Source organism: Sorex fumeus, unplaced genomic scaffold (assembly GCF_029834395.1).
Source record: "Sorex fumeus unplaced genomic scaffold, SorFum_2.1 ptg000131l, whole genome shotgun sequence".
Classification (NCBI taxonomy): Eukaryota; Metazoa; Chordata; class Mammalia; order Eulipotyphla; family Soricidae; genus Sorex; species Sorex fumeus.
Genome location: NW_026606188.1, coordinates 12,803,432 through 13,380,147, shown reverse-complemented (window position 1 = coordinate 13,380,147; position 576,716 = coordinate 12,803,432). Strand labels below are relative to the sequence as shown.

The following is a 576,716-nucleotide window of genomic DNA, read 5'->3' as shown; positions in this document are numbered from 1 at the left end:
ATGATTCTTATTGCAATAATCTTTTTTTTTTTAATTAGAGCATCCTGCAAGTCTGTTGGATTCAATATTATGAATATTTAGCTTAGGAAAGTATGTGGGTAATCTTATGTGTGTAAATAATTGTTTTGTTTTGGGCTGAGGTAAAGGACATCGATGATTTTATCTAAATTCATTTATCTATAGTCACTCATGTGACTCAAAAGTGGCCTGTTGTTATGTAAAAGACACCATGCCAGATCCAGAGAATTGATTCTCTTATATGCAACTATTTTTTTGACAATATGTGCTGAACAATACATGATGTCAGGAATTGAACCCAGGTCAGCCATATAACAGGCAAACATCTTTCCTGTTCACATGAGCTCTCTCTGAGTCTATGGAATCTGCTGTATTCTGTTGGTGAGAGGCAGCTCAGGAAGGTAAACGAAGCACTTATGAAAGATTTACACCAGGAGGCCAGAATCAATCCCCCTGCCTCTGTATGCACTGCCTAATGCTTTTCCTAGAAAAGATTTGGCCCGTGCTTTAGGCACATGGGGGAGATGCCCTCAGGAGGCAAAGCCAGTGGTCTTTACTTGGGTTCCTCCAGAAGCCAAATCTGAAAGATTTAAGTGCAAGTAGGCTGTGTCGTGGCTGCTGTGAACAGTGCTGGGGGAAGTGGGATGTGAGACAGGAAGAAGGAAGTCAGTATAGAGGTGTCACCAGGACTGACTGGACTCATACCTGCCGGGAATTTCAGGGACAGTCATTCTAAGTTTGTCGTGGTGGCCAAAAGCTGGGATACGTGCCATGCTTCCCACCTCTCACTGACTCACGACTGTTTTCACAAACATTAATTCAAAGCGACTTCTGGCCTCCTGCTGCACAGAGTTCTTAAACAAGAAAGAAGAGACAGACAGGCAGAGTGGCAGGTAATGGATTTCAAGCAGCCTTGATGTGCTGAGGTGAGGAAGACACAGATGAAGGCTCCATCTGCATCCTGGTCCCCAACTGGATAGGAGCCTGGTTCATAAGTAAGAGAAAAGACCCTGGTTTTGTCCATAAACTAGTTTGCTTAGAAGCAAGCAATCAAGTCTTCCTTCAAGTTCTGAGTCGGAAGTAAGGATCACAGCACTGCCATTGTTGGGTTCCAGCAACAGCCCCCATGTAGGCTGTAATCTGCCCACTTCTTGCTGTGTCTTCACACTGAAAAGAGCTAATTGTGTTCTGTGGGGTTCAATAAGACATGGGCTGGGCAGTCAAGATATGCATGCAAAAAAATGAAAGTGAAAAGTCCAAGGTCATGGCCAGAGGAATAGTACTTTTTGTAGGGCACTTGCCAGAACCACACATATCTGGTATTCCAAGACCACCAGGAGTGGTCTTAGAGCACAAAGCTGGGAGTAAGCCCTGAGCACCTCTTGGTGTGTCCTCCCGCTTCCTCCCCCCAGCAAAAAAGTCCATGAATACTTCCTAGGCCACATTTGGTGGGATATGGATGATCTGAGAATGCTTCAGGTACTATGGCCGATACAGGGGCAGATGGCCACTATCCTCCAGACAGCAGAAGCCAGAAATCCTGCTTTTAGAACTGATGCACAGAGTAGCAATGGGGTGTGGGAGCATACTTCCAGACCCAGGGTTCCAAAGTCTAGAGATTGTGGCAGAAGCATCCTGAGCTCTGTGTGGGGTGGTGACACTTACCACTCTCTGGAACCAAGGGCTCAGACTCCCTCTTTGCTCTCCCACAGTCTTGCAACATCTGTTCAGGGATGGAGTTCCCAGGGCAAGTAAAAAGAAAACTGACACAATGGAGCAATAAAATTAATAACCCAAAAAGTGCAAAAAGATGTGAAGACATACTTCACAAAAGAAGATAGCAGCAAGTTAGTACACAAAGAGATGCTCAGCAACATTATTTAGAAGAAAATGCAAAATAAGCCAACAACAGGATAACATTATACTAGCCCACTGAGGTGGCTAAATATTTTTTGGAGGGTGTGGTGGGGGGGATACAATTTTCCCCTCAGGGATTATTCCTGGCTCTGAGGTCAGGGATTACTCCTAGAGGGCTCAGAGGACCATATGGGATTCTGCGGATTGAACCTGGTTTATCTACGTGCAAAACAAAAGCTGTACCTACTGTACTAACTTTGTGGACACCGATAACTAAAATATTTTAAACAGACAATTCAGGTATGTGAAGCGATAGAACTATCTTTGTTTTTTTTGTTGGCATGAGGGAAGACCCAGGTATGTTCAAGGCTTCCTCCTCTCTCTGCACTCAGGGATCACTCCTAGGGATGAGATGCTGGGGATTAAACTGTGGTCAGCCACATGCAAGGAAGTGCCCTCACCTCTGTACTATCACTCAAACCCCAAGTATAGCCACTTTGGAAGTCAGTTAGCAAGGTTCTAAATAATTACCATAAGACTTTAAAATTCTACTCTTAAATATTATCTAGGAAAAAAATAACTAAAAAGATAATGAAATAGGTCCTCACCGGAGCCCCTTGGAGGGAGGTGGGTTGAGTTTCCCTCCCCACCTTGCAGAGCCCCAGCAGCCGAAGACCTCCAGAACCAGCCACAGCCATGCTGAGACCACTCCCTCCACACGTCCAGACAAGCCTCATGCATGAAGGAACTGGCAGAGGAACCCAGGCATGCAGGTCCCAGGGCTGAGATCTCCAAACCTGCTTGGATTGGGACTGGGCCTTCTCTACCCAGATCCCCCATCTTCCAGTAGGTAGGCATCACACCCACCAGCTGACACCAGCGCCAGGTTGGTCCCATCAACTGCCAAGACACAGAGACTATATAACCCATTTATAGTCTCATTTGCAGTCATGCGATGTCTTATTTCCTCAATTTTCCTTTGGAGAACCCGGCAGGCTACCAAAAGTATCCTGTCCGCACAGCAGAGTCTGGCAAACTTCCTGTGTCGTACTCAATATGCCAAATACCAGTAACAATGATGGGTCTCATTCTCCTAACCCTGAAAGAGCATTGAATATGACTCTTTTAAAATCTCAGGGCTAGGAAGAAGGAAACGTTACTGGTGCCTGCTCAGGGCAATCGAGGAACAACAAGATGATCGTGATTGTGATAGTTGAATGAAGTAGGTCAGAAGGTAAAGCTTTAAGTTTGTGAAAGTCACAGCATGAATACTTTAGTTAATAGGTGGTATTAGAAAGCTGATAAGAGAGTAAGCCTAAAAAGCCTTCTTAAAAAGGAAAAAAATTTGTAATTGTATGAGGATAGTTATTAACAATATCTTTTAATAAAGAAAGGTAGAAAAATATATATCCACAAAAAGGCAATTTCTTCAGTCATAATCTCCCCGAATAAGGAAGAACCAACATGTTAATTAACTGCAATGGACAAATTGTGGAACATCTAAACTTAGCAAGAAGGAAGAAGGGGAGACAAATGTGTGTGAGAGCATGGATTAATGTTGGAGGTGTCCTGCTATATAAAAGAGGTCAGCTACACAGAGCACTTCAGAGGACTCCTTCCATGTGGCATTGAGAAAGTGTTCAATGTCAGGAAAGAGACCAGGAAAAAAAACTAAAGAGAAAAAAGTCAGAAGGTCAGAAGGTAAAACTTTAAGGTTATGAAAGTCACAAAGATTTCTGAGCAGCATGAATACTCTAGTTAATAAGGTGGTGAGGATGCAGGGTGAAACGATCACAGATGAACAGGAAGTTTCTGTGGAGGAGGAGGGTCACAAGTCTCCATCTGTTACTATGCTGATCACACAACTGTGTTTATGTCTGTGCACGTAGAATCAGTGAATTTTACCATGTACAACTGTACCTCAATAAACGTGTTGCCTGAATGGAATTGAGGACGGGAGGAACTGAGGGGCGGGGGGTGGGGGCAGGGGAGAGCTGGACAGTAGCAGATATCTGCTTAGGTCTCTTCTCTGCTAGGAATCATAGAAGACACAGGAAGGGCTTCTTACAGGAGGGGGTGGAGAGGAGCACGGCCTTCAGAGATATTCCCCTCATGCCTCTAGTTAATCTCCCACCTTTACCTGGGATGCAATGAGCATGTCTATGTCTCAGGAGATCCACAGGTCCGCCTGTGTCCAGAAACCTCTGACAGTACTGCTTCGTTGGCCCAGGGAAGGGGCAGAGGCGAGGGTGATGACTCACTCAATTGGAGGCCCTGTACCCCAGAGCTCCTGAGTCGACAGTGTGGAGCTCTTGTACCACTTGACATTAAACGAAGTGCTGTCAAGGGGATTCCTGGTTGACCAAGGGCATAATAATGATTGACTTGTTTTGGTTTCTTTGTGGTGATTACAGCTTTCTCATGGCGGTTCATGTCATAGAATGAAAAACCTGGGAAAACAAAAAATAAATAGAAGTGAGAATATCTGGCCAAATGTAGAGGGTCATTTTTTAAGGTCACATGTATTCTTACCTTGCCATCAGCCAGAAAATCAGAAATTTCTGTCTTGAATGGATATGTCATTTATTTCCATCCTGTCTTTGACTGGACTTGAATTGAGGGAGAAAAACATAATATTCTATGACAGTGATTGCCGACAGGGAGATGTCAGGAGGAGCAAGGAGCACACATATAAAGAGCAACATCGTTTTGTCAAAAAGAAGATAATTTGGGAAAATTCCAAAGGAATGAATGGGTGTCAACATATACATGGCCCTGAGTGCTGCCATTCTTACCTATACCTTTGTGCTCTCTTCTCAAAACATGCAGAGAATGTAACTGTAATCTAATGCATTCATATTCCATAATTTGTACCCTCTGTTAGCTGTTGCATCTTATTCTTTAACCTAAATTCAGTGTTGCTAGCTGTATTTGTGGGTGGCATGCTATTGAAATGCAAAGAAGCTTTTCCAAATATATAACCCTCTACAATGGCTTTCATTTGCTTCTTGATTTGATGGAAATGGAGTTTGTTTTCTATGGAATTTAGGATTTATTTTTTCTTTATATTTTTTCTGTGTCTTTCATGAAGGTGAGAGTGCCAAGATATTTAAGTCAGTGCGCATTGAAAATTCAGGATCACGGGTCTAACTACCCTCTGATGGCTTATTGTATTCACACATTTGACAATTATCTCACTTTGTGAATTTAAAAGTTAGAGGGTGTCATCCTGACTTATTTAAATAGGAATAAGAGAGGAGAGAAAGAAAAGGAGAGCAAATGAGCATATTTTAGGTGAGTTGAGACTCAATCAAGTATCTAATGTATGCCTGCAAGTGAAGTTTATTTGTATAATTTTTGTTTGGTTACAGTTTTAAAGAGTAGAATTCTTCTCATTATAGTCTTCTGTGCTTGAATATATCCACTACAATATTCTCCAAAATGTGTTTCATGTGTTGACTTAAAAAAAATTACCCCAAATTACCAGTCTCTTAACTCATCACTGAAGAGAATTAAAAGTTTCTGTTAAGATCCACTGTGGTGCTAGTTCTTCAGAGAAGAGCAGTACTGACCTCAGAGTTGAATACTGAAATAAAAATTGAAATCAAGAGATTTAAAATGATTCAGAGGTTGCAAAGTATGGGCACTGAAGAATTTGTGAAGACCAATGATTTGTGGAAGCAGAGGGCTAGATAAGGATAAGTTGTTGGCTCACGTTTGTCTATTTTATAATGAAAACAGAGCCACACTCACAAAATGTTGAGTAATTTCAAAGAAAGAAACAGACGCCCATGTTTGCAGTTTTAAGCACCCAAACCTGCAAAGTTCCCTCAAAGAAGAAAATTGTTTTGTTTTCTAGAGAAGATGACTCCCAAATGATGGTGCAGTGAATGTGCTAAACTTCATAGAAAGGCTGCAACTCACATAACCATTACACCGAGCAGGCAGATACAAGTCTCATTGTGTTCAAACAATAAATTCTGTTTCTATTTAAATTCATTTTGTGGAGCCAGTTCCTTCTTTAGAAAAGCAACAAGAAATCATGTGAATTTCCAGGTCAGTCTTAGGTCATTACACTGGTGATGGATATGGTGTTGGAATTATGACCACGAGAAACTATAAATAGTATTGAAAACCAAAAAATTAAAGATAATATTTTTTTAATTATGGGGCTGGAGAGATAGAACAGTGCATAGGGGGCACTTACCTTGCATGCAGCTGACCTGGATTCAATACCCGGCATCCCATATAGTCCCCAGAACACTGCACAGACTGATTCCGGAATGCAGATCCAGCAGTAACCCCTGAGATCATTGAGTACGGCTCCAAATCAAAAACCCCAGAAATTTAAAAAGTCTTCCTCCGGAAAAAAAATCCTCATTATGAAAATTTTAGCCATCTTGATTCATTAACTATTAGCTCAGTCAACTGTAATCATCAAAATGATAAATTTGATTTAAGCGTGAGCCATTTCTCCTTATAAAGCTTGGACAAACACTCAAGAGCAAAGAGGATGAAATCATGGTTGGCTTCTCCCTTCCCTCAATCTTTGTGTACATCGACTCTTACTACAGCCTGTGACTGCATTTAGCTGTGTGGCCTTGTACAAGGGCCATTATTTTATACATAGCCCAGAAGGTATTGCTGGAGGCAAGGTGGGGGTGAGGGTTATAGTTTTACTTCCTGAGCCCTTTGAAGCTGGTCCTTGCAGGTAAAAGATTCACTATTATGATTTCTCCTCTGTAGCTTATCAGAGCTTCTTTATTAGAAAGAACTTGGGCCTCTAGGCAGCCCTTTGGAATAGGATCCAATGCACCTTTACCCACTGGTCCACAGCTGCACACGGTCAGCCTTCCTGCTCTGCCCTAAAAGCAGGAAAACTGAGATTTCTGTCCGTCTGCCCCTCAGTTTGGTTCCACCAGCAGACCAATATTCCTTTGCCATTTAAATTTTGTACAGGAGAGTCCTGTGCCAGTTCTCTGCCCAGAATGTGGAGGGAAAGTATTAAACTCCCTGTACCACCTTGTCCTCCAGGCGAACAGTGGAGGAGGAAGCAGCCAACATGCCTGCTTCTTGGAGCTGACCTGGGCTGATAGCTAGTAGGAAGCAAGGATATATTGCAAACTCTTCTCTTGAGCTCTTCGTCCAACTTTCACCACAGGTAAGGAAAGTTCTTGTTGTGCGGCTCTTATATGAGTTGTTACCCTATATACAACTTTCTTTAAATACAAACTTTGAGATTTTCAAAGATGGCAGAAAAGTACTGGTGCTGGGTTCACTAACTCCCCAATATACCCCAAAATAGCATAGATTAAAAAGTAACAGCAGTTCTAGAAAAGAACTCCACAAGGGGGATCAACATTTTCACAAGAAAAGTTCAGGAAAAGATAAGAAAGAAGAAGCAAACGTTTTTGTGGGGAGGTATAAGTTTAAGTATATGATCTAAGCATAAGGTAATACCCAGTGGTGCCTGGGGCTTACTCTTGGCTCTCTGCTGAGGGGTCACTCCTGGTGATGCAGGAGAATCATATGCAGAGTCAGAGGGTGAATCCGGGGTCTGTCTATGAAAGTCAAGCGCCTCACTTTCTGTGCTGTTTCTCCACCCTAACGGGAACAGAATCTCAGGCACAAGGTCACTGGGACCCCAGGGCCCAGTGAAAAAGGGACAAAACTGTAATATGGAGGCTTCGTGTATTAGCTGTGAAGTGCACCCAGCCAAATGTGGATTAAATGAGGCTTCCTCTGGGGAGCAACAGGGTATGGTGGGCAGGGGGCTGACATGGATGGGCATTGTCTGTCATTCTGCCAGAAGTCAACCAAGGAACCAATGCGATGGGATACACCTAGTACCCCTGCCCTTGTGGGTGTTGTTGAATAATCCTTATGATGACTAGCACAGAACTGGAGTCTATGCCTCTCTATCCCAGGCGGGGACAGGCTGGAGTTTGAGCTTTTGGTGCAGGCTGGTTTGATAAGAGATGAAGATTTACCTGTGACCTTCCAAGCTCACTCTTCACTCAAGAGAGGCTTCTCTCTTACAACAAATGGATTTCTATGATTTGCAAAACACTCTCCTCACCCCTATCTGTAACACCTTGAGATCATATTCGCCTAGGATGTTTGCATGGGTACTTCAGTGGTAGAATTCACGCTTGCCTCTAGGATGTTTGATTCCCTGTGTGAGCTCAAAGTACCGCTGCCATGGTGGCAGGAGTGCACACCTGTGAGGATAGCTCGGATCATGAAAGTTGTTGGGAGCAGACCCGGGTGATCTGAGCTTCATCCTGGTGCCACAATGCCCAGAAAGGATCGGGTGAGGCCTGTAAAGAAGGCAATGTATGGTACCCAGGGATCCCCAGGGAAATCACGACCCACCAACATGTGACTGTCTGGGACGGAGCCTGGATGTGATGCTAGTCCAGATCTCAGACCAGTCTGCCTCTTCCACATCTGTTGTGTGAAAGCAGGATGGAGAGCTGGAGAGCTGGACCTTGGCAGAGGCGTTAGCCATGGCTCTTGACAAAGACCTGACTAGTAGATGTCCTACAGGAAAGGGTGAGTTTTAGGTCTTCCCCTTGTCTTGAGCACCAACAGAACCTGTTCAGGAAGAATTGTAGTCGTTCAAATAGTCAAAGAGGCATCAGTTTATAAAGCAACGCATATGTCAGTATTGTGGACAAAAATCTTAAGGTTAATATCCTATATGTGTAATAGTAATATAAGTTCATTTATGGTATACTCCTTTTTTGTTTATCTACTTGTGGCATTATTTTTCCATTAATTTATTTGAACGTGTTAATTTCTATTGTTTAAATTAGTAAAAATATTTCTTGACCTGTTATTTTTACTAGCTTAAACAATAGAAATTAATATGTTCAAATAAATTAATGGACAGAATATTGCCACAAATAGGAGTAAACCATAAATGATGAAACAAAACAAAATTCTAGGGGGAAACAAATGCAGCAGAACTAGATAACATATCTGAAAAATAGTTTAAAGTGACATCCTTCAGATCACATGGCTGCTTCTCCTGGAAGGGAGCATAACATGAGGTCCCCATAGCCATGCCACTGAAATCCACGCCAGGCTTCTTTACCCTGGACTCCCCTGACGGGGACAGGTGAGAGCCCTCCCCGCCGCAAGGGACCCAGCTCTGGCAGCCAAACACCTCCACCACCCAACCGCCACCACACTCAAGGCCACTCCCCACATGCTCAGGCCAAGCCTCACATACGAGTGAACATATTCCTGGACACATCATAAGACACTCCCTACCCATTCTCCAAAACTACCACACCATATTTTATGGGGTTCAGATAGTAGGCAGAAAATCACAGAGTGAAATATATATACATATATTCATATTTTCAGATATATATGCCAATGCTCACATCACCTAACCTTTAACAACATGTTAGTGATATCCTATACAATGTCATAATGTCTCCTGCCAAAATAGAACAATCTTCACACTATTTCCATTATGAACACTTTTTTGTAAGCATGTTCAGCAGTTCTTCATAATAGACAATACAATATATATATGTATTATTTCGGTTATGTTTTGGGACAGGGATTGGGGCTCAGGATGGAAACAGCACAAATTTGGTGGTGGGAAGGTGTAATGTTGGTGGAATTGGTGTTTGAATATTAAATTAACCAAATATTGTGAACTAACTTATAAAATAAAAAAATAATAAAAAATAAGTGACAGCCTTAATGATACTTATTAAAATATAAAAATATGAAAGTGAGAACTATAAAGTTAGAAAATATAAAAATTTTCAAACAGAAATATTAGAAATAATGATAAACTAAAAATACATAGATGAACTAAAATATAATAGAGAGATTCAACAGTAGACAACAAGTAGCAGCTCCATAATCAGTAAGCCAAACACAAGACAGTGAAGAATATCTATTAAAAAAATTAAACAGGTTCTGAAGAGATAATACAGTGGGTAGGGTGCTTGTCTTGTACACAGTGACCCAGGCTCAATCCCTAGACATCTATATGGTACCCAGAACCTTGCCAGGAGTGATCCTTGAATGCAGACCCAGGAATAATCTGAGTATCCCCAGATGTAGCCCAAAAATAAAAAATTAAATAAATAAATAAATGAAAAACTAGTGTGTCTTCTGGGATACCATCAAGAGGAGGAAAACACCTCTTTTAGAGATTCCAAAAGGACAGGGAGGGAGGGAGAGAGAGAGAGAGAGAGAGAGAGAGAGAGAGAGAGAGAGAGAGAGAGAGAGAGAGGAGGCAGTGGGGTGGCGGTGGAGAAATGTTATTTCAAGAGGCTAGTGCTAAAAAAAATGTTTTCCCTAATGTGGGAAAAGTTACAGATATCCAGATTTTAAAAAAATTCTCTAACACATATGCCAATAAATACTCATTTTACAATGATAACAACTAAAGATAAAAAAGAATACTAAAAGCATCTAGTGGCTGGAGCGATAGCACAGCGGGTAGGGCATCCGCCTTACAAGCGGCCAACATGGCCGACCCGAGTTCGATTCCTCCGCCCCTCTCGGAGAGCCCGGCAAGCTACCGAGAGTGTTCGATATGCCAGACACAGTAACAACAAAGTCTCCAATGGAGACGTTACTGGGCCCGCTCGAGCAAATCGACGATCAACGGGAGGGCCTTTACCTTTTCGGAGAGCCCGGCAAGCTACCGAGAGTATTCGATATGCCAGACACAGTAACAACAAAGTCTCCAATGGAGACGTTACTGGGCCCGCTTGAGCAAATCGACGATCAACGGGAGGGCCTTTACCTTTACCTTAAAAGCATCTAGATAAAAATAAACCACATACAGGGGAACCTCTATAAGATTATCTGTGAATTTCTAAGCATAGAATTTGCAGGCCAGATTAGACTGGCATGATATATTTAAATTGGAGAAAGAAAATACTTTTCATTTGAGAACAACCTGGTGGACTATCATTTAGAATTGAAGGGGGAATAGAAAAAAATATAAAAAAATTAAAGCTATTTATCACCATTAAATTGGTCATTTAATAAATATCAAAGGAACTACTATGAAAGGAAAAGAAATCCCACCTTACAAGCAGCACAACACAATTTACACACCTAAGATAAGAGGTTGGAAATAAGAAGAGTAAAAATGTGGACCACTAGAATGTGATGGGCTCTAAAGAACACCAAACACACTGTAAATACAGAACTTTATAGGTAAATCTCACAATAACTAGTAAAGAAAAAGCCATAAAAGAAACCACCAAAATTGAAAACACATGACACCAAAGAATGATGACAACACATAAAAGAAAAAGAGAAAGAAACAAAAATTAAAAAAAAACCGCAGAACACTTCCGAATAATACTAATAAAATGTTAATTAAAATTATATTCCAATAATCACTTTAAATATGAATGAACTGAAGAAATGGTGTAGAGCATGTAAAAGTATTAAATAATAAATCCCACAACATTTTTGTGGCTACAGGAAGCCTAGATTAGCTCAAGAGATAAATACAGGCTAAAAGTAAAAGTATAGGACAATTATAGGAGCAAATGTAGCCTAAAAGTCATAGGTCAACCAAACTTATTTCAGATAAATACACTTAAGTCTTTTAAAAATGTTATTTGAAAAGATATGAACATTATAATGAAGGACTTAGTACAGTAAAAGGATTTAATACTTATTACTAGATAAGTACCAAATGATTGAACATCAAAATATGTAAAGCAGTGTTTAATATTATTTTACATTTTCATTTTTGTTGATAAGTTTTGTTTTATCTTTAAGTTTCCTGATAGTGGTTTTCAACATTTAGACTCATGTTATTGGGACTTGTTATTGCATTCTTTAACCACTTTAATTCCATTTATATTAATTCTTTATTGTTCTGGGTCAATTTTTCTTTAAGCTGCTAGAATTTCTCTTCCAGCACTTTCTTAATTTCCAGTGTCATTATGTAGTGTTGCTTTGAAATCCTCCTCAGCGAGGATCCAGTGTTTTGATGTACTTGGGGACTTAATCTGGACTTCTGTCTGCCTGGCAGCTAAATTTTTTTTTGTTTTCGCATTTTTTTTTTTTTAACATATCCTGGCTGCTGACTATACTGAAGAATTTGGTTTGCTTACTCCTTACATCAAAATCCGTTGCACTTTTCGAAGATTCAAGTGTTCTCTGAAAAAGAGTTAGTTGAATCTTATACCCAATCATACAGATCAGTTCCTGGAACTGTCCTAGAAGCGAGATTTTCCACCTTTTTTCTTCTGTGGCTGAGGAGACGGAAAGCAACAAAAGCATAAAAACCTATGTGTAGGCCTGAGCGATAGTACAGCAGATAAGGCATTTGCCTTGTGCTTGGCAGCCCTCAGTTCTATCCCTGTTATGCCACAAGGTCCCCTGAGCACCACCAGGACTGATTCCTGAGTACTGAGCCAGGAGTAAGCCCTGAGCATTGCTGGGTGTGACCTCAAAAGTCAAACAAAAAAATCCTAAAAACCAAATATTTGTCATCGTCAACACTGAGATCTTTCATTTTTTTGTTTTTATTTTTTTATTTTTTATTAGTGAAACACCATGAGGTACAGTTGCAGACTTATAAATTTTTGTGCTTGGGTTTCAGTCATACAATGATTGAGTATCCATCCCTCCACCAGTGCCCATTCCCCACCTCCAAGGTTCCCGGAATCCCTCCTACCCCCACCTCCCCATCCCACCTCTCCCCGTGGCAGGGCATTCCCTTTTGTTCTCTCTCTCCTTTTGGGTGCTGTGGTTTGCAAAAGAGGCATTGAATGGCAATCATGTTTGGTCTATAGTCTACTTTCCGCATGCATCTCTCATCCTGGGAGGACCCTCCCAACACTCTTTATTTGGTACTCCCTTCGCTATCTGAGTGTCCTTTTCCCCCAGTATGTGCGTCTGGCCTCCAAGCCATGAAGTGAACCTCCTGGTACTTATCTTGGCTATTCTTGGCTGTTAGTCTCCCAATTTGTTACTTTATATTACCCAGATAAATGCAATCTTTGATGTCTGTCTCTCTCTTTCTGTCTCATTTCACTTAGCTTGATACTTTCCATGTAGTACCACTTGTATGTAAATTTCGTGACTTCATCTTTTCCAACAGCTGCATAGTACTCCATTGTGTAGATGTTTTTTTAACCAGTCGTCTGTTCTCGGGCACTGGGTTTTTTTTTTTTTCCAGATTTTGGATTGTGAATAGTGCAGCAATGAACATAGAAGTGCAGATATCATTTTGACTGTACTTTTTTGCCTCTCCAGGATATATTCGCAGGAGTGGTATTGCTGGGTCAAATGGAAGCTCAATTTCTAATTTTTTGAGAATCGTCCATACTGTTTTCCAAAAGCTCTGAACCAGTTGGCATTCCCACCAGCACTAAAGGAAAGTCCCTTTCTCATCACATCCATGCCAACACTGGTTGCTTTTGTTCTTTTGGATGTGAGCCAGTCTCTCTGGTGTGAGATGATATCTCATTGTCATTTTGATCTGCATGATCTGCATCTCCCTGATGAATAGTGATGCAGAGCATTTTCTCATGTGCCTTTTAGCCATTCGGATTTCTTCTTTGGGAAAGTTTCTGTTCATTTCATCACCCCATTTTTTATGGGGTTAGATGTTTTCTTCTTGTAGTTCAACCAGTGCTTTTTATGTCCTTGATATCAACCCTTGATCAGATGGGTATTGGGTAAATATCCTTTCCCTTTCTGTAGGTTGTCTTTGTATTCTGGTTATTGTATCTTTTGAGGTGAGGTAGTTTCTTAATTTAAGATAGTTCCATTTGTTTATCTCTGTTTTCTCTTGGTTGGTCAGTGGAGTGTCGTCTTTGAAGATACTATTAGCCTCAATATCGTGGAAGGTTTTGATGACCTTGTCTTCAATGTTATCTTATTGATTTTGGCCTGATGTTGAGATCTTTAATCCATTTTGATCTGACTTTTGTGCATGGTGTTAGGTCGAGGTCTAAGCCCACTTTTTTGCATGTGGTTGTCCAGTTATGCCAGCACCATTTGTTGAAGAGGCTTTCCTTGTTCCACTTCACATTTCTTGCTACCTTATCAAAGATAAGATATTCATACATTTGGGGTTGTATGCATGGATATTCCACCCTGTTCCATTGGTCTGTGGCCCTGCCTTTTTTCCAGTACCATGCTGTTTCAATTATTACCGCTTTGTAGTAGTTTGAGGTTGGGGAGGGAAATGCCTCCCTACGTCTTTTCCCCAAGAATTGCTTTAGCTATTCATGGGCGTTTGTTGTTCCATATGAATTTCAGGAGTGCTTGATCTATTTCTTTGAAGAATTTCCTGGGTATCCTTATAGGGATTGCGTTGAATCTGTATAATGCTTTCGGGAGTATTGCCATTTTGACAATGTTGATTCTTCCTATCCATGAGCAGGGGATATGTTTCCATTTCCTCGTGTCCTCTTTTATTTCATGGAGTAGTGTTTTGTAGTTTTCATTGTAGAGATCCTTTACCTCTTTAGTTAGGCTGATTCCAAGGTATTTGATTTTCTGGGGCACAATTGTGAACGGGATTATTTTTTCATGTTGCTTTCCTCTCTCTCATTATTTGCATAGGAAGGCCATGGATTTTTGTGCAGTGATTTTATAGTCTGCAACTTTACTGTACAAGATTATTGTATCTAGGCGGTTCTTGGTACAGAATAGGATTCTCGAGATATAGTATCATAACATCTGAGAATAGTGAGAGCTTGATTTCTTCCTTTCCTATCTGGATATCTTTAATGTCATTTTCTTCCCTAATCACTATTGGAAGTACTTCCAGTACTATGTTAAATAGAAGTGGTTATAGTGGCATCCTTGTCTTGTCCCTGATCTTGGAGGAAAGGCCCTTAGTTTTTCCCCACTGAGGATTTAATGTTTGTCATGGGTTTGTTGTAGATGGCTTTGACTTGTCTTGAGGAGAGTTTCTCCAAAACCCATTTTGGTGAGAGTTTTCATCATAAACGGGTGCTGGATCTTGTCAAAAGCTTTCTCTGCATCTATTGATATGATCATATGGTTTTTATCTTTACTTTTGTTGATGTGATGGATTATGTTGATTGTTTCTGAATGTTAAACCATCCTTGCATCCCCAGGATGAATCCCACTTGGTCTTGGTGTATGATCTTTTTGATGAGTTGTAGGATTCTATTTGCTAATATTTTGTTGAGTATCTTTGCATCTGTATTCATCAAAGATATTGGCCTATCGTTTTCTTTGTTGATGGTTTCTTTGTTTGCTTTAGGTATTAAGGAGATATGTGCCTCATAGAAGCTGTTTAGGAGAGTTCCTGTTTTTTCAATTTCCTGGAAAAGCTTGAGGAGAATTGGCAAAAGGTCTTCTTTGAATGTTCGGAATAATTCAGTACTGAACCCGTATGGGCCTGGACTTTTGTTTTTGGGAAGACTCTTGATTACCCCTTCAATTTCCTTGATATGAATGAGTCTATTCAGGTATCCCAAGTCTTCCCGATTCAGTCTTGAGAGATTATAGGAACCCAGGAATTTTTCCATTTCTTCTAGTTTCTCTTGTTTTATGGCATACAAATGCTCAGATTAGTATTGGTTTCTGTTGTAATGTCCCCCTTTTCATTTCTGATTCAGTTTATTAGGGCTCTCTCTCTTTCTTTCTTTCTTTGTGAGTCTTGCTAGTGGTTTATCAATCTTATTTATTTTCTCAAAGAACCAGCTCTTGGTTCCATTCACCTTTCAGATTGTTTTTTTGGTTTTCATGTCATTAATTTATGCTCTAAGTTTTATTATTTCTTTCCTTCGACCGGGCTTAAGTTCCTTTTGTTGGTTTTTTTCTAAGATCTTAAGCTGCGTGGTTAGGTATCTATGTAGGCCCTTTCTTCTTTCCTTAGGAATGCTTGCAACGCTATAAATTTTCATCTTAGCATGGCTTTAGCTGAGTCCCACAGGTTTTGGTAGCCTGTATGTTCATTCTAGTTTGTTTCCAGGTATCCTTTGATTTCGTCTTTGACTTCCCTCCTGACCCACTGATTGTTCAACATTGAGTTGTTTAATTTCCAGGTGTTTGATTTGTTTTTCGATGCCTTTGTGTGATTTGCTTTGATATTTAGTGCACCGTGGTCTGAAAAGATTGTTGATACTACTTCTATCTTCTTGATTCTATTGAGGTATTTTTTGTGGCCTAGCACATGGTCTATTTTGGAGAATGTTCCATGTGCACTGGAGAAGAATGTGTATTCTTTCTTTTCGAGATGTAAAGCCCTAAATAGGTCTATTGGCCCTCTCTCTTCTATTTCTTCCTTCAAAGCCAACGTTTCCTTGGTGAGTTTTGTTCTTGTTGGCCTATCAAGAGGTAATAAGGTGATGTGACGTCTCCAACTACTATTGTGTTGCTAGCAATGTCCTTCATAAAATCGGTTAGCAGTTGTTTTAAGTATTTAGCTGGTCCCTCATTAGGTGCTTATACATTTAAGAGTGTGATTTCTTCCTGTTTTATGTATCCCTTGATAAATAGAAAACAGCCTTGACTGTCCATTCTAATATTTTTCAACCTGAAATTTATGTTGTCAGATACTAGTTTGGCCACCCCAGCTTTTTTGAGGGAGCTGTTTGCTTGCAGGATTGTTTTCCATCCTTTAACTTTGAGTCTGTGTTTGCTCTGATTGTTCGGATGTTCTTTTAGACAGCAAAAAGTTGGTTTCAGTTTCTGGATCCATTTTGCCACTCTGTGTCTCTTGATTGGTGCATTTAGACCATTGACATTGAAAGAGATTATTGTCATGGGGTTTTGTGGCATCTTTCTGTAGGGTTTGGTTTCGTTCATAAGTGTTTTCCTTCTTATCTTAAGGAGCCCCTTTAATCCTTCTTTTAGATTTGTTTTTGAGTCTATGAAGTTCCTGAGCTTCTGTTTATCTAAAAAACAGTGTATTGTTCCATTGAGTTTGAGTGAGAATTTAGCTGGATAAAGTATTCTTGGCAAAGAGTTCATTTCATTGAGTTTTTTCACTGTATCTCACCATTGCCTTCGGGCTTGGAGGGTTTCTTCTGATAGGTCTGCTGTAAATTTAAGGAGTGCTCCTTTGTATGTGATTTCTTTCTTTGACCTTGTTTCTTGTAGTATTGTGTATCTGTCCACAGCATCCATCGTTCTGACTATGATATGCCTTGGAGTGTTTTTATTAGGGTCTCTTTTAGCTGGCACTCTTCTGACTCCTTGGATCTGGATGTCTGCCTTCTTCAACTCTGGGAACTTTTCAGCAATGATTTCTTTGACTGTGGCTTTTTCATTGGGGCTGCCTCCCTGTCTTTCTGGTACTTCGATGATTCTAATGTTGTCCCTCTTCACGTCATCCCCTAGGTCTCTGATTCTTCTTAGAGCTATTTTGAGGTCTTTTCTCATTGTTTGTTCTCTATGTGATTTCTGTTGCTCTTCTTCAAGCTCACTGATCTTGTCTTCAGCTGTATTCATCCTTCTGCTAAGGGAATGTACTGAGTTTTTAATTTCATCTACCAAATCCTTTATTTGTGACACTTCTTTTTGTAGTTTTTTTATTTCTGCTCTTATTTCTTCCTATATTTTCTCGACTATCGGTTCTACTTTCTCTCATTTCTTCCTTTAGCTTTCTGAATATCTCCTCCATTGATTCTTTGAGTAGATCCTTGAACATCCTCTGCATTTCGTCTCGGAATTCTTTATCAGAGAGAGCATATTTGTGGATTACCACAGTTGAGGATTCAGGACTTTTTTCTCCATCTTCTCCTTGTAGTGGAGATTTTCACTGTTTCTTCATTTTGTTTTGGTTATCTGGTGATAAAACCCTGAAATTCACTAGTACTATTCTCTCTTATCATGGGAAAGGATTGTGGATAAGGTCGGTTGATGGTGGTCACCTTTCTCCCTTTCTAGAGTCTGACCTTCTTCTCAGGCATTATTCTTTGGCTTATGACAGGCATCTAGTGAAGCTTTGGAGGAGGTGCTCTTTAGTATTGAGCTTGTAGAACATTTTTGTGTACTGGTCTTTTGTTAGAATTGGAGTAGGCGAGTGGATTATTGTTGTATTGTAGTTGAGATGGCCAGGATTTTTTCCACAGAATTAGGTGATAAAGACTGGTATGAAAGTCCAGTGTGCTGGGAGTGGGATATATAACCTCAGCCGCGTGTGCGGTCACCTGCCCAGGAAAAGGCCACGCCCACTTTTGGGGAAGCCATGCCCCCTAAATGGTGGTCATGCCCAAGCCCAGTCCAGATGCTAGTCCACAGACCTGGATGAGTGAGTAGATGGAGGTGGACCGGCTCAGCTTTGGGCTCACTAGGTGTGCCTCAATTCCCGTCCTGCACAGACAAGGGGTGAAAACCGGCTCTTCTCAGGGGATCTAGTTAGACGTGAGCCCCAGGAAGGGTCCCCTGCTACCAACCGGGTACCTGGGTGAGTGAGTAGAAGGAGGCAGAACCGGCCTTGAGCTTGTGTGGTGTGCCTCAATTCTCGTCCCCGCAAACCAAGGATGAAAACTAGCTGTTCTCAGGGTATCAGTTAGATGCACACCCAGGGAAGGGACCCTACCACTGGACGGGTACATGGGTGAGTCCAACACTGAGATCTTTTGGAACCTTAAATTCCGTGTCTCCACTGCATTGTGAAGATCTTCTAGTCAGGGAGTCAGAGTGGGCCCAGGTCCTTGTTCCTGACAGGCAGGGACTGTCGTAGGGCTAGCACAGCTGTGAGGCCCCATTGGCTCCAAGTAGCCCCAAGAGTTTGTAAGGTGATAAAAGACAGCTGTGATGTGGCCACGTCTGTGGCAGAACAGTTCTTGATTGCTGCACAGTGGGGCACGGAGCTCCCCTTGGTCCTGGCTGAGGGGGTGCATCAGGCAAAAGACCACCCAAAAGCGAAGACCACCAAGAGGGTGGTGGGAATGGAGCTTTTTCTTATTTCTCCATGTAGTCCTGCATTTTAATTTTTTTCAGGGGAGAGTGTAAACATAGTCCCCCACTATAACAAAATATGCAGTTGAGTTATCAACATTTGGGGAAATCGCAAGGGTCAGCATATGAGGAGTGCAATGTATAAGCCTCTCCCTGGGAAAACCACTTTCACAATCACGGCATCTCCCTGCCAGGTCAGTATACAGAATGTTCCCTGTGACATGGGAAAATGTTAAGTTCTTCTGCTTGGGGATAGGATGTTCTGTAAACAGTCCTATTCCTAGGACCATATGACCTAGCTTGTCATTTAAGGCTGCTTCCTTAGTGTCTGGATGATTTGCTCATGATTGTAAATGTGGATGTTAAAATTCTATATTATTATTGAGTTGCAGTCAATTTCACCCTTACGTTCTATTTTTAAAATGGGGGAAAAGGTAAGATACTTAATGCACAAAAGCAGAAAGTGTAATCTCTAAGTTGGGGGACACAGGAGAGGAAAAAGAGAAAGGGAAGAACAACTGGTTAAAGAGATAAGAGCTCAAAACATTTCCAGTCTCTGGGGGGAAAGTTTTGCACAGATTCAAAATACCCAAATAGTACCAAGCAAAAATAGGTGCAAACAAAACAATACTAAGCACACTGAATAACAGAAAAGCAGAAATCCTAGACACACTAGTTAAAAATAAGGAAATTGAAACAGTAATTAAAAGTCTCTTCATGAATAAAATCCTGGGTCCAGATGGGTCCACTAGTGTGTTAGCTCTATCAAATCTTCAAAGAAGGTTAGCTACTTATCTATTGAAGGGCATTTGGATTGATAAAAGGTTTTGCTAATTGTGAATAAAGCTTGTCTAAACCATTTATAAAAATAATCTCCAAAAAAATGTTTAAACTATCATTTTTTTCATTCAAAGGTCACAAAAAATTTGAAAATCCTCGAAACTCTTGTCATTCACATCTCAAGGAGTGGCAGTCAGTTAATTCCACTTAAAATATAGACTAGTTTTAATATATACATATTTTATCTTATTTCTTGAAAGTTTATCTTTTTCTTAATTTAAATTATAAAATTACCTATTATAAAGATCTCTTATTTATGTATATATATTATATTTGTTTAACAAATTGTTGACAATGACAGAAGAAATGTAAAAAAATCCGAATTCAGAATTGTGTGAATTTTCTTCTCAGCACAAGATTAGCTCTTTGTTTTGAGTTTCAGATTGGAGACCATATTTTATCTCACTACCCAACTTGTTATAACCACAAACTTTATGACTGGCAGAACGGTTCTTACTTTTAAATACATCAGATGAACGATAATCCAGTGACTTTTCTGCTAGTGAATCATTGTTTATAGCCTTTTAGAAATCACAAATAAGACCTTCTCTGCAGGTAAAGACAAAGTATCTAATGTTTATATTGGGAAACAATTAACAAAACAATCAGAATCATTAGCAATTTATTACTGCTAATACATAACTGCTTCTGTAAGAAAAAAAAAATCCCTGTATTAGATTTTGAACAATATATTTTTGTTCCTTTTTCACCCAGAAGAAGCAGCAAATATATCCAGGCTTCAGGAGCAGAATGCTTTGCTATTATTTTCTCTCTCACTTTGGACAAATTAATTTATCTTTCTAATTTCCTGTTTCCATGCCTGTAAAATGGACATTATTAGTATATCAATCCACAGACTTACTAAATAATCAGTTTATCAGAGAAACAGAATGTGTAAAAAACATGCTTTTATATGACTTTTTATTTACGCAATTCTCCGGGATGGTTCAGCAATTTGGAATCCACAAGACAGTCTTAAACTGCAATTTCTTGCCCTGCTTCCCCCCATCTACACACACATAGAGTCATAGAAGAGTTTACTGTTAAATCCATACAGATTATCTGGGCAATCTTCTTTACGTCAAGCTAACTGACTGTGGAAATGACCTATATAAAACATTTTTATATTTTATACAACAATTAACATTTGACCATTTGTGTAACTGGTAACTGTAACCTAAACAAATGATACGTCCCAAGTACCTATATCACAGGTGCCTTATAAGAATAAAGAAATATGTGTAAATCATTTTAGCAATGTCAGGCACATAGTATCTACTGAAGAGTTAATTACTTGCCAGTGGTATGCAAATCATATAATTGAGGAAATCATATAATTTGGTAGATCCTTAATTTCTTCATGAATAAAATAAAAGTACTCAAGAAAAAAATCACTAAAGCTTCTTTCTTAAAAGTTGTGCTTTCTAGAAGCATTAAAGAAAAGTGTTTGGGCCCAACATGCTTCCTTTGGAGAGGAAAAACTCCTGACAAGACAGACATACCCCTTTTCCTGGGGAGTAGAGTGGAGTCCTGGATTTCAAATACTATGGGCCTATATTCCCACTCTAGCACAATATGACCCTCTGAGCACTGCCAAGGGTGGCCCTAGTGGAACCAAAGCACTACTAATATTTCTCCCAAATTTCAAGAAAATAAACCTCAAAATATTTAAAAACTGGGCCAGAAATGGTATGCAAAACACTAGAGAAACTTTAATAATCAACCTTCTGGGAGTATGGTGCCGCCAGCAGGTCAATCTGTACCTGTGAGGCGAGTGCATCAGCAGCCTCATGGCGCCTTCAGACTTCCAGATACCCCAAAATTGCTGCTGTGCCTTTGGCCAGACCCCAAAAACTTGGGGCAAAGTTTACCAAGAAAATAAACGGCCAAAAGTTAGGTATGTGGGAAACACACCCACAAACCACCTCCGGCTCAGCTATATAATTGGAAGCAAGGCCTCTTTGGTTCCTGATTGAACTGCTTAATGGCCATGATCCCAGAGACTCAGAAATTAATCTCAGAATCCAGTGGCTTTAGGTAGAAATGCGTCTGGTCTCTGCAGTAGGCTACCGGTGCTGGGCCAACCCAGGTGGGAATAGGTTTCATGCCTTGGCCTATTGCCCCTGGCAGCCCAGTGGCCACCATCCATCTGAGGCCACTGGAGAGTCACATTTGGGGCCCCAGTGACGAGACACGCAGGGCCTCACGGGATGAGGGTGGAGCTGGGCTTGTCCTCCCCACCCCAACGAGACCCCAAGTCATCGCCCACGAATGTCCTCTCTGGCTTCTGATCAAGCTGCTTAACGGCCATGATCCCAGAGACTCAGAAACAAATCTCAAAACCCAGTGGCGTTTGGCAGAAATGCATCCGGTCTCCACAGTACGTTACTGTCGCTGGGCCACCCCAGGGAGGAAAGGGTGTTGTCCCTCCGCCTGCTCCCTCTTGGCGACTTGGTGGCTGTCATCCTCCAGAGGCCATTGGACAGTCAGGCTTGGGTCCGCAGTGACAAAACTTGTTGGGTCTCACGGGATGGGAGGGGGGAGGTGGAGCCGGGCCTGTCCTCCCCACCCTAACGAGACCCCAAGTCATTGCCCACAAACGGCCTCTCTGGCTCCTCATCAAGCTGCTCAACGGCCTTGATCCCAGAGACTCAGAAGCAAATCTCGAAACTCAGCGGCTTTTGTCAGAAATGTGTCCGGACCCCGCAGTAGGTTACTGTCGCCGGGCCACCTCAGGGGGGAATGGGTGCTGTCCCTCTGCCTGCTCCCTCTTGGCAACTTGGTGGCTGTCATCCTCCAGAGGCCATTGGACAGTCAGGCTTGGGTCCGCAGTGACGAAACTTGTTGGGTCTCACGGGATGGGGTGGGGAGGTGGAGCCGGGCCTGTCCTCCCCACCCTAACGAGACCCCAAATTATCGCCCACGAATGGCCTCTTTGGCTCCTCATCAAGTTGCTCAATGTCCATGATCCCAGAGACTCAGGAGCAGATCTCTAAACCCAGTGGCTTTTGGCAGAAATCCCTCCAGATTTAAGTGTTAAAATTTGAGAATTTCAAAACCACATGGCCCTACTGCAGCCACACAACATCATATGTTATTCATAACCAGCAATAGAACACAAATTGTCTATTGTTGCCTTTTCAGCAGATCTGAGTGTTGGGGTAAAATCTTAAATAATGGTGGGTCTGATGTTGAAATAGTGAATGTGATCAAAGTAGAGAGAGAGAGTAATGTAGAAATCAAGGCAGGGGGAGGGTGTGGGATGGGGGTATACTGGGATTTTTGGTGGTGGAGAATGGGCACTGGTGAAGGTACGGGTGTTTCATTGTATGACTGAGACTTAGACCCAAAAACTTTGTAACTGCTCTCACGGTGATTCAATAAATAAAATTATTAAAAATGGAAAAAGAAAAAAAAAGTAAGGTGGAGTTCATGCACAATTCAATCAGCAAGTCAGTGGCTGAATAAATAGCAGTACTCCTACAAAAAAAGAAAAAAAAAATCAACCTTCTTTAAGTGGTGCTAGGAAAACTGAATGGCTACTTGTAAAAATGAACTTAGACCTCTAATGCTATGCACAAAGGTAAAAGGTAAAGGTAAAGACCCTCCCGTTGATCATCCATTTGCTCGAGCGGGCCCAGTAACGTCTCCATTGGAGACTTTGTTGTTACTGTGTCTGGCATATCGAATACTCTCGGTAGCTTGCCGGGCTCTCCGAGAGGGGCGGAGGAATCGAACTCGGGTCGGCCATGTTGGCCACGTGCAAGGCAAATGCCCTACCTGCTGTGCTATCGCTCCAGCCCAAAGGTCAGGTCAAAATGGATTAAAGACCTCAACATCAAACCTGAATCCATATAGTACATGGAGGAAAATATCGACAAAACCCTCCATGACATTGAAGTTAAAGGCACCTTCAAAGATAAAACACCCCTGATAACACAAATAGAAGCAAAGATAAATAAATGGGACTATATTGAACTAAGAAGCTTCTGCACCTCCAAAGAAACAGTGACTAAGATAAAAACATAGACCATGGAATGGTAAAAATTATTCACCCATGTGGCAAGGAGTTAATATCAAAGATTACAAGGCACTGGTAGAATTTTACAATAAAAAAATACCCATCCCCATCAAAAATTGGGGAGGATAAATGAATAGAAATTTTCTCAAAGAATAAATTTAAATGTCCAAAGTCACATAAAAAAATGCTCTTCATTACTAATCATCAGTGATGCTCAGGGGTTATTCCTGGCAGTTAGGAATTACTCCTAGCAGTGCTTGGGATGCCTGAATTGAACCTACGTCAGCCAAATAAGTGCCCTTCTCAACCAAGTATACTGTCACTTTCACACCACTTTTAAGGTTTTAGCCAGTACCACCGGATGCATAAACTTGTTGTACAAAATGCAACTCATTTGACTACTAAATATTGAATAAAGATCTTATCTAAGAGGCAAGGAAAAAAATCTTAGTGGGTCAGTTGTCTATTTCTTTGCTTTGGGACCACACCCACCTCAGGGCTCAGGGGCTGCTCCCAGAGGATTATAGACTGTCCCTCAGGGAGCAACCCCCGAGCACCAAGCCAGGTGTGGCCCCAAAACAAAAAGAAATAGATGATCCACTAAGATCTAACTAAAGGCCAAGTGAAAAATCAGCTTTGATCAGCTGAGATTCCACAATCAAGGATTTGTGGAGACATGCATGACGAACCATCACTCACTTCTGGGAACAGGTTATCAGCCGGCACAGCTTGCTTAATTTCTGATTTTGAGGTGGAAGTTCCACTCTCCATTTCTTATTTCACATCATTCTCTACTTCACAGAGCGGGGAGAAAGGGCTACAAAGTTCAAAAAGAGAACTCCCAGAATGACCACCAACTGGGAACTCTTTGGTACTATTGCGGCAACATGGGAAGATGCCATTGTTGACAACATTGACGAGGAATACGATCGACTGGTTCAGCACCTCCATGAATGTGCGAGGAACGCCAAGAGAGAGATAGCCACAAAAAGTCGCCTATCTTCGAAAACTCTTGAGCTAATTCGCCAGCGTGGTTTGGCGCATGCCTCAGGCAACCGCAAGCTAACGTCCGAGCTTGCAAAGCAGTGCAGAGATGCGATCAAGGAAGACCTCAAAGAGAGAAGAGCAGAAGTACTGGTAGATGCGGCAGAAGCCGGGAAAAGTATTCATAAGGCCCGCCTGTCCTTCGCCAACTATAAGACCAAGATGACTGCCCTCCGACGTCCTGATGGATCCATCACATCCTCCAGAACGGCAATGGAGAAGATTATCCATGACTTCTACTCAAATCTCTTCGATAGCCATGTCCACTTGCCAACATACCAAATTCCACAGGATGGGTATGTTGTTCCCAACGTTCTCCCCTCCGAAATCCGACACGCCATTTCATTGGTAAAGAAACAAACAGCACCCGGCCCAGACAAGGTCAGACCTGAACACCTGAAGAACCTGCCGTCAGTACTCATCAATACACTGGCTCGGCTCTTCACTCACTACCTGTCTGAATGCAAGGTTCCATCCCACTGGAAAACCAGCAGGACCGTACTACTGTTCAAGAAGGGAGACATCCATGACATTGGCAACTATCGCCCGATCTGTCTATTGTCTGTCATCTACAAGTTGTTCACTCGAGTCATCCTGAATAGGATTGGCAGAACATTAGATGAAGGACAACCATGCGAGCAAGCAGGGTTCCGCAAAGGATTCAGCACCATCGACCATATCCACACGATAACCAAGCTCATTGAGGTTTCTCGGGAGTTCAAGATGCCGCTCTACTTAACGTTCATTGATTTAAAGAAGGCCTTTGATTCTGTTGAGACGGAAGCGGTCATTGAAGCCCTAGCCAATCAGGGCATTCAAGCCCAATACATCAGGATCCTCCGTGAGCTCTTTTGTGGATTCACTACCAGGATCTCACCATTCTACAAAGAAGTGATTGTTGATGTCAAGAGAGGGGTGCGGCAGGGTGATACCATTTCACCGAAACTCTTCAGTGCCACCCTCGAGAACATCATGCGACGACTGAAATGGGAAGGAATGGGAGTGAAGATAGATGGTCGGCAATTACACCACCTCCGCTTTGCTGATGACATTGTTTTAATAACACCAAACATCAGCCAAGCGGCACAAATGCTGGCCGACTTTGACCGTGAGTGTGGAAAGGTAGGACTACAGCTGAATCTTACGAAGACAATGTTTATGAGAAACAGCCTTGTTCCTGACGCCCCATTCGCTCTCAATGGAACGACCATCTCCGAATGCAACAGCTATGTCTACCTAGGTCGAGAGGTCACCATGACAAATGACCTGGCACCCGAGCTGCGCAGTAGGAAGAGAGCGGCTTGGAACGCCTTCAAGAACGTCGAAGAAATAGCTAAGAGGACGAAGAACCTCCGGCTCCGGGCACATCTCTTTGATTCCACTGTTCTTCCTGCATTAACATATGCCTCAGAGACCTGGGCCCTACGCAAACAAGATGAGAATGCTATTCAGGTCTCCCAAAGAAGAATAGAAAGGGCTATGCTTGGAATATCACGTTTCACTCAAATGAGAGAACGAATCCAGAGTTCTGACATCCGTCGACGATCAAGGATCAGGGACGCTGTCTCATTTGCCAAGGTGTCGAAAATCAGATGGGCTGGTCACGTAATGAGATTTAAAGACGACCGTTGTACTAGAGCTGTTACTGATTGGATTCCACGGGATGTCAAAAGACCGCGTGGCCGCCCACCTACCAGATGGTCAGACTTCTTCGTCAAGATCATGAACGATCGGTTTGAGGCCCTTCATGTTCCCGGAGCGAACAGATGCCATTGGGCTACACTAGCATGGGACAGGGACAAATGGAGACGTTACTGGCGCCCGCTCGAGCAAATCGACGACTAACGGGAAGTTAAGTGATTAAGTGACTAATCATCAGGGAGATTCAAATCAAAACAACAATGAGATATCATCTCACATCACAGTGTCTAACAAAAGGAGAAGAATAACCAGTGCTAGCAAGGATGCAGGGAGAAAGGGACTCTCATTCATTGCTGATAAGAATACTGACTGGTTCAGCCTTTTTGGAAAACAATATGGACATCCATCAAAAACTGAGATCCCATTTGATCCAGCAATACTACTTGTGGGAACATACACTGGGGGACCAAAAACACACAGCAGAAATACCATCTATACTTCTATGTTCATTGCAGCACAATAGCCAGAGTCTGGAAACAACCTGAGTACCTGAGAATAGACAAATGGATCAAGAAACTATGAGACATCTACACAATGGAATACCATCCAGCTATAAGGAAAAACGAAGCATGGAATTTTCCTATAAATGAATGAATATGGACAGTATCATGCTGAATGAAATGAGTAAGAAGGAGAGAGACAGATATAGAATGACTACATTCATTTGTGGGATATAATAATAAAATAGCATGAGACTAATATATCCAGGGCCAAGTAAACCAGGGGCCATGAGGATTGGTCAATGGTTAAAATCTACCACAAGTATTTGGGTGGGGGGGGGGAGGTGGGCAGAGGTAAGTAAGATAGAGAGGGGACCACCATGACAATAATAGTTGAAAATGATCATGTTGTATAAGAATTGTGTGATGAAAGTAGGTAGAGGTATATTCATGATAACATTTCATTGTATGTATTGCAAACCACAGTGCCCAAAAGGAAAGAGAGAGAGAAAAAGAGATAGGGTAGGAGAGGGAGAGGAAGAAAGAGAAATAAAGAGAGAGACAAAGAGAGAGACAGACAAAGAGAGAGGGAGAGAGAGAGAAGATAAGTGCGTGCCATAGAAGCAGGCTGGGAGGAGGAATTGGGGCATTGTGGGAGGGAAACAGGGAACATTGGTGCTGGGAAATGTATACTCATGGAGGGATAGGTGTTGAAATACTCTATGACTGAAACCCAATCATGAAAAGCTTCATAATAGTCTATCTTATGATGATTCAATTAAAAAAATTTTGTTGTGACCTAAAATGAATTGTAAATGTTTGATTGGCAGAAAGGTTAAATAAAAGGTAAATAAAGAAGTAGACTATTGGAATAATAGGATCAGTGTGCTACAGTAACATAGCACCTAAAGCATTAATATTAATTGCACTGTAAATCATGATAATTCTATTTTTTAAATTTATCTTTTTAGTTTCCTCAAATAATTCTATTTGAATAAGATAAAAAGCAGGTTCTTAGTGTTCATTTCTTAAAATGTATTTGTGGGTCAAATGACAGATTGCTAATGTACCTGATTCATGAAGATAATTTAACCCAGAAATTATCTCCCCCACTTTCCTTTTTCACATTTTTCTTTCCCCTTTTTCTTCTTCCCCTTAGCTATACCATCAGTAATTTTAAAAACCTAATATAGATAGTAAAGTTGTATTTTATCATAAACTGAGGCAAGTCAGCATTAAAAGAAAATGTACTGAGAAACTTGAGGTTATAACAAAAAGCATGCTGGACCGAGAAATAGAATAAGGTTATGAGTGAGGAGAAAGAATGCAAGGGGCAAGAAAATTCCTCCGTCCCACTGACCGACTTGCCTACAAAGGTCTGTTCCCATTGTTTCTGAGAAAATAAGCTAAGTGTTTACTATTTTTGGCATATCAAATATGCTACAGATAGCTCTCAGGCTCTGCGGTGCGGGCGGGATACTCTCGGTAGCTTGCCAGGCTCTTCGAGAGGGATAGAGGCTTTTAGGGTGGCCTCTAATCACCCTCGTAGGTGAACCATATTTGAATCCTATCACATATGCTACGGTAATCTTGGAAGATGGGTATTAAGTAACTTATGATGTGTTGTGTGGCCTTTTTGCAACCGCAGAGTACAGAAAGCGGCCTGGAGCATGGTGGTGGTTGGGTAGTGGAGGTAATAGAGGTGGTGGAGATATGCCAATAGATATTTATTTGGTACCGGCAGGATGGGGATTCTGGGTGTGATCCCTGGGTCACTGGAGATTGGTGGGAACAGGTAGAGGATCTCTGTTTTCGGGTCACATTGAGCGTGGAGTCCAAGGTCACAAAGTTCCGCTTACCTGGTTCTGTGGGACTTCACTCATGCGTGAGTCTCAGCCTGAGTGTCCAGAAAGCAGTGTGGAGCATGGCTGAGGCTGGGTAGTGGAGGAAGTGTAAATACAATGGGTCTCAATCCCCTGACACTAGAAGAGCCACCAATACAGCAACGTTAAGAAGGATGAGGAGGGAGAGGCTGATAAAACCTCAAGGCCTAACCAGGCTGCCAAAACAAAGGACTAAAATGACTGTCTGTACTTTCAATGCACATACGCTAGCATTGGATGCATCCATCGAGGACCTGATGGTGCAGGTGCGAAAAATCAAGAACGACATCATTGGTCTGACCAAGACGAGAAGGCATCAACCACATCACGCCGTTTTTGACACTGGAGAAGAACTGTTCCTCGGAACATGCGACAAAAGAGGAATCAGTGGTGTTGGTGTCCTTGTCAACACGATCTTGGCCATGAACATTGATTCATTCGAATGCCTGGCAGCCTGAATTGGATGATTACACTTGAATAGATGTGGTTCACTGCCAATAGTTACTATCTTCGTTGTCTATGCACCAACATCCAACTACGATAAAGAAATTGAGGAGCTCTACATGGATCTGGAGAAGTTCTATAAAGAATACCACACCTTCTACAAGATCATTGTCTGTAATTTTAATGCCAAGATAGGGGCAAAAATATCAACTGAAAAATTCCACATTGGGACCCATGGTCTAGAATGGAACGAACAGGGTAAGAGACTGTCTGAGTTCATCATGTCGATCAAGACCATCCATGGTAACTCACAGTTCCAGAAGGCCAAGTCTAAACGTTGGACATGGGAGTCTCCTGGTGGATGGTTACACAACAAAATTGACCACATCATATTCAATTGACAGTTTTGCCTGATCGGTATCACTGTTGTCCCAAAATTCCAAAGAGAATTGGAACACCATCTCCTTCATGCAAAATTCTACTTCATGGAGCAGGAGAAAGGGCTGCAAAGTTTAAGAAGAGAATTCTCAGAATGACCATCAATTGGGAGCTCTTTAGCACTATTGCTGCAACATGGGAAGATGCCATCATTGACAACATTGAAGAAGAATACAATTGACTGGTTCAGCACCTCCATGATTGTGCAAGAAACACACAGAGAGAGAGAGAGAGAGAGAGAGAGAGAGAGAGAGAGAGAGAGACCAAATGACGCCTGTCTTTGAAAACCCTCGAGCTCATTCGCCAACATGGCTGGGCACGAGCCTCAGGCAAATGCAAGCAAACATCTGAGCTCACAAGCACGAACAAGTAGCAATAAAGGAAGACCTCAAAGAGAGAAGAGCAGCAGTGCTGGCCAATTCGGCAGAAGCCGGGAAAAGCATTCCCAACACCTGCCGGTCCTTTCCAACTAGAAGACCAAGAAGACTGCCCTCCGACATGCTGATGGATCTATCACATCTTTCAGAATGGCAATGTAGAAGTTTATCTATGACTTGTACTCGGATCTCTTTGATAGCCACTTCCACCTGCCCACATACCAAATTCTGCAGGATGGATATGTCGTTCCCAACTTTCTCCCTTCTAAAATCCGACACACCATTTTGTAGGTAAAGAAGTAAATAGCACCCGGCCCAGACAAGGTCAGACCCGAACACCTGAAGAATCTGCTGCCAGTACTCATCAATACACTGGCTCAACTCTTCACACTCTACCTGTCTGAATTCAAGGTTCCATCCCAGTGAAAAACCAGCGGTCTGTTCTACTGTACAATAAGGGAGACATTCACAACATTGGCAACTATCGTCCTATCTGCCTGTTGTCTGTCGTCTACAAGCTGTTCACTTGAGTCATTATGAATAGGATTGACAGAACACTAGATGAAGGACAACCATGCGAGCAAGCCGGGTTTCAAAAAGGATAAGGCACAATTGACCATATCCACATGGTAACCGAGATCATTGAGGTTTCTCAGGCGTTCAAGATGCCTCTCTTTCTAATGTTCATTGATTTAGAGAAGGTCTTTGATTCTGTTGAGATGGAAGTGGTCATCGAAGCCCTAGCCAAACAAGGCATTCAAACTCAATACATCAGGATCCTCCGTGAGCTGTATTATGGATTCACTACCAGGATCTCACCATTCTACAAGAAAGTCATCATCCAAGTCAAGAAAGGGGTTCAGTAAGGTGATATCATTTCACCAAAACTCTTCAATGCCACCATCGAGAATGTCATGTGACAACTGGAATGCGAAGGAATGGGAGTGACAACAGATGGTTGGCAACTACACTACCTCTGCTATGCTGATGACAACATTCTAATTACACCACAAATTAGCCAATTGGCACAAATGCTGGCCAGATTTGACTGTGAGTTTGGATAGGTCGGACTAAAGCTGAATCTCACAAAGACAATGTTCATGAGAAACATTCTCATCCCTGACATTCCATTTGCTCTCAATGGAATGAACATCTCTGAAGGCAACAGTTATGTGTACCTCAATCGAGAATTCAACATGACGAGTCACCTGGCACCTGAGTTGCACAGGAGGAAAAAAAAGTGGCTTGAAACACCTTCAAGAGCATAGAAGAAATAGCTGAGAGGATGAAGAACCTCTGGCTCTGGACACATCTCTTCATTTCCACTGTTCTTCCTGCATTAACATATGCCTCAGAGACTTGAGCCCTACGAAAACAGGATGAGAACGCTATTCGGGTCTCCCAAAGAGGAATCAAAAGAGCTATGCTTGGATGCTTGGAGTATCACTCTTCACTCAACTGAGAGAAAGATTCTGGAGTTCGGACTTATGTTGACGATGGAGAATCAGGGACAATGTCTTGTGTGCCAAGGTGTCGAAAATCAGATGAGGTGGACACGTAATGAGATTTGGAGACAACCACTGGACTAGAGTCATTACCAACTGGATTCCATGGGACATCAAAAGATCACATGGCTGCACATTTACGAAATGGTCAGACTTCTTCGTCAAGATCCTGAATGATCAGTTTGAGGCTCTTTGTGTTCCTGGAGCGAGCAGATGCCATTGGCCTACACTAGCACTCGACAGAGATGAATGGAAACGTTACTGGTGCCCGCGCTAGCAAATCAATGAGTAACAGGATGTCAAATGATCAAGTGATCAAGTGCAGTTAAGTATTATGGACACAACCAACTCCATAGTGTTACAGATTGATGTTCAGGAATTCTTATCTCTGATAAGGGTGATAAAAATATGACTCTTGAACATCAGACGCAATCAGCCAATGCCCCTGAAGTACCTACTGGATGCCATGACAAATTTGGGAGATCTTGACTGCAGTTCCTCATTACTAAATAGCACTTGTACAATTACCTGAACTTTGCTCACTGTCTTCTCAACAAAAATGTCCTCTTTCCATTTAATGGCTCCAGATCAAGTCCGAGGGGGCAGTTCTGGGGACACAGTATCTAGTGTTTCCAATCCCTGCTCACAGATTCTGGCTTCTTTGAAAGATAGCACCACTGAGTATTTTGAAACAGACATAGTTTTTGACATTTCCTTAGAATAAAGGATTGAGCTATTCTGGTACCTCAGGAAGCAAGTGAGACACTCAAGTGCCTGCCTTGGTAATGGCAACTGGTGTATCCAACCCCTTTCACGTGGTTAAATGAATGATAGAGAAGCAGCTCGCTTGGGAAATTCTAGGAAATTTGATTTAAGACAGTTCCATTCCAGAATCCAAGAGAACAGTGGCCCATAAGGTCACAAATTGGATTTAGTTTAGCCCACCTGGGTAGAATGGGGTAATTATAGCCCCAGCAATGAGATTATTTCCCAGTTATGATCCTGTGCTGTGAAGTCCAGCTATTAATATCAGTTGTTTCAAAGGTAACTTTTTTTTTCAGAGCAGTCTGACTAATTTAAAAGAGTATAATTGGGAAATTTCATGAATAACATCCTTTCATAAAAAACTTTGAAGGGAGCGATAGCACAGCGGGTAGGGCATTTACCTTGCACGTGGCCGACCTGGGTTCGATCTTTGGCATCACATATGGTCCCCCAAGAATCACCAGGAGTAATTCCTGACTGAGAGCCAGGAGTAGCCCCTAAGCATCTCTTCGTAACCCCTCAGCATCTCTGACCCAAAAAGCACTTGATCACTTGATACCCCGTCACTCATCGATTTGCTCGAGCGGGCACCAGTAACATCTCCATTCATCCCGGTTGCGTGCTAGTGTAGCCCAAGGCATCTGCTCCTTCTGGGAACACGAAATGCCTTAAACCGATCGTTCAGAGTCTTGATGAAATCTGACCATCTCGTAGGTGGGTGGCCACGCGGTCTTTTGACATCCCATGGAATCCAGCCAGTAATGGCTCTAGTCCAGCAGTCGTCTCCAAATCTCATTACGAGTCCAGCCCATCTGATTTTAGATGACTTGGCAAACGAGACAATGTCTCTGATTCTTGAGCATTGACAGAGGTCGGAACTCTGGATTCTTTCTCTCATTTAAGTGAAGCGTGATACTCCAAGCATAGCTCTTTCAATTCCTCTTTGAGAGACCCGAATAGCATTCTCATCCTGTTTGCATAGGGCTCAGGTCTCTGAGGCGTATGTTAATGCAAGAAAAACAGTGGAATCGAAGAGATGTGCCCAGAGCCGGAGATTCTTAATCCTCTTAGCTATTTCTTCGATGATCTTGAAAACATTCCAAGCTGCTCTCTTCCTCCTGCGCAACTCAAGTGCCAGGCCATTCGTCATGTTGACTTCTCTACCTAGTTACACATAAATGTTGTATTCGGAGATGTTCATTCCATCGAGAGTGAATGGAACATCAGGAATGAGACCGTTTCTCATGAACATTGTCTTTGTGAGATTCAGCAGTAATCTGACCTTACCACACTCACGATCAAAGTTGGCCAGCATTTGTGCTGCTTGGCTGATGTTTGATGTTATTAGAACAATGTCATCAGCAAAGCGGAGGTTGGTGTAGTTGCCGACCATCTATCTTCACTCCCATTCCTTCCCATTCCCGTTGTCACATGACGTTCTTGAGGGGCACACTGAAGAGTTTCAATGAAATAGTATCACCCTGCCTAACCCCTCTCTTGACTTGGATGATGACTTCCTTGTAGAATGGTGAGATTCTGGTAGTGAATCCGTAATACAGCTCACGAAGGATCCTGATGAATTGAGTTTGAACGCCCTCATTGGCTAGGATTTCGATGACCGCTTCTGTCTCAACAGAATCAAAGGCCTTCTTAAAACAATGAACATTAGACAGAGTGACATCTTGAACTCCTGAGAAACCTCAATGAGCTTGGTTATCATGTGGATATGGTCGATGGTGCTGAATCCTTTGCGGAACCTGGCTTGCTCGCATGGTTGTCCTTCATCTAGTGTTCTGCCAATCCTATTTAGGATGACTCGAGTGAACAGCTTGTAGGTTACAGACAATAGGCAGATTGGGCAATAGCTGCCAATGTCGTGGATGTCTCCCTTCTTGCATAGTAGTACAGTCCTGCTGGTTTTCCATTGGGACGGAACCTTGCATTCAGACAGGTAGCGTGTAAAGAGCTGAGCCAGTGTATTGATGAGTACTAATGGTAGGTTCTTCAGTTGTTCAGGTCTGACCTTGTCTGGGCCAGGTGCTCTTTGTTTCTTTACCGACGAGATGGTGTGTCAAATTTCGGAAGAGAGAACGTTGGGAATGACATATCCATCCTGTGGAATTTGGTATGTGGGCAGGGGGATGTGGCTATCAAAGAGATCTGAGTAGAAGTCATGAATAGTCTCCATTGCCCTTCTGGAATATGTGATAGATTCATCAGGACGTTGGAGAGCAGTCATCTTGGTCTTGTAGTTAGTGAAGGACAGGCGGGCATTACGGGCTTTTCCTGTCTTCAGCCACATCTACCAGCACTGCTGCACTTCTCTCTTTGAGGGCTTCCTTGATCACTTCTCTGCACTGCTTTGCGAGCTCAGATGTTCGCTTGCGGTTTCCTGAGGCATGCGCCAAGCCATGTTGGTGAATAAGCTCAAGGGTTTTCGAAGACAGGCATTTTGTTTTGTGGTTATCTTTCTTTTGGCGTTCTTCACACAATCATGGAGGTGTTGAACCAGTAAATTGTATTCCTCATCAATGTTGTTAATGACGGCATCTTCCCATGTTGCTGTAACAGAGCCAAATAGCTCCCAGTTGGTGGTCATTCTTCTTCTTAAACTTATTCCTTTCTCCCTGCTCCGTGAAGTAGAATTTTGCATGAAGGAGACGGTGGTCCGATCCCGTTTGGAATTTTGGAATAACAGTCACATCAGTCAGGCAAAACTGTCGATTGAATATGATGTGGTCAATTTCGTTGTGGAACCATCCACCGGGAGACTCCCATGCCCAACGTTTAGATTCGGGCTTAGAGAAGGACACCGACATCACCAATGCCTCTTTTGTCACATGTCCCAAGGAACAGTTCTTCTCCAGTGTCAAAAATGGCATGATGTGATTGATGCCTTCTCATCTAGGTCAGACCAATGATGTCGTACTTGATCTTTCACGCTTGTAGCAACAGGTCCTCGATGGATGCATCAGATGTTAGCATACATGCTTTTAAAGTACAGATAGTCATTTTTGGTTTTCTTCATTTTGGCAGCCTAGTTCGGCCTTGAGATTTTATCAGCCTCTCCTTCCACATCCTTCTCAATGTTGCCATATTCAGGGTCAGGGGAATGAGACCCATTGTATTTACTGGATTCGGCATATTGAATACAATGGAACATGAAGAAACCGGCAGAGGAACCCAGGTGTGTGGTACCCGGGGCTGAAATCTCCAAGCCTGCTCGGTTCGTGACTGGGCCTTCCAGTAGCTAGACAGTTATACCCACCAACTGTCGTGTAACCCCATCAATGGCCAAGATCTGGAGACTATAACACCAAGCTCCTGGAAGAGAACAAAACAGAGTCTCCTACCCCCCCAAAAAATGCTAAAGGGAAAAACAGAATTTTGACAAACCAATTTTGATATATGTATTCTTTTCCTTAAATTGCAGTTTCCAAGAATCTATTGATGACAGCAAGGACTTACGGTATCCCTTGTATCTCTTGCCTTTATGTTTGCCTCCACCTTATTTACAGTTCTGACTTAAAGAAAAGAGTCATCTGTTTTGCTATGCAAATGCACTTTTAATATAAACTCATTACTATTGTTTTTATTGTGGTTTAAATGCAGCAGCTAAGGTAGGTGATCTCAATACAATTCTAACATCCAAACAAAATGATAACAGTATTGCTTCATAAAAAGTCTTTCTTTAGGTGTTTGATCACCAGACTTGTGGTGTGAGCCCTTTTGTACATTTTTTTTTTTTAGATAATGCATATGGAGTCAAGTAGGAATTCTGACAGTAACTCCTCCTCCCCCTGTGGCTCTAAAGCCTGAGACTCTGAGTCCCCTTGGTTCATATTTGCATTACAGTGGACAGGAGTTATAGTTTCTCTGCTGCAAAACTAATACAACCCATTTATAAATAATTTGTTTTTATACCACTTATGCACTATGAAATGTTGTATATATTTTGATTTTCTACTTACAATTTCAGAATTGTAATTGCAAATAAATTAATTGCATTTCATCCTTTTGCAAGGCTGAGGTAAAAACTAATGACATAGATAGCAGTTAGAATTTTCTCCATGGTAATTAAAAAGCCTTTAGTTTCATTATTTAATCCCCAAGGACAGGGTGACTAATTATTCTTTATGAGAAAGTTGCAGCTTACAGCTCATTTTAATTAAAAATTCAAAATATGAGAATTTTACCAACTAAATTTTAACAATATGTGTGCTTGATGACATAGTACAGTGTTGAAAAGATCTCTAAAATTATTACTACATCCACAGTGTTTATCACTAAGTGTATTTTTTAATTATTTTATTAATTCCATTCACAACGAAAGCACTGTTTCCCTCTAATTTAATGATGGTGACATTAACATCGTGATTTGCTGCTGTTATCTTGCAGCTAGTGGACAGCACATAGTTTAAGGAGTCACCTCATGTTCTTGAGAAGTTTCATCCAAGAAATTATTTTAGGGGGTGAGCATAAGGCGTTTGTGATACAGATTTATCCTGCTGTTCATTTGGATTGGTGAGGATTGGTGAATATATATATATATATATATATATATATATATATATATATATCCAGTTTCTGTCCCCACTCCCCATGCTGAACTTTGTTGTGCTATGATAACTGTAAAATGTGATGCACTTACATCTGGCACTGATTCTAGTGAAGTGTTTTAATAAAATTCAGGGCAGATTTGATCTGTTCTTCAAGAGAATGGATACCAATTAGGTGTTACCAGATCAATGAAACAAGCTGCATATTTAAATGGTATGGAGGCTGTAATTAGACAGCAGGAATTGGGTGGCTTCATGAGCAGGACAAGTTAGCTACTTGTCCAGCTAGGAAGGAAGAGTCTGAGTTCATTAATACACCATCATAGCATCAACAAACTCATGACTGGTTTTAAAATAGAATTCTGCTGCTTTTCTTCAAAAGAAATCCAAACTAGGCACAAGCAGTGTGTGCCCCTTAAACATTAGAGTCCATTTCAAGACAGTTTGTTCTGAAGCCACAGCAATAGACTCATGATTCATTCAGCTCTGAGATAATTTCTAAAAACAAATATATTTTTTTAATCTAAAGGCCTCTGACTTGTGTCCTGTCCCAGAGAACTCTCAAAACAGTTTCTCTATGATATGTTAGACTCAGGCACCTCAATGGGAAGTAGACAAGATGACATTCTGGGAATTCTCTGACAACCCTGGGCCATGCGTCCTATTCCTTGAAGAGAGACTGTCTCACCAGAGAATGTGTAAAATGCACCTGAAAATCCCCTTTCTGTACCTTGGGATTAAAAATCATGAGTAGAGTTGAACATCATGAGATTGAATGACATGGGTTTCTTTAAACCCAGAATTTTTTTTCTTTTGTTGGGTTAAGAACTCATGGAGCCAACAAATCATGAATATCTGTTTGCTGAATCCCTGAATGCAGACCCCTCCACATTGTGGGGACTTGATTGTGATATGGGTGAGTCTAGATGTCCTTAACTCCCCACATTGGTCAAGTGTCAAAATTTAAGATATAAGGGGAAATCCTGCATTCAGTTGTCCCGAAGAAAGTTAGATCAGTGTTGTGGAGATGGCCCAGAGGCCTGGAGATCACTCTCTGCATGGGGAGCTGGGGGTGGTCACAGTATTAAACGGTCCCCAAGCACCACTGGGATTGACCTCAGAGCACCCTGCTATAAGTACTACCCAACCATGGTTAGGTGTTGTCCCCAAACAAACCAAAAAAATTGAATTGATATTGGATATGGCCCAAAGAAATGAAAATCTGTCTTTGTTTTCCCACTTCTTGCTATAGAGCATCCTCAAACCTGCAGTGAGCTACTGGACCTTTCCAGGCAGCCCCTTTGGGTGATCCCTCCACTGCCTACCTGCAGGGAAAATAATTCCATTTTAAGGTTTTCCTCGAAACAGTTGTACTGAAGTGACTCAGCATGCTTATGTGGTCACAAAATTGCATACTCATGCAACTCAACGAAGGAGGAATCCTTGGGCACAGGCATACATTACCGTCTGCATGTCTGGGAATCCAGGGAGTGAGTTCTTGGTCACCTTTCTGGCATTTCCTGCTCTCTATGAAAAAGCACTCTTCCAGACTGGGTAGAACAGTGTAATGATGACTCAGCTAAAATAAATCATGACATAATTTACAACTGCTTCTCGACTCCTTTGGGCTACCTGAAATCCTGGATTGAGTCGGGTGTCTGACAAGTGTAGATGCCCTACAAGTGGCATATTCAGCATAACCAGGTGCTCCACACTAAGCATTATTGAAGTATCACTAGCCCCAGGATTAAGGAGCTTGAATAATCACTGCTAAGTCTTGTCTAAGTGGCATGTTTGCCAGGAATTCAATCCAGGGCTTCCCATATGAGATACTACTCTGCCACTGAACTGTTTTCCTTGCCCATCGATGTGCCTTTGAGTGTTTTGTGGCAGAATCTCTGTTCTCTATGGGTTTGGCCTGCACAATATAAACCAATAAGTATATTCAGTGAATGTATACAAGCTGTGCAATTCACAGAAAATTTCTTTTCCTTGTTGGGTTGTTTCTATTTTGCTTCTGGTATATTCAAGATACTTGCAGCGTGAGACATAAAATTTCTTAGGAAGAAGGTATGTTTAAGGTAAAGGTAAAGGTAAAGGCCCTCCCGTTGATCATCGATTTGCTCGAGTGCGTCCTGTAACGTCTCCATTGGAGACTTTGTTGTTACTGTGTCTGGCATATCGAATACATCACGGGGAGCTTGCCAGGCTCTGCCATGCGGGCGAGATACTCTCAGTAGCTTGCCGGGCTCTCCGAGAGGAGCGGAGGAATTGAACTCGGGTCGGCCATGTTGGCTGCGTGCAAGGCAAACGCCCTACTGCTGTAGCACTGCATGCCTTGCACGCAGCCAACATGGCCGACCCGAGTTCGATTCCTCCACCCCTCTCGGAGAGCCCGGCAAGCTACCGAGAGTATCTCACCTGCACGGCAGAGCCTGGCAAGCTCCCCGTGATGTATTCGATATGCCAAACACAGTAACAACAAAGTCTCCAATGGAGACGTTACTGGGCCCGCTCAAGCAAATCGATGATCAATGGGAGGGCCTTTACCTTTTTATGTTTAGGCAGGAAAATATAAATCATTAAGTTCACATAAGTTTTCATTATAAAATCTAATGGTCGTATCTTTTCTGTCCCAGGACAATATATTTGTCTTCTTACATAAATACTTTTCCATGTCTTACAAGCGACATGAATGACTGATAGCTGTTGTCAGATGCCCATGGTACTTGGTACACTGGTACTTCCAGAATTGGTACTTCCACTGGTGCTTCCAGAATTGTTTGGGGGAGTGATTTGTTCTGAAGCTCACAAGACATGTCAGGAAGTGGATGGCCAATAGCAGCAGAGGAGAGCGAAGGGCAGACACAGTCCGATGGTTGGTAGGAACCCCCTGGATAAAAACACCTCCTCAGGAAGTGAGGAAGCCCTGTGAAATAATGAGAAGGTGCTTAAGGGCATCAAGTCAGAAGCTCAGAACCAGAAGTGCTGTTTCAAGAGAGTCCTCAAGAAGCTATGGGCCAGGTGCAGCACCATCTCATGGTCTGCAGAGCCAGAGAGACAACTGTGAAGGTGAGGGTGCACTGGGCCAGTGTTTTGCTGTTTTGTTGATATAAAAGAAAGATCAATTCTACATCTTTTTATGGTTAATTTATATCACCATGGCATTGTGCTCTGATAAGATACTTGGTATGATTTTTAGGTTTTTGGATTTATGTAAGTTAGACTTAAGTCCTAAAATGTGATTAATCCTAGAGAATATTCTGTGTTCACTAGAAAAGAATGTGTATTTGGCTTTTTGAGCATGGAAGGCCCTATATAAGGGAATCAGCTCAAATCTTCTAGTTCCTTATTTAGGGCTCTTGTGACTTTATTGATACCCTGTCTTGTGGATCTATCTACTGATGACAGTTGAATGTTGAAGTCTCCCATTACTATTGTGTTTCCATCAGGTGTTTCTTTAGGTTTGTGAGTAAAAGCCTTAGAAACTTTTCTGATTCAATATTTGGTGTACATATGTTGATTAGTTAGTACTTCTTGGTGTATTATTCCCTTAATCAATAAACTGTGTTAATCCCTATCTCTAATTACTTTCTTTAGATTAAATGCAATCTGGTCTGATCTAAGTATGGATGTCTTATCTCTTACTTTTTACTGTTGTTTTTCCATCAACTTGTATAATTGTTATACATCCTTTTTCTCTGAGCCGGTGTCTATACTGTGATTTTTAGATGTTTTTCCTATAAACAGCAAATGGATGGATTTTGTTTCCTAATCCATCCTGCCACTCTGTGCCTTTTGATAGAAGAGTTTTGTGCATTAATATTCAAGGATATTGCTAATGTATATGGCTGTGCTGATATTTTACTGTGTACAATTGCAGCTTCTATAATTGGTTATTTTGTTTATATAAGTGGCCTTTTAGTAGTTCATTCAGGGCTGGTTTTGTTATCAAAAATGTCTCCAGCTCTTGTTTGTCTGGGAATTTTTATATTCCTCACTTCCATCTAAATAAAAGAGAGCTTTGCTAGGTAGTGGACTCTAGGTTGCAAGTTTTTTTATTCAATTATTTGAATATGTCACTTCACTCTTTTCTCACCTGTTTCATTTCATATGGGAGATAATTGTGATTCTAGTTATATTTAATGTTTTCTTCTTTCTTACTAGTTTAAGATGTCAGTTTTTTACTTTTTGCCATTTTGATTACTCTGTCATGATGTTGTTCTGTTTGGGTCTATTTTGCTTGATACTCTTCGGCTTCTTGAATTTGTGCAGCTGCCTCCCTGCAGAGAGTGAGGGAATTCTCAACTATGATCTCTCTAATCAATCTTTCCTTACCTTCTGGTTCCTCTAATTTGGAGATAACTCTTCTTGCCTTTGTTCATTAAGTACTTTACATTATTTACATTTATTTTCCATTCTTATGTTTCCTTCTTTTACTTCCTTACTAATGCTGGCCTGTAATTTGTCTTCAAGTTCATTTAAAAATATAGTTCTCCCACTGTGAGATTCTGCTACTATGGCTTGCTATTGTGTTCTTTAGCTCTTTAAATTCCATTTATATGGAATTTCTTATCCTCTGAAAAAGTTCTTTGAGTTGGTTAAATCTCATCTAGTGATTACTTAAATTAACTGTCAAGTGCATTCTTGGAACTGGAAGCATCATGTTAAATGAAGTAGGCCAGAAAAGAAGGATAAACGCAGGATGATATCACTTATCTATGATATTTAGAACAACTGGGTGAGGGAATGCAATAATTTAAAGGGGGAAATGCTCAATTCACTGTTGGTTCTTGTCCCCAGAGTACAGGGAGGGGAGGAAAGAAATTGAGTGGCATGGGGGGTGGTGTATGGTGGGGAGAAGAGCCAGGTGAGAAGCAGCGGAGGTCAGGAGTCAAGGTAAATCAGATCGGTTGGTGTGTTAAGGAAGAATAGAGCTAAATATCCACACCACAGAGCCAACAAAATTGAAATCATGAGACTCAAACTTCAACAACCCAACTTCAAAAGGTGCCTGTGAAGACAACAAGTGGTGGTGGGGGATGGTTTTTGGAGAGAACCTGGGAATATTGGTGTTGGGAAGTTGATCAGTGCTGGAATATTGTGTCTAAAACCTAACTATGAAAGCTTTGTAAATCATGGTACTTTAATCACTTGATCACTTGACATCTCATTACTCATTGATTTGCTTGAGCGGGTGCCAGTAACGTCTCCACTCATCCCTGTCACGTTCTACTGTAGCTCAATGGTGTCTACTCATTCTAGGAGCACGAAGAACCTCAAATTGATCATTCAGGGTCTTGACAAAGAAGTCTGACCATCTCATAGGTCACACAGCCATGCGATCTTTGACATCCCAAGGAATCCAGACAATAATAACTCTAGTCCAGCGGACGTCTACAAATCTCATTACGCGTCCAGTCCATCTGATTTTTGATGCCTTGGCAAACGAGACAGCATTCCTGATTCTGGATCATTGATGGAGGTCAGAACTCCGATTCTTTCTCTCTTTTGAGTGAAGGCTGATACTCCAAGCATAGCTTTTTTGATTCCTCTTTGGGAGAACCGAATAGCGTTCTCATCTTGTTTTCATAGGGCCCAGGTCTCTGAGGCGTATGTTAATGCAGGAAGAACAGTGGAATCAAAGAGATGTGCCCGGAGCCGGAGGTTCTTCATACTCTTAGCTATTTCTTCTATGCTCTTGAAAGTGTTCCAAGCTGCTCTCTTCCTCGTGTACCTCAGGTGTCAGGTGACTTGTCATGTTGAGTTCTCGAGTGAGGTACACATAACTGTTGCATTCGGAAATGTTCAATTCCATTGAGAGTGAATGGAATGTCAGAAACAAGACCATTTTTCATAAACATTGTCTTCGTGAGATTCAAATGTAGTCCAACCTTTCCACACTCAAGGTCAAAGTCAGCCAGCATTTGTGCCGCTTGGCTAATGTTTGGTGTTATTAGAACAATGTCATTAGTGAAGCAGAGGTGGTGTAGTTGCCGACCATCTATCTTCACTCCCATTCCTTCCCATTCCAGTCTTCGCTTGACATTCTCGTGGGTGGCACTGAAGAGTTTTAGTGAAATAGTATCACCCTGCCGAATGCTTCTCTTGACTTGGATGATTACTTCTTGTAGAATGGTGAGATCCTGGTAGTGAATCCATAATATAGCTCAATGAGGATCCTGATGTATTAATTGAGTTTGAATGCCGTGTTTGGCTAGGGCTTCAGTGACCGCTTCAGCCTTAACAGAATCAAAGGCCTTTTTTAAATCAATGAATGTTGGACAGAAAGGCTTCTTGAACTCCTGAGAAACCTCAATGAGCTTGGTTACCCTGTGGATATGGTTGATAATAACGAATCCTTTTCGGATTCTGGATTTCTTGCATGGTTATCCTTCATCTAGTGTTCTGCCAATCCTATTCAGGATGACTCGAGTGAACAGCTTGTAGACTATGGACAACAGGCAGATTGGGTGATAGTTGCCGATGTCGTGAATGTGTCCCTTCTTGTACAGTAAAACAAACCTGCTGGTTTTCCATTGGGATGGAATCTTGAATTCTGAAAGGTAGTGTGTGAAGAGTTGAGCCAGTGTATTGATGAGTACTGGTGGCAGGTTCTTCAGATGTTCAAGTCTGACCTTGTCTGAGCTGGGTGCTGTTTGCTTCTTTACTGATGAAAAGGCATGTTGGATTTTGGAAGGGAGAATGTTAGGAACAACATATTCATCCCTTGGAATTTGGTATGTGGGCAGGTGAACGTGGCTATTGAAGAGATCTGAGTACAAGTCATGGATAATCTTCTCCATTGGCCTTCTGGAAGATGTGATAGATCCATCAGCATGTCAGAGGGCAGTCGTCTTGGTCTTGTAGTTGGCAAAGGACAGGCAGGCATTGCAAATGCTTTTCCCGGCTTCTTCTGCATCTGCCAGCACAGCTGCTCTTCTCTCTTTAATGTCTTCCTTGATCACTTCTCTACACTGCTTTGCATGCTCATACGTTCGCTTGCAATTGCCTGAGGCTAATGCCAAGCCACAATGGCAAATGAGCTTGTTTTCAAAGATAGGCATCTTTTAATCCTCTCTCTCTCTCTCTCTCTGTGTGTGTGTGTGTGTTCCTTGCACAATCCTGGAGGTGCTGAATCAGTCGATCGTATTCATTATCATTGGTGTCAACGACGGCATTTCCCATATGCAATATTGCAATAGTGCAATAGTGCCAAAGAGCTCCCAGTTGGTGGTCGGTCTGGGAGTTCTCTTCTTAAATTTTGCAGCCCTTTCTCCCCACTTTGTGAAGTAGAATTTTGCATGAAGCAGATATTGTTCCAATCCTGTTTGGAAATTTTGGGACAACAGTGACATCGGTCAGGCCAAACCATTGATTGAATATGATGTGGTCAATTTCGTTGTGGAACCGTCCACCGGGAGACTCCCATGTCCAACATTTAGATTTGGCCTTCTGGAACTCTTGAGTTACCACGGATGGTCTTAGTCAACATGATGAACTCAGAGAGTCTCTCACCCTGTTCTTTCCAATCTAGGCCATAGGTCCCAATGTGGAGTTTTTCAGTTGATCTTTTCTATCCTATCTTGGCATTAAAATCACCAACAATGATCTTATAGAAAGTGTGGTCTTCTTTATAGAACTCCTCCAGCTCCATGTAGAACTTCTCAATTTCTCCTTCATCATAATTGGATGTTGGTGCATAGACAACAAAGATAGAAATTGTCAGCAGTGAGCCACATCTATTCAAGAGCAATCGTCTGATTCAGGTTGTTAGGCATTCGAATGAATCAATGCTCATGGCCAAGTTCATGTTGACAAGGACACTGACACCACTGACTCCTATTTTTTCGCATGTTCTGAGGAGCAGTTCTTCTCCAGCGTCGCAAATGGCATGATGTGATTGATGCCTTCTTGTCTCAGTCAGACCAGTGATGTCGTAAGTGATATTTTGCACTTGTACGGCACGACACATCATAAGACACTTAATACCCACCAACCAAGATTACCACACCATATTTGATAGGATTAAAATATGGTTTGAAATATGGGAATACCTGCAAGGGCGATTAGAACCTGCCCTAAAAGCCTCTATCTCTCACAGAGAGCCTGGAAAGCTACTCAGAATATCCTACCCTCACTGCAGAGCCTGACAAGCTATCTGTGGCATATTCAATATGTCAAAACCAGTAAATACAATGGGTCTCATTCCTCTGACCCTGAAAGAGCCACCAATACGGCAGCCTTAAGAAAAATGAGGAAGGAGAGGCTGACAAAATTTCAAGCCAAACTAGGCTGTCAAAACGAAGAAGGACAAAAATGACTGTGTGTACTTTCATAGCATGTATGCTGGCATTGGATGCAACCATCAAGGACCTGCGGCACAAGCGTGCAAGGTCAAGTACGATGCTTTAATAAATTTAAAAACTAAAACAAAGGTTAACTTCTATTCTTGATGGAAGTATACTCTTTGGATGAAAGAGTAAAATCAAGAAAACAAAAGTAAATTGTTTTAAGGGAGCAGGGGACTCACTTCAGAGAGAACCTACCTCTGTGATTTCCCTTACTCACATGACTGTCCTATGTACCCCTCTACATGACCACCTCTACCCCACGCCTCCTAACAGAAGAGAAATCCCAAGTCCCTTTTAACCCTGTCTGTGGCTTATGTAGTCTGCTCTGGTGTGCTAGAAACCACACAGCTTAAGTCACAAGGAGTGATGGTCAAAACCATAGTTTTGTGATGATAATCAGCCACTAGAAAACATTTCCAAGGTCCCTCATGAATTTCTGTGCTCCAGGTCACAGGATTTGAAAGTTTGGCTGTTATGTCCTGAGCAGAGAAACACATCTTCTGCCTCGTCTTTCTTCCTGGGCAAGGGTATCAGCACCTTAGAAGACAATATCCTTGGAGGTTCTCCCTTAGAAACTTACATTTGGGGCAAAGGATTCTTTATCCCACTCACAAGAGAAGATGGTCCCTAGAAGAGGCTGATCAAGTTCTAATAGGGCTACTGAGCTCAGAATTCTTTCTTATACTTTCAGTAATTCAGGTAAAAGTGCTAAGTAACTCTACAGAATTCTGTAACAGAGGAAGGAAAAGCCTTAGATATGGGCCCAGGTCATAGTCCATTGTTGAGTTGTAAGTTACTTGCCTAATTTCTTTAATTTTTTAAGTTTCAGCACCCTATCTGTAAAATGGCACGATACTACTTCATTTTCTTTACTCAAGACTCATCAAATAGGAATTGACATGATGATGATGATGATGGTGTTGATTATGAAGATGATGAATACCAGGTTTTGCTTACATAGCTCTTACCAAGTTCTGGGCACTTTTCAAAATCCAAGGCATCTGCTAGTTCATTTAATTCTCATCTCATTATTATGAGGTCAGTTTCAGAAAAATTTTTGTTTTATGAAGGAAATAACAGAAATCAAGAGACTTGCTTGACCAAAGATAGCAGTGGTAGCAGAGTGAAACAGATTCTGGGTAGCCTCCTCTAATCTTCAGGAGTAACTTCTCTGAGATGATCTACCTTGAAAATCTTCTCCCTCCAGATTAGATGTTTGTACATATTTCATCAGGGAAAGAATGGCACCTATAATGAATGCTTACAGTTACTAAACACATGCAAGCAGGATTACCTTTACTACAACTAGAAGTTACACTTTTCAATAAAATACCAGATCTGAATACTGTTCAGTTACCTAATCCTTGAGATGGATATTATCTGCTTGGTCTAGAGTTCCTATGCAGGACTATGCTATGTGTGGTGTGTGTGTATGTGTTGGTGTGTGTGTGTGTGTGTGTGTGTGTGTGTGTGTGTGTGTGTTTTAGAATGGGACCATGTAAGCAGAGGGCAGGCAAGGGGCTGGGAGGCAACGGCCTACTCCTGGGGTGGGAGTGTATTGGTGAACTACAAGCAGCAAAGGAGAGTGCCCAGGCCCGAAACCTTTCCTTTAACTGGCTGGAAAGGGGAATTTTTCTTTCCAACAGACCACTGGTTCTGATTGATGAAGAGAATAGCTTCTGCTAGGAGAGGTTGACAAAGGCAATTTACAAAGAGTCTGGGGAAGGAGGAATTGAGCCGTGAGCTGCCATACCGACATCTGCAACAGAGTCCCATGGGCCTGCAGACACGTGTCAGGGCTCGATGTAAATGCAGTGGCCACCACTGTTTTACTCTTCGGTGACGACCAGATCAATTGGCAGCTGCGCAGATGCCATCCATCATGCTGAGAGCAGCCTGTGAATTATGAGGCTAAAATCCTAGCCCTGACTCTGGCGATAGGTTCCTCCCAGAGGTGGTTATTGGCTGGAAGACACAGCAGCCGAGCCTGCAGGTGCTTCCGAGGACTGCAGTCAAAGCCTTACCTAAGTCCTGCTGAAAGCCTAGAAGCCCCATACTGCCTTTGAAGTGGGAAGTGCTGCCCCGTCCCTGTATCCTTTCCCACCAGGAGGACTCTTGCAGGAGCACCAAGTCCTCTCTCCATGGCTATGCACAGCGTATATTATGCCCCCTGAAATGATAAGGGATCATTTGCTTCTTTAGTTTTATAGACATCACACTGAATCCTGGCCCTCCTCATTCCTTCCCAGACGCAAAGTGCTCTGGCAGTGTCTGTTTATTTCTTTTTTCCCTAAAGCTACTCTAATCAAGTCTAGTTAGACTTAATTCCCAGTGAGGAACTACTTTGACTCAGACAGACTCCAGCTTGCCCCTGGCTCAAAAGTAACATGGCAGCCTGAGTCCACTCACTACCAGAGACTATAAAAGTGCGCCCATTCGCTAACTCCTGATTCAAAAAACAAACACCTGCTCACTGATCTTGCCTGTCCACCCTGTTCTTTACTTATCAATGATAAGGAAGAACTAGGATGACTCCCTTCCAATCACAGTGTTTGAAGATTCCTGTTAACCAGCCTCACGTCTCAGAAAAGTGGCCTAAGCAGTAATCCCCTTCAAACTCTGACCCCTCTCGTATGTGGGAGAGAAAGAAACAGTAAGGGCATAGCAAGTGACCAAAGGCAACAGAACTTGAGATCCGATCTTCAGAATAACAGAAGATTGAGGGATTGAGCAGGGGACTTGGATAATGGTGGGTGAAGGCAGACACTGACTGAGGCTGTGGTGTTGAAACGTTGTATACATAAAGCCAGAGGGTTTATTATGACACCTGAAATGACATTGTGGACTGAAAGTCACAATACCTCAAATAATTTTTAAAAGAAGAGCAAAAGAAGGGAAAATTACTTTCTAAACTTTGAAAAATTGAAGCAGAACTACCTTCAGTTGTTGACCCAGATGTTGACCCAGATGACCCAGAACTTTATTCTCAAATATGTATTTTCTTCATTACATTAGGACCTGATTTATTTCTTAGTTGACATGGTCCAGAACTTCATTTGAAAGGAATCTCTTGAATCTACTCCCTTCTCTTTATCACTCTTACTATCTACTAAGTCCATCTTCCTTCTGTTCTTAGCCTTCTGACTCTTTATCCTTTGCTTATTCTTTTTTTTCTTTGAAGTCTTATTCAAAAGTGTCTTTTTTATTTTTATTAGTGAAACACCATGAGGTGCAATTGTAGACTTACAAATTTTTGTGCCTGGGTTTCAGTTATACAGTGATCGAATACCCATCCCTCCACCAGTGCCCATTCTCCACCACCACCAGTCCCAGTATCCCTCCCTCCCCCCCCCATTCCACCCTACCACTGTGGCAGGGCATTCCCTTTTGTTATCTTTCTCATTTTGAGTGCTGTGGTTTGCAAAAGAGACATTGAGTGGCAATCTTGTTCGGTCTATAGTCTACTCTCATCACGCATTTCCCATCCTGAGAGGAACCTCCCATCACCCTTTATTTGGTGCTCTCTTCTCTATCTGAGCTGCCTTTCCCCCTAGCGTGTGCGGCTGACCTCAAAGCAATGGAGTAATCCTCCTGGTACTTATCTCAGCTATTCTAGGTGTTAGTCTCCTATTTTGTTACTTTATGTTCCCCAGATGAATGCAATCTTTCTATGTCTGTCCCTTTCTTTATGACTCATTTCGCTTAGCATGATACTTCCCATGTAGTACCACTTGTATATGAATTTCATTAACATCAAGGAAATTGAAACTGTAATCAAAAGCCTTCCCAAAAACAAAAGCCTAGGTCCAGATGGATTTACTAGCGAATTTTTCCAAACATTTAAAGAGGACCTACTGCCAGTCCTTCTCACGCTTTTCCAGGAAACTGAAAAAAAAAGAAACTCTCCCAAACAGTTTCTATGAAGCCCATATCTCTCTAATACCAAAAGGAAACAAAGACACCACGAGAAAAGAAAACTACAGGCCTATATCCCTGATGAACATGGATGCGAAGATTATCAACAAAATACTAGCAAATAGAATTCAACAACTCATCAAAAAGATCATATACCATGACCAAGTGGAATTCATTCTGGGGATGCAAGGATGGTTTAACATTCAGAAATCAATCAACATAATCCATCATATCAACAAAAGAAAAGATAAAAACCATATGGTCATATCAATAGATGCAGAGAAAGCATTTGACAAGATCCGGCACCCGTTTATGATGAAAACCCTCTCCTTTGCTTATTCTTAATCTCATCTGGTCTTCTCCCTGTCTTAACACATGGCCAAAGAGACATTTTTGGAGGTCAAAGTGTGTCGCTGCTGTTCACGGATATAACCCATATTGCTTCTCTGTGAGATCCAACTCCTTAACTAGGGACTCGGCCTGCATGCTCTGGCTTCCTTCATTCTCCAGCTTGTCTTTACTTTGGTCAAGGAAGTCTTCTTTAATGGATGATATTGGGAAAACTGGATTGACTCCAAAAATGAAACTGGAACCACATCTCACACTGTTCACAAAGGATATTTCAAAGTGAATTAAATACTTTGAGATTAAATTAGAATCTATAAAAATCCATTGAGGAAAACATTGCAGTACTTTCAAGAATATGGCCCCCAGAGGGGTTTTCAATGATCTGACACCACTGGCAAACATAATAAAGATAAAGATTTTCAAAGATGGTCCTGCATAACATTGAAATTGAAACTGGAAACATTGAAACTGGGATATTTCAATTTCAAAATTGAGTAATTAAAAGATGTCTTATTGAACAGGAGAAAATATTTATACACCACACGTCAGACAAAGGGCTAATATTCAAAGTTCATAAAGCACTCACAAAGCTATCATCAAAAAGCCAATCATTCCATCAAAAATTGGGAAAGGAGTTGAGCTGATACTTTCCTGAAGAGTATACTTGGCAGCCAAGAGGCATATCAAAACCTGTTCATCATCACTTATTATTAGGGTAATACAAATCAAAACAACAATGAGATATTACCAGATATACTAGTAAGGCCTTACCACTGGGCCTTTGCTTTGAATATGGCCTGTGTGGCTGACCCAGGTTCATTCCTCTGTTCCTCTCGGAGAGCCTGGCAAGCTACCGAGAGTATCTCTCCTGCTCAGCAAAGCCTGGCAAGCTCCCCGTGACATATTCAACATGCCAAACACGTAACAACAAGTCTTACAATGGAGATGTTACTGGGCCCACTCAAGCAAATCAATGAGTAATGGGAGGACAGTGCTACAATGCTACACCAGTAAGAATGGCATATATTTCACTCTCACTGTCACTGTCCTCCCATTGTTCATCGATTTGCTCGAGCGGGCCCAGTAACGTCATCTTTGTGAGACTTTTTGTTACTGTGTTTGGCATATTGAATACATCATGGGTAGTTTGCCAGGCTTTGCTGTGTGGGTGAGATACTCTTGGTAGCTTGCTGGGCTCTCTGAGAGAGGTGGAAGAATTGAACCCAGGTCATATATTTAAAAGCTGAAAAATAACTAGTGTTAAAGTGGTTGTGGTGAATTACAAAGTCACACCAATATTTATGATTGTTTCAAGTGTATAATGTTCTAACACAAACCCCTTCAATGCCTTCCACCAATCTTCCAAGTTTCCCTCTCAAACCCCATCCTGCCTCTATAGCAGGAACGTTCTCCCTCCCCTTTGACCTAGTGTTCCCTTGACAAACTTATCACTCCATCTCAGACCCAGTAGCAATTTTTCTTCAATTGATCACTTGACATCCTGTCACTCATTGATTTGCTTGAACGGGCACCAGTAGCGTCTCCATTTGTCCTCGTCGCGTGCTAGTGTAGCCCAATGGCATCTGCTCGTTCTAGGAACATGAAGAGCCTCAAACTGATCAGTCAGGGTCTTGACAAAGAAGTCTGGCCATCTCACAGGTGGGCAGCCACGCAATCTTTTGATGTCCCATGTAATCCAGTTGGTAACAGCTCTACTCCAGTGGTCATCTCCAAATCTCATTATGTGTCCAGCCCATCTAATTTTCTATGCCTTGGCAAATGAGACAGCGTCCCTGATTCTTGATCATAGATGGAGGTCAGAACTCTAGACAGAGCGGCATCTTGACAAAATGGCATGTCAGATATCGGAAGGGAGAACGTTGGGAATGACATATTCATCCTGTGGAATTTGGTATGTGGGCAGGTGGATGTGGCTATTGAAGAGATCCGAGTAAAAGTCATAAATAATACTCTCCATTGCCCTTCTGGAAGATGTGGTAGATAGATCCCTAAGAAGGCAAATTTTCTACTGAAGAAAATTCTCCCACTCTGTTTCTATTGACTTTGGGGATTATATATTCCCCTCTGAAGTTTCTTTTTGTGGGAAGCCAAGAGCCCTCTCATAGACCCTGGCCGTGGTTCCCATGTTAGGAACTGCTTGGGACAGACATTGGTGACAGTCTCCCAGGACTTCCTGACCTCAGCGGATGCCTGATCTATAGTCACATAACATCAGGCTGACAGTTATCTTATCTGGCCTTATCGATAGTAACCTCCAGGATGCATCTACTGCCCTAAGACCCTTTGATATGCAAATGTAAAGCTCAGGATGCACCTACTGTCATAAGACCCTTTGATGTGCAAATGTTTACCTTGAATGTTAGGTAAAGCTCTTGTTGCTGACCTTACCATGTATGGTTATATTGCTTCTGCTTGTGACTGAGCTATCCCAGACCCTATATAAACAGCCTGTATCCCTCAATAAAGCCTGTTCCTTTTTCTCTCTATTTCTAAACTGTACTCTGTCTCTTGTGTCTTGTGTTCATTTGGTCAGTCCTTCCCTGCACCTACGGATCCTAAGGCCACCTCCGCGGGCCGGAGAGTGGTTTTGCGGGCCCTCCGCACTTTTTATCCCACATTTGAAAGAGATCCTCATGGGTCTGTGTCTCTCTCTCTGACTGGCTTTACTTACTCTCCAGATCCACCCACATAGCAGCAAATTGCATGGCTTCATTTTTTATTACAGCTGAGTATTCTGCGATGTACCATAACTTCTTTTTCTAGTCATCTGTTCTTAGCCACTCAGGTTGTTTCCATATTTTGGCTACTGTGAATAGTGCTACAGTGAACATAGGAGTGCAGATGTCTTTTTTAAATTGAGCTTTTGGACCTTTGGGGTAAATTTCCAGAGTTGCTAGGTTATTTAGAAAATCAATTCCTAGTATTTTGAAGAACATCCATATTATTTTCCAAAAGAATTTGACACCAAAAACGTTGTACACCACAACCAAGTGGGCTGTACCCTGTGGACACAGGGAATGTTTAATATAAGCATGTGAATCAATGTAATGTGCTATATTAATACAAGGAAGAGTGAAAACCATAGACGCAGATAATGAATTTGACAAAATCCAATAATCATTTAATGATAAAAATGTTCAATAAAATGGGAATGGAAGGAACTTTCCCCAACATAGTCAAATACATTAACCACAAGCTATCGTAAGCATCATACTCAAGGCAAAAATCTCAAAGCCTTTCCTCTAAGCTCAGGAACAAGACAAGGTTGTCCACTCTCACCACTAGTATTCAATATTGTATTGAAAATCCTTGCCATAGCAGTAGGGAGAAAATTACATTCAGATCAGAAAGAAGAAGCTAGACTCTCACTTTATGAAGATGACATGATACTATACTTAGAAAATATCAGGGGCTGGAGTGATAGCACAGTGGGCAGGGCATTTTCCTTGCATGTGGCTGACCCAGGTTCAATACCCAGCATACCATATGGTCCCCTGAGCACCACCAGAAGTAATTCCTGAGTGCATGAGCCAGGAGTAACCCTTGTGCATAGCTGAGTGTGACCCAAAAAGAAAAAAAAAATAAAATATCAAAGATTCCACAAAAAAAGCTCCTAGAAACAATAGACCTGTACAGCAGAGTAAAGCGGCAGCCACCAGAATCAACATAGAAATTCATGGCTTTTCTACATGCATATAGTGCAATAGGAGAGAGAGAGAAATTTAAAAATTCATTACCATCACAGTTTTCCTTAGAAAAATCAAGTATTCATAAATCAGCTTCTTAAAAAGAGTTAAAACATTTATTAGAAAAAGTGATAAAATATTACAAAAACAAATAAAATAGAACAAAAGGAAATGGAAACAATCCCCTGTTCAAAGATTGGAAGGATTAATATAGTCAAAATGACAATATTTCCCAAAGTACTATACAGACTTAATGCAATCCCTATAAAAATATCCATGAAATTTTTAAAGACATAGATCAAATACCCTTAAATTTTCTTAATTCTCTTTACTCTTACTAAATTTTATTTTTATAGGACTTATCTATTTCATGTAAACTGTAAAATGTATTATCATGGAATTATACATAATTATATTTACACAACATTACATACATGCCCACAGGGTAAATCCCAGTTGGTTGTGGTGAACAACGTTTTTGGTGTCAAATTCTTTTGGAAAATAATATGGATATTCTTCAAAATACTAGAAATTGAGTTTCTATATAACCCAGCAACTCTGGAAATATGCCCCAAAGGTCCAATAGATTTTAATAGAAAAATGTTTTTCAGTTTATAATTTTGTGGAATTTTAGGAGTTTAGCTCTATTTATCTATATGTGTGTAAGTATTGCTACCTCTAAAAACAAAGATATCTTTCCTACTGGGGGAGGTGGTAAAATATATTAAGAGAACAACAAATGGTCAGTCACTGAAACTAAAGATTTTTTTCCTGTCAAACTGAGCTTACATTGAGGAGTCTTAGGTAAGGGTCATTGGGACAGTAGACTCTGGTGTTGGATGATCTATGCAATATAGATGTGATTGATGGCATTGTAAATTAAAGTACCTCAATAAAAATGGTTGGGGGGATAAAAACAGACCATGTGAAGGTGGAGCAAGAAGGTTGTTACCCACATGCCAGGTTTAGATCCACCATCAGAAAGCAAATCGTCCAAAACCTTAATCCTGAACTTCCAGCCTTGAGAACCGTTTCTTAGTTCTCATGCCTATCATTATGTTATGGCAGCTGTGCACACTCAGATGCTTTCCTGAGCTCAGCCTGGAGCATCCTCTGTACATGAGTGGTGTTTGGTCAGAGGGACTGGTTGTGTGTCAACCCTCAGAAGACATTTTGTTAAGTACTTTATTTCTGATTAGATTTCTGGGAAGAGTGGTATTGAGGATTTTTTCTGTGATAAAGTATAACTATGAAAAATTGTATTCTGTACTTACTTTCAGCTTAAAGACAGCTTTTAAGGATGTGATGAATTGTGATCTAATCTTCACTCATTCATATTTAATACATACTGATTCAATTAGTCAGAACCCTCCCCTTTTATCTTGCTAAACATTTACATTTATATTAGAAAAACAGGAGATGTCATAAAAGGAATAAAAATCCACAGAGAACCTGAGACCCTCTTCACTTATTTATTTTTATATACCATTTGTAAAATGATGTGAAAGTACTTTCTTTTTGTATCTGATTTCTTTGAATTTTAAAATACTGCAGTTAAGAAAAGGCCTGTCTGCAGTGGTTTGGCAAGCTAGCATTCATGCTCCAAATCAAAACTCAGCCTGGGCTCTAGGATGCTCCTCTTCCTGCCCAAGTCTGACAGCCCTTAGATTGTACTTATTCTTCGTCCTAAATAGCTACTCAGGGTGATGTTTCTTCTCCAGTCCGTACACCTCCCATTCCTGAAATTTCACAACTTACCCACTATTCTTCAAGCTCCTGTTCTCTCTCTCCCAGCTCTTTCCACACTGTTGGCAGCAACCGTCATTCTGAAACCCCTTCTGAGATGCTCCTCCCCAGGAAGAAATATACCCCTTAGTCTCTCAGCGTCTCCCACCCATTCCAGTTTAGGATGCCTGCACCTCCCTGCTGAGGGCTTCAGACGTGTTCAGACAAGCCCTCAGAACTAACCCAAAATTCCTGGAGAAATTTTCTGGAGCTATAAGGAAAACTGTCTACATCATTCATCTTCAATGATAGGCCACTGGAGTGTTTGCTACCTGAGAATGACCAAGATCAAGGAAATCTGCACTGAGAAATGAGAGGGAGGGAAAATTGTGGGTAAAAGAATAAAGGAGAGGGAAGCAGATGGTTGAGCTGTCGTCGGAACCTATGCAGTTGGTTGTTTAGGAACTTTTCCCTGACAGTGGAAGGCCCTCAAATGGTCTTATCTTGCGTCCTCATTCATGTACCTTCATGCGGCCATTCCTGAAGTCTCCCTGCGTGATGTTTGATTTCAGGCTCCATGTATGTGCGATGCTACTTGTGTATTCAATAAAAATTTGTGCTTTCCCCTACCATGTGTTTGGTGGCCATGAACTTCTTCCCCACCCTAGCCTGCAGCTGCTTTCAACAGACGTATGGAGGGAACAGGGTCACCAGGCTGGTTGGTGATCAGTCGCTGTTTATTTCATTCTCCCCACGTGCCTGTTCCAGTCTCACTGTGCACCCAATTCCAGTCTCACACTGCCCCTCATTCCTGTCTCCTCCTTTCCCAGATGCTATTCTCCAGGCACCCAGTCTCGAAGCCTTAGTAAGTCCTTCTCTTCCTTCCTGAGAAGCTCTTCTAAGACAAAGATCTCCTGCTGGGACAGTCTCTCAAGGTCAGAATTTCATCCAAGGGCATACTTCTCCTTTTCTTTCATAAACAGTCATCTTAGATTTACTTCTTTTTTTTTTTTTTGCTTTTTGGGCCACACCTGGCAATGCACAGGGGTTACTCCTGACTCTGCATTCAGGAATTACCCCTGGCAGTGCTCAGGGGACCATATGAGATGCTGGAAATCGAACCCGGGTCCACCATGTGCAAGGCAAATGCCCTACCAGCTGTGCTCCAGCCTTTAGATTTACTTCTTAATAATATTTCTAATCATTTTGTATGGACACAGTCAGAGAAGTGTTTAGCTTATAGAGTGACTCTTGTGGGGACATCTTGCTCAGGTCATATTAGCCCTTCCTAATACCTGCAGGGTCATTGTCCAGTCACTTTTCTTTGGGTCATGATAGAATTTGTCCATGACAATGTTCTTAACTTTTTAAATTTTGTGGCAGTTGGTCTTTCCCGTTTTGATGCCAGGGTAGCTTACAGCTTGGGTCCATCCAACCCCTTCATCAGGACCCTGCTTTTGGGGTGCTAGGAACAAAAGGCAACTGAGGCTAAGTCGAGTTAACATGACAGATGCCCAGGAGTAAATTTTATTCAGAGTCAATTAACTTGAAGTTACAAAGGCATAGCATTAGTTGTCTTCCTGTGTCTATACAAAAAGGACATTGCTTTAAAGTAAACTATGCAAAGAACATAAGGGAAAGAGAAAAGCAATATTTCACTTACAAATATAAATCCAGAGTCCTCCGAAAGATCTGACTTTACAAGTCACAAGTTCTGGTTAGGGGAAATGAGTGATTACCAGATAGAGAAAGCAGAGCACAGAGACGTTAAAGAAGAACACTGAGGAAATGGGAATTCTTCAGGATCGCTGTGATGGGTCTTACTCACTAAACTAAGCTCCTTGCTGTGGAGGAGAAAAGACAAACCAACGTTATCCTACACTGTTCATCTCTCCAGTAACGTGGGTCCTCCCTGTCTGTAAAGCTCCCACTTTCTCATTTATCCTTATGTCTGCATTTCTCTTTTATCAACTTATTTCCTTATGGTTGCATAATAAATGATGAGTATATTGAAAACCCTATTAAATGAATGTATTTGTTCCTGAGGTACATTTTCTCACCCTATAAGAAATGCAGATGTTAACTTTTTTATGAAATTTTATGAGATTCAGAACACCTCAGAGAGTTACTTAAACTCTTGTACTCTTCAAAATCAATCACCCTTCTCCATGGGTAACTACTTTATGGCTTATGTCACTAGTTTTATTTTGCCTGACCTTGAAATTTATACAAATGAAATAATGTAGTTTTTTATTTTTTCTTAGTTTTTTATTTTTTTGTTCAAAAAATGTTGAAAATATCTAAACACACATACTGTTGCATATATCTTTGTTTCATTATTTGCTGAATATTATTCTATCTTATGAAACTACCTCCAATTTGCTTTTTTCTTTACTTTTCTATAGGCATTCGGAGTTGTTTCCAGCTTTTGACAATTAATAATCAGTTTGCCAAGAGCCTTTTTACACAGATCTCAAGGAGGGAAAAAAATGAGTCTCCTTACACAGTCTTTTTTTAAAAAAAATTTATTTTATGAGGTAGTTCACAATATTTGATTACATTTAATATTCAAACACCAATCTTTCTACTGTTACACCTTCCCACCACCATATTTGGGATGTTTCCATACCAAGCCCTAATACCTGGCCCAAAGAACAACCAAAACAATATATTTTGTACTGTTTGTTATGAAAAACCACTGAAAATGCTACAGAAAGATATCCATAGAGGAAACAGTGTGAAGATTGTTCTATTTTTGCAGGGGCCATTAAGACATTCTTTAGGATATCAATAACATGTTGTTAAAGGTTGAGTGATGTGAACTTTTGTATATATATCAGAAAATATGTATATATGCATATATATGTATATATTTCCCTCTATGATTGGTTGCCTACTACTTGAACCCCAACAAATGTGCTATTCTTGGAGAATGGATATGGAGTTTTTTATGATGTGTCACATGGCCGCAAATGTGTCTGTGATGTACAGGAATACGTTCACTCAAGTGTGAGGCTCAGCCCGAGCATGTGGGGAGCAACCTTGAGCATGGTGGCAGTTGGGTTTTAGAGGTTGTCAGCTGCTGGGGCTAGATCCCTTGGGGCAGGGAAGACTCTCATCCGCCCCCCTCTGGGGCACCCCGAGTGAAACAGCCTGGTGTGAGGTCTGCTGGCATGGACACATAAGTCGTTGTGGAAGCTTTCGCTCTGCAGAATAAGATGCAGAGGTGGACTTAGAGGGACAGAACACCGCTGAAGAAAGAGCATATTGAACCAATGAAGAACTTAATTCACAAGGGCCAGGAGGATTATGTATTGAGCCCATATAATCCACTTGGCCCCATTGGAGTGTCACCCACAAAAGTGGTCAGAAATTGGTCGGCTTTGCAACTCCTGCCTTATTCATACACTAGGTGAAGGTTCCCCTCAGAGTTTAGACCTTGGCCTAGAGTGCTCTCTACAGATAAGGCAAATGCCGTAGATTCTACATCTGGAGCATCACAGTGCCCATAACTGGGCAGTAGGTCCTCATCAGCACAAACTCCTCCTTCAATTATTGAAATCTCTAAATTTGAAAACCAGATCATTTAGGAGACCCTAGTTGGTCTCTCTCTCTCTCTCTCTCTCTCTCTCTTTTATTTTTGTGTCACACCCGGTGATGCTCAGGCATTACTCTTGGCTCTGCATTCAAGAATTATTCCTGGTGGTGCTTGGGGAACCATATGGGATGCTGGGAATCAAACTTGGGTCAGCTGCGTGCAAGGCAAACACCCTACCCTCTGTATTATCGCTCCACCCCCTAGTTGGTCTCTTTTTGAAAAGAAAAAGAAATGAGGGAGGACAGAGCTGGGCACTGTGGGAGGCCAACATCCTCGGAGAGTACCCATTCTTCACACTCCCTCATGCACTAGAAACCCTCTGCTCAGATCAGAGTTGTCAAGCCTGAATTGACACTTAATCACTTGATCACTTGATAACCCATTACTCATTGATTTGCTTGAGTCTGAGCCAGTAACATCTCCACTCATTTCTGTTGCATGCTAGTGTAGTCCAATGGCATCTGCTCGCTCCAGGACACGAAGAGCCTCAAACCGTTCATTCACCTCTGCATCTTATTTTGTAGAGCCAAAGCTTCCCTGACAAAGAAGTATGACGAATTTGTAAGTGGGCAGTCACACGATCTTTTGATGTCCCGTAGAATCCAGTCAGTAATGGCTCTAGTCCAGTGATCATCTTCAAATTGCATTACGTGTCCAGCCCATCTGATTTTGAACGCCTTGGCAAATGAGACAGTATCCCTGATTCTCGATTATTGACAGAAATCGGAACTCCAGATTCCTTTTCTCACTTGAGTGAAGCATGATACTCCATCATAGCTCTTTCAATTCCTCTTTGGGAGATCCAAATAACATTCTCATCCTGTTTTCGTAGGGCCCAGGTCTCTGAGGCGTATGTTAATGCAGGAAGAATGGTGGAGTTGAAGAGATGTGACTGGAGCCAGAGGTTCTTCGTCCTCTTAGCTATTTCTTCGATGCTCTTGAAGGCATTCCAAGCCTCTCTCTTCCTCCTGTGCAACTCAGGTGCCAAGTCATTCATCATGTTGACTTCTCTACCTAAGTACACATAACTGCTGCATTCAGAGATGTTCGTTCCATCGAGAGTGAATGGAACGTCAAGAATGAGACTGTTTCTCATAAACATTGTCTTCGTGAGATTCAGCTGTAGTCTGACATTTCCACACTCATGGTCAAAGTCGGCCAGCATTTGTGCCACTGGGCTAATGTTTGGTGTTATTAGAACAATGTTATCAGTGAAGCTGAGGTGCTGTAGTTGCCAACCATCTATCTTCACTCCCATTCCTTCCCATTCCAGTCTACACATAACTTTCTTGGGGGTGGCACTGAAGAGTTTCGGTGAAATGATATCACCCTGCCAAACCCCTCTCTTACTTGGATGATGACTTTCTTGTAGAATGGTGAGATCCTGGTAGTCAATCCATAATACAGCTCATGGAGGATCCTGATGTATTGAGTTTGAACACCCAGTATGGCTTGTGCTTCGATGACCACATCAGTCTCAATAGAATCAAAGGTCTTCTTTAAATCAATGAATGTTAGACAGAGTGGCATCTTAAACTCCTGAGAAACCTCAATGATCTTCGTTATCATGTGGATATGGTCGATTGTGCTGAATCTTTCTCGGAAACCAGCTTGCTCGCATGGCTGTCCTACATCTAGTGTTCTGAGAATCCTAATCATGATGACTCGAGTGAACAACTTGTAGATGACAGACAACAGGCAGATGGGGCAATAGTTGCCAATGTCGTGGATCTCTCCCTTCTTGTACAGTAAAACTGTCCTGCTTGTTTTCCACTGGGATGGAATCTTGCATTCAGACAGGTAGCGAGTGAAGAGCCGAGCCAGTGTATTGATGAGTACTGACGGCAGGTTCTTCAGGTGTTTCGGGTTTGACCTTGTCTGGGCTGGTTGCTATTTTCTTCTTTACTGATTAAATGGTATGTTGGATTTCGGAAGGGAGAAAGTTGGGAAAGACATCCATCCTGCGAAATTTGGTATGTGGGCAGGTGGACATGGCTATTGAAGAGATCTGAGTACAAGTCATGGATAATCTTCTCCATTGGCCTTCTGGAAGATTTGATAGATCCATCAGCATGTCAGAGAGCAGTCATCTTGGTCTTGTTGTTGGTGAAGGACAGGTGAGCATCGCGAATGCTTTTCCCGGCTTTTGTCGCATTGATCAGCACTGCTGCTCTTCTCTCTTTAATGTCTTCCTTATCGCTTCTCTGCACCGCTTTGCATGCTTGGACATCCGCTCATCGTTGTCTGAGACTCATGCCCAGCCATGTTGGCAAATTAGCTCAAGAGTTTTTGAAGACAGGCGTCTTTTTGTCTTTTTGTCTTTTTGACACGTTCTTAGAAATATTTAGGTGGAGAACAGCAAAGGTATACCCAGGAGGAGAAACTGGTCCCATAGCAGTTGGGACCAGTTCTTTCTGGGCCCCTTATATTATGAGCCATGCCCCTGCTAATAAAGCTAAAGAATTCTGGTGATGTTTCATTAATTTAATAATTCCTTATGCTGATACTGGACACAAGGTACATAAAGAACTCAACTGAGAGCTTTAGATAATATTTCAATTGGATTTTTCCTGTGTTCTCTGGAGCGTTTGTGCCCCTCTGGAAGCCAAAATATATAATCCCACAGAACCTAGGGATTCAGGGATGGGAAGTACAACATTTCACTGGAACTGACAATAAATGGTCCTACCCTTATTTTCACTTTTTAACTATCTGACACACAGGATATTTCAGTTGCAGACACAGCACAACATGGTCATGATTCCAAGCACAAGCTATATGCTATATCCCAGGTCCCTATATGCAGATAAACCCGTACAAATGATCATCCCTGCAGTAACTTCCTCAGTTTGTTCTAATGACTTAACAGACCAATAGCTTGTGGGGTCTTTATGGAAATGGCGCGTGTGGAGGGTTGGTGAATGAAGAACACAGCCATAGCATCTGTGGCTCTGGGCTCTATGGGCTCCTACTGCTGTCAAAACAAATATTTACAAACTGCGTTTGGAACAACACAAATATGCTGAAGTCTAAAATATATTTCTTCTGGAGTCTCCATGGGCAGTCTTTGTCCTTACATGTTTCAAACCCTAATTCCTCCCTTTATCTCTGTCTCTGTCTCATTCTCACTCTCTCTTTCACTTTCTCTCTCACCCTCTCTGTCGCTACATTGTCTTTGCATATAAGGACTCTTATGAGTATAGGGAATGGGGTCCTATACACCAAATATTCATTTCTCAACATTTTCTCACCATCACCAAGTTTTTTGTACAATATAGGGTGACATTCTTGGAAATCACAAAGATTAGGATGTCAAGAATTTCAGGAGGGGCATTATTCAGCCTGACACACACATTCCTTCTCCCCCTTTAATGTAAAGCACTGGTTCTAAATTGAGCACTATTACACTCTCTACGGGAATTTTTGACAGTTTTTGAGGACAGTATTTTTGGTTTGTTAAACTTACATCTGATGGTTTGATGCCATGAATGCTGTTAAACTCCCTACAGATATAGGGCAAACTCCTCAATTAACAATCATTGGGCCCCAAAATCTCAATAATACTGAGATTGAGTAGTCCTTTTCTCAAGTGAGGTTCCTGCATTCTAAGGAAAAAGCATCAAATTGATGTTACATGAGCATTTTCAACCATGTCCCAGTGTTATATTTGCTTTACAGTACTGATTCCCATATCCTGAGAGAAAAGAGTTAGCCCTAGAGTTGTGTGCAAAGCCTAATGTCAATCAGTTTATGTAGGTAGTTAGGACAATTTAAAAGCACACACAAGGGTTATCTTGCCACCCACATATTCATTTGAAAGTGTATTTCAGGAGATACACCAGAAAAGCACAAATAAAGAGTACAGAAGATTAACAGCATCATAAATAAGATGCAGAGATATCAATGTATAAGCCAAAACTAATGTGAAAAAAATTAAGTGAAAGTAAATGCATTAAGCTTAATGTTCATTGAAGCCAAAAACCTAACTCAAGAGGACAATATGAGTTCAAATGCCAACCACTCATAGATGTGGATATCTGAAGCCACATCAATATTGTTTAAAATTATGATAGAAAATAATTAGAGGAAGAAACATGCAAACATAACATTAGGAATTGGGCTAGTTTCAAGCATGGGGAGAGATTATTTTACTCTCTAGCTTACTTAAAAAGAAAAAGAATAGGTAAGTGTATTATTTATGTATTAAATATAAGTCAGTTTTATAGTATGTATTTTGAAAGATAAAATTCTGGATCCCTGTGATTCCCAATATGTAATTAACATTTATAAGAAATCCTATTGTTTATTATCTCAGGGAAAGAATGAGAACTGGGTGCAACATGTATGCCAGCTACAGAAAGCCATTACATAAATGATGATGCATCTACTCAATTATGCATTTCTTAAAATAATGGGCTTATTGAAAACTAATATAGAAATATGAAAAATGTCAGGAAATAATGTCAGATAAATATGCATGTATATACTTTATAAAATTATGTCCATTTGAAAAAAGGCTGGAAGGAAATTATCCCCATAAAAGCAATGCTTGTGCAAGAATAATAGTTATACGTATTTTTTTAACCATATCTCTACAGTCTAACAATAATGTTACTTTTATCATTAGAGAGAAGTTTCTCTTGAACAAGAAGGTGCTGAGTTTAGAAGCTCCACAGAGGCCAAAGCACATAGTTCTGCTAATTCTTGTTTGCAAGAAGACTATCATTTCTTTGAAATTTGGAAAATTGCTTCCTATAAGTTAAAAAAGAAAGTCCCAGGGGTTTTATCAGTCAGTAACATATGTGTTAAAATTTGTTCCTGAACAGATGTGAAAATAAGGCAAACAGAAGTGCCTGTGTGTAAGTGCTTTTTGTACAGGTCAAAGAGTTAAGAATTAAGATGCTACTACTTATCTCATGATTAAGAAAGACCAGTGATTCTTCAGCAGGAAATGCAAGCTCATCACTGGGAGACAGTTCAAAGATTTTGATCCAAATTAGCATGAAAAATTAGAATCTGTCTGCAGCTTCTGGGATGGATTCGAGTACAAAATTAGATTAAAGGTAATTTCATGTGGTGTAAAACTACATGTGTTGAGAACAGTGGAAGAGAGACAATGAGACAGATATTACTGGTTGTTCTCATAATGATCCCTCCTCTGTAATAGTAATGACTCCCACTGTGTAGATATGCATAGGATTTCCCCCAAATAAAAAAAAGGTCAATGAGGTATGAGCAGGAATAGCTTGTGCTGTTTGTGAAACATGTATTTACAAGAAAATAGCATGTCTGACCCTTACTTCCTTTGTTCTTACTAAGTATTCAGATGCAAACAACAGGAAAAAGGCAGATACTCACACCTGCAGATGTCACAGAAATGCCAGTCACATGTACCTCAGCAGTCAGTGGAGGAGTTGTGTCCTGCTACACTGAGGTATTTTGCAAGCCCAGATCCATCTCATTCTATACTTAAGTATGAGAAAGAAATGAACTAGTGGCATGATTAAGTGCCATACAAGGGAGATGTCAGGGAGATCACTAAAGTGACTTGGGTGAGCATGATTGACTCAAGGTTGAAAGCCTCTTTGAGCTCAGATCACAATCAAGAAGTTGCGTTAAAAACAAAAGCAAAGTGTATGGAGATATTGATCAATGGTCTGGAGCTCATACCTCACATGCAGGGCCTTTGGGTTATTCCTGGCACTGCGTGGTTCCCCATGGCACTAATGGGGATTTCCCACAAGCAATGTGCCCCTGAGCAACACCAGCTGTGGCTCCTAAATCAATATAAACAAAAATAACAAACTTCAAGACAAGACCCTACCAAAGTCAAGCTCTTCAGAACACGGACTCTTCTCACAACATGAGCCCAGAGAAAAAGAAGCACTGGAGCAGCTATGGTGTTGGTTGGGTGGAACATCCATACCTGACCAAATCCTGAAAGCTGGAAAAATGCATGTACACAAAACCTCAGTACACTTAGTAATGGAAAGACTCCAGTGCATTTGAGTCAGCGCTCCAGTGCATCTAACATTTGTGAGGACCTAGGGCCAATCCCATCACCCAGAAGCCTCTTGGGACACATCAGAGATATAAAAGAGGAAGGGGAACTAAAGTAAAGTGAGACTTAGAGAGCCTCTTGGATGAGCTTCTTGCCTTTTCTTTGCTTTAAAGAAATAGTGGTTAGGACAACCTGTATCAGTGTTATTCACAAGTTGTGTGTAGAGTGTTTGTGTATATACGTTGGAACATGAGTAACCCTTGCTCCCAAGTTCCTCTGAAGGAAATGTCCTGTATCTGACTATTGCAGGATTCAGAATAAATATACAAGCAATTTTCTTTAGAAACTGCCATTTCCTCAAGGAGTGCTGCAGAGGGGCCCTCAGTATCCTATGAAATTTCAGATCATGTTTTGTCCTAAGTGGAAAAAAATAGCATTAGAATCAGTAAAGTGTGAAATTCAGTTATCAGATCAAAAACACATTTGTTGTTTCCTAATGTCTAAGAAACTTAAAGGGTTAGAATGGAAAGAAAATGGAAAGAAACAACGGAAAGAACAAATTACAGTGATACCTGGAAAAATAAAGTCATCTATTTCATGCTAATATTCTCTGGAAACCTAAGAAAGCTGTGTTGAGTTACATGTAGAAGCACTAGACCGTAACCCCTTGCTTTCCCTGGAAAGGCTTCAAATTTGTCAGGAGAAATCAGCTACTGGTGAAGAGAAGGAGGCTATAATAAATGTTTTGGAATGTCCTGCAAGTTTGTCATGATGTTTGCTTCCTCCTTCAGTTTTTAGTTGAGTGAGAGATCTACTACTGTACTTAAAACTTACTCTCATCTCTTTGTCTCTATTTGATACTTATTTGGTGGCTGTGAAACTATCCCAGAGGTGCTGAACCAGCATTTAGGGAACAGAAAGAAGAGGGTGTGTAAATGAATCTCCAGAGAGTTGAATTTGACTAGTTTTCCTTCTCAGCTTTCCTTCCTTTCCTTCCCACCACCCACAGTCAACATTGAAAAGAAAGGGAAGAGGTGGAGAATTGGGGCTGGGGGAAGCAAAGGGAAACGAAACAACTCATGGACCATAATGCCAGCAACACATTAAACCCAGTCCTCTGCCACTACTCAAAGTTGCTCTTACACAAAGAATCTTCATAGCATGCCCAGGGAGAGTAACTCCAGTAGGCTGCAGATTGGGACTTTGGAACTAGAACTAAATCAGTGTAGTGCCCTGAGGCTTGATGCTGGCAGGTGTTCCAAACAGGCAGGATGCTTGGCAAGTCCAACATTTCCTGATTGACTGTGAGAAACTAGCACAACCCACTGCTCAATTGGTTGAGTTGTTCCCAAACATTTTGGAACCAATTCCTTGAGTTCTGCCAAATTGACTAGCAAGACCAACTCTTTCAGTGATCTTGTTTCTTGTGGCCTATGCCCTTCCCTTGTCTGAAATTTTGTACAATCAGAAGGAACTTGCAACAGTGGTTTAAAGAAAAAAAACTTAACTTATGTGTACATTTTCAGAAGCATGTTTGTCTGGTTTAAGAAAAATCTCTCCCCCTTCATTGTTTATTTCAGCTCTGCTGGCTGTGAGTTTGCTGTCACAGAGCAGGGCCTCTTGTGGGCTGAGGAGCAGAGAGACAGCTCATCTCTGTGATGGATGAAGGTCTCACAGAATTTTTTTTCCTTTTCATTTTTTATTAATATTTTTAAATTTTATTTATTGAATCACTGTGAGAACAGTCACAAAGCCTTTCAGTTTAAGTCTTGGTCGGTCATACAATGGCCAAACACCCCTCCCTTCACCAGTAAACATTTTCTACCAAAAAGAACCCCAGCATACCCCCCTCCCACCCACCCCCTGCCTGCGTGGCAGATTTCCACTTTACTCTCTCTACATTGATCACACTCAATATTACGACAAAAGACCCAACATTATTATTTGGAATTTTCCCCAACATTCAGCCCTGCCAAAAAGACATAATTAGATCATTTGTTTTCTATTGCTGATTATGAAGAGCATATGATGTCATGTGGCTGCAATAGCGGCCACGTGAATTTGAATTTCTGGCATTTTAGTAATAAGCCTAGAGGGATTACTGCCAAAAGCCCCTGGGTTCTGAGATTGGTTTGTGTGCCTCTGGGATCATGGTCTTTCAGAAGCTGGAGGAGGCGTTTGTGGGTGGCAACCCAAGGCATTGTCATGGTGAAGAGCATGGCCTATTCCGCCCCCCATTCCACGAGGCCCCACGTGCCCCATCAATGCAGTCTCATACCTGGCTATTCATTAGGCTCTAAAAGATGCAGGCCACCATGCTGCCACTGCAAGAGGGGACAGGCAGGGGGACAGACACCCTTCCACTCCCAGGGTGACATAGCACCATAGTTAAATGCACAGTCCAGGTGCATTTTGGTTGGGTCATTATATTTTGCTCAAAATTTCCCACCAACATTCAAGCCTATCTTTCAGGGACAAACACTAGATAATTTACTTTCCATTGATCACTTTGCATATCAGGAAATGTTGCACTGCCACTTATGTGGCCACTTATGTGGCCACATGGTTCAAAAAATAGTCCTGGTACCCATATACAGAGCCATGCTTGTATCTCATGGTCGCTGAGATTCCATCTGGAGAAGGCGGGGAGACAGCACCTACCCCATCTGGGATCTCCCGGTGATAATAGCTCAGTATGGGGCCAGGAGAATTCTCCGGGAGCTGTGGAGCCCGCCAGCCAGTTTTCTTCGCTGCTGTGTTTTGTAAGATGGCGCTGGTGGTGGGTTGTGGGCGTGACTTCCTGGATCAGAGGCTGCTGGGAACTGGGGCAGAACTGCCTGACCCAGCATCTCCATCACTTAACTTAATCACTTAACTTCCCGTTAGTCGTTGATTTGCTCGAGCGGGCGCCAGTAACATCTCCATTTGTCCCTGTCGCGTGCTAGTGTAGCCCAATGGCATCTGTTCGCTCCGGGAACATGAAGGGCCTCAAACCGATCGTTCATGATCTTGACGAAGAAGTCTGACCATCTGGTAGGTGGGCGGCCACGCGGTCTTTTGACATCCCGTGGAATCCAGTCGGTAACAGCTCTAGTCCAGCGGTCGTCTTTAAATCTCATTACGTGACCAGCCCATCTGATTTTTGACAGCTTGGCAAATGAGACAGCGTCCCTGATTCTTGATCATCGATGGATGTCAGAACTCCGGATTCTTTCTCTCATTTGAGTGAAACGTGATATTCCAAGCATAGCTCTTTCTATTCTTCTATTCTCCATGCGGTTTGGAAAAATAGTCCTGGTACCCGCGTACAAAGCCATGCTTGCAGAAGCTCATGGTCGCCAGGATTTCATCTGTGGAAGGCGGCCTCACAGAAATTTTAACCTTTCTACTTCCTAGATGCTTATTTCCAGCTCTGCTCACAACCCACTTCCTTCACAGCCTTTCAAAGAGATGCGACTATTTTCAGGAGAAGCAACTTGACTTTGGGAAAGAAAAACTACCAACTTCTGAATGCTTGAGTGAAGAGACAAGCCAGCATGACTCACAGATGTCTTGATTCCTCTCCGACTAACACTGTAGTACCATGTTTCAAAGGGTCAGGAACAATTTTCCATGAAATGTTGTTGTGATCACCTTGGGTGAGGAACCCATCACCAGCATCTAGACACCCAAAGAGTTGGTATGGAAAGGACTTCACATGGAGAAAGAAAAAGTATGACGTAACCAAAATCTTGACTTTATGCATTTTGGCAAAAAATAATACTAAAAATTCCAGATGCTGAGAGCCAGAGAGATAGTACTGCGAGTGAGACATTGTTCTTACATGCAGCTAACCTGGGTTTGATTCTTGGCATCACATATGAGCCCCAGGCATGAGTGGAATAAGCCTGAGTCCAGAGCCAGGAGTAAGCCCTGAGCATGATCAGGTGTGCCCTCTGTCCCTCACTACCCCACACCAAAACAAACAAACTCTAGTGGTGAGTCTATTTTTCTAAGGGAGTTCAAGCACTGTAAAACAAAATATTATCAAAGAGAACTTATTTAAATGGTCTCTGAGGGGGGTGACTTCTAACTGGGAGCAAAAGTATCAACAAACTCAAAGTCAAAATGCTGAAAAAATCCTGACTCTCTTTTCCACTTCCAAAAGTGTCTGGTTCCCTGGATGCTTTTGAGAGGAAGGTGAACATTTTTAAAAAGTAAGAAAGAGAATTGTCGGGTTGAAATGTTCAGATTCTTTCTCTGGGTTCAACAATCTCCTGGTTAGTTTACGACCAACACAGAACAGATATTCTGTGTAAACATTCTCAGCGGATCTTAGCACTGAATTTGTGGAGTTTGGGTGTCCATACCCAAGGCTATAAGGTTCGCAGGACTGATACTCATGTTCCTGTGCCCAAATATGATAACTAGCTATTGGAATTCCACCATATCTCCCCAAATCTGTGTTTGTTGACTAGTATGGTAATAATGTCTGTGACTTCTGTGAAATGGGGGAAAACAGAGGTAGCGTTTTTGATAGGAATGTCCACAACTTTCCTCTCTAGCATTCTCAGTTTCCTGGGGAAATTAAAGAGTAAATAAAAATGTAATGAACACACTTTTGTTCATTACAAAAGCATGGTACGAACCTTACCTTTCACCATGAGCTGGTTGTCAAACAACATTTGTACTCAATTTATTCTAATCCCCCAGTTTTTCTGGGAGCTATGGATCTCAGGCTGGAGTGAGGAATTGCTCTTTCCAGGAAAGGAAAATCAGTCCTAAATTTTACCCAGTTTTTTCAGGAATGTCACCTTTTCTCAAGAAAGTGAATTTCGGAGGAGATGAGAAGGAAGTTAAATAGTTTTAGAAATTATGAGCAAGGAAGGAGAAAGAGAGAGAAGAGAGAGAGGGAGGGAGGAGAAAAAAGAGAGAGGAGAGAGAGAGAAACAGGTTCAAGAGAGAATGTGGCCTTCTCCAGAGGGGAGAGCTGCAAGCATACGTTTCAGATGAGAGTCCCACACTTCTGCAGAACAGGAAGCTTTCCCTTGGAGAGTTGGCTTAATAGATTTTCTCCCAGACTGGCCCCACGGGGGGGCTTTGCTATGACTTTGTCATGGAAATGAGCTTGGAACTTTTGGTGGTCCTCCTTGTTCTTATCATACCCTTTTCTGGCTAAAGCTTTTATCAGAGAAAGGTCCAGCTCTCTCTGGTCTGTGATAGTCCCAGTTAGTCTTTTTGGGTCTCAGTTCTTTTTGGGTCTCAGTGCTGTTTTACAACTTGTGACAGTAATTTCTCCAAATCACATCTCGAGGGGCCAGAGCAATAGGACAGTGGGCAGGGTTTTTGCCTTGCATGTGGCTGACCCAGGTTTGATCCCTGGCACACATTATGGTTCCCAATGCCTACCAGGAGTTATCCTTTAGTCTAAAATCAGGAGTAAGCCTTGAGCACTGGGTGTGGCTAAACAAATAAAAAAATAAATTCACACCTTGACTCTAGCGCTTCCTGAGAACTCATCACCAGAGGTTCTTATTTAGCTACCTGACTTCTTCAGCAAAACCAATTGAATCCTGTTTGTATCTACCCTGGGTCTGGAGCAAAGGGTTTCAGCTGCTGGTGAAAAGGCTGTTTTGTGGGAGATTCAGCAGCTCCTCAGCACATGCATACATTGTTGCTTCTACACAGGACCTGGTCCAAGAGACCCCGAGTCTCTCCATGCCCCTTTACGTCAGACTTTCAGTAACTCCTGTCCTCGTCAGGTAGCAAACAGGGTGGCATTTTCCAAAACTGAGGCATGAGATTGGGACTGAATTCACTGATATTGAACTAGCCCCTTTTGGGTAGAAAGAATTTTATTTCCTTCCCTGACCATCAGTTACAGTCTCAGCTGTGGCTGGGATATGGTGTGGCAGATGACAGGGGACACCATCAAGTGGTTTCTAAGGGTGGGCAGGTGGGCAGCATGGACACTCACTCTGGCCAAGTCCAGCTTGGAAAGGCCCAGAAGCCCTGAAAGAAATCCCAGTTAATAGTGAACTTTCCAGGGAAGTATCACCTGCTCTCACATCCTTCTGTGATCTTCCAGAAGTACATCAGTTCTCATCTCTGGCATTTGGAGCAAGATCTAGGTGCCCAGCTCTTGTGGGTAGCTACCTAGTGGTTTAGCTAAGCATGGAATCCAGGCTCTGGCCCCCAGTTCAGTGCTGTAAAATATGGAAACTATGTAAGTGCCAGCATAAACCCACAAAACAAATGACATGGCATATGGGAAAACCCTTTATAAACTGTAGAGCTCTATATAAACTGCCGGCTCTCTGATTTCTAATTCACCATGTCAGTGTCTTCTGGTGGATCATATGTTTCCTCAGATGGAGGCGAATATTCAAGATTGCTCACCTCCTACTCCCATTTCTTCTGGGATAAATGCTGCCTCTTTGGCACCTGGTTATGTCATCAACTAGGAATCCATACTAGGCTTAAAGCCCAATTTGGAAGATTTGCTGAATATAATGCAATTCTTGAATAATAATCTTCCAAGAAATTAATTTAGTCTCAAATTTCGAACCTGTGCTCTACACCAAGCTCAAGTGTCAGCATCTCAGAAGTCATGGAGAATTCTTAAGTGAACATATTGGATTCACAAATGAAGTCTTTGAGAAGAGGAGCTCTGGTCAGGGCAGACCAGAGCATCGCTCTGGGCAAGCCTGCAGAGACCAAACAAGGTTTTGTTCTCCAGCTAACAATTAATTGGATTGTGACTTCATTTTAAAGGAGGCCAAATGACATTAACAAGCTGATGAACTCAGCAAAAACACTTGGGTCTCATTCCTCTTGAAATGGGTATCTTTCCTCCGTATTTTGTTTTGATTTATTTGGGGGCCCACAGAAGAACTTGAACCCAGAATTTAGTGGTAATTATACGAGGATGGTCAAGTCAGAACAGCTGGAGGCAAACACCAGGGGCAGATGAGAGAAGAATGCCCTGGCTATTCTGTGCAGTGTTGTAAACCTGCACAGAAATCCAGGGACGTCCACGCAGAGCAGAAGCACAAAGGGTAAGAGGGAGAAAACGGGCAGCCGTTGGTAATAGGAAACGCAGATTAGAGAATTAAATAGTGTTTGATCTGGAAAAAAGTTGATCTGGGAGGGTCTTGGGGAAGGCTCTGAATCCACATAGCTGCTAGATATTGGTATTGGGTCATGTGGGTTGGATATTATTGGAATCAAATATTAAACAAAATCAAGTAGTTTGGGGGTGATCTGGAGAAACGCTACAGAGATAGTATTTGCTTTCCTTATGGCAAACTTGGATTTTATTTCTGGGACCCAAATAACGCCCCCTACCACTACCACCAAGCTCCACAGGAGTAATCCCTGAGTGCAGAGCCAGGAGTAAGCCCTGAGCACCTCTGAGTGTGGCTTGGAAAAACAAAACCATTTTATTCATTGTAGTAACTATCCACTCCATCCCTACTTCCTCTAATCCAATTCAGATAGCAGCTGGATTACCTCTATTCGGCTTCTGAAAAGATTTTTTAATTATAGCAGATATGTGGGAACGAATTTTAGAAATTTCAACAACTTGAAGGTGAACAAGAGATTTTTAATGTGTGAAATGAAAGCCCTTTGCTTTCCAGCCCTGAGCCTGTGGAGGAGCAGCGGTGGGAAGCTGCTGGTGGGCGTGTCTGCAGCCTGCAGAGCCGCAGCGCTCCTGGAGAGCAGAAAATACAAGCCAGCCCACTGCAGCGCTGGTGGCTTTGTGTGACCCAGCAGGGGCATCAACTAGGAGTAGGGGTGGAGTCAGAAAGGACTGAGGAACCTGCAGGCCCCCTTCAGGACGGAGGGAGAGGCACAGGGCAGCATCCGTGGTGGAACTCTTTGTGAAGGGAAAGTCTGTGTTCATGGCTCAGAAGATTCAGTGTTGTCAAGGGTTTCTGACCTAGCTTTGACTCTGCTGCAGTTTCTCACTCCAGTACCGACTCATGAGCCTGACCTGACTCTGTTAGTTTGTAAGGTCAGATCCTTCTAGGACACTGAACTTCTATTGTAAATTGATATTGCCTTTCTCCTTTCCTTATGCCTTATGAATAGTTTACTTTAATGCAATGTCCTTTTTGTATAGATACAGGAAGACAGTTAATATTATGCTTTGTAACTTATGATTTAATTGGCTTTGAATATTATTCACTCCCGGGCATCTGCTTTCTCGAGAATCAGAGGAGACTGGAGATGGGAATGGAATAAACTGCAATTAAGACCAACCAGCTCGACCCTCTTTTCCTTCCTTCGCCTGCCCATCGCCATCACCTCCCTGGGGTGGGGGAAGAGGTGTGAGACTACCGAATCGGTGGGAAAGATAGACCGCTGCTGCTGTCTTTTTGAGTTTACATATCTGGCGTCTCTAAGTGGGCACGAACCACCAACCTTTCAGTTAAGGGAGTATGATACTTCCAGCTTTGTTCTTCTTTTACAGAATGTCTTTTGTTGTTTGAGCTCTTTTGTGGTTCTATACAGAGTATTATTCTATGTCTGTGAAAGATGTCTTTGTAATTTTGGTAGAAAAAGCTTTAATATGTACTGATTTTGTGTAGAGGTAAAGGTAAAGGTAAAGGCCCTCCCGTTGATCGTCAATTTGCTCAAGCGGGCCCAGTAACGTCTCCATTGGAGACTTTGTTGTTACTGTGTTTGGCATATCGAATACTCTCAGTAGCTTGCCGGGCTCTCCGAGAGGGGCGGAGGAATCGAACTCGGGTCGGCCATGTTGGCCGCTTGTAAGGCAAACGCCCTACCGCTGTGAGTGTGAACTTTTAACAATATTAATTTAATGATATTAATTCTTCGATCTGTGAGCACAAACTATATTTTTCAATTTATTTTATTAATATTTTTAAGTTTTTAGTGAATAGTTTTAACCTTCGTGGTTAAATTTATTCCTTTTGATATACTAAAATAATTGGGGTTTCTTTCTTAACTTATTTTTATTACTTTTGATATAATAAAATAATTGGGGCTTCTTTCTTAACTTCTTTGATAGTTAATTTCCAGTATATAGAAATGTGTAAATGTTACAGTTTTTTATATTATTAGTTCTAACACTTTTTCAATGACATTCTTTTCTTAATTCTTTATGTAAATTATATCATCAGTTGTAACAGTTGTACTTCTCCAGTTTAAATGCCTTATATTTATTTGTTGTGCCTAATTTCTCCAAGTAGTACTCCAATAAATAAAAATGGCAAGGGTAGGCACCTGTAGAGGAAGAGCTTTCAGCTTCTCATCAAGTATGGTGTTATCTTTGGTATAGTCATGTAGGGCCTTGATCACTGTATCACTGCAAGTATCACTGTCTTCCCGTTGTTCATTGATTTGCTCGAGTGGGTCCAGTAACATTGTGAGACTTGTTACTGTGTTTGGCATATTGAATACATTACGGGTAGCTTGCCAGGCTTTGCTGTGGAGGCGAAATTCTCTCAATAGCTTGCCGGGCTCTCTGAAAGGGGTGAAGGAATCGAACTCGGGTCGGCCATATTGGCTGAGTAAAGACAAACGCCCTACCTGCTGTGCTATGGCTCCAGCCCAGGGCCTTGATATTGAGATATATTGTTGCTGTACACACTTTGCCAAGAGTTTTCCTTATAGCTGCACAATGAATTAAATTTTTTATATATGGTTATGAGGGTCAAATTAGGGGCCTCAACATGGAAGACATAAATTCAATCACTGAGTTATGAATGTTAAATTTTCCCAAATATATTTCTATATCTCTTGAGATTATAATATATTTTCAACATTTTATTTTGTTTATGTTCTATATTGGACTGGAGCGATAGCACAGTGGGTAGGGCATTTGCCTTGCACGTGATCAACCTGGGTACTGTTCGTCTGTCTCTCTCAGAGACCCCAGCAAGCTACTGAGAGTATCCTGCCCTCATGGCAGAGCCTGGCAGGCTCCCCATGGCATATTTGATATGCCAAAAACAGTAACAAAAAGTCTCACAATGGAGATGTTACTGGTGCCCGATCTGATGTACAAAGACTTATGAGATAATGGAAGTAGTTTACAATAAAATATTGCTGTATTTCAGCAGAGTTATATTTATGAATTAACCAAAATTATTTTGCCAATTCTTTCCTAGCTCAATTCCAATAAGGAATACGTTTTCTTGCATATGTATACATATTTTTGTATACATACAAATACATATGTAAACTCAAACAAAATAACTTTATTTTAAATTAGTGTAAGCACCCTTAGAGCAACTTCTTTTGTCTATGTCTCACTCTCAGAGAACCCAGCAGGCTACCAAGAGTATCTTGCCTGCATATATACCTGACTATATATATATATATATATATATATATATATAAACACCTGTAAAGGTTATTAGAGGCTGCCCCAAAAGCCTCCATCCCTCTCGGAGAGCCTGGAAAGCTACTGAGAGTATCCTACCCACACAGCAGAGCCTGGCAAGCTACCCGTGGCATACTTGATATGCCAAAGACAGTAACAATGATGGTTCTTATTCCCCTGATCCTGAGAGAGCCCCTAATATGCCATAGGCTACACTAGAACATGACAGGGACAAATGGAGACGTTACTAGTGCCTGCTCGAGAAAATCGATGAGCAATGAGGTGATAGTGATAGTGATTATATAATATTGTTTAATTTACAACATTTTAGAATTATTTAGTTTCACATCACTATAATTGCAGAGTTCTTAGCGTTCCCAATAAAGCTGCAGTGCCATGGTACCAACCAAAGATTCCTTTATTTATTTAACTCCCCTCTCTTCCTGCCTGGAAACCACCATAGTTTTCATTATATTAATTTAAGTGAACCTCAATTTGTTCAGCATCACAAAGTAAGTTTTTTCAGAAAAGGAGCTCTGGATGGGCCACGTGGAGAAAGAGGTTAGCAGAGTCCTTACACCTGCGAATTAGAGACGGCATCTCCTACCTGTCTGGAAGAACTCTGGTCCCCTCTGAATTCCCATGAAAATCCCCTTTTGCTCTCAAGCCCATCACATCAACTTTGCCCTTTCAAGTTCCCAGTCCTGCCTTGGTATCTGTCAGCTGAAAGTATTGTTTCACTCTTTGGGGCTGGAACCTGGTTCGATTTGCGTTCCCTCTGTGAACAGGACTTCCTTCTAGATGTCCTGTTTTAGAGTTGCTTGGGGCAACAGATATAACAACTCCGTGAAGTTTAGCACAAGTTACACTGATGCAACATTGCTGTAATTGTCATGCCTGACATGTGTATAGGGTAAATATGGTCCCCAACAATGCTAGAAATGAAAAAAAAACAGGTTTTTTCAGGCAAAAAAGATGTGTCAGTTGCTTCATTCTTCAATCCTTCCACTCTCCCTCCTTCTAGCACTTGAAGACTATCTCCTGAGTGAATTACAGCACACCTCTTAGCACCTCAAGGGTTGTGGAAAACATGGGCAGAGGAGGAGATGGGAAGGGGCGGGGGTTCTGTGTGCTAGATTAGATTGGAGGTTGATCTTAAGTTGCTTTTAGGACTGAGGAAAGAGGAGAGAAAAGGTACGGGACTTGCTAGCATGACTTTCACCAGGCAAAGAGGTAAACTTGTTCCAAATCTTTGCTAAGGGAGATGGCTTTCCTGTAATCCATTCTGCTTTTCTCAAACCCAGGAGCATACTTAGCTTTGCTGTAAATAAGCCAATGTCAATTGTCACTATCCTGTAAGCCATTATTGGTGCTGTTGCTTTTCTGCAAGGCAAATGTCTCTCTTGCTCTTATTTTTCACAGAGGTTAAGATTGACCTGTTTAGACTTAATCTGTCTCTTCTTCACACCCCTCCTGCTTCTTAGATGGGTGTATATAACAGAGGTCTCCCCTAGGGGACACTTTGCCTCTGCTGGTTTATTTCAGGCAATCACTCTTCCTTATCTCCCAGGAAAATTCAAGATTTGAAGCAAAATTTATTCTAGACCCCACCATCTGGGTTTCTGAAAAGTGTTTTTAAATTATTATAGATTGGGAGAAAGTATTATAAGGTAGATGAAATAACAACCTTCCTCCCTTTAAGAATCATGCTTCAGAGGAATATCATGAGTACAGATTAATCACGAGTGTGTGCTGTGGGTCTCGGCCCACAGTGCAGAGTCAGGGAGGATGGGAGGCACTTGAGTGCTGGCTGGGAGCTCTCCGCCTGCTGGTAATCTTCAGCATCCAGGCACTTAGTTGGCACTTTTTGTAGTCAACTTCTTGACGGAAAAATGCTGGGAAGTTAAAAAGAAGTAAAAACTGCAAAGCAATTTTTCATTCTGCATCCCAAAGTGTCTCCAGAGGGAGGGTCAAGATGAGATGTGGCCACAAACAGCTACAGTTTCTGATGTGCGTCTGAGAGAAATAGTCTCTGGTGACTAGTGAGACAAGATCATTTTTTAAATTTCCAGACAAACTATTCCTGATTGTTGTCATGTTTTGATGTACAGTTGATACTTGAAAACAAATTATAGGCATGAGAAAGCTAGAGCTCTTATAAATGGCTCATCAGCAATTCAAAGCATAGAAATAAGATTGCCGGTTAGGCCATCCTGCTGCTCAGAGCTGGCATGTTTTGTTTTTGTTTGTGAAATGTGTAATAGCCTTATTCATTGCAGAATTTCTAAGCAGAATCAGGGTGACGTGAGCATGGTGTAGAAGAATGATGGCTGGAAAGAGACTACGAGTTCTTGCAGCAGGGCAGAAAACAGGGTGAAGGGTCTTTGGGGGTAGGGAAGCATGGTGGCATGATTTCCCCAAAGTCAGTCATTTACGTATGGCCCTTGACAGGTTACTACAATTATACATTCCCTGGATTGGTATTTACTTACTCTGTAAATTTTTTTATTCAGTTTCTTTTAAATGGATATTATCTCATTGCTTTGATGGGATAGCTGTAACTTTTTATTATAGCATATTAAAATAAATACATACCTATAAAAATGATGTATCACCTAAATCTCCTCCAGGACTATCGGGCGTGTGTGGAAGGCCATAGAATAGCTTTAGGTTTCTAAACGCTTGCATTTACTTCTTCCAAGCCCCCCAGCTGTCTGGGTCTGCCAAAGACATTAACTTTCTGTGTTTGATTTGAGTGATATCAATGCAGGTGAGCCTGCTGATTTCACAGGAAAAACAATTCACTATTTTTTAATGTGTGCAGCTGATTCAGATAGATAGAATATTTCAAAAAGTGTTTAGGGAATAATAAAAAATAGGGTTTAGTATAGGAAAAATACAGTATTCTTTGGTCAGAGTACTCCTCTTGGAAATGGAAGGAAGTCAGTTTGTAGCGCTGGAATGGAGAGAGGTCTGGCACCAATCTCATGCCCAGCTGTGTCCTTCCCTCTGTGTCACACACCTCTGCCAATTTCCTCTCTCGCCTGGGTCAATAGCTCTTTCTCTTATTGTTTTCAATGGATGTTTGTAGCTTTTGTCAGATAACAGAAACTCCCTGAGTTTCAAGAAATTACAAGGCTACCAGCCATGTGAAAGGTACCATTTGAGTGGATTCGACAATTGAAAACATTGAATCAGCCGATGTAGGTAGTTGGGAATTGATGTAGAGAGACCATGAGGGTCTTCTAGAGAAAACCAGAGTCTAGATATTACTCATTAAGAAGGTTGAATAATGAGTGAAAGGATGATTAAATTAACAGAAATGAAATGTGCCTGTACTGTGTCATCTGCACTCCTCAGGGAGTTCTTATAGAGAAATCCAGGGTTGTTCTCACTTTTACAGCACATGTACTAAAAATGGAATGATAGAGAGAAAGTTAGTATGTCCTCTGCAAAGGGAATCACACTAATTTGTGAAGTATTCCTTAAATTTCTGTTATGAAAAGAAGTACATAGATTCATTTAAAAATTATAAGTACTACAAAGTATAGTTGTCTCACTTCCAGTCTTTATGTGAAAAATTAGAAACACTAATTTGAAGAGAAATAGGTAGCACTATGTTTACTGTAGCATTATTTATAATAGCCAAGAACTGTTAACAATCTAAGTGTCTCTTGAAAGATAATTGGATAAAGAAGATGTGATATATAGATATGCGTACATTCAAAGGAATTTTTCTCAACTATTGAAAAATAAAATCCTATTATTTCAACAACATAAATGAACCTAGAGGATATTATGCTCAGTAAAATAAGTCAGATGGGAAAAGAGGAACACCAATTGATTTCATTCCTATATGATACATAAAGAAATCAAACAGACAAACTAAATAAGAAAAAATGTTTTGCCAGAAGAAATAAGATAAATTGGGGGTGAAAATAGCATGGTGAAGAATGGAATTTAATTTTACATAGTGAACAGTTTTTGTGGGGTTGGGGGCTACCAAAGATTCTTAGTATATCTGGGGCCTGCACCAGTGATTTTTCAGTGTAGTTGGTTCTGTGGATCAATGCAGGATTTGAGGATATGACAGCTAATCTAGCGGGTTTCTGGGACCTCCATGGCTCTTCCTGGAAATGTTTGAGGGGACCATATGGTCTTGGGGATCAAAACAGGACTGATTTGAATATCATATTCTCTCCTAGCTCCTACATAGTGAAGTTAAGGTAGTAAATAGTCTGATTACTTATGAGGCATACCTGAAACTTACATTTTTTCATTCATTCATCATCCTGTTATTCGTCGATTGCCTCGAGCAGGCCCCAGTAATGTCTCTTTCATCCTAGCCCTGAGATTATATTCAAGGCTCTTTAGGAGAATGAGACCCATCATTGTTATTGGTATTTGGCATATTTGGTACGCCACGGGGAGTTTGCCAGACTCTGCCCTGTGGGCAGGCTACATTCGCTAGCCTGCAAGTTTGTCCAAAGTAGGAATGCGATAATAAGATGTCATAAAAAGATGTCCTGATAAGAGGTCACGCGGCCACAACATATGTTATAATCAAATGCTGTGTCAATTAAAAATATTTAGTAAATTGAAAAAATATTTAAAAAATCCTAAGGATAAAGAAACCCAAGAAGCAAATTTAGTGTTGTATCCTGTTCCTCATTTAAAGGCAAACTCTTTTAATATCACAGAATAAGACTTCTTAAACTCTTACTAGTTATGACCCCTTGACATCCCCCAAATTTTTATATGGCCCTGGGTATTTACTTATAAAATAGATATGAAAATCATTCATTGATAATAAATCATAAAGAATCTTATTTTAAAGTGACTCCCATATGCAGCTAGTAAGATATCTCAACAGGCGAGGGTCCAGGTTTGGTCCCTGACACCACATGGTCCTCTGAGGTCCAGGTTTGGTCCCTGATATCACATGGTCCTCTGAGGTCAAGGTTTGGTTTCTGGAAGTACAGGTGTGACTTCTAAGCACAGAACTGGAAGTATCCCCAATTATTGTTAGGTGTGTTCCTCAAAATGACAGATAAGTAAGTAAGATAAAAGAACTCTCATACTTAGTTTCATGACCCTACAAGGGAGGGTCTTGACCAAGAGTTTCAGAAACTAGGTCACAGTGATCCATAAGGCCCCTAAGTTTCTTTCCCACTCTTCTCCTTTGGTTTGCTTTTCAGTTATGTTACGGGGGACCCAGTCACCAACTGCTGGATCTGGTAACCACCTTTATCCAAGCCCCCACACCAGGTGAATAAACACCCTCTGAGGATATGCCGTTGCTGAATTTCTGTACTGTCATCCCAACAGCCTACCAAAGCTGTGGCTTTTGCTCTGGGGCCAAGAGGAGCATCCGACTCCCTCAGTTGAAGTTGCAATGAGACTTAACCTCGCTTTCTTGCCAGCTTCCAAGAGGAAGCAAGAGCCAGCCTATCTTCTGACTGGAAAATGTGCCCTCCACTTGTGAACCCTCGGCTAATTCTCTAGAGGAGTCAAATGTGGAACCACAAGTGGTGTGGGGAAGTCATGTGCAATCTGGATACTTCAGTGAGAAGTTTGTCTCAGAGCAGCCTGCTCCTGGTGTTATATGTGGAATGAAACCCAGAATCTCCCTGGGGAGTTCTGTTTGGTTCTGTGATTTCATTCTTTCTTTCTTTCCAGGAACTTCTCTCTAGATGTCCCCCTCAGAGACTGAGCACTCAGATCTGAGGCTCAATTCCAGGAATGAGAAGCGAAAGATCAGGGGTAGTTCCAGCAAGGCTCACTGATAAATTTTAAATATCTTTATTCTCCCAGGATGTTCGTTTCTCAAGCCAACCTCTTTCTATTTCTGTATTATCCTGCTTTCCTCGGAGATTCAGATTTCATTAGTGATGTGAGTTGATAAAGACAGACAAGTCATCTTGGATTCTATCTCCGATGTAAAACTTGCTGCTCTAATTTAATCTCTCCTTTGATGTTTCTCTTTGAGAGGCTATGTAATCAGTTGGGTTTTCTTGGCTGCTGTTCATAGCTCTAATATTTAGCTATGGGGTCACTATCCTTGCCCTTCCCCAGACTTTCCCGAGAGTTATTAATCTTAACAAGCATTCCATCTACCTGAGAAAAATGGTTTCCTTCTTATTTTTATTGCTGCATAAATTCTGATTCCTCTGGTACCAGCATGTGGTAGACTAGAAGTCCCTGCATGTACGCTGGCTGCCCATATTGGTTGCTGGGATGTAATTGTCTTATTGGGGTTCTTGGTGGTGAAAAATGAGTATTGGTGAAGGGAGAGGTGTTTGATCATTGTATGACTGACACTTAAACCTGAAAGCTTAGTAACTTTTCCCACAGTGATTCAATAAATAAATATAAGAAAAATAAAGAAATAAATTTAAAAAATCATGGAAAAAAAGACAAGAGGGATGATATATATATATACATACATATATATATGGGTGGTGTCAAACAGAAATATCACTACTTCAAGATTATATGGAAAGCTATGGAGAAACTAATCCATCTGTCTTTTATCTCTCACACTTTAGCATGTTATTGGTCAAGCAACTGGAGACAAAGATAAATGAATAGAACATCAAATGAGGAAGCTTCTGACTATAAAAGAAATGATGACTGGAGTAAAAGCATCCTATTGACTTGGAAAAAACACAATGGGATTCTGCTAAATTAGAAGAGAAAAATGAAATAATGCAATTTACTGTTACATGGATACAACTATGGGAACTTCAGTGAAGTCAGTAAGATGGAGAAGGGCAGATACACAGTGATTTTTCTGATATGTGGGCTCTAAAGAAACATATAGGGCTGGAGAGATAGCACAGAGATAGCTGTGCTTGAGTTCGATTCCCCAAACACAGCCAGGTGTGATTCCTGAGAAGATAGTCATAAGTAATTCCTGAGTATCCCAAGAGTATGGCCCTTAAAACTATCAAATAACAAAACAAACAAATATAGCAATGCAACAAATGGCTAAATGCAACAGAACTGAAGAGTTAGTTCACAGAACTGAGCTTACTGGTAATTGTGGGAAGGGTCTTTGTGAAACTAGCAGAGGAACGGGCACCTTGGTAGTGGTTGTGTTTTTGGAACAATGTGCGCATGAAATGATGAATAACAGTATTGTAAAAACAATAAAATCCACAGGCAGTATAAAATAGCTATGCCTACTCTGACTCTTACTTATTTTGTAACTGGAAGACTACTTTTCTTATGTATTTCTATCTCTTCTCTTTTTAAGATACTATTTGCTTATAGGATTGTTTTCTAGTCTTTTTATCTTGTTTTGTTGTCTTTTGTTTTGTTTGGGGGTCATTCCCAGTGGTACTCGTAGGGAGCTACTCTTGGCTCAGTGCTAGGGAGTCATTCCTCTAAGTATACAAAAGACATGCAGTGACAGGGCCTACCTTGTACCCCAGGCCTACCTTATGCCAAGAATGCGCTCTAAGTCTTTGATTCATCTCCATGGCTCTCTTTCCTAATCTTTTACTTTAAGCCTATGTTCACCTTTGGGCATTAACCGAGTTTCCTGGGGACTTCAGAATACTGGGGTTTATCTTATCATTAAGTCATTCTGTGCTTCTTATTAATGAGTTCCTTCTGTTGACAGAGATATTATTTGTATAAAATTATTACCTTTTGTGCAATTATTGGGTCTATTCCCCTGTTTTTTTCTTTGTTATGAGGTTACTTTGAAGTTTACAGATAAATTTCTAAATTTAGACCATATTTTATGAAATTGGAAACAAGTTACTTTCAAGCTAATCCTAAGAGTACTCATTATTGTTCTCCTCTCCTGAATCTTCTATTTTGACTCTGTTGTTCTTTCTAGCAGGTAGAATTTCTTTTAATTTAGAAGTTCGTTTGACTTTTTTTCAAGGACAGTTTAGTAGAGATGAATGCTTTTTATTGGTGCTTATAAAGTTTATAATCATTCTTTAAATTAGAGTGTAACTAGCTCTTCTTGGTTGGAGTTCTTTGCACATGTCATTTTCTTCAGGCCTACAAAATTTCTGTTGAGATATTCACTGATAAAGCCTATTAATGTTACTTTTCATGTTACTCATTTCTTGCTACTTTTTTTAATCGAATCACTGTGAGATACACAGTTAATAAGTTGTTTATGATGGATTCTCAGTCCTGTAATGTTTCAACACCTGTCCCTTCACCCTTCACCAAAGCACAGTTACCACCACCAATATCCCCAGTGTCCCAGCACCTGCGTGCCTATGCCCTGCCTCCGCAGCCTGCCTCTATGACAGAAACTTCTCTCTTTCTCTCTCTCTTTCTCTCTCTCTCTCTCTGTGTATGTGTGTCCTCTCTAATTTTACTTTTAGACATTGTGATTTGCAATAGTGTTACTGAAATTCATCATGAATATCATTTTACCTCCTTTCAGCATTCAGTTCTTGTCCAGAGTCATCATTTCCAACTATCATTGTTATATGGTCTAAATGCACCGCCCCTCCCTGTGGTGGCAAGCTTCCTATCACTAGCAATACTCACAAGAAACACAGAGAGAACACTAATAAGCTGAATCATAAATGGAAGGGGAGGGGGACATTACAACAGAAACCACAAAAATTCAAAGAATCATCAGAGATAACTTTGAGAATCTTTATGTTATGAAATGAGAGAACCTGGAAGAAATGAATAAATTTCTAGACTTTTATAACTTCTCAAGGCTGAACCAAGATGATTTGGAATACCTGAACAGACCTATCACTATTGAAGACATCCAAATGGTAATAAAACGTCTTGTCTAAAAACAAAAGGCCAGGCTCTGATGAATTCACCAGTTAATTCTTTCAAACTGCCAAACCTTTCCAGGCTCTTCCAGGAAATTGAAGAAAAAACACTCTCCAACAATTTCTATGGAGCAAACATTACCTTGCTACCAAAAATAGACAGAGTTAGCCACAAAAATATATAATTATAGGACAATATCCTAGATGAATGCAGATGCAAAGATCCTTAACAACAACTCAACAAAATGATCATGCACCATAATCAAGTAGGATTCTTCCTGAGGATGCAAGGATGGTTTAACATTTGCAAGTCAATCAGCATAATACACAGTATCAATAAAAGAAAAATAAAAACCATATGATCCTATCAATAGATGCAAAGAAACATATGACAAGATCCAGAACCCCTTCAAGATAAAAATTCTCAACAAAATGAGAATTGAAAGAGCTTTCCTCAAAATGGTCCAAGTCTCTTACCACAAGCTCACAGAAAGCATTATACTTGATAAGGAAAAACTAAAGCCTTTCCTCTAAGATTAGGCAAAGACAAAGTTGCCAACTCTCACCACTCATGTTCGTTATAATACTGGAAGTATTTGCCTTAACAATAAAGCATCAGAGTGGCTGATTTATGCCATCATTGCCTCAGTGTTCCCTCTCACCACACCTCCAAGTGATCTCAGCTCTATAGGCCAGTTCTGTTGACTTTCTTTGATCATTTGCTGCTCTCTTACTTTGTTTCTTTCTATCTGACATATGAGGCAGATCATTCTGTACCTATCTCTTCCGTTCTGACTGATTTCACTCAGCATGATATTCTCCAGTATCACCCACTTAGTGGCAAATACAAATTGCATGATTTAATATTTTTTAAATAGTCAGTCAGTATTGCCCATATATACCACATTCTTTACAGTCATCTGGTCTCAGACACTCAGCATGTTGTTTGATCAATACTAATTTTTAAAAAAAATTTCTTTAAATTTTATTTGCATAGAGTTGTTCACAATAATTAATTACATTCAATATTTCAACACCTATCCACCACCATTATACCTTCCAACCACCATTATTTCAAAGCTTCCCACCACAACCCAAGCCTGCCCCACAGGCAGATTCAAGATAATTTATTTTGTATTGCTTGTTATGAATAGTATAACATGTGTGCAAGAGTCTATCTCACAGTGATTAAGTAAAAAAGCAAACAGAAAAAAAGTATGAGACATTGTGCAGCTGCAAAAGTGGATACATGCTCCTGGAATAAAAATTAAAATAACTGGGATCCGGAGCCATCTCTGCAGTGAGTTGCTCAGTTCTGAAATTCACTTGTGAGTCTCTGGATCATGACCATTAATGTGTTTAAATGGCACCTGGAGGCAGTTCATGGGTGTGGCAGTCAGGACTCCAGAGAGGGGGGAGGAGATGGAAAGGGATGGCCCAGTCCTGACCCCATGAGGCTTGGTGTTTTCAATCACTGGTCCCGAATATCTGGGTTTTTCAGTGGATTCATCTCTTGCATGGGGGCCCAGTATAAGCCTGTGGAGATCAGTTGTGAGGGTGGCCGCGATTGGGTTCTAGAGTTTTGGGGCTTCCAGGTTTCATCTGGTGCATGTGGAGACAGAGGATGCCTGTTCCCATCTGAGGCGCCCTGGTGAAATCAGCCTGTAGCTGGTCTGGAGCCATCCCTACAGCAAACTGCTCAGTTAGTTCCAAGATTCATTTGTGAGTCTAATGCTAATTCTTAACTCTGTGATTTATGTTGGGACTTTTCAGCATTCTTGTTGAAGTTCTCAGTTAGTCAAAAGAATCAATTCTTGTCTTTGTAAATACCCTAGATTTTTTAAAATGCAGGAGTATTGCTATTTGTTCAGTCACTGATTAAGCTGACTGAAGCTGTCATGAAATTCACATTATTTTTATTTATTTATTTACGATTTTATTTTATTTTTATAAAGTTGATCACAATAGAGGCCCCACCTTTCTTCTGCACAGGCGGAACTCTCTGTGCGTCCCCAGTTCCGCCCCACCCCTCAGTCCCTATCGCGAGCCACCTGGACAGATCCCTGAGGGGGGCCGCCAGAGTTCCACCAAGCGCATCTGCCCACTTAGCCCCTGCCTTTCTTCTGCACAAGCCCTTGGGCCCCGGTACCAACATCCAGAGAGGTTGGGGGTGTGACCTCTACTGCAGGGGGCGTGGCCTCTGCAAAAGTGGGCGTGGCCTTCTGCGTGGCCTGTGGCCACTTTCACAGCCACAGTCATTTTCCCTATAACCAACACTCTCAACTCATATCCTAACCTATATCACCTAATTCTGTGCAAAATGTCCTGGCCACCTTGAACACAATATGACAACAATTCACTGGCCTACACCTACTCCATTAAAAGACCAGTGTACCCAAAAAACTGTACAAGCCTTATATAGAACACATCCTCCAAAGCTTCACTAGATGCCTACCATAAGTCACAGAATAATGTTTGGGAGGAAGGACGTATTCTAGAAGGGGAGAAGAGTGACCATCATCGACCCAGCTCATTCAGAACCCTTTTCCGCAATAAGAGGGAACAGTGCTAGTGAACTTGAAGGTTCTACCTCTATACAACCACCACAACATGAGGAAACAGAGCAAATCTCCACTAGGAGGAGAGGATGAAGCAGAGAGTCCCGAATTCTCAAAGGGGTTACCCACAAATATGATCTCTCCTATAAAGAATTCTGAGATGAAATATTGAAGATGTTCAAGGAACTCAAAGAATCAATGGAGCAGACATCCAGAAAATTAAAAGAAGAAATGAAAGAAACAGTGGACTGGATAGTCGAGAAAATGCAGGAAGAACTGAGAGTAGGACTAAAAAATCTACCAAAAGAACTGTCAAAAATAAAGGATTCAGTAGATGAACTTAAAAACTCAGTGGGTGCCCTCAACAGTAGAATGACTACAGCCGAAGACAGGATCAGTGAGCTTGGAGATGAGTAGCAGAAATTGTATAAGGAACAACAAACAATGGGAAAAGACCAGACCTCAAAATAGCTCTAAGGTGAATCAGAGACCTAGAGGATGATGTCAAGAGGAACAACATTTAATCGTCGGGGTACCAGAAGGGCAGGGAAACAATACCAACGAAAAAGCCACAGTGAAAGAAATCATTGCTAAAAAGTTCTCAGAGTTAAAGAATGCAGACATCCAGATCCAAGGAGAAGGGTGCCATCTAAAAGAGACCCTAATAAAAACACTCCAAGGCATATCGTAGTCAGAATGATGGATGCTGTGGACAGAGACACAATACTGCAAGCAGCGAGGTCAAAGAAGGAAATCACATACAAAGGAGCACCCCTTAGATTTCCAGCATACCTATCAAAGGAAACCTTCCAAGCCTGAAGACAATGGTGGAATATAGTGAAAAAAACTCAATGAATGCCTCACCAAGAAAACTGAAACAAACATTCTGCTGCCTGCAAGAAACATATATGAACAGTTAGAGCAAACACAGACTCAAAGTTAAAGGATGGAAAACAATCCTGCAAGCAAACAGCTTCCTCTAAAAAGCTGGGGTGGCCATACTAGTATCCGACAACATGATTTCAGGTTGAAAAATATTAGAAGGGACAGCCAAGGCCATGTTCTATTTATCAAGGATATGTACAACAGGTAGAAATAACAGTCTTAAATGTATACACACCTAATGAGAGACCAACTAAATACTTAAAACAATTGCTAACAGATTTTAAGAAGGACATTGCTAGCAATACAATAGTAATCAGAGACGTCAACACCGCCTTATCACCTCTTGATAGATCAACATGAAGAAAACTCAGCAAGAAAACATTGGCTTTGAAGGAAGAAATTGAAGAAAGAGGGCTAATGGACCTATACAGGGCTTTATGCCCCCAAAAGAAAGAATACACATTCTTTTCCAGTGCATATGGAACATTTTACAAAATAGACCACGTGCTAGGTCACAAAACATACCTCAATAGAATCAAGAAGATAGAAATACTATGAACAATTTTTTCATACCATGATGCACTGAAGATAGAAGCTAATTACACACAGACACGGAGAACCAAATCAACCACCTGGAAATTAAACAATTCCATGGTGAAAAACGAGTGGGTCAGGAAGAAAGTCAAGGACAAAATAAAAAGATACTTGGAAACAAATGAGAATGAAGATATGAGCTAACAAAACCTGTGGGATGCAGCTAAAGTCATGTTAAGAGGAAAATTTATAGCTTTGCAAGCATTCCTCAGGAAGGAAGAAAGGGCATCACAGCTGTAGAACTTAGAAAAAGACCAACCAAAGGAATCAAGTACAACCGAAGGAAAGAAACAAGAAAACTTAAAGCAGAAATTAACGACATGGAAACTCAAAAATCAATCCAAAAGGTCGACGAAATCAAGAACTGGTTCTTTGAGAAAATAAACAATATTGATAAACTACTAGCAAGACTCACAAAGAAAGAGAGAAAAAATCCTAATAAACCAAATCAGAAATGAAAAGGGAGACATCACAACAGAAACCGAAGAAATTCAAAAGATCATCAGAGACTACTTTGAAAGTCTGTATGCCACGAAATAAGATAACCTAGAAGAAATGGATAAGTTCCTGGATTCCTATAATCTCCCAAGATTAAACCAAGAAGACTTGGAATACCTGAATAGACCCATTCATATCAAGGAAATTGGAACTGTAATCAAAAGTGTTCCCAAAAACAAAAGCTCGGGCCCAGATGGATTTACCAGCGAATTCTTCCAAACATTTAAAGAGGATCTGTTACCAGTTCTCCTCAAGCTGTTCCAGGAAATTGAAAAAACAGGATCCTTCCCAAACAATTTCTATGAGGCACATATCTCCCTAATACCAGAAGCAAACAGAGGTACCACCAACAAAGAAATCTACAGGCCAATATCCCTGATGAACACAGGTGCAAAGATCCTCAACAAAATATTAGCTAATAGATTCCAACAATTCATCTAAAAGATCATACACCACGACCAAATGGGATTCATCCTGGGGATGCAAGGATCGTTTAAAATTCGGAAATCAATCAACATAACCCATCATATCAACAAAAGTAAAGATAAAAACTATATGATCATATCAATAGACACAGAGAAAGCTTTTGACAAGATCCAGCACCCGTTTATGATGAAAACTTTTACCTAAATGGGTTTTGAAGGAACTTTCTTCAAGATAGTCAAAACCATCTATGACAAACCCATGGCAAGCATTATCTTCAATGTGAAAAAAATAAGGGTCTTTCCTCTAAGATCAGGGACAAGACAGGATGCCCACTTTTGCCACTTCTGTTCAATATAGTACTGAAAGTACTTGAAATAACAGTTAGGCAAAAAAAAAAAAAAGATATTAAGGGCATCCAGATAGGAATGGAAGAAATCAAGCTGTCACTATTCGCAGGAGAGATGATACTATATCTAGAGAATCCTAAATCCTCTACCAAGAAACTCCTAGAAAAAATAGACTTGCACAGTAAAGTTGCAGGCTATAAAATTAATACCCCAAATCCATGACCTTCCTATACGCAAATAATGAGACAAAGGAAAGTGATATGAAAAAAACTATCCCATTCACAATTGTGTCCCAGAAAATCAAGTGCCTTGGAATCAGCCTAACTAAAGAGGTAAAGGACCTCTACAGTGAAAACTATAAAACGCTACTCCATGAAATAAAAGAGGACACGAGGAAATGGAAACATATCCCCTGCTCTTGGATAGGAAGAATTAACATTGTCAAAATGCTATACCTCCAAATCATTATACAGATTCAATGTGATCCCTATGTGGATACCCATGAAATTCTTCAAAGAAATGGATCAAGCACTTCGGAAATTCATATGGAACAACAAATCCCCATAAATAGCTAAAGCATTTCTTGGGAAAAAGACGTTGGGAGGCATTACTCTCCCCAACCTCAAACTCTATTACAAAGTGGTAATAATTAAAACAGCATGGTACTAAAAAAATGCATAGCCGCAGACCAATGAATCAGGGTGGAATATCCTTACCACAACCCCAAATGTATGAATATCTAATTTTTTATGAGGGAGCAAGAAATGTGAAGTGGAGAAAGGAAAGCCTCTTTAACAAATGGTGCTGGTATAACTGGACAACCGCATACAAAAAAATGGGCTTAGACCTTGACCTAACACCATGCACAAAAGTAAGATCAAAATGGATTAAAGATCTCAACATCAGGCCAAAATCCATACGATACATTGAAGACAAGGTCGGTAAAACTCTCCACAATATTGAAGCTAACGGTTTAGTCAAAGGTGACAGTCCACTGACCAACCAAGTGAAAACAGAGATAAACAAATGGGACTACTTAAACTAAGAAGCTTCTGCACTGTAAAAGATACAGTTACCAAAATTCAAAGACAACCTAAATAATGGGAGAATATATTCATCCAATACCCATTGGAGAAGGTGTCAGTATCAAGGATATAAAAGGCACTGGTTGAACTCTGTAAGAAGAAAACATCCAACCCCATCAGAAAGTGGGGTTATGATATGAATAAAAACTTTCTCAAGGAAGAAATATGAATGGCAAAAAGGCACATGAAAAAATGTTCTTCATCACTAATTATCAGGGAGATGCAGGTCAAAACAACTATGAGATACTACCTCACACCACAGAGACTAGCACACATCCAAAAGAACAAAAGCAATTGGTTTTTGCGTGGATGTGGGGAGAAAGGGACCCTCCTACACTGCTGGTGGGAAAGCAGACTGGTTCAGCACTTCTGGAAAACAGTATGGACGCTTCTCAAAAAATTAAAAATTGAGCTCCCATTTGACCCAGCATTACCACTCCTGGAATATATCCCAGAGATGCAAAACTGTATAGTCGAAATGACATCTGCACATGTTTGTTCATTGCAGCACTGTTTACAATAGCCAGAATCTGGAAAAAACTGATTTCCCAAGAATAGATGACTGGTTAAAGAAACTTGGTACATGTACACAATGGAATATTATGCAGCTGTTAGAAAAGATGGAGTCATAAAATTTACATACAAGTGGTTCTACATGGAAAATATCATGCTAAGTGAAATGAGTCAGAAAGAGAGGGACAGACATAGAAATATTGCACTCATCTGTGGAATATAAAGTAAAAGAATAGGAGACTAACACCCAAGAATAGCTGAGATAAGTACCAGGAAGTTCGCTCCATTTCTTGGAGGCCAGGTGCACATGCTGGGGGAAAAGGCAGCTCAGATAGAGAAGGGAGAACCAAATAAAGGGTGTTGGGAGGATCCGCCCAGGATGGGAGGTGCATTCTGAAAGTAGACTATAGAACATGATTGCCACTCAATACCTCTATTGCAAATCACAACACCCAAAAGGAGAGAGAGAACTAAAGGAAATGTCCTGCCACCGAGATGGGGTGGGATGGGGTGTATGGGGGTGGGTGGGAAGGATACTTGGATCATTGGTGGTGGAGAATGGGCACTGCTGGAGGGATGGGTACCCAAGCATTGTATAACTGAAACCCAAGCACAAAAATTTCTAAGTCTACAACTGTACCTCATGGTCTTTCACTAATAAAAATTAAAAAAAATAAATTTGTTCACAATAATTGATTGCATTTAATATTCAAACACCAATCCCACCACCTTTACACTGTTCCACCACCATATTTCGAATATTTTCTTCCCGATCCCCAAACTCTGACCCCAAAGCAGAACTGATGCAATTTGTTTTGTATTGCTTGTTATAAAAATTCTGCTAAAAATTATCTAAAATGTATATCCCTTTCTTTCTGAGTCATTTCGCTTAACATGATACTTTCCATGTAGTACCACTTGTATGTAAATTTCGTGGCTTCCTCTTTTCTAACAGCTACACAGTACTCCATTGTGTAAATGTACCAAAGTTTCTTTAACCAGTTACCTGTTCTCGGGCACTCAGGTTTTTTCCAGATTGCATTCATCTGGGGAACATAAAGTAACAAAATAGGAGACTAACACCCAAGAATGGCCAAGATTAGTACCAGGAATTTTACTCCATGGCTTGGAGGCCAATCACACATACTAGGGGAAAAGGGAGCTCAGATATAGAAGGGAACACCAAATAAAGGTGTTGGGAGGATCCTCCCAGGATGGGAGAAGCATGCGGAAAGTAGACTATAGACTAAACATAGTTGTCACCCATTGCCTCTTTTGCAAACCACAACACCCAATAAGAGAGAGAGAACAAAAGGGAATGCCCTGCCACAGAGGCAGGGTGGGTTGGGGGGATGGGGGGTGGGAGGGTTACTGGGATCCGTGGTGGTGGGAAATGGGCACTGGTGGAGGGCTGGGTATTTGACCATTGTATAATTGAAACCCAAGCACAAAAATGTGTAAGTCTGCAACTGTACCTCATGATGTCTCACTATTAACCTTTTTTTTAATAAAAAAAAAAAGGAACCTTGTTGAAAAAAATTATCTAAAATGGTTTTCTTAGAAGTGAGTGAAGATTGTTTTATTTCATCCAAGAATTATTGGGGCTGGAGAGATAGCACAGCGGGTAGGGCGTCTTGCATGCAAGCGACCCAGGTTCGATTCCCAGCATCCCATATGGTCCCCTGAGCACCGCCAGGAGTAACTCCTGAGTGCAGAGCCAGGAGTAACCCATGTGCATTGCCAGGTGTGACCCAAAAAGCAAGAAAAGAAAAAAAGAATTATTAAGCTATCCTATAAGAGTTTAGTAACATGTTGTTGAAGGTTGAGTCTTGTGTGCTTATATATATATATATATCTTTATTAATATATTTCCCCCTAAGATTTGTTGCTTTCTACTTTAAACCCCATCAAATATGGTGTACTACTCTTGGTATATCATTGGTAAAAAGTATGAGATATTGCACAGTCTAAAATGCAGCCACGCAGTCCAGGAATAGATTCACTCTTGGGTGAGGCTCGTCTGAGTGTGTGGATAGTGGCCGTGAGCATTGCAGCAATTGAGTTCTGGAAGTTTTTGCCTGTTGGGGATGGCTCTGTTGGGGTGGGGAGGGACCTCACCCATCCGCCTCCAAGTTGCCCTGAATGAAACAGCTGGAACGGGGTCTGGAGGCATCTTTATGGCGTATCCATCACATTACTAAAAAAAATGGAATAACCCAACAAATTATATATTTGTACATTCAAAAAATTTTAAATTTTTTATTATTGTGGTTTTAATGAACAGATGACCTTACAAAGTTGTTCATGATTGGGTTTCAGTCATACAATGATCTAACACCCACCTCTCCACTAGTGTACATTCCCCATCACCACTGTCCCCTTTTCCCTCCCACCATCCTCCAACACCCCACTCCTATACCCCAGTCTCCCTCAATAACAGGAACTTAACTTCTCTCTCTCTCTCTCTCACTTTCTTTCTCTCCCTCTCCTTTTCCTTTGTGCATTATGGTTTGTGGTTTGCAATACAGGTAATAAGAGGTCATAGTATTTAGGGCATTTAGTATTTTCATTGGGACGGTAAGACTAGAGTACCTTTTTTAACTGGGTGGCCGATTTGAGGTGTGGACATGACTGCTGAGGTTTCCAGAAGTACAGGGAGGTGGGGGAAGGTAGCCCATCCCGACCCTGAGAAACCCTGGAGATTTCAGTCACAGAACCCACATACCTGGATTTTCAGCAAATTGTATCTCCGTGAGGTCCATCCGGAGACAGTGGAGCCTGGTTGGGGTCATTGAGGCCCCAGATTGTGGAAGCAAGTGGCTGCCAGGAGTTCTGCTCAGGTGGGCACCAGGCTAACCCGACCAACCCCCTCTGATTTGCCCCGATCTGTTCAGCCTTGCAAGGGTATGAGATTAACTGTGGCTGTTTCGAGATTTATTTGGGTCTGTGAAGCAAGGCTGATAAATGGGCTTGTATAGCTGAGTCAGAGATGATTTGTGGATGTGGCTCCCACACACCTAACTTTTGGCCACTTAATTTCTTAAAGACTTAGTCCAGAGTTGTTGGGATTTGGCCAGAGGCACATCGACAATTTGACAGTATCAGAAGCCTCAAGTACCCAATATTTTTAAAATGTAAATAGTATATAAAAATGTAAGTTTAGGGAAATAAATAAAAGTATTTATTTTTCATTTTCCATTGCTCCTTTTATATTTTTCCAGTAACACAAAATCTTCCAATGTCTAAACAAGATCTGTAACTCAGGTAGTTTTGAACCATTTGCACCATTGCTAATAAAATTTGTTTATGTTAGGGTTAGGGCGTTTGCCTTGCATGCAGCCAACATGGCCGACCCAAGTTCAATTCCTCCACCCCTCTCGGAGAGCCTGGCAAGCTATTCGTGATGTATTCGATATGCCAAACACAGTAACAATAAAGTCTCCAATGGAAACATTACTGGGCCCGCTCGAGCAAATCGCTGAACAACGGGAGGACAGTGATACAGTGGACAGTGATATGTAAGGGTTGATGCTGTGCATTGAAAGATGGTTAGAAGCTCCTGATCGCTACCTATGAAATTTTAGTAGCATTTACCAGATGTGGCTCAAAACATCTGCATACATTGTTGACAGTTGCTGAAGGGCCAAAGTGGCTCCCAATTGTGAATCACCGCAATGACTTTTATGTTCAATTTTAGACAACATAAAATTCTAGAATGTATTGTTTTCTACTCTTCAGTAGAATGCTTAACTCATTAATGTTTAGTCATTTAATTTTGTACATATGTAGTCCATTTTCTTTGTTCTGTTTTGCTTGTAAAGGAATACAGTGAAATTTATTGGCGAATTGCTGTTATTAACATGTTTTAGATACTTGAATTCCCTTCTTTGCTCTTCATAAAATCATAAGGAAGGTGTGAGAGAAAAGAAGGGTGGGACAGCAATGAAGAAAAGGCAGGGCTAGTGCTTTTATTTTTATTTATTTATTTTTTTATTAGTGAAACACCATGAGGTACAGTTGTAGACTTACAAATTTTCGTGCTTGGGTTATACAATGATCAAGTACCTATCCCTCCATCAGTGCCCATTTTCCACCACCAATGATCCCAGTAGCCCTCCTATCCCCCCACCCCATCCCGCCTGTGTGGCAGGGCATAGGGACAGTGCTTTTAATCTGTTGGTTTCCATTTCTATCTTCTATGTGCATCGGATCTTCATAGGAGAGAAGTCAAATTTAACTTGACACAGAAATAAATTTTGAAGCAGATGCCTGTCCCCTTACTATATTGAAATTGTAAATAATAAGGAACCAGAGAGATAGTAAAGGAGTTGAGGTACTTGCCTTGCCTGTGGCCACCTCTGGTTGGACCCCTGGCACCTTGTGGTCCCCTGAGCACAACCAGATGTAACTCTGGAGGTCCCTGAGTAATACCCATGTGACCTGGGTAATCAATCCCTGGCTTTGCAATGTTTGAAAAACTGAATAACCCCAAGTCATTGATTTGAATTTCTAGTCCTGTTGGCCAAGACCACTGTGAGAGACCCCATGGTCTCCTGAGCACAGTTTAGGAGATTCCCCGGTGTAAGTAAGTAAGTAAGTAAAGGCCCTCCCGTTGTTCGTCAATTTTCTCGAGCGGGCCCAGGAAACGTCTCCATTGGAGACTTTGTTGTTACTGCGTTTGGCATATCGAATACGTCACGGGGACCTTGCCAGGCTCTGCCGTGCGGGCGAGATACTCTCGGTAGCTTGCCGGGCTCTCCGAGAGGGGCGGAGGAATCGAACTCGGGTCGGCCATGTTGGCTGCGTGCAAGGCAAACACCCTACCGCTGTGCTATCGCTCCAGCCTCCCCCTGTGTAATAAATAGATATTTCCATCTCTGACTTTTTCCCTGAAAGTCTAAATAAGGGAGCAGTCTGGGAAAAAATTGCCTGAGCTTAGGTAAACGATGGGGCTTCATAGTTTTGTGTCCAGAAGATATGGATACTGATGGGACACCTCACCCCCTTCCCCTGATCTTTCACAAGACTCAGTCATGATGGTATGTTTCTTAGAGACTCATGGTACAAGAATCATTCCTTTTTATTTGACAGGGAATAGGGAAGAACTGCTGGCAGAGGGAAGGCCTTTGGGAACTGTTGGGGGAAACCAACTTGGCATGAAAACCCAACAAGCTTAGTCTTTGGCTTTTCCTCAATTATAGAAGGAGGTGTGTGTGTGTGTGTGTGTGTGTGTGTGTGTGTGTGTGTGTGTGTGTGTGTGTGTGTCTGTGAAATGACGTTTATGTATATGGAATAGGACCAAGCTCTACTGAGAGCTGAAAGAAGGAAGCCAGAAGAGAATAACTTCTTAACTTGTCAATACCTCAGTTGTCTCTGACATTTATTTTTCTATTAATTACTGGCATTTATATTGCTGTGATAGATCAATTAGCCTCCCACAATGTTCTAGTCCATTGACCTTATCATTTAGTTATCCTATGGCGCCACTGTCACCACAGGGAGACTGCAAAAGAAACATTTATAATTTTGAATTACCTAAGTCCAGAGCTGGGCAAACATTAAAAGGCTTAGTTTGGATAATCAGCAGCACATTAGATCACTGAACCTTTGGGAAGTTTTCTTTTTTCTCATCACTCTTGAATTCTGACAGCTATATTGTAAAAGGCAAAAGAACGGAATCCATTCTACACAAGTTAAGGGATTCCAGCTCACTAGTCAATCACAGAACCTCAGCACAGACTCAGTAAAGATTGTTGCACCAGGCTCCTTACTGCAGCCACAGAACTGAATTGTGAATGATTCAGGGAGATAAGAGTTAGCTAAAACTTATCAATCAGGCACTCCATGGTAGAAGGCTAGGAATAAAGCTGGAGATTTGAGGGAAGGAAGTACAGTTTGGGAGTCTGGTGACATTGCTCTAGGGCAGGGTGGCAACCTCTTACTTCCAAGGGTCATTGGAAATTTATTATATCATTTGTGGGCCATAGGATTTAAGCAATGGGTTGCAGAGAGCCTATGAGAAACACACGTGCATGTCTGTCCATCTGTATCAGGTACAGACCACCATGTTACTGCTCTTAGAGAACCAGGTGTTGCTCACTCCTTCCTGAAGAGGATGCTCTCCAGGGCTCCCCTCTGGGCTTTTACACTCAGTCCTGGCAGAGCAAAGTCAATTGGGTGAATAAAGGCCAGATCCTCTGGCCTCTGTGGTGGGTCACTTGGAATTAATTTGCCAGCAAGACCTTAACAAATCCTGAAAATTTTGGGGATCAGGATCTCTATAGAAAGCAAAGGAACAAAGTTTCTTGATGATGGGAAATAAAGGTGAAAATGCAAAAAGAAAAAATAGAGGGAGGCTAAGAGAAGAAAAGAGTTCCAGCAGATTCCTGGCTCTTGTGAACTGCGTGTAAGATTAGCACCCTGACTGCCAGCCATTCTGTGTTGCAGCTCTTTATAGCTCCTGTAGGTACATTTCTGCAAATTGTTTCTGAAGTTGATTCCCAGCCAGAGACAGTAACCTCTGTGCCTTTCTTTGTCCTCCGACTCTCTTCACCACTCGGCCATCTCACCACTTGCCCTATGCCATCTCATTAGTGACTGTATGCATCTATAAACCATCCACCCTTTGCTGTTTCTGTGTTTGGTTGTTTATGGCCTATTCAAGTGAGTTTTTGTGAAATGGCCAATTGGATTGTGTATGCCCTACACAAATGAAGTTCTGTAAGAGGGTCAATGGAAAATCTTGATTATTCAGCCCTGCTTCTCACTTGCTCCACATAAAGAGAAGGAAAGGAAGAATTTCAAACTGAGAAATTACTTAGTTCCACTGCATTTTAAGGTGATAAAACTGTGGTATGGACAAGGATGGGATCATCCAGGGATCATCTGCCCAGGGATCATCTTCTGGTGTCTTGGTTTGTTTGTTTATGCCAGATGTCTTTATTTATTTATGCCAGATGTCTTTGAAACCCATACAACATCTATCCTTGATCACAGTCTCAAGAGTTTGGCCTAAATGTGCTGCTGTATCAGATTTAGGGGATTTGAAAACATTTCACTTTAGTTGAGTCTAAATGAAGTGTTTCCAACCCACTTTTCCTTGGTATTTGCAGTTACTGTTGCGATCCCCGACTGGTAGAGAGGTGCTCCAGAGGCTACATTTGTTGTGTAAGTCTCCTGACCGTGCTGGGGACTGCATGGAACAATACTGTTCGATGCTGGGAATGAACTCCAAGCCTAATGCATGCACAGCATGGGGCCTAGCACTGTTTTGACTGAAGGAAGCATCCATGCCTTTAAGAGAAATTAGAGAATGGGGAGGTCGTAAGCAGGTTGGAGGCTTGCCTTCTGGATTCTATCCCTGGTATTCCATATGGTCCTTGGAGCACTGTCATGAGTGATCCCTGTGTGCAGAGCCAGAAGGCCTGTGAACTGTTGGGTATAACTCCGAAAATAAAAATAAAATAAAATAAAAATAAACTAGTTCTTACACACACACACACACACACACACACACACACACACACACACACACACACACTCTTTTTTCTTTTCTCTTTTTTTTTCTTTTTACAAGCAACATCACCAGTAGTTTACTGAAGAAACCAGCTAAAGGGGAGTGGATAGTGAAGTGGAGGACTTTAAAGAGCCAGATAACAGCAGGGAGGGTCAGAGGTGCTATTCCTCCCTTCTGGGGAATGTGACTTCAGTGAGATGACACACTCTCTTGGTGATGATGCCTTGGTCCTAATGTAGTAAAAGCACAGGTTTTCTGGAATGCTATGTTAGAAATTAAACTACTGCTACAGATGAGGATGCAACACAGACAAGCAACTAAGAATTGTAGGTAAAATAAATTCCCATGGGCCCAGACACACACTCTCGTGGTAAGCATGCATGGCAATGGGAAGGAAGAAGACAGTGGTGGTGTCAGGATGCTGAGAAGAATGGGGGAAGCCTACAGACATGGACCACATGCTCTTTGAGGAGTGGGTTTGACTCTTTAATCCAAGATCAGGTTCAAGGGAAGGCTGTAGTCTCAGAATCCACAGGCTCTTTAGGAAGGTTGTTTGTTGATGGCTGACACTGCTTGGTGATCATGCAGGTGAGCTTGCACACAGTACCTACCGTGCACCATCTTCTCTTTCCAAACATCCCCTCTCAGTCCTGGCCCTCCTTAGGCCTCCTGTTGTCTAAACAACAGGGAGATGGGACTTGAACTACTTTTCAGTCTTGATTTCTAAGTAGATGAAGCAGTTATTGGACCTTAAGTAATACACCCATTATCATCAGAACTCATAAGCTTAATTACAGAGAATCTGGAAGCTAGTTTTTTTTTTTTTATGCAGTGTTCCATCCCGCCCTAGGAGGCCAGTTTCAAGGGAAACCTCTCCTTTCTTCCTTTCCACCTTGGACACAATTTTATGAAAAAGGAAGAGAAATGTAAACACAATGGAAAGATAAAATAAGACAAGACACAATTTGCTACATTTTACATTTATTAGAAGAATACAATAAAAAAAGATTCTGCAGACCAGTGGTAACTGGTCTATTGGAAGAGAAAGAAGCTATCTGAGAAATGGCCTACATTTACAAAAATGATGAAATGTTTTAAAAGAGTAAAAAACAATTAAAAAACTTCTTACAATGCTAGCCAAAGTTCAAAGTGTATTTATTCTGACTATAACAGCTAACAAATAAATAAGTGTTAAATACAGATGAGTTAACATGGCAAAAGACAGACAAATGTTTTACAAACTTACTCATTTGTTTTCAGACTTGTTCACAAAGCTAGATGAACTCACCAAAGGCCTTACTTGTATGTTTTACACTTGACCTTTTCAGTAGAAGCAGCCTATTTCCAGTGTTTCTTTTGTCTAATTCACAAATATATTATTTTCAAACAACAACACGAAAGATTAAAGGTGCTTAACCTGACATTAAACTGTCCATATATTGGCACAAAAAGGAAATTTTTTAAGCCATGGGAATTCCTTGATCAAGATAATGTTTACAAATCGGTCAACCATACCATGGAGGGCTGCCTGGGGACAGGCTGCATTTCTGTGCCATCTTCCCAAACTCATCTTTTCTCAATGGAAGAGGAATACTTATAACTACTTGTGGTGGTGCTGGGCCTGAGAAGCAGCAGTGCTCACAGCAGGGGCTGCTGCAGTCAAAAGAGCACCTACTGGCTGTGTGTTTTGCCTTTGCTCTCCATAAGATTGGTTTTTTGAAGAAGCACTATTCTGGGAAATTGGACAGTTAACTTTCATTCTCCAAAATTCATTTGGCTGTTTCTATGTGACTGTATGGCCACAACTACAAGAGTTCCAATTTTGTGGTTGTTGTTGTTTTGGGGCCACATCCAGCTGGGTTCAGGGTTTGCTCCTGGCTCTGTGCTCAGGGATTACTCCTGGCTGGCTCGGAAACCATGTGGGATGCTGGGGATCAAACCCAAGTTAGATGTGTATACAGCAAGTACCCTACCCACTGTACTATGTCTACAGCCCTGAGTTCCAATCTCTGAGATCAAAACAAGTAGAACATACAAAAAGAAAACCATCATCATACAAAGTCAGCAGAATTTGCAACACCACCAACCTTCCAATAATACTCAGATTGCTTAATGGGCTAGTTAATTGGAACATAAAATCTATAGATACCTTACCAATAAAGTCATTTTCAATGAGAAACTTTAATATTAGATGATAGAACACGATGGAGAGAAATTCCTCATGGGAAGTACACGCCTGACTACTAGACCATGCTGAGATCATGTGACAGAATGGTATTGGGTATAGGGTAGATACTTCCTATGATGAGTGAAACATACAAGTGAGTCCTGTCTTGGGCACTTTGATCATAAATTTGAAAAAACCAAGATCCCCAATAGACCATCTCTTCTTTGTCTTTTGATTTTGACTTGATGCTTACAATATATACCTAGCATTGGATTTAGAAACATAGTTACAAAATATATTTGCTATAGGAAATCTGGTGAACTTATGAAAATTTTCTGCTTGACAGCAAAATGGAAAGATAAGTTAAAACATTTTTAATACATCATGAATATGAATGTCCTCTAGAATCACAGGAAAATTCATGGGAAATTATTGCTTTCCTGCATGTAATGGAAATAAAGCAATTCAGACAGGCAAGAAATGGACTTCCATAGCAACCCGTAGTCTAAATATAAGGACCACTGTTCTTCAGGTCAGAATGCATTCTCAGTCATATTGAGCATGGTTCTGGGCACCATGCCCTTTGCATTTGCTTGAAACAGGCTTTAAACAGGCTCTTTAAAAGTAGAAAGCAAGTTTATTTCTTCCAAGTTAAATTATTTGTAAATGAAGCATTTTTCACATAATGATGTTTTTCCTGTTCCCCTCCTCCCCTTCTGTATTTAAGTACTAACAAAAGCACAGACTGGTGAGCCCTTAAAGCCTGCTGGAATGGTTCGTTTGCAGAGAGCCTAATAATAACATGTGCCAGACTCAGTCACTACAGCTTTGAAATCAAGGGCACTGAGAAATTTCAGTCCCAACATTAGGAGGGAGTTTTTTCTTCATAAAGAATTTCTCAGGCAGTATAAAAGACCACAAGGTTAAACAACTTTACAAGAACTGTATGAATAAAATATTAATACTGAGAGTTTGGAATCACATACAACTTAACTTCTTATACTCAGTATTTTGCTGTTCCACTGTGGAACTAGGATTTGTTTACTAACATCTTACACTTGTTCTGTGTTCGTTAGAACACTGATATTTCCGATTGACATCTGTCCCATGTTTTCAAAATAAAGTATTACCTCCTGTGAAAAGATGAATTGCTTAGACACTATAATTTTAGAAAGGATGTTTTAACTGAACACATTGGGGTGAAGAGGGTGAAGTGTTGGCTTTGGTGCCCCAAATCTGCTTCCTAGTTTGACTAGCATCTAGAATATGGTATTCCATTCTGATTCTGAAGACATTCTTAGTGAAAGGTTGACTTGCTAAAGGCTGGGAAATGTAGGGTAAAATTGATAATTTAATACTGTGGTCTGTGGGGTTTGTATATCTCTATAGACTGGTGGAGTTTAGTCCTCTTTTCTGAAGCTATGGAGTAACTCTTTTAACATTGCACAACTGAAATACCTTTACTTTTAGACATTTATGAACAAAATAAGTGTGGAAGAAGTAAAACACCTTACTGACATAGAAAAGTAGAGTCTGTTCAAGTGTTTAAGGTAAGCTTTCTGAATGTCAGGGTTTCTTTGTAGCCAATTAAGGATTTTACTAACCTAAGTCAAGCGGTTACTTCCTTGGATACTCTCCTCAAAGTGCTTTTTCTGTCCTGTGAAAATGTCCCAGAAGCCTTCACTGTTAAATATTAACTGTTAGCTGAGTAGTGCCAATTGTCCTATTTCCAATGCAAGGGTGACAGCTCAGCTTCCTTTCTATGGTAAGCTGCTTCCTGGAATGGGCCTGAAGCTGACCTTAAGGAGCTGAGCGGCGGGAGAGTCCCTAATGGCAGTTTCTCCTGGAACTTGAGGAAAAACTTATGTGTTCAGGTCTGTTAATATCCATGAAGTACTTTGGACATTGTCTAAGAAAAGCTCATGATAAAGTCTTATTCCGCTTTGGTAAAGCAGAGATCAAGAACTGAACATGAGAAAAGGAAATGCTAAAATCAAACATAAACGGAAAAATAAACAAAAAAATTCCCCAACAAGTGGCACCCAGCATGACTTTTTGCACCTGTCATGGCAGATGTTCAAGGAAAACTGCCTGTACAAATAAAACCGAGGGAAAGCACATCACAAAAGTATTAAACAGTCCTGCTACCTGACAGGGTCATAGCATAGAACATTTTGTAACTTTCTGGAATAGTTCACCTGTTGGCTTGTGTGGTAATGCTTGGGGAAATAGCTTACAAATGTGAGATCTGAATGCTTAGAATGAGTCCTGAATATGTTTCAAGGCTAGTATGAGTTATCTGGCAGGGAAGCTAATTCTGTCTTTATGTTTACAAGCAGAGACACCTGCAAGATATTTTTTTCTTTAACAAAATAAAAAACCAGAGCTTTCTCCACAGTTTCCCTCCAGCGCTGGCTTCCTGATGCGTGGTGTCCCCTCTCAGCCTTCTGCTGCAGGGAATGATGAGCCCACCTGCACCCACATATAGCCCCCCAGGTAAACAGAGCAAGACCCACTCATTCCCTGCCAGCTAACTGCTGAGGCCCCAGGGAGCATCAAAAAACCCCTACGATCAATATTGATTTTAAGACATGTTTCAGGGACTCAAGAAGCAGATAGCATTTAACACCATGGCGCAGGAAATCCACCACCCCTTTGCAGCATTAGCCTCCCCTCACAGATGCTGTCTTCCTGCTTCGGCTGGCCAGCCTTTGAATCACTTTGTATTCTCACTTTGCAATGTCTTTAATCTCTTCGAATGATCCCTTCCCCAGCTCTTTTCTGCCTTCTGTGTCTGATCCTAGCTGAAAGGAGTGAGGAGCAGCTTTGGGCCTTCCTAAGACTCCTTTTTTGTCAGATGTCTCAGGGTTGGGAACAAAGCTATTCAATTGCTATTTTCTTACACCCCCTGCTGAATTCTCTTTTCTAGTATATTAAGGTCCTTCTGAAGGCAGCTATTATCTGTGGGTGACTAATGTCATTAATCAGTGATTGAGTGAAAAGGTAAAGCAAGGCTGCTTGAAGTATGTGATCAGTAGGGGACTAGCTTGGGTTAAGCATCATTGTAAATATTTCTAATAAAGTCTGAATCATCAATGATCTGAGCTTAGGAAAAAATTCAATAAATCAAATGGAAAAAAGAGACACTGAGTCATCTCTTAAAAGTCCATACATAGATCTGAAAATCATGAATAAGTTGGGAACTGTAAGTCACAGTAATTCAATAAAAGAGAAAAAAGAAAACCAAAAACTTCAAAGAAGCCTGTTCAGACTGGGTATTGCCAAAGGCTGTAACCCATGGCTGCAGTACCCCTGAATGAGGGGATAAGGAAGTTCCTAATGCAAGCGGGAATGTTTAGTTTGCTGACAAGGCCCCCACACTTGCAGGCCATCTCCCTTTATGCATTGTTTTTGGTTCCAATAGTTTTCAAATTTGCAATAGGAAAGAATCTGACCTCATGGCATTCTTCTCAGACTCTTTAGGGATATGGCCTAAGCTTTGTTGCACAGTGGGGACACCACTGTGATCACACCCCTTTGTTGGGGATCTGCCATCTGACCTCAGTGCCATGGGTGCTTCCCTCTGCTTGGAGCTGTTGGTCGTAAGATCTTCCCGGGTGATTGATAAGCTGCAGTGTCTACTTGTTACTCTCTGTGGTGTGATGCACTAGATTTAGTACACTAGGAGTCTCTGTCCTGGACTAGGCAGCTAAATGAGCCTTGGTGCCTTGACTAAGGAATTCAGAATTTAGTTTTGGAATTTATGGGAGGCAGTAAGATGGCTTTCAGGAGGTAATAAATATTTTCTTACATGAATTATGGCTCAAATAGATCGCCTGCACATGTTCTCTACTATTGCATTATTTTTTTGCATTAACTTTGAATGAACAATTTTGTGGGACCCTAAGAATACACCAATATCTCCTTCAAATAGTCTTTCAGTACATTAAATCTTGAAAAATAAATTAATATCTAGTTCTGGATTCTAAATAATAATAAGCATTGTAATAAAACTAATCAAAAATATTTCATAAATTCTAGTAGGTATAAGCAAATAAGAGAAATGAAAGAGGTAACATTTTATTTTAATGGTAAACTTTCATGCTGACTATAACAGTATAATGGAAATGTAACATAAACTCATTTTTATATAAATTTGTTTCCATTTAAGATATCAATACACACAGAAAACATGTCCTTTCAACACCTGTCCCTTGGTTGTCCTTTTACCTTTATCATTCTGTTTTATGCTTGGGCCATGACCTAAATTGGAACACAAACTTTATATCAGAACTTTCCAAACTTATTTGTCCTGCCAGCCCCTTTCCAGAAAAAAACATTTCTTAGTACCCAGAGATCCCCTGGAAACCTACCTTATTTAAATGCAACAGCAGAAAGTGCTCCGCAAATGCAGCGAGTTGTCCTAATGCTCCCTGAGGGGTGGCTCTGTCCCCATGGAAAGCACAGCTTAATAACATGAGTTAGAGCAGTGCTCAAGAAAATGAATTCTGTTGGTAAGAAGCATCTGAACTACTGATGGTGTGATCAAGACACTATGTGTAAAAAGAAAGGGATCTCAGACTATGCCTCATAAAATAGTAGTTACAACACTGAAACCTCACTTTAAGAGACACATGGCTATAAAATCACATCCATAAAGTATAGAAGTATGGTTTTCAGGGGCTTAAGACATTGAATCATAAAAATGAATCTTAAGTGGAGTGGTTGAAATAGCTTTATGGTGACAGGTGGCCTAGACATGTATTTCTCCCCGCTAACATCTGCTTATCTCATGACAAATTCCTCAATGTGTGGCATATATTATAATCAAAACACTGAACACAATCTTGAATCAGTATTGTAATGTCATAGTTATTTTATTTTAATTTGGTTTGGGGGCCCACCTAATGGTTCTCTGGGCTTACTCCTGCTTCTGTGCTCAGGAATCACTCCTATAGGGCTTGGGGGACCATATGGGTGCTGGGGATTAAATCTGGGTGGGTCACATGCAAAGCATGTGCCCTACCCATTGTACTATCTCTCTGGTCCCATAGCTATTTTAGTGGTGGTAGCAAACACACACACATACACACAGACATCTGAGTAGCAAGATTGAAGTGTGAATATGGCACAGGCAAGGAAACCATATATATATACATATATATATACATATATACATACAGATATATGTATAATATAGTGGTTCTTAGAGAACATTAAAATAATTTTAATACGTAAACTTTTTGTTTTCTTTTAAAAATAGCCCTCAAATAAAAAATAACTATGGTATGTGCAAGGACTAGAGGATAGAGTTAGGCCCATGCTCTGTACTGATAGCTACGAAGATGCTCAGTAATACTGTGTCTGTGTAACATGGGATCATATGGAAAAAACTGGCACTGCCTACATTAAGTATAGGAAATAAAAAGAAATGATTACATGAAACCTTTCATAAGACCTAGGGAGAGGAATGGGCTGACATAAAGCTTCTGGTTTTGAACATTTAAACAGAACCTGCTAATCTTTCATTATTATTTTCTTAGAAGACAAATAAAATATTGGATTTGTCTGAAGGAAACTTAGATAACACAGAATAAAAAATTAATTTTAGGTTTCTCTTGTGAGAACAAATGTTAACTTGACATTGAAGCCTTTCTTTCCTTGAAGAATGATGAGCTACCTAAATATATCCCATAAAGCTCTTTGGTAACCAAAACAGAAAAATGAAGGTAAGAATCATCCTATGTAGGCTCATACACTCTACTCTATTCACAAATTTACGCCATTATAAGAGGAATTATATCAGTATGTTGTATACAACTCTTGGAAACTCCAGCAACACAAAGATTGTGGGCTGACTTCAGGCTTATTTAGATTCAGGCCAGTGGTAACTTGAGTTACAAGTGTTTTCATATTGAACAAGTTAATTTTACTTGGATTCTGTGCATTTCTGAGAACTTGAGAATTAACTTGAGAATTCAGAAGAATATTTCTATGTGTACTTTTGGGGATGGATTAACCTCATAAAGTACATAATTCTAATAATTATCAGTGACAGAAGGGATGAATAAATTATGCTTCAGGCACAGCAAAATTAACAGTAAAAATGGCTTGCATAACTGTTTCTTAATGCATGTGCCTATGTAAATTTTAATATTCTGTACAACTGATATGATCTTGAAAGACTCCCTCTGAGTTATTAATCCTGAACTATACCAATGCCTGCTTTGGGACAAAGAATAAAATAGAATTTAAATGCTGCAGATGTCATGATGTTTTGAAAAGCTTCTTTAATTTAAGCAGAGAGTTATGATGTGAATTGCAAATTGTAACAGCTTGGATGAGTGAGAAATATCAATGCCAGGTTCAGACTTTACACCAGAATGCAAAGAGTAAGCTTCGGATTCATGAAATTAAAGCCAAAGTGATCTCATTCTCTCTCCTCGTTGTGAGCATAGCATTGAGGCTGCTTAGTGATGAGGTGTTTGCTTTAAACAAATAATATTACAGAAAGATTGGCTTGGAAATTCTAATAAAGGGTAGACAGTCCACATCTTATACCATTCCTTTTGGAGTCTAACAAGTTCCTGAAAATCACAGCCCTTAACTTCCTTTCATGAGTTAGTACTCTAATTTATCATAGTATAGACCATCAAAAGAAGTTTCTATTTACTTAGAATATTTTACTGAAGGGGAAAACATTTTTTTAAAGCTCTCTATATTGAAATGTATGTTTGAGAACAAGTTTATTACATCTTTTCACTTTAGCCTGAATGTAGGACTCATTAAGTGTGAATAAAATTTGCCAGGAGATGGAAATGACAGACGCAAGGATAATCTCTTCGGTATTATCTTTTATCCTCCCTAAAGTATTGGGCATGTGTTCTGCACAATGAATTTATAGTTATCAAATTGTTGGAAAGGGCAGGGGGGAATTTCTATCTCATAAACTCTTCCCATAAATGTAGACCAAAAAACCACACAGTGCTATTTATCTGGGCACAGGCCTGAGTGCTCACAGAAAGCTCCTATTTACCCCTGAGTATGACCATCTCCTAACACATATTTATCCTGAGAAATGACTATATACAAAACATGGGGCAAGTTCCTTCAATATGATTGATTTAGGTGAACAGATCCTACCTTTGACTGTGTCACACAGTTTTCATATGAAAATCTTCAGAACTGTATTCACAAACATGACAGCTAATGTTCAGAGTTTTCAGGTAGCAGTATAAGGGTAAATTGAGGAAAAAAGTGGAAATAGTAGGGCTGCCCTTACATCTTTTCCCTCAATAATGTTCATTTGACTTCTTTACTATTCATCATTAACACCTGCATTTCATGGTAGTTTGTATATACGTGTGAGTATGACAGTGTATCCACACATGAGTGTGTCTAAGACCTAGGGTCATGGAATTCTGATAGCTAGCACAAATGAAGGAACTTCAATTCTGGGTGCCTCATATGAGGTGAAGGTACTGAATTAAAAGTCTACTGCTATTTCTATGCACCTGCATGTTTTATAGTTTCTCTAGGACATTTTTTGTTGTTGCTTTATCGACCATTTCCTGAAAACATTTCACAGATTCTTTCCATGAAGTTAGGGCATAACATTAGTGTTATCTCTGTGTGTGTGTTTGTATTTATAAGGCATTGCTCTGGTAAGAGGCAGATTTTGTACTTTCGTTTCTTCTTTGAACACTATCCCAGGTGCTCTCTGCTAGACCATCACCTGCTTGCTCTTACGGCTCTCTTGAATATCCCTCCAAAGCTCCTGTCTTCACTTCTAGCAAGTTCTTTCTAAGAATGTTTGGTGCACCATTTTTCTGATGCTTAGACAAGAAGAAGGAAATTACCACTTTACTACTAACATAGGAACATAATGATTCATACGTTATGCACAAAAAAAGTGAAGAAACCTCAGGAGATCCGAACAATTCCCAGCATAAACTGATGTTCACAAATATAGTCTTATCTAACTTTGGTTGGAATGTGCTCTGCAAACATGATGCTGCCAACGCAGCCTGTAGCACCGACGGAATATGGTCTGCAGCACTGGACAGCAGCCCATCAACTGTCTGACGTGGGAAACTCTTGAGAAGCATCAGTCGTCCTAGTGTGAGAGAAAGGCCCTGGCAGCCTGTGTTTTCACACTATTTACATGGGCCAGAGGCCAAGCAGAAAGCTGCCTAGGACTTGAATGCATCTGCCTTACTTTTTTGTCTCCAAGTGGCACATATTTCTTTAAAAAACAGTTAATAAAAAATAATCTTAGCAGACTGCTGCAGGTAATGTGGAACAGTCTCATTGTGAATGAGAAGAGTATCCCTGTCTGGGGGACAGAGTGGGAGGCCGTGGCAGGGGCTGCTCTATCTCTAGGAGAACTTCTTCCTGATGCCAGCCAGTTCTCTCTGAAGTTCCATGAACTTGGGACGGTTTTCAGGGTTATAATCCCAACACCTTAACATAATTTTAAAAATTTCATCTGGACAATTCTGTGGGGCTGACATTCGGTAACCTGAAGACCCAAAAGAAGAAGAGGAAATAATCAGAATGGAGAAGAGAAATACATGATCACAAAAGACATTATGACAGCTGTGGATTTTAGTGCCTTAAGTGCAGATATACTAGAAACCAAAATCCCCAAATTCCATTACAGGGCCAACTGTTTTTTGTTTTTATCCCTCTCTACAAGTGAATCAGAATTCAAAATTATAAGGTCATAGAATTACATTTTAATTCACAGATCCCATTTTATGTTTGTTCATTTCTCAGAAAAATGAAGGTCAGATTCAGCACAGGAATGTGCTTATTTTAGTGGCCCTAAATACTGACTTTTAGAGTTTCGTTTTAGAGGCTGTGGGCAATTTGAAAAGTCATCTCTATAGCCTAGGCTATGAATTGTGGAATCAAATTATATAGACACTATTTCAAAGGTGAAATAAAAATAAATGCATCAAACTCCCTTACAATCCAGAAAAAATTCTGAAGTTTCCATTTTCTAGTGATGTGGCAGCTGTGTGCTGGAAGAGGGTATGGGCCTGGCTGCCTCAGGTTGTACAAAATCTGGAGGTACAAGGGAAGCAAGATATTTATCCTCCTTAATCTTGTCCTAGGCCAGGCCCCCTCAGAAACCCACTACAAGGGCACTGTCATGTGGGAAAAGCACGTTGTTCTTTTGGCAGCTGAGATGCTGCACGTGCAAGCGATACCTTCCCAGCTCTGAGGTGGGGCTGCACTCAGGTTTCCTTACAATGTTACACAGTTGGCAAAAAATTAACTGTCTTTTCTTTAAATTGTCTTCCCTTGAAGTTCCAACAGTCCTGAAGTGGCTGTTTCACAATTGTGGCGCTGGCACCCCAACCCCTCCCACATGGCGCCAAGACTCCGCACCACTGCCATGCTCCCAGGGTCCATTCCCACCCCAGACTCCTCAGCTCCCAGTACTGCGGGCTATTTCTCAGGGTTGTTCCCAGTACCGGTTTCCCGGTCCTGTTCTCTGTTTCTGTATACTCTGAGCATCAATGAGGTCATCTGGCATTTCTCTTTACGCTCTCAGCACTTCTCTCAGTGTGATGCCCTCCAATTCCATCCAGCACGAGTTCCTCCCGAGGACTACACTGCACTTTATAATGGTGTTAATGCTGTATGTCATACTACTCAAGACTGGAGTAGTATTCCTCACCCTCCTACTTTCCTTGAAGGTGGTGAAGAACAGAACCTTGCACCTGTCCTGTCAGGCAGCAGGTGTGGAAGAAAAGTTAGTGGCTTCCTATTTTAAAGTGTTGGATTCCAGCCTGTAAGCGCTTTTGTCTAACACGAGAGTCATGCCATCCACGGGCTCTGGGGAGATTCATCAACACCTCAGCTCTATCCATGCACTAAATAGGAAGTGCCTTCTACCCCACAAACAGCGAACGCCTCTGCAGTTGGACGTCAGTGCGGCAGATACTCGTTTGGAGCTCACCTCTTTCCACTTGCTCCCGGGCTTGCTGGTTTGTCATTCCAGGGTATGGGCAGACCCCGAGGCTGAACGTCTCCCAGAGGAGGATGCCAAAGCTCCACACATCACTCTCAGAACTGTATCTCCCTGCGAGGCGGACAAAATCATTACCACGTGAGTGGGGACACAGAAAACCATGTCCAGTTTGAATGTCCATCAGTTGCATACAAACACATTTAAATTTACCAAGGAACTCAGTAACTAGTGATTTTACTCCCTTTGCTGGCCTCTAGGACTTCCAATATTATCCATTCAACGAAAAATTTCTAGGACTCTAGTTTATGCAGATCTGCTTCTAGATCACTTTCCTCCATGCAGAACTAATCTTCAGTCAGCATGGTGGAAGCTCACTTTTCTGTGGTATCTTAATGAGATGGATGGTTAATAAAAAGAAGATGCAAGTTTGTATCAAAGCCTATGAGATTAAATAAGTTGAATTTCTGTAATTTTGTCTTCTTGTATCATTTTCTTTCTTTCAATTTACAAACACGCTTAAAGCAATAAGAAAAGTTTCTTAACTTCAACTTCTCTTTTTTTACCCATTACTCTTTACAGATATTCTTAAATGTTCAAAGGTCTCACTTTCTCCACTTATGGCTTCATTTATGGATATTATATTTTTCCCCGTGTGTTTAGAATAGGGTTGAAACTAGCATAGTTGGCTGATGAAAACATTTTACATCTTTATTAAAAAATTATCTGGTGTCTCTTTTTTTTTTCTTGTGAAAACATCTTGGTTGCATATGCCTCATGGAGCTGGATGAGCTAAGTTCTTGAAATCCTTTTCGGAAGTCTAGAGAAACACAGAGACCAACACACAATTCCTTTTGATCAATGTGAAATTGACAAAGGGAAGCAGAAAAACACCTTCCATTTCCAAGAGACCAAGAAATTCCATGATTAATTTCCTCAACGTGCTTGTTTTTGTTTAATTATGCCTCTGACTTGTACAGTTTAACTGCTGGAGCGATAGCACAGCGGTAGGGTGTTCGCCTTACAAGCGGCCAACATGGCCGACCCGAGTTTGATTCCTCCGAGTTCGATTCCTCTGCCCCTCTCGGAGAGCCCGGCAAGCTACCGAGAGTATTCGATATGCCAGACACAGTAACAACCAAGTCTCCAATGGAGACGTTACTGGGCCCGCTCGAGCAAATCGACGATCAATGGGAGGGCCTTTACCTTTACCTTTACCTTTTTTGGTGTGGTGTTAGAGGCTTCTGGAATGATTCCATTTTCTATCTTCCATGGAGGTTCCTGCCTTAATTGCAGTTCCAGAAGCCATGAAGAGTCCTGTGAGAGGACTTTCTCTCTCTCTCACTGCACCTGTGTGTGTGTGTGTGTGGGGGGGGTCCTCATGCCAGCTACGAGCACACTCACTGAGCACCTTCAGCTGCGAATCATGCTTTCTCTGCAGACAGTATTTATGACATTCACTATGCTTTTCACTGGAGGGTTTGTTCTTCTTGTCCCCATATTAACTCTTTGAATGTTTATCATCTAATAATTTAATACCTTTCAGGTGAATTCTTTGTGAAAGTACAAAATATACGGAATCTATTCCACCTCCCATACTTTTTTTTGGTAAGATGCTGTCTAAGAGATCAAGTAGGCATAAGCCAACCTAATTCCCTAACACTGACATCTGATCTTGGTTCTGCTGACTAAATTTAATGAGCTAAGAATAACTAAGGTATAGACAGCACCTTGCTACTTTTCCACTTTACATTTCATCTTCGCAATATCCTTGAGACATTATGAATTAGAATATATAGGTATAGAGAGAAAAGTAGATGAATTTGCCAAGGTGATGCAAGTAATAAAATAACAGATTAGGAAGGATGGTCCTGATGAAGAATGAGGACTCTTTTCAGCATAAATCCTGTCTTTCTCAATTTTCAGAAGACTAATTACATCATACTAATTAAATCAGTCTACATCAGCCCAAAATTCTCAAGTGACAAATGAAAAATTTACTTTAATAACTGATACATTATTTTACCCTTTACAAAGTACTCTAGGTGACAGCATTGCTGGGGAAGTGGCAGTCCATGCTGATGAGGTTACAGGGCGAGCAAGCATTCTATTTCAGGAAGCAGGGGAGCAGGTGATATACACATGTGACTGAGTACTCTCTCCGAAGATATGAGTATGCGTGTATGTGTTTGGGCCAGGAAAGCGGCACAGAGTCAGGGCACATGCTCTGCATGTGTGGGGCCCAGTTAATCCCCAGCATGGCACAGTTTATCAGTACTGCGCTCACAGTGGGTCATTAACCTGGTTGGCAGTGTCACTGGAAGTGGCTCCTGAGTTCTCTAAGCACTTTCTGGAAGCCCCATCACTCCAACCACCCAGCCACTGATTAAGGAGTATTTGTCTCTGGAAAGGGGAGTTATATGACTAGAATCAGGAAAAGAGAGGGGATTCCATTTTATTGAAGGCCTTTTGCTACCACTTGATTTAAAAAAGATCCAAGCAGAGCGCTTGAGAACAAGCCTAGTGGGTTGGAGAGATTTACAAGTAGGCGCCTGTCCCATTCTGGCACCGAGCTGGGAGTAGCCTGCAGATTGCCGGAGAAGGGCTCCGAACCCAAACAAACAAACCCAAATGTGTATTAGCTGTTAAACTAGTAACCTGTTGTCATTAAACTGGCTTATAAACTAATATAATAGAATAAATACTGTTTAAAAGAGGTTCTTAGAATGTAGGCTGTTTTTTTCTATCTTCCTAGATTGCACACTTCAGAGAGACCTGGGCAATATTTCATCTTTTCTGGGCCAGGACTGAAGAATCAGTGGGAAAGAGAAGACCCTTGGTAAAATCTTACTGTCAATCATAAAAAAAGCTTTTCTATAAAATATAAAAGAAATGTAACATGAAACTTTTTATTAGTTACAGCCTGTGAGAACCAAGAAAAACTTTTCAAAGATGCCCTGAGCCTTGTAAGCTCTCAGGAATGCCCTTATCAGATGGGTAATAAATATTCAAACTTCTTCCTCACCTACCACTAAGTTCTCCCACTTTGTCACCTAAATTGTTTTGTATTATGTTAGGTTAATTATTAAAGACTGTACAAAACTGCCAAAGATCCTTATAGCTGTTCTTTAGTTCTGGCTCTTACAAGTATTTGGAATTAAAATTTGAATTGTAAATACTTTTGTCAGCTTCAGATTTAACTAAAATACCTGTATTAAAATACAGTTTTTGCCCTGGCTTAATATCTCAACAGCAAGATTAAAAGCAAATCATAAAGATAATCTGGCCAACATGGTTATGAGAAATTTTAGAGAGCTGACTTTTACTGGTAAGACATTTGGTCTCCCAATCCAGTTGCAACACCCCTTGCATAATTCTACAATAACAATAACACCATCACCACTATCACCATCACTGTCACCAATGTCCCTAACAGTGCTCTGTCATCCAAAGGATACCACTGTGCAAATCCAGTGCTACAATTCTGCCTTCTAATACTTGTTTGTCCTTGCCATAGGTATTATATCAAGGCATTTATAAATACTTATTATTTTTTAAATGATGAGGCAACTTTTCATTACACAGAATATATTTTATGATTTATTTTAATTAAAATATTATACTGATTTACCAACCCATATCTCATATTGCTTTTTCTTTTTTGTTTTTGCTTTTTTGGGTCACACCCAGAGGTGCTCAGGGGTTACTTCTGGCTCTGCACTCAGGAATTAATCCTGGCGGTACCTGATGGATCACATGGAATGCCAGAGATTGAACCCGGGTCAACCGCGTGCAAGGCAAATGCCCCACCTGCTGTACTATAGCTCTGGCCCCTCATCCCCTCATACTGCTATCCTTATTGAAAATATTTCCTTACTGAAAATATAATTTTATAAAAAATAATTTTTATTAAATTTAAAGCACAATTTGACTTATAATTTATTTCTGATTACAATAGCATACAAATTTCTGTGAAAAAATTCCTGCTATTTAACAATGTTACTCCCATCTCCCTCTCCTGATAAGATTTACACAAGTTCCAAAGGCTAAGATGCTAACAAACCATACTGGTTTGCAGAATGAGTAACTACTAAAATTGATAGACTTGATTGTTAGGACCTACCACTACATAAGATTACTGAACCAATTACTGGGGATGATGGGTGAGGGAGGAGGGTAAACCAGTGATGGGTATGGTGTTGGAATTAAATACAGTGAAATCATTATTAACAATACTGTCTATTGTACTATTTCAACCAATAAAAAAGCAAAAAAGACTCAAAATTAAAAACAAATAAAATAAATAATGAAGAGCAACCCCAATCATTCCTCAAAAATACATTTTTAGTGGAAAAATAAAAAGAGATCAGAGTATAGACAATCCTGTGCTTACGGAATTTTGTTCATGAGTTTGACATCAAGCCTGAAGATCTATTAGATTCTAGGCATGCCAAGGAATAAAAATAGACATACTCTAATTTATGGCTATAGGCGGCTTGCATCATAGAGGGGCCTAGCAAATCAAATAATGGGGTATGATTCAGGGACAAAGTATTCTGGTTTTCCAGGTAGCTGTGTGTGTTCCATGAGTTAGGAGTTTTTCATAATAATCCTCTAGAAATTACTTTTTTTAAATTTAATATTTTGAGCATTTTCTCATCACTAACTTTAAAACATAACTTCAAAGATAATATTGTGTTTATAAACAACAAGTATGTACTTTATAATCACCTGTTGTTCAGAATTTGTTTTTCTCAGTCTTTCAACATCATAAATTCACTTTTTATAGATCTAAAATAAAGATGAAGAAATGGACCAGAGTTAAAGCAACACTTTTGCTCTCTGTATGACTATTAAAATCAATCAATTTGTGACTAAAAGGAAACTCTCTCTTATCTGCATAGTCATATCTAAAAGTGCAGATAAGTGTAAACATATTTTAGATACAGGAATATTAAGTACAGGAATCTGATCAATAGGGTCAATGAATGAAGTTTGTGCTCACATGTACTTACTAAACATGAACAATTACACATCATTTGTGTTGATCCTCAAATTAAAAAAAAATCAACTCTACTCTCTTTAATTTTGCCTCTAAATATTTTGTGCTGATAGTCATTTTTAAAAAATGACTGAAACCCAATCATGATCAACTTTGTAACTGCAAATCTCATAATTCAATTAAAAAAAAAAGGAAAAGAAAAAGAAAAAAAATCCCTTGGGCTGGAGTGACAGCACAGTGAATAGGGTGCTTGCCTTACAACTGACCCAGGTTTGATCCTCAGCATCCCATATGGTCCCCTGAGCACTGCCAGAAGTAATTCCTGAGTGCCGAGCCAGGAATTACCCTAAGCATCACTGGGTGTAGTCTAAAATCAAAATAACATTTTTTAACTACCAAAAGAAAAATAGATGATTCTTACCATAATTAAGAGCTTCTGGTGCTGTCCATTTAATGGGAATCTGCTTTAAGCCAGAAGATGAATACACACCACCATCCTCCTGACGAGACATTCCAAAGTCACTGATTTTCAGAACATTATTTTCACCTACCAGGCAGTTTCTTGCAGCAAGATCCCTAGGTTACAAAAAGACATAGAAAACACCCATTAAAGCAAATTGAAAGCTGCTTTCACATTTATGACTTCCACACTTTGCATTTTCACATTTGCAATGTATTTATAATGAGGTTAAAAATGCCTATGATTTACCAGTCCTTCCCATCTTTCCTATCATAGGTAAAAGTCACCCACAAGAACATTTGCATATTGAGCAGGCCACATGCTAATTTCCTAGGAACCACATAGATTTCCATTTAAATAGAAAAATACTGATTCTGGGGTGAGGAGAAAAATTCACAGCATCCCTGCTGCCAGCATGGCTTTCCTAGAGCAGTACTTCCAAGATGCAGGTGTATTCTCCCTCTGTGCTGTCCTGTCCAAGGAATCACAGGTCTTATGTGGGTACTGAACACTCACACATAGCCGTGTCCCAAGAAAACAATTTTCAACGTTTGGTTTACTGAAATAGCTGCACGCACCCACTAACCACTGCAGAGTCTGGCAGTAAAGTCCTAGAGCTCACAGGCCAGAGAGATTGGCAACTGTTGCACTGGAGACAGACAAAACTCTATGTAATGCTATGGCTCTGGTTCCCCTCCAACCTGATCCCTTGCATGTATCTATAATTTTGTAAATTCCAGGGAATACCAAGGAAGTCAGCAGAGCCACAATGGAATGGAGGGAGAGACTAGTAAATTAACTCAGGGGAAACCAATGAGTAAGTGATAGATGGCTTTGAATTGATAAACTGAATTTTATTCGAAGTGTGCTGAGAGCATCTGAAGAGTTCTGCCTGGAGGAGTGGCACGGCCTGAGTCAGATCTGGGAGCACTAGAGAGCACCAAGTGGAAAATGGACAGGCAGAACAGGGACCCCTCAGAAGATTATTATTAAGTCCAGGAGAGCCTGCACTAAAAGGACAGTGGTCAGCTGTCAGATTTAGAGAATATTTTAGGTGTACAATCAACAGGATTTCCTGATAGAATAATTATGGAATAGGAGAGAAAAAAGAATTGTAGATGACCTCCAGGATATTTTGAACCTAAGCAACTGAAACAATACTAAAATGAGACAGGGGAGGTCAATAACTTAAGTCTCGAATATAAAGGCTATGGTATTTATGCATATTTATGCATGTGGTAAAAATATTATACAGAATGGTAAGATTTCAGGTATGAAAAAACAGAAGAGTTAATAGAATCCTTCCCTGTCTTCAGAGCTGCATTAGTATTTGGGAGCTAGTAGATGCTCAGTAAATACTGTTCAGTGAATATATACATATAAACATAGGTCCACATGAATACCTTCCTTTTTCTAGAGAGATCCATGCTGGAAGCAGACTGTCTGGTTTATGCCCCTACTTCTAAATTATTTCCTTAAAATGGAGGAACATCAACCAGTTTTACTTTCAACTTTGAAAGACATTTCTGACCATAAAACATGACTCAGGACTTCCAAAAACTTAAAAGTCTAATTATCTGATTGATTTATCACATAGGAGGTAGCCTGCGAAACTGACTTAAATCAACAGTTGACTGGTGACAATAGTATTAACCTTGAAATTGCTGAATATAATTGATACTAGAGAAATTGTATTGTATTTAAGTAGGAAACTTGGAAGGCACTAGTAATGTAATAATGCTCTCTTACAAATCTGCGAAGATCAATTTTTTTTCACAAGGAAAATGATCCAAGGCTAATATTTTATCTGTAACTGATTTTCAGTCTTCATATGTAACACAGACATCCACTGAAAGAGTGAGATGAGGGTCTTATTGCCAGACAAAGTGAGTGGCAGTGATAAGCTTCCTCATTTACCTACTTAACTTTATCTGCTAGAAGGAAATAACATATTGGCACAGGAACTCTATGTCCCACTCACAGCACAACTGGCCACAATAAATCCTAACTCTGACACTTACTGTTTGTATAACTTTGATTTATTAAGCCTCCTTTTATTCATCTACAGAAACATAACCTAGGCCAAAGTAGATAGTCCAAGGGCTATAGTGCATGCCTATTATGAAGATAGCCCAAGTTTGATCCCTTGTGTCACATGGTACCCAGAGCACCACTGGGTGATCTTGGTAGTCCCCGAGTACAACCAGGATGGTCCTGGTGGTCACAGCACTATTAGACCTGAACAGAATCTGTCAGCAAGTCCCAGCATTATGACATTTAGCCAGCAGAGCTGTGAAAACTATCACTCCTGAGCACTGAAGAGTAACTTCTTGGGGCAGAGGGGCTAACCTAGGATTATATGAGTGAATGTTTGTAGAGTACTAGCATAGAATATATGACTTAAAAGAAGTCTTGAGTGATAGCTTGATTGTCATCAGTGTTTCCAGTTGTGTTGATTATTGCCACCCTCGCAATTGCTGCAAGAGGCCCCGGAATAGCATGTATAAATGTCTTTAAAAATAATTTCTAAGACTGTCATGACTGCACAGGTGGCACCTGGAAACTCTTGGCTACAAAGGAGGTCTGTAAAATATGCTTCCAAAGAGGGGAGTTGAAACTCTTCACATTTAAAAAAATTCAAAGTTTAAGTAACAGAGAAGTAGCTGAAACATAATGGCTTCTACATTATTTTCTTAATTTATCAGCAGAATAAAAACTTAGTTGTCATTATCTGTATTGAAATTGGGGTCATTGGTTTTGGAGCAAATGACTTTATATGCTAAGCTTGCTAATGTTTTTCAGCAGGTTATTTCTTTTCTATTATTTTGTTATAATCCATAATACCCACAATGCAGTTTATTGTTTAGAAGGTATCAATGCTTATTGGATGTTTAACTAATATTAGATTACATGTTACTTTTGATCTATATTTAGGGACTTCCTTTCCTTTACTTGCCATCCTATCCCAGAATTGGAGGAGAAAAATCTATTTTCTTTTGGTGTTTGGACCACACCTGATGGTGTTCGGAACTTACTCCAGACTCTGTGCTCAGGACTCACTCCTGATGGTGCTCAAGTGACCATAAAGAAGAGTTAGAGATTGAACCTAGGGTGGAAACATATAAGTAAAATGCCCTACCTTTTGTACTATGTCTCTGGCCTGAAAAACACTGTTTAATACTTTACTGAATGTTATTAAACATTAAATGCACTGATAGTACAGAAAATTAAGAACAATCCGTTGGAGGTAATTTTGGCAGGCTCTGGTTGCATTTGACTTAGTGAGATCTATCTATCTATCACATTTAACTAATGTTAAATATAGTAAAAGAGATTTTTTTGAATGATGAGAATAAGCATATTAAATTTCAGATTCAGATTATCTGTCTTCAGAAATCTACCTTTTGAGTTTTCATTCTGGAATGATACTTCAAGTTCATAATTCATGACTACTGATGATTATAACTAAGATATCAGGATGAAAAATAAAAATTAATTCCCCCAAGACTCCCCAAAGTAAGAAACACAGGTGGATTCTTTAGACAATGTTAAGTGGCAAAGGCAACTGTATGGAAATGAGCTTCCTATTTTAAAGTTCTGTACCTCATTTCCCCTAAAGCCTTTCTCTGAATATAAATAATGGCTTTCAGTGACACAGTAATGGGAGGGGGGTGTGTGAGGGAGGGAGCAGGAGAGCCAGGATCTTCAATATGAAGGAGGCCCTTTTGGGGAGAGTGAGTCATGGCATGAAAAAGCTCACTTGCTTGTGTGCTCGAACTTGCATGTGTTTTGGCTTAAGCCCACGAGTGGGGCAGAAACTAAATAAACTTTTCATTTTTAAAGATGATAATGCTTCCCAAATTGATCTGCAGATTGAAGGAATTCCCAATAAGGATTCTTGCAGGTGTCTTTGTCTATGGTCACTAAAAGTATCTTCCAAGGAGTGAAGGCTGAAAAAGGCATTGTTTGGTGAAGAAAAACTAAGGATAATTTAAGTGCAGAAATATTATTTAAAAAAAGCAATGTATATGACATTTGAAGGGATATACGAGAAATAAGTCTGGTATATCGGAACAGAAAGAAGAACAACATGAGGCCAGAGATATAGTACAAATGGGTAAGGCGCTTGCCTTAAACGCAGCTGAATTAGGTTTGACCCCTGGCATTTCATTTGGTCGCCTAAGCCTCCCTAGGAGTTATTCCTGACCAGAGAGCCAGAAGTAAGCCCCGAGGACTTCCAGATGTACCCTCCATCCCCTTGCTGCCAAAAGGAAAAAAAAGAAACAAGAAAAAAGAACAACGGAAATGATAATTAAGTGAATGTAAAATACTACTCTTCTTAAGTTATTCAAAGGATGACTGGCACAAAAAATACTGTATCTAATTGCTTTTTGATGTATATAAATATTACACACTGGACAACTACAGTATAAAGTTTGGGTGTGAGTAAAGGGGCCTAGTTGTTTGCAAGTTTCTTGAATTTTAGCATAAAATGGTACATCACAACTCTAAACAGTATATGAAAGGGTGGATAATCTATTTTTGTAATCTTTAGAAAAACCACTAAAATGATATAGAAAAATATTCAGAGTCAAGAGATAAAATAAAATTCTAAAATTATCCAGTATCAGATAAGAATCAAATATCTCATTTATGAGTTACAAGAATTAAAAGAAGTCATTACTACTGATTATACATATCTTGAAAGGGTATAGATGGTGAAAAATAATGTTGCAAATTTTAACAGCTTAGATAAAATATATATATATTTTGAAAGTATAACTTTCAAATAACTCAAGAAGAAAACCAAAAAGCTAGATATCTACTACAAGTTAGTGTTAAAATTCATACTTCAAACCCAAATTGTTTCACTAGTAAGTAGTATTATTTAGAGAAGAAATAACATTATACAAACACTTTCAGAAAAATATCATAATTACCCAACTCATAAGAAACCTGTAGAAGTCTAATGCAAAGCCTGAAAAAGAACACTATTTGACAATAAAAGAAAAATACCCTCATAAAGAGTATTAATTCTGTCTAACAATATATACGTCATGATTAAATGTGGTTTATTCTAGCCATGCAAGGTTGGTTAATATCTTAAAGGTAACATAACTCAACTTACTGAAAGAGTGTACTGGGGAAAAAGAATAAAATCATTTTATTGATGAAGAAAAAAACATGACAATATTCAATACGTACTTAAGATAATATGCTCAACAAACTAAAAATATTCAGGAATTTACTTAACCTGGAAAGGGTATCTCCCCCAAATTTAACTTCTAACATCACACTCAAAGGTGAAAGAAAAACCTACTCATAGCACAGTACTCTTTAACTACTTCTATTCCAAAGGACTCTTATTTAAGCCAGTTCTTACTAGACATGCAGCTTAAAAAAATTAAGCACAATTTGAAAGAACATTTGCATCCAATATACAAAGGAGCAACTATTCATAGCAGCCCAAAACATGGAATCAATGTAAGTGCCCATCAACAAATGACACGAGAAAATGAGTATGGTATATAAACTTAATAGAATGCTACTCTAAAACTAAAAAAAAAAAATCTATTGTGTCATTTGGGAAAAATTGATCGATCTTGAGATGATTATGCTAAAGGAAATAAGAGTTAAAGACAATTATCCAATGATTTCCCTTATTTATGAAATATGAACTCAAAAACAAACTAAAAAAAACAGTAAAACTAATTCCTAGAGTCAGTGAAATCTATAGTGGTTACTAGTGGCAAAGGAAGGGAGGTGGAGGAAAGATATGGGAAGAAGTATCTTTTTGTGTGGGAATAGTGACAATTATAACTAAACCCTTGAAATTCCTCAAGACTGTAAGTCAGTAATAAGACATTAAAAATATAAATTAATAAACAAGATGTTCTGTGCTTATAGAAACTTTCCAAATACTATTATGATGGAAATTGTTATCAAATTAATAGATTTAACACACTTACAATTTATTCAATCAGAAATATCTGTAATATTAGAAAAACCAACTCTAAAATGGGCACGAGAATTCAAAGTTCTAAAATAACTGAAATAATTTTCATAAAGGAGAACAGGGTTGAAGGATTTAAACTAACTTGATTTAAAAATCTTACAGCAACTTTTGCTATTATTAATACACAGTTTAATGGAACATAGTTTCAGAAACATATCTACTAATGCATGGAGACTAATTTTGACAGTGGCCTAATAGAAGCCCAGTGCACACCTAATCTCCCTTCCAACTCACCCACAAGCTCTGATCTACCGATTCACAACTAAATCTCTGAGTAAACACAAACCAAGCGGCTAAAATTTATGGACTCACCAGTCGCTCAGCTGAAAACTCTGGGGTGCCCTCAGTAGTGGATCAGGCCACTTACAAGCCCTGCTAAAGCCTTGGCAGTTGAACCCACCACACCCCACTGGTGTGGCATGCCAATGGCTCAACTCCACTGTCCACCAATACTCTCTCTAGAGATGACAAACTGCAAGAACTTTCAGGTATTCTGGTGCCCAGGCTGAGAACTTTGGAGTTTTCTTGGAATGGGGGTGGGCAGCCTCCCCCCATGCCCTTCCAGAAGCCCTGGCAGCCATGTCCACCACCCATATCTGCCGCCATGCCAACTCATTGGCCCCATTCACAGATCCTGTTGCTTGACCCTTCCTAATTCCTCACTACTGAAATCCCAATAGGAGAACACCAAGTTAGATGGGAAAGTAACACAGAAGAAACTAAACTCAACAAATAAAGATTAACACAGTGGGCGCAATTAGCAACAAACAGAGACTTAACAATCTTTTGTTAAGATATAACAATTTCACATAAAAATAAATTTTTAAACTTATTGATTTTATTATTGGAACTTTGTTTTCTAAAAAAAATTCAACTCTAGAATTGTTTCAACAGTTGTGGCTTTGTCAACGTTAAAGAGTTAATTGAAAAAGTTTTACTTCTTTTTAAATTGTGGTCATTTACAAAATGTTAGTGTTAGTACTTTCCTCAGAACAAGATCTCTGCTTTATAACTAACAGTATGTCCCTTGTCATCTCTTTTCAGAGGTTCACCTTCTCAAATGAGGATTACAGTTCCAGAAGGAAACAATATACAACTAACATACACAGAGATACCTCCAATACCATGTAAATAATACTCCAACCACATTGACAGAAAACTTTACTGCTTTGGCTTGCAGTAAGATTGAGTGAATGAAAATGGGGTCTTTGGAGCCTGAATTATGAATTAAAATAAAACCTTAAAGCCTCAGGCAATAAATGTGCACTGCATGATTTGTTTGCCTAATATTCCAACAGGCATGAAAGGAGGCAGAGACAGCAGATAGAATCTCTGGCTGGGAACTGACTATAGAAACTGGGAGATAAGGCAGACAAACATCTCTCCCCTCTTACAACGTCTGTTCCTGTCTTTGTTCAGCTCTGCCCAGGAGACAGAAGCACATGCTAGAGAAATTCAGGTGGAAATTTCTGATGAGGCTGGTGCTGTCCCTCCACAGGTGTGGGTGGGGGAGACAGAGATGGCTGCATCTACCACCTGCTGAGGAATAGAACAGCAAAGGCTGCTGGCTGCTGAAAGGAGATAGAAATAGTCCTCTATGTCTTCCGGGTGATCTTATGTAAAGATTCAAAGTGAACATCCTGAATGCGTAGCAGAGGTGTCTTCTAAGTCATGCCTTCTGTAAGGCAGCCTAATTAAGGTTAAAAGGAGACCAGAGAGAAGTTACCAGAAACCCGTCGCCAGCAAGCAATGATGTGCAGACATTTGCTTTGCTCAGTACCCCATCGGGCATCATTATTGTGATCATAACATCTCTCAGAGGAAACAGCACGGCACACCAAGAGCTGTGAGGACAAGCTAGTGTTTTTCTTTGCTAGGCTTCTTTACCAGACATCACTTACTACCTGTGGCTATGATGCCACAAAGTCAGGACTCATGTGGTGCATAAGAAAGGTCTTTATTTTTTGGCAAGGGAACTATTCCTCCTGGGTTTGGCTAATACTCCGCTATCAGTAAGTAACAATGCTTGAGACGAAAACTTATAAGGCCCCCAAATTCCTCACTCTAACTGACCTAGACACAAACCAGTATCCCAGAGGTTGGGGATAAGTGAAGCTGATTTTATATGTCTTATTTCAAGTTCTGACAAAACAAGAACAATTGCATTGCACTATTGTATGGCTCGAGTGGGCCCAGTAACGTCTCCATTGGAGACTTTGTTGTTACTGTGTCTGGCATATCGAATACTCTCGGTAGCTTGCCGGGCTCTCCGAGAGGTGCGGAGGAATCGAACTCGGGTCGGCCATGTTGGCCGCTTGTAAGGCGAACGCCCTACCGCTGTGCTATCGCTCCAGCCCTAAAACAACCTAAAAAAAAAAAAAGAGTGTCATGGAATGGGGTCAACATTATCTGCCCAGCATTAAGTGATCACAATGCAGTTATCACTCAAGTTCAGTAACATGAGTTACAACCAAAAAATACTTTTTTCTTTCAGTGATGTCAGAATAATAGTATGTGTCAGGTATGATACCAGGAGTTTTCCATTATATTTAATTCCTATTTGTATGCCTCTAAAGAAACAGAGATTAAATAACTTGTCCAGATAAGTGGCTGCGTTAGGAGTGGTCTCTATCTTTCTCTAAAGTTCTGTTCTGGCAGCATCCTCTAGTGCTGTGTTCTTTTGGTTTCTTTGAAATAGTGTTCATTTTATCTTGTCAAAAGTTATACTTTGTAATCCTTAAGGAAATAGATTTTTGCCATTTTGTTCCCAAGACTTGGATTCTTTCCCAATATAATTTTCATTAAACAGAGCAACTGACTCAGTATTTAGGTTATAGAAGATAGAATATATTGAGAGGACTAGAATATGCAGTGTTTTCTATTTCACTTTTTGCTTTAGTTTTCTATTTCCGTACAGAGACACATAAACAATTTCTCAAAATCATTTGTTATCACTTATACTTCTATGGTGTGACATACATTACTCACACTGGGACTGAAATTAAGATATAAAAGGTCCATAAACGGAGAGAGCAACTGTGTAGTCTGTGCTGCACGTGGTGCCAGAATGAGCTCCAGGAGCATTTACATTTTTATAGTCTGCAGAATGTTCAGGTACTAATGAGCAAACACACTGATGATGATGGGATGCATCTAGACTGAGATACTATACTGGATCATCAGCAGGTGGTTAACTCTTTATAAGATTATCTTCTTTGTGCTGGGGAAGCCACCAACTCTGAACACTGCTAAGAGGCCCATTTATGGACTATGCTCTGCTTCTCCCATTTTCACAGTGAGAAACAGCTGCATGGACACTTGCATTCTGTCCTGTTTAATGTCCCTAGTAGACCTGTGCTACCTATCAGGCAGCTGGGAAGGGGCCTCACCTTTTCACACAAACACAGAAAGCATACTTAGAACAACCTGTGCCCTGTGCACAAAGGGAAACCACAAGACACAAGTATCCTGTTAACAGAAAACACTTTTCAATATTTATATGAATTCAAGAAAAGTTATGGCTCCTTTTTTCTATATCTCAACAAGTCTTTTTTTGCATACATTTATATTCTTTTGAAATAAAATTTTCATTACTTGCATTTCAATTTCTAATGTTTTATATTTTTATGAAATGATGTCCCAGGTGACCTTATAATAAATTTCCTTCAGTCCTATGATTGCTTCCCATGTATGAAATTGAAATAAGAGCATCTAAATTATGAATGTAGGTCTATTTTATAATAGTTCATTTTTATCTTGAAACAAAGATCTGAAATTCAATTGCTTTTCTGTCTCTCTATATTTTCTTTCCATAATCAGGAGAGCTTGCTTTATCTTTGTCCAATTTTAATTCATATTATGTTTGATAAGAACTTATTTTTATGGTACTACATTAAGACTTGAGTTCATATATGCAGTTATTATTCTCTTCATGTAGTTCTATTAAACTTCTAAAAATATTCAATAAATGTCTTTTTAGAATAGCTTTTATTTGTTCTGTGATTGTTTGATATGATTGATACAAAATCCATTTTGATTCATAAGAGACTACATACCTAAGCAAATATTAATTTTGCATAAACATGAGTACTTTTGACTACTTAATGAAATCTATGTTCCCAACTTACAGGCCAGAGTTACTTCAGATTAAAGTGTCTGAAAAACTCAAGATGAACAAAGTGAGACTTACTCAACATTTAATACCTATCTGATCAGAGACTTCTGGTAAATTTACAGTAATCTTGAAATCACAAGAAAAAAATTGACAACTGCTTAATAACATTCAGCGAAGTGTACAGCAAGTGAGGTAATGCAAGTGTTTACCACTGTACCTTGGTGAAGTTATATGTGGAATAAGCACCTAACTGGACCTTAGGAAGGGTATAGAATTTTACAATTTCATGATATAGCAAATATTTTAATATCAACAATATAATTTTAGGTGATATTAGGTAATAGTTGTGCCTTTCTGGTACTATAGTCTATTTTTTAATTATTGACCTATCATTGGCTTACAATGCTGTAAGATTTTGGGGAGAACATCTTCATCCCTCTCTATGTGTTCAACTCTCCCTACCAGTATCATCAAATACCCATTACAGTGTTCAAAATAATCCCGTCTACCCATTCCCTACTTTCTTACCCCTATGTGTCATGCTTTTCACAGAATCTATGGGTTACTTCTGTTGTAATTTTGTCTTACTGTATCACTGTCATCCCACTGTTCATCGATTTCCTTGAGCAGGCTACCAGTAAAGTCTCCATTTGTCCTAGCCCTGAGATTTTAGCAAGTGCCATATTGCAGGCTCTTTCAGGGTCAGGTGAATAAGACCCATCACTGTCACTGAGTTTTGGCATATCAAATACGCCACAGAGAGCTTGCCAGACTCTGCTGTGCGGGCAGGATACTCTTGGTAGCCAGCCAGGTTCTCTGAGAGTGAGTATAGACAATAAGAGGTCATGTGGCCACAAATGCAGCTGTGCGCTTCTGGGAGCTTGGTTTTATAGTCTCTGGATCTTGGTTGTTGATGGGATTACATGGCGCCGGTGCAATTGGTGGATGTAACTGTCTAGCTACTGGAAAATGAGGGATCTGGGTGGAGGAGGCCCAGTCCCGATCTGAGCAGGCTTGGAGATCTCAGCCTCAGATCCCACACACCTGGGCTCCTCTGCTGGTTCCTTCATGTGTGAGGCTCGTCTGTGCATGTGGAGAGTGGTCTTAAGCATGGCTGTGGCTGGGTTCCGGAGGTCTTCAGCTACCAGGGCTCTGCTCGGGGTGGGGAGGGAAACTCAACCCGACCCCCTCCAAGGGGCCCCAGTGAGGACAGCCAGGCATGAGGGCAGGAGATTTTGCTTTGGCTATCTATATTTATATAAGCTAATACCACCTAGGAACTATTTTAATGACTTACTTCGCTTAGCATAATCACTTCAACTTCCATCCAAGGTATCTTCAGAGGCATGCCTTCATCTTTTTTAGTAGTTTTTCATTTAGTATGCACACTAAATTTTCTTTTCTAATATGGATGTTTCTGTCCTTTCTTCTACAATAAAGGCTTTAATACCTTGTTCTAGCTTTTTATTATAATCTGTTTTGTATTTTTTAATTATTTATTATATTTTACAATACTTACTAGAGATGGATTGTACTTCCTCCCCTGCCCCCATCCAGCCACTGTGCCATTTGATCAAGGAGCCCAGATCATTCCTATTTTGAGATATTGCCAACATATGGGGCTTTATTATTATACCAAAAACATGAGATGTTTTACAGTTTTTGTATTTCTTTCTCCATGATTTTTTATTGCGCATTTTTTATTTTTAGAAAGTTTTTCACGATGATTTATACATTCAATAGTCCAACACCAATTCCATCACCATTATACCTTCCCACCATTATATCTCCAATTTTTCCAACCACCACACATGCATGCCCCAATAGCAGGCCCTAAATAATTTATTTTGTATTGCTTGTTATGTTTGTTATGAATAATTTGTTAAACATGATTAAAAAAGATTTCCTTAGAAGAAACTGTGTGAAGATTATCTTTCCTCACCCTGGAGCCATTAAGCCCTTGTATAAAAGATTACTGACATGTTGTTACAGGTCAAGCCTTGTGTGTTAATATTTTCTTATTCAAGATTTGTTGCCTTCTACTTTACATCCCATTCAGCGTGGTGTGCTAGTCCTGGTAGTGTAGAGTATGAAATGTCCTGTTGGAATGAGTTTATGTCTACCAATTTTTCTCTGGATGTTTTCTCTTCTTGAGTTCTTCAATTATTTTTCCAAGTTTCTGTTTCAGACTGTGGTCACTATGAAATCTGAATTGATCTCTCTGTATCTGAGATAGTTTTATTTTTCCCTTTTCACATTGATCCATCTATAGTCTAAACAGTGTCTGTCCACGTCTTCTATAAACTCTGTCAAGGTGGCTCTAGATTTCTTCCCCCATCTGACCCAAACTATGGGCTATTGAATTACTTAAAAAAAAAAGAGGTTCTCAATATCTTTTTATTTTGCATATGTAGAAATGACCTGTATGTTCATTGCAGCACTGTTCACAATAGCCAGAATCTGGAAACAACCCGAGTGCCCAAGAACAGATGCCTGGTTGAAGAAACTATGGTACATCTACATAATGGAATACTATGCAGCTGTTAGGAAAGATGAAATCGTGAAATTTGCTTATATATAGATGGACATGGAGTCCATCTGTGCTAAGTGAACTGAGTCTGAAAGAGAGAGACAGACATAGAATGCCTGCACTCATTTGTGGAATACAAAATAATCAGTCAGAAGGAAAGAGAGATATATAGAATGATCTCACTCATAATGAGGAACTTTAAAGAGATACAGCAAGATAGAAACAATGGGACAAAGGCAATACAATTCAAGAGCTGATCCACATAACTGAATTGGCTGGAGGTTAAAAGGAAGAGGCATTGTGGTTCTTGGGGTAGGGAGGTACAGTAGTGAGAGGTGTGGTAATGGAATTATGTTCACAAAGAACTGCCATTAGCAGAACTATAAACAACAGAACCCAGTTAAAATTTTTTTATTTTTATAAAAAAAAAAGTGGTGGTTATTTTAAATCTTTATGGACTGTAATGTTATAGATAATTGGCAACCAATATTTATGAACAACAGAAAGATCTCTAATGCAACAATGAGAAGGACGCTGCTGGCAAAAGAGAAGCAAAAAACTTTTTATCACCATTCATAGGTCTGAAGCTATGACTTCATCCATTCCTAAGAGAAAACGACTGTAACACCTTCTTCCTAGAGCTCAAATTTACTGGCTTGGCTTCTGAACTTCAGCTTGGAACCTATTTCCTTAACTACCCTTCATGGCACTGCAAAGTTAAATTTTTCCTCTTTCATGCTTTTAGGCACTAATAACTGCCAGATTTGACCGGTATGTTTTCTAGACACTGCTTTTTCGCATCTTTGCTTCCTGAAAACAACAATGTTCCCAGTCCCAAGATTCTAACTTTTAACTTGATGAGGAGAAAAATAAATTGCTGCACCTGACATGTTGAAGTCAGTTAATGTAGAGGTAAACTTCTCCAAGATATTTTTAGAGAAAGTCGTGTCAGATTAGAACAAGTCACAGTAAATTAGATGAATAATGACCTGAGTCATCAATACATGAACTATCTCAGGGTTTATGTGGTAGTGAAAAAACATGGAACTGTTATGGAAAATGTATTTTCACAAAGATGATTTAAAATTGAAGGGAGGCCAAAGAGATAAAATGATTTGATTCCTTCAAAAACATGTATTTAATATGATTTTCTTGGTACTATTGTAGGCAAAGCGGTGGTAATAAGAATTCATGTCTATAGGGATTTGGCATTCTTCTAATAAACCATGCATTGGTAGACAGGACACATCTAAAATAATTAGTAAATGTTCCATATAATTTGAAAACAGAATACTGGCTTGAAACTATATTTGAGCTTTCTTTGCATATGGGAGGTTGTGTTTAATTCCTAGTAATGCATAGGATCCTGAGCAGTGCTGGGAGTAAACCATGAACAAAGAGCTGGGAGCAGCCCCCAAGAAACATCAGATATAGCCCAAATCCCTGCCCCCACCCCAAAGGGATACTATATAAGGGAAAGAGGTAGAAAGCAAGAGATAGTAGGGCTAAATCAATGTGTGATATGATTCTGTCAAAATAGTTGATTTATTTTGTTTTCTTTTTTAAAAAGGAATAAAAATCTTATTAAAATCTCAGAAGTGGGAGGAGTAAGAAAAAAGAGAACCCACAGAATGGAAAATATTATTTACCCAACACTCATCTGAAAAGAGGTTAATATCCAAGCATATAAAGCACTTGTAGAACTTAAAAGAAATAAAAACATCTAACCCATCAAAAAATGGAGAGAAGGGATGTACAGAAACTTTCTTATGGAGGAAATATGAAGGGCCAAAAGGCACACTGAAAAATGCTCTACATCACTACTCATCAGGGAAATGCAAATCAAGATAACAATGAGATATCTTCTCATGCCACAGACACTGGCACACACAAATGAACAAATAACTGGTACTGACACAGAAAGGAGGAAAAAGCACTCTCCTTCATTGTTGGTGGGAGTGTCAACTGGATCAGCCTTTCTGGAAAACAATATGGATAGTCCTCAAAACACTAGAAACTGAGCTTCCGTATAACCCAGCAATACTGTTCCTAGGAATACCCTAGGGGCTCCAAAAAACACAGAGCAGAAAAGTCATCTGCACTCTTATGTTCATTAAAGCACTTCATTAAAGCACTATTCACAATATCCAGAATCTGGAAATACTCCTAAGTGCCTGAGAACAGACAACTGGATAAAGGAACTATGGTACATCCACAGTGAAGTACTATGCAGCGATTAGGAAACAGGAAGTCATGAAATTTGCTTATACATCGATGGACATGAAGAGTATCATGGTGAGTGAAATCAGCAAAGGGAGAAGGAAAAACATAGAATGAGAATGATACCCAGAGGAAGTAGAAACAAGAGAAAAAAGGGACAGGAGAAGTAGTCCATGGTAGGAAGTTTGCCACAAGTTGTGTGGGAGTGCATTTAGGACAGAGAAGGGACCACTAGACAATCATAATTGGAAATGATCATTCCGGACAAGAACTGAGTGCTGAAAGGAGGTAAAGGTATAATATTTCAGTAGTAGTATCACAAACCACATTGCTTATAAGGAGAGGAGCAGAGGAGGGAGGAAGGGATGGGGGGGGGACAGAGAGAGAGAGAGAACTGTCTGACAGAGAGGCAGGCTGCGGGAGAGAGTGGAGGGGAGGAAAACAAACTGTAACTGTGTATCTCAATAGTGGTTCAATTTAAAAAAGGGGAAAATACACTGAAGTCATAATATTGCTCACACCAGAACAAGATTAGGATATAAACATATCCAATGTAATCAGTTTCAGAGACATCCTTGCAGATTCATTTCCAATGGCAAGGGGAACAAAAGCATAAATAAGTGTGACTATATCAAACTAAAAAGCGTCTGCACAGTACAAGAATAATTAATATGAAAAGGCGAAATACTGAATGGAAAAGATCTCTGCAAATCACAAGGCATTAATGTCCAAATACTCATGCAAATCATACATTTCAGCAATTAAAAAAAAACACCCCAATTAAAAAGTGAACACTGGATTTATTTAAATAGACATTTCACCAAAAAAAGACATACAGATGGCCAATAGACACATGAAAAGATGCTCACTTTCTTATTAGGGAAATGCAAATGGAAAACCACAATGAACAAACACCTCACACCTGTTAAGCTATAATGAAAAGGACAAGAATGTAACTGCTGCTAAGGATGTGGAGAAAGGGAACCCTCATACACTGTTGTGAGGAATGCAAATTGGTGCAGGCATTCTGGAAAGCAATATGGAGGCTCTTCAGAAAAATAGAACTCCCACATGACACAGCAATTCCACTTCTAGTGACTTACCTGAGAAACATATAAACACTAATCCAAGCATATATAAGTACCCTAATACTCACTGCCAACTACATACACTACTGAAGATAGGGTGATAACATAATGCTCATGAACAAATGAGAGGGTAAAGGAGATGTGACATACATACACAATGGAATATTGATCAGATGTGAAAATCACCATCTTGCTGTTTGTAACAACATGGATGGGTCATGAGGATATCATGTTAAGTGAAATAAATCATCCCAAGAAAGACAAATATTTCACTTCATACAGAAACAAAGCAAATGAACAAAAGCAAGCCAAATGAAATTTTAGATTCTGAGAATAGAATGATAGCTACAAGAAGTGAAGAAATGGAGGTGAGAGGATGAATCAAGTCAATGACTACTGGGTGGTGGGAGACAGAAACTAGACCTCTGGTGGTGGGTCTAGTGTGCTGAGGTCAAGGTTTGAAACTACAAAGCTAAAACTCACAGCGTTGCAAAAACAGTGTAATCGTTTGGAAAAATAATCTGATGTATCAAGTGTATGTTACAAGTCAAACACAGGAATGGCATATTTCCATCAGTAAGTATAATTCAGGAAAAAGATCAATACATTCTATAACAAAATGAACTATCCTGTATGTATAAAAAGTAGATCCCATCTACAAGGTGATTTAGGTAAGGATACTAAATGGAAGGTGTAGCAGAGAGAGGAGGCAATGTGAACCACGATTCAGTGCTGACATAGAGTGATTCAGAAAGGGGCAGCATATGGGAAACAACGGTAGGATCAGCACAGAGGGCATGTGAGGGCAGCAGAAGCAATCTCACACCAAAGGAGCTGTGTCTTCTAAGCAAACAACGACTTAACTAAGAGTAACAAAGAAAAATGGAGGCCACCTGTGGTTTTTTGCTAATACTATCACTAAAGGAAGAGAGGGTCATTCAAATTCCATTTGTTGGAAACAATCAGAATAATTATGGAATCCTATGCTGGACTGTGCGCTTTGATTATTAAGTAGGTGATGACTCATTCCGTGTCGAAGGTTTGCCTGTATCACTGCCTAGTGATTTGAAGTGAAGCTGATTAGGGATTGAGAGCAGGTGTTTTTGTTTGTTTGGTTTTGGGGCCATGCCTGGAATCATGTTGGTGGCATTCTGGGGACTATATGTGGTGTCCTAGATTGAACCCAGTTTGGACACATGCAGGCAAGCACCTTATCTGCTGTACTATTACTCCAGGCAAGCAAATGTATTTCTGAAAAAAAAAAATGGACAAGGGAGCTGGAGTGCAGAGATTCAAATGCCTGAGTTGCATGTAGTTTAGCCTGGTTAGCTAGTTAGATGCCTGACACTGCATATGTTCCCTTGAACACCACCAAGAAATGATTCCTGAGTACAGAGTCAGGAGTAAGCCCTCCCAATGCCATATGTGGTCCAAAAATCAAAGGAAAAATGAGCAAGTCCACTAGATCGTTCCTGCTGTAATTTCAGAACAAATTATTTATTTATTTTTTGAGATAACTAGGTTTTCTGCTATTTAGTTATTTTGGTGAGTGAATTCTATTAATAGAACATTAGGCACAACCACTATTATGTACACAAGGAATCTGTTCTATAACTGAAATTTTTCTATATAATCCATTACATTACTTAAAGACTAGACATTACAATATCATCAAATAGCCAAGTTGTGAACAATAAAGTTATTTTAAAAAGCCATACTAGGATACATACTCTCCTTATATTCTGGATCACAGTTAAGTTCCATAATAAAAAAAAACACTAAGCAGTGCTGCTTTAAAGTGTTCAACCGTTTCTTTAAAATGAAACTGAATGATAGGTAATAAAATGATCTTATTCTTTTTTCTGATAGCAGTAGATGAGTGCAAACTTATTTTTATAACAATATCCATTTTCCGGCAAAATTGTCTTACCAGCACTCTTTTCAGCAATAATAAGAAGAATTTCACTCATGCTGAACTAATAATAGTTCAGGAAGATGACTTCAGGGGAAAAAGATGTCTTCCTGTCCCTCAGGATATGCAGTGAGATAAAACCCACACCTTAAAAAAGGCTCATTGTTCACTAAAGACACAAGAGGATCTCTTTGTTTACCAAACTGCCAAGAACTCTCAACAAGGTGTTAGTCAGTGGAGAACTGATAATGTGGTTACAAAAAAATAAGACAAGTCTAGAGAAAGTAGGTCTATGTTTTATAGCAGATGAAACAGCAAACTTCCTGCACACAGAAATTTTTGGATATTAGCTTATAGGCAGATGACAGAACCTCTTTCTTTGGGAAAGTTAAAGAAAGGGTATGATATTGATCCAACAAATCTTTCCTAGGCACCTAATATATAGCAAGCATCATGGAATGCTAGAAAAGAAGAGGCTACTGCCTCTAAGGGGCTTTTACAATAACAAAGAACAATCATGAAGAACAAAGGGAGAGAATGTAATCAGAAACTTCAGTTGTTTAATGTGTTCAGAAGCTTCAGTGTTTAAGGCTCAATGATCATCTATTTGCTTGAGCTATTACCCAGATATGGAAACCATATATGACACAATCTAGGAAAAATCTTTCTTGGCCAATTAGGCCTGAGGGTTCAGTGTAGGACTAAAGGTATGGTGCTGCTGGGTAAGAACCGCAAGGGTTGACTAAAATCCCTCCCAGCAGTGCTTAAGACCATGTGTGTTATGGGGGCCATCTGGTGCTGGGGATCAAACTAGGAATCTTACAGATACAAGTCATTTCCTCCCAATCCCTGAGCAATCTATACACACCCTGGGTAGACTTAGGAATATTTTTCCATGTACTCTAATCATTAGTTTGTAAACATTTACCCATTCAAAAATATAGTCATGATAACTGACAGATAAATATTTATAATGCTTTTGTTTTTAATAGACCCAAACTATAAATAATCTATACACACATCAACTGGAGTTTGGAAAAAGATAACAGTACATCTGTACAATGAACAACTACTCAGTTAAGAGGCTTACATTATTAATATATGTAATAATACAGATTATGAAGCATTATTTTTTAGTGGAAAGACTGCAATAGCACAATAATTAAAAAATGTTACAAAAATATTGTAAAGAAATTATTAGAAAAGGATAAAACACCTTTAACAAAGAATGAACCTGGAATTATATTAAAACTCAGTGTTACTGAAAATGTGAGATGCAAATGGCAAGATCTAAACTTAAAACTGTGACTGTCAAGGCAGGCTCTGGGGCGGCAACCTGGGGCAATGGCAGAGGGAAGTGGGCAAAGGTGGCAGGAAGTGGATATTGGCAGAGGGAAGTGGATACTGATGGTGGGATTAGTAGAATATTATTGTCTAAAACTCAGCTATTAGTAACATGGTAAGTCACAGTTATTTAAATTAAAAATTAAAATAAAAAATCTATGTGAAACATTGAATAAAGGAATTGTATTTATTTTTTCCTAATTTTAGCCTTTACACACACACTTTGCTTAATTTTTGTTCAAACTTGTATGTTTGCTTATGACAATTCCCCCTACCCCAAGCCTTTCATTAAGTTTTAAGAGAAAGAAAGTTATTATGTAATTATGCTCAAAGTAAAAAAAAGTGGGGGCTAGAGAGATAATACAGTGGGCTGGATGCTTGCCTGGTAATATATGGTCCTCCCAGCCCTGCTAGGAGTGATCCCTGAGCATAGGAGCCAGAGTAAGCCCTGAGCACCCCTGGGTGTGCCCCCAAAAGAAAACAATGTAAAAGGATGGTCTTTCCACATCCCCTCGCCCCCCCAGCCCCACGCGCCCTGCCAAAAAGCTCTCTGACTTTGCTGACTCCATTTGTCTATCAGATTTACAAGAAAAAGTTTTGGTATTAGATGTCTATTTTTAGCTTAAGTGTAGGCTCTAGATAGAAATATTCACAGTACGTTTTTTAGAGTCAATTGTCTGTGTCCAAAGGTTTGTCTCTGATCCTTTATTCATGACTCAGACGACTGACATTCTGCTGAGAAAAGATCCAGAAAAGCACAAGGACACTGCACAGAGGCTGCCAAATACGGTCTATTTTTCATCTTACAAACAAAGAAAATAAAAATGAAAGTACCATTAAGACAGAAGAAAGTGGGTTGGATCAGGATTTTCATGAATTAAATTATTAATACAGATAGTTATTTAGCAGCTGATATGCAGGCTAGAATATCCTGAAGGAAGAAGTATCTTTTACATGATGGGCTTTTATTTTATGGAATTTCCACGCCGATGCTTCCAGAATAGAATTCTTCTCATGAAACATTTGAAAAGAATATTTACAATGATGTATGTAAGTATTCCTCCAAGGAAGGTTATTAAGATAGCAATATGGAAAGGATAGGAGAGAAAACAAATGGAACCAGCTCTGCATTTAGCAGTGACAGGCCTCCTGGTATGCAGAATGCCTTGACTCTCTCCTGATTTCTGTCGTTTGATTCATCACTCTGTGCTCTTATGCGGTCTGAAGAGAAAGCAATCAGGATCATTGAATCTGGAATCTGAATGAATCCCCAAGAGATATCTGTATAGTTCAACAGACGATTTTTTAATTTTTGGTTGAAAACTCTACAGGCAAGATGTCTTTTCTTAGTGCATACCTGAATATTAAGCATGACTGCCATTCCAATTTACCACAAAATGTTTATTTGATCTAAGAAAGAAGAGTGCTGGGGTTTGTTTTCTTTCCTCCCAGCAGATACTTTTATAATATTCAAGTTAGAACAACAACAAAAAGAGGCAGTCATATTCCTTGTTGCTTGAATAATCATCACTAGGAAAAGAAAATTTCAATAGGCAGGTAAATTAAAACTGGCCAATGGCCTATTATCAGCACACATGATCTGCTTTGTAGATGACTGCCGCCCCGTTCTGTTTTTGTACAGAATCAGGCTGAGAAGCTGACAAGAGTGGGCTGGGACTATTCACAGACTCGAGCTCATGACTCTGCATTCATAATTTGACCTTCAAATGCCACTGAACTATGTTTCCAAGTAAAAGTGTTCTCTTTTGTCTATCTATCTAGGCTACAATTCTTAAAAGGCTTTTGGGAAATGAGATGGTTTTGACACTGTTTATAGAATCCTCTTACCACTAACTATATCACATTCTAGATTTTACGTTTTGGGGTGATTAGCATACCACTGTCTTATAAATTGTTATAGGACAGTGGTATAAATCATATGTTTTTATAAATCATGTTTTATACATCATATGTTTTATAAATCATGTTTTTCTTGACTACACATACTGTTTCCTAGTAACATTTTAAGTTTTTCAAAGAGCAATTCTCCTTTGAATTCTCATAAGCACTACTTCATCCATCTGTCATTTTGTTTAACTGTGGGACTGGTAGCACATAATTAAAATATAAAATAGAATATGTTATGATGTTATAAGAGAAGGATAAAGATATGCAATGGCTGCTGAGAAAAAGCCAAGATTATGTCTGACTGGTGGATGATAGAACTGAAGAGAGAGATGGGGAGATTATCTTACGTTAACTGGACAGGCCCAGTATAGTAACAAAGGCTTTATAAACAATTTCTGAAAGTTGAAAAGAAAACATACAATTTTATTTTCTAAAGCACTCATGTATACTTTTAGGGAAAAAGAAAATACAGAGTAGGTTGAAAATAGGAGGGGGGAAGGAGAGAGCAGCCGTGATTCAGCTAGCCACAGTCTGCTGTGCTGTGGCTCCCAAGGGACACGGTCACTGAGACCATGCTGAATATGCTTATTTATAGCCTGCAGATACGTTTATTTTTAAAATATGACTACATTAAGCATATTTATTGCATCCTTTTAAAACACATTGATAGATTAAAATATCTAATAAGAATTTTTCATACCATAATATTATTTTGATGATCTGAAATTATGACAATTATTTGAATTTTCTTGGCATGGGACATGTTTTTTCCCCAGATTTCCAGGACAAGTAATGTTTTAATGAAGTAAAATATGAAAGGCAAGAGCAAGAGAGAAGGACAAAAGATTAAGCACGCAAAGGGTGTAGAGAGGGGGAAGGCCCTGTGTCCCAAGGGTGTACCAGGGGTGCAGCCTGTGTCCAGAGGGTGTGGAGGTGGGTTGTGGCTTGTGTTCAGGAGCACTGAGAATTCCCACTTCTCAGGAGAGTTAGTGGGCCCTAAGGTCATGAAAATCAGTTTTAGATCCTGCATGTCATCAAAAGGAAATTTTAAGTCACTGAAGATTTCTTGAGAGAGGGATTACAAAGAGAGCTGAGATTCAATCATTGAAAATGATTGAAACAGAAGTAGATTTACTGAAGGGACCATAATTTTAGGAGACTGGTGTTCTTAGCAGTCTTCTATGTCCCATAATTTTTTTTACAATTCATTTTTTTTTCATAAACTCCCTGGTTTCTTTATAGAAAATACAGCCTACTCTTAAAGTAGCATTATTTCCCTTCTAACTCAGATCTTCCTGCCATTATTCATCCACCTAAATCCTAGTCATTCTTCAAAATCCAAATCAAGCATCATTACCTTGAGAGATTGTTTCTGATTGTGTTACCAGAGCGCAAATCGGCATGTAACTGACTGAACAGTAATCACAGTTTGTCTGATTTCATCCTAAATGTCAGCTCTGTAAAGAACAATCTATGAGACCTGGGTAACCTGAACACCCAGGAAATGCCAATAGCAGTCCTCAACACACCTCTGCTGAATAAATGAAAGCTCCCAAGTCCCTGATGTTCAAATGTTACTTAAACTGAAGCTAAATTTGTACCAAATTCTGAATAGGCAAACTAAAATCTACAACTTTAGAAAGAATAAAATTCCATAAAATAAAGAATCATGAAGGAAAATAAGTCTATTTTTGGAAGCTTATTCTCACAATAGGAAATCTATCAAAGTTAATAGCACTGAAGCACAGAGGCAGACTCATTAGGGAACTATTTGAAATGCTCAATATTAGCAAAAAATATCAGAACTCACTGCCAGTGATCAAATAAAATCACTAGCAATGTACACTCTAGCAGAAAAGTCCAATAAGATAAATGCTTAAAAAAATTATAGTCCAGACACAGCAGATCAAGGGGAATAGAATTTAGAACAGTAGAGATTTTACAGCCTTCTATTGCTGATCACAGCAGTAAATTGCATTTTAAAGTGTTTTGGTAGAAACAGTCACTAAGAAAATCTGTGTAACACTGAACTGCTGGCACATTTAAAAACACAATAGTGTGTCTCAGAAGATAATAAAGACTTGATTCAATCTAATTGTGTATATATTTTCAATTCATTGAAAAATAGTAAGTACACAAGCTTGACTGGTTTGTGGAGATAAAAGGCAAGTCTGCACAACTTCATCACAATGTAACCAGCATGGAATTCATATAGCTTAGCAGTTTCCAAAAATAGCTGGTCTTGAGTGAAATGACCTATGAGAAATAAGTGGTTGGTTTGTACTCTTGTCAACCATAAAACTATACTAACATAATTACAAAGTGTGCTCTACCTCCTACTCTATAGGAGGAGGAGGAGGAGGATCTTTTCTATGATCCCATAAACAAAAGAATTTGCCCTTAATCCAATTTCCATCTCAGACGACAACTGCTTCTCTTCTGGGTTTCCACTTATTCATCTCTTTTTTTTTTTATCTTGTTCTTGGACCACGCTGGTGGTGCTCAGGGGCTACTCCTGGCTCTGAGTTCAGGGATCACTCCGGGTGGACTCAGGGAAGCATAGAGGGTACCAGGGATCAAACCTGTGTCAGACTCATTCAAGGCGAAAGTTCTACTTTCTGTACCATCTCTAGTCCCCTCATCTCCTTCCTGAATCCACTGTAATTTAATTCTCCATTAGTGATATCTATACCAAAAGTTTCACTATTTAAATGCCCTCTCTGCCATATACAAAATAGTTATCATCACACCATCAGTTGCTCAGGTTTCACTTTACTTCTACCTTTACTTTCTGTTCACGAAAAACCCTGCTCATCCTGGCAACTTTAATTCTTACAAATTTGTCTATTACTGTGTATAATGCAATTCACTTAGTTTCATCCACATCACCCCAACCTCTAGCTTGTCTCTGATATCTGTTTCCTTCTGTCCTCTACATCCAAAGTAATTCTTCTATAAGATGAATCGATCATTTCATCACTTTATATTATGATCACAAATTGATCTTAACCATAAGCTCAAATTGCAATAGCTTACAAGAATTTTCATGATTTAGTTATAGTTTTTTCATTTTTAATTTTGCTAGTCTATTTTATTAGGCAGTTATTATGAACTTATTTTACTATACTGTCAGAACTGTTTCTTTACCTGATCAAAAGGAATAGCACAAGAGTAATATCTTGGTAAAATACAGATATAATCACATGCCCCAAATCAACCAGCAGAGTCACTGTCAAAGAAGGAAGAAGAGTTCACGCTGACTCCTGTTGCCCACCACTTTCCATCCACATATCTACAATCTAAATACTTAATAATTTATTTTAGAATTTTGTAAAAGAGCATCATCAAGGTCACACGAATTTGTTTTCATTCTTGTGGGAAATCAAGACAATAGTTTCTGACTGCTGCTCCTGCTCTTCTATTCTGAAAGACTCTTTAGATCACTTGGACTGTTTACTGACTTTGCTGACAGGATTTCGTGTGCCTAGGGCTACAACTCATCAGCAAATTCTATTCCAAGCAGTTACACTTTTCATATCACTCCACAAGTACAGAATCTCTCAGAATGTTTGTTGTACAGTTTTCTTGAGTTTTTTGGGAGTTGGGGCATATCTGGCAGTGCTCAGAGGCTACTCCCTGCTCCCTGCTAGGGATACATGTGATTTCCCCTTACTTGGTTTATCTCTTGCTAAAATGAAAAAAAAAATTCAAAATACTGACTTTACTCTTTCGAGTTTGAACATAAGCCCCCCAACCCCCATCAATCTTCCTTTCCAATTTTGAGAACTTTGTATTTTCCAATGGGCTCTGCTCACATTGACCTTTAACCTGCATATGCTGCTTTTACAGTTTCTCACTCAGCACATCTTCAGCAGTGACGCCAGTTCTGAAGATACACCAATACCTTTAATTCCTGAGCACATGGCAGACTGTATTTGTTAGCCTTCTTAGAATTATGTAGACCATATAACAAGAGAATGTGTGACAAGTGTCACTTTTGAGTTTTGGAGTGAAAAGTTCTGTGCAGCCTTCTAGCTCTCTCTTGCAGGACACAGTGAGATGGTACAGTCCAAGATGAAGTCTCCCTGGTCTCTCAGGAACTGCTTGGAAGGAAGCTGCTCTGCAGAATTACAGACCTTGCAGCAGACTTTCCATTAGCCAGGGTGCAATGTATATTACTGACCATATACTATATATTTTCCTTAGCTCAACAAAGGAACTCTTACCATTATTACAGTTTTGAAGGGCTCACATTTTAATGCTTTTTCATTTTTAGGTCTTTAAAATGCTACTGGGTTGAGTTCTTATGTCATCCCTTATTCTCAAAGATGTCTATGTCTTAATCCACAAAAAGTCTGAATAGATATCTATGTCATCAGGGATTTGGAATTTTGAGATGGGGAGACTATCCTGGATAATCTACGTATTTTTCAATGTAGTAACAAGCATTCTTATAAGAAGGTAGAGTAGGGAAGTAGTAAATAGGTTCAATCAAAAAAATATGACAAGGGCCATATTGGATCACATCAAGATACACTTGATGTGTATCTTTCACTTTTTAACAAATTAAAGATGATTCCTTTTTAGTAGGTGATTTTTGTACTTTTTCTAAACATATCTGGAAAGTGACTGCTCTACTGGCTTCTCCAGCCCTGGAGACACTAGGAAACAATGATAGAGTTAAAGTCATTAAGTTACCGAAAAGAAAAGGATCATGCACAGCATCCCAACCTTGTAATTCTTTTTACTATATCCAGGCAAAGTCTATAATGTGTTGGAGCCAATTCACTAATTTTTGCAGTGAGTTCACAAAGCCTGAGAGCTTAAGTGATGTCCAAAGAGAGAGCCAACATAGAGCTAAGGCATAGGCCAGACCCAGATTCAGATGCCAAGCCAGACGCCACTGCTTACCACCTGGACAGTCTTGGGTCTTGGTCTACTTCTCTATAAAACTGGGACAATGATGTGACCCACTTTGTAGTGGGGATAAAGTGAGCACAATTCAAAACACAGTTAGTACTATACAAATGCTTGAGACTATTTGTTAGGCAGCAGTAAATAACAAAATGTGTATTATAAGTGAATCTGGTGGTGTTGACACTACCCCCCATAGATCCCTAAGGCCAGATATTAAATACTTATTTGGCAGAATGCTTTAATAGTAAAAGCATAATCACAAGTCAATTGAAAAATTTAAATTTGTCTTTGGGTGTTGTGTGTATGTGTGTGAGAGAGAGAGGGCAAGAGAGACAGGGTGAGAAAGTGAAAGAGAGAGAGTGAGAGAGAGAGCGAGAGTGTGAGAGAGCGAGAGAGAGAGAGAGAGAGAGAGAGAGAGAGAGAGAGAGAGAGAGAACCAACTAAGCCAGGTTACTCCTGGCTCTGCACTCAGGAATTAGTCCTTGTGGAGCTTGGAGGAACCATATGGGATGCCAGTGATCAAATCAGGGTCAGCTGAACACAAGGCAAGCTCCTTACCACTGTATTAGGTCTCCAGTCCAAGAAAATTTTCTTTGTCAGGTTTAAAAAATAAGAAACAACAATTATAGAAAATTGCAAAAAAAAATCATCTCAAGCTCCTTCACTTGAAATACCTCCCCATTTACTTCCAGAGAAGGAACTAAATCAATAGAAAGGTAATTTTATTAGTTATATTGTGATGCTGCTATTTCATAGAAACTCAAATAAGTGTCTGATTAGTTTTTCTTTTAACATAAATTACTAGGCGAATAGTTCAATTCAGGAACAGCATCAACATAGTATAATGGAATTTTATTTGCTTCATTACGTCATAAAAGAAGATTTCATGCACAATTTCACTTCGACCCTCTTGCTAGCTAATGAATTCGGCTAATTCTAAAAATGTGTCACAGTGGTACAGTTCTTTCCCCCTGTAGCTTTGTTACTGTTTTTAACCTTTATTTAGTTAAGCCACCCTTAGTCTCTTTTTAAAGAGAAATAACTTTAAAGCTCAAAAACATAAAACAAAACTCCAAAATAGCATCATTGTGGTTTAACTTACAATGCAAATTAAATAAAATGATAATAATAAAATAAAACCATAGATTTCATGTATCTTTGACACTGTCCTAAATGCTCATTGAAAGGGCTCTGTTTACCTAAATGAGACACTTCATTAGGAAAGGCAGCCATAAGTAAAATGAAGACACACATTAAGTAAATAATTTCTCTGAAGTTACTTTAGAAGTTCTTGAATTTCAATATGTATATTTTATACAGATATATATCAGAGATATATGTTGCCCTTTTTCTGATGGGAACCATAATTCAATCCTTTTCTAGGATACAATGTGAATCTTAAAGCAAACATTTATATTTATTGCAGGCTTCCATGAGCTATCCCAAAGTATCTCACTTTCATTTTGTATGAGTTGATAGGTTATTTTTTTCTGGGGTGGGGGTGGGGGGTTTGCAAAAGTTAAAAAATGTTCTACCCAAATCAGTTTCAATTCTGAAAAATAATCTACTGCATAATGTCAAATGAGAATCTGTTTTTTGACAGCAAGAGAAGAGAAGCTAGTAATTATTATTGCATTGTACAACCCTAATAAACTTATGATATTGGGAGTTCTTTAGTCAAAGTGCTTTGTGGAAAAAAATAAAAGGATATCCTCCCTGAAAACAAGTGAACTGCAGCCTGAATTTGTCACTCACTGTTAAATGTAAGGCACAAGTTAAAGAAAGATATACATAACTCTATTAGGTAGACAGAGATGAAAGATTTAAACAATTTATAGAGCAGGGACAGAGAGAGTATAGGGATTAAGGGCAGCCTTGCATGGTAGACAGTCTCATCCTTTGTACCATATAAGGTCCCCAGTACTTTCAAGAATGATCCCAGAGCACAGCACCAGGAATAGGCCCTGAGTATCACCAGGTATGGCCCCCAAAGAAAAAAATATATATATACATACTGTCTTAAATAAAAGGAGCTGATGATTTAGCACATTTATCTCAACCAGGCACTTATTTTAACACTGCACGTTGGCAGCTAAAGCAGTTTAAATAATATATGGGGTTATATAGAATCATGAATAGTAGAAAATAATCTGTTTAAGAAAATTTTTCCTGAATCTAATCTCATATGAAAGCATTTTTCTAAAATAAAAATTTTTGACTCTTGATTCTGGCTGCCTCAGTCACAGAAATGTTGCACACACTGATGACGCTTGCATTTTCCCTCTCTGAGAAGGAGGCGCAACACTGAAAATAACTCTCTGAAGATAATTTTGTTTCTTAGAGGCCATTTTTACCCATGCAGGGGCTTAAAAACATTTTTTTAAGGAGCTGAAATTAAAATTGTTGTTTGCATTCAGATTTTGAAAGCTAATTATGGAGACTTGGGATATCCTATTGGATTGTTGTAAAAATGTCCACTGGACTGTCATGAAAATATCTGAAATACAAGATGTATTGTGAAAAATGCCAGAAATATGAAACATATTTGACAGCTCATGGCAGATTATACTTTCACCACAGTGAATGTGATTTACCTCTGAGATAGTGACAATTGCTAAAGGATTAACAATAAAACATCTTTTTGAAAGTTTTATTGCTAGGGCATTCTCTTCTATGGTCAAGTTTGCTAGTAATTTCTATTATAGATAATTTCTAACTTATAAATAAAGAAAAATATAGCTTACTAGCAAAGCAAAAGAGATCAGACTCACCAGATAAGCTTTTTAATTTTTTTACTTCATTTTTCTCTGGGTAAATATATGTCTGTAGCCTGCTTTTAGTTTGTAAATTTAGGAACTTCTGTATCTTCTTTTTAAACAGGTTTCTCGATTTTACCTTTTGGATTAACAATTCAGTATATTCCACAAAAAGCAGAATATTTATCTAGTTATTTATTTATTGCTTTTGTGGGCCATACCCATCTGTGCTCAGGGATCTGTGCGCAGGGATCACTTCAGGCAGGCTCAAGGGACTATCTGTGATGCTGGGGATGCAGCCATGGCTGGCTGTATGCAGAGCAAGCACCTGGCCAGCTGTACTATCTCTCTGGACTTCCTTTTCCCCCTTTTTTTGAGTTTTTTAAAAAAATTTTTGGGCCACGCCTGGCTGTGCTCAGGAATTATTCCTAGCTCTGAACTCAGGAATTACTCCTAGTAGTGCTTGGGGGATTGAACCCAGGTTGGCTGCATGCAAGGCAAGTGCCCTTCTGTACTATAACTCTGGCCCTCTAGAGAATTCTTTACTTATTAAGACATTAATTACCTGAATGATCTTAAATTATTGCCCAAAAAATTCAATAGGTTCCACACCCACCAATAGCATATGCTTGTCTGCTTTCCCTACCCTTATATATCCTACCTCATATTTTTTTCTAATACTACTAATAGATATACCTGAGAAAATAATACACCATTAATTATACTTGAATTAAATCTACAACCATTATTCAACACTTTTCAAATATGGTAAATATTTGCTTAAAAACACATACACAAAATTCAAAATTTTTCCTTTGCGGGGAGGATACTTTTGTGCGATCATTTTCCTGTGAATTGTTTTTTATACCATTTTTTATCGATTTTCTTCCACTATGTTGAAAGGTTGATTTTTATTTACTGATATCAAAAATCATTATTCTTGAAGACTGTCATTTGTTATATCTACTTCCTACACTTTGTCCTTTCATTTTGTTTTCAATCTTTTTTTTTAAAATCCCCTTTGGATTACCTCCCAATCCATTAGTTCTTAAATAGTGACACAACATGACAAGTGAAATTTTGCCAATGCCATACTTGCCATATGGGTGACATTTAAAATCCTGCCATTCCTGATCAAGTACTTCATCTATGACCTATAAATTTGAAAAGATTTTGTCTTTTGTGAAGCACACATAAATAAGTGATGTATGTAATATTTTATAATTATAGGGAGTTGAATATGTGAATATTGTCACAGATTCTGGAAGTGAGTAAATGTCACAAAATCATAATTTGGAATTTCTGACATAAGAGGATAAGATGCTACACAGAAAAAAAGAACAAGCCACATTAGATAATTATAATAGTGAAAGAAAATGTAAGGGAGAGATAAATATTGTTATAGACATAAAAACTTAATTGTCTCTAGGATTACTTAAGTCAGTAATCTTGGCAGCCACATATTTAATTTCTCTTTGCTCTCAGGTAAATTAGATTAAGAGTTTTCTTCTACTTGTGTTTCTGGGATATAAGGGGTTGGACCTGAATTTCTACTTTATAGTTAAATAATAGAGTCATGGTCATGATCCTCCGTTGTTTATTGATTTGCTCGAGCGGGCCCAGTAACGTCTCCATCGTGAGGCTTGTTGTTACTGTGTTTGGCATATTGAATACGTCATGGGTAGCTTGCCGGGCTTTGCTGTGCAGGTGAGATACTCTTGGTAGCTTGCCGGGCTCTCCGAGAGGGGTGGAGGAACCGAAACTGGCTGTGCTGGGCTGGCTGCGCACAAGGCAAAAGCCCTACCGCTGTCCTATTGCTCTAGCCCAGTTAAATAATAATAGAAAAAAACCTAAAATAGAACTGAAAATGAACAATAATATTGCTATAAAATTCCATTAGTCTATCATTCTTAGAATTTAACATACCAAGTTAAATAATGCAGTACTGAGAGTAGACATTCTTGACTTGTGCCTGATTTTAGAGGAAAAGTTTTCAGATTTTTCATCATTAGGTATGGTACTAGTTGTGGGTTTGTTTTATACAAACTTTACTACATAAAGTTCCCTCTGTACCCATTTTGTAGACTTTTTAAAAAAATCACATATATTTTTTAAAAAATCATAAATCTTGTGAAGAGTTTACTCTGTATTTACTGATATGATAATTATTGTTTATATTATGATATTATTTTCTTGTTTTGGGGCCACACTCTACATTGTTCAGGGCTTACTCCTGGCTCTGTGCTCAGGAATCACTCCTGGTAGGCTCAGCGGACCATATAGTGTGTCAGGGATCTGATCCGGGTTGGCTGCATGAAAGGCAAGTGCTCTGCCCCTGTACCATCTATCCAGCCCCACAGATTTAAGCTACACTCTGTGGTGCTCAGTCAGGGCTTAATCATGGCTCTACGGTCAGGGATCACTCCTGGCATTGCTTGCGGGAACATATGTGGTACTAGGGTCTGAACCTAGCTCAGCCATAGGCAAGTCAAGCACCTTATCCACTGTATTATCACTCTGACCCCATATGATCATATAGTTTTTACCTTTCCTGATGTTGTTCTAGTATATTGCATCACTCAGCTTATGTATATTGAACCATGTAACATCCCTCAAATAATTCCACTTGGTCATGATACATGCTCAGATATTCTCACTTTAAAGGACATAAGTGAGAGTGACAAAAGTTACCTAGATGGAGACAAACATATTCACATGACTGGAGTGGGAGACCCTGAAAAAATTCACTTTATTTAATTTTTATTTGAGAAGACTTGGTACCCCCAGGAGGCAGTAGCTGGTGAGGGCCAGAATGCATGCTACCTGATTTAAAGAGATTTGCCCCTCAACACAGTCTTAAGACACAAGGACTCAATATCCCATTTGTTAAATTATCAATAATTAATAATGTCTATGTCTACATTAATATTTTTAGTGAATATGCCAGGAAGAATAATATCAGGAAAAATATAACAATAAAGAAGGGATTCTGAGTCCAGAGGGCTAATTTTACCTCATATACAGCATGCTTAAGCCAGAAAAAATGTGTTCTCCACATGTAAATCATGCTTTTGTGATGAGCAAAGGTTCGGAGAATTAATTAAAAAATACTTAGATTCAGCAAGAAACCGAATATCTTTCCTCTTGGTGCTGACAAGTTAATTGGATGAAAACAATAAGTAATCCAGTTGGTGATGGCTTCTGTGTTACTAGGAGGGGCAGAGTGTAAGGGACATGAGATAAAGACTGGCTCATAAACAAGTGGACAGCAAAGGCTGAGGGGCAGTATCTGAGCAGAGGGTCATGTCTTAAAATCCGTGTGAGCTGAAAGTGTTGAGTGAAAAATAAGGTCAATTTAAGGAAAAGTTTATCACTCAAACTAGACTTTCAGTGGCTGTGACAGGGGAAGGGGAACAGGGAGGCTGGGGGGTTAACTGAAGGGGGTTAATTGCTAGCATGATAATGGATAGAAACTAGATTTTATAGTGAGATTATAATGTGGTATGTAGATGTGTTCTCCACATATAAATCATACTTTTGTGATGAGCAAAGGTTCTGAGAATTAATTAAAAAATACTTAGATTCCTCTTGGTGCTGACAAGCACCAATGTCATATTCTAATGTCTTATAGACCTGTGGGCTGGAGCGATAGCACAGCGGGTAGGGCGTTTGCTTTGCACATGGACGACCCGGGTTCGATTCCTCCACCCTTCTCGGAGAGCCCAGCAAGCTACCGAGAATATTCCATCTGCCTAGCAAGCTACCTGTGACGTATTCAATATGCCAAAAACAGTAACAAGTCTCACAATGGAGACAATACTGGTGCCTGCTTAAGCAAATCGATGAACAATGGGAGGACAGTGCTACAATTCTATATACCTATAACATATTATTGCAAGTCAAAGTATTTCCAGCTGGGGCTGTTTCCCACCTCTACCCCTCCAATCCAACAAATGTTTGTATTGGTTCTTTCTTTAACTCAATACTCACATGATTTATTAGGCAATATATCTTTTAGGTTGGCAAGAAGACAACTGAATTTATGTGTGTACAGTCAAGCACTTTATTGTATACAAGTTATTTTCTTTGTATCCCGCAAGTAAATTTGACTTGAGTGGTACCATGTCCTGTTCCCAGATATAATTCTTCCTGATGCTCAAGATTGCTGCAAATGCTGACTCGGGCTGTCCAAGTTATTTAATGGGATGACAGAGCTGCTAGCATTTTGCATTGACCCTGAACTCCCTCTTAATGAAACAGGAACAGATCACTCAACATAGATGAGTTCTTGACAAAATTAGATTGGCCAGAAGTAATGTGAGGCTGCTGCTTTTGTCATAAAATAATTACATTCCATATTTAGTGACAGAAAACACACACACACACACACACACACACACACACACACACACACGTACAGCAACCCATTTGTTATTGTCTGGCTCCAAATTTCCTTAACAGTGAAAAAGCCAAAACTTTGGGTTAACTTAGTATCAGATATTAGAATACAATTTTATTTATTGATTTATTTATTGATCGGACCTTACTGTTTTCAGGGCTTACTCCTGGTTCTGTGCTCAGGATGACTCTCAGCAGGCTTGGGGAACCATAAAGGGTGCCAGGGATTGAACCCAGGTTGGTTGTGTAAAAGGCAACCTACCTAATATAATACTGCTTCAGCCCAATATACAATTTTAAAGCTCTGTATTTGCCATTCTTTGTATGAAAAATTATATGCATTATAATATTATATTTAAATTAAGGCAAACTTACCATGACCTCCATATTCAGTTATGTGATGCTCTAAGGGTTCAGTTAGAATTTGAGCTAGGATTAGGTCTACATGTGCTTCACTTACTAGCTGAATATATCTTTTGGTGTCATTGGATAAAAGTGCCTCTGACTTCCACTGAAATAATACTGTAATATACTGAATATGTGCTTTGTAACTATTTCAAGGGAAGATTTTTCTTTGTTTTTGGGTTACTTCCAGTGGTGTAATTCAAAAACTTTCTCCTGGTTCTATGATCAGGGATCATTCCTGGTGTGGTTTGGAGGACCACATGGGATGCTGGGGATCGAACCCAGGTTGACTGTGTATAACACAAGTGCCCTAGTCACTGTACTATTGCTCTGGCCCCAAGGGAAGATTATTCCTTAATACATGAACCAAGAAGCATGCAATTCTTATTTTTTTCTGAAGTATAGTTCACATTCCATAGTCCTTAAAGTTCTCTGTCTTCTGTGAAGGCTCTTTGTATAACATTTCCACATCTAGTCAGTAGCTCACCTTCAAACAAGGTAACCAACGTCCTTATTGTAATTTATAAAATACGGACGGTAGAAAAGGATGTTGGGTCAGACACAAACAATGAAGGAGGAGAACGTAAGCTTTCCAATGCTCTGATATGGGTTAGCAGTAACATACTTTTACATTTTGTTGGCAGCTTATGGAAAAAGCAGTTATCAGAGAAAACTTCATTAACTATATGATAGAAAGTAAACAAGACTTTGTAATATTCTCTTTATAATCTTCAGTTTCCTAACACAAAAGATTTTTTCCCCTGCTCAAAGCTACTCTTTGCAATCCAAGAGAAGTGGATAATTTTTCAAGAGTAATTCATGGATGCTATTTGGAGTCTTATTTTCTAGAATAATTCACAGGTGCTATTTGAAATTTACATGGTAGAAGCCATACCGAGAAAAGTGAAGTGAAGTGCAAGGTGTCTCCTACATGGGGTGCCTCTTCTGAACCAAGGACTCTATTCTGGTTCACTGGAACAGCGGATGAAACTGCTGTGTGTTAACTAGACGCCCAGGCACAAATATATAGAGCATCTGCCTATAGGAAAATTATAATTAGACATCCTTCCCATGTGGAGCCCAAACATGACTATGTGACTTAACTTTGTAATATCTGAGCAAAAGTGATGATTATAATGTCTAAGAAGTTCACCCTAGAGAGTTCACCTTAAGAGCTGGTACATGCTATGGCAAGTTTTCTGTCTCTGTGACAGTAGAAGCAACAGATTTTCCTCCTGTACTCGTAAGAGAGCAGAACTAAATTTCTGACCATAATGGACTGTACGGAGCAAAAATTTGCCCCTCTAAAGTTTCTAGACCCTCAACTTGTCATTGCTGGTGCATAAGTGGTACTTGTACTTAGTTGTTCTGCAGTACCTCCATGACCCTTTAGTTTCACAAACCTTCTGTCAGGTCCAGTGCAGTGAAAGCACAGAGATGATGTTTATTTCTTTAACTTTTTTACCATCACTTGAAACCCTTCAGTTTTTCTCATTCCTAACAAATATTTCAGATACTTCTGATGAAACAGGATGATGTTAATATGGCTTTTGGGAAAATGAAGACAGACAGCTAAAGCTATATTTTAAAAGTACTGAATTTTTGTTTCCCCTGTAGTGACATGCATAGCACATCAATTTAGGTATACATAGGCTGGGTGGTGGGTACTCCTGTGATTCCTGGAGACACTGACCTAATTAGGCTCCCATACCTCTTATGCAGAACCATACTGCTGCTCTTAACAAGTTACGAGTTGTACAATGTCCCAAATTCTCTAAATATAATGTTCTCAGAAAAGTGGTGAAAGTGGAACTGTCCTGAAGTATGATTCCTGAGTTCCACCCTAGATTTCTCAGTGGACTAAGAATGAGCTGAAGGACAGTAATGAGCTAAGAAGACTGCTCTGCTCTCAAATTCTCCAATCACAGAAATGATCAACACTTTTATATTAATAAGACAAACCTTGCTCCCAGTTTGTTATGATTTAAGTACACTGTATCACTGTCATCACTGTCATCCCGTTGCTCTTCGAGTTACTTGAGTGGGTGCCAGTAACATCTCCAATTGTCCCAGCCCTGAGATTTTAACATCCTCTCCTTACTCGTCTTTCCCAACATATTGGGGGCTCTTGCAGGGTCAGAGGAATGAGACCCATTATGTTATTAGCATACTAAAATCTGGAAGGAATTTTCTGGGGATCCCCAAATGTCTCCAGGTATAACACACTGAAGTGATTTCTGGTAGAAAACAGAGTTTTCTTCTTGTGAAGTTCCTAGATGGAGTAAAAAACAACATAACATGAGGCTGACAACTAAGGATACTAGATACATGGGACAGATAGATTGTTCCATAGCTGGAAGCATGCCTCATAAGCAAAGGGGAGAAGGCAGCTGGAATAGAGAAGGGTTCGCTAAGAAAAAGATGGCTGGAGAAATCAGTCGGGATGGGAGATGTGTGCAGAAAGTGGATAAAGGATCAAACATGGTAATATCTAAGGGTCTGTATTGCAAACCATAATGCCCAAAAGTAGAGAGAGATTATGGGGAATCATGTCTGCCATGGAGGCACGGGGAATGTGGGAGAGGGAGGTATACTGGGGATATTGGTGGTGGGGAATGTGCACTGGTGGAAGGATGGGTGATCATTGTGTGATTGTAACCTAAACACGAAAGCTTGTACCTATCTCACGGTGATTCAATAAAATTTAAAAAAGTTAAAAAAATAAAGAGAATCTCCTAGAAACTTGTATAGAAAAGTTGCAGGCAACAAAATCAAAACCCAAAACTCCATGGATTTCCTATATGCAAATGAGAGAGAAGAAAGTGATCTGAAAAAAGCAATACTGTTCACAATCATGCCTCAGAAAATCAAGTACCACAGAATCAGCTTAACTAAGGAGGTAAAGTACCTGTACAAAGAACACCACAAAACACTATTTCAAGGAATAAAAGAGGGCACAAGGAAATGGAAATACATCTCCTGCTCACGGACTGGGAGAATTAATATTGTCAAAATGGCAATACTCCCCAAAGCATTATACAGATTCAATGTGATAAGGGCACCCATGACATTCTTCAAAGAAATGGATCAAACACTCCTGAAATTCATATGGAACAACCAGCCCTCATGAAGAGCTAAAGCAATTCTTGGTATCTTACCCAACCTGAAACTACTACAAAGTGTAGTAATTAAAACAGCATGGTATTGGGCCAGAAACAGACCCGCAGACCAATGGAATAGGGTTGAATGTCCTCACACACAACCTCAAATATTTGATCATCTAATCTTTGAGAAGGAAGCCAGAAATATAAAATGGAGCAAGGAAAGCCTCTTTAACAAATGGTGCTGGCAAAAGTGGACAGGTATATGCAAGGGGAAAAAAAAGGGCTCAGACCTCTACCTAACTCTATGCACAAAGGTCAGATCAAAATGATTAAAAAACCTCAACACCCGACCAGAATCTATAAGGTACACTGAAGAAAAGGTCGGTAAAACCTTCCCCAACATAGAAGCTAATGGTATCTTCAAGGACAAAACACCACTGGCCAAGCAAGTAGAAACAGAGATAAACAAATGGGACTATCTTAACCTAACAAGCTTCTGTACCTCAAAAGAAACAGTGATCAGAATACAAAGACAGTCTACAGAATGGGAAAGGATATTCACCCAGTACCCTTCTGATAAGTGGTTAATATCAAGGATATACAAGGCACTGGTTGAACTCTACAAGAGGAAAGCATCCAATCCCCTCAGAAAATAGGGTAATGAAATGAACAGAACCTTTCTCAAAGAATAAATTTGAAAGGCCAAAGGGTACATGAAAAAATGCTCTTTATCACCAATCATCAGGGAGATGCAGATCAAAACAACAATGAGATACCATCTCACACTACAGAGACTGGCTCACATCCAAAGAATAAAAGCAACAGGTGTTGGCATGGTTGTGAGGAGAAGGGGACTCTCCTTCACTGCTGTTGGGAATGCCGACTGATTCATCCCTTTTAGAAAACAGTATGAACGTTTCTCAAAAAATGAGAAATTGAGCATCCATTTGATCCAGCAATACCACTTCTGAAATATATCCTGGAGATGCAAAAAAAAAAAAAAGAAAAAAAGTAGAAATGACATCTGCATTTGTATGTTTATTGCAGCACTATTTACAATAGCCAGAATCTGGAAAAAACCTGAGTGCACAAGAACAGATGACTGGTTCTTTGATACATCTACACAATGGAATATGCAGCTTTCAGAAAAGATAAAATAATGAAATTTGCATATAAGTGGATCGACATGGAGAGTATCATGCTAAGGGAAATGAGTCAGAGAGAGGGACAGACATAGAAGGACTGCACTCATTTGTGGAATATAAAGTAACATAATGGGAGACTACTTCAGCCACTTTTGGTATTTATTAGTTTTCCTCTTGTGCTCCCTCAAAAGCAACCAATAGCTTTTGATGACATTTCTGACAAGTTTTCTCTCCTATATTTTTAATTTTTTAAAATTTTTTTGCTTTTTTTGGTCACACCCGGCGATGCACAGGGGTTACTCCTGGCTCATGAACTCAGGAATCACTCCTAGCGTTGCTCGGTGGACCATATGGGATGCTCCAGCCCCTCTCCTATATTTTTAATACTGTTTTTCTATGTTTTTGGACTCTTAGGAAAAACTCCACTGACATACATAGTCTTTTCTCAGAGATTTAGATAAAATTTTGCCCAATATAGGCAGAAATGGACCAACCTTAAGAATTATGGTCTGATAAGTTTAATATGGTTTTATTAATATGCCATAAAGATGTGTTATACTAATAATTTATATGGCTATCTAATAACCTTAAATGAAAATATAACTTCATTAAAATTATTCTAATATAACCCACATTTTTCTTTCTAAAGCATTATTTGAATCACTACTAAACTCTAATACAATGTATGCCTTTATATATTAATATAGCTTTGGGGTTCACAGAATAATCGGTTTAAATTATGAGCAACAAAAACAAAATTATTTTATTACCTATAACAATATTTCATGTTACATAAGTAGCTCTGTTTTGCTTACTAGGCATAAAAGATTCAAGCTTTTGAGGGAAGTCAGGGAAAAAAGTTTTAGTTTCTATTTCTGATATGATTCAATAATACAGTCACCAGTCAGCTGGTAATTTATAGCTATGCTCTCTTTAATTCAATTTTTTTTATTACAATTCATCTAGCACTGTGTAGATCCTGTCAACTAATTGACTGTCCATCTTCCTACCTAATACTTCAGCTATTGTAAAACTGAGAAATTTCTGATCAATTCTTATCCTCAGGTCAATTTATCAAATGCTAAGCTTCAGAACATGTCAGCAAAATGTGTGTTCCTAAATCACCCCATCATATTCAGAAAAAAAGTGGGGCTTGCTCATAACACGGCATACAGTTACAGCAATTTTTATGCTGATTTAAGCAGAAAACCTCTAAATCTTAGTGGGGAAAAATGAAATAAAAACCAGTTCTGACATCTGAAAATGAAATAGGAATCAAGCTATATTTCCTTAAAATGTTTCCTTGGTAATATTCAATAGGAAAAATTTTCCTGTCTTTTACCAGACCCTAAGTTATGAAGAGTGAGAGTAAAGGCAGTAGCTGTCCCTTAGGGACACAGGAGGCAGGGGAGATATTTGGGGGAACTCCTACAGGCAGATTCAGAGAGGTCTGTGGGAGACTCCTTTCGTAATGACGCACAATATGAAAGAAAACACCTAAAGTTCATCTATGCATGTCCTGATCCACTGGTCTCTCATGCTCCCTTTGCATCTCTCCACTGGCTCCTTCTCTTCCTTAAATGCTGCTCGAGGCTACTCCCACTTCTCATCACACTTTGTGGGCAATCTTATTCTCTCCTTTGGGGTTTTGGAGGTCATGGAGGCCACAGCAGAACAGAGTTTTATATCTTTCAACTCCACTATTTAAACTATAGAGTATCAGATATTTCTTCTCAGGTGGCCCATGCATTTCACACTCAACTTCCAAACAAATGTCAACAACAACCCCCAACCCCCGCCTCGCGCCAAAAAAAAAACACCTCAAAATGCTAAAACATATTTTGTTTGTTTGGGGGCCAAACCAGTAATGCTCAAGGCTTACTTCTGTATAATCTTGGCTCGGTGCTCACTCCTGAGTGTGCTTAGAGTACCATAAGTTTAGGGTACCATGGTTTGGAGTTGGTGGTATGCAAGGCAACACCTTACCTCTACTCTCTCACCTGCTTACAACTGTCTTTTCCTTCCTTATGAATCTACTTTTGAATCGTTCCCTATTCAGTTCCTTGTATTGCCTCAGGCCCGTTCTCATGTAGGAAATCTACTCTCACTTTTCTCTCTCCTTCATGCTATCACAATTAGTAATTTATAATCATTCTGCTTCAGAATAATTGAATCCAAGTCTTCCTTGGCACTTTTATTGCATGTGTCATTGCGGGCCCTCATTTCTTGCTGGGGCAGCTGTGATAGTCTAACTACTCAGTAAGTGACTTCACAGCTTCAAATCCGTGAAACATCAGATGGGAACCCAGTTGACTAAAAGCAAGTGGGAGTAAGTGAAGAAATGAAGGGAAAAAAAAGTTGAGGCAGTAACATTGTTTTAAACAAACAAACAAAATTATCAAAAATTCTGGTGGAAAATAGGGTGCTAAGCTGATATTAATTTTAAATACCTTTTTAAAAATAATTTTATTTATTGAATCACCGTGAGAGCAGTTACAAAGCTTTTGGGTCTAAGTCTCGATCGTACAATGAAACACCCATACCTTCACCAGTGCCCATTCTTTACCCCCAATAGCCCCAGTATACCCTCATCCCATACCCTCCCCCTACCTGTGGGGCAGATGATTTCCACATTACTCTCTCTCTACTTTGATCACATTCAATATTTTGACACCAGACCCACCATTATTATTTGAGATTTTACCCCAACACTCAGATCTGCTGAAAAGGCAACAGTAGACAATTTGTTTTCTATTGCTGGTTATGAATAATATATGATGTCGCGTGGCTGCAGTGGTGGCCGCGCGATTTTGAAATTCTGAAATTTTAACATTTAAATATGGAGGGATTTCTGCCCAAACTTGCAGGGTTCCGAGAATTGCTCCTGAGTCTCTGGGATCATGGCCGTTTAGCAGCTTGATCAGGAGCCAGAGAGGCCGTTCATGGGTGATAATTTGGGATCTCATTGGGGTGGGGAGGACAGGACTGACTCCACTCCCATCCCGTGAGGCCCAACAAGTTTCGTCACTGCACACCCAAGCCTGATTGTCCAATGGCATCTGGAGGATGACAGCCACTGAGACACCGAGGGGGAGCAGGCGGAGGGGCAGCACCCTTTCCCCCCTGGGGTGACCCGGCGACAGTAACCTACTGCGGGGTCTGGACACATTTCTGTGAAAAGCCACTGGACTTTGAGATTTGTTTCTGAGTCTCTGGGATCATGGCTGTTAAGCAGCTTGATCAGGAGAGGCTGTTCGTGGGCGATGACTTGGGATCTCGTTGGGGTGGGGAGGACAGGACTGGCTCTGCCCCCATCCCGTGAGGTCCAAAATGTCACATCACTGCAGGCCCAAACCTGACTGTCCAGTGGCCTCTAGAGGATGGTGGCCACCGGGCTGCCAGGGGGAACAGACCAAGGCATAAAACCTATTCCCACCTGGGTTGGCCCAGCACCGGTAACCTACTGCAGGGACCGGACGCATTTCTGCCAAAAGTGGCTGGGTTTTGAGATTTGTTTCTGAGTCTCTGGGATCATGGCCATGAAGCAGTTCAATCAGGAACCAGAGAGGCCATGCCTCCAATTATATAGCTGAGCCATAGGTGGTTTGTGGTGTGTTTCCCACATACCTCACTTTTGGCTGTTTACTTTCTTGGTAAACTTTGCCCCAAGTTTTTGGGGTCTGGCCAAAGGCACAGCAGCAATTTTGGGGTATCTGGAAGTCTGAAGGCGTCATCAGGCTGCTCATGCACTTGCCTCACAGGTACAGGTTAACCTGCTGGCAGCACCATGCCCCCTTAAATACCTTTTTGATAATACTATAAGAAACATTTGAGATAACAGTGACTGGTAAGAAATGATAAAATAATTCAAAGAACTGAATGTATTTCATGGAAATAAGATTTTATTTTGGGGTGGGTGGGGGGAAGCATGGTGCACAGGGCTTACTTCTGGTTCAGTACTCTGGGGTCACTCCCTGTAGGGATCAAGAGACCATATGTAGTGTCAGGGATGGAACGTGGGTGGGGTGTGTTCAAGGCAAGTGCCTTGCCTTCCATACTATCTCTCTAGCCCCATGGTGCTGAAGTGCGAGGAGATGAAGGAAATGAACACCACCTTTGATTAGCCTGAGAGACAGAGCAACTGTTCCTTCCTATCACTCTTTGTTTCCTCTATACGTCTTAGTCCAGCCCTATCCAGCTCATCTGACAAAAGTCTTTTGGCTTGAGGAGTTATGCAGGTAACTTGGAAGTCCTAACCAGTCTATCTGATTAAGGGAACAGAGCTGTTTGGCAGACCCACTATAACTTCAGAAGAAAGTAGGAAGAGATCTCCTTCCGATAACTGAATCAACACATTGGGTAGTGGGTCAAGTTTATAAGGAAATGTCTAGAATCAAACCTGACTAACATGCCAAGCCCCAAAGACTGAAGTGGAAGTGAAAATCAGTTCTCAGTCTTTTCTCCCGGTGCTCAGAGTCACTGGTGTGCCACAAGAGGTGCAGATTTCTTACGGACCTTTGACTATTACCCAACCTCTCTATCTCTGCTGACTCTTCTATCAGATATTAGTTACCTCTCCCTCTAATGTTTCAGAATGGGAAAAATATCACAAACTTTCTTCTTAATGAGCTGGATTTCACCTGAGATTCTGTCCTGGGATTCCTCCATGGTTCTACTCCATTGAAATCAGGTTTGCTCAACAATTCTATTAAGCCAAGTTCCTAAAAGTCTGACCAAATCTGCTTATGTTTACATACACACACACACACACACACACACACACACATACACACACATACATCTGAAATGAGAATGTGCGGACAAATATGGCAGGCAAACCTCTACAGCGTCAGTGAATCCTAAGGGATAATCAATGACTACATAATACACAATAGTGCAATTTCAAAGAAGATATAAAAATGCCTCTGGCGAATCTTGTTTTTATTTTCTGGAATCCTTAAGCAAAGTCTTAAATGTTTTAAGTTACAGCATTAGATAAGCCAGTCAAAATGTATGGCCTCTAATTATTTTAATGTCTCATTAGAATACAATTTATTATCTTCATATTTATAATATTAAATGTATTTTTATGACCATGAAATACTATAGGTTACAATTTAACAATTATGATAGAGTTAAATAGGTGATTTTGCTTAGACAAGTGAGAGAGATAATTAAGTTTGTACTAGTGAACCATGTTTCTAATCTCAGATAGTACTAAACATACTATTTGACTTCTTGAATTGGTAAACATGGATATGTTCTTTGGGGGATGGCAGATATAAGCTTAGGAAAGTAGTACTGAAAGACTGTAATATTGAAAATATAGGTATACTCACAAAATAATTTTCTTTCACCTATTAAAATGGTGATAATTTTCACCCTTCATTACAATGAAGAGCAAATGAGATAGTTTGTGAAACTAATTTCCAAGCTAAATAAATGTTAATGCTGCCATTAAATAAATGTTAATGCTGGACTCTGCGCCAGGCTGTGGGGAGGGTGACAGCCTTCCCCACCCCAAGGGACCCAGCCTCGGCAGCCAACCTCCACTGCCCAATCACCGCCATGCTCCAGCTACTTTCTGGACCGAACGGCTGCTTTACGATCGCTGAATACATTATAAGACACTTCCTACCCATTTATGTCTCTCGGAGAGCCCAGCAAGCTACTGAAAGTATCATGCCTGCACGGGCAGAGTCTGGCAAACTCCCCGTGGCATATTTGGGAAAAGACAAGTAAGAAGAGGCTGCTAAAATCTCAGGGCTGGGAGGAATAGAGACATTACTGGCGCCCACTTGAGTAATTCGACAACCAAGGGGATGACAGTGATACAGTACTCTCATCAGCTTCAAAGTGTCCTTAAAACAGTATATCTTAGAGGATAATTCATAAGAAACATTTAAAAATTATATATATGTGTGTGTGTGTGTGTGTGTGTGTGTGTGTGTGTGTGTGTTATGCACAGGTCAAAATACAAAACCAGAGAAAAACCAACTAAAGTGCTTATTTTTATAATGTATTCTAAGTTTTTACATCTCTTAATGATTGAAGTTATCTCCTATTCAGTCTTACAGTAAATTGCTTCATGGGTGGACCTGGGATGGAACAGGTTAAGGAAATCAGGTTGCACAAAATAACTTTACAATTTTCCTTACTTTTCTCTTTTTAAGGGTCATTATAACTTCACCCTGCTGTGACAAAGGTCACCAGAAATAGCCAGGTGTAAGCCAAAGTGGACCCCAAAGGAGTGAGGACAGTGGGTGAAGAATCAGGACAAGTTACAAAATGAAGGGAATAAATAAGAACTGGAGTGCGAGAATCCTAGATAATTCTGTTGGCTAAATCTCATGTGTTCTCTGTTGAGGGCATATTACGTCAAGGAATCCATAGTGCTGAAAATCTCATCTCATTTCCTTTGCTCAATGCCTGCAAAAATTTTAGTCTATAGCTAAAATATCCAAACACCTCTGCATGACAGTCAGTAGAACCATTTGAAATTACTTATCATATTATGAAGTATATAAAAATACCAAATACATATGTCTAACTAAATATAGAAACCAACAGCATAAAGAGTATAGACTTAGAGTCAGGCTGTTCTGAACTAAAAATTAGTTATACACATCATGTACAATAGCCAAGATATAAAAACAACCCAAGTGTCCGATGACAGATGAGTGGATAAAGAAACTAACAGAATACTACTCAGATATGAAATAAAGACACAATTTTGCGCTCGGGGACAATGTGGACAGGACTACCAGGTGTTAAGCTAAAACAAATAAGTGAGAAAGAGAAAAAAATACCTGAGATAATATCACTCATCAGTGGTATGTAAAGAAAATAAGAGAAAAGCCAAATCCAATGAAAACAAACAAAACACACATTTATACTCTTGCAAACTCATGCTATCTCAGTAAATAAAAAAGTAAAATCTAGAATACAAAAATTAGCCATAGAATCTGAGGTAAGTCTTAAGTTCCCCGAGCCTGCTTCCTCATGGGTAAAAATAGGGCTAAAAATACTTCATTCTTCAAGCACTTTTGTGAAGATTAAATGAGTTTATATACTTATGGCACTTAAAAATAGTGTGCAGTACCATAAGCATTACATAGGCATTATCCATCCCTGTTATTTTCCCTCAGCTTTACCCACCCATTTCCAAACTATTTTCCCATCTAGCTTGACTTTATGTTTCAGGCTCCAACAACTTAATAGTTTTCTGAATATCTAATGCAGATAACAACCTTTCTTGCTGGTACTCATGGTATACTGAGCAACTTCTTTCAGTAATGCCTTCCTGAGACTGACCACTGTGCTAGGCTCAGAAGAAAGAGTGATACATAAACTACATGTGATCTCTGCTCTTAGCAATTTCATAATCTAATGAGAGAAATATTTGCTATTTAAATACAGCTGGTAAGATTCCTGCTGGATATTAAGACTGTGCATTTATCAAAAATGTCCTAATGTCTCAAAGACAGTATGAATCATTCTTCCCGGATTTTTATCTTATTTCTAGAAACATACCATTAGAGAGCGACTATTTGTTTTTTAATTCATGTGTGATTATGTAGTTCTTTCTAGAATAGATTGAACTATCAGAACAGAGACTGTAGGTGCTTCTTGGCAATTACAGAACTAGAGATTCCTTCATTCAACTACCATTAATGGAAACAGCATTAATCACTAGTACCTGATAGTACTAGTCAAGCAATCAAGGTTAATTCTGCATGAGTCAACTTTAAAACTTAAAAACAAAAATATAAATTGAGCTAACTTATTTACTACTGACCTCTTAGTGAGTAGACTGTATAATGGGAACACTGTATAATCATAAAGCACTTTATGTAAAATTACTTTTTATATGACAAGAAAAAAAATTACAAGAAAGTATTTATAATTGTAAAAGCTCTTCTTGATGTTACATTTCTATTTTTACCAAATAAAATATATATAAATATTATAAAATAATTCAATTTAATTTTAATTTTCTTGATATATTTTATTAGAATATGGCTACCTTCATTTTTAAAATATAAAGGTCAACATTGACTTATTTGGGTACATCATTATCCTATATTTAATTCTGAAGATTAATAAAATAAGAAAATACTACATCATGTAAAATTTTTCTTTGGGTATCAAACACTGTTTTTTATTATAGCAATACAATGTAATGTTTAAAATGCTTTTTATCTTTTGTGTTTAATAAAGCGCTTCATTCGCACCATCACACCCATCACCAGGATACCTACATCCCTCTCCCAAGGACTCCAACACCCCTCCCTATCAATACACCCCACTCTAACTCAATTCTGTGGATCAGTTCTCCCATATGTTGCCTTTGACCTCTGTGGCTCGATTGCCATGCATCTCCAGGTCCCTCATATGAGGATATCACTCTGGACCTATTTCTCTCCTTCTGAACTGACTTCACGCAGCATGGCATCACCTAGTTCCATTCATGTTGCTGTGAACTGCGAGATTTTATTCTTCTTAGAGCAATTAAGTATTTCATGGTATACCACTACTTGATCCATTTCATCCATAGTTGGGCATTTGGGCTGTTTCTGTATCTTGGCTATTGTACTAAGTATGGTGATGAACATAAAGTGTCCGGTCACGGTCACGGTCCTCCTGTTGTTCATCGATTTGCTCGAGCGGGCCCAGTAACGTCTCCATCTTGAGTCTTGTTGTTAACTGTGTTTGGCATATCGAATACGTCATGGGTAGCTTGCCAGGCTCTGCTGTGCGGGCGAGATACTCTCGGTAGCTTGCCGGGCTCTCTGAGAGGGGCGGAGGAATTGAACTCGGGTCGGCCATGTTGGCTGCTTGTAAGGCAAACGCCCTACTGCTGTGTACATATATTTTTTCAAATCAATGTTTTTGTGTTTGCGGCACAGATGCCAAGAAGTGGTATCACTGGGTCATATGATAGTTCTTAGTTTTTTGGATCTCCGTATTGCTTTCGCTGAAGTCTGGACCACATTTCCTACCAACAGTGGATGAGGGTACCTTTCTTACAACAACCCTGCCAACACTGGCTGTTTTTAGACTTTCTGAAATGTGCCATTCTTTCAGGTATCACATGATATTTCATTGTTGTTTTGATATGCATTTCCTTAATTATGAGTGACAATGAGCACTTTTTTTAATATACCCTTTGCTCACTCATGTCTTCTGTGGGGAAGTGTCTGTTCATTTCCTTGTCCCATTTTTGGATGGGGTCACTGGATTTTTTGTTGTTGAGTTTTGTATTTTATAGATCTTGGATCACTGTTACTGTCCTCCCATTGTTCATCGATTTGCTTGAGCGGGCCCAATAACGTCTCCATTGTGAAACTTGTTATTGTGTTTGGCATATCGAATATGTCAGAGGTAGCTTGCCAGGCTTTGCCATGTGGGCGAGATACTCTCGGTAGCTAGATCTTGGATATCAATCGTTTATCTTATGTATTGTGTGCAAATACTTTTCTTCTGTTCAGTAGGGTACTTTATTAGAGCTTGAGTTTCTTTTCTATTCATAGGCACATATGTTGTTAAGAGTTAAGTTTGCATGATCTCAGGGACTGGAGCGATAGCACAACGGGTAGGGTGTTTGCCTTGCATGCGGCTTACCCGGATTTGATTCCCAACATCCCATATGGTCCCCGAGCACCTCCAGGAGTAATTCCTGAGTGCAGTGCCAGAAGTAACGTCTAAGCATCGCTGGGTGTGATCCAAAAAGAAAAAAAAAGTCTGTATGATCTATTGATGCCTTATCAAGTATGTAATATCCTTCCCTATCTCTGATCATCTCCTTTAGTCTGAATGCTATTCTTTCTGAAACCAGTATGGTTATCCCTGCTTTCTTCCCATCTGCCTGTATAATTACCCTGTATAATTGTCTTCCAGTCACTGAGCTTGAATCAGTGGTTACCAAGGGAGGTTAAGTGCATCTCCTGTAAGCAACAAAATGTTGGCTATTGTTTTCTGATCCATCTGCTACTCATGATCATTTTCTGGTGAGTTCAAACCAGTGCAATTTAGGGAAATTATTGATAAGGAGGTGTTTGTTGCCATACCTATATGTGGCATCTTGTTGTTTGTGTAATGGATCATTACCATTTTATACGTGTTTTTTGCCAGGGCTGAATTAGGTTCCAAATATGTCCTCAACCATTGTTTAGTTGAGAATTTCTTTTATTCCTTCTTTCAATCTGAGTGTCATCTTGCTGCTTAGAAGATTAGTGGTTGGAAGTTCCCTCCTCCTCCTCCTCCTCCTCCTCCTCCTCCTCCTCCTCCTCCTCCTCCTCCTCCTCCTCCTCCTCCTCCTCCTCCTCCTCCTCCTCCTCCTCCTCCTCCTCCTCCTCCTCCTCCTCCTCCTCCTCCTCCTCCTCCTCCTCCTCCTCCTCCTCCTCCTCCTCCTCCTCCTCCTCCTCCTCCTCCTCCTCCTCCTCCTCCTCCTCCTCCTCCTCCTCCTCCTCCTCCTCCTCCTCCTCCTCCTCCTCCTCCTCCTCCTCCTCCTCCTCCTCCTCCTCCTCCTCCTCCTCCTCCTCCTCCTCCTCCTCCTCCTCCTCCTCCTCCTCCTCCTCCTCCTCCTCCTCCTCCTCCTCCTCCTCCTCCTCCTCCTCCTCCTCCTCCTCCTCCTCCTCCTCCTCCTCCTCCTCCTCCTCCTCCTCCTCCTCCTCCTCCTCCTCCTCCTCCTCCTCCTCCTCCTCCTCCTCCTCCTCCTCCTCCTCCTCCTCCTCCTCCTCCTCCTCCTCCTCCTCCTCCTCCTCCTCCTCCTCCTCCTCCTCCTCCTCCTCCTCCTCCTCCTCCTCCTCCTCCTCCTCCTCCTCCTCCTCCTCCTCCTCCTCCTCCTCCTCCTCCTCCTCCTCCTCCTCCTCCTCCTCCTCCTCCTCCTCCTCCTCCTCCTCCTCCTCCTCCTCCTCCTCCTCCTCCTCCTCCTCCTCCTCCTCCTCCTCCTCCTCCTCCTCCTCCTCCTCCTCCTCCTCCTCCTCCTCCTCCTCCTCCTCCTCCTCCTCCTCCTCCTCCTCCTCCTCCTCCTCCTCCTCCTCCTCCTCCTCCTCCTCCTCCTCCTCCTCCTCCTCCTCCTCCTCCTCCTCCTCCTCCTCCTCCTCCTCCTCCTCCTCCTCCTCCTCCTCCTCCTCCTCCTCCTCCTCCTCCTCCTCCTCCTCCTCCTCCTCCTCCTCCTCCTCCTCCTCCTCCTCCTCCTCCTCCTCCTCCTCCTCCTCCTCCTCCTCCTCCTCCTCCTCCTCCTCCTCCTCCTCCTCCTCCTCCTCCTCCTCCTCCTCCTCCTCCTCCTCCTCCTCCTCCTCCTCCTCCTCCTCCTCCTCCTCCTCCTCCTCCTCCTCCTCCTCCTCCTCCTCCTCCTCCTCCTCCTCCTCCTCCTCCTGTTTCCCTAATCCCTTGCATGTGAGGTTTTGCTTCTGCTTGCAGCTGTAAGGGCTCTGTAGCTGTCTTTTCTTCTTGCCATCAGGCTCACACATATCTTGGTGGAGTGTTGTTGGGGTTTACTCTAGTTGGTACTCTTAGTATCTGTGCCCCCCCATCTTGCTCCTTAGATTAGGAAAATTTTCCCCAATTACTTTTCCACTAGTCTTCCTTGTCCTTTTCCACATTTTTCTCCTTCTGGGATTCCTATCATTCAGAAATTCTTCCTCTTGTCATTGTCCATAATTTCCTTTATGCTATCTTTATTTTTCCCTTGATCTCTTTTCTGGTTTTTCTTTCTTTGTATATTTGTTCACAGTATCTTTGAGTGTACTGATCTGCTTTTCAGCTTCACCCATACTGCATGTAAGGCTTCCTACTGCATTGTTAACTTCTGTTACTTCTACTTGGATTATATATTTCTTTTTTTCTACAACAAGCACTCTTTAAGTTTACTGATTCTTTGCTTGCATGTCAATTCCAAATCCTGGAGCATTGTTATAATTGTTGTCCTAGAAGCCTTTATCAGTCGAATTATAGAGTTCTGATGGTACTAGTGACCACCCTAGTTTTTGTTGTCTTCCGTCAGAATCTGCAGGTTCCTACACTTTCCACTGTCTTAGATGTTATGTTTAGCCTCCAGAAGAGTTAGACCAGAATGGTGCTGCTTAATGATGTTGTTTATGTTCCTTGATTTGAATCTGGTAATGAGTAGATGTATGGAATATCTTGGTATCTTTGCTCTCATGGATTTTCTGGCTGTGGGGGCTGGAGCTTTTCACTCCGCAGACCACAGAAATACAAGTCTATTTCCAGACTTAAATCTCATGGAGCCAAGGAGATTGGGATCAGAGGTTAGCATGTGAAAACAGTTTTCTACCTGGGGGTACCTGGGAAATGATTCCAGGGATTTTCACTCCTGCAGCCCAAGAGAACAACAAAAACGTCTTTCTGAATCTACAGCACTTAGTCTGTAAGTAACACTTAGTCAATGGGGGTGGGGCCAGGAGGTGGTTTGGTGCATGTCCATAATTTTTTATACTTTGGTAATTTTCTATATGATTTTTTTTATGCTTCGGTAATTTTCCATATATGAACTTCACAAGGGTTGGAGGAATAGCACAGCGGGTAGGGTGTTTGCCTTGCACGTGGCCAACCTGACCGACCCAGGTTCAATTGCTCCGCCCCTCTCGGAGAGCCCGGCAAGCTACCGAGAGTATCTCACCCACATGGTAAAAGCCTGGCAAGCTACCTGTGACATATTCGATATGCCAAACACAGTAACAATTGTCACAATGGAGACGTTACTGGGCCTGCTTGAGCAAATTGATGAACAACGGGAGGATAGTGACAGTGACAGTGAACTTCACAAAAAACTGAAATCATTGTAGAAAATAGTACTTTGTTTACAAACAAAAGAAATGAGCTGATAGAATTCCTTAACATAGAATATTAGAACTTAGGAACGGAGAAAAATTATTTCTAATGTAGTCAAAATTATTTAGTTATCAGTATTAATTAAAGCTCTAATTATTAATCAGAAGAAAATTAAGATCCATGATTAAAACACTCTTCTTTAAAATAGAGTAGAAATGTATTTTAAGAATGATTAGAAGCTACATTTCATGCAATACTGTCCAAAATTTTTCCATGTAATACCTGCAACAAAAAATACTGATAAGATTGAGAGACACTGGACAAACAGCAAGCAAAGATCTGAACAGTTCTCATGTCTGGCTACTCCAATAAGCAGTATGCATGATATTAACTACTTCAATAATGACTTGGAGGTCCCGAGTCAAAATAAAATAAGTACCTGTGAGCACACCAGAAAGCAAAAACAGGTTATTTCTTGGTTTTATTAACAAACACGATATTGGCATACTATAGCTGCTCAGTTTTTATTACTGACAACAAGTACTCACAATAAAAATTTCATTAATACAATGAAAGATATTTTACAAACTCAATAAATACACCATCTTTCATATTAGATAGAAAAAATTATTCCATGATGTACAGGATTTTTTTGTGACTGATTAGTTTTTGTACTACAATTGGCCAGTTCAAGGACTACCCCAGCCTTGATGCTCCAGGGTCACTTCCGGTAGTGCATGGGAGATCACGAAATACCAGTGACCTAACCCCGGGCTTCTGCATACACTCCAATTCTTTGACCTATCACAACCTATTTTTTAAAAAATCAGTGTTCTACATTTGTAGAAGAAAACTGAAGGAACACATAATAAGTAGCATCACTAATGTCAAAATACTAACCAACTCTTTCCTATTGCTTTATAGATTACAGGGGGAAAAGCCATGTTATTGCATGAGATTATTAGGATTGCTGGGAAAGAACTCTGTAGTTGTCAAAATGTATTCAGCATGGAACAAGATAATATTAAATAACGTTTATGAATCTCTGACCCTTGGTGATCTTTAAAAACAATAAAACTAACTAAATTTTGGATGGCTTAATCTAAAACACAAATGAAGAGTTGAGGGCCTTCAATTTCTATCACTAACTGGCAGATAAGTCTATAAATTTGGTCTCTGCATATTTAACATTCAGCACAAACTATTACATAACATAATATATGGCTATATATTTAATAAATTTAAAAGAGCTACGAAGTAAGCATTAGTTTTCTTCTGCAACTTCCTCCAAAATAAAAGTACTGGAATTGGAAAATCTGTACAAGAACATAAAATACTTAATTAAAATATATTAATTACATGATCAAATAATAAATGTCCCGTGAAGAGGTAATATATTTATAGTATTCACTATATACTGGCAGACTGCTATGGAGAAGTACATGCAAATGAGTCTCTGAAATCCAAGAGGGTAAACAAACTTATGGATAATAGAAGCATATAACCTATCACTTTTAGGAATAACAAGAATAAATATTTACGACTGTATATATAGATATTGAAGGTTTTAGTAGAGTCAATCAGCAATGTACATATTTTTGACATTGCACTGTCTACACTGCACTGTCCTCCCATTGTTCACTGATTTGCTCAAGTGGGCCCAGTAATGTCTCCATCGTGAGACTTGTTGTTATTGTGTTTGGCATATCCAACACATTACGGGTAGCTGCCAGGCTTTGCCATGTGGGCAAGATACTTTTGGTAGCTTGCTGGGCTCTCCGAGATGGGCGGAGGAATCAAACTCGGGTCGGTCACATGGGCTGTGTAGAAGGCAAACGCCCTACCCACTCTTAACATTCTAAAATGTAAAAAATTTTCCATACTTCCAATAATTATTTATCCCTAACAAATAAGTTACTAATATATTCCATTTCTTAATTTCAGTACAGTTATATGGGAAAACTGTTCATAAAACAATCACTGTCACTGTCACTGTCCTCCTGTTGTTCATCAATTTGCTCGAGCGGGCCCAGTAACGTCTCCATTGGAGACTTTGTTGTTACTGTGTTTGGCATATCGAATACATCACAGGTAGCTTGCCAGGCTCTCCTGTGAGGGTGAGATACTCTTGGTAGCTTGTCGGGCTCTCCAAGAGGGGTGGAGGAATCGAACTCGGGTTGGCCATGTTGGCTGCGTGCAAGGCAAACGCCCTACCGCTGTGCTATCGCTCCAGCCCCCTAAAACAATAATACTTAAAAATAAAAATAAAAACATTTTAAACATTCTTTGTATGGATTAACACTATTATTAATAACTTATTCTCATTTTAGTTATGATCGGCATATCTCTATGTACAAACATGCTCTCAATTCTGCATTATGTGTTCTATCAAAACAGGAGTAAGAAAACCCCAAAGTTGGATCATATTAATTTATACTTGGAATTTCATCTGTCACTATCCTCCCATTGTTCATCGATTTTCTCGAGCGGGCCCAGTAATGTCTCCATTGTGAGACTTTGTTGTTACTGTGTTTGGCATATTGAATACATCACGGGTAGCTTGCCAGGCTCTGCCGAGTGGGCGAGATACTCTCGGTAGCCTGCTGAGCTCTCCGAGAGGGGTGGAGGAATCAAACTCGGGTCGGCCATGTTGGCTGTATGCAAGGCCCTACTGCTGTGCTATCGCTCCAGCCCTGGAATTTCATATTAACATTCAATACAGATGTGAGACTAAGTGGTCTTGTTTCCCAAAAGTACTACTGAAGGGTCATTCATATTTAGATGGAAATACATACAATACATACAATACATACCAACAAATAAATTTTTTCTTTTGTGAAAAATTGTGGAGCTAAACCAAGTGGTGGTCAGGGTTTACTCATGGCTCTGTGCTCAGGGATCACCTGACAGACTTCAGGGTCTGTACTGGGTACCAGGGATCAAAACTGAGTTGGTCTTGTGCGCAGCAAGCACTGTACCTGCTGGGCTGTCTCTCCATTCCCTAGCCCCCCATACATTCATTAAGCATTGTGAAAAATAATCTTGGAACTATTCCAAAGTAAGAATGTAACAATTTTTAGCAGGTTTCTATGTATGTGATTTCTTGAAAAGAAATAAGAAATGATCATTTTTTTTTTTTTTTTTGCTGGCTGGTGGACTCAATAATCACTTTTCAAACAGACCCTGGAATCTTCTTTTGCTGCTTCCTTAGTTCTTATCAAACTGCAGGATACTGGCCCCTATATAAATGGATTCCCCCTTCACAAAAATGGAAATATCACTTTTTTGTATCACCACATTCTGTTTGCATTCACAACAGTGTTTCCCACAACTAGCTAGTACCTAAAATTCTTTACTTACTTTTTCAGCCTCCCTTGGTTATAAGCAATTATAAACTGTATAATTATAAGGACTGAAATAGCACTAAGTACAATGTTTGGCACAAAATGAACAACCAACAGGTATCTGCAGTATGAATGAAACAGAGATTAAGTCTGAAAAGGTTTGTCTTATTGTGGTGAGTTCATAGTTGTAAAAGCTTATTCTTTCTTTTCCCTTTTCCTTTTTTTGAGTGACAGCTGGTTGTGCTCAGGGTTACTCTTGGCTCTGTATTCAGGGATACCAAGGATAGAACCTGGTAGGTTGCAGGCAAGGCAGCTGTCCTACGCACTATCTGATCTTTTTAGCCCCGTGGCAGCTTATTCTTGTTACTCAATCCCCTTACTGAAAAGCAGAGTAATCAAATTCAAATTATAAAATTTCCTTGTACACAGACTTGGGTTTTGATGGGCAGAGCTCTGAAATAAAGACTTCAAACTCTCTTTTCTTCTACATCTCTTTCATGTGGTGGCTCCGTATGTAATGGGAAAGATGAATAAGGAAACAGGATGAAAGCAAGAGTACTGCTGCAGGTGCTTCTTCCTAAGGCCAGGGATATTCCCTGCGGACAGCAAGTGCAATGGCTGGTGCTTACCTCCAGTAAGCCTGTAAAAGGGGCCTCGAGCCGAGATTCCTGGGAGCAAGGGAGGGGGAAAGAGAGAGCATTTTGGACTTAGGTAATTATCCTACACCACTCTGTGACTGTTGAGAGGTGTTTTTCTGTCTTCTAAAGGTAACAATTGAAGATTATTTCCAAGCACATAACTGCAGTTGTCTACAGAGAATTCAATAAAGGTCAGAGAGTCTTTCAGACTAAGCATATGGTTTGTGGTCTTGAGCCAGTTACTCAGTGCAGAATGAAAGAACAAATAGCCATAGCTCTAAGTTCTGAGCATTCTGAAATGAATGAACCTTCCTGGCCAGGCAGACTCTGCGCTCTTTGGCTCATCCCTTCTGATGAGAGATACAGAATCCTAGAGGAGTAAGGAGATGCCTGAGAAGAATTTCTGATGCAGGAAAAGAGATATGAAGGCCAATATGGGTGTAGCTACTCTGAAATTCCAAACTCCACAGTCTCTCATGAGAGTTTTAATACAACACAATCAGGAATCTCAGTTATGCAGATATACATGTGGAGGCAAAAATACCTATTCTTATTATATGTTTAACAATTTCGGAAATAAAGAATCTCTTTTACTAATAACAATAACTCACATTTATAGAATCATTAAAATGTTCCAGGCACTGTGTTAAACACAACCTTCACCAAAATTCTATAAATACTATCATTATCCTATTTTAAAAATTATATTATGTATAAATTTTGTGAAGATGGGGATGGACTGAAATCGTTTCTTAAATAGTCTGCAGCAGGAGGAAATATGAAACTTAATTGCAGTTTTAAAAAATAATCTTTAAACATAATTAATCTCTAAACAGCAGTAAAGTTTAAAATGTTAAGTCATTTGCACAATTACATGAGATGTTTAAATCACTATTTTCATAATGACTATTACTTTACGGTTATATAATTATCCAAAGAATAGTTCAAAAATAATCTGAATTCAATTTGTCATATAGGGTTATATTACATATATTTACATATATATGAGAAAAGTTCATCTAATAATTTAAAATCTATATCTACTGGGGTTCTAGAATCTTGAGGATGATAAAGTTGATTAAAGAAAAAATTTTTTTTTGCATTAAGACGCCTTACTGATTACTAGTCAACTTCAGTCTTGAACATTCCTATTTCTTTTTCTTTTTTTTATCATTTTTTTTATTAGTGAAACATCATGAGGTACAGTTATAGACTTATAAATTTTTGTGCTTGGGTTGCAGTTATACAATGATCAAGTACCCATCCCTCCACCAGTGCCCATCCTCCCCCACCATGGGTCCTAGCATCCCTCCCACCCATCATCCCCCCCTCCCCCGCCCTGTCCCATCCTGCCGCTGTGGCAGGGCATTCCCCCTTGTTCTCTCTCTCTTCTTTTGGGTACTGTGTTTTGCAAGAGAGGCATTGAGTGGCAATCATGTTTGGTCTATAGACTACTTTTAGCATGTCTCTCCCACCCTGGGAGGGTCTTCACAACACCCTTTATTTGGTGCTCTCTTCTCTATCTGAGCTTCCTTTTCACCTAGCACACGTGGCTGGCCTTCAAGTCATGGAGCAAAATTCCTGGTACTAATCTCAGCCATTCCTGGGTGTTAGTCTCCTGTTTTGTTGCTTTAGAACATTCCTATTTCTAAACTTGCATTGTCTTTCTATTAAATGCTTTTCTTTCAAATAAGTTTAACTAATGGGCTTAAGGTCACATTTATAAGATGTTTCTATAATGCTGCATCCATTAGGGAAGGTAGCAAAGAAACCCATTTAAATATTATTTTTTTTTCTTCTTCTATGACATGACCAGGAAAAATCTTTTGGCTGCTTTATGTGTTTGTAAGACATCATTCTGAACACAGAAAAGAAGGAGTCAAGGTAATTTTTAAGAATTTTCAGAGTTGTCTAATGAAAGGCATCTTCCACTGTACTGGCATACAAATTGTTCATACTTTTTAGGATTTCCCAAATTGAAAAATATTGCTAATAAGTTTCCACTACATTCTGCTTCTCAAAACCTCTAATGATAACAATAACAATAACAATAACAAAGACAAAGGAAGCTCTCAAGCGCTGAGCTTCCTGTTCTTTTTAAATGTTTCTGGCCAACATCACTGATTTTAAGTAACTAAATGCAATCAGAAGCCGATGGGTATATATCTTTTGCCTAGTGGTCACTGATTTAAAAAGAACAACAAAAAAAACCCCTTAAGTCCTTACACAGGCTACAGAGCGATTTCTCAGGTTTTAACTTGAAAGTAAACACGAATGCACTGCTATTTAACAAATAAAACGAGTAAATATTTGAGTAAATAAATGAGTAAATAAATGAGTAAAAACTGCCAGGTACATTCAGGTGTATTAGGGAAATATATATACTCTGCAAGAAAACAAAAAACATTTTCTATTTTTTATTTCAACAAAATAGTTTTATCTCACTTTATGTAATTAAAAATATTCCCTATTTGTATAATTTGCCATTAATGAATTATTGTTATTATTATTTTTGTTTTTTGGGTCACACCTGGCAACGTACAGGGGTCACTCCTGGCTCTGCACTCAGGAATTATCCCTGGCGGTGCTCAGGGGACCATATGGGATGCTAGGAATTGAACCCGGGTTGGCCGCGTGCAAGGCAAACGCCCTACCCACTGTGCTATCTCTTCAGTCCCACCATTAATGAATTATTATTTACATTATCACATTACATTTAGCCAAATAGTTGGCAGATTATTAGTTTATACAAACCCCCTTGGTAAGAAACCTTGAGGTAGAGATATAATCAAATTTCAACGTTAAGGAAGGTTGCCAGAATAAAATACAACAAATTATAAAAAGAGATTTTTACTCTTATAATCTGAAAGTCTGTTAGGCATGTAGGTTAGCCATGACTGATCTTCAATATTCACACAATGACTCCCACTTTATTGTATATCTCAATGCCATACAATTGATAAAACTTGATATTTCCCTTTTTTAGCAGGAAATTATGGAATTGTAAATAGGATCTGAAATGAACATAAATTGTTTTGTTGTGGTTAGAGATAACTTTGAAGAAAATAATCTTACATAATGATCTTAACCAATATGTAGAGACTCAACATTTAACAGAAGACATTTTGCTGGAGGGATGGGAACTTACTTTTGGAACTTGCAACATTATGAGCATAATGGAACTAACATACAATTCACAAAAAATAGACACTGTAAACAAAGTACCTGGAAACAATGGAAAAATCCCATGTGATAGATAAAACGGAAAACTAAAACCAGACAAACTATCACAATAGGTGCCTGTCCAAGTGTTTTAGCAGACATACTGACATAAAGTAGATGAATCTTTAATCACAAATTTAGAAATTCCATTCATCTTCTGATTTTTGACATTTTATTATAGTTGTTGTTGTTTTTTGGGTTACACCTAGTAGTGCTCAGGGCTTGCTCCTGGCTCTGTGCTCAGGCAGGCTTGAGGGAACATAATGGGTGTCAGGGATAAACAAAGGTCAGCCACGTACAAGAAAAATAACCTACCCACTCTACTAATCTTTTAGGCCTTCGTTTCTGACATTTTAAAAAGCATGTTCACCTCTTGATGAATTTTTAAATTATTCATTTCACTTTACTCTTTCTCTGGATAATTTACATTTATATAAGGAAAAGAAGTAAAAAATAACTTCTCACTACCTATATTGCAAACCATAATGCCCCAAATGGTGGGGGGAGAGGGAGAGAGAGAGAGAGTGAGAGAGAGAGAAAGAGAGAGAGAGAGAGACAGAGACAGAGACAGACACACAGACCCACACACAGACACAGAGACAGACAGAGAGACAAAAGGAAAGTGCCTGCCGTAGAGACAGGATGGGGGGGCGTGGCAGGAGGGAAACTGGGGACATTGGGGGTGGGAAATGTGTATTGGTGGAGGGATGGGTGTTGAAACACTATATGACTGAAACCAGATCATGATTAGCTTTGTATCTCAGGATGACTCAAAAATTAAAAAAAAAAAGAAAAATGAAAAAAAAAGAAAGAAAAATAACATTGTGCTAAAAAGTGCAAGTAGTCTTTGTTCAAGCCATATGTCTGTCTTTACTTACAAAGAATGACAGGGCAATGGCAGGATGTAATGCAAGTGTTTTTGTGTGATTCAGTAACAATTACCTTCAAATGAGGTGGCAGCCTACAATTAAGGACATCAGTTCTGATAGGATGTAAATATCCATTTGTTTCCAGAAAAGGCAAAAATGCAACAATTTAACCAAATAACTTGATGCAGGTTTAGTTTAATTCATCAGGTAGGCTAGAACTGAGTGATGCATTTCTTAACTATTTTTTTAATTACACACAACTAAATTATACTTGCAAACAGAAATAAGGCAATCCATTAACACTGCTATTTTGTTTTGTGATCATCTGACAAATTTCTCCTTAAAAAGGGGAAAGAGAATCTATGAAGGGACAGACAGGCACAGTCAAAGCATTTACCAAGACAATAGCTGTAACAATTCCATTATAACAAACACCAAGAATCAGTAGAATTACTCTGTTTACCACCATTTATCTGTTCAAAAAAAAAAAAAACAACTAGAAAAGATCATATTTCACAGGTTTCTACCTTGTCAGTGTCGGGCGAACATTTTTGGACATATGGCGACCTCTTCAGGACACCAGTGTCACGGATCTGTGGTGGTTAGGGCGAAGAGAGGGAAGCCCTGGTGCAGACTCTAGTCTAACAGCTCTGAATCAGTTCCTAATTTAGCACTGTCAGTTCATATTCTAATTGCATGCATATGTGTTGCATGTTCTTCTGTATAAAAATCCCAATTTTTAAATTTGTTCTAGAGCTCTCAGAATTAACACATACCTTGAATAGGACAGACCAGCAAGACATGGCCTGAGAAAGAATGGAGTATGAAAACAAACAAACAAAAACAACGAATTTACAAACATTCTAATTAGGTATACTTTTATAATATTGATTAAGGAAATTCACGACAAAATGTAAGAAAAATATTATAAATTCAATAAAGTCACTGGAAGTGGAAAGTTATATTTCTTCTAAAAGAACAGAAGAGCTTTTCCTGTCAGAAACCCCACAAAATTTACCTGGAAGAGTACTAAAATGATAAAAATAACAGACTATTTTCACAATTTGAAGTTTAATAGCTTCAGGATAAGAAAACTGTTACTAGTAATGAATCTCACAAAAGTCTGAGATGTAGAGATAATTAATATACCACTTACTTTGTTAAGCCTATATAAGTCCTTACTACTTAACCCTGCCTGGGTAGGGTTATATATATGGCTATACTACTTGAAAAATATCTGGTTTCAATTTGTATCTAAAAAAGTGATTTATAGCTATAAACCATAGTCATTCTATTAATTTTTAAATTTTTTAAATTGTTTTCATCATCTTCACTATCACAAAATCACAAATCATCCTGTTAATCGTCGACTGCCTCGAGCAGGTCCCAGTAACGTTTCCTTCATCCTAGCCCTGAGATTATATTCAAGGCTCTTTAGGAGAATGAGACCCATCATTGTTACTGGTATTTGGCATATTGGGTACGCCACGGGGAGTTCGCCAGACTCTGCCGTGTGGGCAGGCTACATTCGGTAGCCTGCCAGTTTGTCCAAAGTAGGAATGAGATAATAAGATGTCATAATAGGATGTCTGCACTGTTCTCTTCCGGGAGCTGGTTTTTATAGTCTCTGAGTCTTGGCCGTTGATGGGATTACACGGCGCCAGGGGGCCAGTTGGTGGGTGTGACACCCACCTACTGGAATTTGGAGGATCTGGATGGAGGATGCTCGGCCCAAATCCGAGTAGGCTTGGAGATCTCGGTGTGTCGCTCGCCCGGTCGCTCCGCCCTGCTGTCTCACCGGTGCGGCCGAGAAGCCAGCCAGTTTCGCTTTTCCTCCGACTTGCAGGCTCTGGGCCTCCCGCCGCCATGGAGTACCTCATTGGCATCTTCACTGTAACTTAGAGAATACTCAACCTAACTAATGGTCTTCTATGTTTTAAAATTTCCTCTGTATTTTGATAATTGAAAATTTATTATTTATTTATTTTGGCTTTAGTGGTACACCTGGCTTACCTCTCAGTTCCAGGTATAGCCCAGACAGGGCTTTGGGGGGGCATATGTGGTGGAGACATAGAACCCCAACAGTCTGCAAGCAAGGAAAGCTCCTTAACCCGAGTACTACCCCCCAACTCTGGAAAACTTTAATTTTTAAAGGTCAGTGAAATGAGTTAGAGAGGGACAGACATACATTGATTGCACCCATTTGCGGGATATAAAATAATAATTAAAAAAAAAGACATAGTATGAGACTAGTACTTAAAGACAATAGAAACTAGGGCCAGGAGCACTGGCCCATAGTAGGAAGCTTGCCAAGGGGGTGGAGGGAGGGGAATACAGTTAGGATAGAGAAGGGATCACCATGGCAATGACAACGATAGTTGGGAATGATCACTTTGGACAAGAACTGGGTGCTGAAAGGAGGTAAAGTGCTATGCATGATATCCTTTCAGTAACAGCATTACAAGGGTAATACTGCTCCACTAAAAGTAATTAGAGGGAGGAGGGAAGAGAAGAAATGTGTCTTCCCTGGAGGTAGGCTGGCAGGGGGAGAGGGAGGCAGGATGGGCAGGAAACTGGGAGCACTGGTAGCAGAAAATATATACTGGTGAAGGGATGGGTGCTACAACATGGTATGACTGAAACTCAATCATGAACAACTTTGCAACTGTGTACCTCATGGTGATTAAATCTAGTTTTTTTTTAATTAAGAAGTACAAATTTATTGGGGAATGAAGGAATGGAAGGAGAAAGGCAGACCATGTGCTGGAGACAACAGGGCTTCTCCAGAACAGAGGAAAAGCTATGTGCAGGCTGTTTCCCCAGAATGTGGAACGGAGGAGAGGGCACATCTACAGAAGGGAACTGCAAGGAAATGTGCTCCCCAGAACCATTCTTAGACCTACTGTGAAAAACACAGCATGGAATGGGATGGTAGGTAAATTTACTCACTAAATACAATGTTCTTTAAAACAGAGATTGAAAAAATCCAACCTTGGTCAAAACCCTGGAACTGTTAGGAGTGATCACTGAGCAAAGAACCAGGAGAAGCCCGGAGCACAAGTGGCTGTGCCTCTGTTGCCCACCACAAAAAAAGGCCAGATTACAAATTACACTAGTCAACATTCTTAGCATTTTCATGTTTACGTTTCAATGTATTTGATGATTCATTGGCAGTATATTGTGAGGACATAATATTTGATGACATAACAAGTATGTTCCTGGACCTAACTAAAAAATGGTAGATTAGTAAGAATTTCGGAATCTGGCATTGCAATAATCGGTACTTTTACTGTTAGGGCCTATGAAGTGAACATCTGTACCTTAAACTTTTGTCCTGTAAGAGACAAGAGAGGCCCTAACTTAGTTGAAACAGACTGTTTATGGAGCTGATATGCCAAGTGTTTGGCTACTTAGTCTGTAGTAACTGAACTGACAACTACCCACAAAGCTGTTACTCATCCTGAAATAGACCCTTTTTATTTTTTCACGACTCAAGTCTATAGTTTGAAGCAGTCAAGCAGCATATGTCAGGAAGCAAGCCAGGGTCAGAACATGGCTTGGTCAGTTGCAAAGGTGTCTGATTCCTTTGCCTTGCAATACTCAAAAACGAGTATCTTGGGGAAGGAGAGGTAAAAGACTGGTCAGCATGAGACTGGATCACCAACCACACATCATCTGTGTCAATGGTAGCTCTCTTAGCATCATCTAGAAGTGTAGGCACATATCAGGAAAGCAAACATCCTTTTAGGATTTGTGCCATCAGCTGCATATCTTTCTCTTGAGAGAAATTATCTTGCCTGAGTCCATAATATACAGGATCAGACTCCTAGCTAAATCACCCACATGAACAAATTCCAGTTCAGATCTTTATAAGCAAATTCTTTGCCCACCTTACCTCTCTTTCCTCCCTAAGCAGCTGCTGTCTCTCAGAGAGTACATTCCTCGTCTCCTGTCCCTGTCTCTGTCCTGGGCCAGGAGTGCCCAGCACCAGCCCCTGGAGCATTTGGATACAGAATTGCACAGTCCCTCCCCACACCTATCCACCTGAGGTCACAGGGGACTCGTGTGTCCTGGGCCTGTAGTGACCTCCAGCCCTCTCAACTACGCATCTTGACCCTGTTTGAAATTTACTTTCAAAAAGGCTAGAAAAGCCGTGTCCCTCTATCTCCAGCAACTCAGGAGTCAAGCCCATACGCCACTTCTGGCTAGCCCCAGATAATCTCGCGATAGGCCACCGTCCAGATCACATGACACTCACCACCAACACCACACTAGGCTGTTTCACCCAAGGCACCCTGGAGGGGGTTGGGTGAGACCTCTCTCCACCCCAAGGACTCAGCCCTGGCAGCTGAAAACCTCCAATGCCACCATGCTCCTGGCCGATCTCCACACGCTCAGACAGGGCTTTACACACGTCTATTCCTGGACCGCACCTGTGGCTGCATGATACTTCAAACCACACCCCTACCTGTACTGCAGGATTAGGGCACCAAATTTAATAGTGTTCAAAGTAGGAGGCAACCAATCTTAGCAGAAAAATATACTTTTTTTTAACATACGTATATATAAAAAGCACACAAGGCTCAACCTTTAACAACCTGTTAGTGATCTCTTATAGAAGGGCTTACTGGTCCCAGGATGAAATACAACAATATTCACACTCTTTCCTCTACAAATACTTTTTTGTAGCATTTTCAGCAGTTTTTTCATAACAAAAAATACAAAATATATTATTTCAGTTCTGCTTTGGGGCAGGGTTTGGGGTTCAGAATGGAAATCCCCAAAATATGGTGGTGGGAAGGTGTATTTGTGGTGGGATTGGTGTTTGAATATTAAATGTAATCAAATGTTGTAAACTACTTTATAAAAATATTTAAAAAATTAATTAATAAATAAAATGAATGGGCAGAAAAAAAGATCTTCATTATAACAGCAAGCATTTAGTGGGCATTCTGTCAGGGTTGAGGAAGCAAAAATAAAATGCTTTAAAAATATCTCCTAAGATGATGACAGTTAAATTTATTATTAGGAACTACGACCTACTAGAGTTCCAGCCTCAATTCACACATCCATCCGATATTGAAACCTTCTCATCCTGAATCCTGAGCTCCCCAGGACTGCTGGGAGGCCCTCAAGAAAGTGGGCAAAGGTGACCATTGTACAGCTAAATGAAAGTTGGGGAAAGAAGATATTCATTTTGGAGAATAATAAGAGAAAACAGATGATAAAGGTATAGATGAGGGAAGCTGGAGAGGGAGAAGTCTTGAGCATCATCTAAAAGCAAAATTAGAGTCAGAAAGAGTGAGAAGAGAATGTGACCGTCTATGGAATGCTTTGCCTTCATTCAAGCACGTGCATCTGCAATGTTGCACAATGGAAGGTGAACATGAAAAATTATATAGTAGAAACCTTAAAAGAAACAGCAATGCCATTTATTTAGCTTAATCCTGCATAATCAATGCTCGCAATTTACATAGGTGGTAAATCTCAAAGGAGTGTGATCATGGGACTGAACCCTTGACAAGTTCTTGTACCTGAGAGAAACATGCATTACAGGTGGGGCAAGGCACAGTCATCACTGTCAATCTAAGGTTCACAGTGGGCACAGGCAACAGATCTCACCTCAGCACCTACTGCCTCAGTACCTACCACCACCTAGACTAAAAAAGTACAGCAGCAATATTACCTGGGAAAAACTATTCTTAGACTTCTGATGATATGTACTGATGTCTTGTTTTATTTGTTACTATATTCCATGGATTTTCTTTTGACTACTAATTTAACATTAAATAATGTTTTTTATATATGATGCTCTTTGGCACATATAAGGAAAATTACTTTTTTTACACCAAATATCATTATCAACATACAAATATTGGTCAAGACCAGGTATATTTTGTACTTTCACTTAATCACTAGACATTCCGTTACTCATCGATTTGCTTGAGTGGGCACCAATAACGTCTCTGTTTGTCCCCGTTGCGTACTAGTGTAGCCCAATGGCGTCTGCTCGTTCTAGGAACATGAAAAGCCTCAAACTGATCGTTCAGGGTCTTGATGAAGAAGTCTGATCATCTCATAGGTGGGTGGCCACATGATCTTTTGATGTCCCATGGAATCCAGTCGGTAACAGCTCTACTCCAGTGGTCGTCTCCAAATCGCATTATGTGTCCAGCCCATCTGATTTTCGATGCCTTGGAAAACGAGACAGCATCCCTGATTCTTGATCGTCAACTGAGGTCGGAACTTCGGATTCTTTCTCTCAACTGAGTGAAGCGGGTTACTCCAAGCATAGCTTTTTCGATTCCTCTTTGGGAGACCCAAATAGGGTTCTCATCCTGTTTTCGTAGGGCCCAGGTCTCTGAGGCATACGTTAATGCAGGAAGAACAGTGGAATCAAGGAGATGTGCCTGGAGCCGGAGGTTCTTTGTTCTCTTAGCTATTTCTTCAACTCTCTTGAAGGCATTCCAAGCAGCTCTCTTCCTCCTGCACAGCTCAGGTGCCAGGTCATTCATCATATTGACTTCTCGACCTAAGTACAAATAACTGTTGCATTCGGAGATGTTCATTCCGTTGAGAGCGAATGGAACGTCAGGAACAAAACTGCTTCTCATAAACATTGTCTTCGTGAGATTCAGCTGTAGTCTTACCTTTCCACACTCAAGGTCAAAGTTGGCCAGCATTTGTGCATTACAATGGGTCTCTCATTTACTTAGAAGCATTTAGAATGTCAACAAAACAGCTGCAACTTTTTTTTCTTTTGCAATTACAGAGTGGTATTCAGTTAACAGAACAACAATTATTTTGAATAAGCTGAAGATGAAAAAAACTACCACCCCATATATAACTAATTTGTGCTGTGCACCAACAAGAACCTGCTTTAAATTTCCATGCCAATTTACAATCCCCATACTGTACCAGCAAGGTTAGTGGCTATTGAAAATACCACTGGGACAGGGCTATCTAAAGACACATTCAGTAGTGTGTTAACTATACAAAAAAAAGACACTGTACAGTTTAAAAACAAATATTACACAACCTTACATTTTAATTTTTTTCTTTAAAAGGAGTGAGTTGTATACAGGGGGTTAAATGCTTTATCACTCAATCACTTAATCACTTAACTTCCCGTTAGTCGTCGATTTGCTCGAGCGGGCGCCAGTAACATCTCCATTTGTCCCTGTTGCATGCTAGTGTAGCCCAATGGTATCTGTTCGCTCTGGGAACATGAAGAGCCTCAAACTGATCGTTCATGATCTTGACGAAGAAGTCTGACCATCTGGTAGGTGGGCAGCCACGCGGTCTTTTGACATCCCGTGGAATCCAGTCGGTAACAGCTCTAGTCCAGCGGTCGTCTTTAAATCTCATTACGTGACCAGCCCATCTGATTTTTGACACCTTGGCAAATGAGACAGCGTCCCTGATTCTTGATCGTCGATGGATGTCAGAACTCCGGATTCTTTCTCTCATTTGAGTGAAACGTGATATTCCAAGCATAGCTCTTTCTATTCTTCTTTGGGAGACCTGAATGGCGTTCTCATCTTGTTTGCGTAGGGCCCAGGTCTCTGAGGCATATGTTAATGCAGGAAGAACAGTGGAATCAAAGATGTGCCCGGAGCCGGACGTTCTTTGTTCTCTTAGCTATTTCTTCGACGTTCTTGAAGGCGTTCCAAGCCACTCTCTTCCTCCTGCGCAGCTCAGGTACCAGGTCATTTGTCATGTTGACCTCTTGACCTAGGTACACATAGCTGTTGCATTCGGAGATGGTCGTTCTGTTGAGAGCGAATGGGGCGTCAGGAACGAGGCTGTTTCTCATAAAAATAACTACAGTAACTACAACTGGTCTCATTCACCTGACCCTGAAATGCTTTATAGACAAGAAAAAAAACTGCGCTAGAACTGACTTATTCATCATGATCATCTTCTTCTTCATCTTCGTCTCCTTCATTCTCCTCTTCTTCCTCATCCTATTTGTCCTCTTCCTGCTTTTTCTTGCTCTTTTCAGCTTTAACAACTCCCTTCTTGGCCACATCAGACTTTCCTTTAGCTCGGTATGTAGCAATATCCTTTTCGTATTTCTCCTTCAGCTTGGCAGTCTTCTTTTCGTAAGGCTGCTTATCATCTGCAGCAGTGTTATTTCACATCTCTCCCAGCTTCTTTGCAATATCACTAATAGACAGGCCAGGATGCTCTCCTTTGATTTTTGGGCGATATTCAGAATAAAACAAGAAAAAGGCTGAAGGAGGCCTCTTGGGTGCATTGGGATCCTTGAACTTCTTTTTTGTTTCCGCTTTAGGAGGGATATAAGTTTTCATTTCTCTTTCATAACTGGCCTTGTTAGTCTTTGCCATGTCTTCAAATTTTCCTTTCTCTTTAGTAGACATAGTCTTCCACCTCTCTGAACACTTCTTAGAAAACTCTGAAAAGTTGATGGAAGCATCTGGGTGCTTCTTCTTGTGCTCCTCCCGGCAAGTTTGCACAGAGAATGCATATGATGACATTTTGCCTCTCGGCTTCTTAGGATCTCCTTTGCCCATGTTTAATTATTTTCCTCCGCGAGGCACAGAGTCGCCCAGTGCCCATCCGGCTCTCACTTGCCCCGACGCTGTCTCTCTGGGTCTCTCATTTTGTACTTTAAAAGTATTAAAATTAAAATCTCTTACCAGTTTGTATTTCATTCTTAGATGCATGACTAATTCCGCTGTACCCTATGCCAGGCACTGTGCTATGCAGTAGAATTGGGCTAGTGGGGAATAAAGTAAAAATATGCCTCCAACCTTCAAGAATTTCCCTACTTCTGCAGTGCACATGATAAGAATTAGATAACAATATTAAGTGACTTCAGAAGAATAACTGGGTAACTCAAAGAAAAGAGTTTCAAGCAAAAAATTTAAGCAACCTATTGCCCGAATAGGAAAAAGAACTTAGTCACCAGATATTTTAGAAAAGTAATGGTTCTTAGACCTTTTCATCTGGTAATGTTAAGCGATTCCTGAAATTCCTTGCTTTTCTTTCTTCTTAATGTTCAACAAACAACAAACAAACAAACAAACTGCCCTCCCGTTGTTCATCGATTTGCTCGAGCGGGCCCAGTAACGTCTCCATTGTGAGACTTCTTGTTACTGTGTTTGGCATATTGAATACTCTGGGTAGCTTGCCAGGCTCTCTGAGAGGGGCGGAGGAATCGAACCTGGCTCGGCCGGGCTGGCTGCGTGCAGGGCAAATGCCCTACCGCTGTGAGTGATAGCACACATATACAAATTCTACTATAAGAATTTGATAAACATTGGCAAAGAGTTCAGAAAAAATTGAACCATTTTCTTTTCCACAAAAAGACAAAAACTGTACAATAAATCTTGTAATATGCATTTAAGAACATAAATAGGAAAATACTTACTTTCTACAATCATTATAAGTAAGAATTATTAATATGTGTATCAGGATGCAAATCATAACTATTTTCTTTATTTTATATTATTTTGTAATATTATAATATGGATCATCTTTATAGTGTTGTTAAAAGTAAACAGTTTCTGAATACTAAACATGATAGCAAATAAATGACACATTTTCCATGACATTCATCTTTATAGATAAACTTTTCTTAAATTTCTTAATTTTCTAAGAACCCTCAAGGATGATTCATTGGCATTATTTACTAGAATTCTAACAACCTCTAGAGAATAATAATAAATTGTATTCAACTATAAGGCAAAAGTAGGAATTCTGTATGCAGAATAAATAATCCTCCATATATTTAATATATACACATATTTAATTTTACTTATCTTTTTAAATCGATGAGTATGTGAATTAGAATAATATTTGCATGGTACAATTCTTAAATATCTGTAACAGCAACATCCTGCATTTGCTCTTGCTACATACAGTCATATTTTCTGTAAGAGATTTCTCTACAGATGGATAAACAGATAATTTAATCTAATCTTATAATGGCATGAACATTTGTGCACCTTTTTGCTAACTGGTGGTCTCCTTGACATGCTAGCAGGTATTTCCTAGTAGAGGGCCTTATGGTACTTCATTCCTATTCAAGAGTTTTACATTCCCTAACCCAAATGAATTCCACAGGATAAAAATCATCTTCATTTTTATGAAAAAAAAATTTCATTAATTTGCCTATTCACTACCATAATTCTGAGTATCAACAATGTACTGGTAATTGTTGTATTCAGTAATGTAGCACTGTAGCACTGTCTTCCTGTTGTTCATCGATTTGCTCAAGCAGGCACCAGTTAACATCTCCATTGTGAGACTTATTGTTACTGTTTTTGGCATATTGAATACACCGCGAGGAGCTTGCTAGGCTTTGCCAGGCTTTGCTATGTGGGTAGAATACTCTTCATAGCTTGCTGGGCTCTCCAAGAGGGGTGGAGGAACTGAACCGAGGTCGGCTACATGCAAGGCAAATGCCCTATCTGCTATGCTATCAAGACAATAAAAACTAAACCAAAGCCTAAGATAATAGAGATTAAGGTGCAAGCCTATAGCATGGCCCTGGCTTGAATCCTGACACAATATATGGTTCCATGAGTGCTACCAGCACCACAGAATCCTCAGGCCCTAGCATTCACCAGTGTCTCCTGATAGCAGAGAATTCAGGAGTGGCCCTCAGAATCCTTACACTAATTGTCTCAGACTTCTGCCAGTGTGCAAGTATAGAAAGGTTAAAACCAGTGGTGTATCTCAATAGTTATAATGCTGTTCAATAGCCCAGTATGTAGGTTCCAGTCCACAGGTGTAAAATGATTGAGAAATGATGGCCTAAGCATGATTGGGAGCGCCCCTCCCCCCACAAATATACTAAAATTATCCAGCAGCCATTGCTGTACTGTAGCAAAATCTGTTTAGAAGCTAAAAATAGAAGTGCAGTTTAATATATTCAAAATTGTAATCAAATGTTAGAACAAGAAAATCAGTCATAAGTGCTTAGTCAACTAACTGAGTTGATCACATTTGTATGCTAATCTTGTGTTTTTAATTAACAGATAAAGCAGAAGGGGGTATCTAAAAAATAGGAAAAATAAATTTTCAAGCTCCAATTAAATGGAGAAGCAATAACAAAATTCTGCTGCATTTCAGCAATTGTTCATTAGAAAGCAACAGAAACACCTTGCATGTTTTCCTAAGATTATATTTCACAGGCTTCAGCATCCTATGGCTTTACTCATGACCTTAAAGAGTGCAGATGTTGAGCATAAACTGAACCATCACATGATGTACCATCTGACCTTCTGTCCTGAATGTCTTAAGTGACCAGAAGGGACATTTTTTAAGGAAAGCAGCTGAGGTCAAGGTAGAGATTCAACAAGTAGAGTCTAGAACAGAGGTCTTCCAACTAATTTAGCCCACTATCCAAATCCCTCTCCTTCTTTATCTCTTCCATTCCTTCTTTTGAGTCATACACAGTAGTGCTTAGGGTACTCCTAGCTCTGTGTTCAGGGATCACTCCTGGTAGGGCTTGGAGACCATATGACGTGCTGGGAACAGAAACCAGGTCAGCATCATGCAAGGCAAGAGCCTAATCCACTGTACTACCTCTCCAGTTCCTACCAACCCCTTAAAGAAAAACAAAAACAAAAACAAAACAAACCACTCATGATCCCACCCCCACCAAAAGAGTGACCCCCAGTTGTACTTGAAGCTACTATTCCTTCCTTGGATTATGCTCTTTAAGCCCCTCGAAATGGTTTCATCTATTTTGCGTAACACTGCTCTAGATCCACATCAGTTCTTTAAATTTTTAAAAATTAATCAAATTTAGTACTATTCTTAGAGTAAAAACACAGACTCTAAACTTTATCATTGTACTTGACATATGAATATTAAGTAGAAAGAAATTTCACATTGGTTATAGAATAATTATAAAGGAAATGCAATCAATTTAAAAACTGAAAGCAAAAAGGAAACTTAAAAGGAAATTTAGGAACATTTCCAAAAGAAGGCCATTTCTTTAATGCAACTTCTCCCTCTCTTTTATTTAATAGATTTCACTTTATAGCTGTCAAACTTTTTCTCTAATGGTATAATACTCATCCTATCTGAAAATAATCAAAACCAGTAAAACAAAACTATAGTTAGGAAATCTGTCTCTCAAAAGTTAGGATACTATTTTAAGGATGGTCAATTATAAGTATTTTCAACTATAACATTTCAGTGATCTATAATCAGTAAAAAAGTTTACCGACCTATAATCAGTTAAAAAAAGGCTGACATACTTCTGTAATACTGAAAACATATTCAAAATTCTTACTTTTATTTATAATATACAAACTTTGCAGGTCATAAAATGTATATATGTGCATCTGTATATACATTGGATGTGAAGAATGGAAATGGGTAACTTTATAACTTGAAAAACCAAACATGATTGCCACTCAATACCTCTTTTGCAAACCACAACACCCAAAAGGAGAGAGAGAACAAAAGGAAATGCCCTGCCACAGAGGCAGGGTGGGATAGGGGGGATGGGGGGTGAGAGGGATACTGGGATCTGTGGTGGTGGGAAATGGGCACTGGTGGAGGGATGGGTATTTGATCATTGTATAATTGAAACCCAAGCACAAAATTTGTAAGTCTGCAACTGTACCTCATGGTGTCTCACTAATAAAAATTAAAATAAACACAAAAAAAAAGAAAAAAAGAAAAACCAAAAGAAACTTTTGATCATGTTATCATGTTTAGAATATTTTAACTATTTTAGAAATATTTCATCAGAAAACTTTTCAATGAGAGAAAAATATGAGTAATATGTATTTGCGTGTTTATAAATAAGAGCATATAAACTGTCTTTGTTATATATTTAACTGTAAATCAACTAACTCTATATTGCAATTATGACTGATACCACAGAAATATTTCCAAAGGAAGAAATATAGAAATATTTCACATCTATAAAAAATTCAATACAGAGGATAACTTAGTTTTTCAATATAATGTCATGTATTAGTGGGGTTCTAAAATGGAAAGGAAAATAAATTCATTCAAAGAATGTCTGTGTAGGTTTACAAAGAAATAAAAGAACACTGGCTAGAGACAGACACAAAATTCACACAGTATCCATGATGTACAAAGAAAACAGAACAGCAGATAATTTAGGAGAAATCAATATAATATAAAAATATAATATTGCTGCTATACTCATTACTAAGGAAAGCCTATGCCAAAAAATGAAAAGTATTTATGGAAATAAAGACATAACGAAAATATTCACGGAAGAGAACAAATTTGAGGCTTGTGTATTAATGTTTGTCACCATCCTGGCAGATGTAATTATTGATTGCTGAACTTTCTCAATGATTCTGGCATGTTTCTAAAGCACATGACAGAGGGAGTTACTTCCAGCTCTACAAACTGATGATAAAACCTATTTGTCCTATGTGTTCTCAGTGACACTACTAAAAAGGTTCATTTCAATCAGGAGACCTCATCGGGCAAAGAATGACAACCAGCAAATGGTGAAAGATGTGATCAGGAAGAGATGACTTCCAAAATCTTTTAATATGCAAAAAAAAAGAAAAAAGGGAAAATAATATTTCAAAAAGTAAATTTTTGTTTGTTTGGGGCCACACCTAAGCTGCTCAGGGGACCATATAGGGTGCCAGGGATAGAACCTAGGTCGGCCCCAAGCAAGACAAACACCCTGCCCACTGAACATCTCTTCAGCCTGAGAAAAACGTTTCAAAGCTAATTGTCATTTAGGATTTAGAATGGTTTGATTTAGCTGATGAGAGTTCTTCACTTTTTGGGTCTTGTGACACACACACCTAGTCGTACTCCAAACTCAGTCCTGATTCTGTTGTCAGAGACCACACCTTATGGGGCTCAGGGTATCACACTCAGTGCTAGGGATCAAACAGGGGTTGGCCATGTCCAGGATACAGCTATTAAAAAATATTAATTTGCAAGAATATTCAATTACTATAAATCAAGAAATTAAAAGATGTCCCCCACCACAAAAATACACCAGATATTAAAGAATACAATTTATAACTGATAATGCCAATTTCAATAATATGTATTTAGTATGTTTAAAGTTACAGTTTGATAATTTAAAAATAATCTGAGAAAATCACTGTCACTGTCCTCTAGCTGTTCATCGATTTGCTTGAGTTGGCCCAGTAACACTGTGAAACTTGTTGTTACTGTGTTTGGGATATCGAATACATCACAGGGAGCTTTGCCATGTGGGTGAGTTACTCTCGCTAGCTTGCCAGGCTCTTTGAGAGGGGCGGAGAAATCTAACTTGAGCCGGCTGGGTCGGAGGTGTGCAAGGCAAACTCCCTACCCACTGTGCTATCGCTCCGGCCATTCTGAGAAAATAATTACAATAAAAATATGATAACAAGTAGCTTGAACACCTAATAAAATTATATATTATCTCTTAATAAAAGGCAAAACCCTTTACTGTTACTTTTAACAAAAAATGTGCTTTTGTTAAATGATATTTTGTATAAATAAATTCAATTTTTTCAGCAATTATTAGGGGCCTGGAGGTCATCCCTGACAACACTTGGTCAAGCTGGCCAGCTGGCTCAAAGTCTGGGTCTTGATGTGATGCTGCCATAGCCTGGTGTTTCTGGGACCAGCATGGCATTGAGGGAATGCTGGAGGGCATTCAAATGCCAGGCCTCGCAATACCACACATATGCTCCTGCCATTGAAGCACCTGCTCAGTTACAAATGACTTTTAAGTTTTTCACAAAACCTACTTTAGGGGTCAGAGGGATAGTGCAGAAAAAGGCTCTGGCCTTATGGACCGAACCTGATTTGATGCCCAGCACTGCACATGACCCCCTGAGCAGTGCCACGAGTGACCACTGAGTAGAGCCAGTAGGAGACACTGAAAATGGTCAAAAGTAAGTCCCACCAAAATTACTATAGAGTTAGTTGATATTTATACAAAACAAAGGTAATGTTAGTAGCTTTGTTTTATGTTAACTGCTGTATAAAGATTTCCCAACGAAATGTATTTTAAAACATATGCATTTGCTAAATCACATTTGAAACATAAACTATCATTTTAATTCCAGAATAAAGCTGAGTACCCAATAAAGCAGATATTGAAGAGAATTAAATATAAATTGTTTATTGTCATAAAATTTCAGGCCAAAGTAAATTTGTTCTAGTGTAACTGTACATTATACCATTTCACCAGAATGTTAAGACAAAGTCTTCAAAATGTAAGACATCAGAGAAAAACATACACCTAGTTCAACAACGAAGCAAGTTTAAAGTTCACAATAAATTTAACTTGAGGATGAACTTTACCTCATAGTAAAACAGACAATGTGCATTGTATCCATTACTCCCTTAAATTAACACTCCCTCAGTTTCTACTGTATTTTACACACATAAGGTAGTTATTTAGCTAAAATTCACATAACTTCTGCAGAGGATTCTGAAGTTCTACTGACAGCAGTGGAAAGTACTCTCAGCTTCAAGTAGCAAAACCATAACCATTAAACATTAAAACCAACTTGCCAGTCCAAATCTTAGTTTCTCTACATTTACATATTTATAATTTGTTAACATCTGCTTTGAAATATCTAGTACACTAAAACTTCTTCAAATGTTTGAAGTTTTGGCCAAATCATTGTCATCAATTATTTTATGTTTTCCTATGCCTTTACATACAATTTCCTTGGAAAAGGAGATTAGGTAACACCAAGAACAACCTCATTTTTCTATAAGACTAGTTGTTAACTATTTGTGGTACATTTTATATCACGTCATTAATCCTGATTATAATAAATTTTAATCAGTGGTTAAATCTTTGTCTAGTAGTTGTATCTAGCACTGCTAAGAGAGAATGCGAGGATTACAAAAAACTGAGAACTTTACATATTTTTCCCATTCATGGTCCTCTTTCGCCCACAAAAAGTAAATATGAGTGAGTTTGTCAAAAACACAGAATACTTGGAGTTCCCCTCCCCACCCCAGCAGAGCCACGGCAGAGGAAAACCTCCAGAACCCAACCGCTGCCATGCTCACGGCCACTCTCCATAAGCTCCCACCTAGCCTCACCCACGAGGGAAGCTGCAGAAAAACCCAGGTATGTGGGACCCATGACAGATCTCCAAGCTCGCTTGGAGAGGGAACGCTTGTGGCGCCATATAATCTCATCAATGGCCATGATCCAGATACTCAGAAATAAAGCTCCTGGAAAAGAGCAACATAGGCCTCACCCATCAGTGAATCCGCTGGACAGTCATATTCTAAATTTTAGAATTCCTGGAGTGCACGGCTGCAAAACTCATACTCTACACTACTGATGTACCAAGCTTTGGAGAACATGATTTGGGGTGGAAACATTCGACATATGGTGGTGGGATTCACGTCTGATTATTAAATGTAATGAATTATTGTGAACAACTTTATAGAAATAAAATAAAATTAAAAAAAAACTGAATACTCATTACATATTTGACCATGAATGAATTTCTGGTCATTGTACATCTAGAAACCTATTACTACTGCCCAGTTGTTCAAGTGCTTCACATTCAGTCATGCAATTCCATCTGAGGCACCATAGTTTAAGTGAGACAACAGCTACATAAATAATATCTGAGAATTCTTTCACACAAAATTCTGTATTTTTTAAACCAGTAAAAAGCAAAACAAAATACTTATGAAATTTACTACATTATAGCAAAAATATCAGTTGTCTATTAATAAAGCTGATATGTACTTTAAAAATATTCTACTTACCGATGTATGCAATTTTTACTCTCAAGATATTCCATACCAGAAGCAGCATCTAATGAAAATTTCACCAACTGTTTGAGTTTTATTTCATCCTTTTTCTTTCTCAGAAAGGTAAGAAAATCACCTCCTAAATGAATGAACAGATGAACAATGAGAAAAAATATCAAGATGGAGGTATCATATAAAGCCTGTTAGCAATATCTGGTAGAAGAAAAAGCACTGTACATCTGGTCTACTTTCTTGCATATGTATATATGTATATGTATATATGTGCATACATGCATATATATATAGGTACAAATAAAAAAAATGTGAAAGGTTTACATTTTATTACAAAACAAAACTGATAACTTTCCTAAATACAATTTAAGTATTTTTAGAGTTTCAATAGTATACTGCTCAATAAATAATGTTACTACCTCTCACAAATTTGTCTGGCTATATTTTTCTAAGAAATTTTATTTCTCCAATACAAACATAATAATTGAGCTAAAAAAAGGGAAAATAAATTATTAGATAGTGGTTGTTTTAAAAACACTGAAATTATTATTACTATTGTTATGTTTTGTTTTTGAGGCCACACTTGTTGGTGCTCAGGGATTATTACTGGCTCTGCACTCAGGAATCACTTCTGGTGGGACACAGAGGACCTTATGGGCTGCCAGAGTTGGCCACGTTCAAAGTGACTGTCGAACCTCCTGTACTATTTCTATGGTTAACCAAACACTGAAATTATTAACAGCATTATCACTGCCAGTATGGGAGACATAAAAAAGAGCAATGTTTTGATAAGATTTAGTCACTGATCTAGATGTTACAGTAGACATATCTTGTTTTTTTACCCTAATTAAGTACATTTATTTTATATTGATGGAATACCAATTCTTATAAATTGTATTCAAAATATATTATTTATGAATTCCTTCCCTTTTAAAATTATTGGTTTCCCACATTAGAGATGTAATAGAGGTATAGCTGATTAACAACCCAGGATGTATACAGGGGTCCCCACACTCACCATCAGTTTCTGTAGCAGAATATATAAGAAAAATCCTTCTACCTATTCTTTATACCCACCGCTCTGTCCTTCCTGCAAGCACCATAGCTTCACAAAGTCTTGGAGTTGGTTTCACTGTGGGTTTTTGGGGGGTGCACACCCACACCCCAGCTCAGTGGACTATACAGGATGCCAGGGATCAAAAATGGATTGATCGTGTGCAGGGCAAATGCCCTACCCACTGTACCATCACTCTGGCCTCATATTTTTGTTTTTTCTGAAGCAATTGTAAACAGGAATGCTTTCTTAATTTTTTTCATACTGTTTTATGTTTACTAACTTTGTATCCTGCCATTTCTAATACGTTTTGGTAATATTTAGGGCTTTTATCATAACTGAATGATCAAATTTTTTGAAAATTTGTGCTCCCCTTTCCCCCAATTAACTTAAAAGGATTCTCTGGGGTTGAGAAAGCTAAAACTGATTGCCCTGTGCTTCGCCCTTTGTAGAAGTACTATCTACACATATGGCATTTGCTGAATCAAGACTGATCTTATGTTTACCTGTCCTGACCTGGATCCTGGCTGGACAATACTGGCAGTGAAGACTGCACAGTCAGTCTGTCCTTGACCCACTGTTACCTTTCTCCTCTCTTTACCATGCTAAAAACACAACACTTTAATAATGTTTCTCTCCCATTCACACATGTGATGTCTGTACATTTTATGTTCCTCAACAGCAATACACTCATCATCCATTCTCATACATACACAAGAGTTTACTGAAAAACTATGAAATATATATACACTGCTGTGCCATCTTAACTCTATCATGCACAAAATCAGATGCCCCATTTTCTCTCTGAAGTTTGCTCTATAGCTTCTAGTGTTGTTTGTTTGCCACTGAAGTCCCAGTTATATAGTCCAGTGGTAGAGCACATGCCTCATACATATGCTCTTATTTGACCCCCTCCCCACAACCCTCTTCCCAAAATTAAAAAAGTAATTAAATGAGGGGCCTGTCAAAGAGAGCCCAGGCAGCCTCTCACTCCCACACTGAAAAATTGCCACCATATCTTTGGCCTAACTTCACTGTCTGACCAAGCCTCACCCAGAAATTAACCTGCTGAAAATTCAATCTTGTTGAGTGAAATCTCCAGGCTTTTCTCAGAGTCAGGTTGGGTTACTTTCCCCCACCTCCATATACTTCCCAAAGCCCAGAAGTCACATCCACACCCTAAAGTCGCCATCCAGTTAAAAATTTAACTTCAGTTGTCCCACCCAGTTAAAAATTCTGGACTTTCTGGAGCACACACACCTTCATCATGAATCTTTAAATTAATCAAATTAATCTTTAATTTAATCTTTAATTTAATCAAATTCTTTAACACTGATAATCCAGTAGTAACACAACAGATTAAATGGAATGGAACTTAGAAGGCAACCAATCTTGATAAATGAAAGAGAAACACAGATGACTTAACCTGCAACAACATTTTAATAATCCCTCAAACAAGGACTTAATGTCTCCATGATGAAATAAAATAATTTACATTAATTTTCTTCTAAGGAAATTTTGTAATAATTCTGTAGAAATTTATTGACAACAAGCAATATAAATTATTGTGGGCCTGTTATAGAAAGTAAGAAAACCTAGCTATATTTCAAGAGCTCAAAAGTCTTCTATGGATGAATGTTCTCTAAAATAATCTGAGAACGAACACTTTCCCTTTTACTGAGTTTCCAGAGTTCTGAAAACCAGAGTTCTGAAAAAGGAAATAGCATTTTAATTTCTTTATAGTCAGCATCACAGAACTTAAATACAAAACTTCCAAGACACGAAGGCTTAACAGGTTTTTCTTTAATAAGAATATGTCAAAAACAGTAACAAGTCTCACAATGGAGATGTTACTGGTGCCCGCTAGACCAAGCAGATAATCAATGGAGTGCTACAGTGCTACTTGTAAAACAAACAACTGTATTTTAATGTTCCTTTTGTGTAAATCATTTCCCCTTATTCAGAAATAAATACTGAAAAAACATAGGCTTACAAAAATCAGTAAGCTATAGACTTCAAAAATCAATGTAATGGTGTCAGAAAATTTAACTTTATCTCTTCTTGCAGAGAGAATACAGAATATATTAAACTGCTATGAAGATTAAAATCGTTCCAAATCAAGTTAAATTTTCAAAAAAATATTTGTAAATAACAAAATTACCTACTTATCAACTCCAGTAGGTACTAAAAATATCTATTAAAATAGATTTGAAATCAATATTTAGTTCAAGTTATTACTTAGATCATTTACATAGATTATGCTCATTAAATATTCATTTAATTATCTGAGAACATGCCCTCTCGTTTTAAAACTACATAATATCTTAAGTAATAGAATCCTTTTTTTTTTTTTTTTTTTGCCTTTTGGGTCACACCTGGCAACGCACAGGGGTTACTCCTGGCTTTGCACTCAGGAGTTACTCCTGGAGGTCCTCAGGGGACCATATGGGATGCTGGGAATTGAACCCGGGTCTGCCGCGTGCAAGGCAAACGCCTTACCCGCTGTGCTATCTCTCCAGCCCCGAATCCTTTTTTTTTTTTTTAAAAAAAATAGGTCCTTTAATTTAAAGCACCATGTGATATAATCTAGATGTTCTGTGGAATTCTGTCAACTTACTTCCAAAAGTACGTTCATATGTAAGGTTTTTGCACCTCCTGCTGCTTTATAAAAATGTGTTCTTCTATATAATCCTCTCTGCACTTCCTGGTCTGACTCTTTATCCTGTGAAGAGAACCGAGTCTATTCTGTCCAATTCCATGACTTCAGTACCTACCAGAACTGTCTAGGAAACAGTAGCACTGCCATACTGTTTTGATGGCGTGACAGGTATCTCTTTTATCTGTTACTGCAGAGGCCACACTCTGAGGGTTCCAGGGCCGCAGACACACAGGTAGATGACACAAATCTCTGAGCCCTGTCCATCTTGTAACTCAGACTACCCATGAAGACATATCCATGTGCTATCTATTCTAACGTTTGCTATCTAGCTTCTCTCAGAACTACACTTTTCAAGTAATTGTCATGTTAAAATCATGTTTAGAAAAATATAGCATTGCACCTCTTATGAATTATACCGGATGGATGCCACGACATTTTTTCAATTACAACTATAAAACTGTATTTAAAATTCTAAACTCATTTTGACAGATCCTTCCAAAATATTATTTCCCTACAAATTCATCATTCTGAACAATTTTCTAACAAATAATCTGAGGTCCATATGACTAAATATGCATCAGACATATTAAAAAATAAAGAAAAGGAGCACACTTAAATTATATTGAAAATTAGCTGAAAATTGATGCCAGGTAAAAATAATAATTAAAAATAATAAGGAAGAGTTATGTACACTTATTTCCAAACATGATACAAAAAATAAGAAGTGTCTAATTTTTCTTAATCTAGAAATTCTTCTTTCTTGGACATGTTTCTTGATTAACATTATTAAATGACTAGAACAAAATTTAATTTAATTCTAATTTATGGTTACTCAAGCCACAGGCATATGATGTTAAACAAAGGAGCTGTACCATCCTACAGCTCTATCTCCTACATCTTCTTGCGGGATGTAGGAGATAGAGCTGTAGGGAACCAAGGCCTTTAATAAAAAATAATTATGATTCTGTACTGAAAGTCTGAGCCTGGGGCAAAAAGAAGATTAAAATTCCTGAAGCAATACACTCCAGAGGATAGCACACAGGACTCAAGCCAGTATACTCAGAAAACAATTCAGAAGGGGACAGAAACAATCCTGTAGGCACAATCTTGATTATTATCATTATGTGAAGTAGAACTAAAGATTGTTGACATTCAGTGATTCAATCTTTAATATTCATTCTGAAGTTACTGGAGAAGATAGGACTTGCTTCTTTTAACTTATCCTGTTGTAATTTTCACTAAGTATCAAGTTAAAGGGCCATTTAGAATTTGTGCAAAATCATTGGCACGTATGTATGGTAAAGGTAAAAGGTAAAGGTAAAGGCCCTCCCGTTGATCGCCGATTTGCTCGAGCGGGCCCAGTAACGTCTCCATTGGAGACTTTGTTGTTACTGTGTTTGGCATATTGAATACTCTCGGTAGCTTGCCGGGCTCTCCGAGAGGGGCGGAGGAATTGAACTCGGGTCGGCCATGTTGGCCGCTTGTAAGGCGAGCGCCCTACCGCTGTGCTATCGCTCCATATGTTGGTACACACAGTACAAAGAACTCTATCCGACTGCAAGTGGTAAGGGGTTTGGAACTTAAGGAGGGGAAAATAAGTTCATAATTTCAGTATTGTAATTCCGCCTTGGTAAGCTGCATTTCTGTATGGGTATAATGGAAGTAAAAACAAGATAAGATTTATTATTTTCTAGAATTATTTTATAATGATGACAGTACCTAACGTATCTTTAGTATCTTTATCAGGAAGATAGCATAATCTAGAGAAAAGAGCCAAGGAATGGCTATTTAAATCTAGGTCAGTCAGACTGATAGTTATGCAATCTTGGATAAATTTTTAATTTTCATAAAGCTCAAGGAAATCAAGGAACCACTTATTTCTCAAAACAGATCTAGGTCTAAAATGTATCCTGAAGGGGGTACAGTGGGTACTATTGTGTTTGCCTTGCATGCAGTTGATGTAGGTTTCATCTTGGTGCCCCACAAGGTACCCCAAGCCCTAGCAGGAGTGATCCCGGAGTGCAGAGCGAGGAGTAAGCCCTGAACACTGCCCAAAGCACCAAATAAATGAATGAAATAATAAAATGTATCCTTAAGCATGTGCCTAACATGACACACATAACATTGCTTGTGATAACTCCTTAAGTTATTTAATGTATAAAGGAAAGAGTTCTTGTAGGGAGCTCTATTGATCATTTCACAACATCCATTCTCTTCCATTCACCTCAATTTTCTGTAGAGGACTAAACTTCCAACTTGGGAAAATTTATTCCTGACATTGAAAATAAGTGGTACTAGTTTGGATTAATGCACACTGAAGTCTGGTTCCCTGCCGAAGTGACTCAGGGATAGGTATATAGCTTAATTCAAGTTACTGAGAGAAAACACTAAAAGGATGACAGAAATTTCTGTTGCAGAACTATTAAGGAAGTTTCCTCTGCAGTTCAAAGTATATAAATCAGCATGTAGCGCAGACATACAACAATGGCTGACAGTTTCAGGATGAAGATATCATCAAAGAAAACAGAAAAGGATGAAGAATAGTTTTCAGTGACATGTTTGAGTTACTAGTTCAAACACTGAAGAGTGTTTTCCTGCTATGTGCTTATTTGTAGCAGAAAAAATTAAGTGATCAAATAAAATCTCTATAACATATCTCTATAGCAATTTAAAAATGTATAGTAGATAAAATAATATCTATATCAGAAGATTTGAAATTTAAGAGCTATATATATGTAAAATTTTGGAACTAGTATAAAAAATAAATAGAAGTGCTGTTTGCAGTCAACAGTTAGAGAATAGAAGGCTCTTAGTATCATCAGCTCTTTCTCAAGATTCCTACTATTCCATATTGCTGAAATTAGATCTCACCTGTTCTTTCAGTATTAATGGGATTCTGAGGAACTAATTACATTAAGCATAAACTCAAGAGAAATTATTATGTAAACAGGAATACTAATTTATCAATTTGTTGTTGGACAAAAGGGATGATGAAGGCTATACAACTAATGATTGCTCATCATTAAATCATGTCAGGATCTTAATTTATCTTTTTAACAATTTTAAAGTTCATTAAATTAAGTTATTTTAGTCTCTGGTGACATATAAAATATGCAATGCATTATCTCTGATTTTAGGATATTAATTTGTTGTTGGGAAGCTTGGTTTATACATGTTGACTTATATATTCAACTGGAGTGTAATAAAAATAATTAAATTACAAAGGACTATTTTTGAGGCTCTGTTAGGTCACAGTTCATTATTTTATATAAAAATAATCATTTATATTCTTCTCTTTTTTCTTTTTAGCTTTTGGTTTCACACCTAGTAATGCTCAGGGATTATTCTTGGCTCTGCACACAGGAATCACTCCTGGTGGTGCTATGGGAATCAAACCCAGCTCGATCCCATGCAAAGCAAACACCCTGCTTGCTGTACTACTGCTCCAGCCTAATCTCTTATATTTTATAACTTCAGTGACAGAATTAAGATGATTAGAGAGCTCATCAAAAATGAGGAGAGATTCCCCTCTATTTTTTTATCATAAACACTGAATGCTGATTCAACTTATATTCCAGGAAATATGGAAATATTTTATATAACAAGAGCTAAGTCAACATAAGTTTTGTGAGGAAAGGATCAAAGAGAACATTAAAGCAGAGGTCTAGTAACTGCTACAAGTAGGCCACCAGAGCAGGCTGTTACACAGGAAAGGCAGACTGCACAAGAGACATTAGCTAGGAGAATGTTCTACATGTCAATCAAGGCAATGAACTGGATATTAAACTATCCATAGAGAGCCATAATTTTGTTCCCCTCTTTTTAAAGAAGCACTGACTCGACAGCTTACTGCCTATGTAATGCAATTCAGCCTAACAAATTGCAAGCTGACTGTGTGCTTTTCCTAATTTGGTTCAATATATGACAGTCATTTGGGATGAAACTCCTTCATAGCAGAATAGTAGGAGACTTTTGCATTTCCCATCTAACTATCGCAGTTATGTTAACTATCATGTGAAAGAAAGGATATATTTTGCAGTTTTTTTTTAAACTTTTTAGATCAAGAGGCCTAGCTATAATCTTTCCAGATATTTTGTGAATGTGAATTGTCAGATGCCAGCTTCAACTTTCAAAGCTCTCAGTATGTCAGTACTAGAGGTACTTTGGAAAGAGTTTAATCCATATATATATAATATATATACAAGTATATATATATTATTGGTCCCCGAGCATTGACAGGAGTGATTTCTGAGTGCAGAGCCAGGAGTAACCCTTGAGCATCACTTGGTGTGACCACCCTCCTCCAAAAAAGAATATCCAAAAATTTAATGGGAGAAAAGAGTTTAATAAAGTATTAATGGTTTAAAGAAAATTAGGGGGAAACATTTAATTATTCTTCATCTGACAAACTTAATGGATTCTTCAAACTAGTGAGAAATAATAAATATGACATGATTATTCAAATTTTCTGTAGATTTTGACAAGTTTTTATGCTAATGGCATGTGAGCATAACATAATTTCTGTGAAAGTTTTAAGAGAATTTTATATAAGGATCATTATTTTCTTTAGGTTAAAATGAAGACAAACTTGAGTTAGATAGAATTATATGTAATAAGTGGACTTATTGACTGCATTGCAATAAGCATGAAATCTTGATTTAAGCTAAGCTGGAGATGTGCCTAAATTATAAAGGCATTGCTTTATTGTCTACTTTTCAATATTTTATAAAAAAAATTTGGAAGACTTATAAAGGCAATACCATAATTTAAACAATCTGAGGAAATTTTTCTGACTATACTGGAGGGGGGCAATAGCAGAATAATTTGAGATCATATCAAGATTCTTTTCAAACATGTATAGAGTTTTTACAGTTATGAAATAAGATCTTGAACATTTTATATATAATTTAAGATTTCAAGAACGACTTTTTAGAAAAGTATGCTAGGATGTTATATCTAGATTGATGTCTCAAAACCAATAAGAAAAATCCTGAAATATGAGCATACTATGTTTCCAACTTCAAATATTTGTTAGAAAAAAATACAGAATTTTTGCTTAGGACATAAAACTATGCTTTTGCCATTTAGAATTTTAAAAGGTACAAAGAAAGTACTAATGGTGAGTCTGATATATTTCTAACAATGATGAATAATCTAAGATTTAAAAAAATGGTTTCTCGTATTGGATAAGAGGATTTTAGAGGTATTAAAATTCCTAAGATAAGTGACTTTAAAAGCCAAAAAAATACTTAACTTTATTCTACCTTAGGCAAACACATATAAGGCAGCTGACATTCTAATAAGGTATAGAAAATACAAGTGTCTTAGCAATATTTTAGTAGTACTTAGCACACAAATACTTGGCATTCTAATGAAACTCTGAGGGTGAGGGTTGGGGAATCCCTTTTTCGTGTCACGGTCCTCCCGTTGTTCATCAATTTGCTCGAGCGGGCCCAGTAAACGTCTCCATTGGAGACTTTGTTGTTACTGTGTTTGGCATATCGAGTACGTCACGGGTAGCTTGCCAGGCTCTGCTGTGTGGGCGAGATACTCTCGGTAGCTTGCCGGGCTCTCCGAGAGGGGCGGAGGAATCGAACTCGGGTCAGCCATGTTGGCTGCGTGCAAGGCAAGTGCCCTACCCACTGTGCTATTGCTCCAGTCCTTGCTTTTGGTTATTGCAGGTATTTCAGGCATGAAAATAACTTAGATTCTAAACATTAACTGAGATAGAGTTATATGGTTTTTTTTTCCCTTTTGCTATTGCTCTAGCTATCCTTAAGCTTATTTTTAACTGGTATCTCTTAGAAATAGATTACATTTCATTCAAATGCCAAGAGTACTGATATAAACCCTCAGATTTAGGGAGAGTTAATATATGACAAAGGAACTATAAGTACTGAAGTGGGCAAGGAAAGTCTCTTTAATAAATGGTGCTGAGAAAACTGGATGGCCACATGAACAATGAAACTGAAGAAAATATGGAATTATGCAGTTAATTGTTTTCAGCACACATCTTGCATCCCGAACGAGTTCTCCAAACATCCTTTACTTGGTGTTCTCTTTTCTGGGCTGCCTTTTCTCATATATCTTTTAAAGGCTTTAATATTAAATAGTTGACTATTAACTATACTAGTAAAAACATAAATGAATATATAGAATAGCATATTTTTTTGGTAATTTTTTTAATGAATCACCATGAGGTACAGTTACAGACTTACAAACTTTCCCTTTTATTTTCTCTCCTTTTTGGGTGTTACGGTTTTCAGAGTGGCCATCATGTTTGGTTTATAGTCTACTTTCACTTGCTTGGTCAGTGGCATTTCGTCTTTGAAGATATCTTTTGCCAATGTCATGCAGGGCTTTGCCGACCTTTTCTTCAATGTACCTTATGAATTCTGGTCTGATGTTGAGGTCTTTAATCCACTTTGATCTGACTTTTGTGCATGGTGTTAGGTAGAGGCCTGAGCCCATTTTTTGCATGCAGCTGTCCACTTTTGCAGCACCACTTGTTAAACAGGCATTCCTTGCTCCACTTCATGTTTCTTGCTCCCTTATCAAAGATTATATGATAATATATTTGAGGGTGTGTGTAAGGATATTCAACCCTGTTCCATTGTTCTGTGGCTCTACCTTTGTTTCAGTACCATGCTGTTTCAATGGTTACCGCTTTGTAGCAGAGTTTGAGATTGGGAAAGGTGATGTCTCCCAACTTTTTTTCCCCAAGATTTGCTTTAGATATTCATGGGGGTCTTGTTGAGAATAGCATATTTTTGACAGAATTGCAAAGGTGAAAGAAATCTAGACAATGTTGAGCAAATATGTCACAAGACCAGGTATTTCCCAAGAAGAGATTAGTAGATGAAGAAACGATGGTGCATATAACTCAGTGAAGTACTACCCAGTTGGAAAAAAAGAGGAAACCTTGCAGTTCTGCCATGTCAATGGATTTGGAGAGCATCATGGTGAGTAAAATTAGTCTCAATGAGTCAGACAGACAGAAATGTCTTTCTCATCTCTGGAACATAAAGAAAGAGCAGGAGAATAAAAAATGCCTAAAAGCAATAGAAACTGAGAACTAGTCTTCAGAAGAAAGCTTACAAAAGTCTGGGGGAGTAGGGATATAATGGGGGGACCATAGGACAGTGGTGGGGGAAGTGAATATTTGTGGGGGGTGTTTTGCTAGAATGTTTTATGTATATAATTCTATCAAAAACAGTGTTGTCTCCTGGGAATATATCCCAGAGAGGCAAAAATGTATAGTCGAAGTGACATCTGCACTTGTTTGTTCATTGAAGCACTCTTTACAATAGCCAGAACCTGGAAGAAACCTGAATGCCCAAGAACAGATGACTAGTTAAAGAAACTTTGGTACATCTACACAATGGAGTACTATATAGCTGTTAGAAAAGATGAAGTCATGAAATTTATATACAAGTGGTACAACATGGAAAGTATCATGCTAAGCGAAATGAGTCAGAAAGAGAGGGATAAACATAGAAAGATTGCACTCATCTGGGGAATATAAAGAAACAAAATATGAGATTAATACCCAAGAATAGCTGAGATCAACACCAGGAGGATTACTCCATAGTTTAGAGGCCAGCCAGGCATTCTAGGGGAAAGGGCAGCTCAGATAGAGAAGAGAGCACCAAATAAAGGGTGTTTGGAGGATCCTCCCAGGAGGGGAGATGCTTGTTGAAAGTAGACTATGGACTGAACATGTTTGCCACTCAAAGCCTCTTTTGCAGACCACAACACTCAAAAGGAGAGAGAGAACACAAGGGATTGCCCTGCCACAGAGGCAGGGTGAGATGGGAGGGATGGGGGTGGGAGGGATATTATCCATGGTGGTGGAAAATGGGCACTGGTGGAGGGATGGGTATTTGATCATTGTATAGTCGAAACCCAAGCACAAAAAATTGTAAATCTACAACTGTACCTCATGGTGTTTCACTAAAAATAAAAAAAAAATTATAAAAAAAATAAAAAAAAAACAAACAGTGTTGTAATCTTGGTGCCTAAAATAAAATTTTTATGGTAGATGTCATAGAAAACATTTCTAGAGCTACTGTATTTCGAGCACAAGAGCTTATAGAGTTTGCTTAAGATTTTTAAACAATTTTGATTCAAATGGAAGGATACTATTTTCCCTTATTAAATGTATATTTATAGCAAAATATAACAAGAATTTCCAGTCATGATTAGTTTAGCTACATATTGCTAGCTGCTGAATTGATTCACACAAAGAATGCAAATAAAATCCAATTTCTAAGTTATTTTTGGCCAAGAAATGACTGAAATATTCAAAAGCTACATATTTTTATACTTTAGATATTCACTTCTGAATCAGTTTTAAACTAAGAGTAATATAAAATACTCTTTGCATAAAAATAGAAAAGTTGGCAAGTAATACTGTTATGGAATATCTGTGTTTCATTAAGTTTTTTTCATTTTTAACTAGAAACTTCAGTTTCTTTAAGAAAGGCTAAGGATTGTTTCTAGATTCTGGCTACTGTGAATAGTGCTGTGTGAACATTGAAGTGCAGATGGTTTCTCTTATGTTTTTGCCTTCCCGGGGTATATTCTCAGATGTGGCATTGCTGGGTCATATGGAAGCTCAATTTCTAGTTTTTTTTTTTAGGAATGCCCATATTGTTTTTCAAAAACATTCAAAAAGCCAGCATTCCCCAAAATGTATGAGAGTCCCTTTCTCCCTGTATCCACGCAAACACTGGTGGCTCTTGAGTTCTTGATTTTTATTGATGTGTGTCAGTCTCTGTGGTATAAGATCTCATTGCTTTCATTTGCATCTTCTTGATGATTAGTGATGTGGAGCATTTTCATGTGATTTTTGGACATTTCTTGATGGGACTATATGTTTTTTTCTTGTAAAGTTCTACCTGTGCCTTATCTATCCTAGATATTAACCCTGTATATCATGGGTATTGTGTAAATAATTTCTTCCACTCCATGAGTTGTTTTGGTATCTTGGTCACCATTTCTTTTGAGGTGCAAGAGCTTTTTAGTTTAATGTAGTCCCATTTGTTTATCTTTGCTTCCACTTCTTGGCCAGTGGTGTTCATTTTTTCTTTCTTTTTGGGTCACACCCTGCGATGCACAGGGGTTACTCCTGGCTCTCACTCAGGAATTATCCCTGACGGTGCTCAGGGTACCATATGGGATGCTGGGAATTGAACCCAGGTCAGCCACATGCAAGGCAAATGCCCTACCCACTGTGTTATTGCTCCAGCCCCAGTGGTGTTTCATTTTTAGATACCTTTAGTTTCAATGTCAGTGGAGGGTTTTTGCCTACAAATTTTCCTCCATGTCTTTTATGGATTCAGGTCTGTTATTGGGGTCTTTAATCCATTTAGATCTGACCTTTGTGCCTGGCATTAGTGAGAGATCTGAGTTCATTTTTTTGCATGTACATGTTTAGTTTTCCCAACATCATTTATTGAAGAGGCTTTCCTTGCACTACTTTAGCACCATTTACAATAGCCAGAATCTGGAAACAACCTGAGTGTTGAAGGACAGAGGACAGAATAAAGAAACTATAGTACATCTACACAGTGGAATACTCACAGCTATTAGGCAAAATGAAGTCATGAAATTTTCTTATAAATGCATCGACAAGGAGAGTATCATCCTGAGTGAAATAAGTCATAGGAAGAGGGGCAGACATAGAATGAGTGCACTCCTTTGTGGGACATACAAAAACATAGTATGAGACTAACACCCAAGAAAAGTAGAAACCCAGGCCAGGAGGATTGGTCTAGAATGGGAAGCCTGCTTTAGTTGCTGGGGGAGAAGGCATTTGGGATATAGAAAAAACCACTGTAGCAATGATAGTTAGAAATGATCACTCTAGATAAGAACTGCATGCTGAAGGTAGAAAAAGAACAAACATGATAACCCCAGTATTTGTATTGCAAACCATAAAAGAGACAGAGAGAGAAATTCTTGTTACATGGTTCACTGTTATTTTTCCCAGTGGAAAGTTAGATTTTTCCTTGTTGTAGTGCTGATGAAAAGAACATTTTATTCAATTAGATTGTCATTCAGATTTGAAGGAATGATACAAAGCTTTCATGCAACGGCTCAGGGAATTTATAACCTTGAAACCAGTTTTGTAAGATGCATGAAAAGAGCTTCTTTTTCTAAGGGACAGAACAGCCTTCCAACATGTGACATTGAGTGTGGCATGCACTAATGGTACATATGGCCATGTGCTACTAGATTAGGAACAGGATGCTTACTCCCAGTTTGCTAACGGATTTTATACATTTTCAATAATGAATTGACAGATCACTTAAGTTAATCAGGTTTGATCAGCTTTTTCTTTTTACATAGAGAGTTTTATTGCAGTCTTTTACTAATTAATGTACTTAAGCAGTATCTCTAATATATTTTCTGATATAAAATCAATATTCCTTTTGGATACATACATTTTGTACTTTTACAGGTCTATGTGTATTTTCCCATTTAAAATATCAATTCTCTTTACTCTGACTAAAATTTACAATAGTAGAAGTTGTCTATTTCATGGAAACTCTAAAATAAATTAGCAAAGAATTATTTTTTAAAAAGCTTCACTTATGACAGGGAAGATAATTACCACAATAAAATCCAATTACAAAACAAAATTTAATGCAATATTTTTGATGCCAGAGTCAAAAACTTAGTTATGTAAATGAGAATAGGCAGTATACTGCATTGTATTAAATGACTTCAATTTGTTTATATCGGTTAAGTCATATAGCAATTAATTAGCATAGATTGAATTTTATTAATTTATTCTCTGATAGTGCCAGTTTCCATTCCTTTAAATTGTATTGGAACAAGTAATATGAAATAAACTTGTTATATGCCTGCCAAGGGGGGTGACTCGGATGTGGGAGGAAACCTAGGGACACTGGTGGTGGGATGATTGTTGGAACACTGTATGCCAAAAACTACTGTGATATGAACAACTATAAATCATGATATCATAAAAAAATTAAACAAAAAGTGAAAGACAACTACTGATGGCTTCACTCATATGTAATAAGTAAAGCAAACAGCTGGCAAAAACCAAAAATCTAACTCCTTGACTTGAAAACTTCAGATTACTGATGGGAAAGATTGGCAAAGGAGTCTTTATGTTTGCAGCATAGCACTAGAATTTTGATGACGCTTATGGTGAATACTATAAAACTATAGTGAGAAATCTGAATAAAAAAGAATGTAACATCTTAAAGGAAATGCATTTCAAGTCATTTAGTAAAGCAGGACATACATTTTCCATAAAACTCTCTTAGGACTTAATTAAAACTAGTTTAGAGTACTTGAAATAATGAAACAGTTTTCAAATTACAAACTCATTAGCTGATGAGGATGTATAGAAATCCCCATTTTTATTCATTGTCTGTAGGATTAAAAATTATACACTTCAGACTTCTTGAAAAATAGCACAGAGATTTCTTCTGAAATTAAAAAAGACAATACAAAAAGATATGTGCATGTCTTTAATTAGTTCAGTGATAGGTACAATGGCCATATAAATAATCTAAGTGTCTAACAGATGAATTTATATGTGTGTATATTAAGTTGCTTTAGATATACAAAATTAAAATATATATATTAAACAACTAGAGAGAGAGAAAGAAACAGTGAAAGAGGGAGGGCAGGAAGAGAGGGAGGGAGGCAAAACACTACCCTTATATAATATATCAAGCTACGGATATTTAATATATTAATCTATAATCATAACATATTTAATATACTTAATATTTTAATGTACAAAATTACTTTAAATGTTACACAGTTACACAGTCACTTCTTTACTCCTTTAGCTTGCTATGTAAAATCTTTCAGTATGACTGAGGATGTTGTCAAATCTGCTACTGTTTTCATAAGTTTGATAGACATGATTTAGCCAAATTTATTCTTTCTAGCAAAGGTTACATGTTCAGGTATATTTATTAGTCTCTGATTCTAAGGCACAGCTGGGCCAGTTATTGAATCATTCACCCTGGAATGGAAACTCAGGCACCATTGATAATTAGTCTACCTCAACTTCTCAGAGAAGGAAGCATCAAGGAAAATAAAGAACAAAGTTCCATGCACAAAATATCTAATAATGACATATTCTAATATAACTTTCATATTTTCAGTAATTTGAGGCTAGACAATGCTTAATACTAAGTATGGTCTCTCAAGTTGAATTTGTAGAGGTGCTTAATATCATATAGTATCTGAAATTCTAGAAAGAAATACAGGGACCTAAATAAGAAGAGCAATATTAAATATGACTAGAAAACTAGAGAATAATTGAGAGAAGAAAAATGCATAATGGGGTTTCAAAAATAATTAGTTTAGCTGGTAATAAAATGTACATTTAGCAGGAAGCAGATTAGGATTTTTATTCCTAAATACTTACTCAAATTTATGAAAGAAAAGGAAGAGCAGGTAGTGTTACAGATTTTCCCATCTGTGAAACATATCAGGTCTGGGAGCAACTAAAAAACATTTCATATTTTTCATAAAATTGACATAAATATGAAGTTCAATTTACTTACTTTATTTGACATTGAAAGCTAACAAGGACAACAGCAGTCTATTATATTCATTTACAAACTTCTAAATTGAAATACATTCTCACCATGACTCTTTAAGAAAAACTGGTAGCACATCTGAATTAGAAAATCATCCTTAATATGACACTTTAAGAACAGTGGACTAGCCAGAAAGAGAGGGATAGACATAGAAAGATTGCATTCATCTGGGGAACATAAAGTAACAAAATAGGAGACTAATCCCCAAGAATGGCCAAGATTAGTACCAGGAATTTTGCTCCATGGCTTAGAGGTCAGCCACACATGCTAGGGGAAAAGGGAGCTCAGATAGAGAAGGGAGCACCAAATAAAGGGTGTTGGGAGGATCCTCCCAGGATGGGAGAAGCATGCTGAAAGTAGATTATAGACCAAACATGATTGCCACTCATTGCCTCTTTTGCAAACCACAACACCCAAAAGGAGAGAGATAACAAAAGGGAATGCCCTGCCACAGAGGCAGGGTGGGATGGGGTTATAGGGGGTAGGAGGGATACTGGATCCATGGTGGTGGAAAATGGGTGGAGGGGTGGGTATTTGATCATTGTATAATTGAAACCCAAGCACAAAATTTGTAAGTCTACAACTGTACCTCATGGTGTCTAACTAATAAAAAATAATAATAATAATAATAATAAAACCTATCACATCTGCATTTGCTTTGAGATATGAGATAAAAAATAAGCATTAAGACAGAGAGTGGTCCCCAAACTTTTTCAGAAGAAAAAAAAACTCAGTACCTCCTCAGAAATGTACCTTCTTTAAGTGAACAAACAGCACCTCATAATTGTTCACAAGCTACTACATGACCCACCTCTAACTTCTGCTTTCCCCCCAACATTGGTTACTTTCAGTACTCAGGAAAGCAGATCAGGAAACTTCACTCAAAGAAGGTAATATATCACTTTGCTTAGAAATAAGTATCAAGGTAAAATGCAGTCTTTTAGGAATGTTGTTTTAAAAATTATTTACATGTCTAAAAATTATGGAGGTATGAAAATGAGGAACTGCAATTCCATAATATTGTAAACCAATGATAAAAGAATAAAAATTACAAGATAATGTAGGATATCAATATCTCCAAACATAAAATAATAAACCTTGGAAATGAATTGTCTATTAATTAAATAACAAACATAAAAATCAGCAGCTAAGATGATATTATATTTTTTGTTATAAAGCTTTAATTTAAGAATGGCTACACTATTCTTTATTTTGAGCTCAAGATGTACTGCTGTAACATGATATTGTGCAACAGGTGATGACTTAAATTTATCTAAGGCAAATGCCATTTCAACTTTTGAAAATTCTCTATCAGTGAAGGCCAGCATCCATGTTCCTTATTAATTTAGCAGCACAATCTACCCTTTATCTATTTATGATGACACCTATTTAGGATGACTGAAAGAAACAAATGCCAGGAAGGTATCCAAAGCAAAACAAGAGGACTTTCTTATCAAAGGAGCAAGAACTCCTTTGTGAGTATAATAACCTTCTAAAGCTGGGATGCTTTGGAAATGAATGTGATTCTCTTAAGATCAAATACATATTAAACTTTCCTATAACTGAAAAGTAAAAAAAAATTATATTTAAAAATAATTTAACCCCCAGAAAATTACTAAGGTTCATTTCATTTCATTTCATTTCATTTTATCATCCTGTTATTCGTCGATTGCCTCGAGTAGGCCCCAGTAACGTCTCTTTCATCCTAGCCCTGAGATTATATTCAAGGCTCTTTAGGAGAATGAGACCCATCATTGTTACTGGTATTTGGCATATTTGGTACGCCACGGGGAGTTTGCCAGACTCTGCCCTGTGGGCAGGCTACATTCGATAGCCTGCAAGTTTGTCCAAAGTAGGAATGAGATAATAAGATGTCATAAAAGATGTCCTGATAAGATGTCGCGCGGCCGCAAATGCGGCTGCGCGGTTCAGGGAACTGGATTTTATAGTCTCTGAGTCTTGGCCGTTGATGGGATTACACGGTGCCAGGGGGCCAGGTGGTGGGTGTGACCCCCGCCTACTGGAATTTGGAGGATCTGGGTGGAAGATGCTCAACTCCAATCTGAGTAGGCTTGGAGATCTCGGCCCTGGAACCCGCGTGGCTTTGTCCCTCTGCCAGTACCTTCATGTGTGCGGAGAGTGGTCTCAGCATGGTGGTGGCTGGTCCTGGAGGTCTTCGGCTGCTGGAGCCCTGGTCGGGGTGGGGAGGAAAGCTCAACCCGCTCCCCTCCAAGGTTCCCCGGCGAGGAACAGCCAGGCGCGGGGGCAGAAGACTGATAACTAAGGTTATCTCTAGAAACTATTACGGAAATAAAGGACCCTTTAACATTGGAAATATTTCTACTGGAAGTCTACAGAGCAATAACAGTAAGCATATCCAGATTTCTAAGGGAAAAATCTTCAGATAACATATACTATGTGAATTCAATTTTAATGATTTCTACACTAAAAAATTCTTTAGTAAATCTGAACATTTAAAAGTCATGAATTAATTTAAAATAAAGTTTGGGAACTGCAAAGGTTTAAACATCTCTATGAGTTAAGTAGTGGAATATGCAATATAAACTCAATTAGTTCAGGGAATTCTATAATTATAAAGAGAATATCTAGATCAAAAAGAGTCAGTTACAAATCTCATGTGAAAGAGTAGAGTTTTACATTTTTCAAAAATGGCTAATATTAAAAAAATCTCCTCTGCCCGGTATGTACACAGAGATTGTTTACTTGAAGGTTAAGGTACTTAAGTTTCTTAAACTCATCATGGTACTTTGCGGCAGCCCTAATTTAACCACAGAGTATATGAAAAAAATTATAGCTGCCGAAGCATTAAATATTCTTTTAAGTTAGGGCTTATGACAAAAAATCATCTTGTTTTCATTTGAATTTCTAATAAGCAAATTGTTTATAAAATAAAAAGGGTGAGTCATGTTTTAGTGTGTTAAGGTTTTTTTTTCTTTTTAGCTTTAGAATTTTTATTGTCATTTTAAATTGACTTTTGTTTGATTTTACTTAACCAGAAACCTATGAGCAAGGAAGCAAATATATATTCGTATTTCAAGATTCAGTTGATGATTCTAATGAAGACATTATCATCTTGAAGTATTTACTTTAAAGCTGAATCCTCAAATGCTCAAATGCCTATTAATCTCTACAAACATTTGATGTTTAAGATGTATTATATATTTATGATTTCAAAGTGCTCAGTTATCTGAGAAAAACAGGGGCACATTAAAGCTCGGCATATACATTCTTGAACTACCTCACGTATTAGACATAAGAAGTTATTAAATGTTTTTAACCTACCAGTTTTCTAAATTTTCCCTTAACAGTTTGATTACCAGCAGAAAACAAAAAGTAACTCAAACAAAAATTTTTCCATTTCAAAAAGCTAAGCTATTTCCTTTTCTGTGTCTAAACTTCAGATTTAGCGGTCCGTCCTTCACGCCCTACCGAGGTCACCAGTTGCCCCCCACGAGCGGCTCTCCAGCATGGCCACAGCCCCAGAAGCACAAGGGCTTAATGCAGAACCCAGCAGCTTGGAGCAGAAAAGTGAAAGGACTATGCGTTAATCCAGGCAATCATTTCTGCCCAGAGGGGAAAGGGTGTTGCTCCCTTCCGCCCTCCTCCCTCTGGAAAGAAAGATGGCGGCCACATGGGAGCCTTGTGGACAGCAGGTATGAGCCGGGGGTGTGGGGGCGACTAAAACCTCATGGGAAGGGGGGCGTTCCGGTCCGTCCTTCACGCCCTACCGAGGTCACCAGTCGCCCCCCACGAGCGGCTCTCCAGCACAGCCACGGCCCCAGAAGCACAAGGACTTAATGCAGAACCCAGCAGCTTGAAGCAGAAAAGTGAACGGACTATGCATTGACCCAGGCCATCAAGTCTGCCGGAGGGGAAAGGGTGTTGCCCCATTCGCCCTCTCCTCTCTGGAAAGAAAGATGGCGGCCACATGGGAGCCTTGTGGACAGCAGGTATGAGCCGGGAGTGTGGGGGCGACTAAAACCTCATGGGAAGGGGGGCATTCCGGTCCGTCCTTCATGCCCTACCGTGGTCACCAGTTGCCCCCCACGAGCGGCTCTCCAGCACGGCCACAGCCCCAGAAGCACAAGGGCTTAATGCAGAACCCAGCAGCTTGGAGCAGAAAAGTGAAAGGACTATGCGTTAATCCAGGCAATCATTTCTGCCCAGAGGGGAAAGGGTGTTGCTCCCTTCCGCCCTCCTCCCTCTGGAAAGAAAGATGGCGGCCACATGGGAGTCTTGTGGACAGCAGGTATGAGCCGGGGGTGTGGGGGCGACTAAAACCTCATGGGAAGGGGGGCGTTCCGGTCCGTCCTTCACGCCCTACCGAGGTCACCAGTTGCCCCCGACGAGCGGCTCTCCAGCACAGCCACGGCCCCAGAAGCACAAGGACTTAATGCAGAACCCAGCAGCTTGGAGCAGAAAAGTGAACGGACTATGCATTGATCCAGGACATCAAGTCTGCCGGAGGGGAGAGGGTGTTGCCCCATTCGCCCTCTCCTCTCTGGAAAGAAAGATGGCGGCCACATGGGAGCCTTGTGGACAGCAGATATGAGCCGGGGGAGTGGGGGCGACTAAAACCTCATGGGTCGGGGGGCGTTCCGGTCCGTCCTTCACGCCCTACCGAGGTCACAAGTCGCCCCCCGCGAGCGGCTCTCCAGCACGGCCATGGCCCCAGAAGCACAAGGACTTAATGCAGAACCCAGCAGCTTGGAGCAGAAAAGTGAACGGACTATGCGTTGATCCAGCCCATCAAGTCTGCCGGAGGGGAAAGGGTGTTGCCCCATTCGCCCTCTCCTCTCTGGAAAGAAAGATGGCGGCCACATGGGAGCCTTGTGGACAGCAGGTATGAGCCGGGAGTGTGGGGGCGACTAAAACCTCATGGGAAGGGGGGCGTTCCGGTCCGTCCTTCACGCCCTACCGAGGTCACCAGTTGCCCCCCACGAGCGGCTCTCCAGCACGGCCACGACTCCAGAACACAGAAACCAATTTCTTAACTATCTGACTTTCAGTAGAAATACTTCCAGGGTCAATAGGTAAAATAGCAGAAATCCAAAACCAACATTTAATTCTTGAACCCAGCTGTAGAAAGCAAATCACTTCACAATGCTTTTTCAGCATGTCTGATTTGGGGGGGGGTAAACTCTAAATAATAGTGGTGAATCTTTTATTGAAACAATCTAATCAAAGCGGATAGAGTGGTAACTAGAATTCATCTGCCTCACAGGGACGGGGAGGGGTGGGGGGTGGGGTTTTATTGGGGTTCTTCATGGGAAAAAATAAGTATTGGTAAAGGGAAATGTGTTTGATATTTGCATGACTGAGACATAAACCTGAAAGCTTTGTAACCTTTCCCACAGTGATTCAATAAATAAATAAAAAAAAATAAAAAAAAAAATAAACTTCAGATTTAGTAAAAGGAGATTCATTTATTTGGCTATAGGATGTCTTGAATAGAGATTCTGCTCAAATTTTCATTTGTGGTTTCAATTCATAAAGAAAGCATGTGTTTTTGTATAAGTGTAAGATGAATTTTACAGTGAATAATAGAAGGAGCACAAGTTTTCTTCTGATACATAAATGACATTAATGAATCACAAGAAGCTTTCTGAATCTCAGTTAGTCTAATTGTAAAATGGGATAACAATTCTTCTGGTAGAACAAATCACATAACATTTATTAAAAAGAGATAACTATTGTAACATATTATATAAATGTAAAATATAGAATATTGTCATTTTATTTTAGCAAAAATACATAATGTCTTAGTTGGTTATTTCCCATCATCCCTTTTATATAAAGAACAATGCTGCTTTAAAGCTGTATGAGAATTTATCATAAAATATTTCAAATTTAAGAAAAGTTTTCTAACAAATGAAAAGTTCTAGTTACAGAAAAATTTAGATGTCAATTAGTATAGCCCCATTAGGTTTTAGTTTTCAGTTTATAAATAGGGAAGCAATGGCCCCTGAAGGATACACACTAAAATACATATTTTAAAAAGTCACACAATATGATGGAAAGGGACAAACTTTATGCTACATTTGTTTTCTGGTTATTCTTGCTAGAAAGGGGAAAGGTTAGGAATAGGCTAAGAAGCAGGGTAAACTATGGATTTACTGTAGGTTACTTTAGTCACTTTAGGTTGAAGCTATAGATTAACTGTAAAGTATTTTAGTCACTTTTTTGGTAAATTACAAAATAATAATGATGATGAAACATGCTTTCTTGATTTGTTTTTGGGCCACACCTGGCAGTACTCAGGGCTTACTTCCGGCTCTGGGTAAGGCATCGCTTCTGGAAATGCTCAGAGGACCATATATGCCACTGGGGATTGAAGTAGGGTCAGCCACAAGTAAGGCAAGTACCCTACCCATTGTACTATCTCTCCAGCCCCAACAAAATGAATCCATGTCATTCTAACATATGTATATTAGCAAATATATATGCTTTACAATTATAAATATATGAATATAATATGTATGTTAGGTATATTTCCACAATCACAGTACAGTAGTCCTTACAGCCATATTATTCAAATTTACAGGTAAAGAAAGTAAAGCACAAAGGGTTAAGTAGGTAGGGCAAAGTGTCACTACTTATATGTGGCTGAGTCAAGCTTTTAGCTTAGGCTACCTGGCTCATGGGTCTTGTTATTTTATCCCTGGTCTATGGTTCTGAGAATCAAACTCGGGGTGTTTTCAAAGTTATATTGAAGTTCACTTAGATGCATATATACCTTACTGCATAATTCAATGAGTTCTGACAAATTTACATTGGTGTACCCATTCTGTAATCTAGATTAGGACATTTCCATGACCCAAAAGGATACCTAATTCTTGAATACAGTGACCGGCCATCTGAACTCCAAGGTCCTGAAAAGTGAATCTGATTTATCTATAGATTTCTTTTCTTTGTAATAATTTAGTAATTATAACTTGTGGTCTTTTACATCAAAGTTTCTCTTAAAAGTGCAAAGTTTTAAAATTTACACTGTAGCAAATTTCTCTTTGTTGAGAATTAGTGTTACTGTTACTGTGTTTGGCATATCGAATACATCACGGGGAGCTTGCCAGGCTCTGCCGTGCGGGCGAGATACTCTTGGTAGCTTACCGGGCTCTCCGAGAGGGGCGGAGGAATCGAACTCGGGTCGGCCATGTTGGCTGCGTGCGAGGCAAACACCCTACCGCTGTGCTACAGATTTCCTTATTGTTTAATGATATCTATACAACATTATATGCAAAAATACCACATTGTTCATTCATTCATTAATGAGTAGTTAGAATATTTCTATATTTTGGTTATTATAAAATGTATATAGCCTTCATATACTTTTAAATCTCGTGGATATTGAATCAGAAGGATACAGAGGGGTTTAGGGAGATCACCTATGATCAGAAATTGACAAGGAAATTTAGGTGTAATTTTTGAAAAATTGAGAAATTTTTCTCCAAAGTGGTTGTTTCATTAGGTATTTTACCAGTACTGTATGAAGAGTCCAACTATTGTATAGCCTCACCATTACATATCAGAACTCGGGATTTTGTCCTATAGTGTTCAGGGAACAAAGAAGTAAGCTGCTGTGCACTGAAAAATGACTTTCAGACGGATCTGCTTCCTTTATCTTCTATGACTTTCTGAGCTTCTGACTAAGAAAAATTTAAAGGGCACAGATTTCCCATATCACTCCTTCCCGATGCACCAATATCTCCCCAGTTACAAAAATCCGCTGGTAAAAAGGTACACACATTACAAATCATGAATACATATACACATATACACACATACATGCAATTATTATACAAGATCCAGAGTTCGGGGTAATATTTGAGTCAAGGTGAAAATGGCTATTCTCTCCTGCCTCAAATTTTCTTTTTCTTGCCACATCTGGCAGTGATCAGGGGTTACTCCTGGCAGCACTGACGGATCACTCCTGAGGGATCGGGGAACCGTACGGGATGCTGGGGATTGAAATCAGGTCAGCAGCATGTGAGGCAAATGCCCTACTGCAGTACTGTTGCTCTGGCCCCAACACTGAACTTAAAACAAAGGTTTTGCTTTATTAAAGGACAAAGTTATTGATGTTTGGGTTTTAAACATACGATGATGCTGCACCTGTCTCACCACCAGTGTCAACTTCCCTCCACCAGTGTTCCCACATTCCTTTTTCTACCACCACACCCATGGTCTCCGTCTTGAGAGGCACATTTTAGTTTGTTTGTTAAAATTTGTGTCTCATGATTTCAGTGTTGTTCGCTCTGATTTGGATATTTAGTTATATACCTTATAACTAAACTTATATATCTGAATCCACTTGACCCCTGCCCTCCACTACTTTTCTTCTGTTTCTTACCCACTCAGTTTCTTTCCTTCTTTTCCCTATATTCTGGGGCCAATGGCGATCTAGGCATCACCCCCACCCTTCAAACCACTGCATTCCCTCTCCAGCTATTCTAAATACCACAGAAGTGATACCACCCTGTGTTTACATTTTTTTCTGGCTTACTTCATATAGCATGGTATCTTCCAGTTCCATCCATGTTGCAGTGAGTGGCATGATCTCAACTCCTTACAGCTGTGCAATATTCCACTCTGCGAATATACCACATCTGCATGATCTACTTATCTACCGTTAGACATTTAGGCTGCTTTCAAATCTTAGCTATTGTACTGAGTGCTAAGATAAATAACTGTGTGCATACAACCTTTGGAACAAATATTTTTTCTGTCCTGGAGATAGATCAACCAAAGTAGAATTGTTGGGTCATATGGCAGATCATTTGAGTTTACTGAGACACTCTATGCTGTTCTCCATTGGGGTTGGACTACCAACATTTCCACCAACAGTACATGAGAGTTCCTTTTCACTACATCCCAGCCGCCAGAAATTGTTGCCATTATTTTTGATCTTTGCTATTCTTACTTGTGTGAGGTGATATTTCATTGTCATCTAGATCTAGATTTCCCTAATAAGAAGTGATGATAAGCATTTTTCTCTGTGCTTTTTGGCCTATCCATTGCTCTTCCTAGGAGACATGTCTATTCATTTCCCCTCCCTATTTTTGATAGGCATTACACACACACACACACACACACACACACACACACACATCACTGTCACTGTATCACGGTCCTCCTGTTCATTGATTTGCTCAAGCGGATGCCAGTAATGCCTCCATTCGTCACAGTCGTGAGATTTTAGCAGCCTCTCCTTACTCATCCTTCCCAATGATGCCATATTGGAGGCTCTTTCAGGGTTAGGGGAATGAAACCCATTATTGTTACTGTTTTTGGTGTATCAAATACGCCACAGGGAGCTTGCCGGGCTCTGCCATGTAGACAGGATATTCTCAGTAGCTTGCTGGGCTCTCCAAGAGAGACAGAGAATGTATATAAGAGAATACAAGCAAGTAAGTTAAAACCAAACACATGTGTGATGCATTAGGTACATCAGTGGGCTAGATAGACTATAAGAGGTCGTGCGCCCGGGAGCTTTGTTTTATAGTCTCTGGATCTTGGCTATTGATGGGATTACATGGTACTGGGGCAGTTTGTGGGTGTGACTACCAAGCTACTGGAAAATGGGGGATCTGGGTGGAGGAGGGCCAGTCCTGATCTGAGCAGGCTTGGAGATCTCAGTCCTGGGTCCCGCATATATATATATATATATATATATATATATATATATATATATATCTGTCACTGTCATCACTGTCATCCCGCTAATCATCGATTACTCAGGCTGGTGCCCGTAGTGTTCCATTTGTCCCAGCCCTGAGATTTTAGCATCATAAACTTTATGTTCTCTCTTCGTGGACGCGGCACACCAGCTGGATGTCCTTGGGCATGATGGTGACACGCTTGGCGGGGAATGTGCAGAGGTTGGTGTCCTCGAAGAGCCCCACCAGGTAGGCCTCGCACGCCTACTGCAGCACCATGACAGCCAAGCTCTGATAGTGCAGGTCGGTCTTAAAGTCCTATGCGATCTCACTCACTAGCTGCTCGAACGGCAGCTGGTAGATCGCGCATAGTAACATGGTGTGGTGTCGGGCCAGTAGCAGTGCGGCCTCTTCACGCCACCTGTGGCTGGCATGCTCTGTGGGCCGCCTTGGTGGCCAGCTGCTTGCAGGGCGCCTTCCCACCCATTGACTTGCATGCCATCTGCTTAGTACAAGTCCTCTCATTCTTCCCAACTCAGCTGGAGACTCCTTCAGGGTTAGGGAAATGAGACCCCTTTTAGCTACTGTTGTTGGCATATTTTGTACATCACGGGTGGCTTGCCAGGCTCTGCCATGCCGGCTGGATACACTCGGTAGCTTGCTGGGATCTCCGGGAGGGAGATGGAAATTTATGGGGCGATCTCTAATCATTCCTGCTGGTGTTCCCAATCTACCAAATGTAAGCTCCTGGTGACAGGCCTGCTGTAACAATTTGTACACTGACAATACGCACCTGCCTGCTTCTCCAGGCAGTGCCTGCGGCATCTGCTGCCCCAGGTTAATTTCCTTGATGTGGATGGAGTACACCCAGAGGCTGTCGAACAGCTGGCAGAGCAAGATTCCATCACATAGGGTCTGTGCTAGGTTGAACACCTGCGCCGAGTCCCAAGTCACTCAGTGGTTGGCGGACAGCATCCCAAAGTGGACAAGTTACCACGTGGGCCACTGTCGCTGCTCCATGCTTGATGGTGCCGTGACTAGGCCCAGCCAAGGGGGAGGTGGTGATGCTGCGGCTGCTGCCGCGGTTTTTCCTTGCCCCGCCGACGCCAGTCTGTCCCAATACCACAAAGCAGCTAGTGATGTCCAGCAGTAACCACACGCAGAGCTCCAGCAGGGATCACACGTGGAACTCCGCGCCTGGTGCAGTGAGCTGCTGTCACCCAGAACGAGATGGTGAGCTGGGTTCGGGAGAGTGCAAGTACTTTGCATATCCTGATGTCAATCCTTATGTGTTAAATGCAAATATTTTCCTTCTATTCAATTAACTGTCTTTCAGTGTTTGTCCATGTTTCTTTCACCACATAGAAACTTAACCTGAGGCAGACCCATTTGCTTAGTTTTAACTCTGTGGCTTTGCCGATGGCATAGTACTGTTGCAGGTTCCTTTGAGGCCAAGCTCTTGGGAGTGTTCTGCTTATACTTTTCTCAATATGCTTTCATAGATTCAGTCTGATCTAAATGTCTTTGACCCACTTTAAATTGTCTCTGTCTAAGGTGGGAGATATGAACCCATATTTAATTTCTTACACGTGGTTCTTTGATTCTTCTAACACCACTTGTTGGAGAGGTTGTCTTTATTCTATTTTAAGCTCTTAGCTCCACTGTCAAACTTTGCTGACCACATATAAGGGGATTTGTCCTTGAATATTACATTCTGACCCACTGGTCAGAGACTGACCTTACTCCAGAACTGTGATGTTTTGATCCCTGTGGCTTTCTATTATAGCTTCAAGTTAGATAATGTGATACCCCAATTTCTTATTTTTCAGTATGGTTTTGGCAATTCAGGATCTTTAATGATTCCATACAAACTTTATTATGGACTCTTCTAAGTCCTCAAAGAACGATATCTGAATTTAGATCAGGGTTTCTTTGAATCTATAGCAGTTTAGGCAGGGTGGCCATTTTGACAATATTGGTTCTTTCAATCTAAGAGCATGGAATGTTTTTTCCATTTCCTAGGGTCTTCTTAATTTTCTTTCATCATTGTCACTGTCACTGTCCTCCCATTGTTCATCGATTTGCTTCAGCAGGCACCAGTAACGTCCCACATCAAATTGTGAGACTTGTTGTTACTGTTTTTGGCATACTGATATGTCACAGGTAGCTTGCCAGGCTTTACTGTGCGGACGAGATACTCTCGGTAGCTTGCTGGGCTCTCCGAGAGGGGCAAAGGAATCAAACCCGGGTCAGCCGTGTGCAAGGCAGACACCCTACCTGCTGTGCTATTGCTCCTTTTTTCATAGGTCATTTCAAATTTTTAGGGTCTCACCTCTTTTGCTAAGTAGATTCCTAGGTACCTCATGTTTTTGGACACTATTTTAAATGGGATAGACTCTTTGATGTCCTCTGATTCATTATTTGCACATGGAAATGTAACCAATTTTTGTGCATTGACTACAGCTAGCCACTTTGCTGTCTTGATTTATTGTTTCGGGGAGCTTTTGTGTGGACTGCCTAGGGTATTCAATGCATAGAATCATGCATGTCATCTTCAAATAGAAATAATTTGACTTCCATTTTTCCAATTTGGATTTCTCTGATTCTTTTTCTTGCCCAATTGCTGCCCCCAGGACTTCTAATACAATGCTGAATAAGAGTGGAGACAGTGGACATTTCTGCTTTGTGCTTGCTTTCAGTTTTTCACCACTAAGAATAATATTGGCTATGGGATTTCTATAGATAGCTGTTACTATGTTGAGAAGAGTTCCTTCCACCCCTATTTTGTTTATGATTTTTATTATGAGCAGGTGTTAGATCTTGTTAAAAGCTATCTCTGCATTGCTTGATATGATCATATGATTTTTGTTTTTTAATTATCTTTTACTAATGCAGTGTATTTTGCTAATTGATTCATATATTTTGAACCATCCTTGCATCACAAAAACAAAACCCACTTCATCATTGTATATGAAGTATTTGATATGTTTTTTTTTCTTTTTGGGTCACACCTGGTGATGCACAGGGGTTATTCCTGGTTCATGCACTCAGGTATTACTCCTGGCGGTGCTCAGGGGAACTTATGGGATGCTGGGAATCGAATCCGCGTTGGCCGCATGCAAGACAAGCACCCTATCCACTGTGCTATCACTCCAGCCCCTTTGATATGGTTTTAGTTTGGTTTGTTAAGATTTTGTTGAGTTTTGCATAGCTGTTCATCAAGATAATTGGTATAAAATCTTCATTTTTTTGGTAATACCTCTGTCATCTTTGGGTATCAGAGTAATGCTAGCTTTAAAGAAGGTCTTAGCAAGGGCTCCTGTTTCTTCGATATTTTGGAAAAACTTAGGGGTCAATGACAGTAAGTCATCTCTGAAGGTTTGATAAAACTCACCTGTGAATCTAGGTCTGACTTTTATTTCTGGAGATATTGTTAATTACTGTTTTAATTCCTTGCTTGTGATTGACCTTTTGGGTTTCCTATTTTTTCCTCATTCAATTTCAGATTACATATTTTTAGGAATCTGTCCAATTCTTCTAGGTTCTCCAGCTTAACTAGTAGAGTTGTTCATAGGAAACTCTTCGATGTTTGAATTTCTGGGGATTCTATTGTAAATTCTCCCCTTTCATTTCTGATCCAGTAAATTTGAACACTCTTCTTTTCCTTGTGAGTCTAGTCAAATGTTAGTCTATCCTGTTTATTCTTTCAAAGAACCAGATCCTCTTTTTATTGATATTTATTGCTTTCTTGGTTTCAATAGCATTGATTTTTACTCTGGTTTTTATTATTTCCTTTCTTCTACTGGTCTTTGGGTTATTTTGTTGTTGATTTTTCAGGTATTTAAGGTGTGGCTGCCTTTGTGGCTGAATGTTAACACACAAGGCTTAGAAAATGTTAACACACAAGGCTTAGCCTGTAATATGTTAGTAATCTCTATGATAGTGACGCCCCATTGACTGGGAGAAAATATTCATACATTACACATGATACAAAAGGCTAGTATGCAAGTTACATAAGGCATATTTAAAACTCAATGAAAAATAACAATAGTAAAAAGGGTCCATAGAGATAGTGCAGAGGGAAAGTGCCTTCGTAGCTGATCCCAGTTTGATCCCTAGCACTATAGAGGATCCCTGAGCATTATCCAGAATCATCTCTGAGCACAGAACCTTGAATTAAGTTCCACGCCCTTACCAGAGTAAGCCCTGACCCAAGAACCCCCACTCTCACCCCCCCCAAACATATCATAAAATGAAGAGAGGTAGACAATTCTTAAAAGACACTTCCTAATAGATAGCTCCAAAAGGTATACAAAAAATGTTCAATACCTAATTATCAGGGAAATAATTAATAAAAATGGCAGTGCATCACCTCACACCAGTAAAAGTGGCATACACATGTTTTTATTAAAAGGTCCACAAACAAGTGCTAGCAGGGACGTGGCAAAAGAGAAAATTTCATTTACTGCTGGTGGGAGTATTGCGTAGTTCGGAGGCTTCTCAAGAACTGTAGATTAGAGTTTCCGTTTAATCTTATAATCCTGCTCTGGGGCATCTATTCCCAAATATTAATCCAAAATGGCATATGGACACCTTTATTCACCACAGCATTATTTACAGAGCCAAGACTTGCAAACAAATGAGAGGTCACAGAACCCTGCACAACTCCCTATATGCACAATGGTTTACATTTAGGAAAATGTATTTAGGAAAAAGGATGAAATCATGCAGCTTGCTGCAATTTAGATGGAACTGGAGTAAATAATGCTAAGTGAAGTGAATCAGAAAGATAAATGCAAGATTATCTCTTCTGAGGAGTTAAGGAGATAAAGCAAAGGATGAAACACTTTCCAGGGAAAACAAGGCTGAGAAAGATATACAAGTACAAAGAACTGTGATCTGAGGGATGGGAAGGAGGCATGGGGTAGGAGGAAATCTTGGGATAAAGGTGGAAGGATCAATGTACTCTGATGGTGGGTATGGTAAAGCATCACTGTATGTTTAAAATTCTAATAATGGTACTATGAAGACAAAAATAGCTTTAAAAGTAAAACAAGAAAAGTAAGTATACCTTGACTTCTAGCCCCTACAACTATGATGCAATAAATGTTGTACAAGCTAAGTAGTGATAATTTTTATATAGCAATAAAAAGTCAATATCCTGGCCAGAAATCAAAATGTATAATTTCTTATAAACAACAGTACTCCTATAAAATTTACTCTAAAGATGCTTATCTGTATAAAATATTCACTGAGAATTATTTGTTAAAACACAGAAATATAAATATCTACATGGAATAGTTAAATTATATAAATATATAAAAATCTATAACTATATGGTTGAATAAGAAACAATGAAAGTATAATTTATGGTAATTTGAGAAATAAGACTTTGTTACATTATGCAGTTTTATAAATCAATTGAAAAGATTTGGTTAAAATCAAGTTACCTATACTAGATAGTTTTCTATGGTATAAGGACTATTTCCCAATGGGCTCAAGTGGCAGAGCAAATGCCCAGCAATGGAGCCTCTGGGTTCGAGCCCTGACACTGCTGGATATAACCCTGAACTCAGCATTATAGGCACAAAGCCCTAGTACCATGGCATGGTGGAGGTTGGTATGGGGAGGGTATCATGGAATTGCTCGAAGTGGTTCCTGTAAAAATAAATATATCTTACTTGGAAAAAAACCCCATAAAAATGGAAATTACTTTAGTGATAAAATTAGATTACTGAATGATAGATGATCAATTTTAATTTTCCATCACTATACTTTGAATTTTCTGTTACATATACTTTTATAATAAATCAATAGAGGTTGTGAGTCCAGATAAGCAATTCAGTGGCTCTTTTGTACAGTTATATTCTGTCTAGTTTGCCATCTATTTTCCTTTAATCATCACCTATACAAAACCAAAACTACTCTGTACATTAAGTCAGTCCCACCCTTTGAATCTAAATTTCTCAGTAACATCTTCAATTAATTAGGGGCTTCATTTGTATCAATGTGAACCATTTATGCATTTAAACATTCTCCTAGAATTTATACACAATTTTTTAGTTAAAATTACAGACTATAATTACTTTAAAGCTTTAAACTATGCTTCTCTAGATAACAAACTGTATAAAATATGAGAACATACAATGCACCAAACACAGACAATTCTATCCTAATGAGGATGGTGACATTACCTAGGACTCTAGAGTAGTTATACGGTAATTTCAAAAACCAGTGTGATAGACTGGGATCAATGTGTTTGCCCATTAATAAAGTTTAAATTCTATAAAATATTAATAAAATAAAATTTGAGGATTTTAGTGGGAAATCTACAAATCTTAGTGGGAAATCTTCTTAATGCATTTCAATATCAAGTTAAAAACTGAACTTTAATGGAAAATCTACAAATTTTAGTGGGAAAGCTACAAAATTTTAGTGGGAAATTTACAAATTTTAGTGGGAAATCTTAATGCATTTTAATTAAAATTAAAAACTGAATCCTTTTAAATTCTTTCTTTTTTCCTTTTTGGGTCACACCGGGCAATGCACAGGAGTTACTCCTGGCACTGCACTCAGGAATTACTCCTGGCTGTGCTCAGGGGACCATATGGGATGCTGGGAATTAAACTTGGGTCGGCTGCATGCAAGGCAAATGCCCTAACCGCTGTGCTATCGCTCCAGACCCAATCCTTTTAAATTCTTTAAAATGAAAAGTTGCTGAAGGTAACACAACAAAATCCATTTCAATGACTAAACATCATTTGTAGACTTATACAGATCAAAATATTCTTTCAAAAATGTAATAAAACCAAAACTTTCCTGAATATATATTTAATAGTAAGAAGGTAAACAATAAAAATCTTTGAACTTGAAGATTTTATCAAGATAAAAATTGTCCTGTTATATTTTCTATAGGTGGAAGAGAGAAAGTGAAAATAACTTTTAACATCATTCTATAAGCTCAAGGTTATCTAATTTTTTAGTGAAAATTGTTAAAACAAAAGATCAGGAGTTTTTTTTTTTTAAAGTCATTAGAAATACTATAAGACAAAGTTCTAGACAGATTACTTTATCTTTTGTCCACATATGAAAGAGAGTCATAGTTTGTAAATGACCCGAAATACTATAAGATTCTTTATATAAGCGCCAAATGAGGAAGCATGGTTACATATTTAAAAAAATTATATAGTGAACTAAATTTAAGATAGTACTTCCTTATAAAGCTAAATTAAGTGAATTCTTACTCTAAACAGTTTATCTCAAATAAATAATACAGATAAATGAATTCCACATGTAGCTTCACTGTAAAAATATAATTTCTCATTTAAGAAAATAAGCCGGCTGACATTTTCCAGTACATAGCCAAGTATTAATAGAGTGTAAAAATATCAAATACGTGAACAAGCTTGTTGTCATAAAGTGTTAAAATTCTTGGAAAATTTAGAGGAGAAATCAAAGATATTTAAACAAAAAAGTAAAAAAAAATAATATTAAAATGTCAATCACGAAAACTCTAAAATCTAATTACCTGGAATCAACTCCATAATGATGTATATAGGTTGTCTTTGTGTGCAAACTCCTATAAGCTTGACAATATTAGGATGATCATATTGTTTCAGAATTCTGGATGAGAGAAGAATAAAAAAACATTTAATATTTAAATAATACAATATTGACGTGATTAAGAAAGTGTGCACAAGTAAAACACACTTTAATCAATTCAATTTTAAAAATGAATATAAACCTATGTTTTGGTAACTGGGTAAATGCAAATTTTGATAAATATAAGTATCATAATATGCATACAAGTTATTCAACTCTTGCTTCATTTAATTTAAGAATTAATGACATGGGCCAGAGCAATAGTACAGTGGGGAGGGCATTTTCCTTGCATGCAGCTGACCCTGATTTGATCCATGGCATCCCATATGGTTCCCTGAGCACTGCCAGGAGTGCAGAGCCAGGAATAATCCCTGATCATCACTGGGTTTGACAAAAAAAAAAAAAAAAAGAAAAACAATGCCCCAAAAGAATTAAAGACAAACATTATTATATGCTAACAACCATCCTAAATAACAATAATGCCCAAAAGGAATGATTTACTTGTACCAAAACATGTAGAACTATCCAAAAAGTATCACATAAAAACATTGCTGAAATGTACTAGTAGAGTAAAAAAAAATCATAAGCTGCTGGACTATTACCCTTTTTTTGTTTTATGCACATATAACAAAATACACAAAGATAAATCCACATTGATACTTCACATCATTAGGTTTTATATAAATAATTAATCACCATCAACTTCATACATTCAAATTAAAACTTAAATGATCTAGGAAGGTTGGAAAAAAGACTAAATAATAAATAACAGAGTTTCAATACAGACCAGCTAATACAGATGTTTGGATTGCATAAATGCAAAGATTCTTGAATAGGTACAGTAGCATAGATTACCCAGAAGGCTCCAAATATGAGTTAAATATTTTAGATGTCTAATTTAAATGACTACTTGAAAAAATTTATTTTATAATATACTAATGACAGTTAAAATTTCACTCGTATCTCGCCCGCACGACAGAGCCTGGCAAGCTCCCTGTGACGTATTCGATATGCCAGACACAGAAACAACAAAGTCTCCAATGGAGACGTTACTGGGCCCGCTCGAGCAAATCGACGAACAACGGGAGGGCCTTTACCTTTTATACTGAAAAAAAAAAGTAGGTTTTCCATCTATTTTCATAAAGTTAAACAATAACTTTACTTAAAGATAAAACATTTATATGATTCGTACATATACTGCACTGTCCTATCCTGTCCTCCTGTTGTTCATCGATTTGCTCAAGCAGACACCAGTGACATCTCCATTGTGAGACTTGTAATTGTTTTTGGCATATAGAATACGTCACAGGGAGCTTGCCAGGCTCTGCAGCTCTGCCGTGCAGGCGGGATACTCTTGGTAGCTTGCCAGACTTTCTAAGAGGGATGAAGAAATCAAACCCGGGTCGGCCACGTGCAAGGCAAACGCCCTACCCACTGTGCTATTGCTCTACCCATACATATAATAATGTAAAAAAAAATTCTAAGAAAAATTAGATTAAAAAATAATTTATAAATAAGAACAGAAGGGATACTGCTCTATAAATTTCTTTTAGTGATGTCTCTGCTTTGGTATCAGGATACAACTATTGGCCTCTTAGGAACTGGGAGGATTCCTGATTTTTTTTTTAATATGAAAAAGTGTTCAACATTATTTATTATTAGAGAAATACAAATCAAAACTATATAAAATATTTCATACCAGAGAGAATGGCACATATTAAAGACTAGACAATCAATGTTGGAGGATATAGTGGTGTAAGAGGAATTCTCTTTCACTATTTTAGAATAGTCTTGTCAGCATCTATTGTAAATTTCTCAACAGTAACAAAAATACAAAGACAGTCTACAGAATGGAAAAGCATATTCACCCAATACCCCTCCAATAAGGGGTTACAAGGATATACAATGAACTCTATAAGAAGAAAATATCCAACCCCTTCAGAAAATGGGGCGCTGAAATGAAAAGAAACTTTCTCAAAGAAGAAATCTGAATGGCCAAAAGGCACATAAAAAAAATGCTCTTTTTAAAGGATAGTTATAGTTAGTTATTGGACTGAGTCACTGTCACTGTCCTCCCGTTGTTCATCGATTTGCTCGAGTGGGCCCAGTAACGTCTCCATTGGAGACTTTGTTGTTACTGTGTTTGGCATATCGAATACATCATGGGTAGCTTGCCAGACTAAGGCATTTGTCTTTTTATTTGTTTGTTTTTGGGCTATATCTTGCAATGTTCATGAGTTGCTCCTAGATTTGTGCTCAGGAATTACTCCTGGAAGTGCTCAGGGTCACTTCTGGCTCTGCAGGTCAGGAATTATTTCCAGTGGTGCTCTAGGGGACCATATTGGATACTGGGGATTGAATTTAGGTTGACCATATGGGATACTGGGAATTGAACTCAGGTTGCATCAAGCAAGGCAAGCTCCCTACAAGCAGTACTATCCCTCTGGACCCTTGGGTTTTTATATTGTGTGAGACTTTGGACTGTCATCTCTAATTCCTAGTTTTAATATCTCGCCTGTTATGGTATTTGACTTCCCTCTAACTCTGTACTGGACACCAATAGGACACCCCAAATGTAATCATTCCTAGGTTTTCCAATTTCAGGGCATAAAGTTTCTCATAGTAATTTCAGTTAATTTTTTGAATTTCTGTACTAGCTATTGCTTTTATCGTCTTCTTTTTCATTGCTGATCTGGTTTATCAGAGCTTTCTGATTTATTTTTTGGATTTAGCTAATGGCGTGTTGATATTGTTTATCCATAAAAACAATGTCAAAGAATTTTATTGAAATTTTCTAAGTTTTAGTTTCTATTTCACCAATTTCCACTGAAAATTTAATGATTTCTCTCCTTCTGATTACTTTGCTTCCCTTTATTGATCTTTTTCTGGTAAGATATTCAATTAGATTATTTATTTGGATCTTTTCTTATCTTCTAATGATACCTGCATTGCTATTAACGTCCCTCTTAAAATAGGTTTATTGTGTTCCATTTGTTACAATAACTTGCATCTTTGTTTCTAGGGATATGTTTTTTTCTCTGATTTTCTCTTTGCCCAACTGATTGTTGATAAAGTTGTTTGGTCCATACAAAATTGTTTAATTTGCATCATTCCTCTTGAACTCATCATACAGTTCTTTGATATGCTGTTTAGTTCATACTGTTTTCCATTCCTGTTGTTTTCTGGAGGTTTCCTCCATCTCATCATGGAGCTCTTTAATATTTTTGTCAGCTTCTTATTACTCTGCTACTCAGAGCTTCTCTTGATTTTTTTTTAATATCACCCACTATACTCCTCATTTCAGTGTTTTTTTAAATAGTTTTTTTTTTAAAATTTTGGCTCTCATTCTTATACTTTGCTGGTTACTTTGCCATCATTTCTTTAGGCTCATCAAACATTCCCATCCTGGTGTCATTAAAGTCATTATATGAAGGTTTCCAGAACTGGTTGCTTTTGGTTGTGCCTTCCATGTTGCTATTTTCACCCATAAAACTTGGTGGGTTTCTCTGTGTCTTCCCACTGGGTTTGAAGTATTTTGGTTATGGTGTCAGTGTAACTAGCCCTGCTGAGACACACTGAGAGATTAGGTTGGGTGTTGCTCTTTTCCTTCCCTGCTTGTTTTCACTTCATGACAGAAAGTATAACTGTGAGCAATGTAAAATTTGATGAGTGGAACTGTTCACATGCCAGTTCAGGAGATATGGCTCTGGGCCTATTATGAGGGTGGAAGTTGGCTGTGAAGGGTGCCAGGACCCAGCTAGAAGGGGAAACTGCCTCTGTTCCAAAAGGGCCAGAGGATGTCAGCTGCAAAATTAATCTCATCTGTATGGGTGGAGAACCAGGCTGAGGTGCAGGAGATGTTGCTCGGCGTCTGATAAGATGGCAGAGGCTGAGCATGGAGGATTCCATATAAACTTATGAGTGTAAAGCCTAACAGGGGTTTAGTTCCCTTGGTCATTAAACAATGATGCTCCGGCCTCTTACAGTTTTTTATTTGAATGTGAAGTGTATTCTGATTATATAAGTGTGGTCATCTGGTCATTTGTGAGCTTTTACCAGTAAGATTGTTTTCCAAATTTTTACTTTGAACCTGAGTTTAACATGACTTTTCAGATGTGTCTTCTGTAGGCAGAAAGCTGGATTCATATTTCTAGTCCATTCAGCCAATGTGTGTCTTTTGATTGGTGAATTCAAGGCACTAATGTTAAGGGAAATTACTGAGATGACAGGAATTACTGAGATTACCATCATTATGTAGAAAACATAAATCTTTGTGAAACTGATCTTGTCTTTTAAAGGATACCAATAAAATGCAAACAAAATTACAAACAGAAATGACAGATCTAAAAAACCTGGTTGGTGAACTGAAAAACTCAGTGGAAGGTCTCAGCAGCAGAGTAACAGCTGCTGAAGACAATCAGTGAACTCCGAGATGAAGTGCAGACTCTCCAGACAACAGCAGAAAATGGAAAAGAGCCTCAAAATGAACCAACATATGTCAAGAAAAAGTTGGGATGAAACCATGAGGAATAACATAAGAATCATTGGAGTCCCAGAGGGACAGAAAGAAAACCCTGATGAAGAAGAAACTGTCAAAGACATCATTGCTAAGACATTCACAGAGCTGAAGAGCACACACAGATTCAGGAGGCCAGAAGGGTACTACCTAGAAGAAACCCAAATAAAAACACTCCAAGACACATCCTGATCAGAATGAAGAAAACCACAGACAGAGACAAAATTCTGAAAGCAGCAAGATCAACAACAACAAAAAAACTGCGTATAAAAGAGCATTCTTAAGGTTTAGAGCATACTTATCTGATGACATCCTCAGGGCCCGAAGACAGTAGTGGGAAAAAAACTCAATGAAATAAATGCCTCACCAAAAATACTTTACTCAGCTAGACTCTCATTCATATCAGAAGGAACAATCCACAGTTTCACAGACAAACAACTCAGGAACTTCAAAGACTCAAAACCAAGGTTACAAGTACAACTAAATGGGCTGCTTTAACACAAGTCTCCCAAATACACCAAACTTTGGCAGAAAGATGAGACAAAAACCCCATAATAATTATCTCTCTGAACATCAATGGGCTAAATGCACCAATTAAAAGACAGAGTGTCGGGATGGATCAGAAAATTGAACCCAACATTCTGCTGCCTACAAGAAACACATCTGAATAATCAGAGCAAACACAGATTCAAAATCAAAGGCTGGGAAACAATTCTACAGGCAAACAACTTGCTCAAAAAAGCTGGAGTGGCCATTCTAGTATCAGACCACATTGACTTCAGACTGAAGGTCACAAGAGACAGTGAAGGTCATTTCTTATTGATCTAGGAATTTGTGCATCAGGAAGAACTTATACTCCTAAATATATATGCACCTAATGAGGGACCAGCAAAATACTTAAAACAACTACTCACAGACTCGAAGAAAGACATTGATAGCAACACAATACTAGTGAGAGATTTCAATACCGCTTTATCACCTCTCCATAGATCAACCAGACTCAAGCTTAGCAAGAACATACTTTATCTCAGGGAAGAAATGGAAGAAAGGGGCTTAATATATATGTATATGTATGTATGTATATATATATATATGTGAATGAGCTAATTAGCTAATTAGCTCAAACTCTTGAGCTAATTCGCCAGCGTGGTTTGGCGCATGCCTCAGGCAACTGCAAGCTAACGTCCGAGCTTGCAAAGCAGTGCAGAGATGTGATCAAGGAAGACCTCAAAGAGAGAAGAGCAGAAGTACTGGTAGATACGGCAGAAGCCGGGAAAAGTATTCGTAATGCCCGCCTGTCCTTCGCCAACTATAAGACCAAGATGACTGCCCTCCGACGCCTGATGGATCCATCACATCCTCCAGAACGGCAATGGAGAAGATTATCCATGACTTCTACTCAAATCTCTTCGATAGCCATGTCCACTTGCCGACATACCAAATTCCACAGGATGGGTATGTCGTTCCCAACGTTCTCCCTTCCGAAATCCGACACGCCATTTCGTCGGTAAAGAAACAAACAGCACCCGGCCCAGACAAGGTCAGACCTGAACACCTGAAGAACCTGCCATCAGTACTCATCAATACACTGGCTCGGCTCTTCACTCACTACCTGTATGAATGCAAGGTTCCGTCCCAATGGAAAACCAGCAGGACCGTACTACTGTTCAAGAAGGGAGACATCCATGACATTGGCAACTATCGCCCGATCTGCCTATTGTCTGTCATCTACAAATTGTTCAATCGAGTCATCCTGAATAGGATTGGCAGAACACTAGATGAAGGACAACCATGCGAGCAAGCAGGGTTCCGCAAAGGATTCAGCACCATCGACCATATCCACACGATAACCAAGCTCATTGAGGTTTCTCGGGAGTTCAAGATGCCGCTCTGCTTAACGTTCATTGATTTAAAGAAGGCCTTTGATTCTGTTGAGACGGAAGCGGTCATTGAAGCCCTAGCCAATCAGGGCATTCAAGCCCAATACATCAGGATCCTCCGTGAGCTCTATTGCGGATTCACTACCAGGTTCTCACCATTCTACAAAGAAGTGATCGTTGATGTCAAGAGAGGGGTGCGGCAGGGTGATACCATTTCACCGAAACTCTTCAGTGCCACCCTCGAGAACATCATGCGACGACTAGAATGGGAAGGAATGGGAGTGAAGATAGATGGTCGGCAATTACACCACCTCCGCTTTGCTGATGACATTGTTTTAATAACACCAAACATCAGCCAAGCGGCACAAATGCTGGCCGACTTTGACCGTGAGTGTGGAAAGGTAGGACTACAGCTGAATCTTACGAAGACAACGTTTATGAGAAACAGCCTTGTTCCTGACGCCCCATTCGCTCTCAATGGAACGACCATCTCCGAATGCAACAGCTATGTCTACCTAGGTCGAGAGGTCAACATGACAAATGACCTGGCACCCGAGCTGCGCGGGAGGAAGAGAGCGGCTTGGAACGCCTTCAAGAACGTCGAAGAAATAGCTAAGAGGACAAAGAACCTCCAGCTCCGGGCACATCTCTTTGATTCCACTGTTCTTCCTGCATTAACATATGCCTCAGAGACCTGGGCCCTATGCAAACAAGATGAGAACGCCATTCAGGTCTCCTAAAGAAGAATAGAAAGAGCTATGCTTGGAATATCATGTTTCACTCAAATGAGAGAACGAATCCGGAGTTCTGACATCCGTCCACGATCAAGGATCAGGGACGCTGTCTCATTTGCCAAGGTGTCGAAAATCAGATGGGCTGGTCACGTAATGAGATTTAAAGACGACCGTTGGACTAGAGCTGTTACCGATTGGATTCCACAGGATGTCAAGAGACCGCGTGGCCGCCCACCTACCAGATGGTCAGACTTCTTCGTGAAGATCATGAACGATCAGTTTGAGGCCCTTCATGTTCCTGGAGCGAACAGATGCCATTGGGCTACACTAGCACGCAGCAGGGACAAATGGAGACGTTACTGGCGCCCGCTCGAGCAAATCGACGACTAACGGGAAGTTAAGTGATATATATATGTATAAAATGTCACTTCATCCTCAAAATGATGAACACACATTCCTCTCAAGTGTGCATGGGACATTCTCCAAGATAGAGCACATGCTGAGCCACAAAAAATATCTCCATAAAATTAAGACAGGATTGTATCAACAATCCTTTCAGACTATGATGCGCTGAAAATAGAAGTGAATCTCAACACACAAATAGAAAATAAAATCAAACACATGGAAAAGAAACAGCTCAATACTGAACATTCACCCAGTAATATTATGGCTCCATTGGCCCCGCTGTTCAGAGCGCTGAGAGCAGCCACTGTTTTGCCAGTCCTGGCACTGGCTACCATGCCGCCAATATCTTCCTCCTCTCCTATTTGGATTTACTTTAATCCCCTAACCTTCAAAATCTGGGGATAAGATTAAACCCTAGAATTGGGGAAGCCATCAGATATGATTTGTTTCACCACTAGATCTTCATCAATCTTTTCCCTCCTCTTTGAAGACTCCTGCGATTCATGCATTGTTCCTTTTGTACTTATACAAGAATTCTACGGTAATTTCTTCATTTCTTTTCAATCTTTTATCCATCTTTTACTTTTTACTGATTTCCTGTAACATGACTCCAAGCTCACCAATTTGCTCTGACACCTTCCAATGAGTTTTTCTGCTTTACCTACCAACCTCTCCAGTTCTGTGTCTTCTGATTGCGGCTTTCTCATAGTCTCTCTTATACTTTTTTTCTGTGTTGGATATCTGTCTGGTTTCCTTCAGTTTACTGAACAGACTCACCAAGATTATTCTAAAGTAATCATCTGGGAGGTTATAGGTTGGGTGTGTACTGGGAGACCTTCCAGGCTAACCTTCACTCACTAATACTGATAGACTCTTACAGCTCTTTACTGTGCTTACTGTGAAATCAGGATTATGAATCAGGATCTGGTCTTGGCCTGAAGAGTAATCAAAGATTCATATTCATCAAGTTCACCTGGTGCCCATACTATGATTATGTTGCCCACAGATACTGTGGCGTCTATGCAGCTTGGGTCTGCACTGACTTCCCAGAGACTCATTCTGGCCTGACTGCTTCAGTCATTAGGTTTGGGTCTCAGTAGCCTCATTCCCCCTTCCCCTCCCCCCCCAAAGCAAGTCATTCTGCAACTAGGTAGATGCTTGCTCTGAGATGGGATTTTGGGGGATAGCATTAACCTTTGTCTTTGCCTGGTACTTCTGAGAGGCCAGAATGCTACTCCTTAAGAGCTGACAGGAATAGGCTCCATGCCTGTATGCAATAGCAGACTCTGCCATGTTTGCCTGCTTGTGTCTCCTGGGCTGTGGACACAGTCCTGCCTACACCTTGTGAGTGGAGAGCCACAGATCTGACTTCATGCACTGTGTCACCAGGTCAAATGCTGCCTGGCCGTCTGGCCACCCATCCCACAGCCTGGCGCGGATTTTCTGCCTTTTCACCAACCCTATATCCACGTGTTGGGTTAGATTACTATATATTAGCTGCTTGTCTGTGCAGACTCCCTAGGGTCTCTCAGCTGATTCCTGAGATGTTCTTCCTCTGCAGGTTCATCCAAAGAGTCCTTTGATTGTTAGTTTTGTTGCATTTTCCCGGGCATACTCTACAGAGCACCCTTCATCATCCTGGTTCCACCTCCTCCATTTTATCTCACTTAAATTCTTTTCCTACTCCAAAATGTTATTTCTTTGGTTGAAAACTGTGACTAATTCAACACAACAAGGCTGGAGAGATGTTACAAGGTTAAGACAGTAGAATCCAGTTGGATATTTGTCACTTCAAAATCCCCTGAGTATGGAGGGGAGTGATCCCTGAACAAAAGCCAGGAGTAGTCTGTGAGCAAACCACCCAGAAAGAGAATATCCAAAAGATACATCGTACCATCTATTAAGATGTACTGAGGAATTTACATGTCAAAAATTTTGGTTTTTTTAACATAAATTTCTTAGAAACTAATTAAACTATACTGCAAAAATTAATCACAAATTAAAAAGCAAGAATATTAAAATTTTACAGAAATTATGTTAGCTATAACTTAGTATCTTAAGAATATCTACAATACTGGAATCAGTGGTGGTAGAGAATGGGCACTGGTGGAGTGATGGGTATTCGATCATTGTATAACTGAAACGCAAGCACAAAAATTTCTAAATCTACAATTGTACCTCATGGTGTTTCACTAAAAAAAATCTAAAAGAAACTAATAAAGCTTATTATTAATAAAAAAGAATATCTACAAATAGCTATGATAAATAAAACAATTCATTTCTTTACTTTTTCTTTTTGGTTGTTAGGTCACAACCAGCAGTGCTCAGATTTATGAGAGGTTCTGAGAATTGCTCCCAGAACTGCTTGGGGGACCACATAAAGCGCCACGGTTTGAACTGAGGTTTAAGGCAAGTACCTTAACCCCTGTACTGCCTCTCCAGCCTAAAAACTATGAGTTTCAATTGAGATAGCATGCCTACCTGTACATTTTTTTATGCAAGGTTTTCTGAATTTCCAATATCTTGAGAAAAGTTGATAACTTTTTTTTCTTTTCTTTTTTTGTAGGGGAAGGTTTCCTAAGTAGTGCTAGTGGGTTCAAGCCCATGATGGGTTTAATGCTTATGCTGACTATCAGGGCCATGTTCAGGGGTACTCAGGGACATGTAATATTGGGAATAAAATTCCTGACCCCCTCTGTGCAAGGCACAGCCTCTAACTCTTTTAACTGCTACTGTAGCCCTCTATTGAGAAACTTTAATAGATGTACCCAACTAGTTTAATACGTTGTGATCAATATCAATTCAGGAAGATGAAGAATGGATAAATGTAATCAAAATGCTCCATGGCAGAGGACTTGGTTCTATCACTGTCACATCCTCTGTTCTCCCATGGCACTTGGTGGAAATTTAAATTTTGTACTCTATGTGGCATAAATGAGACTGCATTAGCACCATTTTCCTTCCTTCCTTCTAAATAATTATCTACGGATCCATATATCCAGCTACTAAGCCAGACAGTCAGACCTCCCATTCATATATCCTTATTCACTTATTCACTTTGACTAATAACTGTTCAAATATTTTGTTTTTGTTGTATATACTTGGATATTTACAATCTACACAATAGTTTTAACTATATGCAATGAAGGGTAGTAGTCTGGAACATTAAATTTTAGGTAATTGAGAAGGGAACACCAAATAAAGGTGTTGGGAGGATCCTCCCAGGATGAGAGAAGCATGCTGAAAGTAGACTATAGACCAAACATGATTGTCACCCATTGCCTCTTTTGCAAACCACAACACCCAAAAAGAGAGAGAGAAGAAAAGGGAATGCTCTACCTACCACAGAGGCAGGGTGGGATGGGGGAGATGGAGAGTGGGAGGGATACTGGGATCTGTGGTGGTGGGAAATGGGCACTGGTGGAGAGGTGGGTATTTGATCATTGTATAATTGAAACCCAAGCACACAAATTTGTAACTCTACAACTGTACCTCATGATGTCTCACTAAAATAAAAAAAAATAAATTTTACGTAATAATAGAAAAAAAGACAATTATACAAGGAAATTAATTAGAAAAGAAATAATATGCAAATTATAAAAAAGTCAGATAAATGAGTTGAATTAGAAATATGAAGTTCTCAGAAAAGAAAACTTGTTACAAGAAGACAATCAAGTAAGAATAACTATAGGTTAAGTGTAACAATATCTAAAGAAGAGCTATAGTTGTAAAACTAATGTGTGTTAATTTATAGACTTTAAATGTGCAACACATTAACGTTTTTATGATATATAATCACATTACTTTAAATATATTTTATATATGTTACATGTGTGATAAAAGCAGTAATTTTTAAAAACTGAAAACTTGTTAACTACTATTTAGATTCTGGCATTTTTATTATTATTGTTTAGCTAAATTTCAAGCATATGTTTTAATTAATGTTTAGGTTATTAATACATATTTTACATTACTTTAGAGAACTCACTTGGCTTCTTGTAGGAATTTTATTTTCAGTTCCTGAGGAAGATCTTCCTTACACGTTTTAACAGCAACAGCAGTTTTATCCTTTAATATGCCCTTATAGACCTCTCCAAAATTGCCCTGAAAATACAAATATATTAATTAGGATATGAAGCAGTTTTAGAAATCTACAAAAAAGACAAGAAAAGCATCTAATGGTGTATTTTGAGTTAATCAAAGTCTTTATTTAAAATGTCAAGTAAAAATAAAGCTGGAAATACACCCCCCCCTCCCTTTTTTTTTTAGAATGAAAACAGAGAAAAGGAAGAAATTCAAATAACTACTAACAGAAGTGCAGGGTTCCTCTGCACTCTAAACCTAGACCCCTACAATTTAGCTTAATTTGGTAGGTGATATTTAGAGTCTGGAAATGTACAATTTTTTCTTTTCCTTCCTTCCTTCCTTCCTTCCTTCCTTCCTTCCTTCCTTCCTTCCTTCCTTCCTTCCTTCCTTTCTTGATATTGGGTCGTACCAGGCAATACTCAGGGGTTACTCCTGATTCTGCACTCAGGAATTACTCCTGGCGGTGCTCTGGGGACCATATGGGATGCTGGGGATCCAGCCCAGGTCAGCCGCATGCAAGGCAAACCCCTACCTGCTGTACTATAGCTCCCGCCCCACGTTTTTTTTTCCCCAGATAGGGTGCTGCTAACAGTATTCCAAAATACCACTTGCCACAGCATACCAAATAATTATGATTTACTTTCAGATAATCAGGTAAACCTGTATGTAAGTGCCACTTTACATAGTTCCCTTTATCTCATAAGATTTAAATTATATTTGAGTAAAAGTATCAAACTTTAATATTTAAAGACAGTAATGATTCTCTGATGTGACTGACTGCTGGTAGTGATCTAAAAAATGATGTGACTTGCAAAAGATGAGACAAACAAAACCAGGGGAGAGAGAACAAAAATAAGGCAGATGAAGAATCATCAATATTCATTACTGTAGGTTGTTAGTCTTTAACAGGCACCAAGGAAGAGAAGTTGCTTTATGCAAATCCCACAAGTCAACGGTGCGGGAAAAAAAATCAGAGTTATGCCCAAGTTTTCCAAATGAATGATCTTCTTAACCTTATTGTATAAGTAGAGATATTTTGCCATAATTTTTTTTTAAAGTTTAAAGTCGGTTTAGCTTCATTTTATCATAAGTATACTACTGCACAGAATTAACAAAACTAATGCAATTGATATTAGTATTGCCTTTATAGTTTTCAAGTATTATAATACGAAATATTATAATATCAAATAGTTTTCAAGTATTATAATATAAAATATTATAAGGCTTTAAGCAGCAGAGGTCAAGGTGCACAGCAGAGCAGGCTGTGGTCCTCGGCAGCACTTTACAACAGCAGAGTAAGTGAACCAGGAGTGTGCTGCTCACTGAGTGCTGGTGTTCCCTACGATCAATGAAACTCCCTTTTAAACTCAATTTTTTTTCATTGATTTATCATTTGTTTACAGTATTATGGAATTTAAGGGCTCAGCATCACAAATTTATTTGTGTGTGATTCTGACTAGTCCTTAATACCAATTTTCAGGGTCATCTCCCACCTCCTACTGTACACCCACCCTTTGCTTCTGGGAACCACTGAAATTTTCAGTGTCCAGGAGCTACATTTGTTGTTTCTTGCCAATTAGTTTCCTCTAATAACTGATATTATACATATGAGTGAAGCCATTGAAGAAGTAATTCTTTGCTTTCTTCATTTCACTCAGCACAAACCACGCAATTCCCGAATTTTGTTCCAAAACTTTTCATATTTTAAATATCAGAGTATATTTCATTAAGTATCTATATCAGAACTACATTAAACAGTCACCTACAGCTGGTCTTACAGGTTGATTCTATGTTTTGGATAAGATCTATATAACTCTAAGTTAATAGTTAAGTTATATAAATTGTATATACTGCTAATAAATATATTTTAAATATTAAATGTTAAGAATTAATATTTTCCTAATTTATTAAATACTATTTAATATTATATTTAAATGTAAAAGAATGATTATTATCAATCTAATGTTGAGTTTAAATACTTACCTTAAAAAGATGCTCATTCTTTTGTGGAAAATACTATGACTTCCCAACATAATACAAATAGATTAGAAAAAGAAAATTTTGAGCTTTATATCCTTTCCTCTTTGTTATTACCAAGTTTTTCATACAAAATTGTCACAAATTTTATTATATGATGACAAAGAGATGTTTCATGTTAATATACCTAAACACTGGGCATGATTATGTTATGACTCTGGTGTATTTATAATTTAACTTATCTGAAAAAAGTTTATTCAATAGAAGAGTTTTGCTTGGGAGTGTGAGGGGGAGGGGGGTGGGGCACTTGGCTGTGCTTAGAGTACTCCAAGCTCTCCTTTGGGATCACTCCGGATATGTGGTGCCTGGGATTAAACTAGTTATGTCAGTCCTCATAGAAGATCATGGTTCCTGGTTAATCCTTATATCACTCTCACTACTACTCCTTTAGACTCTGGTTTTATTAAACCTCTTATTTTCAACCTTTTCTATTCCTATTCCCAATATGCTTTCAGGAATTATTTCATAATTGGCCATAATAAAGATTTTATCTATAATTTATTACTCAGTTATTCTAACTTTTTTCTTCTATGAGAAAATGGGCTTTCTCGGAGAACACTCAAATGGTGGCAAGTTTCCTTGGCAATGACGTACCTACTACAATCTTTTCACTGCTTTACACACTGTATTAAAATATTCTAGCAGCAACCTGTCAACGTTTTCAAATATTTTTTCTTTCTACATTCCTAAAAATCCCCAATCTTTTGATGACTACATACCCCATCTCCTTAATATGACTATAACTACTGAGTTTGAAAGTATCATTCTTTGTCTATTATCTGAGCTGTGGAGTATTATTGCTGTCAACTATTTACAACTTCAATAGATATTTAAATGTTTTTTCAATATTTCAAACTGTCTTTAATGTCTTTCCTTCTTTCCCCATAATTTCAGGACGATGCCTTTCTTTCTCTTTTGGGGGAAAGGGGTTTCCAAGCAGTGTGCCCCACATCCATGTCTGGGGATAGTCCATCTAGGCAATGTACAGTGTGAAGACCTGGTGGTCAAGGCTACCAGAGCCACGTCTGCAGTGCCCAGACACCTCTAGAACTATACCTGGCAGTTCCTGGAGTGGGATGGAGTTCTAGGGACCAAACTGGGTCACTGCCATGCTAGGTATATATTTCAACGGTTTGAGCGACCTCTCTAGACCTTAGAATCATACCTTCAGCACTGTATTTGCCAATGATACTGTTCCTTCCATAAGTTTCACTCACTCAAGCTTCTGCCTACCCGCTAGTTTTCTAGTTTACTTCTTTGAATATCCAAGCTCGTAAAAAACCTTTCCTCATAGAAAATGGCGCCTATAGAACTCTGCAAATATCACATTGTACTGTCCTTCATACCCTTAAAATTCTATTTCCTGGGACTGGAATGACAGTACAGTGGATAGGGTGTTTGCCTTGCATGCAGCCAACCTGAGTTCGATGCCCAGCATCCCATATTGTTCCTGGAACACTTTCAGGAGTAATTCCTGAGTGCAAAGCCAGGAGTAGTCTCTGTGCTTCACCTGGTGTGACCCAAAAAGAAAAAAAAATCTATTTCTTTATGAAGCTGATATATGAACAAAAATTATACAAGCAGTGACCATATATTCACAGCTTCCTTATTTTTCTTAATCTATAGGGCTGCTTTGTTAAATCTGCAGTCTTGATTAAACATGATACTATGCATGAAGAGAGGCAAATGCAGTTTGAGAAAATTAACATCCATGTGGGCTTATTTCACTTTAGATTTTTGATCACACCCAGACCCCACAACCACCTCCAAAATTACAAACCCAACTCTTTAGAGAACCCACTATGAAACTGCATCGAAATAAGTCTAGATCAGTCACATCCTCAATAGTAAATAGTAAATATGATCTTTAAAAAAATCATGCTAATACTTTACTCAATAGCATCCACCTGTTATCTTTTCATGCATAATAAAATAATCAAAGAATGGTCTACAAGCTCCTAGCTGAATTATACCCTCTCATAATACTTATTTCTTCCTATTGTGAGGTTCCTCCTTGCTTACTGACTTACTATAAAATTATTCCCTTTGTTCTTTAAATGAAATTTGCATTAGTTATTCCCTCAGTCTAAAATCTTCATTCTCTCATGTCTATATGGTTAAATCCTTTCTCTAAATATTTTAGGAAATAATAAAGAGTTTGTCCTATTAAAAACTTAAATGATGAGCAATCTACTTCCAAATTCCCTTTGTTTTCCATTGGACACAATATACTAACATATACCTATTTATAATATTTATTATGATATGTCTCCCCTGTTAAATGAAATATAAGCTTAATAAGAGTAAGAATATTTGCTTTGTTCACTGATGTATCATAAATAGCCAGAGAGTACCTGGCATATAGTTCAACGAATATTTGAGGAATGAATAAAATATTTATTGAGTACCAAGTTCAACTACGACTACAGAGCTGAATAAATAGCTCCTTTTTAACCTTATATTTCTATCAAATGATAAAGTCTGTAAGTTTAGGAACTGCCACTTTCTTTTCCTTTTCTTTAATTCTCTTTTCTTCATTTATTATTGGGAAACATACTATAAATATTTATTTAGAAAAAGCAGTGAAAATATTAAAGGACAAGTTATTTTTCTACAAAATAAGCTGAAATTAAGTAGACTATATCTCTAAAGCATCACGTTTTATTTAATATAAAATTAAATTTATTGAAACTAATACACATTGAGAAAATTATTCTTTAAAATAGTCTTACTGAGCAGCTAATAGGCTAAAATTTCTTCTTATATACTGTATTTATCATATTAACCTGAACATTAAAATAACATACTTCTCTTTAATTAAAATACTTTATGTGAGTAGCAAAAATAACATTTTTAAAAAAAAATCTCACATTCTATTTTAGAAAGTTATTTAATTTTACTATATATTTTAAATTATATTTTCATGTTAATTTACTGAATTTGTCATAATTATTCGGTCTAATCACTACTGCTCAGGGATCTAAAGTAGTGGAAAGAAGGGATTCTTTCCCGCTTTTGAGGGGAGCAGTGTTTTTTGGTCACACCGAGGGGTGCTCAGGGACCAAATGGGATGCTGGGAATTGAACCTGGGTCATCCGCATGCAAGGCAAATGCCCGACCTGCTGTGCTATCACTCTAGCCACTGTGTCACAATACCCTTCATGGTTTCACATGGCCATAATTCTGACATCACACTCATCACCAGTGTACCCATCTCCCTCCCCTCCCTCTCACCTGCAACCCTATCCTCAACTCAACTGTGGGTGTCAGTTCCCTTATATGGTGTTTTTGAATCTTTGTTGCTGTCTTGCTGTGTCTCTCTACATCCCACTTATGAGAGAGATAATTCTGTGTCTGTTCTTTTCCTTCTGACTGACTTCACTCAGCATGGTATCCTCTGGATTCATCTATGTTGCTGCAATGGCCAAGATATGAAAATAACCCAAATGCTCAACTATAGATGAATGGATCAATTGGACTGCTGGTTCACTTGCAAGGCCGAGGATGTGTTATTGCTTAGACCTTGCAATTGGATAGCCAGCCATCCCAATGGTTCCCAGGAGCCTCTGGGTCTGCATCTGGCAATTCTTAGTGGCTCAAGTAATGCTGGAAAACAAAACACATACAGTAGCCTAAGATATGGCTCTGAACTGAGTTTAATCTTGAACACTCCCTGTCATGTTGAGTGCAATCCTGGTGGAACAGTTCTTTATGGTACCTTGTGCTACAATAAAGTATGCAATCTCCAGAGCACCACACAAAAGTCTCCAACCATAGACAAGCACCACCTCAAATGTGCATAAACAATTGAAACCATGTGTATACAAGCCTATCTATCAGTGCAAAAGCGACAAAGGGAAGTGCAGGGGAATGGGAGGGGGAGATGAGCATATAATCTTGATTCATGATTGCATTTAGCTTGAGAATTTTTCCAACTCATCCGCTACATAAATATTACAAGTAAGTAAAGTAAAGGCCCTCCCGTTAATCATCAATTTGCTCGAGCGGGCCCAGTAATGTCTCCATTGGAGACTTTGTTGTTACTGTGTCTGGCATATCGAATACTCTCGGTAGCTTGCCGGGCTCTCCGAGAGGGGCGGAGGAATCGAACTCAGGTCCGCCATGTTGGCTGCATGCAAGGCAAACGCCCTACCCGCTGTGCTATCACTCTAACCCCACAGAAATGCCTTTCTAATAATAATTTAATGCTTCCACTTAAAAAAATAATAATCATGCAAAAGCAGATTTCAACAGGGATATACTTTCTCTAATATGAATTAAAGATTGAGTCAATTCAATAACTTTATACTTGAATTTAAGAATAGTGAATAATTATTTATATCCATTAAAATGCTAAGCCATAAGTATAAAACTCATCACTCAAAATGTGATAGTCTTCTCTAAATATCTGGACTGTATACTATTCCACACATTTCATTATAAATTTAAACTGCACTCAGTTTATATGTAAATATCCATAAGTCACTGATAATAAAGCTCTTATTTATTAGATATCTACTATAAATAAACAATTACTAATAAATTTATAAAAGTTCATTTGGCTAATCATTAAATGCCTTCCATTACTGTTAGGTATATCATACATTCATATGCCTTGGGTTGAAATTCCAAATAGATATGAAGAAAAGTACTTTCTTCTTGGGAGGCGGTCCACCCAAAAGGTGCTCAGGAGGCACAGTCCCAGTGGCACTGAACTTGGTTGTTTTGACCAGGCTCTGGAACGTCATATACTTGGCCCAGTACTTCTTGGAGTCACCAGGACTACACAGAGAAATGCTCAGAGTCCACCAGAGCTACACCTGAAAGTGTCCAGGGACCATACAGTGTCAGGGGATGAACTCAAGAAATGTGAGACAAGCACTCCATTTCTTTGAGCTGTCTCCCAGGTATAAGCAAAGTACTTTGATTCTATATGTCTGCCCTCTCTAACCACTAGTAGAGCTATGTAGCACCGCAGCACTGTCCTCCCGTTCATCAATTTGCTCGAGCAGGCACCATTATTATCACCATTGTGAGACTTGCTGTTATTGTTTTTGGCATATTGAATATGCCATGGGGAGTTTGCCAGGCTCTGCCGTGCGGGCGGGATACTCTCGGTAGCTTGCCGGGCTCTCCGAGAGGGACGGAGGAATTGAACCCAGATTGGCCGCATGCAAGGCAAATGCCTTACATGCTGTGCTATCACTATTTACAAAATGAAAATATTAAAATATGTTTTGGCAACCTAAACACTCTCAAGGCAATGTTGCTGTTACAGATAACCATTCTATTTATAATTCTGAAATTTCAAAGAACAGCACTTTACTTCTCCTGAGCCCTTGTGTATAAACAGAGGCAAATCATCCTAGTTTCTTTTGAAATCTCAGCTCACCAGTTTTAACTTTACTACACTGTGATACAATTTTTGTGGCTTTTATTCTTTCTGAGGGAATATATATATATATATATATATATATATAACACATATATATGCACACTCACACACACACATATATATATATATACACATTTTTTAATGTCAAGGATCATTTTTAGACCTTTCAAAGATAGACATACATTTATTTTAGAGAAGTGACAAAATTTGCATGTACATATGTGGCACTGTATTCTTATCTGTTAATGTGGGAATGTGCTCATTTTTGTACACTGGGATATAAGAAAAGGATTAAAAAATATCATCAGAGTTCACTATCACAACGATTTTTGTTATTTATCGCAGTTATTACTTACCTTGCCCAATAATTCTCCCAATGTGACATCCTCATGATTGAGAACCCATTTCTTATCCTATGAAAAGAAAAAAAAAGGTGTTTTTTTCCCAAGTTCTAGGAAAATACATTTCCTATGAGAAAATTTGAAGCAGTAGAAAACACACTGAGCAGATACTTCACTCAGAACATTCAATCAACAGAAGACGAAGGGAATGTAACCTCAAGAGGCTACAAAACACACTGGAAAACTGTTAAGACAAGTAAAGAAACCAAGGAGGGTGAGAAGAAAGGGTGGGGATTTACTGAATGAGGCCTCAGGCCCTTGATACATTATGTATTTATCTAAACTACTGAGCCAACAATCCTGTAAGTATAAAATCTAATTGACAAAAATCAAATGTAAAAATGTGCAAGTCAAGGAGGCAAACTTTGAGGGAGGCAGAACCAGGAGGAACTCAGTGGAGTGAAATTGACACTGTGGTGGGATGGTATTAGAATATTTTATGCCTGAGACAAGCTAAAAATAACTGTAAATCACAGTGCCCTAGAATTGTATAAAAATAAATAAAAAATTTAAAAAATGTACAGGTAACTTAGCAAAAAGATAAAATAAAAATAAAAAATAAAACTTACCACATAGCAAGTTTTAAAAAAATATACGTTATAACAAAATTCTGTGAAAAAGGACAATTGTTGTGCCCAGAGAGATAGTACAGGGTTCAGGCATAGTTTCATCTCCAGCACCATGTTTGCTACTCTGAGTACTGTCAGAAAGGGATTCTTAAACACAGAGCTAGAAGTAAGCCCTGAGCATTGCTGGATGTGGCTCCAAAATAAAACCAACCAACAAACAAAAAATGTCAGTCTTCAAAATGATAGTATCTCTGTAACTAGAAAACTGTCATACACTTTTCTCTTAAATTACAATACAGGTAAGGCTATTGTAAGTCATTTTGTGAAGAACTAAGGAAAATTCGTTTTGCAAAATTTCCAATTTTCACTTGATCATAGTGAATAACTTTTCTACACAAATCACAAATTATTAAAAGTTAATTTTTGGGGCTGAAGCGATAGCACAGGGGTAAGGTGTTTGCCTTGCACGCAGCTGACCAGGGTTTGATTCCCAGCATCCCATCTGGTCCCCCAAGCACTGCGAGGAGTGATTCCTGAGTGCAGAGCCAGGAGTAACCTCTGAGCATGGCAAGGTGTGACCCAAAAAGAAAAAAAAGTTAATCTTTCCACATATAAACTAGATATAACTAATAGTTGTCTATGACATTACAAGATTTTATCCAAATCTTATCCAAATAATTTCCTGTATAATAAAGTAATAAGCATCAATTATAATATCATTAGTGTATACAAGACCAGAGATGTGAACAATTCATTATAAAAAAAGCATCACATAATTTAATCTCAGCAGTCAATTACATTTTAGACAATATTTTATCATCTAAATATCCCAACTTTTAAACCATACAATAATTAAGTGCTAAAAGAGAGAATTTTTAAAAATAAGAATAGAAAAAGGTATAAAACAAGAAAGAAAAAAGGGAGGAAAAAATGGGAAGGAGAGAAGGTAAAAGAAAATGTTGGAATAATAATATTAAATTCAAAATTGGCTTTTATTTTGTTTTAGGGCTACACATGGCAGTGCTCAGAGATTACTCTTGGCTTTGTGCTCAGCTGTGCTCCAGGGACCTGAGGAGATGCCAGGGATTGAAGCTGGGTCTGCTGTGTACAAAACAAGCACCCTACTTGCTGCACTATCACTCCAACCCCCATAATTTAGTATTTTTATCAATATTCAAGTGTATTTTTCCTCTACTGCACAGAAGGAATTATCATTATGAACACTATACTACATTATTATTTTATTCTTCTAACATATTAATTTAAAAATCTAACCTAACAATGCCTTTAAATATGACCTAATCATCTAAAGTACTTTTGACTATTTGTAGTATAAACACTCAAATAGCACAATCTTGACATGTCAACAAAGGGACAATATTTATGCTGAAAATAAAAAATTTAAATATAAAAATATAAAAATTTAAATGTAAATACTTTACATATATAGTTAACCTGATCTAATACCATTCACAAAAGTAAATTCACATAGATTAAAGACCTTGATTTTAGACCAGAATCCATAACGTACATTAATGAAAAACAGAAGTGTCCAGGAAATGGACCTCAGAGGTGACTTCAATAAGCTAACACAGATGTAAGATCAATCAATCAATCAATCGATCAATCAAAGTAAACAAATGGAACTTCATCCGCTTAACCTTCTGCAGAGCAGAGAAACATGAAAATATAGACACTCTACTGAATGGTAGAAAGTATTTATAGACAACACAGCAGATAGAGAGCTAATATTCAAGATCTATAAAGCTCAACAGCAACAACAACAATCTAACAATACAATAGGGAGAGGAGATAGACAAAGAAGACATACATATGGCTAAAAGGCATATGAAAAAGTGCTAATTGTCACTTATGATGAGAGAAATGCAAATCAAAGTAACAGATACTATCTCCCACCAATGAGAATGGCTACATCAAAAAGCCTTGATATAGCCAGTTTTGATGAGGTTATGGTGAAAAAGGAGACCTCATTAGTTGTGGGGAGAATGTCATCTGGTTCAACTCAATGGGGAAAAAATAGCACTGTGGGTAAGGTGTTTGCCTTGCATGTGGTTGACCTGGGTTTGATTCCTCTGGCCCTCTCAGAGAGCCCGGCAAGCTACCAAGAGTATCTCGCCTGCGTGGCAAAGCCTGGCAAGCTACCCGTGATGTATTCTATATGCCCAAAACAGTAACAATAAGTCTCACAATTTGTTGAGACATTACTGGTGCCCACTCAAGTGAATCAATGAACAACAGGAGGACAGTGCTACAGTGCTACAGTTCTCAAAAAATTCAGAATAGATTCTCCCTATGACTTGATAATACCACATCTGGGTCTGTATCACACCAAACACATAAATATTCATTTGAAAGGGTATATGCACAATTTTGTTCATTGAAGCACTTAGTACAATAGCCAAGATATGGAAACAACTTAAATACCCAACTACAGATAAATGAATCAAGTTGTGGCATTAATACACAATGGAATTTTATGAAGCTATGAGAATTTTCCATGAAAGAATGTAACTAGAGAGTATGATGCTAAGTGAAATAAGTCAGGAGGAAAGACACTGAATGGCTGCTCAGGTGGGATTTAAAGATACACAGTAAGGGAACAACAAACGGGAACAGGTAACAGAACTGGAGAGCTGGTCCACAGAACAGACATGGGAGAGTTGGAGTATCTGAACTTAAGGAGCCTCGGGGACCCTGGTGGAAGAGAGTGGGTATTTTAATAGTAGGTGTGGTATTGGGATGAGGTGTACATCCAAACTATCATTAACAGTACTGACACTCAGAATGCCTCAATAAAGATGTGTTATTTATTTCCTCATGTGTGGTGATGGAATAAAGATTTTTTTAAATCCAAGAATTTATACATATAATTTTAAAATCAAAATACAAAAGCAGGTGTTATAGAACTTATAAGGAAATAGAAAAATATATTTGTTCAAGTGAGTAAGCAAAGATTTCTAAAACAGAACACAAAAAGCACTGATTTAAATACAACAACTAAAATTCATCAACGTATAAAATATTTGTTCTTCCAAAGATATCATTGAGAAGGCAAGCCTCCATACCCTGCCATGGTGACATCTATGAGGCCTTTTTGGAATCAGAGGCATGTTTCTCTCCCTTCTGGCGAGTTTCTGGCAGCCTCCACCCCTGTACGCTGCCATATCAACAGACCCTGCACCACACCTCAAAACATACAGCAATATTCAGAGAAAGCTCTCTTCATCAAATATCACGCTGTCAGTGATATACTTCCTGTCCCTGAATGAAGACAAGCAGAGAAGGAAAAGAACAACTCCTAGCCTTATCTCCTGGAGACTCCCAGGGAGCGAACTGTAAAGGTTCACCTTCGGCATGGCAGAAGCACAGCAAACCTGACAATTAAGTTGCAGAGAAGCCTAAGTTCAATGAGTGAAAACGGTCACAGGGAGGCTCAAACAACTCTATATATTTCTCAGACAGTGACTTCAGTGACAGCATCCTGCGGATGTTGAATGAACTCAAAAAAACAATGGCACAGGTAGTAAGAAAGTATGGAAAAGTTTGAGAGCCAAAATGAGATTTCTACCACCAAAAATGACACAAATGAAGAGTATGACAGGTGATATAAAGTGCAACAGAAGGTTTGAGCAGCAGAATAACAGCAGTTCAGAAAAAGATCAAGGAGCTCTAGGATGAGATTTGGAAAAACTTCAGAAAACAGCAGAAGATTAAAAAATAAGTCTGTAAAGAAATGAACAATACACACAAAACTGTGGACAAGAGTAAGAGGAACAATACAAGAAATATCAAGAGTCTGAAGAACAAGAAGGTGAATTTGATGAAGCCCCAATAGTTAACTAAAATATAGATAAGAGTTTCCCAGAGGTGAGAAATACAGACACCCATGTTCTATGAGGTCTAAAAGATCCCAGTGAAAATAGACTCAAATAGAAAAACCAAGACACATTGTTCTTGCAGTGAATGACAAAGCCAGAAGAGAATGGATGGGTCGAGTACAAAAACTCAAAGAAATAAACACATCACCAGCTAGAATATACAGGTAGATTACATTCAGATTTGAAGGAACAATACAGAGATTCAGACACAGACAAGAGTTTAGGGAAATCATAGCCCTGAAACCCATTTTGATAGAGTGTTAAAGGAACTTCTATGGTAAAGGAACACTTTGGTCCATGGCATTGATTGGCACTTATGGCACTTATGAGTGCTCTCTGCTAGATTAAGAAAAGGTTCGTTTACTCCTAGTTTGCTAAGGCAATCTATATATTTTCACTTATGTTGAATGCCCTATGTTGAGGAAGTGTTTTCTTTATAGCCACAGAGATTTTTATTATAATCTTTAAGTTATTAATATAGATACTTAAGCATTATCTATAATAATATTTTCTAACAAATTCAATATTTCCATAAGGATAAAACATACTTTATATTTTATAGGTATTTTACTGCTATCTAGATTTTCTGCTAAATTTTTTTAATTCCCACTCAATAATTTTACATGTGTAGAACTTATTTCAATTAAATTTTAAAATTTATTAGCTCAGAATTATTTATATTCATTTTTGAAAAGTATATACCTATAAAAAGTATAAAGTGGTTTTTGAAAAAAATTGTATTAACTTATTGATTTACAATTTTGTGTAATTTCAGGAGTTTAGCTTTATTCATCTATATTTTATAGGTACCACCACCTCTTAACTTTTTTAAAAAAAATCTCTTCCAGATAGAGACATAAATGAAAACATTAAGGGAACGACACATGGTAAAGTAATTGGAACTGGAGATTTTTTTCTTTAAAACTGAGTTTACTAGGTCTATAAGGGGCCCTTGGGATACCATTAGAAGGAAGCTCTTTGGTAACGGATGCAGTGTTGGAAAGATGTATGCAAGAAAACTATATTAACATTATGTAACATTATATAAAAACGGTTACATAAATAAAAGGCATATTGTACACACAAATAATAAAATTATTCGTGGATCAAAAGATTCTTAAGAGAAAAAGGTAATTTTTTGACCAGCACATATACATGAAAGTAAAACAGAAACAAAAATTAGCTAAATCTAAATGCTTAGAGGGAAATTCATAGCCCTTAATATAGAATTTTAAAAGACTGAAGTTAACAATGTAAACTTCAACCTTAAGAATCTGGAAAGGCTGGCAATGGTGTCCTGACAGCCTCCACACCCAAATGTTGCCATCCCTGCAGGCCCACATCTAGACACAGTTTTTGTGCTTTACTCATTCATTTCCCATGGAATAAAAAGACCAACACTCAACTCAGTCTGTGCCCTCAGGGAGTTCCCACAGTGGTGAACCCTTGGACACAAACACAGTGTGGAAGATGTGGAGAAGCCCACCAAAGTAAATGAGAAGAGTACAGCACAGGGATTCTAAGTGTACCAACCAGCACTGCTGAAAGTGACACCCCCGTTTCCCCCGCCACTTCAACAAAGAGAAGTAGCCCCAAAGTAGCATGAGATGTAAGCCCTGGGGGTGAACCCTGTCCCCGCCTCACCCTGGTTAAAAAAAAAGAATCAAGAAAAAGAGGGTCAAAGATATGACTCCAGGGCTGGAGTACATGCTTGGCATTGTGGGAAGCCCAGGCTTGATCTACTACACTAGGAATGAACCCAAGCATCCTAAGTGTATCCAAAACAAAACAAAATGTATAAGCAGAACAAAATAGGGTCTGTAGAGATAGTACAGTAGGTAAGGTACACTGTACATGCCAAATCCAGATTAATGCCCCAGGACCCCAGGTGTCCCTATGAGACTTGTCAGAAGTGACCCCTGAGTTTAGAGCTAGGGTAAGTCCTTAGCATCAACATATATGGCTCAAAAGCCAAAAGGAAAAAAAAACAAGAACAAACAAATTCCATAACTAGTTACATCACAGTACATCACGGTCCTCCCATTGTTCATCGATTTGCTCGAGTGGGCCCAGTAATGTCTCCATCATGAGACTTGTTGTTACTGTGTTTGGCATATCAAATACGTCACAGGTAGCTTGCCAGGCTCTGCTGTGCGGGCGAGATACTCTCGGTAGTTTGCCAGGCTCTCCGAGAGGGGCAGAGGAATCAAACTCAGGTCGGCCATGTTGGCCGCTTGTAAGGCAAACGTCCTACCGCTGTGCTATCGCTCCAGCCCAATATACTAGTTATGCTAACATAACTAGTGTTAATAATAACAAGAATATTTCATTTTCTAATTCAAATTATTATTTTTCTGTGAAAAATTTTAGCATTCAGAAATTGATAGTAAATATGAACAGAAGGTAGAAGAAGTTGCAATGGCATCAAGAAAGACTATCAAATGCTTCACAAATTAAGTTCTGCAGTACAACTGAGTTGATAAGTATGCCATCAGGAAGTTTCACAAATAAATCTTAAAAACAAAGCATATTACCAGGAATAATATCATAAAGAAAACATTAAACTCATAGAAACTTCAAGTATAATAGATTTCTTGCAACCTCAAACTACAATCCATTCTAAACCCAGAATTGTAAACAAAATAAACTGAAATACCTTTTTCTTCTTTCCTGAAAGGGATACTAGTCAGAAATGGCATACAGCTCCGATAATCACCAAAGGACTTCTCGCATTAGTCCAAATTGAGAAACAACCCAAGTTGTTCAAAAACAGATGACTGGACTGGTATATACACACAATGCAATGCTACTGAGCTAGAAGGAAAAAAATGAAACCATACAATCTACTGCTACCTGGAGAATATTATGCTGGTTAGATAGTCAGAAGCAGAGGAACAGGCACAGGATGATCTTCTTCACATGTGGTACGTAAAAAAAAAGATTGTAAGAAAGAAACAAATGCCAAAGGCAACAGAAATTGAAACTGGTCTTCAGAAGGAAGCATATATCTGCAGGGTGGAAAGGAGGTGAGAGAAGCAGTACGTTGGGCACTGGGCCCCAGTGAAGAGAAGCAGGTGCTGGTGGAAAGTGTGGTGCTGGAATGCTTTATTCATGAAATCCTGCCACTATCAGTCAGTGTTGTAAATCATGGCATCTAAAATAAGAATTTTAAAAGGGAATGGTATACAGAAAATTAAAAACTAGAAATAAATACCTGAGATGTATTTTTTTTTGCTTTTTGGGTCACACCCAGCAATGCACAGGGGTTACTACTGACTCTGCACTCAGGAATTACTCCTGGTGGTGCTTGGGGGACCATATGGGATGCCAGGGATTGAATCCAGGTCGGCCGCATGCAAGGCAAATGCCTTACCTGCTGTACTATTACTCTAATCCTGAGATGCAATTTTTAAACCCATCCTTTAGCAGTAAGACAAAGACTAAAAATATACTAATTTGTAAATAAGTAGAATTCAAGAAAAGTTAAGTTTATCTGTCTAGTCATATTCTTTTATATATATGGATGGGTTCTCTGTAGTAAACTAGAGAATTAGGATCTATTCATCCAGAATTCACAGAGATATGAGATACAAGAAGACACAAATCTATGTTGAATATACCAGGTTAAGTCAACTTACTGAAAGAAGACTTAAGAGATACTGGGACCCGTGGTGGTGAAAAATGGGAACTGGTGGAGGTATGGGTATTTGATCATTGTATAACTGAAAGCCAAGCACAAAAATTTGTAAGTCTACAACTGTACCTCATGGTGTTTCACTAATAAAAATTAAAAAAAAATAAATTGTGTAGAAAAAATAGTGAAATGGTACTTTAGTCAAAAGAATGGAAGTTATGAGACAGCTCAGAGTTGAGCTATAAACACATACTACTAAAATATGTGCTGGTCTATGATAGATATTCAAAGGAACATTAATTAAAAGATGATTTTTACATAGTTCCTATTCCAAAGGGCTTTAGCAAAAATATATGAAGAGCAAACTTCAGAAAAAAGTGTGAGTAGAATAGAAGCATGGCAATGAAGTATCACTATCACTATCACTATCAACCCGTTGTTCATAGATTTGCTTGAGCGGGCACAGTAACATCTCCATTTGTCCCTGTCACGTGCTAGTGTAACCTGATGACATACTGGGGGCTCTTTCAGGGTCAGGGGAATGAGGACCATCATTGTTACTGTTTTTGGCATACTGAGTACTCCATGGGGAGCTTGCCAGGCTTACAATCAAGTACTTGATCAATTTTAGAAAGATTTTGGATATAATGCTAAAATAACTTTGAATGCTAACGAATCTAGTATTCAATTAATTTTGTAATCTGAGATCCCTAAATTCGTTACTGTATAATTCATTGATTTTTGTGTGTAGTGAGCATCTTCTCTATTATACAAATATTATACAGTATCATTTAAGAAGAATTAGACTCTTAAGTCTTCTTTCAGTAAGTTGACTTAACCTGGTATATTCAACATAGATTTGTGTCTTCTTGTATCTCATATCTCTGTGAATTCTGGATGAATAGATCCTAATTCTCTAGTTTACTATAGAGAACCCATCCGTAATTATGGCCACTGAAAAACGTTAACTGGCATAAAAATAATTCTATATGTTCCTTTATCTCTAAGTACAATCATAAACCCTGAAAATAATGTGACCATGTCAACCAAGGAACTGTGAAAGGTTTTAAGAAGACAAACATTTAGAGATCCCAAGAGTGGAGGAAGGACACACCAGCAGGCTGTCATATAACAGGAGACTGACTCTCAGCTCTCAGTAAGAGAAAGCAGTCCAACACAGCAGTGTCTCATACAGATTAAACGGTGAACTGAATACCATCCAGAAGGGATGACTGACAGTCTAGCAACCAGTAAGCAACCAGGGAAAGTGCGTTCCTTTCTACTGAGCATGAGGGCCTCATACCTGACCAAGAAACAGTTGGGTGGTGCAGAACTATGAACCTAGTACAATAACTGTCCAAATACAGGGAGATTTTTCAGTCCAGTGGGCCTGATATCTTCCAGTGCCCCACACTTACAAAAAACAAAGACCATGGATTAGAATCTTCCATTTTTATTTTCAAATCCAAGTTCAAAAGATTTCTCAATTTCCTTGGTTTCATAAGCTGTTTTTAGCATGCAATTGCCTTTTAAAATCGATTATAGACTGTTCTCCATTCAGTGAATTTATTAGACTATAATCTAATTTAAAGCCTTTCATGTTGTACATTTACAATTTTGATTTCAAAAATAACAATAATAAAACTTAGAAGCTGAAATCAAGTAAGATGGCAAGGCATCAAAGAATTATGAATTAAGTTTGCCTTGCATGCAGCCAACATGGCCGACCTGAGTTCGATTCCTCTGCCCCTCTCGGAGAGCCCGGCAAGCTACCGAGAGTATTCGATATGCCAGACACAGTAACAACAAAGTCTCCAATGGAGACGTTACTGGACCCGCTCGAGCAAATCGATGATCAACGGGAGGGCCTTTACTTTTACTTTACTAACCTTTCCCAAAATTAGAGCCTAAAATCTTGATTCTTGATTGTCTCCAGATCACTAGTACATAATACACACAAACATTCTATCATACATCCTAAACCCTATCAATTTTTCTATAAAACTTAAATCACTAAAAAAAAGGGAATCAACAAAATTTAAGCTGTTATTATAGTATTTTCCCTTTTTAAGAAAATACCATGTCTTTATAATACTTCTGTCTTTATACATGAATCAAAGTAGGTGAGATCTGTGAAAATAATGAGAAATAAAACCTAATTTTAACTTTAGAATGTTAAAAGCTAAATATTAGAATTACTACCTCACAAAAGTAGCAATTTTAGATGAACTGAACAAAGTAGAAAATAAGCAGTTTCTCCTTTTTTCACCTGTGGAAGCCCACAATTGTGCCAGTCTGCCCAAGCTACAGGGCACTAATCACAGTCCACTCCTTGATGGGCTGCCACAGGGAGCAGATGGCCATTATTTATGGTGCAGTCAGTCCTGCCAAATCGCTCCGGGATAGCTGAACATTGTTCCCCTAAAGTTAAATATCTAAATACTTGACAAAAGTGAATGACATATTTCAAATAAGATCTAGTGATAAACCAGTGATTATCACTGTGATGCAAAGGAACACTTCTCTGATTCAGATCCCATTCTCCAGAGCTAAAGAAAAGGTTTCTAATAATACTTCAGAGTAGTTTTCTTCTATCACTATAGTTTCCTCCCATATTAAAATTTTAATTATAAGGAGTTCTTTTCTATATGTGGGTGAAGATTAATGTCTTTTCTTTTCTGTACTGGTTATAGGGGCACACCTATCAGTGCTCAGGGGCTATTCCTGCATTTATGTTTTAATGAAACATTTGCACTTTTAAGTCCTTGTTTTTAAAATTACTTCTGCTTTACACAAATACAGGAAAGTTCCTTAACAGAATAGACAACTTACTTCTAAGTAAAAGCAAACATTATGAAAACTAGAAATAATGGAAATATAAGCTGTATGCCCACCAATGTCAAATGTACTGTAATAATCAACCAGTATAACAGAATCTTCAAAGAAAAATTAAAGGTTTAAATATAGATTTTCAAGAAAATAATCTCATTAAAACACACAAAAGCATTGAATTTCTAAGCATACACAAGGCATTTCAAAGCTTTTATTTTGAAGTCACAGGTCCAATGTATAGTTCTTAGAAGGAATTATTAACAAAATGCCACAATAGAGAACATAAAATGATTGTCAGGGACTATAATTTTTCTACTACTCATACTGAGAAATAATTGCTATCTCCACTTTTCTTTCATATAGAGGTTTTCCTAGCCAGTCAGTTTCATTAGTTTCTTAGCCTGCTTAATACATCTCTCCTTTTCAAACTCACAGCCTTGGCATATTTTTAGGATTGAATGAATATTCAGAATTTGATAAGTTTTGTCATTAGTTAGCAGGTTGCTTTAAAGGGAAAAGTCCCAGTTGACAAGAATATACTTAAATGGATCTATATGAATCCATTTGAAAATTTTAGTAACTGAATATTTGTTTTATAAAATAATTCTAATTAATCTAAGATTTCTCTCCACAATGGTTCTTACTTATGAAGAACTTATCTATATCACCTTAGAAAATATTTCATTATATTAGCAGGCTACATGAAATAATTGTCCTGTCTTTTTAGGGGATTTCAATTCTGAATTAAAATTTATTCCTACTTAATTCCCTACATATATAAACTTTTGGCATATGACTAATTGAAATAAGAAGCTGCGTAACTCTCTCTCTAAATATACTAATATTTAAACACATTTCTATTTATCTCAACTTTAAAATGTATCTTTTTAAAAATGGAATGAATTTTAGTGCAGAAAATGAAGACAGCATTTTTCAATTTTATCCCTCAAAGGGGCATCTATATTTGAGGAAATCAGTGTGAGAGCTGAAATGTTGTTACACCCTAAAAATTTAAATTAAGTTAAATTAAAAATGAAATAGACACCAAGGCAATACAGGTCAGAAGATTAAAGGTTAGGGTTACATATTACTGAAAAAAAATCCAAAATTACGGCTCCTTCCTGATCTCTTATTACTGTTCCAATAGTCCCCCTCTTTCAATAAGTTTGAACATATGGGCAGACATTAGGCTACACTAGCACGCGACAGGGACAAATGGAGACGTTACTGGCGCCTGCTCGAGCAAATCGACAACTAACAGGAAGTTAAGTGATTAAGTGATTAAGTGGGCAGACATTCACGCAGCATTTTTAGTAAAAAGAGTTTTTTACTACTATTGCTACTACTACAAATTTATCATTTTTTTAATTAACACTCTCAAAGTCAACAGCTGCAAGTTACAAAGGAGTAAATGCAGCTAATATAAAAATTAAAAAGCTGTTATAGGAGCTAAAGCATTAATATAGAGGGTAGGGCGGTTGCCTTGCATGTGGCCAACTTGGGTTCAATTCCTGGCATCCCATACTGTCCCCCAAGCAACATCAGGAGTAATTTCTGATTACAGAGCTAGGAGTTACCTCTGAGCATCTCCAGATGTCCCCAAAACAAACAAAAAGAAGAAAAAAATACAAGCTATTACTTGTATTTTTATATTACAGTCTTTTCCAGGTTCTGAAAACTAAGTGGTTAAAAATAACCAGCTTAGAAAATAGACAAGATCAATGCAGTCTAAAAAATTTCTATAAGAAATTGTTTCCATTCGATATGCCAAACACAGTAATAACAAAGTCTCCAATGGAGACGTTACTGGGCCCGCTCGAGCAAATTATCCATTAGTACTATTTCAGATATTTATCCCTTTTACTGATGGAACTCAGTTTACCAGCAACAACAAAAAAGATTGTAAGACACTGAAAGTTTCTTTAAAACAATAGCAAAATACAAACAAAATACAAATTTTGTTCCAAGGACATCAGACAATTCTTTATTGTAAAAAAGTCAATAAGATTAGATTCTTAATTTCTTTCAGTTTGAGAATCTACGTTTGCTCCTCCCTTTCCCATCACTCTTTATCCATTAAGAAGATGAGAGTTTTGTGGAATACAGACTACTGGATGAAGAAATGTAGTGTCGCAGAAGGAGAATGCTTAGATCATCCTTGAGCCCAGTGTTTAGAGAGGAGACAGACAGAGAAGGAAAGAAATCAAGGAGTGAAAAAGAGAACAAGAAGTAATGGGTTATCAAGCATCTGGGCTTCAGTTATACTAGTGATCTGGGTGAGGGGTATAGCCGTATACCCACAACACAGATTCAACAGAACAGAAAACATGAAATCTTAGTGGCAACTACTGAAATTTTGTAATGTGCCTATCAAGTTGACAGGTGAGGGTGGGATGGGGGTTGGGATGAGGAGGGAATTTGACACTGGTAGAGATATTGGAGAAATTGCTGTATGCCTAAAACGCAATTATCAGTAACTTTGTAAATCATGGCTCTTTAATAAAAAATATTTTTTAAGAAAGAAAAAAGGTGGAGTTTCCTTCAGGTGGGTTTGGCTCTCTCCAGAGTAGCTAACTGAGAAGGAAGAGGCCTATCTGTGAATTAAAATGTGTCAGTACCATGATCCTGGAGTCTCTTTCTACCATGGTGTGAAATCCCATGGAGGAATTGTACGCAAGTCATTTCTGATGTTGGAATTTGCCTCACCCTCATAGGACCTACCAGAAAATACTGGATATATTTCCCTAAAACAACATATATCTTCTGTCCATATCTACTCTCACCATTTTGGAAACAAACAAAAAAACCAGTTTCTCTCAATTTATCAACATAACAGTCTTTTAAGCTAACTTCTTATATTTTCCTCTTGAGTCATCAAAATGAATGAGTAAATAGTTTTAAGTCATGTTTGTGTAGTTTTTGGAATTTAATTTTATTGCGGTAACATGGTTCTACAAGAGTGTAACTGTTTATATGCTTTATAAGTACAATACCACCACCAAATTGCCAATCACTTTTTTTTAAAAAAACATTACTGTCCTATTTGTCTGAAAATTAAATGTAAACTCTTTCTGTTGCATGGTAGGGAAAGTCTGGCCTGGTTCCTGAGACTTCTGTCTTTTTCTTATTTTATTCTATCCTTTGAGGGCTTCTTCTTTATCAGGCTAAGTCTTTGATTTGTATTGGTTTTGAACCTCTGTAAATCTGTACACTATAGTTACACTACCTGAAACGTGTTTAATTCAGTAAATTCTTTCACACATGGTCTGCTTTCATGCTTCAAGGCCCTTGATGAAATTGGACCTACTCCAAGAAATTATCTTACCCAAAATGGATTTTAAAAGTTCTCATCTCCAGGGGCTGGAGCGACAGTACAGCAGGCAGGGTGCTCCCCTGGCCATGTGGCCTACCGAGCTTCAATCCTCAGCACCCTACATGGTCACCTGAGCATCACCAGGATTAAATCCTGAGTGCCAAGCAAGGAGTAACCCCTTAGAATCTGAAGGTATGGCTTAAAAACAAAACCAAAAAGTCATCCCCATTTCCATATCATCAACATTGATGGCCCAATACTAAATACCTAAATGTGTGAATATATAAAATATATATGCAAATACATAAAAACAAGATGAAATTTTTAATATAACATGTGGTATTCTAAAAATCTGAAAAATATTCTTCCCTAATGACCTGTGAAGTCCAACATTCTTCTATCATAGACTTTAAGGTATTAATTTAAGAATTTAATGTCTGCTATCACACTTTAAATGTCTCTTTTCTTTCACACATATACTACATCATAATCCTCAAAAAGCCTAACATGAGTATATTCATAGACACCCCATCCTGCACATCCCATCTGTATTTGTATATCCCATAAACAGTTTATCTCCCTTCAAAAGATCTACCCTGGAGGATCAAATCCAACCCTGTGGGTAGGTCACAGAAATTTGTTCAAGGTTGTAGAGAAATAATTCTGATAATCTGAGAAAGCCTAAGGACATACACATTTTATACCTGGGAGCACAATCAGGGTACTTCAAATTCTTTAACTTTAGAGAGTACATCTGGCAAAGCACCAAAAGGAGACAGAGCAGGAGCACTGTGTAAAGTCCTTTCATGTCAAACGGCATCCTCACTTTGCTTCTTTTTAGCAACATCAGCTTCTAGGTAAGTTGCAGACATATAGGGAGTTAGTCTCACAATGAATGATACACACAGCACATGCTTTCTACATACTCATTGAATTATATTTCTTGCCCTTTGATAAAAATACAAACTGTCAAGAGACAAAAACATAAGGCCACCTTTCACAAATGAGTGCGAAATTTAATAAAACTAAGTGAAGAGCCCAAGAGAAGTGAGAGGGCCCTGAGCTAGGATAAAGCAGAAAATTCAATCTGGCAATAGATAGTGTCTGGCCAGGCACTTGGACCTGGACCCTGGGGGATATATTCTTTTCTAAGATATCCCCACTCCCAACACCGCCCCAACCCAGAACCAGCAGTACATTTCTTCACCACTCTATGACTCATGCTATACATCCAAAGACATCCAAACTTGGGCCCCCAACCAGAGAAAAACAGACAGGAAACAAATATAAACTACAAAGCTCATGATGGTAAAGCAATGCAGAAACCCACCAGGCTTTGGGATGAAGAAGCTAGCCCAGGTGACTCAACAAGTAATAATGAGCTATATAACCTGTCTGATAAGAAATTTAGAATGAAACTCTTACGGATGCATAAGGATCTCAAAGAAACTGTGGAATATACCACCAAAAAATACAGAAGGATACGAGAAGAGAAATGAGGAAATTACAAAAGAAAATACAATCAGAAATAATAGATTTGAAAAACTTGATAGGTGAAATGAACAACTCACTGGAAGGCCTAAAAAGTACAGTAACAACTATTGAAAACAGAATCACAGAGCTTCAAGATAAGGTGCAGAAAATCTATGAACAAAAGCAGAAGATAGAAAAGGACCTGAAAATAAACCAACAGATGATGAGAACATCTAAATTAATTTAAGAAAAACAATAAAAGAATCATTGTGGTACGAGAGGGACAGGAAGAAAACTGATGAAGAAACAACTGTCAAAACTATCATTACTAAAAAGTTCCAAGAGGGTACCAGATAAAAGAAATCCAAATAAAAATACCACAAGACACATCCTAATCATAATGACAAAAATCACTGATAGGGGGAGAATACTGAGAGCAGCTAGATCAAAGAAGAAAATCACTTATAAAGGAGCATCTTTAAGATTCAGAGCAGACTTATCCAATGAAATCTTCTGGGCCTGAAGACAGTGGTGGGATATAGTGAACAAGCTCAATAAAATGAACACCTCACCAAGAATACACTACCCAGATAGACTCTCATTTATACTTGAAGGAACAATACACAACTTCACAGATAAAGAACAATTCAGGATCTTCGCAGACTCAAAACCAATGTTACAAGGAGAACTAAATGGACACATTTTTAAAAATTTTTTAAAATAAATCACTGTGGGGCACAGTTACAGACTTACAAACTTTCGTGCTTATGTTTCAGTCATACAATGATCGAGTACCTATCACTTCACCAGTGACCATTCTCCACCACCAATGGTCCTGGTATCCCTCCCACCACCCCCATCCCATCCTCCCACCCCACTCTGCCTCTGTGGCCGAGTATTTCCTTTTGCTCTATCTCTCTTTTTATGGGTGTTGTAGTTTGCAATAGAGGTATTGAATGGCCATCATCCGGTCTGTAGTCTACTTTCAGCATGTATCTCCCATCCTGGGCGGGTCCTCCAAGCACCCCATATTTGGTGATCCCTTCTCTATCTGAGCTTCCTTTTCCCCCCAGGATGTGAGGCTAGCTTCCAAGCCGTGGAGCAATCCTCCTGCTATTTATCTCTACTATTCTTGGGTGAAAGACTCCCATTCTGTTACTTTATATTCCACAAAAGAGTACAATCTTCCTACGTCTGTCCCTCTCTTTCTGACTCAATAAATGGACTACTTTAAGACAAGATAAGCCTCACAAGTACACCAAACTCTTAAATAAAGATGGTAACAATGCCCATCACAATAATCTCTCTCAATGTCAATGGACTACATGCACCAACCCAGAGGCACGGAGTGGCAGGATGGATTAGAAAATTGAACCCAACATTCTGCTGCTGCAAGAAACACTTCTGAAAAATCAAAGCAAACACAGACCTAAAGTCAAAGGTTAGAAAACAATTTTGCAAGCAAACAACCCCCTCAAAAAAGCCGGGGTGGCCATACTAGTTTTGGACCACAGATTTCAGGCTAAAGAAAGTTATGAGACAGTGAAGGTCATTTATTAATGATCAAATTTGTACGTCAGGAAGAACTCACACTCCTAAATGTACATGCACCTAATGAGGAACCAGCAAAATACTTGAAACAACTATCAGACCTGAAAAAAAAGACATTGGTAGCAACAGAATAGTAATTGGAAATTTCAGCACTGCTTTGCCACCTCTCTATTGATCAAACAGACTAAAAATCTCAGCGAGGAATTACTTTATTTGAGGGAAAAATGGGAGAGAGGGGTTTAGTACATATACTTTTTATTGCCCCCCAAAAGCTAAATACATATTGTTTTTCAGTAGTGCACTTGGTAATTTCTGCATGATAGACCACATGCTGGGCCACAAAACACACCTTCATCAAATTAAGAAGATATACATTATATCAGCTATCTTTTCAGAAAATGATGCACTGAAAATAGAAATGAATCACACAGAAATGGAGAATCAACTTAAACATCTGGAAATTAAAATGCTCACTACTGAACAACCTGTGGGTTAGAGGGGAAATCAAAAAAATCCTGGATTGAAGACAAGAGCTACCAGAACTTGTGGGACGTAGCAAAAGCAGTGTTAAGCAGAACTGCAAACATTCCTTAGGAAGGAAGAGTGAGCCCACATAAGTAACCTAACTTCACAGATTAAGATCTTGGAGAATGACCAACAAAAGGAATACAACTCAGGCACGAGGAAGGAAAAAATAAAACTTAAAGCAGAAATTAATGAGCTGGAATCCCCAAATGATCCAAATGATCAACGAAACCAAGAGCCAGTTCTTTGAGAGGAAAAAAAAATCAATAAACCACTGCGAAACTTATGAGAGAGAAATCTAATAAACTGAATCACTAATGTAATGTGGGACATGACAAGGGAAACTACAGAAATATATAGAACCATCAGAGATTACTTTGAAAATCTTTATGCCAATAAACAAGAGAAATGGATAAATTCCTGGACACCTATAACCCCCCAAGGCTAAATCAAGAAGACCTATCACCATTGAGGTTATTGAAATGGCAATCAAAAGTCTTCAGCAAAATAAAAGCCCAGGCCCAAATGGGTTCACTAGCGAAATCTTTCAAACCATTAAGGAGGATCTACTGCCAATCCTTTTCAAGCTTTTCCAGAAAATTGAAGTAACAGAAACAATTCCGAACAGTTTCTACAAGGCATATATCACACTGATATCCAAATCAGACAGAGACACTACAAAAAAACAAAATTTCAGACCAATATCTCTGATGAAAACAGATGCAAAGATTTTCAATAAAATGCTAGCAAATAGAATCCCACAACTCATCAAGAAGATCATGTACTATGACAAAGTAGGATTCATCCTGGTGATACAAGGTTAGTTTAATGCTTGCAAGTTAATCAACATAATATACCATATCAATAAAAGATAAAAAAAATGAACATGTTAATAGATGCAGAAAAAGTATTTGACAGGATCTAGCACCTATTCATGATAAAAACTGGCAACAAAATGGAAGTTGAAGGAACGTTCCTCAATTTAGTGAAATCCATCTACTACAACCCCACAGAAGCATTACCCTCAAATGGGGAAAAACTAAAAGTCTTCCCTCTAAGATCACACACAAGACAATATTGCCCAAATTACTATTTCTATTCAATATAGTACTGGAAGTATATGCAATAGCAATTAGGAAAGATTAAGATATCAGAGGCACTCAGACAGGCAAGAAAAAAGTCAAGTTCTCACTATTTGCAGATAACATGATACTATACGTAGAGAATCCTAAAGACTCAAGAAAAAGCTCCTAAAAACACAGATTTGTATAGTAGAATGGCAGGTTACAAAATCAATACCCATAAGTCCATGACTTTTCTATATATAAGTAATGAAAGAGAAGAGAGATTTTTGAAAAACAATACCACTCACAATCATGACACAGAAAATTAAGTATCTCAAAATCAGTATACCTAAAGAGGTGAAGGATCTATACCAAGAAAACTACAAGATATGACACTAAGAAATAAAACAGAAAATGGAAACACTTCCCCTGCTCATGAATTGGGAGAATTAATACTGTTAAAATGGATATACTCCCCAAAGAATTATACAGATTCAATGCATTCCCTATCAGTAGACCTATGACAGTTTTCAAAAAAAATACATCAACCAATCCTGAAATTCAAATGGAATTTGTATATTCAAATTATTCAAATAGGATAGATAAGGGACCATCATGACAAAGATAGTTGGAAATGATCACTCTGGATAAGAACTGTGTGCTCAAAACAGGTAACGGAACAAACACGATGAACTTTTGCAAATATGAAAGCCCCAACGTGTGTGTGTGTGTGTGGTGTGTGTGTGTGTGTGTGTGTGTGTGTGTGTGTAAGAGAGAGAGGGAGGGAGAGAGAGAGAGAGAGAGAGAAGAAAAGTGCCTACCATAGACACATGATGGGTGGAGGGTGGCAGGAGAAAACTAGGGATACTGGTGGTGGGAAATGATGTACACTGGTGGAGGGACGGATGTTGGAACACTGTATCACTGAGTCCCAACCATGATCAGCTTTGTAACTTTGTATCTCATGGTGACTCAATAAAAAATAATTCTAAAAATCTTAAAAAAAACACAAAATGGCCATATTTCTTAAAGCATTATATAGATTCATGCAGTCCTTATAAGGACACCTATGACATTTAAAAAAAATAGCCCAAAGACTCCTGACATTCATATGGAACAATAAATCCCATGGATATCCAAAACAATCCTCAGAAAAGAGAAGAAGGCATCACCCTTCCCCACAAAAAAATCAGTAAAACCATTTGCATTCCAAATCATCATTTTATAAGACAGTTGCTTAGTAAAAGTTATCTACTTTACAAAATGCACGTATGTTTATTTTAAAGTCTTTTAATCTTATAAAGTATTAAGAATCTTTCATTAAATGCTGATGGTCAGTAGGTAAGAACACAGTCGATATTTGAAGATCTTATTTTCAGAAGAAAATATTCTAAATTCAGCCTGTTCAAAAGGCAGTTATATCAAATAAATTTAGCAAATATTAGAATATGCCCCAAATGAGCAATTTGACATGTAACTTAAGATTCAACTGAATAAGTTGATAATTACTTAAATATGGCATATACTATTAATTTTGTTTCCATTTTTTCTCTCATTGGAGAAGCTTTTTTTTTCAGTATGAATGTCCAGAACAAAGCAGAAAACCCATTTTTAATTGCCCCTGAGTTCTTTCTCACTAAGGTCAAAGAAAATGTTAAAAATCTAGAATAGAACTTTAAATTTCATAATGCTCCAATTCTCCTAATGGTTTAAGCCAAATTTAAATAATAGGGAAGCTGGAATATAGCAAAAATAAAAGAAATCTGTCTTTCTAGACTGAAAGCTTGAGTTTCAACTCTTGTCTTTATGTACCATCAGCATTCATGCACAGAGGATATTCAGCACTCCAAACAAAACGATCAAAATCAATACTTAGACCAACAGAGCTATGCCTATGAAATTTCATAGAAATAAGATACTTTAAATTCTATAATTATTTTGCCCTGTAACACTTCATGAACAATTCAAAACACATAAAATACACTGGAGATGCAGGGAGCATTGTTTGCATTGCATTTGGCTTCCCAGGTTCAGTCCCTACTCCCCACAGAGTCCCCTGAATTTTCCAGGAGTGGTTTCTGAGCACAGAACTATAAGCAAAACCTGAACATAGCCAGGTGTGACCCCTCCCCTCCAAAAAATCCAAATAAAATCTCTATACATCTTTTGCAAATGTGTCAGTTTAGTGGTTCCTAAAGTGAAAGATCCTAGTATGTGCTGCAAGCACTGTAAAGACCTGAGAGCAGGGCTGGCAGAAGCCTCAGGACAATTCATGCTGCTTTGTCTTTTCCTTAACAAAGGCATTTTTCTGAAGGAAAACATTACTATAGAAGGCAGTAATATTTTCTTGAAAAGGAGGCAGTGGGATAAGAGAGTTTGGGATCTCTAGTTAAGAAATCCAAAGAGAAAAATTCTAAGTGTCCTATGGGCCCCATTATCTTGTTATTTTCCCTTAAAATACATTTAAGGGTATCAAAAATAATATTCTCATTTTCAGTAAAAGGTATGCAATGCAAAAATTCCTAAATTAGCTACATTAAACAAATTATTTTGTTTTAGTTAGGCAAAAAACTGTCGAGAAAAAAATAATTTTAAACAAGATGTGTTAGTCTGCTTGGGATGCCATAACACAATAGTATACAATCAAAGGCTTAAAAAACAGAAATTATGCTGAAAGTAGACTATAGACCAAACATGATTGCCACTCAATGCCTCTTTTGCAAACTACAACACCCAAAAGGAGAGAGAGAACAGAGGTAATTCCCTGCCACAGAGGCAGGGTGGGATGGGGGTGGGAGGGATACTAGGATCCGTGATGGTGAGAAATGGGCACTGGTGGAGGGATGGGTATTTGATCATTGTATAATTGAAACCCAAGCCCAACATTTGTAAGTCTACAACTGTACGTCATGGTGTCTCACTAATACAAATTAAAAAAAAAACAGAAATCAATATTTTCACTTCAGAGGCTAAGAAGTCTGCCAGCATTTGTGTTGCTTGGCTAATGTCTTGTGTTATTAGAACAATGTTATCAGCAAATCGGAGGTGGTGTGGTTGCTGACTGTCTATCTTCACTCCCATTCCTTCCAATTCCAGTTGTTGCATAATGTTCTTGAGGGTAGCACTGAAGAGTGTTGGTGAAATGGTATCACCTTGTCTAACCCTTCTCTTGATGTTGATAATGATCACTTCCTTGTGAAATGGAGAGATCCTGGTAGTGAATCCATATTACAACTCACGGAGGACCCTCATGTATGTGTTTGAATGCCCTGTTTGGCTAGGGCTTTGATGGCCACTTCAGTCTCAATAGAATCAAAGGCTTTCTTTAAATTGATGAATGTTAGACAGAGCAGCATCATGGACTCCTGAGAAACCTCAATGAGCCTAGTTACTGTGTGGATATGGTCGATCATAATGAATCCTTTTTGGAACCTGGCTTGCTGGCATAGTTTCCTTCATCTAGTGTTCTGCCAATACTATTCAGGATGACTAGAGTGAACAGCTTGTAGACGACAGACAACAGGCATATTGGGTGATAGTTGTCAATGTTCTGCTGCTTTTACACTGGGACAGAACTTGCATTCAAACAGGTAGCATGTGAAGAGCCGAGACAGTGTATTGATGAGTACTGATGGCAGATTCTTCAGGCGTTCAGGTCTGATCTTGTCTGGGCCGGGTGCTATTTGCTTCTTTACCTACAAAATGGTGTGTTGGATTTCAGAAGAGAGAATGTTGGGAATAACATATCCATCCTACGGAATTTGTTCTGTGGGCAGGTGGATGTGGCTATCGAAGAGATCCGAGTACAAGTCATGGAGCGATAGCACAGCGGGTAGGGCGTTCGCCTTACAAGCGGCCAGCATGGCCAACCCGAGTTCGATTCCTCCGCCCCTCTCGGAGAGCCCGGCAAGCTACCGAGAGTATTCGATATGCCAAACACAGTAACAACAAAGTCTCCAATGGAGACGTTACTGGGCCCGCTTGAGCAAATCGACGATCAACGGGAGGGCCTTTACCTTTACCTTTATTGCTCTTCTGGAAGATGTGGTAGATCTATCAGGACACGGGAGGGCAGTAATCTTGGTCTTGTAGTTGGCGAAGGACAGGCGGGCATTGAGAATGCTTTTCCTGGCTTCTGCTGTATCGGCCAGCACTGCTGCTCTTCTCTCTTTGATGTCTTTCCTGATTGCTCCTCTGCACTGCTTTGTGACCTCAGAGGTTAGTTTGTGGTTGCCTGAGGCTCGCGCCAAGTGACGTTGGTGAATGAGCTCGAGAGTTTCTGAAGACAAGAGTCTTTTTGTGACTTTCTCTCTCTAGGTGTTCCTTGCACAATCATGGAAGAGCTGAACCAGTTGACAGTATTCTTCATCAATGTCATCAACGACGGCATCTTCCCACATTGCTGCAATAGTGCCAAAGAGTTCACAGTTCGACTTCAACCATGAGTGTGGAAAGGTTAGACTTCAGCTAAATCTCACGAAGGCAATGTTCATGAGAAATGGACTTGTTCCTGACGTTCCATTCACACTCAATGGAATGAATATCTACGAATGCAGCAGTTATGTGTACCTAGGTCGAGAACTCAACATTACAAATGATCTGGCACCTGAGTTGTGCAGGGGGAAGAAAGGAGCATGGAATGCCTTCAAGAGCATCAAAGAAAAAGTTAAGAGGACAAAGAACCTCCAGCTCCAGAAACATCTCTTTGACTCCACCATTCTTCCTGCATTAACATATGCCTCATAGACCTGGGCCCTATGAAAACAGGATGCGAATGCTATTCGGGTCTACCTAAGAGGAATCGAAAGAGTTATGATTGGAGTATCACGCGGCACTCAAGTAAGAGAAGGAATCTGGAGTTCCAACCTATTTTGATGATCAAGAATCAGGGACGCTGTCTTGTTTACCAAGGCACTGAAAATCAGATGGGCTGGACACGTAATGTGATTTCGAAAAGACCGCTTGATTTAGAGCCTTTACTGACTGGATTCTATGGGACATCAAAAGATTGAGCGGCTGCCCACCTAGGAGATGGTCAGACTTCTTTGTCAAGACTCTGAATGAACAGTCTGAGGCTCTTTGTGGGAGCGAGCAGATGTCATTGGGCTACACTAGCACGTGACAGGGACGAATGGAGACGTTACTGGTGCCTACTCGAGCAAATAGATGAGTAATGGGATGTCAAGTGATTAAGTGATCGAGAGGTTTAGAAATCCAGAATCAAGGCAGTTAAAAATTTGGTTCTGAGTAGGAGATCAGTCCTCTCAAGGCTTCTTCTAGCTTCCTGATGCTAAGAACTACTTTCCATTGTATTAAGACCTTTTGATCATATTTACCTCTTTAAAGTCCTTGCAAATACAGATTTATAGTCAAGATGACTGCTTTATTTTTAAAATTTTACTTAGTCATTGTACATTAAAACATGATATGGTTTCAGACATATAATGTATCAACTCCTTTCCTTTCAATCCACTGCTGTCTTAAAACAAACTACTGGTTTGATATAAGCAGAGAAACAAAATGTATAAAGGTTGGTGATTTAATGTTTCTTGGATGCAGTGCAAAAAAGTTCTATCTAGTTTGTTATAACTTTGCATAATCTTATAACACTGGATTATTTCCTGTTTTCATTTTTATCTCAAGTCCAAATCAAAGTGGCTAACAGACAACACATTTTTAAAAAATCAACTTCTGTATTAAAATAAGCCTATAGAATTGAGATGGAGAGATTAAATAGTTCATAAGCTGATAATACACTGTATACTTTCCTACACAAAAATTACATTGATGTGCAAAAAGATCTCATGAAGTAGATACAATGAGGTAATAGAAACATATACTCTGGCTATGGGAGAGGTGGGCAACTAAGACTATAAAACAGAGAAAGTCAACTAGAAATCGATTTTTTTTTAAGATTTTGGGTTCTCCCCTTTGCCCACTTCAAATGATCCTTTACAAAATTTGGCTTAATCCTCATAGACGGATGAAGAAAATAAAAAAAAAACAAAAACAAAGCAATGAAACACTCTCCCATGCAGAGGCAACCAAAGTCAGAGAAGGTAAATCATGGATAAAACATAGCAACAAAATTATAAGTAAATTTATAAGAAGAAAATTATTATTTAAACTTGAAATATAGTTTTGCTGTACTGGAGAGACAGCATAGTGGACTGGATGCTTGCTTTCATGTGGCCGACACAGGTTTGATTCCCAACATCACATATAATCCCCAGGGCACTATCAGGAGTGATTCCTGAGTACAGAGCCAAGAGAACACCTGAACATCACAGGGTGTGATCACCAAAGCAAACAGAGAAGAACCACAGTTTTGTTTATGGCTCCCTTTCAAGCTTGTATACTATAATAGTCTCGCTAATTTTATCCAGCCTGAGAGTCAGATCTTGCCCTTGCATTTCCCAGCTTTATTCATGCTCCCTTGGGGGTCACTTATCATCTTGTACTAGTTATCTTGTCGCCTCACTGGTGAACTGGCAGCTTCTTGAAGACAGTGACTATGTCTACACTATTGCTTCTGAGTTTATTAAACAGGTATCATGTAATGGTCATTCAATTAATGATGCAAAGTAATACACATATGCTCACTCCAAATACTTTCTTAACATGCCAACCATCTGTCTCTACAAAGGCATCTTCATCATTTTTATTTATGTAAAAGTCAATTTAAAAAAATATTTCAAAAGCTTATATTTCAAGTTTTCCTGTAAAAGAAACTGATACAGTAGAATTTTTTTTAAAGCCTTGACTATCAAAAGCTTATAAATGGAAACGATGAAGCTGCTGTGATGACGGTAAAGGGGCCAGCAGATGTTGCTTTGATACAAATGCAATAATGTTGCATTAGACTGAGGAGCTTAAGAAATCACACATACACAAGGCTCAAGATCTGTGCAACTGTCAAACACAAGGGCAACTTTTTTCTATAAGTAGAATGAAGTTATTTCTGGAGAGGCAAATATCATACTTTCACATTACACCTACATAGACAGAGATTTATAACAAAATGTTCTTTTTAAAAAATATCATGACTAGGGGCTGGAGCAATAGCACAGCGGGTAGGGCGTTTGCCTTGCACGTGGCCGACCCGGGATTGATTCCCAGCATCCCATATGGTCCCCTGAGCACCGCCAGGAGTGCAGAACCAGAAGTAACCCCTGTGCATCGCCAGGTGTGACCCAAAAAGCTAAATAAATAAATAAATCATGACTATAAAAGATTATTTTAAAAACAAATATTAGTACCCAAGTTTGAGAAGTGCTTGACTGCATCACCAACTCTAACAACAGGTAATCTACATCCCCATATTCAGCATGTGAGAAATCAGGGAATTCAGTATGCAAAGAGAGTTTTGACTCCTAATTTCCCCTGCCTTTGACACTGCAAGTTTGTCAAGTAAAAATTGTTTAGTGTTTCTACGTTTCACTATTCACAGTATTCGCCAATTTTTTTTCTGCATTTGCCTTTTCTACTTTATATTTCTTTTTCCTTTTTGGCTAAACTAAAAAAGGAGGAAGAAACATTTCAAAACTGAAAGGAAATTGTAGTTAATATTTTATGTTACATCTAATGTTCATCTAATGTCCTTTTTTAATTTTAGTTCTTTTTGGTTCTTTTAGTTTTTAGGGGTCATACTCAGCGATGTTCAGGGCTCCTGGCTCTGCACTCAAGAATTACTCCAGGTAGTACTTGAGAGACCAGATGGGATGCCAGGATAGAACAAGTTGGGACTATGCAAGGCAAATACCTTATCCACTGTACTATCTCTTAAGAAGCTCATTTAATGTCTTATCAAGAAAAACATGCTTGACTTTCAACAACCCTTTCCAATGTCAACTTCTATGTAAACTGCTGGCACACTGCCATCACAACACTACTACTTAAGTCTCAGAGAAGTCTCAAAGATATGTTTCATTACCTGAGGAAAGTTAAAATTAGAATACAAGCTTGATTTTGTAACAAGTAATTACAAAAGAAAGAGGAGGATGTAAGTTTCTCCTGGAAATAATTAATTAATACTGGAGCTTCAGGGTAGTAAAGTCAGTAAAAACAAAATTTTCTTTGCCAAATATCAGACCTATCAGGCAATAGAAGGCAATGCTGCTACCTCTGCTGTGAAAAGCCAAATAATCAACTCTCCAAGTCTCCACAGACATCCCCTCTATATTCAATCATGAGTTATACTCATCTGTACAAACATTATTTTTAGTATAAACATGATCTGGGCTGGACAGTAGGTCGGGCATTTGCCTTGCATGCGACCGACCCGGGTTTGATTCTTCCATCCCTCTCGGACACTACTTCCACTACCCAGCCGTCGCCACACTCCAGGACGCTTTCCGGACCCGCGCGGCAGCTCCAGCCGAGACCCACGCACAACTGAAGACCCACAGAACAAGGTAAGCGGAACTCTCTGAGACCTTGGACTCCAGGCTCGGCGGACCCAGGGACAGAGCTTCTCTGCTTGCTCCCACCACCACAGGTGACAAAGGGATTCTAATCAGGAGCCCCACCCTACCCTGCCCTGTCTGCTTCCATCAACCACCCAGGGATCGAATTGTGCACAGGAGACCCACCCTACCCAGATAAATACCCCACTGGCAGACTTCCACTCTCGACACTACTTCCACTACCCAGCCGTCGCCACACTCCAGGACGCTTTCCGGACCCGTGCGGCCGCAAGCGGCCGCGCGACACATCATAAGACACTAAATACCCATCTTCTGGAATTGTCGTACCATATTTGATAGGGTTCAAATATGGTAACACCTACAAGGGTGATTAGAGGTCATCCCAAAAGCCTCTATACCTCTCGGAAAGACTGGCAAGCTACCGAGAGTATTCCGCCCGCACGGAAGAGCCTGGCAAGCTATCCGCTGTGTATTCGATATGCCAAAACCAGTAACTACAACTGGTCTCATTCACCTGACCCTGAAGGCTTCACCGACATGGCAGCACTGAGAAGGATGAGAAAGGAGAGGCCGACAAAATCTCAAGGCCGACCTAGGCTGCCACAACGAAGGAAGACAAAAATGATCGTCTGTACTTTCAATGCACGTACGCTAGCATCAGATGCATCCATCGAGGACCTGATGGTACAAGCGCGAATGATCAAGTACGACATCATTGGTCTGACCGAGACAAGAAGACACGAATCTCACCATGCCGTTTTCGACACTGGAGAAGAATTGTTCCTCGGAACATGCGATAAAAGAGGTGTTGGAGGCGTCGGTGTCCTTATCAACACAAACTTGGCCAAGAGCATTGATTCATTCGAATGCCTAACAACCCGAATCGGACGTTTACATTTGAATAGATGTGGCTCACTGCGGGCAGTTTCTATCTTCGTTGTCTACGCACCAACATCTCATTATGATGAAAGAGAAATCGAGAAGTTCTACATGGAGCTAGAGAAATTCTATAAAGAAGACCACACCTTCTACAAGATCATTGTGGGTGATTTTAATGCCAAGATAGGACCGAGAAGATCAGCTGAAGAACTTCACATCGGAACCCATGGCCTAGAATGGAACGAACAGGGTGAGAGACTGTCTGAGTTCATCATGTCGACCAAGACCATTCATGGTAACTCACAGTTCCAGAAGGCAGAATCTAAACGATGGACATGGGAGTCTCCCGGTGGACGATTCCACAACGAAATAGACCACATCATATTCAATCGACGGTTTTGCCTGACTGATGTTGCTGTTGTCCCAAAATTTCGAACGGGATCGGCCCACCGTCTCCTTCGTGCAAAATTCTACTTCACAGAGCGGGGAGAAAGGGCTGCAAAGTTCAAAAACAGAACTCCCAGAACGACCACCAACTGGGAACTCTTTGGTACTATTGCGGCAACATGGGAAGATGCCATTGTTGACAACATTGACGAGGAATACGATCGACTGGTTCAGCACCTCCATGAATGTGCGAGGAACGCCAAGAGAGAGATAGCCACAAAAAGTCGCCTATCTTCGAAAACTCTTGAGCTAATTCGCCAGCGTGGTTTGGCGCATGCCTCAGGCAACCGCAAGCTAACGTCCGAGCTTGCAAAGCAGTGCAGAGATGCGATCAAGAAAGACCTCAAAGAGAGAAGAGCAGAAGTACTGGTAGATGCGGCAGAAGCCGGGAAAAGTATTCGTAACGCCCGCCTGTCCTTCGCCAACTATAAGACCAAGATGACTGCCCTCCGACGTCCTGATGGATCCATCACATCCTCCAGAACGGCAATGGAGAAGATTATCCATGACTTCTACTCAAATCTCTTCGATAGCCATGTCCACTTGCCGACATACCAAATTCCACAGGATGGGTATGTCGTTCCCAACGTTCTCCCTTCTGAAATCCGACACGCCATTTCGTCAGTAAAGAAGCAAACAGCACCCGGCCCAGACAAGGTCAGACCTGAACACCTGAAGAACCTGCCGTCAGTACTCATCAATACACTGGCTCGGCTCTTCACTCGCTACCTGTCTGAATGCAAGGTTCCATCTCAATGGAAAACCAGCAGGACCGTACTACTGTTCAAGAAGGGAGACATCCATGACATTGGCAACTATCGCCCGATCTGCCTATTGTCTGTCATCTACAAGTTGTTCACTCGAGTCATCCTGAATAGGATTGGCAGAACACTAGATGAAGGACAACCATGTGAGCAAGCAGGGTTCCGCAAAGGATTCAGCACCATCGACCATATCCACACGATAACCAAACTCATTGAGGTTTCTCGGGAGTTCAAGATGCCGCTCTGCTTAACGTTCATTGATTTAAAGAAGGCCTTTGATTCTGTTGAGATGGAAGCGGTCATTGAAGCCCTAGCCAATCAGGGCATTCAAGCCCAATACATCAGGATCCTCCGTGAGCTGTATTGCGGATTCACTACCAGGATCTCACCATTCTACAAAGAAGTGATCGTTGATGTCAAGAGAGGAGTGCGGCAGGGTGATACCATTTCACCAAAACTCTTCAGTGCCACCCTCGAGAACATCATGCGACGACTAGAATGGGAAGGAATGGGAGTGAAGATAGATGGTCGGCAACTACACCACCTCCGCTTTGCTGATGACATTGTTTTAATAACACCAAACATCAGCCAAGCGGCACAAATGCTGGCCGACTTTGACCGTGAGTGTGGAAAGGTAGGACTACAGCTGAATCTTACGAAGACAATGTTTATGAGAAACAGCCTTGTTCCTGACGCCCCATTCGCTCTCAATGGAACGACCATCTCCGAATGCAACAGCTATGTGTACCTAGGTCGAGAGGTCAACATGACAAATGACCTGGCACCCGAGCTGCGCGGGAGGAAGAGAGCGGCTTGGAACGCCTTCAAGAACGTCGAAGAAATAGCTAAGAGGACGAAGAACCTCCGGCTCCGGGCACATCTCTTTGATTCCACTGTTCTTCCTGCATTAACATATGCCTCAGAGACCTGGGCCCTATGCAAACAAGATGAGAACGCCATTCAGGTCTCCCAAAGAAGAATAGAAAGAGCTATGCTTGGAATATCACGTTTCACTCAAATGAGAGAACGAATCCGGAGTTCTGACATCCGTCGACGATCAAGGATCAGGGACGCTGTCTCATTTGCCAAGGTGTCGAAAATCAGATGGGCTGGTCACGTAATGAGATTTAAAGACGACCGTTGGACTAGAGCTGTTACTGATTGGATTCCACGGGATGTCAAAAGACCGCGTGGCCGCCCACCTACCAGATGGTCAGACTTCTTTGTCAAGGTCATGAACGATCGGTTTGAGGCCCTCCATGTTCCCGGAGCGAAGAGATGCCATTGGGCTACACTAGCACGCGACAGGGACAAATGGAGACGTTACTGGCGCCCGCTCGAGCAAATCGACGACTAACCGGAAGTTAAGTGATTAAGTGATCCCTCTCGGAGAGCCCAGCAAGCTATCGGAGAGTATCCGCCCGCATGGCAGAGCCTGGAAAGCTCCCCATTGCATATTTGACATGCCAAAAACAGTAACAACAAGTCTCACAATGCAGACCTTACTGGCGCCCGCTCAAGCAAATTGATAAACAATGGGAAGACAGTGCTACAGTACATAATCATGATCCTGACTAGCTTAAATTACAAAGCAAACATTTTTAGTTAACCTGTAACATGGCTACCTGGTCTCTCTATTCAAGAAGCTCACAATGAAAAGTATCTTCACAAAATGATAACTAAATAGAGGTGTGAACAATAATGCAGTGATAACGATGCTAGCCTTCCATATGGTGGATAGGGTTCAATTCCTACCTGAGCCCACTGGGAGTAATTCCTGAGAATAGAGCCAGGAGTAAGCCCTGAGCTCTGCTGGGTGTGACACACACACACACAAAAAAAAAACAAGATAAAACCACTGTTAATACTAATAAGCATGTGTCAAGAACACCAACTAATTAATTTGTATTATTGTATTTGTTTCTCTTTTTAAAAAATAAATTTGGTTTGTGCCAAAAATAAAAACTCAAAACCCAAATATAGAAAAACTAATAAAGAGAAGTAATGGGAACATGAATGGCATTTTAATTCAGTAACTGAGGCAAATGTTGAAGATGTATTCTCGGCAGAATTGTATGAGCAACTGGATGTGGAAAGTAAGGGAATATGTCAATTCCATAGCAGCAAGAATAGCAGAAACTTCAAGGTAAACTTTTATTGCTACAATAACTGCAAATGAAAGAATTTGTTGGAACCTTGATGAAGAGAAAACTGAGAATTATTCAGTGAAATGCTTCCTAAGAATACATATGAGGAAACATTTCTCCATTATATTTCTCTCTCTCAATGGCATTTACACAGCGATATCCTAGCGACTAGAGTGTCTCTCCCCATGACTGGGGACAGGAAACTGAAATCATGCAGCCTTCAGTGACTATCCTTCCCGTGGACCTGTTAAGTCTCATTTGCAGTAGTTGCTTCTGTACCTGCCAAGTTTGTATGCCCAGCAAGCAAGCCTCAGAGTAACTCAATTTTCTGCCATTAGGACCTGTCTAACCATCTGAAACTGGTCATCCTCCTTGAGAATTTGAGTATTTATTGTAGCTCAATACAATGATTTTTAGTTATGCCTCTATCTCAATTCATGCTATTCATCTTATTTTACTATTGCTTAATGTTCATGAAATACATCACCTACTCCCCCATCCCATACACACACACACTATACAGAGCAGAAAATACTTAAGGGTCGAATAATAGGGGGCAGAGCAATAGTACAGCTGGCAGGGCACTAGCCTTGCACACCACTAACCAGGATTTGATCTCTGGCACCACGTACAATCCCCTGAGCCCCACCAGGAGTGATCCCTGAGCACAGCTGACTGTGGCCCTCAAACAACAAACACACAAATACTAGCACAAATATCATACCTATTTTTTCATATTCATGACTGTCTCATATGACATGTCATCCATATGAAAACATCTAAGGGTGGGTTTATAAGTGATATATGTCATTCAACTATTGGATATAAAAAGAATCTCTTTATCCTGAATGTGAGATATATGAAGAGGAAAAGGAGCTAAAATTAATAGACAAAGTAAGAGAAAACTGATGTGATTTAATATACTTTATTACTAGACTACAACTAGAGGATTGAAATTGATGAGAGATATTATTTTTTATAATATGTGTTGAGTCCATATTACTGGGGCCTGCTCGAAGCAATCGACGAACAACAGGATGGTCGTGATCGTGAATATGTGTTGAAAAAATCAGCACTTAATAAAAGTTTATTTAAAGAATAAATGCATAACAATAAAAATTGCTTCATTTTTGCTATTGTTTTGGCCACATATTGCTGTGCTCAGAACTAACTCCTGGCTCTGTACTGAGGACTCACTCCTGATAGGGCTCAGGGAATCATATGGTGCCAGGAACTGAATTTAGGTGGGTAGCATGCAAGGCAAGTTTCATTCATTCTCTCTTATCTCTGGTCATATAAATGCATATTTCTATGTCTGTCTTGATATTATATTCCATTTTTGTCTCTTATATCAAAAAGGTTATTCCTATTGACAGTTCCCAAGTATTTATACACTGTTACTAGAATTACTAGTATCTTTTCAAACTTGCCTTCATCTCTCTCCAACTATATTCTTTTCAAAACTCTTTATGTTTGAATATGTTTTAAATCGCATTAAATAGTCAGTTAAGAAAGTATGTATACACATGTACAATAATAATACTTGCCCTTGCAATTTTCTAGTTCTTTTCTAACTTTATTTACATTTTTTGTTTTGTTTTCTGAGCTATATCAACCAATGTCCAGGGCTTATTCTTGGCTCTGCATTCAGGGATCACTGCTAGAGAGGACTGGGGAGCACTGTGGTGGGCTAGGGATAAACTGGGTAGGTTCCATGCAAGACAAATGCTCTTCCCACTGTACTAGCCTTTTGGTCCTTTTGGCTTCAGAATTTTCTATACTGAAATAGTGCTATTATAAGATATGGTATATATTACAGAATTTGAGTCAATCTTTTCAAAGCTCTACTAATTATCAGTCATGATTTTTGCTACAATTTGATCAAAATATCTATATACACAACGGGAATATAATTAAAGAGCAACCAGGTTAAAGCAAGTTATAAATATCTTACATTTTCTTATGATACTATCTAATTTCATTGATTAGTAATGGGTTCATAAAGTATTCTTATTCTCAGGTTCAATATTTTTTTTAATGCCTAAGCATAAAGTTTATTTATTTATTTATTTTTTCTTTTTGGGTCACACCCAGAGATGCACAAGGGTTACTCCTGGTTCATGTACTCAGGAATTACTCCTGGCAGTGCTTGGGGGACCACAGGGATGCTGGGAATAGAATCCGGGTTGGCTGCGTTCAAGGCAAATGCCCTACCCGTTGTACTATTGCTCGGGCCCCCAAGCATAAAGTTTAAAAGCCACTTTAAAAAATGTTTTTTTAAAATATTAAAAAGATTGCACTTGTGTAATGGCAGAAATTAACTAAGATATTGAAAAATGTTACAAGTTCTTAGCAAGAATAAGATACCACAGAGCTAGAAATCCATAATGAAACCCCCTTGATGTTGCAGGAAGCACAGAAACAACATGAACGCTTACCATTAACTAAATAAACACTGGTAAACAGAGTACAGACAGTCCGATTCAGATCAATAGATGTGCATTAAAGGTATAGAGACATCCACATTCAACACCTTCATATTAATAGATCTGTATTCTTATACTTAGTCAAGTGAAGGTTTTCAAATAAGTACTACAAAAATCATAGCCATATTTGCATAACTACCTTCTTCAAAGGCTTATATTAATCATCATTAAAAAACACATTTAAAATAACATTTAAAATCTTATCATCAAATAAAATAAAATACACAACTATAGCATGATTAAGTTCATCTTTACAAATGGGATGAAAAACAGATATTTCACAGCATGAAAGAAAAATATGCTAAATGACACAATTTTTCAAATTATTCAATCAGCTCGAAAATGCCAATAGCTAACTGAATTGACATATATTCAAAACTTGATATTTCTTAATTATACCAATCATTTGCAATATAAAGTAACATAACTGAAATATTAGAGACTAAAGTTTCACGATGTTCATTACTCTATATTAAAAACTATATAGAGGGACAAGAGAGACGGTAAAAGAGGTAAGGGGCTTGCATAGACACAGACTGCAGATGATTGATCCTATGACCCTAGATGGTCCCTGGAACCAGGTCAGGAGTGATGCCTGAGCCCAGTGCTACACGTAACCACTGAGCACAGCAGGGTGTAGCCCAAATCAAAATACAAACAAAAGAAAAAAATCTAAAGACCAAAAGATTATTCCAATAATCATTTTTCATAAATACTAGATCTGACTCTTCTCTATTGATCATTATTTCTGTAGGGGGTCTATCAAGCAGTACCAAGAGGCTCCTTCTGGCAATTTTTGGCTAACTGGCCTGCATTCAGTGTGAAGGCCCAATGACGTGGTGCTCTGCAGCCTTGTAGTGGTCTGGGGTATTGGCTGGGAAAACTGGCAGTGCTGGGAGGGCCTAGAGGGTCATTCCTGGCCATGCATTAGGCCTCCAGAGCTGTACCTGGTGATGCTTGGGAACCGTGTGCTACTGGAGATTTGAACCTGGGCCAGCCAGGTGCAGTCAAGCACCTTAACCCCTATTCTAGCTCCCTTTGCCTACTAAATATTATACACATATTATACATATACACATATATACATATACATATATTACACGTATTTCATTATTACTTCCCCATTGCTTTATTCTGCACAGCTTTTTTTCCCTTTCAATTTGAGAATTTATTTCTAGAAAAAATTTATGAGGCCAAAAACAGGATAATATATGAGCAGTTATGACAAAGATGTCATTCTACTATTTTTTTAAACCTTTGTTAAAATGTTTAAAAGTTTAACCTAATTATAGTTTTATTTGCCAATATAAATATGTTTGGCCAACATTCTATCTTTATTTCAACAACTATAGCCTCTACTTTGAGTAGCTATAGCTTCTGTCCATGCAAGTACTAGATATTTAGTATATTTTCCCTCATACTTTATGGGCTCTATCTATAGCTGATGCTACTTCTGGATTGTGATTTGATAACTCCATTTGGTTCTAATTGATTTTGAATGTACAATCCTATAACAAGCAGTATCTAAACTGCTCTTTACCAAACTACTTACCAATTTGTCTCACCATAATTGCTATAATACACCTTCTAATTGATGTGGGTGGGATGTAAAGAAGAAGGTGGGATGGAGGGTGAAACTAAACAATGCCAGGGATCCCTTCTGGTCATGCCTAGGAATCGCATGTTCACAAGGACCTGGGGTTCAAATCAGAGTCAGTAGCATACAGGCAAGCACGTTAAACCCTGGGCTATCTTTCTGGGCCCCTCAGTAGAGTTTTTGATAAATATTTTATTCACATATGCCTTCCCACATAAATTAGAAATTTGTTCCAAATGCATGTTTGAGGGCAGTAAGAAAACAGTAGAATATTCAATGAAATCTTGCTATGCAGATAGTACAGCAATAACTATTGATTGGCATTTACTTATTCTTCAGTATCATGTTTCAGCTAAGAAAAATTTATTTCCTAGACTTTTTTCCTTCCATATTTTTAAATATGCTCAGTAAAGCATTTTTTGTTGAACATGCAATTAGCTGATTTGAGTTGAATATTTCACTTAACTTTTAGTTCTCCTTTCTAGATTATTATTATTATTAAAAATATTGACAATAAAGTTCTTTTAGAGTATCTCGCCCACACGGCAAAGGCTGGCAAGCTAACCGTGACGTATTCGATATGTCAAACACAGTAACAAGTCTCACAATGTTACTGGGCCCTCTAGAGCGAATTGATGAACAACAGGAGGACAGTGACAGTGACAAAGTCCTTTTAATTTTTTTCTGGTTTTTATTTTTTTTTGGGGGGGGGGGGTGGTACATACCCAGCAGTGCTCAGGATTTACTCCTAGCATTCGATCCTTGACATTACACCTGGGTTGGCAAGAAAACCACATTATCCACTGCATTATTTCTCTAGATTCATTGCACTTCTGTTCTGCATTCCTTTAGATTATGGCCTTTACTAAGTTCAATTCTCTAAAAAGAGAATTGTATTTGAAAAGAAAGAGAAAACCTAGGATTCCAGAAAGCACTTTAGTAATCTTTAATTTTTGAAAATCATTTTAAAGTAAAGCAAACAAAAGAAAAAAGTACTGGCAGAACTAGGTGCTTTAACGCAATCTTTGATAAATATTGTCTAACAGTCCAAAGAGTATAATATGTAAGAGAAATAGGCCCTGTTTCTTTATTTTTTATTAGCTTTAAAAACCAGTACCTGGTATACAGTAGATGTTTTATAGGTATTTGTTTCTTTTTGATTAACATAAGAGCATATGACATAAGAGTGTATGAGAGCAAGGAGGTATTAAGTTAGCAAGCCTTGAGCAAATTTCTTGTATTGTTCAACCCTTTCTCAGATCAAATTTTATAACCTGTCTACACTTCAACTCTTTCTCTATAGGATCTCACACTTTTGTTGAAGTAGGCGGATTAAAACTTTTTAAAACACCACTTATCTCCTGCTCCTCTATGACCTTGATTTATTAAAATTCTAAAGAGCCTAAAATCATATTTTCCTGACAAATTCCAGATGAGTAACTCCAGCGTTCCCTCTGCACTCATCTCAGGAGTGCCATATGGCTTAGAAATACCACTCAACTGTTTGATGTGTTGATGAAACTGCTAAGAATGACTGTCATGTCAAAAATTTCACTGTCATAAATTGACAAAAGTTAATTTACTACTTTGCATATATTTCATACTTAAAAGTATACTATGAATCAGTTGTCCAGATTTCTGCCCCTAAAATGAGCATTATTTAAACATACACTTAGAGGAGCCAGAGCAATAGTACAGTGGGTAGGGTGTTTGTCTTGCACACGGCCGAACTGGGTTTGATATGGTATCCATATGGACCATATGGTACCCCATATGGTCTCGCAGCACCACCAGGAGTAATTCCTGAGTTTAGAGCCAGAAGTAAAGTAACACCTCAGCATTGTTGGGTATGACCCAAAACACACACACACATAAACACATATCAGATTTGAACAGGTGTAGACCCCAAACACCAAGACTTATTAAGGAATCCAACAGAAAAGTAAGAGAATAAAACTTTGAAGACAGTTAAGTCTTCAAATAAAACTAGGGGAATGTGTGATATCATGGGCTAAGTGTAAATCTTGGTCAGAAATGCTGTTGGTCTTGTAATTCTGTAATAGGGAACTTTTTTCTGAGTAATTCTCTAATGTAACTACTGGCTCTATATAGACTTCTATACCGCTACATTACTTTATTAAGATTGGAATCACTGTATCTATTTATTCACTCAATAACTATTAAGCAAACACTTTAAAAGCTAAAGAAAGAACAGCATGCACACATATATAAATATATATCCTCCACTCAACCATATAATCATTGGTATTAGCATATTAGTGGGATTAAATAATATTGTTACTGTGTTTAGCATATCGAATACATCATGGGGAGCTTGCTAGGCTCTGCTGTGCGGGCGAGATACTCTCGGTAGCTTGCCGGGCTCTCCGAGAGGGGCGGAGGAATTGAACTTGGGTCGGCCATGTTGACTGCGTGCAAGGCAAATGCCCTACCGCTGTGCTATCGCTCCAGCCCAGAAGTAAAGGCCCTCCCGTTGATCATCAATTTGCTCCAGCGGGCCCAGTAACGTCTCCATTGGAGATTTTGTTGTTACTGTGTTTCGCATATTGAATACGTCACGGGGAGCTTGCCAGGCTCTGCCGTGCGGGCGAGATACTCTTGGTAGCTTGCCGGGCTCTCCGAGAGGGGTAGAGGAATTGAACTCGGGTCGCCCATGTTGCCTGTGTGCAAGGCAAACGCCCTACCGCTGTGCTATCACTACAGCCCAAGTATAGAAAGAATGAAATATTTTTCATGCACAAATTATTTAATTTGAGATAATATCACAAATCACAAGTCATAAATCATCCTGTTAATCATCGATTGCCTCGAGCAGGCCCCAGTAACGTCTCCTTCATCTTAACCCAGAGATTATATTCAAGGCTCTTTAGGAGAATGAGACCCATCATTGTTACTGGTATTTCGCATATTGGGTACGCCACAGGGAGTTTGCCAGACTCTGTTGTGTGGGAAGGCTACATTCAGTAGCCTGCCAGTTTGTTCAAAGTAGGAATGAGATAATAAGATGTTATAATAGGATGTCGCGTGGCCCCGAATGCGTGGTTCCAGGAGCTGGTTTATATAGTCTCTGAGTCTTGGCCGTTGATGGGATTACACAGCGCCAGGGGGCCAGTTGGTGGGTGTGACCCCCGCCTACTGGAATTTGGAGGATCTGGGTGGAGGATCCCCGGCCCAAATCCGAGTAGGCTTGGAGATCTCGGCCCCAGAACCCGCGTGACTTTATCCCTCTGCTAGTACATTCATGTGTGTGGAGAGTGGTCTCAGCATGGTGGTGGCTGGTCCTGGAGGTCTTCGGCTGCCGAAGCCCTGGTAGGGGCAGGGAAGAAAGCTCAACCCACTCTCCTCCAAGGGGCCCCGGCGGCAAGGACAGTCAGGCGCGGGAGCAGGAGACTGAGGTTGAGATAATATAAATGATGAAAAAAGACTACCATTTTAGGTTAAGTAAATGAGACTTAAATAAGACACACTAATAAATGATAATTACAAAGTGAAAAAAAGAAGTAGAAAATATAAATTCCATAATGGGATATCTGATTTTGCAATGAAGCCAGGAACAAATATCTGAAATAATGTTTATGCTGAAGATTTTGTTGACCAAAGTAAAATATGATGCACCAAACAGAGGCTGCAAAGACAAGAATTCGGGGGCTGGAGAGACAGTAAAGAGAGTCAGGGCGCTCACCGGGCACATGGCCAACCCCAGTCTATCCTCAGCAGCTGGATAAGAGCCAAGAGAAATTCCTGAGAACAACCAGGTGTGGCCCCAAACCCTAAAATTCAGATGAACTTTATTTTATCTGTCTTATGATCACTTCAGAATGATTACAGTGAACATACATCTCATAAAAGGAAAAAATAGAGTTCTTTCAGATTATCACTTTGGATATCTTTCTTCTGAATTCTAAAGAGACAAGAAAATCAATTTTGGAACATCAACTTACCTAAAAAGTCATAAAATAATATGTCACTGATTCTTTATCATTAGACTCCTTTAAAAGTCATTTTAAACTTCAAATAATTATCTATATATTCTCTGATAAATGTCATTTTTTCCTCCTATTTCCAAGAACAGAATAGAGGTACTTTTATTGCAAATTCCTCCCATATCCTTTCTGTCTCGTTTATGTAAGTAAGGAGATGGCAATCTATCTACAGGTTCAAGATCATACTCTTTTGTCCAACAATATTAGTAGGTCTCAATATTATTAAGGAATATTAGAATTATCTGGAGAACTTATTTAAAATACAATTTGCCCCACTTTCAATGTTTCTGATTTTGTAGGTCTGGAATTATGACTAGAATATGTACGTTTATAAATTCTCAAATATCACTGCATAGGGAAGGCACTTTCAAAACCACTATTCTAGAAGGTCAATATTTCAGAGATATACAATTGAAAATGAAAAAAAAAGGTATTGTTGGCCACGCACCCACCGATCCCTGCCTGAGGACAGCGCGGACCCCGCCGCGCGTCCAGCTCCAGGACCGGCTGCCCAGCAGTCCACTGCCCCCCCCTTCCAGGTGGGTTGGAGGAGCCCAGCCAGGCCCGTCCCTGACCCCAGACGCGCCACCCGCCCACTGATCCCCGCCTGAGGACAGCGCGGACCCCGCCGCACGTCCAGCTCCGGGACTGGCCGCCTAGCAGTCCACCGACCCGATCCAGGTGGGTTGGAGTAGCCCAGCCGAGGCACACCCCATCGCCCCCCCCCAATCCAGGACCCTGGGAGGGAGTGGCCTGGGACTGGCTAGGGCGTGACCTCGAAGAAGGGGGCGTGGCCTCCTAAAGGTGGGCGTGGCCTCCTTCCTGGCGGGCACAGGTATATCACTCACCCCAAACAATTTGGACCTTCATCCTTTCATCCTTTTCATCAACTCGTCACCTATTACCAACCAAAAATTTCTCACATCTTCTACTACATTTCAACAACATCCCACTCGCCTACTCCATTTCCAACAAAATTCCTATTTGAAAATAGCTGTACAAGCTCAGTAGTAAATAGCACCTCCTCCAAAAGTTTCACTCAATGTCAGTTATAAAACAAAGAATAACGCCTGATTGAGAAGAAGGTCAGACTCAGAAAGGTAGAAGAGGCCCAACTAGCAGCAACAAAGCTGAACGGCTCCTGGCAGTCTCTCCTCACTCAACGAGAATAGTAACAGTGACTGTGAAGGACCAAACCACACTGGTCACAATGGTAAAGCAACGCAAAAGCCCACCAAACTTTCTTATTCATGAGGAGAGCCCAGAAGACACCAACAGTACTATAGCGTTAGACAACCTCTCTGAAAAGGAATTCAGAAGGGAGCTACTTAGGATGCTTAGGGAACTAAAAGAAACAATGGAAAGCAATGCCAATAAAAGACAAGAGGATTTGAAGGCAGAAATGAGGAAAATGCAATCGGAAATGTCAGACCTGCAAACCTGGTAGCCGAATTGAAAACCTCAGTGGAAGGCCTCAGCAGCAGAGTAACAGCGGCTGAGAACAGAATCAGTGAGCTCAAAGATCAAGTTCAGAGACTTGCCAGAAAAGAGCAGAAAATGGAAAAGAGACTCACAGTTCGAGAAGAGATGGCAAGAGAAGATCGTGACGAAGCCAAGAGGGGTAACATAAGAATTATTGGAGTCCCAGAGGGACAGGAAGAAAACCTTGATGAAGAAGAAACTGTCAAAGAAATCATTGCTACAACGTTTCCAGAGCTGAAGAAAACTTGTGACCACATTCAGGAGGCCCGAAGGGTACCAGCTAGAAGAAATCCGAATAAAAATACCCCAAGACACATCCTGATCAAAATGACCAAAACCTTAGACAGAGAAAAAATTCTGAAAGCATCAAGATCGAAGAAAGAAATCTCTTACAAAGGAGCATCCTTAAAATTCACAGTTGATTTTTCTGATGAAACCCTCAGGGCCCGAAAACAGTGATGGGACATAGTGAAAAAACTCAATGAAATAAATGGCTCCCCAAAAATACTTTACCCAGCGAGACTCTCATTCATAATAGAAGGAACAACACACAGTTTCACAGACAAACAACAGCTCAGGAACTTCATAGACTCAAAACCATGGTTACAAGTACAACTAAATGGGCTATATTAAGGCAAGACAGGCCCCTCAAATACACCAAATTTCAACAGAATAATGGGACAAAATCCCATAACAATAATCTCTCTCAATGTCAATGGGCTAAACGCACCAATTAAAAGACATAGAGTGGCAGGATGGATTAGAAAATTGAACCCAACATTCTGCTGCCTGCAAGAAACACATCTCAATAGTCAAAGCAAACACAGACTCAGAGTCAAAGGCTGGAAAATAATCCTACAGGCAAACAGCTCCCAGAAAAAAGCTGGGGTAAACATCCTAATATCAGACCACATCGATTTCAGAGTGAAGAAGGTCATAAGAGACAGTGAAGGCCATTTCCTATTGATCAAAGGATCTGTACAACAGGAAGAACTTACAATAATAAATGTATATGCACCTAATGAGAGACCAGCAAAGTACTTAAAACAACTACTTATAGATTTGGAAAAAGACATCAATAGCAACACAATACTAGTTGGAGACTTCAACATCGCTTTGTCACCTCTTGATAGATGAACCAGACTCAAGCTTAGCAAGGACATACTTAAACTGAGGGAAACAATGGAAGAAAGAAACTTAGATAGAGATTATATCAACAATCTTCTCAGACCATAATGCGCTGAAATCAGAAGTAAATCACACACAAAAACAGAAAACTAAATCAAACACCTGTAAATTAAACAGTGCGCTATTAAACAATGAGTGGCTTAGACAGGAAATTAAAGAGGAAATAAAAAGATTCCTAGAAACGAATGAAAATGAGAACACGAGTTACCAAAACTTATGGGACACGGCAAAAGTGGTCTGCAGAGGAAAGTTTATAGCTCTGCAAGCATTCCTCAGAAAGGAGGAGGGAGCCCACATAAATAAACTAACCTCATAGCTTAAGAACTTGGAGAAGGACCAACAAAAGGAGCACAACCCTAACAGGAGGGAGGGAATAATAAAACTCAGAGCAGAGATTAACAAGATGGAAACCCAAAAAACCATCCGAAAGATCAATGAAACCAAGAGCTGGTTCTTTGAGAAAATTAACAAGATCGATAAGCCCCTAGCAAAACTCACAAAGAAAGGGAGAGTGAAAACCCTAATAAACCGAATCAGAAATGAAAAGGGAGTCATTACAACAGAAACTACAGAAATTCAAAGGAACCTCAGGAAATACTTTGAAAAGCTTTATGCCACGGAACATCAAAACCTTGAGGAAATGGATAAATTCCTAGATTCCTACAGACTCCCAAGGCTGAACCAAGAAGACCTGGAATACCTGAACAGACCTATCACCATCAAGGAAATTGAAATGGTAATAAAAAGTCTCCCCAAGCACAAAAGCCCTGACCCGGATGGATTCACCAGTGAATTCTACCAAATCTTTAAAGAAGACTTACTCCCAATCTTCTTTAAGCTTTTCCACGAAATTGAAATATCAAATACACTCCCGGACAGTTTCTACGAAGCAAATATCACACTGATACCAAAAGCAGACAGAGATAACACAAAGAAAGAGAACTACAGGCCGAAATCCCTGATGAACACAGATGCAAAGATACTCAACAAACTACTAGCAAATAGAATCCAACTACTCATCAAAAAGATCATACACCATGACCAAGTAGGATTCATCCCAGGAATGCAAGGATGGTTTAACATTCGTAAATCAATCAACATCATCCATCATATCAACAAAAGAAAAGATAAAAAGCATATGATCATATAAATAGATGCAGAGAAAGCATTTGACAAGATCCAGCACCCCTTTATGATGAAAACCCTAGCCAAAATGGGTATAGAGGGGACTTTCCTCAATATAGTTAAAGCCATCTACCACAAGCCTTCAGCAAGCATCATCCTCAATGGGGAAAAACTGAGAGCGTTCCTCCTAAGATCAGGGATGAGACAAGGATGTCCACTGTCTGCACTGCAGTTCAATATAGTACTGGAAGTACTTGCAACAGCAAATAGGCAAGAAAAAGATATTAAGGGCATTCAGGTAGGAAAGGAAGAAATCAAGCTCTCACTATTCGCAGATGATGTGATACTATACTTAGAGAACCCAATAACCTGCACCAAAAATCTCCTAGAAACAACAGATTTGTATAGTAAAGTTGCAGGCTATAAAATCAATACCCAAAAGTCCATGGCTTTCCTATATGCGAACAGAGAGAGAGAGGAAAGCGACATGAAAAAATCAATCCCGTTCACAATTGTGTCCCAGAAAATCAAGTACCTAGGAATCAGCTTAACTAAGGAAGTAAAGGACCTGTACAAAGAAAACTACAAAACGCTACTTCAGGAAATAAAAGAGGACATGAGGAAATGGAAAGATATCCCCTGCTCATGGGTCGGGAGACTTAACATTGTCAAAATGGCAATACTGCCGAAAGCATTGTATAAATTCAATGCAATCCCTATAAGGATACCCATGACATTCTTCAAAGAAATGGAGCAAACATTCCTGATATTTATATGGAACAATAAGCCCCCGCGAATAGCTAAAGCAATTCTTGGGAAAAAGAAAATGGGAGGAATCAACCTCCCTAACTTCAAACTTTACTACAAAGCGGTAATAATCAAAACAGCATGGTACTGAAACAAAGGCAGAACTGCAGACCAATAAAACAGAGTTGAATACACTGACATCTCCCCTCAATCATAAGATCATCTAATCTTTGATAAAGGTGCAAGTTATGTGAAGTGGAGTAAGAAAAGCCTCTTTAACAAATTGTGCTGGCATCACTGGACGGCTACATGCAAAAATATGGGCTCAGAACTCTGCCTAACACCATGTACAAACGTAAGATCAAAATGGATTAAAGACCTCAAGTAAAGTGGCAGGCTATAAAATCAATACACAAAAATCCATGACATTTCTATACGCAAATAGTGAAAGAGAAGAAAGTGACATCAAGAAAACAATCCCATTCACAATTGTGCCCCAGAAAATCAAGTATCTAGGAATCAGCTTGACTAAGGAAGTAAAGGACCTGTACAAAGAAAACTACAAAACGCTACTTCAGTAAATAAAAGAGGACACGATGAAATGGAAAAATATCTCCTGTTCATGGATGGGGAGAATCAACATCATTAAAATGGCAATACTTCCCAAAGCACTGTACAAATTCAATGCAACCCCTCTAAGGATACCCATGACATTCTTCAAAGAAATGGAGCAAACACTCCTGAAATTTATATGGCACAATAAACCCCCACGAATAGCTAAAGCAATTCTTGGGAAAAAGAAAGTGGGCGGAATCAACCTTCCTAACTTCAAACTCTACTACAAGGCAGTAATAATTAAAAGAGCATGGTACTGGAACAAAAGCAGAGCTGCAGACCAATGAAACAGAGTTGAATATACTGACATTTTCTCCCAAACATATAACCATCTAATCTTTGATAAGGGGGCAAGAAAAGTGAAATGGAGCAGGGAAAGCCTCTTCAATAAACTGTGCTGGAAAAAAGTCAGCAAAACTCTCCATGATATTGAAGCTAATGGTATCTTCAAAGATGTCACTCCACTGGCCAAGCAAGTGAAAACAGAGATAGACGAATGGGACGATCTTAAACTAAGAAGCTTCTGCACCTCAAAAGAAACAGTGACCAAAATACAAAGAGAGCCTACAGAATGGGAAAGGATATTCACCAAATACACATCCGATAAGGGGTTGATATCAATGATATACAAGGTACTGGTTAAACTCCACAAGAAAAAATCACCCAACCCCATCAAAAAATGGGGCGAGAAAATGAACAGAAACTTTCGCAAAGAAGAAATTTGAATGGCAAAAAAGGCACATGAGAAAATGCTCTACATCACTAATCATCAGAGAGATGCAGATCAAAACCACAATGAGATATCATTTCACACCACAGAGACTGGCCCACATCCACAAGAACAAAAGCAACCAATGCTGGTGCAGATGTGGCGAGAAAGGGACCCTCCTTCACTGCTGGTGGGAATGCCGGCTGGTCCAACCCTTTTGGAAAACAGTATGGACGATTCTCAAAAAATTAGAATTTTATCTGCCATTTGACCCAGCTATAGCACTCCTGGGAATATATCCCAGAGAGGCAAAAAGGTATAGTCGAAGTGACATCTGCAATTGTTTGTTCATTGCAGCACTCTTTACAATAGCCAGAATCTGGAAAAAACCTGAGTGCCCAAGAGCAGATGACTGGTTAAAGAAACTTTGGTACATATACACAATGGAGTACTATGTAGCTGTTAGAAAAGATGAAGTTATGAAATTTACATACAAGTGGTACTACATGGAAAGTATCATGTTAAGCGAAATGAGTCAGAAAGAGCGGGATAGACACAGAAAGATTGCATTCATCTGGGGAACATAAAGCAACAAAAAGGGAGACTAACACCCAGGAATGGCTGAGATTAGTACCAGGAATTATGCTCCATGACTGGAAGGCCAGCCACATGTGCTAGGGGAAAAGGAAGCTCAGATAGAGAAGAGAGCACCAAATAAAGGGTGTTGTGAGGACCCTCCCAGGGTGGGAGAAGCATGCTAAAAGTAGTCTATAGACCAAACATGATTGCAACTCAATGCCTCTCTTGCAAAACACAGTACCCTAAAGAAGAGAGAGAGAACAAGGGGTAATACCCTGCCACAGAGGCAGGAAGGGACGGGGGGGATGGGGGGTGGGGGGATGCTGGGACCCGTGGTGATGAATGACGGGCACTGGTGGAGGGATGGGCACTTGATCATGGTATAACTGAAACACACAAAAAAAATAAAATATACATTTTTATTGTATATAACCAGCTGGAGCGATAGCATAGCAGCTAGGCAGGTAGGGCACTTGCTTTGTGTGTAACCATTCCGGCTGAGCCCGGTTCAATTTCTCAGCCCCTCTCAGAGAGCCTTGCAAGCTGCCAAGAGTATCTCGCTCACACGGCAAAGACTGGCAAGCTACCAGTGACGTATTTGATACGCCAAACACAATAACAACAAGTCTTACGTTGGAGGCATTACTGGGCCCACTTGAGCAAATCGATGAACAATAGAGTACAGTGCTACAGTGCTAATGTATATATATAAAGTAATATACAATATTGTATTAAAAATCAATCATTGGGGCTGGAACAATAGTACAGTGCATAGGGCAGTTGCCTTGCAGGTGATCACAGAACTAGTAGTAATCCCTGAGCAAAGTTGGCTGTGGCCTCAAAACACAAAAACAAAATCTAGGTTCACTCCTGGCACCCCATATGTTCCCCCGAGCACCTCCAGGAGTGATCTCTGAGCACAGAGCCAGGAGCAAGCCCCAAGCACCACTTGGTGTGACCCTCACAGCATCAAAATTCAATCTTTGGGGGAGGGAACAAGCCGACTTTAGGAGAAAAGAGGCTGACAAACTGGTAAGAAAACATCCCTCTAGGCAGGAGAGGCCAAAGGCCAACAAGTGAGAAAACATCAGTTACAGGGGACACTCATTCCATGGGCAAAATCTCAGTTCTCAGGAGACACAAGACGTGGGCTAGGAACACCAGAGCATGTGGGAGCAGCATACGCACAGACCCCAACCGGCTTGCACGCTGAGCAGGTACAGTCCCACCAGGCCAGTTTGTGCTTAGGTTTTTCAAAGAATTCAATTTTGTTCAGAAGTCACAGAAACTCGAGACTTGGAAAAATCCCACCTGTGGTGAGCAGCCACATATTGCCCTGACTGGGAGTGGAGATTCCTAAAGTGAGCACTGCCCAGCAAGGAAATGAGGCAAGTTTCCAAGGATACACACTCCAGGCTACTCCTCCACACAATTTGACACGCTTGCAGCCACAGTCTGCACAGAACCAACAGTACTCTCCTAAAGTGCTCAGAAGACTTTGTTTTGTTATATCTGGGGGCCACAGCTGGTTGTCCTCAGGTCTTCCTTCTTGCTCTGTGCTCAGGGGTCACTCCTGGTGGGCTCAGCAGCAGTTTATTTAGCACACAGCTAGGTCAGTCACATGCAAGACAGGTGACTTATGCTCTGTATTATCTCTTCAGCCTATGTGCTCACTCCAGTGTAATTTGGAGGACACCAAGTATAAAGGATATGAAAAGGCTGAGACTTGCGCCTGCATCACTGTATCAGAAACAGACTGGGAAATGGCAATAACGAGCACAGATATGGTACACTTGTACCCAGGCCAGATCAGGGGCAGCAATTCCCTAGAAAGTAACAGGGAGCTATAGTTAAGGCCATAGCAGGCATAGACACCAAAAGGTGTGAGTCCTGCCCATTAGGCTGTGGTTCAGACCCTTCACCCCAAATTGGTACTGGGAAATGCAAAAGTCTCCCCAAAGCTCTAGAAATCATCTTGCTGACCAGCTATTACAGGATACACTCTGCCACATCTCCATCATTGCTCCATCATTGTAGCTTGTGAAGCTACCTCACCGACACACCAGAAACTGTGAACTTAGGGCCAGACCAGCTAGATCTGGTCCATAGCAGCTGCATGGCGCTGGTGTCACAAATCCCATTTGCCATTCAGAGGCACACAAATCAGTCATGGGCATCTGAACAATATTGAAAGCATTTAAAAAGTCTTCAGAAGGCATCTGTGGATGCTAGATATAGAAGGGTAGCAGGTTGGTACCGCAAATACAAGGACCAGATTGCCGCACAGACTCCAAGAACCTAGTCCAATTGTGTTAGCTCCCACATAGCACTAGACTAATCAAGCAATGAATGAATTCAGTTCTATCAATAGATAAGAGCAAAACTCAATAAAAAGTCCTCGGGCAGAACTTTTAATGCTGCCTAAAGATAAATTCAGAGCAACAATCCTTTAGATATTAACTGAACTAAAAAAAAATCCCTGGAAATAAATTCTGTGAACTCAAAGACTGATGAGAAATGACAGAACCACATTCAAACAGAAGTCAAGGAGCTAAAAATACAGTAACAGGAAACAATGGTGAACTGATGTCAAGTCAAATCAATGATTACCAAAAACAAGGCACAGGACATGTCAATAAAGAAGTGGTAACAGAAAAGAAATTAAAGGAGAAAAATAAGAGGACAAGAATAGAAGGAACATAGTCCAATCAGAAGAATCCCAGGAATGAGGGGGGGAAAAGAAAGAAGTAATTTTTGGTGGAAGAAGAAATAATAGCTAAGAAAGTCCCCATTCTGAGGAAGGAGATTTGTACACCAATACAGGAAGACAAAAGAGTATCAAACAAATCAATTTAAACAGAGCAACACAAAGACCAATGTAGTGTTTCCAAAAGCTTAAAATGTAAGAATTATGTAAAACCTCAAACATAAGGGAAAGCTACAAAATTTCATGAAACTAACCAAATTAAACTCTAAAATCAAAAAAAGAATAGAATGATATATTCAAGTATTGAATGAAAGAACCACCAAACAAGATTCCTCTACCCTGAAAGTTAATCAATCAGCCAGGTTTTAGGGGATGGTCAGGAAATAGTCTCATCAGGAAACAGAAAGACTTCCCCAATAACATTTCTGTTCTTGTTGACTGGTCGTTTTGCATACACAGAGCCCAGGTCCTTTTTTCTCCATTACTCCTTTCTCTTCGAGCCCCTCTAAAATTGAACCCTACCCCAATAATGCCAAGCCCTATAATCTCTGATTCTAAGAAACCCACATCTTCCCCCTCTCATTGCATGATGTCCTCAACTACATTTTGTAATTTTTTATTTCAGTGTTTTCCTATTTGTTTGAACAAGATGCTTAGCTCAAATTATTACATTCTTTTTGTCTTATGGAATTAAGTATCTGGCTCTCAATATTCCTCCAACTTTAGCTTTGGTTATTCACTTAACCTAAAATAAATAATTTATTCTCCACCACCATCATCACCACCTCAAATCATGTCCCACATCCAGTAAAAGCACTGTAGCACTGTAGCACTGTCCTCCTGTTTTTCATCAATTTGCTCGAGGGACCATCAGTAACATATCCATTGTGAGACTTGCTGTTACTGCTTTTGGCATATCAAATACGCCATGGGGAGCTTGTGAGGCTCTCCCATGTGGGTAGGGTACTCTCGGGAGCTTGTCAAGCTCTGCGAGATGGAGGAAGGAATCAAACCCGGATCGGCAGCGTGCAAGGCAAATGCCCTACCCACGGTGCTATTGCTGAAGCCCATCCAGTAATAGAACCAAAGAAAATCCTAGATTTAAGGGTAAATTATTCATCTGTAACAGGTTTCTACCCCCATCCCCCCCCCCCCCACACACACACACGAGGCTGGTAAGTAATTTGATTATTTGATCGCATCTATGCTTAAATCAATAGTAGATACCTTTACCCAGAACTACAAAGTGAAAAGATTGTCACTTTCACTGTCCTCCCGTTGTTCATCAATTTGCTCGAGAGGGCCTAGTAACATTGGGAGACTTGTTACTGTGTTTGGCATATCGAATATGTCACGGGTAGCTTGCCAGGCTTTGCCGTGTGGGAGAGATACTCTAGGTAGCTTGCTGGGCTCTCTGAGAGGGCAGAGGAATCAAACTCGGGTGGGCTGTGTTGGCCGCGTGCAAGGCAAACGCCCTACCCGTGCTGCTATTGCGCCAGCCCACTACCTGGTTTAGACTAACTAGATATTGATTATGAATTCTGTGTATAAATTTTCAAAGAGGATTATTTCATAAAAATGTAGTTCACACAATATGCACAAAAGATCAAAATGGATTAAAGACCTCGACATCAGACCAGAATCCATAAGGTACATTGAAAACAAATTGGCAAAACACTCCATGACATTGAAGCTAATGGTATCTTCAAAGATGCCACGCCACTGGCCAAGCAAGTGAAAACAGAGATAGACGAATGGGACGATCTTAAACTAAGAAGCTTCTGCACCTGAAAAGTAAGAGTGACCAAAATACAAAGACAGTCTACAGAATGGGAAAGGATATTCGCCCAATACACATCCAACAAGGGGTTGATATCAAAGATATACAAATACTGGTTGAACTCCACAAAAAGAAAACATCCAACCCATCAAAAAATGGGGCGATGAAATAAACAGAAACTTTCTCAAAGAAGAACTCCAAATGCCTAAAAGGCACATGAGAAAATGCTCTACATCACCAGGGAGATGCAGATCAAAACAACAATGAGATATCATTTCACACCACAGAGACTGGCCCACATCCACAAGAACAAAAGCAACCAGTGCTGGCGCGGATGTGGCAAGAAAGGGACCCTCCTTCACTGCTGGTGGGAATGCCAACTGGTTCAGCCCTTCTGGAAAACAGTATGGATGGTTCTCAAAAAATTAGAAATTGAGCTCCCATTTGACCCAGCAATACCACTCATGGGAATATACCCCACAGAGGCAAAAAAGTATAGTCGAAGTGACATCTGCACTTGTTTGTTCATTGCAGCACTGTTTACAGTAGTTAGAATATGGAAAAAACCTGAGTGGCCGAGAACAGATGACTGGTTAAAGAAACTTTGGTACATATACACAATGGAGTACTATGTAGCTGTTAGAAAGGATGAAGTCATGAAATTGATTTACAACTGGTACTACATGGAAAGTACCATGCTAAGTGAAATGAGTCAGAAAGAGAGGGACAGACATTGAAAGATTGCATTTATCTGGGGAACATAAAGTAACAAAATAAGAGACTAACACCCAAGAATAGCCTAGATAAATACCAGGAGGTTTACTCCATGGCTTGGAGGCCAGCCGCACACTCTAGGGGTAAAGGCAGCTCAGATAGAGAAGGGGACACCAAGTAAAGGGTGTTGGGAAGATACTCCCAGGATGGGAGATGCATGCTGAAAGTAGAATATAGACCAAACATGATTGCCACTCAATTCCTCTTTTGCAAACCACAGCACCCAAAAGGAGAAAGAGAAGAAAAGGGAGTGTCCTGCCACAGAGGTAGGGTGGGATGGGGGTTGGGGGGTGGCATACTGGGTTCCGTACTGGTAGAGAATGGGCACTGGTGGCGGGATGGGTACTCAATCATTGTATAACTGAAGCCCAAGCACAAAATATTTGTAAGTCTGCAACTGTACCTCATGATGTCCCACTAATAAAAATTTTAAAAAAAGACTGTAAGTCTACAACCGCATCTCATTGTGTTTCACTAATAAAAATTAAAAAAATAAAATAAAACATAAAAAAGTAGTTTACAGATACTCCGAGTTCAATTCCTCCGCCCCTCTCGGAGAGCCCGGCAAGCTACCGAGAGTATTGGATATGCCAGACACAGTAACAACAAAGTCTCCAATGGAGACGTTACTGGGCCCGCTCGAGCAAATCGACGATCAACGGGAGGGCCTTTACCTTACCTTTACAGATACTCCAATTTTTTTTTTACAGATGCCTATTATTTTCTATGGTTTTCAATAGGAAAATGGAAAAATGTCATTATGTAGCTATGATTATATAAGAAATCCTCTTTAACACTTTTTTTGGGTGAAACTCCATATGCCTCAAGTCCAAGTATATAAACTTGACCTAAATATTTTAATAAGATGAAGTGATAAACCTCAGGAAATATCTCTATGAACAACAAATCTTGTCATTTCAACATACTATTTTTCCATTACTAATATATACTTTTAATTAAATGTTACTTTATATCACAATGATATGAAGAGAGCAAAAATGTGCTTGGTATATAATCATTGTCAACAGAATATAGACAACAGAATTGGAATATTGACATTCAACAAATTTTTGCTTTCTACTTGATTAATGTTTTATTTTAATCATCATGTTTTTTTCCCCTTTATTTTATTTTATTTTTTTTAAAGTTGTAGATTTACAATTTTTTGTGCTTTGGTTTCAATTATACAATGATCAGATACCCATCCCTCCACCAGTGCCCATTTTCCACCACCATGGATAATATCCCTCCCACCCCCATCCCCCCATCCCCCCTGTCTCTGTGGCAGGGCAATCCCCTGTGTTCTCTCTCTCCTTTTGGGTGTTGTGGTCTGCAAAAGAGGCATTGAGTGGCAAACATGTTCAGTCCATAGTCTACTTTCGACATGCATCTCCCCTCCTGGGAGGATCCTCCAAACATACTTTATTTGGTGCTCCCTTCTCTATCTGAACTGCCCTTTCCTCTAGGATACCTGGCTGGCCTCTAAGTTATGGAGTAATCCTCCTGGTGCTGATCTCAGCTATTCTTGGGTATTAATCTCATACTTTGTTACTTTATATCCCCCAGATGAATGCAATCTTTCTATGTCTATCCCTCTCTTTCTGACTCATTTCGCTTAGCATGATACTTTCCATATTGTACCACTTGTATGTAAATTTCATGACTTCATCTTTTCTAAGAGCTACATAGTACTCCATTGTGTAGATGTACCAAAGTTTCTTTAACCAGTCATCTGTTCTTGGGCATTCAGGTTTCTTCCAGTTTCTGGCTATTGTAAAGAGCGCTGCAATGAACAAACAAGTGCAGATGTCACTTCGACTATACATTTTTGCCTCTCTGGGATATATTCCCAGGAGTGGTATTGCTGGGTCAAATGGGAGCTCAATTTCTAATTTTTTGAGAATCGTCCATACTGTTTTCCAGAAGGGCTGAACCAGTGGACATTCCCACCAACAGTGAAGGAGTGTCCCTTTCTCGCCACATCCACACCAGCATCGGTTGCTTTTGTTCTTCTGGATGTGGGCCAGTCTCTGAGGTGTGAGATGGTATCTCATTGTGGTTTTGATCTGCATCTCCCTGATGATTAATGATGTAGAGCATTTTCTTATGTGCTTTTTTGCCATTCGGATTTCTTCTTTGAGAAAGTTTCTGTTCATTTCATTGCCCCATTTTTGGATGGGGTTGGATGTTTTCTTCTTGTGGAGTTTAACCAGTATTCTGTATATCCTGGATATCAACCCCTTGTCAGATGTGTATTCGGTGAATATCCTTTCCCATTCTGTAGACTGTCTTTGTATTTTGGTCACTGTTTCTTTGGAGGTGCAGAAGCTTCTTAGTTTAAGATAGTCCCATTTATCTATCTCTGTTTTCACTTGCTCGGCCAGTGGCGTGGCATCTTTGAAGATACCATTAGCTTCAATGTCATGGAGGGTTTTGCCAACTTTATCTTCAATGTACCTTATGGTTTCTGGTCTGATGTTGAGGTCTTTAATCCATTTTGATCTTACTTTTGTACATGGTGTTAGGCAGAGTTCTGAGCCTATTTTTTTGCATGTAGCCGTCCAGTGATGCCAACACAATTTATTAAAGAGGCTTTCCTTACTCCACTTCACATTACTTGCACCTTTATCAAAGATTAGATGAGCATATGATTGAGGAGAGATGTCAGTGTATTCAACCCTGTTCCATTGGTCTGCAGTTCTGCCTTTGTTCCAGTACCATGCTGTTTTAATTATTACTGCTTTGTAGTACAGTTTGAAGTTCGGGAGGTTGATTCCTCCCATTTTCTTTTTCCCAAGAATTGCTTTAGCTATTCGTGGGGGCTTATTGTTCCATATAAATTTCAAGAGTGTTTGCTCCATTTCTTTGAAGAATGTCATGGGTATCCTTATAGGGATTGCATTGAATTTATACAATGCTTTCGGTAGTATTGCCATTTTGACAATGTTAAGTCTCCCGACCCATGAGCAGGGGATATCTTTCCATTTCCTCATGTCCTCTTTTATTTCCTGAAGTAGCGTTTTGTAGTTTTCTTTGTACAGGTCCTTTGCTTCCTTAGTTAAGCTGATTCCTAGGTACTTGATTTTCTGGGGCACAATTGTGAATGGGATTGTTTTTTTCATGTTGCTTTCTTCTCTCTCACTGTTTGCGTATAGGAAAGCCATGGACTTTTGGGTATTGATTTTATAACCTGCAACTTTACTATACGAGTCTATTGTTTCTAGGAGTTTTTTGGTGGAAGTTATTGGGTTCTCTAAGTAGAGTATCATATCATCTGCGAATAGTGAGAGCTTGATTTCTTCCTTTCCTACCTGAATGCCCTTAATATCTTTTTCCTGCCTAACTGCTATTGCAAGTACTTCCAGTACTATATTGAACAGCAGTGGAGAGAGTGGGCATCCCTGTCTCGTCCCTGATCTTAGAGGGAAGGCTCTCAGTTTTTCCCCATTGAGGATGATGCTTGCTGTAGGTTTGTGGTAGATGGCTTTAATTATGTTGAGGAAGGTCCCCTCTATACCCATTTTGGCTAGGGTTTTCATCATAAAGGGGTGCTGGATCTTATCAAATGCTTTCTCTGCATCTGTTGATATGATCATATGCTTTTTATCTTTTCTTTTGTTGATATGGTGGATTATGTTGATTGATTTCCGAATGTTAAACCATCCTTGCATCCCTGGGATGAATCCTACTTGGTCATGGTGTATGATCTTTTTGATGAGTAGTTGGATTCTATTTGCTAGTAGTTTGTTGAGGATCTTTGCATCTGTGTTCATCAGGGATATTGGCCTGTAATTCTCTTTCTTTGTGGTATCTCTGTCTGCTTTTGGTATCAGTGTGATATTTGCTTCGTAGAAACTGTTCGGAAGTGTTTTTGATATTTCAATTTCGTGGAAGAGCTTAAAGAGCATCGGGAGTAAGTCCTCTTTAAAGATTTGGAAGAATTCACTAGTGAATCCATCCGGGCCAGGACTTTTGTGCTTGGGGAGACTTTTTATTACCATTTCAATTTCCTTGATGGTGATAGGTCTGTTCAGGTATTCCAGGTCTTCTTGGTTCAGCCTTGGGAGTCTGTAGGAGTCTAGGAATTTATCCATTTCCTCGAGGTTTTGATGTTCCGTGGCATAAAGCTTCTCAAAGTACTCCCTGAGGATCCTCTGAATTTCTGTGGTTTCTGTTGTAATGACCCCCTTTTCATTTCTGATTCGGTTTATTAGGGTTTTCTCTCTCCCTTTCTTTGTGAGTTTTGCTAGAGGCTTATGGATCTTGTTAATTTTCTCGAAGAACCAGCTTTTGGTTTCATTGATCTTTCGGATTGTTTTTTGGGTTTCCATCTCGTTAATCTCTGCTCTGAGTTTTATAATTTCCTTGCTCCTGTTCGGGTTGTGCTCCTTTTTTTGGTCCTTCTCCAAGCTCTTAATCTGTGAGGTTAGGTTACTTATGTGTGCTCGCTCCTCCTTCCTGAGGAATGCTTGTAGAGCTATAAACTTTCCTCTTAACACAGCCTTTGCTGTGTCCCATAAGTTTTGGTAACTCGTGTTCTCATTTTCATTCGTTTCTAGAAATCTTTTGATTTCCTCTTTGATTTCCTGTCTAATCCACTCGTTGTTCAATAGTGCACTGTTTAATTTCCAGGTGTTTGATTTAGTTTTCTGTTTTTGTGTGTGATTTACTTCTAATTTCAGCGGATTATGGTCTGAGAAGATTGTTGATACAATCTCTACCTTCTTAATTTTATGGAGGCATGTTTTGTGGCTCAGCATGTGGTCTATCTTGGAGAATGTTCCATGTACGCTTGAGAAGAATGTGTATTCAGCTTTTTGTGGATGAAGTGTCCTGTATATATCTACTAAGTCCCTTTCTTCCATTGTTTCCCTCAAATGAAGTATGTCCTTGCTAAGCTTGAGTCTGGTTGATCTATCAAGAGGTGACAAAGCAGTGTTGAAGTCTCCCACTAGTATTGTGTTGCTATTGATGTCTTTTTCCAAATCTATGAGTAGTTGTTTTAAGTACTTTGCTGTTCTCTCATTAGGTGCATATACATTTATTATTGTAAGTTCTTCCTGTTGTACAGATCCTCTGATCAATAAGAAATGGCCTTCACTGTCTCTTATGACCTTCCTCACTCTGAAATCAATGTGGTCTGATATAAGGATGGCTACCCCAGCTTTTTTATGGGAGCTGTTTGCCTGTAGGATTGTTTTCCAGCCTTTGACTCTGAGTCTGTGTTTGCTTTGATTATTGAGATGCGTTTCTTGCAGGCAGCAGAATGTTGGGTTCAATTTTCTAATCCATCCTGCCACTCTATGTCTTTTAATTGGTGCGTTTAGCCCATTGACATTGAGAGAGATTATTGTTATGGGATTTTGTCCCATTGTTCTGTTAAAGTTTGGTGTATTTGAGGGGCCTTTCTTGCCTTAAAGTAGCCCATTTAGTTGTTCTTGTAACCATGGTTTTGAGTCTATGAAGTTCCTGAGCTGTTGTTTGTCTGTGAAACTGTGTGTTGTTCCTTCTATTATGAATGAGAGTCTTGCTGGGAAAAGTATTTTTGGGGAGGCATTTATTTCATTGAGTTTTTTTACTATGTCCCACCACTGTTTTCGGGCCCTGAGGGTTTCATCAGAAAAATCAGCTGTGAATTTTAAGGATGCTCCTTTGTAAGAGATTTCTTTCTTCGATCTTGCTGCTTTCAGAATTTTGTCTCTGTCTAAGGTTTTGGTCATTTTGATCAGAATGTGTCTTGGGGTATTTTTATTCGGATTTCTTCTAGCTGGTACCCTTCGGGCCTCCTGAATGTGGTCACAAGTTTTCTTCAGCTCTGGAAATGTTGTAGCAATGATTTCTTTGACAGTTTCTTCTTCATCGAGGTTTTCTTCCTGTCTCTCTGGGACTCCAATAATTCTTATGTTACCCCTCTTGGCTTCATCACGATCTTCTCTTGCCATCTGTTCCCGAATTGTGAGTCTCTTTTCCATTTTCTGCTCTTTTCTGGATAGTCTCTGAACTTCATCTTCGAGCTCACTGATTCTGTTCTCAGCCGCTCTTACTCTGCTGCTGAGGCCTTCCACTGAGCTTTTCAATTCGCCTACGAGATTTTTCAGGTCTGACATTTCTGATTGCATTTTCCTCATTTCTGCCTTCAGATCCTCTTGTCTTCTATTGGCATTGTTTTCCATTGTTTCTTTTAATTCCCTAAGCATCCTAAGTAGCTCCCTTCTGAATTCCTTGTCAGAGAGGTTGTCTAACACTACAGTACTGTTGGTGTCATCTGGGCTAGACTCTTCAATATGAAAGTTTGATGGGCTTTTGTGTTGCTTTACCATTGTGAGAGGTGTGGTTTAGTCCTTCACGTTCACTGTTACTATTCTGCTTGATATGCAGTGTGAGTTAAGATAGGCTTATGAGTTATTGGCTACTGTGTTTCTAATGGCTGAGCTAAACTAGAGAAGTTTCCATCTAAGAAGTTAGCTTATGGTTCCTATGGCATATGTAGTGGGAAAATATTTCGCGGCCGCTAACGCGGCCGCGGCTCCGGAAACAGTCCCTGGCACTGGGTGAGGAGTTGGGAAGGTCTCCTGTTTGTAATTGGAGCCGTTCAGCTTTGTTGCCCAGAGCTGGGCCTCTGTGCCCGTCCCACGCAGATCAGGGGTTGAAAACCGGCTGTCTAGGGGCTGTTTCTAGCTGCGCGTGCCCAGAAAGGAACCCAGGCCCTTGGGGGCGGGCTGTACCTGTTGGAATTGGAGCCGTTCAGCTTTGTTGCCCAGAGCTGGGCCTCTGTGCCCGTCCCACGCAGATCAGGGGTTGAAAACCGGCTGTCTAGGGGCTGTTTCTAGCTGCGCGTGCCCAGAAAGGAACCCAGGCCCTTGGGGGCGGGCTGTACCTGTTGGAATTGGAGCCGTTCAGCTTTGTTGCCCAGAGCTGGGCCTCTGTCAATCATCATGTTTTTAAAAAATGACAACAGATGACTGCTACATTCTATTTTTTTTGCCTTATGACCATTTAGGATATTCCTTGAGGCCAAGGAATATCCTATGTCATTGTGTCATTTGTGTCATTGTGGAAAATCACATAGCATACAGAGTCAGACTATGTTCTTTAAGTGCAGTTTATTGCTTCTTTTAAAACCTTTTTATTTTTCTTTCTTTGTCATTCATTTTCTTTGCAGCACCATGATTTCTAAGTGTTAGTCATGGGGCTTTCCACACAAACTCTGCAACACTGCACCCTCCACCAGGCTGTCTGCTTCACCCCACTGTTATCTCAGTGTCCCTGTACTAGCCATCATCCTCCCACCAAAGTAAATTCAGTTGTACAGACCAATTCTCATGCTCTATTACCTTTGGCCATTAGTCATTCCCTTAACATCCCACATATGAGAGAGATCACACCACATCAGGCCTTCTTCTTCCGACTAACTTCTCTCAGTAGGATACTCTCCAGGTCACCCATATAGTGGCAAACAAATTCCAAGGACCTATTCTTTTAACCACTAAGATCTCATCTGTCTATCCATCATAACTCACATACTAATAGCGCAGATCAGAAACAAATGGAAGTCTTGACTGAAAAATAAAGGTTTTCTGACTAAAAACATTTTAAAACATTTTGAGATGGGGAAAACATACAGAAAGCAAGGTACCTGTTCTGCATGCAGCTAGAACCTGTTTGTTCCCTGGCACTGTCTTTGGTCCCCCAAGTTCCTCCAGGGATCAATTCCAAAGAGAAGCCAAAAATAGGCCTGAGAATCACTGGGGCTAACCCTCTTTCCTCACCCCCAAAAATAAAAGTTTGGGGCTTATGGATGAATTACCCTTGAGAGACTAATCAATTAAGGGAATTTTAGTCATCTTTAAGAAATGAAATATGTCTAACAATGTCTAATAATAAAAATCAAGCAACTTAAGTCTAACAATGCTCTTACTCCTCAAATGAATTAAGCCAACAACAGTAGCACTGTAGCACTGTTGTTTTGTTAATTGATTTGCTTGAGCAGGTACCAGTAACATCTCCATTGTGAGACTTCATGTTACTGTTTTCGGCATATCGAATATGCCAAGGGTAGCTTCCCAGGCTCTGCTGTGCAGGTGGGATACTCTCGAAAGCTTGTCGGACTCTCCAAGAGGGGTGGAGGAATAGAACCCAGGTCGGCCTTGTGCAAGAAAAATGCCCTACACACTGTGCTATCGCTCCAGCCTATGTTGACAATAATAGTTTAATTTTATTTTCCCAACTATACTAAATGATGTCAAATAGTACAATGCATTTTTCTAAGAACAACATACTTAAATTTTGTCTCTTGACGAAATTTCAAAATAGATGGAACCATAACTTTCAGGTTCACTACTACATCCTAATACTAGAATACTATGAAATTTAAAAAAAACAGAGAATTATGAAATTATTGAGGTAAAAGAGTACTATGCTAGCTAATATTATAGTAAAACAAAATCAGATTAAATTAGTTTTAATTATAAATGTCAGAGTATAACACTGATATTTTCTTTAAATGTTAGGGAAAATTATAATCTCTAAATAATCCATGTTATCATGCCAATGGAGGATCTGGGTTCCAGATCCTCCATCTTCCAGTAGGCGGGGGTCACACACACCAACTGTCCCCCTGGCACTGTGTAATCCCATCAACGGCCAAGACCCAGAGACTATAAAACCCAGCTCCCTGAAGATGAGACATCTTATTATCTCATTCTTACTTTGGACAATCTGGCAAGCTACCGAATGTTATCTGCCCACACGGCAGAGTCTGGCAAACTCCCAATGGTGTACCCAATATGCCAAATACCAGTAACAATAATGGGTCTCATTCTCCTAACCCTGAAAGAGCCTTGAATATGGCACTTTTTAAAATCTCAGGGCTAGGATGAAGGAGACATTACTGGGGCCTGCTCGAGGCAATCGACAAACAACATGATGATCGTGTTTTCCTTTATCCTGTGGAAAAAAGTATAAAAGCATGATACATATATATGTATATATATATATATATATATATATATATTCTATTTTTACAGTTTCCAGTATATAGTCATAGAGCTAGGGTCATGTGATCCGTATAGCAACCACTGGGGTCTACTGTAGATTTAAGAACTTGCACCAGATTATGTAGTTGCTAATAGTAGAAACTCGTCTTTAAAATATCATCATCTCTACTCAAGTGAGAGGCTCACAAAGGAATTATATAGTGGCATTAAGTTTCCTTAACTTCTGTATGCTCTTAAACTACAATACTCTATTCTAACAGCTGCTGGCGGGATAGGCACTTGAACACTGTATGACTGAAACATAATCGCAAAAGTGCTTAAGTCTGTAACTGTATCTCATGGTGATTCATTAAAATAAAATTAAGAAATAAAATAAATTTTAAAAAACTACAATACTCTAATAATGGATCTCAAAAAAGGACAAGTAAATAGAAATCTTAACAGCGTGTATGATAGGTCAAAACTTCTTTTTCCAAACTATGATAATCCATAACTGAAAAATCAATTTGTCATGACTTAATATTTCATTTTAAAAAGTTAAAAATTAGATTACTCACAATTAAACATCTTTTAAAAGTACATAAAAATAACCATGTTCGGGGGGGCAGGGGGGGTATGGTGCTGCCAACAGATCAACCTGTACCTGTGGGGTGAGTGCATCAGCAGCCTGATGGTTCCTTCAGGCTTCCTGTATCAAAAAACAATAATAGCATTATGGGGTTGGAGAGCGTGTACAGTGAGCAGGGTACTTGACTTGTACACGACCCACCTGGGTTTAATCCTTGGCATTCTATATGCTCCCCTGAGCGCCACCAGGAGTGATTTCTAAGTGAAGAGACAGGCGTTACTCCTGAACATTGCCGGATGTGCCCCCACCCCGCACCAAAAAAAAAAAAAAACAATAAAAAAGAGTATTAGAAGATTAAGACCACAGATAGATAACTCCAAAAATAAAACAAATTCATTATTATGTTTTATAGTGAGAATTATATTTTGGTTTCCTCCTCATTTCAGACACTTTAGTATGAAAATCCTGGAAATCTGAAGTGTGGAGAATATAAGGTTCTTCTGTTATATAAGGAACTGACTTTGGAAAACCCCCTAGATCAAATTTGAATGGGATATCAGCTGCCACAGGAAGAAACCGCAGATTAGAGGTCTGACATGTCTATCCTATACCCTATAAAGAGAAAAAAGCTATGGATAGTGTTTAATAACCTACAATAAATGATACAATCAATCATGGCACCCATAAGGATGAGAAGAGACTGAATTTGGACAGTGGCTAGGTTGATTACCCTATGAAGATCTGGGAAGAGAGGCAAGCTCAGAAAGAAAAAAAAATGGGGGGAGGGAGGGAAGGCTGGTGTTACAGCACAGTGGGCTGGGGTTTGCCTTGCATGAGTCTGACCTGGGTTGAATTCCCAGCATCCCATATGGTCCCCTGAGCACTGCCGGGTATAATTTCTGAGTCCAGAGCCAGGAATGACCCCTGTGCATCACCAGGTATGACCCAAAAAGCAAAAATAATAAATAAATGTTGGGGGTATGGTGCCGCCAGCAGGTCAATCTGTACCTGTGAGGTAAGTATATCAACAGCCTGATGGTGTCTTCAGACTTCCAGGTATCCCAAAATTGCTGCTATGCCTTTGGTCAGACCCCAAAAACTTGGAGCAAAGTTTATCAAGAAAGTAAATGGCCAAAAGTTAGGAGTGTGGGAGACACACCCACAAACCACCTCCGGCTCTGCTATGTAATTGGAGGCATGGACTCTTTCGTTCCTGATTGAACTGCTTAATGGCCCCAGGACTCAGAAACAAATCTTAAAACCCAAAGGTTTTTGGCAGAAATGCGTCCAGTCTCTGCAGTAGGCTGCCGGCGCTGGGCGACCCTAGGTGGGAATAGATTTTGTGCCTTGGCCTGTTCCCCCTGGCAGCCTGGTGACCATCATTCTCAAGAGGTCACTGGACAGTCAGGTTTGGGCCCGCAGTGATGAGATACGCAGGGCCTCATGGGATGGGGGTGGAGCCAGCCCATTCCTCCCCATCCCAATAAGACCCTGAGTCACCACCCACGAATGGCCTCTCTGGCTCCTGATCAAGCTAATTAACAGCCATGATCCCAGAGACTCAGAAACAAATCTCGAAACCCAGCAGTTTTTGGCAGAAATGTGTCTGGATCGCGCAGTAGGTTGCTGTTGCCGGGCCACCCCGGGGGGAAAGGGTACTGTCTCTCCGCCTGCTCCTCCTTGGCAGCATAGTGGCCGCCATCTTCTAGATGCCACTGGACAGGCAGGTTTGGGCACTCAGTGACGAGACACACGGGACCTCATGGGATGAGGGTGGAGCTGGCCCTTTCCTCCCCGTCTCAATGAGACCCTGAGTCGCCTCCCAAAAACGGCCTCTCTGGCTCCTGATCAAGCTGCTTAATGGCCATGAACCCAGAGACTCAGGAACAAACCTCGAAACCCAGCAGGTTTTGGCAAGAAACCCCTCCGAATTTAATTGTCAAAATTTCAGAATTTCAAAATCGTGTGGCCACTACTGCAGCCATGCGACATCATATGTTATTTATAACCAGCAATAGAAAACAAATTGTCTACTGTTGTCTTTGTGGCAGAACTGAGTGTTGGGGTAAAATCCAAAATAATAATGGTGGATGTAGTGTCAAAATGTTGAATGTAATCAAAGTATAGAGAGAGTAATTTGGAAATCATCTGCCCTGAAGATAGGGGGAGGGTGTGGAATAGGGGGTATACTGGGGATTTTGGTGGTGGAGAATGGGCACTGGTGAAGGTATGGGTGTTTCACTGTATGACCGAAATTTAAACCCGAAAGCTTTGTAACTGCTCTCAAAGTAGTTAAATAAATAAAATTATAAAAACTAAGGTGGAGTTCATGCACAATTCAATCAGCCTAATCAGTGGCTGAATAAATAGCAGTACCCCTACATAAAAAAAAAATGTAATACTTTACCCTATGAATTTCCTCTATTTGGATAATTCTGCCTCAAATATTTTTATAACTATGGAAATATGTTCAATTTCTGTGTTCATGTCTCTCTCAATATATATATAAGTATATATTTAGTCACGATCATATGCTCTGCTATTTTTCATTTTAAAGAGTAACTCAACATCATTCCCCCCAAATTTTATTCTATTTAATGAGAACACGGTGGCACGAATATAATTCATTTAACTAGTCCTTGTAATAAAATTTTAGGGTTTTTTTGTATGACAAATAACACTGTGGTAAAAAGCTTTGAAATATAATCTTCAAATATAATACCTACATTTATACGTTTTATAGTATAGTAGCCTTGCTGGGTAAAAACACACAAATACTGCCCAGACCAGGGGAACATGTCATCTGCTTGGAGATGCACATCTTGAACCCAGGTGAAGCTCAAGAGTGGACCCTGGGCGCTCCATCAGGCTGGAAACAACAAGATGGACAACAGAGAAAGCATTCCAGACCACGACATCTTAAAACTTTTGCCAGTCATGTACAATTCTACTAGTGTTTTGTATATCCTGGATATTAAGCCTGTATCATATGGGTATTGGGTAAATATTCTTTCCCATTCTGTGAGCTCTTTCTGTATTTTGGTCACTGTTTCTTTTGAAGTCCAGAAACTTCTTAGTTTGATGCAGTCCCATTTGCATGGCAGGAAGGAGTTCCAGATTTGATCATGGGCACTATTCAGAGCAACTTTCAGAGCAGCCCCTGTGAACTGTTGGGGATTGTCCCCAAATCAAAAAAAAAAAAAACTAAAATGCTACATGATTCCATAGTGGTTAATGAGCCAGGTTAGGGAGCTAGACTCTAGACAAAGTCCCCTCTCTCCATCTCTTGAGATCAGTATTGAGCTCAAGTAATGAATGCTCTGACAGCAGATAGCCATAACTCATATATGGGTACCCAGAAAGAAGGAACTTCAGTGATGTCACTAACATGGGCTGGCCATGCTCCAACCAGAGCATTCCCAGACTGTTGACTCCTCCTTCCCCCCTATTCCATCTGTATTTATAGATGGTATATTTACAGATGGCTGCAGACACACCATCTATAAATGAAAACTCCAGTATCGATAGCAACTAGTTGATACTAGAAAAACAGAATCAAATCAAGTAAAGCACTTTTTGCTGGAAAATAAACATAGTTCAATGTAATAAATTATTATTTCACATACAGAAAAAAAGGTAAATTTAAAGTAGCAAGATGAGCAGAAAAAATACTATAACACTTTGCAACATGAGGGCATTTAGGGAATATCATATCACTTGATCACCTGACATCCCATTATTCATCAATTTGCTCGAGAGGGCGCCAGTAAGGTCTCCATTCAACCTTGTCGCATGCTAGTGTAGCACAATGGTGTCTGCTCATTCTAGGAACACGAAGAGCCTCAAACCGATTGTGCAAGTGCTTGACGAAGAACTCTGACCATCTACTAGGTGTGCAGCCACATGATCTTTTGAAATCCCGGGGAATCCTGTCAGTAATGGCTCTAGTCCAGCGTTCATCTCGAAATCTCATTACGTGTCCAGACTATCTAATTGTTGATGCCTTGGCAAATGAGACAGCGTCCTTGATTCCTGACAGTACACAAGGTCAGAACTCCGGATTCTTTCTCTCATTTCAGGGAAGAGTGATATTCCAAGCATAGCTCTTTTGATTCCTCTATTAGAGACTCGAATAGCATTCTTATCCTGTTTTGTTAGGGCCCAGGTTTCTGAAGCGTATGTTAATGCAGGAAGAACAGTGGAATCGAAGAGATGTGCCTGGAGCCTGAGTTCCTTCATCCTCATAGCTTTTTCTTTGACACTCTTGAAGGCATTTCAAGCTGCTCTCTTCCTCCTGCACAACTCAGGTTCTAGGACATTTGTCAGGTTGACTTCTTGACCTAGGTACATATAACTGTTGTATTCGGACATGTTTGTTCTGGTAAGAGAGAATGGAACATCAGGTATGAGATCGTTTCTCATAAACATTGTCTTCGTGAGATTCAGATGTAGTCCGACCTTGCCACACTCACGGTCAAAGTCGGCCAGCATTTGTGCCGCTTAGCTGATGTTTAATATTATTAGAATGATGTCATCAGTGAAATGAAGGTAGTGTAGTTGCCGACCGTCTATCTTCACTCCAATTCCTTCCTTTTGCAGTCATCGCATGACATTTTCGAGGGTGGCACTGAAAAGTTTTGGTGAAATGGTATCATCCTGCTGAAATCCTCCCTTGACATGGATGATGACTTCCTTGTAGAATGATGAGATCCTGGTAGTGAATTCATAATACAGCTCATGGAGTATCCTGATGTATTGAGTTTGAATGCCCTGTTTGGCTAGGGCTTCGATGACCACTTCAGTCTCTACATCAAAGCCCTTCTTTAAATCAATGAACGTTAGACAAAGTGGCATCTTGAACTCCCGAGAAACCTCAATGAGCTTGGTTATCTTGTGGATATGGCCGATGGTGCTGAATCCTTTTCGGAAGCCGGCTTGCCACATGGTTGTCCTTCATCTAGTGTTCTGCCAATCATATTCAGGATGACTCGAGTGAACAGCTTGTAGACAACGTACAATAGGCAGAACAGGCGATAGTTGCCAATATTGTGGATGTCTCCCTTCTTGTACAGTATAAAGGTTCTTCTGATTTTCTTTTGGGGATGGAACGTTGCATTCATACTGGTAGCTTGTGAAAGAGCTGAGCCAGTGTATTGATAAGAACTGGCAGCAGGTTCTTTAGGTGTTTGGGTCTGACCTTGACTGGGCTGGTGCTGCCTGCTTCTTTACCAACAAAACGGTGTGTTGCATTTGGAAGGGAGAACGTTTGGAACGACATATCCATTCTACAGAATTTGGTATGTGGGCAGGTGGACATGGCTATTGAAGAGATCTGAGTACAAGTCATGGATAATATTATCCATTGCCCTTCTGGAAGATGTGATAGATCTATCGGGATGTCAGAGGGCAGTCATCTTGGTCTTGAAGGAGAGGTAGGCATTGCATGCTTTTTCTGACTACTACCGCATCTGCCAGTACCGCTGCTTGTTTCTCTTTGAAGTATTCCTTGATCGCTTCTCTGCACTGCTTGGTGAGCTTGGACTTTCGCTTGCTCTCGCATAAAGCCACGTTTTGGCAAATGAGCTCAAGAGTTTTTGAAGAAAGGTGTCTCTTTGTGGCTCTCTCTCTCTCTCTCTCTCTCTCTCTCTCTCTCTCTCTCTCTCTCTCCCCCCACCCTCAGTGCTCCTTGCACAATCGAGGAGATGCTGAACCAGTTGATCATATTCCTCTTCAATGTTGTCAACGATGGCATCTTCCCATGTTGCCGCAATAGTGCCAAAGAGCTCCAAGTTGGTGGTTATTCTGGGAGTCATCTTCTTAAACTTTGCAGCCCTTTCTCCCCGCTCCATGAAGTAGAATTTTGTACAAAGACGGTGGTCCTATGCCATGTGGAATTTTGGGACAACAGTGACACTGGTCAGGCAAAACTGTCGATTGAATATGATATGGTGAATATCGTTGTGGAACTGTCCACCCGGAGAATCCCATGTGCAACGTTTAGATTCAGCCTTCTGGAACTGTGAGTTACCATGGTTGGTCTTGGTCGACATGATGAACTTAGACAATCTCTCACCTGTTCATTCCATTCTAGACCATGGGTCCCAATGTGGAGTTCTTCAGCTGATCTTCTTAGTCCTATCTTGGCATGAAAATCCCCGACAATGATCTTGTAGACAGTGTGGTCTTCTTATAGAACTTCTCCAGCTCCATATAGAACTTCTCAATTTCTCCTTCATGATAATTGGATGTTGGTGCGTAGATAACGAAGACAGAAACTATTGGCAGTAAGCCATAACTATTCAAATGTAATTGTCTGATTCTGGTTGTTAGGCATTCGATTGAATCAATGCTCACGGCCAAGTTCATGTTGACAAGGACACTGATACCACCGACGCCTCTTTTGTCGCATGATCTGAGGAACAGTTCTTCTCCAGTGTCAAAAACGACATGATGTGACTGATGTCTTCTCGTCTCGGTCACACCAATGATGCTGTATTTGATTTTTCTCACTTATAACATCAGGTCCTTGATGGATGCATCCAATGCCAGCGTACGTGCATTGTAAGTATAGACAGTCATTTTTGTCCTTCTTCGTTTTAAGCAGCATAGTTCAGCCTTGAAATTTTACCAGTCTCTCCTTCCTGATCGTTCTTAACGCTGTGGTATTGGTGGCTCTTTCGTGGTCAGGGAATGAAACCTATTGTATTTACTGGTTATGGCATATCGAATATGCCATGGATAGCTTGCCAGGTTCTGCCTTGTGGGTGGGATATTCTTGGAAGCTTGCCAGTCTCTCCAAGAGTGATAGAGGCTTTTAGGCTGGCCTCTAATTGACCTTGTAGGTTACATCACAAGGAGATAATATATTTCTAGATTGTAATCACAGGGAACACTTTCATCACTGAGTTCTTGGATTAGACATTATGAGAATAAATTTATTCATAGAAATAAATGGGAATTAAGAAAAAAGTTATTACAAGCAGAAATTATAGAGGCCACAGCAACACTCTTTTTATAGCCTAAAAATAAAATCTGGCAGCACGGAAATTAAATGTTTTATACCACATTACAGATAAAAGGCATTAACTTCATACATATATGAAATCAAGAAACAGAGGCCAGAGTAGTGGTGTAGTGGATATGGTGCTGCTTTGCACACTGCTGACACAGGTTGCATCTCTGGCACCCATATAGTTCCCCAAAGTCCATCATTTATAATTTTTGACCACCATAAGATGTGATAGCACAGCGGGTAGGGCGTTCGCCTTACAAGCGGCCAACATGGCCGACCCGAGTTCGATTCCTCCGCCCCTCTCGGAGAGCCCGGCAAGCTACCGAGAGTATTCGATATGCCAGACACAGTAACAACAAAGTCTCCAATGGAGACGTTACTGGGCCCGCTCGAGCAAAAACAAACAAAAAAAATAAAAAAATCTAGTCCAGTTCTATAAGTGTGTTTATATATATATATATGTATATATATATATATATATATATATATATATATATATAACTTACACTGTCCTCCTGTTGCTCATCGATTTGCTCAAGCGGACCCAGTAACATTGTGAGACTTGTTACTGTGTTTAGCATATCGAATACGTCATGGGTAGCTTGCCAGCCTTTGCCATATGGGCTAGATACTCTTGGTAGCTTGCCGGGCTCTCTGAGAGGGGTGGAGGAATCGAATTCGGGTCGGCTATCTTGGCCGTGTGCAAGGCAAATGCCCTAACCGCTATGCTATTGCTCCAGCCCAAGTGAATACACACACACACACACACACACACACACACACACACATATACATATATATATAACTTCTCAAAAGAAGACACACCATCAAAATAAAATCAATGTCATTCTTCACTCAAATTGAAGAATTACAGCTTCTGTTTTGTGAGTTCTTTCAAATGAGTGACAATCTCTGAACCCAGGGGCTTTTGGCAGTAATCCCTCTAGGTTTATTAGTAAAATATCAGAAATCCAAAATCACGTGGACTGCGGCCACACGTCATCATATGCTCTTCATAATGAAGAATAGCAAACAAATAATCTAATGATGTCTTTTTTGGCAGGTCTGAATGTTGGGGAAAATTCCAAATAATAATGTTGGGTCTTTTGTCATAATATTGAATGTGATAAATGCAGAGAGAGAGTAAATTGGAAATCTGCTACACAGGCGGGGGGGTTGGGTTGGAAAGGGGGCTATGCTGGAGTTCTTGGTGGTGGAAAATGTGCACTAGTGAAGGGATGGGTGTTTGATCATTGTATAACTGAACGAGACTTAAACTGAAAGGCTTTGTGACTGTTCTCATGGTGATTCAATAAATAAAACTTAAAAAAAAAGAGTGAGATGATTTTTTAAAAAATATTAGATGCATAACTACTTTAAAGTAGATCATTATATTTTTTCAAACATATGTGCTTCAGGTTATTAAGACACTAGATAAACATTAAATTTCTACTTCATAGATCAATCATATGAAGTCCCTTATTATTCTATAGCTATAAGTTTACAATTATTTTCATTGCTAGGACTAAGAAATGATGAGAAAATCAGCTGACCAGCCATAAAAAGCAGCTCCAAATACCATGCTGGAAGTTTGGGAGACAGAGCACCTGGCGACCTAACAGAGTATGTTTTATGGATTCATTTCATGGAAAACTGTAAGTTAGGAGTACTACAGCTTTTGTTTGTAATTATTTATTTTTAATCTGGTCCAGAACTACATTCTTATCTTCCTTTTTTTTCTGGCATTGGTCTCTTGATTTAGACAACACTAATCTACCAGAGATAGAAAAACTTTTATGTTAAGGGTCACTTAGATATTTTTAACTCGTGCATCATGCAATTTTGGCAGATTGACTGAGGGAGCATTTGAGAAGCACATATGTCTGTCCCATCAAGTACCACAGTCAGATCACATAATTTGACATGTTTTTAATAACATGCAGGCAAGAATTTCCCATCCCTGGTACAGAAAGGTAAAGCCCATGCAAATATTTGGATGGCTTATGACATGGGCAATCAATCTCTCTAAAACTCAATTATATGTCTCATTACCCTAGCAGGAATAAATAAAATTTTCACTGCACTGATTTTTATATCACTGGAATATACTGGAGTTAAAATCATACTTTCTCATGGGCAATTCTGTGTATAAAGTTCCTATTAAAATTCTGAAGGGAGGACAGGGGTAAAGAGATATAAAAAATGATCCCTAGGTTTATGATTTGAGGAATTGAGTATATGATGGTACCAATTACTAAGAAAAGAAATACATGTGAAATTAAAGGGAATAAACAGTATAAAGTGAAAAATTAAAACCATAGCTTTAAGAAAGATATAAAGTTAATTCATACACATAAATTTTCATGTCAGTAAAATATAAACAGTAAATGAAGCTATGAAAAGAGATCACACAAACTAAATTATCTGTTAGAATTCTGTAGAATAGTAGCAGCTATGAAGTTTCTGCGAGAGGAAAAGTTTAGACTTTTCCTTTTCTAATTAGAAAAAAATGAGGACCTGTTCTAAACTAGAGAACAATGGAGGGTTATTTGCAATTATAATGGGGTGGAGAGAGAGAAATAAAAAAGCATAGCAATGAGACACAGCAGCAATGAGTCCCGGAGACCACAGCACCAGAGATTTTTCCGGGCCCCATATCAAGCTAATTTCACCAGGGCACCCCAGATGGAGCAGGTTCAGAATCCCTGCCTTCTTAAGATGAAATCCCAGTGACCATGAGCTGACAAAATCAAGGCCCACCCCCCGCCTTCCTGCCCCAGTTTGTGAGTTTCAGGACTAAATCTCCAAATCGCATGGTGGCAGTAGAACCAGGCCCAGAAATTCGCAATTGAATCCCAAAATGTAATAGCTCCCTACAGAGATGTCTCCAGAACCCAACCATTTATAATTTTTGAACTTCAGAAGCATGCTACCACTAACGCAGCTGTGTGACCTTTCATGATATGCAAAATGAACAATGGAAAATAAGTGATCTAGCTTCTGCTCCTGAAAGGCAGGCTTGAAAGGTGGTGGGGAAAATTTGAGCAAAATATAATGCCCCCAAACAGAGAGAGAGTATCTGAGCAATTGTCTGCTATAGAGACAGGGTGAGGACTGAGGTGGAGTGGGAGTGTAATGGGGACATTAGTGGTGCAAAGTTTGCACTGGTGGAGGGATGGGTGTTCAATCATTGTATGGCTGAATCTCAAACATGGAAAGCTTTGTAACCGTATCTCACAGTGGTTCAATAAAAAATAATTTTAAAAAAGCAATGAATGTGTCAATATACAGTAGTAGATAACAATACAAAAACAAAAAATGCGTTCATCGCAAAATTAGACTGTCAAATTCTTCTATGAGAGAAAAATTAAAGTTTGATTAATATACAAGTAAAATTTTAGACATTATGTTTTAGATTAACAAAGAAAAACATAACTGTTTTTAACTTTCTTAGCTGAATATGAATTACAAAGCAGTATCCTGGGGAAAATGTTCTCCATATTCAAAGATTTTTCAGGGTTAGGAGAATTATACCTATCATTGTTACTGGTATTTGGCATATTGGGTACACCACGGGGAGTTTGCTAGAATCTGCCGTGTGGGCAGGTTATATCTGGTAGCCTGCCAGTTTGTCCAAAGTAAGAATGAGATAATAAGATGTAGCGTGGCTGCAAAAGTGGCGTGTGCTTGCAGGAGCTGGGTTTTATAGCCTCTGGGTCTTGGCCGTTGATGGGATTACATGGCGCCAGGGGGCCAGTTGGTGGATGTGACCCCTGCCTACTGTAATATGGAGGATCTGGGTGGAGGATGCTCAGCCCTGATCCGAGCAGGCTTGGAGATCTCAGCCCCGGTACCCGCATGCTTTTGTTCCTCTGCCAGTACCTTCATGCGTGTGGAGAGTGGTCTCAGCATGGTGGTGGCTGGTTCTGGAGGTCTTCAGCTGCTGGAGCCCTGGTCAGGGTGGGGAGGGAAACTCAACCGACTCCACTCCAAAGGGCCCCGGCGAGGACAGCAGCTAGGTTTTATAGTTTTCTCATTTCTAATTTGTGCTTCGTGATAAATGCCAAAATGATTTAAAAAAAAAAAAGACTCTCACCAATGGCAAACCAATACATGAAAGACCAAAAAAACTCAAAAACTAAGCCATCTCCAATGTTCAGCTTTGTTCCAGGTCTCCTATGTTTTACCTTTAAGACTACAAACTTTATTGTTGTTGCACCAAAGTCCTGCAAAGTGTGGCCTTGGATGCTTCTGTCCAAGGCCACAGGAGCTTGGGGTCATCATTGGAGGGATATGAGAAGAACCTTTTCCTTGGGTCCTCCCATGGAACTACTAACTGATGGTAGTGGCCCCCAGACCCCTGTGCACTACCTGGAAGGTACCCCACAACTAATTTTTTTTAAAAAAAACCTACCTGGCATTCATTCACTACTTGCCAAGTCTTTAAAATGCCATTAAATTATTACATGATTCATAAAAATAACCTCTGTAAACTTTCACCTTGTCACCTGACACTAATGATCCAAGTTATTATGAATTGCCCCAAGAACAGTGTAGTATGCATTGTAGAGTTCCAAAGTCCAATGTCAGACTCAGCTTAACATCCCAAAGGAAGATTCTAATTTACTCAGAGTCAGAAAAATAGCTTAATTGTCTGCAGGCATGTTCTTCATGAGGGGCTTTGCTTTAATCTCCAGCACTACATGAGTGACCGGGAGCATGGAGCAGGTGTAGCCCTAGAACACCAGAATGTATGTTCCTCAAACATAAACAAAATTGAAAATTCCATTTATTTAAAATGCTGAACATTTTCTTTGACTTATAATATCTTAAAATATTTTATAAGCTGTAATTTTAAAATCTGGTTATAAACTCAAGTCTTCAATAATTCAAAAAATATTAGGAAGAAAAAAGAACATTATTTGGGGCCAGAATGATAGTATGCAGGTATGGTATTGGCCTTACACACAGCCAACTTAGGTTTGATCCCCAGCATCCCATAAGGTCCCATGATCACCACCAGAAGTAATTCCAGAGTACAGAGTTAAGAGTAAACTCGGAGCACAGTCAGTTGCGCCACCCCCCCCCCCCAAAATAGAAAAACCAATAACAACAACAAAACATTCTTGTAAGCAAGAAATGCTAAATAATACAACAAACCATCTTAACAAAGTGAATGATATCCCAGGAACCAACCACATCAGTATTAACAGAATGACAAAGCCTTTTGTTTCCAAATTTCTATAAATAACTTAAGAACTTTGTTACAGGAAATGTTATTATTCAAAGAAACATGGGGGGGCAGCATGAAAAAACTGCTAAAAGAAACAAAAATGATTACATCATATGTCTAAACAGAAGAAAGGGGCCTTAGGACGTCATGTCAAGACAGCCTTGAGAATATTATGTTCTCAATGAAAGGAAATGAGTCCCAGCAAGTTTTTAAAGCATGCACAGAAAACAATGGCCCGATCCTATTTCACTTTTTTCTGTAAGCCCAAACACACATTAACTCATGTTATCCCCAGGTGCATAAATATGTGTTAATGTTACATGCAGGTGATATCTGAGCAAGCATGTAGTTCTTATATACATGTGCAACATTAACACTAACATGCCCCTCACTTAGTTAACTTCTCCCTTAAACCTCTTGTACCATATCTGGTGTGCAATACCATGGCCTAGGTATAAACTATCACTTCAATAAGTTTTTCTGCTTTATCTCGACGCCATGATGCCTTGAAATTCTTTATCTGATGAAGAAAAGAACCCGGACTTTTTGGTGGAAGCCACTTTTCACATCTCCCCTTGTAAAAGAGTTTTATGTAAAAACATAAGTTCCCTGTCATTCCAGCCTAGTGTCAGTGGCTTCCCTGAGACAGGGACTAATGTCAGCACCAGCAGACAAAGTGTGACTTGAGGGATTGACACTTTTACCTCCCTTGAGGCTAGAGGTGAAAGAGATCCCACCAGGGTCTTTCTAATATAATTCTCCTAAATCTGACATAGGTAAGAAAGGCATTCTTCTAAGCAAAATAACAATAAAAGTAATTATATATTCGCACCTACCTTAGGAATAGGATTCAGTAGAACCACGCCTGATTTCTTTGTGATAACCTGTTTTGTTGTATAGTGATGATCTATCAGTTGAGGGATGTTTATAAACCCAGTGCCTTCAAATCGATACAGATTCTGAAAAAGAATAAACTAGAATAATTATAAAGACATTCCTTCAGCAAGAATTAAGTTTAATAAAAAAATTAGTTATGCACAACAATATGAATATACTGAACATTACTAAACAACATATATACTTTAAAATGGTTAAGATTGTGAAAGTAAATCAGAAGGGCCAGAGAGACAGTCTAGCAGCTAAGAAACATGCCTTGCACATGGTACCAGTTTATCTCCAGGACCACATGGAAGCCCTGGAATCCCCTAGTACTACTAGGTAAGCCTCGGGATCACCACCTCCTCAGGCCCTCACACTGAATCTCCACTTGGTCAGCTCGATGGCAATCATGGGAAGGCAGGACTCCTGGCTTCACAAGCACTGTTATAGTATCCTTTGCAAAATTAATATTAACCGAAGATTGTGCCACATGAAAGAAAGAACTCAAAACTTCCTTCTGCACAGTATAAAGAAGATACAATTTACCAGAATTTAATTTATAAAGATACAACTTACCAGAATTTAATTTATATAAAGCATTTTCAATAAGTATTCGTGTTTTATTAAGTGAGGAACATACACGCATTAGCCTTCTTTGACACTGAACTACAGAAAATTTTTGTATATCACAGTCAGACCTGCTATGATATATAATGATACTTAAGAATATTTCATTTTGCAGACATTAGAGTATCTACATTAATCTGTTAGTGAAATAAATAATGTTTGGACATCCTTAAGAAATAAATTTGAGCCCTGTAGTAATTATGTATTAACATGCAAACAAATATTCTAATATATTAGTATATATACTCAATTACAATCCATCATACAAATATTTAACCTTGATTATAAATGTAACTTCAAATATAGATCAATCAAAAGTAGCATTTTTGAAGAACATTTAAAAATATAAATTACCTTTTCTTAAGGAATAACCATTATACACAAATTGTCAAATATCCAAAAAGGCATTATAGATGTGTAAATCCAATAAAAATATTGATAACAATATATCAACCAAAGAGGGGCTAGAGAGATAGAAAAGCACTAGCACACTTGCCTTGTACATGGCCAACCAAGGTTCAATCCCCAGGACACTATATGGTCCCCTGACCTCATCCTGAACACAGATGTAAGCCATGAGCACTGCTAGGTGTTGCCCCCAAACCAAAAACAAACCAAAAAAATATTTATTACAACCAAATATGTACCTTTCTGAACTTGAAAATTGTAGGGAATAAATCTTAAGTATTGTTTACACATTAAACAGGGAGGGGACAGTAAGTTAACTGTCAAAGTGATAGATATGTTAGATACTTTACTTTTTTTATTACCACGAGCAATGTGTATCAAATTGTGATGCTGTGTACTTTAAATATATGTAATGATTTTGTTAATTATTCCTCAGGAAAGGAAAACATAGTCTTCTTTCATTCTTCTATTAACATAGCAGTCCAAATTCTATGAATGCAATTTGACATTATTTTCTCTCATCACTATCCCTCCCCTTCCAACCATTCTCATTTCCTCCTTGTTTTACATAGAAAACATATACCATTTCTGCTTGAAATAATTCCTCAAGTAGTTACTTGGGTAATACTGCCTTACTTTCTTTGATTAAATATCACCTTCTTAGATATATATATATAGATACTTATATCTATATGTATGCATATTTAAAAAGATACTATTGCTTCATCTTCTTCATTGTCGTTCTCTCCTTTTGAATGTATGTTAAGAGAGATGATAAAGTTTTACATCTGATTGGTTTATCAGTTTCCCCATTTTTAGAACACTACTGGCATATAGTGTCTGAATAAACATTTGTAAATAAATGACATATAACATATGTATGTAAAATATAGTATTAAAGAGACAGGATTATTTAATCTAGAAACGAACATAGAAAATTCATATACCTATATAGATTTGAGAAATCAAATTACAATATTTGGTAAAGAATAAAAAGATATTCTCAAAAATAAAATTTCAAAATAGCCACTAGTATCAGGTTGCTATATGCAAAATTCTAATATAACCAGAAAGACAGTGAATAGAAAAAATATAACTTTTAATTTAAAGACAGCTTTTTATCATTGGCATAGTTAACAGAGTGTTCTAAGCAACAATACTTTCTTTATGAACTAAACTTTATTAATATATTTATTTCTGGTTTGGGGCTACACAGGTCTTCCTAGATTAGCACTAAGTGTCCACTCTTGGTGGGGCACAGGGCACATATGTGGAACTGGAGATCACACCCAGATCATGTCTATGCAAGGAAAGCACTTTAGCTGACCTGCTCCCAAAATATAATTTTTGAGAGCAATCACTTTGACATCGAGGGATTTCAAGAGTCTTAACAAAGAACAATGCATATTAATTCATTTTTAAAATATGGTGATTAAAAACGAGTTTTAAAATGATACCATATCCTAACAAAAGTCAGCTGAAGGCAGCCGACTTAAAGATCAGTGCTATATTCCTCAGAGGGAGGCTGGGAAAGAGCCCTGAGTACAGGGCCAGGAATAAGTCCTGAGCACCTCCAGCTTGGCCCCCAAACAAACAAAAAGGAATCTGCCAGACATATATGCAACACCTGGAGAGACAGCAGGTTTGCAAGGACTTTGACCAACTCTGTGGCCCCTGAGAGCACAACAAGGACAACACTGACAAAAAGCAACAAGGGTAGAGGGGAAGCCATAAGGTCAAAAATGAGTATATTATTAAAACTATTAAGAGCTTATTTTTCTTTACACTTAAAATTATACTTGAAACATAAAAATATTATAAAATATATTTATAATAAAAATATAAAGATATTATTTAGCCTTGGTTGAATATCTATAACCTTTATTGTAGCTCAGGTGACCTGGGCTGGATTATAACTTTTAAATAAGAAGTTTCTTATTAAGGGTTGGAGAGATAGTACAGTAGGCAGGACGCTATCCTGGCATTTGATCAATCCCGGATTCAATCCCCCAAGCCCCATAAATTTCCAAGCACCATCAGGAATAATCCAGGAGCACAGTTGGGCCTCTGACCCCACCAAAAAAAAAAAAAAAAAGGAAACTTCTCTTTAGAACTAAGGCTGCTGCTAATGATCTCTTAAATTATGAAGGAAGCAAGCAATAGTAGTATATAACAAAGTTTTTTATATTTAGAGATCATGAACTGTGTAAAAATAAGAAGTAAAATTTAATATCAACTATTTTTGTAACTTAAAAATTATCTAGATATATTAATTATAATATACTTTTAGATTTTCGAAGAATATACACTGAACCCATATGAGTCTGTTATGAACAATGTATTCCATGATACCTATCTCTAAATTTTTACCAAGAACATGGACTACTTTTACTTTTAAGACATTTACTACACCTTAAATTTGCTACTAAGATATGCTGCTAAAGAATTAATCATATGTTCAGATGTCAAACCTGATCATACACACATGAGCACATACACTTAAAAAGGTGAATCTGACTTGTTTCAATAAAAATTCCCAGAAGGCTATTATTATGCAAGGAAGCCAGTCAAAACAGAACTAGCATATAAAAATGATAAAAAAATTCAATAAAGATGTGGTTTGAAATATTATGCCAAAATAAGTATTAAAATGAAAACTGAGGTTAAAGTAAGCTTTAAACATAAAAGGAAAAATGAAAGAAGGAAACATTATTTCTGAAGTAAAACTTAAAGGAGTGAACTAAACTTTAAAAGGAAGGTTAAAATATCCTTATGTGGGTAAAATAGCTAAAAATATGAAACAAAAATCATACCTCTCAAATGAAAAAGAAACATTAAACATTTATAGACAACTAACGAAAGCAAAACACACCAGGGATTGGCAGGCAATCTAGAATAATATTAATCAAATGTCAGGACCAGAGAGACACCAGAGAGGTTAAAGTGCTTTGCCTTCCAGGCACAGCCCAGGGCTTGATCCCTGCTCCTGGTTCCCTGAGAACGGAACCACCAGGAGTAATCCCTGAGCACAAAGTCAGAAGTAAGCCCTAAGTAATGCTGAGTATAGCCTCAAATTAAAACAAAACACAGAAAAGTTGCTAAAAATAACACCAGTTGTGATCAGTAAATGTCTTAAAGCTAAATATGCAAAACATATACATTCAAAAGTACTTTCTTACTAATTCAATTATACAGATTCCAGAGAATCCAAAATGAATTTTCTAATAGATTTTTTCAAACTCTTTCCCAAAGTAAGCTTTAAACATAAACATCTATATATTTTCAAGTCACAAAAACCATTAAAAAGTCAAATAGTTGAATAACATTTGAAAACTTACAAAGCATGTATTTACTAATTTGCTACTAACAGTAATTGTAGAGCCCATTATTTCCCAAACCACATAGTACAAAGAATAAGATTGGGACTGAAATCAAAGGATTTTTGTGCATTTTTCAATAATCCATTAATTTATATCTTTTTTCATTTCTAAAATCCCATGTACTTTCTTCTGCCATTCCCTCTTAATAAGCTTATCCCTTCATTTATGAATACATTAATAACCTAGTACTGGATTATAAACTCATTATTTTCAATATAATGGGCAATCATTAAATATCTGCTAATAAATTTCACTTATTGATTACCTTTCAGGCAACATATATTTGAGGAAAGAAACAAGGTTATCGTTTAGAATATTAATTTGCACAGAGTGAACTGTCACTGTCACTGTCCTCCCATTGTTCATCAAGTTGTTCAAGTGGGCCCAGTAACGTCTACATTGTGAGACTTGCTGTTTCTGTGTTTGGCATATTGAATACATCTTGAGGAGCTTGCCAGGCTTTACTGTGCAGGCGAGATACTCTCGGTAGCTTGCTGGGCTCTCCATGAGGGGTGGAGGAATTGAACCCGGCTAGGCTGGGCTGGCCGCAGGCAAGGCAAACGCCCTACTGTTGTGCTATCCACACAGAGTGAAATTTAATAAAAATTCACCAAAGAGTTAGATTAACCTTAATTACTATTTTCAATTTATTGACGAGAACATTATTAATGAATGTGTACTAAAATTCGAGAGCAAAACCCTGAGGCATTCACTGATAAAAAATGCACTCTCATCTTTAATAGAGAATTCGGCATGATTTCTATGGCCAAAGGAAATCAATTACAATTTTCAAATGTGAAATTGTGACAATGTTTTTTCATACAAAAATATTGTGTTGTTAATTTACAACACTTAAAATAGAATACTAAAGGCAAGTAATTTCCAAAAATATTTTTATTTGTAAGAAAATTAATTTATACCCAATAGTTCTATTTTAAAAGTGATTTAAGTTTATTTTACACTATGTTCCTAAAAATGGCAATTTAAAAAAGGAAACATTCATATAACTTGTATCTAGTTTATATTCTACTTATGATATTTCCTTCTACTCTTCTCTTTCAGTTTATAAATAGTGACAAGGTGGATATCAATTGCATGAGAAGACTACCTGGATCCACAATTTACGATGTACATACAAATTATTAAAAGTTTGTTAGAAACAAGGCCTGCTAGAGTACGCAGCAGATGAGTTTAGGGGAAGAGGGTGAGTGCAGAGGGTAAGGAACTGCCTCACATGCAGCCACCCAATTGACGGGTCCTGAGTATGCGTATTTTATTTATTTATTTTTTTTGCTTTTTGGACCACACCCGGTGTTGCACAGGGGTTACTCCTGGACTCAGGAATTACTCCTGGTGGTGCTTGGGGGACCATATGGAATGCTGGGAATCGAACCCAGGTCAGCTGCCACATGCAAGGCAAACACCCTACCCAATGTGCTAGCACTCCAGCCCCATATGCCTATTTTAAATCAAAGATATATATTCCAGGATTGGTAATACATATCACATGCATGTATATATTATGTATATAATGCTTGATAATATATATTACATGGAATTATGTATTATTGTGTATATAATGAGTATTATGTACTATAATCACTGTCACTGTCCTCCCATTGTTCATCGATTTGCTCGAGTGGGCCCAGTAACGTCTCCATTGTGAGACTTGTTGTTACTGTGCTTGGCATATCGAATATGCCATTGGTAGCTTGCCAGGCTTTGCCATGCAGGCAAGATACTCAGAATAGCTTGCCGGGCTCACCGAGAGGGGCAGAGGAATTGAACCCGGCTCAGCCGGGCTGGCTGCGTGCAAGGCAAATGCCCTACCGCTGTGCTATTGCTCCAGCCTTCATCACCTACCTGTTTTCACTTACATCACCCCAAAACAAGGTTTGCAAAATGTCCTATGACTGATAAGGTTTGTAAAATGTCCTACGACTGATAACTAGAAAAATATCCTGACACACTTAAAGATGGATATAATGTGAGACTCAATGTATAAATCTTCTAATGAATTAATAATAGATATTAAAATTAAATTACTTAAAACATTTTGAGATTCATCAAACAATAATGGTACAACAAAGCAAAAAATGGTGATTACACTGTACTTGTTTAATACCCATTGAAGAAAATAACAAAGTATGTTTAGAAGCACTATAAATACTCTTTAAATTTCAATTAAAAATTAATGCTAATGCCAGAAAGTAATTACTATACATGGGGAGACAACTCTAATTAACTATCATTAACTTGCTCATTAAGGATTTTTATTCAATACTAAACTATTTCTTAACAATATATTGTGACACCAACTTCGGTGCTTTGCGGTTCCCCTTACCTTTCCCTTTGCTGGGACAATGAATGGGGTAGCAATCCTGGCTCTGGAGAGCTCCCCATGGCTGAGGTGCCCTACCTTTGGTGATGATGCAGCAGAAAGAAATCCTATACTTAGTTAGCTGTGGTACCAGAAAGCACTCTAGTCACAAGGACATCGTGTCAGCCCTTCTGCACCATTTTCAAGAGATAGTTTAAGGATAGTTTCAAAAGCATACAATTCATTAATAACTTTCTCTCCCCCCCAAAAAAAGTGTAAAAATAGTATTTACACTCTTTTTTCACATCTTTAATTTAAAATAGATTCAGTGTTCAGTGTTAAAATTTAACTGGGGGTATTTTAAATATTTATAATTAAAATGTAAATTCGTAAAAATGACTTTAATGCATAACTGTTTTTTTTTTCCCCTTTATTTTATTTTATTTTTTTTAAAGTTGTAGATTTACAATTTTTTGTGCTTTGGTTTCAATTATACAATGATCAGATACCCATCCCTCCACCAGTGCCCATTTTCCACCACCATGGATAATATCCCTCCCACCCCCATCCCCCCATCCCCCCGTCTCTGTGGCAGGGCAATCCCCTGTGTTCTCTCTCTCCTTTTGGGTGTTGTGGTCTGCAAAAGAGGCATTGAGTGGCAAACATGTTCAGTCCATAGTCTACTTTCGACATGCATCTCCCCTCCTGGGAGGATCCTCCAAACATCCTTTATTTGGTGCTCCCTTCTCTATCTGAACTGCCCTTTCCTCTAGGATACCCGGCTGGCCTCTAAGTTATGGAGTAATCCTTCTGGTGCTGATCTCAGCTATTCTTGGGTATTAATCTCATACTTTGTTACTTTATATCCCCCAGATGAATGCAATCTTTCTATGTCTATCCCTCTCTTTCTGACTCATTTCGCTTAGCATGATACTTTCCATATTGTACCACTTGTATGTAAATTTCATGACTTCATCTTTTCTAAGAGCTACATAGTACTCCATTGTGTAGATGTACCAAAGTTTCTTTAACCAGTCATCTGTTCTTGGGCATTCAGGTTTCTTCCAGTTTCTGGCTATTGTAAAGAGGGCTGCAATGAACAAACAAGTGCAGATGTCACTTCGACTATACATTTTTGCCTCTCTGGGATATATTCCCAGGAGTGGTATTGCTGGGTCAAATGGGAGCTCAATTTCTAATTTTTTGAGAATCGTCCATACTGTTTTCCAGAAGGGCTGAACCAGTGGACATTCCCACCAACAGTGAAGGAGTGTCCCTTTCTCGCCACATCCACGCCAGCATCGGTTGCTTTTGTTCTTTTGAATTTGGGCCAGTCTCTGAGGTGTGAGATGGTATCTCATTGTGGTTTTGATCTGCATCTCCCTGATGATTAATGATGTAGAGCATTTTCTCATGTACTTTTTTGCCATTCGGATTTCTTCTTTGAGAAAGTTTCTGTTCATTTCATTGCCCCATTTTTGGATGGGGTTGGATGTTTTCTTCTTGTGGAGTTTAACCAGTATTTTGTATATCCTGGATATCAACCCCTTGTCAGATGTGTATTCGGTGAATATCCTTTCCCATTCTGTAGACTGTAATTCTATTTTGGTCACTGTTTCTTTGGAGGTGCAGAAGCTTCTGAGTTTAAGATAGTCCCATTTATCTATCTCTGTTTTCACTTGCTCGGCCAGTGGCGTGGCATCTTTGAAGATACCATTAGCTTCAATGTCATGGAGGGTTTTGCCAACTTTATCTTCAATGTACCTTATGGTTTCTGGTCTGATGGGAGTACTTTGAGAAGCTTTATGCCACGGAACATCAAAACCTCGAGGAAATGGATAAATTCCTAGACTCCTACAGACTCCCAAGGCTGAACCAAGAAGACCTGGAATACCTGAACAGACCTATCACCATCAAGGAAATTGAAATGGTAATAAAAAGTCTCCCCAAGCACAAAAGTCCTGGCCCGGATGGATTCACTAGTGAATTCTTCCAAATCTTTAAAGAGGACTTACTCCCAATACTCTTTAAGCTTTTCCACGAAATTGAAATATCAATAACTGGTTTTTTTTTAAGGGGGGAGGGAAACTCTCAACTGTGATACGAGCTTATTCCTGACTCTGTGTTTAGGGATCACTCCCGATACAGCTCCTGGGTCCTTGTGTACTCCAGGGAGCAAATCCAGGTCAGCAACAAGCGAGGCAAGTACATTACATGCTATACCATCTCTCCGATCCAATAATTTTTTTATACTCACTTACAGTAACATTGCAGTGAATTTAGACTACTGTATTTGAGGAAGAACTATTCCTCAAATTAATGTCAGAAAAATTCAAGTAGCCAACTAGCATTATGGTATTATCATATGATCCATCATTTTACTACAATTACAATAAAATACAATTTGCTACACTAATTAAACATATACAAATGGGAACGTACATCAGCAAATTGGATGATAAAGTGTCTCCTTTGTCCGTCAGAATAGACAGAAAGGACATATTCACCAGGTTTCCCATGGCTTTCTCGCACCAAGAAGTCTCCTTGTTGCTTCAACAGATCTTGCGCTTCTATTCTGGGAATTGCTCCATGGTACCAGTCCTGCTCTGTCAGGGGCTTCTCACTTGTCGGGGTAGTGTCACAAAACTTGAAGAAATATTAGAAAGTAGAGCAACCGCATTAGACAAAGTAATTATTCTTTTCTTATGGCAAAATGCATACCAAATATAAATACTTCTTACATATATCCCTTCTAACTAACCAATGAAAAGTTGTAAGAAGAATCTGAAAGTTCAAAATTGTAAAGCAAACATCTTCCATGGCACTGGTGCTTACGTTTAACGCAAATACATTCTCCTCAATACATGAGATCTATTTGTTTTTTCTGCCTAGCACATAATATTAGCATTTAGAGTTAGCACATAGGGTTTTATTCACCAGATAAATAAATGCATGTATTTAAAATTTATAGATGAGATAATTAAACTTCAAAATGAGTAATAAGAGACACTTATCTGCAAACTTATTATTAAAAGTCTTTCTTTCTATGGAATTGACTTTTTTATTCTGTCACCTAAGGTGTGTATGGAAACCTTAGCTTAATATTGGTATGCTGTTGTGCCTTCTTATCTTGTTTATCATTATCATTATAATCTATCATTATCACTCTTATTATTTTTCAGGCATTCTTAACTATTACCTATATTGCATAGTTTATATAGTGGGTTTATTTTTAATTTTCAGACATACAGCTTTAAATTTCAAAAGCTACAGGTACCAAATTTTATCACTGAGATTCCAGTTTTTATTGAATACCAAATATGAAATCATATCTTTTTTCTTCACTTGTATTATTTCATAATAAATTATTAGCATAATAAATCTCAAGTTTCAATCATACTGTCAAAAATGGAAAGACTTCTGGCATCAAAAAGATAGTGCATAATCTTACTTGCTTTATATGGGGCAACCCAGGTTTGATTCTCACCCCATATGGTCCCGTGAACTCTACCAGGAGTAATCCCTGAGTGCAGAGCTAGGGATAGTATGTCCTGAGTAACATCAGGTATGGTCCAAAACAAACCAAAAAAGAAAGAAAACATCTTTTTAAAATATCTGAGTGATATTCTACTATTATACCTATCACATCTTTTTTATTTGTGTCAAAACTCCATTCTTGCAGCACTGTAGCACTGTCCCCCATTGTTCATTGATTTGCTCAAGAGGGCACCAGTAAAGTCTCTATTGGAAGACTTTTTTTTCCCCCTTTATTTTATTTATTTTTTTTAAAGTTGTAGATTTACAATTTTTTGTGCTTTGGTTTCAATTATACAATGATCAGATACCCATCCCTCCACCAGTGCCCATTTTCCACCACCATAGATAATATCCCTCCCACCCCCATCCCCCCATCCCCCCTGTCTCTGTGGCAGGGCAATCCCCTGTGTTCTCTCTCTCCTTTTGGATGTTGTGGTCTGCAAAAGAGGCATTGAGTGGCAAACATGTTCAGTCCATAGTCTACTTTCGACATGCATCTCCCCTCCTGGGAGGATCCTCCAAACATACTTTATTTGGTGCTCCCTTCTCTATCTGAACTGCCCTTTCCTCTAGGATACCCGGCTGGCCTCTAAGTTATGGAGTAATCATTCTGGTGCTGATCTCAGCTATTCTTGGGTATTAATCTCATACTTTGTTACTTTATATCCCCCAGATGAATGCAATCTTTCTATGTCTATCCCTCTCTTTCTGACTCATTTCGCTTAGCATGATACTTTCCATATTGTACCACTTGTATGTAAATTTCATGACTTCATCTTTTCTAAGAGCTACATAGTACTCCATTGTGTAGATGTACCAAAGTTTCTTTAACCAGTCATCTGTTCTTGGGCATTCAGGTTTCTTCCAGTTTCTGGCTATTGTAAAGAGTGCTGCAATGAACAAACAAGTGCAGATGTCACTTCGACTTGTCGTTACTGTTTTTGGCATATCAAATCTGCCATGGGGAGCTTGCCAGGCCCTACCATGTGGACAGGAAATTCTCGATAGCTTGCCAGGTTCTCCGAGAGGGACAGAGGAATCGAATCCGCATGCAAGCCAAACGCCCTACCCACTGTGTATGCTTTATTACTGTATTCTTGTGTCAAAAACTGATTTTTATTATTGCTTTTGAATTGCTTCAGTTAAACATTCTTTGAAACCTAAGAAAATGAGTTTGGACCTCTATTTCCCTTATTAGCTTATAATATACCTCCCAAAACACAAACACACACACACACACACACACACACACAGAGTAACAAAAACTATAAAACTTTCAGAAAGAAACAGGTAATAATCTTCTTGATTTTAAATTATGTAATGGTTTTTTAGATATAACAACAAAATTTTTAGATATTACAATTAATGAAAGTGCAAAAATTTGACATCAAAATTAAAGACATTTGTATTATAAGACACAAGAAAATATAAAGATAGCCCAAGAAATGATAAAAGCATTTTTATATCTCAAGTGGCTTGTTTACATAAGAAATGAAAGTGCACAAATTTGACATCAAAATTAAAAACATTTGTATTATAAGACACAAGAAAATATAAAGATAGCCCAAGAAATGATAAAGGCATTTTTATATTATATCTCAAGTGGCTTGTTTACATAAGAAAAGAGGTTCAACATCACCAGTGATTAGGAAAATGAAAAAAAATACAAGTCGATGATGTGCCATTTCAGACACTGCTGGTAGGAGTGTAAATGATGCAAATAACTTAAAAATTAATTTGGCAGTTCCTCAAAACTTGAACATAGAATTAGCATATGGTTATTACTTGGGAATAACTTAGAAGACTGAGGCTACATGTTCAAATAAAACTTGTTTTTTAATGTTCACTGTGGCATTTATCATAATAGCCAGAAAGTGAAAATAATGCCCACATGTGATTAGATCGCATTAATAAGAGGAAGAATAAAAACTACATGACCATCTCTATAGTGACAGAGAAAGTATCTGACAGATTGAGTACCCATTTATGATGAAAACCCTCAAAAATATAGGAACTAAAGTAACTTTTACTTTAAAGTTAATTATGCCCCATATTCAATTCAAACAACATTTTATAGACGGTTGAGGCAATATTTTCTTAAAATTTCAATATTATAAGTGCTACATACAACAATTACAAAACTAATACACTCCATAATGAAGAAAAACTGAAAGCCTTTCCTCTAAGATCAGGCACAAAAACAAGGGAGTCTACTTTTACCACTATTAAGCAATATATTCTTTGAGTCCTAGTTTCTGCATATAGTCAAGAAAGAAAAAATAAAAAAATCCAACTTGGGAAAGACATTAAATATCACTATACTCAGATTATACTCTAGAATTCAATGAAAACCTCAATACTCTGTCAAAACAATCTGAGAAATTAAAAGCCTATGCAGAGAGTAGCACACTACTCAATACAGATCATTCTGCATTCCTATAGGCAAACACTGATGCAGAAGAGAAAGTCTTTTAACTATTCCATTTATTACTTATTTAACTATGCCATTCATGACTGTGCTAAGGGAAATATCAAATATTTATGAATCAATCTAACAAAGGAGACAAAAGACCCATTTAGTGAAAATGGTAGCTCACTTCCTAAAGCAGTAAGAAATAAGGAAATAGAAACATAGTGGTAGTGAGCCCTCCTTTGTTTGACTGATCCTTTTTCCTTAATTCCAGGCGTGTAAACTGCACTATCTGTGTGGTGGAGGGCTGTGGTGAATTAGGTCTGGGCCAGCAGTGGTTATGGAGGGGAAGTGCAAACCTCCATCATTCGTATGTGCTATTGGGAATGGTATCCATAATTCTTAAAAGTTTTGTTATTTAATATAACCTATTCCTGTTTAGAAAAAGAAAGTATTTATTTCCAAACCATCGAATTACTCCTTTTAATATAAAAGTTATTTACGTATTCAATTCAAACAATAATTCTATACAATTGAGACAAAGCATCAAAAACATTAATATTAAATTATATTTTATATAAAAAGTATATCTATATATATATATCTTAGCCTTCACAGTTGCCATTGTCACTTATGAATATGACAGTGTTCCATAGGATAGATTGGGAGGTCTAAACCAGTTCAAGTCATCTCATATGAGGAATAATAAATGATGATAAAAATGATCAGAGGCTAAAAGCTCCATGTAAAGTAAGTATCTTTCAAGGCCTATCTCCTATTTATTACTCAAATCTTTTGAACAAAATAGACATAGAACAACTATTTATATTGCATGAAATCATAAAATGTCATGTACAGTCAACATCTGTGGAAAATTAACAATGGAGGCATTAGTTTACAAGACTAATCTTTACTGCAAAGCTATAATAATCAAAGCTACATGGTACTGGAACAACGAAAAGCCCTCACACTATTGTAATAGAAATGAGATTCCAGAGACAAATCCTCAAACTTAAGGGGAAAGATGTGTGATGCCGGGAAAATAGGTTAGCCACAAGCAAACCAAGTGAATTTTGGCCCCCATCTCTTGATAAATGTGAATTCAAAATGGATTAACGATGTTCATATGAAATCTTCCTCCATGTAATAAATTCAGGAAATCATAGGTAGAACCCTTCAAAATCCCTAATTTTCGAACAAGCTTCAATGGTACAGCTTTACTGGTAAAGAAGAAAGAAGAAGAAATAACTAGGGCCAGAGCAATAGTATAGCATATAGAGCATTTGCTTTAGTATAGCATGTGACTAACCTCGGTTTGATTTCCAGTACCCATATAGTCCCTAAAGCACCAAGCACTGCCAGGAGTAATTCCTGAAAGCAGAGTCAGGAGTAATACCTGATCACTGCTGGATATGGCCCCAAAACAAACAAACAACAACAAAACCAAAAAAAAAAAAACCCACACATACACAAATAGGACATCAAACTAAGAAGCTTCTGCAATAAGACCTAAAATAATCACCCCAGTGATTGGGAATTTTCACACCATATATCAGAAAAAGGGGTGATAAATTAGATACATAAATCACCCTCAAAGCTTAACAATAACAAACCCAAACAATTATATCAAAATATGGGACAAGGAGATAAACAGACATTTTGTCAAAGAGGATATAAGGATGGTCAACAACAAGTGAAAAAATATCCATTAATACTTATCTTCAGGGAGATCCAAATAAAAATGACAATGAAATGTCATCTCACACCAGCAAGAGTGGACTATACCAAAAAACTCCACAAGGAATCATCTGTATTGGGATGTGGTGAATAAGGACCTCTCATCTACTGCTGGTGGGAATGCTGTCTGGTTCGACCTTTCTGGACCCCAATGTTCGGAGATTTCTCAGAAAGTTAAGAACAGAGTTGCCATATGACTCAGCAATTTCAGTTTTAGGGATCTACCTCCAATTCACAAAAACATTCATTCAAAAGAACGTATTTCATTCAAATTGACATGCGCACAGCATTATTCATTGCAGCATTTCATATACTTGCTTGGATATGGATTTGACCTATGTGTCCAATGACAAATGAGTGGATAAATAAGGATGTGTGTGTGTGTGTGAAATATATTGAATGTTATTTCTTGTCATTTTTTAAATTCATAGAGATTTTAATTGCAATTTTTTGTTTGCATTAGCAGACACTTAAGCAGTATCTATAACAGCATTTGTAACATAAAACCAATATTTCCTTTCTTAGGATAAAACACTTGTAGTTTTAGAGACCTATTCATATTTTCCTATATAAAATTCCTTAATTTTCTTAATTCTTAGTGAATTTTAAAGTTGTAAGCTTTATTTACCTATTTCATGTAAACATTAAACTGTATTAGTAAAGAAGTAAAAAAAAATTAATTTAATAATGATAGGGAAGACATGGGCTGGAGCGATAGCACAGCAGTAGGGCATTCACCTTACAAGCAGCCAACATGGCCGACCCAAGTTCAATTCCTCTGCCCCTCTTGGAGAGCCCGGCAAGCTACTGAGAGTATCTTGCCCTCGGCAAAGTCTGGCAAGCTACCCATGATGTATTTGATATGCCAACCACAGTAACAATTGTTACAGTGGAGACATTACTGGGCCCGCTGGAGCAAATCAATGAACAAAGGGAGGACAGTGACAGTGACAGGGAAGACATGATTATTACCATAATGAATCCAAGTGTAAAATAAAATTTAATGCAATATATTATAGATCCCAAATTAAAAAACCTATTCAGGTAAATGAGAATAGGCATCATATTATATTGCATTAAATGGTTTTAATTTCTTTATATCGGTTAAAAATCATACAGCAATCAATTGACTTTCACGAATTTATTTTCTGATAATTCCATTCACCATCCTCTAAGTTTTCTTGGTTCAACCAATATGAATGAAATTTGCTGTCTGACTGCTAAGGGAGCAGACTGGAGGGTGGGAAACTATGCACAATAGTGGAGGGACTGACACACTGAGGAATGGATGGATGCAGGAACACTGCATGCCTGAAACAACTGTATTATGAGTAACTTTGTAAATCCCGATGTTTTAATAAACATAAATTAAAAGGAAAAAGAAGTAACTATTACCTATAAATCCAGTGGAGTACTATTCAGCTATGATAAAAAATAAAATTATGATGTTTGCTGCAACTTGGAAGAACTATAGGATGTTATGCTAAATAAAGTGATTAATAAAGTAAAAAATAATTTTGAAAACTTCACTCATATGTAGAATTAAAAATAGATTAGACAACCACCAATGGAAATAAATTCCAAAATACAGTAAAAAGAAGCCTGAAATTGAGGATGAGACAAGGGGAAAAGACTGTGGGATAATGAGGGAAAGAGCTGAAATCACTGATGGAGAGTCTGACATCAAACTATGCAACTATAAAATACTGGAAACTGATGCCTTAATAAAAAGCAAATTAAAAAATAAGAAAAAAAATAAGATATTTGATGTAAATAAAAAATAAAATTACATAAATAAAATAAAAATATTTCATGTAAAATCTTGAAAACTTGGGGGGAAACATATGTAACTAATTTATTCTGAACTTTTTTGACCATACTCAATATTTTTATAAATTGTTATTGCAACACACTTCTAAAATTGAAAGTAATAAAATGAGAAAACACAATTTTACTACATAACTGAGGTAACCTTTTTATTGCCTCCTGTACCATTGTTACTGTTAAAGGGATAACTAATACAGTCTGTTTACAACTGTGATATGCCAAGCTCATATTTCAATGGTTAATTATTCAGGGACTGGAGAGATATTACAGTGGGAAGGGCACTTGCCTTTCATGCAGCTGCCTCATGTTTGATCCCCAGTATTCTACATGGTACCTCGGGTCTGCCAGGAATAATTTCTGAGTGCAGAGCCAATGTACTGTATAGGTGCGTGTACACTCCACCTCCCCACCCCAACAAAACAAAACACAAAACCCCAAAATTCATTAGTTCCAATTTTGCAATACTTAGAACATTTTTGTTCTAAAAATATGAACATAAATGAACTTTAATAAGAAATATGCTATAAATATCCTTATTATTGCATGTTTACCACCAAAAATAATTGGATATGCTATTCTGAGGATACAAATCGTTACTTATATGCACAATAAGTATGGCATGTGTAGAAAATATCCTTCTGTATCAATATTACATGGGCTTTTTATATGTACATACTTATTACTTGTGTGTAATACACATGTAAAAAATTAAATACATTTTCCATTTTTTCACATGATATTCATTGCAATATAGGAGAGAGCTTAACAATGACTATTTCAGTAAACACTTAATTTTACTTACTGTTGAAGGGGAAAGCGAAGATTTTGGAGATCTAATTAGTCCAGCAATTGAGTGACGAATAGACTCAAATCTGGAGAGCCTCTCCTTTCTTTCCTGAAGAAATTAAGAAAAAAATATCAATAATAGTAGACTATCCTGTATATCCATAGCCATGCAAGACATTTAGTTACCTATTCATTGCTCATTCAGTCAGTCTCTACCAAATAAAAAATAAACTTACTGACATTAGAGACAACATATAATTACATATATAAAGGTTCCAGTATTTTGATTTTCTAGTTCTACAAAAATTATCTTGATAGGGGTAGAGGGGCATGGAAAAAGAGAACAATTAAAACTTATGATAAGAAAAAACAATTTTTGGAGGAAAATTTAGAAAAATGTAAGAAAAATCTTAAGAGAAGACAAGTTAGAAGGAATCACTTCTAAAAAAGATTTCATAAATCACTGTCCTTAGAAGATATGTACAATATAAAAGAAGAAAATAAAGAGAAAAATATATGAAATATTTAATTTAGTATTTAAATATTAATTTTAAAAAATGAAATTCACTAAAGTAGCAAAAAAGTTTTCAAAAGTATTGTTTTTTCAAGTTTCTTTTCCCAAAAAGATTCATATGAAAGGGGAAGGAAAGGAAAGGATATTGATACTGAGGACATTGGTGGTGGAAAATGTGCATTGGTGGAAGGATAGGTTTTTGAATGACTGAAACTTAAACATGAAAACCTTTGTAACTAAATCTCCCAGTGATTCAATTGAAAAAAAAAAAAAAGGAAGGATAACCACAACTGGTAAGGAAAGAGGATGAACTATTCTCTGCAACTGCTGGTGAGCAGGGCTGTTGGGGTCATAAAATTTCTCCGTGAAGGACTGTAAGTGCCCCTTAAGTATTTTCTCTCTAAAAGACTGGCTTTAAATGGAAATGCACCGGCGCCATTGCAGAGTGCTGACCACAGTGGGACTCGTGAAAGTAGTGGCAGCACCCGCAGCAGGCCACTGTAGCAGCAAAGGTTCAATATGAATGAACAGGGCTCTTCAACTTGACACTACTGCCCAGTTTGTGGAGGCACAGGGGTCCACTATGGGAGGCCGGGTCAGGAAGCTCAGTGTGGTCAGGATGTCCCCGCCACCATTTCTTCCCCTGACCAGCCTATACCACCAGTGCTTCCCGCAGCATCTTATGGAGAAAAAGTTCCCTGAGTGACAAGTCTGGAGAATGAGGATGGGAGGGGGGGAGGGGGCATGTGCGGCCCCAGGGCAGGTTCTGCTAAACTGGCGGCTGTGGCCCACACAGAGAATGGTACTGGCCCTGCCCTCAGTCCTGGTTCCACTAAGGCCATGGTCGCTGCTTCCACTGTGGCCCAAAGGATGCAGCAGCACCAGCAGGTCTTCCTGAACATGGGGGCGAGGGTATCAGCAGCCTTCAGCCTTCCTGACACTCTCAAATCGCCATTTTGCCCTGGCCGGATTCCAAAAATTCAGGGTCAAGTTTTTCGAGAAATAAAACTGCCAGAAATTAAGTATGTAGGATCACCAATCATCTCTGTCTATGCGAATGAAGCGCATTTATCAGACTTGCTCCAGAGACCCATAAATAAATCTCGAAAGATCAGAAGGACATAATCTTGGACCAACAAGGCTGAACATACAGGGATAAAATGCACAAAGGGAGAGAAAGAGAGGATAAGAAAGGTACCTGCCATAGTGGTAGGTGGTGGTAGGGTGGGGGGGTGGGGGTGATGGGAGGGAAACAGGGAACATTGGTAGTGGGAAGAGTACAATGGTGGAAGGATGAGTGTTTGGAACATTGTATGACTTAAACCCAATCATGAACAGCTTTGTAATGGTCTATGTCTCGGTGATTCAATTAAAATAAATAAATAAATAAATAGAAAGGAGAATGTTGGGGGCTGAAGACAGCGGCAAAATGACCATAAGGAAAGTAATTCATAAGGCATAATGTTATAAGATGCCTTGTATTATATACCATAATTAATATGCTGATGCGAATGTTTACACATTGCCATATGCATACTTGAACGTGATTGAATTAACAGAAATTATAGCAGAAGATTCAATGTGTTAAAGAAAACTTTACCTTAAAATATCTATACATTTTACCATGTAAAAGGATGAGACAAGGGGCCAGAGTGATAATACAGTGGGTAGGGCATTTGCCTTGCATGTGGCCAGTCTAGGTTCAATCTCTTGTGTCCCATATGGTCCCCCATGCACTGCCACAAGTAATTCCTGAGAGCAGAGCCAGGAGTAACCCCTGAGCAACCCTGGGTGTGACCCAAAAATCAAAAATAAAGAAATTTTTTAAAAAAGAATGAGGCAAAAGAATAGAAAATGACAGAAAGAAGGATATGTGAACTAAGTGGTGAGAAAAATGATGAGAAAGAATCTGTGAGGGATTAAAACTTATTAAATATTCCATTTGTGACTATATTCTGACTGTTAATGATCAGAAGACAAAAGAACACAGGCTCTATTGACAAAAAGTGTATTTCAAGATGCCATCTTTAAGTGGTGATGCTTAATTTTACTTGGCAGTAAAATTACAGCAAAACAAAAATAACAATTTTTGCATTCTAATACCTAGGGTTTATTTCTGCAGATAATTCTGTTGAACTGTTGTTATCTGTATGCTTCTTGATAAGCACTGAAAATCAACTTTTGCCTGTTAAGACAAATTTTTACTTTTGCCTATGTCCACATTTTACTCTATAATAGTTAAACTTTGAATAGTCTTTATTATTCTACTAAGAACACATATCAGTAACTTTAAATACTCAAGAATAGCCTTTAAATTGGACATAGAATCTCAATTTCTTTTTTAGTCACAATCCCCATTTACATGGCTAACCTTTTTACACTACCTAAACTTCAGTCTGGTCACCTATAAATGGAAAAAAATAATATGAACCTTCTTCAGAGGGTATTACATTACTAAAAATATTTTATATACATTTTAATATATGCACATATTTAATACATAGCTTATAAATAACCCTTAAAATAGATATCCATCATCATAGAAATGTATGCATTCAATATTCTTATCCTAGCTACAGCTCACGTTTACTTTCTTAGCAAAATAACAGTACCTTATCTATATAAAACAAGAATTTTTTTTTAGGGCCACAGAATTGGCTCAATGAAGTGAGCAAATACTATGCATGCAGAAGACCTGGATTTGAGCACAGAAGAAACCCCCAAGCACAGAGTTAGGAGTAGGCTCTGAGTACTGCTAGGTTTGGTCAACACACTAAATAATAAACCTTCAACTTCAGAAGTCTTTAAAAATAAAACGAGTGAAGGAAAAAAACTCAAAATTATATAGACCTAGACCATAAAAAATGAAATATAGGGGTACTATACAAAGAAGTTTTTCTGTAATTAGATTCGTGAAGAAATATATTAAAATATATGTATCAAAAAGTTCTATGCTGCCTAAAGTTTTTCACATCCTTTACACTTTGTCCATTATCTATTCCTTTAGTGATTGCTCCCCATGGTCTTGTGTTTTGTAAGTGGCAGTGATGTTAGTAGTAGCAGCCCTGATTGATCATGCAACTGCTGTTAGAGATGAAATGATGAGAAGAAACTACTAATGTCACCTGCTTAACAATGAAATCTTGAGAAGAAAATAGCAGGTAACTCACTATGAGCTAGTCGTATCTTCAGGGTAAACATTCTTAAGGTATCAAAGCACGGTTCCTATCTGAGATTATGAGAACAGAACTGAAAACTACATGGAAGACTGTAGCACTGTAGCACTGTCACCAGGTTGTCCATTGATTTGCTTGAGCGGGCACCAGTAACGTCTCGATTGTAAGACTTGTTGTTACTGCTTTTAGCATATCAAATACATCGGGGGTAGCTTGCCAGGTTTTGCCTTGTGGATGGAATACTCTAGGTAGCTTGCTGGGCTCTCTGGGAGGGGCGGAGGAATCAAACCTGGGTCAGCTGTGTGCAAGGCAAATGCCCCACCCACTATGCTATTTCTCAGGCCCTACATGGAAGACTATAATTAAAAAATCAATGAAATACAATAGACAATTTATCTCAAAACATTATATTTGTATATATTACTAATATTCAGAGACAGAAATAGCATTTAAAATTTTACAATGCCAAACAAGCCCAAGAAGAACTAAAATGAAGGCCTCATTCTACCCAACTTTAAACTATACTACAAGTAATTAAAATAGCCTAGTATTTAAATAAAAAGAGATACACAGATCAATGGAACACTTGAGAACTCAAAAATAAAACTATACATACTTGGGTAGCTAATTTAAATTAAGGGATTCAAATACCTACAGTGAAGCAAGAGTACTTATTTAATAAATGCTTTTTGTAAAACTTGTCAGTAAATTGTAAAACAATGAAATTAGACCAAAATCATACCCCAGATGAGTTCAAAATAGATTTAATGTCTGAGGGTAATATCTGGAACAATAGAATACAAAAAATCAAACATGAGCATTACACTCCTTAAAATCATCCTTTGAATAATGTTTAGGAACTCAATTCTAATGGTAAGAAAAGCAAAAAAAGAAAAAGTACATTAAAAAGAACTAATAAAAAACAAAAAAAATTAAATCCAAATTTTAAAAATGCTGATTTGTATAGATTCTTCTCCAAGAAGCCATGCAGAAGGCCATTACACACATGTAAAGATACATATCATCACTTATTATTAGAGATATGCAAATCAAAAAGAGAGATCTCACACCTATAAGGTCTCAAATCTATAAGACTGACTGACCACTATGCCTAAGACAAGAAACAAGTGTTGGAAAAGATATGCAGAAAGGGATCACAGACATTTTCATTGTGAGTGTAAAACGGTATAATCATAAAAAAAAATTAGTAGGGATGGTACTCCAGAAACTAAAATATGAGTTACATATCATTTATTAATTCCATTTCTCAGCATCTATGCAATTCTAGGCATTTATGCAATTAAAAAAATAAAAAGAAGATAGTAGTAGCACAGCGGTAGGGCCTTTGCCTTGCGTGCGACAAGTCTGTCAGAGCCAGGTTGATTCCTCTGCCCCACTCGGAGAGCCCAGCAAGCTACTGAGAGTATCTCGCCTGCATGTCAAAGCCTGGCAAGCTACCCATGACGTGTTCAATATGCCAAACGCAGTAATAAGAAGTCTCACAATGGAGACATTATTGGGCCTGCTTGAGCAAATCGATGAACAATGGGAGGACAGTGCTACAGTGCTAATCCCCAAACTGGCTTAGCCCCATACCCCTTCCCCCCAAAAAAAGTTTCAGGGCCTAAAATATAATAGAGATTAAAGTATTTGTTTTGCATGTGGCTTACCACTTTAATTCCACCACTCACACATGGTTCCCTGAGTAGTCAGGAGTAAGCCCTGTACACAGTTGGATGTGAAGGGAGGGAGGGAGGGAGGGAAGGGAAGGAAGGGAAGGAAGGAAGGAGGGAAGGAAGACTTTAAGAGACAATACTTAAATTATTTAAAGGAAAGAGCTATTAAGTTTAAAATAACTTTTCACTAAACCTCACAAACTTTTGAAACATGCTCTCAGAGCACCTCCATTCCTTGCTAAATAAAGCAAAGACAAAGCTACAAAAGCAAAAACTGAGATTTTAGACTGACTGACCAAAGTCACCAGCTCTTCCTTTGTTAGTGTCCTGATAGGTTACAAATTAATACCTTTAAACACAAAGCACGTTTGTCTTTCACAAAACAAGACTCTAAGAAAGCATTAAGTTTTTTCATGTTAGGAGAGATAAAGAGTATCTATTTGTGCAAAAAAATGTATATTACACATCTCCATGTCAATAAACAGCTCATATCAGTTAACATTAAAATATAACAATATGAATTTGACAAATTCTATAACTATAACCCAGTTGTCTAATCATTTCAATTAACTGATGATTGATGAAATTCCAACAGAAATTTTACAGCTATCATGAGAACAGTCATAGCTATTTTCCTCAGAATCTGACCCAGTAGAAAAGATGAGCTATAATAAAAGGTGCCACCGGAATACATTTTTATTTAAAATAGGTCACTTAAACTCTAACCAAATGTTATTTCTCAGACTTATGTAAATAAAACCAACCTAATAACATTACTGAAAGGAACAGTGAAAGTGATTACTAGGCGTTTCAGGGATAGTCAGATACTTATTTCAAATTGGGAAGCAGTAAGAATCAAGAAAAAGATAACAATATGTATATTCAAATTCCACATGGCATGTCTAATATATTGTTGGAAATTTAAATACAAAGTAGTCATGAAATTTTTAAAACATTTTTATCAGAAATAACAAGAATAACTTATGAACTCAAAAAATATTCTGAAAATATTACTTTGATGATTCCATAATATAAAGGAAATGTGACACATAGGAACACGTTTTTTAATGAAGGTCACTGTCACTGTGCTCCCATTGTTCATCGATTTGCTCGAGTGGGCCCAGTAACTTGTAACTGTGTTTGGCATATCGAATACGTCACAGTAGCTTGCCAGGCTTTGCTGTGCAGGTGAGATACTCTTGGTAGCTTTCCGGGTTCTCTGAGAGGGGTGGAGGAATCGAACTTGGGTCGGCCATGTTGGCTGTGTGCAAGGCAAATGCCCTACTGCTGTGCTATGGCTCCAGGATATTCGTTTATTACAAAGAAATCACCTAGTCTTTTGCAGATGTTGATTTGCTTGGGGAGAATGAAGGATTCTTTCTGTCTAGTCCAACATGATTGAGAGTTTAAGTATTAAAAGAGCTTCTTCTTCTTTTACTTTATTTGGTTTGTTGTAGGCCATACCCAGTGTTGTTCAGTTGTTACTTCTGGATTATTGCTCAGGGGTCACTCCTGATGGTGCTGGGGCAGGGGCTTAGGGTGCTGGGGATAGAACCTGGGCCTCTTGTGTACAAAGTATGTGCTCAGCTCACTGACATATCTCTCTGGTCCTCAAATTTTGTTTTTTACATGGTTAATATTACCACCTGGTTTCTGACTAATCAGAATCATTGGAGTATCAATTTTCAGTCAATGATCTAGTTTAACAAATATCTCTTTGCTGATTGCATATTAAGATTACATACAAAAAGAATGTCTCTTTGCTAAGTCAGGCATTTTCATATTCTGAAATAATGCAATCATATATCCAATGTCCAAAGAGAATGCATGAATGATTATTAAGATTTTATCTTAAAATAGCAATTCTAAGGATGTCTATAATAAATTTAAGTTTGGAGAAATCTAGACTATAAAGTATGTCATTTTTCTTGACTTTATCTCTTAAATAAGATGATTATTCCAGATAAACAAGATTCATGCATGATACTCTAATCAGCTCCCTTTTTATTTAATATCTAAATAGTTTATATCCCATGATGTTCTTCACAAACGTACAAGCAAACTGGCTAAAAGTATTGTTTTATAAAGTATCCAGTAGTGTAAGAAGTATATCAACCAATTTCCTTAAGAATACTTGACTATATAAAAAATTTCACATCTGATAGACAGGGCTTAGTAAATAACTGTGCATTTATGAAAAAATACTACAAGTAAAGTAACAAAAATAATAAGAGATTGCACTTCTGAAAACAGGCAACATACATGAAACCACCGAAATAAATTTATCTTCTTAAAGCAGAAAATTTTAGTTTAAGAATACATTAAGTAATACATTAAGAAAACAAAAAATACATTAGAATGTGAGTAAATGAATTATTAACAAGAGAGATTCTTCATTTCTGTTCATCAAGACACTTAATCAACTTCAGTCAGAAACTCTCAAACTCATTACTCTCTTTAACAAATGACTTTGACTGAAAAAAAAGTAATCTCTTTACCATTTAATACATTTGCCACTTCCATCTTTCTCACAGAAACATCAGTTACTCTGCCCTCTCTCTGCTAACCCTCAGGGGAAAATAAGGGGTTCTAGGGACTGAATTTGGTTGGCCACTTGCAAAGCAAGTTCCTGTACTACCTCCCCTGCTGCTATAATTACATAATTGTTAAAGCTTTATGCAGTCATGTCCTGTAGCACTGTCCTCCTGTTGTTCATCAATTTTTGCTCAAGCGGGCCCAGTAACATTGTGAGACTTGTTACTGTGTTTTGCATGTTTTGCATATCGAATCCGTCACAGGTAGCTTGCCAGGCTTTGCAGTGAGGGCGAGATACTCTCGGTAGCTTGCCAGGCTCTCCGAGAGGGGCAGAGGAATTGAACTCAGGTCAGCCATGTTAGCTGCGTGCAAAGCAAACGCCTTACCCTCTGTGCTATCACTCCAGCCCTCAAAAGATTATATATTGTATGTGTTGATTTGGATAATAGTATTAGTCGCACTGCAGCACTGTCCTCCCATTGTTCATTGATTTTGCTTGAGTGGGCCCAGTAATGTCTCCATTGTGAGACTTGTTGTTACTGCCTTTGGCATACTGAATGCATCACAGGTAGCTTGCCAGGCTTTGCTGTGAAGGTGAGATACTCTCAGTAGCTTGCCGGGCTCTCCAAGAAGTGCGGAGGAATCCAAACAGAGTTAGCCATTGTTGATCGTGTGCAAGGCCTATCTGCTGTGCTAATGCTCCAACCCAGTGTTATTAGTACTATTCTTTATATCAGAAATTCCAAAAAGAGGCCATTTTGGAGTTCTGAGTTCATTATTATGTTCTCTTTGATCTGTCTTAGAAATACCCAAATAGGTCACATGAGTTCTGATACTCAGGTTTTCAATGAAAAATTGTGAATTGGAGAATAAAATATTGAACCTTGGGCTTTTAAAAGCAATAACTGAAGTTGGGACATAAAAAATAGTCCTTTTGAGGAGAGAGAGAACACAAGGGATTGCCCTGCCACAGAGGCAGGGGGAGATGGGGGGATGGGGGTGGGAGGGATATTATCCATGGTGGTGGAAAATGGGCACTGGTGGAGGGATGGGTATTTGATCATTGTATAATCGAAACCCAAGCACAAAAAATTGTAAATCTACAACTGTATCTCATGGTGTTTCACTAATAAAAAAAAAGAAAAAATAGTCCTTTTGAAGGAAATTGAAATATAATGGAAACTGAAAAAAAATCTTTAGGATCTCATAAAAAACAATGACAATATGTATGAAATGATATGGGATTTCAGCAGAGATGTCACTGCTATCAAGCAAATGAAAAATCAGAAAATGAGCAATATAGTTTCAGAATCTAGAACTTTGTTAAGCTTATAGAAGGAAACAAAGAAAAGTTAAACAGAGAAGTATTTGCAAGGCAGATCTCCCCACCTGCTGCATTATCACTTTATTTCTTTGTTCCTCATTTGGTAAAATAAAACAAATCAACAGAAAGAATTACATAACAACTGCAGACAATTAGGATGCTTTCTATCTGACCAGTATCATCCACCGTGACCCATTTCAACATTGTTACAGCACTTAAACTAAAATCTACTTCTTTTTCCATGCAGAACTCTAAAATTAAAAATATTTCACAAGTGATATAATCCTTCATTCTAAGTACAGTAAAAGTAAACTTTTCAGATAGGAAACATAAAAATCAATATCATCTCTATTTTACATTTTTGCATACCCTTCTTATTACCAGCACATCATTGAAGCCCTTTCCATAGTTATAACCTCACCACTCCAAAAAGGAAAAAAGAGTGATCAGGCTTAACTTTCTGATCCTTCCTCAGTTTCCACTGAAGAATGAAATTCCTCCACGATAGCTGAGGAATTTTCTTCTGAACAAAGCTGTCCTGTCCAGTTTGCTCTTTTTCAATGAAGTCCTTACATACCTCATTTCTGTAGGAATTCCTTTCCCTCCTAAAAACCGCTGCTTTCTACTAACTCTTTGTTTGTCTCTTCCATAAAAGTCTTCAGTATTTTTATTACTATCATCGTATGAGATACTATTTAGCTCTCTATACCCATATACCAGCATCCTACCTTTCTTCTCCTACCTTATTTAGCAATTATCTGAAAAAAAAAAAAAGAAACAGAAAAATATTTTTCCATGCTCAGTTTGAATTTCCTCTTTCTCTCTCTGGATAACATTAAATAAAGTAGCTGTTCAATAATTCTTTCTTCCTTCTAGCCTGATTAAATTCCTAATATAAATATAATATGCCAAAATTTGCATTTAAGCATAGTAATACTTCTTTTTTTAGATGCAAAGTCATTTTTACTTCCAAAATTAAAAAAAATTCCATGACTGGTTTTAATTAAAACTAGTGCATTATGGCTTCTTACTACTCTGACAAAAATTAACAATATTATAAGAAGTAAGATAAATTCTAATGATTATTTTAGAAAAGTAACATGAACTTGTCTACAAAGTCTTTCACTGAATTAACATTTTGTAAATGTTCACTGAAAGTTCCAGATCTATTATGAAAGTAATTCCAGATCTATTACATAAAGCAATAAACTCTGTATCAAAAGAAAATAGTTTAACTTTATCATTTAGACTTCATATTTATAATTTAGTTCAATTATTATATAAATTATACAGAGGATTTTCTTCTATCCCTCTCTCCTGTTTACTTACAAAAAGTCTGTAAGTTCTTATAGACCAAACATGATTGCCACTCAATGCCTCTTTTGCAAACCACAACACCCAAAAGGAGAGAGAGAGAACAAAAAAAGGAATGCCCTGCCACAGAGACAGAGTGGGATAGGGGGATGTAGGGTGGAAGGGATACTGGGACCCGAGGTGGTGGAAAATGGGCACAGGTGGCTGGATGGGTACTTGAGCATTGTATATCTGAAACCCAAGCAAAAAATTTGTAAATCTACAACTGTACCTCATGGTGTTTCACGAATAAAAATTTTTTAAAAAGTCTGTAAGCCCATTAACTTAAATTAAAAAATATAATACAAAGAACATACACGAAGACCCATCAGGATAAATTAATTCAGTTTTCATACTACAATTACTTTTAACGATTTAAAAACTTTTACAGAGTAAATGAAATAAAATTTTTCAAAACATTCATCAGCCAATTAATTCTTCACAAAACAATAGAGCAAATAATCAAAACATTGAAAAATTAGATAAAAAAGGAAACAAAGACACGACAAAAAAAGAAAACTACAGGAAGATATCCCTGATTAACACGGATGCAAAGATTCTCAATAAAATTCTAGTAAATAGAATAAAAGTCACTTATCACTTAATCACTTAACTTCCCGTTAGTCGTCGATTTGCTCAAGCCGGAGCCAGTAACGTCTCCATTTGTCCCTGTCGCGTGCTAGTATAGCCCAATGGCATCTGTTCGCTCCGGGAACAGGGCCTCAAACCAATCGTTCATGATCTTCACGAAGAAGTCTGACCATCTGGTAGGTGGGCAGCCACGCGATCTTTTGACATCCCGTGGAATCCAGTCCGTAACAGCTATAGTCCAGCGGTCGTCTTTAAATCTCATTACGTGACCAGCCCATCTGATTTTCGACACCTTGGCAAATGAGACAGCATCCCTGATTCTTGATCGTCGACGGATGTCAGAACTCCACATTCTCTCTCTCATTTGAGTGAAACGTGATATTCCAAGCATAGCTCTTTCTATTCTTCTTTGGGAGACCTGAATAGCGTTCTCATCTTGTTTGCGTAGGGCCCAGGTCTCTGAGGCATATGTTAATGCAGGAAGAACAGTGGAATCAAAGAGATGTGCCCGGAGCCGGAGCCAGAGGTTCTTCGTCCTCTTAGCTATTTCTTCGAAGTTCTTGAAGACATTCCAAGCTGCTCTCTTCCTCCTGCGCAGCTCAGGTGCCAGGTCATTTGTCAAGTTGACCTCTCGACCTAGGTACGCATAGCTGTTGCATTCGGAGGTGGTCGTTCCATTGAGAGCAAATGTGGCGTCAGGAACGAGGCTGTTTCTAATAAAATTTGTCTTCGTAAGATTCAGCTGTAGTCCTACCTTTCCACACTCACAGTCAAAGTCGGCCAGCATTTGTGCCGCTTGGCTGATGTTTGGTGTTATTAAAACAATGTCATCAGCAAAGCGGAGGTGGTGTAGTTGCCGACCATCTATCTTCACTCCCATTCCTTCCCATTCCAGAATAAGTCCTCGCATGATGTTCTCGAGGGTGGCACTGAAGAGTTTCGGTGAAATGGTATCACCCTGCCGCACCCCTCTCTTGACATCAACGATCACTTCTTTGTAGAATGGTGAGATCCTGGTAGTGAATCCGCAATACAGCTCACAGAGGATCCTGATGTATTGGGCTTGAATGCCCTGATTGGCTAGGGTTTCAATGACCGCTTCCGTCTCAACAGAATCAAATCAATGAACGTTAAACAGAGCGGCATCTTGAACTCCCGAGAAACCTCAATGAGCTTGATTATCGTGTGGATATGGTCGATGGTGCTGAATCCTTTGAGGAACCCGGCTTGCTCGCATGGTTGTCCTTCATCTAGTGTTCTGCCAATCCTATTTAGGATGACTCGAGTGAACAACTTGTAGATGACAGACAATAGGCAGATCGGGCGATAGTTGCCAATGACATGGATGTCTCCCTTCTTGAACAGTAGTACAGTCCTGCTGGTTTTCCACTGGGACGGAACCTTGCATTCAGACAGGTAGCGAGTGAAGAGCCGAGCCAGTGTATCGATGAGTACTGACGGCAGGTTCTTGAGGTGTTCAGGTCTGACCTTGTCTGGGCCGGGTGCTGTTTGTTTCTTTACTGACGAAATGGCGTGTCGGATTTTGGAAGGGAGAATGTTGGGAACGACATATCCATCCTGTGGAATTTGGTATGTCGGCAAGTGGACATGGTTATCGAAGAGATTTGAGTAGAAGTCATGGATAATCTTCTCCATTGCCATTCTGGAGGATGTGATGGATCCATCAGGACGTCGGAGGGCAGTCATCTTAGTCTTGTAGTTGGCGAAGGACAGGTGGGCGTTACGAATACTTTTCCCGGCTTCTGCCGCATCTACCAGTACTTCTGCTCTTCTCTCTTTGAGGTCTTCCTTGATCGCATCTCTGCACTGCTTTGCGAGCTCGGACACAAAAGTACTCATCCAAAAGATCATACACCATGACCAAGTGGGATTCATCCCGGGGATGCAAGGATAGTTTAACACTTGGAAATCAATCAACATAATCCATCATATGAAAAAAGGAAAAGATAAAAATCACATGATCATACCAATAGACGCAGAGAAAGCATTTGACTAGATCCAGAACCCATTTATGATGAAAACCCTCGCCAACATGGGGATAGAGGGGATTTTCCTCAATATAGTTAAAGCCATCTACCACAAGCCTACAGCAAGCATCATCCTCAATGGGGAAAAACTGAGAGCCTTCCCCCTAAGATCAGGGGGGAGACAAGGATGTCCACTGTCTCCACTGCTGTTCAATATAGTACGGGAAGTACTTGCAATAATGATTAGGCAAGAAATAGATATTAAGGGCATCCAGGTAGGAAAGGAAGAAATCAAGCTCTCACTATTCGCAGATGATATGATACAAAATTTAGAGAACCCTATAACCTCTACCAAGAAACTCTTAGAAACAATAGACTTATATAGTAAATTTGCAGGCTATAAAATTAATACCCCAAAATCCATGGCTTTCCTATACACAAATAGTGAAAGAAAAGAAAGTGACATGAAGAAAATAAAGTACCTAGGAATCAGTTTAACTAAAGAAGTAAAGGACCTGTACAAAGGAAACTACAAAACACTTCTTCCAGAAATAAAAGAGGACACGAGGAAATGGAAAATTATCCTCTGTTCATGGATCGGGAGAATTAACATTGTCAAAATGGCAATACTTCCCAAAGCACTGTACAAATTCAACACGATCCCTATTAACATACCCATGACATTCTTCAAAGAAATGGAGCAAACACTCCTGAAATTTATATGGAACAATAAGCCCCCAAGAATAGCTAAAGCAATTCTGGGAAAAAAGAAAATGAAAGGAATCAACCTATCTAATTTCAAAATCTACTACAAAGGACTAATAATTAAAACAGCATGGTACTGGAACAAAGGCAGAGCTGCAGACTAATGAAACAGGGTCGAATATACTGACACCTCACCCCAAGCATATGATAATCTAATCTTTGATAAGGGGGCAAGAAAAGTGAGGTGGAGCAAGGAAAGCCTCTCTAACAAATTGTGCTGGCAAACTGGATGGTTCCATGCAAAAAAGTGGGCTCAGATTTCTGCCTAACACCATGTACAAAAGTAAGATCAAAGTGGAATAAAAACCTCACCATCAGACCAGAATCCATAAGGTACACTGAAGACAGAGTTGACAAAACCCTCCATGACATTGAAGCAAACAGTGTCTTCAAAGATGTCACGTCACTGGCGAAGCAAGTGAAAACAGAGATAGACAAAAGGGACTATCTTAAACTAAGAAGCTTCTGTACCTCAAAAGAAACAGTGACCAAAATACAAAGGCAGTCTATAGAATGGGATATGATATTCGCCAAATACACATCCGACAAGGGGTTGATATCAAGGATATACAAAGTGCTGGTTGAACTCCACAAGAAGAAAACATCCAACCCCATCAAAAAATGGGGCGATGAAATGAATAGAAACTTTCTCAAAGAAGAAATCCAAATGGCTAAAAGGAACATGAGAAAATGCTCCACATCATTAATCATCAGGGAGATTCAGATCAAAACCACAATGTGATATCATTTCACACCACAGAGACTGGCCCATATCCTCAAGAACAAAAGAAACCGGTGCTGGCATGGATGTGGTGAGAAAGGGATCCTCCTTCACTGCTGGTAGGAATGCCAACTGGTTCAGCCTTTTTGGAAAACAGTACGGATGATTCTCAAAAAAATTAAAAATTGAGCTCCCATTTGGCCCAGCAATACCACTCCTGTGAATATATCCCAGAGAGGCAAAAAAGTATAGTCGAAGTGACATCTGCACTTGTTTGTTCATTGCAGCAATCTTTACAATAGTTAGAATCTGAAAAAAACCTGAGTGCCCGAGAACAGATGACTGGTTAAAGAAATTTGGTGCATCTACACAATGGAGTACTATGTAGCTGTTAGAAAAGATGAAGTCATGAAATTTACATACATGTGGTACTACATGGAAAGCATCATGCTAAGTGAAATGAGTCAGAAATAGAGGGATAGATATAGAAAGGTTGCATTCATCTGGGGAACATAAAGTAACAAAATAGGCGACTAACACCCAAGAATAGCGGAGATAAGTACCAGGAGGTTTAGTCCATGGTTGGAGGCCAGTCACATATGCTAGGGGAAAAGGTAGCTCAGATAGAGAAGGGAGCACGAAATAAAGGGTATTGTGAGGATCCTCCCAGGATGGGAGAAGCATGCTAAAAGTAGACTATAGATAAAACATGATTGCCACTCAATGCCTCTTTTGCAAACCACAACACCCAAAAGGAGAAAGAGAACAAAAGGGTGCCCTGGCAAAGAGGCAGGGTGGGATGTGGGGGATGGGGTTAGAGGGATACTGGGAGCCTTGGTGGTGGGAAATGGACACTGGTGGAGGGATGGGTATTTGATCATTGTATAATTGAAACCTAAGCACAAAAATTTGTAAGTCTACAACTGTACCTCATGGTGTCTCACTAATAAAAATTAAAAAAATTAAAAAAAGAAAAGAAAAATTTGGTTAAAATTCTTCTGTAATTATTTAATATCAAATAAAATAATATTTAAATAAAACTATTAAATATAGGAAATATATTCAAATTCACTGGAAATAATTCTAATTCAAAAGCTTATCTTTAAATTCCCTTCATTTTTAACTCAAGTGATAGAATAGCAATTATGACACTTGCCTTGCCTGAATTTGCCAGGTGTGATGCCTGAGTAGAAAGTAGTAAGTGCTGGCCAATGCTAGGTGTGATTCCAAAAAAAAAAAAAAATTCATTTTACTATAACAAAAAGCAGTACTACTTAAAAATTTTAAAATGTAAGAAAATAGTAAGAATACATTACTTTCACGAGCAGATTGAAAAGATATGAAAAAACAAAACAGAAATCAGATCAACTTAATACTACTATTTTGACCTTACTTTTATCTAAAATGTTTAAGAAAAATGCTTTTGCCGCCTTTTTCAGCCCTGGCAGCAAGGTGGCCACCGCCTCAGAGCTTGTTGGAAAGCCAGGTATGAGCTGGAGGTGACAGGGCAACTGCAGTCTCATGGGGAGGGCGGCGGTACCAGCTCATCCTTCACGCCCTACCAATGTCAGGAGTCCCCCCCACCCCACGAGCGGCTCTCTGGCACAGCCATAACACCAGACACACAGAAACCTATCTCATAATTATATGGCTCTTTGCAGAAATCCAAAATGGGGAGGCCGCTATTGTAGTCACGTGGGGGGGGGGGGAATTCTAAACAATAATGGTGCATCTTTTGTCGAAACAATGAATGTAATCAATGTAGAGAAGAGTTAAGTGGAAATCATCTGCCTCACAGATGGGAGGGTTGGGAGGGGGTATAATGGGGTTTCTTGGTGGTGAAAAATGAGTACTGGTGAAGGGAGAGGTGTTTGATCATTGTATGACCGAGACTTAAACCTAAAAGCTTAGTAACTTTTCCCACATTGATTCAATAAATAAATATAAGAAAAATTAATACATAAATAAAACTATGAAAAAAATAGTAAGGTGGATTTCATGCCCAATTCAATCAGCTAATCAGTGGCTGAATAAATAGCAGTACTCCTACATTAAGAAAAATGCTTTTTTGGTGTGTCAAGAGAGATGACACAGAGGTTAAGACACTTGTCTGGCATATGGACAACACAGGTCCCATCCCTGCCACTTACACATGGTTTCCTATGACCTTCAGGAGTAATCCCTGAACACAGAGCCAGGAATAATTCCTGAGCACTACAAGGTATAGCACAACACACATACATACACACAAATACATAGATTTAGATTATCTGACTAGTCTGCATGAGAAAAACTACAATTCCATAGCTACTTCTGCTGCTTTCAAAAGTAACTATGACATTTCATTAAAGTCATTCAATGGATCAATGGAATATTTCACAAAAAATGTAACATGGAATTAATTCTCTTAATAGACATTTGAGGGAAACTTACATGAGAAACTTACATGAGAAATCAGTGTCGAATGGATATTTGAGAGTACCTAACTAAATTCTGATGAAATACAAATGTATAGCTACTACATTTTCCAAATAATTAAAGCAAGTTTTATAGTTGAGACTTAATTAATATTTTCACTTTCTCATACTATGGATAGAGAAATATACCAGCGAAAAAAATCTAATTCTTAAATATTAATAAATAAATCTGAGTCATAAAAATAAGGAATAGTTTACTGCATAAAATTTTCACAAACATAAATTTCTGTATACTTTTGAGTTCTAAATTATAAAGTTAATATACTACTCTGTAAATCTGTACAAATTATTGGCAATGTGCCTTCATACATAGTAATCAATAAGATTTTTTCCTAAATATTTGTGGCCAATCATTCAGTTGCTGACAAATGTGTCATGTGGCAATAATATTAAAAAAGTTTATTTAATACATTTTTGGGGAGCATGAGGCCACATCAGGCTGTTCTTAGGCGTTGCTCTGGCTCTGTACTCAGAAATCACTGTAACAGGAGTCAGGAGACCACATTTAGTGCTGGGGAACTGTTCAGGCTGGCATATGCAAGACAAGTGCCATAACCACTATACTATCTCTCTGGCTCCTAAGCATACTTTTATATTAAAATAAAGAAAGTATACTAACTGGTCAGGAAAATGCCTGCTTGACATGTAAATGCCCATGTTCAATCCTTGGCACTACCTAATCTCTAGCATCAATGGGAATGATCAGTTAGCAGTGAGCTTGGAGTAGACCTTAGGACCACCAGATACAGTCATAAAACTACATATACAAAACCTGAACTACATTACAAAAAAAAAAGTTATCACTCTTTCTTGTAAGAGCAACACAAATATTAAAGTAACAAATTACCATCAGTATTGCATTGTCTGGCACATTTTCTCTGTAAATGGCCAGTCAATATTTTTGGCTTGAAAAGCATATGGTCTCTGCTACCGTGACTCAGCTCTACTAATTCAGCTTAAAAATCAGTAAATAAGTATGCCTGTGTGTTGATAATAATTTGTTACTGGAAACAGAAATCTGAATTTCACATGATTTTTGGTCACAAAATATTATTTTTATATTTTCTACCAATTATATTAGCAAAATTAATTTTTATTTTATTAATCTTGTAGATTACACAAAAAATTAGCAACCAAACAGTTTTGATATATTTGCCCTAGTTTTATAATTCCTGTTGTATTTTATCACTTATATTACACAAACTACGTAATACAAGCTACATAAGAGGACAGAGTCTATAAACAGATGAAAAGAGTTGAAATTCTGGCTCCACTACTTTTAATCTGCAGGGCTCTGGAATTGACTGATTTTCCCTGCATCAATTTCCTTCTCTATCTCTAACTTGGGAGGAAGTAGAATATTACCTATGAGGACTAATCATAGTTCTGTGACATAGGTATGCCATGCAGATTTAATGTGGATTGGAATGACCTTAGCTAATTTTCTTTTTATTTTTAATTGAATCATCGTGATACAGTCAGTAGAAATGACATCTGTACCTATATGTTCATTGTAACACTGTTCACAATAGCCAAAATCTGGAAACAACCCAAGTGCCCTAGAACATATGACTGGTTAAAGAAACTTTGGTACATCTACACAATGGAATACTATGCAGCTGTTAGGAGAGAGGAAGTCATGAAATTTGCTTATAAGTGGATAGACATGGAGAGTATCATGCTAAGTGAAATGAGTCAGAAAGAGAGGGGTAGATATAGAAGGACTGCACTCCTTTGTGGAGTATAAAATAACATAACTGGAGTATAAAGTATCAGATTGACACCCATGGACAGTAAACACAAGAGCCAGCAAGACTGCTAAATAGTTGGAAGCCTGCTTCATGAGTGGAGGAGAGAAGGCAGCTGGAATAGTGAAGGGATCACTAAGAAAACGGCGTTAGCTAATTTTCTGGCAATCAATTCACTAGTAAACTGTCACTAATATGCTACACACATATGTATACATTTAATATGCAAAGGCATTCTACTTTCAATTTGATAATAATTTAGTTTATTAAAAAACTAGAAAAAATTGTTTTTAAAAAATGTAACATTTCAGAGTTGAGAGATACCATAAACTGTTTCACAGAAAATCATTACTTTGAAAAGTATTATCTTCATCTCAGTACTTAGTAAAATAGTAAGACATGAAAACAACCCAAATTTCCAAGTACAGATGAATTGATCAAGAACTTGTGGTATAATGGACTAATACACATCTTTAAGAAAGAAAATCATGCAATTTGCCACAATATGAATCGAGCTTGAAGATAGCCTTTTAAGTCAATCGGAAGGGATAGTACAAAATAACCTCTTTCCTATGTGGACTTAAAGATACACAACAAAGTAGCAACAAAGGAAAAAAGGCAACAAAGAGAGAACTGATCTATACAATTGGGTGGGTGGGCCAGGTGGGGGTTGTAAAGGAGAGACACTGAAGTATTGAACACAAGGAGATAGAGTACATTGGTGATGGTTATGGGGTTGAAATTATGGACATGAGAAGTCATCAATAACAACATTATAAATCACAAAACCTCAATCAAAAAAGATGATAAATGAAAATAATTTTAAAAATAAATATGTTTAACAGAAACTCTAATATATTTATGGTCCAATTCTGATTCATTGTCAAATCAAGGACTAGAGTACAAGAATCAAGTGTCACCCCTACATTAGGCTCTGAGAATGTACTCTATAATATCTCAGCAGTAATTAGTTAAGTTTAGTAAGAAAAATTAAAGATGCCTACTTTAAGTCTCTGACCCCGCGCCTCGGTGTTCCTTCCCGGAGTCCCTTGGAGGGGAGCGAGTTGAGCTTTCCTCCCCGCCCCGGCCAGGGCTACGGCAGCCGGAGACCTCCAGGACCAGCCACCACCATGCTGAGACCACTCTCCGCACACCTGAAGGTACTGGCAGAGGGACAAAGCCACGCGGGTTCCGGGGCCGAGACCTCCAAGCCTACTCGAATTGGAGTCGAGCATCTTCCACCCAGATCCTCCAAATTCCAGTAGGCGGGGGTCACACCCACCACCTGGCCCCCTGGCGCCGTGTAATCCCATCAGCGGCCAAGACTCAGAGACTATAAAATCCAGATCCCGGACGAGAGCAGTGCAGTCTCTGCCCCCGCGCCTCGGTGTTCCTTCCCGGAGTCCCTTGGAGGGGAGCGGGTTGAGCTTTCCTCCCCGCCCCGGCCAGGGCTACGGCAGCTGGAGACCTCCAGGACCAGCCACCACCATGCTGAGACCACTCCCCGCACACCTGAAGGTACTGGCAGAGGGACAAAGCCACGCGGGTTCCGGGGCCGAGACCTCCAAGCCTACTCGAATTGGAGTCGAGCATCTTCCACCCAGATCCTCCAAATTCCAGTAGGCGGGGGTCACACCCACCACCTGGCCCCCTGGCGCCGTGTAATCCCATCAGCGGCCAAGACTCAGAGACTATAAAATCCAGATCCCGGAACCGTGCGGCCGCATTCGCGGCCGCGCGACATCTTATTATCTCATTCCTACTTTGGACAAACTTGCAGGCTGTCGAATGTAGCCTGCCCACAGGGCAGAGTCTGGCAAACTCCCCGTGGCCTACCAAATATGCCAAATACCAGTAACAATGATGGGTCTCATTCTCCTAAAGAGCCCTGAATATAATCTCAGGGCTAGGATGAAAGAGACGTTACTGGGGCCTGCTCGAGGCAATCGACGATTAACAGGATGATGAAATGAAATGAAACTTTAAGTGGGGCCTGAAAAAGATTTGGAAAATACGATATAAAGGGCTGGCAAAACTATTCTAGACTGGCATAGTGATTAACAGTCAAATTTTATTTCAAAGCTGAGTTAAATTTTACTTTAAAAAATTTAATATTCTTGGGGCTCATAAAGTAAGTCATCAAAAACAAAATGGGAGAGAGAGCACACCCTGATGGGTTCAGAGCCTACTTCTCACTCCTAGCTTGGTGCCCAGTGATCACCACTGGCTCTGGGCTCAAGGGACCATATGGAGTGCCAGGGATCAAACCCTTCTTGGCATACAACAGGCAAGTGCTTTACCTGCTGCATAATATATTCAGCCCTACAATAGTTTTTGAAAAACAAAAGAACTAGCTGAATAGATGCTGAATCTCATAATCAATGCTCCAAGTTCTGAAAACCTTCCGAGAAAGAGAAAACATACACAAGTTATAGGGGTTGAATTTGCACAAAGATCAGATTACTTAGAAAAGGACTTTTTCCATACATTTTATTTTATAAATGAATTGCTAAATTTCATTTCATAATTAATGATATCCAAATGAGATCTGCAGATTGTCAATAGTGACATGTTGAGAGTTCCTTCAGAGTTGCCAGCAAAATGCAAAGTGGTAGTACCATAATGTTTGGACCTCTGAGCTCCAAAAGAGTGACAGAATAATTCCTATTATTTAAGACACCAAGTTTCTGGTTACCTGTAATGATAGTCACAGCAAACTAGTAACAGCCTTTGAAGAAAAACTACATAGTTACAGTTAGTCCTGAATTACCCTAGATGTTAAAAAAAAAAGAGGCACTGTATATAAAATCAGTTAATCAAGAAAGTTGGCCACAATTGCATTATTTCATAAATTCTCTTCCTTAAGAATAATATATATATAAAGAATAACATCTATAATTACATTTTTACATTAGAGATTCTAGAATCCGTCTCTACCTACAGTCATACCTTGTCCCAAAACTGAGTTATAAGTATAGCTTCAGTCCCAGAGACAAACTAAGGCAATCAAAGGAACTTTAATATAGTATTCATAGCTTAGCAGGAGCAAAGCCACTGCTTATCCTTCTGGCTTTTTATTCACCTAGAATGCTATAGCTGGGCCTTCACTTACGTTTTCTTGCTTTGTGGAATCTAATTTCATATTAATTATTGCATGTGATATAGGTCTTCTTTTCATATTTTAAGGATAAACATTAACTACTGACAAGATGTCAGCAAAGAATATGGTAATTGAAATGCAATATCCCATATTAAAAGATGAGGCCAAAGAAATCATCAAGGGGTTATAGTGCTTGCCTTGCACCCTGTACCATGGAAGGTTTCCTGAACCACCAGGAGTGATCCCTGTGCACAGAGACAGACATAAGTCCCAAGCACAGGCAGGGTGATCCCCAAATCAAAATATTAATAAACAAAAAATTTCAATTAATGAAGTGGCAAGAAAAAAATGCTAAAACATATAAGAATTAGAATTCTTAGATTTATATATTAAACATACACATGGAGAAAGATTTTTATAGCTAGCAATAAAAGAAATGAGTTTGGAAATGAAAATCCATTATAAGCAATATAAAAAAGAATAAATAAATGGGGGGAGTAGGAAATAGTTCAAAGGGCTGAAGTGAATGTTTAACATCAGGCCCCCAAATTCAAGTCCCAGCACTATAAGTCACACCAAGTACCTTTGGTATGTGACTCAAGAAGCCCCATGAAACACCCAGTATGACCCTAGGAGCCCACAGCATCGCTAGTCCTTAGCACCATATTGCTAAGGCAAAGCCCAGACTGCCAGGTCAAACATTTCAGAGATTAGGGTTCTCTGAGCACCACTAAACAGCCCTCAACAAAGAACAAACAAGTGAAATTATGTGAAATTACAAAGTTACTCATCAAAAGAACCTAGCAAAAAAAACAAAAGCATTCTAGTAGTTTTAAGATATATGCATCATATATCTGAAAGTGAATTGCTACCCAAAATACATAAATATCTCACAGAACTTAGCATTTGCAAGGAACTTACATGCCACATGTTCCAGTGACACCACTCTCAAGCTCTTATCCAAGAGCCATAAAAACACTCATCCAAAAAAAGTATGTGCTCTCTTTAATTCGTAACATTATTTGCAGCAATCAAAACAAAAAAAATTAATCTAAATCTCCATTGATAAATGACAACATAAATAAGACATGATATATACACTCCATAGATTACTGTTCTACTGTTAGAAAAGATAACCAACTTAATGAAAATGATGATGTTTACTGAAGGGAAAGAGCTGTGGATGGAATGAATGGATAGAGGTCTCTCATTGAGATAGATGATAGAGGTCTCACATTAGAAACTTTGGTGGCAATTAGTACAAATTATATATCACATATATAGTATTAAACTATACATCTGAAAAAAGTAAAACTGAATAATCAAATAATAAGTCAGGGGGGGACAAATCATATATCACATATTTAGTATTAACTGATACATCCAAAAATGGTAAAACCGAATAATCAAATGACAAGCCAGGGGGAAAGTAATCTTGAATTTATGATGAGTCTATACACTAGAACAACTGTTATATAGGACTCAGTGTGCTGGCAGAGTGACAGAGCCACTCCACGATACTCAGCATGGTGATTTGGGTCTGGTGATGCGATGTTGATGACTAGTGGTGTGCAGGGACCCCAGAGCTATAACCTATGATGCTCAATAGGGCCATGTGATATGGGGTCAGCACTCAGGTTCTCACACCACTTGAGACATAACCCTGGTCTCAAACAGTGTTTCTAAATCAACATGCTTTATAACTATTCTTATTCATAGAAAATTCACTATTAAACAATGTATAAGTCTTCGCTTCATAGTGGTCAGCTTGTATTGGGGAAAAGGCCCATCAACTATCTAAGTAAGTCAAATTCCTCTTGATGCTCTTATATTTTCTTTTCATTAGCACATTACAACATTGAAAAATCTAACCTTCCACAGGGAGAAATAACAATAAACCACCTAACAAGAATTTCCTGAACTCTCTTTCTTCCCCTCTCTCTATTGCTCACTTTCTCTCACCCCCTTCCTTATAACCTCCAAAAAAACCTGGTTTCTACTTAAATTTTTTTCTTAAATTTTATCAAACAGTGTAATTAGATTGGATTATTAATACACTGTTATACAAAACAACCGCAGGATCAGGAAGACAATAGAGTGGTTAAGGCCTTTCTGGTCTTGCATATGGCTGACTCAAGGTAAATCCACAATACTGCATATGGTCCCCTGAACACAGAAGAAGGAATAGGCCCTAAGCACAGCTAGTTTTAGGCACAAAATAAAATAATAATAATAATTAATAATAACTAAATAAAAATGAAAAAAATAATCTCTTTGTATGTGCTACTTTAATTCAATATATATTATTGACAGCTAATAACCTATTTAGAATCTGGGGTCACATACAACTCCTTGCTTGGGGACCACTCCCAGTGTTGCCCAAGAAAATGTGTTATCAAAGCCTGAATTCAGCTAATAGCTATCAAAGTCACTAGCTCAGGCTTCAGAGATACAATTATATATAAAATGACAGATCAGGCAAAATAATACCAGTGGATTCTCTAATAATCTAATTAATTCTCTAATAATCTAATTAATCAAAATGATACTCTAATATTTTTGATGCTACAGTGAACATAAAACTTACAACATAAGAAAAGACCCTTATACTTATGAATGATATTTCATTACCCACAAGATACCAATATTTAAAACACCATAACTAAATGTGGACTTTGGTAAGAAAACAGGAATGATATTTCTATTATAACTCCTTCAATATAAAGGAGAAAACTATTAAAACTCCTTTTTGACATCTTCCATCCTTATTTGAAATTAAATATATTTTTCTTTTTAAGTATATCTCTAAGAACAAGTAAGTATTTTCCTAATATAACACTAAGAATATTTTTTCTTAATGTATCTCTAAGTGTATCTCTAAAATATACACGTATTGATCATGGATCTTGGAGGATGTAGGCAACCAGGTACAAACTGACAAGCCATAAATATATTTAGTAACAACACATTTAATATGATTCTATTACAATTTTCTATAGAAATTATATATTGTCCATTAATATAAGAAAAATTTTGTCTGCTAAATTAAACCTTGATTTATATGATACTTGATTATAATATTAATACTGAACTATATGATTATAACACAGTCAAAAGTTTTATCAAGTACTATATCCAATAATTTGAAATGTATATTAGGAAGAATATAATTATATTTCAACCTTACAGAAACTGAAAATAAGAAGTTAAACTGTGTTCATCGATAAGAAGTTGAAAATTTGAAAACAGAAATATTACTGCCTTCATAGATTTTAAACTGAATACTACTCTTCAAATAGCAGAAAACAAAACTGCACTTTCATTTCTGAATGTTTTTTCACATACATAAAATGGATGGGTGCTAGAATACTGTAGGACTGAAAACTTTTTGTGAACAGCTTTGTAAGGTTCTCTCACAGTGATTCAATAAAAAAGTTTAAAAAATAAAAAAATAATTTAAAATGACATTCCTTCAAATTTGAGAACTAAGTAAAGGAAAGAAAAGGAAAGAAAATGAGAGACAGAAAATATTTCAAATTATTGAATCGGTTTGGCATAGCATATGAATGATAGCTTCCTTCGTAAGAATTTTATATACAATCTCTACTACAATCATATGCCTAGAAAGATCTCTCTTTCCATTTGAAACAGCAAAAAAGCAGATGATTCACTGGATTCCGGGGTGACGTGTGCCCCTTCTGAAGCAGCTTTTGTCTTACCTGGTCTCTCCTAGCTGCTGATGAGCTGGAAGAGCCTGAGCCTTGCCTTACAATGAGTTCCTGATCAGGGGCAAAGCTGGTCTGAGGCTCCTGCCTATAGTCGTGCTTCTCCATCTCAGATCTCAGTATGAGCTGGTGGTTGGGGGGCCACAACTCAATTGGTCCACAAACCTTCTTGTCTCAGCCCAAAGCCACGTTAGAAAAGATATAGATGTAGATCTCCTATCTGACACTCTCTCACCCTGTTGGCATGGAAGAATACCAATCAGTTGTGGATGAAATCAAGTGATATGCCCAATAAATGTTACTGGCTTGCTGGGCAATAAAGAGGGAAATCTTCTGCATTAGGTGAAGAGCATTATTGAAACTGGTTTCTAATTCATTTTTTAAAATAAAATAAACTTTCTTCCTAAAACAACCTGAGCAAGTCCTTTTTTTTAGGACTTGGGTACTGAGATCTTTGAGAACAGACTAATATTCAAGCACTTCTTAAAACACTGCCTTCTAAACAGCTGTGCTACAAAGCTTTGGCTCTGTTGTTGTTGTTTGGTTTTTGGTTTTGTTGTTTCTGAGCCACAACTGGCTGTACTCAGGGCTTACTCCTGCTCGGCACTCAGGGATAGTCCTAGCAGGCTCATCTTTTCTTAACCCACTGGTTCTGATTGAATTTCACTGAGTTCCTCAATGGTCTATAGTTTACTGGATTCAAAGAGAAAAATCTAGTATGCACAAATGATCTGTAAGAGCACAATAAAAATAAAACGTAAGCACTTCAGGAATGACGCCATAAAATGACAGGACTTTGTTCGATGCCTAGGATAGTTACAAATGTAACAAGTAATAGTTACAAATGTTTAATAGAAAAACAATAAACTGTTCTATCGAAATTTGGTTTTGCCATACTACCTTGTTTTACACTTCCATTTATATGTGTGCACCTGTGCGTACAGAGATGGAGATTCAAGCACGCACCCTATCGCTGAGCACACCCGCGGTCTTACTCAATCCTTTGCGCAGTAGGTACCTCCTAGTGTTCTGTTGGCAGCAGAGAACTTCTTCCCGAGATACACGCAAGACAGCAAGGCAAACAGTCCTAGACTGGCTGTTTCTACTGTTTCTATGTTCTCCCAAGAGAGACAGAATTGCTCAGGCCCACAGATGCTTGTGGCCATCAGAGCCAGTCTAGCAGTGCTCCCTATGCATTAATTGAAAAAGAAGACGTTGGCTTGGGCTGGGGAGACATCAAGAACTGGAGGTTCGACCCCAAATTTCGTCACACAAAAAGCATCTCTGGGCCCCACCACCTGAGCATTTGCGGGGAGAAGCCCTGGGGGCACCTCGCTGCAACACACTGCCAGACCCCGCACTGAACTGTCCGGCCCAATAGTCCAAGCAATGACGCACCAGTACAGCCGGAAGTGGTCCTGCCCGCTCTCCCTCCCCCACAAAACTCAATTCCAACTATGAGAAGCGTGGAGCGATTAAGTTACAGTATCAAGTATTCTTTGAAGTGGACCCAAATTTAAGAGGTTTTAGGGGACAAATTAAAAAAAAATAAAATATAAATATATATACAAAAGTTTTCTTCACTACAACTTTCCTTGATCACAATTCTGATATAACAGCTCCACCTTTGAACGTTTTTGCCTCCCTTTTCAATCCAAAGTATACTTTAGTAATTTAAAAAGATCCCAAAATTACTTTTTCTTTAATTTCCTCTATTTTAAAATTCACACTGTAATTTTGTTGTCGGTAACAATCACTTTATTTTTATATTATGTTCATCAGAGAGAGGTGCATTTTATTTGAAATAATTTTAGAAAATGTTACATTTAATAAATAATAATAGAAAACTGCGGCTAAGAAATTTCTTCTAAAGTAGGTGCTGTTTTGCACACTTTCAGTGGATTACTTCATTTTAATCCCCACAATAACCCTGATCGGGTCTTAGTTTATAGTTGGGAACACTGAGGTCCAGAGAGTTGAACTAATTTGCCAAGAGTACCCAAACCAAAGAGACTGGTCCACAATTAAAGTAAAACAACTTCACAGCAGAATTAATGTGACTAAAGACAATACGGTTCTTTATTCCTGGATCCTTAATTCAAAGGGTCCCTGTTGCTCCTCAAGAGTACTGTCAACAAAGATGAGTCTCAAAGGATGCAACAGCAATTGATTAATTTATTCTTTTTTCTATAAGCCAACAGAGTAGAAAACAAAGGAAACAGTTCTGATATTATTGAAAATCATAGCCTTCCCCTCCCCCCACACACAATATTCTACCTATTTATTTTTAATTTATTCTTATATTTTATTTTTGATGCTGAGACTAGAAACTAGAGTTACATGTGGAACATGTGACTATTACTAAAAATATAAATATATTTATATTTCCTTAAGTATATATTTGTTATTTCCTATTTGTCTATATTTACTCTTTCACTATTCAGTGAGCATTTTCTCACTTTCTTCTAAAATCAGAGACTCACTATGCCTACAAACAATTATAAAAGCAATCCTGGAAATTATTCAGATTTGATTTTTATAGTCAAGAAATATAAAATCTAGAAATGTTAGATTTCTTCCATCTAGGTCTAGTCCAGGGAAAAACTAACTCAAATATTATTGTGATGAAAATAATTACTGGTTTTTCTCATCACACAAAAAATTTAAATTATATTGACATTTCACTCATCTCACATTTATCTCACTCATCTCTTTATAAAGGTAAATAAATACAATCTAGGTTATTGGTACCCAAAACTGCTACAAAAGGTACAACAACTGAATGGCTTAAGACAACAGAAACTTGAATTCTTCAGTTCTGAAGGCTAGAAGTCTACATCAAAGGTTAGCAGGACCCTTCTCTTGAGTATAAGACCAAGTAAACAGCAATAAACAAAATGAAAAGAACCTGTTTTCTGAAGCTAGTTTGAAGGTAGTAGAACAAAGCTTAGATAAAATCTGGATACTAAAAACATACATATATGCATAAACATAGTTAAATGAATCAATGTACATACTGAAATCTTGAATACATTTAATATATAGGAAAAGCATACCAAACAGTAAGTTAGCATACAAAACAGCAGCAGTATTAGTAGTAATGGCAGAAACAAGAGCAGTAGTTATGATACTAAAAGTAGTTAGAATAATAGGAGAAATGAAAAGGGGTAACAGGATAATGATGGCAAGGATAGAGAGATTATATCAGGAGTTCCCACAGTCAGAGAGATATATTATATATATCAGAAATGTATATATATATGTGTGTATATATATGAAATTTGAGCCAATATGCAAAAATGAAGGCAGTTAATAATCTTATTCCTAAAAAGAGAGGAACTAGTCCTAAAGTGAGAAATAGCTAGAGTTCTTCAACATACAATTAGATGAGAATGTTTAGAGTGTGATGGAGAGGGGGAGTTTGAAATGAAAGAATGGGCAAAGATGAAAGCATACAGTTTAAGGAATTGTAATTTCACTCAGCTATGGAGAAATACTAGTAGCTATTATTAGTCAAAGTGGGTAGATACATAAGGAAATTGAGATCACCCTAGTTCTTAAAAAGAAAATAATGTAGAAAGGGCTATGCAATCAGTGTCTCAAACAGTCAGGGCACAACAGCAGAATTACTGCAGTCAAGAGTGGAGATGCTAAGAAGATGTCACTTGTGGGATATAGTTTGATGGTAACCACAATATAACTTACTGATGGAGTTCATGTGAAATTTGAGAAAGCATGAATGTATGACAGATTTCAGAGTTTTAAAGAAAGCACTCGATTGCAGAGGATGCTTTCTTTAAAAAAGAAAGCAGAATTCTATTAAAATGGCAATTTGAGGATTTCGACAAGTTAAATTTAAGATTATACATGCAATAACTATATAAGATGATCGAATTCTACCAAAGCATTCTTTATATATTAAGTTCCTTTTTAAAAAATATTTATTAGTGAAACACCATGAGGAACAGTTGTAGACTTACAAAGTGTCGTGCTTGAGTTGCACTTATACAATGATCGAGTACCCATCTATCCACCAGTCCCCATTCTCCACCAACAATGATCCCAGTACCCCTCCGACCACCCCATCCCCCACAACCCACCCCGCCTCTCGAGCATTTCCTGTTCTCTCTCTCTCTCTCTCCTCTCTCTCTCTCTCTCTCTCTCTCTCTCTCTCTCTCTCTCTCTCTCTCTCTCTCTCTCTCTCGGTGCTGTGGTTTGCAAAAGATATATTGAGTGGCAATCTTGTTCGGTCTATAGTCTACATTCAGCATGCATCTCCCATCCTAGTAGAATCCTCCCAACACCCTTTATTTGGTGCTCCCTTGTATATCTGAGCTGCCTTTTCCCCTAGCATGTGAGGCTAGCCTCCAAGCCATGGAGTAAACCTCCTGGTACTTATCTCAGCTATTCTTGGGTGCTGGTCTCCTATTTTGCTACTTTATATTCCCCAGATGAATGCAGTCTTTCCATGTCTCTTTCTGACTCATTTCACTTAACATGATACTTTCCATGTAGTACCACTTGTATGAAAATTTCATGACTTCATCTTTTCTAACAGCTGCATGGTACTCCATTGATGGATGTACCAAAGTTTCTTTAACCAGTCATGTGTTCTCGGGCACCCAAGTTTTTTCCAGATTCTGGCTATTGTAAACAGTGCTGCAATGAACAAACAAGTACAGATGACACTTTGACTATACATTTTTGCAACTCTGAGATATATTCCTAGGAGTGGTGTAGCTGGGTCAAATGGAAGCAAAAAATTTCTAATTTTTTAAGAATTGCCCATACTATTTTCCAAAAAGGGTTGAATCAGTCGGTATTCCCACCAGCAGTGAAGGAGGGTCCCTTTCTCACCACATCCGCGCCAACACCAGTTGCTTTTGTTCTTTTGGATGTGGGCCAATCTGTGGTATGAGATGATATCTCCTTGTTTTGATCTGCATCTCCTGAAATTTAATGATGTACAGCATTTTCTCATATGCCTTTTTGCCATTCAGATTTCTTCTTTGAGAAAGTTTCTGTTCATTTTGTCGCCCCATTTTTCGATGGGGTTGGATGTTTTCTTCTTGTGGAGTTCAACCAGTACTTTGTATATCCTTGATATCAACACCTTCTTGGATGAGTACTGGGCGAATATCCTTTCCCATTCTGTAGACTGTCTTTGTGTTTTGGTCACTGTTTCTTTTGAGGTGCAGAAACTTCTTAGTTTAAGATAGTCCCATTTGTCTATCTCTGTTTTCACTTGCTTCGCCAGTGACGTGACATCTTTGAAGATACTGTTTGCTTCAATGTTATGGAGGGTTTTGCCAACTCTGTCTTCAATGTACCTTATGGATTCTGGTCTGATGTTGAGGTCCTTAATCCATTTTGATCTTACTTTTGTAAATGGTGTTAGGGAGAGATCTGGGCCCATTTTTTTTTGCATGTAGCTGTCCAGTTTTGCAGGCACAGTTTGTTAAAGAGGTTTTTCTTGATCAACTTCACTTTTATTGCTTTCTTATCAAAGATTAGATGATCATATGTCTGGAGGGAGATATCCACCACCATGCTGAGACCTCTCTCCGCACACATGAAGGTACTGGCAGAGGGACAAAGCCACGCGGGTTCCGGGGCCGAGATCTCCAAGCCTACTCGGATTGGAGTCGAGCATCCTCCACCCAGATCCTCCAAATTCCAGCAGACGGGGGTCACACCCACCACCTGGCCCCCTGGCGCCGTGAAATCCCATCAACGGCCAAGACTCTGGAGGGAGATGTCAGTATATTCAACTCTGTTTCATTGGTCTGCAGATCTGCCTTTGTTCCAGTACCATGCTGTTTTAATTATTACTGTTTTGTAGTAGAGTTTGAAGTTAGGGAGGTTGATTCCTCCCATTTTCTTTTTCCCAAGAATAGCTTTAGCTATTCATGGGAGCATATTGTTGCATATGAATTTTAGGAGTGTTTGCTACATTTCTTTGAAGAATGTTATGGGTATCGTTATAGGGATCACACTGAATTTTTACAGTGCTTTGGGAAGAATTGCCATTTTGACAATGTTAATTCTCCCGATCCATGAGCAGGGGATATTTTTCCACTTTTTCATGTCTTGTTTTATTTCCTGAAGTAGCGTTTTGTAGTTTTCTTTGTACAGGTCTTTTACATCCTTAGCTGATTCCTAGGTACTTGATTTTCGGGGGCACAATTGCAAATGGAATTTTTTTTCACATCATTTTTTTCTCTCTCACTATTTGCATACAGGAAAGCCATGGACTTTTGGGTATTGATTTTATAGCCTGCAACTATACTATACAAGTCTACTGTTTCTAGGAGTTTCTTGGTAGAGGTTTTAGGGTTCTCTAAGTATAGTATCATATCATCTGCAAATAGTGAGAGTTTGATTTCTTCCTTTCCTACCTGAATGCCCTTAATATCTTTTTCTTGCCTAACCACTATTGCAAGTAATTCCAGAGGGGGGGCGGGTACTACCTGGGGGAGGAAGAAGACCTGCACAGCATTAGGGATGAACAGGAAGAGGCTCAGGAATGCTGAGTGTCCCAGGGCTCTAGAGAATGCCTGGGGCATGTACACAGAGAAAGCCAATCCTGGGTTCAAATACTGAAGGAGGAAGTAGACCGGCACAGTGCTGGGGACAAACCTAGATTAAGTTCCTTTTAAAAGTATCTCATTCATGTAAATTATGTGTTCACAAAATAGTTGTGGGCTCTCACCAATGCGCATTCAGTGGCCATGAGCTGCTTCCCCACCACGCCCTGAAGCTACTATCAGTAGATGTATGAAGGAGGGAAAAGGGCCGACAAGCTAGTTGGTGATCAGTCGCAGTTTATTTCATTCTCTCGAACAACTATTCCAATGGCACAGAGTGTCCCATTCTTGTCTCAAATTGCCTCTCATTCCAGTCTTCTATTTTCCTGATGCTACTCTCCTAGCGCCCAGTACCACTGCCTTAGACAAGAGCCCTAATCCAAGGCTGGGAGTGGCAATTACACTTAGGTCAGATAGCACAATCAACATATAAAAGCCCTTACTTAGGGAGGGGAGAAGCTCTTCTAAGACAAAAAACGGCAACTGCTAGGAGATCTAATCAAGGGCAGAATTTCATCTAAAGGCATAATTCTCCTTTCCATAGTCCATAAATAATCATCTTACATTTACTTCTTAATAATATTTCTAGTAATTTTGACACAGTAAGAGATATATTAACGTTATAGGGTGGCTCTCATGGGGACACCTTCTAAAGATCCCAGACTATAGTCCTCAGGCCAGATTAGCCCTTCATAATCCTTGCAAGATCTTTGTCTACTCCTCTTTGGGTCCTGATAGAATTTGTCATGACCACGCTCTTAACTTGCTATAAGTTTTATGGCACTTCGCCTGTCCCATTTCGATGTCATGGTAGCTTACCGTTTTCCCTGGCTCCATGCAGTCCCTACGTCGGGACCCTGCTTTTGGGAGTCCTAGGAACTAAGGGCAACAGAGGTTTAAGTCAAATAAATATGACAGATGCCCAGGAGTAAATATTACTCGGAGTCAATTAACTTCCAAGTTCAAAAGCATAGCATTAACTGTCTTCCTGTGTCTATACAAAAAGGACATTGCTCTAAACTGTACAAAGGATATAAAGAAAAGAGAAAAGCAGTATTTCACTTATAAATGCAAAATCCAGAATCATTAGAAGGATCTGACCTTACAAGTCACAGGATCTGATTTGGGAATATAAGTGACTAACAGATAACGTGTGGTAGAGCACAGAGAAGTTAAAGATAAACACAGAGTAATGGGAGTGCCTGGAGAGCCCTGTGATAGGTGTAACTCAGTAACCCTAAGCTTCCTTGCAGCAAGGAAGAAAGGACAAATCAATGTCACCCTACACATATGAACTTCTATATTTTACATATAATAGCATATATTAAAAAATTAAGAATATGAATTACTAATGCATTATTTTCTATATTTAAGAACACCTGTAGAGTAACAACCTTTGGTAGGCGTGTGAAAAATTAGTTTTCAATATAAAACTGAAAACTTTGTACGTTTAATTTTTTTAAAACATAGTATGATAAAGTGTACCAATTTCAGAAATTTGGTTTATCCGATGCTGAGCTCCACCTGCTGGTAATTTTTATTTTTGGGTATTACTTATTAAAGAAAAACAACATTTTGTAAAATTAGAATAAAGTCATCAATAAAAGTATTTTAAAAAACTACATTTAGAAAACATTAAGATAACTAGTACTAGTTTTCCAATTACTGAATTTAGTTACATGCCAGGCACTATGACAAACACTTTTAAAAATATTTTAATTTTCAAAATAATTATATTAAGCTTCTATGACTTCCTAACAATAATAAACTTCTGAGAGGTTGTGTGACTTTAACAGTCTTATGTCACAGTTAGAAATTTAGCAGTAGAAAGAAGGTTTTAGCTAAGGTATTTCCATTCGTTTTGCAAACTCTTTACATAGAATATAAAGTTTCAATTCAGAAAATTTTAACTTTGAGTCTATCACTCAGATTCTGAACAAATTCCTTAGTTTCTTTATATGTACATATAAAAAGAATAATTTTTATGTTAAGCCCTAAAATTAAGTCCTTATTTGCAGTATTATTTCCCTATAGTATATGCTTAGCATACAGTTCTCTGCTTTTCGAGATTTTCTCTAAATGACATATTAAAGCAATCTGATAGCAAAAGTTCTGTATTGCAAAATATAAATATATTATCTCCCAGAGAATGATCTTTTGGAAAATTTGAAATTTCAAACTGTAATCAATACACATAAATTTGTTTAGAAAAATAACCTTTGCAAAATCGAACAAGTTACTACAATAGTTAGATACTCAGCATGCTTTAATTTCTTGTCTTAAAATTCTAAGGACTGTAGACATGGCTTAAGGGTTAGGACAAGTGCCTTATACGTGACTAACACAGCACCACCCTGATCCAGAGTCCTGGACAGAATGACCCTGAGCCCAAAGCTGGAGCAGCACTCAAGGTCCAAAGGGCATGGCATAATAAATAAATCAATATTGGGGACAATTATATATAAAGTTAACATTCTAAAAATTTAAATAAAAGCAAGAGTAAGATATCAGTAAGGAAAAATACAAAACTGAAAGTAAAAGTTTAATGATGTCAATAAAACCATCAATGATATTTTCAAATCCAAATATAAGATAAACTTCAAGTATTTTCATCAGAGTTATGTGTTAATAAAAATAAAAATTATTTTTGGAGCTGGAGAAATAGCACAGTGGGTAGGGCGTTTGCCTTGAATGCGGCCAACCCGGTTTCAATTCCCAGCATCCCATATGGTCCCTTGAGCACCGCCAGGAGTAACTCCTGAGAGTGCAGAGCCAGGAGTAACCTCTGTGCATCGCCAGGTGTGAGCCAAAAACCAAAAAATAAAAAAAGAAAAAGAAAAATTATTTTCAATGCATAGAATATTTCAAATAATATAGTAAATACAATCTTCACTCTTTCCAGCTAATTATTTACTAAGAAAGTATACTAATCATATAGCTCTCCCTTCAGAGAAGCAAAGATTACCTGAAATCTCTTCCCAGGAATTATCCATTTAACATCTAAACTGCAGATGAGAGGAATAATACTGAGAGAATAATTAAAACACATCCCATTTCATCCATTCTTCTAAGTCTAGATTATATTTTTAGATAAAATCAACGTGGAGACGGCTGAATTATTCGAGCTCCAAAGAACTGATTTCAATGATATGCCCTCCACTTCCACATGGGAACTTTAGATTTTTCTATGAGATGGCATTATTAATATCCTTCAGCATTACTGTAATCCTATTGTCAAGGGCACTGTCCCTGAAAAAATCAATGTTAAAGCCTCCAGTAAGAAATTCGGTTAGAGCTAAATATAATGAAAATTGTTCTTTCCTCCGTAATGTGACATGCTTTCTTTTACTTAATAGTTGTATATAACATTATCTCCCTTTTTTAAATTTTGTCCATAGATAAGCATCACTTGATCACTTGATCACTTAACATCCCATTACTCATCCATTTGCTCAAGCGGGAACAAGTAACATCTCCATTCATCCCTGTCACGTGATATTGTAGCCCAATGGCATCTGTTCATTCTAGGAACAAAAAGAGCCTCAAACCGGATCGTTGAAGGTCTTGACGAAGAAGTCTGTCCATCTTGTAGGTGGGTGGCCACACGATCTTTTGACGTCCTGTGGAATCCAGTCTGAAATGGCTCAAGTACAGCAGTCGTCTCCAGATCTCATTATGTTTCCGGACCATCTGATTTTCTATGCCTTGGCAAATGAGACAGCATCCCTGATTCGTGATTATCGACAGAGGTCAAAACACCAGAATCTTTATCTCATTTGAATGAAGCATGACACTCCAAGCATAACTCTTTCGATTCAAGACCTGAACAGCATTCTCATCCTGTTTTTGTAGGGCCCAGGTCTCTGAGGCATATGTTAATGCAGGAAGAACAGTGGAATCGAAGAGATGTGCCTGGAGCCGGAGGTTCTTCATGCTCTTAGCTATTTCTTGGATGCTCTTAAAGATATTCCAAGCTGCTCTTTTCCTCCTGTGCAACTCAGGTGCCAGGACATTCATCATGTTGACTTCTCGACCTAAGTACACATAACTGTTGAATTCGGAGATGTTCATTCCACTGAGAGTGAATGGAACGTCCGGAATGAGACCATTTCTCATAAACATTGTCTTCTTGCGATTCAGCTGTAGACCAACCTTTCCAAACTCATGGTTGAAGTCAGCCAGCATTTGTGTTGCTTGGCTAATGTTTGGTGTTATTAAGAGTGATGTCATCAGTGAAGCAGAGGAGGTGTAGTTGTCGACAGTCTAACTTGACTCCCATTCCTTACCATTCCAGTCGTCACATAACATCGTCGAGGGTGGCATTGAAGAGTTTCAGTGAAATGGTGTCACCCTGTGGAATCCCTCTTTTGACATGGTTGATCATTTCCTTGTAGAATGGTGAGATCCTGGTAATGAATTTGTAATACAACTCACATAGAATCCTGATGTATTTAGTTGAAACACCCTATTTGGCTAGGGCTTTGATGACTCCTTCAGTCTCAACAGAATCAAAGGCCTACTTTAAATCAGTGAACGTTAGATAGAGAGGCATCCTGAACTCCCAAGAACCTCAATGAGCTTGGTTAACTTGGGGATATGGTCGATCGTACTGATGGCAGGTTCTTCAGGTGTTCGGGTCTGACCTTGTCTGAGCTGGGTGCTGTTTGCTTCTTTACTGACAAAATGGCATGTTGGATTTCGGAAGGGAGAACATTGGGAACAACATATCCATCATATGAAATTTAGTACGCAGGCAGGTGGACGTGGCTACTGAAGAGATCCAAGAACAAGTCATGGATAATATTCTCCATAGCCCTTCTGGAAGATGTGATAGATTCATCAGGACATAGGAGGGCAGTTGACTATCAAGAATCAGAGACGCTGTCTCTTTTGCCAAGGTGTTGAAAATCAGATGGGCTGGACTCGTAATGAGATTTGGAGACGACTTGCTGGACTAGAGTCATTACCTACTGGATTCCAAAGGACGTCAAAAGATCCCGTGGCTGTCCACCTACGAGATAGTCAGACTTCTTAATCAAGACCCTGAAGGATCAGTTTGAGGCTCTTCATGTTCCTAGAATGAGGAAATGCCATTGGGCTACACTAGCATGTGACACGGAGGAATGGAGACATTACTGGTGCCTGCTCGAGCAAATCAATAAGTAACGGGATGTCAAGTGATCAAGTGATTGATTTATTTGGTTCGGGGGTCACAACTAGCAGTGCTCAGGGTTTACTCTGGCTTCACAGTCAGGAATCTCTCCTGGCTGGCTCAGTGATGCCAGGTATCAAAACTTGCTGTGGTGCAAGCTAGACAAGTGCTCTACCTGATGTACTGTTGCTTTCAGTTCTTTCACTATTTTTAAATTGGCTTGTATGTTGCGGTAATTGTTATTTAGTTCTGAGAGCTTCATAGACCTTGGATAATATCCATTTGTTTGATATGTAATGTCTGAATATTTTGGGCTGGAGCGATAGCACAGCGGTAGGGCGCTTGCCTTGCATGCAGCCAACATGGCTGACCCAAGTTCGATTCATCTGCCCCTCTCGGAGAGCCCGACAAGCTACCAAGAGTATCTTGCCCGCATGGCAGAGCCTGGCAAGCTCCCCGTGACGTATTCGATATGCCAGACACAGTAACAACAAAGTCTCCAATGGAGACGTTACTGAATATTTTAGGCCTCATTTATTTCACGGTGCAGAAGATTTTAGTTTGATGAAGTTCAGTTTATTTTTGCCTGCTTTCTTTCCTATACTGTCATATCATTAAAAATGCCTCAGCAGTCAAGATCTTGGAGGATTCTGTTTACATTCATTCAAAGTATTTTATACTGAGATTTTTTATCACAGCTTTTAAACCACTTTTAAGAAATAACTGTGCACGATGTAAGAGGGGGTCAACTTTCATTACTTTTTCATTTGTCTTTTCAGTTTCTCAGTATAATTTGTTGCAGAGGCTCTCCTCAAATTTGTGCACTATCCCCTTTGATGTAAATTAACTGCTTAGGCATCTGAGAGTTTACCTCTGGACTTTCAATTCTATTTCATTGGCCTGAGATTCTCCGTTCCATCCAGAACCATGTAGTTTGAGTATTCCCATTTAAACAACCTTGTTTAAAGATTAAAGTAGGGGAATAAACCTCCCATCTTCATTTATCTTTGGACTGCCTTTAATTTTATGGTTCCACACAAATTTTAGAAGTATTTATCTACATCCATAATAAATGCCAGGAGAATTTGGCTAAGATGACCATTTTAATGATGTTGTTTCTTATCTGTAACAAGAAATATGCTTCCATTTGCTAACATCATCTTTTATTTCTTTCATAAATTGCTTATAATTTTCACTAAATAAGTCTTGTACCTCCCTTGCTAAAATAATGTCTAGATATTTAAATTTTTGAGTCGAGTATAAACAAAATTTTGCTCAGTGATTTTATAGGATGCTATTTTACTGTATACATCTATTGTTTGTTTCTAAGAGTTTGTGGGGAGAGGATGTGTTTCATTTGGGTCACCATAACTCACAATACTGTTCAAGATAGGATTTTATGCATGTAGTGTTCCAGGACCACACCCTCCGCCAGAAAATCTGTTTCCCTTTCCCTATGCTTTAGTGACAGGCCCCTCCCCATAAATGCCCTGGAGACCAATTCTCAGATTTGGCCACTGGTTATTCCCTTATTACGGTTTTTGTTACACTCTACACTTAAATCATTCTGTGTCTGACCCTCTCTTTCTTAATAATTACATTCAGCTTGATTCTCCACATACTCATTTTTGCACAGCAGCAAACTGAAATCCTCATCTGGGAGACTCGGGAGGTCCTTGGCATTTGTGTGCTTTTCAAAGCTTATGCTGTTGTCTGTTAATGCAGATGGATTGTGTTGCTTCATCATGTCTGATATTGCAGCTGCCTCGCAAAGTCAGGGTCTGAGTGAAGGTCGTGGGTGAGTGGGAGTGGGAGAAATGGAGATATACTGGGCTCCTTTCTGGATAGGGGAATGGGCCCACCTAGGACCAGGGGCTCACCTGGGACAAGTAGAGAAGGAGCTGGGTCACTTATGCACTTCTGCATAAGAGTAGAAGCCAATCAGGGGCCATATGGGTCTTTGCTGGGCTTATACATGGATAAGTGTGTTTCTTTCATTTTTTTCTGGGACAGATTGCTGTACTCAGTGCTTACTCTTGGTTCTACCTTCAAATATCACTCCTGACAGTGCTCAGGGTATCAGGTAGCAAGCTGGGGGAAGAACCCAGGTTGCATGAAAAAACAGTGCCTTAGACCCTGCTCTATTTCTCTAGGCTCTCTTACTTTTTATTTTGGAATATTAAAAAAGGCAAAACCCTAAATGTCACCCAAGAAAGCTATAAGAAAAGGCAGAGAGAAATTAAATTAGGTTTTCAATTGTTTTTGAAGTACAGTACAAGAAACTAATGAATTTTAAATAATATGTGCAATCCATGTTTGTCCTTTCAAACACAAAATTATCAAATATTTGAAAAAATTACTCTATCACCAGAACAGCTTGTAATCTTTTAAATTACAAACAATTATCTAATTTCCCAGAAACTTTTTCAAAATTTTAGTAAGTCAATTTATTATCATCAAATGCTAGAAATTACATGAATATTATAACCAGAATTACCATGGTTAAATCTATATTATTAGATATTATTTTTTTTAATTTTTATTAGTGAGGTATAGTAGTAGATTTATAAATTTTGTGCTTGAGTTTCAATTATACAATGATCAAATACCCATCCCTCCACCAGTGCCCATTTCCCACTACCACGGGTCCCAGTATCCCTCTCCTCCCCTCCCCCCCCCCCCCCCCCCCGGCCTCTGTGACAGGGCATTCCCCTCTGTTCTCTCTCTTCTTTTGGGTGTTGTGGTTTGCAAAGGAGGCATTCAGTGCAATCATGTTTGGTCTATAGTCTACTTTCAGCACGCTTCTCCCATCCTGGGAGGATCCTCCCAACATCCTTTATTTGGTGCTCCCTTCTCTATCTGAGCTGCCTTTTTCCCCTAGCATGTGTGGCTGACCTCCAAGCCATGGAGCAAAATTCCTGGTACTAATCTCGGCCATTCTTGGGTGATAGTCTCCTATTTTGTTACTTTATGCTCCCCAGATGAATGCAATATATTATTAGATATTCTTAAGAATGAAAAAAGGCACCAAGAAACTTCATCAATTTTCATTATTGTCAAAAGAGACTGGGAAAGAACCTATCTGATTAGATATATTTTAATATTTCAAGATAATTGTACAAATATAAATGATGATACAAACCACTCATTTATCATTCTAGACAAATTTTTGAATCCCCTGTGAATTAACTTTTCTTAAATTTAGGAATTATATCCTTCAAAGCATGATTAAATTTTATGTAAAACTGATTACAGATACAACAGAAATCTACTTAACTCTACTATGCACAAAGGGAAGACAAAAAGAATCCAATAACAGTTTTTATAATTACTTGACTTTGATCTTAAATCATGAAGATAAAAATGTTTCTTCTGCAATAATACATCTAGGGCTAGAGACTAATAAATGGAAAATACAACAAAAAGTCATAAATAATAAAACAAAAAATCTCATATCAAAAATACAATTTAAAAATTAAATACTGCCAATGTAAACTATATAGAAATATGACATCATAGCAAAAAATGGTAATTCAAGTTTATACTATTTCATATCTCCAAATTATTGCAATGTTGAGATTTTTCATTTATTGTTCCTTATTAAATGCCACCAATAAAAACTTTAGAAAGGAGGAACTTAATTTGATGGTATTCGTATTGTTTTGGTTTGCTTTTTAGTTTTTGGCTTACACTCACGGTGCTCAGGACTTATGCGCTACCCTCTTTACTATTGCTTTAGGTCCCTAATTTGATGCTAATAAATATATTAGACATATTATCTGGGGTCAGACAGACAGTACAGGGAAAAGGCACTTGCCTTACCCACTGAAGACCAGTGATTGACCCCTGGTCTCCCATATGGTACTCAGAGCCCACCAGGAGTGATCTGTGAGCAAAGAGCTAGGAATAAGCATTGAACACAGCCAGGTGATCCAAAGCAAACAAAAAATCATAAAAACCACATTTTTATAAATATTGTGATATGAATCTTGTCAAGACTTAAAAAATGAGAATAAATCACAAAATATCTGTACAAATTATTAGATTTTATTGAACTATAAAAAGTTTTGACAACTTAAGTTAGCTTAGTTCAATAAATGTCTACTTTATTCTAGTGACCTTTTTAAAAACTATATATTTTCAAAATATAACAAATATTTTTCTCTTAAAAACTGCATTTTGAGGCTGGAGTGATAGCACAATGGGTAGGGCATTTGCACATGGCCGACCCAGATTCAATTCCCAGCATCCCATATAGTCCACTGAGCACTGCCAGGAGTAATTCCTGAATGCAGAGCCAGGAGTAACCCCTGTGCATACCCAGATGTGACAAAAAACAAAACCAGAAAAAATAAACTGAATTTCATTTGTCACTGTATCACCTGCTCTAGCAATCCTGTTCATAGATGTTTGTTCACAGATTCCTACAGTCACCTCTCATTATTTATACCTGGCTTCCCTTCAATTACCTCAAAAATTACATTCCTCAACCCTATACTACTTGATAAAATCAACTGTTTCCATTTCTTGCCCTCTACCATTCCTTTTCTTGTCCTCTATCATTCCTTTACTTAAGAAATCATTCACAACAACATAGATTGACTATCTCATAGTTCTTTAATCCAGAAATACAAAGTTGGGCTCACTTCCATTATTACTTTTAAAAACTATTCCTTAACCTGCTTCTCAACTAAAATTACTTCTTCCACACACTTCTCTCAACTTCCTACTTTTGGAGAAGAGAGAGCCAAACAGACAAAATTGTGAACTATTTTCTAAAATCTCTAAAATTCCCTTCAAATAGCACACCCACTCACTATGTCTGTCTGAATCAGGAGTGCCATTCAAAGAATCTTTTCGCACACTTCCATAACATCTCCAGTATTATTCCCACACTCTTTTCCATGCCCTCCCTTTCCAACACCATTTGAAGTATGCAACAACATTTTATAATACTTAGTATGTTATTATTTTACAACAATTTAGAAATTTTTTTGGATTTTTTCTTTTTTTTTAATTTTTATTAGTGAAACACCATGACAGTTTGAAACAATTTAGAACTTTTAAAAAAAGAGAAAATTACTTGCCCAGTCCAGGAAGATGGTTTACATAGGCCCAGGAGAACTCGGCTGACATGCAGAGACCATATTTATGATTCTCAAGTGCATAATATGGTTCCACAAGCACCACTGGTTGATCCTGGGGCCCCCAAAACTGGCTGGATCGCAGCCAAGCAGCACTAAGTGGCTGAGTCTTCACTCTGAACTCTCAGCCCTCGCAGCAAAAACTCTAGGAAACTCTTCTTGGGCAGTAAAAGACAAAGGAGGGAGAGGCTATGGTCTATAGGAAAAGTAGCACAATCCAGAAAGGGAGTGGGAACAGAAAGGAGACTTTAAAAGCCTGAAATCTGAGACCCACTTCTACCTTGTACTAACCATGAGACTATTATAGTCTTTGATTTCTCTGAATTTTTTTCTTTTCCATACAATATGACATTTGTGTGGGGAGGTGGTCACTTTGGAGAAGACAAGAGATAAAAGTAGATATAAAAGTGAGTATTTGATCATTGTATAATTGAAACCCAAGCACAAAATTTGTAAGTCTACAACCGTACCTTATTGTGTCTCACTAATAAAAAAAATAAATTAAAAATAAAGTAGACATAAAGTACCCATCATAGAATCAGGCTGGGAGATGGGAAGGAAACCAGGAACATTGGTGGAAGCTAAGTGGTCGCTTGTGATGGTATTGGTGTGGCATATTATATGACTGATAGTCAATCATGAATAATTTTATAATTTTGAAATTTATGTCATTCAGTAAAAAACTAAAAAGCCTTAAACATTGTTCTATTACTCTGAAGGCAGAAATGGCCTGGACAGATTGAAATGTAATAATATGAGATTATCTATTTATGACAGCCTTTATGATAGAATAACATGTGCAATAATGCATAGATTAACAGAATATAAACACAGCATAATGTTGAATAATGTTATTTATATACGATAATATGTAAGATTACACCATTCAATGACTGTTATAATTCTCTACCACTATTATTATGTCTATTAATTTTTTGTCATATTCCAATAAATTCTCAATAAATATCAAGCCCTATTCTCTAGATAAAAAAAAAAAGCCTCACACTCCAAGGCCAGGGAAAACTGGGGCCAGGAGGATGGTCAATGTTTGAAAACTACCACAAGTATGCGGGAGGCAGAGTGTAGTTAGGATAGAGTAGTGCCCAGTATGACAATAAGAGTTGAAAATAATCACTCTGGATAAGAACTGAGTGTTCAAAGTACATAAAGGTATATACATGACAATCTTTCAATGTCTGTATTGCAAACCATAATGTCCCAAGTGAGAGAGACAGAGAGAGACAGAGAGAGGCAAAGAGATACAGAGAGAAACAGAGACAGAATCAGAGACAAAAACAGAAGAGAGAGATGCCAACCATAGAGGCAGGCTGGGGTGGGCAGAATTGCAGGTATGGGGTGGGAAGGAAAACTGGGGACATTGGTGCTGGGAAATTACACTGGAGGAGAGATGGGTCTTTGGAACATTGTATGACAGAAACCCAATCAAGAACAGCTTTGCAATGCTCTATCTCATGGTGATTCATTTTTTAAAAAATAAAAAAGGCAAAATCAAAAAATAAATAAATAAAAGCCTCAACCTCTTCCAAATAATTCTAAAGACAATAATCATATAAAATCCAACACAGACACTAATTAACACAAACACAGAGTTGGCCGTGCCCTCAATTAGATCCTATGCTAAACTAAAACAAATCTTTAAATTTGTAAATGTGTAATACAAATTGCTATATAAAGTATATAAGCAAAGCTTACAAATCAAAAGTTCATTATAAATCTTAACAAGTACAAAGATCCTTATGAATATATTAAAAAGTCATTTTTTATCCTATAGGACCCCTGTGGAACCCCTACAGTTCTGATGGGGAAGCCAATCCCATCAAAGCTAGCAACTATTATAACCTTGAAAATCATAAATTACTCTGCTTCCTTTTGAAATTTATATAAATGTGATTATAATATACAAAATGTTACTTTCCCTCAAAAACTCAGAAATGCTGGGGTGGCCATTCTGGTATCAGACCACATAGATCTCTGACTGAAGAAAGTTACAAGGGGCAGTGAAGGTCATTTCTTATTGATCAAGGTATCTACTAATTAGGAAGAACTTACACTCCCAAATGTATATGCACCTAATAAGGGACCAAAAAAATACTTGAAAAAAAACTTGAAGAAAGACATGGATAGCAACACAATACTAGTGGGAGATATCAACACTGCTGCATCACCTCTCCATAGAGCAATCAGTCTCAAGCCTAACAAGGACATACTTTCTCTCAGGGAAGAAATGGAAGAAAGAGGATTTGTAGATATATACAGGACACTTCATGCTCAAAAAGCTGAGTACACACTCTTCTCAAGTATGCATGGGACATTCTACAAGAGAGACCAGATGCTGAGCCACAAAAAATACCTCCATAAAATTAAGAAGATAAAGATTGTATCAACTATCTTCTCAGACCATGATGTGCTTAAAATGGATGTGAATCACACACACAAATAGAAAATCAAATCAAACACCTGGAAATTAAATAACTCACTACTGAACAACCAGTGGCCCAGAAAGGAATCAAAGAGGAAATCAAAAGAATTCTCTAAAACAAATGAAAATGAAGACAAGAGTTACCAGAACTTATGAGATATGGCAAAACCTGTGTTAGGAGGAAAGTTTATAGATCTATAACAGTTCCTCAGTAAGAAAGAGCAAGCCCACATAAGTAATCAAACCTCACAACTTAAGAGCTTGGAGAATGACCAAAAATGGAGTCCAAACCAGCCAGGAGGAAGAAAATAATAAAACTTAAAGCAGAAATTTACGAGATGGAAGCCGAAAAAAACAATCCAAAAGATCAATGAAATCAAGAGCTTGTTCTCCGAGAAAATCTAAAAGGTCAATAAACCTCTAGAAAGACTCACAAAGAAAGTAAAAGAGAAAAACCTAATAAACTGTATCAGCAATGAAAAGGGGACATCACAACAGAAACCACAGAAATTCAAAGGATCATAAGATATAACTGAGAATCTTTATGCCACAAAACAAGAAAATCTCAAGGAAATGGGAAAAATTCCTGGATTCCTATAGCATCCCAAGGCTAAATCAAGAAGACCTGGAGTACCTGAACAGAGCTACCACCATCAAGGAAACTGAAACAGTAATAAAATGTCTCCTCAAAAACCAAATTCCTGGCCCAAATGGATTCACTAGTGAATTATTCCAAATCATTAAAGAGGACTTATATCCAATCCTTTTTAAAAGATTTTAAACTTTTCCAAGAAATTAAAGAATCAGTAACCGCTTCTAAACAGCTTCTATGAAGCAAATTATCACCCTGATACCAAAAGCAGACAGAAATATACCACAAAGAAAGAGAATTATAGGTCAACAAACCAAATGAACACAGACACAAAAATCCTCTATAAAATCCAAGCAAACAGATTCAAACGATTCATCAAAAAGATCATACACCATGACCAAGTAAGATTCATCCCAGGGATGCAAGGATGTTTTAACATTTGCAAGTCAATCAACATAATCCATCATATCAATAAAAGATAAAAACCATATGACAATAGACACAAAGAAAGCATTTGACAAGATTAAACATCTGCTTATGATGAAAATGCTCGAAAAATGGGCATTGAAGAAACTTTCCTCAATATAGTCAAAGCCATCTACCACAAATGCACAGCAAACATCATTCTCAAGGGGAAGAAACCAGAAGCCTAAACTCTAAGACGGGGGACAAGGTTGCCCGCTCTTGCCACTCCTATTCAATATACTACTGGAAGAGCTGGACATAGAAGTTAAGCAAGAAAAAGATAACAAGGGCATACATATAGGAAAGGAAGAAGTCAAGCTACCACTATTTGCAGGCAATATAATACTATACTTAGAAAATCCTAAACACTCTATGTAAAAGCTCCAGAAACAATAGATTTGTATAGTAAAGTGGCAAGCTACAAAATCAACACCCAAAAATCCATGGCTTTCCTATATACAAATGGAGAAAGAGAATAAAGATATTTTTAAAAAACAATCTCATTCACAATAGTACCTCAGAAAATCAAGTACCTCAGAATCAGCTTAACTAAAGAGGTGAAAGACCTATACAAGAAAAATTACAAAACACCACTTCAAGAAATAAAAGAGGACATTAAGGAATGAAAACGTATCCCCTGCTCATGGATTGGGAGGATTAACACTGTCAAAATGACAATACTCCCCAAAGCATTATACAAATTAAATGTGGTCGCAATAAGGATACCCATGACATTTTTCAAAGAAATAGACAAAACACTCCTGAAATTCATATGGGAAAATAAACCCCCATGAACAGCTAAAGCAATCCTTGGGGAAAAAAAGATAGGTGGCATCACCTTCCCCAACTTCAAACAATATGACAAAGCAGTAATAATTAAAACAGATTGGTGTTGGACTAGAAACAGATCCGCAGACCAATGGAACAGAATTGAATATCCTTTCACACACTCTCAAATATATGATCACTTAAACTTTGATAAAGGAGCAAGAAATGTGAAGTGGAACAAGGAAAGTCCCTTCAACAAGTGCTGCTAAGAAAACTGGACAACAACTTGCAAAAAAAAAAAAAGAAAGAAAGAAAGAAAGAAAGAAAGAAAGAAAGAAAGAAAGAAAGAAAGAAAGAAATAAATCAGTCTATTGCCGGGCACAAAAGTCAGATCAAAGTGGATCACAGAACTCATTATCAGAGCAGAATCCATAAGGTACATGAAAGAAAATGTAGGCAGAATCCTCTGTGACACTGAAGCTTAAAGCATCTTTAAGGATGAAACACCAATGACCAAGAAAGTGGAAACAAACATAAACAAATGGGAGTATATTAAACTAAGAAACTTCTGCACTTCAAAATATACAGTGACCAAAATACAGAGAGAGCCCACAGAATGGGAAAGAATATTCACCCAACACCCATCTGATGAGCTGGAGCAATAGCACAGCGGGTAGGGTGTTTGCCTTGCACACAGTCAATCCAGGTTCAACCCCTCTGCCTCACTGGTAGAACCCGGCTAGCTACCGAGAGTATTATCTCATCCGCACGGCAAAGCCTGGCAAGCTACCCATGACGTATTTGATATGCCAAAAACAGTTACAAAAAGTCTCACAATTTGTCGTGAGACGTTACTGGTGCCTGCCCAAGCATATCAATGAACAACAGGAGGACAGTGCTACAGTGCTACTCATCTAATAAAGGGTTAATATCCAGGACATACAAGACATTAGAAGAATTAATTGTACAAGGAAGAACCTCCAACCCCATCAGAAAATGGGGAGAAGAAATGAACATATGTTTTCTCAAAAAAGAAATACAAATGGTCAAAGGCCCATGAAAAAATTCTCTACATATCTAATCATCATGGACGTGCAAATCCAAACAACAATGAGATATTATCTCACAACACAGAGACTGGTACATATCAAAAAAGAACAATAAAATCCAGTGCTGGCATGGATGTGGGGAGAATGGTACTTTGAAAATTTAAGTACCACACATTTTATTTACATTTTTTTTATTTTGGGGGGTCAAACCCGGCGATGCTCAGGTTACTCCTGGCTCTGCACTCAGGAATTATCCCTGGCGGTGCGCAGGGGACCATATGGGATGCTGGGAATCAAACACGGGTCGGCTGCATGCAAGGAAAACACCCTACTGACTGTGCTATCACTCCAGCCCCTCTACTACACATTTTAGAGCTTGGTGTTGAGGTCACTGGTCAATAAACTCTCAAGTGTAATTTAAAAAAAAAGTAAAAAAAGAATGCCAACACTAATTACATATATATAGGTAAACAAAAAAATTCATTTTAAAAACAATCAAAGAATGAAAACTCATATCCATGTAAATAACGGAGATTATTAATGCCTTCAAATGTTTTATCTTTTGTTATAGAATTTGCAAGAGCCACTCAAACTTTCTTTTAATTTTCATCTTTATCTTGAGTGATAAGCCAATAGTCCCAATTTCCTTAGATACCTAAATTTGAGTCAATAATTGATATATTTTTGCAGTGATGGGGAGAAACTAGTGCATGGAGAGGGAACCATAGTGAACAGTGCACAGGAGTTATTTCTGGCTCGAACCAGGGTTTTTACGTGGTGCCAGAGGTTTGAACCGGGACAATGGTTGCTGTCTCAGCATGCGAAGCTACTGAGTTCATGTTCCACCCTCGGCCCAAACGCACCCACCACATGCTCAGTGCTTACTCCTGCCTCTGTGCTCAGGGATCATCAAGATGACCACATGCAAGTAAAGGGCCGCACTGCTAATTCCATCACTCCAATCCTCAACAATACTTAAATGATGATATTGAAATGATGGAAGAAGAATGCTGACATCCTGGTGGTGGATGTGGCACAGTGACATTGCATGCCTGAAACATTACTATTGACAGCATTATCATTCACAGTGTTTAAATTCAAAAAAATTAATGAATACATGACAGAAGAAGGAGAGTCCTCTTAATATATAGTTATAAAAAAGAAACAGAGGGCCAAAATAGGGTTGAGGTCAAGTCAGAACAGTATTGATGATCAGTGTTATTATGCAATTAAACATTGATATTTTCTTCTTAGTCAATTGTTTATTTCAATTTGCTGCCTGATGAACGTAGATATATGAGTGTGAGGCTTTGTTCATTATTTAAGTATGTTCCTATCCATGGCACAAGATATAGGATGATTAATTACATTTACTAATAAAAATAAAAACAGACAAAGAGAAGAAATGAAAACAGAGGAGGTCGGTAAAAAAAAGAAACACAGAAAAAGAAAAATGAACAGAAAACAGACAAAATATGAACGTGTTAACCACCTTCCTATCCTCAGTTTACAACATAGTCTCTGCTTTCATTTCTTTAGTCCTGAAAACAATTCTATGAGATGCACATTATTAAGCACATTTTAGAAGTGAAAAATAGAAAACAAAACAGGTATTTGAGGAATACAAAGTCACTAAAAGTAATTACTTCAAGTTAATTTGACTCAAGCGCCTAAATTTTTTCCATCATGCCCTGCTGCTATAGAGAAAGCCATTAAGCAAGTGTGAGAAAAGGATTAACCATGTTTCAACTGATACAATAAATAAGACAATGACAACACACAAGCTGCCAAGTAGGAAAGTTACTTTAAAAATATAATATAAATATAAAATTTACCAACAATAAAGTGGAATTTATAAAGAAGAAATACCAACCAAATTATTATTGTTGGCTTTATGTTTTTCTATGTTACTATAAAACACTGTTTAATCAGTCATTTAGGATAAACATCTAAGTTTAACATTTCATTGTTTCTAAAATAATTGAAAAGTTATAGCACAGCGGGTAGGGCGTTCGCCTTACAAGCGGCCAACATGGCCGACCCGAGTTCGATTCCTCTACCCCTCTCGGAGAGCCCGGCAAGCTACCGAGAGTATTCGATATGCCAGACACAGTAACAACAAAGTCTCCAATGGAGACGTTACTGGGCCCGCTTGAGCAAATCGACGATCAACGGGAGGGTCTTTACCTTTACCTTTACCTATTCTAATTATTAGTTATTGAATGATGTAAAATCAATAATATACATGCATTATTATTTAGCTTTAATAAATATATAGTAAATATTTATATTTTCTTTATAAAATACACTATAAAATTATATAGATTGGCATAAATTTGGAGACGCCCTGTTCGATTTCTAAATATATATTACTTTACAAATACTATGGTATTTCTTTGTAAATTCCTTAAAGATTGACTTTAAGAAATTACAAATTTCTTAAAGGGCTTTTCTTTAATAAATAGATAAGTTATATTTGAGATTAGAATTTCAACTACTTTAAAACAAGTTTGAAAAAATGATATCCCTATTTAAAAGTTTTCAAGGTATTATTAATTATGACTTAACTGCCAGAAATTAGCTTTTTCCCTAAAGTGCATTGTACGTTTTCTGTGAAATATTATTTACTCATTGTTTAAGAATTATTATAAAAAACTAAATACCAAATTCTAAATAAAACTAAAAACATCATTTCTGAAATAATTCATAAAAGACTAGTTTTAAATAATAGTTATCAAATGGAGAATATGCTTTCACTCATGACTTGAATAAAAATGTTTTTCAACCACACTCTGGAGAAAAAGATTTCCTAGCCAAACTTTTCATAAAACAGGAGAAAAAAATCTTGAAAAATTTCTCTGAAAAAAATACATATGCCAGATATCTACAAATCTAAAAAAAAAAAAGGAAAAAGGAAAAGAAAAGAAAGAAATCTAATAGAGTCCTTAGCATATGGAATAAGATCTCTGTTATCCAACAGGGCAGTAAAGGCAAAGAAGAAATTATAAGTCATGACTTATAAAGTAGTTATAGGTTAGAATAACTCAGCTAAAAATATAATTATAACCACAATAATTTAAATACTTAATTTTTATTTCTGTATCTAGATTTTAAATTTTTTTTCTATATATATTTTATCATGTAACAACCAACTTGTAATATTTACAACCAAATAAACTAAGAATTACTAAAAAACAGAGCTAATCCCAGGAAAAAGTCAAGAATATAGCTCAAGATTTTCCACCACCAAGTTTGCACTGGAAATTTTTTTACTGATATTAAAGGGAGAACTGCAATGTGCTTTGTGAAATGTTCACCATTATTACAGGTCTCTATCCACCGGGTAACAATGGCATCCATCAACCAAGACAAAGAAAAAGGTCTGGAGACATTACTAATGTCTCTAGATGGCAAAATTGCTTCTAAGTCTATAGACAAGTCTATTTTGCATAGAAAACCACCAACATAAGATAAAAAGAAGAGAAAGAGGAAAAAAGATGAAAGAAGAAATAAAGGAAAGGAGGAAGGGAAGAGAAAATTAGGGAGGGAAGATAAGAATACAAGTAAGGAAAACTGGGAACATTGATGGTGGGAAATGTATACTGGTGAAGGACTGGCTGTTGAAGGACTATATGACAGAAACCCAACTACAAACAACTTTGTAACTGTATATCTCACAATGATTCATAAATTATGAATCACAATGATTCATAAATTTTAAAAAAAGAATACATGGCACTATCAAACACAATTATATTAAATGTATAGTTGATGGAATGGATGTTTTTAACTTTTCATAAAATCAATATTTTGTATTTAAAAAAGTATTTATGTAAATAAAATTTTGTGTTCTTAAAAATTAAAAAAAATAGTAGCCTTCTTCTTATTTCTTACTTCTAACTTAAGAGTAACCCTACCTTCCTGCTGTCTCCCAGAAATAAAAATAATTGCAGTCTTTGTTTTCAGTTTTGAAGGCAAGAGAAGAGCTTTTTCCTCTGACTCTACAGATGATTTCTGAAAGTGTTCTCCAGGTGACCTGAGATGACTGACAAGTCTATTTTGCATTTACAAACAAGTTTAATAGGACCTGCATATTAACAAGAGCAATAATTTGTTATAGGAAACCAGAATTAATTTCGCATTCACTAATTACCTAGAAACTACTCTTTTAAATTCTCATTTGATTACCATTTCGCTTACCATAGATGTAACTGATCGTGCATCTTCTTCATAGTTTACTACTGGAGGTGGCTCTTTCCCATCATTTTCTTGAACTTTTTGCTCTAAAAGTTCTTTCTGAGCTGTAAACTTTGCTTCAGTGCATCTCAGCTGCTGGACCGACTGTTTCAGTTCTTCAAGAGTCTGCTTTTGGCTCAGCAGAAGCACAATACTAAAAGAGAAGATGTTAAATATAGATTATGTCAAAGTTCTTAAACTGTTTTAAAAGAATTAAATAGGCATATGTGTTTTTTGCCGATTTTCCTATTTACAAGTTCTTCAAGATCCTAAAAATTACAAAACTAAGCAGACTCGAGGCGTTATAATCAATAGTTATTAAATACGAGCATTAACAAAAATGAAAGGACATGTTTTGAACCAGAAAACAAATTTAACATACTGTAAATATACTACGGTCTGTGGCATTCAGTTTATTTCACAATTAAGCCATCTACCTCAGGAAGTATAGACAATTAAAACTAGAGACACAGGGCCTCGAAGACAATAGTCACGTAGCCACATTCTGGCCTCTACTCAATATTTCTAAGACATGCTCATTCAGATGGAAATAACATTATATTTTCCAAAAATTATAATTATTAAAATTATAAATAATATTTTCTTAAAGTCACCTTCTGTAAGTCGCATAAGTCTGTCGCTGCTGCTTGAGGTGTCAGATCTCTCTGCCACTTCCGATTCCAATTTGCAGACTAAAATACTATCCTAGATGTATACCCTCAATCTTCCAAATACACATTAGAATTTACATTTATCTAGATTCTCAAGTAGATCATTGAATTTAATTTTTCTCTTCCTAATATGTCAGATATTAATCTGATTATTCAACCAGACTGAAAAGAACCTACAGGGGTAGGGGGAAATTTCCTCTCCTTCAAAAACAGTTTCTTAAATATGCTATAGGCTACTGAGGAAAATTATTAATGTATAAGAAATTATAGCTGTCAATGAGGAAAAGCTTCAATGAATGAGGATAAGTACTCAAAAAGCAACCTTCTGAAATTGGAACTTAAGGAATCAGCATCAACTGAGCAAGTCATCACAGGCAGAAGGAACTCGTACAGAGTTGTTTTTTAATATATAGAACTGTACAGCACTGTATAGCAGTGTCCTCCCGTTGTTCATGATTTATTCGGGCAGACACCAGTAACATCTCCATTGTGAGACTTGGTGCTACTGTTTTTGGCATATTCTAATACATCACAGGTAGCTTGCCAGGCTTTGCCGTGCGGGCAAGATACTCTCAACAGCTTGCCGGGCTCTCTGAGAAGGGCTGAGGAATCGAACCCAGGTCTGCTGCGTGCAAGGCAAACGCCCTACCCACTATGCTATTGCTCTGGCCCTTTTTAATATATAGCTGATCAATGCTTTTAAACTTTTTAATATATAGCTGATCAATGCTTATAAACAGGGAATGGGCTTTTTAATTTTTTTTATTTATTTTCTATAGTCAAAAGTATATTTATTCATTGTCCGTGATCCATCTCAAACCCCATGATGCTATTATGAAGAGTTCTCAACCAAAAGAGATGGTTGAGGAATAGCATTTTTAAAAAATACCAGTTGATGGTACTACATGGACATAAGTGAAATGAGTCAGAAAGAGAGGGACAGACATAGAAAGACTGCATTCATCTGGGGAAAAATAAAGTAATAAAATAGGAGACCAACATCCTATAATAGTCAATATAAGTTACAGGAGGTTTACTCCATGGCTTGAAGGCCAGCAGCACATGATACGGGAAAGGGCAGCTCAGACAGAGAGGGAACACCAAGTAAAGGTGTTGGGAGGATTCTCCAAGGATGGGAAATGCATGCTGAAAGTAGACTATAGACTGAACATGTTTGCCACTCAATGCCTCTTTTGCAAACCTTAGCAACCAAAAGTAGAGAAAGAACAAAAGGGAATGCCCTGCCGCAGAGGCGGGACGGGATGGGGTTATGGAGGGTTGAGAGGGTTACTGGGATCATTGGTGGTGGAGAATGGGCACTGGGCACTGGGTACGCGATCAGTATATGACTGAAACCCAAGTACAAAAACTTGTAAGGTCAACATGGTGCTTCACTAAAAAAAAAAAAAAAAGTAAACAAATAAAAATGGATTTAATATAAAAATACCATTTGAAAATACCTCAGTGAATGATGTTTAAAAAAATCTCTAGTGGCCTGTGTTATATTTCAATGAATTTCAGATAACCATCATAACAAACAGATAGGGAATTAAGTAAATCTGAAAAACAGTAGAACCATTAATGACTATGGTAAGTGATAAGATGTACTACTCTTCAAAAGACTAAAGATCACAATTAATAAAATTAACTAGATCAGTATATACTATATGCTGAGAGGTAATTAGCATTTCCCAAACAGAATCATGATAACACAGTAGACATGAAAGAGATTTTGTTGAATTAATTTCTTATTTACATAGCACATTTTATTAATACTTGTGAAACATTTAAAATAATAGAGTTGTTTTAAACATATAAATGCATTTATACACAGATACACAGAAGAAGGGATTAAGAAACTGAAGAGCAAAGATTTTTCTTACAATCTCTTTTTAGACTATTTGCTTAGCAAACTATTTGAATATGTAATTCAAAGGCAAACATCAACCCTCCTCATATCTGACTTACGAGATTTCACAATGATTGATTATATAAGTACACTTAACATTTTCAAGATTATGTCCTGAAGCTAACAATAAAAACTTCTTGGTAACAGAAAAAACAGAACTTGAATTAAATAGGACACTGCCTCTGAATTACCTGAAATCTTTCTCCCGTCTAACTTATTCTCTTAAGAGTAAATGAAAATCAAGAAAATGTTATAATCAAGAAAAGATTATACTCAACATTTAATCAAGAATCAAGAAATCGAGAATCAAGAAAATGTTATATTCAAAGGACATTTTGTAGAGTTTGTGTATTTTCTTCTATATCCTAGGTATATAATTTTAAGTAAGTTAATCAAAATTACTAACCCCTAAGAGTAAAATACAGTAAGTACTGTAGAAGACATAATAAAACTAATATTCAGTGAGTTCTGCTAAATAAAATAGCACACTGTCCTCCCGTTGATCATTGATTTGCTCAGGCAGGCCCAGTAACTTCTCCATCATGAGACTCCTTACTGTGTTTGGCATATCGAATACTTCATGGGGCGCTCTCCAGGCTTTACGGTGCGGGCGAGATACTCTCGGTAGCTTGCTGGGCTCCCCGAGTGGGGCGGAGGAATCAAACTTGGGTCAGCCTCCAGGACTGCATGCAAGGCAAACACCCTATCCGCTGTGCTATCGCTCCAGCCCTACATAAAATATCAAGAATAAAACATAGAATAGAATGGAAAACTTAAAAGTACTACTTCCTGGGGCCAGAGCAATAGTACAGTGTGGTGGGAAGTTTGCCTTGCACATGCAGACACTAGTTCAGTTCCCAGCATTCCATATGGTCCCCAGCACTACCAGGAGTGCAGAGCCAGGATTATCCCCTGAGCATTGCTGATGTGACACAAAAACAAACAAACAAAAAAAGTACTAGTTCATTGGGCTGGAGCAATAGCACAGCGGGTAAGGCGTTTGCCTTGCAAGCGGCCAACATGGGTGACCCGAGATCGATTCCCCCGCCCCTCGCGGAGAGCCCGGCAAGCTACCGAGAGTATCTTGCCCACATGGAAAAGCCTGGCAAGCTACCCGTGACATATTCAATATGCCAAATACTGTAACAATTGTCACAATGGAGACATTACTGGGCCCGCTCGAGCAAATCCATGAACAATGGGAGGACAGTGACAGTGACTACTTCTCATATATCCACCCCAATTTCCCAGGAGCCACACTCTTCTACTTACATACTTATTGATAAATATAAATAGGGGAAGAACATGAATCTCATTATATAGTGAAGAGAGTCAAAGACCAGAGTTTAAAAAAAAAAAAAAAGCAACGGCAAGGAGAGCTGGCATATACCAATCTGGTAGAACTCTTTAATGGAAGAAGGAGGAGGAGAAATGGGAGGGAAAAAAAAATGAAAGAAATTCACAGTTTGCATAGTAGGGAAAAAACTAATATGAAGGGCTTTAGAGGAAATAACAGGAACTCTCAACAGGGGCTTTTTTGGCAGGGTGTTGCCCTCATCCCAAGCAGCTGCCCCTCAACACCAGAGGCACTTTCATGCCTCGGGCTGGACTCCACAGCCACAGTACTGAGCACCACTGAGAACCTAATCTGATGGAAACTGCAGGTACATGGGTCTCTATGGCTGAAAACTCCAGGCCTTCTCAGAGACAGAGTGGGAAACCTCCCCCCGCCCCATCCTATACTTCCAGAAGACATGATTGTCACACCCAGTTAAATATTTAGCTGCCCAGTTAACTGCCCATATAAATATTCTGAATTTTCTGGAGCACATGACCGCTAATGTGGTGCAACATATTCAAATTCTACAACACTGACATCCCTGTAGTAGCAAACCGGACTGGATGATACAGAAACCAACTAATGTCGACTAACAAAAGCATTTAACATAGAAGTCTTAATTTTCAATAATGACTTAGTAAACCATCAGACAGGGACTTAATGTCTCCATGGTGAGATACAACAATTTTCACAAAGTTTGTTCTACAGAAATAATTTTTTGATCATTCCATTAGCTATTTAATAAAAACAAGCAATGTCAAATAAACTGTCGTGGGCCTGCTACAGGGGCAGGCTTTAGGGGTGGTTGGGAAAGTGAGACAAGGATTTAGGAAGGTAGTGGTGGGATTGGTGTTAGTATATTGAATGCTGTAACAAATATCATGAACAACTTTGTAAACAATGGTGTTTAAATAAAGTGGGGGAAAAAAAGTAGATCGATATTCAGAAAATAGTTCAAACCATTAAATCACTGAAACATATGATGTATACACTGTATTGGAAAAAGAGATTCTTTTTTCTTTATTTGGGGCCACACATGGTGTTGTACAGGGAGTGCTCCAGCTTGGTGCTCAGGGGAACATGAACTTGGGCTGAGAGTAGGCCACCTACATGCAAAGCCAGCATTCCAGTTAACTGTGCTCTCTCTTCAACCCCAGATTCAGATCATAGAGTGATTCACAAGGTTTTACACACAAAACTAAAATTACAATCTCTAGGAATTTTTACAGCTACAATAACATAATATGAAGTAGTTTGGTAAAATTCCAATAAACTCTCTTCTTTCAAACTACTTTTGCATTACTTACTCAGACTTTTTTTCATATGTCTTAGAAGACTCCTCAATTCTCTTCTCCAGCTCCAAGACAGCCTCCTCCTTTTGCAAAAGCAACTGCTGTGTCTGCACAATTTCTTCTTCTAAAGTTTTCAACCTAGAATGAGATTGTCTTTTTATCACTGATACAATTATCAAGTTTCATTCATTTTATGCACACTCACAAAAGCCTTTATACATCTAAGTTTACTGCATCCAAAACCAAGAGTCATACGAAATTTAATTTGAATTACATACATTAAATAAAAATAAAATTTCAATTCCTTAGCTGCATAATCCATATTTCAAATGCTAAACATGTGACCAATCATTCAAGAGAGAGGAGAAAAAAATATTTCAGTAATCACAATAATATTCCTGGGTAGTGTTGTTCTAGAGAAAAAAAAGAGAAGCAGAAACAAAATAATGTTTGGGGGGGGCAGGGGTTTGAATGATAGATAAAATCAAATACCTGTTATACCCAAGGAAAAGTAATTATATAGCAGGATAGTTTTTATTTTCACACAAATGTGTATTTACATCATGGTTTTATCATCTTACCACAATGCTTGTATTCCCTGAACTTGCTCATAAGTAATCCAGGTATAGTGATAACTGTTCCAATAGTTGGTATGCACTCATAGAAATCAGTCTGCCTAGCATGATTTGAGAGTCTGGGAGTCACTCCATCAATTTTCTGCAAAAGGTGGGCACTTATGTTGGATAGCCAACAACAGTTCCCAGATATGGAAGGGTGATCCACAATACAGGAGGAGGCATGGGGGAGGGGAAAGCCATGAATGAGTAGAATTATTACTCATTCTCATTTTAAAGCAAACAAAGTAATTCTTAATTTTATAGAATAGTAACAATAACAGGCCCATTCCCCATACCCTGAAAGAGCCTCCAACATGGCAGCATTGGAAAGGACAGGTAAGGAGAGGCTGCAAAAATCTCAGGGCAAGGATGAATAGAGACATTACTGGAACCCAATCAAGGTAATCAATGAAGAATGGGATGACAGTGCTACAGTGGTATGGAATTTAAATTGACAGTAATCTGTTTCAAGTTGGAAGACAATATTTCAAACAAATAACACCCACAAAATAGGTCAGGGTACAAAACTAGCATCAGATATCAACTTCAGAATTTAGGAAGTTATAAGTGACAGAGAGTCATTTCAAAATGATCAAGATATAAATCCATCAGGAAGAACTCAGACACCTAAATATATATAAACCTAACAAGGGACCAGCAACATCTTGCAAGCCTCATACAACTACTACTAATACTTGAAGGAAGACATGATTGGAAGCACACTACTTTGAGTCTTCAGCATTGCTTTGTCACCACATAACAGATAAACGAGACTAAAACCCAAAAAAGAAATACTCGATTTGAAAGAAGAAATGGAAGAGATGGACTTAAATTTTAAGTCCCGCCCCAAAATAAAACGCAGGTCTAGGAAGAACTAGTAAGTTGTTTCAAATCTGTCAAGTAGAGCTGGCAACGCTTTTTAGGATCTTTAAGGAAATCAGAGAAACAGAAACACTTAAAAGTTTCTATGAAGGAAACATTACCTTATATCAAAAGCAGATAGAGACAGCACAAAAGAAGAATTATAGACTGATATCCTTGATAAGTGCCAAGACCCCCAAAATAATAAAAGAAAGAATCCAATTGCACATCAAAGAGATCATACATCATGGCCAAGTGGAATTCATCTTGGGATGCCAAGTCTGGTTTAACATGCACAAGTCAATCAATATATTATGCCACATCAATATAAGAAAAATATAAGATGAGCAATAAATGCCAAAAAGCATTTGCCATGATCCAAATCCCATTCATGATTAAAACTCTCAGAAAATGGAAATTGAAGGAATTTTCTCAACATAGTCAAAACCATTTACCACAATGCCACAACAAACATACTCAGTAGGGAAAAATTTAAAGCCTTCCTTCAAAGATCAAGCACAAGATCACAAGACAAAGTTGTCCTCTCTTACCACTAAAATTCAGCATACTACTGGAAGTACTTGCCATAGTGATTATGAAAGAAAAAGATATTAAGTACACCTTAATATATAAGGAAGAAGTCAAGCTCTCACTATTTGGAGAGATGATACTATATTTAGAAAATCCAAAAAGCTCTACAAAAAAAAAAAATCTTAGAAACAAGAGGTTGGTTAAGTTACATACCAGGTTACAAAATTAACATGCAAAAGTCCATGAATTTCCAATATACAAATAATAAAATAGAAGATATGTGTATTTTTTAAATCGCATTCAAAATCATACCTTAGAAAATAAAGTACCCTGAAATCAGCTTAATCAAAGTAGTGAAAGGTCTATACAAGAAAATTACAAAACACTACTTCAAGAAATAAAGACATAAAAAAATGGAAACACATTCCCTGCTCATGGACTGGGAAGATTTACATAGTCAAAATGGCAATATTCCCCAAACCATTATACTGATTCAATGCAGACCTTATAATGATATACATGACATTTTTCAAAATATAAATCGTACAGTCCTGAATTCATATGGAACAATAACCCTACTACCCCTAAAAGGCCAAGGCAATTGGTAAAAAATATAGGAGACAGAAGTTTCTACAACTTCAAACTCTACTATAAAGTGGTAAAATTTAAAAGCATGATACTGAAATAAGGACAGATCCTCAGATCAATGAAATAGACCATCGAGAGACAGATCCTTGGTATAAAACCAGTAAATTTTTGATAATGAGTAAAAAATTACAAAGTGGAGCAAAGAAAGTCTCTTCAAATGTGGTGCTGAGAGAACTGTTCAGCCAAGAGCAAAAAATAAACTCAAACTTCTTTCTAGCACCATGTACAAAAAGTGAAATCAAACAGATTAAAGATCTCTATATAATACCACTGTAGTACTGTAGCACTGCCCTCCCACTGTTCATCAATTTGCTCAAGCGGACACCAGTAACTTCTCCATTGTGAGACTTGCTGTTACAGTTTTTGGCATATCGAATATGCCACAGGGTACTTGCCAGGCTTGGCCATGTAGGCGGGATACTCTCGGTAACTTGCCGGGTTCTCTGAGAGGGACAGAGGAATCGAACCCGGGTAGGCCACGTCAAGGCAAACACCCTACCTAACTGCTGTGCTATCACTCCAGCCCATATAATACCATAATCCATAAAATACATAAACAAAATTTTAGGAAAAACTCTCCATGATATTAAAGCTAGAGGCATCCTTAAGGATGAAATGCCACTGTTCAGCAGGAAGAAGCAAAGATAAACAAATGGAATTGTATTAAACTAATAAGCTTCTTCATCTCAAATAAAATGATGTGCAGAATACAAAGATAATCCACAGTTAAGGAGAAATCACTTGTCAATTACTCATCAATAAATGGTTAATAACCAAGATATATTAAATATTTGTAAAACCCTTCATGGAAAAAAATCAACACTATAAAATAATGGGGACATGAACAGAGGCTTCCTCAAAGTACAAAGTACAAAGTACAAATACTTGTATTTGAGTGCCTAGATGCATATAAAAAAAGACCCTAAATCACTGATCATAAGGGAACTACAAATCAAAACAATAGTGAGATATGATCTCCCACCTGAAAGACAGGCACTCATCAAAAAAACAATAACAAGTGTTGGTGAGGATATGGGGTAAGAAAGTACTTACTCAATACTGGTGGGAATATTGACTGGTCCATTTTTTTGGACATTCCTCAAAAAACTAGGAATTAAGCTTCAGTAGGAGCCATCAATTCCATTCCCAGGGTTATATCCCAAAGGCCTCTAAGCACAATGCAGAAAAGACATCTACATTCCTATGTTTACTGCAGCACTATTCACAATAGCCAAAATATGGAAACAACCCAAGTGTCCAATAGATCACTGGATAAAGAAACTATGGTACATGTACACAATGGAATATTACTTGGCTACAAGAAAAGATGAAGTCATGCAATTTGCTTCTACGTGGATGGGGAATAACACATTGAGTGAAACCAATCAGAGGAAGAGAATCAGACTCAGAATGATCCATTTCTTTGAAGAATGTCATGGTTACCCTTATAGGGATCAAACTGAATGTGTATAATACTTTGGGGAGTATTGCCATTTTGACAATGTTAATTCTCCAAATCTATGAGCTGGGATGTGTTCCATTTCCTCCTGTCCTCTTTCACTTGTTGAAGTAGTGTTTTGTAGTTTTCTTTGTACAAGTCCCTTACCTCCTTAGTTATGCTAATTCTAAGGTATTTGATTTTTTTGATTTTCTGATGCATGACTGAAAACAGGATTGTTTTTATCATATAACTTTCTCCTCTCTCATTTGTGTACAGGAAATCAAGGAAGAAATTAAAAGATACATGGAAACAAACAAAAATGAAGACACATTCTACCACAACTTGTGGGACAAAGCTAAAACAGTGTTAAAGGGAAAAAAATTATTATCTCTACAATTATTTCTCAGGAAGGAAGAAAGGGCCCACATGAATAACTTGACTTCACAGATCAAGATCTTAGAAAAGGACCAATAAAAGGAGCTCAAACATGTCAGAATGAAAGAAATAATAAAAGTTAAAGCAGAAATTAATGACATGGAAACCAAAAAAAAAAATCTGAAAGATCAATGAAACCAAGAGCTGTATCTTTGAGAAAATGAACAAGACTGATACAAGACTCACAAAGAAAGAAAGAGAAAGAACCTGAATAAACTGAATCCAAAATGAAAAGGGGGACATTACAACGGAAACCAAACAAATTCAAAATATCATCAGAGATTACCTCTAAAATCTATATGCCATGAAATAAGAGAACCTAAAAGAAATGGATAAATTCCTGGATTTCTATACCCTCCCAAAGTTGACCCAAGAAGACTTGGAATACCTGAATAGTTCTGTCACCTTCAAGGAAATTGAAACTGTAATCAAAAGTGTTCCCAAAAGCAAAAGTTGAGGTCCATGTATTCACTAGCGAACTCTTCCAAACATTTAAAGAGGACCTATTGCCAGTTCTTTTCAAGCTTTTCCAGGTATTTAGGAAACAGAAATACTCCCAAACAGTTTCTATGAGACACATATCACCCTAATACCAAAAGCAAACACAGAAGCCACAAAAAAAAAAAAAAAGAAAACAACAGGCTGATAAACATGGATGCAAAGTTCCTCAAGAAAATCCTAGCAAAAAGAATCCAACAACTCATCAAAAAGATCATATACCATGACCAACTGGGTGGGATTCACTCTGGGGATGGAAAGATGGTTTAATATTTGCAAGTCAATATAATCCAACATATCAGTAAAAGAAATGATTAAAACCATATGATAACATCAGTAGATGCAGAGAAAGCATTCAACAAGATCCAACACCCATTTATGATGAAAACTCTCAGCAAAATGGTCATTGAAGGAATTTTCCCCAATAAAGTCAAAGCCATGTACCACAAGCCCACGGCAAGAATTATCCTCAATGGGGGAAAACTAAAAGCCTTCTTCCTAAGATCAAAGAAAAGACAAGAATGCCCACTTTCACCACTTCTATTCAATATAGTACTGGAAGTACTTGCTATAGCAGTTAGACGAGAAAAAGATATTAAGGGCATCCAGATAGAAAAGGAAAAAAATAAAGTTCTCACTATGTGCAGATAACATGATACTATATTTTGAGAACCCTAAAGCCTCTACCAAGAAGCTCCTAGAAACAATAGGCTTGTATAGTAAGTTGCAGTTGATAAAATCAATACCAAAAAGTGCTTGACTTTTCAATATACAAATGTAAAAAATGAAACACAAAAAATAGACATATAGATTTAGCCGAAGAGAAGGACTACATGGAGGGCGGTATCCACAGATCCCAAAGGGAAAAAAAAAAAAACAGGTTCCAAAAAGAGCCGAGATCATCGGGAAGTCCCAGATGGGGTAGGTACCGCATCCCACCTCCCCCAGATGGAACCCCGGTGACCAGAAACCTCTACAAGCACAGCTCGAGTATGCGGGAACTAGGACTTTTCCTCAAAACCGCGCGGTCGCTTACGCGGCCGCGCGACATCTCTCTATATACAAAGTGATCCATGGAAAGTAAACCACCTAACGTTTCTCTCTGAAAATCATAGTTAAGCTTTGAGCACGGCCACAGCCCCAGAAACACAAGTACTTAATGCATAACCCAGCAGCTTGGAGCAGAAAAGTGAACGGGTTATGTGTTAACCCAGGCCATCAAGTCTGACAGAGGGGAAAGGGTGTTGGTCCCTTCCGCCCTCCTCCCTCTGGAAAGAAAGGTGGCGGCCACATGGGAGTCTTGTGGACAGCAGGTATGAGCCGGAGGTGTGGGGGCGACTAAAACCTCATGGGAAGGGGGGCGTTCCGGTCCGTCCTTCACGCCCTACCGAGGCCACCAGTTGCCCCCCACGAGCGGCTCTCCAGCACGGCCACAGCCCCAGAAACACAAGGATTTAATGCAGAACCCAGCAGCTTGGAGCAGAAAAGTGAACGGACTATGCGTTAATCCAGGCCATCAAATCTGCTGGAGGGGAAAGGGTGTTGCCCCATTCGCCCTCTCCTCTCTGGAAAGAAAGATGGCGGCCACATGGGAGCCTTGTGGACAGCAGGCATGAGCCGGGGGAGCGGGGGCGACTAAAACCTCATGGGAAGGGGGGCGTTCCGGTCCGTCCTTCACGCCCTACCGAAGCCACCAGTTGCCCCCCACGAGCGGCTCTACAGCACGGCCACAGACCCAGAAGCAGAAGGACTTAATGCAGAACCCAGCAGCTTGGAGCAGAAAAGTGAAAGGACTATGCGTTAATCCAGGTCATCATGTCTGCCCGGAGGGGAAAGGGTGTTGGTCCCTTCCGCCCTCCTCCCTCTGGAAAGAAAGGTGGCGGCCACATGGGAGCCTTGTGGACAGCAGGTATGAGCCGGGGGAGTGGGGGCAACTAAAACCTCATGGGAAGGGGGGCGTTCCGGTCCATCCTTCACGCCCTACCGAGGCCACCAGTTGCCCCCCACGAGCGGCTCTCCAGCACGGCCACAGCCCCAGAAACACAAGGATTTAATGCAGAACCCAACAGCTTGGAGCAGAAAAGTGAACGGACTATGCGTTAATCCAGGCCATCAAATCTGCTGGAGGGGAAAGGGTGTTGCCCCATTCACCCTCTCCTCTCTGGAAAGAAAGATGGCGGCCACATGGGAGCCTTGTGGACAGCAGGCATGAGCCGGGGGAGCGGGGGCGACTAAAACCTCATGGGAAGGGGGGCGTTCCGGTCCGCCCTTCACTCCCTTCCGAGGCCACCAGTTGCCCCCCACGAGCGGCTCTCCAGCACGGCCACAGCCCCAGAAGCACAAGGACTTAATGCAGAACCCAGCAGCTTGGAGCAGAAAAGTGAACAGACTATGCGTTAATCCAGGCCATCAAGTCTGCCAGAGGGGAAAGGGTGTTGCCCCATTCACCCTCTCTTCTCTGGAAAGAAGGATGGCGGCCGCATGGGAGCCTTGTGGACAGCAGGTATGAGCCGGGGGAGTGGGGGCGACTAAAACCTCATGGGAAGGGGGCGTTTCGGTCCGCCCTTCACGCCCTACCGAGGCCACCAGTTGCCCCCCACTAGCAGCTCTCCAGCACGGCCACAACTCCAGAGCACAGAAACCAATTTCTTAACTATCTGACTTTCAGTATAAATACTTCCAGGGTCAATAAGTAAAATAGCAGAAATCCAAAACCAACATTTAATTCTTGAACCCAGCTGTAGAAAGCAAATCACGTCACAATGCTTTTTCAGCATGTCTGATTTGGGGGGGTGGGGGGGGTAAACTCTAAATAATAGTGGTGAATCTTTTATTGAAATAATGAATCTAATCAAAACAGATAGAGTGTTAACTAGAATTCATCTGCCCCACAGGGACTGGGAGGGGTGGGGGGTGGTGTTTTATTGGGGTTCTTCATGGTAAAAAAAAAAGTATTGGTAACGGGAAATGTGTTTGATATTTGCATGACTGGGACCTAAACCTGAAAGCTTTGTAACCTTTCCCAAGGTGATTCAATAAATAAATTAAAAAAAAAAAGACATATAGGGGACAGATGTTGGATAGGAAGGAGAGTAGCTACTGAGAATATGAAACAACCTCAGATTCAAATCTAAATCAAATCACCTAAACTCTACATTCTAAAGAATTCAGTACTAGCTCTATAGCACTTTAGCACAGTCCTATCATTGTTCATTGATTTTCTCAAGCAGGCACCAGGAAGTCTCCATTGTGAGACTTGTTGTTACTGTTTTTGGCATATTGAATACACCACGGCAGAGACTCCTGACCCTGCTCCTGGCTGTCCTTGCTGGGGCCCCTTGGAGGGGGGTGGGTTAAGGTTCCCTCCCTGCCCTGAGCAGAGCTCTGGCAGCCGAAGACTTCCAGAACCAGCCACTATCATGCTGAGACCACTCTCGACACGCATGAAGGTACCGGCAGAGGAACAAAGGCATGTGGGTTCTGGGGCTGAGATCTCTAAGCTTGCTTGGATTGGGGCTGAGCATCCTCCACCCAGATCCTCCATCTTCCAGTAGGCAGGGGTCACAGCCACCAACTGGCCCCCTGGCGCCATGTAATCCCATCAATGGCCAAGACCCAGAGACTATAAAACCCAGCTCCCGGAAGCGCACATTCTAGGCCGCAACATCTTACTATCTCATTCTTACTTTGGACAACCTGGCAGGCTACCGAATGTTACCTGCCCACATGGCAGAGTCTGGCAAACTCCCCGTGGCATACCCAATATGCCAAATACCAGTAACAATGATGGGTCTCATTCTCCTAACCCTAAAAGAGCCTTGAATATGGCACTTTTTAAAATCTCAGGGCTGGGACAAAAGAGACGTTACTGGGGCCTGCTCAAGGCAATCGACAAGCAACAGGATGATTGTGATCGTGATCATGAATATGCCACTGGGAGCTTGCACGTTCTGCCGTGCAGGCGGGATACTCTCAGTAGCTTGCTGGACTCTCAAGAGGGGCGGAGGAATCGAACCCAGGTTGACTGCATGCAAGGAAAATGCCCTACCAACTGTGCTATCGCTCCAGTCCTTCAGACTAGAAACAGTTGAAAGCATTCTCTTACTATTTGTGAAGGCCCTGCCATATCATAATCGCCATGAAAATTTTAATTTATTTACTGAATCTATAAGTAGAAAACAGGAAATATAAGAATAATTAGATAAAGCCTTCTATCTATCTATGTAAATGGGATTGGCAAATGAAGAATCATAAATTTTTTTTCTGGAATATATTTGATAGATAAGTGCACTAACATTGTTATTTATAAACACGGCATTAGAATTTCTTCAAATCTGAAAACAGGCAGGTAGCAACCCTGGTTTGTATATAAATTATGGTGGTGTAATAACCACAGAACCTCAGAATTTATTTTTAAAAATGATGCAATAAACATAAAATAAAAATTACAAAATTTTGGGCTGGAGCAATAGCAGAGCAGGCAGGGTGTTTGCCTTGCACACAGCCAACATGGGTGACCCGAGTTCGATTCCTCCTCCCATCTCAGAGAGCCTGGCAAACTACCCGTGACATATTCAATATGCCAAACAGTAACAAGTCTCACAATGTTACTTGGCCCGCTTGAGCAAACCAATGAACAATGGGAGGACAATGATAGTGATGAATAACATCCCAATAAAAATAACACTTTATATTTACATTCAGGAAACTAAAGAAATAATAATGAAATTTGACTAGCAAATTAAAAATATATACATTTATTTCTCGAGGATCTGTTGTAATTTCTTCCCTTCTATTTCTGATATATTTATTTGAGCACTTTTCTTTTTTTTCCTCATAAGTCTAGCCATCAGTTTATATTTTTTTATTATTTTGAAAAACCAGCTCCAGGTTGCATTGACTCTTTGTATTGCTTTACTGGTTTCCATATTCTTGATTTCTGCTCTGGTTTTTATTATTTTTCTTCTACCAGTCTTTGGATTCATTTGTTCTTGGTTCTGCAGACATTTCAGGTGTGCATTTAGATTGTTGATTTTATCTTTGTCTTCTTTCCTTAAGTATATTGCTATGAGTCTCCCCTAAGTACTGTGCCCCATGGTTTTTGGTAATTTGTTTCTTCATTATCATTACCCTGGAACATCAAATACTTTATAAGTCAAGATGTGTGATAAATAATAAATAAAATAGAATACAAAAGATATCCCTAGGCTGGAGAGACTATCACTATCTCAGTGTGATTCAGCACCCCTTATATTCTCCCAAGCCCTGCCAAGAGTGTTCCCTGAGTACAGAGCTAGGAGTAGGGCTTAAGCACAGCTGTTATGTGTTCCAAAAACCAAAAGAAAAAAAATAAAAAGAGATACAGTTAGAATATTCTGAAAGTACTAATTTTTCCTCAATAATGCCACACAACGTGAATAATAATTATCCACTAAAAATTTTAATCAAAAGACATTCTTTAATGTGAAAATTAGAGTTTAAGAGAGAATATAGTGGGCAAGGTGCCTAATCTGCAAACAGCCAAGTCAATTTAATCCCGTGCACTACATATTATGCACCGTTCATGGCTAAGAGTGATCCCAGATCACAGAGCTAAAAGTAAGTCCGGAGAATAGCCAGGTATAGTCCCAAATGTAAATTGTTGTCGTCAACATCATCATCATCAATCATCATCATCATCATCATCATCATCATCATCATCATCATCATCACTTACATTATAGGTAAGTGCACCAAGGCTTCATTTATACCAGCGACAAGTGTAAGTGGTATAGCCATATCAACTCAACAAAACGAGATCTAAGCTGAAACCACTGAAACTTTTTGTTTTGTTTTGTTGTTTTTGAATCATGGAGAGTTACAAAGCTTTGAGTTTCAGTCATACAGTGATCGAACGCCTGTTCCTCCACCAGTGTAGATTTTCCACCACCAATGTCCCCAATACACCCCCTCATCCCACCACTCCCCCTTACCCTATGGCGCCCTATTTCCCTCTTGGTCTCTCTCTATTTGGGGGCATTATGGTTTGCAGTACAGATATTGAGTGGCCATCATGTTTGGTCATTTACCTACTTTCAGCACAAATCTCCCATCTGGAAGAATCCCCAAAACTATGACTGACTAAGTAATCTCTTCTCGTTCCCAGCTGCCTTCTCTCCCAGCTCATGGGGCAAGCTTCCAACCATAGAGCAATCTTACTGGGCCTTGTCTCAACTGTCATTGAATGTTAGTCTCAGATTGTGTAATCACTAAATAAATGAGTGAGGTGGCAGTGGCGGTCTCTTTATTTAGCCTGCCATGTGCCACTTTCCCACCTTGGCCTGCAGCCACAGCCAACAAACACAGGAAGGAGAGAACAGGGCCGCTAGGCTGATTGGTGATCAGCTGCTGTTTATTCCATTCTCCCACAAGCCTGTTCCAGTCTCACTAAGTGCCCAATTCCAGTCTCACACTGCCCCTCATTCTTGTCTATTCCTGTCTACCATGCTAGTCTCTCCATGCTCCATCTCACAGCCATGGCCCAACCTCCAAGCACTAGGGGTAGCAACTACACCTAGGTGAAGTAGCTCAATAAACAAATGAAAACTCTTCCTTCTGAGAGAAGTTCTTATAAGACATTGATCTCCTGCAGTTGAGGAGATCCATTCATGGGCAAAATACCAGCTCGGGGGTGTTTCTCCTTTACATACTCCAACAACCATTTAAACATTCATCTTAATTCTACTTCTTAATAATATTAGTCATTTATCTGTACCTATATTTTTATTGCAGCACTTTTCACAATAGCCAAAATCTGGATCAACCCAAGTGCCCAAAAACTGAAGACTGGTTAAAGAAACTGTAGTATATCTGTAGCACTATAGCACTGTCCTCCTATTGTTCATTGATTTGTATGAGCGGGCACCAGTAACTTCTCACAACAAACTGTGAGACTTGTTGTTACTGTTTTTGGAATACTGAATACGTCACAGGTAGTTTGCCAGGCTTTGACGTGCGGGCGAGATACTCACAGTAGCTTGCAAGACTCTCTGAGAGGGGTGAAAGAATCAAATCTGGGTTGACCATGTTGGCAGCATGCAAGGCAAACACCTTACCAGCTGTGTTGTCACTCCAGCCCTTGGTATATCGACAGAATGGAATACTATGCAGCTGTTAGGAAAGATGAAGTCATAAAATTTGCTTACAAATAGATAGACATGGAGAGAATCATGCTAAGTGAAATGAGTCAGAAAGAAAGGGACAGATATAAAAGAACTACACTCATTTGTGGAATATAAAATAACATAACCCAAGACTGACACCCAAGGACAGTAGATAGAAGGGTCAGGAAGATTGCTCCATAGCTGGAAACCTGCCTCATGAACGGGCAGGAAGAGGACAGCTGGAATAGAGAAGGGATCACTAAGAAAATGATGGTTGGAGGAATCGGTCGGGATGGGAGATGTGTGCCAAAAGTAGATAAAGAGCCAAACATGATAATGTCTTAGTATCTGCATTGCAAACAATAATGTCCAAAAGTAGAGAAAGAGTATGGGGAATATTGTCTGCTGTGGAGGCAGTGGGAGGGTGGGAAAGGTGGGGGCATACTGGGAATACTAGTGGTGGGAGATTTGCACAGTTGGAGGGATGGGTGTTTGATCATTGTGTGATTGTAACTCAGACACGAAAGCTTGTAACTCTATTCCACAATGAATCAATAAAATTAAAAAATAATAATAATATTAATCATTGTGCACAGACACAACAAAAAATACATTAAGCTTGTAGGATGGCTCTCCTGGGGACATCTCACTATAGATCCCAGACACACAGTTCTCAGACCAAACTAACCCTGCCTAATGCTTGCAGGGTCCTTGTCCAGTCACTTCTCTTTGGGTCATGATAGTATTTGTCCACAAACATGCTCTGAACTTACAGTTAAGTATTATGGCTCTTGGCCTGGCCCATTTTCAATGCCACTGTAGAATACAGCTTTCCCTGGGTCTATCCAGTCACTTGTCAGGACCCTGCTTTTGGGGTGCTAGGAACTAAGGGCAGCTGAAGTTTAAGTTGAGAAAACGATTGTCCAGGAGTGAATATACTGGGAGTCAATTAGCTCCCAGAGCTACTGAAGAAGAGCATTAACTGTCTACCTGTATCTATACAAAAAGGACACTGCTCTGAAGTAAACTATGGAAAAGTATATAAGAGAAGGAGAAAAGCAATATTTTGCTTACAAATACCAAATGAGAGATTGCTGAGGAATTTGACTTTAGAAGTCACAGGTACTGCTTAGGGAAAAATGTTGATTACCTGGTTGGGGAAGAGAACATAGAGAAGAGGTTCAAGATAAATACAGAGGAATGGGAATGCCTTGGGAGCACTGTGATGGATGTAACACAATAAACCTAAGCACCCTGCGGACAGAGAGAAACGATAAATCAATGTTATCATACACATGTTATTTTATATTCCACAAATCAGCGTAGTCACTCTATGTATGTTCCTCTCTTTCTGACTCATTTTACTCAGCTTGATACTCTCCAGGCCGTCCACTTATAAGCAAATTTAATGACTTCATCTTTCCTAACACCTACATAGTATTCCATCATGTAGATATACCACAATGCATTCAGTGTTACATCTTCTTTTCCAGTCATCTGTTCTGGGGCAATTGGGTTGTTTGTGAACAGTGCTACAGTAAATATACAGATGCAAATGTCATTTCTATCATGCTTTTTTGCATCCCTAGGATATATTTCGAGAAGTGGTATTGCTGGGTCATATGGAAGCTCAAATTCTAATTTTTTAGGGAATGTCCATATTGTTTTCCAGAAAGGCTGGAGCAGTCAACATTCGCACCAACAATGAATGAGAGCACCTTTTTCCCTGCATCCGAACAACACTGGTTGTACCTGTTCTTTTTGATGTGCAGTCTCTGTTGTGCAAAATGATATCTCATTGTTGTTTTTGATGTGCATCTCCCTGATGATTAGTGATATAGAGCAGTTTTTTATGTGCCTTTTAGCCATTTGTTGTTTTTTTTTTTTTTGAGGAACTTTCTATGCATTTATTCTCCCCATTTTTCAAGCAGTTGGAGGTGTTTATCTTGTATATTTCTACTAATGTCTTGTATATACTAGATAATAAACCTCTTATCTGATGGGCACTGGGTCAATATTCTTTCCCATTTCATGGGCTCTCTGTATTTTGGTCACTGATTCCTTTGAGGTACAGGAGCTCTTAGTTTAATGTAGTTCCATTGGTCTATGTTAATTTCCACTTGCTTGACAGTGGTGTTTCATGCTTAAAGACGCCTTTTGCTTCAAGTCATGGAGGGTTCTGACTACATTTTCCTCCATGTACTTTATATATTGAGGTTGGTATTAAGGTGTTTAAACCACTTCAATCTGAGTTTTGTGCCTAGCAATAGACAGAGGTCTGACTTCTTTTTTTTTTTTTTTGCAAGTTGTTGTCCCGTTTTCCCAGCCCCACTTCTTTTTTTTTTTTTAAGTGAAACACAGTGAGGTACAGTTGTAGATTTAGAATTTTTTGTGCTTGGATTTCGATTATACAATGATCAGATACCCATCTCTCCAACAGTGCCCATTTTCCACCACCATGGATAATATCCCCCCAACCCCCATCACCCCATCCCCCCCTGCCTCTGTGGCAGGGCAATCCCCTGTGTTCTCTCTCTCCTTTTGGGTGTTGTGGTCTGCAAAAGAGGCATTGAGTGGCTAACATGTTCAGTCCATGGTCTGCTCTCGACAAGCATCTCCCATCCTGGGAGGATCCTCCAAACACCCTTTATTTGGTGCTCCCTTATCTATCTGAGCTGCCATTTCCTCTAGAATGCCCGGCTGACCAATAAGCTACAGAGTAAACCTCTTGGTGCTGATCTCAGCTATTCTTGGGTACTAATCTCATATTTTGTTACTTTATATCCCCCAGATGAATGCAATATTTCTATGTCTATCCCTCTCTTTCTGACTCATTTCGCTTAACATGATACTTTCCATGTTGTACCACTTGAATGTAAATTTCATGACTTCATTTTTTCTAAGAGCTACATAGTACTCCATTGTGTAGATGTACCAAAGTTTCTTTAACCAGTCATCTATTCTTGGCCATTCAGGTTTCTTCCAGTTTTGGGCTATTGTAAAGAGTGCTGCAATGAACAAACAAGTGCAGATGTCACTTCGACTATACATTTTTGCTCTCTGGGGTATATTCCCAGGAGTGGTATTGCTGGGTCAAATGGGAGCTCAATTTCTAAATTTTTGAGAATCGTCCATACTGTTTTCCAAAAGGGCTGAACCAGTCGACAATCCCACCAACAGTGAAGGAATGTCCCTTTCTCGCCACATCCGCGCCAGCATCGGTTGCTTTTGTTCTTTTGAATGTGGGCCAGTCTCTGAGGTGTGAGATGGTATCTCATTGTGGTTTTGATCTGCATCTCCCTGATGATTAATGATGTAGAGCATTTTCTCATGTGCTTTTTTGCCATTCGGATTTCTTCTTTGAGAAAGTTCTGTTCATTTCATTGCCCCATTTTTGGATGGGGTTGGATGTTTTCTTCTTGGGGAGTTTAACCAGTATTTTGTATATCCTGGATATCAACCCCTTGTCAGATGTGTATTCGGTGAATATCCTTTCCCATTCTGTAGACTGTAATTCTATTTTGGTCACTGTTTCTTTGGAGGTGTAGAAGCTTCTGAGTTTAAGATAGTCCCATTTATCTATCTCTGTTTTCACTTGCTCGGCCAGTGGCGTGGCATCTTTGAAGATACCATTAGCTTCAATGTCACGGAGGGTTTTGCCAACTTTGTCTTCAATGTACCTTATGGTTACTGGTCTGATGTTGAGGTCTTTAATCCATTTCTATCTTACTTTTGTACATGGTGTTAGGCAGAGTTCTGAGCCTATTTTTTTGCATGTAGCTGTCCAGTGATGCCAACACAATTTATTAAAGAGGCTTTCCTTACTCCACTTCACATTACTTGCACCTTTATCAAAGATTAGATGATCATCTGATTGAGGGGAGATGTCCGTGTATTCAACCCTGTTCCATTGGTCTGCAGTTCTGCCTTTGTTCCAGTACCATGCTTTTTTAATTATTACTGCTTTGTAGTACAGTTTGAAGTTCGGGAGGTTGATTCGTCCCATTTTCTTTTTCCCAAGAATTGCTTTAGCTATTCGTGGGGGCTTATTGTTCCATATAAATTTCAGGAGTGTTTGCTCCATTTCTTTGAAGAATGTCATGGGTATCCTTATAGGAATTGCATTGAATTTATACAATGCTTTCGGTATTATTGCCATTTTGACAATGTTAAGTCTCCCGACCCATGAGCAGGGGATATCTTTCCATTTCCTCATGTCCTCTTTTATTTCCTGAAGTAGCGTTTTGTAGTTTTCTTTGTACAGGTCCTTTACTTCCTTAGTTAAGCGGATTCCTAGGTACTTGATTTTCTGGGGCACAATTGTGAACGGGATTGTTTTTTTCATGTTGCTTTCTTCTCTCTCACTGTTTGCGTATAGGAAAGCCATGGACTATTGGTTATTGATTTTATAGCCTGCAACTTCACTATACGAGTCTATTGTTTCTAGGAGTTTTTTGGTGGAGGTTATTGGGTTCTCTATGTAGAGTATCATATCATCTGCGAATAGTGAGAGCGTGATTTCTTCCTTTCCTACCTGAATGCCCTTAATATCTTTTTCTTGCCTAATCGCTATAGCAAGTACTTCCAGTACTATATTGAACAGCAGTGGAGATAATGGGCATCCTTGTCTCGTCCCTGATGTTAGAAGGAAGGCTCTCAGTTTTTCCCCATTGAGGATGATGCTTGCTGTAGGCTTGTGGTAGATGGCTTTAATTATATTGAGGAAGGTCCCCACTATACCCATTTTGGCTAGGGTTTTCATCATAAAGGGGTGCTGGATCTTGTCAAATGCTCTCTCTGCATCTATTGATATGATCATATGCATTTTATCTTTTCTTTTGTTGATATGATGGATTATGTTGATTGATTTCCGAATGTTAAACCATCCTTGCATCCCTGGGATGAATCCTACTTGGTCATGGTGTATGATAGTTTTGATGAGTAGTTGGATTCTATTTGCTAGTAGTTTGTTGAGGATCTTTGCATCTGTGTTCATCAGGGATATCGGTCTGTAATTCTCTTTCTTTGTGGTATCTCTGTCTGCTTTTGGTATCAGTGTGATATTTGCTTCGTAGAAACTGTTCGGAAGTGTGTTTGATATTTCAATTTCGTGGAAAAGCTTAAAGAGGACTGGGAGTAAGTCTCCTTTAAAGACTTGGAAGAATTCACTAGTGAATCCATCCGGGCCAGGATTTTTGTGCTTAGGGAGACTTTTTATTACCATTTCAATTTCCTTGATGGTGATAGGTCTGTTCAGGTATTCCAGGTCTTCTTGGTTCAGCCTTGGGAGTCTGTAGGATTCTAGGAATTTATCCATTTCCTCAAGGTTTTGATGTTCCGTGGCATAAAGCCTCTCAAAGTACTCCCTGAGGATCCTTTGAATTTCTGTAGTTTCTGTTGTAATGACCCCCTTTTCATTTCTGATTCTGTTTATTAGGGTTTTCTCTCTCCCTTTCTTTGTGAGTTTCGCTAGAGGCTTATCGATCTTGTTAATTTTCTCGAAGAACCAGCTCTTGGTTTCATTGATCTTTTGGATGGCTTTTTGGGTTTTCATCTCGTTAATCTCTGCTCTGAGTTTTATTATTTCCTTTCTCCTGTTCGGGTTGTGCTCCTTTTTTTTGGTCCTTTTCCAAGCTCTTAAGCTGTGAGCTTAGGTTACTTATGTGTGCTCGCTCCTCCTTCCTCAGGAATGCTGTGTCCCATAAGTCTTGGTAACTCATGTTCTCATTTTCATTCATTTCTAAGAATCTTTTGATTTCCTCTTTGATTTCCTGTCTAAGCCACTCGTTGTTCAATAGCGCACTGTTTAATTTTCAGTTGTTTGATTTAATTTCCTGTTTTTGTGTGTGATTTACTTCTAATTTCAGCACATTATGGTCTGAGAAGATTGTCGATACAATCTATATCTTCTTAATTTTTTGGAGGCATGTTTTGTGGCTCAGCATGTGGTCTATCTTGGAGAATGTTCCATGTACGCTTGAGAAGAATGTGTATTCAGCTTTTTGTGGATAAAGTGTCCTGTATATATCTACTAAGTCCCTTTCTTCCACTGTTTCCCTCAGATGAAGTATGTCCTTGCTAAGCTTGAGTCTGGTTGATCTATCAAGAGGTGACAAAGCGGTGCTGAAGTCTCAAACTAGTATTGTGTTGCTATTGATGTCTTTTTCCAATTCTATGAGTAGTTGTTTTAAGTACTTTGCTGGTCTCTCATTAGGTGCACATACATTTATTATTGTAAGTTCTTCCTGTTGTACAGATCCTTTAATCAATAAGAAATGGCCTTCACTGTCTCTTATGACCTTCTTAACTCTGAAATCGATGTGGACTGATACTAGGATGGCTATCCCAGCTTTTTTATGGGAGCTGTTTGCCTACAGGATTGTTTTCCAGCCTTTGACTCTGAGTCTGTGTTTGCTTCGACTATTTAGATGTGTTTCTTGCAGGCAGAAGAATGCTGGGTTCAATTTTCTAATCCATCCTGCCACTCTGTGTCTTTTGATTGGTGTGTTTAGCCCACTGGCATTGAGAGAGATTATTGTTATGGGGTTTTGTCCCATTGTTCTGTTGAAATTTGGCGTATGTGAGGGGCCTGTCTTGCTTTACAGTAGCCCATTCTGTTGTTCTTGTAACCATGGTTTTGAGTCTATGAAGTTTCTTAGCTGTTGTTTGTCTGTGAAATTGTGTTGTTCCTTCTGTTATAAATGAGAGTCTCGCTGGATAAAGTATTTTGGAGAGGCATTTATTTCATTGAGTTTTTTCACTATATCCCACCACTGTTTTCGGGCCATGAGGGTTTCATCAGAAAAATCGCTGTGAATTTTAAGGATGCTTTTTTGTAAGAGATTTCTTTCTTCGATCTTGCTGCTTTCAGAATTTTGTCTCTGTCTAAGGTTTTGATCATTTTGATCAGAATGTGTCTTGGGGTGTTTTTATTCGGATTTCTTCTAGCTGGTTCCCTTCGGGCCTCCTGAATATGGTCACAAGTTTTCTTCAGCTCTGGAAACGTTGTAGCAATGATGTCTTTGACAGTTTCTTCTTCATCAAGGTTTTCTTCCTCTGGGACTCCAGTAATTCTTATGATACCCCTCTTGGCTTCATCACGATCTTCTCTTGCCATCTGTTCCCGAATTGTGAGTCTCTTTTCCATTTTCTGCTCTTTTCTGGAGAGTCTCTGAACTTCATCTTCGAGCTCACTGATTCTGTTCTCAGCAGCTCTTACTCTGCTGCTGAGGCCTTCCACTGAGTTTTTCAATTCGCCTATGAGATTTTTCAGGTCTGACATTTCCGATTGCATTTTCCTCATTTCTGCCTTCAAATCCTCTTTTCTTCTATTGGCATTGCTTTCCATTGTTTCTTTTAATTCCCTAAGAATCCTAAGTAGCTCCCTTCTGAATTCCTTGTCAGAGAGGTTGTCTAACACTACAGTACTGTTGGTGTCATCTGGTCTAGACTCTTCAATAAGAAAGTTTGGTGGGCTTTTGCATTGCTTTACCATTTGTGAGAAGTGTGGTTTAGTCCTTCACGTTCACTGTTACTATTATGCTTGATATGCAGTGTGAGTTAAGATAGGCTTATGAGTTATTGGCTACCGTGTTTCTCGTGGCTGAGCTAAACTAGAGAAATTTCCATCTAAGAAGGTAGCTTATGGTTCCTATGGCATATGTAGTGAGAAAATATTTTGCGGCCGCATTAGCGGCCGCGGCTCCGGAAAGAGTCGCTGGCACTGGACGAGGAGTTGGGAACTTCTCCTGGTTGGAATGAGGAGCCGTTCAGCTTTGTTGCCCAGAGCTGGGCCTCCATGCCCATCCCGAGCAGATCAGGGGAGAAAACCAGCTTTCTAGGAGATGGAGCTAGCTGCGCATGCTCAGAGAGGGTTCCAGGCCCTTGGGGGTGGACTGTACCTGGTTGGAATAGGAGCCGTTCAGTTTTGTTGCCCAGAGCTGGACCTCCGTGCCCGTCCCGCGCAGATCAGGGGAGAAAACCGGCTTTCTAGGAGATGGAGATAGCTGCGCATGCCCAGAGAGGGTCCCAGGCCCTTGGGGGCGGGCTATACCTGGTTGGAATAGGAGCTGTTCAGCTTTGTTGCCCAGAGCTGTGCCTCCGTGCCCGTCCCGCGCAGATCAGGGGAGAAAACTAGCTTTCTACGAGATGGAGCTAGCTGCGCATGCCCAGAGAGGGTCCCAGGCCCTTGGGGGCGGGCTGTACCTGGTTGGAATAGGAGCCGTTCAGCTTTGTTGCCCAGTGCTTGGCCTCCGTGCCTGTCCTGTGCAGATCAGGGGAGAAAACCGGCTCTCTAGGAGATGGATCTAGCTGAGTATGCCCAGAGAGGGTCCCAGGCCCTTGGGGGCAGGCTGTACCTCGTTGGAATAGGAGCCGTTCAGCTTTGTTGCCCAGAGCCTGGCCTCCATGCCCGTCCCGCGCAGATCAGGCAGCCCCACTTCTTGAAGAGGCGTTCCTTGTTCCACTTCACATTTCTTGCTCCTTATCAAAGATTAAGTGATCATGTACTTGAAAGTTTGTAATAGAATATTCAACTCTGTTCCATTGGTCTGTGGGTTAGTTTCCAGTCCAATACCATGCTGTTTTATTTACTAGAGATTTGTAGTACAGTCTGAAGTTGGGGAAAGTGATGCCATCCATCTTTTTCCCCCCAAGGATTGGTTTATTGTTTACTTTTTATTGTTTATTGTTCCATATGAATTTCAGGAGTGTTTTGTCCATTTATTTGAAAAATGTTATGGGTATCCTGTGAAGACCGCATTAAATCTGTATATTGCTTTGGGGAGTATCGCCATTTTACAATGTTAATCCTCCCTATCCATGAGCAGGGGATGTGTTTCCATTTCCTAGTGTCTTCATTTATTTCTTGAAGTACTGTTTTGTAATTTTCCTTGTATAGGTTCTTCACCTCTTTAGTTAAGCTGATTCTGAGGTACTTGATTTGCTGAGTTACAATTGTGAATGGGATTTTTTTAAATATCTTTTTATTGTCTTTCATTGTTTGTGTATAGGAAAGCCATGGACTCTTGGGTGTTGATTTTCTAGACTGCCACTTTACTACACAAACCTATTGTTTCTAGGATCTTTACTTTTGTAGAGTCTTCAGGATTTTCTAAGTATAGTATCATGTTATCCACAAACAGTGATAGCTTAACCTCTTCCTTTCCTATCTGGATAGTCTTGATATCTTTTTCATGCCTAACTGATATGGCAAGTACTTCCAGTACTATACTGAATAGGAGAACCACTGAAACTTTGTAATGTGCATGTCAAGTTGACAGGTGCAGGTGCAGTGGGGTTTGGGAAGGGGAGGGAATCTGAGAAAACTGGTACTGGTGATAGGATCGGTGTTGAAATATTATATTCCTAAAATGCAACTATCAATAACTTTGAAAATCACAGTTCATTAATAAAATTAAAGAAGAAAAAAAAAGAACTAGCCATTAAATGTTGGATCAGGAAAGATAATAATAATGATCACTCTGAGCACCACTCATTAACCATTTTGAGTCCAAAAACCCTCTGAAAATTAGCACAGACACCTCAAAAGTAACAAGTTTCTCTATAGATAATTTTATTCGACTGTGGCAGAGATATAGAATGGAGGATGTGCAATAAAATCTAACAAGTTTATAAAAATTTTAGTATCTAGATATTTTCTCAGAAAATAAAACAATTTTCTTAAGTAAAGTACCAGACATAGTGTTTTATAAATTCCCTAAATGTTCAATATGAAAGCACAGATGGGGTCTATAATTTTAAAAATGCTCCAATATCGCCTAAAAACTGTCTTCCTTTACTCATTCATTAAACACACATGTTAATCATTTGTACTATCTAACATCTTACCAAGATTTGGAAAGTCCAAGAAAACTCTAGAAAAAAGAAGAATTTTCCTCAAGTTTTAATACCATTCCTTAAGAAAACATTACAGATCTTAAACGAGTTAGGGGTAAATGTACATAATAGGGATGCACAGATCATAAAATAACAGCATTTACAAATATCTTTTCAGGGAGTTTTATACTTGAATAAAAAGCAATGTGATTTAGGAATAAATGTTTAGTGAAAGGATGAGTAGCTGATACAATGAAGAGCCATACAATAAAGCTTACGAAGAGATCATGCTAGTTTTGATAATAGTAGAATACTTAGTCACTACCTAAATAATATCACATATATTGAAATGTGATTTCACAGCAACTTCCATTCACACACAAATATGAAAGAGTAAAATTGATAATCAGTTATTTTGCATTTATTTCTCCTTTATTGGGGTAACAATGGTCTACAAAAGTGTCTATTTATACATAATTTAGCGGTTGAATACTACCACTTCATAGCACCACCACCAATATACAATAATTCTCCCAGGACCAGTGGGCCGTTTACAGTCATGCTCGCTCCTCCACCCCAGCTCCAACTACACACACACACACACACAGAGTCACATTTGGTGACTTTATTTCAGTGGTCTGTTTCTTGTATTTGTTGAAGATTATCTTTTCCCTTGCTTTGTTTTTCACATACAAAAGAGATGATCTGTATTGGTCTCATTTTTTTCTGATGTATTTTGCTTAACCTGACTCCCTTCAGTTTTATTCATGCTACAGAAAAGGCAAGACTTCAGAATGGGATATGAAACAATGGTACAGGACAACTCTTTCCTATTTGAACCTTGGATTCAATCCCTCGCACCAGCAAAGACCAAGAAAGACATGGAGAGAATTCTTTATTGTAATCACCAATAGTATTCTAGTAAATATCTCTATATGCTTTTATCTACTCATCTATCAATCTTCTTTATCCACCCATATGACATTAAATGTCTTGGTTTGTCTCCAGAATTTAGCTATTATAAACAGTGGCATAATGAACATTACTGTGAATATATATTTTCAAAGTAGTAGTTCTGTAATCTTTAACTAGAAGCCTACTAGTAAAACGACTGTATCATATAGAAATCCTATTTTTATTTTTTAAGAAATCTCTATGCAATATTCCACAACGATACCAATTTATATTTCTACCTGTTGCAAAAGAGAGTTCCTTTTATTTCACACCAGTTAGAACTTGATGTCCTTAACATCTTTGACACTGTCCATCCACATGGACGTAAAGTGATATTTCATTTTCATTTTAAATTACAACTCCCCTTACAGTAAACAGCAATAAGCATTTTTTCATGTACTGATTATACACTGTCATTTCTTCTTTAGTAAAATGTCTATTCAGCTCCTCTTCCCATTTTTTGATGGTGTACTAAATTTTTGGATATCAGCCCTTTGTACAATGTTTGGTGCAAACATGTTCTATTCAGTAGGAGGAGTTGTTATTTAAAAACAGTTTCTTTTGCTCTGAGAGAGGTTTTCTTTTTCCATTTTTTTTAAATTCCCTGTGTTTCACTGCAATACTTTAGTTACAGTATTTGAACAAATATTTAGCTGCAGTGTTTACACTGTGCTAGCAATCACATACTTTCTGTTGCAATATCAGGAGTTCCAAACAGTGGGGCAAATGAGGGTACTGAAAGTCAAACTCATGGCCTTATACTAGCAAGATAATCAGTCATACGGAGGCTATAATCACTTTTTTTAACTGTTTTTATTTGGGGGCCAAAGTCAGATGTGCTTGGGGTTCTAACTCCTGGGTCTGAACTCAGGGATGATTTCTGGAGGTGCTCAGGAACCTTATGGGGTGCTGAGGATAAAACTTGGCTTGGCAGCTTACAAGAACACCTTACCCACTGTACTATTGCTCCAGCTCCCCCAATCACATTTTTTAAATTATACTTTTGCATTCTTTCTAAAGTCAAATTGCCTTTTCACACAACAGAAGGCAATATCGTGAGGTTTTTGACATTTTCTTTGAATTATTTTAATATTTTGGATTAAAAGTCTTTAGTCAAATTTCAGTTCAGTATTGCATATGAGGGGCAGAGAGATGATATACTACATAAAGAACTTGTCTTGAATGTAACCTACTAGGGTTCATTCCCCAGCATCCTATAGGGTTCCCTGACACCACAAATAAACAGAATTTGCATGTAGTATTAAGTAGTGATTCAGTCTCATGCTTTGGAATTTGACTGTTAAGTTTTCTCAGTACCATTTGTTGAGGAGCTTACCTTTCTCTGTCTTATATTCCTGGTTCCCTTTATCATGAATTGTCCATATATATTGGAGGGGATTTTTTCTGAGCTATCAGTTCTGTTCCTCTGGTGGGCACATCTGTTTTCATTTTAATGCCACAGTTTCAGGTTTTATCTTTGCAAAATAGCACAAAGTTGTGAATGTGATAACTTTTATTTTCAATTTTCTCTGGATTTCTTTGGCTACTTGGGGTCTTTGTGGTTCCATATAAATTTCTGTAATGTTTGTTTTATTTTACTTGAGAAATGATGTTAGAACTTTCAGGGTGATTCTATAAAATTATTTACATAGGGAAGTCATTTTAATAATTTTAAGTCTCATGCGCTAATCCACACCATCATGCCTGCCCGGAGGGGAAAGGGTGTTGCCCTATTCGCCCTCTCCTCTCTGGCAAGAAAGATGGTGGCCGCATGGGAGCCTTCTGGACAGCAGGTATGAGCCGGGGGTCGGGGGGCGATGAAAACCTCATGGGAAGGGGGGCGTTCCGGCCCGTCCTTCACGCCCTACCAAGGTCACCAGTTGCCCCCAACAAGCGGCTCTCCGGGCACGGCCACGACTCAAGAGCACAGAAACCAATCTCTTAATTATCTGAGTTTTAGTAGAAATACTTCCAGGGTTAATAAGTAAAATAGCAGAAATCCAAAACCGCTATAGCGGCCGCGCAACAACATTTAATTATTGAACCCAGCTGTAGAAAGCAAATCATTTCACAACGCTTTTTCAGCATGTCTGATTGGGGGGGAGGGGGTAAACTCTAAATAATAATGGTGCGTCTTTTATCGAAACAATGAATCTAGTCAAAGTAGATAGAGTGTTAACTAGAACTCATCTGCCTCACAGGAATTGGGAGGGGTAGGAGGTGGGATTTTATTGGGGTTCGTGGTAAAAAATAAGTATTGGTAAAGGGAAATGTGTTTGATATTTGCAGGACTGAGACCTAAACCTGAAAGCTTTATAACTTTTCCCACAGTGATTCAATAAATAAATAAATTATAAATAATAATAATAATAATTTAAAGTCTCCCAATCAGAGAGAAAAATATTTTCATTTTCTTTTGTGTTCTAATTTTTAAACAACATAATTATTTTTAATCTAAGTCTTTCATAACATTTATAAATTTGATTCATAGTTATTTAATTACTTTATGGTATTGCTTTCTTTATATTTTTCCAGTTTATTGTTTTCATAGAAAAATGCAAGAGATTTTATACACTTTCTTTGTAAGATGTGACTGAACTGCATCAGAAAACTGTTTCTAATAATTTTATGGTTTACTCCTTAAGAATATGTATATCATCATGTCATCTGAAAATAATAATAGTTCTAGTTCAATTTTCCAATTGGAATTTTTTTTTCCCTTGCCTAACTGCTTTGCTAGAAATTTAGCACAGTACTAAACTCTACTGAATGGACATAATACCTTGAGTTTGATCTCAGAGAAAAGTTTTCAGTTTTTTGTCATGAGTAATGATGTAAGTAGTGGCATCACCAAATATAGATATTATTATGCTAAAGTATTTTCTTTTAAAAAAAGGCCCTCCCGTTGATTTGCTCGAGCGGGCCGAGTAACGTCTCCATTGGAGACTTTGTTGTTACTGTGTCTGGCATATCCAATACTCTCGGTAGCTTGCCGGGCTCTCCGAGAGGGGCGGAGGAATCTAACTCGGGTCGGCCATGTTGGCTGCTTGTAAGGCGAACGCCCTACCCGCTGTGCTATCGCTCCAACCCAAGAAAGTATTTTCTTTATATCTCAATTTTGTTGACAATTTTTACACAGAGAGGAAATCTTATCAGAAGTCCAACACATTGACTCCGTGCCAGGCTGTTTTCACTCAGGGCGCCCCAGAGGGGGATTGGGGAGAGCCTTCCAAGTCCTGACAGCCGACCTCCACTACCCAACCACCCCCACACTCCAGGCTGCTTCCCACATACTCGTGCAAAACTTCACATATGAGTGAACATATTCCTGGACACATCATAAGACACCCCCTACCCATTTTCCATAATTACCACACCATGTTTGATGGGGTTCAGACAGTAGGCAGCAAAACAGAGGAAAATAAGAAAATAATATATATATATATATATATATATATATATATATATATATATATCTTGGAAAGCCCGACAAGCTACCAAGAGTATCCCGCCTGCATGGCAGAGCCTAGCAAGCTACCTGTGGCATATTCGATATGCCAAAACCAGTAACAATATCGTGTTTCCTTCCCCTGACTATGAAAGAGCCTCCAATATGGCAGCGTTGGGAAAGGCATATAAGGAGAGGCTGCTAAAATATCAGGGCTGGGACAAATGAAGATATTTCTGGCACCCATTCGAGTAAATCGATGAATAACAGTATGACAGTGATACAGTAATACAGTGAATTTTATCTCTATAATTGCTGATGTAGTACATTACAATCTATCATAATTCAGTCTCCTTAATCAAGTGCATCAGCAAAGCTACTGTCAGTTCTTTCAATTTCATCTAGTCAAGTTTCAAAATATTAAACCCAAGAGTTAATTTCAAGACCCTATCATTTATTTATAAGATTATGATATTATTAAACAATAAAAAAAGATTGTTTAACTATATTAAATTTGAACTTCTGACTTAGTGAAAATTCCAGTCAAATGATAAAGTATGTCCAATAATGAAGAAGAAATTATTTTCTAAGTACTTACATTACTTGCAAACTGTCTGCTGTTAAATTATTCCACATAATCTCATTTGCCTGAAGGTTTTCATTCTCTTCTAGCAAAGAAGTATCAAATTCAATTTCTTGGTCTTTAGCAGCTGTTGTTCTAGTAAAAAAAAAATGACAAATAATTTTGAACAATATTAATATACTAATATATCTTAGGATTCACCAAAATCAAACTGTTTTTTAAAATTTTTCTATTTCATATTTTAGAATGCAGTGTACTGAATCCAGATCTTACCCATAAAGTAATGTGTTTTTCACTACTGACCCACATCCATACCACAGCAATTATTTTTAACAAAAAATTGTGTTAACACTTCAACCACCAGGATATAAAAACACTCTTCTCAAAAGGACACATGCAAACCACTATTCATTACACCAACCCAGGTGTCCAACGGCAGATGACTAGATTATAAAGATGTGGTACAATATAAACAATGAATCCTATGTAGCTGGAAGGAACAATGAAATTACACAATTTGCTGCAATCTGGTTGGAATAGGAAGATATCATGTTTGTTAAAGTAATAAAGAAGAAGGCAAACACAAAGTGATCTCACCTATCTGTGGTATTCAGAAAACTGGATTAGGAAATGTATTGTAGTAGAAGGGGGATAGCTAGATGACCCCTGACCCCAGTATTTAGAGAAGAGGACAAAGAAGGAAAGAAATCAAGGAGGGAAGAAGAGAATGGCAGTATGGGTGAATAGACATTAGAGCTTCAGTTACATTGGTAATATGGGTGAGTGATATAGATGTAAATACAAAGGAAACTCAACTACACTGAAAACATGAGGTATAAAATGCAAGCACTGGAACTTCGTAATGTGCCTGTCAAGTAGATATTTGAGAGGATAGGGCAGGCATTGTGGGTGGAGGGAGAATATCGAAACAGTGGTGAACGGCAAATGACATTGGTGCTGGGTTGGTATTGAAATATGATGTGCCTAAAACTCAACTATCAATAACTTCATAAATCAAAATCTTTCATCAAATTTAAAATTTTATTTAAAAAGTGTATTATACAGTAAACACAAATAGAATTAATCAAATTAAAGTCTACCCATTAACTTTCGGTTCATGTGATTTGAATATGAGTTTTCACATTTGTAGAATGCAAATATAATCATTCCCTTTTCTCCCACAATTTTAAAGAGTATAAAGGAATATTGTGTGGAAAAGTAATTGAAGCATCAAATGTTTAGAACACATATAGAGCTATTCTATTATTAATGTAAAAAGGGAGCCAATTACACAGTTTAATAAAATAGTAACAAGTAAAACTTGGTAAAGATAATCAAATAGTATTCAAAAATAATTACTAATTAGAAAAATGCTGCTGTAATACTGAAACAAAGATGAAAATGTTAAACATACCTGTGAACATCTATAAAATTATTGTATTCTGTGCTAGGGTCTATCTGTTCAACTGAAGTTTGAATTTCTTGATGAACATTCACTATTTCATCTGTAACAAGACTGGTTATCTGGCTGTATTCATCAAATATATATTTTCTGAAAATAAAAATAAAATTTTACAACATTTTAAAGTCTCACCAAGTTAAATACACCCCTAAAGATTTTAGAGAAATAAATAAGAAATATATTATCAGTCTTTAGAGATAATGGCTTCACAAAACACTTGTTTTATACAAACAAATGGCAAGAAAAAGGGATTATAGAAATAAACACTATTTTTATATAAATTCAAATAGCCTAGAATATGGCAATGTGTGCCTTATATGCCCAATATGTAAGGTTCCATAGAAATTTTGGATTCAATAGCACCCAAATGTGGATAAACTAACTTTGTTTGTTTGGGAGACACACACACAGCTTACATCTGTTATACTCAGGGATTGCTTTGGTATTGCTAAGGAGACACTATGGAGTGCTGGGGATTGAACCCAGGTCAGTCGCATGAAAGGCCAAGAGGCTTTTTTTAAAGAATGTTTTTAAGAATGCTATGAAAGATGAGAGAGATAGTACAGCAGACTTTTCCCAAGCACCTAAGCCCTGAGCAATTGCTGGGCATGCTCCAAACCCAAAAAGAAATTATATAAAACACTCAAGAAGAATACAATTGGTCATTAGTGGCTTCAGCAATACAAATATTCAAATGAATTTGAGGCATGAGTTTCATTTGTTGCCCTCTCCCCAAATCTTCATATATCTGAAAGCAATTATTAGAATGCCTACTCACAAGATACAAAAATATTCATCTGAAAGACATGCATACTGATATTCACTGAGACTCTTATTACAATAACCAGGTAGGTTGTGGAAACAACCCAAGGGTTTGACAATAGATGACTATACTCAGTGGTACATGGGTTGGAGCAATAGCACAGCTGGTAGGGCATTTGCCTTGCATGTGGCCAACCCAGGTTCGACTCCTCTGTCCCTCTCAGAGAGTCTGGCAAGCTACCGAAAGTATCCCGCCCACACGGCAGAGCCTGGCATGCTCCCCATGACATTGAATATGCCAAAAACAGTAACAAGTCTCACAATGGAGACGTTACTGGTTGTGTTATTTGCTCGAGCAAATCAATGGACAACGGGAAGACAGTGCAGGACAGTGCAGTGCTACACAGAATGATAAAGTTTAAATAATTTGCTTTCAGATGGATAGAACTGAAGGCCCTGTGTGAAGTGAAATCAGTGAGAAGGACAAGAACAGAATTTTTCCCCTCTGGAGAAGTCCATGTTCTTTCCAGAAATCTCTGTTCCCAAAAGAACATATCGCATTCTCCTTCCTCATATGGCTCCAAATATATCTAAATAAAACTGTTTTTAAAAATGAGGAAGGAGGACATGGACAAAATCTGAAAGTTCTCAGTAATCTGTGGTATGCAGAATATCATGTTTAGAAGTGGTAAATACCAAAGATGGACAAAACACTGGCTCTAGATTACTGAAATAGAGGCAACATGATAGAACAGCAGGAGGGACATCTGCCTTGCATACAGCCAACTGCAGTTTGATCCCTAATACTCCTTATGGTCTCCTGAGCCTGAAGTGAGTAATCCCTATCTGCAGAACAAGGAGTAAGTCCTGATCACTGCCAGGTTTGGTCCCCCACACTCCCACTCCTGTCCCCCCCCCAAAATATTACAGAAATGCAAAGAAATGAGAGAAATAGAGGAGGCAAACTAGAACAAAAGCAAGGGTCAGGGGCTTAGGTTACAAAGGCTTAATAGGCTTATAAAGACCATCTGCATATAACAAAACCACTAGATCCAACACTACCAAAATCATGGAACGCAAACTGAAACAACTAAGTTTAAGAATGAAACTATCATTAAGTCCTGTGGGGGTGGTGTAATCTGGAGTTAATGGGGAGATGGTGGAATATGAGATGGTGGGACAAGAGAACAACATTCACTTGAAAACCTATTATAAATAACTATGTAAGTTACAGTGTCTAAATAGTTTTTTAAACAACCTTATTATTTACATTAAATATCAAAATATTGTTGGGGTAAAATGAATTTTTTAAAGTACAAATCAGGGCTGGAGTGGCAGGTATGGCACTTGCCTTGTATGCAGCCAACACAGGTTCAATCCCCAGCGTTCCATTGGGTCCACAACCATATTTCACCATCTCTGCCATCTAAGTTCATCTACTAACCCTGATTCAGAGACTCATTAAATATCAAAAGAGATTAATTATCAAAAGAGATCAACTAGACAGAATATCAGTAAAACTCAATTTAATAAACCTGTGCAGGATCCTCCAGCCTAAAAGTGCCAAACATAAATTATATCCTACTGCACACAGGAGATTCTATATGATAGATCACAGACTAAATCAAAAATATATGCCACTGTATCCCGTTGTTCATCGATTTGCTCAAGTGGGCCTAATAACATCGTGAGACGTGTTACTGTGGCCTATCGTATACGTCACAGGTAGCTGCCAGGCTTTGCAGTGCGGGAGAGATACTCTCAATAGCTTGCCAGGCATTCTGAGAGGGGCAGACGAATCGAACTCAGGTCGGCCAAATTGGCTGCGTACAAGGCAAACGCCCTACGCGCTGTGCTATTGCTCCAGCCCAAAACATCTATGAACTTTCAAAAATAGAAATCATAATAATCACCCTCTCAAATCACAATGTCATGAAGGTAGAAATTAATCATAAAAAAGAGGATGGGAATAAAAGTCCACAATTACCTAAAAGCTAAACATCACAACTAACACAACTAAACAACAATTGGCTCAAAAAGGAAATAAAAAATATTTGAAATTAATAACAATAAATAAACATTAAAGAAACAGGAATCCACTCTAACAGCATCTGTAAAGTCAACATTATACTGAAACCAAAAGTAGACAGACACACTACTAGAAAATTTCAGACCAGTACACCTGATTAACAGTGACACAAAATCCTCACGGAATCTTAAAAACTGGATCCTATGGCATATTGAGAAAGAAAAAAAAAAAAAAAAAAAAATATATATATATATATATATATATACACACCACAATAAAATAGGATTTAACCCAGGGATGTTCAAAATATGCAAACCAAATAAATAAGATATTCCATCAATTAAATGAAATATAACTCTCATCTGATAATAGCAATTGATACAAAAGTCCTTCAACAACCATTCATGATAAAAACTCAAAAAAATGCAGCAGTGAGGACCTTTCTTCAAGATAATATTGGTCATCTGTAAAAAACTCACAACGAGTAAGCTTCTCAATGACACTGAAATAATTATCTGTGAGATCAGGCACGAGCAAGAAAATCCACTGTCTCCACTTTTATTCAATATATTAGAAGTCCTACAAACTATAATCAGACAAGATGAAGAAATCAAAGTAATTCAAACTGAAAAAAAGAATATCCCTAAAGAGTGTATTAAAAAATTCCAAGAAACAAAAAATGAATAAAGAAAAGTAGCAGGCTACACAATAAGTCAACACACTACTGTCTCTATAATGGGAAAGACAAAATAAACAAGCATTTCTTTGAAGACACAGATGGTCAATAAGCACATAAAAATGTGCCCATAGTCACTTATAATTGGGGAAATTCAAAGCAAGACACGAATAAGACATCATCTCAAAATAGTGAGAATGACAAAAAATTTAAAAAAAAAAAAGAAAAGAAAAGAACAATCTGTGTTGGCAAGGATGTGATGAAAATAAACCCTCTTTACTGCTGGTAGGCATGATTTTCTGGTTCAATCCTTCTAGTAAACAATATAAAAGTTCTTCAGAAAAGTAAATATATGAATTGCCATATGACCCAGTATTTCAACTTCATGGAATCTACCCAAGAACACAAAAACATTAATTTAAAAGGACAAATGCATACCATGATTCATTGCAGCACTTAGCACACAGATGGGATATGGAGTCATCCAATGACAGATGAGGGGATAATGAAGATGCAGTACATACATTTATGTAAAACATATTATATATTAAAATTATAAAAAATAAATAAGACTATATGTTATATAATTTAAAACAGTGTTATTTTATCTTATTATTGGGAAAATGTAAATCAACAAAATAATCTAATGTAGAAGACAAACCCTACCAAAGCATGACTTATCTTTTCCCATTGTCTTGTATTAATGTACAAAATAAACATGTATTCTTTTTTCATGTTGACAAAATATACTATAAGCTACTTGAAGGCAAGTAAATGGATGCAATTTTGATCTTACTTTTATTCTTGGTGTTAGGGACCGATCTGAGCCAACTTTTTTGCATGTAGTTGTCCAGTTTTGCCAACACAATTTGTTAAAGAGGCTTTCCTTACTCCACTTCACATTTCTTGCCCCCATATAGAAGATTAGATGGTTGGGGGAGATGTCAGTAATTCGACCCTGTTCCAATAGTCTGCACATCTGTCTTCGGTCCAGTACCATGCTGTTTTAATTATTATTGCTTTGTAGTAGAGGTTGAAGTTAGGGAGGAAGATTCCTCCCATTTTCGTTTCCCCCAGAATTGCATTAGCTATTTGTGGGGGCTTATTGTTTCATATAAAATTCAGGAGTGTTTGCTCCATTTCTTTGAAGAATGTCATGGGTATTGTAATAGGGATCGTGTTGAATTTATACAGTGCTTTGGGAAGTATTGCCATTTTGACAATGTTAATTTTCCCGATTCATGAACAGGGGATATTTTTCCATTTCCTCGTGTCCTCTTTTATTTCCAGAAGTAGCGTTTTGTAGTTTTGTACAGGTCCTTTACTTTCTTAGTTAAGCTGATTCCTAGTTACTTGATTTTCTGGGGCACAATTGTGAACAGGACTGTTTTCTTCATGACGCTTTCATCTTTTTTACTATTTGCATATAGGAATGCCATGGACTTTGGGGTATTGATTTTATAGCCTGTAACTTTACTATACAAGTCTATTGCTTCTAGGAGTTTCTTGGTAGAGGTTTTAGGGTTCTCTAAGTATAGTATCATATCATCTGCGAATAGTGAGAGCTTGATTTCTTCCTTTCCTACCTGGATGCCCTTAATATCTTTTTCTTGCCTAATCGCTATTGCAACTACATCCAGTACTATATTGAACTGCAGTGCAGACAGTGGACATCCTTGTCTCGTCCCTGATCTTAGGAGGAAGGCTCTCAGTTTTTCCCCATTGAGGATGATGCTTGCTGTAGGCTTGTGGTAGATGGCTTTAACTATAATGAGGAAAGTCCTCTCTATCCCCATTTTGGAGAGGTTTTTCATCATAAACGGGTGCTGGATCTAGTCAAATGCTTTCTCTGCATCTATTTTTTTTATTAATGAAACACCATGAGGTACAGTTGTAGACTTACAAGTTGTTGTGCTTGGGTTTCAGTTATGCAATGATCGAGTACCCATCCCACCACCGTTGCCCATTCTCCACCATCACCAATCCCAGTATTCCTCCCACCACCACCCCATGCCCCACCCCACCCTGCCTCTGTGGCAGGGCACTCCCTTTTGTTCTATCTCTCCTTTTGGGTGCTGTGGTCTGCAGAAGAGACATTGGGTGGCAATCATGTTTGGTCCATAGATTACTTTCAGCAGGCATCTCCCATCATGGCTTAGAGGCCAGCCACACACTCTAGGGATAAAGACAGCTCAGATAGAAAAGGGAGCACCAAATAAAGGGTGCTGGGAAGATCTCTGCATCTATTGATATGATCATGTTATTTTTTTTCTTTTCTTTTTTTGATATTATGGATTATGTTGATTGATTTCCGAATATTAAATCATCCTTGCATCCCCGGGATGAATCCCACTTGGTCATGGTGTATGATGTTTTTGATGATTAGTTGAATTCTATTTGCTAGTATTTTGTTGAAAATCTCCACATCCCTGTTCATAAGGGATATAGACTTGTAGTTTTCTTTTCTTCTGGTGTCTTTGTTTCCTTTTGGTATTAGAGAGATATGGGCTACATAGAAACTGTTTGGGAGAGTTTATGTTTTTTCAATTTCCTGTAAAAGCTTGAGAAGGACTGGCAATAGGTCCTCTTTAAATGTTTGGGAAAAATCACTAGTGAATCCATCTGGACCTGGGCTTTTGTTTTGGGGAAGACTTTTGATTACAGTTTCAATTTCCTTGATTCAGCTTTGGGAGATGATAGGAATCCAGGAATTTATCCATTTCTTCTAGGTTCTCTTGTTTCGTGGCATACAGACTTTCAAAGTAGTCTATGATGATCTTTTTAATTTCTTTGGTTTCTGTTGTAATATCCCCCTCTCATTTCTGATTCGATTTATTAGGGTTCTCTCTCTCTCTGTTTTTTTTTTTTTTTTGGTGAGTGTTGCTAGTGGTTTATCTTGTTTATTTTCTCGAAGAACCAGCTCTTGGTTTCACTGATGTTTTGGACTGTTTCTTTGGTTTCCATGTCATTGACTTCTGCTCTAAATTTTATAATCTCTTTCCTTCTGCATGATTTGGGCTCTTTTAGTTGATCTTTTTCTAAAGTCTGTCCCTAACACCAAGTACAAAAGTAAGATCAAAATGGATTAAAGACTTCAACATCAGACCGGAACCCATAAGGAACATTGAAGACAAAGTTGGCACAACCCTCCATGACATTGAAGCTAATGGTATCTTCAAAGATGTCACGCCATTGGCCAAGCAAGTGAAAACAGAGATAGAGAAAGGGACTATCTTAAACTAAGAAGCTTCTGCACCTCAAAAGAAGCAGTGACCAAAATACAAAGACAGTCTACAGAATGGGAAAGGATATTCTCCAAATACACATCCGACAAGGGGTTGATATCAAGAATATACAAAATGCTGGTTGAACTCCACTAGAAGAAAACAACCAACCCCATCAAAAAATGGGGTGACGAAATGAACAAAAATTTTCTCAAAGAAGAAATCCGAATCGTTAAAAGGCACACGAGAAAATGCTCTACATCATTAATCATCAGGGAGATGCAGATCTAAACAACAATGAGATATCATTTCACACCACAGAGACTGGCCCACAACCAAAAGGACAAAAGCAACCGGTGTTGGTGCTGATGTAGTGAGAAAGGGACTCTCCTTCATTGCTGGTGGGAATGCCGACTGGTTCAGCCCAGTCAGGATTTGGAAAACAGTATGGACGATCCTTAAAAAATTAGAAATTGAGCTCCCATTTGACCCAGCAATACTAGTCTTGGGAATATATCCCAGAGAGGCAAAAAAGTATAGTCGAAGTGACATCTGCACTTGTTTGTTCATTGCAGCACTCTTTACAATAGCCAGAATCTGGAAAAAACCTGGGTGCCTGAAAACAGATGACTGGTTAAAGAAACCTCGGTACATCTACATAATGGAGTACTATGCAGCTGTTAAAAAAGATGAAGTTATGAAATTCATATGCAAGTGGTACTACATGGAAAGTATCATGCTAAGTGAAATGAGTCAGAAAGAAAGGGGCAGACATAGAAAGATTGCATTCATCTGTGGACCATGAAGTAACAAAATAGGAGACTAACACCCAACAATAGCTGAGATAAGTACCAGGAGGATTACTCCATGGCTTTGAGGACAGCCACACATGCTAGGGGGAAAGGCAACTCAGATAGAGAAGGGAGCACCAAATAAAGGGTGATGGGAGGTTCCTCTCAGGATGGGAAATGCATGATGAGAGTAGACTATAGACCGAACAAGACTGCCACTCAATGTCTCCTTTGCAAACCACAGCACTCAAAAGGAGAGAGATAACAAAAGGGAATGCCCTGCCACAGAGGAAGGGTGGGATGGGGGCATATGGGGTGGGAGGGATACGGGCACTGGTGGTGGTGAAGAATGGGCACTATTGGAGGGATGTATTAGATCACTGTATATCTGAAACCCAAGCACAAAGATTTGTAAGTCTACAACTGTACCTCATGGAGTTTCACTAACAAAAATTTAAGAAAAAAAATAAAAGCTATTGTTTTATTAGAAAAAAAATCATGCAAATAGCAAATAAGTCTTTGAAAAATTCCTTCCTTTGGATTTCAAAGTTGCTCAAGATTTAAACATCAAAAGAGAGATGTCCTCTTAATACTTGTCAACTATTTCTTTTTTTTTTTCAAATTTACATTTTCAGCTAATTGTAACAAAATAAAGCCAAAAAAAAAAAAACCATACAGAAAGAAAGGCCATTCTGTGGCTCAGTAGATTTAGGACTTAAACATGCACTCGTGGCTAACAAGAAGTGAAAAACTAGAACAATCACAGTAACACTGGTCAGAAATCCCCACTGGGTTGTGTCAATAATGAATCTTAAACATTGTACGTAACTTTTACACAAAAGATTAACTAGCATTATAACATTTAAAATAATGTTAAAATAATTCAAGAATGTATTTTACGTCAGATAGAACTTTTATCTTACAGTGCTTTTATCATTTCTTCTTGCATCTTCTGTAATGAATCCAGAAGCAAAGGAAGTGTGGTATCATAATATTGATTCTGATGAAGCTGAGCTCCTTTCAACGCTAATACATACTGATTATGTAACATGTGAAGTTTCATTGTGGCTTTATCATAACGTTCCTTGGCCTTTTCTGTTTCTTTCCCTAAAAAAAAAAAATTCAAGAATGTTAGCAAATGGCTAATAAAGCTTAATTTTCAATGTGGAAAAACTGGAAGACCTCTATTATATGTTGCTTTCCTTATTACATGAATAACAAAGTAAAACATACACTGTGGGAAGGGCATTCTCCTTGCACACAGCCAACCCGGGTTCAATTCCTCCATCCCTCTCAGAGAGCCTGGCAGGCTACCAAGAGTATCCAGTCAGCACAAGCAGAACCTGGCAAGCTCCCTGTGGCGTATTCGATATGCCAAAAACAGAAACAAGTCTCACAATGGACATGTTACTGGTGCCTGCTCAAGCAAATTGATGAACAATGGGAGGACAGTGCTACATACTAAACATATATTATGTACCAACTAATCAGTATATGGTTAATTTTCATGTCTAGGATAGCTTTATAAATGTTCTATTCTTCAAAGAATTTGATAAAACTAGAACTAAAACAAAAATACAAACAAAACTCTATAACTAAGAAAACAAGAAATGTTAAATTTTTATCTCCGTGTAAAAGGTGGAATATATGCAGAAAAGGTATTCAAAACAAAAGACAATATTCCATTGCATTTATTCATTATATATAAGCATTTATTCATTATATATAAGGCATATCTATAGTATTATTATTATTAGCTGACAACCACCTAAAATTACACTAAACATTGGTAATTCAGTAGTTCATAAAATATTTAACATACTTAGTCTAGTGGAATATTGAGTGATGCAATAGTCCCTGCAACACAAACTAGCAAACAGAGATTAAGAGATCAAGTTTTGAGTAGACTGAAAAAAAAAAACTATGTAACAATGACAATTTTAGATTATGAATCATTTGACAACTAAACTGAGAAATTCAGAGTAGATGCAGCAGTCTAGGATATACTAGTAACATCATTAATTTGTGTGTGTGCATGTGTGTGTGTCTGTATCTGTGATTTCTCAGGTGAATTAAAACTTAATCATTCACAAAATATTAATAGATTGAATATGAAGACAGAGAGTACAGTGGGTAGGGATGCTTGCCTTGCACACAATTGACCTGGGTTCAATTTCAAGCACAGGTATGTCCTCCTAAATTCTGCCAGGAGTGATCTCTGAGTGCATAGCCAGGAGTGAGCACATCGGTGTGGCCACAAATCAAAAATTTTAAGCACATCTTCAATTTTTTACACACAATGATAAGTACTTCTTTTTAGTTATTTATTGTTAGGGAATAAATTTTCAAATATACTCTTTCACTTCACTGGAGCCATATAAGCTTATTAACTGACCATTATTATTATCCACAGACTCACAAATAAATCTCAGAAGAGATCAACAAGCTGCAGAGATGCCTCCAAATTCTTGCAGTACTCAGTATAAAAGCTTTTGGAATCAACCTATATGTCCAGCAACAGATTATTGTATCATGAAGGTAGAATACTGCGCAGCTGTAAGGAGTGATGAAATCTTGCAATTTGATGCAACATAGATGGAAGTGGAAGATATGTTAAATGAAATAAGCCCAGAACAAGAAGGAAAAACGCAGGATGATATCACTTTTATGTGGAATTTAGAGTAACAGGATGAGGATATGCGATTGTTTAAAAGGGGGAAGTCTAGATCATTCTTAAATCCATAATACAGGGAGGAGAAGAAAAAAATGAGGGGGAAGTGTAGAAGAGATAGATGAGAAGCAACAGGGGGGAGGAGTTAGGATCCAAGTACATTGGTGATCTTAAGGAATTAAATATCCAAACCACAAAGTAAACAACATTGAAATTACAAGACCCAAACTTTAATAACTAAATTTAACAGCTGTCTGTCAAGATGGCAAGCTGGGGCTGGGGTGGATAAGTAGATAAGGGAATCTGGGAACACTGTTGGAGGAAGTAGGTGGTAGGATTGGTGATGTAATATTGTATGTCAAAAACCCAACTCTGAATAACTTTATAATTCATGATGCTTTAATTAAATAAAATTTTGAAAAAACTACATAATGAAAACTATAGGCAAATAATCCATTATAATGACCTCAGAAATGTTTTCAATTATACAAATACATCAGCTAGAAAAAAAAGAAAGAGAAGAAAAAAAATAAACAAAGAAGGAAAGAAGGGGAAGAAACACAGTACACAATGTAAGGTAACTGCTTGCATGGAGCTGCTGTAGCCACAAACCTGGTTTAAGTCTCCTCTAACAACACAGAGATAAGATCCCCTGAATTCCACCAAGGGTCACTCCTGATCACAAAGTCAAAACTAGACCCTGCTCCCACCTCCTCCTCCAAAAAAATTAATAAAATCATAAAAATAAAGACTCAAACATGACCAGGTCAAACAAAACACTTTGCAATGCTAACATAAAAAGATATTTTACTAATAGGACATAGTATTTCCATACCACAGTCTAACAAAAGGCTAATGGGGGTATGATGCCACTAACAGGTCAACCTGTAGCTGCGGGGCAAGTGCATCAGCAGCCTGATGGTGCCTTCAGGCTTCCTGACAACCCAAAATTGCCACTGTGCCTTTGGCTGGACCCCAACAACCTGGGACCAAGTTTACCAAGAAATTAAATGGCCAACAGTTAGGTATATGGGAGACATGCCTACAGACCACCTCGGGCTCAGCTATAGAAACTCATTTATTGGCCTTATCTCAGAAACGCATAGATAAATCTTGAAAGAGAACAAACACCACAGTTAATCTCACAATACTTTTTTTTTTTACTTTTTGGGTCACACCCAGCAATGCACAGGGGTTACTCCTGGCTCCGCACCCAGGAGTCACTCTTGGAGGTGCTCAGGGAATCATACGGGATGCTGGGAATCGAACCGGTGTTGGCCACTTGCATGGCAAACGCCCCATCTGCTGTGCTATCGCTCCAGTCACCACAGTTAATCTCAGACCTTCGTGGCTGAACAGATTGGGGTAAACTGGAGGGGGGCAGGTTGGCCTGTGCCTGCTCAAGCAGAGCCCCCAGCAGCTGCTTGCTTCCACAATCCAAAAATCACCGCCATGCCCCTAGCCTGACTCCACCATCTCAGGACAAACCTCATCAAGATATAATCTGCTTGAAATAGGGTATATGGGTATTGTGCTAAAATTTCAGAGCTTTAAAGGAGTTGGGGTGGACTATCTCCCCCCACTTCCCAATACATATGGAAGCACTAGCAGTCACCCCTATAAAGCAACTCCAGCACTACCCTGTAAACTCTATTACTGGCCTTGCTTCAGAAAACTATAAATAAACCTCGAAAGAGATCAAAAGCCAGAAACACAGCAGTGAGTCCCAGAAGACACCACATAGCCAGAGATCTCTCTGGGCACCATACCGAGCCAATTTCACCAGGGCATCCCATATCGAGCAGGTGCAGTCTCCCCACCTATTCCAGATGGAATCCTGGCGACCAAAAGCTTCCACAAGAAAAGCCCAGGTATGCAGGTTCCAGGACTAAATCTCCATGCCACATTGCAACAGAGGTGCCGGGCTGTCCTTTTCGGCTCCCCACCTGCTCGTCAGCCTGAATGTCACCCCCACAATGTGCCTCTGGGCACCATCTTAGCACATCAACATCCCTGCTCTAGAGATGCCCAACTGAATCCCAAAATGGATCAGTGCCCTACGAAAATGTCCCTGGAACCCAACCATTTACAATCTAGCATTCCAGAAGCACACAGCTGTGGCACCCAAGATATTCAAAATGAGCAACTGACAATAAGTGATCTAGCATCTGCCCCTTGCAGACGGGCTTAAATGGTGGTGGGAAAATTCAAGCAAAACAAAATGCCCAAAAGTAGAGAGAGAGAATTGGAGAAATTGACTACCATGAAGGCAGGGTGAGGACTGGGATAGGGAGGGGGGGATATTCTGGGGACATGGTGGAGAGTGTGCACTGCTGGTGGATGGGTGTCCGATCATTGTATGGCTGAATCTAGAACATGAAAGCTTTGTAACTGTAACTCACAGTGATTCAATTAAAAAAATAAGGTAATGTGAAGTTCATGCCCAATTCAAACAGCTTAATCAATGGCTGAATAAATAGCAGTACTCCTACATTTAAAAAAAAGGGGGGGGGGGGCTAACACACAAGATATATCCCATGAAAAAATGGAAGAGAGATCAACAGTTGTTTCCTCAAGAAATGGCCACCAAGTATACAGCACACACAAAAAAAGTTTACAATGTCACTCATTACAAGAAAAATACAACTCAAAAGGACAATAAAATGGTACATCACAGTAGTGAAAATGACCTATACGAATTTAGAAATTAACAAATGCTTATAAGATGTTGTGATAAAGGAGTATTCATTCACTGTTAGGACTGTTGTCTCTTACAATCTCTAAAGAAACTGTTTGGAAACATCTGAAAACAGAGTTTCAAAATGACCCAGCAACTTCATTCCTTGGACTATATCTCAAGAACACAAAAACATTTATTCGAAAACATATATGTAGGTCTGTGTTTATTAAAGAAATACCACCAACTGGAAGTGATCCAAGTTCCTAACAATGGATGAGTGGATAAGGAAATGGTAGTATATAAACACAATAGAATACTACTTAGAAAAAAGATGAAACTTTAAATTTTGCTGTAACTTGGATAAAACTATAAGTTAAACAAAATGAATCATCAATTGTTGTATCCAGAGAAACAAAGCAGGGGAATGGACAGCTAGCTGGGAAAAAAACTCTTGGTCTCTGCAACACAACTGAGGTTAGGAAACTCTGTGTGTATGTGGTGGGGGAGGAAGGAGCAAGAGAAATGTAAAGAGGAAAAGAAAGAAGCAGACTAGCCACATATATGCAAGGCAAGTGGCCTATCCGCTGTACTCTCTTTCTGGCCCCTGCGTCATGCTTTCAAATTAATGCTTATATACACTACTTGAAATTCAACAAATCATGATGTCAGATCAAAAGGTCTAGTTTAATAGTTTTAAAAATTATATTTAGGAACTGATGGTTGTGACTTTGAACAAGTTATGTTACAACCATATATTTCTGTTTCCTCCTTTTTAAATAGGTGTAAAGTAACTGCTTCATGTGATAATTGTGAAAATGAAAGAGAATATCCAAAACTGGCTCGAGCAAATACAGCAGAGAAGGTATTCAACTTGCATGGGATCAAATCAGGTTTAATACCTGGTACCATGTTGTCCCTAAAGTCTTATTATAAATGATCTATCACACACACACACACACACACACACACACACACACACACACACACATACACACACCTATAGCTCACAAGTATTAAATAAAACAAGTATTCTATTACCTCTAAAATTTGTCCTTTGCTTCTCAACTTTTCCATTGATGAGTATTATTTTATCTCAACACTCAAAAATAAATAATTAACATTAAAGGACAGAGAGCAGTTTTAGATAAGTGACATTTCAAAGGGGGAATTTATTAAAAATTAGGAATGCTAAAAGCTCAAATGGCAAAAAAAGAAGCGTATATGAAGGAGCTTTGGAAATTTGATGAAGAAAAAGAAGAAAAACTTAGAAACCTACCAAAAACATAAAAGAAAGTTTAGTAGATAGGGTATTTGCCTTGCACAGGGCCAGCACAGGTTCAACCTCTGGCACCACATATAGTCCCCAAGGCACTTTTCTAAATTGCTTATTGAACTGCCACGTTCTCCATGAATATTTAACACTTCCACATTGTGATCAAGAGATTCATCTCAAAAATTACTTTAAGGATTTAAGTTTTATAAAGTCATCCACTTGACTGAAATTCATGAATCTGTAGCATACCCTCAAACAGTAAGAAGGGTGTTCTGGGGAGTTGTATAAAATAGAAGGTATTTATAGGCAGAAGCAATGTGAAGCAAAAGGTGAAATACGTTAGGCAACACTACTTTTCCTTATGGGAAGATAGGTGGCTTTGATAAGTTTACTGGAGAAGAAAAATAAATGAATATCAACAAATTTTTAATGTGCAAGTGTGAAACTTCTTGTAAATGGAGTTTTATAAAATGCTATTGGTTCATTTTTGTACTCCACAATTCACACACACTTGTAGATTTGACTATAAGATTGACTGATCTATCCACATTTCCCTTGAAAATATTCTTCCTTGAAAGCATGAATAATCACTTCAAAAAATGTATATTTTGGCATAATTTGAAAAGGAAGTCTACTGAATTTTTCCCTGATTTGTTTTAAAATAAATATTTGGTATCTCCTATAACTATATAACTAAATCTAAGGAATAGTATACTCTATGAAAATCAAGTAAATAATATTAATCTTTTTACTAAAATATTAAGAAAATGTATTGCAGCAACTATCAAATACAATTCTTGTTATAAAGCTTTTTTGTTCATATTATCTCTAATCAATATTATACTTCTAAAACATTTATATGGCTACATTTGAGATTAACATTAATTAGATTAACATAAATGTTACCTTATTAACATAAACTTAGCAGAACCTTCCATGACATTGAAACTGAAGGCATTTTTAAAGATGAAACACTGCTGACCACACAAGTGGAAGGAGAGATAAACATACAGGACTACGTTAAGCTAAGAAGCTTTTGCATCTCAAAAGAAATGGTGACCAAGATACAGTGACAACTCATGGAATGGGCAAAATTATTTACCTAACCCATCCAATAAGGGTTTAATAGCCAGACCTTAACAGAACAAGACATTAATAGAACTGAACAAGGAAACAAATCTCCAATCCCATCAAAAATGGGGAGAAGAAATGAACAAAAGCTTCCTCAAAAACAGAAATACAAATGGCCAAAAGGCACATAAAAAAATGATCTACATCGCTAACCATCAGGGAGATGCAAACAAAACAACAATTAGAACAACAATCAAAATAACAATCAATACAAAAAAATCAAACAACAATCAAAACAACAATCATTTCACACCACAGACAGTGGCATACATCAAAAAGAACAAGAACTACCAGTTGCGGTGCAGATGCAGGAAGAAAGGGACAGTCTTTCATTGTTGGTGGGAATGTCGACTGGTCCAGTATCTTTGGAAAACAATTATGGGCATTCCTCAAAAAAAAATAAAAATTGAGCTTCTATATGGCCCACCAACACCACTTCTGGGAACATCACTCCAGGACACAAAAACTCACAGAATAAATGACATCTGCACTTGTATGTTCATTGCAGCAATATTCACAATAGCCAAATCTGTAAATAATCCGAGTAACCCAAGAACAGATGACTGATTAAAGAAATTTTGGGACATCTACACAACAAAATACTATAAAAAAATTTTTTTACTGTTAAAAAAATAAAGTCATGAAATTCTCTTATAAATGGATAGACATGAAGAGTATCATGCTGAGTGGAATAAATCAGAAGTAGAGGAACAGACAGAATGACTGCACTCATTCGTGAGAGTGAAAAAAAAAAGTAGTATGAGACTAACACCCAAGAATAGTAGAAACAAGGGTCAGGACAAATAGTCCACAGTTGGAAGCCTGCCCCAAGGACTGGGGGAGTGGGCAGTTTGGATAGAGATGGAACCATTACAACGGTGATTGGAAGATAACTATCTGGACATAGAGGCATCTTGGGTGTGTACGTGTGTGTGTGTGGGTGGGGGCAGGCAGGGGAGAGGGGTGGCAGGAGGAATACAGGGAATACTGGTGGTAGAAATGTACACTGTGGGAAGGATGAGTGTTGGAACATTGTATACTAAAACTTGACCACAAAAGCTTTATAACTGTATCTCACAGTGATTCAATTAATTTTTTATTTTAAATTTAAAAATTTTTTAAAATTAATATAGAGTACAAAGAAAGTATAAATTCTTACTGAAATACCCAGGGGTAAAGCTCTGCTACTGTATTTTTTTGTTGTTTTTAATGATGAAAGGGACTGAAACAAACCATGGAGTGTTCTACATGTCAGTTAACAGAGAGGAAAACATCCCATTTTCTTCTCTTTTACATAGAGAGTTTCACAAAAAGATTGAATTATAACTATTTTGCCAATGCTTGCTGACAAACTATTTAATATTTGCAATAACAGAGTTAATACATAACATGTCATAAACAATATTATGAAGCTGGCAAAACTCAATTATATGTTTGACATTTTACATGATAGGCTAGACTGCTTATTAAGTCGTCTAGAAAGTCAAGTCATTTTTACTAGAAACTTCTAAAGTGGTTACCATTTGTTAAATCTCATACTGAGAAACTTCCTGACAATAAATAATTATTTTCAACAAGTAAATTCTGCACTGATTTAAATATCCAGACATTCACTATCATACATTTTTCCTTTCTTTAAAAATTTTCTTCCACAACTCTAATTACTCTGAGTGTGAGAAAATTAATGGCATTCGGCTTAGTGTATAAGTTACACATAATATTTTTCACCTGAAAGTTAAAATTAAAAGCATGATGTGAGAACAATAACTATGTGAGAAAAAATAGCACCTATTTTACTCAGTGCTGTTTTGACAATAACAAAGTTAAAAAGTCAGTTTTCATCTAGCTATTCCTTTGATTAGCTGTGCAACCCCAGTAAGTCATTTAAACTAAATTTTAGTGTCCAATTATTAAATCTAGGAGCTACATTATCTGTCACTCTCAATTCACTGAATGCAGATGGAGATCAAAGGGCAGGAAAAATGAAAATGTATAATTAAAAGCAAAGGCTAAAGGAGTCACAGAATTTGGAGAGCTAAAAATTGTTTCTTGATAACACACTCTTACAAAGCAATCCAAAATTACAAGTGCATGCAATATTATGTTACTATTATTAAACTACCTGGTACTGAAATGTGATATATCTGGCCTCTTTTCTGCATTTTAAACAGCCTATTAGAACTAAAATAATGTTTTCTTAAGACACTTTAAAGATTAAGCTCCCCATCATATGGGTTACTACCTCATTGCACATAGTAACTGTTGCATTAAACTGAACCACGATTTTTAATACCATAGTAATGAAATGACACACCGTGGTCAAATCTAATCTCAATGGAACAAAATACTGATGGAAAATATTTGGATATTTATATTAGGGTAGCTGTCATGAAGCAGCATGATTTTGACTCTACATATCATATGAAGATATAATAAGAGAGCAAAAAAGGAAAGCAAAATAATGCCTCACCCTCAGCAAACAGGCAAAACTATGCAAATTAAATGATTTGAGTAAAAAACTAAATACCAAATATCCGCAAATAATGTCTCAATTTCCAGTGCAAAGCATTCATGGCACCAAGGGCTGTGGTGGGAGGGAGGGAAGGAAAAGGGGTGAATTGGGGTGGAGGAGGGAGGAGGAAAGGAAGGAAAAGAAGGAGGGAGGGGGTAAACCTAGCAGCATACTTAGCACAACTCAAAACCAACATCAGAAGATGATCTGTTCTACACGTAAAAATAATGGTAGATAACAGAACTGACAAAATAAATAGGACTTTAAAATGCATGTGAGGGGGTATGGTGCCACCAGCAGGTCAACCTGTACCTGTGGGGTGAGTGCATCAGCAGCTTGATGGTGCCTTCAGACTTCCAGATACCCCAAAATTGCTACTATGCCTTTGGCCAGACCCAACAACTTGGGACCAAGTTTACCAAGAAACTAAATGGCCAAAAGTCAGGGAGCCACACCCACAAACCACCTCCGGCTCAGCTTTAAAAGTACATTTATTGGCCTTATTTCAGAGAGCCCTAGATAAATCTCAAAAGATATCAAAAGCCACTGTTAAGCTCAGACCCGCACATTGCTGAAAAGACAGGGTAAATTGGAACGGGGCAGGTTGACCTGTGCCCGCCCAAGCAGAGTACCCGGCAGCCACTTGCTTCCACAAGCCAAAATTGCCACCATACACCCAGCCTGACTCCACTGTCTCAGAATGGACCTCACCAAGACATAATCTGCTGAAAATTTTGTAATGTGGATCTTACCGCACCAACAGCCCTGACCCAGAGACACAGCAGCAATTCCCAGAAGACATCATCATACTAGAGAACGCTCGGGGCCCCAAACTGAGACTATTTCACTGGGGCACCCCAAATGGAGCAGGTGTGTTCTCCCCACCTACTCCAGATGGAACCCTGGTAACCAAGAGCTTCCACAAACAAGGCCCAGATATGCGGGTTCCAGGACTGAATCTCCAGGCCACATCACAGCAGATGACCTGGGCTGTCCCTCCCTGGTCTCTGCCCGCCCAGCAGATTGGCTGTCAGGCCCACAATTTGCCTCTGGACACCATTTGCTGGACCCCATTCTGAGCCAATTTCACCAGGGCACCCCAGATGGAGAAGATGCACTCACCCTACCAACTCAAGATGAAATCCCGCTAACCAAGAGATTCCACAAGCAAGCCACCTGCCCCCTCACCCCCACCATATGCGGGTTCTAGGACTAAATCTCCAGGCCACGTGGTTGCAGAGGACTCAGGCTGCCCCTCCTTGGGTCCCCGACCACCCGCAATAGACTGGCTGTCAAGCCCACAATTTTCCTCCAGGTGCCATCTTAGCACACCAAAAGCCCTAGCCCACAGACTCTCAACTGAATCCCAAAATGGATTAATGCCATACAGAAATGTCTCTGGAACCCAACCATTTACAATCAAGAAATTTACATTCACATTTGTGGCGGTGCAAGCTCCCAAGATATTCAAAATGAGAAATGGAAAATAAATTATCTAGCATCTGCCCTTGGTAGGTAGACTTGAATGGTGTTGGGAATTTTTGAGCAAAATATAATGCCCAAAATTAGAGAGAGAGTATTGGGGAAATTACCTGCCATAGAGGCATGTGAGAACTGGGATGTGGGTGGTGGAAAATGTGCACTGGTGGAGGGATCAGTGTTTAATCGTTGAATGGCTGAATCTCAAACGTGAAAGCTTTGTAACTCTATCTCACAGTGATACAATTAAAAAATAAAAAGTAATAATGATTTCATGTCCAATTCAATCAGCTTAATCAATGGCTGAAAAAATAGCAGTACTACTACATTATTAAATAATAACTATTATTATTTAATAATTAAATAACAGTAGCAATGTAGCACTGTCCTCCCATTGTTCATCAATTTGCTCAAGCGGGCCCAGTAACATCTCCATTGTGAGACTTGTTGTGACTGTGTTTGGCATATTGAATACATCAGGGCACCAGGGGGCTGTGTAATCCCATCAACAAAAGAAAATATAAAAACAATATGATCATATCAATAGGTGCATAGAAAGCATTTGACAAGATCCAGCACCCATTTATGATGAAAACCCTTGCCAAAATGGGAATAGAGGGGACTTTCCTCAATATAGTTAAAGTCATCTACCACAAGCCTACAAGAAGTATCATCCTAAATGGGGAAAAACTGAGAGCCTTCCCTCTAAGATCAGGGATGACACAAGGATACCCACTCTCTTCACTGCTGTTCAATATAGTACTGGAAGTACTTGCACTAGCGGTAAGGCAAGAAAAAGATATTAAGGGTATTCAGGTAGGAAATGAAGAAATCAAGCTCTCACTCTTCGCAGATGATATGATACTATATTTAGAGAACCCTATAACCTCGACCAAAAACCTCCTAGGAACAATAGATTTGTATAGTAAAGTTGCAGGCTATAAAATCAATGCCCAAAAATCCATGGCCTTCCTATATGCAAACAGTGAGAGAGAAGAAAGTGACATGGAAAAAAAATCCCTTTCACAGTTGTACTCCAGAAAATCAAATACCTAGGAATCAGCATAAGTAAGGAAGTAAAGGACCTGTATAAAGAAAACTACAAAACGCTACTTCAGGAAATAAAAGAGGACACGAGAAATGGAAAGCTATCCCCTGCTCATGGATCAGGAGAATTAACATTGTCAGAATGGCAATTCTTCCCAAAGCACTGTACAAATTCAATGTGATCCCTATAACGATACCCATGACATTCTTCAAAAAAATGGAGCAAATACTCGTGAAATTCATATGGAACAATAAACCACCATGAATAGCTAAAGCAATTCTTGGGAAAAAGAAAATGGGAGGAATTAACCTCCATAACTTCAAACTCTTCTGCAAAGCAGTAATAATTAAAACAGCATGATACTGGGACAAAGGAAGAGCTGCAGACCAATGGAACAGAGTTGAATATACTAACATCTCCCCTCAAACATATGATCATCTAATCTTTGATAAAGGAGCAAGAAATGTAAAGTGGAGCAGGGAAAGCCTCTTTAACAATTTGTGCTGGCAAAACTGAACAGCAACATGCAAAAAAATGGGCTCAGATCTCTGCTTAACACCATGTACAAAAGTAAGATCAAAATGGATTAAAGACCTCAACATCAGACCGGAATCCATAAGGTACATTGAAGACAAAGTTGGCACAACCCTCCATGACATTGAATCTAATGGTATCTTCAAAGATCTCACACCACTGGCTGAGCAAGTGAAAACAGAGATATACAAATGGGACTATCTTAAACTAAGAAGCTTCTGCACTTCAAAAGAAACAATGACCAAAATACAAAGACAGTTTACAGAATGGGAAAGGATATTCGCCGCATACACATCTGACAAGGGTTTGATATCAAGAATATACAAAGTACTGGTTGAACTCCAAAACAAGAAAACATCCAACCCCATCAGAAAATAGGGTGATGTAATGAACAGAAATTTTCTCAAAGAAGAAATTCAAATGGCTAAAAGGCACATGAGAAAATGCTCTACATCATTAACTCATCGGGGAGATGCAGATCAAAACCACAGTGAAATATCATGTCACACCACAGAGATTGGCCCACATCCACAAAAACAAAAGCAACCAGTGCTGGCGTGGATGTGGCGAAAAAGAGACCCTCCTTCACTGCTGGTGGGAATGGCAACTGGTTCAGCCATTTTGGAAAACAATATGGACGATTCTCAAAAAATTAGAAACCGAGCTCCCATTTGACCCAGCAATACCACTCCTGGGAATATATCCCAGAGAGGCAAAAAAGTATAGTCGAAGTGACATCTGCACTTGTTTGTTCATTGCAGCACTCTTTACAACAGAAGAATCTGGAAAAAAACCCAAATGCTCGAGAACAGATGACTGGTTAAAAAAACTTTGGTACATTTGCACCGTGGAGAACTATGTAGCTGTTAGAAAAGATGAAGTCATGAAATTTACATAAAAGTGTTACTACATGGAAAGCATCATACTATGCGAAATGAGTCAGAAAGAAAGGGACAGACGTAGAAAGATTGCATTCATCTGGGGAACATAAAGTAACAAAATAGGAGACTAATACCCAAAAATAGCCGAGATAAGTACCAGGAGGATTACTCCATGATTGGAGGCCAGTCACACATGCTAGGGGAAAGGGCAGATCAGATAGAGAAGGGAGCACCAAATAAAGGGTATTGGGAGGATCCTACCAGGATGGAAGAAGCATGCTGAAAGTAGACTATAGACCGAACATGATTGCCACTCAATGCCACTTTTGCAAACCACAGCATGCAAAAGGAGAGAGAGAACAAAAGGGAATGCCCTGCCACAGAGACAGGGTAGGGTTGGGGGGGCATGGGGGGTGGGAAGGATATTGTGATCTGTGCTGGTGGAAAATGGGCACTAGTGAAGGAATGAGTACTTAATCATTGTATAATTGAAACCCAAGAACAAAAAATTATAAGTCTACAACTGTACCTCTTGGTTTGTCACTAATAAAAATTAAAAATAAAATAAAATAAAGGAACATTCAAAACAGGTCTCCTATATACTAATCAAAAATATTACAACTATGAGCCATAAAAAATACTTTAACTTTTTCACTATAAGAAGACTAAAAGATGCAACTGGATATGAATGTACATGACAGCAAGTATATATAAAACACATCCAGAAGGATGCTTACAATTACATCACATACAAAGATAAAGATAAAGCAAATGTAGCAAAAATATTATGCTGGGAAATATGAATGTGAATACATTCTGCTAAAATTTATGATTTTTAAAATAATATCAAAATAAAGTAAATAGCTGTGAAAGGCTGAGTCAAAATCATTTAAATATTAATTATAAAACATGGGTATTATTTGAATCAGAGATCAAAAATTCCCAAGATATGCTCTTAAATATAAAAGTACATCCTCAGAAAATAAAACTTTGTATTACAATATACACATATTTTATGTATTTACATATGTACCCATTGTAATATTAAAAAACAGAATGCCAAACAAAAATACCAAAGATTAGTCAGGGCCAGAGAGATAGATCAAAGGTTCTGTGCACGTGCTCTGCATCTAAACTGCTATGGACGTTTTACGTTGTACGTTTCAATTCTGGCACCTCATGATTCCTTAGGCAGCCTGGAAATAAAACCCAAGGATCAAAATTTAAGAAGCCTTGCGCATTGCTAGGGATATAAAAAATTAAGGTCATTCATATCTTAAATCTTTACCCTTTTTGTTCTTAGTTCCATAATGGACACATAACAATATTTTTTTAATAAAGGATGTTTGATAAAAATAAACTAAAACAAAATCACACAGAAGGGCAGGTCAATAATGGCAAAAAAGGAATGGCTCAGTGAGCTCTCCTATGGCACAAACACAAAGAACACATAAAAAGTGAATGGAGCACAGCATCCTGTAAGGCAACATGCTGAGTAAATTCACTGCAGAAAACAGCAATCACCTCAGGGATACCAAAAGCTGCAGAAGGCAGAAGTACAGACATTCAGAGCTAAAGGTTGCTTCCAGAGCCATGGGAGACTCAGGGACTGAAGAACTAAATGAATCTACAAAAAATGTCAACTTAGGGTTGAGGGGAGCCCATAAAAAAGGACCTATAGATCATCCATCTTATTCAGCATTTGCTAAGGAAAAAACACAGTGGACTGCTAACTCCATGTGTGCAAAGGAGTACCATGCCCAGGGTGAGCCATGCCCAATGGGGCAGCAGTCTGTACTCCACCCCATCAGGCTTGCATCTTGAGTTGATGTTGCCAGTCTCTACCCCCCTCCACAATTCTGCTGAGAGATCAGGCTTTTCACAGACTTAACATTTGCATTAGATGTCATGAGTTGTAGGAGCGATAGAACAGCCGTAAGGCGTTTGTCTTACAAGGGGCCAACATGGTCGACCCGAGTTCGATTCCTCCGCCCCTCTCGGAGAGCCCGGCAAGCTACCGAGGGTATCTCGCCCGCACGGCAGAGCCTGGCAAGCTACCTGTGACGTATTCGATATGCCAAACACAGTAACAACAAGTCTCATGATGGAGACGTTACTGGGCCCGCTCGAGCAAATTGATGAACAACGGGAAAACCGTGACTGTGACAGGGTATCATGAACTGAACAGAGGCTAGTGTAAACATAACCTACAGCCATTCCAGGAGAGAGCACAACCCAGCAGGGTGCCTGACTACACTTAATGAAGATCATTTCTATCCCTGACAGTTACCCTCACAGATTCCATCCAGATAAACAGGCACAGTGAGCTCCCCCAAAGTGCACCCATCTGACTTAATCTCCAACATAAATCAAAAACCACCTTGCACAAAGGACCAAAAACACCAAACCATTGATGTGGGGAAGTCAGAAAGAAACTTGGAGGTTAGTTTTTAATTTCATCTACCTAATCCTTTATTAGTGACAATTCTGTTTGTAGCTTTTCTTATTCTACTCTCATTTCCTCCTGTATTTTGTTGGCTGACCATTCCAGTTTCTTTCATGTCCTCCTTTAAATTACTGGATGCCTGTTCCACCGTTTCTTTTAGTCAGTAAATGAAATTAAAAAATCAGCGGGTGCCCTCAACAGTAGAATGACAACAGACAAAAATAGAATCCTTAAGCTTGAAGATAAGCTGCAGAAGGCATAGAGAGAGTTACATACAATGGGAAAAGAACTCAAAGAAGCTCTAGTGCAAATCAGAGACATAGGAGATGAATTCATTAATTCAACATAAGAATCATCAGAGTACTAGAAGGACAGGGAGGCAAACCCAATGAAGTAGCGATATTTAAAGATAACATTGCTGAGAAGTTCCCAGAACTGAAGAAAGCAGGCATCCAGATCCAAGAAGTCTGAAGGGTACCAATTAAAAGATACCCAAATAAAAAGGCTCCAAAACATATCATAATCAGAATGATGGATAACATGGAACACTATATCACTGTATCAATGTCATCATACTGATAGTTGAATTACTCAAGCAGGCACCAGTAACATCTCTTTTCCTCCCAGCCCTGAGACTTTAGCAGCCTCTGTGTACTCATCTTTTCCCAATGATTGGAGGCTCTTTCAGGGAGAGGGGAAAGAGACCTATTGTTGTTACTGTATTTGGCATATCGAATACGCTCCGGGGAGCTTGTCAGGCTCTGCCCATGTGGGCGGGATACTCTCGGTAGCTTGTCGAGCTCTCTGAGAGGCATAAATGTGTCTTATAAAGTGGAAAGCATCCTGGAGCAAGGCGATGGTTGGGCAGTAGAGATTGGCTGCCGGGACTGGGTCCCTTGGGGTGGGGAGGGCCCTCACCATCCCCATAGCCTGGGGCTCTGGGAGTCTCCTTGTATACTCCCATCTGGGAGTAGCATTCATGAGCTCTGGAGGGTAGCCGATGGAGATTATCTGGTGCCAGCAGGGTGTGGCTTATGGGTCTGATCCCTGTGTCACAGAAGATGGAGGAAGCAGGCAGAGGACCTCTGTTCCGGGTCCTGTTTGAGTCCAGAGTCCAAGGTCACAAAGTGCCACATTATCTGGGTTCCGTGGGATTTCATTCTTGCATGAGGCTCCACCTGAGCATCTGGAAAGTGGCCTGGATCATGGTGGTGGTTAGGCAGTGGAGGTCGGCTGCTGGGGCTGGGTCCCTTGGGGTGGAGAGGGCTCTCACCCGCCCCACAGCCTGATGCAGAGTCCCATATTCTAAATACCATGGATATAGACACAATATTGCAAACAGCAAGGTCAAAGAAAGAAATCACATACAAAGGAGCACCTCTTAGATTTACAACAGACTTATCAAAGGAAACAGTCCAAGCTGGAAGACAATGGTGGGATATAGTGAAAAACATCAATGAAAAGAACGACTTACCAAGAATACTTTATCTGACTAAACTCTCACCCAAACTCGAAGGAACAGTACACCATTTCATGGAAAACAACAGCTAAAAAACTTCATAGACTCAAAAACAACAATTAAAAGGTCTAAAGGGACTACTCTAAGACAAGAAAAACCCCTACAAGCACAACAAATCCCTACAGAAAGATGACACAAAAGCCCTTGACAATAATCTCTCTCAATGTCAATGCTCTAAATGCACTGATTCAGAGATACAGAGTGGCAAAATGAATTAAAAAACTGAACCGACATTGTGCTGCATACAAGAAACATCTAAACAGAGCAAACAGACTCAAAGTCAAAGGATGGAAAATAATCCTTCAAGCAAACAACTCTCAAAAATGCTGGGGTGGCCATACAAGTATCCAACAACATAGACTTCAGGCTGAAAAAGATTAGAAGGGACAACGAAGATTATATTTTAATAATAAAGGAATATGTACAGCAAGAAGAAATCACACTCCTAAACATATACACACCCAATGAAGAACCAGCCAAATACTTAAAACAACTGCTAATAGACTTCAAGGAGGTCATTGGAAGCCACACAAGAGTAGATGGATTCTTCACCACCACCTTATCACATCTGGATAGATCGACAAGATTAAAATTCAGCAAGGAAGTACTGGCTTTGAAGAAAGAAATAGAAGAGAGAAGGGTAATTGCTGTAAACAAGACCTTCCATCACCAAAAAAACAAATACACTTTCTTCCCAGTGAACACAGAACATTTTTCCAGATACACCATGTCTTGGGCCCCAAAACATACCTCAATAGAATCAGGAAAATAGAAATAGTATCAACTCTCTTTTCAGACAATGCTGCACTGTAGCACTGTAGCACTGTCCTCCCATTGTTCATCAATTTGCTTGAGCAAGCCCAGTAACGTCTCCATTGTGAGACTCACTGTTACTGTGTTTGGCAAATAAGTCATGGGTAGCTTGCCAGGCTTTGTCATGCAGGGAAGACACTCTGGGTAGCTTGCTGGGCTCTCTGAGAGGGGTGGAAGAATTGAACTCAGGTCGGCCAGGTTGGCCACTTGCAAGCTTTGACTAAATTTAGTCAAAGCTATCTACTACAAGCATATGGCAAAGTCCTGCATGCTTTGCTATTGCTCCACCCATGTTGCACTGAAGTTAGAAATTAATCACACACAGAGGTGGAGAATCAAATTGCACACATGGAAATTAAACAAATCAATGTTGAACAACGAGGGGGTCAGGTAGGAAATCAAGAAAGAAATCTAGGGGGCTGGAGAGATAGCACAGCGGTAAGGGCATTTTCCTTGCACATGGCTGACCCGGGTTTGATTCCCAGCATCCCATATGGTCCCCTGAGCACCGCCAGGAGTAATTCCTAAGTGCATGAGCCATGAGTAACCCCTGTTCAACACCAGGTGTGACCTGAAATCAAAAAAAAAAAAGAGTGAAAGAGAAAGAAAGAAAGAAAGAAAGAAAGAAAGAAAGAAAGAAAGAAAGAAAGAAATCTAAAGATTCCTGGAAACAAATGAGAATGAAGACATGATCTACCAGAACTTGTGGGGCCCAGGTCCAGATGGATTCACTAGCAAATTCTTCCAAACATTTAAAGAGAACCTATTTCCAGTTCTTTTCAAGCTTTTCTAGGAAATTGAAGAAACAGAAACACCCACACACAGTTTCTATGAAGCACATATCACCCTAATAAAAAAGCAAACAGGGACACAAAAAAAGAAAGCTACAGAACAACATCCCTGATGAACAGGGTAGCAAAGATCCTCAACAAAATATTGCCAATAGAATCCAATGATTCATCAAAAAGATGATAATCACGACCAAGAGGTATTTATCCTGGGGATGCAAGACTGGCTTAAAATTTGCAAGTAAATCAACATAGTCAAACATATCACTGAAAGAAAAAATAAAAACCATATGATCAAATCAATAGACGCAGAGATAGCATTTGACAAGATCCAGCACCTGTTTATGATGAAAACTCTCATCAAAATGGGAACTGAAGGAACTTTCCTAAATTTAGTCAAAGCTATCCACTACAAGCATATGGCAAGCATTATCCTCTATGGAGAAAAACCAAGAGGCTTCCCCCAAAGATCAAGGACAAAACAAGGATGCACACTGTCACCACTTCTATTCAGTATAGTACTGTAAATACTTGTCAAAAATGTCAGAAAAGAAAAAGACATTAAGGGCATCCAAATGGGAAAGAAGAAATCAAGCTCTCACTATTAGCAGATAACATAATACTATATCTAGAGAACCCTAAAGCCTCTACCAAGAAGCTCCTAGAAACAATAGACAAAACAGATTTTACAATAGTAAAGTCACAGGCTATAAAACCAAAACCCAAAAGGCCATGGCTTTCCTATGCAAATAATGAGAGGGAAGAAAGTGATATACATGAAAAAAGCAATCCCATTCACAATCATTTCTCAGAAAATCAAGTACCTCAGAATCAGCTTAACTAAGGAGGTAAAGGACCTGTAAAAAGAAAACTACAAAACACTACTTCAAGAAATAAAAGAGGACAAGAGGAAATAGAAACACATCCCCTGCTCATGGATTGGGAGAATTAATATTGCCAAAATGGCAATACTCCCAAAAGCATTATACAGATTCAATGTGATCCCTACAAGGGTACCCACCCCTAAAAAGCACAAAAGAAGCTTGTAAAACTGAACAGTAACAAGCAAAAAGGAAAAAAAGTGGGGGGAGGGCTCAGACCTCTACCTAAAACTATGCACAAAAGTCAAATCAAAATATATTAAAGACCTCAACATCAGACGAGAATCCATAAAGTACACTGAAGAAGAGGTGGCAATACCCTCCACGACACTGAAGCTAAAGGTATCTTCAAACACGAAATGCCACTGACCAAGTAAGAGGGGTCTCTCTTAAACTAAGAAGCTTCTGCACTTCAAAAGAAACCGTGACTAGAATAAAAAGACATTCTACAGAATAGGAAAGGATATTCACCCAATACCCTTGTGATAAGGAGTGAATATCAAGATATACAAGGTACTAGTTGAACTCTATGAGAAGAAAACATCCAATCCCATCAAAAATAGGGTGATGAATTGAACAAAAACTTTCTCAAAGAAGAAATCCAAATGGCCAAAAGGCACATTAAAAAAAAAGTTCTTCATCATTTATCATCAGAGAGATGCAGATCAAAAAAAACAATGAGATACCATCTCACACCACAGAGACTGGCCTACATCCAAAAGAACAAAAGCAAACAGTTTTGGCATGGATGTGGGGAGAAGGGGACTCTCCTGCACTGCGGCGGAAATGCCGACTGGTTCAGCCCTTTTGGAAAAAAATACGGATGTTTCTCAAAAAACGAAAAATTGAGCTCCCAATTGACCCAGCAATACAATTTCTGAGAATATATTCTAGAGATGCAAAAAATATAGTTGAAATGACATCTGCATGTGTATGTGTTTTTTCAGCACTATTTTCAATAGCAATAATCTGGAAAAAACCCAGGTGCCCAAGAACAGATGACTGGTTAAAGAAACTTTGGTACATATGCTCAATGAAATACTATGCAGCTGCAAGAAAAGATGAAATTATGAAATTTGCATATTAGTGAATAAACATGCTAAGAGTATCATGCTAAGTGAAAACAGTCAGAGAGAGGGGGACAAACAGAATGACTGCACTCATTTATGGCATATAAAGTAACATAATGGGAGACTAACACCCAAGAATCGTAGAAATAAGGGCCAAGAGGATCGCTCCACTGCTTGGAAGCTGGCCTCACATGCTGGTGAGAAAAGGCAGCTCAGATAGAGAAGGGACTACTAAGTGAATGATGCTTGAAGGGATCACTGGGTATGGGAGATGCGTGCTAAAAATAGACTATGGAACAAACATGATGGCTACTTAGTACCTGTATTGCAAACCATAACACCCAAAAGGAGAGAGATAGAGAGTAAGAGGGAATGTGCCTGCCACAGAGGCGGAGGGGAGGAGTGCGTGGGGGAATGTAAGTGAGTATGGCGGGAGGGATACTGGGAACATTGGGGGTCAAGAATGGGCACTGGTGGAGGGATGGGTACTGAACGTATGACTGAAACGTGATCACCAAAGTTTGTAAGTCTGTAACTGTATCTCATGGTGATTCATTTAAAAAGATAAATAAACATTTTAAAAATTAAAATAAAGTTTTGGTACATATACTTGATGAAATAGAAAACTTAAATATGACTTTGGTATTATGTTAAGGCAAAGGAATTACAAATGCCAGATGACCTTACTCTCATTTGATATAGAGACAAAACAAGGAATAAACAGTATCAAGCAATGACAAACCCCTGGCTTTGGACTATAAAACTCAAATTACCAAGCAGTGAGGTCAAGATGGGTAAGAATAAAAAAAGTGATCTAGTGGAGAAACTGACTCACTGGTAGTGGGTCTTGTGCACTTTCATAGTGCTGGAGTTCAATAAATGAAACTATCAATACAATAAACATTAACACGATTTTAATCATGCTACCTAAACTTAAAAAAGTAATATGAACCAAAACATTAAAATTTATTTAAAAAGAAAAATGTAATCACATTAACTTATATCTTACCACCATGTTATGTTGTCAAAAAGGAGTAGAGAAATCATCGGTTATTTAGCATTAATGACCAGCAGTCACTAGGCTCAAATTCCTAATTAGTTTCAATAATACGCAAGATTGTGTAATAAGTTAAATACTCTTAAAATACTTTTAAAAACTATGGGAATCTATACATCTTCTTCTTAGATGTAATATTGACTTCTTGCGGACAAAAAAATATAGGTAATGGTAGAAGAAACAATTTCTCTATATACTCTCTGGTCTATATCTGTGTTTTCCTATTTGAAATCAAGTACGCAGACAGAGTCCATGAACCCCATAATGATGGGGGGAAAAGCAATGTCATGAAACTTCCAGAACTCAGCTAGAACAGCAGCATGCCTATGACCATTTGCTAAGAATGTATAATTCAATTCCCTTTTAGGCTATTATGGATAAAGTCACTTAATATCTAGAAAAAAACCTATCTTCCTTCCTTCCTTTCCTCTCTTTCTTGTTTTTGGCCCACACCCTACAGTGCTCAGAGATTACTCCTAACTATTGTGCTTACTGGTCACTACTAGCTGTGCTGAGTAGACAATGTGGTTCTAGGGAGGGAACCAGGTCAGCCACAAGCAAGGAAAACACTTTACCTGCTCTATTATTACTCCATATCTCTTTCTTAAACCCATTGCCTCCAGGCTTTTGCTTCTATGCTCCACAGACAGAGTTGTTATCAAGATCACCAATAATCTAGGCTTTATTAAATACAAACCTCAATTCTATCATGTTTTTGCAGCTCACGATATATTTAATTACTTGATTCTTACTTAAAATTCTTTCCACAATGGACCAGAGAAATAATACAAGGGTCAGAATCTTGCCTTGCTCTAGGGTGACCCTGGAGAGATTCTAGCACTGCATTTGGTCCCTAAGCACTATCAAGAGTGACCTCTGAGTAGAGAAACAAGAAAAACCCCAAGTGTACCACAAAACTTCACTCCCCAAAAGTACTGTTTCTAAAATTGGCTTCCAAGACAATACATTTTCATGGTTTCTTTTTATCAAGTTCTTTATAGTCTCCTCTTCATTTCTAGGCTCAGTCTTAGAAATCTTCCTAGTTGAATGAACATCCTAAAAATGCAATCAAATATCATTTTTGTGTTGTGGAAGGGAAGGGGTGAGGGGAGGAAAAAGGTAATTTAGTTAATTTAATTGATTTCATTATATCTCATTTGCCCAAAAGGTAGACAATCAAAACAGAAAATCGAGTGACATGGAGTAGAAAACAGTATGTTATGGAAGGAGGACTCAGACTAGAAGCGATTTGAAAATTAGGAACAGGACCACGGAAACATACTCTGGACTCAAAACAGCAAAGGGAAAGGACCAGAAGTTAGTACTTGGGTAAAAAGAGAAAAATGGACATCAAAGAGAGACCTAGAACCATCTAAACTGTATGAGAAACTCTAAGTTCACATGCTACTGGAATTTTGTATGAAACCCTTCGTACAATACTCAAGGACCCATGAACTTGGAATGAAACCATTTTTAAAGTGACACATTTAGACTGAGAGAAATAGATTGAGATTTACAATTATACTGTAGACCTCTCCCAGAATCCAAACTACAGATGCAAGGACAAAACTGTTGTAATCACTCAGATGTCTTATTAAACTTCTTATATTCATTTTCAAATATGTTCCTATATATGTCTTCATTTCAGTTAATAACTATAAAACTTTTCTAGTGATTCAAACAATCCAATAAAACATGCTGGGATACTACTCAGCTATGACAAAAGATGAAGATGGGCAAAGCGACAGTACAAAAGGTAGGGAACTTACACACAGCGGACTCAGGTTCCCAGCATCCTATATGGTTCTCTGAGAACAACCAGAAGTGAGTCCTAAGTGCAGAGCCAGGAGTAAGCCCTGAGCTTACCAGGGATGGCCCAAAAACAATCCAAAGGAAAAAGAAAAAGATGAAGAAATCATGCAATTTGTCACTACATAGACAGAACTGGAGGGAATCATGACAAGTGAAGTTAGTTTGAAAGAGAGAGACAGACACAGAATATTTCTCACGGGTTATAACGAAGCACACTAGAAATCACAAAAGACCAAAATGACAGAATCCGCAAACTGGTCTGCAGACTGAGCTTCCCATGGTAATTTCATGTGGGACACTGGGAGAAGAGACACGAAGTAAAGAGGACCATGGAAAGGAGGATATTGAGACTACGGGGGTGCGACACTGTAGTGGGAATAGTGATAATGAAATGTCCTATGCTTAAAAAACTGCCATTGAAAGTATTATAAAATTGTAAATCACAGTGACTAAATTTTTTTTAAATTTTAGTATTTACAAAATCTCGAAACAGTCCTTAAATTCTTCCTCTCACTATATCATTTGAATAGTTGATGCTCATCATTCATAAATTCTGTATTAGGGAATTAATGTACTGTGTAAATTCATTAGCAGACCACAAATCAATACAGTGTTTTCCAGGCCAATCACAAATATTCACATACAAAGCAAGAGGGAGTTATCTGAAATACAGGTTTCTATCTAAATATGAACAAGGTTTTGTTTTCAGACTATAAATGTCTTTTCTGCGAGCCACATTTAGTATTATTTAATTTTTTATTATTTTTGTTTGCCATTTTTCTTTATAAAATAACCTACAAACATAATGTTGAGATGTGTCGTATTCTTAAACTCAAGGAGGTCTTAATACAGCATTGCTTTCTCACTAGCTTTGTTCAGCTGTAAATTATAACACTACTGAGTTAGTTTAATGCTAAGAATAAACAATTCATATTAAAGAAGGTATGTTGAAACATAAAAAAGTAAGAAAGTGATGAATTAATCTTGGAAATATGTCATTACAATTTCAATCATTAAAACTGCTTCTAACCCTGTATGTTACGTCCACTAAGTATGTAGTGATTCGGTACTCAGTTAACACTCATTTAGTGTTTACAATTCATCTACTCAAAATCCGCCCAATGGCTTCTCAGTTTGCCTAGAGATAAGCCAAAATATTTTAAGATGATGAAAAAGACCCTACATAATCTGTCCTCTCTTGGCACCTACCAGTGCTCTTCCCCTTTTATTTCATAATGTTCATATCTTTACCTACTACCATTCCAGTGACATAAGTATCTTTAATATTCTTCAGGCATATCAGCTATGACCCCAACTCAATCTGTTTCCAGACAATGAAGTAGTTCACTCTCTTACTTCAACAGACTAGAATATCAATAAACAGGTCCTTTTAAAATCCTATATCCAAAAGTTTCTCTTCCATAAGTTGAATAGGGGGATAAATTTGAAGAAGGTAAATTTGAATTGTTTGACACTTTTCAAGAGAGCCCATAGAATCTGTATTTTTTTTAAATTCCCCAAAACTTGATAGTATGAAATAAAACTACCTGTCATACTTGATGAACCCAAAATGAAAAAAAAAGACATTAAAAAAAAAGAGAACTTAAAATGCTTTGTGATTTTACATTTGGAGTTATTCGAACATAAATTTATCTGTATCAAATGTGTACTGTTTTCAAACTGATTTTTATAATTAAAGTACTCCAAAGAGACAAATCAATGGATCTAATAAATTTTAACTGATTATAAAATATCGCAGAACCATTCATAAAGCAAGGAGAGGTAAATTGATAAAATATGCTTCCCAACTGCCATAAAAAGGAGAAAGATAGATTTTTATATGAGATCTGCAGTTAATTCTCCATAGTACAAGCAGTAGGTACCTTCATACCTCATTAGGATAAGGAATTATAAAATTGGAGCTTACCAATCCCTTAGCATTCATAAAGAAAACAGAATTTGAAGGGAGTTTGTTACCCTACTCTTATTAGAAAGTATGTGAAAAATGGTCCTGTTAACTTCTTTAGAATATTTGTTGTAGACATGTGCAATATACACTAGTTCACTTTGTCTTATTTCTTTTCCCTGAATATGTTGTGATAAAACAGGACTGCTCTCATATGTGGAATATAAAAAAAATTGCAAAGAAACAATGAATGACCAAATGCAAGAGGACCTCAGAATTGTTCTATAAAACTGAGCTTGCTAAGCACAGGTCACGGGAGGGGTCTGAATAGGAATGAACCCTGAGACATCAGGAGAGGGCACAGTGTTGGGACTTTTTAATGAAATGCCTCAACCTATTTTATTAACTGTTTCATACATCATGGTGCCTCAAACAATTTTTTTTAAATTAGAATATAGGGTAAGTTAAAAAAAAGTTCATAATACTACCAATGTCAGAAAAGCATCTACAGATGACTCTGGTAACTCAACAAATCTTCAAGTAAACTCCAGCATCACATTTCAGTTCTCTGAAATCAATACAATATGGTTCAGTATGATATTGTTTTTGTTCCATAAAATAAGACTGTACTTCATTTACTCTTATTTATGTTTATTTGGTTATTTGGTTTGGCGGGGCTTGGGGGGCACACACAAAGGTGTGCTCAAGGTTAACTCCTGGCTCTGCACTCAGGGTTCTCTCTCTATGGAATTCAGGAGACCATATAAGTGCTGGGATCTAACTGAAATCAGCCACATGCAAGGCAGGAGCCCAACCCTCTGGACTCTGTCCCCAGAACCACATCTATTCTTATTATGATGTTTCAGTACTAGGTATCAAACCCTTCCTGAGCACACCAATCTCATCTGATGTTGGAAACTAAGCAAGGTCAGAACCGGTTAGTACCTGAATGGGATATTGAACCTTAGGCCTCACACATGCAAGGGAAGGTCTAAAATTCCCAGACCTACTTTATTTTTTTACTTTCACAGTACTTCAAAACTTTTTAAAACCATGCTATATAACCTATAGGCAAAATATATTGCATATCTTACATATGTGCATGGGCTGGAGTAATAACACAGTGATAGGGCGTTTGCCTTGCATGCAGCCAGCAAGGCTGAGCCAGGTTCGATTCCTCCACCCCTCTTGGAGAGCCCAGCAAGCTACCTAGAGAATTTCGCCCGCACAGCAAAGCCTGGCAAGCTATCCATGATGTATTCAGTATGCCAAACACAGTAACAACAAGTCTCAAAATGGAGACATTACTGGCCCGCTCCAGATTATGAGACTGATGTGCTGCCTACTGCGCTAAGGAGGCAACTTGGCAATAGCACAGCGGTAGGGCGTTTGCCTTGCACGCAGCCAACATGGCCGACCCGAGTTCGATTCCTCCGCCCCTCTCGGAGAGCCCAGCAAGCTACCAAGAGTATCTCGCCCGCACGGCAGAGCCTGGCAAGCTCCCCGTGACGTATTCGATATGCCAGACACAGTAACAACAAAGTCTCCAATGGAGACATTACTGGGCCCGCTCGAGCAAATCGATGATCAACGGGACAGTCTTTACTTTTTTTTTTTTAAAACATGTTTCTTTTTTTGTTGAATCACAGTGAGATACACAGTTACAAAGTTGTTCCTGATTGGGTTTTAGTTGTACAATGTCCCAATATCCTTCTCTTCATCATGTACATTCCCCACCAACAATGTCTGCAGTTTCCCTCTGATTGTGCCACCCCACCACCGTGACCCCAACTTGCAAGCCTGCCTCCCTGACAGACACTTTTCTTCTTTCTCTCTGTATTTTGCTCTCTTTCTCTCTCTTTCATTTTGGGCATTACGGTTTGCAATACAGGTTCAGAAAGGTTATTATCTTTATGCCTTTACCTACTTTCAACAGTCAGTTCTTACCCAGAATGGTCCTTTCCAGCTAGGCCTGTCATAGTGGGCGTGTGTACCCTAATTGCACTCTCCCCCTCCACTTGGTTGCAAGCTTCCAACTGTGGGTCTTCCTTGTTTCTACTGTCCTTGGGTGTTAGTCTTCTAGGATGTTTTCTTTCCCTCCTATAATTTTTCTAATATCCCACAAAAAGGTGCAAACATCTTTTGAATACAATCTCCCTCTACACTGTCTGTTTAGATGTATCTAATTCTTTTTTTTTTCCTTTATTTTATTTTATTTTTTTTTTACAGTTGTAGATTTACAATTTTTTGTGCTTTGGTTTCAATTATACAATGATCAGATACCCATCCCTCCACCAATGCCCATTTTCCACCACCATGGATAATATCCCTCCCAACACCACCCTCCCCATCCCCCCTGTCTCTGTGGGAGGGCAATCCCCTGTGTTCTCTCACTCCTTTGGGGTGTTGTGGTCTGCAAAAGAGGCATTGAGTGGCAAACATGTTCAGTCCATAGTCCACTTTCGACATGCATCTCCCCTCCTGGGAGGATCCTCCAAACATCCTCCCTTCTCTATCTGAACTGCCCTTTCCTCTAGGATACTCGGCTGGCATCTAAGTTATGGAGTAATCCTCCTGGTGCTGATCTCAGCTATTCTTGGGTATAAATCTCATATTTTGTTACTTTATATCCCCCAGATGAATGCAATCTTTCTATGTCTATCCCTCTCTTTCTGACTCATTTCGCTTAGCATGATACTTTCCATATTGTACCACTTGTATGTAAATTTCATGACTTCATCTTTTCTAACAGCTACATAGTACTCCATTGTGTAGATGTGCCATAGTTTCTTTAACCAGTCATCTGTTCGTGGGCATTCACGTTTCTTCCAGTTTCTGGCTATTGTAAAGAGTGCTGCAATGAACAAACAAGCGCAGATGTCACTTCGACTATACTTTTTTGCCTCTCTGGGATATATTCCCAGGAGTGGTATTGCTGGGTCAAATGGGAGCTCAATTTCTAATTTTTTGAGAATTGTCCATACTGTTTTCCAGAAGGGCTGAACCAGTGGACATTCCCACCGACAGTGAGGGAGTGTCCCTTTCTCACCACATCCACGCCAGCATCGGTTGCTTTTGTTCTTTTGAATGTGGGCCAGTCTCTGAGGTGTGAGATGGTATCTCATTGTGGTTTTGATCTGCATCTCCCTGATGATTAATGATGTAGAGCATTTTCTCATGTGCTTTTTTGCCATTCGGATTTCTTCTTTGAGAAAGTTTCTGTTCATTTCATTGCCCCATTTTTGGATGGGGTTGGAGGTTTTCTTCTTGTGGAGTTTAACCAGTATTTTGTATATCCTGGATATCAACCCCTTGTCAGATGTATATTCGGTGAATATCCTTTCCCATTCTGTAGACTGTCTTTGTATTTTGGTCACTGTTTCTTTGGAGGTGCAGAAGCTTCTTAGTTTAAGATAGTCCCATTTATCTATCTCTGTTTTCACTTGCTCGGCCAGTGGCGTGGCATCTTTGAAGATACCATTAGCTTCAATGTCATGGAGGGTTTTGCCAACTTTATCTTCAATGTACCTTATGGTTTCTGGTCTGATGTTGAGGTCTTTAATCCATTCTGATCTTACCTTTGTACATGGTGTTAGGCAGAGTTCTGAGCCTATTTTTTTGCATGTAGCCGTCCAGTGATGCCAACACAATTTATTAAAGAGGCTTTCCTTACTCCACTTCACATTACTTGCACCTTTATCAAAGATTAGATGAGCATATGATTGAGGGGAGATGTCAGCGTATTCAACCCTGTTCCATTGGTCTGCAGTTCTACCTTTGTTCCAGTACCATGCTGTTTTAATTATTACTGCTTTGTAGTACAGTTTGAAGTTCGGGAGGTTGATTCCTCCCATTTTCTTTTTCCCAAAAACTGCTTTAGCTATTCGTGGGGGCTTATTGTTCCATATAAATTTCAGGAGTGTTTGCTCCATTTCTTTGAAGAATGTCATGGGTATCCTTATAGGGATTGCATTGAATTTATACAATGCTTTCGGTAGTATTGCCATTTTGACAATGTTAAGTCTCCCGACCCATGAGCAGGGGATATCTTTCCATTTCCTCATGTCCTCTTTTATTTCCTGAAGTAGCATTTTGTAGTTTTCTTTGTACAGGTCCTTTACTTCCTTAGTTAAGCTGATTCCTAGGTACTTGATTTTCTGGGGCACAATTGTGAACGGGATTGTTTTTTTCATGTTGCTTTCTTCTCTCTCACTGTTTGCGTATAGGAAAGCCATGGACTTTTGGGTATTGATTTTATAACCTGCAACTTTACTATACGAGTCTATTGTTTCTAGGAGTTTTTTGGTGGAAGTTATTGGGTTCTCTAAGTAGAGTATCATATCATCTGCGAATAGTGAGAGCTTAATTTCTTCCTTTCCTACCTGAATGCCCTTAATATCTTTTTCCTGCCTAATCGCTAGTGCAAGTACTTCCAGTACTATATTGAACAGCAGTGGAGAGAGTGGGCATCCCTGTCTCGTCCCTGATCTTAGAGGGAAGGCTCTCAGTTTTTCCCCATTGAGGATGATGCTTGCTGTAGGCTTGTGGTAGATGGCTTTAATTATGTTGAGGAAGGTCCCCTCTATACCCATTTTGGCTAGGGTTTTCATCATAAACGGGTGCTGGATCTTATCAAATGCTTTCTCTGCATCTATTGATATAATCATATGCTTTTTATCTTTTTTTTGTTCATATGATGGATTATGTTGATTGATTTTCGAATGTTAAACCATCCTTGCATCCCTGGAATGAATCCTACTTGGTCATGGTGTATGATCTTTTTGATGAGTAGTTGGATTCTATTTGCTAGTAGTTTGTTGAGGATCTTTGCATCTGTGTTCATCAGGGATATCGGCCTGTAATTCTCTTTCTTTGTGGTATCTCTGTCTGCTTTTGGTATCAGTGTGATATTTGCTTCGTAGAAACTGTTCAGAAGTGTTTTTGATATTTCAATTTCGTGGAAAAGCTTAAAGAGGACTGGGAGTAAGTCCTCTTTAAAGATTTGGAAGAATTCACTAGTGAATCCATCCGGGCCAGGACTTTTGTGCTTGGGGAGACTTTTTATTACCATTTCAATTTCCTTGATGGTGATAGGTCTGTTCAGGTATTCCAGGTCTTCTTGGTTCAGCCTTGGGAGTCTGTAGGAGTCTAGGAATTTATCCATTTCCTCGAGGTTTTGATGTTCCGTGGCATAAAGCTTCTCAAAGTACTCCCTGAGGATCCTCTGAATTTCTGTGGTTTCTGTTGTAATGACCCCCTTTTCATTTCTGATTTGGTTTATTAGGGTTTTCTCTCTCCCTTTCTTTGTGAGTTTTGCTAGAGGCTTATCTACTTTATTTTTTTACTTTACTGGCCCGCTCAAGCAAATCGATGAACAACGGAGAGGACAGTGACAGAAAGGACAGACATGTGCACAGGTAAAAATGATACATTTTCACAAAGGAAATAAATAAGGGAGTATAACTAGACAAAAAAGGCTTTCAAGTGAATAAAATCACGCAACACAAAGAATAAATGAGACATTAGGATAAAGTTCACGAAGATTAAAACCTAGTATGTTTACCTTTTAGTTGAATACGCAAGGTTAATTCAAGTTCTTCATATGAAGAAACTAGACTAACAAGACATGGTTATTGAATTCACGCCCTTGATTTCAACCACTTTAGAGTCTTACTGGAAAGCTGATAGAGAAGTCAAGGCATAGACCCTGGATGTGGGGATCCGTGTGACGTTGAGCACTGCATGCATGCACGGTGCTCTAAGCACGGTAGGACAGTCCTGGAGCATCTGTACATCGCTGGGGACTCTGAACACCAGAAGAATACAATCCAAGCAACAGCAGATCTTTGGGTCCTCACACTGAACTGCCAAACACTAAAGTCTATTTTTTATATATATATATTTTTTTATTTATATCAAATATCTGGAACGATAGCACAGCGGTAGGGCGTTCGCCTTACACGCAGCCAACATGGCCGACCCGAGTTCGATTCCTCTGCCCCTCTCGGAGAGCCCGGCAAGCTACCGAGAGTATTCGATATGCCAAACACAGTAACAACAAAGTCTCCAATGGAGACGTTACTGGGCCCGCTCGAGCAAATCGACGATCAACGGGAGGGCCTTTACCTTTTACCTTTTATCCATCCCTCCACCAGTGCCCATTTCCCACCACCACGGATCCCAGTATCCCTCCCACCCCCCATCCCCCCCAACCCACCCTGCCTCTGTGGCAGGGCATTCCCCTCAGTTCTCTCTCTCCTTTTGGGTGTTGTGGTTTGCAAAAGAGTTAAGCCTGATTTTCAGGGAGAGATGTTGGATGATTTACTTTCCATTGATTATTTTGTATATAAGGAGATGTCGTGTAGCTGCTCACGCAGCCGCACAGTTTGGAAAAAATGTCCTGGTTCCCGCATGCCTGAGCTATGCTTGTAGAGGCTCATGGTCACTGGGTTCCATCTGGAGAAGGCAGGATGCAGCACCTACCCCATCTGGGATCTCCCGGTGATATCGACTCTGTGTGGGATGGAGCATTCTCCGGGAGCTGTGGGGCCCTCCAGAGGTTTTCTTCTTCGTTGTTGTGTGCTGTAAAGATGGCGCTGAGGGGTGGGTTGTGGACGTGACTTCCGGAAATAGAGGTTGCCTGGGAGCCGGGGCGGCCCCAGTGCAGTTTGGAAGAAATGTCCTGATTCTGGCATGCCCGAGCTATGCTTGTAAACTCCACTTTTAAACAGGTTTTCAGTGAGATTGTAAATAATTATTCCCCTTTGTGTCCCACCCACCCACCCCCGACATGTCATGCGTGTGCACACGCGTTCACTCTCTCTCTCTCTCTCTCTCTCTCTCTCTCTCTCTCTCTCTCTCTCTCTCTCTCTCTCTTCCCTGTGGTATTGGGATGAATCCAAGACCTTCACAAGTAAGGAAAGTCTTCTCCTGCTAAGCTACATTGCCTTGTGTTTCCTTCCTTATTAAGCATTTACAAGCAAACACAGGTCTAACAGGAAACACTTATCATAGCTGCATTTCAGCATAGCTGTATTATATCATCACTTGCTGTGTGAAATTATATCTGTATTTGTGAATAGAGCCAAATTTGAGAAGGCTAGTCAGGTGTGAAATGATGATCTTTAAAAAAATCTCTTCTCCGACAGATTGAGAAACAGTATACAAAACAATGTACAAAACAGGTACTAAACACCACCACAACAAGAATAAACAGCGTAAATCCCAAGCATGAGGAGAGGACAATGAAAAGAGTCCAGAGGACTCAACAGGCATTACTCACAAATGTGACCTCTCTGATAAAAAATTCAGAGATGAACTATTTAAAATGTTCAATGAACTCAAAGAAATGGTGGGAGAGATATCCAGTAAATTAAAGGAGAACATCAAAGAAGTAAAGGATAGGACAATTGAGAAAATCCAGGAAGAAATGAGAGCAAAAATTGGAAAGCTACGCACAGAAATGTAACAAATAAAAAGCTCGGTAGATGGAAAAAAAAAATCCTCAGTCTGTGCCCTCAACAGTAGAATGGCTACAGTCCAAGACAGAATCAGTGAGCTAGAAGATAAGCTGTAAGGAGCCTACAGGCAAAAATAAATAATGGGAAGAGACCTCAAACTAGCTCTAGAGCAAATCAGAGTCCAGGAAATGATTTCAAGAGGAACAACATTAGAATCATTGGAGTACCAGAAGGTGAAGCAATTCCAAAGAAAAAGGCACAGTTAAAGAAATCATTGCTGAAAAGTACCCAGAGTTGGAGAATGCAGGCATTCAGATTCAAGGAGCCTGAACAGTGCAAGCCTAAAAGAGACCATAATAAAAACACTCCAAGACATATCATAATTAGAATGATGGATGCCATGGAGAGAGATATAGTACTGAAAGCAACAAGGTCAAAGAAGGAAATCACATACAAAGGAGCACCCATTAGATACACAGCAGACCTATCAGAGGAAACCTCCAAGTCTGAAGGCAATGGTGGAATACAGTGAAAAAACTCAATAAAATGAATGCTTCACCAAGAATACTTTATCCAGCTAAACTCTGACTCAAACTCGAAGGAACGGTGCACTATTTTGTGAATAAACAACAGCTCAGGAACTTCATAGACTCAAAACCAAACCTAAAAGAAGGACTAAAAGGGCTACTGTGAGACCAGACAAACCCTACCAGCACAACAAATCTTTATGGTAAGATGACACAAAACCCCATGACAATAATGTGTTCAACGTCAATGGTCTAAATTCACTAATTAAGAGTGGCAAAATGGATTCAACATTCTGTTGCCTACAAGAAAAACAAATAAACAGTGAGGATAAACACAGACTCAAAGTCAAATGATGAAAAACAATCCTGCAAGAAAACAATCCCCTCAAAAATCCTGGGGTGGCCTTACTAGTATCAGACAACATCTACATGGGATCTACACGGGACTTTATATCCCCCCAAAATATAATACACATCCTTTTCCAATGCACGTGTAACATTTTCTAGAAGAGATCATATGTTGGGCCACAAAGCAAACCTCAACAATGTCAGAAAGACAGATATTGTATCAACATTCCTTTCACACCATGATGCACTGAAGATAGAAATTAATCACGTAAATAAGCAGAAAACCAAATCAAACACGTGGAAATTAAACAACTCAATTTGAAATAACGAATGGATCAGGAAAGAAATCGAGGAAGAAATCAAGAGGTACATGGAAACAAATGAGAATAAATACACAAGCTACCAGAACCTGTGGGACACATCTAAAGCCATGTTAAGGGGAAAATTTATAGCACTTCAAGCATTTCTGAAATCAATGACATGAAACCCAAAAAACAATCCGACAGATCAATGAGACCAAGAGCTGGTTCTTCGAAAAAATAAAGAAAAATTGATAAACCACTAACAAAATTCAAAAAGAAAGAGAGAGAAAAACTCTAATAAACCAAATTAGAAATGAAAAGGGGAAGATAACAATGAAAAACAAAGAAATTCAGAAGATAATCAGAGACTACTTTGAAAGTCTATGTGCCACAAAACAAGAGAACTGAGAAGAAACAGATAAATTCCTGGATTCCTATAATCTCCAAGGCTGAATCAAGAAGATCTGGAATACCTGAATAGACCTATTAATATCAAGGCAATTGAAACTGTAATCAAAAGTCTTCCCAAAAACAAAAGCCCAGGTCCAGATGGATTCACTAGCGAATTCTTCCAAACATTTAAAGAGGACCTGTTGGCAGTTCTTCTCAAGATTTTCCAGGAAACTGAAAAAACAGAAACTTTCCCAAACACTTTCTATGAAGCCCATATCTCCCTAATAACAAAAGGAAACAAAGACACCACAAGAAAAGAAAACTACAGGCTGATATCCCTGATGAATAGAGATGGAAGACTCTCAACAAAATACTAGCAAAAAGAATTCAACAACTCCTCAAAAAGATCATACACCATGACCAAGTGGGATTCATCCCGGGTATGCAAGGACGATTTAACATTTGGAAATCAATCAACATAATCCATCATATCAACAAAAGAAAAGACAAAAATCATATGATCATATCAATAGATGCAGAGAAGCATTTGATAAGATCCAGCACCCGTTTATGATAAAAAGCCTCACTAAAATGGTATAGAAAGGACTTTCCTCAATATAGTTAAAGCCATCTACCACAATCCTATGCCAAGCATCATCCTGAATGGGGAAAAACAGAGAGCCTTCACTCTAAGATCAGGGACGAGAAAAGGATGCCCACTCTCTCCAGTGCTTTTCAATATACTACTCAAAATACTTGCAACAGTGGTTAGGCAAGAAAAAGATATTAAGAGCATTCAGGTAGGAAAGGAAGAAATCAAGTTTTCACTATTCACAGGTGATATGATACTATACTTAGAGAACCCTAAAACCTCTACCAAGAAACTCCTAGAAACAATAGATTTGTATAGTAAAGTGACTTGAAAAAAGCAATCCCGTTCACAATTGTGCCCCAGAAAATCAAGTACGTAGGAATCAGTAAGTAAAAGACCTGTACAAAGAAAACTACAAAACGCTACTTCAGGAAATATAAGAGGACACGAGGAAATGGAAAGATAAGCCCCGCTCATGGATCGGGAGAATTAACATTGTCAAAATGGCAATACTCCACAAAGCATTGTACAAATTCAATGTGATCCCTATAACAATATCCATGACATTCTTCAAAGAAATGGAGCAAACACTCCTGAAATTCATGAAGGAAGCACAGTAGCACTGTAGCACTATCTTCACTTGTTCATCGATTTGCTTGAGCGGGCAATAGTAACATCTCCATTGTTGAGAATTTTTACTGTTTTTAGCATATCAAATTCATCACGGTTAGCTTGCCAGGCTTTGCCATGCGAGATACTCTCCGTAGCTTCCGTGCCCTCCAAAAGAGGAGGAGGAATCGAAGCAGGTTTGTCCAGGGTCTTCTGTATACGAGACAAGAACCCTACCCCCTATGCTATCGCTAGAGCCCCTTGAAATTCATATGGAAAAATAACCACCCAGGAATAGCTAAAGCAATTCTTGGGAAAAAGAAAATGGGAGGAATCAACCGCCCTAAATTCATACTCTACTACAAAGCAGAAATAACTAAACAGCATGGTACTGAACAAAGGCAGAGCTGTATACCACTGGAACAGAGTTGAATATACTAACTTTCCCCTCCTCTCCCCAAACATATGATTACCTAATCTTTGATAAGGGAGCAAGAAATGTGAAGTGGAGCAAGGAAAGCCTCTTTAACTAATTGTGCTGGCAAAACTGAACAGCTACATGCAAAAAAAAAGAAATGGGCTCAAATCTCTGTCTAACACCATGTACAAAAGTAAGATCAAAATGGATTAAAGACCTCAACATCAGACAGGAATCCATAAGGTCCATTGAAGACAGGTTGGCAAAACCCTCCACGACATTGAAGCTAATGGTATCTTCAAAGATGACTCGCCACTGGCCAAGCAAGTGAAAACAGAGAAAGACAAATAGGACTATCTTCAATTAAGAAGCTTCTACACCTCAAAAGATACAGTGACCAAAATAAAAAGATAGTCTACAGAATGGGAAAGGATAATCGTCCAATACCTATCCAACAAGGGGTTGATATCAAGGATATACAAAGTACTGGTTGAAATCCAAAAGAAGAAATCATTCAACCCCATCAAAAGATGGGGCGACGAAATGAACAGAAGCTTTCACAAAGAAGAAATCTGAATGGCAAAAAGCCACATGAGAAAATGTTCTACGTCATTAATCATCGGGGAGATGCAGATCAAAACAACAATGAGATATCAGCTCACACCACAGAGACTGGCCCACATCCAGAAGAACAAAAGCAACTGGTGTTGGCATGGATGTGGTGAGAATGCTGTTGGGAATGGCAACTGGTTCAGACCTTTTGGAAAACAGTATGGACGATTCTCAAAAAATTAGAAATTGAGCTCCCATTTGACCCGGCAATACCACTCCTTGGAATATATCCCAGAAAGGCAAAAAAGTTTAGTCAAAATGACATCTGCACTTCTATGTTCATTGCTGAACTGTTCACAATAGCCAAAATCTGGAAAAAAAAACCAAGTCTCGAGAACAGATGACTGGTTAAAGAAACTTTGATACATCTACACAATGGAGTATTATGCAGCTGTTCGAAAAGATGAAGTCAAAAATTTACATACAAGTGGTACTACATGGAAAGTATTATGCTAAATGAAATGAGTCAGACACAGAGGGACAGACATAGAAAGATTGCATTCATCTGGGGAATATAAAGTAACAAAATAGGAGAATAACACCCAAGAATAGCCGAGATAAGTACCAGGATGTCCACTCCATGCCTTGGAGGCCAGCCGCACATTCTAGGGGAAAAGGCAGCTCAGATAGAGAAGGGAGCAAGAAGTAAAGGGTGTTGGGAGGATCCTCCTAAGATGGGAGATGCATCTGAAAGCAGACTATAGACTAACATGATTGTCACTCAATGCCTCTTCTGCAAACCACAACACTCAAAAGGAGAGAGCAAAAGAAAATGCCCTGCCACAGAGGCAGGGTGGACTGGGGGGTTGGGTGGGTGGGAGGGATATTGGGATCATTCATTGGTGGTGGAGAATAGGCGCTGGTAGAGTTATCATTGTATAACTAAAACCTAACCAAAAAAAATTTGTAAGTCTACAACTGTACCTCATGGTATTTCACTAATAAAAATTTTTAAATAAATAAAAATAAAATCTCAATCTTCCTCTCCCTCTTCCTCCCCTCCCTCTCCCTATGACCCATCTCCCTTTCCTCACCTCTCCCTCTTCTCTCTCTCCCTTTCCCTCTCCATCTTCTTTTCCCCTCTCCCTCTCCTCCCTCTTCTACCTCTTCCTCTTTCTCTCCCTCTCCCTCCTTCTTCTCCTCCTCTCCATCCTCTCCCCCTCCCTCTCCAGCCACTTGCCCCCTCCCTTTCCCTCTCCCTCTCCTCCCCCTATTCCTCTCCCTCTCCATTTTTGGGCCACTGTCCTATCTCTCCAGCCCCCAGTTTCTCTTTCTAAATTCAAGTCTTCTTATAAAAAATTGCATAATAAAATTATGATAAGGCAAAGCTATGTTATAAAATGGTATTGTGATTTTCACTTTGCGTGTGTGTGCATGCGCACATGTGCGCGCATGTGGCACTCGCGAGTACACGCCCCACTCAGAGGTCCTCCCAGGGCTCTAAGCACAGAGTTCACCTAGGAATGCTCAGAGAACCATGCTTCTAGGGTTGAACCTGGAACTAAGCCTAGGCTTCTGTATCCAAAACATAATCTGCACACTATCTTTCTGGCTCCAATTTTGATTTCTTAAAAATTCAAAATGGGGGTAAAAAAAAGTGTTCTGAACAAATACAACCTATATTTCTTTAATACTCAGTAACAAAATAAATCTGATGCTTCAGAGAAACTTTTAAATATTGCTTACATCCTAATATAAGAGCTACATAATACTACCTTAATAAACTATTCAAAAACACCTTACATCATTTAAATAAAAAGAAACAAATACAGTTATATAGTTTAACAAGTAGTCACATTTTAGTTTACTCTGTGATTCTTTAACTGTGAATTAGCAGACTCATTGCAAAACAATAGTTTTTATTAAAAGAATTAGAATAAAAAAATCACTAGAAGAAACATATTTTATATTTTTTTTTACCATACCTTTAGCTAAAGCTTCTTTATATTTCTCTTTGGCAGAATTCATTTCTTTTACTAATTGTCGGTAGCTGGATTTTAATTTCTCTAATTCTGTCTTTGTAACCTGTCAAAAAGTAGGGGAAAATCATATGCTTATTTTTAATTGCTAAAGAACTTAAGTTCTAAAGCATAACTGATACACACTTTATGACATCGATAAGAAACATAAAATTAGCTTAACATAGGTAGATACACTTGAGAACATCAATCTCAGAAATATATTTGGAGACTTCACTGGTAAGGGGAGAAAAAGCAAGAAAAAAATAAAATATGTTAGTACATCAAATTTTAATGTTTTTATACAGTAAAATAAACTACCCTAAAACAAAAGACAATCTGAAACTTGAGAACAGATACCTTCACATAACATCACGCAAAATGCTGCCAAAATGTATACAAAACATGTCACACAACTCAACAACAATAAAATAAGCAATTCAATTCAAAAGAAAAAAGAAAAAAAACAGTCAAAAGAACTGAATAGAGACTTCTCAACTGATAATTAGATAGCTCACAGACATATTAAAAAAAATTTAAGAGTCTATGCAACTTATTAGAGAACTACAAATCAAAGTCATGATAACAACACTTTACAACAATTAGGACAACCTACATCAAAAAGATGAGAAACAATAAATGCTGTCAAGAATATGATATGAAGAAAAAGAAACTCTGGTACAATGTTGATGGAAATGGAAATTAACATAGTATTTATGCGGAAAAACCTATGGAAAAACCTGAAAATATAAATTATAGAAATCCTATATGACCCAGAGATACCTACTCCTAAAGCTAATACCTGAAAGATATGAAAAGTTACTCAAAAATATTTTCACAGCAGCATTATTCACAACAGCCAAAACCTGTATTAAATCTAGAAGTCCATTCACAGACAACTTGATTGCAAAACTGCAATATATATTCCATGGGATCGTACTGGGCCATTAAAAAGATAAAACTCTGCCTTTTGCAAAAACCTAGAAGGAATTTAATATGATTATGCTAAGTTAAACATAATTATCAAACATTTTCACTCAAATATAAAATATAATAAGCAAAACAAACAAACTAACAAGAATACTGCCCAATTAACTCCTCGACATGATGGTGGCTACTGTTGAGAAGAGAGAGGGGTAGTGGAGGATGCTGAGAAAGAACTTGTTAGTGGCGATGGCACTGTAACTTCTGTATTGTTATGGTAAATTTTATACACAAACTGAACAAAGCTAACTCCTTAAATTCTATAGTATTATTAACAAAAAAAATAAATATGTCACTAATCAAAATTAATGATATAGTCAACAGCACAAGACACTTAATTAAAGGAGCAAATAAAAAACATTTCTATTACCCAAAACTTTCAAACCAAGGGGCAGGAGTAAGAGTACCACGGATAGGGTACATGCGTTGCACAGGGCCAACCCGGGTTCAATTGCTAGCACCCCATAAAGTCCCCTGAGCACCACCAGAAGTGATCCCTGAATGCAGAGCCCTGGGCATTTCTGGATGTGACACAAAAAAACCAAAACATTTTTTTATAAAATAAAATTTTCAAACAATAAATTCTCAATAACATAATTTCCGATAATTTCTAATAAAAAAAACTAACTTAAATATTTACCATATTTATATGGGCTGGAGCGATAGCACAGCGGTAGGGCATTTGCCTTGCATGCAGCCAACATGGCCGACCCGAGTTCGATTCCTTAGCCCCTCTCGGAGAGCCCAGCAAGCTACCGAGAGTATCTCGCCCTCACGACAGAGCCTGGCAAGCTCCCCGTGACGTATTTGATATGCCAGACACAGTAACAACAAAGTCTCCAATAGAGACGTTACTGAGCCCGCTCGAGAAAATCGATGATCAACGGGAGGGCCTTTACTTTTACTATACAGACTAACTCTGAGTTAACAAAATTCTTCCCAGTTCTAGAAATAATTATTTTTTTTCTTTTTTTTTGGACCACACCCAGCAATGCACAGGGGTTACTCCTGGCTCACACACTCAGGAGTTACTCCTGGCAGTGTTCGGGGGACCATATGGGATGCTGGGAATCGAACCCAGGTTGGCCGCATGCAAGGCAAATGCGCTACCCACTGTGCTATCGCTCCAGCCCCAAGAATTACTTTTTTGACATTATTAAATCTCTTAAAAAATAATAGATTCAATAGTCACTGTTGGTCAGACAATACTCAAATTTCTGAAGACATGTAAACATAGTTATTATTTTTAATGAAAATTAGACATCTCTGATTTGGTTCTTTGATTTTGGAGTCCATTCAAATAATGTCTAAGAAAAAATAAGAGAGCTACATACTGAGAAACTACTGCCATTCTTCCTAAGAAAACAAAGAAATATGCAGCATACGAAACTTGCAAAAAGGTACACAATTTGGAAGAAAGCCCTAGAGCCCACTTTCAATGAACTCTATATCACCATTGACTTTAATGGCACTGTCAAAGAAAAAGAACTATAATGGGTTGTACTTAAGTTTGAGTAACTTTTTATAATTATTTTAATGGACTTTATATTTTTACAGCAGTTTTAGTTTCACAGAAAACAGAAAGTACAGAGATAATCCACAAATCTTCTGTTCCTACTTTTGTATAGTTAGCTGATAATCAAAATTCCCCATGTGAGTGGGACATTTGCTATGACCAATGAAACTACAATGATACATAATTATCGAGCGAGTACAAAGTCAACATTAAAATTCAGTTCATCATAAAGTAACAAAATGGAAGACTAACACCCAGGAGTGGCCAAGATTAGCACCAAGAATTTTGCTCCATGACTTGGAGGCCAGCCACATGTGCTAGGGGAAAAGGAAGCTCAGATAGAGAAGGGAGAACCAAATAAAGGGTGTTGGGAGAATCTTCCCAGGATGGGAGAAGCATGCTGAAAGCAGACTATGGATCAAACATGATTGACACTCAATGCCTCTCTTGCAAACCACAGGACCCAAAAGGAGAGAGAGAGAACAAAAGGGAATGCCCTGCCACAGAGGCAGGGTGGGATGGGGGGACGGTAGATGGGAGGGATGCTGGGACCCGTGGTGGTGGAGGATGGACACTGGTGGAGGGATGGGTACTTGATCACTGTATAACTGAAACCCAAGCACAAAAATCCGTAAGTCTATAATTGCACCTCATGGTGTTTCACTAATGTAAAAAAAAAAATTCAGTTCATTCTATAAAATTATAACAAACATTGAATGGCAAGTATACATCATGATAGTATCATACTGAGTAATTTCACTGTCATAAAATCCTCTAAACTCTGCCTACTCAACCTCACACATCCCTATTCTCTTGCCACCACTAATTCTTTTCAGTTTCTCCAGTGTTGCCCTTTCCAGTGTGCCATTTAGATGGTCCCAGACAGTATGCTTTCACTTAGTAGAAAACACATTAAGTTTCTCAATGCCCTGTATACATTCCTATTATTACCAGCATTCTGTCATCATTCTTAAGATTTGCACTTAAAGTGGGTGTTGGTATCTCATTAATTTACATTTCCACCTGCATTTAAAATACTAATGAGGGTTGACTAAGCGGCTTAAAATTCCTGCTTTTATTTTAAGTGTGAGATTTTTGAGTTGAATTTTTCATGCCACTGCACTCACCAAGTAGTTGGTCCTAATTTCTCTGCTATATGGGAACTTTGCACCACATCTGTAGCCCACTGCTGTCAAGTATATGAACCAAAAAGGTTACAAACTTCAGTGACACAACTAAAGATGAACAATGACAGAGATCAAAGAGCACTGTGTGAACAACAAGCCATCTCAAAGGTCCATATACTGTAGGTTATGCCCACACTTCCCCAGTGTAGCTGATGAATTCTAATATAATCTGGGGATCTTTAATGCTCACCGAGCTAACTTTTCTGAATGTTGAGGGATATGGATCCAATTTCATTATTTTTATGGGCTTAACCAGTTTCCACACAGCATTAAAGAGTCTTCCCTTGCTTCACTTAATGCACCAAACTCCACTGTCAAAGATTAAACTGCTCATAAATCTCAGGAATATCACTGTCCATATATTTCATGGCTTCCCTCTAGGCTCTTAATTTAAAAAAAAAAAAGGACTCTTAATTCTATTCTATTGGTATGAGAGTTTATCGTTATTCCAGATACACAGTATTTTGGTTATTATAGCTTTATTGTACAAGTTAAATGAAAAGAGCACCTCCCATTTCTTTTATTTTTTCAGAATACCTTTGGCTATTAATGGAGATAACTGATATGAATTAAAATTTATAAAAATTTTAGCAGATGATGAGGATTACACCGAATCTCTGTAATGTTCTAGGTAGGATGGTCATTGACAATTCTAATTCATGAACCTGGAATGTTTTAAATTTCCTAATACCATCTATTTATTTTCAATAGTGACTTAAAGTTTTCAATGTATAAGTCTTTCACATCCTTTGTTAACTTGATTCCTAGGTATCTGATGTATTTGGATACTTCCACTGGGGTTGCTTTTTCCACTTTTCTCCCTCCTAGTTCTTTGCTGACATAAAGGAAAGTGCATAGGAACTAGAAGATATCATGTTGGGTGAAATAAGACAGAAAAATACAAACACAGGATGATCGCACTTATCTGTAGCATAAAGAATAAATGGATGAGGAAATGCAATATAGTTAAGGGGGATGCCTCGATCACTCTTGAACCCAGTGTCGAACTGCAAAAACTTGGAACCAGGTTTTCTGAGAAATTAAACCACCAAAATTTACGTGTTTGGGAGCCATGCACACACACCACCATACAGGATCATTTATCAGCCTTGTTCCATAGACTTGTAAATATATCTTGAAAAAAGATCAAAAAGATGCAGCACATCTTCTCAGACCTGCAGATGGCTGAATAATCCCAGGGCATATCGGAGCAGGGCAGCATAGCCTGGTACTTGTCCAAACAGAATCCCTAGCAGCCACTTGCTCCCACAATCCAAAATCACCATGCACCCAACTGGATTCCACCATCTCTTGATAGATCTTACCAAGATAATAGCTAGCTGAAAATTCAATCATACAGGTTTTGTGACTGAAATCTCCAGGCTTCTCCCCGCACCTCCCTGTACATCTAGAAGCCCCAGCAGTCAGTTCCACACACCAAGGCTACCACCCAGTTAAAAACGCCACTCCAGCTGTACCTTTCTGATAAAAATACTGAATTCCCTGTATTGCAAACTATAATGCACAAAAGGGGAAAGAGAGACAGAGACAGAGACAGAGACAGAGACAGAGAAGAGAGAGACAAAGACAGACAGACACAGAGAGACGGAGGGGAAGAGAGAGAGAGAGAGAGAAAGTGCCATAGAGAACAAGCTGTGGGGGGGAGTGGAGGGGGGGAACTGGATAAACTGGTGGTGGGAAATATACACTCGTGGAGAGATGGGTGTTAGATCATTGTATGACTGAAACCAATCATGAACAGCTTTGTAATGGTCTATCTCACGGGTGATTCAACAAAAACTTTTTAAAAAACTCAACTATCAACAACTTTGTAAATCAAAGTTCTTTAATGAAATAAACTTTTTTAAAAAAAAAACTTCCTAAGATAGAGGCAGGCTGGGGGGTGGGAAGCAGGAAAGAGACTGGGACACTGGTGGAGGGACTGGTATTAGAACACTGTGCATATAAAATACAACCACGAATACCTTTTAACATTATAGTTCACAGTGATTCAATGAAAAAAGAAACTGATTCTTAACTTTAGATTTCATAGCCTGCTATTTTGCTATACTGGATTATTTTTGAGAGTTTCTTCGTGGAGTCTTTAGGGTCCTCCACTGATATAATCATGCCATCTTCCAATACTGAGAGGATAGATCCTTTCCCAAATTTGATGCCTTTCTTTTTCTTGTCCAACTGCTGTGATGAGGACTTTAAAACCTTTAATAATAATATCAGAAAACAGGGAGAAAGTTTATTTAGTGACAAATTTCAGTGAGAAAACTATCAGTTTCTCACCATAATGTTGGTTCTTTGTTAAACGGTTGTTGTAAATGGGCATTACTATCTTGAGGTACATTCTTTATATCCTTGTTTAGCTGAGAAATTTTATCATGAATGGGTGATGAATCATCTCAAAAGCTGTTTCTGGGTCTATTTATATGACCATATGGTTGCAATTTTTCCATTTGCCGATAGAGTGTACTATATAAATTCATTTGTGTATAATAAATCAATAAATTCATTTGTGTATAATAAATCATCTTGAATCTGTACAGGAATCCTACTTGACTGTAGTATATCCTCATTCTGATGTATGTCTTTGTTCGGATCACTAAAACATTGTTGAACTTGAGGAATTTGTCTTCTTTTTTAATAGAATCCACTAGAAAGCCCACCCAGACCTGGACTTTTGTTATTGGAGAGGTCTTTACTGTTTCAATTCCATCACTCATTATTGGTCAGTTTAGAGTTTTGACTTTTTCCTAATTAATCTCACAAGGTTGTGCAATTCTAAAATTTATCAATTTCTTCTAAATTTGCAGCCACATTCATAGTGTTCTTCATAGGAACCACTATTACCTTTTGTATCCGAAGTGTTGTAATTTTTCACTTTCATTTCTGATCTGACATTACATAGGTGTTCTCTTTCTTTCTATGAAGATAGCTATTGGTTTGTCAATCTTGCTTATTCTTTTGAAAAATCAAGTCCTGGTTTTACTTATCCTATGTACTGTTGACCTGATTACCATATCATTAATTTTGCCTCTAATTTTGTATTTTTCCTTCTTTCTTATTTTTAAATTCATTTATTGTTCTTCTAGCTTTGTCTGCTATAGAATTAGGCTACTGTTTTGAGTTATTTCCTAATATAAGCCTGAATTACTATGAAATTCCCACTTAGTACTGTTTTGCTTTATCCCATCAGCTCTTAGAGTTTCAATCTCACTTGTGAAGAGCAGAGTTTCTCAATTGGGGGTCATATGGAACCCTGTAACCTCCAATATATTCCAAGGAGGCAACAGAATAATTATGCAAATGGAGGCCACAGTCAGAGGTGGGAGGTTACAGGTAAGACTGGGCCTCAGGGGGGAAAAAACGAAAGACTGAAAGACAGCAACAAAAGACAGCTTGATTCTCAAGCTTTTTTAAAGTCATCTTTTAAATTCCCTTTTTTTTTTTTTTTGTAATTTCCTCTTGACCTAATAGTTATTTAACAGTATACTATTCTGTTTCCAAATACTGGAGCTTTACACCCAATTTCTTTAATGCTTAATTTCTACTTTTATGATACTGGGGCCTGAAAAATTACTTAATATGATTTCTGTTTTTGTGACTTTATAGACACACACTGTGCCCAATTTGTGGCCTATACTAGAGAATATTACATAAGCATTAGAGTAAAATGTTGATTTTGTTTTTAGATGGGATTTTCTGTACACGTCATCAAATTCCCAACTTAGGATTTTGTTTTCTTACTGATGTTCTATCTAGTTGATCTCTCCAATGATGTGGAATGTCAAAGTTTTCCACAATTTTGTTGCCACTGATTCATCTCCTCGGGTATAGTAGAAGGTGCTTTATAAACTTTCCTTCCCTTTATTTCATATACATATGTTGATAAGAATTAAGTTCTTTTGATTTATTGGTCCTTTACCAGTATGTGATGTTTATCCTAGCTCTTATTTACTTTCTTTAACTAGAATGCTACTTGGTCAATATAAGTGTGTATGTCGCTGACACTATTATTTTCATTTTTGTTTGGGGGCCACAACGAACAGTGCTCAGGGCTTACTCACGGTTCTGCACTCAGGAGTCACTTCTGGTGGACTCAGGGAGACCACGCGGAGACCACGTTGTGGAACCTGGATCAGCAACATGCAAGGCAAGCCCTACCCACTGTACTATCACTCAGGCCTACCCCTGACATTAGTTCCTCTACCATTAACCTGTATGATCAATTTCTAACCTTTCACTCTGAGCCTGCATTGATGCTGAGGTAAATTGTATCTCTTCTAAGCAACAGAAGGTTCAAATCTGTCTTCTGAGAGATTTAAAGGCCATTCTGTGCCTTCTGTGTATGTCTATGCCTTTTGATAGGAGAGTTCAAAATATTGATAATTTAGGGAAAGTATTAATATGAAGGAATTTGTTTCCATTTTTGTTTCTTTTTTCCATCAATTATCGGGTTTTGTTTCGGGTGACCCCACCTCACAGAGTTCAGGACTTACTCCTGGTTCTGATTTCAGGCAGGGGTTACTGCTGGTGGTTCTCAAAGAACCATATGGGGTGCTAGAGATTGATACCTGGTTGGATGTATGCAAGGCAAGCGCCTTACCTACTGTGTTATCTCTCCTGCCCCAAAACTAGTTTTTTTTTGTAAAAACTTCAGTTTTCCTTGAAGAAATGGTTTAGATGCAACAAATGTTTCCAGTTATGTTTTGAGAATGTGCACCATTCAGTTTTGATGGGTCTTTATGTTGATGCCACAGAACCAAACATAGATTTTTTCCTTTTTGGGTACCGTGGACCTACTCCCTCCTATATAAAATTGTAATGCCTACAAAAGCTGTATCAGTAAATAGCACTGTAGCACTGTCCTCCCATTGTTCATCGATTTGCTGGAGCGGGCCCAGTAATGTCTCCATTGTGACAATTGTTACTGTGTTTGGCATATTGAATACATCACAGGTAGCTTGTCAGGGTTTGCCGTGCAGGCGAAATACTCTTGGTAGCTTGCCAGGGGCTCTCCCAGGGGGTGGAGGAATTGAACCCAGCTCGGCCGGGCCGGCTGCTTGCAAGGCAAACACCCTACTGCTGTGCTCTCCGCTCCAGCCCATCAGTAAATAAAAAACTTAAAAAATTTAAAAATCATTGTATCCATGTTCTCTTTTGCAGCAGATAAAATAATAATTTATTTTATTAAAAATATGCTTATAGTAATGAAAATGAGGCAGTATATATTAAAGAACTAAACCCAATATGGTGGTGGAAGGGATGTCTTTCTTAATTATTACTCAAGAGGCTAAGGCCTCTTGAATAGTGATTGAGGGACAGCAGGGAAATAAGTAGGATGAGAATAGGAAGAAAAGGAAATGACCCTTAGGAAAGAAATTCCCAGTATGGAATGTCACGAGGATGAGCCCAGGAGATTCGCCCAAGATATACAGAAGCTAATTCTCTCAAACATCCTGCTCTTCCACCTTCCATCCCTTCCTAACACTCTGCATTCTTTACCCAATGCAAAGAGCCTGCTCATCCCCCTAGTTAAAAAGGCATAAAAAGCACTGGAAAGGCAATTCAGGAGTTAAGACACTGTCTTGCACTCAGCTGAACAGGATCAACTCTGGGCACCATATAAAGTCCCCAGGTACCACAAGGAGTGATCCCTGAGCACAGAACTAGGAGTGAGCCCTGAGCATAGCTTGGTGTGGTCCAACTACCATCCCCAGTCCCAAATATAGAAGGAAGACTTTTCCCACCTTCCCTGGGAATTCAGCTTAAGGAAACCAAATACCCCTGACTTTCCTTTCTTTTCTTTCCTTTATTTTTTTCCTGACTTCCCCTTCCTTTCTCAAATAATTTTTCTACAAATTTGCCCACTTTCTCTCCAGTCCCATTTTCCACCTTGGCTGCTTAAGGACAAGACACAGGGAGTGTTCCCAGGGATCCTCAGCCTGGCAGAGCTAGCCGGGTGGTCCAGTGCTGAGACCTGGCAATGAGGCGTACCTAGAACCGGCTCAGGCCTCGTGCTGCTGTCAGGGTCACCTGGCAATGCTCAGGGGTAAAGCTTATTTAGTTTCCAAAAGTGGTACCAAACAATGTTTTTAAGTCAAACAAGATAAATTACTTAAGCAGATTTTATTATAAAATTAAGAAAATTTCAGAATGAAAAAAAACAAACCTTCATCATCTCTGCCTCTATCTGCTGGTGAACACCTGCGTAACTTTTCTTCACCTGCTGCTTGTCCTTGATCATCATAGTGAGCCTATGGAGGGGTCCAGAATTGAGATCCTCTGCATGGGTCTTCATTATCTTACTTAGCTGCTCTGTCTGCTGAATCATAAGTAGCCAAGACTTTTAGAAGAAAAAAGAAAGAAAAGAAATAAAATTAACTCCTGTGCTAGAGCCTTCACTTCGCCATACTTTAAGCTGTTCAAGAACTTTAAGCAGTCAGTTTTACACAATTTATTACATTAATTAAAATGGCTGATTCTACGAAAATTGTTACACAAAAATAAGTGATTCATATTTAAAATCTTCAATATCTAGTACGGCTGGAGCGATAGCACAGCGGTAGGGCAATTGCCTTGCACGCAGCTGGCCTGGCTGAGCCGGGTTCCATTCCTCCACCCCTCTCAGAGAGCCCCGCAAGCTACTGAGAGTATCGCGCCCACACGGAAAAGCCTGGCAAGCTACCCGTGATGTATTCAATATGTCAGGCAAGCTACCCATGATGTATTCAATATGTCAAACACAGTAACAAGTCTCACAATTGAGATGTTACTGGGTCCACTCGAGCAAAAAGATGAACAACGGGAGGACAGTGACATTACAACTGATTCACACTTCAGTAATAAAAACCTTCAAAGAATACTAGCAGATGGATGAATGCATTCTCTAAGAGTTCTCACTTGCAGTCTTTATCACTTCTTCTTTTTCAATGCTTCTACTGACATAATGCTTCTACTCATACCCCTGAAATTCCTCAATAAATAAGGTCACCATTTACTAATGATCAAATACAATAGAAATTTATTCATCTTCATTCTTCTTCCCCCCCCTTAAGGTAATGAGGAATTACCAAAGTTGAAAATTCATATAATTATAGAATAGAATCCCATGTATTAATGAGACAACAAAAAATGCTATGTACATTAATAGGATTAATCTGACAAATTAGCAAAAATAAAGGTAAAGAAAACATAGTATGCTACTGATCAAAAGTTTCTATTTTAGTTGAATTTGAAAATTTTTAAACATATAAAGACAAAATAATACATAAGTACATGTACTATAAAGCCAACACCAAACATTACTATATCTGTGCTGTCTAATTTTTTAAATTGACACATAAAAATCCATCTTTATTCATTTTGGTTCATTTTTGTATCGCACCAATGTTGCTCAACAAGGCATGGACAAGGCATGGGATTCATATGGTATCACATGTCTATTCCTGGCTCTGTGCTCAGGGATATGTGGTGGCAAGGATTGACCCTGGGTGGTTCTGTACAATGCAAGTGCCTTGTTCACTACACCATTTCTCTGACCCCCTCATTCATTTTCAACCTTGACAACCACTAGTAACTCACCAAATTTTGAAGTTCCCCTTCTCGCTTTAATTTTGTTTTTTCTGGGAAGAGAGGATGGTGGAGGGGAAAAGAATGACCTTTTCAATAGCATTTTATATTCCAATATACCAAACATGTCTTCCCACCTTCCTAAAACATTCTTTTCAATCTTTGTGCCTGATCTTCTTTAGCTATATATGTCTTAAATATTTAAATATTGATACTCTCTAGATTTTTTCATATTCTCTTTTCTTTTTAAGTACTGGTAATCTTAATGATCTTTGTAACACAAATACCTTACCTCAATAACAGTAAACAGTGGTTTTAAAACAAAGCAGCACATAGAAACTATTGGAAAAACAAGTCATCTGCTATTAGACATCTAACTTGTAAATGCCAAAAGTGAAAAAAGATTGCTCTTCACTGTAAGTCACCAAAATTACATTCAAAAATAATTACTGGATCTCACTACATACAATCAGGATGAATTAAAACCAAAGATACAAAAAACAGACAATGTATGGTATTTTTACAAGAGTATGTTTTCTGTTTTTATCTGTGAATGAATATAATTCTTGTGTTAATATTCTACTCTAATTCAAATATCACAGCAGAATATAATATTAAAGTGAAATAGGTAAATAAAATAAAATTATATTTTAAAAGAAGAAAAATCTTAGTCACAGAAAGATATGACAAAAATCTAATTTCATAATAATGGTTTTTACATACTCAATATATTTTTAAAATTAACCTTTAAGGTATTTCACTTTTCCTTATTTCACTTTATTTCACCTTATTTCACTTTAAGGTATTGCACTTTTCCCATGCAAACAGAACATTTTCCAAGATAGACGACATGCTGGGCCACAAAACATACTTCAATAGAATCAGGAAGATATAAATAGTATCAACTCTCTTTTCAGACCACAAGGCACTGAAGATAGAAGCTAATCACACACACAGAAATGGAGAATCAAATCAAACACATGGAAATTAAACAACTCAATTTGGAATAATGAGTAGGTAAAGGAGGAAATCAAGGTAGAAATCAAAAGATACCTGGGTACCAATGAGAATGAAGAAACAAACTATCAGAATTTGTGGGACACAGCTAAAGCTTAAAGTCTTCAGGGGAAAATTTATGGCTCTGCAAAAATTTCTCAGGAAGACAGAAAGGGTCCACATAAATGACTTCACAGATCAAATCTTAGAAAAGGACCAACACAAGGAGCCCAAACCAGGCAGAATGAAAGAAATAATAAAACTTAGAGTAAAAATTAATAACATGGAAACACAAAAAAGGTCCAAAAAATTAATGAAACCAAGACCTGGTTCTTTGAGAAAATAAGCAAGATTGATAAACCACTAGCAAGACTCACAAAGGAAGAGAGAGAGAACTCTAATGAACCAATCAGAAATAAAAAGGGGGACATCACAACAAAAACCAAACAAATGATCATCAGAGATTACTTTGAAAAGTCTATGTGCCACGAAACAAGAAATTTATAAGAAATGGATAAATTCCTGGATTCCTATAACTGCCCACAGCTGAGCCAAAAAGATCTGGAATGCATGAATAGACCTATCACCATCAAGGAAACTGAAACAGTAATCAAAAGTCTTCCTAAAAACAAAAGCCCAGGTCCAGGTGAATTCACTAGCGAATTTTTCCAAACATTTAAAGAGAACATATCGCCAGTCTTTTCAAGCTTTTCCAGGAAAGTGAAGAAACAGAAATTCTCCCAAACAGTTTCTATGAAGCACATATCACCCTAATACCAAAAGTAAAGACACCACAAAAGAAAGAAAGTTACAGGCCAATATCCCTGATGAACACGGATGCAAAGATTCTTCACAAAATATTAGCAAATAGATTTCAACAATTCATCAAAATGATCATACACCACAACGAAGTGGGATTCATGCCGAGGATGCAAGGATGGTTGAACTTTAGCAAGTCAATCAACATAATCCATCATAGCAGACGCTCAGACCAAGCCTCAAGCGTGAGTGAAGTCCCAGAACCTTGAACGGGAACCCAAAACAGAGATCCTCTGCCTGCACCCCCCAGTCTCTGGTGACCCAGGGAACACAATCATAAACCACACCCTTCCAGCACCAGATAATCTTCTCATTGGCACCTTCCAGAACTCAGGATGCTCCTTCCAGATGGGAATATAAAATGAGGCTTCCAGAACCATGCCACCGGACTATGTGCAAGGCTGTGGTGCAGGTGAGAGCCCTCCCCACCCCAACCACATGCCTGGAAAGCTCCCCATGGTGTATTTGATATGCTAAATACAGTAACTACAACAGGTATCATTCCCCTGAGCCTAAAAGAGGCTCCAATCTTTGGGAAATGGTGAGTAAGAAGAGGCTGCTAAAATTTCAGGGCTGGGAGAAATAGAGACGTTACTGGCACCCGCTCAAGTAATTTGCCAATCAACAAGATGACAGTGATACAGTGATACAGTGATCAATAAAAGAAAAGATAAAAGCCATATAATCATATCGGTAGATGCAGAGAAAGCATTTGATGAGATCCAACACCCGTTTATGATGAAAACTCTCACCAAAATAGAACTTTCTCAATATAGTCAAAGCCATCTGCTACAAGCCTATTATGGCAAACATTATCTGTAATGGGGAAAAACTAAGAGTCCTCCCTCTATGATAAAGCACAACACAAGGATACCTACTCTCACCACTTCTATTCAATCACAGTCACGGTCCTCCCGTTGTTCATCGATTTGCTCGAGCAGACCCAGTAACGTCTCCATTGGAGACTTTGTTGTTACTGTGTTTGGCATATCGAATACATCATGGGTAGCTTGCCAGGCTCTGCCATGCGGGCGAGATACTCTCGGTAGCTTGCCAGGCTCTCCAAGAGGGGCAGAGGAATCGAACTTGGGTCAGCCATGTTGGCTGCATGCAAGGCAAATGCCCTACTGCTGTGCTATCGCTCCAGCCCACTTCTATTCAATATAGTACAGAAATACTCATCATAGTAGTTAGGCAAGAAAAAAGACATTAAGAGCATCCATATAGAAAAGGAAGAAATCAAGCTCTCACTATTTGCAGATGACATTATACTGTATCTAAAAAACTCTAAAGCCTCTACCAAGAAGCTCCTAGAATAGACTTGGATAGTAACAACAGATTTGTACAGTAAAGTTGCAGGCTATAAAATCAATATCCGAAAGGTCATGGCTTTCCCCGGTCACAGTCCTCCCGTTGTTCATCGATTTGCTCAAGCGGGCCCAGTAACGTCTCCATCATGAGGCTTCTAGTTACTGTGTTTGGCATATTGAATACATCACAGGTAGCTTGCCAGGCTCTGCCGTGCGGGCGAGATACTCTCGGTAGCTTGCCGGGCTCTCCGAGAGGGGCGGAGGAATCAAACTCAGGTCGGCCATGTTGGCTGCGTGCAAGGCAAACGCACTACCACTGTACTATCGCTCTAGCCCTTACAGACATATAATAAGTCATGGTTATTATAATCCAATTATTGATAAGTTACCCCTAATAAACCACTTTTTAAATTTTCAGTAATATAAAATTTCAAATATTTATTAATCATGTAACTATTACACTACATGATAAAAAGTGAAAAAAGAAAAAAAGTGAACAGGCATATGATCTTTGACAAGACAAAAAACTATGCATAATAAGAAAATAGTTTTTTTCCTAGATGTCATGTCTTCCACTTTTGAACAGAAGTATGGTGGTGTAAATCAGTATTTACCATCACAAATCACTCAAATCATCCTGTTAATCGTCGATTGCCTCGAGCAGGCCCCAGTAACGTCTCCTTCATCCTAGCCCTGAGATTATATTCAAGGCTCTTTAGGAGAATGAGACCCATCACTGTTACTGGTATTTGGCATATTGGGTATGCCACGGGGAGTTTGCCAGACTCTGCCGTGTGGGCAGGCTTCATTCGGTAGCCTGCCAGTTTGTCTAAAGTAGGAATGAGATAATAAGATGTTATAATAGGATGGTGGTGGCTGGTCCTGGAGGTCTTTGGCTGCCAGAGCCCTGGTCGGGGCAGGGAGGAAAGCTCAACCCGCTCCCCTCCAAGGGGCCCCGGCGGCGAGGACAGTCAGGCGCGGGGGCAGGAGACTGCACTGTTCTCTTCCGGGAGCTGGTTTTTATAGTCTCTGAGTCTTGGCAGTTGATGGGATTACACGGCGCCAGGGGGCCAATTGGTGGGTGTGACCCCCGCCTACTGGAATTTGGAGGATCTGGGTAGAGGATGCTCAGCCCAAATCCAGCTCCCGGAAGAGAACAGTGCAGTCGCCTGCCCCCGCGCCTGACTGTCCTCGCCGCCGGGGCCCCTTGGAGGGGAGCTTTCCTCCCCGCCCCGACCAGGGCTCTGGCAGCCAAAGACCTCCAGGACCAGCCACCACCATGCTGAGACCACTCTCCGCACACATGAAGGTACTGGCAGAGGGACAAAGTCACGTGGGTTCCAGGGCGAGATCTCCAAGCCTACTCGGATTTGGGCCGAGCATCCTTCACCCAGATCCTCCAAATTCCAGTAGGCGGGAGTCACACCCACCAACTGGCCCCCTGGCGCTGTGTAATCCCATCAACAGCCAAGACTCAGAGACTATTTACCATAAACAGGTAGTAATTTAGGTGCTCCAAATTCATTATACCAAAAGTATTTAGTCTGGAACACTAAGCTAAAGAACAAATACTGCTGGAGCTATAATTAAGTTTTGAAAATAATCAACAAAGATGAATCAAGCTTGATAATTACCTAAATAACAGTTGTCATAAATAACTTCTCTGTAGCAAGAAGAAACTATGTACTTGCTTCTTGCTTTAGTATTTGTTACATAGAACATAAAATTCCATTAAGAATGCATAGTTTCTATACAGCACAATTAAACAAAATAAATTATTCTGAAACAGCAGTTTCTCATCACATTAAAAAAAATAAAAAACCTGAGTCTTTGTGGGATACATAAATCCAAAAAGCAAATCTCTAAATTTTCCTCAAAGGTCTTTAAGGCTGCAAAAATTGAACTAAAAGTTCAATTGTCTGTGTTTTCTTCAATGCTTTCTAGGAACTTAGGTTCACATCTCCCTACAATAAAAATCACCTGGAAGCCTTTGCAAATTACCAAGCCCTGAACCCAAATACCATGTATCTGATTCAACAGACTTTGAGGTTCAGGCATCTGTATTTAAAGTTCCCCCATGAAATTCTAACATACCAGTTCTACTCTAAACATTTGTATTCCTAATAATCAGTGTCTTGAGAAAAAATATACAAAAAAAATAACAGCTTATAAGGGAAAGTAGAGGCACAAACTCAACATTAATTAGAAACAAACTGAAAGGAACTTTATAAAAACTTTAGTTTCACATTCAATAACTAAGAATCATACATTCAGTAAAAAAATCACTTTACATTGAAAAGATGTTTGCTTGTCAAAGTATCTGAAGAGTGGCAAACTTGAAGTCAAAGAGACATTTGATTATGGACACAAAGCTGGGACATCACAGGTGGACAGGCACGACTAATAACAAAAAGGATACAGGGGGAAAAGATGCAACTATGGGTATGTCTAGTTTTATGTATTCCAAGTAGTTCAGTTCAGCTCAATTGTCTTCTACATTGACAGAGTGTATTCTTCCAGATTTGTACATTAGAAAATAAAAATTCACATTATGCCCAAAATTGTTCTCTAATAAAGCAACTGCAGTAGAACAAATTCATGTCTTAAAATAAGGCATTTCAGCAGAATAACTCTACAGTCCAGCTTAAGAAATACTGCAAAGAAAATACACATACAATTGAAATTACGCACATTCAAGATTTATTATGTGATGACTAAATAACAAGGCTGTTTCATGAAAAAGCATTTTTCATTACTTTAATTACTCTGCTAGATGAACTCTTATCAATATTACAATCCACTTCATGTTGTAAAGACAAGGCAATATCTCTCTTCTAATAAATGGTATTATTTGCATCACCATGCTATTTCAGAGAGTTAACTGTATCTGAAGGGTATAAATTTATTTTTATTTACTTTTTACTTTCAGAAACTGTTACAAATATGTAAATTTACGATATAATGTTGCAAAATGATTATTTAGGTTAGTTAAACCTCCATTCTTTGATTGTCAGTTTCCCTTTAAGACTGATAACATTTAAGATCTACTTTATTGGGACAGAGTGATAGTACAGAAGATAGGGAACTTGTCCTGTTTTTTTTTTGAGGGGGTGGGGGGCACACCAAGCTATGACAAGAAATTACTTCTGGCTGTTCATTTAGGAATTACTCCTGGCAATACTCACTCAGTCAACCCTGTTACCTGTATGGTTCCCCAAGCCTGCCAGATGTGATCCCTAAGTACAAAGTCAAGCATGAGCTCAGAGCACAGCAGAATATGGCACCAAAAGAAAAAAAATTAAAAATTTACTTTCCTAACAACTTTCAACATTATAATACTACAGTACTGCTTATTATAGTTATTACCAAGTCACGGTCACGGTGCTCCCGTTGTTCATTGATTTGCTCGAGCAGGCCCAGTAACGTCTCCATTGGAGACTTTGTTGTTACTGTGTTTGGCATATCGAGTACGTCACGGGTAGCTTGCCAGGCTCTGCCGTGCGGGTGGTACCAAGTATTGGTAAATATTTGTGAAAGATTCATATACATTTTCTTTCTAAGTAGCAGCTTGGGACATTCAGAGACAAACTGGACATTCAGAGAATAGAAAGGACAGGCACTACTAAAGTGTTCAATCCAAAGGAGAAAACCTCCTAAGAAACTGCAGCAAGCAATACTGCAACCACTTCAACTTTCTGACAATGCAGCGGACTTTAAGATTGTCAGAAATGTGCTTTTGTTCTGCAAACCCTAGGACACAGACTCAAGAATAAGAACCTCTGTGTGTATACTAAGAAAAAAGATAGACAGACAGACAGACAGATAGATAGATGCCCTTCATATTGATTTTGTTTTGGTTTGATTGAGTCACCGACACCTGGCAATGCCCAGGGTTTACTCCTGACTATATACTAATTCTCAGAATGCATTCACCTTATAAACTTAAGTTTGTACCCTTTCTGAATATCTCTCATTTCTTTTAAATCACAATTCCTCCATTCTATTGTATTTCCATGGCCTCAGGTATTTTAGTTCCTATATTAATACTCATCTTTCTCTAGCATATTTCAGTAAGCAAAATATATTATATATATTTAAAATCTATTCATGCTGAAAACGACTGAATTTCCATCTTCCTGAGGGTCAAATAACATTCCACATTATTGTATACATGGAGGTCTTTGGCTGCCGGGGCTCTGCTTGGGACGGGGAGGGAAACTCAACCTGCCCCACTCCAAGGGGCCCCGGCAAGGACAGGCAGGCGCAGGGGCAGGAGATGCCACAACCATGCTGAGACCACAAGCATGAAGGTACCAGCACAGGAACAGAGGCGTGCAGGTCCCTCCACCCAGATCCTCTATCTTCCAGTAGGCAGGGATCACATCCACCAACTGCCCCCCCCCCACCAGGTGCCGTGTAATCCCATCAATGGCCAAGACCCAGAGACTATAAAACCCAGCTCCCGGAAGAGAACAGTGCAGTCTCCTGCCCCCACGCCTGGCTGTCCTCGCCGGGGACCCTTGGAGGGGGTCGGGTTGAGTTTCCCTCCCCGCCCTGAGCAGAGCCCGGGCAGCCGAAGACCTCCAGAACCAGCCACAACCATGCTGAGACCACACTCCACACACATGAAGGTACCGGCAGAGGAACAAAGGCATGAGGGTCCCGGGGCTGAGATCTCCAAGCCTGCTCGGATCGGGGCTGAGCATCCCAGATCCTCCATCTTCCAGTAGGCAGGGGTCACACCCACGAACTGCCCCCTGGCGTCTTGTAATCCCATCAATGGCCAAGACCCAGAGACTATAAAACCCAGCTCCCGGTAGCGTGCGATCACATTTGTGGCCGGGTGATATCTTATTATCTCATTCTTACTTTGGACAAACTGGCAGGCTACTGAATGCAACGTGCCCACACGGTAGAGTCTGGCAAGCTCCCCGTGGTTTACCAAATATGCCAAATACCAGTAACAATGATGGGTCTCATTCTCCTAACCCTGAAAGAGTCTTGAATATGGCACTTTTTAAAATCTCAGGGCTAAGGTGAAGGAGACGTTACTGGTGCCTGCTCGAGGCAATCGACGAACAACAGGATGATCGTGATCATGACTGTATACATACATATACATATATATGTATACAATATATATGTCTGTATGCATGCATGTATATATAAAGAGACACATATATACTTCTTTATCTCTCCATCTACTGATGGACACAGTTTGTTTCTATGTCTTAGATATCATAATAATGCTACAATTAACAATGAGATATGGTGAGTACAGAGAGATAGTACAGAGTTTAAGGAATCTGGCCTGCACTTGACTGACTCCCAGCACCACATAAGGTGCCACAAGAACAGTTTAGAATGATCCCTGAGCACTATGAGTTATCTCCCAAAACAAACAAAAGTAAAAGAGTATAACCTGTCAAGATACTAATTACTTATCTCTAGCTATCTATATATATATATACACTTACATATATAATTACACATAAAATACATGTACATTTTATGTAAAATTTTTATATAACCCCAGAAGAGTTTACCAAATCATGTGGTAGTTCTACTTTTTACACTTTTATTTTGTTTCGTTTGTGGGGAGTCAGTCAACAGTGCTTGGGGTTACTGTGCAGTGCTCAGTAAAATTAAGTACCAGAGAGCCTGGGGCTCCCAAATGCAAACAATTTGTTCTAGCTCTTTGTGCTACCTCCCCAACTGCTACTTTTGGAGTAATTTCCACAACGTTTCCAAGGTAGCTATACTGTGTATAATAGTTAAATTCCCACCAAGGGTATACAAGGCAATGTCCTTTATTCTGCAGACTCCCCATCATTTCTAACTTTTTGTCTTTTTTATAATAGTTATACTAAAAGGCTGAAGTGATAGCACAGCGGTAGGGCGTTTACCTTGCATGCAGCCACACGACCAAGCCGAGTTCGATTCCTCCAGCCCTCTCAAAGAGCCTGGCAAGCTACCAAGAGTATCTCACCCGCACAGCAAAGCCTGGCCAGCTACCCATGACGTATTCAATATGCCAAACACGTTAACAACAAGTCTCAAAATGGAGACGTTACTGGGCCCGCTCGAGCAAATTGATGAACAATGGGAGGACAGTGCTATACTAAAAGGCATAGATAATGTCTCATGGCTTTTATTTCCATTTCCTTACTGATTAGTGATGTGGAGATATCTTTTCATATATATCTGCTATCATCTTTGTATGTCTTCTTTGGGAAAGTGTTAATTAAGATTCTCAGACAAGGCCAGAAGCTGTAACACAGCTGGTGGGGCTCTGACCTTGCATGAGATCAACACTGATTTGATCCCTGACACCACATATGATCTCCGAGCCCTACAGGAATGATCCCTGAGCAGAGAGCCAGAAGTAAACCCTGTGCAATGTTGCCTGTGACCCAAAACAAAACAAACATTCTCTACTCAATTTTAATCTAACTGAATCTTTTTGATTTGGTTTTATTTGTATATGGGTATTTAGATAAACTAAGTGCCTAAGCATGGGATCTTAACCTCTTATAAGATAGTTTTCAAATATTTTCACACATTTTTTCTATGCAGAATCTTTTCATTTTTGTTCTTGCTACTTTTTTTTTGGTTAATTGCACTTTCAGTGTTGTATATAAAATAACTGATGCCAAGATATAGTCTTTATCTTCTATTTCTTTTAACAGAGATTTATATTTATTCAGTGTATAAATTTCTTACTTCCTAGTTAATTCCTAGGCATTTCAGTCTGTTCTTGGAGATATCCAGAGTTATTCAGTAGCAACTCTTAGCTTGGTATTTGGAGTTGCTCCAGGAGTTATTTAGGGAACCAAGTAGTGCCAGAGATCAAACTTGGGTATCCTAAATGCAAAGCGTGTACTTAGGAGTCTGGACAGTTGAACTATCTCTCTACTTAACTTTCTTGAACACTGCTGTAAGTGGCATTCTTAAAGATTTCCTTCTCATGTCTTCAAGTTTTGCATATAGAAAAAGGTTTTTATATACTGACTGATTTTACGACGTGCCATTTTATTCCATAAGTTTATTGTTATTAAAAATTTGATACTGTTCTCCATAGGATATTAAATATATTTATATGCGTCAGCTAAGGAATAGCACAGCGAGTAGGGCGTTTGCCTTTCACAGAGCCGACCCAGGTTCAATCCATTCCATCCCTCTCGGAGAGCCCGGCAAGCTACCGAGAATATCCCGCCCGCACAGCAAAACCTGGCAAGCTCCCAGTGGCGTATTCGATATGCGAAAATCTGTAACAAGTCTCACAATGGAGACATTACTGATGCCCACTTGAGCAAAATCGATGAACAATGGGAGGACAGTGCTACAGTGCGATATATACATATATATACACACACATATATATATACACGTACTTACATATATGTTATATGCAAAAAATGTTAGTCTAACTCTTTTCTAATCTGAATCTCTATAACCTAAACCTTTTTTCTTACTTAACTGTGGCTTAGACTGCCAAAACTATGTTGAATAATCTTTGCCTTGTGCCCAAACTCAAAGGAAAAGCATTCCATTTTTCACCACGGAGTGAAACAATGTTACCTGTGTGTTTATTGTATATGACCTCAAATATAATGAGTTAAGTCGCATCATCATTAACCTTGGGAGAAGTTATTTTGTATCAATCATAAATAGATAATGAATCTTCAATTATATACAGATGTTCAAATGTGTCAAAGGCTTTCTCTGAAGCCATTGACATCCTTTTCTTATTTATTTTTCCATTTGTTGTTGGGGGTATGTGTTGAACCATCCTTGTGTCTCTGGAATAACTCCTACTTGATCAAGTCTAATTCTTTCAATGAATTGTTCAAATTAACTCAGTAAGATTTTGTTGTGGTTGTATTCATGTTCATCACAGATACTGGTCTGTAATTTTCCTTTTTAGTGATCTATTAGCCTTAGACATCACCATATAATTGATTATACAGAAATTATTTGAAAGGATAGATAAAAGTTCTCTTTATTTTTTTTTTTAGTGAAACTCCATGGGGTACAGTTATTGACCTTACAAATTTTTGTGCTTGGGTTTCAGTTATACAATGATTGAATACCCATCCCTCCACGGGTGCCCATTCCCCACCTCCAATGCTCCTGGCATCCCTCCCACCTCCCCACTCCCCCATTCCACCCCACCCCTGGGGCAGGGCATTCCCTTTTGTTTTCTCTCTCCTTTTGGGTGCTGTGGTTTGCAAATGAGGCATTGTGTGGCTATCATGTTCTGTCTATAGTCTATTTTCAGTATGCATCTCTCATCCTGGGAGGGTCCTCCCAAGACCCTTTACCTGGTGTTCCCTTCTCTATCTGAGCTGCCTTCTCCCTCAGCATGTACGGCTGACCTCCAAGACATGGGGTGAACAATCTGGTACTTATCTTGGTCATTCTTGGGTGTTAGTCTCCCAATTTGTTACTTTATATTCCCCAGATGAATGCAATCTTTCTATGTCTGTCCCTCTCTTTCTAACTCATTTCGCTTAGCATGATACTCTCCATGTAGTACCACTTGTATGTACATTTCATGACTCCATCTTTTCTAACAGCTGCATAGTACTCCATTGTGTAGATGTACCAGAGTTCTTTAACCAGTCATCTATTCTCAGGTACTCGGGTTTTTTCCAGATTTTGGCTATTGTGAATAGTGCAACAATTAACACTGAAGTGCAAATGTCATTTCAACTGTACTTTTTTGCCTCTCCGGGATATATTCCCAGTAATGGTATTACTGGGTAACAGGTCTCTTTAAAAGTTTGGTAAAACTGTAATCAGCATCTGGGTTTTTGTTTGGGCTTCTCGTTTTGTTCTTGTTTTGATTACATTTTAAGTTTCCTTGCATTTAATTAATCTGCTAAATTTTCTATTTCCTCTTGATTCAGTCATGGGAGATTGCAAGATTCTAAAAATAATCATTTTTTTCTAGGTTCCCCAATTCAGACGAACTGTTAACCAAAGCAGTCTTTTATACATTTTTGTATTTATGTGATACTGTTACTGCATGTTTCCTTTCACTTCAGATTCTATTATTAGCATTTCTTAGTTTTCTCATGCATCAACTCAAGGATTTGTGAATCTTCTTATGCTCCAAAGAACCTATTATTTTATATTGTCTTTTTTTGAACTGCTTCATTTATTTCCTCTCTAATTTTTATTACTTCCTTCTTTCTACTAATTTGGGATTTCATTTGTTATTTTTTTCTAATTACTTAAGGTGTGAGATTGGATTTTTTATTTGGGCCTTTTCTTATTTCCTGATATAAGCTCACGTTGCTATTAATACTTAATACTATTTCTACTGTTTTCTATATATTGTAATAGCTCACATTCTCATTTTCGTTTGCAGGAATTTTTTAATTCCTTCACTGATTTCATCATTGACATGTTAATTATTCTGTAGAATTCTAAGAATTGTGAGTATCCAATGGCAGTTGTATGACAATATCATTCAGTCTTGGGGAAGAGGAATTACAATGAAGTTATAGATACCTTTGGGAAACATAAACATTTTTAGAATATCAAATCTCCCAATTCATGAATATAGATTACCTTTCCATTTATTTGAGTCTTTTTAATTTCTTCAATGCCTTCTTATGCATTTTTTAATATCATAATGAAATTCTGTCTTCATTTGTGGGGGGTCTTTCATTGTAAATGTGTTTATTTTGACATATACGTTATTAAATTTATTTATTAGTACTAATAAGATTCTTGTGATATCTTTAGAGTCCTCTACATATAAATTATAACAAGATATTGCCTCTTCTTTGAAAAATTCGATGCCTACTATTGTGCAGATATCATTTTAAATGACCAAGAAAACACAAAATAACTTTCCACATAGACTAAAATATGTCTTCAAAATAAAGTAATTATTTAAAATATAAAAATAACAGTTGGAAGCCTGCCTCATGAACTGGGGGAGAAACCAGCTGGCATAAAAAAGTCAATGATGGTTGGAGGGATCGCTCGGGATAGGAAATGGGTGCTGAAAGTAGATAAAGGACCAAACATGATGGCCTCTTAGTATCTGTATTGCAAAGCATATTGCCCAAGAGTAAAGAGAGAGTAACAAGAAAATGATCTGCCACAGAGGCAGTGGGAGGGGTGACGAGAGGGCAGGAGGGACACTGGGGACATTGGTGGTGGAAAATATACACTGGTGGAGGGATGGGTTTTCAATCATTGACTGAAACTCAAACATGAAAGCTTTGTAACTGTAGCTCACAGTGATTCAATAAAAAAATAATAATAAGTAAAATAAAATATAAAATATTTCTGCAATTATTACCAAGGATAAAGAAGATAATTTTATGATGAGAATTTTATTCTTAAGGAGAAAATAAAGATCAAATAAGCAAGTCAAATCATTTTTTTAAAAAAATTACAATCCGGGACTGGAGCAATACCACAGCAGGTAGGGCATTTGCCTTGCACCCAGCCGACCCGGGTTCGATTCCCAGCATCCCATATGATCCCCTGAGCACCGCCTGGGTTAATTCCTGAGTGCAGAGCCAGGAGTAACCCCTATGCATCACCAAAAAAACATTTACAATCCTAGGAGACAGAGTGATAGCATAGGGAGCAGGACATTTGCCTTGCACACAGTCTGCCAGCATCCCATATAGTTCCCCGACTATACCACCAGGAATAATTTCTGAGTACAGAGGCAGGAATAACCCTTGAACATTATTACTGGCTATGATCCATATATATATATATCATATATATGTGTGTGTATATATATGTATGTATATGTACTCCTAATCTTGCACAAACCTTTTATGTACTTTAATAAGTTTACAAAATGTAAAAAGTAAAAACTGATTAAGACTTCAAAGTATAACAGAAAAATTCATAAATAGAATCAAACTCTTCAAATCCCCTCTCAAAAAATAATCTCATAAAGATTTATGAAGAGATGACTACCACTATTAGCTATCTTAAACTAATTGTCATTTATAGAACACACTCATCAACAATAATTGACTATCAACTGTACCAAAAACAGTTACCAAACTGAACATATTTTGAGAAACAAAACTAATATCCACAAGTTTCAAGGAACTTAAGCCATATACTTGAATATTTCCAATACTCTGAAAAACAGTACAAATAAATCTCAAATTATCTGTGGAAAAAATATTTGGAAATTAAATAATAAACTTTGAAAGAATGTGCAAGTCAAATGAAAAATCAAATGAAAAGATAAAAATTTTCTAAAAAGAAAGAAAATAAAAACATGCACATAAAAATACCTGGAACATAGCCAAAACAGTATTTAGACAAAACAGACCTAAAATGGGCTCTGTAAGCTTTAGTACAAAAGAGGAATAGCCTAACTCAATAAATAACCTAATCTTCCACTTCAGTATATAAAGGGAGAGCAGAAGGAAAATGAAATACAAATTATTTCAGAAAAAAATAGATTTAAAGTAGAAAACAATATAACAGAAAAGAGAAAAATCAATAAAGACAATCTATTAAAGCCTAAGGTTTGAGATATCTGTATGAGATATTTGCAAAACTGATAAAACTTTTATTCAGTCCAATCAAAAAAAGAAGCGAAAGACATTACTAATAACTTCAGTAAAATATTACTATAGGTTCATTAGATTTTATTAAAAGCATTAATAACAGGGCCAGAGACACAGTATAGCGAGTAACCCAGGTCTGATCCTCAGTACCCTATATGGAGTGATCCTTAAGCACAAAGCCAGGTGTAAACCCTGAGCACAGCTTGAGCAAAAGTACAATGAAAAGATTAAAAAGGTAAAAATAATAGCAACGTAATAACATTGATGACATAGAGAAGTGAATGAATCCTTAATCAATAAAATTTTACTCAAGTATAAAAACACCACCTAAATAACATCTATGATAATAATTCAATCCAGACCTAAAATCCTTCTTTCAAAGAAAATTTTAGGCCTGCATGGCTTCAACTGGTGAATTTTACCAAACAGCTAAGAAATGAAACCAATTCTACTATTTTCTCCAGAACATATGAAGAAAAACTTCCCAACTCATTTTCTGAAGTTAGAAGTACTATGATACCAAAACCAGACAATATTATAATTGCTGAAATATGAAAGCAATTGCGTAGAACATTGGTTCTTCAGTGGCCAAACATATTAAGAAGGCATTATCAGACAAACTGATTACAGAAAAATAAGAAAAATGTTATGTTTATAAATGTTGGGAGAAGCAAAAACAAAAACAAACTATATTAATGGAAGAGATCATAGAAAATTGAGCAACTCAAAGGCATAAAAACCTCAGTGACCACCTCTACCCAGCATGCAAGAATCACAATCTGATGTGTAACCTCCACTGGGTGCCCCAGTTAAACATTCATGAGCACCCTCAAGTGAGCAACAATAGAACTACACCTTCCAGGTTACAGCATTAATGTGAACAGATTTTTCTTAATATGCAAAGGCAATATTAATACAGCGTCACCCAGTTGTAAGTCGTCTTCATGACGACCCTTGGTGGCCAGTGGCTGGAGCGCAGCTTTGTCCCCTCCCTGTTGCACGCGCAGAACCTGGTGTCCAGACCGTGGACCAAACCAGACCCAAGTGGAGGCCTTGTTACTCGCACCGCTGAGTCTCCTTCATCCTTAGGGCCACTGTAGGCAATCTGCTTGGCAAGAAGACCCTGACCGTGGCTGCCAAGGAGATCTGCCAGACCACTTATCCGGCAGAAATGCCCATCCCCGTGACTTCAGTATCTCTTTGGACCTAGGCATGAAAATCCTTTTGTTTTGCTTTCATTTTTGGGTTACATCTGGAGGTGCTCGGGGCTGACTCCCGGCTCGTCACTCAAGAATCACTCTTGGAGGTGCTGGGGGGACGCTATGGGATGCCGAACCCAGGTTGGTCGCATGCCAGGCAAAAGCTTTCCTAGCTGTGCTATAGCTCCAGCCCTTCCATGCAAGTCCCTTTTATTGAAAACTTTTCATTTGCTATTAAAACAAGGGGCTTGAGAGATAGCAGGGGGGTTAGGGCATTTGCCTTCCATGTGGGGGTAGGGCATTTGCCTTGCACACGGCTGACCCAGGTTCAATTCCTCCATCCCTCCTGGAGAGCCCTGCAAGCTACCCGCCTACACGACAGAGCCTAGAAAGCTCCCTGTGTCTTATTCCATGTGCCAAAAACAGTAGCAAGTCTCACAATGGAGACGTTACTGGTGCTGGCTCAAGCAAATTGATGAACAATGGGAGGACAGTGCTAGAGACAGTACAAAGGAAAATCAGTGGAGAAAAATTAGTCTTTTCAATAAACAGTGCTGGAATATATGAAAAGCTATATGCAAATAAACTGGCCTATAACTTCCTGTATAAAAAACTTACTAAAAATGAACATATGTCTAAATATAAAACTTGTTTTATATTTATGTGATTTAAGTATGTGATTACTTATTTATGTGTTTGTATTAAGTATGTGATTTATATTAATTATGTGATTCTTGTCTCAAAATCAGTTTTACAAAAATAAAAAACTTCAAAAAGCAAGATAAACCTCACAACCATGCATAACGTCTGCAAAATAATAATAATCACTTCTTTCAATAATCACTCTCAGTGTCACTGGAATATCAAGAGATATAGAGAAGCAGGATGAATCAGAAAACTGAACTCAACTTTCTGCTTTCTACAAAAGATACCTGAACAATCAGGGTAAATACATGCTCAAAGTCAAAGACTGAAAAACAATCTCACAAACAAATTTTAAAGGGCTGAGGTGACCATTCTTTTATCATACAAATAGACTTAAAATTTTTAAAAGGTCGTTTAAGGGTCAGGAATGGACATTTCTAAATCAGCAAGGGATAGATACAGTAAGTAGAATGCACAATCCTTAACATATACAATCCTAGTAAGGAACAGTCAAAATATTTCAAATAACTTCTAAAAGACAGGAAGGCCAACACTGATAGTAACATGACAGTAGTAGAAGACTTTAACAATCCCCTTTCACCACTACACAAATGATCTACTCCAAAACTCAACAAGAAAACACTATCCTCAAAGGAAGAAATAAAGAGATAGGCCTAGCACACATCCACAGGTCCGTTCACCCACTAAACACTAAGTACACATTCTTAGAGAGAAAGCCCTGGTAAACCAAACAAAACATGGAAGGGGAGAAGTGACAATAGTTACCAAAGACATTCAAAGTCTCATTAAGGATTACTTTGAAAAGCTTTGTGACACAGAAATGGAGAGTCTAGAAGAAATGAATAAAGTTTTAGACACCTATAACCTTCCAAGTTTTTATCAAGAGCAAACAGATTATCAGCAGGGATCAGTGGAGGGTAGTAGGCTCTTATGAAGAGACTGGTGTTGGAACATTATACACTTGCAACTCAATCATAAAAATCTTTGTAACTTCATAATTTAGTGATTCAATTTAAAAGGGAAATAAAGTTAGTTTTTATTTAAAAAAAATAAGGGGGGTAGACAGACTCAGGGAGGAAGTGGGGGATTTAATGAGTAAACAGAGGCCAGATCGATAGTATAGCAGGTAAAGTGTTTGCCTTGCATGCAGCGAACTGGTTTTGATCTCCGGCATCCCATATGATCCTCTGATCACAACCAGGAGTGATTCCTGAGTGCAGTACCAGAAGTAACCCCTCCCCCCCCCCCCAGCACTTCTGGGTGTGTCACAAAACCAAAAAACAACAACAATAAAAAGGTAAACAGATATCATGTTAAATGAAGTAAGCCAGAAGAAGGATAAACACAGGATGATATTACTTATATATGGTATTTAGGGAATGCAAGGCGGAGCAGGGGTCAAGGGAATTCAGGTACATTGGTGGTGTTAAGACATGCTAGAGCTAAATACCCAAACCACAGAGTCAACAGCTCTCAGGGAAATCATGAGACCCAAACTTTCAACAACCAAACTTCAAAAGGAGCCTATGAAGATGGCAGGCTAGTGAAGTTACATGATGGAACCTGGGAACACTGTTGGAGAAAAGCTGGCACTGGTGATGGGATCAGTGCTAGAACAGTGTATGACTAAAACTCAAATATGAGTAATTTTGTAATCACGATGCTTTAATGATTTTATTTTTTAAGAGTAAATAGAGAACCTGACAGATCAATTGCTATCAAGAAAAATCAAAGTGGCACTCAGTCTCCCTCCTCCCGCCCCGCCTCTCACCAAAACAAAGTCCAGGACTGGGACTTTGCATAATGGGTAGGTGTTTGCATATCTGCATATGACTGACCAGTTTCAAACCACATATGGTCCTCCATGCACCTCTAGGAATAATTCCTGAATGCAGAAAAAATAGTAACCCAAGTATTGCTGGATGTGACCCAAAAATAAAACAGAACAAAATCCCAATTCTAAATGAATTTACTATGAGCTCTTTAAACTTATAAAAAAAAAAACAATTTTTTTAAAAGATCTAATCTCAGTTCTTTACAGGTTCTTTCTGAAAGAAACAAGAATTCTCACAAACAGTATATATGTGGGAAACATTAAAGTGATACCAATTAGCAGACAGACACACACACACTAAAAAAATAACTATTGATGTGCATCCTTAATGCTCATAGATGCAAATAGTCCCACTCAAATATTATCAAATCAAACAATATATCAAAGAGATCATATACCATGATGAAGTAGGATTCGTCCCTGGGATACAAGGATGGTTTAATATAACATAAATAATATCACGTACATATAATATACATAAGCCAATCAACATAATACACTATAGCACTGTAGCACTGTCCTTCCGTTGTTCATCGATTTGCTCCAGCAGGCCCAATAACGTCTCCATCATGAGACTTGTTGTTACTGTGTTTGGCATATTGAATACAACACGGGTAGCTTGCCAGGCTTTGCCGTGCAGGCGAGATACTCTCAGTAGATTGCCGGGCTCTCTGAGTGGGGCAGAGGAATCGAACCCGGCTCAGCCGGGCTGGCTGCACGCAAGGAAAATGCCCTACTGCAGTGCTATCACTATAGCAATACAAGTAAAAATAAAATCATATGATCACATCAATACATGCAAAGAAACCATCTGACAAGGTTCAACACCCATTCATTTTGAAACCTCTAATAAAATGGGGTTTGAAAGAACCTTCCTCAATATAGTTAAAGCCATTTGCTGTAAGTCCATGGCAAATATACTCATGGTGAAACCATAGCAAAGACTATACTCAATGGTGAAAAACTGAAAGGATTCCCTCTAATAAAACAAGGTTGCCTACTCTCACCACTACTATTTAGTATAGTATTGGAAGTCCTTGCCACATCAAGTAGGCAAGAAATGAAGGGCAGCCAGATTACAAAAGGAGTCAAATTCTTGTAACTCGGAGATGACATGACATTGTACTTAGAAAAACTCTACAAAAAGAATTTCCTAGAAACTATAGATTTGAACAGCAAAATGGCAAACCCAGTGCACAAAAATCCTTGGCTATTCTATATTCAAATAATAAAACAGGGGACAAAGAAATTGAAATTACATCACATTCACAATGGCACCTCAAAAAATCAAATACTTGTGAATAATCTTAACAAGGAGGTGAAAAACCTATGCAAAGAAAACTAATAATCACTATTAAAAGAAACAAATGAGAACACGCAAGGAAACGGAAAACATCCCATGTTATGGATTGAAATGACTAATATTGTCAAAATGAAAATCTTAACCAAAGCATTACACAGTGAATTCATACAATCCCTACTAAAAAATAACTATAACATCTTTTAAAGACACAGATCACAAACACTTGAAATTAATGTGGAGGAAGTAATAACTGCCACCCCAATACCCAAAGCAACCCTAGGAAAAATGAAAATAGGAGGCATCTCCTTCCCACCAAACTTCAAACTATAATAAAAAAAAAACTGTAGAAATCAAAACAGTGTTACACTGAAGTAAGGACAGTCTCTTAAGCAAGTGGAATATAACTGAGAATCTAGAAATAGATCCTTAGGTATATGGTCAGTTAATCTTTGACACAGGACCAAGGAGTATAAAGTAGAGCAAGAAAAGACTCTTCAACAAATGGTGCTGGGGAAACTGGTCAGTTATATGCAAAAATATGAATTCAAATCCTTTTTCACACCAAGAACAAAAGTCAAATCACAAAGAATTAAACACCTTGATAAGAGACCTGAATCTATAAATTATTTTGAGAAAAACATGGACAGAACACCTTTGTAACATTGAATCTTGAGGTATCTTCAATGATTCAGTGCCACTGGCCATGCAAACAGAAACTATGACAAATATAAGCAAATGGGACTACATCAAACTAAGAAGCTTCCACAACATGAAAGAGATGATGGCTAGAAAAAATATATACTCCATTGACTAGGAGAAAATATTTGCCCACTACTCATCTGACAAAGGGTTGACATCCAAAATACATAAAATACTGCTAGAACTTAATCCAAAAGTAAGAAAAAAAACATCAAAAATGGGGACAACAGGGAATAGACCTCTATGACAATAATAGGAGGAAATCGTCACTCTGGACAAGCACTGGGTACTGAATGGAGGTAAAGTGAAGTTACATGCATGATACCCTTCATTAACAATATGGAAACCACAGCGCAAAAAAAAGAGGTGGACAGTGACAGGGAGGGAAGGGAAAAAATTGTTAAGTGTCTCCCATGTGAAGAAACGATGTTGGAATATTATATGACTGAAATTCCATCATGAACAACTTTGTAAATGTGTTTATCACTGTGATTCAACTTAAAAACAAGGGGGAAAATGTGTCTGCCTGGGGGGTCAGGAAAACTGGGAACATTGTGGACTGAAGTGGATACTGGTGATGGGGTTGGTGTTGGAAATTCAATCATGCATAAGATGGGGTTGGTGTGCAATTCATGGTGATTCATTTTTAAAAGCTGGGAAGCTGATATTAACAAAAACTTCCTTAAAGACACAGAAACCAAAGTGTGAGTGTGTGTGTGTGGGGGGGGGGGGGGGGTACACATTACAAAAACACAAAAGGATGCATTGTTACTGTGGATGTGGGGACCCTCATTCATTGCTGGTGGAAATGCTGACTAGCCTTTCTAGAAAAAAATATGGGTACTTCTCAAAAATAATAGGAATTGAGCTTTCATACAACTCAGCAATTCTACTTCTTGGCCTTTCACCAGGAGCCCAAAAACTGTATTCAGAAAAGATACTTGCACTTATATGTTAACTGAAGCATTATTCACAATAGCCAAAATCTGGAAACAACCCAACTGTACAAGAATAGATGATTGAATTTAATATATATGTATATATGGCATATATACAAAATGGAATACTACTCGGTTTTAAGAAAAGATAAAATGATGCAGTTTGCTGCTTGGATCTGGAAAGTACCATGCTGAATGAAGTCAGGAGAAGGACAGACACAGAGTGCTCTCCCTCATATGTAGGGTATGACGAAACAGTAGGGGAATAGTAAAAGCCCAAAGGCAGCAGAAACTGACCCTGTTCTTCACCGGGAAGCTTCTGGTGAGAGAGGGGGCCCTGGAGAGGGTGTGGGGAGCAGCAGCCACTAGACAGTGTCTTCCTCCAGACACTCGGGTGGAGGGTGTAGTGCTGGAATGCTTTATACACAAAAGCCTACCACAGGGGCTGGAGCAATAGCACAACAGGTAGGGCATTTGCCTTGCACACAGCTAACCCGGATTCGATTCCCAGCATCCCATATGGGCCCCTGAGAACTCCCAGGAGTAATTCCTGAGTGCATGAGCCAGGAGTGGCCCCTGTGCATCGCCGGGTATGACCCAAAACCCGCCCCCCCCAAAAAAATAGAAAGCCTACTACAACGCCCAAAATTAAATATATATTTTTAAATTTATATATTTAATATATACATATATATGTATGTACATTGTTGATTGTGAGGTGTTCTACAGTTTCCTGTCCTTTTATATCCCTGCCATCTGCTGTGACAGCAGGTGAAACAACTATGAAGCAGCCTTTAATAACAGACTTTCAAGTAAATAAAAATTATATAATAATAATAGTAATAATAAAGCTACACAGTCACCTAAGCAAAATAATCTTACTTTTAATGCCTCACTCTTTTATATCTAATCTGTATCTACTATTGAGATCACGATGATCACAATCATCCTGTTGTTCGTCAATTGCCTCAAGCAGGCACCAGTAACGTCTCCTTCCCTTCGTCTTAGCCCTGAGATTTTAAAATGCCATATTCAAGGCTCTTTCACGCTAGGAGAATGAGACCCATCATTGTTACTGGTATTTGGCATATTGGGTACGCCACAGGGAGTTTGCCAGACTATTGAGATAATTCTACCTAAATGTTTAAAAAAAAAAAATCATTGTATGCCTGTCAACAAAACAAATGCTTTGTTATTTAATGTTCCTTCATGATTAAATTTTTCCTTCACTGAGAACAGTCCACAGTGACACTATATACCAAACCTGACCTGTGGGGTAGGCAGTGTTTTTACTTAGAAGAAAGTAGCTAACCAGAACCTCTAGAGTTAGCTGTGCTTTCTCAGAGCAGTCATCAGTCTTACCTCTGAAAATTAAAGTTCTTCTTTTCCCATGTACAATGGTGCTTTTATATTATTTTTAAGTCAACAGATTCCAGTGTTTCCCGTTGAGTTTCCAAATAATTTTTAACTATGGCCATTCAGTATTTCCCTTGTGAAAACTCACACTATACACTTCAGCCGCCACCCCCCCCACCTTCATGAGCAGCCCCTAGCTTCCCTTCCCATCCAAACCTCCCTATTTCAGCATTGATCTCCATTTATAACTCACCAAAACATTCACCAGCATTTAGATCCATCATCTGCTGGCTTAACCTCATAAATAGTCGTCTTATCTACTAATTCTTTTCTACTTCCTTTCCATTGCCTTTTCTATGTAGTAGAATTTACATTAAATATAATAAATAAAACATAAGACCATATCTCCCCTCTTTTCCCAAACCCCGGTTATATATGGTACAAATATTTAAGTACAAATTTACAATAACAAAGAGAAAAGGGAATATCCTTACAAAATATTCAACAGAATGTTAGTAAACATAAAGCAGGTAACTATGTTGAAACTTAAGTGGCCTACGAAGGAGTGAAAAAGTAAGGACCACTTTATGGAACTAGAAACAAGAAAAGGAAGAAAATGAAAGCTCAGAAATATGAGGATTAATTCATTTATGAAAGGAGCAGGCAGATCTTTACTTCAGATTGCTCCACCCAAATAAGCCTGCAACTAGTCTTGCCTCAATGAAGAATAAAATTAGAAAAAAAAAAAAAAAAAACAAAGAATCATGATAATCTTGTCATTGGCCACCATCCAGATCGCATATCCTTCTCTCCTGGAAAGAGCATAACATGACACTTGCCATAACCATGCGAACAGACCCCCCCCCCCCCCGCCAGGCTGTTTCACTCAGGACACCCCAGAGAGGGATGGGTAAGACCCCTCCCCGCCCCACGGGACCCAGCACTGGCAGCAGAAAACCTCCAGAACTCAACCGCCGCCATGCTCATAACTGCTCTTCTCACCCTTGGGCCGAGCTTCAACCACAAGTGAACCTATTCCTGGACCCCACAGCCAAATTCGAGGCCATGTGACACTTCACAGGACATACCCTACCCATACTCCAAGAGTACCGCACCACAGTTGATGGGGTTCAAAGTAGGAGGCAACCAATCTTAGAAGGAAATTTTTTTTTACAAATAAAAGCACACAGGCTTAACCTTTAACAACATGTTAGTCATCTCTTATGGAAGGGGCTTAGTGGCCCCTTGGTGAAATACAACAATCTTCACACTCTTTCCTCTAAGGATACTTCGTTGTAGCATTTTCAGCAGTTTTTTATAACAAACAATACAAAATTAAATTATTTCAGTTCTGTTTTGCGACAGGGATTGGGGTGCAGGATGGATATATGGTGGGAAGATGTAATGGTGGTGGGATTGGTGTATGAATATTAAATGTAATCAAATATTGTGAACTACTTTATAAAATAAAAAATTTTTTTAAAAACATCAAACAAAATGGGAGCCATTTAAATCTGAATTTCAGATAAACAATCACTTCCCTAAAAAACTTAGTGTACTATGTGCCAGATACTGAATGCAAATAAAATTTGTCCTACACTTTTACTTTATCTGGAAACCCTGTCTTCAGACTAGAGATTAGAAAATCCTTCCTTGGAGAAACTGAGTGTCCCAGGAAAGGCAGTTAAACAAGTAAGGGATCCATTAAGAGGGTCTCAAAAAATTCTTAGTAAATCAAACATACATACAAACAAAGTTTTCTCTATAACTTACTCAAATCCTAAAAGCCAAAAGTGAAAGAAATACATTTCTTTTAGCTTTATAAGGTGAAAGTGTTAATGGTTTTCTGAATATTTTAATTTTTGCATCATACACTGTTAAACTCCATGTATCACACATGTAGGGTAGATAATACACTCTACCACTGAGACACTGTCTCAGCCCAGATTTTTGACGTTTAAATAAATATTGTGAACTCTCATACTTAAATAAGATATTAAAAATAAACAGATCAAAAATCAAAGAATTGCTAGATGCATTTTCACCTTTATCTTTATGACCATGTTCTCAAATTTCTTATTATATACTTATATTTGAATTTAAAAAATATATTGCTATAGATAGACATATTATCTATTATGCATGTAATATACAGCATACATAACATATATGTATATAATACTTACAATTTTATGGAATTTTAAATGTGACTAATACATCAATATACCAGAATTTTATACATGAAATGATAGTACAGAACAAACACATTCAAAATAGTCTGTGTGATTCAGTATACTGATTATTCAGAGACGAATTCAGAGAAGACAGATTATAATAACAAAGCAAAATAAAATTGTAATAATGCCTCTCAATGTTGACTAATCATTAGAAGAATTTGGAAACCTATTTTTCAAAAAAATTTAAAGTTCAAAAATTTGATATCTGCTGACTTAGAAATCAGAAAGTGGGACTCAAAATGAGATTCTGATCATCAGATTTTAGAACATTTTAGAACTTAGAATATTTGTAAAATTTCAGTATGCTGACCTTGCCATATTTATAAAACAGTATGATATAGTCGTTTAAACACAATGATGATGCTATGCATATAATAAAATTTTTCTTACCTTGGATACCTTGCTGACATAATTCATTTGTATAGTACTTTCCTTATCAACTTGATTACAAAGGTTCTGTAAAGTAGATGCATATTCTTTATCACTTTTTATTCTTAGAGCCATAAATTTCTTCACTGTTTCCAGTAACCGTAATTCCCAGTCTTGCAATTTTAATACAGCTTCATGTGAATTCTTCAGGTCACTCCCAAACCCCATTTTTGTAAGGCACTGTCTTATGCTCCACACTTCCAAGTGAGCTTTCTAATCAGCACATATCTGTATATGTAAACAGAAAAAAAAAGCTCTTAAATTAAAAGAAAATTAGTCTTCAAAGCAAAGTTTTATAGCACTTTTTTGAATTTAAAAAAAAAACAATATAACTCAATGGTTTTCTCCCAAAGATCAGGAACAAAACAAGGTTGTCCACCCTCACCAATGCTCATCATCCCTGTTGAAGATCTAACAAGTATAACAAAATAAATAAAATAAAAAATATTGAGACTAGAAAAGAAGTATTTTTGTTGTAGATGATGTGACATAATATACCCATGAAATTGGAAGGGGGATGAGAGAGATGCCAGGTAATCTAGACAACACAATTGATTACTTAAAATTTCACCTACGGGAATAACAGCCAGTCAGAAAGATCACAGATAAGTCTCTTTAAGAGACTAAGAGCAGCTAAAGAGGGGCACACGGGTCAGATGAGCCACCCTTTACTTGGGTGAAAAGCAAGCTCTCTCAGATCCCATGCTCACACAAAGAAAAATGGCAGTGCCCGGACAGACAGAGGCAAAAGCAGTTACCATCCACTACGACGTGGCCAGAGAATAAAGAAAAGTCAAAGGGACAGAGAGCTGCAAACACTGGCAGGAAGCAGATAACCACAAAGCATGAGCAACAGACCAGGAGGACAACCAATGAACTTTATGGGACAGGACCAGCTAGAGATATACATGGACCAAAGACAGTATACATGGAAACCAATGAAGAATCAGCATGATGCGTGGAGACAGAACATCAAGGAACCAAAAACTATCTTCTTATAAATTTTAACATAGCCCTCTTCCTGCCAAGTTACCCCTGCACCACTGGACCAAGGAAGCCACCACCCAACTCTTGAACCCAGGACACACTCCCCAGACCCATAACGCTAATGCTGGACTCCATCATTTAGGTGTATCAAGGGTTCCAACACTCTTCCTGCCCATTACAAATGCACTGTGACCTCGTTCTGGCTGCCCCTGACTAAGGAAGCTACCACCTCCCCCCTCTCGAACCACAAACCACACAGATACTAAAACTTCTATGACATTTCCACCCCTTCAACCCCACCAATTCTACAGGTTGTTGGTTTTGATATCTCACCTGAAATACCTCCATAATAACCCTCTATACAAATGGGAATATTATACACTAACTTGCATGATCATTGAAGGAGCAGTCTAAGGTCACAGAAATTATTAGACTAACAGAAGTAACAGCTTAATGAAAAGTAATAAAACAGATCATGTCTCAGATAAGGAATCTGAAGCTCATATTTGAGCACCCTCAAACCTTTAAGAATAATGGGGAAACAAATGAATTCAATTGCTCTAGCAGACAGGGACACTAGTCCCAGAAAATCATCAAGTTCAAATAAACCCTCAAGCTTCAGTGATGAGGAACTAAAATCTATGCTCCATGCCATGGCCATCAAACTAAAGCAATCACTGGAAGAAAACTTCAACTAAATTGAAGAAAATTGATCCAGGGTATCAAAGAGTTCACACAATTAGAATTGAAAGAGTTTAAATATATAACAGCAAGCCACATCAATATAATTCAACATGAAGAGAACTGTTATCACTGATACTGAAAACTAAATACTAGCTATAACCAATAAAGGAAAATAAAATAATAGGAAATGAATGAAAGAAAATGTAAGATTTCTGGTATACAATAGCAGGAGGATTAAAGGAATACCAGAAAGAGAGAAAAAGATAAAGGGGAAAATGGCTAGTCGAAAAAATAATAACTAAGACCTTTCTTATATATTGGGAGTGGCTCCTGCACAAATTCAAGAAGCCCAAAGACGACCAAATAGACAAACAAGCCAACATTACAAAACACTGTAATTAAAATACTAAAATCAAGACAAAGACAAACTTCTTAGAGCAGTGAGAGATAGAAAATCACTCAAATATAAGAGAATCACAACAGACCTTCCATATGATACCTTACAAGTCAAGAAACTGAGTGGAATGACATATTCAAAGTACTGATTCAAAAAAGAACCCTCCATCCTAGAGTCCACTACCCTGCAAAGCTATAATTTAAATTTGAGGGAAGAATAAAACCTTTTTAGACAAATCGGCGCTGGCTGCATTTGCAAAAGCTAAATCAATCTAGCAAGAACTACTATAAAGCCGCTATAAAGAATAAACAGAATCTCAAAAACTTGCTTCCACATCCACATCCACAAAAATAGAAACATAGCCATTTAAATCATTGATCTCTCTCAATGTCAATGGATTAAAGTCCCTATACAAAGGCATGGGATAATTAGATGGATTAGGAAAGAAAGTTTCAAGAAACATAGCTAAACTCCCAGGATAAATACAGATTCGGAGCTAAAGGATGAAAAACAATCATACATGCTAATGGAGGGGGTGGGGGAGATGAGAAATCAATACTTAAATCAAATCAAACAGCATTTAATATAATGCAAGTGATTACAGTACTGGAAGCTACTTATTGATTAAGCAAACAGTAGCACTCTAGCACTGTTCTCCTGTTATTCAAAATTTGCTCGAGCAGGTACCAGTAACGTCTCCATTATGAGACTTGTTAACTGTTTTTGGCATATTGAGTACACCACAGGGAGCTTGCCAGGCTCTGAGGTGCAGGTGGGCTACTCTCAGTAGCTTGCTAGGCTCACCAAGAGGGACGAAGGTTTAAAAGAATCAGAGTCAGCCGCGTGCAAGGCAAACGCTCTACCTACTGTGCTATCACTCCAAAGCAAACAGTACATCAAGAAATACTTCGTCAGTATTTATGAATCAAATGAAGAAGCAACAAAGTACATAAAGCTTCTACTCACAAGGGTAAAGAAATATGATGACATCTGAAACATAAGAGCAGTGGGATACTTCAACACACTCTTGCCATTAAACAGATCAACAAGACAGAATATCAGTAAAGAGGGGCTGGAGTGACAGTACAGCTAGTAGGGTGTTTGCCTTGCACACGGCCGACCTGGGTTCGATTCCCAGCATCCCATATGGTCCCCCAAACACCGCCAGGAGTAATTCCTGAGTGCAGAGCCAGGAGTAACCCCTGAGCATTGCCGGGTGTGACCCCCCCCCAAAAAAAAAACATATAAAACAATATCAGTAAAGAGACAAGAGCCCTAAATGATAAGCTGAAAGAACCAGGATTGTTGGGCATGTACAGGCTCTGCATTCCCCAAAACAAGAATGCATTCTTCTGTAGTATACATAGAACATTCTCTGGATAAATTATATACTAGGGCATAACCCAAACATACAAAAATTTACAAATATAGAAATTTTACAAAGTAACTTCTCAGATCATAATGCCATGAAAATAGAAATTAGCCACAGAAAAAAAGTATGGGTAAAATTCCAATACTGAGAAGCTGAACAAAATAATCCTCAACAATAGAAGAATCAAAGAGGAAATCACGAAAGAAATAAAAAGATTCCTCAAAACTAATGACAATGGAGATACAAGCTATCATATCTATGAATTACAGCAAAAGCTGCATTACAGGGAAATTCATAGAAATACAGGCCTACTTTAAGAAAGAAGAAAAATCCAATCAACAAGCTAAACACATATCTCAAAAATCTGAAAACAGAATAGCAAAAGAAGCCAAAAGGAGTAGAAGGAGGAAAAATAGGAGCATAAATCAACAGCATAGAAACCAAGAAAGTAAAAGAAAGGATCAAAGAAACCAGGAGTTGGTTCTTCAAACGAATAAACAAAACAGATAAACCTTTATCTAGACTCACGGTCACGATCACGGTTCTCCCGTTGTTCATCGATTTGCTCGAGCGGGCCCAGTAACATCTCCATCATGAGACTTCTAGTTACTGTGTTTGGCATATTGAATACATCACGGGTAGCTTGCCAGGCTCTGCCGTGCGGGCGAGATACTCTCGGTAGCTTGCCGGGCTCTCCGAAAGGGGTGGAGGAATCGAACTCGGGTCAACCATGTTGGCACTTGTAAGGCAAACGCCCTACCACTGTGCTATTGCTCCAGCCCATCTAGACTCACAAGAAAAAACAAAGAGAAAATGTTCAAATAAAATCAATAGAGATGACACGAGAAAAATTGCAATGGACACTTTAGAAATTCAAAATATAATAAGGGTTACTATAAACAACTTCATGCTCTTGAGCTGGAGAACCTAGATGAAATTAATAGATTCTTAGTGTCATGTAATGTTCCAAAGCTGAAACTCAAATTAAAGAATTTATGCATGGCAAAAGAGATAGCCTAAAACTGAAATTAAAAAAAGGAGACCCATTAAAAATATTCCAAGACACATCATAATCAAAGTGACAAAAGACAAATTTAGAAATAATATACTAAAGAAGGAAAGTAATTATACACAAGGAACTTCCTTGAGATTCAACAGCAGAATTATCAAGTGAGATACTGAACAGAATAAAGTGGTGGGATATAGTTTAAAAACAAAATAAAACTTAATAAAATGAACATTGCATCAAGAATACTTAGCTAAACTATAGTTTGTATTTGGGCTGGAGCAATAGTAAGGGCACTTGCCTTACACACAGCCAACCCAGGTTTGATCCCAGGCATCCTATACGGTCCCCAGTGCACCACCAGGAGTAATACCTAAGTACAGAGCAAGGAGTAACCCCTGAGCATTGCCAGGTGCAACCCAAAAAGAAAATATTAAACTTTCATTTGTGTAGGATAACATTGGTTTGTACTTTCTGCCACATGGAGCTTAAGTTTACTGAGTACTCCCACCACAGTACCCCCATACTGTGTTTATTTGTAACCTCTTTTTTTGTGCTCTGTTAACTTGTAAATATTGCTTTTCTCTTCTCCTTAAGTCTTTTGCATAGTTAATTCAGAGCAATGTTCTTTTTGTACGTACGCAAGAAGATAGCTAATGCTATGCTTCTGTAACTTGGAAGTTAATTGACTCAATGATATTAACCCCTGAGCATCAGTTCTCTCAACTTAAACCCCAGTTGCCCTTACTTCCTAGAATCTCAAAAGCAGAGTCCCAACAAGAGACTGGATGGACCCAGGGTAAGCTGTGAGCTACCCTGGCATCAAAATGGGTCAGGCCAAAGTGCCATAATACTTAACTATAAATTAACAGCATGGTCGTGGACAAATTCTGTCATGATCCAAAAAGTAATAACTGGAGTAGGACTCTGCTGGGGTTAGGAAAGATTAATCTGGGCTGCGCACTGTAGTCTGAGATCTATAGCGAGATGTCCCCAGGAGAGCCACCCTACAAGCTCAATGTATCTCTTACTGTCTCTATACAAAATAACTCATATTAAGAAATATAATTAAGATGTTAATTAAGTTACTGGACAAAGGAGAGGTGAAACACTCATAGGTGGTATTTCACCTGGGAGCCTGATGAGCAATCAGGAAGGGCTTTTGATATGCTGATAGTCCTATGGGACAGGGTATGGTATCTACCCCCATCTACCCCCAATGCTGGGGAGTTGGTGAGAGACTAGAGAGAGACCAGGACAACAAGATGGAGCACAGAGAGACTAGCAAGGGGGACAGAGGAAGAAGAATGTAGAGGAAGAATGCAGGAGCAGGCACGTGGAGAGAGAGAGAGAGAGAGAGAGAGAGAGAGAGAGAGAGAGAGAGAGAGAGACGCTGCTGTGAGAGGGAGAGCGAAGAGATGAGCGGGAGAGATAAGGAGGAGACTGGAATGAGGGGCAGTGTGAGACTAGAATGGGGAGCTTAGTGAGACTGAAACAGGCACATGGGGAGAATGGAATAAATGGCACTGATCACCAACCAGCTTGGCCCTCGTTTCCTCCTTCATCTGCCCATGGCATTGGCCATCCTGGGTATCGGAGAATCCTGAGGCCACCAAATGCAGGTGGTGAGAGAAAGCAGCAGAACTTTCCCTAGCCATCCAGTTATTACACACATTTGTATCTGAATGGCTAATAGAGCTTCACAGATAAGCAACAGTACAGGAAATTCATGGCCTTAAAACCAATGTTGCAATAAGCATTGATGGGTATTTTTTGAGACAAGATAGATCTTACAAATACAACTAAACTCTTAAGAATGATAGCAAAACTCCATGTAAATAATCTCACTAAATTTCAATGGTGAGAGTACACCAACCAAGTGACACAGAGTATCAAAATGAATCAGAAAACTAAACCCAGCTTTCCCTTTCCAATGCCTACATACAAGAGACACATTTGATCAGCTGGGGCAAACACAACCTTACCATTGTCAAAACAGCAATTGCCCAAAGCATTATAGAAATTCAGTTCAGATATATGTGAACATACATATATATCAAGACATAGATCAAACACTCTTAAAATTCATATGGACTAGTAACACACCACTCATCCCACCAACAGCCAACACAACTCTAGAAGAAAGGAAGATGGCAGTCTTCTTCTTCTCCAACTTCAAACTGTACTATAAAATGATAACTATCAGAAAGAATGTCCTGACCCTGCGCCAGGCTATCTTCACTGGGGCAATTCAGAGGGGGGCGGGTTGAGTCTCCCACCTGGCTCCAGCAGAACCCCAGCAGTCAAAAAACTCCAGAACCCAACCGCATAGCCATGCTCAAGGCTACTCGCCACAGGCTCTGAGGAGCTTCCCCTACAGGGAGTCCTGCAGAAAAACCCAGGTATGCGGGAACAGTAACTGATATCTCCAAGCTCGCTTGGAATAGGACTGGGCCTCCTCCCACCAGTTACCCAGTTTTCCAGTAGCTTGGCAGTCACACCCACAAACTGCCTCCAGCACCATATAATCTCATCAATGGTCAAGATCCAGGGACTATAAAATGAAACTCCTGGAAGACAGAGACACAGAACTTTTCTGGAGCAATTTGCGGCTGTGTGACCTCTTATACTCTAGCTTACTGATGTACCAAAAATAGCATACATTTGTTTGGGTTTAACATACACGCTTGTAATCTCTTATACAAGACTTAAATGGCTCCAGGATGAACTACAACAATCTTCACACACTTTCATCTTATGGTGGTGGGAAGATGCACGGTGGTGGGATTGGTGTTTGAATATTATCTGTAATGAACTATTGTGAACAACTTTATAAAAATAAATTTAAAAATGATAACAAATAATAGTTGAATAACAGACTAATGGAAGAGAATCAAGAGTCCAGAAGACAGATACAGATATACGAAGCATAATAGATGCCCAAGGCAACAGAACACAAGAACTGGTCTTTAGCAGAAAGCTTACCATAAAAAAGAGTAGCGAGTGGGGGAAAGATGGGAGAAGCCAAAGGCAATGGTGGGAGGTATAAAACTCCAGGGAAGGGGATAGTACTGGAATATTTCATTCATAAAGTCCTATTATTAACAGTGTTGTAAACATCCATTCTAAAACAAAAATGTTTTAAACTTTGAATTAAAAAAAAAAGTACTATCTCAGCAGGTCCGCCTCCAGATCACAGACCCTCTGCTTGCCCCTCCATCTTCCAGGTGAGGTTAACCTACCAGCTAATATCACTGGAGCCTTCTGAGCACTGGAAGCAGACTCCCTTCTCTTCCAGCTAGGTGCCAGCTGACTCCATGCCTGATACTCTCCTTATCAGCACCTCCACATGTCCTGAACCATGCAGTTGCAGTTACACTTCTCACCCTTATACTTCCTGTCACTGGATGAAGATGGCAGGAAAGAAAAGAACAATACCCAGTATAATCTCTCAGAGATTCCCAGCAGGGCTAACTATGATGATTCACCCTCAACATAACAGGAACATAGCAAATACTCTGGGGAAGCCCACCAAACTCAATGAGTGGTAACACGAAAGGCTCTATCAGTAAACTGCATCTGTAAACTCGCAGTGAGTTTAGTGACTCCAGCTTGAGGATGTTTCATCCTTTGCTGAGGATGTTTCAGCAAAGAACAAGGAAGTATGAGACCCAAAATGAGAATACTACAATCTTAAGTGACAGAAATAAAGCATATGGTAAGTGATAGAAATGCAAAAGAAGATTTGAACAGCAAAATAATAACTGAGGAAAAGATTGACAAGCTTCATGGGGAGATACAGGAAATTTCTAGAAAATAACAAGCAGTGGAGAAAAATCTGCAAAGAAATAGTTAACCAGATTTACAGAATGAAAACAAGAAGAGCAATTTAAGAGTCAGAAGATTCCCTGCAAGGCAAATTTGATGAAGAACCACCTGTTGAAGAAATTATATATATATATATATATATATGTATATATATATATATATGAATTTCCCAGAGTTGAGAAGTTCTGGCACCCAGACCCAAAAGGTCTAAAGAGTAAAAGTAGACCCAGATAGAAAAACTCCAAGATATATTATAATCAGAATAATAAAGCCAAAAACAGAGCTAGAAAATTAAAATCAATGAAATGAACACCTCACCAAGAATATTTTATTAAGCTAAATTATCATTTATGTGGGCTGGAGCAATAGCACAGTGATAGGACGTTTACCTTGCGTGCAGCCAGCCTTGCCGAGCCGGGTTAAATTCCTCCGCCCCTCTCGGAGAACCCAGCAAGCTACCAAGAGTATCTCGCCCGCCTGGCAAACTACCTGTGGCATATTCAATATGCCAAAAACAGTAAAAACAAGTCTCACAATGGAGACGTTACTGGGCCCGCTGAAGCAAATCAATGAACAACAGGAGGACAGTGCTACAGTGCTATCATTTATGTATTGAAAGAACAATACAGAGATTAAAGGAGAAGCAACAGCTTAGAGAAACCAGAAAACAACCTTGAAACCAGTTTTGCAAGTTTTAAACAAGTTTCTTTAAAAGACAAGATAAACTTCTCACTTTGCTACTGAGTATGGCATTTACTTATTTTACTTATTGTTGCCCTCTACTAAATTTGAATCATATTCATTTACTTCTAATTTTCTAAGGGGTTTTACATATTTTTCAATAATAAATTAACATTCCATTTTATTGAATGTTCTATGTCTGGTCAGGTTATTTTTTGTAAATATATAGAGATCTTTGAAACAATCTTTCACATATTAATACTCATACTTAAGCATTATCTATAACATTTTCTAACATTAAGTCAATAGCCCCTTTCCAGGATAAAACACACTTTTATACTTTAATAAGCCAAATCAGATTTTCCCCTTAAATTTTCTTAATACTTCTCACTCTTACTAAGTTGTATATTTGAAGAATTTGTCTATTCCAAATAAACTATAAAATGTATTAGCATAGAATATTCATAGTATTAATCATAATTCATATTTTAATTTATATACCTTTAAAAAAAGAAAGTTTTGAGTTTTTGAAAAAAATTTAACTAAAAAATAAAAGAAACCAATACTCTACTGTTTGATCTACAGATATAACTTAATTTATGATCACAAAGCTTCATTTTATACAAATTGACAAGCTAGAGGCCAGAGCAATAGTGCAGTAAGTAGGGTGTTTGCCTTGCACACGGCCAACGGTTCAATCCCCAGCATCCCATATGATCCCCCAAGCACTGCCAGGAGAAATTTCTAACTGCTAAGCCAGGAGTAATCCCTGAGTATAGCCAGGTGTAGGCCCCGAGACAGACAGGCAGATTCTCACACACACACACACACACACACACACACACACACACAGGCAACAAAATCAAAATATAAAATTGAACTTCAGCAAAATGAGAACCTCTGAGTTCAAAGGATACCATCAACAAAGAAAAGACATCTTTTATAATGCAAGCAGATATTTTCAAATGATTTTTCTGATAAGGAACTTCTATCTGGAATGCATAAATTCTTAGATCCTAATAATAAAAATAATGATCTAATTGAAAATGAGCAATATAGGTCAATAGAGAGCTTGATGACTAAAGTTCCTTCCTTGCATGCAGGAGATCCTGAGTTTGATCCCAGTGCCACACATAGGCACCAAGTGAAATCCTAATGGAGCTGCTGTAGTGATTTCTGGCACTGCAGACAGGTGTATCTGGGGATGTGGTGCTAGAAAGTGTCAAACATAAAACCCTGCCATCAATACCGTATAGCATTGTGCCTAAAATAATTGTTTTTTAAAGGACCACAGACAAAACATGATGCTCAGGAACCGGGCCATTTGTCCATCACCTACTCCACACCAGCAAGCATATTTGTGAAAAACAAAAGTAAACTGTGTGACTCCCAGTGAGCACAAAAACAAGAATGCACAGAATCAATACAACTAAAGAGTACAAGGGCTAGTGAGCAGAAGTACAAGCATCAAAACCAAAGAACTGAACCCTTCACAAGACCTTGTTGGACTGTACAAGAATTGTAACCTCCTATCCAATCCTGGTGAATACCACAACCAAATGCACAGGCACTGCAACCAACAGAGGGTAGCATGATACAACTACATTAACACAGGGAAGAGAAGGGGTAAATGATAACAATGGAGAGCAAAGGATCTGAACAGACAAAGAGGATTTACAAATGTCAAATGGGCATATAAAAAGATGCTCAGTATCATTAGTTATTAGAACAATCAAAAACAATAAGAACAAATCAAAACACACTAAGCACTTTACACAAGAATATCTATCACCATGGGTGGAGCAATTGGACAGCAAGTAGGGCAGGCAACCTACATGCAGCAGACTCTGCTTTGATCCCTGGCATCCTTTATGGTACCTCAAGCCGCACCAGGAGTGATCCCTAAGTGTAGAAGCCAGGAGTAAGCCCTGAGCACCACTGGGTGTGACCCCCCTCCAAAAAAATTAAATGAATAAAGATTGTCATATATATACTCAAAAGATAATAATAAGGTTAAAACAAACTTAAGAAATTAGACTCTTCATGTATTTATCAATGGGGGAAATTTTAAGTCATGTAAGACAGGGGGACAGGAGGGAACTTGGGGACACTGGTGGACAGAAGTGGACACTGAGAGTGGGATTGGTGCTAGAACATTATATATCTAAAATTCAACTATCAATAACTTTGTAATTCACAGTATGTTAAATTTAAAAACAAAATTTTAAAAATACCAGGTTCAGATTTTTTTAATTTTAAATATAATATTTTTTAATAAAATGGTATAAGAAGGTAAAAAAGTTTCCCAAGTAATCAAAAGTTAAGAATAGCATCATCTGACCCAGGGCATATACCCTAGAGAAATCAAAACATCCTCACATAAAAATTTGCATGCAAATGTTTGAGTAAAATTATTCATCATTCACACAAAGTAGATACAAACCAAATACCAACAACTGACAAATGTAAAAAAAAAAAGATGATAAAATATTATTTGGAAATAAAATTAAATATATATAAAAGCTAAAAAACAAGTGAATCTCATAAATTTGATGCTAAGTGAAATATGCCAGACTGATCAATAATTCAATGCTCCTTATATGAAATGCCCAAAATCTAGAGAGACATAAAAGTAAATTAGTTATCCACAGTTTACAAATATTTTTAAATGAAGATCCATCAGTAATAGGTACTAGAAATTTTATTCTGACATGATGAAAATGTGCTGAAATTGATTGTGATGAGTTTACACAACTCTGTGAACAAATTGAGAACCATTCATTTGTATAATTTAAATATATGAATGCTTCAGCATGTAATTATAGACCAAAAAAGTATTAAGAGAAATCACTATAGCATGATTATCATCTAAGGTCATTTATTGGAAATTTTCCCAGTTATATATACATATATCAAGTAGGATATATATATCAAGCAATATACATATACATATATATCAAGGAGACATATATATGTGAATATAAACATATATATCAAGTAGTATATAAGCATATGTGTGTATAGTACATATGTGTATATATGTGTATATACTAGATAGGGTATGTATATTATATAGGATATATATAGGTGACATACATATGATATTATATATAGGATATATCCTACTTAATTACTGTTACTCCTGAAAACTGTGACTTTGGGTTTTTTGGGTTTTTTTTGCATTCTAGTCTCCATTAGTTCAGAGACTGTCCAGACAAGCTTTTCAGAGCTAATTAGAAGAAATGACAAAGCACACCTTTTATTTTTAGCTCTGGCAGCTAACCAGAAGTCTTCGTGTTAATCCAGCTGAGATCCTCTAAGGTATAGAGAAAATAAAAAGAGACTTCCCTCCTTAACCTTAGTGATCCCATCTAGAGAGATAGTAAAAAATGTGGGTTTTCCAAACAAAACACTATACTTGCCCACCAAGTGTAAACTATCCCATTTTATAATCTGTCAAACAAATGGGAAGGGGAAAGGACATAAAAGGGTAAAGCAGCACTTCATCCAAGTTTCAGAAGTAACAGTCAGGAGACTGAATGGCTCCTAACATAAGTAACATTCCTAATATAAATATTCAATTTATATAAAGTAAGAAATTTCAGTGTCTTTCATTATGTATATAGTAGGTATTTTACTTTGATTTAAAGTATCTTTATGGGGCACAATAATTTACAGTGAACATTTTTATGTTATTGTATCTACAGCTCAACTATGTCTCAGTAAAGATAAACTTTAACTCAACCCATGTTTTCAATTAAAGAATAGAAATACTTTTTGAGGCCAAAGTAAGGTCAGTCTATTTTTAAAAAACTGTATCTTAGTAATGGTGGTAAACATTGCTTCTGCTTCTAAATACCTCTAGCTCTGATCTAAGGATTTTGTTCCATTATAATTAACTTCACAAGGATTGTGCAAGCAAAGAATAAAAAGGAAAACAGTATGTGGAAATTAAGGGATACTCTAGTCAGTTTTTGTTCCTTATGTACAACAGAGGAAGAGTTTCTAAGTCCCCATTTCTTGTCACTATGGGACTAGAGGGAGAGGTGGTTTTCATTGTATACCCTCCTATACATATAAATTCCATTCTAAGTTTTAAAAAAAAATACACTACAGAGAAATTCAAAAAAATAATGAAGGGCCAGAGCTATAGTGCAGCTGCTAGGGTGCTTGCTTTGCACACAGCTGACCCGAGGTTCAATCTCCAGCACCACATGTGGTTCCCCAAGCTCCGCCAGGAGTAACCCTGAGCACCACTTGGTGTGGCCCTCAAAACAAAAGAGAAAGTTAATAAAAACTAGATTATCTTAGGGGGAAAAAAGGGACCAAAGAAATAATACAGTAGGTAAGGTGTGTGCTTCATACAGAGTTCACTGGAGTTTGACTGATGCCAGTTACCACATATTGTCCCCACGCAATTCCTAATGGGCCAGAGCCACAGTACAGCAGGGAGGGCATTTGACATGCATGCAGCCACCCTGATTCAATCCACGACATCCTATACTCTCCCCTGAGTATCGCCAGGAGTAATTTCTAATTGCAGAGTCAGGATTAACCCCTGAGCATCACTGGATGGGACCCAAAAGGCAAAAAAAAGAACAAAAATAAAAACAGAAAAAGAAGCAATTCCTAATTTTAGTGCCAGAAGCCCTGAGCATTGCTGGTAGTGATCCCTGGGCACAGAGCTAGGATCCCTGAGCACCTCTGGATGTATACCCCACCATCACTAAAAAAAGAAGAAAATGTATTTCAGCACGGGGCAAAAACCTAAATAAGAGAGATTCAAGGCCTCCCAAGCATGAAGCAACACTGGGTGTGGATCCCTGTGAACACTCTGACACTAAGTGGTCCCAATGGCCCAGAGCATCGTTGGTGGCATGAAATTATCTAGCTCAGTAGGGCATCCCAGAACTGAACCCCAGAAAACCAGAGCAAAACTGGAGCATAATCTGGAAAGTCTCAACGGTAAAAGAAACAATTTCTCTCAAATCAGAGTTTAGGTATCAAGCAATAAAATTTTCATCTCCCACTATCTACTGATAAAGAAAGTAAGAGGACTAAAACCCCTTAAACTAACTTGATTTTAAAAGCAAAATTACCAGGTCATTAACATGAGTCGTTGGGAAAGGGACACACTCAGCTACACTCAGGACTTCCCTTTGGCTCTGTATTCAGGGATCACTTCTGGCAGGGCTCAAGGGACCATAACAGGTGCCAGGAATGGAAGCAGGTCATCTGCATCTAAACATCTGCATAAAACATCTGCATACCTACAGCTCCCGGAGAATGTACCAGGTCCCAAATGTACCAGCCGAGATCACCAGGAAGTCCCAGATGGGGTAGGTGCCGCATCCCGACTTCTCCAGATGGAACCCCAGTGACCATAAGCCTCTACAAGCATAGTGCTGGCATGCGGGAACCAGGACTTTTATTCCAAACTGCACGGCCGCGTACAAACTGATCAATGGAAAATAAATCATCCAACGTTTCTCCCTGAAAATCAGGCTTAACTCTTTTACAAACCACAACACCCAACAGGAGAGAGAGAACAAAAGGGAATGCCCTGCCACAGAGGCAGGGTGGGATGGGGGGGGATGAGGGGTGGGAGGGATACTGGGATCCGTGGTGGTGGGAAATGGTCACTGGTGGAGGGATGGGTATTCAAAATAAATAAATAAAATAATAATAATAAAATCCTGTTTACAACTGGAAAAAAAATCTGCATACCAAGCAAGCACTCTAACTACTGCACTCTTTCTTCAGCCTTAACCTTAATTTCTAAGTGACTGATTTTCTGGTGATAGCTACACAAATATATTCATTCACTTGATGAAATTTCATCCAGCTGAGTAACTGAGAATTTTTCTTAATACTTTTTATGTAAATTCAATAAAGAGAGAAGAATTTTAATCAGGAAGCCAGGAATAGGAAAGCTTGAAAAGGAGAGTCAGAGGGAGGCTCAGTGGCAAAGTTGACACTTTGATTACCAGCATTATGGTTCCCCATTGCCAAGAGCAATACCAGCAGCACTATTTGGGATCTCCAGCACCACAATGAAGTGTCTACTCTACGGCACATCACAACCACGTACATGTGTAAGCACACCAGCTAAAGAATGCACTACAACCAGATGTGCGCCCCCATGTGAAGTCAATGAATTGAAATCAAATCCAACCCCAAGTCTTTACAACAATAACAAAAACTGTGGGGGGGGGGGGGGCTGAGGAACAAAGCAAGAGAAATCATTAATTTTTAGCTCAAACGGTTAATGTGCATGCTCTGCGTGAAGAAGGCCTGTGATCCCCGACCCCCACAAGGAGCAACACCAAAGCATGGTTCCCAACTTCAACTAATGAAGAGAGAAATGGAAAAGAGACATAAAATTAGACACAGGAAGTCAAATCACTATAAGTCATCATGGTAACTGAGAATCCTAGATTGAGAAATGAGGATCTAAAATTGACAATGTAAGCAAAAATTTAAGTGCCTTGTTTTGATGAACGGATTTAGGAAACAAAACAGCGGCAATCTAATGAAAACTGCAAGGCTCTAAATGAAAGAATGAGAATATGGGGTAACTTGAAAGAAAATGCATCCACTTCAGCAGAAAATAAATGCTAGGGTAAAATGTTAAGACTAAGGACCTGAATTTAAAAATCAATTTTTTAAAGCTGGGCAGTAGGGAGCTGGAAAGATAGTGCAGTATGTGAGTGGGCAAGGAGGCTGGTACCTCTCTTCTCCCCACTTCACTACGTCACCTGCAAGAAAAACAAGTCAAAATCCTGACAGAAAAGCAGTGAGTTGAGATCAAAACCCATTTGAACCTGTCAACTATGGAACGACTAGAGGCTAAAGTATTGTGATAAAGAAGCAAAGAAATAAAATCAGTTCAGAGTTACTGATGCCAGAGAGAAAAAGAAGATATGAAAAATCAAATGTCAAAGGAATACGTGAAAACTACAAAAAAAAAAATCACTACTGGAGTTTGGAGAGAGTTGATAAAATGAAACAGTACCACAAAGAGCTAACTAATAAATGGAGAGGAAGCCTGGGTTTGACCCACAGGACTGAACAGTCCCCAACACAGGAGCAACCCGTAAGCAGAGAGCCAGAGAATCCCCTTAGCACTGCCAGGTACTGTCCCCAAACCAAAAACAAATAAAATAATCAACAAAAGAAACAAAAATTTGTTTTAAAGAAACCCAAAATTTTAAACATATCAACAAATAAAGAAGTATAGCTTTAATACACAAGTTTTACACTATGGTTACATAGGGAAAAAGAAAGAAATCTGTTGTTTTAGGTAATGTGCTAAATAGTACCCCAATTTCCAAATCTACTCTGAAGAAAAGATGTAGCTGATCACTCCAATATCAATCATCAAGAAGCCAGTATGATAGGACAGCCTTGCACACGGCAACCAGGGTTCAACCCTGGCACCCCAAAGGGTCCCCCAAGCCCTGCCAGGAGTGATCCCTGAGTGCAGAACCAGGAATAATCCCTAAACACAACCCTACAGACAAAAAATAAATTTAAAGAGAATAAGAAAGATTCAGGCAACAAGTAAATTGGCTGATGAAAAGTGAAAAAGACAAAAACATATCTAGAGAACTATTTTGAATAGAAATTAGTCCGGGGAAGTCACTCAAGGTTCACCATTTCCAGCGCTCTGTAAAAAACTAGTGAATAAAATTAAATTCAGAAGTAAGTGATATTTAATGGACTCATATGAAAGAGTAAATTTAGAGCAAAAGATAGTATAGCCAGTAATCCTCACACACAACCAATCAGGATTCAATCTCTGGCATCCCATATGGTTCCCCTAACCCCACCAAAGTGATCCCTGAGCACAGAGCCAGGAGGAATCCCTGAGCACACCAGTGTGGCACAAAAACAAAGGAAGGAAGGAAGGAAGGAAAGAAAGGAGGGAGGAAAGAAGGTTGAAATCTAAGGTGCCCAGCCAGGTGAAATAGTCACTGTTTTTATCTCTCTGCCCCTTCTCTACCTCTTAACCTTCACGTTTATTTGAAAAAGAAACCAAAATTAAAGTGAATCCTGGAGAAATACTGCGGAGGCTCAGAGTGACTGCCTTACAAGCACACGGTCTTGAGATCAAATTCTCGGTACCCTCCATATGCTGAGTGTGATCCTGGCAGCTCTGCTGTCTAAGAGCCCCAGCACCTAAAGCAATTTTTGACCATACTATAGCCAAAAGTTGTGCATGCACTACATAAAAGGTTGTAGCTTCCTGCAAGCCCCCTGTTACAGAAATATGTGAGCACAATTTGCAAGGAAAACAACTTTTGGCAAACAAGTATGTAAGCACCACAGCAATTCCAGCAAACACTACAACCCTAACTTGGGGGCCTCAACTAAGAGTTTGACCAACAGCAAAACATATGCACAAGCACCACAACTAAAAGAGTGGAAACCTCAGTGAACACCATGGCCAGGTCTGTGAGCATTGTAACCTGCTCTGTGACCCCTTACAATCACCACAGCTAGAAAAAAAAAAAAAGCAGCACAATGAGCGGTTATAGAACCCTCCAATCAATATAACAACAATGAAGGGAGAGTGGAGATGGGGAGGAAATTCTTTTTCCTTTTTAGGAAAATCCAACTTGTGATCTAAATAAGCTTGCATTTGTCACCTTCCCACCCCTCCCTTTAAACACTGGAAATAGTACAAGAGACAAAGAACTCTGAGAAGCAGAAAAGCATCACTGACTGCAGGCAGGCAAAAAACAACTTCAAGAGAAACTGATTATGACTCTCACCAAAAATAAGCAGCCAGAGGAGCAGCTGCCCTTCTTGGTGGAAAGAACTCTCTTCCCAAGAGAAGAATCCAATGAGACCATCAGGAAGCCTTTCTGTCCCTGCAGGTCTGAAGCCCTCTTTCCCCACCTCGAGACAGAACTAGCAAGAGAAACTCAACTATATCAGGAAGTTGGGTCTAGAAGGTTCTTCTCATCCACCAGTCCGAATCTTCTCCAGGGTCATCAGATCAGCAGCAGAATAGTCATCTCTTACCTATCAACAGATCCATGATAGCTCAGCTAAAAAAACACCCTGTACTCTCTCAAGCAACACCAGCAGGAACAAGTGGGAGGCCTGGTGGTATCAGATAGAACGAGCCCAAATGACAGCATAAAAACTCTAAGAATTAAAGTATCATCAGAGCCACAGGCGACAGAAATAGGAGAGAAACAGGCACACTCACCTGGGAAGTTCAGTCAAGATTTTTAAATTCATATTCTTAACTATAAAACTTTTCAAATTCAGTTTGTAGTTCAAGTGATTGCACCAAAATGCATTTCATTGAAGAAGGGCTTTAACATAGCTGCTAGAGTACAAAAATAATTCACTAACAGTATTTCTTACCATTTACATGCTTCAATACTGACAGAAGAAACATGACTCTATCTGAACAAAATACTAAGCTGCATTTAGTAAGACAGAAAGAAAAGTTTAAAAAAGCCACCAAGTAAGCAAGTAATGTCCCTATGACAAACCAAAACTGACCTCATGATACAAAGTGAGGCATTTTTGCAGAAGCAGTTAAGAGGCAGAAATGAGGATGAACAATTCACTATGTTTAACTATGAAGACATCTTTCACTACCGGTTAATATATGCTAACCATAGTTTCCTTACAATCGCTGGAATTTAAAACTCTTATGTTTACTTTGAAAGTATTACTTGTAGGGTACTTAAAAGATAAATTTAAATGAGTATCACTTGTTTGCACAGGCAATTGGAGCAGGATTATGGATGACAACATTCTATTATGAGGAAACATGGACCAGAAACAATGAGTCTATAAACAAATTAACTAGCAGCTTTTGAACTATTTTTTATTTTTTAACTGTAATTACAGTAATGACATTTAAAATTATTTAGCAAGATCAGAATTATTTGAAATCCCTCCTAAGCACAGAGCCAGGAATAGTCCCTTGGCACCAATGGGCATCCCAAAAACAAAAACAAAATTCAAATTTAAAAAAATAACAATAAAGAGGTAAGGAATAAAAATACAATTCATTTAAAATCCACTCACAATGCATAATGAGCAAATATTTGCTAAGTATATTTCCCTGGAAATAAAATACTTATTAGAAAAGATTATATACCAATTGTTTAAGATTGAGAAACTTACAGTCTACTAGACATAGCAATCATGAAAACTCACAAATGCTTATTAATAAACAGGCCATGGTAACCAACTGTTTATAAGCTCAGAGTGGATATAGGAGTATGTACGACCTTCACAGAAGAGATCAGGGAAGGCTGCATAGAACACGAAAATATTAAGGTATGAAGGTGCTATCAAAACAGTGAAAGGAAGAGTTCAGCTAAGGACACACAAAAAGCCTTTATTAAGAGGTGGACACATCCAAACTAAACATACTATCAACTGAAAATAGTAGGTCATATAGACAGTTTTGAATATGCATACCACACTGTAACCATGAAGTAAAAATCCTCTGTAGATACATGAAATTCTGAAAAAAAATTTAACCATAACACTAAGGAAAGCCACCAATCACCATCATGCCCTCCCCCAAAATAAATCAAGAAGAAACAGAAGTACAAATAAAAGAAAAAAAACAATACAATAAAAATAAGAACATATCAAACAATAATGAAACATAAAGGTACTACATTTGCCTAATGTCCATAACGACAACATTTCCAATATATAAACAAGTGGTAAGAAGGTGGGAACAGACAATGGTGAATAATAAGGAATTCTGGCACACTGTGTTATAAATGAACTTCAACTGCCTATTAGTGCTAATGGATCAAATATCATAGAAATAGCCTGTTTTTTTTAACATACTTTAACTGAATGTAAAAATTTCAGTCATATATTTACAGTTGAACTTTGTTTTTAAGCTTGAAATAAACAACTTAATCTCCAATCTCAGAAAATTAGAAGGAAAAAGATAATTGCAAATAAGTTTGGGATAAAAAATGCTCTGAAAGATTTTTGGCTGCCAGGCTGACTCCCTTGGGGCAGAAGGGACACTCACCTACCCCTCTCTGGGTTGCCTGGAATGAAACATCCTGGCACAGGGTCTAGAGGCATCTCCATGGAGTATGGTTCTGTGTTCTCTTTCCAAGAGATTTATTGTTGAGTGTCTGGATCATGGTCATTAATGAGACTATATGGCGCCAATCACCCCCATGCTCACAGCTGCTCTCCACACTCTCAAACAAGCCTTACCCATGAGTGAATCTATTCCTGGACATCTAATACTTTACAGCACCAATATACCAGGAGTATCACACCACATTTGGTGGGATTTAAAGTCGAGGCAACCAACCTTATGGAAAATATATACATACAAATATATATATATATATATATTTATGCACACAAGTCTCAATGCGATAGCACAGCGGGTAGGGCGTTCACCTTACACGCGGTCAACATGGCCGACCCGAGTTCGATTCCTCCGCCCCTCTTGGAGAGCCCGGCAAGCTACCGAGAGTATTCGATATGCCAGACACAGTAACAACAAAGTCTCCAATGGAGACGTTACTGGGCCCGCTCGAGCAATCTCTTATAGAAAGGCTTAATGGCTCCTGGGTGAAATACAGTTTTCACACACTTTCCTCTAAGGAATCTTTTCTGTGTCTTTTTAGGGGATTATTCATAATAAGCAATAAAAAAATAAGTTATTTCAGTTCTGTTTTGGGGGCAGTGTTTGGGGTTTGGGATGGAAACATTCGAAATATGGTGGTGGGAAGGTGGAATGGTGGTGGGAGTGGTGTTTGAATATTAATTGTAATAAATTATCGTGAACAACTTTATAAAAATAAAATTAAATTTTAAAAAATGCTCTAATAAACCAGGTAAATCTCAAGAGAGATATTAAAACTATGTATTAAAACACACAAACTATTTATCAATATACAGGTCATCAAAAAAAAAAGAATTCAGAAAGATTTCTAAAACAATTAAATGTCATGCATTAAACCTGAATGAATCCTGGATACAAAAACTTCAACAAAATTTAGCAACAACTAGGGATATCTGAATTTGGACCATAATATCAACTTTTAATTTATACATAATTTGATAATGTTATCATAAAAGGAAATAAGCATACTCTCCAGATAAGCATGCTTAAAATTATAAATATACTTGAATATATTCTCTAAAGTTTTTAGAATACAAGTACATAAAGAGGAAATTTGACAAAGTATTAAAATTAAGCATACAAATGAGGGATTTTGTGTGTGCTCATTTTCCAACTTCTTTCATTTTTCTAGAACATAGAACATTATAAAATAAAATACTGACAAGATAGGAAGATAGAAAGCATAAAGGAGACTTGCTAAAATAAAGGAAAAGTGGCAGCAGTCTCATCAAACATGAAAGCCATGCTGTGTGTTCACGGACAGGGCACAGAACCTTTCTGAGTTTCAGCTGAAACAGGGGGAAGTAAATTCCTACAGTTCCTTCCAACAATAAAACAACAGGAGTCAGAGAGATAGTCCAGCAGACAAAGAATTTGCCTTGCACACATAGGAGCCAGGTTCAATCTCCAAGACAGGTTCAATCCCCAGATTTCATCCCAAAGTGTAGAGCCAGGAATAAACCCTAAACCCTACTGGGTATATCCCAAAAAAACAAACAAAAAACCAACCAAACAAACAAAAATTCTTGTAATCTTTCTGCTTCTTCTAAGAGCTAAACTCAAAAGATTATCATATGCGAGGTACAAAAATTCATAGGACTGCTGTAAGCAATAATAAAAAAATCTTAAAATGGCTAGCTTAATTAATGTATGTTAATCACTTAATCACTTAATCACTTAATCCCCGTTATTCATCGATTTATTCGAGCGGGTGCCAGTAACGACTCCATTCATCCCGGTTGCGTGCTAGCGTAGCCCAATGGTATCTGTTCGTTCTAGGAACATGCATAGCCTCAAACCGATCATTCAGAGTCTTGACGAAGAAGTCTGACCATCTTATAGGTGGGCGTCCACGTGATCTCTTGATGTCCCATGGAATCCAATCAGTAATGGCTCTAGTCCAGCAGTTGTCTGTAAACCTCATTACGTGTCCAGCCCATCTGATTTTTGAAGTCTTGGCAAATGAGACAGCGTCTCTGATTCTTGAGCGTTGACAAAGATCAGAACTCCGAATTCTATCTCTCATTTGAGTGAATCGTGATATTCCAAGCATAGTTTTTTCGATTCCTCTTTGAGAGACCCGAATAGTGTTCTCATCCTGTTTTCGTAGGGTCCAGGTCTCTGAGGCATATGTTAATGCAGGAAGAACAGTGGAATCAAAGAGATGTGCTCCTAGCTGGAGGTTCTTTGTCCTTTTAGTTATTTCTTCAATGCTCTTGAAGGCATTCCAAGCCGCTCTCTTCCTCCTGCGCAACTCAGGTGCCAGGTCATTCATCATGTTGATTTCTCGACCTAGGTATATATAACTGTTGCATTCGGAGATGGTGGTTCCGTTGAGAGCGAAAGGAGCATCAGGAACAAGGCTGTTTCTCATAAACATTGTCTTCGTAAGATTCAGCTGTAGTCCGACCTTTCCACATTCACGGTCAAAGTCGTTCAGCATTTGTGCCGCTTGGCTGATGTTTGGTGTTATTAGAACGATGTCATCAGCAAAGCGGAGGTGGTGTAGTTGCCGACCATCTATCTTCACTCCCATGTTTTCCCATTCCAGTCGTCGCATGATGTTCTCGAGGGTGGCACTGAAGAGTTTTGGTGAAATGGTATCACCCTGCCGATGTTTGTATGTTATGCCGATAATAATGTATGTTAATTATTAATTTATCAGTTAATTAATTAAGCAATAAATAGTAACTCATTTTGGAGAAAACATCATAAAAATTCTTCAGGAAAAAAAGAAAGAGATTAAGACTACCAATTTGATTAAAGAAATAGTAATTTGCTTAGTAGGAATAGTTATACAAAATTAGAATGATTTTAATATTTTTATTTAATATTATTTTGCATCTACAATATTAACCCTAGGAGGTTAGAGGTTATAATCATGATCTTTAAAATAAAATAATAAAATTATACAACCAAAATTTAGGTAACAATCTAGGAGATTTCAGACTTGTTTAAAATTATAAGATTGATCTCATTTTAAAAAGAAAACATGGCAGGGACGGGAAGGTGGGGGGCAGAGGGGAGCAGAGGGGGAACTGGGGCAACAGTAGAGCAGGTAAAGTGCTTGTCCTCTTCAGGGTTCACGGAGGTCCTTTCTCCAGAATCCCACCCATATGAGCCCCACCCAGAGTGACCCTAAGTTCGGAGCCAGGAGTAAGCCCTGAGCAAAAGCTCAGCATGACACAAAAGCAAAACAAAACAAAAGTGCATATGTGCGTGCATGTGTGTGTGTGTGTGTGTGTGTGTGTGTGTGTGTGTGTGTGTTGGGGGCTAGGGAGGGAGGCTGGAGAAATACTACAGAGGGTAGGGGGCTTTCTCCTTGCACATGACGTCCTGGGTTTAATTCCCTAGCACAGAATATGGTCCCCAGAGCAACACCAAGAATGATCCCTAAGTGCAGAGCCAGGAGTTATCCCTGAACATCACTGGTTGCGGCTCAAAAAAGTCACATAATTAAGGTACAGAAAAGTAATACAAGGTATTAACTAGTAACACTGTAACACTGTCCTCACGCTGCTCATCAATTTGCTCGAGCGGGCACCAGTAACGTCCCCATTGTGAGACTAGTTATTACTGATTTTTTTGGCATATCGAATACGTTATGGGTAGCTTACCAGGCTTTGCCGTGCAGGCTCAACACTCTCAGAAGCTTGCTGGGCTCTCCGAGCAGAGCGGAGGAATCGAACCCAGGTCCTTGGGTCTGCCACGTGCAAAGCAAACACCCTACCCGCTGTGCTATCACTCCAGCCCATTAACTAGTACATACTAATATTTTTCATGTACCTTTATTTCTAACACAACCATTGTAATTAATTTGCCTTTGGGTCTGGCTTGTGGGTTTTTGCATTGGTTTCACCCTTTGCCCGCCTCCAAGAGCTGGGAATGGAACCCAGGGCCTCACACATGTAAGATACATTTCCCTTTAGTGAAAGTCTTCCTTGAGATAATGGGGAAAATAACTCTCTAAAGATTTGTGTACATCCACACAGCTGCTCTAAGCGTAAAAACTTCTATTGTGCTGGGGATGTAGCACTCATAGATAGAGCCTTACATGTGCAAGGACCCCAATTCATTCTAACATGTAACACGCATACACACACACACACACACACACACACACACACACATACAGTCACTGTCACTGTCCTCTCATTTTCATCATTTGCTTGAGTGGGCCCAGTAACATCTCCATTGTGACACTTGTTACTGTGTTTGGCATATCACACACACAAACACCACACACACACACACACACACACACACACACACACACACACACTGAAATCCATCCGAGTATCATCTTTGTGTGCTCTTTCTTTCTATCCCCAAGCTACCCACAATTTCCACAACTTTTGACAAATGCACCTTAAAGAGATCATTAATATATCTCTTGTTGCTCACACCATCCTGAGCCCCACTATTTCTCACACCACCTCCTAAAACTACCAGCTTTCCATTTCATCCCAGTCAGTTCACTGCTCACATATAGTTAAAATGTTAGAATCAACTGAGAGAAAGCAAACTTCCCAAACCTTTCGAAGTTCTGAATATTTCTATGCCTAATTACTACCCACAGGGAGGAGATAGGCTTGTTTTTTTTTTCATCTGACTGCTACACACCCACATTACTTCTAATGAGTATGATTTCCCCACCACATACATCACTCTTAAAACAGCACCTTCTTACATACACTGATTCTTAAATATCAAATAGACAGAATGCGCTAACATTTTTTAAAAATCACTGCAAAATCAAGACAACACACAATTTTTTCTCTGCAATTTACTAGGAAGAAAAAAGTAATCCTACCGTGCTACTATGCATTGCTGGTCATAGTTTAGCTAAAGTAGCAGGTCCATATTGAAGAATTACACAGAACAGATGAGGAAGACACTTTGAGAAAAATGTGTGAAGTTTCACAGGAATGGTCATAGGTCTAGCCAGAAAATATGAGCTGCAAGAAGAAATTTAAAGAGTTAGAAGTGATTTTTTGTTACATAGCAATAAATAAATAAATAAAGTACAAATGTACACATACAGTGCAGTAAGCTACTAGTAGAAATTAACTGCAATAGTTTACCATATTCATCATATTAGTTGTAAGAATGCTACACAGATTTCATCCATTTATGGTAGGGTACATTACAAATAAGGCCATCAGAAATTGAAAGTATCATAAGTCAAATGGATTTATGAGAGCCTACAGGAATACCACAGTGGCTTATACATCCTAGCTTGTAAGCATTTAATCAGGAGTAGAAATCTTCAAGAATGGTCGAGATTAGTACCAGGAATTTTGTTCCATGGCTTGGAGGCCAGCCACACATGCTAGGGGAAAAGGCAGCTCAGATATAGAAGGGAGCACCAAATAAAGGGTGTTGGGAGGATCCTCCCGGGATGGGAGAAGCATGCTGAAAGTAGACTATTAGACCAAACATGATTGCCACTCAATGCCTCTTTTGCAAACCACAACACCCAAAAGGAGAGAGAGAATAAAGGGGAATGCCCTTCCACAGAGGCAGGGTGGGATGGGGAGGATGGGGGTGGGAGGGATACTCGGATCCGTGGTGGTGGGAAATGGGCACTAGTGGAGGGATGGGTATTTGATCATTGTATAATTGAAACCCAGTCACAAAAATCTGTAAGTCTACAACTGTACCTCATGGTGTCTCACTAATAAAAATTTTTTAAAAATAGAAAAAAGAAAGAAATCTCTGTGTGTTTGGGCCAGAGCAATAGTACAATAGGGAGGGAGTTTGTCTTGCACATGGCCAACCCAGGTTCCATCCCTGGCGTCCCATATGGTCCCCAGAGCACTACCAGGAGTAATTCCTGAGTGCAGAGCCAAAAGCAAGCCCTGAGATCACCGATGTGACCCAAAAAGCCAGAAAAAATAAAATTCCCATTCACAAGCAACTGTGCTGTTTAAGTTTACAAACTCAGCTGACTGACAGACCAAACCAAAAGTGACTGGCAGACCTATAGCAGCCAGGTACGTTTAAGCACCACAAAAGAGACTGCAAGCCTTGATGAGCACCATGACTAGAAAGATGTGCCAACACTAAGCAGAAGACGGACAATACCATGCAAGCACAAGTGTAAGCACTGCAGCAACCCCACGTGAGCACAGCCATGACCTGTCTATAAAAACAATGTGACCCACACCAAGACAAGTGTGCAAACACAACTAAGAGTGTAAACCTGTCCAGCAGCCCAAGAGATCCATCAGACTATGTTATCTGCTATGTAGGACATGCTCAAAATTCAAAATTCCAACAGAAGTTTCTAATGAATCTGCATCACTTTCATAAGATCTTAAAGACCAAAAATTTCACTGTGAATCAGGTACCATTTGTACTCACTAAATTTGTCTATCCCCTACTCTCTTCACTTCCTTTATACAGGTTACTAAATGAATAATGTATCTTACCTTCTCCCCTAATCTACTTCCTCAGTTTTGAAATAGTACACATTTCTATCTATTTTCAAAGATAAAACAACAAATTTGCATGATATTAAAATAAGCATTGACTACAGTTGTCTAAGTATTAGTATAGTATAGTATAGTATAGTATACTATAGTATACTATAGTATACTATAGTATAGTATAAAAAACTGATTAAGTATGTAAGGAAAATTTTGTTGAAAGCCAAGGAATAATGCTCCAAGGCAAAAAGCTACTTTAACATGCTATAGTATACTAAAATATGACTCTTACATTGACTGCCCTGCCAATTTTTGAAACCAGGGAATTCTATAAAATGCTTCTTAATCACTAGCTCTTCTTTATCACTGATTTAACTCAATGTGTTCCATTTATAGCTTTGGCTCAGTTCCTCATCTTTTTGCTTCAAGCTCTCCCATTTTTAATGCTTTCTCATTTTTCCCTGACTACTTTAAGATCAACTCTCTCTTTCAATCTTTCATTTTTGTTGTTGTTGTTTACCTACTGCATTTCCTGTCACTTTCCCCTATGCTTAATTTTCACAGAGGAAATTTCTTACCAGTAAGACTAATCCTTTCCTTCTGATCAGGAAACTGTCCAGTGTACAGGGATTGTATTTCCAGTTTCCTATACTTTCAAACCTTTTTTTCACCCGCTCAAGTAATTTATTCTCATGGTCTAGATTTCATAAATCTCTCAAAGATTGAATCTGTTGGAAATTTAATCTGCATGTAAGTAAAGTTCTATTACATTTCTTTTCTTTCACTGAACTATGACATGATTGAGAACAGGGATCATTATCTTAATAAAGGCTTCCCCTCATTCCAAAAGTAGAACGTTCCTATTTGGAATTATATAGTAGGTTATTTTTGGAGTCTGGAATGCTATTTTCATGGAATAGATTTACATGAAAAAAATTCCTAGCATTCCTATACCTTTTTCCTTGAAAAAAAAAAAGAAAGCTAACAAATAATGTTTGGGAATGCCGCCAATGAAGGGAACCTTATAAAGCCATACATATACAGAATATTTTGCAAAATACCAGAAAGATTCTGACCACCTAACAAGCGACGTGATCACTAACTGAATGAAATTTCTAGTTTTATTTTTGTTTTGGGCCATACACAGATATGCTCAAGGGTTACTCCTAGCTCTGCACTCAGAAATTATTCTTGGCAGTGCAACTGAACCCAAGTCAGTTACATGCAACGCAAACAACCTATCTGCCATATTATTGCTCCAGCCCTACCTAAATGAAATTCCAAGGTGAATTATAGCTTTCTCCAATTTGTACACTTCAGTATAAAATAATATTTACTAAGAGTTGTCATACTGGCCTATAAAATTCATTACTTAAAATTATCTTTAAATATGAAAATTATATTTATGTTTCTCTTATAATAAAGTCAGAATAAAATGTAATTAAATCCTCAATATAGTACAATAAATAGTGGAAATCATAAATATTTTCTAGGAAAATATACCGGAGTGCATACCAAGATATAAAAGTAAAAAAGGCCCTCCCGTTGATCGTGATTTGCTCGAGCGGGCCCAGTAACGTCTCCATTGGAGACTTTGTTGTTACTGTGTCTGGCATATTGAATACTCTCGGTAGCTTGCCGGGCTCTCCGAGGGGCGGAGGAATCGAACTCGGGTCGGCCATGTTGGCCGCTTGTAAGGCGAACGCCCTACCCACTGTGCTATCGCTCCAGCCCAAAGGTATGATCATACTAAAGGCCCTCCCATTGATCGATCGAGTGGGCCCATATCAAATACTCTCGGTAGCTTGCCCGGCTCTCCGAGAACGGCGGAGGAATCGAACTCGGGTCGGCCATGTCGGCCGCTTGTAAGGCGAACGCCCTACCCACTGTACTATCGCTCCGGGCTATACCAAGATATAAACATGATATATTACTTAATGTCACTTCAAGGATAAATGCAAAAATAAATAGACACAGCCTATTTAATTTCAAATATTTTTAGCATCTTCTGTCAACAAAGACAGTTGAGAGTTTTCTAGAATTTCATATTCTGGTATCTATCTACTTTGGAAACAGTTATTTTCAAAGATCTAGAAACAAAAAAGACAACTATTCTACTGAGTTCCCATGCCCATCACTAAATGCCAAGTGTCTTGTTTAAGAGATCTCATCAAAAACACCCATGCACTATTTATATCTCTTTTCAACCTAAGACTTTTCTGAAAGTTTAACTTTCAGTTAAAAAAAAAAAAAACTAAGGGGCTGGAGTGATAGCACAGCGGGTAGGGCATTTGCCTTGCACGTGGCCGACCCGGTTCAATTCCCAGCAACCCATATGGTCCCCCAAGTACCGCCAGGAGTAACTTCTGAGTGCAGAGCCAGGAGTAACCCCTGTACATTGCTGGGTGTGACCCAAAAGAGCAAAAAAAAAAAATTATAGGGGACAGACAGAGATAGAACTGCAGCTAAGGAGCTTGCCTTGTGCATGTCCAACCTGGGATAGATCCCCAGCACTCCACATCATTCCCTGAGCACACCATCTGCTGAAAGAATTTTCTGATTAATTCCTGCAAAAAAAAATATTGGTGTTGAATCTTACAAGTTTTTTTGGTTCAAATACTCTTTGGTAGGGAAGATATACTGATATTCTAGGTCTATGCCATTAATCTATTCTATGAACTTGAGAATGGGAACGATTAGAACCAAGCAAACTACATTAATTCAGAATAAGAGAAAGGTAGTTCAAGAGACAAAAATAGAGTAAGAATAGGGAGAGTAAGAATAGATAGTACAGGTTTGTAGAAGAGATTCAAAGGGATGGAATGCCTATTTGGCGTGCAGAAGCCCTGGCTTCAATCTCTGGCACTAAATGGTCCCCTGATCCCTATCCAGAGTAGTTCTTAGGCACCTTGGTCATAGTCCCAACACACACACACAATACACACAAAAGAAAACAAAAAAAAGTGTCTGTCACATGCATAAAAAACTCATTAAAAACATAACTTAGAATTTTATTGTAAAGCTTTCTGTATATAGCCATTTCAGTATCATTTGTTAAGGTATTATTACATGACATTTTCTTTGAAAACAATTTTAAATAAAAGCCACACTTAAGTTTGCTATTTTGTTTATATATATGTATATAATTTTTATCAGAAACTGGTATATAATTTATTAGAGATGTAGATGGAGTTGAGGTCGAAAGGAGAAGTATGGCCAGGACTGCAGTCAAGCAAAATTTAAGATGTGGTTCACCGCTGGTATATGTACCTGAAGGTTGGCATTTGTACAATGTTAAGAGTGAGGATCTCCATATGTGTGCCCTAGATCTTGAAGAGAAATATATTTAGTGCATAGGAAATAAAAGTTATGAGTGCAAGTATGAATTAGCCTGGGTAATTTGGGGTGGTAGAGAGGATTAAATTATCTTAGAAAATGTGTATGCATGTTTTTCTTTTTAGTTTTTGTGCCACACCTAGTGATTCTCAGGGGTTGGTCCTGGCTCTGCACTCAGAAATTACTCCTGATGGTGCTCAAAGGACCCTATGGGATACCAGAAATTGAACTCACGTCAGCTATGTGGAATGAGTCCTACCTGCAGAACTATTGCTATGGCCCCCAAAATTTGTATTTTTTGTACCTTTTCAAACTGTGCACAATACCTTTGCTAAGTTATACTAACAATGACAATACATTTGAATAGAAATAATGCACATATTTAGATATAATACCAAGGAAGTTGTCTTTTCTTTAATAAATTTGTGTGTGTGTGTCTGTGTGTGAGTCTGTGTGTGGTGCTGAAAATGAAATCCAAGGTCTCACACATGCAATGTGTGTGCTTTGCAACTGAGCTACATCTATGGTTCAGGTGTTACTTATTTTTAACCCACATCTTTCAAATAGTAAATGAAAAATATTTGTTTGTTTGAGGGCCACACCTAAACAAGAGTCAAACAAGAGCTTAAGGATGAAGAAATGAAAATTTGAAATCACGAAGACCATGCATCTAATCACACCTAACCACCTAATTTAAAGCAATGCAAGTAAGAATATTTTTAGTTGCTATAATTTATAATTACTATTGGGAAATGATTTTCTCTGGATTTTTCACATTCCTCCAGTCTTCTAAGCAAAAAAGTACCATAATGGTATTTTAACAACAGTGTTGACTGCTAAGGCCTCCACGGAGATAACTCCAGTGAGATTCGGAGACACAGAGAGTCCTTTCCTTCCATAGCAGACATTTACTTATACAGTCTTTATTATTGGGGAGTGAGGGAGAAAGGGATGGTGCTAATTACATTTGTTACTTTATAGGTTTATATTATTTCACATTACTTTGTACATTATGTTATTTATATTCCAGGGTACTAAGCTTAACCAGGCTCATACAGCAGAGCTGCCAGGTTCATATTCAGTGAATGTGGCTAAAACCAGAAAACTGACCCAAAGAACCTGAACAGCCAAGTCCTCTAGAAAAAACTTGTGCTTAACTCGCCCTTCCCAGAAAGCCTACAGATCATGCTTCAATGTACCTTTCCCCTAAAAAAACAAGTTCGCATTTAACACAGAATGCTTCAGGGAACCTGCCTAGGAGAGGACTTTTTTTTTTATTCTGGTACCCAATGATCTGCAATCCACTCTTTTTAAAAACTTCCCTGCTTTTTCTTCATAAAAACTATACTTTATGATGAAACAGAAGAGATGGTTATTTTGAGGACAAGAGTCTACCTTGTTTCAACCTGCCAGACTGTGGCAAATAAAATTCCTTCTCTATAGTATCAGTCTTTTGATTGATTGGTTCTCAAGAGAATGGAATGAAAACTTTTGGTTACAATTTGGTAAAACCAGCCAGAAATGGGGTTCTACAATGTCAAGTCAGGAAACTTTGAGGTAAGTCCCTCAGCTGATAGGAGTCACTTTTCCTTTGATATTGTCCACTCACCTTCCTGACCCACTGCAGACTATTTCTCTCGGCATTCCCGAAGGGTCAGAGAAGCAACCGGGAGTAAACTGATGGAGGAGAGAGAGAGAGAGAGAGAGAGAGAGAGAGAGAGAGAGAGAGAGAGAACAAAGACAGAGACAGACAGAGACAGAGACAGACAGAGACAGAGACAAAGTGTGTGTGTGTGTGTGTGTGTGTGTGTGTGTGTGTGTGCGCGCGCGCCCCCGGGAACTCTCATCCCTTCTCTCTGGGCACTGACATTCTCTTTGTGGTATTGGAGCAATGCTTCAAGTACTCTCTAAAAATGAGAATAGTATTTATAGACTTTTACTTGGGATCCCTGTATCAATTCATCTGTATGTAACCACTTCTGTATCTATTATTTACCAAAACAAAAAGCATGCTGAGAATGGGAAATTCTGATCAGAAAGTAATTGGCCACTCTGTGAGAACTTCAGAAAATGTAAGCCATGTCAGTAAACCGTGACATTCAAGTGACCTTGTTCAACTAGTTAACAAATAGGACAAGCTGAATTGTTGCTGGATACTAAAGTGAAAATTGACAGCAATTTGAGGGACCGTGGTGTCCCTCACCTAGAAAAGTGTGGTGAGTTTCCCTATCCCTCACTGAAAAAAATCAGCTGGATACCTTATTTATATGCAATGTTTTATTTGTACTATTACTATGTGTTACATGCTGTGATTTGGGATTTTTTTCTATGAAACTGAGGTGTTTAGAAGGGCTTTTTTTTTTTCAATCTGCTTCAGTTTTATGTGTTGTGGAATCCAGGCTGCCTTTTCATTTGTTATAGCAAGTCTTGAAACATAAAAAGCTGAAAAATCTTCCATTAGTCACTAGGACTCCTGAATTTCAAAACCATGCTAAATTCTAAAGAAAAAACATAAACTGACTAGAACCTAGGAAATACAGAGTGAGATAAGAGATCTCAAGTCTCCTTTCTGCACCTGCACTGCACTGTGACCTTCAGGAAGGGGAAAAATCATGAGACTGGATTAAGGTATGTGTGTGTGTGCGTGTGTGTGTGTGTGTGTGTGTGTGGTGTGTGTATTGCTGTGTTATGTTTTCTTTTTTGTTTGACCTTGGTAGAGGAAAACTAACCTTAATCTCTTTAACACAAAGATAGGTAAACCACTGGTAGGGCTTATTTTACAGACCAAGACCCAGGTTTAACCAGAAACTAGACTTTCTGTCTTACAAATAAAGGTATGATATCAAAAACATTAACAATAAACTATAAATAACTAGGAATAAAGTAGAGAACTATCAAAATTAAATTGAGTTCTTTCACAAGCATTGGCAGTTTGAATATTTTCTTATATCCATATCTGAAATTTTAACAAAATCTGACAGACTTCCTTTTGTGACTAAATGTATGTCTGACTATCTCCCCAACTTTCATTTTGCTTCTGGACTGCAATAGTATTTATTTGGGGTGAGGAGCCACACCCATAGTTACTCAGGGCTTACTCTGGGCTCTGTGCTCAAGGATCGATCCTGGCAGTGGGGCCGCCAGAACCATTTAAGAGTTGCCAATAATCAAACCAGGGTCTGACACATGCAAGGCAAGCACCCTACCCACTGTACTATCCTTCTGGCACAAAAAAAAAGTCAAAAATGGATATAAAATTATTTTCCTGCTAGATTTGTTAATCAGAATGAGCTGGTGTTATCTAAACATGGAAGTGATGTACATAAAAGGTTTTTGACTAATATAAAGACAAAAATGGAGTCACTTATATTAATGCCAATAAAACTTACATAAAAATCAGATAATCAAAAATCTTTAAGAATATTTGAATTCTGAGATTTTTGATAACTTAAAGTTTAAGAGCTTCCTAATGATTTGAAAGAAAGGATTTTTTTTTTGGCAAGACAATGATTTCAGACTGACTGAATAAGACTCTGCCTCTGTTAAAACTAAAGCTACAGTCCTGAGATTTAGTGAAAATTTAGAGCACTCTATTGTAGGTGTATCTTAAAGTGGTTTCCAACTCTCTTGGGAAAATCGAGTTGTCCAAAGTTTAGTAAAGAGAAATCACTGAGTATCTAGGTCATCTTATTAAAATATTAATTATTGGATTTAATTTACTTTTAAAACGAGGGGTTTAGACCTATAAAAAACACAGACATGGAAGTCAGGGCCAGAACTATAGTACAGCAGGTAGGGCACTTGCCTTGCACATGGCCTACCCAAGTTCAATTTCCGGCACCCTACATGGTCCCCCTGAGTCCTGCCAGGAATGATCATTGAGTGCAGAGTGAAGCGTAAGTCCTGAGCACTGCCAGGTGTGCCTTTCCCTCCCCCCAACACACACACAAAAAACATACAAATGTATTTTAAGTAAGAAAGATAATGGGAAAATTTATTGGGGGAAAAGACAATTCTATCATAAAGTGAAATAAGTTCTGAAGTGGGATGAAGAGAACTAATATGATAGAACATGAATGGTCTTTGAAAATCTGATGTGTAATCAAGCTTATCAGAATCTAATGAATTGTTATGACTCTTAAGATTAAGATTTTATATATAAAGTATATTTGAATGAAATCAGATCTTAACTGAAATCTCCAAGCTTGCTCATATCAGTACTGGGCCTCCTCCACCCAGATCCCCCAGATCCCCCATTTCCAGTAGCTTGGCAGTCACACCCACAAACTGCACCCGGAGCCATGTAACCCCATCAACGGCCAAGATCCAGAGACTATAAAACAAAGCTCCTGGAAGCGTGTGGCCACCTCTTATAGTCTAGCCCACTGTTGTACGTAACGTACATTTTTCATTCCTCTCAGAGAGCTCGGCAAGCTACTGAGAGTATCCCACCATACGGCAGAGCCCCGCAAGCTCCCTGTGGCATATTCAATATGCCAAAAAAAAAGCAACAATAATGAGTCTCATTCCCCTGACCCTGAAAGAGCCTCCAATAAGGCACCCTTGGAAGGACCAGTAAAAAGAGCCTGCTAAAATCTCAGAGCTGGAACGAATGAAGATGTTACTGGCACCTGCTCAAGCAAATCGATGAATGGGATGACAGTGATACATACATAATAAAGGATTAAACCATGCAATTCACTGCAATGTGTATAGAACTGGATCTCATTAAGCAAAATAAGTCAGAACAGATACTGGATGGTGTCACTCATTTGCAGTACAGAGAGACAAATTGAAATAGTATGTTACATTGATACACCGTTGGCTTTGAATTACAAAACTAATTACCAAGTAAAGTAGTGAGGGAAAAGAGAGTGTCATGAAGATAAAATTGGAGGTTATGTAGGGAGAGTGCTGGAGCGCAGTAACTATACCTCAACACCGTAAATGTTAACACTATTGTAGTCATGTTAACTAAACTATAATAAAAAATTATGAGAACAAATTAAAAGTTACTCTCCTAGAGAAACCCTGAAGGTATAAGTTCACCTTTGTAAGTATATCTTTCCCACCAAGTAACTTTGTTCTATTCTACTGTTCCCTAGTCTTCTCTGTTCAACATTGGAAATAGTGAGGTCTTAGTCAATATCCCATTCCTAAAATAAAAAATTTACAGTGGGAACTTAAATGACTAGGTAGAAAACAGATTCCCCAATTAGAATCCCCAAGAAAAGGGATAATTGGTTATTTTTCCCATAATGTCAGTGTCTTCCATTCCTAATTCCCATGATGCCCCTATCCAGCAGGGAAGCAGCCAGATTTGACTTGGTTCTCCAGACTCTGTAGAAATGCAAGGAAATACTTAGAGTGGGAGTTAGAAATATCAATTTCTCTAGATTAAGGCTTCTTAAACTTTTTCCACTTGTAACCCCAGATACATAGGTAGATAAAATAGGTATAAAAATTAAATAAATTTACTGTTATTGTTAAATAATAAATTTATTTTGAAGCAAATTTTTAAGATTTTTCATAAGCTGTTACATGGCCCAAAATACGCATGTGTCAAAATACTCAATTTAAGAAAATAGGGGATGCTTATGTTTGTCTTGTGCTTACTCCAAAGCCTAACCCTACTTTGTTTAGGCTTACAGATAGATCATAGTGTATCTCACTGAACCATCATAAGAGAATTTTATTTTTTGTTCTGGTGCCCACTGTTCTGCAATCAACCTTTCATAAAAATATGCTTCCAGTTCTCTTTCCTCTGTAAAGACCACTTACTGCGACCTAGCAAGCATGGTAACTTTGAGGACATGAATCCACCATCTTCCAACCTATTGGTCAGTTGTCAATATAGCTATTTCGCTACCTGTCACCGTATCTCTCAGTTGACTGGTGTTTGAAAGGCCTTGGTACTGGACCTTAACAGTAACATGGTATCATCAAGGTTTTGATCTTGCCATCATGGTTAGTTACAAAGCAGGCATTCTAAGTCACTGAGCCAATCCGATGGGCCCAATTAATATTATTTATATGTCTACCTCACCTAAAGTAATCACTTTATATAATTACTATCAATTTTCTTTAAGAAATAGAATAATTCTAAAATTTGTATGGAAGTACAGAAAACTCCAAATAGTCAAAACAATTCTGAGAATAAAAAAGAAAAATGGAGCTATCACATTATCTAACTTGAAATTACAAATTTCAAATAATAATTAAAAAAGCTTAATATTAGAAACAAAAACAGGCACACAGAACAACATAAAAAAAGAGAGCCCAGAAATAACCCACATATACACATCTATTTTATAATGAAGAAGCAAGGTGCTTCCCTTGCACATGGATAATCCTGGCTCAATCCCCAGTAACTCGTATGGCCACATGAGCCAGGACAGATTCTTAAGCACAGAGGAAACCCTCAACCCTGCCAGAAGGGGGCAAAACAAAAACAAACCCACAGAAGAAGAAAAAAAGAAATTGGGGAAACTTACATACACAATATGAAACCAAATCCTATTTAATAATACACAAAAATGAAATAAAATGAATCAAAAATTTAAGATAACTGATTCAAAGTCTTAAAATAGAAGCAAACACAAATGATACATCTCAGGACCTCAATAACAAAGGTGAATTCAGACAATGATTACAAGTGGATCATCATTTTTTCCAAAATACAAACAAACAAAAAGATGTGTGGGCACTGCACCTAGCAGTGTCAACTCCAGAGAGTGAGTACCATAGAGGCCGTCTAGTGAATACTAGTACCAGAATGTACGTAGGCACAACTGTGAAACCCCTTGCACACACATATGTGAAGTGTATGAAGTGTAGAACATCCAGCAAACTCTACACTGCGCAGTCAATCATCCTAACCAAGTGTATAAAACCCCCAACTATCATAATAATAGCTACAAAACAAAAGGGAATGGGAGAAGGGGGGTGAGGTCTAGCTATTATCCTATTAAAATTAATTGGGTAAGTCATAAAAGGATAATCATATTATCCTACAAGTAAGGAAATTCTGTATCATTCACAACCTGTATAAGAATTAAACTTCCAGATAGTGGCAGTTTATTAATAAACAGTCAAAATCTCTTTCAAATATTACTGGTGAGTGTGAGAGAAAAAGTGGAATGGGATAGAATTTATGGATATGAGATATCTTGACATGTAAAGAAATCTATCCAAAAGCCATGAGAATTTTTTTGCAGCACTGTAACACTCCATAAATATTTCACAAGTCAACTTTTGTTTCCCTAGAAGGTGTGGCAGATTGATTTACATCCAGATCAAAGACTCACCAGACTGAACATTCCATTTTTAACTCACTAAAAAATGTCCACTTTCTGGCTAAGATCCACCATTCTTAGGCCTTTCTACTGGGTTTTTTTTTTGTTTGTTTTTTTCTCTTCTAGCAGCTGGCATTTTCAGGAAAACTTTTTGCAAAGTAAGTCTTATCACTTATCACTTGACAGAAACTATAATATAGGACGACCTCAAACAGAGAACAAAGCTGAGGCAAGATGTGTTACCAGGAAATTAATTGGTCATGCATAGCATTAGGGTCTCACTTCTAATAAGAGAAATTTACTTCATCAAAACTGCAAGGATTCATGGTGGTGGAAAATGGGCACTGGTGGAGGGATGGGTATCTGATCATTGTATAATTGAAACCAAAGCACAAAAAATTGTAAATCTACAACTGTAAAAAAAAAATAAAATAAAATAAAGGGAAAAAAAAAAAGACCCTGGAAAAAAAAAAAACTGCAAGGATTTCAACATGGACCTTTAGTGTCACTCCCAACCAGCTGAAACTATTTAAACTATTTAAATAAATCCAGAACCGGTTGATAGTTTGCTGTATTTGGACATTTACTATTTGGACTTATTTCAGACTATCATATGAATGAACTAAATTTAAATCACTTTATAGCTTGATCTCATTAAATACAGGATACAAACTAAGACTGGTTCTGTTACCAAAAAAAAAGAAAGAAAATCAATAAAATCCATCTAAATAAAAGAATTATGAAATGCAAAACAAATGTACAAAATACTCAGTACTTTAACAGGCACTAAATAAATGTTAATAAACCTTTCCATAATAAAACCTGAATTCTTTTAATTTTCTATAATCTTTTACTGAAAGAAACTACTTCTATTTTACAGATTAAAATTTTATGGGTGGGAGTGTACTGTGAATATACATGTAAATATAATACAATAGGTTAGACATATCTTTACATATTTACATTATCACATGTGGTTTTTTAAGTTCCTTATAAAAAGTTCCTATTATATATGAATGAATCTAATGTTCTTGTACTTTATCCAATGTAACTGACAAATATTTGTAAATAACAGCATGTTGTTTGATATTAATAATTTTGAGACAGAATAGTTTGGTTCATTTTCATTATTACATTACTGCTAATTTACAGAAAGAGGCTTGACAAAGTCAAAATGGTTATGAAATGTGACAGAGACTAGGTCTTCATCATTGAAACTGCATTCTATACCACAGATTCTAGACTGTAGCAAACAAAAATGTGCTTAAAATTTTCCTTTGTGGATCTCAAAGCTTTGCATGTGAGAGCCTCTGGGTTCCATTCCTGATACTTTATAGTACCTCAAGTACTACCAGGAGCAACCCCACAGCAACAAACTGGGAATAGTCACTGAGCACCCCAGGGTATGAACCCAAACCCAAAACCAAATCAATAAATTAAAATGTTTCCTTGGCTCCTAATAAAGTAAAATTTGTAGGACTTTAGTGAAAGTTGAAATGATGATTAACCTATATATAAGAATGTGGCTTCAGGGATCAGAACAATAGTACAGTGGGTAGGGCACTTGCCTCGCTTGTCTCAGACCTGGATTTGATACCTGGCATCCCATGTACTTCCCCGAGCACCACCAGCAATAATTCCTAAGCACAAAGCCAGAAGTAACCCTTGAGAATCGCCAGGGGTGGCCCTCCAAAACAAAAAAAAAAAAAAAAAAAAAAAGGAAGAAGAAGAAGAAAGAAGAAGAAGGAGGAGGAGGAGGAGGAGGAGGCAGCAGGTAGCTAGAAAGTATATATGATTTTCAAAGATAATAAAGAGAAAGCCAAAATACTAAGCATTTTCATGAAGAGGTGTAACTACTAAAATGACTATTAAACCATTTGAAAGATTCATATACATTTTCTTTGTAAGTAGCAGCTTGGGACATTCAGAGACAAACTGGACATTCAGAGAATAGAAAGGACAAGCACTACTAAAGTATTCAATCCAAAGGAGAAAACCTCCTAAGAAACTGCAGCAAGCAATACTGCAACCACTTCAACTTTGTGACAATGCAGCGGACTTTAAGATTGTCAGAAATGTGCTTTTGTTCTGCAAACCCTAGGACACAGACTCAAGAATAAGAACCTCTGTGTGTATACTAAGAAAAAAGATAGACAGACAGACAGACAGACAGACAGATAGATAGATGCCCTTCATATTGATTTCATTTTGGTTTGATTGAGTCACCGACACCTGGCAATGCCCAGGGTTTACTCCTGACTCTGCACTCAGAAATTACTTCTGGCAGTGCTCAGGGGACTATATGGGGTTACTGGGATGAAACACCAGTCTGACACTTTCAAGGAAAGCTCCCCACCTACTCTTCTATCTCTATCCTCCAGTCCCTTAATATTAGAATTAAAAAGGTAACTTTATTTTTTTTTATTTTTTTATTAGTGAAACACCATGAGATACAGTTATAGACCTATAAATTTTTGTGCTTGGGTTTCAGTTATACAATGATCAAGTACCCATCCCTCCACCAGTGCCCATCCTCCACCACCACGGGTCCCAGCATCCCTCCCACCCCCCATCCCCCCCGCCCCACCCTGCCTCTGTGGCTTGCATTCCCCCTTGTTCTCTCTTCTTTTGGGTACTGTGTTTTGCAAGAGAGGCATTGAGTGGCAATCATGTTCGGTCTATAGTCTACTTTCAGCATGCTTCTCCCACCCTGGGAGGATCCTCACAACACCCTTTATTTGGTGCTCTCTTCCCTATCTGAGCTTCCTTTTCCCCTAGCACGTGTGGTTGGACTCCAAGTCATGGAGCAAAATTCCTGGTACTAATCTGAGCCCTTCCTGGGTGTTAGTCTCCCATTTTGTTGCTTTATGTTCCCCAGATGAATGCAATCTTTCTGTGTCTATCCCGCTCTTTCTGACTCATTTCGCTTAACATGATACTTTCCAGGTAGTATCACTTTTATGTAAATTTCATAACTTCATCTTTTCTAATAGCTACATAGTACTCCATTGTGTAAATGTACCAAAGTTTCTTTAACCAGTCATGTGTTCTCGGGCACTCAGGTATTTTCCAGATTCTGGCTATTGTAAAGAGTGCTGCAATGAACAAACAATTGCAGATGTCACTTCGACTATACTTTTTTGCCTCTCTGGGATATATTCCCAGGAGTGCTATAGTTGGGTCAAATGGGAGCTCAAATTCTAACTTTTTGAGAATCGTCCATACTGTTTTCCAAAAGGGTTGGACCAGCCGGCATTCCCACCAGCAGTGAAGGAGGGTCCCTTTCTCGCCACATCCGCACCAGCACTGGTTGCTTTTGTTCTTGTGGATGTGGGCCAGTCTCTGTGGTGTGAAATGTTATCTCATTGTTGTTTTGATCTCTCTGATGATTAGTGATGTAGAGCATTTTCTCATGTGCCTTTTTGCCATTCGGATTAGTTCTTTGTGAAAGTTTCTGTTCACTTCCTCACCCCATTTTTTGATGGGGTTGGGTGATTTCTTCTTGTGGAGTTCAACCAGTACCTTGTATATCAAAAAGGTAACTTTAATGACTCAAGTCCTTTGTAAAGAATTGTGAAGAAGCTAAAAGAATGGATCCCTTAAAAATCTCAGTTAAATCTGACTGTATTTTTTTGAGGTAATTACATTGAAGATTCATAAAAACTGTAATCTTCCACTTGTCAAAGGTCAAAGGACATAGTAGGACACGGTTTTTCCAAATAGCCACAGCCACTACGAGGACAACCCGGGTTTGATTCCTCCGTCCTTATCAGAGAGCCCGACAAGCTACCAAGGGTATTCCACCTTCACAGCAGAGCCTGACAAGTTCCCTGTGGCATATTTGATATGCCAAAAACAGTAACAACAAGTCTCACAATGGAGACATTACTGGTGCCTGCTCGAGGAAACTGATGAACAATGGGAAGACAGTGCTACAGTGCTATACTTTGCTAAGAACATTTTTCAAATGGGAAACTAACATTTATTGAGTTCCTACCATGTATGTCTGGAGTTTTCACCTATAATATTCAATATGTCAGATTTTGGAGCCATAGCACAGCGGTAGGGCATTTGCCTTACAAGCGGCCAACATGGCCAACCCGAGTTAGATTCCTCCACCCCTCTTGGAGAGCCCGGCAAGCTACCAAGAGTATCTCTCCCACATGGAAGAGCCTGGCAAGCTACCCGTGATGTGTTTGATATGCCAAACACAGTAACAACAAGTCTCAAAATGGAGACGTTACTGGTCCCGCTCGAGCAAATCGATGAACAACGGGAGGACCGTGAATATTCAATATAACAAGCATTTTTATATACCAATTGCCTAGAATGCCGTCTAGTATTTAGTTGTTTCCTCCCTTCTCCTACAATCATAATAGAAATACTGTAAAATAATTTTACACATTGTTCAATGAGCAGGAATTCATGCTATGCATGCAGAAGACCCAGGTTCATGGAAACTAAAGTGTGTGTTCTTTAAGAATATAATCCTATAGGGGCTGGAGCGATAGCACAGCGGGTTGGACATTTGCCTTGTACGTGGCCAACTCAGGTTCAAATCCCAGCATCCCATATGGTCCCCTGAGCACCGCCAGGAATAATTCTTGAGTACAGAGCCAGGAGTAACCCCTGTGCATCGCCAGGTGTGACCCAAAAAGAAAAAAAAAAAGAATATAATTCTATATAAAATAGATTCTAAAATATGAATATTATAAAATATTGCTCACTAAAAATAATGTACATTAGTAGGATACATTAATATTTAACCAAAGTTTTATTTAAAAATAAGTATTTGGAGGCTGGAGTGATAGTACAGTAGAGAGGGCATTTGCTTTACACATGGCCATACACTGCCAGGAGTAATTCCTGAGTGCAAAGCCAGGAGTAACCCCTGTGCATTGCCAGGTGTGATCCAAAAAGAAAAAAGCAAACAAAAACAAATAATTTTTTTTAATTAGCGAGGAATGAATTTTAGCAGCCACACCTCACAGTGCTCAGCTCTGTGCTCAGGGGTTTCTCCAGGCAGTGCCAGAAATCAACCAGCTATGTGAGACACAAGCATGTTTTAACCCCTGTACTCTCTCCCATCCAATGTGAAGTATTTTTAACAAATTCTGTAAGTGTTATAAAAGTGGGGAGAATCTTAACAGAGAATTAAGGGATTTAAAATGTAACAGTGTCACTCAATGTCTCTTTTGCAAACCACAGCACTCAAAAGGGAGAGATAACAAAAGGGAATGCCCTGCCACAGAGGTAGGGTGAGATGGGAGGGATGGGGGGTGGGAGGGATACTGGGACTGGTGGTGGTGGAGAATAGGCACTGGTGAAGGTATGGGTATTCGATCATTGTATAACTGAAACCCAAGCACAAAAATTTGTAAGTCTACAACTGTACCTTGTGGTGTTTCACTAATAATATTTTAAGAAGAAAAAAAATAAAATAAAATGTAACAGTTTCCATTCATTTTTAAGTAACTATTTTTAATATAAAAGAAATTTAGGGGAGCATCTAAGAACAGATGAAAATATAGAATGAAGGACAAATATCACAAATTTAGACAAACTGATTAAAGAATATTCAAAGTAAATTTCTAATTATCTCTACCAAGGAAGGAAGAACAATAAAATAACTATTATCTTTGATATCTCTCATTATTCTCTATTTATGCAAATGTCATTCAACTTCAGTAAATCTCTGCTCACTTAATATTCTAAGTTTAAAACTTATTTAAACTTAGTTAAATTCTAAGTTTAAAACCTCCTCGCCAGGGCCCCTTGGAGGCGAACGGGTTGAGTTTTCCTCCCTGCCCCGACCAGGGCTCCGGCAGCCAAAGACCTCCAGAACCAGCCACTACCATGCTGAGACCACTCTTCGCACACATGAAGGTACCGGCAGGGGAACAAAGGAACGCGGGTCCCGGGGCTGAGATCTCCAAGCCTACTGGGATTGGGGCTGAGCATCCTCCACCCAGATCTTCCAAATTCCAGTAGGCAGGGGTCACACCCACCAACTGGCCCCCTGGCACTGTGTAATCCCATCAACAGGCAAGACTCAGAGATTATAAAACCCAGCTCCCGGAAGCACTTATCATCTCATTCCTACTTTGGACAAACTGGCAAGCTACCGAATGTAACCTACCCACATGGAAGAGTCTGGCAAACTCCCCAATATGCCAAATACCAGTAACAATGAAGGGTCTCATTCTCCTAACTCTGAAAGAGCCTTGAATATGGCACTTTTTTTAAAAATCTCAGGGCTAGGACGAAGGAGACGTTACTGGGGCCTGCTCGAGGCAATAGACGAATAACAGGATGGTCGTGATCGTGAAAATTTATTTTAAATTCTAAATCTAAGACTTCCAGGGTGGTAGGGTAAACGCAGCAATACTCAGCAAAACATAAAATTAAAGCTAGCATGTAAAGAGCTAAATGTGGAAGTTGAGTACTTGCATAAACTCTGGAGATTGTCTCATCTCTTTTTCCTAACAGCCTTGTGAGGCAATATTACCAGTCCTATTTTACTGTGGTTTTTAAAAAGTGAGTTACTGTTCAACACCCCATAGGATAAAATCCTGAGTTCTAACTAAAACCCAGATCAGTTGGCTCCAAATTGATCCTTTCACTCTACCTTGTGTCCCAACAAGAAATACCTACATTAGAATTTTCTGTCTTATGTCTTTTAATTAAAACCCTCAAAAGGAGGTATACCAAGCTTATAGTTAATGATGAAACATAAAATTAATAGTTTGATAAAAATTAGCCTTAGATGATAAATTTGTGTGAATATTTAATAAAGCCATGTATAACATTTAATTTTTTTAAGTTGAATATGTAGTATCCCTCAAATGGAAACATGAAAATTTTTGTACAAAGGCCCTAAGTAAATTTTATCTTGTTTTGTATTCTAAAGAAGAACTTGAGTGGTCTCTAATTTTGTCAGTGATATATAGGTTCAAATGGGTAAGGTTATATTCATACTTATGAAAATAAGAAAGGGTAGATAATGCTTGTTTTTGACTCTTTCTACTGAAAATAATTTTTCCTTTTCATTTTTCCTCCAGATCTGGGAGGCCTCCTCTAATTGGTGAAGAAACTCCTGCAAGTTTAGATGCAAGTGCAGATACTGTGATGAAGATTGCAAAATTGCAAAGCCTGGTAAAGTGTTACAGAAGAAGCAAAAGTTTCCGTTATTCTCAGAAATGCATTAACTATGTTGGCAACTTTTTTTCTCTATAGTTTCCTAAATTTTTAAGGCATTTAACTTGTGTATTAATAATAATAATAGGAAAGGAAGGTAAACAGAAAAGAGAGAAGCCGGGAATAGGAAAAGAGCCTAAAGTTTTGATTATAAAGAACCAGGAGGTTCTTTATAATCAGTCAAGTCTTTATAACCAGCAGGTCTTGCATGTGGCCAACTGGGGCTCAATCCCTGGAATTGCATATGGCCCTCAAGCCCCCACAGGGGTGATTCCTGAGTGCAGAGCCCAAAGTAAGTCCTAAGAATCACTAGATGTGACAGATTAAAAAGGAGGGGCAAAGAAAGAGAGGGAGAGAAGGGAAGGGGAGGGGAGGAGAGTGAGGCAAGGCAAACATTGCCAAGGACATGGCACAAGTCATAGAACTCAGGTCTTAAAACGTGGAAGGCGCTGGGCACGACTTGGTCCCTCCATCCCATCACACACATACACATGTTCCCTACACCTGGTGCTCCCTGGGCCTTAAGTACTGTTGGAAGTGATCCCCGAAGAAAAGAATACACATCTTACCCTTTCTAGACTTCCAAAATCTGCTTGTTCCCTTTAATCTCTCAATGATGTGGTAAGTTAATCAGACGAAAGCATGGACAAGTCAACTGAGATGTCAAAAAATCATGAAGCATCCAAGAAACTATAAATTCAGATATACAGCTCTTACATTCACCATATACTAAATTAGTTTTAGGGACAGGAGAAAATGAGAGAGAGAAGTGGCCTAGAAGTAGAGAACATCATTCATGCCTTGCATGTATAAAGTCCTGCTTTCAATACCCAGAACAATATATAGTTATACTAGTGAGGTAAGTATGAAAAACAGATTTATATTAAAACACAAATGTAATCCAAACAAACTGTTAGAGTAAGTGTGGTGATACTATACTGGAGCTGAAACTCAGGGTCTCAGCCCTGTGAAACATGTACTAATCTACCTCTTCAACACTTGTTTTTTCTTTTATTATAAGCTAAAGCTCTGTATTAAAATGTTTCTTGAGCAACATGATACATTTTCCAGAGCCAGAGAGAGAGTGCAGAGTTAAGACACCTGCCTTCCACACAGCAAATTCTGGCTCAATCCTTGTGTCCAGAGAGACCCCCAAGTACACAGCAGAGCAGAGCAGCACCAGGTCTGCTCCAACTACTCCCCCATAAAATTATTTTATTTTACGTTAACAAGCGTACTCAAAAGGGTTCACATTTGAAAGCTTCCAGTTTTCATTAAAAAACTTCCATTCCCCATTATAAAAACAGCTTACAATATTGAACAACTAAGTACATTACTAAAACTTTACATAATTTCTAGCCCTTGGGAATGCTCTTCAAAAGATACTAATTTTAAATATCAAGTATAAGACCAGAGAAATACTGCAACAGGTAAGGTGCTTGCTGTGCACACACATAGCTGACCCCATATTTGATCCCCAGAATGCTCCCCCTATTCCTGCCTAGAGTGATCCCTAAGCATAGAGCCAGGAGTAAGTTCTGAGTACTGACAGAACATCAACAACAAAAAAGTATAAAACCATATTTAAAAAGAAGTCCAATTATCAGATAAAACTTTTATTAATATCATAAATTCATTAGATTTTAGATCTTCTTTTCTCCTGAATACCAAAATGCAACCTATTCATCTGGGCATTGATACGAGAAAATAATGATTTCCAAATCACTAAATGCTTTATAGTATTTTCTCAGAAATACTGTTTTTCATAAATGCTATTTCCAACTTCCATCAACAGATTACAAAGTTCTTATAATATTTTGCTAGAATTACATAGTCTTGTTTTCAAAGTGTTATATTTAGTACCCCCTTCCTTTTAGGGAGAGGGGTTACACCCAGCAATGCTCAATGGTTACTCCTAACTCTGCTCTCAGGAATTTCTCCTGGTGGTGCTCAGGATACCATATGGACTGTCCCCATGGAACTCCAATCGCCTCAAGCAAGGCAAAAGCCCTACCCACTGTACAATCACTCTGGCCCTCCTTCTTCCTTAATATTTACTACGCAACAAATATTTGAAAACATTGTCGCTGTGCATGTGGAAGGTGTTCACCATACAACTTTTTTATGTTTAAAAACACTGCACAGTGAAATACTGGAAGGAAAAAATGACCATCTTAAATTTTCACAGACCAGCTCACTAGATAACAGTTCAAGATGAAGTGAAAGTGATATGCTTACCAAGAGCCTCAATTACTCCCAGGTTACTGACATGAACCTTTGAAGTAGTACTTATGGTTAATTAGTCCCTAAATAATTTTACAAGATATATATTTAATCCTGCTTTAAGTGCAGAAAAGAAACATTTTTACCAAGATTTTAAAATAGGCTTCCACTTATGCCTATGTTTTACACTCCATCATATATACCATCAATATACACTATGTAGCATCTATAATATTTCCATTATCTATGAAAGCATAGTTCTCTTGGCTTGAGAAATAGCGGGAGAAAAAACATTACAGTACACTCAGAGGAATGTGTAGCTCTTCAAGTATGTCTTTCTGAGAACACATCAGTATACTATGGTTACAATAATGCACTAGTGAAATTGTATTCTGCGATTTTTTGAAATCTTCTTTCCATTCTATAGATTGAAACGTACTTTCTAGCCATTGGTAACTAGGATTATCTTGGTCTATTCTTGCCGTTTCCACCACTCTTGTACATACGGATAACTCCATTTGAGAATATGATTTCAAAATAGCTGGATAGGAAAATGATGGCACTGGGGCACGAAAGCAACCACAGGGTTGTTAAGGCACTCGCCTTGCCAGCGGTTGTTACTAGTTCCATAGCCCTGTCTGCACAGACTATGGTCCCAAGAGCACTGCTGGCAGTCAAGAGCAGCCACTGAGCATTACTGGATGTGGTCTCCAACACCAGAAACACCGCGAAGGAAGAAACAAGGCTACCTTTTTTGGTCTGGATTTGTTCTGTTGTGTTGGGGGTGGGGAGGTTCCTGGGTCTTGGTTGGTTTGTTGGTGTTTGGGTCACCCCAGGCTGTGCTCAGAGCTTTCTCCTGGCTGCGTGGGGATCATGTAGCGGAGGCAGGAACCTGGCACCACCGAGCCCCAGGCAGAGGCTCCGCCGTGCTGCCCGGCCCTTGGATGGGACCTTCCACCAGTCACCTACTGCTGCTTGTGGTGGTCTCCGGGCACTCTGGGACTCGGTGCTCTGACACCACAGCAGGGCAAAAGCAACACCTACCCTCAAGCTACCACAAACGGAAAGGTCACCAGGCCAGCCCCCCAACCCCCACGCGGCTCGGCGGAGGGTCGCACATGCCTCCACACCCTAACCCAGGGCCCCGCGACCACGGTCCCGGCGGGTGTGCGGGAGTGGGCGGGGGGGAGGGGGGAAGCGGAGGGCGGGTGCCCGGGCGGGTGGCTGGGAGATGCCTGGGCTGGGGACGACGCGTGCCCAGGCGGGGGGCGGGAGGTGCCCGGGCGGGCAGGGGTCGATGGGTGCCCGGGCGAGGGGCGGCGGGAGGTGCCCGGGCGGGGGACGGCGGGTGCCCAGGCGGAGGACGGGAGGTGCCCGGGAGGGCGGGGGACGACCGGTGCCCTGGCGGGATGGGCGGGGGGCGACGGGTGCCCGGGCGGGATGGGCGCTGGGTGGGTGCCCAGGCGGGGCACGGTGGGAGGGGCCCGGGCGCCCGCGGCGGGGGCGGCGGGAGGTCCCCGGCGCCGACCTCCGCCCGCGACCCCGCCGCCGCCTCAGCCGCCCCTCAGCCGCTCGGGCGCGGCGGAGGGGTGGGCCCGGCGGGAGGAAGAGCGTCGGCGCGGCGGGAGCGCCCGGCGCCCCCCTGCGGGAGGCGCGTGTTGCCCCCGTCCGGGCGGCTCTTCCCGCCGCCTCCCCGCCCCGGCGTTGCCCCGGGCAACAGCGCCCGCGCGCGCGGCGTGAAACGCACCTACCTAGAACCTGACAAGCTGGAGCCCCTCCGACACTGCAGCCAGGCGCCACCCCGCGTCACGGGGCCGCCGCGGCCAATCGGAGCCGCTGTCACGAGGCGCGGCGGCCTATCCGGCCGCGCTCCGGTCTCCGGGCACCGCCGGGCTGCGGCCAATGAGCGCGCGCGGAGGGCGGGTGCTGCGCCGGGCCGGGCCGCGGGTCGACCCACCTCCCCCGAGGCGGGGCGCGGCCCTGGGCCGGACCGCGGGATGCCGCGCGGGCTGGCGGGCGGGTGGGGCGGGGCGGCGCCGGGGCGCGGGGGGCGCGGGCTCGCCGCCGGCTGTTCTCCCGGAGCCTCCGAGCGCCCGGGCTGCCGGGCGGGGAATGCGGCGTCACAGGAAACTTGGAGAGTCCTCGGGGCCGCAGCCGGGAAGTGTCCCGCCCGGGGCCGATAAGCCGGGCCGCCGGAAAGGGCTTCGGAGGGTGGGGCGAGGTGGGGGCAGCGCGCGCGGCCTGACCCGCCGGCCCGGCCCGTGCTCGCCCGGAGCCGCCCCTCCGACTCCCGGCGGGAAAGGGCTCCTCAGCCGCCCGCAGCCCCTCAGCCGCCTGCAGCCCACGCCAGGCTCGCCCGGGAACCGAGGCAGGGATGGCAAAGCCTGAGCCCTCTTCCCTTCCCCAGGAAATCTGTAGAGAAGTAGTCCTGTGAGCTTCCCAGAGGTGCTGGTATCAGCACTCACAGCTCCGGGGGTGGTTGTGGAAGATCTTTTAGGACTTTTTACCTGGTCTTTGAACCACATTCTTTGCCTATCTTTGCAAATCTAACATCCAATCCAACTCCGCCCTTCCCTCCCAAACACTTTTGAATTATGTGGCGCCAGAGAGAGTCAGCTTTTTAAATTTTTTCTAACAGGGTCATTCATTTGACCACAGTGAAAACAGTCTGAACATGAAAAATGCATCAAGTTATAAGTTGAATTTATCTACTGTTTCAAAGTTAAGCCAAAACGTCCTGTAAAAACAAATAATAGGCTTAATTATTGCAGTCGGAGATAGGGAAGAAATTTCTTTAGTATACATTTGCCTTAGAAAACATGCAGGTCTTGGGGCTTGGAAAACGGGTAAGGCTTAAAAACTAACCATGCGAGTCTCACCGTGCATGCAGCGACACCAACCACGTAAGGTCTCCTGAGCGTCCTACAGTAGTGATCCCTGAGTCCAGAGCAAGGAGTAGCCCCTGAGCCTGCCTGGCAGTGGCCAAGACCAACCAAGAAAATGTGCCAGCCTTATCAACTAAGGTTTAGTAAACTATCCCAAAATGCTTTTCTCCAGGTCCTGGGGACTCAACTCGAAAAGCAAATAATGAAGCAACATCCCTGTCATGGGTCTGTAAAGAAAAGGATACTAACAGTGAAAGCTGACTTGCCCCCTTGCAAATCTTACCCATCATAAAGATAGAAGGGGGTTGTTTTCTCTGGGTAAAAACTAGTACAAAAGGCCGCCCCAATTACCAAATAAAATGAAAATGAATGAAAGCATGCAATATATGTTATCAAGTCCTCTTCTTTAAGGACTAGTTAATTGTCTTGAAAATGTGTAAAGAAAGAGTTGTTATCTTCTTGGCTGTATGAAAGAGTGTGATTTTTGTTTGGAAACCACACTCCCCCCAGTGCTGAGGACTTATTCCTGGCTCTGTTCTGGATTCAGTCTTGTTCAACAGGAAGGAGGGTGGAGGTGTAGGCGCTGAACCATGTGATGCTCAGGATGGAATCTAGTAGGGCTGGTGCGAGGCCAGAGCCCTTTTGTACTATCTCTTCCACTCCAGTGTGATTTGTCTTTGAATTCTCTTTGCTAATGCCTGTAATATTCATCTATCTCATACTCACTGCCTTCTGATTTTGTGTTTCGGTATAGTTAGAATGTTTATTATGTCACTGCCTTTGTGGAGATCATTTCTGACTTAAAAGAATTTTTTTAATTTTAATTATATTTTCCAAACTGTGCCTATACCCCAAACTGTGACATTATGAAGTTAAAGAATTATGTTTTAATTAGTTCTAAAAAATAATATGACATTAAATGATACCTTATCACTGTACTACAAATAAATTTTAATAGGTTCATAAATAATAATGTTCAATATGTATTTTGCAGTAACTATTAACTTTACAAAATAAGACTTAAATGAATAAATCTCTCTTAAAGTCTTATTTTATTTTTGTTTGTGTCAGGCATAAAGTGTTCCACCACCAATGTCTCCTTCCCTCCACCAAAGTCTTCAGGTTCCCTCCCACCCTCATCCTGCCCCTTTGGCAGTCATATAACAAATTTATTTCATGTTACTTGTTACAATAAAACTTAAAAGAATGGCAAAAATAATTATCAGAAAATAAATTAATAAAAGTCCATTTTGGGTGATTGGTTGCTATATATTTTTAATTTTTCTTAATGTAATAGGGGACAACCATATGCACCATTAGTGAGTGTCATACTCCATGCCACATGTTGGGAACTTCATCCTGTCCTTTAAAGAAGTTCTTTACTTACTTCTTGTAAAACTGGTTTCAAGGCTATGAATTTTCAAGCTATTGCCTGATCATAAAACTCTGACTCCTTCCTTCAAATCTAAATGATAATCTACGTGCAGAGTATTCTTGTCATTTTTTTGAATTTTTGTAGTACATTCTTTCATGACTTCTACTCAGATCTCTTTAATAGCCATGTCCACTTGCCCACATACCACATTCCGCATGATGGATATATCGTTCCCAATGTCCTCCCTTCCGAAATCCAACATGTCATCTCGTCAGTAAAGAAACAAAGAGCACCTGTCCCAGACAGATCAGACCTGAACACCTGAAGAACTTACCATCAGTACTCATCAATACACTGGCTCGGCTCTTCACACGCTACCTATCTGAATGCAAGGTTCCATCCCAGTGGAAAACCAGCAGGACTGTACTACTGTACAAGAAGGGAGACATCCATGACATTGGCAACTATCGCCCAATCTGCCTATTGTCTGTCATCTACAAACTGTTCACTTGAGTCATCCTGAATAGGATTAGCAGAACACTAGATGAAGAACAACCATGTGAACAAGCTGGATTCCGAAAAGGATTCAATACCATCGACCATATCCACACGATTACTAAGCTCATACAGGTTTCTCAGGAGTTCAAGATGCCGCTCTGTCTAACATTCATTGATTTAAAGAAGGCCTTTGATTCTGTTGAGACGGAAGGGGTCATAGAAGCCCTACCCAATCAGGGCGTACAAACTCAATACATCAGGATCCTTTGTGAGCTCTATTATGGATTCACTACCAGGATCTCACCATTCTACAAAGAAGTAATCATCCATATCAAGAGAGGGGTTCGGCAGGGTGATACCAGTTCACCAAAACTCTTCAGTGCCACCCTCGAGAACATCATGCGATGACTGGAATGGGAAAGAATGGGAGTGAAGATAGATGGTTGGCAACTACACCACCTCCGCTTTGCTGATGACATCGTTCTAATAACACCAAATATCAGCCAAGCGGCACAAATGCTGACCGACTTCGACCGTGAGTGTGGAAAGGTCGGACTACAGCTGAATCTTACGAAGACAATGTTTATGAGAAACAGCCTCGTTCCGGACGCTCCATTAGCTCTCAATGGAACCACCATCTCTGAATGCAACAGTTATATATACCTAGGTCGAGAAATCAACATGATGAATGACCTGGCACCTGAGTTGCACAGGAGGAAGAGAGTGGCTTGGAATGCCTTCAAGAGCGTTGAAGAAATAACTAAGAGGACAAAGAACCTACAGCTACGAGCACATCTCTTCGATTCCACTGTTCTTCCTGCATTAACATATGCCTCAGAGACTTGGGCCCTATGAAAACAGGATGAGAACGCTATTCAGGTCTCTCAAAGAGGAATCGAAGGAGATTTGCTTGGAATATCACAATTCACTCAAATGAGAGATAGAATCCGGAGTTCTGATCTCCATCAACGCTCAAGAATCAGAGATGCTGTCTCATTTTCCAAGGCCTCAAAAATCAGATGGGCTGGACATGTAATGAGGTTTACAGACAACCGCTGGACTAGAGCCATTACTGACTGGATTCCACGAGACGTCAAAAGATCGCGTGGACGCCCACCTACAAGATGGTCAGACTTCTTCGTCAAGACCCTGAATGATCAGTTTGAGGCTCTGCATGTTCCTAAAATGAACAGATGCCATTGGGCTACGCTAGCACACAACAGGGATGAATGCAGACATTACTGGCACCCGCTCGAGTAATTCGATGAATAACGGGAGATCAAGTGATCAAGTAATTCTTTCATACTCAGGCTCATAAAAAATAAAATCTTTTTTTTTAAAAAAGCAACAGGATCAAATGGACTGTGTTCAGAAGCACACAGAAAGTGCCTATAAACTAATTGTAGTTTCTGTCTCTCCACAAAGTATATATTTCTTTGAACCAATCAAGTGATTCTTGGTCAGCACTCAAGTCATAATCTATTTAAGATCAGGTGCTTTTTACCAAGGAACATAAAATTGCCTAAAACAGTCTCTCCCACTCTATTGTTTTAATTGTTGAGGTGGTATTTTTTTGGGGGGGGCAGTTTTTGGTTTTGGTTTTGATTTTTGGACCACACCTGTGATACTCAGGACTTACTCCTGGCTCAGCACTCTAGAATCACTCTTACTGGTGCTCAGAGGTCAATATGGAGTGCCAGGGATGAACCAGTGTTGGCCATGTGCAAAGCAACCGACTTACTATATCTCCCAAACTTTTTCTTTTGCTGTTGCTAAAAACCAAAATATCATCTAAATGAATTGATAATCACTCTTTTCTGCTAATAAACTTGTCCCCATCTATTTTTTAGTATATATGTGTGTATATATATATATATACACACACATATATATAAAGCATTTTATTTTCTACACCTTCTGCTAGATGAATACATGAATCTGACTAGATTTCCATTGATTTAGATGGCATTTTGTTTTTTACCAATAGAAATTTTTTATGACGTTTAAACATGGTAGTATATAGCATAACAGTATAAATGAAATCCATGAATGTTTGTGCCAATGTCTATATAGCTAATACTAAAATACAGTCTTGGAGATTATTTTGCCAAAGCATATCTTTGCCAGAAATCTTAAAGGAGATCTTAACCTAGAAAGATATGGTTGATAATTTGTTGTAACAAATAATATGAAATAAATTTGCTTTTTTTCTCAAATTAATAAATTTGATTATTTGCTTTCCAGTGCCAGGAGTCAAACCCCTTAATAAATACATGGCATGTCCTCTACTGCTGATTCACATTCACTCAAGAAAAGAGTGCCTGTCACATGCCAATCATTGTGCTAGAAAATGCAATTTTGTTTTGGAGGATTATTTTGTGGATGAGGGTGATTTTAATGGTTTCTTGGCCATACCCAGAAGTGCTCAAAAGGACTTAATCCTATCTCTATGCTCAGAGATTACTCTTGGCTGGGCTTGGCGGACTATGGTGTGCCAGGTCTGCCATGTGCAAGGCAAGTACCCTACCCACTGTATCACTCCAGATCAAAATATGCAATTTTGAATGAATGTACTTGAAGTGAGTGAATGTGGCAGAAATCTATACTGCATTTTGAAACAGAAAACTGATAGCAAATTCAGTTTTAAAAGTTTCTCTGTCATTCCCAAGTCATTTCACTTGATTTTAGTTATTTTCTGTATATTTTGTAAATTTAAAGAGGATGTTTAAAAAATAAAACAGTAATTTCCTGTTTAGATGATCTATGGGTGTGTAAACTCAAAAAAGGGGGCACAGTGGCGGTGGCTCTATTTCTCCTGCCGCCCGCGTTCGGTAGTCTCATGCTGCTTCCCCCACCCCCGGGAGGTCAATGCCGATGGGCAGGCAAGGGAAGAAAAGAAGGGCCAGGCTGGTTGGTCTTAGTCGCAGTTTTTTCCAATCCTCTCTCCATCCACACCAGTCTCTCTTCTCTGCCTCTGCCTCCCCTTGCCCATTCTACAGTCTCATTATATCTCTCTGGATGAGGGATTGGGGTAACAATTACACATAGGTGCGATTACAATCAATAGGGGTAGAATTCTTTCCCTCAGGGAAAGTCTCTCTTAGGACAGATCCTCTCTCAGCAGGACGACCCACCCAAGAGCGGAATCTCATGGGTGTGTTTCTCCTCTCCTTATCAGACAAGCATACAAGCATATATAATATAAATCATTTTGTATGGATACAGTAAGAAATATCTTAAACTTATAGAATTGCCCTCCTAGGGCCATCTCCATCTCAGACTACAGTGCTCAGGCCAGATAGTCTTTCCCAACCCTACCAGGATCCTAGTCTCGTCGTTACTTTTGGATCATGACAGCATTTGTCTATGATCAAACTCTTAACTTATAGTTAAGAATCGTGGCACTTTGGCTGGCCCATTTCGATGCCAGGGTAGCTCACCGCTTGCCCTGGGTCCATTCAGTCCTTCGTCGGGACCCAGCTTTTGGGGTGTTAGGAACTAAGGGCAACTGAGGCTTAAGTCCAGAAAGCAGATGCCCAGGAGTGAATAATATGCAAAGCCAATTAAATCCTAAGTTACAAAGCATAACGTCAACGGTCTTCCTGTATACTTACAAAAAGGGCATTGCTTTAAAAAAAAACTGTTCATAAGGCACAAGTAGAGGAGAAAGGCAATATTTCACTCATACTTATAAAATTTTGAATGAATATAAAAAAAATCATAGATTTCTGAGGAATCTAACCTTACAAGTTAACAGAGTCTGATTAGGGGGAAAGCTGATTAACTGGTTGGGGAGGAGAGCATAGCGAAGAATTTACAGATAAACACAATGGAATGGAAATGCCTCAGGAGCACTGTGATGGGTGTAACCAGATAAACCTAAGCTCCTTGTGGAGAAAGTACAAAGCAATGTCATCCTACATATGGGCCTCATAAAATATTATATACTCCTCCCCCAATTCCCACCCCAAAAGGGCCTAGAAAGATTTATAGCTCAGTTGAAATTGTAAGCATAGAATTTAAGAGATCTAATGTTAAAATGTAGACCTAAATCCTTAGAATATAGCCCAATTTAAGAAATATCAATTTATTTGTTCTAGTAATGTTACCTATATGAACAAATCAACACCAAAATTACTTTTTGCAACCTCCTGAGATGTAACAGTATTTGCTATCTGGTGCCTCATAGGAACATGAGAGGAACACAACTACTGTGTGTGACCCTCAGTAAGCACCACAACCAGTATTGAGGAACCCTTGGTCATCACTGAACAACAAAGGCAGAAATTAAAACAGTTCACAAACCATAGAATAGGAAGAAAAATTTCTAATTGGTCTTCATAAAATATTTGATATAAGACCATATCATAACCATCCTTCTCAGTAAAAGATTGTGTGTGATCTTTGAAAACCCCTTTCCCAGCTTCCCTGACCTGCTGTTCATTAGAAATACATCAACAGGGGCCGGAGCAATAGCACAGCAGGTAGGGCATTTTCCTTGCACTCGGCCAACCCAGATTTGATTCCTGGCATCCCATATTGTCCCCCAGAAACACCAGGAGTAATTCCTGACTGAAGATCCAGGAGTAACCCCTGAGCATCACTGGGTGTGACCGAAAAAGCAAAAGAAAAAAAGAAAAAAGGAAATACATCAACATTCCCAACTGGACATGCCCTCTGCAAGATGTTCCTGAGTCACTCATGCCTGTCTTTAAGTCATCCTTGTTTCAGAATATACTTGGCCTTTACCTTATTATGAGAGCCCTCCCCACCCCAAGGAAACCAGCCCTGGCAGCCAACCTCTACTACCCAACTGCTGCCACACTCCAGGCTGCTTTCCACATGCTCGGGCCAAGCCTCACACGTGAGTGAAGTGCCACAGAACCCAGGTAATGCGGAACTTTGTGACCTTGTATTCTGGGCTCAACGGGACCCAGGAGCAGAGATCCTCTGCCTGCTTCCCCAGTCTCCAGTGACCCAAGGATCACACCTATAAGCCACCTCCTACCTGAGCCAGATAATCTCCTCATTGGCCACCCTCCATAACTTACAGCTGCTTCTCCTAGAAGGGAGCATAAAATGAGTCCCCATAACCTTGCCACCGAGCTCCAAGCTAGGGTGTTTTCACTCGGGGAGCCCCAGGATGGGGGGCGGATGAGAGGTCTCCCTGCCCCCAAGGGACCCAAACCCGGCAGCCGACCTCCGCTACCCAACCGCCACCATACTCCAGGCCACTTTCCACATGCTCAGGCCGAGCCTCACCTATGAGTGAACATAGTCCTGGACCGCAAAACACATCATAAGACCCTCCCTACCCATTTATTTTTTTGGGGGGTAAGTCCAAGATTTTGTATTTTTTAAAAAGCTCCTTAGGTAATTCTGATATTAGTGTACAAACCCACTTTAGAAAATCATTACTCCAGTTCTTTCCTATTGGTGCACATTTGATGGTTATCAATGAAGGCACAATAAGGTATCACTGTATCACTGTCATCAGGACAAACCCCTAATCCTGAATGGACCTAGGTCAAGCTGTGAGCTACCCTGTCATCAAAATGGCAAGGCCAAAACGCCACAATACTTAACTATACGTTAAGAGCATGGTCATGGACAAATTCTGTCATGATCCAAAAAGTAACGACAAGATTAGGACCCTGCTAGGTTTAGGAAAGACTAATCTGGGCTGAGGACTGTAGTTCTGAGATTTATAGTGAGGTGACCCCAGGACAGCAATTCCTCTAAGCTTAATGTATCTCTTACTGTGTCCATACAAAATGACTAATATTATGAATGTATGTTTGTTGGACTAAGGAATGGAGAAACACACCCATAAATGGAATTTCTCTATCGGGAGGGTCATCTTACTGAACAAGAATTTGTCCTGAAAGAAGCTTCCCCTGTTGGAAGGACTTTATCTCTGTTGATTGTATGACCACGCCTACGTGTAATTATTACCCTAACCCCTCATGCTTAAGTAAGGCTGTAAGAGTGGGCTGGGGGAGGCAGAAGAAGGAAGAAGAAATATGAAGGAACAGGATTCAAGAGGAGGATGAGGGGGATCAAGAAAGGGGGATCCAGAGGAGGAAGAGAATGGAGATGGGAATGGAATAAACTGCAGCTGACACCAACCAGCCTGGCTCTCATTCCTCCTTTGTCTGCCCATCACCACGGCCTTTCCGGTGTTGGAAGCAGACCGAGACCACCGAACACAGGCAGTGAGAGAGAGAGAGCCACCCTTTATGGCTTTTCATAATTTATTTTTTAATACACACAATTAAAATAATCAGAGATTAATAAGAAACATATTTAGAAGAATTGTACCACACAGCAAAACTCTATAGATGTGATGTCCACAATAGGCAATATCAAGAGATGATAATCTTATATCACAAGCTGAAAATAGCTTAGGGGCTAAGAGTATGGGAGCTTTTGATGGAAACATAACTTGAGTGGGACAAACATAGTCCTCAAAAGAAGGGATGGATGAGTATTGATCAATACTAAATGTTTATGATACAAACAGCCTGCGAACACCTGCTTTTACACAGAAACAAGACACCATGAAAACTACTTGGGCACATTCTATTTCAAAACATCAGAATTATTCTATAATTATATAATGACTTTTGTAAAAGATTATGTCTAAATTAATTTTTAATCAATATACATAAATATTATCCAGTCAGATTTGAAGAATCAACAAAGAGTTTTTCAGCAAACAACAGTTAAAGGAATTCATCACCATCAAATTTTGTCTCCAAGAAGTACATAGTGGGTATATAAGGAGAAAAGATACCCTCTGATATCCTATGTGAAATTAGATGCCAAAAAATACAAAATGTTGAAGAGTAAAATCTTAATAGCATTTCTTCACTTTTAGGATCATTGAGTCTTTTCTTGCTATCTTTAGTCTGTTAAGTTTAGAGAATTTTAAATTTCAGATACTGTCCTTTTCCGTTCTAAAATTTATATTTGATCATTTCAAATAGATCTATTTCTTTGTGGAGTTTCATTAATATTTATTACTACCATATTTACATCACATCATTGAATGTAGTTATAAATAAATCTTTGGCTTTCTTGATTTTTTTCCTCAATTAAACATTTGCCTCAAATTAAGACTGATCTATATTAATTTTCTTTTCTTTTGAGAATGAGTAATGTTGTCCTAGCTCTTTTTTGGTTGAATAATTTTGGATTGTATCCCGGATATTTTACATAGTCTATTTTGATTCTCTACATTTTATTTATTCCTCTGGGAGGGGGACAAATAAAGTAGATGGTTAGATGCTATCTGCTTTTCAATGGTGAAATTTTATAATATTCTCTTTTAGAGTACTCCATTTTATTGCAATTTAAGATTCTATCCTTTTGGGGGAGGCGGGGGAGATTTAGTACATACTGGCATCGCTCAAGAGTTAGTCCTAACTCTGTTGCACCCAGTGGTGTTCTGATAGCTATGAGATCCAACCAAGGTCAGCCATATGCAAGACAAGGGCTTTAACCCCTGTGCCCTCTCTCCAGACTAACTCTATCTTTGTATTTGACATAGCTTTACATTTAAGACTTTAATTATATTCTTTTATTACATTTTTTTTTGCTGCTTTTCTCATTCTTGACATTACTTTTGGGGAAAAGCACAACTGGCACTCTTCAGTGGCTAAGCCTGGCTCAGTTTCTGGTGGTTCTCAGGAGTTCTGCATTGCCACGGAATAAACTTGGGGCTCCCATATACAAAATTTGTGCTACTGCCAATTGAACCTTCTCCTCAGCCTGAAGTTATCTTTATATTTTAAAAAATAAAATAAAACATTTTGTTAAGCATACACCAGTTGTTTAGCTATTTTACTCATCTGACAGAAATGAGATGTTTTACATTAGCATACATAGAAAGTAGGATATATTGATTTTCGGAGTTAAAATTCAGGTCAGTAGTTTCTCTAGTGGGAGCAATAATAGTGCATGAGGGGACAACGATGATGACAATACTCTTTGCTGACCTGAGTGTTAACAAGAATTTTTACTTTGTACAAATTCCTTGTACTGTTTACTTAATGATTTACTTTAGTAAACCAATAAATGTAAAGAAAAAAACAAAACATTCTGGGACTGGAGAGATAGTACAGCGGGTAGGGCATTTGCCTTGCATAACCTGACCCAGGTATGATTCCTGGCATCCTATATGGTTCCTCAAGCACTGCCAGGAGTAATTCCTAATGCAGAGCCAGAAGTGACCCCCTCAGTATTTCCAGGTATGAAGTAAAACACACACACACACACACACACACACACACACAACAATCAAAGCTCTAGCTCTCAAGCCAGTCATAATTCAGTCATAAGTCATAAATCATAAGTCATAACTCAGTCACCTTTTGACTGGGCATATAACCTTGTCTGCAGCATGAGGATAACATTATGAGCAACTTTAGAGGTTTGTCTTATAAATAAGTATGTATAGAAATTATGTAATGGCATGAAATAAAATGCTGTTGCTTCAATAGCACTTTTTGATTCATAATAAAATGCAAATGCCATAAAATTATTAGTAAAATAATAATCTTTTATTGTGCTGGGAATTAAACCCAGAGCTCATATATATGAAGTTGTGCTCTATTGCTAAACCATAGCCCCAGACTCTATTCCTGGTAATTTTTTACTATGTCTCATCTTTTAGTCCTGAGTCCCAAAGTTTCTAGGGTAAATGTTTTCCCTCATTCTCATACAGCAAAGCAAGGTGGGCCTCTGCTTCCTCACAGTTCTTAGAGAACATTATCATATACCCTGTTGGTTGTTTTTTTTTTTTGTAGGAGTACTGCTATTTATTCAGTCACTGATTAGCTGATTGAATTGTGCATGAACTCCACCTTACTATTTTTTCCCATTTTTTATAATTTTATTTATTGAATCCCCGTGAGAGCAGTTACAAAGCTTTTGGGTCTAAGTCTCAGTCATACAATGAAACACCCGTACCTTCACCAGTGCCCATTCTCCACCACCAAAAATCCCAGTATACCCCCATCCCACACCCTCCCCCTGCCTGTGGGGCAGATGATTTCCACATTACTCTCTCTCTACTTTGATCACATTCACTATTTCGACACCAGACCCACCATTATTTGAGATTTTTACCCCAACACTCAGATCTGCTGAAAAGGCAACAATAGACAATTTGTGTTCTATTGCTGGTTATGAATAACATATGATGTCGTGTGGCTGCAGTAGGGCCATGTGGTTTTGAAATTCCAAAATTTTAACACTTAAATCTGGAGGGATTTCTGCCAAAAGCCACTGGGTTTAGAGATCTGCTTCTGAGTCTCTGGGATCATGGCCGTTGAGCAGCTTGATGAGGAGCCAGAGAGGCCTTTCGTGGGCGATGACTTGGAGTCTCGTTGGGGTGGGGAGGACAGGCCCGGCTCCGCCGCCCCCCCATCCCGTGAGGCCCAACAAGTTTCCTCACTGTGGGCCCAAGCCTGACTGTCCAGTGGCCTCTGGAGGATGACAACCACCAAGTCGCCAAGAGGGAGCAGGCGGAGGGACAGCACCCTTTCCTCCCTGGGGTGTTCCGGCGACAGTAACGTACGGTGGAGTCCGGATGCATTTCTGCCAAAAGCCACTGGGTTTCGAAATATTTTTCTGAGTCTCTGGGATCATAGCCGTTAAGCAGCTTGACGAGGAGCCAGAGAGGCCATTCGTGGGTGATGACTTGGGGTCTCGTTGGGGTGGGGAGGACAAGCCCGGCTCCACCCCATCCCATGAGGCCCTGTGTGTCTCATCACTGGGGACCCAAATGTGACTATCCAGTGGCCTCAGACGGACGGCGGCCACTGGGCCTCCAAGGGGAATAGGCCAAGGCACGAAACCTATTCCCACCTGGGCTGGCCCAGCACCGGTAGCCTACTGCAGAGACCAGACGCATTTCTACCTAAAGCCACTGGGTTCTGAGATTTGTTTCTGAGTCTCTGGGATCATGCCCATTAAGCAGTTCAAACAGGAAACAAAGAGGCTTTGCCTCCAATTATATAGCTGAGCTGGAGGTGGTTTGTGGGTGTGTTTCCCACATACCTAACTTTTGGCCGTTTACTTTCTTGGTAAACTTTGCCCCAAGTTTTGGGGGTCTGGCTAAAGGCACAGCAGCAATTTTGGGGTATCTGGAAGTCTGAAGGCGCCATGAGGCTGCTGATGCACTTGCCTCACAGGTACAGATTGACCTGCTGGCGACACCATACCCCCTACCCTGTTGGTTTTTAACAAGAACATTTTAAGATTATTATTACGTGCCCAGCTGCATACCCAGTGCTTCTGTGTTGATAATTTTATTTAAATATTATTATTTTAAAAACACCACGTGGTAGGCACTAATAGCATCTCAATCTGCAGATTTTTAAAAAATAAAGTCAAAGAGAGGTTAAATATATGATTTATAGTCTCACATATTAATAGAATTTGAACCAGGTGACTGAATGCAAAAGCATTTTTCAAAAGGAATATGAAAAACATGCTCTGTATCTGGGGCTGGAGAGATAATACAACGGGTAGGGACCTTGTCTTGCACACTAAACATAGGAGTAGCACTGTAGCACTGTAGCACTGTTCTCCCATTGTTCATTGATTTTCTCGAGCAGGCACCAGTAACGTGTTCATTGTGAGACTTGTTGTTACTGTTTTTGACATATTGAATGCGCCAGGAGGAGCTTGCCAGGCTCTGCCTGCGGGCAGGATATTCTCTGTAGCTTGCCGGGCTCCCTGAGAGGGACGGAGGAATCGAACCCCGATTGACCACGTGTAAGGCAAACGCCCTACCCACTGTGCTGACAACACTGTTTGAAAATAATGAATAAGTTTTTAACTCTAATTTACGGTGATTAAAAGTTTCAAATTATCATAAAAGATGTCTTAGCCATTACCTTATCTTCCAGATGTATTTGTTGATTCAGAAGTAGACACTTCATTGAATCTTGGAAGAGGGCCAACCTAGTGAATCTCCTAGGTACAGCAGCATTTAGGCTGAAAATTCTGGGGCTTTCTCAGAATGAGGGTGGTCAGCTTCTGTCCACTATTTCCCATTACTGGAAGTCCTAGAAGCCATATTCACACCTCCAATGCATAAGTGGCCCAGTTTCTCAGCTTCATGGCTAATTTCAAGAGATTCCTAGCAAAGAATAGTCCGATTCTATAACTACTGGATCATGTGGGTGCATATGAAGTCACGTGACACCATTTCCACAATATTGAGAGCCCAGTAGGACCACAGCAAATTAAATGAAAAAATAGCTTAGTTCACTAAGTGAAAACAATCACACATGAAGCTCAACTAGCAACAGACAATATAAGAAATCCTCAGATATTGATTTTAAAAGTACCACTGTGAAATATAAAATTTTTCACAAATTTTCTTTTGCTGAACTATTTTTTGATAATTCAATTTGCCATTTTGTTGTAACAAATGATGTAAAACAAACTATTATTTTTGGCCTGCTAAGGGGGCAGACTTGGGGAGTGGATGGGAAACTAGGGGCAATGGTAGAAGGAAGGTCATGACGATGGTGTGATTAGTGTTGGAACACTGAATTCCAGAAACAGCTGTATTGTGGACAACTTTGTAAACAGTGTCTAAATAAGTTAGGAAATAAAACAACAAGAAGACAATTGGAAAAGTATAATCAATGTCATGCCGTTTTGAAAAATGCTATAATGATATGGAAGATTGGATCTATTAAAGTAAAAATACCATAGATAGGGTTAGAGATGAAGGTTACTGAGGAAGAACCTACTTTGAATTGGCAAGGTCCTTGGTTTGACATGCAGCACCACAGCATGGACAGATGGATAAATAGGTAGATGGATAGATGTTTAAAAAGAGGAAATAGCACAATTGTATAAAAATTATCTAAAGCACTGCAATTCAGTAAAAATAAATTTAAGAGCCTACTCCACAATTTCCCAGCCTAAAGATCTTGGAGTCCACTTTATTTAGCTAAACCTTTTAATTTAATTATTTTAGGGCCAGACATTGTGGTGTTCTGGAGTTACTCCTGTCTCTGTGATTGAAGGATTCTTTCATTGGTGTTGAGGTGATCATGTACTGCAGAGATCAAATTCAGGCCTCCTGTATGCAAACCATGTGCTTCAGTACTTTGAACTATCTCTGTAATTCTTAACTAAGTTTTAATTCTTTTGTCATGAAATAATGACAATTCATAGAGTTGTTGAGAGGATAAAATGGCACATAAAATGACTATAGTCACATATAACATTAAATAGAAATCCCATAAAAGCCACCATTTTAAGTATTTTATTCCTCTAAGATTCTTACCATCCTACACTATTTTGTCTGTGTGATATAAGCAATTTTTTTCTGCAATGTCGAGCTGTCTTTCCTATTACAAAAGCCGAAAACAACCAACAATCTTCACTTTCTTTCTCTAATTCTATCACCCACCATGTCTCTACTGGTTTAGTACAAGATTATACATTTTAGCCATGTATTTTAATTTTAGAGTCTTCTCTTATGTCTGGCTAGAAGTATGTTGTGTTAAATTCCCGTAACATACTTTTAGACCTGGATTATCATAATTCTCAGAGAACTTGAAGTTGTTCTTAGGGGAACAATCATTGTTTTGCATTTCATTATTGAACAGAAAATCTAGAAGAACAATACTAACTTTAAACTAAAATTATATACCTGGAGGGCAGAATAAATGCAAAATTGAGAGCACCTCATTATTACTCTTTCAAGCCACTAGAGTGAAACTTGAATCATTATATATTTCAACTTCAAAATCTCTTGGTGCCACTAAAGAACATTATCATGCACACAGTCATAAAATGAAAAAGTTATTAGAGGAAGCAACTAAAAAGAAAAGATTGCCAAGACGTATTGCTAAAGTGGATAACATAATAAGCTCATTAATAAGTATTCTGAAATAGCTCTAATATTTTCAAGTGAAACTGAATTCCTTGAGATTTTTAACTAGTCAGAGCATCAATTTATTTTTATTCCCGTTTAGTTAAATTAACCAAACATCTTTGCTAACCCATGCAAAGATATTTTACTTCTATATATCTCAAAACAAAGACAAGACTTGATTTCAGTATTTATTATTCAAATAAAATTAGAGAAATTAAACACCCATTTAAAGACATGAGGAACTGACAGAAGCATTATGAATCTTCATGTTCATAGCAACATTGTTTATAATAGCATTGTTTATGATCTGAAAAACCTAATTGTCTGTAGATGGCTGAATAGATAAAGTTGTTATAAAACTGGAATCTTAAGTCAAAAAGATAGAAATATTTTCATTTTTGGAAACATGGATGAACCTTGAGGGCTTATGTAAAGTGAAATAAATCAAAGGTAGACATTGTATCATCTCACTTAAAAATACAATCAGAAACAAAACCGGGTTCATAGAACAGATTGTGGTCACCAGGATAGTTGAGGATAGGTGCATAGGTAGAAGAATTCTAAAAGTACAAACTTCTGGCAAGAAAATAAATCTCATAGGAATTTAATGTACAGAATGGTATAGAATTGCATATTTAAAAGATACTGAGATGGCAAAATAACTGCACAAAAGTTGAAAGACACTCTATTGAATGGGATAAAATATTTGCACCCAATGCATCAATAAAAAGGTGAATTGAACAAGCTCTTCACAAAGGTCAACAACAATAAATTCAATAACCCCATTGAAAAGGGGAAGAGGAAATGAATAGAACACTTCTTTGAAGAAGACAGACAAATAGCCAGCAGGAATATAAAAAGTGTTCATTGGTCAAAAGGAAGTGCCCTGCCACAGATGCAGGGTGGGATGGGGGGATAGGGGGAGGGAGGGATACTGGGACTGGTGGTGGTGGAGAATGGGCACTGGTGGAGGGATGGACACTCGATCATTGTATAACTGAAACCCAAGCACAAAAATTTGTAAGTCTACAACTGTACCTCATGGTGTTTCACTAATAAAAATTTTTTAAAAAGTGTTCATTGGCACCGATCAGGGAAATCCAAGTTAAGACATCAATGAAATATTGTATCACACCAGTGGTATATATCAAAAAAGAATAGAAACAACCCGTGTTGGAGAAGCTGTGGTTAGAAAGGAATTCTCATGCACTATTCCTGGGAATGTTGTCTGGTTCAGCCCATTTGGAAAACAATGTAGATTCCACAAAGTAAAGAACAAAGATATCAGGTGGATCTACCAATTATATCTCTTAGTATATATCCCCAAGACACAAAAGCATTCATTCAGAAAAACACATGTACACCTTTTTTCCTTGTGGTGTTTATATGACAACCAGGCTTTGGAAGTAACCTGGGTATCCATTCTCAACTGAGTGGATAATGAAGTTGTGTATATACACTCACACAATGGAATACTCTGTAGCCATAGGAACAATGAAATCATATGATTCACTGAAACTTGGATGGAACTAGAAGAGCTCATGTTAAGTAAGTCAGAAAAAGTGCTGGAGCGATAGCACAGCGGTAGGGCGTTTGCCTTGCACGCAGCCAACATGGCCGACCCGAGTTCGATTCCTCCGCCCCTCTCGGAGAGCCTGGCAAGCTACCGAGAGTATCTCGCCCACGCGGCAGAGCCTGGCAAGCTCCCCGTGACGTATTCGATATGCCAGACACAGTAACAACAAAGTCTCCAATGGAGACGTTACTGGGCCCGCTCAAGCAAATCGATGAACAACGGGAGGGCCTTTACCTTTACTAATGTTTTCACTAATCTGTGGTGTATAGAATAATGCAACAAGGGGATGGTAGATATCCTTGGCCCTAGAGTATAGAAACAGAAATCCCAGGAAGGAGAGAATTGGAGTATGAGGAGCAGGAAAAGGAGGTCGGGAGGAAATACAGGACTAAGGGTCAGGGGCCTTGAACTCCGTTGCCATATAGATCTTAGGTATCTGTTTGTATCTAAGGCAGTAGAGCCAAGATCATTCCAAGATGAGACTTAGACTACAATAATTAAAGTATGTCTGTCAAGGAGACAGAATGGGGGTGATGGGGAACCTGGGGTCATTAGTGGAGGGAGTGGATACCAGTGCTGGGCTTGGAATAGAAGCTCTGTGTGTCTGAAAGTCTGTTGTCAACAGTTTTGCTATTCATGGCACCTAAATTGAGAAGAACAAATCAAAACTGCTAAGAGAATCTATCTTAAGAGATCTTATCTCAAGAAAAACAGATTATACTACTTATGATGACAGATGTTAACTAGATAATATTTGTGCGGGTTGTTTTGCAACACAAAAACTGAACCTAACATTAAATGGCAATCATACCACAATTAAAGAACACTGTTCCCTGACATTTTAGAAATCAGAGTTTCCAGAGTCAACTACTGTGTGAAGGGCAAACAGGCACCAAGCCTGATCCTCTCCCGGTGGTACTCAGCCCCCACATCCGGAGTAAGAAAGGGCCAGCAAGTCCCCAGGACCCACGCCGAGACTGTCTGGAGATGGGAAGTGCCAGCTGGAGGCCCGAACCCATGAGTCTGCACTGGGGGTTGTGGAAGGACCTTGGGGCACAGTCCCCGGAGGCTGGGAGTTAAGTGACACCCCACCCTGTACAGCCCCAGGACCCCATTGAGCCCCCACCCGCCTTTGCAGCCCCGGGATCCCAGTGATCTCCCACCTTGCAGCCCAAGACCCATTGGTTCTGCCCTGTGCAACCCCAGGGCTCCAGTGAGCCGGGCTCTTGCAGCCCTGGACTGAGATTGCGTGATTTCAAAGCCGACGTGCCTTGCCCCAGTGGCTTTGTTTTTATTGGCCATCTGCCCAGATAGCACTGTTCCCCGCTGTGGCCTAAAGGGTCCAGCATGAGTGGACAGGGATGGTGTCCCAGGGCCAGCAAGGGGCCAGCAAGAGGGCTGCTGTCACATCTTGGGACGGGGTTGTATTCTTTTTCTTTTTTTTTCTTTTGTTTTTTACTTTTTTTAAAAAATTTTTTATTAGTGAAACACCATAGATACAATTGTAGACTTACATTTTTTTAATATTTATTTTTTTAATTTTTAATTTTTTTTATTAGTGAAACACCATGAGGTACAGTTATAGACTTACAAATTTTTGTTCTTGGGTTCAAGTTATACAATGATTCAGTACCTATCCCTCCACCAGTGCCCATTCTCTACCTCCAATGCTCCCAGTATCCCTCCCACACTCCATACCCTCCACCCCACCCCACCCCGTGGCAGGGAATTCCCTTTTGTTCTCTCTCTCCAACTGGGTGCTATGGTTTGCAAAAGAAGCATTGAGTGGCAATCATGTTGGTCTATAGTCTACTTTTCAGCATACATCTCCCATCCTGGGAGGATCCTCCCAGCACCTTTTACCTGTTGCTCCCCTCTCTATCTGAACTATCTTTTCCCCTAGCATGTGAGGCTGTCCTCCAAGCCATTGCGTGAACCTCCTGGTACTTATCTCAGCTATTCTTGGGTATTAGTCTCCTATTTTGTTGCTTTATATTTCCCAGATGAATGCAATCTTTCTATGTCTGTCTCTCTCTTTCTGACTCATTTCACTTGGCATAATACTTTCCATGTAGTACCACTTGTATGTAAATTTCATGACTCCTTCTTTTCTAACAGCTGCATCGTACTCCTTTGTGTAGATGTACACTGGTTAAAGTTTCTTTAACCAGTCATCTGTTCTCAGGCACTCGGGGTTTTTTTTCCAGAATTTGGCTATTGTGAATAGTGCAGCAATGAACATAGAAGTGCAGATGTCATTTCGACTGTATTTTTTTGCCTCTCTGGGATATATTCCCAGGAGTGGTATTGCTGGGTCAAATGGGAGCTCAATTTCTAATTTTTTGAGACGTGTCCATACTGTTTTCCAAAAGGGCTGAACCAGTTGGCATTCCCACCAGCAGTCAAGGAGAGTCCCTTTCTCACCTCATCCGCGCCAATACCAGTTGCTTTTGTTCTTTTGTATATGGGCCAGTCTCTGTGGTGTGAGATGATACCTCATTGTTGTTTTGATCTGCATCTCCCTGATGATTAGTAATGTAGAGCATTTTATCATGTGCCTTTTAGCCATTCTGATTTCTTCTTTGAGAAATTTTCTTTTCATTCCATCTCCCCATTTTGATGGAGTTAGATGTTTTCTTCTTGTAGAGATCAACCAGTGCTTTGTATATCCTTGATATCAACCCCTTATCAGATGGGTGTTGGGTAAATATCCTTTCCCATTCTGGAGATTGTTTTTGTATTCTGGTCATTGTATCTTTTGAGGTGCAGAAACTTCTTAGTTTAAGATGGTCCCATTTGTTTATCTCTGTTTCCACTTGGTTGGTCAGTGGAGCATTGTCTTTGAAGATCCCATTAGCCTCAATATCGTGGAGGGTTTTGCTGAACTGTCTTCAATGCACCATATGGATTTTGGCCTGATGTTGTGATCTTTAATTCATTTTGATCTTTTGTGCATGGTGTTAGGTAGAGGTCTAAGCCCATTTTTTTTGCATGTGGTTGTTCCGTTATGCCAGCACCACATGTTGAAGAGGCGTTCCTCGTTCCACTTCACATTCCTGCTCTCTTATCAAAGATTAGATGTTCATACATTTGGGGATGTGGATAAGGATATTCCAACATGTTCCATTGGTCTGCGGCTCTGCATTTGTTCCAGTACCATGCTGTTTTAATTATTACCGCTTTGTAGCTTGAGGTTGAGGAGATTAATGCCTCCCACATCTTTTCCCCAAGAAATGTTTTAGTATTTGTGGGCGTTTGTTGTTCCCTAAGAATTTCAGGAGAGCTTGATCCATTTCTTTGAAGTATTTCATGGATCTCCTTATAGGTATTGTGTTGAATCTGTATAATGCTTTCGGGAGTATTGCCATTTTGATGATGTTAATTCTTCCTATCCATGAACAGGGGATATGTTTCCATTTCCTCGTGTCCTCTTTTATTTCATGAAGTAGCATTTTGTAGTTTTCATTGTAGAGGTCTTTTACCTCTTTAGTTAGGCTGATTCCAAGGTATTTGATTTCTGGGGTACAATTGTGAACGGGATTATTTTTTCATGTCACTTTCCTCTCTCTCATTAATCTTTTTCAACCTGAAATTTATGTTGTTGGATACAAGTATGGCCACCCCAGCTTTTTTGAGGGAGCTGTTTGCTTGCAGGATTGTTTTCCATCCTTTAACTTTGAGTCTGTGTTTTCTCTGATTGTTCAGGTGAGTTTCTTGCAGACAGCAGAATGTTGGTTTCAGTTTCTGGATCCATTTTGCCACTCTTTGTCTCTCGATTGGTGCACTTAGACCATTGACACTGAGAGAGATTATTGTCATGGGGTTTTGTGCCATCTTTCTGTAGGGGTTGGTTGTGTTCATAAGTGTTTTCCTTCTTCTCTTACAGGATCCCCTTTAATCCTTCTTTTAGATTTGTTTTTGAGTCTATGAAGTTCCTGAGCTGTTGTTTGTTTATCTACAAAATGGTATATAGTTCCATCGAGTTTGAGTGAGAGTTTAGCTGGATTAATTATTCTTGGTGGGGCGTTCAGTTCACTGAGTTTTTTCACTATATCCCACCATCGTCTTTGGGCTTGGAAGGTTTTCTCTGATAAGTATGCTGTAAATGCTCCTTTGTATGTGATTTCCTTCTTTGACCTTGCTGCTTGCAGTATTGTGTCTCTTTCCACAGCATCCATCATTCTGACTATGATATGCCTTGGAGTGTTTTTATCATGGTCTCTTTTAGCTGGCACCCCTCTGGCTCCTTGGATCTGGATGTCTGCATTCTTTAACTCTGAGAACTTTTCAGCAATGATTTCTTTGACTGTGGCTTTTTCATTGAGGTTGCCTCCCTGTCCTTCTGGTACTCCAATGATTCTAATGTTGTTTCTCTTGGCGTCATCCCCTAGGTCTCTGATTCTCCTTAGAGTTATTTTGATGTCTTTTCCTATTGTTTGTTTTTCCCTATGCGATTTCTGCCACTCATCTTCAAGCTCACTGATCCTGTCTTCAGCTGTATTCATCCTCCTGCTGAGGGCACCTACTGAGTTTTTAATTTTGTCTACGGAATCCTTTATTTGTGACACTTCTTTTGGAAGCTTTTTTTTTTATTTCTGCTCTCATTTCTTCCTGTATTTTCTTGACTATCCATCCTACTGTTTCTTTCATTTCTTCTGTTAGTTTTCTGAATATCTCCTTCATTGTTTCTTTGCGTAATTCCTTGAACATCCTCTGCATTTTGTATCAGAATTCCTTATTGGAGAGAGTATATTTGTGGATAACGCTGGTTGAGGTTTTGGGACTCTTTTCTTGGTCTTCTCCTTGTAGTGGATATTTGCGCAGTTTCTTCGTGTTGTTTTGGTTTTTTAGTGGTTAAACCCTGGAATTCACTAGCACTGTTCCCTCTTAACGTGGGAAAGAATTCTGGATAAGGTCGGTGGATGGTGGTCACCATTCTCCCCTTTTAGAATCTGACCTTCCTCTCAGTCATTATTCTTTGGCTTATGACAGGCATCTAGTGAAGCTTTGAAGGAGATGCTCTTTAATATTGAGCTTGTACAGCTTCTTGCGTACTGGTCTTTTGTTAGAAATGGAGTAGGCCAAGGGGAAAGGGTGTTGCCCCATTCGCCCTCTCCTCTCTGGAAAGAAAGATGGCGGCCACATGGGAGACTTGTGGACAGCAGGTATGAGCCGGGAGTGTGGGGGCGACTAAAACCTCATGGGAAGGGGGGCGTTTCGCTCCGCCCTTCACGCCCTACCAAGGCCACCGGTCCCCCCGTGAGCGGCTCTCCAGCACGGCCACGACTCCAGAACACAGAAACCAATTTCTTAACTATCTGACTTTCAGTAGAAATACTTCCAGGGTCAATAGGTAAAATAGCAGAAATCCAAAACCAACATTTAATTCTTGAACCCAGCTGTAGAAAGCAAATCACTTCACAATGCTTTTTCAGCATGTCTGATTTGGGGGGGGTAAACTCTAAATAATAGTGGTGAATCTTTTATTGAAACAATGAATCTAATCAAAGCAGATAGAGTGTTAACTAGAATTCATCTGCCTCACAGGGATGGGGAGGGGTGGGGGGTGGGGTTTTTTGGGGTTCTTCATGGTAAAAAATAAGTATTGGTAAAGGGAAATGTGTTTGATATTTGCATGACTGAGACATAAACCTGAAAGCTTTGTAACCTTTCCCACAGTGATTCAATAAATAAATAAATTAAAAAAAAAAAAGAAATGGAGTAGGCCAGTGGATTATTGTTGTATTGTAGTTGAGGTGGCCAGGATTTTTTCCACAGAATTAGGTGATAAAGGCTGAGATGAAAGTGGAAAGTGCTGGGAGTGGGAAATGTAACTGTGGCGGCATGTGCAGCCACCTGTCTAGGATAAGGCCATGCCCTACGTGCAGGCCACACCCCCAACCAGTCCAGATGCTAGTCCAGATGCTAGTCTACAGATCTGTTGGGGAGGCGAGTAGTTGGGCTGGCACTCGCTGCGGAGGTGTAGGCAGGTGCCCCAGGCCGGTCCCAGCTGCAGCTGGCTTTCCAGGTTGCAAGTTTAGGTGGGGAGGGAGCCAAGCCGATACAGACCTGTTGGGACAGGGCAGCGACTGGTTGCGCTGGTGCTCGCTGTGTGGGGTTGTTATCTTATTATGGTCTGGTGAGGGTTAAGTGCGAATGCTGTCAGCT

The 576,716-nt window shown here is 39.0% G+C and overlaps 1 protein-coding gene, 2 non-coding genes and 1 pseudogene across 3 annotated transcripts; 1 reads left to right on the top strand and 3 right to left on the bottom strand.

The window, feature by feature from the left end:
• Positions 1–18,813: 18,813 nt before the first annotated feature.
• LOC130015824 (U1 spliceosomal RNA) lies at positions 18,814–18,976 on the bottom strand. The gene has a single exon (XR_008791152.1). It is a non-coding gene; the product is annotated as a U1 spliceosomal RNA (small nuclear RNA).
• A 59,183-nt stretch (positions 18,977–78,159) lies between these two features.
• LOC130015864 (U6 spliceosomal RNA) lies at positions 78,160–78,265 on the top strand. Its single transcript, XR_008791181.1, has one exon. It is a non-coding gene; the product is annotated as a U6 spliceosomal RNA (small nuclear RNA).
• A 30,042-nt stretch (positions 78,266–108,307) lies between these two features.
• Positions 108,308–553,119, bottom strand: FER (FER tyrosine kinase). Its single transcript, XM_056139057.1, has 20 exons — positions 553,056–553,119; positions 529,636–529,780; positions 504,683–504,949; positions 477,969–478,142; positions 468,065–468,164; positions 429,301–429,484; positions 420,848–420,985; positions 419,449–419,568; positions 392,454–392,576; positions 387,192–387,381; positions 335,118–335,210; positions 327,247–327,450; positions 318,027–318,149; positions 244,021–244,077; positions 236,135–236,250; positions 224,538–224,632; positions 191,027–191,150; positions 115,529–115,683; positions 110,097–110,219; positions 108,308–108,647 (listed from the first exon to the last, which is right to left on the bottom strand). Exons 3-20 carry the CDS (start codon positions 504,887–504,889, stop codon positions 108,505–108,507), a joined length of 2,469 nt encoding a protein of 822 aa, XP_055995032.1. The 5' UTR covers positions 504,890–504,949; positions 529,636–529,780; positions 553,056–553,119; the 3' UTR covers positions 108,308–108,504.
• Positions 182,200–182,906, bottom strand: LOC130046145 (high mobility group protein B1-like; annotated as a pseudogene).
• Positions 553,120–576,716: the final 23,597 nt, after the last annotated feature.

Coding starts and splice junctions, on each gene's coding strand:
- FER (XM_056139057.1), bottom strand. CDS start 504,889: ATGGGGTTTGGGAGTGACCTGAAGAATTCACATGAAGCTGTATTAAAA. Junction 478,143..504,682: donor ATGTCAGCAAGGTATCCAAG/GTAAGAAAAATT, acceptor TTCTTCTAAAAG/TCTTGGCTACTTATGATTCA. Junction 115,684..191,026: donor AGTAAAAATTGCATACATCG/GTAAGTAGAATA, acceptor TTTGTAACCTAG/GGATCTTGCTGCAAGAAACT.